A 492,682-nucleotide genomic window follows, 5' to 3' on the forward strand; every position below is an offset into this window, starting at 1 on the left:
ACTCTGCTCATCAGCGTAGGCGCTGAGAGCAGCAGCCGTTTGTATCCAGCCCTGATAACCTCGTGGGCTGCAGCTTGGGGCTCTCCATGCTGCTAAGAGCCCATGGGAGGAAGCAGGGGCTGAAGGCAGGCCGGGGTGCCCCAGCATAGCAGCACCTATGCAGAGCCACCAGCAGCGAGGACACCGCAGAGGCCACATCCTGCTTGTTCAGCCTCAGGCTCTGCCATCGGTGGGGCTGGGAACAGGGGAGCACAAGGTCCCCGCTCTCCCTGCAGCCAGGTGCCTCCCCAGGAGGCTCCTAAATCCCCTTGGGGCTCAGCACAGCAGCCCGGCTGCTTTGGGACGCCCCCGTCCCCCGGGCTGCCCCCAGCCCTGGCAGGGAAGTGTGGCCAGTAGTGACAGCCCTGCCAGCCTCAGGGACAGCCCGAGCCACTACGATTAGATTCGTGCCACGGAGGGGTCGGAGGCCAGGCCACCTGCGACCTCTGGGTATCTCGGACGTGGCTGTTGAGTGCAAAGTTGCTAACGCTGACCTGATGCAGGGCTGGCCAGGGCCTTCGCCGGGGATGGCCGTGAGGGAGCCTAACCCAGGCTGCCTCGCACAGGGCTTTGGCCAGAGTCCTGCCAACTCCTGCCACATGAGAGTGGGCAGTCCTGGACCATGGCTCTCTAGCACAGTTTTTCTCAACCGTGTTCAGTTTTAACACCTACTTTATGTGTTACTGGGTTCAAACACGTCACGACACAAGCCATGCTCCGGTTTCCCCTAGGCATTGCCTCATGCCCCCGAGCACGAGCTGCTGAGCCACCACTGCCACAGATGTTCTAGTGGTGCCTCTGCAGAGGAAACCTCCTCACGTATTTCGGGCAGCACTGCGAAGCTGGGGACACACAGTCCCAGTGCAAACAGACACCCTGACCAGCTATTGCAGCCCACAAACATCAGCAGCAGAGCACAGCTGCAGGTGACCTCCTGCACATCCAGGATGTGCAGCCGGCAGCAGCAACTCTAAATCAGCAGCCGGCACCCACGCTTAGCTGTATAACTGAAAGCTGGAGGAGCTTCTTCTTCTGCAGTGCAGCTGGTGGGGTGAAGACCCACGTATCCAGGCTCCCAACCAGCTCAAGGCGTGCCGGGGAGAGCCCAGCCCACGCCTGAGCCCCAGAGAGCAGGAGATGATCCCCAACCCAAGTTTTGGCTTCTCCAGCAGGCAGAGTGCACTGGAGCATTTCCCTCCGTAAGGGGCTTTGATGGGAAAAGGATAGGAATTACCTGTCCTGGCCCTTCCAGATCCCCCTGCCACCTCTCTGGGTCACAGCATGCCTGGGCTCAGCTCTGTGAGTGCCAGCCCTGAGCATTAAGGTTTCAGCGGTGGTAGAAGTACCTGTGCCCACTGCCTGGAGGACAGAGTGGGGGGACCATGGTCAGGTAATATTGCAGAGAAGTGGATATTCATCACATCCACCCCCAGGGTGGGCCTGGCTGAAGGCCACTCTACTGGCCCCTCTCCTGCGTCCCCTCTCCTGCGTCCCTGGGGCTGTCCCTGCAGCCCGTGCCAGCCCCGTAACTGCTGCCAAGGCACCTCACACCGAACAGCTCTCAGCCCCGAGCATGGAGCATCTCCAGCCATGGCATCTTCTTCCAGGGTGCTGCTTCAGCAGAGCGAAGTGGCCAGCCCTCCTCTCATGCTGAGCTGGCCCCAAACCAGCCTGTCCCCCAAAAGCTGAGGGAAGGAGGAGTCTGGAAGCCCTTCACCAGCAGGACCAACCTACCTCCCAGAGATGCTGCTGCACCCCGGGATAACCGGGGATGCAGCCATCTCCAAGGATGTCCTTCCATAGCCAGGCTCTGCCTTCAGCCGTCACCGGCATCCTCAGCGAAAAGCAATATTGCCCCATTTCACACGTGGGAAGCAGAGGCAGAGCTCAAGGCGCAGGGGACCAGCCCCACCTACAGCACGATTCACAGCTGTGCCTCTTCGGCTGCCCTGCTATCCCGGCGCCGGCTGTTTACCTACAGCGAGAGCTGAACCCCAGCAGGAAAATTGGCGGGGCACGACAGGCTGGGGCATCGCAAGGAAAGCTGCTGCCTGGCCACGCTCGGCAGAGCAGCTCCCCATCCCAGCAGAGCCCGAGGGAGGCCAGGAGGAAGGCAGTGCTGCTGAGGAAAATCACCCCAAAAGCTCATATGGGCAGCAGCTGAGGCAGATAGGGGCTTGCAGGGGCGCTGGGACAGGTGGCAGCAGCATCCACAGAGCCAGCACCTCATTAAGGACTATTTGTTCCCTTAAAATAAAGCTCAGACCTGACCTCTCAAACATCCCCTGGGACCTGCTGTCCCAGCCCAGCCACCCCGCTGGAGGCAGGCAGCCAAGGCCCAGATTAGGGGGGCTGCTCTGTGCCAGCGAGCGGCCCGAGCCCCTGGCCGAGCACAGCAGGCTGGGGCAGGGAGGGCTGCGGAGTGCTCTGCGGAGTGGTTGCACGGCCCCTGCGCTCGCGTGTGGTGTGGGGTGTCACGGCATGGCCTGTCATGTCACAGCCCACTCCCATGTCAAGCCACGTTTCTCTGCCAGGTGGCTCGGCCAGGGTCCCCTGGCACTGCCAGAGCAGGGAAGGATCCGTTCCTGGAGATGTCCGTGTGCAAGGCCCCCAAACGCAGCAGAAGGGAGGGATGCTCAGAGCCATTCATCTCCCAGCATGACCCCACGGCCAGCGCCTGGGCTGGGGTGTCATTCGGCTCCCCGTGGCCCCGCAGGGAGCAGTGAGCCACGTTCCCTCGTCTGTGTCCCCAGCGTGGGGAGCCCACGTACGTGCATGACAACACAACTTCCTTTTCCCCCCTAGCCCAATGCAAAAGAAGGCAGCGTCCACGCTGAGAGCCCCACGCTGCGCCCCCTGCGCACCCGGAGCCTCCCGCCCCCGCCAGCATCCCCCAGCCCGCCTGGGCCTGAGCTCACCTGCTTTTAGACAGCCCTGTTTGTTTGCCCAAGGTATTTGCAGCCGGGGGCACCTGCTTTGATACCATCAGCTCCGCGAAGGAAGCTGCTCACCTAGCGTGACCCCTGTAATCCCATCCTTCCCCATTAAGCGCGGTGTGTGAGCGCAGCCCCCGCCTTCCCCCCCCAGCCGCCTGCCAGCACAGCATTTATCTCCTTCTCCCCGAGCCGAGCGCATCAAGGCAGTGACATTGCTGGGAAAGGTGGGGAGGGGGGCAAACCTTCCAGAGTCACTGAGAAAGTGGCCCGGCAGCACCCATCCCCTCCACCAAAACCCCTCTTGCCCCATCTGTGGGGCTTACGCCTGCGCAGGACGTCCCCAGGCTGCCCCTCGCCCCCAGCATCCCCCTGCAGCGGAGCTGGGGACCGGCCGGCACTCGCAGGAAGGCCCTGAAACCGGCTCCTTCTACTCCTTAAGAGGCAACACGCTCCTCGTCAGCCTGCGCTGCCTGTCCTGTCCCCCTTTGGCGGGCGGCCGTAGCACCCCCGGCAGGGCCGAGCTGTGCCGGCTCCCTCCCCTCGCTACCCCCGGCCGGGCTGCGGGCCAGCCCGCTCCCCCAGCCCAGCCCTTCCAGGAGGGCCTTGTTAAAAATGATCTACCGGCCCTTATCCCCCGCCTGCCCCTCATGCCAAGCCGCTCCTCCGCAGAGCGCGAGCAGGACCAAGGCCCAGCCCATAAATTAGCCCCGACGCCTTGCAAGCACCCAGCTGCCCCGTGACAGTCCCGGCTGCACGGGCGGCAGGAGGGTCTGGGCTGGGGGAGAGGGGAGCGCAGCCCTGCTGCCTCGCGGGGCCCCTGCGAGGGCTGGGGGGTGATGCTGGGCAAGCCGGAGCAGCCCCAAACGGGGCAGGAGCAGGACTGGTGCGCTGGCCCCTCGCGCCAGCATCTCGTGCGCGTACCCAGCCCTCAGGGAGGAAAAGCTCTTGCATCTCTTCAGCAAACAAGGGTGCCGAATCGCCAAGCTCCCCAGAAACCTCCCCTAGGCAACAAAACCTGCTGGGCGATCTCGCAGTGCTTGTCACCACCTGCTCCCAGCACAGGGGGACACGGGCACCGACCATCGGCCCTGGCTATCCCATCGCCCCACGCAGCCCCCTGCCACGGGATGGCTCAGCAGAGCAGGGGGAACGGGGCCTGCCCTCGCAGCCTGCTCCCTCTGTCAAACAGCCCCGGATCCGAGGGCCCCTGTGGGCACCATCTCACCCCGCTCTGTAGCTGCGCCAGGGAGGGGGTCCACACACTGGGGGTTATGGGGAGGTGTGGGTCACAGGACAGTCCCAGCACCCAGCTGGCACTGATGCTCGCTCTGCTGGGCCAGCACTGGGCATGCCGCTCCATGCAGGGACCTATGGAGTGGGGGAAGAGTGCCAGATGTCCGTGGCATCCTGGCGGCCCCCCCCAAACCCAGGAGCATGGCCAAGCCTTGTCGCAAGCCCCCAGCTCTCCTGCGCACCCCTGGCCTGGCAGGGGCAGGCAGTGAGTCGGGCACAGGGGAGGAGAGAAGCCTGAAGCCGGCTGGACCCCACGGTCCGTCTGCAAGGGCCAGGCCGTGGGAGCTGGATGTGCACGGCCACCGCGCTGTCCGCCTGCCATCTAGTGGTCCCCAAGGAGGGACCTGCCAGCCATCACAGTGTCCCGGGCCCCACGCTCCACTGCCATAGCCCCAGTAGAGCCCTGTGGCTCCTGGCTGGACCCCCCCCTAGCCTGCCCTATGCCTTGGGTCCCCTCCCAGGTAACAGGGGTAACCCCCGCCACCTCTTTCCAGACCCCTGGCACAGGGCCAGGGCTGCCTCCAGGGATCTTCCACCCACGCTGCAAGAGGGTGGCAGGATGCCATGCACCAGCCAGGGATTTAGCCTCGCCAAGTCTGGCTCTGCGCTGTCCTCTGATGCATCCTGATCAACACCGAGCACAGTCCCCAGAGCACAGCTCCATTCCATCACGTTGGGCCGGGAATAGCCCTTCTCCCTTTGCTAAGCCAGGGCTGCTCCCACCACTCGCTCTTTGGGTGCATGAGGGCAGGTTGGTACTTTGGAGCCCCCTCTGTGCAGGCTGCAAAGGCTGTTTGGGCCAGAAACAAACAGCGGATATACAGGACATGGAGGGAAGCAGGACAGGCCCCATAGGAGACAAATGGCCCCACCCACAAGTCAGAGCCAAGGATCCACCCCAGAGGATTTCTCACAGGAGTCCACACAGCTCCAGCAACTTGCTGTCTCCAGGTGCCAACAACACCTGCAGGGCTGGACAGTACATGGTGTTTCCTGGGGACAACAGCCACTGTCACAAACAAAGAGGGCCACGATCGGCATTGACCCATGGGCCAGGGACACAAGGCCTGAATGCAGGGAAGTTGCTGGAGACACACTGAGGACAGGACCAGTAGGTTGATCAGCCCCTCCACAGGTGCCCAGACATGGGGGCGGGAGGCCCTGGAGAGGCCAGAGCTCAAACCTACTCCATCCCCTGCAGCCTCCAGCATTTCCCCACCTCTGCAGCATGTGGCCAGGGTGAGGACACAAGTGAGGAGCAGGATTCACCTCTTTGCTCTGAGCATCAATATGGGCTGCTCCACAGCACCAGGATGGGTGCAGCCCAAACTGGGCGGGGGAGGGGTGATACTAGCAGCTGAGTAACCTTTCCTTTGGATCCCTGCTCAGTGCAGTCACCTGCAGCTCTGCCCCTTCCTTTGCACCCTGGATGCAGTACTGGGTTGGGTGACAGGGCGCAAGTACACACGGCCCGCAAGGGAGAGAGAGGAGACCCTGGGCATCTCCAGGGAGCTCTGCAACCAACCTATCCACAGCATCTTCAGGGGACCAAAGGAGGCAAGTGTCAGGGGTCTGGACATCATGGAGCACCTCCCACTGCAGTGAGCATGGGAGGAACGTGCCAACCAGGGTGACCCCCACTCCAGAGCTGATGCCTGAGAGATCTTTATTCGAAGTGTAAAAACCATTCTTTACAAAGCATTTTGATCTAGCGCCTCTCCCCAAATCACGAATAGACCATGAGCTCCCACCCCACCATCCTGCATGTGAGGATGCAGCCTGGGCCCTGGTTTCACATAACACTTCTGACTGTATAAAAACCATCAAGCTGTATGAAAAGAAAAGCAAACATCTGAAGATCTCAGTGAAACTGTCCTCCACCCCGGCTGTACATCCAGCCCTGGGAGAAAGTGCCAGGACTGGGCATTTCAGAGCCAGAAGGACAAGGGTGCACAGAGCAGAGGTCCAGAACAGCAGAAAGGCACAGGGCAAGGACTCCCTCAGCCAGGCCTGACTCCCAGAACAGAGAGGAGGGAGAGGGGAGATACCACCAGCACCAACTCAGTTTTGGGATCAGCCTCCTAGGGCCATGGGAGAGGGGCCTCCCCAGTACTGGCAGCAGCTCCTGCCCCTCACCCCCAAAAAAAGTTACAGCAAAAAGCAGCAAAAGTTGAGGTCCTGGCAAGAGGTGTCCGAGGTAAAAGTCATCCCAGGGAGAGTTCCAGCAAGTACCTGGGGAAGGAAGAATCAGACTGAGACCAGCAGCCTCCTGCAGTGGTTCCCTCTCCGCACCACCACTGCACAGTAGGACAGCTTCCACCCATGGCATTTCCCATGGCAGCATCACTGGGAAACTTCTTACAGGGCTGCCCAGCCCCTCACCTTGCTAGGAGGCCAGTTATTGCTTCCCTCTCTGCTTCTTGGCTGGCATGACAGGAGTAATCTCCTCCTCAGACATGTCGTCGTCCTCCTCAAAGGAGGCATCCTCCCTGTGCGCTGGGACACACAGATAACTGTTACCCACTTCTGCAAATATAGTTTGCCCCCAAGACACTCGAAGAGAAGAGCAGCCCAAAGAGCTCATGGGCAATAGACCATGCCCCACCTGGAGGAACATCTCAGATGGGAACGGTGACAGAAAGGTGTGGGAAAAGCAGACAGCGTGGGTCAGTGTGGGAAAAGCAGACAGTTTCCTGGTCAGGGCTCAACACCAGGGAGACGATCCCTGGGGAACCAGCACAAAGGGGTAGGAAGAGGCACTGAGTACACGTGCTGAGCAGCACCAAGGTACATCGCCCCCAGGGAGAGGGGGCATCCCCACAGGTGTTAGTGCTGGGGAAAGCCCCTTCATACCCCTCACTCCTCCCGAGCCTCTCCCCACACACAGGTCCTTACTGATCTGGTGCCAGCCAGCGAGGTGCACGGGGCCAGAGCCTGCCACCAGGCGGAAGGTCACTGGAGGCTGCAGCTGGAAGTTGTCCAGACTTAGCTGCAAAGAGACAGAGGGAAGGAGCTGTTAGTGGCAGAAGCAATAAGCAGAATGTCCTGCACTGCCCAGTAGGGCACACAGCCCTGTTAAACATGGCCTTAGCTTGGGCAGAAAGTGGGGTGGCAAGGGTGCTGGTGCCCTACAATAACCACAGGAGAAGTGAGGGGAGCAAGGGCACAGTTTGGTCTCTGAATTGTCCACCTAGAGATCAGGGAGAGAAGATAGAGAATGATGCCCCCCAGCCCAGACCATACCCCTCTGCACCTCCTTTTCCCAGCCTCCACCATATCTTATCACTACCGTTATCTACCAGAAACAATTATCTCTGTATCCCATGCAAACATTTGGTAGGATGAATCTTCTGTACAAGCCACAGAGCTGCATTGCTACCCTCATCAAAGGCAAACGGGCATCACAGAGACGGCAGGTCACCAGGCTTCAGTCCCACGAGGCTGCCCCACAAGATGCAGGGGCTGGGAGACCTGGAGCCAGGACCAACTCCACAGAGCCCAGCAGCAGCATGTGCAAACACCGGGAGGCTCGGGGGGCACCTGCAGCCGGGCCACGGCTTCTTAGGGCATTTCCCAGTGAATTACAGATCAGCTCATGGTCCTAGGAAAAAGGTTTACAAATATCCAGAGATGTCCAGTCCCCTGCAGTCATCCCTGCCTGGGTGCTCAGGATATCCTCTTACCAAGGGCTGGCATGACAACCTCAGATTCGCCACAGGTACAGCGATCTCCTGGTTCTCGTGATTTCGCCCAACAACCTCCACCACGTTGCACTCGTCCTTGGCACCATCTGTGAGGCAGACCTGGGAGGGAGCAGAGATTGTGAATTACTGCTCTCCCAGGGGACTAAGCAGGGACGGTTGGGGCTCTCCTTGGGATAAATGACCCACAGCAATGCTACCAGCCTAGCACCTTTGTAAGGACTGTGTGCAGACACTGCTACTTAAAACGGCAAGTCATGGGACATGAACCTTTGTTGCACAAAGGCATAGACTGGCTGCTGGCAAATTCCTGGGAGAGCACAAAATTCCTCCCTGCAGCAATTGCCCCTTTACCGCCAGCTGAGGAGCTCTGTGCCTGGGATAGTTGTTCCTGCAGCTGCCTCGAGAGGCGGCACCTGGGCTGCGTTTTCTGTTGATCCATGCTGGCAGTTCCTGCACTCCCAGGACAGACAGCGACCCCCAGGGAGAGCCAGGAAATACATTAACAAAGCCCTGAGTCTACCTGGGCTTTGAGAGCAGCAGGCTGGAGACCCAGCTCCACGGGTCTCCATGTTCTGCTAGGAGGGCCCAGCAAGGTCTAACACCTTCCTTCACGCTGTGTCCAGAGGATTCCCCCTCTGAGCAGCCAGGCTCACGCACCTTCATACAAGGCTTATAAGCACCAGTCCTGCACCCTGCCCTCGGGGCAGCCAGTGCAGAGACCTCAGTACAGGAACTGCCTGGTCCAGGCCTCCAGCCGAGGGGGAGTGAGCCCAGCAAGGAGGGGTGAGGTTGTGGGCTGCCAGGGAAGAGGACAAACACAGCTAATTCTCATCTCTCTTACCACAGACAGAGCCAAAACGTGCTCGGAGTCATCCTCCTCATCCACCTTAAACGTGTAGGATTTGGTACTGCCAGTCAGCTCACAGCCTGGAAACAGAAGATTAGAAAAGCTGAAGTAACAGCTTCACAGCCCAGACGCAAGGTTCCCAGGGCGAGTCCCAGCCCAGGGCCAACAGGCACGTGGCATCCCTGAAACACGCTTGTTTTTAATGCTCAGGAGCAGCCTCGGCCTCAGGGTAAAGTGCCATGGAGTACCATATACCCAGCACAGCACCCTACGGGGGCAAACCCTGACTCCCCAAAACTGAGCTGCTACAAGAACAAGGACAACACAAAGTTACATCTTCTGCTCTTATGATCAGGATTCTGCTGGCCACAGCCAGGAGAGAGAGGCAAAACGCCCTGGGTGTGTTTGCTCATTGCAGGATGAATCACCAATGTGAAGCAGACAGGAAAGACGCAGACCTGAGCCCTGTGTACCAGACACGGCATTTGCAGCGGAAAGAGAGGCATTAGCCGTGCTTATGCACTCTGCTCGGCCGGGCAAGGAATGAAAAGCCAGGCGCGGAGCAGCCCGCGGGGATCGCTCGGCTTCCCTTGCGCAGCGCACGTGGGCCGGGCCGGCTGAGACGATGCGCGTTGAAAACAGCCACGGAAACACGCGCGCACACCCGCCTGCCTGCGCACACGTTTGCGAGTGAAGCAGGGCCACGTGTCGCAGGGGTTTAAGAGCCGCCGCAGGAACCACTCCCCAGGAGGAGGAGGAGAGAGAGAGGCTGGCGCTGCCTGCCGCGGACACCCGCGGAGCGCTGACGCGGCAGCGGAGCGGCTGAACCGCGGCAGCCGGCAGCAGGGCCGGCCGTCTCCCCCCCGGCCCCGCGAGTCACCGCCGCGCCCCACGCGGTCCCTCCAGCGCCGCCGCCACGTGCCTCCCCCCCCGCGCCCGGCCATACACGTGTCCCTCCGCCCGGGCCGTGTGGGTCGCCCTCTCCCCCCCCAAGGGCGCTCTCCCGCTGTCCCGGCCCCCCAGGTGTCTCCCCTCAGCGTCCCAGACCCCTCAGCTCCATTATCCCCCCCCCGGGGCTCTCTAATGCCCCCCACGTGTGTCCCCAGTGCCCCTCACGTCTCTATTACCCCCTCCGGGCTCTCTAACGCTCCCCTCCCACGTGTCTCTCCCCAACTTCCTACATTTTCTCTTAATTGCCCCCACGTCTCTCTTTTGCCCCTCACCGTGTCCCTACTGCACCCCACGTGTCTCTCTCCTGCCCCCATAGCCCCCCACCTCCCCCGCGCGCCCCTTCCCCGCCTCCGTCCCGGCCCCCTGTCGCTCCCCCAGCTCCGTTTCCCACCGTGTCCCTCTCTCGCCCCGCCAGGCTCTGTCAGCCCCCCGCTGCCGCTCACCGAAGAGGACGCTGCCGGGCCCGTGCGGCTCCATGAGGCGGCGAGGGCAGGGAGGGAGGGAGGCAGTGAGCCGAGCCGAGCCGTGCCGAGCCGTCCCGCCCCGGGCCCGCCCCCGCGGCCGCTGCCGGCGCCCCGCCCCGCCCCGGGGCGCCCCCACCGCGAGCCCCCCCCCCCGGCTGCGGGCGCTGCCGCCGGCTCGGGATGCCGAAAGCAAAGGGCGCTACCTCCTTGCGCGGGTCCTTTCGAGAGGGTCTCGCTTGATTGAGTAGCCGTGCGGAGAGGGGGCGTATCTGGTGTAATGTCATATTTATCGTGTTTTATTTCCTCGCAATAAAACCGGAAGGGTTATTACCCCAGCGGGATCCTAATGACTTTTCCTGGTAACTGGCCTCTTCCATCAGAAGATTTTTCTGAGGGGGGAGGCAGGAGGGGGGACACTGGAAGGCAAGAGGACCTGAAATTGCTGAGGATGGTGAGCAGCCCAAAAGCCACCCTGGAGATGAAAGACACCACTGCATCCCTTAACTGCAGGTCTCCTTCCTGTCCTGGGCTTTCAGCCAAGCAAGAGCTTCTGCAGGCTCCGGCGCTCGCGCTCGGCAGGGCAAGGCCTCTCACGACCATGCCGCAGTCTATGCTGGGCCACGGTATGGAAACAACTGCGGTTCCTTCCTGCCGCCCGCGTGTCACCCTTCTCGTGGGCATCTCCAGCACACCGCCTTCGCTGACAGCAGGGCAGATACAGAGGGCAGGGGCATAGCCAGGATGGCAGAAGGCTCAGCAGATTAAGGGGGGTATCATTAGCTGAGCAGGGGATAACTGAGACAGCAGCGTGGGTGTGGGGGGAGGGACTGGCTCATCTCTATTCCCTTAAGCATTGAACAAGGATGGCTTGATCTCAGACCCAGGGGACGGAGGTACACGAGTCTTTCAAGTCCATGAAGAAGGGAAGGCAACATTCTGCTTCAAATCAGCAGGGAGCACAAAGCCAGAGTTGCCTCTCAAAGCAAAAGGGGAAGCAGCCGGGTCCTTGCTTCAGTGGGGAGCACACAGGGTTGCATTGAAACAGAGCCCTCTCAGGGGGTGAGCTCGCACCGCACGCCTGGCTGGAAGCCTGCTCTGCTCCCCTGGCAGAGGAGGACTCCTCCAGCCGGCCAGTTCTTCTCTTCCAACTGGAGCCGATTCAACAGCAACACGACTGAAGAGGTATGAAGAGCGCAACCTGGTCCCAGAAAAGGGCTAGAGTTCACTCGCTGATGGTTATACAAGAGGACCTAGGATGTCTGCAAACTCATTTGCTTCTGCAGTAGCTGCTCTCCGCAGCCATCTGGCCAGCTGCAACGCCTTAAGTACACGCGCTGTCTGCAGCCTCACATCCCAGAGCAAAGGAGGCAAGAGAGCCAATTTCAGCTTTACATTCCCTTAAAGAAAAAGTTCCCAGATCAACATCAGAGGCCACAAACCTGTCTCCCAGGCTGAGATGAGAATTGCAAGGGGTGCAGGTGGTATCTCTTTCCCTTAGAAGCTACCTAAGTCCTTCTACCATTAAGCTGCCAGCTACTATGCTGGCGAAACCTACCCACACCAAAGGATAGGAAAAACCCGATCCCCATTTGTAAGATGGGATGCAGCAACACCAAGGGAAAAGAGAGAGTTATGTCTATAAAAGTTTCTAAACTGCCGGCACAGAGAAGGCAAGTGGAAGCACTTCAGACTTGCAGACACAGAGCAGCTGGGTTTGTTCTTCTTGAACCTCTCCAAGAGCACTTTGTGGTACCGACCTCGCAGATTATGATGACTCTACAGCTAGCTAGCATAAACACTATGCTTCAAGCTGCCACTAAAATCCATTTGCATTTCTAAAGCATCGTTCTCCCAGTAGGAATCCTACAAACTGAAATATATATAAAAGAAACCTTCTTCCTCCCCACACCAAAAACAGTCAACAAGAGAAGGATGTAGCAACCACTTAAACCCCAGAGACCAAGATATTGTGGGAAAAATTGGAATGCATTGCAACACCCATCTGGGACAGCAAATCCCAAATCTCAGAATTTTGCAGCCTTTCAGGATCATCATTCAGGCACGATGTGAAACTAGGACCCCAGTACATTTTCTCCATAATGCAACCACGGTGCCAGAAGAATGGCTGATCCCTTACAGCAAAAGCCTTACCTGCTCTATATTGAAGGCCTACGGGAGAAGGCAATGAACACAGGAAGTCCGGTGTTTCCTGTCAGTGCACAATGAGGAAAACCACAAAGAATTAAATCCTCAAAGTTAAAGCACATCTTATGCCTTGAAACAGACAGTTCACTCTTCCTTCTGAGCGTGCCAGTTATTCTAATTGAGCAGATTAGTATGCTGTACTTTTAAAAAACGCGGTTATGACCATCCTCAGCAATACCCCAAGGCAAGGAGGTCTGTGTTTCACTGTTACCATCCCATACCAGTCAGGACTGACCCGCTCACAAAAAGGCTTTTCTTTGCAGCTCCCCTCCCTCCCAAGCTCCACTACCCGCATTTTCCCAGCAGTTCTGTGAGAACCTCACAGCTTGCATCACCTGAAGGAGTTCATGCTACAGCCTTGTTCCCTCTCATACCACTTGCCACAAAGTAGGGAACGTGGCACAGCTCTATTGCCTCACCTCTAATTTAAATGCTATTCCCCAGCCACTACTCTAACCCCTTCCCACAGTCATCCTCTTGTCTGCAAACATTGACTACAACCACTAACCCTCACCAGATGCATTCCTTTAACCACAGATGAAAACAGGTTCTGACCTAAGATCATATTTTTTATTTCCTTTTATTCTTGACTGTTTGCCACTATAAACTGCAACTCCACCACCACTCAGAAAACCCCAGAACATAACATGCTATTCTCCAGAAAGGGAATGATTTTATTTTATTTTTTTTTAAGCAGACAGCTCTAAAACTCAGACCAAGACCAGCTGCCTTACAGTTATTTTTGGCTTTAGAAATGTATTGTTCCTGGGACTGGAGATGCACAGAATTTATTAATTTCAGAAAGTATCGACATCATTACTCAAAGGTAACTGAAGCCCTTCTGCTAGAAAACTCACCTGGTGGGGACTATCCAAGTTCTTCAGGCCTGCATGCTAGATACACCTGAGCCCTTGAAAGGGAGCATTTGGTGCTGCTTGAAGTAAACAATCCTTGACATAGAAAAAGATCTACTCCATCTGGCCCCAAAATAATCAGTTGGCCACGAAGCTCCTTGCAAGGATTACACTTCCTACTTACCTGCCACCCCAATGTGCCTCAGAAAGACACCCATTTCCTTGAGGGAGCCACTAACTTCCCAGCATCTGGAGCACACGGTTTTGCCTTCTTCCAGCGTAGCTAAGCTCACGTGCCACCAGGATAGCCCAAGAGCTTGAATAGAGCTGTTTGTCTTTGGCAGCTGCCAGTTCCCCATCCGTGCTCACAGCCTGCCCTCCTTGTCCTGAAAGTCACAAAATACGCATAGGATTAATTTAAACTGTCCGTGCTAAGTCTATATAAAGAACTTGTTCTTGTCCACAAAGAACTCTCTAAGTCAACATAAGCGTTCACGTAGGATTAAACTAGCACAATAGACTAGCTGAAAAATTACACCCCCTCATACAGTTTACTTAATCAGACAAACCCTAAATATTCTGAAGAGACACACAGAGACCAAAAGCAGTGTCTCTAGTAGCTTTTTGTACAGCTATTTATTCCACAGCTAACAGTGGCAGTTTTTTTCCTACTTCCTCAGAGTAACTCAACTTGGCTACTGATGACAGACTGCAGTAAAGAGCTGATGGGTGAAATTAGCCTGGCAACACTTATTTGCAATGGAAAAGTCTCTTTCCCTTTGCGTTTAACTGAGCTTGGACAGTACACGCCGGGGCTCTGACAACTGCAGTTGTTTTAGAAGACCACTGTGCCACTGAAGTTATACAAGAGGACCTAGGATGTCCGCAAACTCATTTGCTTCTGCAGTAGCTGCTCTCCGCAGCCATCTGGAATGACACAGGCAACACAAAACATGAGCCTGAGCATCAACTGCTCTGGTTCACACCAGTGTCTTCACTTAAACCACTGATGAAGGGAGAGGACTGACCAGTAGAGGCTAGAGATCTGCTTTTTTTTAAATGAGCCAGGAAGCATGGCAAGATGGTTATAACAAACATCCAGAGGGCAGTGGTGTCTTAAATCAATGCAGCTTAGCAAAGCTTCACAGCTCTCATCCAAATCTGAAGGCTGGCATTTTCATTCGTTCCAAGACAGGTATTTTTGAACAATATTTGCAGCATCAGAGCAGTTTTGGTGAAAAGACTGGGGCAGAGAACGGGACAGACTACTGAATGTGGTAAGTGATTTCCTCACAGGCACAGGTAAGGCTAAGTAAGGGAGATTTCTTTGGCTCCATTTTCACTAAGGTCTCCTGGGCCTTTGTACCTAGAAACAGGGTTCAAGGAGAGGAAATTCCAGCGGAGAAGGGTCAAGTCAGAAATCGAGAAATCTCAACCCGTACAAGGCCACAGAATGCATAAAAGGATGCTGGGAGAGCTGGCCATCATCCCCACAAGGCCAGTCTCTAAAAGGTCACGAAGATCAGGGAGGTCCCCGATGACTGGAGAAGAGCAAAATGTATGCCTAACTACAAAAAGGGCAAAAATCCAAATGCCCCTGAGAAAGTCATGGAGCAAGTCCTCTGGGAAGCCATTTCTGGGTACATGAAGATGATGACTGGTAATAGGCAGCATAGATCTTCCAAGGGTAAATCTTGCTTGACCAACCTGATTGTCTTCTGCAATGAAGTGATTAAATCTATGGACAAGGGGGAGTGCAATGAATGTCCTTGCCCTCAGTAAGATTTTTGATATAGCATTCTTATATCCAAGCTGAGATCTTACAGTCTAGGTGGGTAGACTACCAGATGACTGGAAAAGCCAGCTAAATTGTCAGGCATAAGGTGTAGTGACTAATGGCTCCTGTTCTAACTGGAGCCTGGTTAGAAGTGGAGATCCTCATGGTCCATACCGGAACCTCTGCTGAAAACGAGCCAGCAGTGCACCCTGACAGTAATGAAAGCTAATAGCACCATCAGTCATATTAACAAGGACATACCCAATAGAGATCAAGATCAGTTATTTCCTTTCACTAGGCAGCTGTTAGACTGCATCTAGAATACTGTATCTGCTTTTGGACACCCCTGTCCTCCCCAGGTACATGAAAAATGTTGGTAAAATTGAGCAAGTCGGTCCAGAGAGAGTCATGCGAGGAGAAGCTGAGGGAAATGCACTTGTTTAGCCTGGGGAAGAGAAGGCTCAGGTACTGGAAGGCTACTGTTAGGTCTCCCCTAAGAAGGGGTAACAAAGGTGAAGCCAGGCTCTTTTTGAGATGCTCAGCAAAAGGATAAGATGGGCAAACTGAAATAGGCTCTGACTGGATATAAGGAAAAATGTTTTCCCCATGAAGACAATCAAGCAATAGAACAGGGACCTTCTGATTTTGGAGGTTTTTGAAGAGCTGACCAGACAGAGCCCAGAGCAACCCCTTTTGAATTCAGTGTTGATGCTGCTTTGAACAGGAGGCTGAACCAGATGATCACCCAGGGTCCCTTCCAATGAGCTGAAAGAGCTACAAGAGCATTTTAACATCTTTGATCTCTCGATGAAAAGCCATTTCCCTCCAGAAGAACATTGTAGTTACTGTACTGCACCACAGACCAGCTTGTGAGTTTTTGCACATCCCTGGAGACACAGATTTCTCACATATGCTCAATTCTAATAGAGCAGAACACACTGCTCTCATGACAAGGGAAAAAAAACATACATGCTATTAATTATAGTTACAATTACTAATTTGTAAAATTTCCTCTGTTGATGAGGCTTCTGTCTGCCAATACTTACCAAGATAGAAAAGTCTCAAATCATCACTGAACCAATTGAAGAACATTCATCTCAGTTTCCAAGCACCTCCCTTGCTCAGCATGTCTCTCTTCTTCAGTACTGCAAGTCCCCTCAAGGGTTGCGGCTGCTGCATTTAATCAAAACAGCCTCCCCATATTTCCAATCTCTTTTGCATGCTTATGTTTCTTCATGCAGCACACCTTGCAGAAAGGGCGTCAGCCAAGACCTTCCACTTTTTGCAGCTGGCTTGTTTTTGACACGGCCAAGGCATATTGCTATTTCTGCTGTAGCTTTATGAATTAAGTTTCAATAATACAAAGACCACAAGATGTAACTCATTACGATTTTGTGAAGAAAAGCTATTATTTTAGCATAGGGCGCATTTACCAGGATAGGAAGGCCAATATAAGCTTCTGAATTAAATAGCCAACATACTTCTACAGCAGGTGGATGGATGTTAAAGCCAATTTTGTGAACCAAATTTAGGAAAAAAGCTGCAGTTATTGAGCCTAATCCATCCATCTTCCTTGGCTATAATTATTCTAAATAGGAGGCTACTTTCTTTAGCTATTCAAGTGTTTAGCTTTTTAACTTAAATACTCCTCAGATGCTGTGGATGTGCAACTGAGGTCAGACTGCGGAGCTACCACGTTTACCCCTCACACACTGTATGACCATCCCTCAAAATACTTCTCACTTCTCCTTCTGCCAGCTTCTTTCAAGTTCCAGTGGTCCTTTAAATCCAGCAGCTGGTAAGAAAGGAAGAGTGTGGGAGGGGAAACGAATGCTGCTGCAACAAAGTTCACATGGGCTTTACCAGACACTGAAGATCACCTTTTAACTAGTGCTGCTCACATACGGGCCAACAAGAAAAGTGACTGTGATTACAACCAAGATTTTCTTTCGGAGGGCAGAGAGGACAGTATTTCTGAAGGGTCATTGAATGCCCACCTATGAAAGGTATCAGAGCAGATAAGCGTCTGCCATGTAACGCTGTGCTATCAGAACTAGAGACAAGTTTCTCTGGCAGTTGATCCTGGGGGCACCCAACACAGAGCACGCTACATGCACTGTTGAGCCACTTCTGATTCAGGAACCTCATACACAAAATACGCTTTTCTTATTTACATTCACTTCTCAATTTTTATTCTATTTCTTGCATGGTCTTCAAATACAGTTTTACAGGTCATTTTTTTCTGCTACAGATACTGTTGATCTAAAAACAGATTAATGAAAGTGGCATTCCGACCTTAATGAAAATTCATAACCATGAAAGATATGTCAACATATCACTTTACAATCCTAGAATGATGGTATTGGCCTGACATTCCATAGGTTTATACAATTAATTTCTATAGTAACAAAGTCATAGGAAGAGAAAATGTGGCAACTCCTTAAAAGCCAAGAAATAAGGCCACAAGCATCCTATGCTGTAATGCTATGAATCCAGATAAAACAAGTTGACTCTGGTATCCATGAAGAAACAAAAAACTTTCCCACCTGATAAACCAAGGTATCAGCTACTCAACATGCACTCAAAGCTGTATAAAAACTAGTGGCATTCAGCTCTGACTTACATGAAATTCAATAGCACAACCCCGTACCTCTCTCTAAAAATGAAATGAACTTGTTTCAACTTAAATACTTCGCTACCGCATTAAAAAAAAATTGTTCACATTCTGCAAAGGAAAAAAAAATCCTGCATGTGACTGCACCAGAAGGCCAAACGCAGGTCGCAGACAACATTACTGCGGTCTTAATGCCATTCATTATAGGTTGTATAACTTCTTCAAAGCCTATGCAGCTGGAAGCTTATATAAGGAACTGAACTTCCCTTGTGCACCATTGGAAAAAAAAAAAAAAAACTAGGAGATTTAAAAAGGAAGAAAAACACAGTTGATGGCAGCAGGTGAAAGGAGCAAGGTACTGCAAGGTGTATATCATTGGCCAATTACAACTCTGGGACAGTGGGACTTTTGTAGAATACCAATTTCACAAATGATGCAACTACCTCACTACCAGATTCCATACCATGCTGACTCCATCACATAGCCAAACATGTCAGACCTGGGTAAAAACATTAAACTCTTGGAACATTTAAAAGTAGGTAACCATTTAAATGTGTAAAAATGTGCTTATTGTGGCATTTCTTCTAGAAAAGTTATCTGATACAAATGTGCAGGATTTGAAGACCCTGATTTAATCAAACTAGTATGAACAGGCTTTGAAACACAGACTGTTCCAAGGACAAATCCCAACTATGGGCCAGCTCTCTCCCACTCACCTTCTTCCATCCACAATTATGTGCGAATGCCACCAAAATTAACAGGTTTTGCAGACCACCCCGTGAATTGCTGTTTCAGTCCCAGGAAAATGATGATAGCCTCAAGCAGTGGCAGCCTTGCAAGACAACAAACTGCCATCTGAAGGATCGATCCCAAGAGATCGGCACCCCTTACTCACAATGGTCAGTTTCTAGCCCTGGATATGAGGCACAGTAAAAAAGGTCAGTGCTGATGACAGATTCACGCTCCACTGTAGTTTTACATTATTCAAAAGTGCCATCTTGGACCTAAACCATTTCACTTTTCAAAAGAAAAAAAGTTACAAAAACCGGTAAACAAAAAGTTAGTCAGCATACAGTTAAGTTTATATACACTGAAATTTACAAGTTTTTCATTAAGTGACTTCTGCCACAGACCACTGCACATTTGTCCCTAACAAAGCACAAAGCTTGAACCAATGGTCATTAGAAGTGACAACAGGTCATTGCTTTATCAACAAGCATAAAGATAGCCAAAAATAGAACTGTAGCTACTTATCTTTAAATCTGCTGATTGACACAAGTAATCCCTCCTATTTCTGCAACTCCCAGTTGCACATCCCCCTTTATGACAGAGAAACAAAACTGCATCGTTATAGATACTTCTGATAGAGACCACTGTTGTGTCAACGCCTGAACACAGAACTGCCATCAACCACATTGCTGACTGAGAGGGAGTCCTCCAAGAAGTTATAGCCCATGCAAGATTCCTTGGCACGTCACACAAGACCAGGAGAGGATAAGGTTTCTCTTTATCAAAACAGTGTTTTCAGCAGCATTATCCTCTTCCAACAAATTGCAGTCCGAACGTGTGATGGGTGATTTTCGCATAGCCCCTTCTACCAAGCTGGCTTATCGCTGGCTTTGTGCAGCTAGACCATATGAAGATCTCCACCACTACCTGCCCAGCTGTTAAGGGACTACAGTACTGGAACAGTTTGCTGTCAAGCACTTCACAGGCTTCTTCCAAGGATAACAACATCCTTTGGAAATCCCTCCATTTTAGCTATTTCAAAACAACCCAGCTTGCTGTAAAATTCCAGAATCCTTTTATCGTCTGGTCTCACTTCACAAAAAGCCCCACGGGAGCCTGAAGAGGGAAAAGAAAGAAACAACAGTGTGGGAGAAGAGTTATAAAAAGCACAGGCTACAGAGAGAGACCTCATCTATTTCAACATTTAAACCCAATGAAATCACTGATCCAATTCCACGGATGGAATGGCTAACTACGTGAAGCACAGTTAGGGCCAAAAAGAGACCAGATTTATGACAACATAGCTGACCATCTCCTAAAGGGACTGCATAAGGCAGATGTCATCTTGTCAGTCTCAACAAACCATCTCTCTCTACACATCTTTTATTTCCCGTATAAGCATACTGGAACTCGGGTGTCAGCTCAGAAAACAGCGCTACAAGAAGGCATGGAATCGTGCAGGGCAACTGCGAACCTCAGGTGTGCAGTAAGGCAGACAGTCAAGTGTCTCCCCATATTGAAGGCCTTGGTAGTTATTCACCAGGGCATACTGTCTCGTAAGAAAAAGCATCATTGCCACAGCCAGCAGGGGAAACAAACATGTGCATGTTGTTCAAAATGCAAAAAGGTGTACTCTCACTGCCAAATCGCTCCCACAGTTCTTCCTATTTTCTAACTTGCGAGATAATAGCTAAAGCAAAAAGCTACCTTTTACAGAAGACAGTAGCAGAAGAGTTAGCTATGTAAGAGCATTTTATAATTATTTACCTAAATAATCTAAGATGCCAACTATGACAAGAATCAAATATCTCAGGCTGATATGCAAATACAAAACATGTTGGTATTAACCATCCCAAGCGTGCCTAACATCACAAAGCTAATACGTACTGAGGAAACAAATAATTTCAAGTGCAAGAAGTTTACCATTAGCCTTTAGAGAAGAGAGCAGGCACGCCATCATACTTTTCGCCACACTTGGATCTGTCACTTTTTTGTGGATATCAATCTTTATCAGTGATGGGAAGTTGGCAAGAAACGATTCTGGCAGTACTTCTTGCTCTTCATGGAAGCTTAGCATTATTTTCTGAAAAGAATATGGGAAACAGACAGTTAATCATTATTCAGCTTTTCATCGTCTTTCAGCTTTCTTAAGAGAGTCTGCTTTGCTCAGGGAACATGCATCTCAATCAATATGCTTTTCAACTACACCTCCAATAGTTCCTTTGTTCCCTACCTGCTGACTGGCTGTCTGTACGCCAAACGAAAGGCGGACTATGGAAGTTTGTCCAACTGTCAAAGGAGGAATACAAGATTCTTTGCATGGCTTCTCAACGACCCACACTTCAAGTGAGAACACCCATAAGTCAAAAAAACAAGGTAGTCCAAGTCTTCTTTTTACACTGATCTAGTAACAAAGAGTTTATGCTTGGATATTCTTTACCCTTGCATTTCACTTAGACAGTTTTAATTGCAAGTATCCTATCCTTCCACATGTATTCTTCAGCTTACAGCAGCCTGGAAACCATCTCTGTTGCTCATAGAACAATCATCTTGAACAATTTGCTCTGACAAAGACAAATTTGTCTCTGGGTTGAGACTAGCCTTGTGGATCACTAAAGGCTACCATAATCACCCAAAAACATCTTTGGAGTACAACATCAGATGTTAACTTCATGCAACTCGCATGGGAATGGAACAGTCAAGTGAGATAACACACTGCGGACAAAACCTACTACTTGAAATACACTCAAGTCATTCTCCCTGTTGATTATTGAATTTCAAAACTTTTCCAGGGCACTGGCTCAAGTAAGCAAGCCACCTAACTTTGCTTCTTGTATAGATGAAAGCCGTGGTCATAACAGTCAAAACTTTGGACTTCTATCACAGTATCAAAAGCAAGGATCCGTAACATCAGCAACCCATACATTTTGCAGATCAAGTTTAAATACAATCCCCCCCAAATCTATAAATTGCCATCTCCTAAACCCTTGCAATGAGAGATCAGGTCTCTGTTCAAAGCTACTACTTCAAGCTGCTTGAGCCACTTCAGATTTACAGTGAAACCTGTCCCTCTAAGCCTTTCTTTATCACAGCTGGTAACAAGTACAGCAAACACTCAAAGCTAGCCATTCTGGTTTCAAGCACTACAGAAAAGATGACAACTGCTTTTTGTAACTACAGAAGAGCTGCAAGATAAAGAAAACAGTTTAGAAGGGAAAGGTAAGGTGGGCTATGGAGCAGCCCAATATCAGAGACAATGTATTCATTTCTTGTGATCAGCAGCTAGCCTCGGGAAAAGCACCTATTAAACTTCCCTGACAGGAACCTGGAAAAAAAAAAACTATAAGACAGGCTCACAACAGTACGACACGGTAGTCAGAGCACTTGATTTATGCTGTGTTTCACAAAGAGATTTATTTATCCTATGGAATTTGGGCCTCAAGATGTACTAAGTGCACTAGAGAACAATTCAAGTGTATTAGAAGTCAGCAATGTGGATCAAATGATCTGAAATGAGTGAAGTGGGAGCTTTCAAATCAAAGCAGAGACTACAATTATCAAGAGGTAATAAGTACATAAAGCAAACCCAACCCATCCTATTCTGTGAAAAACACTTTTCCTTTCCTGATCTTCAATGACAATGACTTCTGAGCAGTTAATGAGGGTTCTTTACTTTCTTTTATAGTGCCAAAAGGCTAAGTGGAGAAAACCCCAAAACATGCATCGCAATTCTGCCCTCATGGGTATACTAACCTCTGCTTCAGAGAGCTCCTTGTCACTGTTAGGTTTAGTATATTTTTCTTGCATGAAAGGGATCCAAGACATTTTGCATTTCTTAATGAAGGGAGTCACATCAACTGTTCCCAAAGCATAGCCGCATATGCCATCCTCGTCTTCCAAGACGAAGCAGTAATCCAGGCTGAGGGTGAGCAGACCTCCCACTAACCTGCAGAAACAAGCGCCCAAATTCAGTCAAAAGAAGGTCACTTTGAACAAATACGCTTTTCAGACACCCTAGAGGAAACTCTGGGGTCATCCAAAGAAGCAACAGAGCCCTCCAGTAATGGAATTGGTTTCTAGAAAGCAGTAATGAACAGACTAATCAGTCATCACAACTTAAGAGATGAGCAACATCAGCAGTTCAGGTTGCCACAACTTAATTCTATACACACAGCTCTTCTAACTCACTAGGCAGACAAACTTCCTTCACCTTCTGCTCTCAGTTTCTCTCCTGCCACCATCTCCCTGTTCTCCTGTTTTCTCTTTCCTTTTTTGATATCAGGTGCTAATCTCTTCTTACCCATATTCCTGTCACTCACAAGGCAGCTTCTTTGCAAAGTTTATCTTAATAAAACATTTGCAAGACAACAAACGCCCAACAAGTTCATGCTACAGCTCAATGAATTTAATCTGTTTTCTATATTGTTTTTAACCTCAACTCACTTGTCACTGCTGCTTCTTTTTAAATGTTTGCACAGGTAATACATAGCACGTATTACAGACAAAACTCAGGCAGCTGGCTGGCAGAAAGGTCCTCATAAACACGTAATTATTTGAAAAAAAAAAGCTAACTTGGAAAAAGAACAAAGGATAACCATGGCTGACGATTACGGACACTCATACGATAAGATACTTTCATGAGATCTCAAATAGAATATTGTGAACAGGTTTCATAATAGAGGTTTCAGCTGTATCTTTTTGCTAACACTTCACAGCAGGTGACTGAAGCACAAACTGAGATATAGCTGTTAATGATATCTTTCAAAAATCAAAAAACCCATTTCTTAACGGCTACAGGGGGCAGGTTTTCCTCTCTTTTCTTTTTTTTTTTTTTAAATTCAAAGCCACCCCCTGCCCCCAGCATTTCTTATTCAAATTAAATATAACATTAGGACTTCATCCTTCAGAACCACCTCTATCAGGTCTCTTGTCATTCATTCTTAATACATACTTGTCTCCAATTAAGTCTGGTAAACTATGGAAGGGCTGATCAGCTCCATCAGCATACATTTCTCTGCAGATCTTATATACAGATGCCTAAGAAGAGAGAAGAGATGTTTTTCTCGTTCACAAGGCAACAACAGTCAAACCCAAAAGTTAACAACTCTGTTTTGGACAGATTTCACTAGTCTCTCTACTGTAACCAAGTACTGGTAGGCATTTAATTTACATGGAACAAAAGTATACATCAATAAGAATGTCCCTCTCCTTCCCTGCCTTCAAAATTAGCTCTTAAAATAAAAGCTGCCTATCAGAAATGCTGTACTGAAGTGCAATGGCCAGGAAAGATAGGCTGGAGATCAACTTCAGGCACGTCATAATGACAAAGTATTAATCTTGATGGTCGGTTACAAAATGCTCAGTGAATATCAATACACTTGATATCAAGTCTCTTTTTCAAGTGTCTAACATTTGAGTAGACCTGCTTCCTATATAACTAAAGCAAAGGACAGATGCATCCTGATGGATTTCTTCAGGAAAAAAGGCTTTTATTGCCCTTCAGCCACAGCAGCTGACTCTCTTTAAACAGTAAACTTCTAAGAAGTCACATTTTAAACAAGAAAGGCTACACATTTCATCAAAACAACTTTCCATTTGGCATGTCTCCAGCTTCCTTTCATAAAAAGCAGACTCCTTCTCAGAAGATACAACCAAATTATTTAGTCATAAAGTATGTATCACCAATTGCTTAAGTGGCTTAGAAATACCAGTTTCATTACCTATGAAAGAACAAACCAGCTCAGGCACAGTCCTACATTAAGAGATGAACAGAACAGCACACAACAAAGCTAGCTTAAAACTAGCAGGTAAAGGACATGTCTTCACACAATAGTCTTGTGTTTCTGATGGGCTTCAAAGTTGAGAATCATTTGAAACCTTAGTATCTAGGCTGAGTTTGCAGAAATTCTAATGAAACATTTCATCTCAAAGTTCAAGCCACGTTAATCCTTTCATTGTTTAAATTTGTACTCATGAAGGGTGTTTGCTAATTGTTGGTATGGGGTTAAAGTATCCTCTTGCTAAGAAAGTGTAAGTGAAGTTGCACTCCAGACCTATTCGGGGACAGAGGTTAAAAAAACCAAACAACACTCCTTATCAGTAAAGATTAATACAGAATTAACGGTGTGAAAGCATCGGTCTCTCCAAAACATACCTGATAATGATCATTCCAAAATGAGACTGAAGTTTACAAATGTAAGTAATAAAATAAGCATGGCTGAATTATTAGCGTGGGCAATTACTACCGCATCTTACAACGACATTTTGGGATGCAATATTAATTCAAACACATACGCTACAGGCAACAGCTAAAGTTCTGCCCATATAGCTCTGAGAATACCATTAGCTATCAGAATAATCACTGAGTGAACGCACACAGCCCCTAAGGTTAACGTATTGCATGTGACTGCACTACAAGAATAGCACTACCTGCACTGAACAGTTTTAATTTGCCTTTCAGAAACAGGGACGGGGCTCACAGATTAAAAAAGAGGAACTGGGAATCAAGATGTAGATGCAACTATACTATTGCACAGTAAGTTGTTGAACCATACGCAAGTCATAACCTCTGTTTTCAGCGAAGCTTGCTGTTTGTGCCTTGTGCAAGATGTTGGGACATCTGTTTTCTTAGGGGATGACGGGACTCAGTAGTAGCCATGGCGTTGCCACAAAAGGAAACGCATCATTAACAATAAATGCAAGTGTCAAAAGCAGTTACCTCATCTTTAGGAAAGTAGGGTCGTATGGTGTACACTTTGGAAGTAGGCGTTAGTGGAGGTGGTTGAAAAAAGAGGTCATTTGCCCCATCAATAGGCAGCAAGCGCTGTGAAAACAAAACATTCAATATGAACATATGAACAACAAAACCCATCACTCTCGGGTGTGCGCTGCAGACTCCCAAATTAACATTTGCTACTGCAGGCACCCCAGAAGAAGGTGGGGTTGGTATGCTTTACAAATGCAAAGACCTCATCTGAATAGAAAATATCCAATTGGTGTTTTTAAAATATAGAACTGAAACAGCACATTGAGTCTGTTAATCTTATCTGCTTTAACGTACTTTTACCAATCATATCTACACTGTCTCTGTATAAGAACACAGAATGTCAGGAGGAAAGGTTTGGTCTGAAGAGGGTTAACTGGCCAGAGGAGACGCTTTATCCCAAAAGCAATGCGCTGATTCAATTTGCTGCGCGCAGAGCACCTGTGAGGGGGGAAAAGTATAGCACTTGAAAAATCCATGAACAAATTCGCACATGGTATAAACAAATTTAAGGCTATTCCCCAATTGAAACCTTTCCAGTAAAACGCATTATAGCTTCAGAGAGGAACCAAAATTTGCATCGCTATCCCTTTTGCTCATGGAATTCCCATCGGCAGACAAGCATGCGCGCATTGTGCAATTGCGGGCGCAGATAAAAAGGCTGTGCGACCTGCAAAGAAACAATGTGAAATGTACAACTAAAGCCGCTGCGCTTCGCATGCGCGTGGGACAGGCAGCATCTCCTTGAGAAATTACTGTAGAAAGGGGAGGAAAATTATTTTAAACCAAGCTGTAAGGCTAATGGGCTTTGGACCAGAAAGCCTTCGGCAGACCAATCCTTCCAGACCTTTGATGTGCAACAAAAGGTTTCTCATAAAACAAAGAAAATGTCATTCAGTTGTGAAGTCATATTGATACCTGGAACTCTCCTGCTAGACCACCTCTAAAGGCCCAGGGTTCTTGGTCTCCACTTAAGAACTGTGCTGAAGATTGACTACGACACCCTGTTGAGATCAGATCCAAGCGGAGAACGTTACGAGAAGGGGGATTTCCTGGGTGTCTAACATGTCCAAACAGCTAACACACACTTGTGGAAAAAGATCTCTAACTGAGCTATAATTCAGGGCTTTGGGGGAGGCTGTAATAATGTGTGATTTGTAAAAATTTTGTGCCCATGCACCAACTGCAGTATTCAAGTTTTTGTTCACATACTAAACATTTTGTTCGTGTTCTTGCTCATGAACAAAGAATAGGTGGGGTGATTATGATAACACACCTCATTCCAGACTTGAGCGCATGAGAATGGTGCCATGCACAATTACATAAGCTTCTCAGACTGTACGTTATTTTGTTTGTGTATTTGTGGCAGAAGCATTTGTTTCGTTCACAAAAACGTGAGCCACGTGACTCAATAGCTACTGTTGCAAATTTAAGCAGCCGAAGACCAAACAAATTCCATTATCACAGCCCCTTGAAAAAAAACGGACCTTTCTGAAGTCACATTTTAGTACTGATTGTTTAAATCTTGTCAGAAAACTAGGACTGGCAATAAGTGCAAAGAGTCTGGAACAGTTAAGGCAGCCAGGAAAGCTGTACAAAAAGGTACTCTTGCAAGAGACTGAACAGACTTGTGCAATCCAGGCCATACCATTACAATGCTGCTGGAATGTTTAAAAGCTAAGTAGCGTTAACTGGAATTAATTTACAGTTTAACTAGTACACCCTGTTGGCCACAGATAATACTGGCTTTGCTCTTTGGCTTCCTGACTTTTCCTCCTCAAGCATATCAGATACACCACAGTTCCTATTGATCTAATGGGCAGAAGGCCCATTAAAGCGCTCAGTTTTAGTTTATACTAGGCATCAGAAGAAACTTCCATTAGCTGTTTGAGTTTTAATACTGTTCCACTAGTAGGGCATCACAGCCTTTAACAACAAGTAGTATAAATGACACCTCTGAGAGGCAACATCCCGAGTGGAGATTTCCATTACCTGCCTAGTTTTCTGACAAGATGAGCAGCGCAAATACTCTTTTCCTTTTGTGGACAGCAATCTACTTCCTGTTCAAGTAACAGTCTCAGATCAGTACAGACAAGTATGTTGTGCTAGTCAGAGAGTCCCAAAGCGTGCCAAGTTTGACATTTATGACAGTTTAGGAATACTTCTTAAAAACAAACTACCCTAAATATAGTAAATTTCAGAAATGATCCAAGCATCAGGATTTGAATTTGGTTTGCTCCCACATTTTAGAATTCTCACGTAAAAAGATACCCTTCACAAGGAGATTTAGTCAGCAACTTGGAAGACAACATCTGTCTCTCCTTTGAGACTACAACTTAACTAGCACTTCCAATTATTATAATAAAGAGCTGCGTGAATGAAGAGCTGTATAAATGAAAAACATTGTTAATGCCTTAGTCGCTGCGCAAATGTGACTTCAGTTCATGCCTATTGCACAGCTAATCTATCTGAACTGCCTCACAGACAAAACCTTTCCATTTTAATTAATTAATGACGACGCGCTGTGAACATCTGGCGCTGTCCATCCAATAGCAGTAGAAACTTGTGCTGAGGATTCTCCCATCTGTACACAATGGGGAAGAAGACAATAGAAGTCATTAGTAATCCATAGTACTGTACAGCCACACTAATTTAAGGGACTGAATGCTAGCTGGACTTGGGAGGAGAGGTTAAGAAAATGAACTTTCAGTGGACCATTGAGCACACCGTTCTGAAAACTCATTTGTTTGGATTTGTAACATTCTTAACTTTATATAATGTTGTCTTTTATCAGATATCGTTGCTCTGTATGCATTTACACTAGTTATAAAATGCAAGCTAAAGGTCAAAACATCTCTCACAAAAGCATAATTAGCATAAGGCTATTAAACTGCACACGTAAAAAACTCTGAAAATGAAATTTGCAACTATCTAATGTCAGCCTGAGTACTGGAACAGAACTCTGGCACTCTTAACAGAGCTACAATTTACATTGTTGGCTTCTAACGTGAACCACTCCAAATATTTGGTGTATTGAAGACTTGGACCCAACGGTGACTTTGAAAACAGTTTCGGCTGAAATCAGGGAAAGCAGTAGGTCGTTCAGCAATTCCAAGATGAAGGCTTAAGTTGGGCCTTCAGTATTTAGAGATTACCAGAATCAGTGTCCCCTGTAGAAAGTTTTGGCCTGGATTTTTGAACAGATAAAGTTAGCAAAACAAGAGAGCATTCTTTCTGGTTAAATGTCAACGCACAACAATAGCGGCAAGTCGGGGGAGTTTGTTATACTGCTCTTAAAAATACACAAACTAAACCTTTTAGACAGCACTAGGCAGAGATGTTAATATTCTACAACGCTACTAAGTTTTGTTCCCAAGCTAGTTTTCTTCCCTGTGTTTTGCAGAACGCAGTCCTAAAAGCTCTTTTTTTTTTTTTTTTTTTTAAATCAACCATACATATATAGGGATCAGATATTTAATCAGCACAAAACACTCAAGTTGTAGAGCAGGGATTGACTTGATGACTTAGCAGGTCTTCTCTATCCCTATGTGACATGACTATTTAAGCCTGACAGCGTTTAAGAGTATGATTTAAAGACAATCCAAACACTAGAACTAGACCAAGGCTGTGTAATGGTTAGCCACTGTGAGGTTTGTGACAGCTACAAAAAGCGTGACGTGAGACCATCAGCGTTGCTGCCTGCTGTGTATGTCAAGCAAGTCCACAGCATATTCCTTACAGTTGGATTGAAACCTGAAAGTGAAATGAAGTCACTAGAATAACCCAGGCCATGCTGGTGCTGTCTGTCAACTTAGGATCCCCCAAAAATCTTCCATTTAAAAAAAAAAAAAAAAAAGAAAAAAGAAAAAAGAAAAAGAAAAAAAATGAAAAAACGTTTCAAGATCTGATCAAGTCTCAGACTAAATCTGTCTAGAGAGCTCCAAAATTTCCACCCCTTGCCAAAAAATTAAATAATTAATAAAAAAAGCCATTTGGAAGTGCTTAAAGGAAGTAATTTTGCACCAGAATAGCCTTACGCTAAAGCTCGCATGCGCACAGGGCTGGGAGGATCGGCTTCCTCTTGGCCAGGCCCATTGAGAGGTCGCTTCTGCAATTGTTCTGTTAAAGACAGCAATAATGTTATCAAGACAGAGCAAGCAGCAGATGGCTGATGCAGTCACATTTCGTAGTGTCATTTCCAATCTTATACCAGGGTATCCAAGGAGCTACGTGGTATAGTCCAGTGTGCATTCAGTCAGAGTAAGTTAAAGTCAACACTTACGTGTCAGATGAGATTCAAGTTTCATTAGCCCAAGAAGAAAAATCAAGGTCTCCAATCTTAAGCATCCAGCAGAGGTCACTTATAATACGAAAGCAAATTCACAGGAAGCATCGCTTCAAATAGCGAGACAGGAAAACCTTTAAAAGAGGGTCAAACCAGACCCTGTGTCCAAGAAAACACGTTTGCCTAGTACTTTGTTTTCCTCGTGGGCTAATTAAAAAAACAAACAAAAAAAAAAACCACTATCTGGCATTATAATGGCTCCCAATGCACCTACCTAACCACTGCACAAAAGATTTCACCATTGACATAATACTCTTGATATCCCAGACGTAGGAGTACATGTCATAAAGGATTGTCCTGTTGGCACAATTGGAGAGGCGAGTGAACATTCCCATGACCAAGCTGCACATCTCTTCAAATTTGGCTGCTCGGTTACGCCATTCTTCTATCTACAGAGGGAGGCAAAACATTCACAAGATCAAACACAAGACCAAGCCTTCCAAAAGGAAGGCTATACAATTCTGTATTTCATTTTACCAGCATGGACTACCATACCATACTCATGGGTATTCTCTACTGTTGTTACAACAGGGGAGGCCAGCATGTGAATCACTTGTCAGATGCAGACACTAGGCTGCTTTCAATAGCTACACGGCACTACAGGGCTTAACAAAGTGGATTCCACAAGAAGAACGAAAGTTATCGCGACCCGTGGTTAATTATACACCACCCATCAGCTTCTAGGAAATGAAATACCAGTCTTCATCACAGACAATAGATTAAAACATTGTTCACGATTTAATGATTTAAAAAAGAAAAAAAAAGGTTAGGGCACACTCACTTTTTCAGCATCCTTTCCTTTGCAGTTAACACTGACAACACTGCTATTTGCTCTGAGCCACTGGAATTCTCTCAGCATCTGTGCACCTTTGGGCCCATGTTCATAGGGAAGGTAAAACAAGTCAGCAAGAAGCTGCAAATCCTCTAAAGTCACTGGTTCCACTGTGTAGAGAGGCTTTTCATTTGGCCCAGGCACAAACTGTTCTTTATTTATTTGCTCATCAGTCTGCATAGGGGCAATGTCACTACCAGAGTCTTCCTGCATAGACATCTCTGGGGACTTAGATTCAACTATGCTCTCCTTATCAGTATCCATTGGTTTTAACTCCTCTGTCATCTTTGCTTCAGTGATATCCGTCAGTATCTGATTAGCATTCTTGTCTGTGTCATCTTGTTTTTCCACCACCATGTCCATTGGTTCCTCATCAGACTGCTTCTTCTCTTCCTCCTTTACCAAGGCTGGGGACTCACTGCTCAGTGCTGCCCCCTGACTCATGATGGGTTCTTGGTAAACTGTGGTAACCACAGTTGCTGCATTTAAAGAGGAAGGTGCCACCAGAGGCCCTACATCCCCTACTGTAGTTTTAGCACCACTGTGGGCCACTTGCCTACCTGAGAATAAGAAGAAACAAGTTTAAAGTTTTCAATATCTGCCAACTACCATTCATCCATGATTTGCAGAAGTCATTGATCTGAATCTGCTGCCAAGCGTATCTCCCTTTTGCTACTTTGCCGGTTTACTTCTGTCACTGTAGTTTTAATGACAGGCTTTGCATTTTGTCAAGTTCCCCCTCCACATAACTGATAAGCAAAGATGAGGGGAAAAAAAGCTAAAGGAAGTTATTTAACACTTGCACACTTCCAGCAGCATTTCCAACTACGACACCAGAATAAAAAGCTTTCAAGGTTAACCTTTTTCCTCCCAATTAACTGACCTGGCAAAGCTTTATTTGGATACAGGGTGCATTTCAAAATAAAAGCATACATGCTTAATTACTTCCATAGCAAAAGTGTCTTTAACCTGGGGGAGGTAAGGAAATGAAGAATGATGATAGCTTAACCAGTGCTCCTCACTCAGTGTTTTTTCTAAAACTCAACTGCAGTAAGGTTTCAAATCCTGCAGATATTATTCAAAGGTGATAACTACAAACGAACAGAGTTGGGGGGCAGGAAGAAAAGGTTCTTCCATTTCACTAGCAATTATCAAAGAAGAGCAAATTGACCAGCCCAAACCCACATTGGACTGAAACAGACTCTACTTCAGATCCCAAGCTCCCAGCGCTACAAGAACAAGGGTGTACAAATGGTGGTAAGAACTGGTTTCTGTAGGCAGAAACTCAGAAAAATAAACCCAGGTGAAAACAACTGGAGAACATGGACATCCTCTGGGGCACCACTAATGTTTATAGTAATCAAACATCCACTTCACAAAAAAAATTCCTCTATACCAACATTCTCTCAAGACCCATGAAAGCCTAATAACAACTGAGACAAGCAAGATCCACAGACTCTTTTCTTTCTTGTATTGGAAGCACCAAGGGTCATACTTCAAAGTTGTTTCTGCTAATCAATCAAGGCACTACACACATCACAGAATGTCACGCTTTTAAGGTTTCCCCCCAAGAAGAAAGATGGAAAATACTTCCACTTGAAAAGTATACAAATTACTGGGATCCGTACAATAGTTTTAGTCTAAATGCAAGTCTTGCATTTAGTCACATTCTTCTATGAACACCAAAATGAAACCAAATCCAACTCACTGCTGTATTGCTGAGGTACCCCAAACTCCTGCAGCCATTCTGTTAAGGCCAACTTCAGAGCCATTTGTGGGCTGTAAAGAACATCTGTTTCAATGTCTTCATCACTCCCCTCATTTTCCAGTTTAATCTGGATGGAAACTGTACTGTCTTCAGTATCAGCTACAGAGACAAGTTGAAAAAAGTTATCACTCAAGTTTCATTTAACATAGAAATGACACGTTAGACAAGGCAACCAGGAACTATCCGACAGCATTACTTCAAAAGGGCAAGGCATTACATCCTAATTACACGCAACAAAACTATGGTCACCAAGGTCAGCACAGAAACAGTGCACAGACTCGATAAACTGGCATTCAGCATCCCTTTTGATCTGAATTGCTTCTATCCCAATTAAGTGAAATTCACGGACACTTATGTTGAATTCATGCCATTCAAAACTGTTTGCTGAGAGCACTTTCCACACAACTGCAGATACATCTCAAGACTAAGCAATTCTCCAACAGTACGTGCCACAGATACTACTCGAGAAGTCAACAAAACAACTTGGTCGCTTGTTATCTCTCAGGCAACTATCCCATACCTAGAGGACAGAAAATGCTAAGTGATTTTAAAAATAGTTGGTAGAGGAAAAGTTAGAATAATTAGAAAGCACTATGACTTACATGCTTAAACATGTGTCCCAGCACAGTTATGCATACTTACTCATCACCACATCTTTTCTCACTCCATTCATGTTAGATTTGTACCACGTTGCAAGTGTGTGAATAGCAACATAATTGGCTTCAAATTCACAGTTTGGATTGGTCAGAACTCCCTTCAGTCGAGGGATGAGCTCAGTTGATCGACCTTTGTAAGGCCCAAGAAAAAGCCTCTTTTGATCATAATCATTAGCGTGAATGTTATCCCAGATGACTGGCGCTCTCCTGATGATCTTTGAAACTTCTTCAATGGACTCTACTGGAATGTCTTTGGATACAACTTTCGGACCTAAGAATGAAATAGGATAAGCAGAAGGCTTTACATATATTTGAAGAGTCATTCCCACACACAAGAAGTAGTAGGGCAGTTTACTTACTGAATAGGTATGATAAACAATATTGACACTGTAACTGAATTCAAAGAACACTGTTTTTACCTGTCCATAAGACATCAATGCCAGGAAGCAGCTTTTCTCCTACAGTCCGTAAATAAGGAGACTGGGCAACATTTGGATAGCAGAAAGTGCCACAGTACTCTGCATAGGGAAAAAGAAAGTTACTACTAGCAGAAAGATGCATACAGGTGAAAACACAGCCCATTGTTCCATGAACACATAGATATTTATAACTTGAACGTCATCGCGGGGCAAGGATTTTTCAGTGTAAATATATCATGCTAAGTATCTTCTTTTGCTTTCAACCTGCCATCTGTTAGTTCAATACACCTAATTCTGTTGTTATAAATCTCCGCCTCCGTTCTCCAGTCACCCTTCCCAAGCTGTTCTATGGTCAGAAGGCTAAATTTACTTCTTAAACAGGGAAAACACTTGCTAATTGCTTATTCACCATCTAGCCCAAAAGTACAAGAGAGGAGAATCTGTTTTACAATTTGTCGTAAGTAACACTCAATTAACTGAATTAGTTTTATACAGTTACAACTGTAGCATCATCTAGCCTGTGACATTTAGACAACAATACAACTAAAAGTTGGAACGACAGGGGAGAAAGTCGGACCACTCCTCAATGTTGAGGAAATACTATTCTTTGAAAAGAGAAACCTCAGTATAATTAGTCAAAAAAGACCAAAAAGTCTCAAGTAAAATTTAAAAGAATATTTATATTAATGCTCCTTAGAATAAAGATTAGAGAGAAAGGAAAGGATTAAAGTCAGACAAATATCATAACTTGGAAAGAGAAAGCATAATAAATCCCATAAACAGAAGTCCAGGCTACAGCAGACAATATGAAAGACAACTAGAAACCCTAGGACTGATTACAGAGTGTAAATAGCTAAAAAGATTAAAACCAGAAGATGCGGTTTTTTGAACTTAAAGATGAATTCTGAAACAGAACTGAACTACTGCAACATAAGGAGATGAAAGTAGTAAGAACGATAACAACATTGCTCCTCAACTAGATTTTGCTTGCATCAATCCACACCACTGAAGATGCTCATACTCTTCCTTACAATGCAACACTCAGTGATATGAGAGGAAGCTCACAATTTAAAAAAAAAAAAAAAAAAAAAAAAAAACAACCAACCAACCCACCACCCACAAACCCACCACCACAGAGCTGGGTGAGAGTTGCGTGATCTTCCAAGACATTCAAAAAGTAACTCAGTGACTAGTGAAAATGGGTAATCTTATTAAAAACAATGGAAAAAGCGATCACAGTAAGTGCTGTAACTCTACTTTAAGAAAATTCTAAGGCACTAATAGCTAGCCAGGTAAGAAATCGAGAAATACACAGACTTTGGTACAAACAAAATAGGAGTCTTCGTTTAACCTAGTTTCTAGTTCAAACTGCCCAAGTCATTCTATAGAGCTGCTTTCCTAACCAGGCATTAAGCCTCTCGGAGACATGTATATCCGGTATAGCCTCTAGGTATAATTACTTGAATTTTCTTCATAAGCCAGTTCCTCCAAACTACCCAAAACACTCCTTAAAGCAGTGATAATATATTACACCAACCTCGGAACCAATAAGATAAAAGCCCCCCTCGCTTATGTTAAGATTTAACTGAACTATTCATGTTGTTTCACCTGTAGGACAGAACAGGAACGTGTCTGGTTCTCCTAGATACTGGTAAATTTCATTTGTGATTGAGACCTGTGCATGAGCAAAGGAACTGAAAACTTCTTTGTCTGCTGCACACATGTTGTGATCAATATCATCAAACAGCAGTGCAAAAGATCTGCAGCCAAACTGGGAAACCTAATATAGAGACAAGAGGAAAAAAAATTTTACTTTAAAAAGAGAACCATAGACAATTCTAAAGCTACCTTGCCTTTATAAAAGGATCAAACATCTCAAAAATCAGAGCCATTTCATTTGAGGAATCATTATTCAGTTTATAAATGTGTAGCCTAAAGTTTATCATATCTATACGAAAGTCTAAGCAAATGCACAGTATCTTACTGAGCGTGCAGTGCCAGAGCATGAAAGTTGCATGCTGGAATACTTCCATTTCCACAGTGCAGACTGCAAATTCAAAATCCTCTCCAAGAAAGGGAAACTACAGGAACCGAGGAGAGAGGGTAGAAGCAGCTAGATGGGCTTTGGCATCTACACGCAACGAATGCCTGTCTCTGACCCACCACTCTGCTCTTCTCAAAAGTGCCTCTAAACACTGGCAATCTGTTCCAGTTTTTGCAAACCAAAGTTGATCTCACCAGACAGACAGCTGGAAAAGAGCTCACTCTAACAGCTTTTGGACAAAGGACAGGAGTTAATTATGAGAACAAAGCAGTACATGCATGTCAGGTCTGCCTCCAAAGGCATTTACTGTGCACAAGAGTTCTTGCTTTGGAAACGCACCTTAGCTCCAGGCCATAACATACTTTGGAGACAAAACTCACAAGAATAGCCTCCAGAAAGTGGTATGAGATCAGACTACTTATTTATCTAGATGATCACCAACCATTTGTACAATGCGACCTGAACGTTTGTTTCTTCGGAACGTACCCATTCGTACTGCTCACAAAGGCGTCCGCAATAACGCTGACACTGAACATATTAAAGCGGCTAGTAAAAATCTCAGAGTGAGCCAAACACTGATATTTTTAGCTCAAGTAGCATTGCAACTCTAGTAAGTTCACGTAGCGCTTACTTGGTCCAGCTTGCGTTTCAATGTGGATACTTCTTTAGGATTTGAGAAAGTGATGTCAAGTCCAGGTGAGATTGCATAGATGAATTCTATTTCATGTTCTCGTGCAGCTGATATTAGAGTCATTAGCTGCTCTAGAAATCAAATTCAAATATTTCAGAAGGGTTCAACAATAAAAAACTAAGATGCCATTATACGCAAGTTGTAAAAAGAAGATGCCTTTTCCCCCATAAACCAAAAAAACCTATAAACAAACAAACAAATGCAATAAAGATCAAGGTATCTGCTGGAACTCCTAGAAACTAATGCAGCAAGGAACACCAAAATATTCTCAAGAGTTCTCAGAAGTGACACCAAAAAGAATATATTAACTGTCCTGGCATTCCTATTTTCTATTTCCCAAATTTTAGAGACACAAACATTCTCTCGATTTCGATGCGTGACAAATATGGATGCGGTCTGCTTTTGTAGCATGCACATCAACTGCTCTAAAACTATTACTCATTTTTTCCATTTGTCTCTTAGTGTGTGTGACACAATCCAATGCACAATCCTGCATGACATCGGTTCATATACTTTTTGTACGGGACACAAGCTCAGGACACAGGGAAAAGGATGTTTTTAACATCACTGGGCAGAAGTAGTTGCTTTAAGAAACAAACTTGAAATTTAATGCTCTACACAATTAATGAAGACAATTATTTTTAGAATATTTAACCACTTTTGTTGTTACTGGCAATAAGCTTGCAGTATACTTTAGATTATACTTCTGCAATGATTCAAAGTGGCCTCCAAGAGGGATTATTTAATTTCAAGAAGGTATCATGTTTCCCCTCACTCAAGGAAAATGATAATCCCACAGGCTAGTAAAACACCATATATCCTGTAAAAGCCAGAGGTGGATAAAAAGCCTCACAGCAGCTTACACAGATCTTTATGTTTGACTAAATAGTCAGAAGCCTGCATTCTCTACTGGTACTCTCCTCACTGAGGCAAGCACTTAATGAATCACATAGAGAAAGAGGGAGAGAGAGGGAGAGAGAGAGAGAAGCATGCCCCCCCTTTTTTTAAGGGATCATTTCTACTTTGCAATATGGCCCAGATGATCAAGAGCTAGAGGGATAATTCCAAGCAACTCTTTCATGGAAAATAGTAAAACCCAGAAGACAGTCTTAAAAGCCATAGAAATCATCTGTAGAGCTGTATTTAAAAGAAGTAAATCCACGCTTGTACCAAAAGCTCCATTAAATATAGCTGCAGGGTATTCAGAACAGGTCTCACGATTCACCTTTAGAACTGGCTACTGTGATTAAACAGACAAGCACATGTAACAGCGACCAATTCATTCAAAAGCTGCTTATAGAAAATGCAGAGGGGAAATAAAAGCAGTTACCTGCTTCTTCCACAGAGTACATTTCTCGCCAGAACATCCTGTGCTTGTAGTCATCCTTTGGAGCATACAGGTATGTATTTAGTCCCCATTTCTGAAGTCTGTAAGCATAGAAAAAAGGCTTCAATGATAGAGTAATCTACAAATCCAGACATTTTACATTTTACTTGATCTAATCCTTAGGGTGCGAGTTGCGAGGGGTTTTTTCTTTTTTTCTTTTTTTTTTGTTGCTTCATTCAGCATTGTGTTATACTATTAAATCACTGTAACTTTATGTACATCTGATACTGGAAAAATTCAGAGCAGTTAGGCAAGATGGAAAGGTGAATATGAATCCCCAGAATACAGATGATATACAAAAAGCTGCTCTAGGTTAGAACAATAAGTCTGTTCAGACCTAAGTGGAAGATTATGATTATATTGTGATGGAATGCACTGCAGTGAGAGGAAGCATGACTTGCCTTCTAAAAAGTTCTTTCCTCTGCTCCATAACCCAAGGTCTTCCATAAAATCCTATGGGAAACAAGATTAGAATTGCCCAGTTAGATGTCAGATCATGCCTGTTCCATGAAACATTATATTGTAACCCACCATTTTCTTCCTCTACCCCAATAGGCTATTTCTGCTACATTCATCAAAAAACCTCCCAGAGCAGGAAGAAAAAAAAGCAGGTAGACAACATTAGGAAAGCGTAATAACCTAAACTGATCTAAATTTAAAACGCAATTATAACTTATGTATTATGATCTAGGGTCTGATATTTTTTGCCACCGAAGCAATTAAGTTCCCAGAATCCAAACTGAATTCCTGAGCAGATGCCCTTCACAAGTCAAGTCAGCAATACTGTAAGGGTAGACTGAACAGTCATAACCTATTTAAATTATCACTCCAGATACCTACAAAATAGATTTGATTTTAACAGGAATACTGAAGAACTCTGAAAATACTTACCAGTTCAAAAAGGCTTAACTGGTGATGCAGAGCATAATTCTAAATACACACAGTATGCAAATACATATCGAGGTAGATGACGTGTAATTAAATCATGTGCAAGTAAACAAAATAAATAGGATTTTATTCCTTTTATTCACATTAGGAAGCTCCTTAAATTTTATTTCTCAATGTTCACATCTTCACTAGTTAAAACTATGTCTGTGAATAATAACACAAAAGCATCTACACAGGTAATTTTAGAATAGGCTATATACAAAGTCATGTACTTCTACAGAAATTTTAACTTTTTAACTACCTATGGTTTTAAATCCCATCCTTCCATTCTGGAAGCAATTTTAAAAACTTTAAAAAGCACTCTCAATTCACTCTTATTCACGTAAATTCACTTAGACTTATGTGCAAACAGCACAACCACAAGTGGCAATCCAAAATAAAGCTTCAGTTTGGCAGCCTGTGCAAAGACCCAAGACTAAATAACAGTGAAATTTAATAAGCTCTTGTTTTCAATTAGCATAGCCGCTCTAAATGACGAACGATGCTACTCATATACAAAGCTCACAAATCCCCACACAACATCAGTTCAAAGGCAGACAATCTCTTGATTTCCAGAGCTATTCACCACCGTAAATCTGCAAACATTTGGTTTTAAGGAGGCAAAAAAAAAAAAAACCTCCTACAATCTTTCAAAATTCAAAGCTGATGCAATTGAAGCGTTTCCTATGTATTTTCCTATATATAATATTTCCTATATATTAACAAGTATTTCAGTTACCTGTTAAGTGAACAATGTTCGTTCTAAGCGGCTCAGAGCAGGCTCGAGTTTTAAGAATTAGTTTCCTAAAGAGTGATCTTAGGCTAATTGGCGCCACGATGTGGCAAGCCTGAGCAAGTACTACTACTCACTAAACCTGCCAAGTGACAAATGGAGGATGGTTAAAGGGGAGAGCAAACAAAAGAGAGCAGTTGCCAGGCACGAAAACCATCAACGTTATTTCACCAGAACAAATTCCTTATTTTCACCAGTCACCCAAATCTGTTCAGGGCCAGTGTAAGGGAGCTCCACAACCAAAAAAAGGGAACGAATTACTGTGGCACCTCATCAATATCAGCTATGCCTCACAGCACATTCAGCTAGTGATGAGAACAAAAAGCAACTAAACAGAAAACTGAAGAGAATACGCTAATCTGAAGTGATACAATAATTATATTTTCATCTGGCACTTCCTAGACTACTGATGTCATCGGCTGATGACAGCACTTTGATCTTTCTATCCAACTAAATTTGACTTGTTTTTATACTATTCCTTCATGACTGTGTGTTCAGTTGATATAAACTCAACATATCCCTGCAAATACTTCATCCCAGTTACCTTGCTCTCCCATCACTAAATGCCAGGTTGTCCTGGAGCCAGAGCACCAGAACCTCACATCCGGGAGTATTAAGTCTCATTGCTCCCAAAATGGTGCATTCAATGTGTCATATGCTCTTTACACCCCTAGAGCGCACACCCAGCATTTTTAACCAGACTCTCCACACTCTTGACAAAAGGCAGAAACATCACTTATTGCCATGTTTGCCCATTCTCCCCCCTTTACCGCAAGAAAATCTAGATTCTCCAACTCATTGCTTTAATCACACCATATCGCTCCTGTCTTAACTGCTGCACTACATATAACTATTTATCTTCATTTCTGAAGCTAATTCCTGTTTTTCCGCTTATCCCCATAGTTTCTGTGTGTCGCTAAGAGACTGCCATTTTCGCCCACTACTGTTTATCTCACCCACAATTGCTTCTTGCTTTGTGCTCTGATAATCCTTTTTTATGTACATATATTAATACTAGAGTGAAAGCTTCTTTGAGTGGGGGCCATTTTCTTGCTTCATATTACATGCAGTACGGTCAAGAACATCGATCTTCATAGCAGTTGCACCAAAATAATTTAATTAAAATGACTGTAAAAATGATTACGTTAAACACAGTGGTCCTGATATAATCCCTGAACGAACAGCTGATCCCAGAGTCAGGGTATATTGGGAAGAGTTGAGAAACTGCATTGCTACTGTCTATACATACATCTGTTCACTGATCCTAGTCTCCAGAGCTTTCAACCTGACATCTTTCTTTAGAAAGTTTTACTTTAATAACAAAGCCAAGACACCTCTCTCCAAACTGACTGTATGTAAGCCCAAATAAGTGCTTAAAAAAAAAAAAGATAAGAATTAGCTCATTAATTGGGGATAGCGCACCTAACACAGCGACGTTTGCTGCAGCCAAATGGTCTTTTCTTTTTAATATATGAACAAAAGGCATTCTGCAAGCAGTGCAGATACTGACTTTGATAAATAGCCTGTTTCACTCACCATTCCATCTGTTAACTGCTTTGTTCTCCTACTGGAGAATCATGACAGGTTTAAAAATAATAGTAATCCAGCTGCAGAAATTTAGAATAATTCCAAGCCAACTATTATGCAGAAAATAAACCATTCTTTCTTTCTGGCTTTCAAGCATCTACCTTAAGCAATTTGTCAGAAATGCAAATACGTTCTGCAGTTACTGAGAAACGCAAGAAGAGTCCCTTTATTTTACAGCTTCTGCAACAATTTAAACATTTTAATGCCACAAATACACCAGCAGACAGAGGAGGCCTGTTCTAAACTGCAATTAAAATGGCAAGCTACAACACAGTCGTAGGGAGAACAAGGGAGTGCTTAATACCAGAGCAGATGTCTGTGGAATCACCTATTCCCTGCCCAGGAAACTGAGCCTCTGGCACGCAGGAAGAGCGTGTACAGCTGGGATAATCGCACAGTAGCTCTGCTCTCTCCCTCCCCCACCTCCCCCTTCAGACACGTACTAACAAGCGAGCCACCGCACGGCCTCAGCCTCCGTTAGTGCTGGTGGGCCCGCAGGGGGTGCCAGACCTGCTCGCAGCCCGGCCAAGCAGCTGCCATCCAAGGGCACTCCCTGCTCGGCAGCTCCCAGCGCCAGCCCGGGGGCAGGGGCCCCGCCCGAGAGCCGCCTCGCCTCCCCCCCTTCCTCCCCCCCCCGCCCTCTCTAGCGGAGGCAGCACCGGCCAAAACTGCGCACGACCCGCCTGGCAGAGCGGGCTCCGCACGGGCCCGGGGGGGGGGGGGCATTAGGACCGCGCAGGGACCGCCCCCCTCCCGCGTCTCCCAGGGAGGCCGCCCCCCCCCCCCCCCCCGAACAGAGCGCTCACCTTCCACGACGCCGCAGAGGAAGCGGCGGGAGCCCAGCGCCGTCTCCGTCTCCGTGTCGGTCTCCTCGCCCCCCGCGACCGGCCCCGCGGCGGCGCCCGCCGGCTCTAAGGGAGCGCCCGGCACCCCGGCCGGGTTGGGGCTGCCCTGGGGCTCCTCCAGCGCCGCCTGCCCCTCCTTCTGCACCATCCTGCCGCCCGCCGCCAGGACCCCCGCTCGCCAGGCCGGGCCGAGCCGGGCCAAACCGACCGCCCCTTCCCCCCGCCGCCTCTTTGTCTCCGCCGCTCCGGGCCGCCGCCGCCGCCGCTTCCTGTTTACGGGGCCCTGCGCCTGCGCGGGGAACCGGCCCCAACCGGTCGGCACCGCTCCGCCCGCAGCCCGGGGCACGCAGAAGCACCGGCGGCGGGGCCGAGCTGCTGCCGCTGCGCCGAGGGAGGACACGGGCCTCCGCGGCCTAGCGCCCGCGCTGCCCGGACCGCGCGGCTCGAGCGGGAACAACGGACTGAGGCGAGGGAGTTACCGCAGGCAACGGGCAGGCGGCGGAGGGGAGAGCCCGCCCACGGCGCATGCGTGAAACGCGGAAGGGCGCCCACTGCGCGTGCTCGGAAGGCCCGCGGGGGGGAGGGGCGAGGCCGCGGCGCCTCAGGGCGCCTGCGCGCAGTGCTAGGCCGTGCCCACTGCGCGTGCGTGAGAGGCCCTGGGGAAGGGGCGAGGCGGCAGTGGGAAAGCACGCAGGTGCGGGGTGGCAGAGGGCGCATGCGCGGTTGGCTTTGTGTAGGGAAGCGGCGCCGGGGGGGGAGGGCGAAAGGGTGGGGAAATGAAGTGTTTACTTCGGCCCCGCGCATGCGCCCCGGGGGGGGGGCAGGAGGCTGAAGCCGCCGGCGCGCGCATGCGCGATGACGCCGCTGGCGGAGAGGCAGGGCGGCCTCCCCTGAGCCGTGACCTACTTTGCGCAGCGCCGCCTGGGGCTCGCGCGCGCCTCCGCCGCTGACAGCACCCCCCACCCCACCCCCAAGCTAAGCGGGGCCCGCCAGGGCCGCGGCGCGGATGGGGGACCGAGCTGCGGCAGGCCCGGAGGGGGGCTGCGGCAGGATGCGCTTCCGCGCTGCGGGCAGGGAGCTGCGGCCCGCTGGCTTGCGGGGCTGCAGCACGTGCTGCCGGGGGGGTGGCGGTGGCTTTGCCCCAGCTGCCGGAGCAGCTCCTCGCAGTGCCACTGCACCAGCTTTCGGGCTGCTTGGCAGGGCGAACGCGTGCCGCCTCATCCGGGGATAGAGCAGGCGCGGCCGGCAGCTTCGCGAAAGGGGTCCTGCTGCGGCGTGAGGTTACGCTGTCTCCGTGGCCTCCTTTCACTGAGCCAAGCCCATGCAGGTAGCGCGGGGCAAGCACGGGCCTGGGAGGCTTTGCAGCCAAGGGAGGCGGACAGCGAAGCCCCGGCGCAGGGAGGGAAACACCTCTTTCAAGGTCAGAGAGGCACCAGGAACGTCTCTGGCTTGGGACTGACCGCGCTGTGTGGCAGGCTGCTTTTCAGGGCAGGGAAGGGCACGTGTTTTAGCAGAAGAGGGCATGGTGGGGGTGGCACAGCAGCTCAAAGAGACAGGAGTCAAGACAAAGCAAGGACGTCAAACGCTCAGCTTTTGTTTCCGTGCTGCCACAGGGAGAAAGCTCCATGCCAGGGGGATGCAGCTGGTGGCAGCCCTACGCGGACAGGTTTTGGTGTGGTCCAGGCAAGGAGACAGGCCATCAGTGCTGTGCTCAGTCTCATAACGCCCACAGACACGTCCTCTCACATGGTAGCATGGTCAGGTCCGTTTGTCCTGTAATCCAGGGGGACGTGAGCTGTCCCCTCCAGGTGGAGGAGGCACCGCTGCCAGGCTGCCCATGCCCTCCCTTTCCAGGCAGCTGTGGCTCCCTCCCAAAGCATGACGATAAAGCCATCGGGTGCAGAGCACAGGTCCCTCAGCTGCAGTGTGGAGCCAGCGTCCAGCACCTTGGGCATTCGGATGCCTCCCCGCTCTGGCTGCTGCCTGAGCCAACATGCCGTCCTTCCTTGTCCCATCACACTTGGGCAGAGGCTCAGCTGGAAACCTGACCCTGAACGCACAAGCAGAGCAGAGAGCCCAGAGAAAGCCTGTTCAGCTGCTCACCCCCTTTTAGCGGGTGGCCCCACCGAGCTCAGCAAATGCAGCTTGGCCTTGAAAACTGTGCAGGGGCTGAATATTGCACTCCCCCTCTCTAGGGCAGGGAGGGGAGGGTGGACTGAGGCTGTGAAATACCTGTTGGGCGATAGACATTTTCACAGTGTGATGTTGCCTTCCTTCCCACAGGCAGCAGAACAAGCACGTGTCAGACAGTTAAGATAAAGGGAGGAACAGCCAGGAATAAATCACGCCGAGCCAGCCAGACTTCCTTCTTTGTCAGCGCAACGAGCTCTCAGGGAGGCAAGCAGGGTAGACGCCAGTAAATCTCTGGCCTTGTCTGCTCTGCCGTTCTCACAAGGAGCTACGGCGCAGAGGCAACGCTGCCAGGAGTTTTGCTGTCAAAACAAGGCTGTGGTGAGCAGGCGCTTTTTGGGGCTGGATGTTGCCAGACCTGGAAGGGGCTACAAGGACGCTAAAGGATAAGCTGTGAAGCTGAGATCATCTCAGTAAATCAGAAAAGGGGCTTGAAATCAGACTGCGTCTCTCCAGAGACAGGCCTGGAGCTTATGCCGAGCGCCAGATGGGACCACGTGCAGCTGCAGAGAGGGGCCAGGGGAGATGGGTCTCAGACAGAGCATGAGTCAGAGGCCAGAGGGCTGTGGAGAAGACATCCTGTGAGGCTACATAAACAGGAGTGTCAGCCGGAGGGGCAAATGAGGTAATCCTCCCAGCTAGGGAGGCCAACTTGGGTACCACCCAGCAACAAACTGGTGAGTGATGGGCAAAACAGTGGAAACCCCAACCTGCGAGGAGGGACTAGAGAAGGCTGCAGACATCACAGCAGCCTAGTCACGTTTTGACCCAGACTGAACAAAATGAATGAAAACGCCACTTAACAGCATGTCCTCACTGTCACACTCCCATTCACTGCTACCTGCTTCACTCTCAGCTCTCCCCAAATCCTCCCTTGCATGGCTTATTTCTGCTAATAACATTTCGGCGCTGTGGGACAAACAAGACAACTGTATTTCTGTATCCATCTGTATCCATACTCAGGAAACTGCAGCAAAGACCCTGGCCCCAGAGCATTTCTAGTTACCATTATGTCCAATCTAACGTTTTCAAACAGCAAAAAAAGTGATTTTACTGTCACCCTAACTAGCCAGATGGTATTAGCATGCAACAAGGCTTTATTGAAGGGTTAGAGAGGAGAAACACGAAGAATTTGGGTGGAAAAAAACAAACACACACACACACTACCATACACAGACCTGCACAATTGGCAGGTCGTAGGTCAGAAGGGTCATTGATGCAGGTATTGCACTCACAGCTTTGACAATCCCACAATAATCTTGCAGTGATAGTTCCCCTGGTATTTGGATCTCATCCTTTTATACAACATTTATGTTTCTAGCAGCGTTCAGGCTTTGGACAGCATGATGCTGGAGCAAGTCACTGCCCCAGGCTGCATTAACAGCCTTATCCTGTTGCTCAGCTGTTTTCTGGCTTAGTTACTAATTTTTCTTCTTTGAGAGCTGGGAAAAACTGCTTGAAGGAAAACAAGGCTGCACTTTTCTACAAACCAGTAGCTGACCATTCATTCACATCCCTAAAGCCCCTGTTCTCAGCCTGGACCCATCACCTTAAGGCCACTGCTTTTATTCCACCCTTAAATGCCACATGCTAACAAGGGACACCTGCTCCCAAGCTCTGGTTCACACAGCAGCTTCTTATAGCAAGCTGATAACAAACCTGACAGCCCACAGTCTTAGAGGGATGCAACCCAGCAGAGGGGCTGATCTAACCCTCCCTGCCTGAGCTCCTTCCCCAGCAGAGAGCTAAGCAGAAGGTGATTTCTTTGCTCACCAGGGATCAGCAGCCTCCCTGTCCCAGGGCTGCAGGCAACGATCCCTGCACATAGCTATTTGGCCGGAGAAGGCTAGGGCGGCATTTGGAGGTCAAGTGAGCCCTTCAGCATCCCTCTTCCCCTTGCCATCCCAGTCCTTTTCCTGCCCCTTGCCCTAGGGAGAGGGACCCTGAGGGGTGGCTTGTAGCTTCCCTGTGCCACAAGAGGGCTCATCAAGCTCACAGATGGTGTTTCCCAAAATAGCAACCAGCCAAATTGAACTAATACACAATAGGGTTTTACTGCTGGAAGCAGGGTAAGAGAGGGGAAACACTCAGACACATGCATATCGTAACACTGGACACAGGCCTGGGCAGTTGGCCAGTAGGTCAGAAGGATTCTTGAGGAGCCAGAGGCCTTGCAACAGAGCAGACTCACAGTTTCAACAATCCCACAATATCCAGATCACATCCTTTTGTAAGGTGTTTGGGTCTCTAGGCAGCTCTTCACATTTAGCTTTTGCTTCCTGGACTGCAGGCTGCATGATGCTGGCAGATGTCACTGTCCTAAGCTACATCAGCTCCTTCATCTTGTCGTCCAGCTGTTTTCTCACTTAGCTGTGTATTTTTCCTCTTTGGTTTGCTTCAAGCCATTTTTCCCAGCTCTTTGGGCTGTACTTTCCCCAAAGACCAGCAACAACCCATCAGCTTACAGCCCTGAAACCCCCGCCTAGACCCACCTCTTCAAGGTGCTGGCTGAACACTTGCAGTTGGCTCACCCTTAAATGCCGCAGCCTAACAAGGGACACCTGGTCCCAAGCCCCGGTTCACACAGCAGCTTCTCATGACAACCTGACAACAAACCCAACAGTCCCCAGTCCTGAGGACTGACACATTTAGCATAAGGCCACCTTAGCCTGAGGCCTGCAGCCTGCGGGCAACAGCAGTGCTGTATTTGCAGAGCCATCAGTGGCACGGCCAGGCTCTTCGAGACGGCAGCCAGCCCAGCTTGCGCCCTGCAGCCTCCCGGAGCACCCACGTGTGGAGCTGCAGCACCCTGCGAGGGCTCCCAGCTGCTGTTTCCCAACCCGCGGCCCCTATTTCCCCTACCCCGCCGCCGGTTGACAGAGGCAAAGACATGACAGCAGTGTGCATAGCGATTGTGGTTAGATTTTATTGTCTTTTTTTTTTTTTTTACCCCATATTATTGTTATAATACAAAATATACAGACTGGAGATGCCAAGCGGGTTGTGGGTCACCATGCCCTGTGGGGTGGGGGGGGTCACACGCCATGCGACCTGCAGCGTGAGGGAGGAGACGGCACCCGCTCCGCGTGGCGGGGGAATGGTTGGTAGCCCAGGGAGACCTGGGAGGAGGGCGGGCGGGCGGGCGGGCAGGGCGACACGGGGGACGGAAGAGGGGAGGAGTGGGACACCCGCGCTCCCGCCATCGGGAGGCTGCGGGTGGGAGCTCAGCCCCACGGCAAACCCAGGAACAGGACTGTGAGATGAACGACGTATTGAATGAACCTGAAAAAAACACACCACGTCTGCGAGGGCCGGGCCAGGAAGGGTCCCGCTGGGGGGCAGCCCCATAGCTTTGGCTCAGGGTCCCATGGGGGGGGGGGGGTTCCTAACGGCTCGGACACCAGGGGCTCAGCCTGGGTCTGGGGGGGCCTGGCCCAGCACGGACACTCTGGCCTTGCTCACTCCTTCCCACCGGCTGCAGCCACCGCAGCGCGACGCCAGCCCCGACTGCCCTCACTGCTACGGAGCAGCAGAGCCGGGGCCAGGGCTGCCGGGCTTTGGGTACATCCCCCGTGCCCGCGGGATCGCACGGAGGGGGCATCCGGGCTTGGTGGGCTCGCTGGCCTGTGGGCATCGCTGCCGCGGGGAAGGACACAGAAGGTCACGCAGGCCAGCCGGGCACCGCGCGCATCCAGCTCCTTGGGGACAAAGATGCTCCCAGGGCGCTGGCTCCATCACCGAGGTCCCCAAGCAGGTGCTCAGCCTCTGCGCCCAGCTGAGCCCACGCTGCCCGAAGGTCACCCCACCGCCCCCACCGACTGCACGGGGACAAATCCGGGCCGGCCCCAGCCTGGTGGCAGAGCCAGCCTGGGAAGCCCAGGGCCCTGCCTGCGGGGGCAGAGATGGGGGCAGGTCTGTGCCCCACTGCTTGCCGGCCCCCCGGGCACTGAGCGTTAGCCCTGCCGGCGCGGCTGCAGGAGCCCCGGCGGACAGGGATCGGCCAGGGCGTGGGAGCAGGCACAGGCAGCAAAAAATAAGCAGGAGTGATCTGCCCCGACACAACCCCTCGTGCTGCAAATGATGCCGGCAGCCTGGCTGGGTGGCCCAAGGGCAGGGTGACTGCTGGAGCCCAGTGCTCCTTCCTCCTCGCCGTGTCCCCGTGCCCTGGCTGCCGTGCCCTCAGGGTGGGGTGGGAAGGGTGCCTCAAGCCTCAAACTGGGTCTGCAAGGTCCCCTGTGGGCCAGCACCACCCCCTCCCCAAATAGGGAGGACAGGGGCTGAGGTTGCAGGTCCCCTTCCCAGCCCAGCTCTGCATCCTCCACTGCGGGGGGGGGGGGGACGGGGACACCAGCGCTGCAAGAAGGCACCTCAGGGTCCCCACTCTAGCTGGGCCCCCCCGTGGCTCATGCTGCGGTTAGCCCTGCGTGCCTGTGGGGCTGCTTTCTGCAGGCGCAGCCCTTCCAGCCACGGGCCGGGCAAGGGGGCAGCTGGCGGCTCAGGGCCCACGCGCCGGGCACACTCCCCGCGTCAGGGCATGGCTGGGGCGGCGGGGGGAGCCGAGGTGCTGACGCCCCTTGCAAGACTCGCTATTGGTTCCTAGATGGTGCCGCTGGAGGGTTTTGGCTGGAGCCCGGGGCTGGGGAGGGTCACGGGGTGCGGGAGCCGTGGCTACACGGGACACTGTGCACGGGAGAAGCCTTCTCTGCTGCAGCCCGAGGCTGCGGCTTCCCCTCCGGGGAACGGGTGCGGGGAGGTCCGTCTGGGCCAAGTGCTTGCCCTGTGCCAGTTGTGCCCATGCTCCGATGTCTGGGAGCGCCTGCTTGGGATCCCCCGAGGAAAGCAGAGCCGCCCCAGGGGGAAGGGAACATCCCGTCACCGACCGCGTCTCCAGGAACGGAGGCCCCTTCCCTTCGGGGTGTCTGTGCAGCCGGCAGCGGGGAGGCTCAAAGGAAAAGTCGAGAGAGAAGCAGGTCCTGGGCCCGGCAGCAGCAGAGCTCAGCTGGAGGCAGGTCCGGGAGCTAAATCACGTTGTCAAAGAGCTGCATGGACCGCATGATGTTCTCATCCTGCAGGGAGGAGGTGAGAGGTGGCAGGGCTGGGCATGGAGCTGCTGTCTCAGTGGCTCTCCCCACATCCGGTTGCACCCCATGGCTCTCCTCTAGCAGCCCCAACCTACAGACTGGGATGGCCCCCCCAGAAGACGGGAGCCCTGGGGATGCTGCCTATAGGCAGGTTTCAAGCCCTAGAAGGACGCACGGCCCTCGTTATCCACACAGGGAAGGTGTCCCAGCCATGGTGGCTTTACCTTCTGGCAGGACTCCAGGAACTCCTCGATCGTCACCACACCGTCTTTGTTTCGGTCCATTTTCTGCAGACAAACACAGCACAGAGGGAATAGCAGGGACGGCCCCGGCTCCATTCACTGCTCCTCAGGAGAGCCAAGCACCCTCTCCGCAGGTCTTGCAGAGGATCTGACCCCCTGCATCCCTGCCTGCAGCTGACCCACACACCGTGCGGGGGCAGGATGGCCTTTTCTCTCCCTGGCTCCAGTGCAGCCCTGCAGAGCTGGAGGGAAGCAAAGCAGAGCTCCTCCTACCCCAACTACCTGGGGCAGGGGGGTATTCCAGGGTTCAAACCCCCTAGACACAAGTGAGCTTCTTGCTGTGCACCCTGCTTCATCCCCAGCATGAGGTGTTTTCTCCTGCTCCGTGCCAGATTTTGGGCACAGGCTGGCTCCAAGTCAGACCCTGCTCCCCCAGGGCATGCTCATTGCAGCTCACCTGGAAGAAGTTCTCCACGTGCTCCCGGGGCGCTTCCTCCCGCATGGCCGGGTAGGTGTATTTGCCCATCATGTCATAGATGGACTTCATGATGTCCAGCATTTCCTGGAGGGAAGGGGAGCAGAGCTGCAGTGTCAACCTGGATTCTTGCCTCCATTTGGTCCCCAACCCACACCACTTCTGTGATGCCCCCAAAGGACCCGCGGGGTGCTCATGTGTGTTCCTGCCACCTCTGTACCAGGTGCAGGTTTGTGTGTGTGTCCACACGCATGATGGAGCCACAAAGCAGCACGTCCCTTCACCCACCCTCCCAGGTGCTCAGTCCACCCTGCGCCCCAGAGACACCTCCCAACCCCAGTGCCATGGGGCCAGGATTGCTGATCCTGTACAAGGACCAGTTTGTAAAGCTGACCTAAGTAAATACTGATTTCCCCTTCTCCTACAGAGCTCAGCCCCTGAGTCCTGCTCTCATCCCTGCAGCCCTGTGCTGGCCCCAGCGATCCAGCGTGACCCCCCCAGTCCCACCTCTTTGGTGATGCAGCCGTCTTTGTTCAGGTCATATAAATTGAAGGCCCAGTTCAGGCGGTCATCAATGGTGCCCCGCAGGATGACGGACAGCCCAGACACAAAGTCCTGCAAGGATAGGGAAGGTGGACAGATGGGAGCTACTGCCACAAAGGGCTTTGTCGCCACGGAGGGCACAGCCCTGCTTGTCTGCAGAAGGTACATTCATCCCCAGAGCGGACGTGCCCTGTTGCTGGATCTGAGCTGACGTGGGAAATGTTCAGTGTCTAAAGGAGGCTGGTGGCAATCGATTGCTTGCTGACATGTCCCACATGGATCCCTTGGGAAGTGGCACCCAAGACACACACCAGGGCTTGCCACTCAGCCAAGACCCAGCCACAGCTCTGCCCGTCTGTTGGGTACCTACCAGACGCTCGCTAGTTTCTTTCCCACCCACCAGAAGCAGTAGAAATATTCTTTTTATTTCTTTTTCATTGTAGGAGGAAGTAGAAATCCCCCAAACCGCCTGATTCTGTGAGTCAGGACTTTAAGAAACTCTTCCAGCAACTGTGAAGCTCCCTATCAGTCTGCAAGCATCAGCAATGCTGCTCATACCCACATCCTGGCTCGTGGTGCCTGAACAGACATGCCCTCCCTGCCACACCACCATCCTCTTCCCCCACCACCGCCGTGGCTCACCTCGAAGCTGACGGAGCCGTCATGGTCAGTGTCGAAGGCGTTGAAGAGGAAGGTGGCGTACGTGCTGGAGTCTGGGAAGAGGAGATAGTGGCAGGGTGCCACTCAGAGACCCACAAACCTGCCGAAGCTGCCTGCCCTCACCATCACCCGTGCGAGTGCTTCAGGACAGGGACGGGCACAGGGACAGGGATGGGAATGGGGACCAGCACTCACCTCCCTGTGGGAAGAACTGTGAGTAGATCTGCTTGAAGTTTTCTTCATTAACGATGCCGCTTGGGCACTCCTGCCAGGGCAAGTCGCAGCGTCACCCCATCCGCATGGGCATGCCGTGGAGAGGGGCTGAGCACACACATGGAGCCGGGCTTGCCCGGGGCTCCTGTCCCCTAAAGCCTTGCAGATCTCCTTACATCCCTGCCCCAGCTCTTCCCCGAGCCCTGCACTGCCTGGCAGATGTGGCTGATGAGACTGGTTGAAATGTGCTCCTGATTTTGTGGGCTGGCAGCAGCACCCCTTTCTGGAGGGTCTGCCCTGGCACTGTGGAGCGATTCCCATGCTTGCAGAGCAGACAGCTCTCTACACCCAGGGAGGGGGTCTGCACCCCAGGCAGCCAGGCGAGCATGCGCACCCAAGGAAATGGGAATATCTCTCTGCAGAGCACAGGATCAGGCCTCCCTACTGAGCCCAAGGACCTCCTCAGAGGTGGGCACACCCCTGGAGGAAGCTGCGTCCCCAGCTCCTGCTATCCAAAGCTGTTCATGGCTGTACAAACAGCAATTGCTCTCTGCCTGCGCTCACCAGACATTTGGTGCCCAGCAACTGCAGACAGCTTCACTGTTCTTGTCTGCAGGAGCTTGCAGAAATAGGATAATCTGGTACTGGTAAAGCAGATATCCTATGGTCTTGGAGGGCTTGGGAGCTCTGACTTTCAGGGCATTCTTCCAGTCCACTTCTGATCTTACTATTTGCCTTTTCGTGGGGACCAATGCCAGAGCTGGGGCCTGATGGGGAACCAAGCCTGGGAGAGGGTGACTGGCCCCTTCCAGTGCAATGAAGCCTCAGGCAGACCTGAGACCTCCCATAGAGCCAGAGGCTCACACAGGGATCTGCTGCCTTTGGAGCTGGACTCTCTCCAGCCTGTGTCACCCACACAAGGACTAATCTGATAATTTGGTGCCTACAGCCCCTGAAAGGTTTTTCCATGCTGGAAAAAAGCCAAGGCAAGGTTAATGGTGGCAGCTAGCTTAGAGCTCCTAAGGCCTGACGTTATTGTCATCCCCAGGGTCATGAAACCCTTTGCAAACCCTGGGTACCATCAGCTGCAAAGCACCCTCTGAGGTGCACTGCAGGAGAGGACTAGCAAAGCTCGTCCAGGGTTACTCACGTTCTTGAAGCCTCGGTACAGGACCTGCAGCTCTTTGCGGGTGAACTTGGTCTGCTCTTGGAGCTGTTCCAGCCCCTCAGGGCGGTGGCAGACAGTGGAGAGCTCAAACTCATCTTCCACGCTGTCTGCAAGAAACCCGGGGGAAGAGAAGGCAGCTGAGGCCAACACCATCTTGCCCTGTCCTGCTGCTCGCCTCTGTGCTGGGGTGCCAGGAGCAGCCTTTTGCACAACACCCCCGGTCCCCTCACCCCTGGCCCAGGGTGACGCATGCTTGGGGTGCGCTGCCCAGCCAGAACTGGGTGTACGCCAGGACACTCAGAGACACCCTGGGCACAGGCCAGTGGCTGACATTGCGTATCAGCCTTCCAAGCCTACCTGCAGCCAGTGTCCCAGAGCTGCGACCAGGGGTCTCCTTCCCACCCCCCAGAATGGCTACAGAGCCCCCAGCTCTGCCGCTTGGCACAGATAGTGCCCCACATCACCTGGGCCCACAGCCGTGGGGAGGCTCAGGCCCTGACCCCTCCATACTCACCTCTTCCCTTGGTGGGGGACCAGCTCGCACGGCGGGGCAGGGGCCCAGTGCCCATCCGGGGACTCAGGCTCAGGGAGGAGCCAAGAGCACCCAGTGCAAGGACCGGACTCACGGGCTGCTGGGGGGCTTTGTGCAGCTCTGCACTCGCTCTCTCTCAGCCCCATCCCTCCCCATCACACCTCCATCTCCAAACCAAGGCTGAGCTTCAAGCAAACCCCCCCCTCCAGCCCCTAGACCAGCTCCAGGAGTGTCCTGCAACATAGCCCAGAGCCAGCTCCACTCCAGAGCGGGTCTAGCCACTGGTGGGCAGCTCTGAATCCCACAGGAGCCCCTCCAGGGAGCTGGAAACAGCCTGGAAGCGGGCAAGGATGGAGGTGGGTGCAAAGCCCATCGGATTGGACCCCTCCGGGACAGGACTGTTCCTGACACCCCCAGCTCCAAGGCAGGGGGGCAGCAGAACCATCCCCTTCCTGCAGGCAGGGCCATGGCAGAGGGCAGCCAGCAGCACCGCTGGGGACACACACACACAAAGGCAAGAAGAAGCACTTGCTTTCGCTGAGCGAGGGGATGGATTTGGGCCGGCAGCAGGGCAGCAGTTTGAGGAATCGCTGCTTCAGCGCTTTTTTAGTTTGGCCTGGCGGGTTGCCTGGAAGAAAGAAGGAGTCACCAAGCAGAAGAAGTGTTAACAGAGCAGCAGCCCCCGGACCCAGCCGGTAGCAGGGCCAGGGCACCCGGCGCAGGGTGAGCAGGGCCAGAGGCAGCACATGCAGCGTGGGGGACAGAGCAGGAAGGCAAAGCCCGGCCCAGGGTCTGCTTGGCCTTTCTGCTTCGTCCCAGGACAAACCCGGCACTGGCGTTTCTGTCCTTGGGAAGCTCCCAAGGCCCCAAAGGAAGCTGATGACAAATGGGTGACTCTCCTGGGCTACCGAGACCCAGGCGCTCTGTGTGCCTCATTTGGGATGCACTGGAGACACCCCACAGCCCTGAGATGGGGGACATGGCGGGGACAGACTGTGCCTATTAGCCCCAAGGCCGAACGCCTGCTCCTTAGGGAACCTCCCCTCCGCACAGGGCTGTGCAAGGAGGCAGAGCTGGGGTAGGACGAAGCCCAAGACAAGACATGTTGAGAAATGACTTGCATCTGAGCCAGGGGTTTGGATCCTCCCATCGGGACTGGAGGGGAACCCCATGGCTTGGGGCCGGGTTTGACCCTACTGGCACGCGACGGCTGCATGCAAACCATGTGCTGAACCCAGCCATGCACCCCAGACTGCGACATGCACCCCCATCCCAGCGTGGCACTGGGATCTGAGCCCAAGGCCCTGGTTTGAGACAGCCAGAAGGGGATGAGGCGCAGGGCTTCTGCTTTGGCCAGCCTATGGGGCAGGGACAAGGGGTTCCCCACTTCAGCCTGCCCCCCCAAGCATCCCTTCCAAGTGGCTCCTGTGTTGGCAGTGAGGGGACCCCCCTGCTGCCCCTCTGACCCCAATCCTGACCCCATGATTTTGCTCTGACCCATCTCTTCCTAGCGGGTGCTGCCCCATGGCTGCAGACCTACTCCGTCCCTTCAAGCAGGGCCCTGCAGACTGCCTCAAGCCAGCAATCTCAGCACAGGACTAACACCACAGGCAGGGAGGGGAGGAAGAGGACAGGATGAAGGCCATGCTGGGCTCCACCCCCTAAAGGGATGCGGACAGCTGTGTTGGGCACGAATGGGATGAAAAGTGCAAAGTCCCTTTGGCACCACGTTTGCTCTAAGGGCCCTGGACCCTGCAAGCAGCCTACCCCAAGGTCATGATGCCTGCCCATCCTGAACCCCAGTTTTTGGGTTGTTTCTCTATATGGCTAGCAGGAGATAGGACTTCTCCACCATTTTTCTCAGCCCTCTGAGGCTGAGCTGTGCCCCAGGTGCTGGGGAAATGGTGCCGTGCAGGATCCAATTCCAGCATCCAGCAGCTTCCGACCCTGGCCAGAGGGGCCAGTGCCTGGGTGCCCCTGGGCAGGGCCACAGACCCTTTGCACTCTCACTAAGGCAGTCAGCTGGTGCTGGGGCAGCTAGCTCAGTCACCCTTAGGGGATGGAGCACAGCTCCAGGAGGTTGGTGTCCACCCCAGCATCATGCAAAGTCCCTCAGAGAGGGCAAACTTGTCCCCAGGGAAGTGGCATCCACAGCAGGAATGCTGCAAATACTAAGGCTGCACAAACAGGGATGCATAAATGCACAGCCTGGCATTTGTTACGGGGCAACACAGGCAGGGGTGAAGACCAGGATCTTGGTGCTCACAGGACAGCACGACATGGCCCTGTCCACTCTAGGGTTGTGGACATGGGAGGAAAGGGGCTTTAATTTATTAGAAGGGGGCATAGCCATAAAATATGCTTTTATCCCAGCTACTTTTCTGGGGCTTCCGTTTGCAGAGGGAAAAGGAAATTGCACCTTTCAACTTTCCAGGGATGTTCTGGGCCCAGGTCTCCTCCCAGCAGAGTAGAGCCGTGGGAATAGACCTCGGAAGTTGGAGCAGTCCTCTAACCCAGCAGGAAAAGACAGGACAGGCAGAGCAACACTCAACGCAAGTGTGATGAATCAAGGGAGGGAGCAGGGTGGGAGGGAAACCACACAGCGAGAGAGAGATGCAACAGAGAGTAAACTGTGGTTGGACTCACAGGGGCAGCAGGTATAGGCACGTGCAGTAGGTCAGGTCGGGTGCAAGTTACACTTTAGTTTGTTATAAAGGAGGAAAAAGAAAAAAAATAAAGAACATGGGCGTTTTCTTAAGGAGGAAACCGAACGGGGCCCAATTCCAGGGGACCCAGGGCAAGGGTGGGAGCAAGTTCAGCACATGCAGCTTAACAACAGGAGAGGGGGTGACCAGGGCTGGGGTTTTGCTGTCCTGGCTTTGGTGTGCCCATCTCCAGGAGAGGGCTCCACTGGAGAGGACGTGCTCTCCCCTTTCCACCCCAGGACTCAAACCACGAGCAAGTCTCCAGGGCCCAGATGGGCTCCGCCTCGCTGGGAAACACGGCTTTGCCCAAACACAGGAAGCAGCTCCCAGACACGATCTGCCCCACCGGGGCTCATGAGAAGGGCCCCGAATTCCTACCACTACCAGCCCCCAGCAGAAACAGCTCCTTTTCTGAATGTCACTTTGCCCTCCACCCACCCGCAAAAGCTATCAAGTCGCTGGCACAAAACAAGCAAACAGAAAGCGCTGACAGCGTTTTATTTGCTGCCGGAGGTCTGCCAGGTTAAGTGGCTCGTCGCTTCCCATGCATCACTCCCCAGCCTGGTGACTTCAAACATACACACACGCGCCAAGCCTCCATCCTTGGGCGACACTGAAAGAAAATAGGATCTCCCATCCCCGCCTCCGCACGCTGTTGAAATGAATCCGTGCAGTCGCTGGAAACTGGCTCTGCAAAGGCACCCAGTGCTCAATAAAGGGACCCACAGCATCCTGCGGGCACACCCCGGGTGATCCCCACTGGGGCAGCCGGTGCATAACCGTGTCCCTGCCCTCCCCACAGAGGCACGCTCATTGGGGCTCTCCCCAGTGGCACAGTCTGCAAACCCCCCAGGAAGAAGAAAGCCCAACACAGAGACAGCAGATCTCCAGCCGCAGAGACAACCTGCCCCGTTCCACAGCCCCCTTCTGCTGGAAAAGTCTCTGCAATAACCACCCGGGTTAACTCTCAGTAACTCATCAATAAACACATTGCCATGACAGGTGGCAGACATGCAAGCAAGTGGCTTTAAGTCCCCTAAATATAGGCCAGGCTGCGTTTCATCCTACCTGCTCTTTTTCGCTGGACTGGTGTCTCTGGATGGGTTGGTTTCCCCAAAGCTGACATGGGAGCCAAGGGCAGAGCCCAAACCCGTCTCTGCCCTGCGGTGAGCAGCGCCTGGGGAGGGAAAGGTGCTGGACCACCTCAGCACCAGGACCTCAGCCCTAACAATTGGCAAGCCCTGCTGCATCCCATGGCAGCAAGACCCCCCACCCCAGTTTTCCCTAGCTCCCTGCAGGTCTCTTCTCAGCTCCTGGCCATGGCACAATGCTCTCGAGCACTTCTTCAGGGTGGGAACAGAGCACCAGCAGCAGGTCCCCTGCCTCAGGGTGGGAAAAGCAGCTCCCAAAGCCTGTGTTTGCCCCCTATAGGGCAACACTGGGTGGATCGGGATTGGGGTGGGGGGAGATGCAGGAGGAGCTGGTAGCTCAAGGATGGTCTGCCTTAGGGGCAAGGCTGAGCAGAGGAGGGCAGCAGGGTGAGAAGACCCCCTGCCTTTTCAGAGAGTCCAGCTGGGAAGCAGGAAGGTGACCCCCACTGTGGTGGGACCAGCTGGAAAAAGGGGCAGGGCAGGCCCACAGGAGCATGAGGAGAGAGGGGATCAGTGGCTCCCGGATGTGTCTGCAGGAACATCTTCCTTTCAGGAATGAGAGAAGAGCCTCTGTCCCCTCCCAGAGCACTGCCTTTTCCTGGGGGAAGAGGGCTAGAGACACATGCCTGTGCTCCCCTTGCCTGGTGACAGCCCTGGGACTGGCAGCGCAGCCATGCTGAGCCCAAAGGCCTCCTCTGTGGTCTACCCTGCAGCCTGCTCTCCTCCCCTGCTGCAGCACCCTGCCTAGCCACATCCTGCTCCAGGTCAGACGAGGTTCAGCAGGACCCACAGCACTCCTGGGTCTGCTCTGAAGACCAGTGGGAGGAGAGACAGCAAGGTCCCCCAGCCACCCAGGGGGTGTCAGGAGGGGTCTTGCCAAGCTCTGCAAATGACCCTCATCAGTCAGCGGTGTCAGAGCAGAGGGTAACCAGGGCCAGGGTGCCTGCAGCAGCCACTGGGGCCAGAAGGCAGCAGACGGTCATTCGCTAGGGGAATGAAATCAGAGTTGGCTTCTCCCAGGGCAGAGGATGGAGTCCCTGTCCTGCAGCGACACAGCCTCAGCCTGGGGCACCCGCAGCGCAGCCGGGCTGGCAGAGAGCATGCAGCGTAACCAAGGCTGGGAGCAGACCTGCGGTTCATGGGACAGCAGAGGCCCCGGGACTCGGCTGTTCCCTTGCGCCAGGGAGGCAAGAGTGGCTGCGTGAGCCTTGTGTCGAGTGGGGCACAGGCCAGAGCTGGCCACAGAGATCAGAGCCCAAAGGAGACATATGCAGAAAAATTGTTTCTTAGGCCATATGATGTGTGAAATACTGCAAGGAGGGAACAGGACTGTCTGCGAGACTGGATACAGACATCAAAGGGCTGTGGAGCTCAGGGGCTCCCCAAAAGCTGGTGGGGCAGGCAAGGCTGTGAGACGGGGACAGTCATGTGCATCACCGTACTTCGAAGCCCATGCGCAGGGACACAGACCTGGTGCTCTGCATACGCCAGGCAGAGCCCCCAGACCTGCCCCATATTTTGCCATCCATACCCCCCACAGCAAGGCACAAGGGCCGAGTTTGGTCACATCTCAGCCACAGGCCAGTCAGGTTCTGGGCAGCCCAGCAACGTCCTCAAACCCAAGCAGCATAAAGCACCTTCTGGGCAAGGCTCCCTCCTCCTCTTCCCGCGCTCAGCCACCGATTGCTCCTCTGATCACTGCTTTCTGCACGTCCTCCCATCCCCTTGATCTGGCTGTGACCTGCAGCCAGCATCCCCGGAGCCAGCCTGGAGGCCAAGGGGATGGGGAGAGGGAGGCTTGCAATCCCCCAAATCACACTCATTACCAGCTGTGCGAGGTCTGCAGCAGGCCCATCCGCAGCGCAGACTAGGAAGGTGGCCAAAGGAAACAAGCCAGCAGCACCCACGCACTGCTCTGCACCCCTACCACCTCCAGGCACAACCAACAGGTCCCGCAGCTCTTGCTCTGACATGTTTTGAGCCCTGTTGCCTGGGCATATCCAGCCCTCTGTCCTCAACACCCACCTGCCCATCCAGGGGGCTCAGCACACATAGCAGCCCCTTCTCCCCATCCCTGGCACAGCCCCATAGGGAACAGGAAGGGGCTGGGGGCTCAAGCCCCTCTCAGTCACACTGCCCCCCCAGCTGCCAACTGCTGCAGCTCAACACAAGAAACCAAGACGGTGGGGAAAGCTTTCCCTGTGCAATGCCATCCCCTACCCTTGGTCCCTCTATGGGGCACAGCACCCACCCCACACCACCACTGGTTCCTGCCCTTGTCCTCCAGAACCCCAGTAGATCCCTGTAGGGGTTTTTCTGTCCCAACACTGTCAGTTCTGTTCCCCATAACCTCCCCCAGCTCTGCTCAATGCTATGGGGGGGGGGGGGGGAGGGGGAATCGGGGCTCCCAGCTGCTCCTTCGGGCCAGACCACAGGCAGGCAGGCAGGGCAGAGGAAAGACCCTCCCCACAAGCCCATGCACTCCTCACGCCAGGTTCCTTGTCCCAACCTTTTCTCAAATGCTCCACCCATGGCCCTGCCCCACTGTCAGATGGCCCCCACATACCCCACATCCTTCCCTCGCTGCCCCCAAACCACCTCTCCCAAACCCAACCCCACAGCCCTTCTCCCCATCATGTCAGACCCCGTCCCACCCAGCACCTCACACCCCCATTGCCCCAGGCACACCCATCCCAACACCCCACATAGCCACAATCCCCCAGCACCCCAGACATTCCTGCACCCCAATGGCAATACCCCAGATACCCCCCACCCTGACACCCCCACTCTCCACAGCAACCTGAATTCCAGTAACCCATAGCCCAATGCCCCCAGATACACCTACTGCACCCACACTCTAGTACCCCCAAACACAACCCAACCTCTAGACACTCTCACTTCTCCAGCTCCCTGCACCCCAGTGCCATAGATGCCTAGACATTCTCCCACACCCTAATGCGCCACAGACATCCCAAAAACACACCAGTCTTTCTCGGCCTCCTCCAAACAACTGCATAAACCGCCCTGGCATAGAGGAGTTGCTCCTCACTTCCTAAGCATCCCTATCCCACCTGCATCCCCATTGCATCCCCATCCCCATCCCACCTGCATCCCCATCCCCGTCCCACCTCCCCCGGCCAGGTCGATGACGCCCAGGGTGTGGAGCAGCTTGAGGCCAGAGCAGAGCAGCAGGATGATGCCCACCGTTTGCAGTCCCTGCAGGTCCCAGGGCACGCCAGGAGCCACCATCCCCAGGCTGCACAGCCCCAGCAGGCAGCTGGTCTGGCAGCAACAGACCCAGCACGGAAGGAGAGGGAAGGGAAAGAGAGCAGAGGGGAGGGGAGGGGAGGGGAGGGGAGAGCCACCCTGGCCCTCCCTCTTCCCGCCTCTGTACCCTTCGAGGTCCCTCCAGGGCACCCAGGCTGCAGGGGAGGGGAGAGGGCTTGCATGTGCCCAAGGGACTGAGGGGCTACCTCAGACCCCAGGTCCCCTAGACTCCCACTCTCTGTCATCCCTGCCGCAGCTTGACACCTACACAGCCTGGCACAGGCAACCCACAGCCCTGGAAAGCTGTACTGTGGGGCCAGAGGGGTGCAGGAAGGGTGCAGAGCTGGTGCCAATGCATGGGTGGAGGACGCTTGGCTGCCCCTTACTCCCACCCCAGCAGCAGTGGGCAGTGACATTGACCCTGGGGCCGAGCTGCGCACCCAGACCCTCGAGCTCTTCACTCAGCATCCCCTGAGACACTGCTTCCACCCTGCTGCTGGCCAGCCCAGGGACCAGCTGTGTCCCAAACAGCCCCCCCTGCAATACCACTCCTAAGCCCCCCACCTTGTATGCAGCCACAGCTCCATACAAGGAGGTGGACACAGCCCCCAGCTCTGCCCTGGCCACCAGCCTCTCTCTCTGTGCCACTGCGGGACCTCTCTACCGTGGAGGTGGGAGTCTCTGCCTTGCTGTTCCCCATCCCTCCAATGTCCCCTCAGCTTCAGAGCTCAGCCTCGTTTGCTAATTCTTTCCCTGCACACCTTCCACCCTCACCTGCTCCCTCCTCACCTCCTGAGCAAATACCTGCATCTCTCTGCACTAGGGCTTTGCATCCAGCTACCGACAAAATTACAGTCCCTCGTCACAAGCAGGCAGTGCTGCACCCCATGGCCAGGTATGCACAACCCTTCTCCTGCCACAGCCGCTGTGCACAGCGGGCAGAATAAGAAAGCAGCTGCCCAGCCCGGCTGGCTGCAAGATGGGATCCCAAAGGCAGTCCTGCCTTGCCACTCCATCGCACAGAGCTCTCCAGGGACAAGGGCAATGCTCTGACACCCAGACACCCACCCTGCAAAAACAGGTTAAAACAGAAATGCTCTCCTGGCCATGGAAATGTAGCCCCATTTATGGGGGCTTGGGGGCCACAGCCACTACCAACAGCACAGATCCCTGGGGCTTAAAACGAAGGCTGAAACCGCATCCACGCCAAGGCACCCTTGGCATCCTGGCTGGGCAGTGCACACGCATGTGGCACCTACTGGCTCTGCAGTGGGACACGCAGGTCACAGCCATGCACAAGGTCTGCAGCTCTGCTCCGGGGCAGGGCAGTGAGCAGGCACCGCCAGCCAGGGCTGGGGGCTCGCTGCCCAGAGCCCCGTCTCACAGGCAGCAGAGCCAAGACCCTAGCCTGGGGTTGGCGGTTATTGAACAGTCTCCTTGAGCCTGTTGTCTACGCATCTCTCATCTAAGAGCTACTTTTGATCTGACCACCCTGTGCTCCTGTTCCAGCGGCACAGAGAGCCCCTGGGCAGGTGTCTTCGAGAAACGAGACACATTTGCCTGCTGCCCTCCCAGCAGCGCTGGGAGGGGGCACTGCAGCCAAGCTACCCAAGGGGACATCGGCTCCCTCCCTGCCTGTCCTGGCACAACCAGGGCAAGAGATGCTACCCAGGGCTGCACCACAGTACCCATCAGCCACCTGCACACTGGGGATCACAACCCCACAGAGGCCTCATCGGGGGCACTTCTGCTTCCATATGTGCCCAGACTGGGGTCTAACCCTGCCCCTGACAGGAGAAAGGTGAAGGAAACACTATTCAGACTTCACAGCACCCTTCAGACTCCTGCATTGCTGAGCCCAGCACAAACTCACACTAGAGAGCCCCAGACCATTTCCAAACCAACCTTCCCCCAAACTTGGATTTCACTCAGAGTTTTTGTCCTGGCCCTTCTCACCTTGCAGAGACCCTGAGCATCATGGTGATGTCTGGGCCAGGACCCCTAGACAGCAAGCCCCATGCCCAGCCCTGCATTGGCCAGCTATGACAGAGCAGAGCTGCAAGATGGGCTGTCCCACAGGCTCATTTATTCTCTAGAAGATTTAATGCTTTATTTCTAGCCTGCAGTTTTCCCACCTCCTCACGGAGGAGTGATCTTCCTGCCCCTGCACTGGCTGGCTCAGAGCCCGTTTCTAAGGCAGGCTATAGCAGAGTGTGGCCACCAGCTTCTTTTCCAGCCAGGTCCCCTTGCTCCCCGCTCAGGGCATGCCAGCAACAGAGAGACAGAGCCAGGCCAGAGGGAATTGGGAGGGAAGTGGTGTGAAAAGTGATTAACATGAGGCCGGAGGGAGAAAAGATTCAACAAGCTAATTACGTCTGGCTGGGCTGAGCAGGACGTGACACCGAGCCATGGCAGAGCCAGCGGGGTGCACACTGCGGCACTGCAGTCCTCAGGGGTGCAGGGTAGGTCAGTGCCGGGAAGAGCCACCCTGGCTTGGCCCTAGCCTGCAGCAAGCTGCAAGGAAGGGGCGGGGGACGCAGCACCCCAGGGCTAAGCTCCCTTCCTTCCCAGCTTCATCTTGTCTTCTTAAATAGACAGCTTTTCTGGACTGCATTTCTGTGCTCCAAGAACTACCCTACCTGCAGCCAGCTCGCATTGACCTCTCCGATCTGTCAGACCCGCCAGGATTGATGCCCTGACCCCTGGCACCATGCCCCAAAGAGCCAGTCCTTCTCACAGCCAAGACGCCACACTGCTGCCAAAGGCATTCCTTGAAAGCAGGAGGAGACCTGGGCTTGGCTCGGGGCTTTACTCTCGCCAGCAAAACAGGCTCGTGGCCTCACAGGTTTCCTCTGCAAACACCTCGCTGCTGGGCACGCAGGCCCTCCAACCCCCGTTCTGTCCCCTGCTCTTGGCAGCGGGAGCCTCGTGCTGAGCTGGGAAGTGATTGTGCTGCTCACTGCATCCCTCCTGCTCAGCATCCTCCGGGGGTGGCACCCAGGCCAGCTGCTGCTTCCTTCCAAGGACCCCACGTGCCCCCAGGCTCCTGGAAGGGTTTGGCAGCCTCCCCAGCCCTGCCTGCTCCTCTGCTTCCAAAACCCCAGCGCACTGGGGAAGGCAGGGGCCAGAGCACCCCATGTTGGGGGCGATCCAGGATGACCACCCTCGTCCCCATGCCACAGATGGGCCCTGGCCCGGCCTGGGCAGCGGGAGCCCTGCCAGCCCTGGGCAGGCACTAATTATCCTGTCGATTACAACCTGCAGCTTCATCTAATATTCATCTGAGGCTCGGTTACACGCGTGGCTCTCCCAGCCTTTTATCTCCTTCTAACTGCCTGCCCACCCCTCCTACCAGCCGGGACCAATTGCTCCTGGCTGAATTATTGATACTGCACTTCAAGAGCCAAAATCGATAGAGCTTTTCTTTGCCTCCCCTCTCCCGAGTGCTCGGGCAAAGCAGGATCTCAGCACAGGAGGTGGGATTGGGCAGCACGTGAGCCCCTTGACAGCAGAGCAGCTCACGGGTGGCTCCGCCAGGGAATATTTGGGACTGGGGACAGGCACGGCCAAGATTGGCAACACAGGGCAGAAGCAGGGCGATACCGGCCCGTCAGTGATTAACCAGCTGCTAAACGCCACCAGCTAGCTCGGCATTGCTCGCTGGGGCTTCCTGGAGCACAATGCACCCGTGGGAGACGGAGCTGGCCACCTCCACTGCCAGCGCAGGCTGCTGCTGGGGGCAGGCTCCAGATGTGTCACCGAGGCTGGGGCTGTGATCTGAGGGGAGACAGCACCAAGGGGAAAGGAGGTGCAGACAAACCAGGTCTCCTGTCCAAGCCTTTGCGCAGATCAGGACCAACTCCAAATTGGGGCTAAGTTGCTCACAGCCCCATCCAGCTGAGTTTCAGAGCCCTCCAAGACTGCAGATCCCCCATCTCCTCTCACTCCCCCAGGGTGGTGGATGGAGGTCTTGTTGCAAGAGCTCCCCCAAGCCAGCGGCATTTTGCAGGTCTCATGTCTCCTTTGGAGAAGTTCCTTCCCCAGCCCACCACCATGGTGGCACAACACCTCCCAGCACAGACTGACCCAGGCAAACACCAGCCCAGCCTGGGCAGGCACACAGCCATGCATGGGGGACAGAGTAGAGAGGACAGGACTTTAAGGGTGATGCCCACCACACCATAGCTGGACACCACATGGCTCTCACAGAGCACCCAGCCTATCCAGAAGGGCTGGACACTGTCCCTGCTGGGGACCCCTTCAGAGAGCTGCAGATGGACAGCAACAGAGCCACAGCACTGTACCACCTGCCCCAAACACCAGAAACCCATAAGCGTGGGGGATGAAGCTGGGGGGGGGGGGAGTGGCAGGGGGACTGCCAGCACCATGCAAGAGCACCGCCAGGGCAGTGACACAGATTCCTGAGCACCTAGCAGCTGCCTCCAAGCTGGGACACGGCAGCAGGTGCAAAAGGAGATGGGAACAGGGCAAAGAGGAGCTCGCAGGACCCAGCCTGGAGGCAGAGCCGAGTGGGCAAGGATGGTCGCCACAGAAGACATGACATCTCTGCAGGGGCCGGCTCCCCGGGCTGGGGAAGCGCAGTAGGCAGCGTCGATGGCTCCAGAACAGACGGCAGGGCCCCACGTCCATTAGCAGACCTGAGCCATTAGTATACGGTTTCAGGCTCTTTGCAGTCCCTGGGCTGCCACTGCGGGCCCAGGCACAGCTGGTGAATGACACCAGGGCAGGGGCGAGCCGGGCAGGGGACACGGAACGGCTGCTCCGTCCTTCCCCCAGAGACCCGTTTGACTCCAGTCAGCAGTGCCAGCTACAGCACCCAGGGGACAGGGAAGGACTCAGCCACATCCCCAAGGCAGCACCTTCTTGCTCAGGCCCCAGTTGGGCCTCACACCGCACGGACACTGCTCCCAAGAGAGCAAAGTCTCCTACCTGCCACCTCCTGCCTTCCCAAGCCAGGGATGAGCCACACAACCAGCGGCAGAAACCCACTGTCTTCCTAACACAAGGCCAGTCACCTGCCAAAGGCACAGCACTCAAGACAAGATGCCCAAGACTCAACCCAGCACCAAAAGGCACAATCCTACCCTAAACTTCTGCCTCAAACCAGCCTTCATCTCAGCTTTTGGCTCTCAAGTGCATTTCCTTCTCCTACATGCACCTGTTTGGTGATGGGAGCAATTGCTGCCAAAGTGGGGACACCTGGGTCCCATTCCCATCTCCACAGCAGGGGCAAACCTCTCAGGGCCTGTCCCCCGGCCAGCAAGGCCAGAGGGAAGCACAGCTCCTAAAAGTGGGGCTGCAGGTGGAGGGAAGAGGACAGTTGCTGCTGGGGGTCGGGGGCACAGCCTGCCTCCCCCTCTCCACTGTGGCTGGGAGCTGGTGGGCCATAGGGCCACTGCAATCAGTGCCACTAGCTCTGGCAGCAAGCTTTGGGCAGCTGCATGGGCAAGTGGGAGCCTGGGAACAGGGGTGGATGGAAACCTGGGTTTGGGGGAGCTACCCCCCCCAAAAATCATAAGTCAAATTGGGGAGCAGGGGTCTGCTCTCAGCACAGGCAGCCTGGCCCCTCCTTGGGCTCACAAGCAGGACATCTTAAACTAGCTCAGCCCCTGCCTCAGTTTCCCTCCTGACACTTACGGCCACTATCACTGGAGCACAGAGGAACCAAGCATTTGAGCAGCAACAGAAACTCCCCTCAGACTTTCCTGCCCTCTAAGCAGGTTTGCAGCCGAGAGAGACCCCCTCCAGCAGGGGAGTGACCCCTCTCCCTTCCCACCCTGGCCGACATGTAGGCCCAGCCTGTGGGTGCTGCCCAGGGGAGACCTTGGCACTGTGCGCGGAGGGGAGCACCCGGCCTGTGCAAGAGCCAAGCATTGCAGCACTGGACTGGAGCACCCCCAGGCACCCTGGCCCTGCCGTGGTCCCAGCTCCAGCGCCTGCCTCCCCGTGCCCACCCTGACGTTGCACAAGCCCGTCCCACTGCCCCGCTCCTGCTCCGACACTGCACTGGGCAAACCCCCTTCCCACCCCTCAGTTTGCACCCAGCTGCCAGGGCTGCAGGGCACCCACTGGAGGCAGCTTGGGGTGCAAAGCTCTTGCGCACAATGACACAACCGTGCAGCCCGGGGACACCTTGCTCTGCAGAGGTGCCGGAAAACACCCCGGTGCACACTTGCTGCCCCACAGCCCTGGCCCGCAGCGCCCTGGAGCACCCCTCGCACACACCGAGTTCAACCGCTTCCAGCAGCCACCCCCCCCCGGGCTCAGTGCCTCACCAGGGCCCTGTCCCCTACCCGCACCCCCCGCCACCAGGACCCCGTCAGTCCTGTTCCCCAGCATGGAGCAGGCAGGATGCACCGCTGCCGCCCCCTCCCTGCGCTGGCACCTCTGTGCTCACCCCTACGCGCTGCAGACGGATGTCATGTCTCAGGACTCTCCCAACACCCCCTCAGATGCAGCACCTCGAAGAGCGTCCTTTGGGGCAACTTCAGGGTGCCAGCCCGCGGGGACAGGGCAGAAGCCCACCAGATGGGTGCCCTCGGGGGGGAGCCGACACCCCCCACGCCTGTTACCTTCCAAGGACACGGGCTCGAAGAGGCCGAACTGCTCCAGCACCTTGACGAAGAGGACCAAGACCACCAGCACTGCAATCATTTCAAGGCCTTCCAGGTTCATGGTGGGGGTGTCTCATGGCCCCACACTCCCAACCCCCTCCCCACCACCCACAAGCCGTCCTGGAGCCCCGTCACCCCAATGCCGCAGCAGCCAAACCACGCATCCCCGGGGAGACCTGCCGGTGTCCCCCAGGGGGGATCGGCTGTCACCCCTCTACTTGGCCGCAGGCTGGTGCGCGAGCAAGGGGTCAGCGCGGGGCTGTCGCAGGCAGCCCTCAGGACCGCCAAACGACAGCCCCAGCCAGAGCGAGACCGAGCATGTGAGCTGGAGCAGAGGGAGGCCGAGCGGAGGGAGGCGTGGGGGGCGGTGGGGACGGGGGGGAAGGAGCCATGCCCTCCCATTCCAATGACACCACCTCCATCGATTTGCTTAATGCAGTTGCTAAGGAAACAGGCCACAGATATTAAAAGGCACTCAGTTCCCGGGGGGGAGACGGGGGGGGGGACAGGACGCCGGGCACTGGCTAAACATCCCGGATGGGGATGACTCAGACTCGTCCTCTGCGCCCCACACGCTCACCTGCCCCACAGGGACCTTGTCAGGCCCAGCACCCTGATGGGCCAGGTCCCCCATAAGCCTCCACTGGGGAGGGTCTGGGGGCAACAGGTCTAGCCCAGCCCCAGGAGCTGCCCTCATTTCCCGGGAGGGTGGATGAGGCAGGCAGAAAGGCCCGGCCATCGCTCTGGGAGAGCCAAGAGGACACGGGGAATGGGGCTGGGTCAGGGAGGCACGAGGGGCTGCTGCGCTCAGGGGTGTCCCCAGGGGACGTGGTGTCTCTGGACAGCACAGCCCAGATGGGAATTGGCTTCGTGACTGGGCTCCTCATCCCCAGTGGGCACCTGGGCCGCGAGGGACCAGCCACGGCTGCGGTGCCCGGCTGAGTCACTGCAGGGGAGCGTGGAGGAGACGTGGTGGTGCCCGGCGTGGGGGCATCCATCCCACCCGCCTGCAGAAACACGGGTGCGGGCAGCTCCTGCGTGCCCTCCTGCGGGCACGCGGCCAGCTGCGCTCCCCACCCGCCTCTGCCAGCACCCACGAGCCGGCGGGGAAAGCCAGCATCCAAAAAGTCAGAGGTGGAGGCTGTGCCCCAAACCCGTGCTGCTGCCGTGGTTTGCAGGGCCCCTGCCCCGGGTGCAGCCCTCGGAGGCAGACGTGCCCCGGACCCAGGAGCCCTCGGCTTCGTCCCCGGGCAGCGGCGCGGGGCTGGGATGCAGCCAGGTCCGGAGGCAGCACAGCAGCAGGCAGGAGAGGACGGGGACCAGGGGCTGCCCCCGGCCCGTACCGAGCTGGGCAGCGGGAGGGAGCCCGGCGCCCAGACAGACCAAAGGACCGAGCCAAGGTCACATAGCAACTAGAAGCAGACGGAAAGCCCAGGCATCCAAGCACCTCGAGCACGCCTCCAAACACAGCCAGAAGGGCTATATTTAGATGGCAGGCGTTTTTAACAGCCTCCCAGCCCTTGCCTGCTGTTCGATTGCAGGCCACAGGGACCACCGTGGAGCCAGGCGCCCGCCGGCCCCCGCTGGCCGCTCCCCCATTGCCAGCGCTCAGCACCCCTCGGGCTGCCTGGTCCCCCAGGGACAGGGACACCACTGCTGCTGCCCACTCCCAGGTGGCCCCGAGGGTGGCCCAGTCCCACACAGGGGGACAAAGCAGGGCCAGCCCCAGCTGCAGCATGGAGAGGCAGCAAGGGAGCGGGGCTGCCCCAGTGCTGCCCTTGCCCCCCAGGACCAGCCCCGCAGCTGCAAGGCCCGCGGCACGCTGCACGCCCCAGGTAAGGATGGGGTGGCCATGACCAGGCTATGGGGCAGACCCCCCCCAGTCTAGGTCTAGGCAGGGTCCAGCTGTCCCACGTAGCACCCTGTACACAGATCCAGGGCAGAACATCCCTTTTCCACCCTGTTGCCTTCATGCCAAGAGCAAACATCTCACTGGAGGGAAAACATCACACCGGGACAACCTGATGGTACCTGCTGGGAGAAGGAGATGGTGGAGACGCTGGCTGATGGAGACGCTGGCTGATGCGAACTGCCCCCTGGCAGGGCTGCCCCACAGCACACCCCCCGGCCCCAGCGCTCCCGCAGCCCAGGCTGCTGCAACCCGGTGCACTGCCACACGGTGCCAGGGCCCGAGGCCCCTTCGGGCCCCTATCCCAGCCCAGGAGGCAGCAGGTTTCTCCCCCCAGCTCAGGCCAGGCAGGGGACGGACACGGCTGGTGGCTCCGTCCCCGGCCACGGCATGGCAGGGCCATCTAGTGGCTCCGCGCCACTGGGCTCAGCATCTCCCTCCACCTGGGGCGAGCTGGGAAGGCCCCTGACGCCAGCAGAAGGTGCCGACGATGCATCAGAAGTGGTTTTGGGAGAGAGATCAAAGTCCTCCCCGGAGGAACATCCCTCAGGCTGGAAGTTTTTCAACCTGACATTTCCTTTGCTTGTTTTCAAGCAAAGAGGAGGCAGGCACTGGCGTTGCTGCGGGTGGATTTTGCCTACAGCGACCAGGCTGCCTCTGGGCTTTGCCCCCACCCCGAGTAACTCAGGGCTGCACCGGCCTGTTGTGCTCTCCAAGGAAATTTGCACTGAAGCAAACTGCATTTTCAAAGCCACTTCTCTTGCTGGGCACCAATGGCCACCTATCTGCTCCCCAGTGAAGAACGCAGCCTGGCCTGCACCACCTAAGCCTCCAGCTGCTCCCAAAGCCAATGGCTGTCCCATGCACGATGAGACTATTTCTGCAACCTAGTTGGGCCAGGCACAGCCCAAACGCTCCCGCAGGAGCCCTTCCAGCCCGAGCCAAGCTGCGTCCCAGCAAAGGGTTTGGCCAGCACCTCTACAAAGCCAATATGCTGGGCGCACGCTAGCGTACCGGGCTAGGCCGAGTCTGCAGGCAGCCTGCCGCCTCCCAGCGCCCCGTGCGTCTCCGCGCAGATCATGGGAGCACTGGGCTGGACGGCACAATGGCAGGCTAGCCGTGGAGCACCCTCGTGCCTGTCCCGCGCGCCACCAGCCTCCCCAGCAGAGGCCTTGACAGTGACAAATGACCCACCAGCTGCTGTGGCAGGAGAACTATTCATTTCCCCATTGAAGCTGTTAATAAAAGCCCTCCGCTGTTCGCTGCCGGCACGGCACAGGGTCCCACCAGCATCAGCACAGACACCTAGTGCTGGAGGCGGCCAGTGCCACGCACAGCACAGGAGCCCTGCTCTCGGGTCCCAGAGGCCCCAGCACCCCCAAAGTCCCTGCGGCTGCTCCCCCTGAGCACATCTGCTCCCAGCGATGCCAGCTCCAGAGGGGCCGGCGTGACTTGGGGACGAAACCACCCCCTTGGCTCACCTAGGCTCCCCGGGGACGCCCCTCCATCCGGAGCTGCCCCGAGGAGAGCGGAGGTGGATGGGGCCACATGGGGGGCTTTGCCACAGAGCCAGACCCATGGTCCACCTGCAGGGGAAGCTCAAGGAGATGCACCTGAGAAATGCACATCCCATTGGGAGTGGGACGGGGCTCTGCCCCCCACCCCACCTGGGGCATCACCCCAGGGGATGGCTCCTCACCCCAGCAGCGTGCCCGCAAGGCTGCATTGTGGGAAGAGCCAGGAGGGCCTGGTTGGTCCATGCTGGGAGAGGCCGCACGGGTGGTTGGAGAAACACACACCCCAGGCAGGAGAGGCCCTGCACGTCCCCCACAACACGCAGTGCCGGGGCAGCCCCTCGGGCCGTGCCCGGCTCCTTGCCTTGCGGGTCTCACTCTGCAGCGCGCCCAGTGCACACGTGCCATTGCAGCGGGGCTGGTGGCGGGGACCCTCCGCTGGAGAAATCGAGACCCCCCGTAACAGCCCAGGGCTCCCCAACACACCACTGAGGAGCAGAGATGTAGGTCATGCCAAAAGGGATCGACAGCCCTGAAACACGGGCTGAGGCCCCCGGCTCAGCACCAGGCACACCCCACTCTGCTGCGGAGCACAGAGCCGGCGGGAGAGCAGGAGACACCCGGGAGCCCGGCTGCATCCTCATCCCAGTGCCGGCAGCAGCCGGTACCCAGGACACCGGCAGCCCGGGGCAGCCCGACTTCTCCAGAGCAGCACGAGGCACCACCGCGGCTTGGCCGTGGCTGGCACCAGCCACGCCGGCACACACCGGAGCACACTCAGGGCAAGGAGGAATAAAGTAACTCAGGAGGAGAAGATGTGCCCCAGAGAGAGGCAGAGGAGGGTGAGCTGGGGGTCCCCACACCACGCTCCCAGGTTGCCTCGTCGGCTGGCTTGGGTAGGGGTAGGACGGCGTCACCCTGTCCCCCCCCGGTCCCCAACCGCGTACCTTCGATGCCGCTGATGATTTTGAAGCAGCGGGTGGTGAACCAATAGGAGATGAGGAGGAGGATGGCAATCAGGGAGGCATAGAGCAGGCTGTCGTTGTGCAGGGATGTCCTCTCCATGGCTCCATCCCGTGTGCCCGCCCGCGCCCCCCGCCCAGCCCGCCGCGCTAACTGGGACAGCCCTGCCCCGGTAGTCCCCCGCCGGAGGAGCCGGCCACGGCGGGCAGGGAGGCGGGGGGCTGCACGGGCAGGCAGGCAGGTAATTGGGAGCGCCATGTGAGAGCCAGGCTCCCAAACCAATTACCTTAATTGTGCTCAGGCAGCACATGGCAAACAGTTAAAAATAACCTTCCTGGCCCCAGGGGGGGACCATGGCACCATCAGCCAGAACAAGGAAGCAGGAGCTAAGTGGGGGGCAGAGCACAGACGGAGTTCGCCACACATGTGGCTGCATCTCCATGCAGCAGGGCCGAAGGGAGGGAAAAGGGCCTTCGACAGACCTAGGCCTGGCGAAGCCCCGGCTGGGAGAGATGTCCTGAAGGCTGCTCCAAGCTCAGCCGGCCCCAGCACCCCCCCCCCCGGCCCCAGGGCCCGCAGGCCAAGGCAGGGCCAGCTCGTCCCAGGGCACCTCGCTGTTGGCCTGCAGGAGGGGGGCACCGGAAGCTGGATCACACCGGGATGATGCTGCAGCCCAGGGTCAGCAAACACCAGGACACCAGGATCTCCCTTGGGATGCGCACGCCTGTCCTTGCTCCAGACACCAGGACTCGAAGGAGGGCGTCTCCGCAGCCCTGCCCGCCCCAAGAGCTCGGTGCGGCCGCGAGGTGCCGGCCCGCCGTGGGATCCCCCAGCTGAGCGCCACCCCAGGGATGCCAGCACGAGCCTCCCCCTTTCCCAGGGGCACCCAGGGCACAGCAGTGCCGCTGTAGGTTTGGGCACCTTTGCTCGCAGACCCCCACCTGCACCCACACCTGGAGCACCAGGTCCCCGGCCACCCTCAGCCCCATCGGCCACCCCACAGCACACACCAAGGGCCAGACCCAGGCGTTTTACCCCGACACCTCTTTGCATATAAGTTGTCCCATCCTCATCCCTGCAGCTACACCCAAGGGACCAGGGACCCAGGCAAGGGGTGAGGAGCGCAGGGTGGCAAAGGGCCCCCGGCACGCACCCATGGCTCGGGGACGGAGACAGGAGCTGCCAAGCCACCCCAGGTCCCTCCTGCCCACAGCAGGACACACAGCCCGGGCTGGCACTGCGTCCTGTCCCACTTTGGGCCATGACAATAACTGCCGTGAAGAGTCCCCCACCCCCAGCCACCTCCACCCTGGCTCTCCAGCGCTGCCAGAAAGCACAGCCCTGCCACCCAGCTAAAATTAACCACCCTGCCAACCACCCGCTGTGTATAAATAGAAGTGCCCTGGAGCAGAGTTTCTTGCCGGAAAGCAGCTCTGTGCTCGCAGCGGGCGTCAGGCTGGGAGCACACAGCGGGCAAGACCCAGAGCCATCCGTGGCCACCTGGCTGGTGCCAGCACCCGTCCTCCCAGCGCCTCGAGGAGCTGAGCGCAGGGACCGTCCCGGCTGCACAAAGGCAACGGATGGGCAGCGAGTGGCAAATTCCCCCATCTCCAAGGGTCCCATCTCTCCAGGAGAGGACCATGCACCCAAGCTGACCACAGCCAGGCTGAGCCCTGCTTGGTGGGTGCAGGATGGGTGCTCCTAGCCTGGGGGTGCAGGCAGGGCAGGGTGCCGGGGGGCAGCAGGGTCTGACTGCCCCCCAAAACATGCCATGGGACCCGCTGGGCTGCTGCAGAGGTCATGGTCCCTGGGCACAGCTGGGCAGCAGCTGCCGGGTCCCTGGGGTGCAGCCGACCCCAGCGTGGGGGCCAGCCTGATGGATAAGAGCCTCTCCTTTTTTTTGGTTCTCGGGGCCATCATCCATTAGGGAGAGTTAAATTTAGGTTACAGCTGATCCCTTATTACCTCGCTGCTAATCAGAGCGCGAGCAGATTATTAATAAGCACATTAAAATATTGGCGAAACGCTATTTTGGGGAGGTGAAGTCACAGTTTTAATCTGGTTAATTGATTGAGTCATTTCTCTTTCCCCACCCTCGGTGACCTGTCCTTGGCTGGCTCCCCAGGGCACCCAGCGGGAGGGCACCGCACCCCGGGGCCCGGCTGGCCAGAGACCCATTGGTGAGCACCGTGGGACCCCCCCAGCCTAATGCAGGGAGGGCAGAGGGTCTTGTCCCCACCAAAAGGGGACGATGCAGGACGGAGGCGGGGGGGGGGAGGGCTGCACCCGGGTCACCCATGTGCCACGTGGACCAGAGCAGGAGCTGGAGAGGAGAGGATGCTGCAGAGGGAAGAAGGCTGTGCAAACCCCAGGTCCCGCTCCCAGCCCCAATTTCCAAGCCTTAGGGGGCACAGAGCCTGCCCGGCTCTGGGTTTTGCCCCACTCCAGCACTCCCCACAGCTCAGGAGGGCACTAGGAAGGGGCCGAGCAGCGGTAGCCTGTGCCGCCCTGCCAGCCCTGCCCTCCACGCCAGCCACAGGCCCTGCGCAGCACTGCTGCCCTGCACAGCCGGCACAGCCGCAGGGCCAGGCACGGGCCGAGCCGTGGGGCTGCCGGGTGAGGACATCGGGGCCAAGCTCTCCGCCAGACCGCCCCACAGGTTGCAGAGATGGGAGCACACTGGGCACCTGAGGTCCCCAGCACGGACAGCACCCCTCCCCAGCCCACTCCATCACCTCCAGTTCTGCCCCTCGGACCCAGGGCCGCACTCAGCGGACTCATCTCCTGCTCCCCACTGCTTGGGGCTAGCTGGCCAGCGCCCCTGGGGAGCTGCTGGAGATGAGGAAGGACCCAGCGCTGCCTGTGGGCACACCCAGCCCTGCACAAGGCTCGAGCCCGGCACGCTGCCCCGCCAGGGCGCCTCTTCCCCCAGCCCTGCCATCCCCGTCATGGGCTGGCAGGGCTGGGAAAACGCCTGCAAGGATCGTTTTCCTTGGCCAGGCACCTGCCAGGGAGGTGGAGGCAGGAGCATCCCATGTCCTTTGGCTTCCAGCCTTGTCCAGGCTCAGCGGCTTTATGGAGACCCAACGCCTCCAAGAGAGATACCCCCTCCCCAGCCTGCCCCCAGCACCATGCCCCCCGCAGCCCCGCAACAGCCTCCAGCGCTGCGCCAAGGGGGTCCCAGGGGGCTCCCGCCCTCCCCTTGTCCCAGGACAGGCATGAGCTGGGGAGATGCAGCCGGACAAGGAGGGGACTGAGCCTGGGAGGGTTTTCCCAGGCAGGCTGGGCCCATGTGAAGGCGGTGCAAATCCCAGCCCCATTGCAAGGAGTGACGTTGCCACACTGGCCCAACGAGGCCTTCCCCGCGCTCCCAGCATGGTGCATCCCACCCCAGCACCGTCGTGGCCCAGAGAGGCAGCACGGGGCTCCCATGGGCCAGCCCATGGGAAGGGTAACCCACCCTGGGCACGGGGGCACTGGGATGGGGATGGGAGCCGGGCACAGGGGTGCCCAGGGCAGAGCCCTGCTCTGGGCATCGTGGGTGGGAGGGCAGCTCCCTGCTCCGGTTTCACCCCGGCTGCAGCAGAGCATGGGCCCCCCAGCAAAGAGGGTACTCCCAGCGTCCCCCCGGGATCCCAGCACACACGGGCACATGACGACCTCCCTGAACACACCCAAGCACTGCCCATGGAGGAGAGCCAGCCCCGTGCAGCCACCTGGCAGGAAAGGGAGTCTTTGCCAGCAGCCCGGGGTACGCAGGGGGCTCGCAGAGCGGTGCCGTTCCTGCCACGGCGGCAGCAAGCAATCGAGGGGCACAAGCAATGCAGCTCTGTCCCCAGGACCAGGCGGCACCCCGGAGGGGCAGGGCCAGGACAGGATGCAGCACCGCGCTGGTCCCACGGGCGCACCCAGGGCTTCTCCGGCCGGATGGAGGGCACAGCCCTGGCCACAGAGGCAGGGCTGCCTGGAAAGGCAGGGAAGGCTCGGATTTATTCGTGATTTATTTGTACAGCAGTTTTCTCCTGCCTATATGCTCTGCTCTGCACCAGCCCCCTCCCCAACTAAAATGGTCCTGCCACCCCAGGTCCAAAGGGGACCTTCAGGGACTCCCATTGCCCCCCGTGAGCATTTTCAGCTTTGCCCCACAAGGAGTGAATGCAACCGCCCGGGGCTGAGTCTCTCAGCTCCACTCAGCACCAAAACAGCATCCCCCCACAGTAACCACACAGAGACCGTCTCCAGCAGAAGAGACCCCCGTGCCTCCAGGGCAGCACCTACCTTGGGAGAGGGTGCCAGTGACAAACTGGTAGAAGAAGCGGATCACCCGGCCCAGCTGCCTCTTGCAGCGCTGCTGGCAGTGGCTCATGGCTCCAGCTCACGGCGCTGGGGAGGGACCCAGTCGCACTCCCTCCCGGCAGGCAAACGGCCCCCCAGCTTCTCCGAGCGCCAGGCAATGCCTGGGGGGGGACAGAGCCTTCCTTCCCCAGGGCGAGCCTGCGGGCATCAGCGGCAGGTCCAGCCCGGCAGAGAGGGCAGCGGCAGAGCCCCGCAGCACGGCAGCAGCCAGGCCCCGATCCCAGGCGGCAGGAAGCCAGCCAGGAAGTTTTGTGCTGGGATGATCCTGTGCGGACTGGCTGCGAGTCAGAGGGGGGCCGGGGTGCTGGTGGCAATGCCCCTCCCAGGCCTTAGGCACAAAAAAGCTGACCATCAGCTGTAGGAAACTTGGCGAGGGAGCAGGGTGCCCAGTTGAGCCCCCCCGTTTTGTGCCAGCGCGCCGCCCGCCTGCCCCCTCCGTGCAGCAAAGTTGCAGGGAGAGGTGGGGAGTAGTGGCAGAGGGATGCTCGGGGCTGAGGAGCCCTGCGGTCCCCGGCAGCTCTCTGGGGGAGGCGGAGGGACGCCTCCCCAGCCAGCAGAGTCCCGGGTTGCCCCGGCTCCTGGTCCGCCCCTTGTCACGGCTCGACCCGGCACTTCACGCCCTGGCTCTCCGGGAACGAGAGGCAGGTTGGCATGGCAACCCACAGACTCCACAGGTCCCGCTGACCAATGAGGTACTGCTGCATCCCAGGGCCGCCTCTCTCCAAGAGCAGGGAAGATGCTCCTTCCGGAGGGGAGCCGACACCAAGCGCATCCTGCATCCCTGGGCATCAGCCATCCACTCCAGCTATCAAGTGCTGTGAGCGTCCTGCATTCCTGGGCATCAATGACCCACTCCAGCCGGCTGGCATTGAGAGCATCCTGCATCCCGGAGCATCAACCATCCGGCGCCACGAGCATCCTACAACCCCAGGCATCAGCTCTCCAGCACTGCGAGCATCCTGCATTCGCGGGAACCAGCCGTCCGCTGCAGCTGGCTCCACATAAGGGAGGAAATGAAGGATGGGAGGAAGAGGAGTCAGATTCCTAAACAGCCAGAGCTCAGAGCTGCTCGCTCCAAAGCTCAGCCTGGCAGCGAGTTGCAAGTTTGCACAGTATGTCAGAGCCAGAAGAGTCTGGTGCGTGGCAGTGGTGGGATTTCCCTGCTCCCAGAGCCAGCCTGAGAGGCTCTGTGCAGACTGGCCACCGCAAGCATCCCACCCCTTCCTCAAGTCCCATTTTCCCATCTGCAGTTCCCTCTCCACATCACATCCATGCCTCACATCAGAGGGATCTCAGCTCTGCCTCCATCTGGGCTCTATTAGCTCATAAGCTTCATCTCTTATTAATGAAGGAGGAGGCGAGGAAAAAGGGGCCTGACGGAAATTATAGTTTCTGCTCCCTTGAGGAGGGAAGGAGGGTGCAGGGAGGATGCTGCCAGGAACAGCCAGACTGGCCAGTCCCCCCCCAGCACCCCTGCAAAGAGCCCCAAGAGAAGGGGCAAAAGCCCTCCCAGGGGTTGCTATGGGGTAACCTCACCTGCACCCCCCAAAATAAGGGCCGTCCCCTCCAAACCAAGCCCTCCCTGTCTATTATACCCGCTATGCCCCTGCAAGGGGGGCAGTGCCATGCAGGGGCCGCATTGCACATGCCACGTGGGTGCGCGCTTTCTGCCAGTCCCACAGTCCTCGCCCTGGATCGGTGCGCCCAAGGAGGCCATGGGAGGGCATTCCCATAGTTTTACGCCCTTCCCTTCAGCGGGTATCATTTGGCACTAGGCTACACACCATGGGCCAGAGAAGACCAGTAGTCACTGGCATCACCCAAAGAAGAGCCCCACACCCTGGCACAGCCCCTTCCACCCTACCCCACCGGGCTGAGTCTACCCTGGACAACCCAGCACTTGCAGCAACAGCACAGGCTGTGACACCTTTTAACGCAGGCGGGTAAGCAGCGAGCCTGGCTCACAAAAATGCCCTGCGTTAAGCAGCACTGTTGGTGCAACATCCGTGGCCACTGCACTGGTCACTGCAAAGCTGAGCCAGGGCCAGGGAGACCCTACAGCAAGGTGCAACACTCAGCACAACAGCACATTGCAATGCTGGAGCAACCCTACAATAACAAACCTGCAAAGCCCCCTGCTAGGGAAGGGCTGCAAGGGATATCGACCCCACAAGAGGAAGGGGGCAGCCCAGGACAGCTGAGACAGAGCAGATAGCTCAGGAGGCGCAGAGGCGCAGATGCACAAACAGTTCGTAAATACAGCTGAACTGAACAGGTTCAGGACTGAACCTGACAGACCGCCTCAGCTAAGAGCTCAGAAATTTGGGCTGCAAGCAGTGCCCAGTCCCCTCCAGTCACTTCCCAGGGGGGCTGGGGGTTTTGGGTCCTCACCTGTCCCTGGACAACCTCAGTACAGCAAAGACCGAAGCGGCTGGGAGGAGCCCAGCAGGCATCATACAGTCCTGAGGGGCAGAGGCACTCGGCTCTGCATCACAGTGCAGCCAAGGCTACTGAGGAGCAGATGGGCCCCCCAAACCCTCCACTTCCAGCCTCTGCAGGAAGATCCCCTCTCACCTGTCTGGACCAGGCAAAGCAGGAATCCCTGGCACAGCACCTCAAGCAGGTTTTGGCTTTGCCTGACCCAAGACAGAGCACATCTCCTGCCCAGCAGAGAAAGCACCAACCCACTCACGAGTGAGTATCCGCACAGACTGTGCACAGTTCAGTGCAAGTCTGGTGTCAGAGACCCCAGGAGGAGACCGCGGACAGGCTGAACGGTCTGGGACTCAGGTGCATGGGCAGAGCAGGAGACCCAGCCAGGAGGACGCAGGGATGGGAAGCATGGGATCGGACAGGGAGGGGAAGGGGCTGGGCGACCCAGCAGCACCAAGAGGACGAGACTCTCAGACCACAAGGCCAGATGTACCAGCATCCCTGTGGTCCTCCAAAGCATCCCTTCCCATCTTCCCTTTGCCTCCAAAGCATCCCTGCGGGCTGCGAGGAAGGAGCAGAGCACAGCAGGCACCTCCGCGGTATCCAGGAGCCTTGCTCCCCGCTCAGGCCACACACCTGAATATGGTCCGCCTGCCATGCTGCAGTGGGGAGGGACAGCGCCACTGCATCACCCCAGGGACCAGCCAGCACAGCATGCCCAAAAAGCCTGTGGATACAGGAGAGGTGGCAGAACAGCCACAGGAGGGTGCCAGAGCCCACCGGACATGACTGCAAGAAGAAAGTTTGCAGATTCAGCCCAACACTACCGTCCTTGGGAGCAGGTTCTCCCCCCCACCCCGCCTCGACTGGGAAAGTTGCTCCATCCCAGCATGTCCAAGCTGGGAGAGATGCAAGCACCATCCTGTGCACTCGGGACATAGTGTCTATATGGGACAGGCATGCTCACATGCACAGCCAAGAGCTCAGAGCCCCCCAGCCGGTGCCAGCCTGGTGTGTGGTACACCAGTCCAGAACTGGAAAGCAACTTTCCAAGGAGCATCGCACCTCCCGTTTGGCCCTGGGCTCTCCAAAGAGGCCTCATACCTTGACATGGAGACAGAAGCTCCCATGGACCGTGCGGACTGTGCCAGAAGACCTTCTCTTCCACCCACACCCTGCAGCCAGCAACCCACAGCAGGTATCTTGCAACAATGGCACATTGCACATGGACGTGACCCTGGCGGGCCTCTAGCCGAGAGCTCTCTCCAAGCACACGCTTTCCAGGCTGGCACCAGGGAGGACATCTCTTACTTCTGCCTTTGCAGAAGGGCAGCAAAGCCAAAACTGCTCTCATCTGTGAGAAACCTATTTGTGCCACTGCCCCTTCCTCAGCAGCCCCTGCCACAGCTTGAGGAACTACTGTCCCTCACAAGGCAAAGGACTCAGTCGCCAAGAATAGTTTGGGCCATCCTGTGTCCTCAAAGCACCCCCCTGCAAACATCTGCAGGACCTTCAAAAGGGGCGACAGCACTGCTAAAGCTGAGGTGAGGGGGCAGCAGAAGGACACGGCTCAGGCTCTGTCCCCCAACCCTGCACAGGGACCAGGGCGAGTGCACTCTGCGCCTCTGTTTCCCTAGCTAGCCCAGAGGATCTGGCACTCTCCATGGTTGTTAACCGGCATGTCCTGGAGGAGAGCAGAGCCTTGCCAGGAGGACAGCAGGGCACGTGAGGGGCTGCTGGCCCCAGCTCTGGCGGGAAGGGTGGGTGGCCTGGACCTGCCAAGGTGGAGCCTGTGCTGGGGACCGGTCTAGCTCTGCCTGGCAGAGTATAAATAGCAAGTTCAGAGAGACTGGAGAGCAAAATTGTCCCACAGCCCCCTAACCCCCAACCTCTACTGGCAGCCTGCAATGCACGGGGTGCCCAGGGTGACTGGTGCAGCCCATGCAGTGCCCTGGCCTGTGCAGTGCCCTAGCCTGTGCAGTGCCCCAGCCCCCATGGTGCCACAGTCCGTGCAGTGCCCCAACCCACACGGTGCCCCAGCCCGTGTGGTGCCCCGGCGCCGTTCCTGCTGCCTGACGCTAAGAGGAGCCCCTGTACAGCGCAGAAGCAGCAGCATGGCCGCGGGGAGGTGAGATGGGGACATGGCTCATTCAGCCAGCCGTGGCGGCTGATGGCACACAGGGGCCAGGAGGGGACACGTACAGATGTGTCCCAGTGTGCTGGCACGCATGGCCACCTGGGCAGAGCCGTGCAAGCGCGAGCAGGGATGCACGGGACCCGTGCACAGACACACAGACATGCAACCACTACGCTCCACTGGCAGGCCCTGCAGGCTGGAGGGGCAGTGACAACACTGGCAGGGGGGGACAACAAGCTCTCTGTGCTGGAGACATTGCTCTCGTCCCTGCCCAGGCCCTGCCTCCCCTCCCGAGACAGCTTCTTGGCAGACGCATCCTTCCTGAGCCACGAACATCTGGGCTGGTACCTGCCGCGCGAGCGCTGGGGGCAGGGAGCTCAGCTGGGGGAATTCACGCTGCTTCCTGGCCATGAAATATTCATTAGCACCGGCGCAAAGAGACGGGGAAAAATAAAAGATAAACAGAAGTGGGGGGAGCCGACGCCACGCTTGCAGGCAGCTCCGCGCGGCGCGGACAAGCCCACGGGGCGACCGGATCAAGACCTCCAGGGCTGGCGCTTGTCTGCGGGTCCTCTCGCGCCCGCGCAAAGCCTGTCCCACTTTTGCAGGTGTTGTGGGCTCGCCAACGCCCACGGAAAACGGCTGCAGGAGGCGTTCACCCTCGCAGGCAGCCGCCCGCCCGCGTGCACCCCGAGCAGGGGCAGGGAAGCCCGGCTGGGGAGGACGCCGGGCCCCGTGCAGCCCTGTGCCCAGACCTGTGCCACCACCTTTGTCCACGGGGCCTGGGCTGCACCGCTGCCCGCCTTGCAACCTGAGCATCTTTGCTCGGTCCCAAAATCTAACGGCCCCCCCGGGGGGGAGGGTGGTGAAGGCCACACACAGCCCAGCGACGCCAGGACGGGCGGCTGCGCGGGGGCAAACGGCGCTGCCGATAGCAGGTGCAGGGCTCATCGCCGCGGGGGGTCCCGCCGCTGCTCCTTCCTCCTCCCAACTCAGCGAAGCGCCAAAAACGTGATGCCAGAGGAAATCAATAAGTAAGATAATGAGGTAATTTGCATAGCCATTAGCAGGCAGGATTTGCCGCGGCTCCTACATGGGATGCGCTGCCACGGCGAAGCCCCAGCCCGGGGGCTCTGCTGGCTCGCGGAGGGAGACGCAGGGCTGGGAGCAGCCACGGCACAACCGTGCCGTGTCCCGTATCCCGTCCGCTTGTGCCCACCTCTCTACCTCGCAGCGCCTCCGGGGAGGCCGTGGGGACGTGGGGGAACTGAGGCACTCATCAAGGCAACGGGAGGAGGGTGCAGAGCTGAGCGGACAACGCGGGCCCTAACCAGGAGACCGCGCTGCCTTGGGCCGCGTGCCCTGGAGGCACGGCCCTACCACGTACAACAGAGCAGCTTGCTCCAGCGCCCAGCAAAAGGTGCAATTTTGGGGTGCAGAGCTGCACAAGACGCCCAACCAGCTCTGCGTTGCTGAGCTTAGCTGCTCGGCTCAGGAATCGTTGCACCGCGCCGGGCAGGAGGGCAGCGGCCATCCCCGTGCCCCCAGGGACTCAGCGGTAACCCGCCCGCAGCCCGTCCCCGCTCCCCCAGCCTGCTCTCCCGGGCTAAACGCCACTGCAAACCGGCCGTGTGGCAGAGAGGGTGGTGTGCAGGGCTGCCCTGCCCCGGCTTCGACCACAAACCCGCAGCGACAGCTCGGCTCGGTCCCAGCCGACGGATCTTGTTTAAAAATGCATGTGGCGTGATCCGTCTGCCGGGGAAGGCGCTGCCAGGGAAGGAGGGCTGCCCAGCGCCGCTCGGCCCCGGCCGGCTGGCAGGGAGCAGCCCGGGTCCGGGCCGGGGACCAGGACGTGCCCCAGCCGGGGGGGCTGAGCGTGGCCCAAGGCTCGAAAGCAACCCTGCAACGGAGGGAAAGGACGGGGACGACCCCACGGCAGAGCCAAGCAGCAGGACCCAGCAGCTGGGCGGTTGGACAGACGGACGCAGGCTCCACCAGCAACGCAGGCGGTGGCTGCGGGGCACAGACCAGGGCCAGAGTCCCGCGTGAGGACGAGTCCCACGCGGCCCTCGCGCCCCGCTCTGTCCCTGCTCCCTCTCCCAGCCCTCCGGGTTATGCCCAGGCGCCAGCTCCTCCCAGGCGATATTTTTAAGTCGGTTCTGCTAAATATTTCAGGGGTTTACACAGAAAAGCTCTCTGCGCTCGGCGGCCCCACGGGCACGGGGTGGGCGGGCGCGCGCACCCCCGCCGGCCGGGCCGTGCATAATTCATCGCACCGCGCTGCGAGCGGCGGGGGCAACGCAGGCCGCCCCCCCCACCCCCCCAGCCCATGGGATGCGCCCCCAAACCCCCCCGTGCTCTGCAGAGGGAGGGCGAAGCCCAGCGCCAACGTCCGTGGGGAGGCCGAGGGAAGGGAGAGGAGCAACGGGGCAAGCGATGGGGCCAGAGACCGCTCATAGCCGTGCCGGTCCCCGGCTCCACGCGAGGGGAGGGCATCGCCCTCAGCGTCCCCGGGGGGGCTGCAGCCTTTCCCGCGCCCCCGCCGCCCCGGCATGCCTGCGCCGAGCCGCCCCGACGGAGACGAACGAAAGGGCGCCGTGCAATTATGCACGGGTCGGGCTCCGATAAGTGAGAGACGGCACGAGGCTGCTTGCCTGGTGATGGGGGCTCGCGTGGCTGCCGACGGCCCCGGCTCAGCGCGGAGGCGCCCGGGCTGCAGCCTCGGACGTGCCGCGACGCAGCTCCTCGGCGCCGTCCGCGGGCCGGGCAGCGGGCGCCCTCGGCCACCGGCGGCCGAGCCAAGCGCCAGCCACCGCCGGGCTGAGCGGCGCGGGGAAAGGCTATTAGCGCAGCCGCGTACTCAGGGGCTCCGGCGCGCTCCGGCTGCACAGCTGGAAGAGCGAGATAAGGTGCCCGCGGGATCCCAGGGAGGGGAAACATACTGAAAACGTCAGGAATCCCCCCCGAAAACGGACCCAGCAGCAGCTTGGTTCGAAGGCACCGAGCGTTTGCTGCTATTAATAACTCCGGTGCTGCGACGAGGCGTCTGCCCCCCGTTCCCCGGCTCCGACCTTCCCCGCGCGGGGAGAAGCAGCGACGAAGCAGAGCAAAGCAGCGCCAGAGCCGCGGCCAGCGCGTGGGGCAGGGGGGGTCCCCGCTGGCCCACGGCTCCTTGGCCCAGCCTGTCCCCGCTCACGGGTGGGCTGCGCCGGGTCCCTCCGGCAGCCGCCCGACCCGCTTGCGGCTTTTTCCAGCCTCAACCCACGACGCTGCGCAGCCCAGCCCCACGGCCGGGCTGGCAGCCCCCCGGCGAGCACGGACCTTGCCCCCCGCCATACGCCAAGAGGAGGCGCAGCCCCGCGCCCAGTGCCCCCTGCCCCTCCGCAGCCCAGAGCCCCCAGCCCGGCGCGGGGGCGTCTCGAGGGCACACGCTCAGCCTGCTGCCAGCCCGGGGGGGCCCCCAGAGACCAGCTTTTTAAACTGACGTTTTGGGGACAGGAAAGCTATTTTTGGTTGTTTCAGAGGTAGTGTTTCCACCTCAGTTTGTCTCTCTGCCGGAGGGAGGGATGCTCCCCCGGGCAGTGCCATAGCAGGCAGCTTCGCGCAGGGCCAGGCTGCTCAGCAGCAGCTCAGCTCCGCTGGGGCGTCCCCGCGCTGCCCGCGCGGTGCCCGGAGCCACCGTCCCAGGGACGTGCACCCCGGTGCTTGGCACCAGGTCCCCCAGGAATCTCTCCGATGCCAGCCGAGAGACCTGCAAGGCCAGAGCAAACCCCCCCGCCCCGGCACCATCGCCGCATGGCACACCTTGGCGAGAGACCCCCCCAGAGGGGCACGCAGAGCCAAACAGCCATCCCCTCCCCAGGAGCCCCAAACGCTCCTGGTAGGATTATAAGCGCCTGGCAATTACTCAGGGGGGAGCACGGCCTCCCAGTGCAAGACCTGCTGAGAGGCTCAGAAATAAATATGTTAATAATCAAATATCCATCCTGCGCCTGAGCTCACGGGAGGACTTTCAAGTCTAATTAGCAGCAGATTTGTACCATCGCTGCCTAGGCTCGAGGGACAGTTCACTGTGGTTCCCACGAAGCGAGAGGCTCGGCTATAATTAGCCGGCAGCATCCCATCTGCAAGGATTACCTCCAAGTCCCCTACCCCGCGCTTGTGCTCCGGGGTGGGAGGCAGGCGGGACCCAGGTAAGCCAAGATGAAAGCTGCCCCCAGGCTTTCGTTTGAGGAAAGTGAGACCCTTATTGCAAATCCAGGACGCACAGGCGAGGAAGGAGACGGCCCTCAGCTCCCACATCGGGGACGGGAGGTGCCTGCCAGGCACCCCGAGCCTGCAGGTCACCGCCAGCCTGGGCTCTCCTGCCTGCACCCAAGACCTAGGCAGCCTGGGAGCTCCTCTCCCCGCTCCGCTGTGAACCCCTCCACCCCCAGCATCCTGCCACTATGGTACACAGTGTCCCCAAAATCTCTCCATCCCCAGATTCATCGTTCCCAAGCCGGGCCCTAATATCCAGAGCTGCCCACAGCTCCTGGAGGATGGTCCATCCCCAAATGCAGGCTGTTCCCCTGTCCACCCCAGCCACGTGTGTTGTACGTCTCAGTGCCGGTGCAAAGAGCTGCCCCAGCCCCGCGCGTGACACTGAAGCCACCTGCTAAGCTGCCGGACCCGGCTTGAGATGCCGCTTGCACCACCAACAGCGGGTGCACCGTGCTCACGGCCTCAGCGTTGCAAGGGAGCGCGATCGCGTCTGGGAAGAGAAACGCTTCCTTGCTGGCAGGCAAACAGAAAACTCAGGACCTGGCAACGTTTGTGACGTTCATCAGTCCCAGCCGTGGGCAGGGCTGACCTGCCGCAGCTCGGTGCGGCGCTTTATCTCAGGCGGACGTAAATCCCGCCGGGTCAGGCCTTTCCCTAGCCTATCGCACCGGGACAGGATGCGCGCTGGGGAGCGCTCCCGCAGCCCCTGCTCCCGGGCCGCACAGGCACCGGCCATGCAATTTTCAGCAGGGCCGCAGCTTGCTGCCGAGGCCGCTGTAACGCCTTTCCCGGCAGCGCGGCACCGCGTGGGGAGGCAGAGATGGGAACAGCAGGGCACGTGCCTGTCGTGCCCAGGAAACGCAGCCTGGAGATGCTGGGCAGCCGGAGCCCGGCCCGGGGCACCTGGGGACATGCTGCAACCAACGTCCTCTCCCAGCCTCCCTCCTCCGGAGATTTTGAAGCCCCCTTCCCCATCCCACAGTGGGCACCCACCTGTATGACGCGTTACGAGACTGCCAGACCCCCGGCATCCTCCAGCATCCCGCGCCAGCGAGCTCCCCAGGTTAACCGCCCCACTGAAACACGTGCATGGTGCCCATGAGCAAGCAATATCAGCGCTTCGTCGCTAACGCAGGCAGCCCTCGCTCGAGCGCGCAGGCCTGCACCCAGGGCGCAGCCCGCCAGGAGAGACCCTCCCCAGCAATACCGGGTCCTTAATGTCAGCAAACAAGGGGTTAACAGCCCCTCACTTCCCCACAGGTGCTTCATTAAGCAGCGATAACAGCCCGCGGAGAGCAACAGGAGGTTGTAATTACAGCAGGACAGGCTGAGAAAACAAACGGGGACGGGAGGCGCTGGGTGTCCTGGGGCTGGGGAGGCCCCTCGGGCCCCCGGCGCAGGGACCCCTACGGACTCCACGTCCCGGCGGGTGCCCAAGCCTGTCCTGGCTCCGGACACAGCCAGGGCAGGTCTGCCGGCAGCAGGAGAGGGCGAAGACTCTTCCTACCCGCTCGCCCGGGGACGCGGGGCCCAGCCAGCTGCAGGGAGCAGCAGGTTTGGAAGGAGGCACTTTTAAATGTTAAATATCACCTCCTTCCCTCCCTGATCCGCCCCAGGCAGAGGAACCTCGCTGCATCGCCGGGGCGAGGGGACAAAGTCCCCACGTCACCTCGGGGATCCCGGTGTTTTCTGCCTTGGAAGAGAAGCCCAAGGAGAGCGAAAGCGGATCGTGCACGGGGGCAGAGCGCCCTGCACCCACACACCCGGCTTTTAAATGCCTGCACAACTTTCCCCATCCCGCAAAGAGCCCGGGTGGGACGTAGCGCGAGAGGAGCTGGGGAGAACGGCGCTCTCGCACCCTCCTCGCCCCTTCGCTGCCGCCGGGCCCTGCTCCCGGCAGCTGTGCGTGCCGCCCTTCCCTCCGGCCGCAGGACCCTTGCAGGGGGCCGTGCAGTCCCTTGCACGCCGCGGTCCTGAGCGACGGGTGCCACGCTGAGAGCGAGCAGCCCGCGGCCCCTTCTCCATCCACCCCCCTGCCCCTTCCCATGGATTAGGCAGAGCCACGGGCACCGCAGCTGGGACACGTCGGGGCAGCGCGGTCCAGAGCAGCCCACGGCCACCTCCTCCCGCTCGCCCGCTGCGGGGTGCCGCTGTCCCCTCCGCCACCCCCAGCCCCGGCCGCATCCCTCCCCTTCGCTAAATCCTCCTGCTGTCAGCCCAATCCTCTTAGGCTCCCCCTCTCTGAGAGCAGCATCTTTAAATTAAAGCCCGGCTGAGTGTGGGATAGGAGGAAATTAACCCCGGGGGTGGATGGGGACAGCCCGGTCACGTGCTCCTGCGGTGCCTTTTAGCTACAAAAGCACTCCCGCTCGCCCTCGCCGGGCTGGCGAGGGGGCCGGATCTGCCACGACCAGGGAGCATCGCCCCAGCCAGGGCTGCCCCGGGCGCAGCGGCACCCCCGCCAGCCCCCGGCTTCGGGAGCCTGCGAGGGTCCCGGGGCAGAGCCCAGCCACGGGTGGGTTTGCACCCAGAGCCGCGGGCTCGGCCATGCAAGAAGGGGACTCCCCGGCTTTGGGAAAGCCTCCGGGGCCGACTACGCCTCCGCTGCCTGTGGGTCCCGCTGGCAGAGCCGGGGATCCCGAGCCCCACGGCGCCTGGGCTCACCCCAGGCAATGCCCCTCTCGCAGCACAGCCCCCGGCGCCGGGTGCCCGACGCTGCCGTGCCCCGAGGGGCTCGCAAGGAGCCCGGCGTGACCGACCGAAGCGGCGAGCGCTGTTACTTATCCTCTTCGTTACGTAACGAATTATTCCGCTCGCGTTAATGACTTTGCGGCAAAGGGGGAAATGACATGAATGATTCCCGGTGCCTGCGAGTGACTCACCGTGCACGGCGGAGGGGAGGCGCGCGAGGAGCGAGCGCGTTCGGGGGAAGCGTGCTCGGGTCAGCAGCGCCGAGCAGGGCGCGGGCTGCCTCCAATGCAGCCGCTTCTTGAAGGCCAGTCGGGGAGGAAAGAGAGAGACGCTTGCGGGTAGATCCCACCGCCCGGGAGAGGGCTGAGGCCAGGGAAGAGCCGGCAGCACCAGCGCGACTCCTCCGCGCTGCTGGAGGCCCGACCCCACGCTCGCTCTCCCCAAATCACACTTCTCGGCCATCAGGCTCCGATCCCCGGGGGACAGCAGGTGGCCCGGCAGGCACAAAGCCCCCAGGGGACACAGGCATCAGTTGCAACCGCCGTGCATTACAGCCCCTGAGGGACGGGGCATCCCCGGCCCCGTGCCCGCTCGCCAGCCCGTGCCCCGACCCTACACCCAGCGGTGCACCGCGGGCGGACGGGGAGCCGGGACCCCGGGCAGGCGCCGCCAGAGCCGCGGATCCTCCTTTCGCATCGCATCAAGACAGACCAGGACAAGGCCTGACAGCCCAGCCAGCCGCCTGCCGGGGGACACACGGCTCAGGGGACTTTGACAAACCGCTGCCAAGGAGCGCCGGCATGGGGGGACCCTTGCAGAGACAGAGGGCCAGGCAGATTATTGCCTTTAAACGCATTTAGGGGCTTTCGGTAAGCAATGCAATTTAAAAAAATTCAATCTAGCGAGAAGCGATTATCCGACCAGGCCAGGAGTAGTGGCTCGCCTGTCTAATCTTGTTAGCGAGGAGGCCGGCTTTCCTTTCACCCAGCCGCGGACGGACGGTCTGCCGTAACCAGGTGAGAGCGCCCGGCCGGCTGTTCGCTGGCTCCTGCCGAGTCCGGGGGCGACCCACTGATCTGCGGGTTTGCCAGGGCTCAGCCTGCAGCCAGGCTCAGCAGAGCGTTGAGGAACACGGCCCCAGCCGGGCACCCGTGCAAGGACGTTATCAGCATCCAAAGTCATGGGTTTGGGGATGGGGAGAGGGCAGTTAAGAGAGTTGGTGTGTCCCAGGCCTGCTGTGGGGCACAGTGCCTGGAGATGGTTGCAGGATCCCGCTTTCGGCCCCACGGAGGCTCAGTGAGGGGGTCCTGCCAGTGTCCCAGGCTGTTGAGCCACTTGCCCAGCAGGAACACCGCTGCCATAGGAGGTGGCTGACGGGGGACGCAGGACGGCCCAGGAGCCTCCCATCCTGGGACACTCCCAGCAGCAGCACCCACGTCTGTACATCTCTGGAGAGAGAGCACAGGCAAAATCCATCAGTGTGCGCTGCCAGCCTGGCACCAGCCCTTGGCCTTGCTGGGCTGCTGAGGGCTGAGTATCCCCTGCCCTTTTGCAGGCACCACCATACTCCCCATGGGTTGACTGAGCCCGGGACGCAGCTCTGCAGGGCCCGACCTGCTGCTCACACCGTTCCCTCCTGCCTGGGGCAAAGCCACCAGCTTGTGCCAGCCACAACCCAGGGCTCTCGGAGCTCGTACGTGGATGGGACCGGAGCCGGAGCATGGCGCACTCACGTCCCACGAGGCACAACCCCCTGCACGTTGGTCGTGTGCAGAAATTGGCCCCTCAGCAGCCACACTCAGAGCTGCGGCACCTGCCCCGACCACGTGTGCTCAGCACGTCCCCAGGACCCCGGTGTCCCCAGCTGGGCGAGCAGGAGCGGTACGCAGATGGGACCCCAACTCGCTCCCCACACAGATGCCAGCAACGCCAGCATCATTCACGGCTGGGAATGATGCCGGCTCACTGAACGCGAGGGATGGCTCATCAGATGGGCTCAAAAGCCAGATTGCTCCCATTGAAATGGGGCTGGAGGCAATCTGGATGCAGACCGAGATGAGCCCAAGAGGCGGCGGTCAGGGCACTCGCAGGAGAGGTGCGATGGGGTGACAGTGTGTGCACGCACATGCACGTGTACAGCACTCCTGCCCATGAGTGCCGTATGCATCCAGCTTGGAGAGGACACCTTCAGGGAGACCAAAACCCAGAGGCAGTGAAGGTGCCAAACCTGCCGGTCCCCCGTCAGCAGCTCACGCTGAACACCACAGCCATCCTGCCCCCGTCTCTCCCCCTGCCGGGCTCCATTTCCAAACAAGCTAATTACTTACATCGGTCCCTTGGGGGCCGCATCAACCCGTTTTAATTTGAAGCAAAAGGCAAATTTACTTAAAAGCCAGAATCAAACAGAGCCACGGCAGCCCGGAGACAGGAGACCTTGAGGATCCTGATAAGAGCCTCCTGCAGAGCACAGCCCTGCTGGCACACCCTCTTTGCAAAGCTGCTCCAGAGGGCATCCAGGCACGGCAGCCCTGGTCAGCCAGGAGCAGGGCCACCCCATCCCCAGCCACGTCCCACTCTGCCCCTTGCTGCCTCTCTCCCCCGGGGCAATGCCTGGTGAGGACCATGGGGAGGACAGTGGGTTAAACGGGACCCACGTACCCATTGCAGGGCCCCTTTGTGGAAAGGGCAAGGGCGCTGGTTCCCGTTGCTCCTCAGGGAGCTGCTTCCACCTGCCCCGGCACTTCACAGCCCTTCATGTGCTCAGCAATAACCCCCGCTGTGGGACTCAGCAGCCCCTTAGCAGAGGCCTTGGATCCCCCCCCCCCGCCCCAAGCCAGAGCCTCTCACCATGGCATCAGGGATGCAGCCTGCCTGGCTCAGTCCTCCCCAGAGGGGCCCGGCAGAGAGATTCATTGCACCGGAGGCTCATTCATCTGCAGCATGATTAAAGCCCAGGGCCAGGATCCATGCCGGCGGCAGGAGAGCGATTTGCCAGCAGATGGATTTATCATCTCCCAAGCACAGCAATTTGGCTTAAACGAAACCAAACCACTTCTCCTAATGAAAACACCGCTAATGAGCGGAGCCAGCCGAGGGAGGGGGAGGGCAGCTCCACTAATGGGGTCTCTGCTGTCCTTGGGGGCTGGCGTGACCCCCTGACGCTCAGCCTGCTAGCAAATGGCACAAGGCTCAGCTCTGTGTGGGCCTGCTACGGCCCGTCCAGGGACCAGAGTCCACCCAGGGCTGCGGACGAGGTGCCTTGCAAGCATGGGCTCCGGCAGCACAGAGGGGTGAATTTTGACGTCACCTGGCACAGGGAAAAAGAAACCCATTTTGCATACGGTTTTCCCCTTTTCTCCATGCAGCAGGGCTTAGCTCTCATCACATTCGCCCACAGTTTGGTCCTCCAGATAACCCCACACCAAAACCTCCTGCTACGCCATCTCCCAAACCTTTGGAGCCAACCAGTCCCACCAGATCACGCAGCAGGAAACCAGCACCACCAAGAGAGCAGACACCTCACCTAGCTGCACCACGGCCAACCCTGGCCCAAACTCGCCTCAGACACAGGGGTGCAGGCAGTTAAGGAGCAAGTCTCCTCCCTGCCCATACACCTGCAAAACCCAACCAACCCACCCGCGGGCAGCATCGCCCCCGCGGCGAGGCCAGGCGCATCCGGCCCTGGTGCGGGCTCTGCCGAGCGAGCGCTGCCCGCCGCGCACCGGCTCTGCCCCATGGCGAGGACCGCAGGGAGCTCGGTCACCGGTCAGGAAGGGCCAGATGCACACAAAGCCCCGTGAGAGGCGAGTCATCGGCATGAAAGGACTGCAGACAAGCCAGGACAGCAAAGAGGGCAGAGGCAGAGAAGTACGGACACCAGAGAGAGGGAGACAGCAGACAGACGAGGCAGAGCCAGGCAGCGCTCCCGTCGCCCCGGGAAGGTGCAGCATCCGTTCAGGGCAAGGCGCTTCGGCGCAACGGGGAACCCACGGGGTCCAGCCGCCCCCGGGCGCGGGAGCGCTTCCCTCGCCGTACCCACCCTGGTGATGGGCCTCCCGGGGAGCTCAAGACGCGGCTCCGGTGGCCAGCCCGGCTTCCAGCCCGGCCTCGCCGTGGCAGCAGAAGTGACAAGCGGAGGGGTCGGTGCGTGGGGCGGCAGCAGCGCGGCCAAGGCAGACGGGATAGCGGGGGGGAGAGCAGGGAGACGGGCAGCGGGCTCAGCTCCCCCGGGCACCCGGACCACCCCAGGGACCTGCAGCAGCCTCGGGTCTGCAGCAGGCTCCGAGCTGGGACCTGGAAAAATCCCCCCCACGTGTGTGTCACCCTCCTGGGTGCTTTTTCTAGGAGGAGAGAGCAACCCACTAGCACTGCTGGCCAAAGGGGGCTGTGGACGCGGGGCCCTGCCAGGCCCCGGTGTGCACGCAGGAGCAGGGCAGAGCAGCGTGACGGCTGTCCGGCCGGCCGTACACCCGGGGACGTTAACGTGCACCAGGGAAGGAAAAGGAAGAGGCGGCTATCTCTGGGAACTGGCGAGGCGCTGCCGCGGTCTCAGACACGCTCCCCGTCCCACGCCGCCGTCCTGCCTCCCTGGGGCGCACCCCAGCACGCAGCCACGCGCCCGGCACACAACACAGCACGCACACCCGCGCCCGCGCGCAAGCGCACCCAGCGCCGCCCTCGCACCTGCCTCTCGCCCGCGCGCTCCCAGCCCTCCCCGGGGCCGCTGCTCCGTCCTCCGGCGGCAAACCCCGCCGCACGCACGCTATTACTTCGGAGAGCCTAGCGCCGACAACACCTCCACCCCGCCGGAAACTAAATTACCCGCCGCCGATGCAAGTGCTGCGCTCCTAAAAGGCAGCAAACATTTGCCTTCCACCCCAGCGAAGGCAGGCTGCGAGCAGCCGCGGCAGAGCGGCGAGGTCTGCCGGCGGCAGAGCCGGCTCCCTCGCACCGTCCTAGATCTGCCCATCACCCAGGAGCGCGTCTGCGGCAGACGCGGCGCCGGGGCCCGGCTGGCTGTTTTTAGCCTGCGGAAGGGGCCGGAGCCTGGCGCACGCGTTCCTCCCGCGAACGCCGTCCGCTCCCTGGCACGTCCGCGGGGGCCAGCTCAGCCGCGGCTCTCGTTTCTCGGTGATGCCGGGAGAGATTTCTCTGAAGCAGCCTCCCTCCGGGGACGGAGGAGAGCTCAGGCAAACGCTGCCCTGCCGCTACCCTGAGACGTACAGTTTTCGTCTCACTAGGCGGCCTGCTAACAGCGGCAAGAGTTACGGACTTCCCGCCTCCGAGTCGCACCTCGGGAGGCAGAAGGATCCCAAAGCCCCCCGCGCACCGTCTCTATAGCAATCGCTCACCCACGGCTAACGCTGCGGCTGCCTTCGGGGTGGAGCGCAGCCGCTGCTGGAGGCCCCACAACGCGGCAGCGGGAGGCAGAAAGCGGGGGTGAAAGATGAGCCTCCTACCGACCCTCGCGGGGGCCGCAGCCCCGGAGGCCAATCCCTCCTCCTGGCCAAAAGGATCTCGGAGATGTGACCCTCAGCAAGTGGCCCGGGGGGTGACCGCGCGCCGACGCGCGCCATCCCGCTCGCGGCCCGCCGCCCGGCACGACGCAGCTGGGAAAGGCCCGGCCCGGGGAGCGAACGGGACGTGGGGCCGCCCGCCGCCGCTCCCCGCCCGGCATCGGTGCGGCTCCGCTGCCTGCACGCCCTCGTGCCCGGCAGACGTGAGCGCGGCACCGGCAGCGATGGCAGGGGAGGAAAAGCCACCTCCGGGACCGGGTCACTTCCCAAAGCGGCAAGCTACAGCGGGGCCCTCCAGGCACCGAAAGGGCAACGCCGGGGTTGGGCTCGGGGACGCGGTACCTCCGTTCCTCAGGGCAGAGCGCCGCTCCGATCCCATTGCTCCTGCACCGCGGGCCGTGTCCGGAGCGCTCCCGAGACACTGGCTCCGGGCTCTGCTCGCGCAGTAATCGCTCGTGTCATTAGAGGGCTGAAGGAATCATGTAATTTATGGGTGGCTTTTATTTCTCGCTAGCGTCATCTAAATACCCCCAGAAATGGACTGTTTTAATTTCCTAGTGGCGTAGCCTAAACGTTTCTCCCCTTACCGCAAAGTCCCCGGGCTCCGCAGCGGGGGGCACACCCGGCACCCCGCTCGCGCACCCGGGCGCAGAGCCCGCGCTCGCCCCGACGCACCCAGCCCGCCTCCCTCGCGCCCGCGCCTGCCCTCCCCGCCGCTCGCACGCAGCGCCAGCTCTCATTCACTCGCTCGCTCGCTCGCTCGCCGGGCTCACACACACATCCACGTGCAGCGCTGGCGCAGCCCAGGGCTGCTCTCACCGAGTGCCCGGGGCGGCCAGGCACCAACAGCAATGCCACTGATTCCCAGAGAGGCAACGCTGTCGGCACGCTGCGATTTTCACCTGCTCTTCACATCTGAAAATCAATGACCCGATGGGGAAAGTGTGGTGGGTTTCTACTCTGTGCATAGCCAGAGCCCTTCTCCTCCTTCACCCCTTTCCTCTTTGACGGGGGTATTTCTAGCCCTTCTCCATGTGTGCACAGGTGGGGGCTTCATCCCCCCACCCCTGGCTCTGGGCAGTGATGGGGGGGCAGCAGGACCCACTGCTGTCCCAAGCCACCCCAGCAATTGCTGGACCTGTTGTGGTGCCATCACATCTCCTGACACCAGGTAATGTCTCAGTTAACATCTCTTGCATTGCAGATGTCCTCCAGACCCCAAGAAGCAGGGGACCAGGATGCTCCAAGGCTGCGGGAAAACCCCAAACTGCTCAGGCTCATCCCCAAGCAGGGCTGAGTTACAAAACAGGGTGCTGGCAGGGACCCTGCCATCCGCAGAGAGAGACAAAGCGCAGCTCCACCCTGGGGCTTTGCTACAGCCCCTCTGGCCCTGTTGGGTCCCTGGTCCTCACCACATCCCCAGCGCGAACTGGAGGAGCCCAGGCCAGGTTACGAGACGTGGCCTTGAGCTATTGCAGCCTTGCCCCGAGCTAAGGCTGCCTCCCCTCTCCTCCTGTCTGCATCACTTCCACACTCTTCCTGGGAGAAAAACCAACTTTTCCTCACTAACGTCTACGTGGAGTGACAGCTTCAGAGTATTCAGCCAGCAGCAGAAGTCACCACAGGTGGAAATCGCAATAACGCCACTGGGACCAGCTCCTGCCCTGGGCACCTGGTGTTACAGCTGGCTCTGGCTTCGCAGGTTAGAGGCCAAAAAATGAGCCCTGTGCCTTCCCTGTGCCTCAGTTTCCCGTGTTGTGAAACAGGCAGCATGTTCCCAACCTTGTTCTTCTAGAGGCTTCTCAGCAGCCCCATCACAGTGGGCAGGGGCTGGCATAGCAGCATGGCTCCCCTCTGCCCAGGTTTTCGGTGCTTGGCTTGCTCAGATGCAAGCCCAGGCACAAAAGGTCTCAGCCTTGGAGAGACTGAAGTTTATTTTTAAGCTTGGTTTGATTTAAATCCATATGGGCATTTTAAAGTTACCGGAGAAACCAAAAGTTGTGTGTGGGTTTCAAGTTCCTACACAGCTCAAAAATATCTTCCCTGCAGCACGTTTGTGCAGGCAGCAAAGCAGCGTTTCCCATGCATGGAGCTGCTCAGGAAAGCAGAGCGGGGTCCTGCCATGCCACCACTACCTCCTCGAAACTTCAAAGCAAAGCCTGAAACCTACTCCAGACCGTGGCAGGAAAAGCATCACCGGGTCTCAGGGGAGCCATCTGCGTACACGACCCTGTGTCTCTGGTGCCAGGGCACCCGACCCCACCAAGTACGGACAGATTTGGCTCTGACGTGAGCCCCGGGAGGCAGGTGGGAACTGCTGCCCCATTTCACAGCTACTGGGACTGAGGCCTTGAAAAAGGGTGAGATTTGGCCTCATTCATGGAGAGCGCATGGGGAAGCCAGGGTGTCCCCAGCTTCAGTCCAGCCGCTTTGCCATGAGACAGTAGGGAACAAGACAGCGATGGACAGACATTGCTGGTGTGACATGGGAAGCTGGGTGCTTCCCTGCTGGGGAAGCACCCAATAGGGTCCCACTTAGGCCACACCTGGTATCCTTGTCCCATGAGCATCCATCTTATGGCCACCCTACCCCAGCCCTGGGGCAGAGCAACCCTGCCCGGGCGGGAGGCTACACTCGTCTCTGGGGCCACAGAGCGAGGGGCGGAGGGGACACCTTGCGCTGGGGAACTGCTAAGCGGGGAGAGCCACCCTGGGGGACCTTGCTGCCAGGGTGCCACCGCACCCTGGGATGTGGCAGAGGGTCCAGGGCCTGGCGGAGAGATCCCAGCTCGAAACCCGGGCGTGTGGACAGGCTCGGCAGGGGGGATGAGGGAGGGCAGGCTGGGGGGAGGCCAGAAGGGATCCCTGTGCCCTGCTGCCCGGGGGAGGAGGCGGGGGGGCGGCCAAGGGGCCTTTTCAGGGCTGCAAACCTGCCTTGGCGCAACTTCCACAGAGCACCGCCGGGACCAACCCCCCCGGGACGGGGACTGTCGCCCTGCTGCAGCCCCGGGATGGCCCCCCGGGCGAGGCGTGCGGGCGAAGCGGGGCGGGCAGGGGGCCGGGGCTCAGCCGGGTCTGGAAGCGAAGCGGGCCGGGCAGGGGGGGTGCCCGGGGCCGCCCCCGCGCCGTGCTCCCGAGCGGCTGCTGCACCTTCCCCCGGCGGGCGGCACTCACCCGTGAGCTGGTCGTAGGAGCCGTCCAGGTCGCGGGAGTCGGACAGACTCTCCTTCCTGCCTTTGCTCCGCATCTTCCCGCGCCGGGGAGGGACGGGGCGCACGGGCTCGGCCGCCCGCCCCCGCCCCGCCGCCCCCGGGGCTCCCCGCGGCGGGAAGGGGCCGGGGGGGCCGGGAGCGGTGCGGCTCGGCGCGGCTCGGCTCGCAGGAGCGCGCAGCCGCCCCGTTCCCCGCCGCCGCCGCCGCCGGGGCTGGGCACGGCCGCCCCCTCCCTTCCCTTCCCTTCCCTTCCCTTCCCTTCCCCGCCTCCTCGCGGGAGCCGCCGGCCCGGCCCCCGCCGCCCTGCGCCGCGGCTCGGGGCGTCCGGCCCCCGCGGGGAAACTGAGGCACGGCCGGGGGGCGGCGGCGGCGAGGCCCCCGAGGCTGCCCGTGCCCTAAAGGGAGGCTCCGGGAAAGAGCCCCGTCCAGACCTCCTGGTCACCGAGCAGAGCCGGAGCGGGGGCGGGGGGAGGTGGTGGTGTCGGAGCGGCGGCGGCGGGGGGGGCTCCAGCATTTTTGGTGAGCCTGAGAGCAGCCCGCCGAGCCCCGGGGGCAGCCAGCTCCCCCCCCCCCCCCCGGGGATCAGAGACCGCCAGGGAAGGAGGAGGGGAAGGGGATGGAGAAGACGTGGGGCAGCACAGAGGAGCGCAGGGACTCGCGCGGGGAGCGAGGGGCCCGCCGAGCCCTGGGTGTCAGCGCCCAAGCCGGGGCGCTGCTGGGCGCCGCGGGGAGAAGCCGCCTGCAGGCTGGAAAGTGCTGAGGCAGAGGGGACGGAGAGCCGCCCCGGCAGGCAGCGAAGGGCTGGTGCTCTCCGCTGCCCCACCTGCGCGGCCCAAGAGCGGACGCAGCAGCAGGCCACCCCACTAGCGTGACCGCCGACTTTCCCGTGCGTGTGTGGCTGTCCCCCTTAGCAAGATTTCCCCCAGGCTCCCGCGGGAAGCGGAGGTGAAGCAGCAGCACAGCTCGCTGCTGGGGCCTGGGCTGCCACCAGCACATCCCCGGGGGCTGCCCAGCTCCCACCGCTCCCCCCTCTCCGCCGTGCCCCGCTCGCAGGCTGCGCTTGGCTCTTTGCAGAGAGATGCAGCTGGACCAGGAGACCCAGCGCCCCGGGCCGGTCCCGCCACCCGGCCCGGCGCTCCCGGCCGGCGGGAGCTGCAGGGCAGGAGGGGAATCGAGAGCAGCGAGGAGGGAGGGCCGGCGCTCACGCGGCAGCGTGTTGTCAGCGTGCTTTGGTGTCAAGCCATGAAAGAAGCCGCCTTAGCGAAGCAGCGATGCTTAGCAACTGCCTGGATCTAAAAATAAGAGCCATTTAGCGAGGAAAACGCAGTGGAAAAATGCTTGAAGAACTGCTGGGGAAACACAATCCCGCAGCCCCCCCCGCGGCCCGGCCTCCGCCGCAGAGCCCGCAGGCGAAACGCGGAGGGAGAGGAGCTGCCGGTGCGGCCTCGGCAGCGGCCCCCTCCGCCCAGCCCGGCGGGCTGGCGACGGCAGGGCTCGGAGCCGGCCGCAGGGCCGCCCGGCGGGGCTTCGGCGGCCCCAGCCGCGGGTCGGGGACTCGGCCCCGCGGCGAACGTTTCGGGCCGGCCGAGCTGCCCGGGGGAAGTTCTCACCTTCTGTCATCCCTGGTCCGTCGGGAGGCAAACGTGGCTATTTTTATCCCGGTTAAGCGCTCCTGTTCCTGCGGGCGAGCGCGAAACGCCTCGCCAGGCCGGGGAGAGGGGGAAAAGGGAGCAGCCTGGGGGGCACCGTGGGGCGCCATGGGGCAAGGCCCCCCCCTGCGGTGAAGACGAGGCAGCAGGCAGCTCGCTCGCTCTCCGGTCGCGGCTGCTCTCCTTAGCAGGCACCAGGGCCAGGCACCTTGCCAGGATTCACAGCGTTTGCAGCCTCTGAGCCTTTCTCTGCTCAGGAAAAATACAATATCCTCCCCAAAATGTTCCTCCTGGCGATGGGAGCTGAGGGGTCACGGGACACGGCCGTGGCTTTACCCCACTGCCTGGGCTTTCTGCCGCGGAGACGAGCCCATCTCCTGCCCGCCCCCCGGGCAAAGCCAGCCTGGCCAGAAACACCCTGGTAAGCACAGCCGGTCGGGGACGGGCAAAGTCAAGCAAGGACTGCGGAGAACTTCCCTCGCGGCACATCTCACCGGGCCGCGCGGCCGCTGCAGCACCGCCAGGCCAGGCTGAGGAAAATCACCTCGGCGGCATCCGAGGCTTTAATCAAAGCTCTCGCGCCTGGCGGCCCCGCTGGCCCGCTGCCGCTGGCAGCATCCGCCGCGAAAGCAATCAGCGGGGTCAGGGCGGGCAGGGAGCCGGCCGCAGGCAGGGCTGGCTGCACGCGCTGCTGCAGACGGAGCCAAATTAACCATTTCCAGAGGGCTGGAAGAGCTCAGACAGCTCCTGCAAGCTCAGATACTGGTTATAAGGGGTAACGGGGAAGGATAGCTCGCCGTGAGCCCTGACCCACGCTACCCAGTGCTGGGGCAGGGGAAAAGATGAGGACAGCTTTCTGCTAAAGCCAGGGCAGCCAGGCCAAGCGTGCCGGGCCCCGGGCTCCCGTGCAGGGCGGGGACGTGCAGAAGCACCCAGGTCCCCGAAAGCATCTCTGGAGAGCAGCCCTGAGCCAAGGGAGAAGAGTAGCAGGGAGGAAAGTGGGGAGGGCGAACACGAGGGCAGGCAGGGGACACAGCCAAAACTGCAGGATGCTTCTCAGTACACAAGCAGCCGGGAGCGATGCTGGTGGAAAGAGCCCACCAGCCCCGGTGCCCTCCGGGGCAGAGACAGCGGCCGGGGCGCCTGTCGGGGAGCCCTGCTGCAGGGAGGGAGCTGCGGTGGCTCCGCAGCCGGGAAGAGCGACGCGGGCGAGGAATAGCAATCAGCTCCGCTGCGGGCAGGAGCTGCACGGCACGTGCCAGCGGTGCAGTTTCCCAGCACGGCGCAGAAGGGTCACGGCGGAGGCCGGCAGGTTTGAAGGTGGCCTGTAGGACATCCAGCTCTGCTCAGCGCTGCCAAGTCTAGTGGGGAAGCCCCTGCACTCTCCTAGCACAGTGAGGGCACCGGGGAGGTGTCCGTGGCTCTGTCCAGGGTCATGAGTGGAGCAAAAGGCAACAGGGTATAGGGGACTTAAAAGATGAGCACGTTTGTGGGAAGAAACCAGCCCCAAGCACTTGCAGCCAGGTTTCTGCACAGCCCAGAGTTGCTGCAGGCAACCGAATGAGGCTTCCTGGAGCCCATTTGGGTCCTACCTGTGTCCCCACTTTCCAGCCCACGCCAGGCTGAGGGACTGCACACACACACAGCACCCATGTCCATAGGTTTGCACAGCTCCTGGGAGGCAAGACTGAAGGATGCTGGGCTGGCCCCGGGAGAGGAACCACAACCAGGATCAGAGACAGGTAACCGGGAAGAGGGAAGGAGCGTGGCCAAGGGCTACATGCAGCGCAGGAGGACAGAGAGACGCTGGGGCTGGTGGCAGGGCAGCAGGCAGGCAACGGGCCACGTGGCACCTTGCACCCGCCGGCACTCTGCCCTGCTCCTCGCTGAGCCAGGACACGTCCTTGCCAGGCTCAGCGAGGTGAGCGGGGGGGGTGAGGGTGCTGCACCCTGAGGTGCGGCTGGAGATGGGCATCCTTCGGAGGGAGGGTCCCTGGGACCATGCAGCCGCCCTCACCGTGGTGGAAATCGCTCTTTAGCACCAGGCTGAGCACCAGGCACTGTTCCCCGAGTGGCACGTCCTTCACCTCTCAGCAGCCTCGGCGTTTAGATAGGGACAACTGCGCTGGGCACGGGCCGCGGAGCTGGAGCGGAGAACAGCCCTGAGGCGGGGAGGTTTGTGCTGGCCCAAGGGATCTGCTTTTCTCCACAAGGGCGTGCAGCCAGCACACGGCTGGAGAAGTTTTGGGAGGCTCCATCATTGCCCAGAGCCCTCTCAGGGCTGGATGCTGAGCCGAGGGGCACGAGACACAGTCACATAGCCCTTCTGCTTCCTCCTCACCCCCAGCCCCGGGGCTGCTGCGGGTGCCTCCGTGCAGCCCTGGGCCTGCCGTGCCCTGCTCCATCACCAGCCACATCCAGACCCAGGCCAGATGGATCCAAGTCCATCCACAACCATCCCAGCCCCGCGTCCCCGCTGCAGGACACCCTTTGGCTCATCCCTGTGACCAACTCCCTGCCCCGTCCTGCCAGGACCCCCCACTCCGGTGGCAGCAGCTCTCCAGGATGTGCAGTGAGCGCAGCTCTGGGACGCTCGTTCCCAGCTGCTGCTGGGAGCACCGGTCCCCGCAGAGCACTGCAGAAAATCCCAGGCTTATCGCAAAGCCCAGGACAACCCCAAACTCCTCCCATGAGCAAGAGCGGCCTGGAAAGGAGGCAGGAGTATTCAGCATCTGAGGAGTCGGCATCGCAGAGCTGGGCCGGGCTACAGGGGAGCTCCCGCCCCAGGCGCAAACCCGACCCTGCAAGCCCTCCAGAAACAGCTTGCAGTAGCTCTCCCGGTGGGGGGGGGGGGGGGGAAAGGGAGAGAAAAAGATGCAATTTGACACTTCATTAGGTAACCACAAGGCATTGATCTGCCCTAGCAGCCTCCCCCTTGTCTAATTGCATATCGCCATCCTTATTAATTCTACTGGAAAAGCAGAGAGCAGGGCTCAGAAGCCTGATCCTATCTTCAGGAAATTTCAAACAGAGATGTAATTGCTGAGTGCTTTAAATCATGGTGCTTTATCCACTGTTAACAGTATTTTGAAGCCACGGTCATCAATAGCAGTCCTCGGGATGCACTCTCAGCACATGCCATTAATCTTATTTTGGCTGCAGTCGCCCAGTGCCTCAGAGCTCAGGTTTACACTCAGTGCTGTAGGGACAGCTCTGCTCCTCGGCACAGAGGGGCCTCGTGAGCAGGTGCCAGGCTGGGACACGGCGTCTGGCGCCAGCTCCCTTTCCCCCGGAGCTTGAGAAGATGGGGGCAGAGCAAAGCAGAGCCTGTCACTGTTGCAACAGGTCCCACAGCTCCCGGGTGCTTCCCAGGCAGGGTGAGCCAGCACGCCTGCGCCTCGGCAGGCTGGAAAGCCATCCGTGGGAGCACCCGGGCAACTGTCTGCCTTGCTGAAATGCTCAGCCCAGGGAGCCAGCCCCTGGCATGAGCCTGCTGACAGCCCCCAGGGCAGGAAACTGCAGCTGGGAAGGGAGCAGGGGGGAAACATGAACTCTTTAATCCAGCAACTCCCATCTCTGCAATCCCACCTGGCTCCTGCAGGTGCCACCCAGCAGAGACACACAGGTAGGTGGGAGCCGCTGTAAGGTTCAGATCTTGGGAGAATTTCAGCTGCTAAAAATCTTGCAGATCTAGAGGAGGAACAGATGCCTGCAAGCTGCTGGGTGAGCCTTGCAGAGGGGGATGCTGCAGGAGAAAGGGAACCTCACTTGCAAAATGCAGAACAGCAGGTGTGAGAAATCTGGGTGTGCGGGAGGGAGAAAGGATTTATCATCACACTTCACATCCTCAAAAGCTGGTCACCTGCCTCCGCTCACAGTGCCAGCAGGGCGGGATTCCCCGGTGAGGGGCTGACCCCACTGCTGGGCAGGCTGCAGGGAGCTCTGCTCCCAGCCCTCGACGCTTCTCTGCCGCTCCTGCAAAACAGCTGCAAAATCTGGGCAAAGAAGCACAACTGTTTAAAGAGCAAAAGCTGGGATGGGGCTCACCCAGAGCCAGGGGGTGCCCTGAGTAGTTGTCCCCATGTTATAGTGCATCTCATAACAAAGTAGCACCCAGTGCCTGTAGCCATGCAGTCAGGACTAGCTTTCCTTTGAAGAGGAACCAGATGCTATTTCCAGCCTTTGCCCAGCCCAAAATTCACCTGTTCCCTTTACCCAGCCTTTAGGGATCAAGGTGAAAATAGCAGCCACCTGCCAGCATTGGTCGCAGCACTGGGTCAAGGGGTCCAGCCTGCCCAGGTGGGTCATGGCATATGGGGTTATCTATTTTAGCATGTGGGGATAACAAGTTTGTCCAATAAGGTCAGGCCCTGAGAAGATGGGAAATCTGTAGGACCAGCACACCCAACAGCATGCTGGGTGCCACTCCAAGGGGCCTTCCAGCAAACTCCTCTGCTACAAAAACTGGCGTGATTTCTGTCATGAGCAAATCCATGCTGCAGATATGCCACCTCCTGCTCTGCAAGGACAGCCCCCCTGTATCTGAGCTGAGCTCTGCGGGAGAGGATGTCCCTGCTGTGATCGCAACCTTGGAGTGCTGCTGTCTGTTGCCCTTCAACTGTGTCTGCGGCTCATTTCCCCCTCCAGTTTCTCAGGAGCTTTGCAGCAGGAGGACACATCTCCTCGCATGCCCATCCCATCAAGGTGGCCTGAAAATAGCCACAGCAAAGGGGCCATAGTGACACAAACTGATGCAGCTGCAACAGCACTTGCCGGTAGGCTGAGACAGCAACTGGCTTGGAGCTGCTGAGCAGGGCAAAGCCAAGCACGACCGTGCTGCTGGGGGTCATCAGAGCATCCTCGCCCCCACACACTGAGCACCTCCAGGAGGGCCCTGGCTGAACCCTAGAGCAGGGAGGCTCCAGCTAATTAGTCACTAATTGCTTCAGAGAGGGACTGAGCAAAACCCAACCTGTGCCTGGCTGCAGCAGAGTGACCTGCGAGCCCTGGGACCCAGCAAGGCTCCATGTCACAGAGAAAGGGTTGAAGGCGCAGCTGGCAAAGCAGAGCTGGTGAGGAGCCCAGCCAAGCCCTGCAGGGGGTGCGAGGGTCCCTGTCCATCTCGCCGCAGCCTCCCCATCACCCTCAGGCCCTGTCGGGACTCCAGGGAGCTCCCAGCCTCTGGCAGCGAGCTGGCAAGGCTCTGAGCTGTGCTGCAGCGAGCGGCAAGCCTGGCTCATTTAATCTATTCAATTGGATTCAATTTCCAGCCACATGATTCAATTAGCCCTGGAGGGACAGCGCGGGAGAGCAGAGGCCGTGGAGCGCAGCCCGGCCCGCGCGCCAGCGGCTGCCCAGCTGGGAGAGCGCAGCGGGGTTCAGAGCCACAGCAGCAGCTCCCGCTGGAGCCAAGACCCACCGCAGCCCCCCGGGACACCCTGCGATGGCAGGGGCTGCAGCGGGAGCCCCGCTCTGGTAAGGAAAGGTGAGGGCTCCTCTATGCAGAAGCTGCTGGGTTGCTCCTACACCCAGACCAGGCACATAGGCACCTTTTTGCTGTAGCATGGACATGTCCTGAGCTGCATGGGGGCAACCATAGGGCAGAGGCCAGGGGAGGCCCTGTCCTGAACATCTCTGTTCGCAGTCAGTCACAAACCTGAGGCAAAAGCCGTTCTGGGTCAGATCCAGAGTCCATGTCCCTGAAGTGCCTGCCAATGATGCCTGAAGAAAGCAAGAGGAGCAAGGCAAGCCTGCAGCCATGCTCCCTAAGGATGCTCCCCATCCCAATTATTTGTGGTCCTGTGTCCCCCCCAGGCTCATCCACGCTGTGCTGCAGGGAGAAGAAGGACCTCCAGCAGCCCTGAATCTGAGCTGCCTTCCCAGGGCTCATGAGGCTCACATGAAGTCCCCGGGCCCCAGCGAACACAGGCTCTGCGGCGATGGGCCCCGAGCAGCCTGGCGTGCCAGATGGCACGGGAACACGCCGCACGCTGCCTGTGCTGTTGGGATGCGCTGCCATCCCCCGGCTCCCCCTTCACCTCTCGCCGGCAAAACTACCCTGACACAGGCTGCCTGCCCTCCACCCCAGCTGTCGCAGGGATGGAGGAAAACATGGCTCAGGGCAGTCGGGATGGTTCCCATAGGCCTTGCAACAGCCCTTCTCCATCCTCCTGGCCCAGACTTTGATTAATGGTTTGTTTTTGTGTCATTCCCCCCCCCCCCACCCTCTCTCCTCAAAAAAGGTCAGCAAACGCATTCATTGGTTTCCACTGCAAGTTCTGGGGGAAAAGCTCATCCTCTTCTGGCCCCTTTGTGTTTCTGCAGCTCCCAAAGCTGGGCTTTGCCCCATTCCTTCCGGGTTACTGCAATGGTTGGAGTCCGTCCAAAACCCCATCACGTCCACAGGGGCAGACCTCCGTCCAGTACAACCCTGTTCAGTGCAGACAAGATGCAGCACTTGCTCAACCCAACAAGCACTGCACAAGAAAACAGAGCCCAGAAGAGAGGAGATCAGAATAAATATCCTAGAGGCATTAGTGCTGACACCTAGATAGAGCGCTGCTTGCAAATGCGGAGAGCCAGCTGTAAATCTCACCTTCAGACTGCTGGCCCCACACCAGCCCCCACACGCAAGACGGCAGCCACAACTCCGCAGGGGCAATGATGCCCACGCTAGATGGCAGCGGGGAAGGACGCGAGCTCCACCTGCCCTCCTGGTCCTCGGCTGCATCCAGGAGGGAAGCAGGGGGAGGCAGATGGGGAATCCAGTGCAAGAGCTACCCGGGAGACAACTCAAGGTCACGCTTTGCCCAGGAACAAGCTAAGATTGCAGCTTCTCCTCCTGTCAGCCCACCGTGCAACAGCCTGGCAGGTCCCAGAGCAGGACCTGCCACCGACATCCCGCACCAGCCTCCCTCAAGCACCCTGTGCCCAAGGCATGGCAACTCCTCCAACAGCTTGCAGTCCAAGAGCAGGCTGGGGAGGCTCAGGGAGGCTACTGCAGGATTTGACCAGCTTCCTCCTGAAGAGCTGCCTCTCTCTCTCTCAATGGTGCATGAAAAATGGGACCTGTAAGAGCAAGGGAAGGAGAACTGATACCAAAAACCATAGTAGCACTTACAAATCAATTTTTAATAACTCCCTCCAAAGTTTAGCTCAAACTCAATTTTTCTCCTACAGAATTTGGTCATTATTTTGTAAAATATTTGTCTCCCTGCAGCAGCTGCCTAATTTAAAGGCAGCAATCTGATTTCTCCCCACACTCTCCAAGCCTTAAAAACAGCTCTTCCAATAATAGACTGGATTATGAATTAGGCATAATAAAATTTACTCAGCTGTTCAGATCAGATGCAGGAAAGTTTGGAGCCACAAGCCACATTTCGAGGCTGAACATTAGAGTTAAATGACTTTCTGCTCAGTTCAAGCTGGCCTTAAAACCCAAGGACAGATATCGTGGCGATTAGCAGAACATGCCAATCTGCTGCAGAATCAGCGAGGAGGAGTTTGGCGACTCCGGCAGCAGAGATAATGCTACACTGTGTGTAGGTAGAGCTCTGCATCCCTTGGTCATATCCATGCGCTCTCAGCCTGGCTCATCCTCCTCACTAGGGCCCCAGCAACTCCAGCGACACAGAGGAAGGCTGGGGGCTGCTGACTAACGTCTGTCCGATACCCGTGGCCCTGACCAAGGAGCAGGCATAGCCGAAAGGCACAGCAGCCTCCCTCTGCAAGCAGGCGGGCAACAGCCCAAGGGCTGGTGATTCCCTCGCTGTAGCCAACATGTCACCAAATGAGTAACAGAGCCACCATGAACGCGTGCCCTCATCGACATAGCTCAGCACCCAGGCAGCAGGTTGGGCACTGACCCAGTAGTGAGGACATAATGGGCACAGAAGAACCTGCCTGAGGCACACAGGAGCCCCTTCCCACTTGTGTATGTGGCCACACATGCCCAACTCCTTGCACCCCTGCCAGGACTCACGTGCCCTGAGCAGGGGATAGCTGTGCATAAGCTTTGCGCCACAAGGAGGTAGAGGTCCCAGACACATGCCTACTGCATGGCTGGGAAGCTGCAGCACCTCCCAAAACTGCCCTGCTCACCTCTCCCCTAAAGAACGAACACAGCAGGCTTCAAACAGGCAGGGCTCCGCTATTTATTGACCTCTAGGTTTATATATACATCCATTTACAGTGCTTGGTTCAGTGACAGTGTGACAAGAAGATGTGCATCCCAATCTTCCCCAGCTCAGCCTCTGATGAGGGTCAACCTCAGGAGCTGCTCCCAGTCACAGCCTGGGTTTACCAGTCCATCCCAGCAAGGGAGCACTATGGGGAAGACAAGACCTTCAATAGCTGAGCCCAGACTGGAAAGCTGAAAATCCCAGAGATTGCAGAGGGAGACCTCTCCCCAACTCTTTATCTATTTGCCTAGTATCAGCCTAAACAGGATCACAGAAAAGGAGGCACGTGAACAGTTAGTTGATTTGATGCTCTGGCAGTGGTGATGCTGGCGCTGGACCAAAGGAAGCAACTCAAGCCACCTTTGGGAAAGAAGTCGCCCCCAAAGCAAGGAAATAGTTCAGCAAGATCTTCCTCTTTGCACTACAGACAGCAGTGCTATGTACTGCAAACTATTTTCACGCATTTACAGAATCAGAATCACAGACCAGCTGGGGTTGGAAGGGACCTCTGGAAATCATCTAGTCCAACCTCCCCACTCAAACAGGGTGAGCTAGAACAGGCTGCCCAGGACTGTGTCCAGTTGGATTTTGCATATCTCTAAGGATGGAGACTCCACAACCTCTTTGCAACTTATTCCCCTGTTCAACCACCCTCACAGTATATAAGCGTTTTCTTATATTGAAGTGGAATTTCCTGTTTCATTTTGTGCCCCTTGCCTCTTGTCCCATCACTGGGCACCATTGAGAAGAGTCTGGCCCCATCCTCTTGTCACCCTCCCATCAGATATTTATAAACATTAATAAGATCCTCCCAAGCCTTCTCTTCTCCAGCCTAAACAGTTACTGTGCTCTCAGCCTCTCCTCATATGAGGAATGCTCCAGTCCCTTAACCATCTCCACTTGCCACTGGAGAAGTGGACCCCTTCTACGTGCCCTGGTCTGTTCTCAAGCACAGTGATTTTACGGAGCCTGCTTGCCCTTCCTCTGACACGCACACACTTCCACACACAACTGGCAGGAAAGCAAATGTAAGTGTCCAGCTGCAGCTGACAAAAGCCTGACAATTCACGGCTGAGGAAAAGCCTCCTCTGTTGGGAGAAGCTGGTGTTCCCAAGGAAAACCTAGACTCCTCATCTAGCTTTCCGGCCTGCGGGTGGCCAAGGATGCAGTTTTCAATTTCCCATGCTTCTTATGGCAGGTAAAGCTGAAACATTAATGTAATTAAGATGTAGCATGAATGAGCTTTGCCAAAACATGGCAGAGAATGAGCATGACATTCACATCACTCATACTACTCCAACCTATGAGGCTAAGAGCAGGACTAGGCACTTTTTACTGTTTTCTAGAAAAAGGTGGACCTAGGATGTAAATAACTTCTCTGGTTCAACCTACCAAGTCAGGCCAGGTCTTAACGTCACTGCTGGGAGCTGAGAATGCGTGAACAGAGAGAGGGTGTGTATTCCTGAGTTGGCCACCTGACACAGCACTCAAAGAACAGGCTCTGCCTGACCTGAGCCCCTCTCAAACATCGGCTCTTGGGCAGAAAGGCTTGTCTAAGCCCCTCCCTGCTCTTAGAACATCATCCTGGAGCTCTTCCTTAGGAAGTTCTTGGTCAGGTCTCAGCACACTGTAGTTGTAAGCCGCTTTGCAAAGACTGCAGGTCTAACTGCTTCTCCAGCTGCATTTTAACTGTAGAAGCTGCAAGCTACATACTAGGGCAAAAAAAAAAATGGGGATTCTTTAGCTCATGAAGTTCACCGGACACCTACCTGCCTGCATGTGCAAAGCAGGCATTTCTATGAGGAAGAGGAGGATTGTCATAATGCAGTCTCTGATGGGCAATAAAGGGAGTGGGAAGGAGTCGGCCCCGTGAAAGTGGAACATCTTAAAAAAAATTCCCACTAACCTTAAAAACAGCAGAGATGAGCTGGGCTACTGGAAGCAACAGTGACCTCAACCAAAGTGCTCTGTTTGATGACCCATATCCTTGCATACTGGCTCAGACTGGATCCTATAAGCCAACAACCTTGGAGGCAAACTTTCTCCTCCAGTAATTTGGGGGCTTGGTTCAATTTATACCTTCTGACACCAGGATCCAGCAGCAAGCAGGGCCTGCTCCCTAAGGGATCTGTTTTATATCCCAAAACCATTCCCAAGGATATTGAAACCCATCGCAGGATGGCAGTGGCTTTGACCTACAATGTTGGAGGAAGGATTGATCCAGGCTGACTGAAAAAAAGCAGCCCTTACCTAGGGGCAGAGAGTCTTTCTGTAGAGCAGGCGAGCAATCTCAACCCAGAATTGCCTCACACAACTGGACTGGTTTTATTGTTTCTGTTGTGAGCTCTCCTTAGCTCTGCTACAAAGGTTTTCAGTGCATCTCCCCTGAGGCTGCAAGAGGGAATCTCCCATTGCTATTGGACAGGAACAGCTGCCCATCCCCATAGCATCTTGCAAAATTGCTCCCTCCTCCTCCTCAACATGGCAATCGCCTCTCTTTAGCCACAGTCCTGTTGAAACACACGCCCTTGGGATCAAACACACAGCAGCAAGGCTTTCCCCCCCCTCAGAAGAAATGCAGTCTCGTTATGCAGGTGGAAGGCAAGGCACAACCGGCTGCAGATCTGTAGTGTCCCTGCCCAGATAGGCCCTTCTCTGGTCAGCCCTGCACAGCAGCTGTGCCCCAGCTTCAAGAGATCGTGGAGAATTCCTTCAGCAGGAGTTCCTGGCTCAGCGTGTTGAAAGCAAGGTTCTTCCTCACATTAATGCTGATGGACCGAACCTGACAAAGACAAAATAAAACATTTTAGCCAAGAGACTTCTCTCTGCTCCCAGTGAGCACAGCAGCTTTGACACTGCCAACTTCCTTGTTCAGCATGGAACTGTTTTACATGCCGTAATAGCCCCAGAGAACTTGCTGCAGCCAATGCTCATCAAGACTCTAGCTTAGCAAGAAATCTCAGAGGATTAGGTGCTTGCTGGAATAACAGGAGCATCTACAGTGATGTCCTAGCAAGGAGAGCAAATTCCCAGGGAGGCAGGGATCAGAGAGGATTCTCTGCCTTGATGCGTTAGCTAACACGACCTGATGAGTTTCCTGTACCAGGGCAAGGAGATGGGGAAAGCTAGCACTTCTAGGCTGTAGTTGGGAGGGCATTTTCTGCCAGTGCCCATTGAGGTGCTAACTGGAACTCTCCTGCTCCAAAGCCTGACATACCAGGCGTGGCTATACTGCAGAGCCAAGAACCTGGAGTCAAAAAAAGGAGAGATGCCATGCTACTGTGCTGTAAACATGAGTTATAGCCCAAGCGAGTGGAAAATGCATGCAGCTGGCTCCATGGGTTTGGAGCCACCTGTATGCATTTTGTGCTGAGTGCCTTACACTTGAAGCTGGATCACCAGCTATTTCTGAAGAAGCAACCTTATCCCTTAACAATGCCTAGACTTATGGTCACCTGCACAGTCTGCAAACAGGAGCTGGACAACCTCATTGCATAGCAGCTTCCCTTTCCCCTTTGTGCATGCAGATGCACTGGCCAAACAGGCAGGCCTCAGACTGGGCTCAGTCTCAGCTGTACTCGGCAACGAGAAAACAAAGTCAAACATCATCTGTGTCAGCAACTGTGCAGCAGTAACAGAAAGCAAAACTGACACAAGCTCATCCAAACAACCGGATTACAGTTTCCAGAGACTCGGAGCCTGTGATAATAAGGTTGTTGCTGACCTGGTTAGTGCTTCGTGCTTTTTAAAAGCATTGGGGGGTGAATTAAATAGAAGCAGAATGAGGAATAGAACAGTTAGGGCTGGAGGAGCAAGTCAGCAGTGTTTATATGGTTGAGGGTCTCACTTGCTGTCCTGGTGAAAAGGAGGGGAAGGGCAGAAAGCTCCCCAAGGGTAGAATGGGTAAAAGACAGTGGGCAACAAATCAAAACATGGAAGGTTAAAAGGGAAAGTTGTGAAATGAACCTCAGTGAGCCTCGTTGCTAACACAGACCCTAACAACCTGAGCAAGCTAGCATAAATGTTTGTGCCTAAAGCCCAAGTATTTAAGTTTAAGTGGTTTGCACTGGGTTTTGTCTCCCATACAGGAGACAGGAGCCCTGCTGATCAGATTTGGGCCTAGTCCTACCAAAGGCTCCCCACCTCAGGGATCAAGCCCACTCTGACAAGAGAAGACAAGGTAAACGGGCACGGAGAGTCCTCTGATCTGGGGAGCACGACTGCCTGCAGAAAGGGGACTGATGCCCCAAGCAGGGTGTAAGCTCATACCCCTTATTCTGACCAGCAGCATTCCCATGGGTCTCAGCAGCAGAAAGACCAATCACAATTGAGGTCCTGGCCTCAAGAACTGCTGCTAGGGCCAAGGCACGAGTGGTAAAAGATGTCCAATCCACATACATGTCCGAGGTCTCTAGGAAGGATGAGGCAGCAGCCCCAGCAAGCCCAGAAGAGGAGGTTGGAGTAACACATCATGAAAGCAGAGGGCTCAGAAATTGTAGCTGCAGGGCAGAGCCCAAGATATTCAGCTGTTTTAGTCTCCAGAAAGAAGGGTTAGGAGGAACAGAGCAAATACCCTCCCCATATGTAAAATGAGGTCAGAAGGAGAACAGTGAGTAATATTTCTCTGGCTCCCCAGGGATGGGACAAGAAGTACTCAGCTTAATTTAAGATGAAGAAGATTTACATTAGAAAAGAGGAAATACTTCCAACTCTAACAGTTCTGAAGCAGTGGAATAGATTATTTGGGACTAAGGTGGCGGTATTACCACCTTCAAGAAAGCTTCAGGTTTTAAGAGGAACTTTGCTACATACACTGGTCACGAGTGGTATAGATGGAGTTGGGTGTGCTTTAACACAAGTTTGGGAGAAGAGAGGACACGATGACAACACACAAGATGGCCCTGTCGTTTCTGTAAATCTTTTTCCAGTGTTTCCCCTGAGCCAACAAGCTCAAAAAGGAAGAATAGCTCAAGTTAGAGTTAAATCAATTTATCTTCAGCACAGGGAGCTGGGGCTCATCTCTTTTTTGGAGTTGGAAGAGCAGACAGCGACACAGGAGAGTGTCAGCCTGCTACAAGGAGAAACTTCGAATGCTTCCTGTAGCCTAGCTGAGCTGCTCCGTCCTACACCCCAGGAGTCCTCCTAACTCACTGTGCAGGAGTCCGGGCCTGGCGGCCAATGTGAAAGCTACCAGAACTCTTTGGAGTGACTTACACAAGGGGCCAAAAAACAGCCTTAAAAAGTAAGCTCACAGCTTAACATTTACTTTGTAAGGAAATAAAAGCAGAGCCTGTGTCCTCTCTTGCTTCTGTATGGAACATGCTGGGGCCGAAAGAGATTCTAAAGTTTTTCTTCTCCCTATTAGCAGCTCAGGTCACACTTAACTTGCAGACTTTGAAGAAATGGGAAATTCATGAAATGCTGACATCACCTGCAGAGCAAACAATGAGCAAATGAAAGAAAGAATGAATCAGGGGGCATTAGCTATGTGAGGAAAACATGACTTAATATTGGCTTTGCATCATTATAGCTGGACTTGTGCAACACTGTAAGGGCACTCCTATTTTGGAGTAAGTCACATATATTAATCCTGTTTCCAATCAACAAACAGCTCTTAAGGAACATGCACAATTGGAGGAAGGTTTACACTGACTACTACATCTAATTAAAAGTCAAATTAGTGTAATTTCCTCTACAAAAAAATCAATCCCTAATCAGACTATTTTGAGACTCTGTTGAAACCTATCCAACTGTAAAGACAGCGAATGTTTTGGAAAGATGCTGAATCTTTCCACGCATTTATTCAGCTGTAATGTGAGGCTCCAAAAGCCCACATCCATACCACTCCCTCCATGAAAAGGAGCACAGACCTGAAATGACATATCTGAGGTTTCAAAGAAAAATTGTTAGGAAACTTCCAAACTTCCTTCCTTTATCCTTCTCAAAGGCAGCACAACAGGCCAGAAAACCCAATTGATAAAACTCTGCACATCACCTTCAACCACAATGTGGCTGCAGTATCGCAGGCCTTTGAAAACTTCTTTGAAAAGAGAATGGGAGAAGAAAGGAGATTTTTCTCTGGGATTTGCAAGAAAGACCAGCACAGAGGCAAAGCAAGAGAAGCAAAGCAGTGCATTAGCAAAGCATGTCAAAGGAGTGAGAACAAGATTTCTACACATAAAGGAGCCAGGAGAATGGCTTGGGGAAGTTTCAGCTCACCCACTTAATGGGAGTGTAGAGAGATGAAAAGAAGGCTAAAAAGGAAAATGGCTCCTGCATGTCATTCCCCACTGAGAAGAATTTGCTTTAATGCAGTCACACAGACAGAGAGAGGGATAAGTAAACCAGGCAGAAACTGTAAGAAACTGTAAGCTGTATGCAGACAGCTCCTGTTCAGGAGGCCTGATGGAACGAGCTTGAGTTGGGAAACCACACTGGAAACCTGCAGGTCACCCCCAGCCCTGCCCCTCTGGCAGAGCACATGAAAACTGCAGCCACTTCATGCTGCCTCCTCTGTCAAATCCTGCAACTCTCACCAATAAAACACAATGCACTGGGCAGAGGGGCATTATCCAACATCAGAGAAGCAACAAAGGCTGAAGTAAAGGCAGAGAGGCCTGGAAAAGAGCAAGCCAACTACCTGTTTTGAAGCGTACGTGGGGAGGGCAGTGCAGACTTGAGCATTTTAATGGTAGTCCTTGATAAGTTGTTAGAACAATTAATAGAGCCATCAGTTTCTGTGCACTTAGGGGAAAAACAGTGCAGAGGACAGGGGGCCGAGCAGGTTTGCTGAAGACGCATCACATCACACTGATTTCTCTCTGTGCAGGGAACAGCTTAAGAGAATGCAAGAGGTTTGCTGTAGCTGTGAGTAAAGAACATTTAATAGGGTCCCAATTCTCAGGGCATCTAGAGAAATGTGGATTAAACAGATTCACAACTGGGTCAATCAGCACATTTAGACAGTAATTATTCAGGCTTGCATATGCTCTTGAGGAGAGGGTCCCAGGGGCACCTGGACTGGTAATTTTCAGAAGGCAGTTGAGGAATTGACTGGATTATGCTAAGCAGATTCTTAAATGATACAAAATTGGGAAGGATCACCGGGATTGCAAAAAACATCAGACTACAAAGAAAATTGTAGCTGAAGTGTTTGGTAGCTGTGAGGTTCTTAGGATTGAGAATGTCATTTTAATCAATTGGCATAATCAGCCTGTTTCTGCCAGGCCAGGTGGAAAGCAGGGCACACAGGAAGCAAGGCAGTCATATGGCCAAGAGGCTGGGGAAGGAGAAGGCAGCTGAGGGGAGCAGAAGCCCTTGAGACAGAACAGATGACGACAGACACATGAATGTGTCTTTTTTCCAGGGTACAGTAATGGGAGAAGGCTATGTCATATGGAGGCTATAGCCTCTTTGCACATATTCCAGGCATGGTATCTCTCTCCAGAGAGAGAGCAGAATAGGCACAGAAGAGCACCAAAAAATGGCATTAAAGTGATCGCAAGGGATAGTTGCCCATACCCTGCCCAATGGCAGTATTGTGAGGACATAAAAATCATAAAAAGGTTAAAAAGCATCCCGTAGAAGGAAGCAAAAGCAATTCAGGCATGCTTGTTCTGGTGCAGAGGAGAAAGGGAGAGAGAGAAAAAGAGAGAGAGGCATAACGTTCCCAAACTCATGCAGGCTCGTGATGGAGTGGGCAGGCATCAATTACTCATCAATCAGCAAGGACAGAGCTGGAAGAGAGAATCAGCTCTCAAACTGGTGGAGAAAGGTGCCAGAGTTAGAGATCTCTCCCCTCTCTGAAGCAGTAACGACTCAAAAGTGAGGAAAGCAGACTCAGAGACACCAGCCACTACAAAAACATTGGCTCCCTGGTAGGGTAGCTGTTGGGCAAGAAAATATATTGACCAAATCATTGTGCCCAAGCCCTCCAGAGCTGGGTGAGCAAGCTGGCTTGTTGAAGAATACAATCGCCAACCCAAATTATTTGATTTCAGTTCTGCCACAGTTTTGTTACTTCTGTGGAGCTTCGTACCATTAGACCCCTCTTCTAGCAGAAGGAACTATTTCTAGGGAATACTTCTGCTTTCTTTGCTGGGGGACCCCATTCTGTAAGGGCTAGAGGAAATCAACAAGCAGGTAGGTGTTTGACCAGCATCACACATTCTGCTCAGCCTCAGGCTTTGAGGCCCCTTTACAACAGCAAGAAGACTTTAAGTTGGTCTGCCTGATGAACCCAAGGCAGGAGCAGTCAGCTCTTCCACCATACAAATTTACCACTTCAAAGCATGCTAGATCACCATGGCAAAAAGAAGGGACAGAGACTGACCGGCCGTTTGCTGACCTGAGCAGTCTGATGGTTCCTTCCCAGCCAGACACTGCAGGGCAGGAGCTTTCAGATCAGTTGAGACCTATAGCGCCTGGCCAGATCCTATTGCTGCCCCATCTGCACAGGCAGCTCTGCGGAGGTACAGGGCTGCTCAGTACCCCAAATGCCACTGCACAGGCCACAAGCAAAAGCTTTGCAAGGAGGTTGTTGTTTCCGCAGAACCAAGGCAGCTTACCAGCTCTTTGAAGAAGGCAGCCTCTTTATGCTGTTCTGAGTAGCGCTCATACTGGTCCAGTCCGTCCTGCAGCTTCAGGGTCAGCGTGTCATAGTTGGACCGCACCACTTCCAAAACCTGCCAAAGACAACCAAATACAGCAGAGGAGTCAGTATCCACAGATGTCTCAGCACAGGAGGAGCAAGGCTGAGATAAATCACAGTTCTGGCACCTGTTTTTCAACATAAGTGGCTTTAACGGCCAATAGTTGGAACAGGAGTAACAACGTGGAGGTGGGCCCTAGAAATCTTCCTAATGCCAGCAAGGAATGCCTCAAATTTACAGAGTTTCTCCATTCATAAGAACAGAGGATCAGCCTATAACCATGACAGCAGTAGTTTTCCAAATACCGTCACGTCACCAGGAAAAGCAGACACGACCTTATTAAATTACGGAGCTAATTACCATGTGTACACCCAAATGTAACACAATAGGCAGTACACTAACACAAGTCCGTCTGACCCCTCGGTCCCACAATGCTAGTTTTGCCAGCACACCTCCCTCCTAGCTTGCTAATCACCATTCACAATCTGCTTAACTGCCGGCTTCTACAGCTGCTCAGGTCAGCCTCCATGCAGAGTTCTGCACCTCTCTACCGATGGGAGCAAACTTTGATAGACACTAAGATAAGACCAAGCCTGTTATGAACTTGGGTACTAAAAACAGGTGGAGCATCAAATCCAGATCTTCCTGCCCAGGAATTACTATTTTACTATCTGCCTTCACTGCAACTGAAGCACTCCAGCTTACAATGCTGCATCACTCTGCTCCCAGCACAGGGCTATGCTCGTAAATTTGTAGTTACGCTCCTCTGTCCTTCTGAGCTATTCATTTTCCTAACTAGGGAACACCAAGGGTGACTCCCACAATGCTTTTTAGCTTCAAAGCACTACACGGACAAACACGTTCCTCAAAGCATTTGTGAGATGGTAAGTAATGATAATCTTCCTACCAGGAACCATATAGCTCAGCACTCTTGGGCAAAACATATGCTCGAAATAAATCTCTTAAACACATGAACTTGTTTTCTTCGGCTGTTACCATTTGATCTCAGAGCTAAACAGAAGCACAGACAGAATAACCACATCTGAGGCTTGCATCACAGTAGCCTCTGCTCATGAAAAGCCTCAGCCAGGAGGACCTGCATGGGGAGTAAGGTGCAAAGGATGAGGGCTCTGCCCCGAGGCTTTCACAACTTAAGTGAGATCCTAAGAAAGGCATTGTAGAGGGCTGAAGGTAACAAACAGTGACCAGGACAATAAGGGACCCTCTCTACTTCTCTTCTTGTCCTCCTGACAATGTAAATGCTACCCTCAATTGCCCTTTTAACCAGTTGGCAGCTCCTGCCCTTTATGCGACTGAGCTGTATCCGTCTACCTCTCACTCTGTGACTTGCTCAGGATTCCTGCAAAAGCTTCTTTCCCTGGATTTTTCCCCCCCAAACTCTGTATCTGACAGTGAGACAGAGACATTCATGCAAACACTTAGAAATGGGCTAGGACCTGAGGGCCTGCTAAGAGAGAGACCGCAGGCTTTAATAAGGGCATCATCCAAATGAGGACTGGAGGAAAAAGGGGCCCAAAAGTGAGATGGTCACACAGCCCTTTGCAGCTCAGCTGTCCCCTAGCATTGCAGAGGCAAGACAGGGGTAAGAACTGGTGTTTTGTAAGGTTATTTGAGAACAGCCTGTCAGTGCCCTGCTGCTGCCAGAGCATGCAGCCTCCTCTCCAGATAGACTGATTTCCTAATTCTGCTTGTCAGCTCTGCTGGCAGAGAGAAAGAGTCCTGCAATAACACCCATCTACCAATTCAGTTGTGTCCTCTTGTTCTTATGGGCAGAGGTTGTGAAAAGCAGCAGAGCCAAGAGCAACAATGAATGAAACGGGCCTGGAATAGGAATAATTTACTCTGGGATGCAACTGTCCAGCAGGGATGGAGAGTAATAGTATAATGCATCTTCTTCTGAGCAGTAAAGTATCTAGCAGCTTGCATGAATCCAAGGACTATCCTCCTGCCATTTTGAAGAATGTACAGCAGTCAAGATTAATAACATGCAGAGGAGAAACTCTGTTTGAAAGGTGAGGAGCAGAACAGGCTTCTCTAGCAGTAACTCACAGAGGAGAGGCATTTTACCCAGGGCTACCCCACTCCACAGGAGCCCTCCCTTGTGCCCCTCTTTACTCCCTGGTGTGCACCTATGTCCACATGCACACAGCCAGGCACACTGCCACATCAGCGTGCCCAGACCACAGTTGTACACACTCCTCCATGAAGAAGCAGGACTCCTCCTTACCTGCTCTGAGTAAAGGCCTCCTTAGAGGCTCAACAGGGGCACCCTCAGAGCACGGTGAGCAGCAGAAAACCGAGGGGAGCAGCAGGTCTTGTAAGCAGCACCCTTTCAATCAGCCCTCCTCCATCTCCTTTGACAGGCAGCTAAGGACTCAGTTTGATGCTCCAGTAGGACGACAAAGAAGGAGCAAAAGGCCCAACAGCCTATACTGTGTTACCCACTCCTTATCATATCCTCTGTGGAGAGCCTGGGATCAGCTTATCCCTTTATCTGTGCATTTTCGTTGGCTGGCACTCCCTTTCTCCTTCAGTTATGAAATAACTTAGAAAGAAAGAATAAGTTAAAAATAAACAGCTTTGCTTCACTGCCTGATAATTTCCCTTTCTTGCTGCTGATGAGGAAAAACACTATGTGGGATCTGAGATAAACCCACTCACAGATTATTTCGCTTCATACCCTATAATGGATGGGAACTGTTACTGAGATTAGGACCTGCCATTCTTGAGATGGTTTCATCTGTTCTTTAAGATGCAGTTGCTAGACAGAGAGGTTGAAGAAGAGCAGCAGAAGGTATTAAGAGTATCTGGCAAGATGGTTTAAAAGGCATCATCTTTCTATGCAAGTGACAAAAACTCACACCCTCTGTGAAACAGAGGGCTGCATGTTAGTGCCTGTCACATATACACTTTTTTTCCATACTACTTGGAGTTTTCTTCAAGGAAACTATTGAAAGAACAGTGTCCTTTTGACTTAAACATAGGAGACCTTTATCTGCATCTTTCTGTCAGTTAGAAAAGACTTAGAATAATTTAATTTTGAGATTGAAGCATTTATCTTTTAAAGTCTTGTCTGACCTGCTTTTCATGGAAGTCTCCAAGGAAAACTAGAAAACATTGATTCCAAGATGGTGAAGTCTGAATAACTTAAAAAGGAAGGGACTTAGCTGGACTCTGCCATGCTCATTTTAAAGTCATTCAATTTTTAAAATCTCACCACCAGCTGGGAAAACAACACTTCTAATGTCAGGCAAGGGTAGAGGAAAATGGACTGTAGATGACCCCCAAGGAGCTTCTCAGCAAGCAACAGGGATGATAAGATGTGACATTCCTCAGATTGCGAGGATAAATATACAGGGCAAACTTCAAAAAAAAAAAAAAACACATGTTTCACTGGGTCTTTACAAAGGAAAAAGACTAAGTGAAAAGGAGTCACAAGCTAAATCTCTTTTTGCAGGTTACTTTAGGAGGATCAGAGTCTCAGAAAATCAGGACAGAAGTGAGTAACCTAGGAATGGTCCAATACAAGAAAAAACAAAAGGCTGCTGAATTTCTCTTCCTGCAGCTGCCTGTACCAGCCCTAGAGGTTGCATTCTCTCATTTACTTCAGTGTAACGTCCCAGAAGGCCATGGAGCTGCATTGCTGTAATTTAAAAACAATTTGCCATCAAATTAACCCACTGCTCCCTCACTGATTGCCTTATAGAAGTTCCAGAGAAACGTTAGCAGTTCCGTCCAGTTTGTGTGTGCCTCCAAACCCAGCCTTTCTGGAACTGCTCCGAACGGTGAGCACTTTATGCAGCAGTCAGGAGAGTTCCAGCTTCTTCCTGCAGCTGCAGATGCCCAGACCCTGCTACTCCCCTTCCTCACCAACGCAATCAACTTGGGACCAGACGCATCCCCCTGGGGTTATATAGAGCAGCCAACATGGGGATCAGCCCTCTGCAGAGCCCCACTCATCTCATGCTGCTACACCCATAAGAGGAGGATTATTTTACAGAGTTTTTGCAGCCCCTACTTTGCTGTATCCTGCAATCCTCAAGCTTGCTGTTCCCTCCTCAGCTGGATGGATGACCTCTGAAAAGCCAGCACATCTTGGCCACAAGCACTGGAACCGATTCCTCCTGCCCTGACATTTTGGTTTTCTATATTCAACAGACCATGGTTTGCCATATCATCATCTACCCAGAGTCTTCTCCTCACTCTGCTACAGCTGTTCCCTCTGACTGATCCTCAACAGGAGCAGACTTATTGCACCCCTTCCCCCTCGCCCCCACACACAAAAGATGGGACCTTCTGGAATAGTCTGTTCTGGGGAAACGGTGGGATCATATGTGGTAATATCTGATCCTCATCCTGCCCACCTGCAACAGCAAAGCCAGAAAGGGAACTGCACCAGCAGACGAAATCTAGTGGGCAACACAGAACTAGGGCCAATCTATCTAGCAGATAAAGCACACTTTGCTGATCAGTAGCTCTTTAACCTGCAGAATCTTTCCTCATCTGCAAATACAGTTTGAGTTACTAAACCATAAAATTTAGAGAACTCTACCAATTCACTCCACCCTGCCACAGATCTAGTAGCAAAACAGAAAGGCTCTGAAAACCCAAATCCCATGCAGGTTTTGGGAAGCACGCATGGATAATGAGACAGCAAGAAGAAAGCAAGCCTCTACACAGTCTTTCTAATCAGTGCAGGAAAGGATAAGAATGCAATAAGCTAGCAATACCAGTATCTCGCTAGAGCTTTTGCATGCCCAAAAGATAGTCATTAACTACCACCACAGAGCTTTTGCATGCCCAAAAGATAGTCATTAACTACCACCACAGCTGGAAGAGAACCAACTCTGTGATCTTGCACCAAGTAGAAGGGAAAAAGAGAAAAACCCACCAGCTTGAAGTGCTGCATTCTTTCCCCACACCAAACCAAAGCACAAAGCCTTGCAGATCACAAGGATAGGACACAGGGAGGCTCTCCAGATCAGGCCCTCCATCCTGGAGGATGGAGCAGCAGGTCTTTGAGGACTAGCTGACCAAGACAGCTAGTCAGAACATCATAGCTCAATCCTGATCAGCAGCATTAGCACAGTGGGTCATGGGCTGGACTAGCAAAGCAGGGGGTACAGCTCTAGGCACAGGGGAGCCTTCGCCAACAGTGCAAATGTCACTTTCAGCGTGTGATCTGAGAGGCATGTAACGACCATCACTCACAGGTGCTACTGCAGGGACACAGCATAGGGGCCACGGGCAGGAGGAGAAAGAAAATGCGTTTCCTGCACTCTCTACAAAGGTGGGGGAGTTCCTGTCACAGCCTGTGTATCACAGAGCTAATTAAGGCAGTCCCATCTCCAAACCCTAGACAGAGGCCGAAATACCATGAGCAAATACTGCAGCCTTGTCCTCTCAGCTTAGCAAAAGGAGGCTGTAGAAAAAGGCATTTGGTTTTTCCTACTCCAGGAAAAGTCTGATGTGCATCTTACACTGAGGTCCTCAAAACGGTTTGTTTAATCTAAGTTCAGAACAAGTCTTCGCATTTTTTCCCATACCAATCTGCACAAACTACTCATAGCCCCAAAGTGTTTTTTCTAGGGAATTCAATTGAATAGTAACATTTCTAATTGTAAGGAACAGGCTGCTGCCACCTTTACGACAAAGAGGCTGTTGCCTCTCCATAATAAAGCGACAGATAATTGACATAAATTTTACAACAGTGTCTTCTAATTAATATGGAAGGTTTTTTTTTTTTTTTCCCACCCCTCCACATGCCATCACACGTCTCACAGAGCAACTTAAAAACTGCTGATGCAGGCTGGAGTCTCTGCTGGAATTAATCCCCAGAAGTGCCAAAGACAAAACACATAACTAAATAATTAAAAGTTAAATAAAAACAAACACACACTCGGCTGCCACATTTCCCAATAGATTCTGCCCAGATCCCTGTTGCACTTGTCGCTGAAGCCCATTAACCATGCCAGGCTCCTTCTCCTTTTCCTCTTTTGCTGTCTGCAGGAGCTGAGTTCAGACAGACGATCCGCTAAGGCTGTCACAGTGCTACACGTGAGTGCGAGCGCGGGAAGCAGCTCCCATTCACAGCGGCTTCAAGAAAAGGACATATCCTGAGCCAAGCAGCAGCACAGAGCTTTCGTCTGACCCAACACTACCTTACCTTTGCCAATGCGCTGGAGCTAAACGCAGTGCTATTGCTTTACTACTACCATCACCCACCAAGCTGATCAAGCTAAGGGTCTTAATTCCATCGAATGCTAAGAGGAAGAGGATGTTGCTGGAGAGTCTAATAATTCAGATTCCCAGATACAGCTTACGGCACACATCTGTGGATCCAGAGGACACTGAATGGGTCTGGTGCACACAGTGGGAAAGACAAAGATCTGAGCATGAGATGCAAGTACAATCACTCCCCACGTGAACAGGTTGTACAGTTGTCACTCCTGCTCCAGTGCCCCAGATCTGCTGCACTCAAGCAGCGGCTGCGTGCACAACATGCAAGTGAAGGACCTATGACCCTCTCTTGCTGCCAGCAGAGAACGTGAGGCTGCTCAGACTAAGCCTGTAACACAGCCCCCACCAGTGCATATAACTGTCATTCTTGGAGCAGGGAGAAGCATCTTGTCTGCCCTAAGGGCAGGAAAGTCTCCTGGAAGGGGGATTTTTCCAACATAAAGAAAACTCTGCTAGCCCAAAAGATTAAGTGACAGCAGTGAAGGGCAAACTCCTCCTCTGAGGCATGAAATAGTACTGCACTGATGTGGGATGCACCAGCAATACTGGGTGGTAGGACAAGAGAGGGTCTGTCTTGGGTCATAGGAGGAAGAAAGGTCTGCAGAGGTGGGCTGGAGCTGAGAAGTGTTGAGGGCAGGACCCTGTAGTCTGCAGTGGGACACTGGGGCCTCCTTCCTGCTCCTTGATCCCATGGTAGATCACAGAGCAGCTGCCTGGGCATCTCAGAATGGCACTGCACCAAAAATCTGTATGCTCCAGTCCTGGCTGTGGAGAAGCTAATGGGAATCTCAGTCTCCTGTTCTGTGTCTAGGGTGAGACAGATTTACGAAGGTGAACAGGAGAAAAGGAGAGAAGGCACCTCACCCTGGGTTTACACTAAGGCATCCCTCACACACAGTTCCCTCCCGGTTACTTAGGTGCTTTTTAGTTTGGGTCTGCTAAGCCTTCAGTGCTCAGCCCAACTGACATTAGCCACAAGGAGACACTGCATCGAGGGGCCTGGGAGCGAGGAGTCTGCCCACGAATTTCTACCCTTTATCCCTGGCAGTCACTCCTGGCAGCTGCTGGTAGCTCTGCTGTGTACACTGCACTGCTCTCTGTGCTAGCCGAACACAAGGGAACATTAACTCTCTGTATCCCACACACCTCCTGAGGGCCGCTTTTACTTATTTGCACTCAAGTGGTATTGAAATCCAGTCCTTGCTACTTCTCTACATAAGGCAAAACATTCTCATGATAGATAAAAGATTATTATTTTTTTTTACCTAGCAACATCAAGGAAGGACATTTCACACCCCTTTTCCTAGTCTCAGCATAGAGCCATTCTGTCGGGCTCAGATGATTTACAGTAGCTTAGATGTTTGTTCATTGATTTCAGAGATCTGTGATCCCTAAAGGAACAAGCCTACAAAGCTGACAGTTTCTATCCATGGAGTGGGAGGGTTCAGTTACATTCTTTCTCCCCTGTCCACAGGGGCCTCCTCTAAGGATAAATAAGTTATAAGCTCACTCAGAAAATGACTGTCATTCTATGAACTCTGCTAGCAGAAATGGCATCCTATTCTGGGACAGCAATTCTCTCTTCCAGAAACGTTTTAAAGTCAAGATCTATTGGAAGCATGTGGTGTTAAACTCTATTAGTGGTGGGAAAAGACTCACTGATCCAATCAACCTGGAAATCACACAGCTTTTAGAAATATCCTAGTAACGTTAAACTAAATCTGTGGAGGACCTGAACTTGGGCAAATACCACAATACTCCCAGAGAAGATTGGGGCATGAAGAAACAGAGTAGCAGGGATTTCTTCCCCTCCTGCAGAAACCAGAAGTATTGTTACCACTACCTGTCCCCTGCAGCAGCTAAAAAACATGCAGAGATGAAGACATTAAATGATATAAAACAGACTCTGTCTCAGAAAAACAAAGAAAAGCAAGATACATGCAACAATCACACAGCCAACCCTATATTCAAAGGAATTGCTGCATGTTAGGACTTCTCAGGATATGCTGATTGGTGGCCCTGACCTCCAAAGTAAAGACAGAATCAGATCACACCAGATGGGACAAACTCAAATGCAGAAGTAGTGACTGGAGAGGAAGCAAACAACTTCGTAACTACCGATGGGCACAGCTGCGCCACATACACCTAGCTGTCTGGATACAGTGAGATCACCTATTTTCAGTCATGTGAAAGGAAAAGAAGATACGGTGAAGACCATGAAACAACTTTGCTAGAAATACATAGTTACTGGGATATTAAGAACAACCTTTAATTATAGCAGTACTGGAATGCATTGCCCTGGGAAGAGTCTGTCCCCAGGTGGTAAGAACCAGTCAGTCATACATCTGTCAGGAAGGTTTTAGGTACAGCTGATCCTGCTAGAGGCAGAGGGATGGATTGCCAGCCTCTTGAGGGCTTTGCATGGCCTGTTGGCAGAGATTCCACAATTATCTGCCTCACTGCAGCTACCCAAAGCCAAAGCTGTTATCTGACTCCAGAAAGACGCTGCCAATGCACACCAGAGCCCACATTTCAAGCTCTTATAAGACAGGCTAAGGCAAGATTCAGCAGTTAGTTTAAGAAGCAGAAAGGCTGCAAAGGAGGACGAAGTCAAGTAGTGACTGAGGCATATGGTCAACAGTCACACAGACCAGCTACATGCACAGCTTGCTGGAGACTTTCTTTGAAAAGGTACAGACAAATAAAAGATATTAATGTTTGACATCCCTACCTAGCCAACACCAGGGCTAAGTGTACTGTGCTAGGAGTATGACACCCTCTGACTTCCCCAAAAAAATCACAGAGCTAGAAGCCTGCACACCTCACTGGAAGGCCTATGCCACAGCCAGCCCACATAGACACCCCTGCCAACCTGGTGACTTTACAGCATTGCTGATGCTTTTTAAATACAATTCTCCAAAAAAACTGCTCTTTAACCCTGGCCCAGCAAGCACTTTAACAAGGCTTCAACTTTCTTCTTTAGTCCTTCAGGCTCTTAGTTTAAAGCATGCACACTCACGTGAAGAGAGCTAAGCAAGTGTAGAGTGACAGCTGTATCGGGGCTATAAAAGCAGCAATGGGAAAGGACCCCTACTCCAGCCAGAGTGCCAAGTGGCACACTGACAAGCTGCTTCCTCTTAATTTCACACAAACTCCCTGCTCTCTCCTGTAACTGCCTCCACTCTATCAGACAGCTTAGTCAACAATACTGCCACCAAAAACCCCCAAATGGGTTTTATGAGTACTTTCATTATAGTGCAATTTCAGTAAGCCACATTTGCACATACACGCCAACTCCCATACGTGTTACGCAAATGCACTTTGCTCAGTCCTTTTGGGGCATACCAGCAGGCATGCTTTACTGCTGCTCACACACAAAGTGTTAGGAGCTCAAGAAGGGGGAAAAAAAACCCTCCCACACGCTAGCCTCGCATTGCTTTCGCTCAAGACCAATCTGTTCTTCTCAGTGTCAAGGATGGCCAGTGGCTCTGTGCTAATCTGCACATAGCACTTGGCACAAAGAACCTGTCTCTCTCTGTGGGACCCTGATATCTCTTTCCCAAGGGGAAAGGCCCTTGAGAAGATATACAAAAGGCAATTCTACATCGTTCAAGGAAAGAAGATGGGTTTAGTCTATATTTCTGCCAGGAGAACAAACATTTATGTACTATACAATGCCGGAACTTCCAAAATCCACTCATGGGATAACAGTCAAGGATCCTGATGCAAATTAGCTTAAAAATTATCAGAAAATAAAATAAACACTCTCCTAAAGATGACTTTTAGACCTGGACGGAGAGATGTGCAAAAGCTGAATGAGGTCCACTAGGCTTGCCTGTTAGCAATTTTTTGAGGAAGGCATGCAGCAGCCAGGATGATGGCAGGAGCATAAAACCCGGAGATAGATAGATTTGCTATTTTGGAGTTACAGCCCATTTTGGAGCTGTGAACCCTTATCTCCAGCTGGTGGCATTTATGGAAACATTTCTCACTGCTAGGTATGTAAGAGCACTTGCTATTCTGCCAAGGCCTGAAATGCACTGCAGATAGCTATGGACTGGACTGTTAATTTTTTTATTTCCCCATTGTGCTTACAATTAACTTAAGTGCTGAAATGTGATGGGCTGCTCCAGGAGAAGCTTTTATCTACCAGCTGCATTTTACCACAGCAGTAAATCAACAGCTGCCATCAAAACACCAGACAAGAGGAACAGCACCCTTACGCTCACTGTGTGTATTACCTGTTCAGCTCAAGTGGCCAGCCAGGGTTCAGTAAACCAAGGCTATGATTTGGATATGTTCTTTGGTGCAATGCTCTTTATTTAGAGAATATCTTGTCTCCCTGAACATAGAGAAAAACCATCAGCTGCAGCTTCTTTGGCAGCAGTTAACTGATCAAAGTCAGATGAGTGCCCAAAATGAGGTAAAATAGTTTTTAAGGCTATAGATTAAGAGCCGTTGCTCCTGCTGAATTGAACAGCCAGAACAAACAAAGCTGTTACAGAAACCAAAGATGGTCTTAAGAACCTTAACAAATCATAGCTGAAAACTCTGTAAGAAAGGTCAGAAATAAAATCTTTGTAGGGATAGAGTAAGAAAGCATCTTGATGGATTCTGAAACCCAAACACGCAACTTTTAGTCTAGATTGCCTTAACTGGTGATAATAGCATACCTGATGTAGACCTGAAAGCAGCAGTAAGAAACTTATTCCTAGAGAAGAAACTCAAATTTGCCTAGAAGACAGTTGGCTGAGGAATAAGGCTATCTAGAAGACAGATTAAGACAGGACATGTGGAAGAAATAAAATAAAAAAACCACAAACTTTTCAGTCCAACTTCAGAGACCGAAGCAAGTGGACTGTTCCAGTTCAAAGGAGACCTAAGCCTACTTGTGCCCAAGGGAAAAATAATTGGGAGGCTTATTCTGGTCCTGGCCTAATCAAACACATGCAGTCATGGGAGGTTTCTGGAACTACCTCAACTGGTCAGATTCACGTGAACCAGTAGAGGATCTACGAGAGCTTGTGCTCCTCACACAGCCACCGAAGACTTCAGGATATACTGACTACAGACTGTCTTAGAAAAACTCACCCTGCTTTACAGGTAGATGAACAAAAGGAGAGCACAGATACTCCAAGAAACGAGGAGCTTGCCATGCATATCTTTTTCTCCTCCTTACAGCAACTAGCTTCACAAGTCAAGTGCTAGAGAAAGACGGGCCACAATGAGTGTTGCTAGGATGGCCCAAGGACTGACAGTTGCTGAAAAAAGGCCATTTCAACCTATCTCATGAAGGGCTTTTTAAATATCTTGTTAAATTTAGTTTGTAAAACAAGGACAATTTCAAACTAAAGGAAGCGGTAAAGCTAAATGATAGTACACTAAAAAGCTCACCACAAAATAGGGGGGTGCTGCATACTTAAAGCAAGTCCAAATAGAGTAGGACACACTAGAGGAAAACCCTGCTAGAAGCGTGGGGGAAAGTTATGCATTTAGAGGGGCAAAGCTTGGAAGGCACAAAGATCAGTCTCATGGCTTCTACTATGATTTAGGCAATTAAATAGTGACATTGGAAGGCTTGCTATTAATTGCACAACAGAAGTGGTGCACTGCAAACGAATGGGAAGCAATAATCCAGAGGTGTGAGCAGATGCAATGAAAAGGCCAAGAAACAGGAAATCCAGAACTCACCTACATAACTGACCATAAATGAAAAAAGAAGTTCAAGCCTATTCTAAGAAAGGAAAAAACAGAACTTTTAAACATGAGCAAGAGGTCTAAAAAAAAAAAAAAAAAAAAAAAAAAAGAAGATAAGCAAATAAAGGTTTGATGATATCTACTATTTTATGATTCTTTTCTGAAATAAGGGCACTGGAACTGATAGACAGCATTCAAAGCATGGGTCACCACAAACTTATATAGCGATAACACAGCATTTCTGCTTTATTTTCCTGTTCTTTTTCTAATGATTGCTAATTCTCTATTTGCCTTTTTGATCACTGCTGAACCTTGAACCAGCATTTTCAGAGAACTATCACAGCGATTCCCAGAATCCTTTCCAGCATGGCAATATCTAGCAGACTTCCCTACAGCTTAAGACCCTAAGAGCCATATAAATTAAATCTGCAAAAATTTCCTCTAAAGATGTGATCAAAAAGAAATAGAAGAACTGCAGGCAATTGGTTTGCTACAAATAGGCTGTTTTGCCTCCAGAGACAAAAACTGTAGTAATAGCTGCATGCTAGGGTAGCTAGCTATCAAGGAAAGGTGGGCAGTGCCTGGAAGTTTCTGTGAGACTCAACTCACGTAGGAGCTTTAGCTATTAAGGCTTTTGCAAACCTGAAGTTGGAACAGACAGCTATAAGCTGCTGGATGATCCTTATAAACAGAAAATCCTGTAGTAAAAAGGGAACTTCTGCTGCAAAATGTGAGCCAGTGGTTCTAAGGGTGGAGTTCCAAAACTGGTTTCAATCAATCAATTGGTTTCAAGTCCGTCTAAGTGCAAGCTACCCAAACTGCAATATAAAGTCTAGAGCTTCTCCTTCACAGGCAGTTATTTCAGATTTGAAGTAATCTGATGTGCAGCTCAGAAGTCTCTTCATTTGGGACACAAGTGGTGGTGAACGTGCTGACATCAGAAGCAGCTCAAAAGGCAGAAGGGAACAGACAGCTTGACTGTCCCCTACAAACGGAGAATTCAGCTGTGCAAGTTAAGTTTAGAAGAATTACAACAGCGACATAACTCCTACAAAGGAGAAAGGATCAAGTTTGTCCCTACCAAGTGGCTTAACAGAAACCCCAAACTGTGTGGAATCTTGTCCTCATCTGTATGGCACAGCTGGTGGACAAGGAGTAGGAAAAAAACCAAAATCTAAGATGAGGTCAGAAATAAAAGAATGAAGTGATTTCTGATAATGACATGCTGAAACATTAAAGCTTATTAACATTTTAATTTGTTTAATTATCTCCCTTGTACTGTTGGAATGCATCATTCATTTTAAACTCCATCTGGGCAATGCCCAGAGGTCAAACAGGATGAAATGGTCGTGGCCACCATAAAAAAGGATGTTTAGCCTATAGGGAGAGAAAAAAAAAAAGGGGGGAAGAAAAAAAAAAATCTCAGAGCTGCTTAAAGCTAATGGTTAAGCTAATTCAAAAGCAGCACCTGAATGGGTGGTGAGACAGTTAGAAATGCAGAGGCTACTATCCAGGGCAATCACTAAACAAGGGGAGGCCTGATAAGACACCTAAATTCGTGGGCAACGGACGCTTCTTGACCAAAATGGAGATGTGCAGGAGAGCTGGCCAGCAGGCAGGCAGCAAAGGAAATCTGAGAGGGAGCAGAGACTTAGACACAGACTGTACAAGGAAAACAGGTCAGACAGTTCTGAAAAATGAAAAGGTCTGCTGCTTGTTATTGCTATTCTCATGGAGAGAAGTCTGTGTGCATTCTTTGCAATAAACACAAAGGCACCAAAATTGCTGACTCAGTCATTTCTGGTCATTTCTCCTCATAACTAACAGAAACAATTAGGGCCCTAGATAATAGCTAGGTCTCTCAGAAAGGTCTCCACCACTGTGGAGTGGTATCTTGCAATCCAAAGATATTTGGGAGACGTTAAAAGGGCTTGTGTGCCTGGGAACGTCATACTTTTCCCTGCAACATTTGTTCTGCTTACATATTTAAATAATCAGACCTACTACCTCTTCAGCACCATCTTTCCCACAATTCAGGCACTCACAGCAATAACCTCCTAACACCACAGAGGACAAATTCCTTCAGAACATACAGTTGGGAAGAGACGGAGAAGAGGCATCTCCAGGAGAGTGACCCTCTTATCTCCACAAACACTCAGATGCTGGACTGGCAGAAAAGACAAGACACAAAGGGGAGGTTTATTGCTGATGGTCAGATAAGAGCACTGTGTTGGCTGCATGCCTGCCATTGACACTCACGGAAGAGGTGGCTTGTGCCAGCATTGCACCCATTCTCTCCAAAGGATGAGGAGAACAAAGCTTATGCTTCTTTTCCAAAGCACCTGTTGCTTTTGGGTCCTCAAGCTGAACTAATCACAGTATACAGAGCAGCAAGCTGGAGAGCTACTTGTCCGCAGTGCCTGCCTCCTGAATCAAAGTGTGTGCACCCTTTCCTGACAGCTCTAGACTCAGCCTGCTGGCTATAGAGATAGAATATATTTGTACAGCGCTGCTGAAGACTTAGTCAACGATGATGGCACTCTCTTGGGGCCAAGGAGCTGTTCACTAAGGCTTCCCCTTTCTCTCTAAATTTCTCTTTTGTCATATTCCTGCATAAGTATCTGCTGGATCCATACTGGAAATATTTCCACACTGATTTCCGCAGTGCTTGGAGGACACCATTGTTCAATAACCTAAAAATCCCTGTGCGAGGATTTAGTGCTCCCAAGTCTCTCTAGGACATCAAACGTTTGCAAAGCTATTAGCTCTGATGGGTTTTTGAATAAGGCTAAGGGAAGCCACTTGCTCAGTATTTCTCATAAGGAAAAGGTAGCTCTGACCTGGCAGAATAAAAATTGCTTAGGAGGAGGAGGAGGAAGAAAGCTCACACAGCCCACGTTCTCTGCAAGCAGGGAAATGAGATTTGATTTACGCCGTGATTCTGAGGTGTGTTCAATTTCAGCTTGAATTTCTACTGCATAAATTCAACTTGGCTGAGCAATGTCCCCATTAGCGACTGTCCAAAGCAATAGAAGGTGATGCACACAATGATCTTTGAAGCTGCAGGTTCAAAGCCCTGGTGAGGTATTTTTAGCCTGTTTTTGCATATGCAGCCCACAAACTTGTGTCTTCCAAGAAGTCGGGGAAGACAATATAAAAAAGCAATTAGATACAGTGCATACACAGCTCCTTATTGCTGCCAATTAATCAATTTATTTTGCTCACTAGTTAATTTTCTCTTATTACACAGCAGAGAGAACAACTCTGTGCTTCAAAGGGATTAGATGACAAGCAGAAGTCACTCGCTAAAAGGACTTAAGGGCTTCAGTTCAGGGATTAATAACTCGGCTGCTTTTTCTCCAGATTTTAAAACCGCTAATTTGTACTGTGCCAACTGGTAGTTTTATTTGCACAACTATTTTTGTTCTAATAGGAATCTTAAATGGTGCTCTGCCCAAAATGCTGATGCATTGCTCTCTTGATACTATTCCTATATCTGAATTGTTGTCTGTATTAAAAGGGTATTTCATGCTTGCTTAGCAAACTTCTTAAACTGCATCTTATGCTACTACGCACCAGTTCAAGTTCTATTTGACTTTCCCGATCTAATGAGTATGAGTGGGGCCCATTGAGGAATTCAACATCACTAGGAGGCGGCTTGGGTAGAAGCTTCAGACCAGTTTTTTTTCTGCATCTCTAACTCAGTCTTACATTTCAAAGAAGCTCTACAAAATTTGATGTCTAAATGGGTTTGGCCATGTGGTTACACACCTTCAGGGTGGGCTAAACCCCAGTGGTCTGTTCTCACCCTGTGTTAACAAAATATATTTTGGTACCACGCTCGTCCTGCTGACAAAGTACATGACAGAAGATGAAGGGTGGTGCATCTAAAACAAGAAGGAATCTTCCCGATTCTTCTCCACATTTACTGGGCTCCTAACCTTACAGTTCTGAGAATCATTCACAAGGGGGAGCTTGCAGTGAAAGGCTGAGGTGCTGTAATTTAGCCCAAACACTTCCCCCATCTTGGGATGTATGAATAAAAGCCAAAAGCAAATTTGCAGGTTGAAAATTTCAGCGTTGGCATGTTAAGGTTTTGCGTTTTGTTGTAAATCTACAGTGGTCTGAGCTGGTCTGACTCAGGAAAGACTCAACTCCCTCCATATGCCTGTTTAAGGACTGACTTGTGACCGTGCCTAGAGCTTTGTTTGGTGCATTTTTTATAGACGGTAATAAGTAGAGCTGTTCACTTAGTTTACTGCTTCTAGATGACAACTGCCAGCCACAATCAGCTCAGAGAGAACAGGAGGGCAGGACTGGCAGCAGCCACAGGATACCTTATAACAGCAAGCAAGGGCTGTGTATTAGGAAAGCTGCCATCACTCTTCCTTTTTATCTCTCTAAAACATGTCAAGGGCACTAATTAACAGGGTATCCAAGGCACACAAAGGCTAAGAAGAAAGAGGATCTTGCTAGTGCTCTGTTAAGGCCTGATCCAAAGATGACTACTGAGGCTTTAGGAGCCTGCTGAACTCTCCCAGTCACACGAGTCTCCAAAACTATCTGATATTCAGGAAGAATTCAAAGATCACAAGACCTGCAGAACTGAGACATGTAGAAAAGAAATAGTGACCTACTTTATATTCTACCATCATATGCTGAAAAACAGAAGATCACAAAATGCCAGCAGAGGCGTATGCCTCCAGTAAAGGAAAACTCCCAAATGTGTGTGCTGTCAGCAGCATGATGGCAGGTGGCCCCCCCCCCACAGAAGAAGTAAGGGCAGGGAAAAACCTAGGCTCAATAGTGTGCCAGAACAACAACTCCAGACCCAGAGAGAAGGAAACAGCAGGGGCTACAAGTCTGAGATCCAAAATGCCACTCACCACTACCCTAAAAGACATTAAAACCTCTGTCAGGAAGCAGCATATAGCACCAGAATGATCTGGTCACCTTTCCAAGCAACAGAGAAGGGAGGGGTGTGATCCTAAATATTTTGTCAATACTTTCTGCAGCATCTCTTCTGGACTGCGTAAAAAGGGACAGGGCAGAAGAATCTGCAGCGGCGTGTGAGTGCATGTGGGTACGCTGCATAAGATTACTGGAAGTAGGGGTAGCACTCTGGAGTCCGGATTCACTTTTTCACTGTCTGTTCAAAGCTGAAAAAACAAAGCTTTTTGTGGGAGCACATGCAGGTGTTTTCATTTTCTTTCTTTTCATTTTAAAAGGGGAATGCTATCAAAATAAAGTTCTCTCGTTCCCTCCCAAAACAGATTCTGAAACTCTTTGGGTCTGCATCATTTGTTTTCTAAATAGATGCCAGGATCAAACCAACTGAATCTTTTCCTTCAACTACCCTAACCTGACTTCTTCCAAACACACCACAAAAGCTCTCCCTGACATACGTAAGCTCAGATCACACTGAGTTATGAGCCCTTGTATGAAAAGCAGCACAGCTTCAGTTCGGGTCTCAACAGATCAGGGAATCCTTCTGCCTCCATCTTAAAACTCTGGTTCACTCAACTGAAGGATCTCTGCATGAGGATGAGGGAGCAGGCTACCCCTCGAACGGACAACGCACAGAAACAAGACCACATATTTCTGGTTCAGCGAGACATCCAACTTCCTAATGAGTTACTGGGGCAGGAGTGGTCAGCAGTCCCAGGACAGCAACTAACTTCTTTATGCTGAGACTTCTGCTATGACATTAACTGTCTAGCCCTATTACTTACTAGTGTAGTCACTCAGTCCTACTCCTGAAACATCAACATACCAAATTATGACAGACTTTTTTAGACTCAAGCAGTCCTAGATTATCTGCCTGAGCACTACTGAGAGTGGAAAGCTCAGCAAGAATTGGTCGATGTGGGGAACTGTCATCAGCTGAAGATATTAAGTTCACATCATGTTAATATTCTCCCCTGCAAAAAGGGTGTCATATGCTCAAGTATCTGCAAAGAAGGCTGAGATGAGGCATTACAGTAGCTTTCTTTTTATTCTTCTGAGAAGGGGAATTTAGCCCAGCAACAGACCCAAGTTTCCTTTCTATGCCTAAAAAGTGACTTGTAGGTGGTACTGTAATTAAATAAGTCCATCACTTAAAATGGAAAAGTACATCCTTATAGCTGAGGTGAGAACTAAGAGTCTGCAGTGAGATGCTTCCATCAAATAGTTGGTTTTCAGGAGCATTAGCACTCAGTAGAAAATTTCCAGCAAAGAATGTAGTTACAAGGAAGCGTGGATGTAGAAAATAAAAGATAGAAAGGAAATCAAAGTTCCAGCATGACTGTCTTGGCTCCTTCACAAATCCCTATTTCTGCTTCCTTCAGCTGGAATTTCCTCCTATCCTGCTGCTTCAAGATATTAAACAAAAAGAGCACTTACTGCAAACAAACTGAGGCCTAAAAAAAAGTCTACAGTGTAACTCATGACTACTTTCTTTTTTATGCGAGATGGACAGAAGCTATTGACATGGTCATGCAAAACCCCATCTAGATCCAGGTTCTGTGTTACATCCTGTCACCATTACTACTTCATTGGCAGACATTAAGAGTGAGAACAAGTAGGATCTTGTGCAAGTCACACAGATGTCCGACTCCAGGAAACCATCAGTATGATTGAGCTGAGCAAAGGCTGGTATCTAGTTTTGGGGAGAAGTATACATGGTCTCCAGTGTAGGAGATGAATGGAAAGGGAGACTTGGTCACTAGCTAACTGAACACACCCTTCCTTTACACGCTCAGAAGGAAAACTGCTGACAGAAAGACAGAAATCTGAGGGCAGGCTCTGTGTGACCTCCGTATACGCATAATGACTGCTTTGTCCTGGGTCTGGACCACTAATTTTGACAGAAGTAGGAGAAGGCAGCAAAGGACAACCCAATGTCTAAGTGAAAAGATTGGCATCTTACTTGCAGGAGAAGCAATGGTTTGATATCTGGGGTACTTGCTTCACAGATGTTAATGAAGAAATATAACCAGTAGGGAGTTGATAGCAGTTCCCAGAGAAATCAGTTCATGCAGTATCACCATGCTACCAGTCGTTCTGGCTTGACACTGTGCTAAACATGCTCACGTGGCTCCGAGGCAGCTCGGACCATGGGCAGGGCTGGCTCACTTCTGCCTGCAGAAGACTGTGCAGACCTTTCCAGAGTCAGCATAGCACCTGCCAGCCACCCAAAAAAATGTTAGCTAGCCCTGTGATGCCAGCAACCCTCCCTGCTCCCAGATGCTAAGTCTCGTTGCCAGAAAGATGCTATGTCCTTCTCTGAGCCATGTTTAATTGCAAGCCATGTCTCAGAGATCTGAGATATGGCCATTAGTGGGATATGAGCTGGCCCGTGCCACCACAAGTGAGAGGGAAAGCACTTGCAAGAACCCTTCTGCCTCTATGGGATCTGGATAGTACAGCACAGCCCCAACCTAGCATCACCTGAGAAGTCAGAAAGTCAAAAAGTAAGATTTTAATAGCATCTGGAGTGTGTTTTTACATCCAACTCAAAAACAAATTAATCTGCTGAATTACAACTGCTGAGGAAAAGACACTTGGGAAACTAGACAGGTTTTGTGCATGAATAAACATTAAACACAATATTTCATTAGCGGGGTTCTGCACACAGTAACATTCAGAGGCAAGGTTTCCAACTATGAGACTCAGGCATACGGTTGGAGTCACTGGAAGAAACACTACTAGATGTCAGTCTCCTGCAAACTGCTCCTGTTCTCCAGATGTTAATGACATATTAGCAGATTTCCAATACTTACTATCCTCCTTTCAGAGGTCATTCTAGAAGAACTTCTGCTTTCACAGAAGAGAAAAGCTTTCTAGTTTACAACTACCATTGATGTAACTGTGGCACAATGGTAAACATTAATGTGAGCGGTGGTTGCTGGGCTGCTCAGCTTATTTTTAGAAATCCTAGGTACTTTGAGACAATGAGCTAGGCTGCCTCATCAGCTTCTCATCTGAGACTCTGGAATATACTTCTCCCTGTTAGCAAGTCTTGCTCTGAAGCACTTTCTGATGGAGAACTTAAATCCATGGTTTAGAAAAATGACAGAGAAGTTCTTACAAACAGGTGGTCAGGTAAATGCAAAAACAAGGCTAAGAATTATCATCCTTGCACAGGACTGCTCTCATGTCAGCTATGAGGCAGATGCTGCTGCTGAACCAGCATGTGCGCTAGCAATACTTACCTCTCCAGGAGCTCATTAGTGCCTTAACTAAGCCACAGGTAAATCCGAGAACCCCTCTGACTAAAGCAAAGGAATTCACGTGCCTGGCACTTGGCCGACGCAGCACCGTCTCTGGACATCCTCCTGCTTGCTCTATGGATGACACCCATTAGCTCCTGAGCATTCCTGCTGCCTGCCTCAGATCTCCTATGAAGATAGGAAGAGTGACACACAGAAACGCCTCTTTCTCCTTTTAAAATATTTGCCTCTAAGCTCCCTGCTGCAGACAAGAATTTAACTTGTCTTAACGCCCAAATAACAAGTGTTAAAGAGTCAAAAAAAAAAAATCTCCCAGTTGAAAGCTCTGTTCAGGTGCGGCACCTTTAGTCTCAGTGGCATTTACTCTCCTGCTCTAGGACATATGTAGACTGCAAAGCTAAATTTGCTTCCCACTTTGAAATCATGACAAATTGGGTCATTGCTACTTTTGGGAAACAGCTGCAGCTCCAGCTAGAGGATCCAGAGCAGGAATGCAAAAAACCACCAGTCTGTTACAGCAAGATACTACCAGAGAGGAGGGACACTAGCAATTCTCTCAAGGCAGGTTTCTCCAAAAGAAACCCCAGACTGAGTATGGTTGGCAGTCACTGCAAAGCCTGTCCTTTTGCACGAAGAGGTGACTCCAGGAAAGGTTAGTCACAGCCACGTAACCATCTATAAGTAGCATAGCAGGTTATGGCCTGTCTGCTTTTAAGAATCCCAAGCAAAGAGGAGGTGACTAAGTATAAGAAAGCTTAGGCTGGAATTCAGGACTACTGTAACACAGCACAGCGCTATAAATGCAGCTTTACAAAGAATGATAAAATAGAAGTTTGCATGGTATCTGTATGCATTAGGCACCTGGCAGCAGCCACTGCCTATTGTTCCCAAAATTTCACAAGGGATTAAATAAAAAAAACCTTCCATCTGAAGTTTTACAAAATGCAAATTGAATTGTGCATTCACACAAGCCAGCTGTTGACAGCTCCCCCTTTAATCGCAGATGTGGAAAGTTGTAATTTAATCTTTATAAATACAGACTGTTTTGATCATGCCATCGCAATCCCCTGTGGAGCTCTCCCTGCCCTATATGGGTGCTTAGCGGTGATGGCAATCCATAACACTGCCTTCCACTCAGACTGTAGCCTTCCTCAGCAGATCACACAGCACTTCTCAGACGCTGCCTAGCTCCCCAAAGGCTCCACCTTAGCAGCCCTCTCACATAGGAGGACATAAGGCTTGAGGTTTGCTCAAGGCAGCACTGTGACAGCTAGGGAGGAATTTAGGACCCCAGCCTGCAGCCCCTTCCTCTAACTACCCACAGCCTTTTTCCCAGGCACAAATACAAACAAATACAAAACAGATCTACCAGGCATCTGTTTTCCTTCTAGCAGGAACTGTTTTCTGAAATACACTCACCTGGAGTACAGGATGAGCACTGGAACTAGAGCAACAGCTTGTCTCCACAGTAGGGCCTGGGAGCTTACTACCAAGTTAAACCTAAGGCTCTTGCTCAGCCCACTCCCTGTTTTGATTCAGGTTAAGCTCATAGCTCGCATTATCTAGTCTTGCCTCAGGAGCCCCAGCACAAAAACCTAACTAGTCCCAGAAGACTTTACCCTATTGCAACTAATGGTGAACAACAGCTCAGGAAGGCAGCTGCTCTAAAACACGTCCCCAACATTCAGCGGCCACCTGGACTAAAGTAGTTTTTAGGCCCTTATCAGTCCCTGCAGTACTCTGCTTGTGAGAGCCAGGCAAGTACATGAAAACAAGCCATGAGACTTGAAACTTCAAAGCAAGGCTTGCCTTAATGGACCTACTCTGTTACTAGTTTGTATCTTTGAGACAGTCTGCAATCCGCCCAAGAGGACAGCTCAGAAAAGTCTTAAGAAATGAGACATGCCTAAGCATTTACAATGTGCAAAGGGCAGAAAGGCTCCTCTGCTCCAGGAACAGTCAAGGTGATCCAGGGTCACACTGCCTATCATATAGAGGCACAGAGCAGCTATTGCCACTAACTGTAGTGGGCAGGATGCTGGGACACCTTTGTGCTGAGCCTGAAAGAGAAGACAATTGTAAGGCTTCTCACATTTCTTAGCTGAGATTTCTGGGCTTGAATTAGGAACAGGGCTACATCTCTCCAGCAGTAGCTATTTTCAAAACAAAGCCCTTCTTTTGAGCCTCTAAGGGCCTACTACACATTGTCCCCCCACTCCAGTGACACACACTTCAGTGCATTCTGCATATTAATAAAGGGCACTTCACAGTGAAGTCATTGCTCCAAAGCTCACACCCAGCTTCAAGGCTCCTTGTAGTAAAGCTCATCAGTCCTTGAAGCCTCTTCAGACCCGTTCATCCTGCCATACTGCATAAAGCAGTCCAAGGCATTAGTAAGCTGAGGGGATATTTCACTGGTAAATCAGAAGAGGAAGGAAGATATTTAAACCAGAGAACCCCCATCAGGTAGGCAAATTAGCAGGATATATTCAGGAGAGAGCCCAAATACATAGACCCCTATAAACCCGAGATTCAAATCTCAAGCAGTGCAGCTCAGCTCTTCCTGTTTAAAGAATATATTCTGTTTCAAATCATTTATCATGAGTAGGTGTCTTTAATGAGACCATGAAACCCAACGTTCCTGCCTAATTTGCAGAGATGTAAAAATTTAAAACTAGGGCTTTGCCTTGGTGTCCACTTAACGGAAGTTTCACATACCTACTGCTGTTTGCAACATTGCACTAGCAAGCCTGATGCTTTCTACCCCAAAGCTCACTGCATTTCAGAAATGAGTATCATTATGTCAAACCCATTTTAAATTATTTCTGGAGCCCTCACAACATGCCATATTAATGTAAGAGATTAGGAGGAATTATTATAGTAGTACTTAGCACTGATGGTACTCAGCATTTTAAAAGCAACAATCGCATACATGCCAACAGGCTCTCTTAACACATCACTGCCAGCAGTGCTAAAAAAGGACAAAGCACTTTGTAACTGTAGTGGTTTTGCTGACAGTTACGGAAACCTGGACAAGTTGAACAAACCATGACAACTGTGGCTCACAGAATTAGAATACTTCAGGGCATCTAAAACCCACTGCACAGTTTTGTGACTTTCTGTGCGAGTCACTGGTAGAAGCTCCCTGAGCTGCACTTTGGATCAGTCCCTGAAAGCCCCACCTAGTAAGAGAAGGCCACGTGGCACTGCAGAAAAGTGCACTCAACAGCTGGAGAATAATACAGGCTCAAAGCAAAGCAAGATGGCCTTCTGAGATTGCCTGAGCAAAACTGGATTGCAGCTACCCGAGTTCAAAAGGTTCTAGTGTGGAACAAGCCACATGGCACACCCACTTGTCATAACTTCAGAAGCAATACAGTTGTTGCATTCTTCCATCACAATCTGCTTTGGCTCCTAGCACTTTTTGTCTGTAATTACCAAACATACACAGCACAGCTGTTCACAAGTCTTTCACACGGAACTTCATGCTACCCCCAAACCTCACCTAACTAGTGTCTCTGCTGCGGTTGTGAATAAAGACAGGCTTCTATCAGGAAAGCACATAAATGTTTCTGACTAGAAAGCATCATCAGTCCTACGTGTCTGCCATCTCAGTTAGATACATTTTAAGACCTTTGTAGTGGAGATCACAGAGAGAACAAGTGCCAAGCAGAAAATAAGGTCTTAGCGAGCAATTTCGCTATGTAATTCTCCAGCAAATTGGCACAAGACTTACTTGGCAAGAGATTCCTGTTCTGAAGAGGTTTCACCAAAGTAGTATTGTGTTCCCCTCACTTTAGCCCCTCCAGAATAGCTGTGCAACATCACGATCAGGCAGAGAGCTGTGTTCTTGTACACAGCTCTTCTTTCACACCCAGAAGAAAAGGAAGACTGGAGACCCCATCCCGACCTCTCATGCCCTGTGTCATCAACTCTTCTATCTGTCTGTATCCGCTCTACTGAAGCGACTCCTGTGTTGCTGTTTTCTTACCGCCTTGTCCCCTGTTTTCGCTAACTGCTTCTGCTGTTAGGAGCTTCTCAAATCAGATAGCACAGAGAAAGTCTACTGCCCCTTATGTATGAAGTACAAGGCAGCCCAGTCATCTGGAGAGCACAAACAAGCCTGGAAATTCATTTTACAGAAGGCTGTTCTGCCTTTTGACTTGGGAAGGGACCCAAACCTTATTTGAAGACCTGGGAACGATCACTTGTGCGCGAGAGCTAAAACTACATGGCAGTTAATGGCCAACACTATCTCTCTGACAGTGCAGCATCCTCCAGTTCCTGGAAGGATGCGTGAGCAGGAGCCACAAGCATTGAGAGGGAGAATGCCATACAAGCAAAAATTAACTCTGAAGTCAGATTTAAGTTGGCTAGTCACCAACTAGCAAATGAAGGGAAGAGGCCAATAAAATAATATCTTTGACTAAGAGACACATTCACTGCTTCGTGGTGGAAGAACTACAGCAAGCTCACGATAACTAAAAAGCTGGGAGGGATTATGAGTTTACTTTGGCAAATAGACTCTTTGCAGAGTAGCACTGAGAAGGATCACATAGTGTTTATAAACTCAGAAGGCTCATAGTCAATACCCTGGCATTTGCTTGCCCCTGGAGATCTCCCATTCACTTCCAGGACACTTTCAAAATGGAGCACTTGCATACTGTCGCCAACCCATGAAGAACGCTTGATAGGGGGGAAAAAAAAAAAAGTAGTGTTGGACCTATAGCATAACCAGGGCATGCTCCTTATTCAACAGGAGATGGAAAGAAAAGGCCTTCCACCCAGTACTTCTGATCTGAACACTGGATAAACCACGCAATGGTCAACAAAGCAGTACCACAAAGCCTTGTGAACATACCTCCCTAGAGCACAGGTCTGTATATTAAAATTACCATTCCTGGAGATCTTTAGGACTGAAGATGTGCAATGGTAGCAGCTTATGAACAGCCCTCCTGAACAGTTCCATGTTCACCATTTTCATGGGCCTATGAATCCTCTCTGCATGTAATACTGTTAACATTAATGCTTATAAGAAAGAAAGGAGAAAGCACTTAAATGACAGATTAAGAATGGTAATAAATGGACATTAGTGATTAACAAGGTAATAAAGCTTTCAACAGGATTAGTAAAAGAATAAGACAGAGCACAACTTATTTCAGCCAATTACATAGTTGCTTTTAAGGATATTACAAATACAAAAATAAAAATTCATCCAATACACGAGCAGGGTGCTGGAACAGTCAGGGAGCAGCACAGAAAATTTCACACAGGCTGAAGTAAGAGTCCACAAGCTAAGTAGGTTCAAATGAAACTCAGAGCAGTTAGAAAATCACCCTTAGATAGAACTATGTCAAAGCCATGCTTGATTAATGGGGGATGCTCAGATATAACAGAGGAGTAAGAGCAGCCGTATGAGAATCCAGCCACAAACTAGTTTCTAGGAAAGAATGCTTCATAAATAAAAAGAAAAAAAAACAGTTTGGTCCTCATTATTATAAAAACAAATCCTCAGAAAGAAAGAAGTACTAGTCTCCTGAAACTGCTGAAATAACAGCTCATAGGAGAGAATGACTAGTCCCAAATGTAACATCTGTGTGTTGACACAAGAGTTCAATGATTACATTTTAAGTGTTAGCATAAAAAGCTTCAGTGCGGTACACTTCAGAAAACAGGACAGAAGAGAATGGATTTTGTAGCAAACAACATTTGCTGAGAGAAGTGGGAAGGGGAATTAAGTGAGCACAGTGAGCACGTATGCAAAGACAAAAGGTAGAGCTGGAAGGGGGAAAAAAGAAAAAAAAAAAAAAGACAGACAGACTATAATGGCCAGAAGGCAAGCTTGAGCCCCATGTGCTGGATAACTAATAGAAAAACAAAATCAGTTACTCCGCAAAAGCTGGATCCTGGCCTTGATCTTAGCCATCTACCACTATCTATCACCTACCTACCATGTGGGACAGCCACTGATGGAGGGGAAACTGTGGTCCAAACACAGGCCTAAACTTACTGGCTAATTAGAAGTAGAAGCAATTCCTCTCCATCACTCTCATCCTTGTGCAGTAAATTGCAGAAAGTCGACTAAACACCCTCACTGAGGCCACACAGTCTCTCAGTACAGCAACATCTCCACCATTCCTCTACAGTTCACCAGGACTTGTATTGTTTTGCTATGCCGATGCTTTCCCTACATTGGGAGAAAGCACCGGGGGGGGGGGGGGGGGGGGGGAAATCTGTCTTTCAACTTCCTAATCATTTTCCTCCAAATGCTCCATGCATCAGCACTGATTTTATTATCTACCTGCTGCTTGAGATTTTATTTAAGAAACAGCACACAAGAAGAAAGGATTCAACCTGACCTTCCTGAACTCCTGCTGGGAGATGAATACTACACAGAGCTGACAGTAAAAAGCTCCTTTCCTTTCTCAGGCTAACCTAAACACCATGCAAAAGTCTCCCCTATCCAAACTCCCATTTTAAATTGCAATATCAAAGGCTTTTCTTTTTTAGGGGCCTGGGTTGATGCAATCAGTATATCATCAATGAATGAGGATTTATAACATGAACAAACTGTCATAGAGCACAACTGTGGGTACAGTGACTCTCAGAGGCAGAACAATACATAAAAATTGGGTAAGTTAAACCAGTGTTCCTCCAGCCGGCTCTACCAAGAAGAGAATAAAAAGCAGTAGGGGCCACATTTCTTCTGTTTGTTAGTAGAGCGTTCAAACTGAGGCTCTGGGGTGTTACCCAAACACTTGATTACAGATCAAGTACAATACGACACGGTAAGATTAGTGGAAAGCAAGGGAGGGCATCAAGTAATGAAAGAAGTGAACTACAGAGGAAGACGTGGTCAGGACTTTTTAAACAGCAGCACGGGATCCTATCTTTGAGCAAGCCAAGGCAATTTAAATGATGTCCCTCCCATACCGTGTACCCAATTTCTATTCTGGAAGGTTCAGAGATGCTGACACAACTGCGTCGGGGACGTTCCCCCCAACTTGCGTGGCAGCTCTGTATTTTGTCCACCACAGGCTCCTGCAGAGTCATTCGTCCCTCCAAGAGTTGTTAACATACAACCTGAATATTTTATTTCGGAAAGCAGGTCGTCTGTTCCCCTCCTAAGACCACGCACAGTTGCTTGTTTTCAAGAAGCCACATTTACACACTTATGCAAGACAAGCAGGGCTTGAGAGAAACCTAACTCTATCACCCTCTACATCAGAGCCTTCTCTTTTCAAAATCTGTCTAAAACAGCTGCTCAAGACACTGCATTCAATTACCCTAGAAATTTTTCTACCAACAATTTGCCCAATATCACAGCAAATCAAGCCAGATTTAACACTTCTGACAAGTAAACTTGCTGCCAAGAACTTCCTACCCCTGCTAAAATACTAGCATTCTCAGGGTGCCTAACCACACTTGCTGACAACGCTGCATCTTCCCCCCACCCCCATCATCCTCGCTGTTCCCTCTGCATTTGCTGGACCAAGATGCCTGCATGTGATGGTAAAACTGAAAAAGAAGGCTTGCTTTAGCCCTCTTCTCACCTACACCTGAGCAAGGAATAAGAGAGTCTCACCTTCATCCCTCAAACCTCTGCAACATCATCAGCCCCAACGAGCAAAAGGTGCTCCAATATGCCTGTATTCCAGAGGTCACAGTGAAAAAAGATCACCACATGTCTGGCTTACCTGATCCTCAGAGAGCTGTGATATGTGATTCACCGCAGCATAAGACTCTATCTTTGGGTTGAAGTGATTGATGATGGCTCTGAAACAAAGAAATTTTCACAGGTCTCAGGAACAGCTTATGGGTGCAGCAGAAATCCCTCACCCACCTGAGTCAGTGCACATGGAGCCACAGTCCTCCAAGACGTACCTCCTCCCTCTACGCGTTACATTGCTTGCTCTGCCAAAGGCAACCTCCCTGCTGAGAGGCCTGTGCTGATTCAGTCACATCCTCACTGGAAACTGCAAACCCAGACACTGCCCTAAGCGCGGGTGCATTTGTCACAGCAGATATGGGGCTGGGCTCGTGGCTGTGCCAGAGGGAGTTACTGTAATGCTGGGAAAAGGCTGCAAGTTACCCAGTGTTCTAGCAGAGACATGGTGAACCCGGAGATCCCAGCCATGTCCTACTCAAAAAGTGCATCTCTTGATTCTTTCCAAAACCAGGACTGGATGACAGGTTGCCTTAGGTGACTTTGTTGCCTGTGGCGTAGAAGCTGATGGTTTATTCGTGTTGATCTCCAATCTAGTTTGAAATTTTGTAGTCAGCTCCTACCTGTGGAGATGGATCGTTTCAGCCGCTACTTTAAACTTCTTCCATAACGGCTATAGCCCTCGGCTCCATTTAGGTCATCAAAAATAACGCATGAACTTGCACTGTGTCCCAAGCACAGCAGTAGGAACACCGCTCAGCCCTAATTCTCTGCCTCATTTCTCTCACTGACTGCACCAGCATACTCCTTCCCTTCTAACAGGATTGAGACATGTCTGGGAAATCCAAAATGCGAACTAAAATGAAGGGGGCAGGAGAGGAACCACCCTTCTCCTAGAATATTTCCTCAGCCTCTAGTCTGCTTTTCAGGTGCAGTTGAGAAGACAAATGGCAAGACAGCAAAGTCTCCTCAGGCTAGATTTCACTGCTGGCCTACTTGCGATGGTACTCATGAGACCCACTGCCAAGGCAAGGCTCATGATGAGAAAAGCCCATGTCAGGGCTCGGCACAGACAAGTGCACTGATGGATGCCTGAAGAACGCTTGCCTGGCCAAATCGCACTGCGGCAGCAGCCAGGGCTTTCACTCTCATATTCATCACCATGAAAATTCACTCTGGCTCCCTCGGTTGCACTCTAATGGGTTCCTTCCTCCCACACCTCTTGCTGCCAGGAGGGCTTTCTGCTATTTTCTCAAGACCTCAGCACAGCTAAGAGAAGTTAACTGAGTTCAGAAGCAAGTGATATTCAATGGTGTCAATCAGAATTGGTGGAAAGAGAATCCACCTGGATGCATCCTTAGCTCTTTACATTCCTCCATTCTTCAAACAAAGTGGGGATGCACAGAAAAGATGGGGGAGAAGAGTAAAAAAACCCAGCCAGAATCTGCAGATTTTCTTTGCAAGATTTCCAGCCACGCTTTGTCAACATAACAGACTCAGTCCATACACAGGGATGCCTACAGCATCAGGACGTACTTAGCCCAGGGGAGCCTCTGCAGTCTCACTTACCTTGACAGCAACGCAAATTCAGCAGGGCCCCAGCCAGCCTTTCAGTCCCCCTCCTCCCTCCAGCAAAGAGGGAGGCAGCAGGCAGATACATGCCCAGACCCTTCCCATTTCGATTCGACAAGGGAAGCGGCTCCTGTGAGTCACTATCACATTCTCCATTACCCAGCCTCTCCAACTCTCTGCCTTTCAAGTTGCGTGTTTCATGCCTGACTGGAGTCATATTTACACTCCTACAGGACACGCTACAAGCTATTGAAAAAAACCAGGAACACAGACTTACAACAACTTAACTTCTGGCTTGACAGAAGGTTTGGCAGCTCAGTGGGGTTCAGTGCACTCACATGCTTCCAACATTTACCAGGGAACAGATTTAACATTCATTTGTATCCACTGCTGTGAAGCACTTCACATGGGCCGCCTGCTCAGAAGTCCCTGCTCAGATGTGAGCTAGCGGAGCGGCACCTGCAATCACAGCTGGGATTCACCCAGGGAAAGCAAACCAGCAACCAGCTGCCACTGCAGTAAGAAGCAACAGACATTAAAGAGGAGAAACAATTCGCCTCTCCTTCCTCATTCCCCTGAAGAAAAATGGACAACTCCTCAGCGACTTGAGGAAGTTCAACACGTCAATTTGTTTTAAAAGAGCTCTTTCCACAATGAAGAATTCTTCCCCAACCTGATCTTCTACAGAGCTGCTTTCCTGAATCTGCAGGCAGCCTGGGGGAGAAGAGCATGAAAAGCTTGGATTCAATCCTGGGCTCTGCACAGCCACGTACTTACTGCCCAGCACACGCTATCAAGGCCAGGCTCTGCACGTGGTACAGCTCCTTCCCACACATCTGCTACAAGAAATTCCATCATTATCCAGCCTAAGCCGTTAAGCAATAACGGAGCCTTTCCGCATAAACTACACCGTTACGCCTTTGCTATTCCTCCATCTTTAGAAAACCATGCTGTCCGTGGGGTGTAGTTTTAGGCAACTGCCCTCCTGGGCTACTGAGTAAACAGCTGAAATTTCACTTTGCAAAGCTGCCACTCCACAGGCAGCTGTTCCTAGAGACAACAGGGGACAGTAGCTTTTACACATAGTCTTCCCCTTATGGGCAATAGAACAGCAACTCTGCCATCGTTAGTTCACGACACCAGCATGCAACAGCTGAGCCTTGGCAATGTTTTATTTTTACACTGTGACTGCCTTTATTATTGGGATATCAGCCAGTACACAGTACCTTTGGGGAGGAGGAAAAGAATGGTTAAAGCTCTTACAAAAGATTTTTGATCTGCTGTTCTCAGAGATCTTCATCTCATAAAAAAAAAATTCACCTTGTGTTTGGTATTCATGAAGCACTAGCATCTTCTTCAGCATATTTGAACAGCAGAGAAATGGTAAAGTATCAACAGAAACATTTCAGTTCCCCAACCAGCCTTTGATAGTGTGCACGCTTACATATAGCCACACTGCACAGTCCCTCGGTGGGGCTAGCAGCTATTTATCATACAAACTTCAGAATGTTCTTGGGATACAGTTCTCTAGGGACCATAAGACTCAGCAGCACTGGAGACATCTCTCTAACTCTACTGTGTCCTCTGACAGATTTGCAGTTCAGCAGCCAACTGACAAGAGAGAAGGCTGTCATCAAACAAGAGAAGGAAGCTTAACAGGCAGAAGAAGGTGAAACAGTGATCCAGGAAAAAAATAAAAATAAAAAGTCTCCCAGGGGCCTGTCTTGTGGTTGACATGTAATGCTCCAAGGTAGACCAGGAGTGATCTCCACATTCTTTATTCCTTGATCTCCCAAGGAGAACCATTTACACACTAGTAAGTTTTCTGGGAACACGCCAGTGCTCCCAGAAAAGCAGACACTCTCTCTTAAGTTCCTCATGCAACTCTTCAGAGAGCAAACCGCCTAGATGTCATGGTGCTAGAGGGCATGTAGAGATTCATACGAACCCATATTTCCTTCAGAATGAGCAACCTAAGTATTTATTTCTTTGGAGCGGAAGGGAATAATTGCAGGAAGAGTATAGAATGTTCCTCCCTGATTCAGGAGCCTAAGAACCAACAAATAATTTATCTGTACTAGCAACATTAATCATGTTATTAGACCATTAAAAGTAGGTCTCACTGCAGTAAGTACAGATTGGCAGGTAGTACCTGTCCCAGGGAGTTAATGATCTCAATGCAAGAGAAACAAAGAGAACGCAAACAGTGGTGGTGGCAGCTGAAAACATAATGGTGCTGTGTTTTTACTGAGGGCCATGACAGAGACTTCAGTTGGAGATAAACTAAACATAAACAAAACAGAAAAAGAATCCAGATGGAAGGGGCACAGAGACAGAAGAGAGGGACAGAGGAGCAGACAGGATTGAGAAAATGACGGTAAAAAGACTGCAGGACAGAGATGATCAGAGCAACAGCAACCGATCACAAGGCAGTCTGTGCTCTTCAAACTGGAAAGCTCTCGCTGGTAGAAGGTTCCTAACTTTGGCTGCTCTTGAGGCTGCTATAACCGGCCAGTCTCAGACTGGCTCCCACTAGCAGTTTTTCCCTCAAAAACCATATGGGCTATAAGGTGAAAAGCAGGCGAATCACTATGTTAGTCCTAGTTTTTCCAAAATGGGAACATCCCCTGCCACAGCTCTCACCCAGAGAGAAGGTATATCTCCAACCAAGCAGCATTCCCATTCTTCACCATCTTCACTCCCAACAGGGTGTGCTTCTACAGCGGCTGCAATAATTCTCTAGCCAGTAGGAAAAACTTTTGAAATTGTTTTTATAACATCTTTCAGAACTGCCTGGTGTTGCCCCTTGACAAACGGAAACAATGAATGCTGCCCTTTAGAGAAGCTCAGGATAAAACATTCAAAATCAGTTTCTGCAGATGCAGAGTCTGCTGGCAGGAAAGGGCTCCTGTGAAAACAGATACGGCATGCATGGAGAGAAATGATCTAATTGATTCTTCAATTTGATCTGCCACTAGTTGCAACAACACATGTGAGAAATGAAGCATATCAGCAACACCAAGCTACTGGTCTTCAATTCCAAGCATCTTCCAGTCTGTGGGTACTCACTCCACAGTGGCAAGAAGCGCAACCCTGCCTGCCTTAATCACACAAGAAGCTGGTCTGAGTCCAGTGCGAAGAGAAAACAAAATTGCTATGCTCAGGCAGGCAGCGCTTCTTCAGCGAGTTTGCTTTGACCTCCAAACTTTCCCCAAACTACTGCAGATGAGTTGTCTAATACCCATCCCTGCTTGATGGCAGCTACATTCCTAGAGCCCCAAAAGATAACACTGTCCTCTTGTCCTGAGCAAAATTAAGCTCTCTGGAAGCTCTGAAAGTAGGCTAGGGGAAGAACAGAAAGGTTGCAAAGTGAGGCCTGGGAATGGGGAGAAGCAAGAAAGGGAATAAGCTGTCTTTTATCACACTCTGCTTTTTAAAGCTGCCTTACTATAAGAGGGAGACAGAAAATGTAGCGGTAATTGTTCAGGAACAGGAATCAAGAAAACCACCACTTGGTCTCCACTTTGTAAACTCCAAGTCAGGCAGTTCCACCTCCCCCTTGCATGCCTCAGTTTCCCCCTTTATAAAATAGGAATAAACACCTCCACAAAGTGTTTTAAACCAACAAGGTGAACAGCGCTCACAATATTGTATTACTATGTTGCAGACTGCTCAAGCTCAAGGCAGCAAGTAAGTTACACCTAATACAGAGACCAACACCAACACAAAGCGCCTATCCTCCTCCCCTCTTCATCTTGTCACAATCATGGTTGCTCGAGACCCGTGCAAAATTCCCAGTCACAAGCCTTCCTCCCTGCAGCAAGCTGCTTCTCAACAAGCTCACAAGCTGCTGTTTGGGGCAAGGATCCTGCCGGCATTGCTCTTAACACGCTCCCAGTGCTCATGAAGGCAATAAAATCCCCATCTGTTCTATGCCTGCAATAATTAGATGGAGTTACTCTGTAGGTACAGCCCCACCTGGCAGGAGGTGAGAGGGTTTAGATTATTTTATAACATGTGTCCAGGAGGCACTGCTATAAAGCACACATACCGCCCATACCTAGGCTGCCTGCATCAATTAAACCCAAGTAAACCCCCTGGAATGGTGCACTAAATTCTTCCGTCTACTGCGGTTTAGCTCCAGTCTGTTAAAGTTCTTCTGCTCCAACACTTTAATGAGTACTGACATTAAGCTGAAAGTCCACAACTCACAGGGGGAGGCATCTTCCAGACACAATAATAAACTGCAGGGGAGAATCCAAGACAAAAGGATATTTTAGTCAAAAGCACTTGCTTTACTGCTTACAAGAAATGTCTGAGTCAGCACTGTTGTAATTTCACAGAAGAAATAAACCCCGTTACACCTGTTCAATTCTGTCACATTGAAACCTACCGATTGTGAAGATGGGCTCCACAGTACAGGGAGATACGTGGTACATTTATTTAACGAGGACGGGACAAAAGAGCGCACATGTGCTGACAGAGTTTCCAGCAGTTTTCTGTGTCGTTCTGCCCAGCCCCACTCTGCCACGGGAAGATGCAGAGGATGCGCTTTCTGACCCAACACGCAGCTCTCCGCAGTGCATCTCTCCATTTCACTGTTTGCTAGATACTAACCTGATACACCTTCATGGCTTGCAGGACAAGCCAATTTTCTCTTACTGCAGTTCATGCCCATAGTTTTAAGCCAAACACACACATCTCCATTCTCACAACTGAACTACTTCTGTTCAGCTTCTTGCCTAAGGAACTCCTCGCAGAGGAGCAGTTAACTCTTACAGGACAGTTGCACCACCTCACTGGGGAGTGCTACAGCATGACAAAACTTGCAGAATGTATCCACTTGCATATTTTCCATGCAGCCAATCCACTGCCAGAATTGCTCCTGCAAGACCCTCCCAGACACACTCCAAAGCTCAGGTGGAGCCTAGATGCATTTTCGTTCCTTTTTCCCCGATAAGTAGGCATCAAAATTCTTAACTGTACTTAATCAATGCTGCTACCAGATTAAATGGTATGAATGACAAAACGGAAGATACTGTCCACACATTGGGAGTGAAAATTTCAATTGAAGCACAGGGAACTAACCTGATCGGTGTTCCCACTTTCCTGACGATCTGTCATTGACTGTTCTTCTATAACAAAGCTATGACTTGCTGAGGAATGAGTTTCTTACCTCGATCATATAATTTAAGAAAGAGATCACCAAAATAAAAGCCTCAAAAGAAATGACCCTCCATTACACCTCAATTCCAAAGATCAACAGTTTAAAAAAAAAATCATTATCTGTTCAACTCTAACTACAAACAGGATCAATGCTGTTTGACAGAATACAAAAACATCACAAATATAAAGCCTATCCTTCAGTCACAGGTGCTGGGTACTAAAGCACATGACTCAGTTTAGCATGTACAAGATGCGAGAGCTGACCATGCCAGGGTGGAGTCATAGGTCCACTGCATGGGAATTTTAAGCACTAACGGCAATGTCTAGTCTTCCACAGTTGTGTTACCAGCTTCAGCACTTCGAACAACTTCTAAAACCAAAACAAAAAACAAAACCAAGAAGAGACAAAATAGTATTTGCCAGTGGTTCCCCAGAAAGGTTTCTAGAGCTACCTTCTCTGGTCAGGACCAGAAGTAATGAACTTTTAGCAAAATATTTATTCTCAGCAACCACTGTAAGCGGGCCAGCATCTACCCATTGCTTTGTAATTTGCATTACAGACTTACAGCCAAGCCTCCTGAGACAAAAGATATTGCAGAACCTCAAACTGGATCAAAACCTGAAATATTTTAAAACATTTGTTAATGTCCATTGATACCTTAGTCATTTTATCGCAGAGGATAACTTTATGGAAAGCAGAGTGTTTAGCTTACTGGATGCTGCATTTAGTGCAGTATACCGTATGGACTGCAGACACCAGCTTCCAAACACGCAAAGCAAAGAGTGGAATTTTAAAAGTTTATATTACATCCCACTGGGCCCTTTTTAAATTCTCTGAGACAGGCAGTCAGTACAGCAGCTAGCCTAATTAACTGAGTGAACACTTGCCATCAGCCATATCATCTTGAGAGAGTGGAAATGGATCGTTTCACCCCATCCTGTCCGTCAGGTACGGGCCTGCAGGTATTGCATGTGGCCCTGAACACCCTGCTTGCAGATTGTGGCAGCAAGACAGAAACCTCTTTCTAGGTCACATAACACAGCCTTATTCTACTGCCTCACTGTAGAAACTGTGCCTGTGACAAAAGTCCCAGAGGGAAAGGAAGGCACTGAAGCATCTGCGTTTGTCTGGATTGAGTGAACAAAGGGTTAGAACAGTACAATCTAGTCATAAAATAGCTAGGACATCAAATCACATTAAGAGGGAGGGGAAAGGAACATTGCCTAAGCAAAAATCAACTGCAGTGAAACCTACTTCACAAGGGAAATGAAGCTGAGCCCCACAATGAAATTTAATTAACTTAATTTCGCTGAGTGTCAGCTATGGCTGTATCTGCACAGTCACATAAATCTAAGAGTGGTTCACGATCTTAACCTTTCAGACGCTACTTGTTACCACACAGAGTGAAATCTGTTATTTACAGAACAATACTCTGAAAATACAAGCTGCTGCAAACCTTGCAGTATTTTCTCAGATAGATGCAAATGAAAATCACATTTGCTGAGAAACGTCTGATGGAACCAAGTAAGCAGCCTCGCCCGGGGCAAAATCCAGGACCAGGACTAGAACACGGACCCTGATGACAAACCCACAGAGCAAATACAAAGTCCTCAATAAAGACATCATCACACACCACATGGGACAGGGGGAAGTTGATTTTCACTGCCAAAGAAAGCTGTAGAGCCAAACACAGTTAAATAAACATTACGCTTTTGTTATGATATTTATTTCACGTCTGAAAGCCTGAATGACTATAATTGATGAGGATTCTGGTTTCCTGAGACAAGGTGTCTGGCTTATGGAGCAGTGGAGCGTTTCCTCTCAACACAGACACGTAACTCCTTCACTGTAAGTATTTCACACGCACCCAGCTTCTTTCCTATTTACTTCCTTTAACTAGATCTGTTTCCCTGAAAGACAAGCTCCCTCCGTCCTGATCTCTGTTGATCTCATCAATCTACTCTCAGTATTTAAGGGGTGATGATCAGAAGCAAGTGATTTACTGCAGTTGAACAAGTTATCAGCTCAATTACTGACCACAGGTGGACATTAAATCCATTCTGATGGCAAAGTAAAAGGCAGCGCCTTAAGCTAGCCCGGTCACACACTCCTGTTTCACTTGGCAACAACGAAGACAAAAAGAGCATGCAGTCAATTCATCACAGCCCAACCGACAAGCGGTAGCTTGTTAAGTCACCTGCCTGCACCAAGGGTTGTCAGAATCACTTCCATCATTCTTTCCCTATATTGCACATCCTTATGCTGCCTCAAACTTCAATCAGATGTTGACAGAAACATTCAGCTGAATTAGCAGCTGAAGGACAAAGCTGGCATGCTTTGGCAGCAGACTTTCCCACGCTACACAAGGGATGAGAAAATTACTTTCAAGGACTCACACTCTCCTCTCACCCACCATCATACCTGACATAGACAGACACACACACACACAAACACATAACCCTGTGCTCACTTCTCCCTAAGCGGTTTTGGTTTGTATTTTATACCTATATTTTTTTCTGCTCTCTTACCGAAGGCAAGGCCAGTGAAGTGTGTTTTCTATTTAGAAAGTGAAGGGTTTGGCATGGTTCTCCAAACTAAGAAATAACTTTGAAACATTTGGTGCTCTATTAATTGCTGACATTTTCCTATCATGCAAGTCAAAGAAAAAGCACTTCTCCTACAGTGCTGTTACTGATGTAGAAGTGCTTTGCAGGACTGTGCACTTTAAAAGTTTTAAAGTGTTTTTAAATACTCTTAAGGAAGTGTAATATAAAAAAAGTCACATTGTTTTTAATCAGCTATAAGTGATACAAAACAGGTGGCACAGATCACCTGCAAGCAGTAACGAGTCCTGGACTTTTCTCTGCGAAAACAGAGCTAAAGGTTTGCTTTTGATTTTTCATTATGGTAGAACTCTACTCAGACAGGTTATGTCCATGTTAGATGCAGAACTGAGCTCAAGCACAGCTGCATACTGGAGAAGAGCATCAGTTCTTACAGGGTAGTAACAGGAGATGGTTCAAGCTAGTTGCAACTTTGTGAAGCTTGAGCTGCAAAATTCTTAAACTGGCATCTTCAAGTAAACCTTCCAGAGCTCAGGCCGGCCTCTGAAATATGCGATCGCAAATGTGTTCATCTTCCCTCCCCCCCCCCCCCCAACCCTGTGTGTTCAGGTGTAGCTGACAAGGCTTGTAGACACTCAGCAGATGGCTGAGATGACACAGCTTCCAGAGGTCGCCAACCAAAACTGATGGCACAATAAAAAAGTGTTATCCTGAATCAAAAGAAAATATAGGAAAAAAGCAAAATTGATGTAAAAAGCCAAGCATTCTCTTCCTACCTACAAAAGGATGAAGGCCAACAAGGGAAGCCATGGCACTTGGCTGCAGTTACTTCTACAGGCTCAGTTTGATTCAGAATTGCTCTAACACCAAAACGTCCTGAGCATTAAAAGGCTGTTGAAACCTTGAATTGACATTTTACTATTACATCTGCACTAGCAAAAATACAGCAGTGACTACTCAATTCATTTTAGCTCCTCCATTAAGAGTGAAAGCAACACTTCTTTCCTAGTCCATTTACTTTAGCAAGCTGATTCCTGTTCTTCCTGCTCCACCTCACCGTGCCTGCATCTTCGTGCAAGGTGCCAAGACCTTTCTCCTTGTGTTGTTTATAAACCAGCCTTAGCAACATCATCTTAGCATTAAAAAAAAAAAAAAGTGTTTGCGATAACAGTGCTGCCACACACTAAGAAGGGAAAGTTGCTCATTGTAAGCCTTTGAGGAAATATGGAGGAGCAGGAATACCTTACAAAAAAGGCGTTCAATACACATACAGGTCACTATTACAAAGTTAAAGACTGCCACTAATTACTGTACACTTCTTTGAGAGATACTGCCGTTTCCTCCATACATAAAAGAAAAAAAGAAAGTCCCCTTGCACAATTTCTATTACCCTGGCTGGCAGCCGCTCTGAGCGCTGCATGATCTTTTACTACGGATAGGCACACCCTTACAAAGACAATTTAAACCAGGTCAAACACTGCTCTAACCTAACACAGCATTTATTGCCAGATCTGTAAAGATCTGGCTTTGAAAATACTAGTCAAAGTTGCAGCAGAAAACCCGTTAGAGCAACTATAAAACGATCAGGCTGCCTCCTGCTCATTGACCAAAACCCATTTCCCCATCACCCAGACTCCATGTGCCTATGTCAACATTTTAATGAATATTTTTTTAAAAAACATTAGCCACTATCTCTCCAGTGCTACATAAAGGAAGGAAGTTACTTTGCACAACAAAATTTCTTTGTCAGCAGCAAGATCTCTAGAGGAATTAAACCATCCAGGTCATTAGAGAACTTTGATTATTATTTTAAATACCAGGTCGGATGATTATAGAACCATCCGATATCAAAGAGATTAATTGCTGCTTTAACAACCAACATGTGCTAGCTGAGTACCACAGCAAAGGTGGTATGGGCTATGATATTGGATGCTAATGAGCAATGACACTTACTGGTTCGAAAGAGCCAAGGCCTGGCAACAAGCTTACTATACAAAAACCTCTGGAAAGAAAAAACCCACACCCAAAAAGCAATAAAGAAACCTGAATTCTTTCTAAAGGGTAGATCTGCATTTGGCTTTACAGACAAGCCCACACTGGGATACTCGACAAGGAAGATGATCAAAATTAGAAACAAGATAGAAATCCCTTTTTAAAGGAGTATTTCAATTTTTTAAAATTGACTTTGTTTCAAATTCTGAATGAATCTTTAATCTCACGGTGAAAATTCTGTATTTCTCCTTAATTTGGATCACCAAAAAACTTAGTTTGGACACAATTCAAGATTTCTGTCCAACTTCAGCATACAAGACTTTCTGGGAAAACTGACAAATTAAGTTTTTATATTGAAAGCACCCAACTATTTAAAAACCTTTGCAGTGAGGATATTTCAAGTGTTTCGCTTTCAGAGCTTTCCACTGGAAAATGCTTACATCCAAGTTTTTTCCAAGGTATGTTTAAAGTAAACCCACTGCCTCATGGGCAAAGTAGTCCATCGCACAGTGCATCTGTACGCAGCGCACCCCTTAAGCCTAACACTAACAGTTCACCTCTCCTTTCTAGCAGGACTCCTCTTGCCACGTAGCAGGAAGGTCAGCCCAAGATCCACAGACTTGTTCTCCTCAGAGGCTGCATCTCTCCGTTCAGAGGAGAGGTACAACTGCCCTGTACTAAAAGTCACTGCAAGATAAATGTGGCCATAGGCCCCTGGTAGAGGACCAGGGTTATTGACAGCAGATGAGTTTTTGGTCCTGTTATCCTAGGCTGTCACACCTGCTCGTCGTGCAGCACATTGGCCATTCCGCTTTACTGTGAATCCAGTACGCTGGCGCAGTACCCATACACTGTCCCTGACCTTTACTTTCCACAAACTTCTAAGAGCCTGAAAAATTAATATTCAGGCAACTTCTAAGGCTCCGTTCTGCATAACGATGAGCGGGAAGAGCCAGCAGAAAAACAAGGAACCTCCAGCCCCAACACAAGCAGCACAGGAGAGCAGAAGTAAACAGAGCGCTCAACCTCCTGCATAGCAATGGCCAACTTGAGAGTATCAACAAGCCTCAGGGACTTACTGCATCAAAACACCCCTGCCAGTATTTAACACAACGAATTGAGAGGCAGCATGGCAAGAACAAAGAGAGACCTGTAGCCCTTAAAGCCTCTCTTTAGTTATGTATGCAGGGCTGCAAGAAAAGCTCCAAAGCAGGCTAAGCTGGGCTTTTTAGGCCCCCTCCTTCAAACCAGGTCTTCATGACCCAGTAACAGAATCACATTAAATACTGACTGCCTTTCCCAGTTTCCTTTTATTTAAAAGGATTTTAACACACCATCAATCATACCATTATCTTTAAGTGGTTTTAGTCATACCATAGGAACCCAAATCAGATGATTAACTACTACAGGTCACGTTGTCTCCCAGCTCTAGCAGGAGCTACGATTCAGCACAGTCCAGTCTACTGAGGCAGTTTTGCACTCCAAGAACATGCGCGCACACACACACCCCTCTCCCCTCCATGGAATTTTGCAGCTGAGCATTAGTTCTGTGACCTGGCAGAAAAAAATTGTCACAAAACAGCCAGGCCGTGTTTACTCTTTCTGATTGTGGGCATCATTAAGATTCAGTTCCTGCCCTACCTTTACATGTAGGGTGCTGTTACAGTAGGTGCTGCTGTGTCCAAATTGCAGAGTGCAGGCAAGCATGGAGATGGGCCTCTTCAAAGTGCCAGGCTGCCAGATGTGAAGCTGATAAGCAGGACTTAAGATGTCAAATGATGTCTTGACATCTTAACCTACAGGCTCAAGCCTCTCCTCAAGATCACAGTGGTTAAGAACATCAACACTATGGTAACACTTACTTGCACTGTATGCACTTCTGAAAAAAGCTAGAGAACTTTGTGGAAATAATCAGCAGTTTTAGCCCTTCTCTAGCTATGAGGCCCTCTCCCAGAAAGGATTTACTTCTCCTGTCCATTAATTCCACAACTACACATGAAAGGCTGAGCAACCTCATTCCAAAAAAAACCTATATTTTTTTTTTAAGTAGTAACAAAAAATAGACACTCTGAGGCTTTTGAACTCTAGCTTTCCTTTGCCATTACAACTTATTATAAATCTCTTACTATTCTGAAACACAATGGACAAAATCCCTGCTCCCGCAGAAAGACTGACACACGTATGGCTGAAAATAGAAGCAACAAATGCAACATTTTGACTGGGAAGCCTGGCTAGGGAGCAGATTTCTCCATCTTTCCTTACAGCACAACTCCTTTGTCCTGACCCATACCCACTGAGCACAGCCATCACAACGATTATCAACTGCAGAAAAACCACAGGTTTGCAGCCCATTAACCTCTCGTTGGCTCTCCTGTCTGGCCTGGGCTCTTAAGAGCAAGAATTCCTCAAAGTTAGTCCCAGGCCAGTCCTTTTGTTTAATTGCTGCGCTGACAAACTTCAGTAGGTCTAAGGCTGCCTTAGAAGAGGAGAATTTTCTCTTCAGAAATAGAAGCCTCAAGGTCAGGAATCAAGACTGAATGTTAAGTTTTAAATGCAAAATGAGACCTTTATCAGTCTTTAGCTGATTCATGAAGCTTCAGGGCACTAGATCAGCTGAACTTCTGTATATCAGAAACTGCTGTATTTCACCACTTCAGCTCTGCACAAAGTAGTCTCATGATTGTAACTAGCTAGAACATCTTTCACAGAAGTATCCTGTTCAGATATGAAAACTTAAAAGAAAAAAAAAAAGAAAAGAAAAGGAGGAAAGAAAAGCAGAGAGGAATGGAACAAGTCACTTCCATAGTTTACCGCAATGGTTAAGCCCCTGATGAAACAGGGTAAGTAATTTGCCATTTCCATTTGGTTTCAGTGTCTAGCCATCAGTTCTTGTTTTTTTTTTTTGCTTTACCATTTTATCTTCTCAAACACGCTCGAACACTAATGGACGTACCTAGGCTTTCATTTTAGAGTTAAAGATGCTGAAATCTCAAAAGCATTTTCACTAGCCTCTCATAACTGAGGCTCTTCTGTCCTTTCTCCATTATTTCAATATCCTATTTGAAACCGATACTAGCCAAGACTGCAGTATATATGATCATAAAAATCACTTTTGCATCTGCTAATATTTCAAGGGCCAAGTAAACCTTTTTAGCTGAAGAAACCTAGAGTAAAGCTGCCAGTCAATGCTTTTTGAGTCACGGCTTTCCAAGACACAGCCCCGCTTTTGCAAGCCAGCACGTGCTTTCTCATGAATTGCATTGCTTGACAGGTTAAAAAGCAATTCAGATCACACTGCCTTATCTACTTCATGATTTACCCTTCTGCCAGTCTTCCAGTAACCTGCAAAATTTATCAGAAATTCACATGCCCTTCCAGGTCACCGACAAACATGCCATGTAGCGCTGTGCTTCATACTTGTCCCCTAATGAAGCAAACCTCTAGACATCCTTGCTTCCTGCTGATGCTCCACTATAAGCGGCTTGTCACATCATTCATTCTTGGTATCAGCAGCACTGTTATTCATGACAATTAAGGAGATATTAATACACACGTCCATAGAACTTGTATGATCTTTGTTTTAAAACTAACACATGAGGGTTGTTGAATATCTCTTCCTTCATGCTCACAGGATTTCTAGGTGTGCAGACAAGCTGTAACACATGGAAGTCGGGGAAGAATACTTGGAGAGCTAGCAGGGAAGATCTCAAGGCAAGTCAGCAATCTGAAAGATATGAAGTCTCGTACTGTGCTAATGTTCAAAGGGCTCTCAAAGTTCCTCCAGGCAATGGCAACAGCTTTGGGTAACGCCCTTAATTCCTAAAATGTCTCTGCTGAAGAGTAACCTGGTTCACGCAGTTTGCTTGCTTTAGCCAAGACAAGGTACTTGATGCTAAATAATTTGAAGCGGGAATAGTGAGTTCTGAAATTGGCTTGTAAGTGTTGCCTGCAGTGTGCCATTTGATCACATGGGCAATTTTGGGGCAACAAAGTGCAGAAAAGTGACAGGAAGACAACTCTTAGCTCTGAAAATAGGATATATCCATGTCTGCTCTCAATTAACAATGCTAATAGCATGTAAACACATTCTTCATTTTGCAACTGTGGTAACTAACATCAGATAACTGCCAGAGAAACATTGATTAGAATGAATTTATGAGCATGCAAGTATATTCCTTTTCCTCTGCAGGATTCATGATCTATTAGTTGATCTCTCCAATGCAGAAAAGAGCCCAAGCTCCCATGACCACAGAACACTTGAAAGAAAAATTGCCTTTCCACAGCCTTGATGTGCTGCATATTCTAAAGGAAGAACAAAAAAATGCCCAGTCTAACAAATACCACGTTCTTCCCTTTTGCTTTCTTTATACATAACAGACAAAGTAGAGCAAAAATCCAATTAAGTTTCTATAAACAGGTCACCTCAAACTCGCATATACTTTCTACAAGACTGCCAAGGAGTTCTCCTACAGACCTGGACCTAGTCCAGCCTCAAGTACTTTTCAGTGCTCCAAAGCCCATGGAATTTCAAAAGGGCAAATTATTCAGCAGTGTCCCCTGCTAAGATGTGTTGTGCAGTGTTGCTAGCACAAAACGCCTTTTTGCTATCAGTGAGTAAAATTTGTTTAGTATATATACATACATAGCCTCTGAAGCACTGCAGTCCTTCTGAGAGAGAGGCATACAAATATGAGGATTATGCGGATAGCAAGATCTAGTCCTGCACCTGTGATCTATACTTCCACTGTGTGCATATATATGGTTCACAGATAGTTTCAGATGAAGTTTCCTAATATTTTAACATTAAAAGCTGCTCTTACAAAGTTGATTACCACTTTCAAATACATACCTTCCTACCCCTGTATATTGACTAATACATTAAGCTAGAATAAGACAATATACTTCTTGCTTCACAGCTATTGCGAAACTCCTAACCATGATTAGATTAGCTTAGTTCAACGCAGACCAAAATGATTTCTGGGATGTTCCTACAGCACATTTCATCTAGTACATCTGCATTATTTATGGCATTTACAGAAGGAGAATTGAAAGCTTTTATAAACTAAGGCACAAATCAATATGAGCTCTTAGCAGATGGGGCCTTAGTAGGGTTCCACAGCAGCATCATTCCATACCGAGCAAACCCTTTCAGCTGAATTGCTGACGATACAGAAGGAAAGGCTGGCTTTAAAAGTCAGGAATTAGAGGGACCTTCAGCACCCAGCATTTCAATGAATACTATACCTGCCGTATCTGGAAGCCAGAGAGTCAAGGCTAAGCTTGCATGCAATATGTCACTTAATAAAAAAGTGATTTCGCAGAACATATCACGGCTTCACAAGAACCGGACCGCAAGCAATACAATAGCTCTGTTTCATTTCCCTCCCCAAGCTAAGATAAAAAGGCTGCACCACAGATGGCTTTCCCTGTCAGGGGCACCATGCACTGGGGAGGAAACGGATGGGAGGCGTATTCAGTCTGGCACTTACAGTCAGGTAAGCACTATACCCCAGAGGGGACACGTCTCAGTCTGCACTGTGTTGGTGCTTGCTGTAGGCAGCACAGAGAGAGGGGGCAGAACTAGCCCCTGAGACCAACACTGGGCAGGAAAATCAGCTGGAGCTGCAAAGACTTAGCTCCTTAGTGAGGGAAAGCTCCTCCTTGCTTCCAGACAGATGCAGTCAGTCCCCACAGCTGGGCCAACATAGGATGGCAGATGACAACACTCACATCTGCTTGTTTCCAAACAACACTACTTTAATTCACATCAGATAGTCTTCATGGATGAGTGTCCTTCACAAAGAACAAATCATCATTTGATGCACTTAGAGCTGAGGTCTCTAACCCTGATGTGTGTGTTTTCCTAAAGGATCTAACTTGTGCACTGAATGAGAACCAATGATAGCTTATGTCAGATTTAGTGAAGGTTTGTCTTCAGAAAGTTGGTCAAAAGACCCTTTTGAATATTTATAGAGCAGTGCCTGAGGACTCGCAGTAGCTGAAAGGAAAAAAGGAACGAGTGATAAATTATCCAACTTGAGGTTCCTTTAGAACAATAATCTCCCAACAGGAAAAAATGACTTATATACTTGTTCAATTCTTTGCTCTGCAAAGACTGAGTAAAAGGATTTGTCCCCCTAAAATTAAAATGTCCTACTTTTAGTTTTGGTTTTCTTTTTAGATCAGAGAAATCTCAAAAAGTGCCAACAACTCTCAGCCTTCTTTAGCTGACAAACAACAGGACACTGCACTTAAAGATCTTTCTTCCCAACTGTTATTTCAGCTGTCATAGTTGAATTGGGGCTAGCAAGAAAAAAAAAAAAGAGACAAAGAGTCCTGTTAGTCTTAATTAAAATCATGCCTTGCTCAGTTCACATGGTTTTTACTTTCATGAGATTTAGGAGTTCATGATCCTGACAGCTCTCCATGAGCTCTTTCTGAAGAAAAAAAAAAAGAAGGGAATTAAAAAAAGAGAAGATAATGGCTGAGGTTCTAAAGTCATGAGGGAAGAACAATCTTCCATGGTTAATCATTCTGCATCCACTCTTCTCCCCATCACTGCTCTAGCAAGCGACACAGCTTTCTGCCATTCCCAGAACTGAGCAAAAAGCTGCAGGACAGGAGACCCAGCTTATAGGGAAATGTAGCCTTTCTCTGGACATTCCTCCTCTAAATTACCAAGGACAATGTTTCCTATGCATACACAAGAAGCAGCAGGAAGCCACAGGAAGGCTTGGAGGCCTTCTCTGCTGAACGCAAAGTTGATGTGGGTCAGCTTATAGACATCTAACACGGGATTTCCACCTTCTTAAGTGAAAAATAATCAGAAATTTAACAAGCTACATGCATAACCCAGACCTGGGATTATAAGATTTAATCCTTCAACCAGAAAGCAGCAGGGTGGGGATGCTGGCATGTTGCCTTGCCCTTGGTAAAGGCTTTGAAAGTAAATAGCTGATTCCTGAGAAGTTGCTGACAGAGACAAAATTTACGTAAACAAAAATTGTCTTATTGAGTCAGGTAACAAAGGCCAACTCAGTGTCCTGACTTTGAAAGTGGCTAGAAATGGAAACTTAGGGAACAGTACAAAAACAGGGCAAGTATAAAGTGATACTGCCTCAGAAACAGCTCTTACTTCAAGCCACATGCAGTTCCAGATGACACCTGAGGTGGAGGCGGTATCTATATGACCAGCAACCCATCATGGGGTTTTCTTCCTCTGATGTGAATTTCAAGCAACGATTGTACAAATAACCTATAGGTATTCCACAGCTTAACTACAGTTTGCATGAAGCAGTATCTCCCTGGTTTGAACTTGTTATCTGATCTTTCGATGTCCACATCTTTTTGAGGCTCCTCTTCATCTTCTCCATGATACTTAGCATTTTACAGACTTTTATTCTCTGTCATCTCTTCCAGACTGAAGACCTATAGTGTATATAGATGCTCTTTGTAACACGCTTGTTTCCATACATTCAGTCAGCCTCACTGTCCCCTTCCGAGCCTTTCTTCATCATGCTCTACCTTTCTGAATTGTCTAAATTCTAAATACATGGTGAATAAAAAAAAAAAATAGGTTAATTAATACTTGTTAATTAACACATCCTTGTTCTCTGGGGATGAATTCCAGTAGAAGAATACTCTACTTACTGGGGGGGGGAAAAAGTTGAGAAGCAATCAAAAATAGATGTTGTGGTGGATAAGTGAGGGATTTTAAATACCTCAACTAACATTTTGACTAGACCATGTTAAATATTGCATCTAGAGAGGTATAGCAGCACAGACAGTTAAAAAACAACCGATAACTGTACCACTGAGGTACGGTAACGTTGCTGTGGGAACATTAGGTCGTATGTAAATTCACAAGCTTAGTGTTGCAAAAGGATAGGGGTTATTTTGTATATGCACATGCAGGGTGGTTGCTTTAACAAGTAGTTAGCTTTAAGGCAGGCTGGAAGACTCTGGCGATGCCATCTTTCATAATTAAGGGAGAATGAACTAGCATCTCCTAGAGGCTAGGCCAATCTTCATAAGAGAAATTAAAATAACTATCTGAAACTTTACTTGAATTGTTTCCTGTTGGCCTTCTTCAAATTTAAGGCTGTTACCGTAATTCTGATGCTGTTTATTTAGCTTCTTGAGTTTCCATCTTGTACGTCTTCAGAAAAAAGGCTCTTTTGGGTATGGCCAGCGACTGCAAAGAAGGCCTCCAAGAGGCAAAAAACCTGCAAGGTGCTTCCCTCCAAGTCTGCTTGAAGATTCACCAAAATAGGGAATACTGAAGAACGAGAGCGTTAATTTTTCAGGTGGGGCAAAAAGCAAACACCTTGCCCACTAGCGAGCTTTACACTTTCCCAGACATTTCCAACAGAAGCAGAAAGCTAGGAATTTATCCAGGGTGCTGAAGCCTGTTTGATTGATAAAGCTATGATGGAAAGTTAGAGTTAATTCAGATATTCCTCATTCCTTGCTCTAGACTGCTGCATGGTGAACCGGTGTCCAGCTAGTATGATTCCTATTTTTGCGTGTGATACTTCTGTAAAGGAAATCTAGTTTAAAAAAAAAGGCAGTACAATTATAAAGTAGTGGTCAAAAGAAAAATATAGACATTTTTCCTGAGGCTAGGAGAAAGCATACTGTGCTAAACAATTTAATAATTAAATTGAAGAAAAAAAACACCATTGTAATTAACATACAAAGAACCAGCACGGGCTAGCTAATCTCATCATGAAGAGATCGAATAAAGTAGTGTGCTTTTTATGGAGCAATTTAATCTGGCAAGCAATTAATCGTGAGAGCACTAAGTCAAACGAATAGATTTCCCTTTAAGGAGATCACATTCATCATTTGTAATGTATTCTAAACTGCAATTTGTTAGCCAGCCCCTGAATTTTACAGAAGACATTTACTGCCTTTCCTTGGTGGAGAAGTGATCCTTGACTGACAGGAGGAAGTAGCATCCATCTTTTAAAACTGTCTGGTCTATTAACCCTACTGGGCTCCAAAGCACTGATGCAGGAAGAAAATAACTTACAAAAAGATACAAGTTTGTATAAGCTTTATACTTTAGAAAAACTCGCGACGGTATTTTACCAGCCTACTGAATCATGTCTGATTCCACTGACTAGCCTTTACAGTTTGACCCCTCTTGGAATTGCCTTGGAACTGATAACACTGCTACTGGGGGGGGGGGGTCTAGCCTGGCTTACCAAGAACCTCAGCAGGCATCCCTCATCTGGGCTCCTGCTGGGGCAGGCCTGGGATTTTCTGGCTCTCTGTTCTCCCATACAATCAACTACAAGATAACCCTTCCCTAACTAGTTTTAAATGGTACCAGAGCAGTTTAGATTTTGTTTTCTAGCTGATCACAAGACTATCCCACACCTTCAGTGCTCTCAGTGTTTACTTCCAGCTTTTATTTGTTCGTGATTCTCCATGCCCACCTGTTCACATGACTTTGTCAAGTAACCATCAGAAGCTGTTCCACCTTGCTTGTTCCCATTACACTAGCAGCCATTAGTTCTCACTCACCTAAAGTGTGTGCGTTCTATGAAAATCATGATTCTTGTTGGTTGCTGCTGCACCTGTTCCCATCCAAGTTCATCTTTCTAGAACACGAATTTGAGGTTCTCGTGTTCTCCTAGGAGAGGCCTTCTCTGTTGAGTATCTTCTTGTCTCATTGTGTAGAGGGTATTATCGTTCTGCTCGAATCAACCATTTGGATCCTGAAGATAAGCAGGCTGAGAGCAATCAAAGCTCATTCTCTAGGTGCCCTTGGACCCAAGCTGCTTCCCCTCCAAACACACTCTTAATTAAAAAAAATTTTTAATCAGTCAGAAAAAAAAAAAAAGGGGGGGGGGGGGCCCTGGGAGCCATACCGAGCCTCTGCAAACTAAGTCCTAACAGGGACTTTATCCAGAGATATGTGGTGAAATTTGACTTTATCTAGAAACTGAATTCAACTGAGACTTCAGGCCATATGTGAAAAAAAGAGTGCTAGGGACATATAGCTTCTACCAGTGTCTTCCTGCCCCAGTGGCACGCAGAACCAATTCAAAAGACAGATTTTTGCTGGCTGTTGAGCTGTGCTGCCAACAACAGAATAATGACAGGATGAGACCTATGCCTGGCTGCTCTCAGTCCTCTTCCATCCTGATAATTTCCCTTACGCTCAACTCAGATTGAAGGCTTGAACGTAAAGTAGTTCCATGCCAAATCAAAGCTAAATAGTCCTGGAGATAAAGTGCAATAAAAATATATATATATATATATATATATATATATATATATATATCCATAAGCTGTGTTCCATATCAAATTCAGATATTATCGCCTCATCCAGAAGCCAATTAAAACAAAACCCAGATTAAGCTTATTATGATTAAATCCTGCTTTGCTGCATCATCAAGAGGACAGGGGCAGGGGTGAAGGGAAGAATTAATAAAAGCAAAACTAACCAAAATACTGGTTTGGTACTTCAGGGGAGGGGGGGGGGGGGGGGGGGGAAAAAACACCAACCACACACACACACACAGTTAAAAGATGGCTATACTCGAGAAAATCTCCTGATGGCTAAGCCTTTAAATTCCTCAGGCCTGAACCTATGTGCACAATATTGTTTCCTGATGCCTTCCTGCTATATAACATCATACTTATAATTAGACTGGTAACACATTAAAATGACAGCAAGTGCAGGCACAATTCATTTAACAATTAATCTACCTTAGCTATTATTTTCACTTGTCATTAACCGCCTCTTAAATGCCCTCAATTTCATATAACCATAGACTCTTCCTTTAAACATACACATGGGGGAATTTGCCATTATAGGCTTTATTCAAAGAAGCGCTTTCTGTCCCCATCATCAACCACAGTATTAATCATACTGAGAATAGTTTCATCTCACAAATGACTGAGTTGCATAGATGGATCTCACCAGCAGGATCCAATTTCCTGACCAAGTTCTCAGACGGTAGATAATACTGGGCATCTGCAGCAATGCATACTGTTAAGTCCTCTAGTTTTTACCCTTTACTGAGAGAAAGGAAAAAGAAAAAAAAAAAAAACACAGAAAAAGATGCTGAGCACCACATGCCCCCATTTATTTAAATGAGAAGTGTTCTGCTCAGCACCTTTAACAGTTGGACCAAGAGTTAACATATAGCACAAAGCACTCAAAAAGGCTTGCTTCTTCTACCATTTGTTTATGCAGAGAAGAAACTGCTCTTCATAACTCCAAACTTCCATACATTCTTAGGGTAAGGCTAAAATTATATTAATGACAGGATCATAGGACCAGAGAACGGTTTAGGTTAAAAGCAACCTTTGGAGGTTACGTAGTTCAATCATCTACACAACACAGAGATGATTTTAGGCAAGGTTTCTCATGGCTTCGTCCGGGCAAGTTTCGAGTACCTCCAAGGATAGAAATTGCACAACCTCCCTGGGCAACCTGTTCCAGCATTTGATCACTCTGACTGGGAAGAATTTGGGAAGAATCTCCCTTACTGCAACCTGTGACTATTCCCTCTTATTTTAATTCCTGGCCAACCTTAAGATCTTGTAGCAGTTCTTCCGTGTTTTGTGGCTCTCCATTTCTGACAAAAGTTTGTGCTAAGAGTAGAAGCTGCCAAACAAGGAAGAAAAACAGGCGTTACCCAGTGAGAACTGCACAGTCTGTCTCTGCTTCCTCAACAAGCAGCTCAAGATATCACACATGGGCTAGCCTCAAAGCAACCACAGCTTTCAAATGCTAATGAACAAAGGAATTGGGAGACCTAATGCATTCTGCATTTAGAAGGGACCGTCTGCCTCAGAACAGGCTAATCATAAAAAGTTAATGTACAGTCCAGATTCTAAAGCAAACCAATTGTGTTGCACAATTATAAGGAGGACATTAAATATTTATTTTTAAATGTATAAATAAGAGCAATGGGACTTTGAACACGTTCGCTGCCTTGCTTAAGAGGCTCACTGTTAAGCCTTTTGAGACACCCCATGAAGGGCATCACATCAAGTATATCATATTCACATTCCTCTGTCAGCAGCAAGAGCTTTACATTAATTAGTGCAATGTACAACCTTCTGGAAGAAGGGTTCAGTTTAAAGTTTCTCCTCTAAAGTCTGGGCAACACCACTGGTACTTGTCTGTTTAGAACAACAGCATTTATCTCACCCTCAAAGTGCACACCAGCTATGTCTTTTATAGTGGATAGGAGCATTTTTTCCCACAGTATCCAAAGCCTTCCTTGAAATTCAAGGCTCTGTAAAGTTTGAAATCTTTCCCTTGGCCACAGAGGCTGTCTTACTTCCCATCCTACACAGACTCAGAAACTTTCCATAATCCAACTAATGAGAAGAAAAATGTCACTGTAATTAACACACAAAGTGATAGTCTAATTAATCACTAAAGCAACAACATGACAAAGCTTTTGGGCTTTCACTTAGTCTTCTAGCAAAGTCAGGCAACAAAACTGCCAAAGGAGCTCTCAGGTCACTCCACTTTCAGTCAGCCTCAAAATAAAAACACATTTGAAGGGATGTTTTTATATCCTATCAAACAGGAGTCCAATGCAGTGAGGTCCCCTCAATGCATCAGCAGTCTTCTGCTCAGGACACTTGCTGAATAGCACCCAAGTTCTGATTTCCTGGGCTCTTGGCAGTATTGTCTCAAGCCCAGTCCCCAAACTGAAACTTTAGGCAACAGTTATGTTGGTATTTCTCTTAATGGCAAGAACAGTTTACAAAAAACACCCTATAGCACACCAACACAAACAAGATGACAACTGTTCACAGCCATGCAGAGTTACCTCCGTGAACTGATGACAATGAATATATTATATAATACTTTAAAAAAAACACACACACACTTTGCAGCATATTAGACTAAAACTGGTATAAACTATCAACGGTGCCAAGAAAGTCCTGCTCTCCCTATTTCCCAGGTGCTTGTACCCATCCCTTCTACGGGGCTGACATATCAGCTTTCACATATCTGCACGTGATGAACCAGGCTAGGGAACTGACCCAGGCTAAAACAAACTTTTTGTTCTTTTTTCTGCCCAGTTAGTTACCTCCTGGGTCAGGTCCCCAGTCTCCCCTTCATTACGTGCATCTCTGTACATGCAGGCTGCTGCTCACATAAGGAAAAGACACAGGAACAAGTGGCAGGTGAAACCTCCTGTTCAACAACAGCATCAGTTTACACCAGCTTCAAAGAGATCATAGAAGTACAGTCTGAGGAAGCACATCAGAGCAGTTTCGCCATCCAGAGTAACATCCTTCAACTAAATCCTTATTAGTCTGAGATATTAAAATATTACACTCCTCACAGATGAGGAATTCTTCATGAGATCACTAACTTCTTTCTGGTTGGCTTGGACAGCTGAGAACCAGCCAACCATATGGGCATTTTTTGACTACTGAACCGTCACAGTTAGCTTCCCTTGAAAGGAGCAATGAAAACCTGGCCTCAGAGCCAACACAAATATTGCTACCTCAGAGGCATTACTCAATCATATTTAGCTACAAGATTTAGAAAAATTTTAAAGAATAAAAAACAACAACTGAAGCTCACATTCTAGGATTCCCAAACAGGGGCTTTCTCTCTCCCAAATACCCTGGCATTTCAGCCAATATAACTCAGTCCAACTGAACCTCTGAGGTTTCTTATGGTCTCTAGTTAGAGATGAAGACATCTGAGCCCAAAATATTTTCACATTTCAGCAGAAAATCATGACTGTCTTGAGTTCCCTTTTTTCTCCAGGCAGCATTTTAGTTTCACTTCAGTCTTCGCTATACTACCTGATATTTACTGACCGTTGTGAAGCCAGCCCCTGTGCTGACAGGATGAGACATCCTTCTCTGCCTTCACTAGGAAGAACTCCTAAAGAACAAGCATTTTAAAGCTAGGATGCATGTTTTCTTTTAATGAGCAAAGCCTTATAAACAAGACGCTCCCCTCTCACAGTTCCCTGGGAACTGAGCTCCAGGTTTTGGTGTAATCTTCAAACGGATTGCAGTTCTGCGGTCAGGCGAACCATCTATTATCCCTGCTTTCAGTTCAAGATAAGGTAGGCACTTCATTACCTTAATGAGCAGATGTACTTAATGAGCTGGTACTTTGTCAATTTAGTCCTAAAGGAAGAATTAGGAGAATAGGGCATTTACATTTCTAGAGCAAAACCAAATTTTAGACCCCCCACCAGTATAAGATAATAAGAAAAACACGTTACTGGATTTTGAAAGGCTTTTCTTATATGCCTACATCCCACAGCCCAGACCTTCAGAGGGAGTAATAATTCCGGCTGCTGCTGTGAGCAACAGATTTCCTTTAAACAGAAAGAGCAAAGCAGCATTACTCTGCATCATTTTTCAAGGGATAAAGGTGTTATTCAAGTTCACAATGATTTTTACATTGTTTGGGTCATGAAGAAAGCAGCTTAATGTTCTCTCTCCATTAAAGCAAATTTTGAAAGCTAGGTTTGAGACCACTGGAAATCAGAGTCCCTTATATTTACTCAAAGAATAAGAACAGCATGGGCAAAATGTTGACAAGTTACAAACAGCTGTTTCAAACTGTGCTTCAGTCTTGCTCCAGTAGGGCCAGTTCTTGGGGCCAAGAGAGGCTGGTTTCAGAGGCCTTTCATTTCCTGCTTCTTCAGTGTGTTAGGACTGCCAAAGATGTCTGCTGTAAGACTGAAATCTATCAATTAGGAATTAAACTCAGGCCAGCCACCATACCAGGGAAATAGTTAAAATTGTTTTGGTCAACAGAAAGAAACAATACAGCTATTCAAGATTAGAAACAAATAGACCTTTTGTTTTTGTGCTGCAACAAAAATCACGAGATGTTTACAAAAATGCATCCTAGCTTTGCAGCATATGCTTTAATGTATTATTGAGCTCATACATATCTCGCCTGTGCCTGGCAAGGGAATTCGAGACTAAAACATCTGCAAACCAGTCAGGAAAGAAACAATTTTGACTGATAAATATAGACTACATCCATCTCCTAATTAAACCAAAACCACTGCCAATGCTAACGTATACTTCTCCACTATTTTTATGTTTCTGCAGAGACAGGTATTTGGCAACTAAGAAAAAATTTCTTGCCTGGTGTCACACTTCTTCAGACTAGACAGGTCAAATTCACTCACGTAAATCAAACAGGAGACCACAATCACCACACTGAGGAATACCTTTGCCTTTCCTACTCTACTGACTTTTCTGCCAAAGCTCCAGACCGTGAATTCACTAGCACCAAAGCTGAAACTTTGCACCAAATATTATTTCCAAAACTGAATACAGAGATATAAAGAAAAATTAACTAGCAGCTTAACTAACCCTATCTTGCAGGCCCAGAGCCTGCACTCATGAATCCAGTAAACAAGGGATCTGCAGCCATGAATTCCCCCGTTCACAGAGCAGTCCCATGTAATACTGACTAGATGAAATCTGGGTAGCAATTCCTCAGTAATGCAGGTAACATTTCTCAGTAAACTTTGCTAAGTAGCCCAGGGATCCTAGCTAACTTCTCAAAATGTTTGGATCTCAAGGAATAAATATTTCCAACAAAACAGCAAGAAAACCAAAGGTTCACAAGTGGGTAATCTTCGCAGATAGCGCCTCACCCTCTGACAATCACACAAATAAGATATTGGCTGAACCTAGGAAGACATTGCCAAACAGCAACCCTGCACAGCAAGAGGTTTTCCCTTCTGCCTAGTAAATAAACCTCTCCTGAGCAGACAGCTCACCTCTATAGCCAATCCTTATAGAGCAGATAAAATAGAAAGGTGGATCCTTTGGTGAGTTCCTTAACAGGCCAACCTATCAACTTGCTCACATGAGGAGAGGAGATGAAAGCAGCTGAGGCAGTTACAGACATTGGAAGGAAGTTAAGAAAGCCAGTTAAGCTAGGCTGCCATTCTGGGAACAAATCACTTCCACTTTGAGTTCATTCCCACCCCAATCCAACAGGCTCTGACTACTTTGTGGATAAAGTTTTCGGAGAGAGACTGTTGCAGCATGGCTTTCAAGCGTATTGAAGAGGGACAGCCATGACTACATCACCTCAGACAGAGGCATTCCTTTGCCTTATAAATACGTTTGCTCACAATGAGCATCAGCTCTATACACCCTAAGCCACCACAAACATACAGAAGAACTAATCCTCCCAAAAAGTCACTTCAAAAAAAAAAAAAAAAAAGAAGAAGAAGAAAGAAGAGAGTGCATTAAGCCAGCATAAAAAGAGAAAACAAGGTTGACGCTGTCAGAATCACCTCCTAGGCAGCAGTGACTAAAGTGGAAAAAAAGTTATTGGCAAAAAGGGGGAAGTGACCTGGGATGTACCTGACCAGTTGAACCATGCTGCTATGGTTAGTGGAACCAGTCTGTATAATGTCACTCAACTAACAGATTTGCTCTCTGGATTTGGGCCAGCGGCAGAGACAACATTTAATTATGCCACTACATGAATGAGAAAGAATGAAAAAAAATTGTGGAATGAAATGGGCTAGTGCACTGTAAGAGAAACACAACAGGATGAATCAGCTAGTAAATAAAGAGCAATAACTGAAAGCCAACACTGCTGTTTCATAAAGAAATCAGATAATCTAAAATGAAATGTGAAGTTTAACAAGAGAGAAACCCTAAAAACCTAATAAGAATACTGAAAGCACAGATGGGGTGCCATGAAAAGATGGAACAATTCACCTTGAGATAGCGATGCTTAATTCTTTCTCTTTGTTATCCTTCTAAGCAGTTGTGGGTCACAAGAGCCTATAAGCAAGGTCCTCCCCATTGAATCTACCTACTTCCTTAGTTCAGATGCCAGCTAATGCCAGAACCTGTTCGTGTTAAAAATGTGTTGCTGCTGGCCACTCTAAAGTTTCCTCTACCAGCATATTGCAAGGTCAAATGAGAAACAAGCAGTAGTAGCAGAAGAACTCTGAGTAACCAAGCTCCACCATAACTACTGTGGTATTTAAGGAACTGTTTTATCATGCCAAAGCCCCTATGTAAAAAAAAAAAAAAAAAAACACATGAAATGACAAGCAGGGTATATTAACTTTGCTCCTTCAATGATCACTAGAAAAGACTGAGAACCAAACCAGAATCCTTATCTTCCAGATAGTTTTTAAGCTTCATAATGTTTTCAGGCTTTCAATTGAAAAGTGAGGTGAATTAATTCTGCAGATAATCTGAATGAATAAGGCTTGAATGTTTTCTTATATGACAGCATTCTAGCAACAACTCGATCCTCAATCTTGGCAAAATTAGGTTAGGATTTTAAAGAACCAATAAAAAAATGCAACAAAACCCAAAGAAAAACTCATAAACGTATTTTAATTTGTTGAGCGTCTTGTACTAGGCTGTGATCTGAGTTCAGTCAGGCTGATTAGCAGTGACAGCATGTCAGAGGTCATTACCATTAAACATACCTCAGTGCACAGTTTAATGGAGTTGTTATTCTACCACTAGGAGCTTTCACAATTGGGTTTAAGAATCAATAGCAAACAAACTCAGGATTAAACTGGGCTAACCTGAATGTCTGAGCACCCTCTGCCGGTCAGCACTGAAGGGCCCGAGTCAAGCAATTTTGCACCATCTATATTGATCTTGGCTTTTATACATTCACGCAGCACAAGAGTGCTGCTGACAGCTACTACAATAGAAGGAACAACCGAGCATCCTTAAATAACAGTTGTGGTTTATTCCATAAAGGAACTGCAAACAAGCAAGCGTCTTGGTTCTTTCAATTGCCAAGCTACCACTTTGGATTAGCCCAGTGTCAAAGGCAAGTTGAGTGCATGTGTGTGTGTACGTATATGTGTGTGTATATATATATATATAAAAAACATACACCCCCCCCTATACACATGTATAGATATAAATATTAATGTATTCCCTTGACTGTTTACTTTCATAGCAAATGGCTTGCCCCCCCTTTTTCATTCTCTACTCATATAAAGAAGGTTTTTTTGTTTTGTTTTTGTTTTTTTTAAAGACACTCACTGAGTGTATTCCATAGGCATTCACTCTATATGGATGCACATATCTATAAGCGGGTCACCTTTTATGTATCCTAAACAAACACTGCAGCTATCCATTCCAACATGGCTAGGTCAGCAGCATTTAGCTCTTCTCTCCCCAAGAACAGATGCCAAATTCCTTGCTAGAAAACAGAAACATGCGGAAGGGACTATGCGGACTGCTTGCAGCTGCTCACTTTCTAACAAATCTCTGAACAGAGCCTCCTCCTCTATCAGGCTTTCAATAAATATAGCTCTCTATAGAGTTGGGAATTTAACATGCGCGATAGCTTCGGAACAGCGATGCCACATATCCTACAAGTGAGCACAGTCCAATTTGGCCTTCTTTCACCTAAGTAAAACCCATAAGTGTTCCCACAGAGTTCTCCTGCCCAGACTGGCAGCAAACATAACCATTTTATATACGTCCATGCGATGCTTTAAGTGCTCCTCCCAAATCCCCAGTCTCTCCTTTACGATCCCAAAAGCAGCCTTGGGAGAAGTCAGTGCCTCCCGTACAAAGAATATCGCACAGGAACGTTCATGTGGAACAAAAGTAGCTGCAAGATAGAAGAGTGAATGAAAGCACCCAAGCAAGGACTGCAGCGTGTGCTACAACAGCACATAAAACACGCTTCAGAAAAATCCATTACCTAGTTCCATACTACAAACTTACCCTCTGATTGTTAAAAATGTTTCAATGAGCAAAAATAAAGTTACTTTAAAAATGATGATGTGACTGAATTTCAGATAACGGGGAAATTCAGTCTATTAATCATTGGGTTAATTATTCATTCACCTTGAAAAAATTACTGATCAGGAGAAAAGTCTATTAAAAGAATACAATGATTCAGATGCCACCTTCCTTACTGAGTAAGCAATCAGAAGATGCCCCTTTGAACTCTGTGTTAATAAAATTCTCATCAAATGCAAATCTGCACAATGTTATCTTAAAGAGGCTCATTAGCTTCAAAAAATTACTCGTCTCAGAAGTTGCTTATTTCCTCATAGGTGAGAAGGTGAATTTTCAAACCACTAACTGCTAGAGCTTATTTCAACCAATCAGTGCTACAATCGTACCTGGCAGTCCATCATACCTCAGTTATTTATGCATAGTGCACAGACAAATCCATGGAGAGGAGTTGTAACCACCATCATGGGATAGGATAGTAGTAGGGAATCATGAATTCCAGCAGGGTGTGAAGGATTTCAGCTAGGTAAGACCATTACTATCCTGCCTTCTTCAAATTTCCATTTTAAGTCGTAAGAAATGTTGAATTGTCTCTTAGAAGGAGAGGTATGGAGGGAGGGTAGGAACACAACTCTCTCAATACTTAAAACTTTTTTTTAAATGGAAAGAGCATTCATGATTGCTCGTCTTTTCACTGGAGTACAGACTAGAAAAAAATCAGGTAAGTTAAATCAACAACAAAACCCATTAGACTGCATGCTGGGGAACAGGGTCCCACTACAGAAGATAGCTAACACCACAATAAGACACCCAACAAAAGTGAAATCTCCCTTTGGTTGATATTAGACAAGAATGTGTCAGTGATCCTCCAGGTATTTCTCATTCTTCTTCGGTACAGAGGAATGAATTAGATGACCTCTCAAACCCAACACTGCAGAGACAAAATAGGCCTCTGTTTTTATGAGTCTCCTCAACATCCCTGTTACAGATGGAAATATGAACAAAACCAACTGCTGAATGACTGACACCAATACAGCAAAGAAACAGGCTATCCTTGCTCATAAAAAATTTCAAGAATGATGGAGCTGAGGGAAAAATCCAAGGTAAGATGATTTCTCTAAACTCACTCCCCTCATGGCAAAGACATCCAGATAAGAAACGGTACACTAAGGTAACCCTATGAGGGTAAAAGGCATGATCAACAGGCAATCCAGGCAGTGGGGGAGCTAAGACAGGTTCATGTCAATATGTCCTTACCAGTGCATATGGCAAATACATCTTAGGATAATATTGTCATGCATTAGCATATTTTGTTTCTCTAACAAAGTCATCAGCTGGACAGCTCTAAGACTTTTCAAGCATCCTCTCCTCATTTCTATTGGGGGATTTGGGCTTGCACAGAATCATGCAGGTGCTACAACATACCAGACTGACAAATGTGCGTGCACAGCTCCATTTTTATGTTCCTGGTCTAAGCCCGGAAGGTAACATGTCACCCTAGCATCAACTCTTCCTACAGTCACTGCAGCAGAAGTGGAACAGCTAACGGAAAAGGACAAAAGAGTCTTTCCTAACAGACTGCAGAAAGCCTTAGAAGGCTGGGAGCATTCCTGGAGGAACTCTCTCTCCTCCTTTTCTGCTGCATGACCTGAAACTTCCAAAGGTCTAAATTCAGAGTCTTAAGGCCAGAAAGGACTATTATGTCATCACAGGCCCCTGACTTCATCCAATTTCCCTGTACTGAGACCATTATTTTCATCTTTCTAAAGCATGTCCTCCCAAAAAAGCATCTAGCCCTAATCAGCATTACACAGTGTGATGCTTCAATCACCTTCACCATTAGCAGAAGTACAGTACCTTTGAATCTGGCCATCCTCCAACTGGCTGCTCTGAAATCTACTAGATTGAAGAACCCTTCACATGTAATAGTGTCATCACAATAAGAAAACAAACAAGGAGATGAAATATCCCCTCTCCTCTTCAAAAACAAGGGGTAAGTCAAACAGACTAAGTCCTCTAAAGTCTAATCTCTCTCTAGGCCTTCAATCATCTCTAATTTACACCTTAACTAATTTTACTGAGCGAAAAGCAGTCATTCATGAAAATTACCAAGCCTAGTGAAAGTTCAACGTTCACGAGCAGTTGGGCAGAGCAGAGAAACTATCAAAAGTCTAGAACAGAAACATGTTGCGTTTTCACTGGTTCCAGATAGCACTATGCACTGAATAGGTCCAATGCAGCCTGTCCTGGGAGTGGTATCTTGGTGCCAGTTGTTTGGCTTATCTCATCTAGAGTTGCGTATTGATCTTCATAAAAACAGCTGTTAAAACCAGCAGCCAATAAGGGAAAGCAAAATCTCGCTTACGTAAACCAGAAGTCAGCACAAATCCTTGGTGACCAGTTGCCTCTCTTCCCAGTTTAGGCTTCTCTCCCTGGATATACAGATAATTCCCAGGGCAGACACTTTGTGTCACTTTAAATGATGTTACTTTGCCAACAGCTATCTGTTCTGCTGCTTCACACAGGCAGCGTTATCTGCCCACGAGCACTCATTTATTTTTTTGTAAACAGACATAAAAACAAGGATAGGAACAAAATAAATCTTCTGGAACCATACAAGAGGTTATAAAGCCTACAGACCTACTAAGGGAACCTTTAAGGTGGTTTATAGACACATAAAATGTATATTGACTTGAAAGATGCCCTCAGAGAGTTTACCCTGCAAAGTCTTTCGCAGGAAGGAAAACGACAAGCCTGAGCAGGGTACGTAGTAGTAAGCTACCTGCTGTTTCATAGAAAGACATCGTGCCTCTCAGAAAGAGGACCTGTGAAGTGAATGGGGTAGCAATGGACAGCCTTTATCAGTATAAATACTCATCTCTTTTATGGTCAGCTTACAAGTCAGAGCTAAAGAGTAAATTCTCTCTCTCAATGTTTTTTCCATTTTCCAATCAAACTGAATCCGATTCATGATCCCAGTACTCCATCCTCCACCCTCATCAGTCCTAGTACCATGAAAGAATCCAGTACAAAAAAAAAAAAAATTCTCTAGCCTCATAAGCAGAGCATAACTTCTGCCCTTGAACAGTAGGAAGAGGCTTAAGAGAATACTGAAATGTCTTTAAATAATCAGTTTTAAACATGCATTAAAATCTTGCAATGTTTAAAAGAGGCCTGGAATATGCTTATTACTGCAGGCTTATAGTCTCCTTCGTAGCTTTACAGAATTGCAACAGAATCACGCAACAGAGAAAGAAATCCGTTAGGCCCACAATTGCCCTGCCAGCAGAGCATTGTTCCCTACAGTACAATTTCTCCCAAGGATGCTGTGAGGATTAATTCATTACAGCTTGTGCCATGCTTTGAAAGCACTCCATCTACAGAAGAACTAAGAATCATTAGAAAAAGGACAAACAAATCCTCGTGACCCCATCTTTATCCCCAGTTGGCCTTGTTTAGAGTAGCAATTTAGGCTAACAAAGCAAACAAATTCAAAACCAAATTCAATACAACAAATGTGAAAGTGTCATGATAAAAAACGCAGTCACACAGGACACGAGAATCTCCAAAATGGTTATTAACTTCCACTCCTTACCTAATATTAACTAATGCATGGGTCACCTTGCTTGCAGGCTCTTTCCATTGACCAGCATTGGTAGAAAGTCTTAGAACTGAAACAAAAAAGACAGTTAACAGTGCTGGCACTGAATGGGCAATGAAACATTTTTTCATCCAAAATGTCAAAAATCTACTTTGATGAGATGGCAGCCAGAGACCTATGAGGAAAAAAGGCTGTCTTTGAGATGATTTGTGATCCAAAGTAGAAGTTCCCTTCAAAACTGAACCTAAGAAATTTAAGGAACATGGAAAAGGTGTGCAGAACAAAATGACTGGGAGAAAGGAAGCAGAGAGGAGAGAAGAGAAAGGAATCAAAAGACATCTAGTTCCTCCTAATTTCATCATCCCATGTTAAAGTTGCTTTCCCTCAGAACTAGGGCCAGAATTCCAGTCTATGCTACCTTTTATTCCCCACATTATTGAATCGGGTGTAAATCATGGGCTGTAGTCTAGCTCGATGGAACCTTGTGTGAATAGGAGCTGGAGGAGAAAAATAGTGATTGACTCTACCTCCTCCTTTATCTGGAACTGCAGAGAGAGACTACACATCAGCTTAGGGATAAACGGTCCCTGTAGGAATCAGTATGTCACTCTATGGCACAGAGGTCCCTGACAGACTGGGGAACAGTTCTGAAAGCATTCTGCAATAGGAAGAACTTCCAGGGAATCCAATTCTTTGCTGCCAGAGTCCCCAAAATATTTATTTAGGTCAGAATCTGTACTGTTTCTAGAGGGCCAGTTACCTGCACAGCTTCTAGTAAGTAACAAAACAGTAACAGAGTCCAGAGCAAACATTTGGATTTTTTTTTCCTTCATATTGCCCAAATAGGAGGGATTTTATGAATCTGTATATTCATGGGGTTCTGGGGTTACATTCTACAAGAAAGGCTCGCCTTTACGCTTACAGATGAAGGAAAGGCACTTCACCCTAATTCAGGATCATCTAGAAACACTGATTCTAGAAGTGAACCCATAAGCATGGTGGCTGCACACTCATGCCTATTATTACAGAAAAGCAGCTTTCAGTTCTGCAAGCCTGGATAAAGTTCAGATTCAAGACCAGAAAACAAAAGTCAAGGCAACAAGATTTCACCCCCTACTCCCAAAGCAGAAGGCTTCGTCAACATCTGTTAACAGTAAAACTAAAGGACAAAATAGCTTTGTCTTCTGTGCTAACAAATGTCCCAAGACAAGGATAGAAGGGTGACTGTAGCCTAAGTGAGATGCTCTGGCAAAGCCAAGGGAAGTTGTCAGGACATCTGGTGAAACGGTGGCTGGCATCAACCAGAGACAGTGATTCCTTCTCACTTTCTAATGCTCCCATTACCTGGCATTTGCAGAAGGGGGAAAAAAAAAAAAAAAAAAGAGTCAGCTCTGAGTAACGTTATTCTGTCAAAGAGTAGGTACCGTCCTTGAATATCTTAAGTAAAGAATTCAGAGAGAGTTTCCATTCAGGTATCTACACTGTCAATTCAAAGGGTTTGCTCTATGCAGCAGGATAGAAAACGTATTCAGGTGATAAATGAATTGTTTCAACAGGTCAGATGGACCTACTGCAGCCCAACTGAGTAAGTATCCGAGTGCATTATTCTTCCATTCCACTCTCCTTCAGCTTCCACAGGAGAAGGGATTGAAAAATTGCTGACTAGTAAAAGCCACCTCATCTCACTAGCTACAGTTTTTGGGAGTCGGCAACAGGTTAGTAAAAAAATCTCATCTGCTCTGCAGACCAAAAAGAGCAACTGAGCCCTTGCATGAGGCATGAAAGCTCTAGAAAATTTATACTAGAGAAGCGTCCATTTTTTGCTTGTAACTGGAGGGAGTATTTGGCTCCTCTTATTTTGATGAGGAGGATTCTTCCCCATGTCAGCACAGTTCTGCGGCCAACTGCCTCTCCTCCCTCTGCCCTTTAACTCCCCTTACATGCTTATATTACTCCTGTTGTTCATTAGGTGATCATGCTGAGAAGGCAGCAAGGGGCCTGGGGAAGAAAGGTCCTTCTGGAACAAAGCAAACAAAGAACGCAGCTATATTCTTTTCTTCACAGCTTCAAGCACGCAGGCACTACACCAGACCTGCTGCAGCTACCCTCGGCAGCAGGCTCCTGTGTGTACACTGCCTGATTATGCCTCTATGCATTCTTTGTTCCTCTTTTTCCTGCTGGGTTTCACTTGGTGGCATTCCAGCATGCTTCTCTGTTTGAAGGATGGCAGCCTCTTCATGTTTTGCCAGCAGGCACATTCTTCAGTCCAGTGATTTGCTCGTCATTGCAAGCAGGTTTGTGGGGGCTGTTTTCTTGGTTTGTTTTAGCAATAAGTGCACTAAGTGTGATTTGTCTAGCACAGCCAGCTTCTTGTCATAAATTTCTCAAATTCTTTTCCAAATTCTTGCTCGTGATGTGTGCTTCCCAGTGCTGACTGGTTCTGCAGCTTACACTCACCCTCTCACTTGAGGCTGCCAAATGTAATAGATGCAAACTACAAACTGACTGAACTACACAAAGATGCATGAAATATGAACTCCCACATAACTAGTTGCACCAAGAAATATATATTTCCAATCACAGTCAGTGGCTGTTATAGAGGTAACAGGCCTATTCCTTTGATAAAAAGCCTGGTTTCAGACTAAACAAAACATATCCCTTTAACAAGTTTATCCCTTTCTCAGTTCTTACCTTACCTGACATACTGAAACAAAACATATCTATTCACTAAGACCCACACCATCAACAGGCAGACAGAAAACACCTGACACAGGAACAGAACTTCCGTACACCCCCCTCAAGCCCCCACATCCGGTCTACAGTGTTCCTGACCAGCCAGAGAGCACTCACCCATAGAATAAAGGTTGTCAAAATTCTGATGCATCCGAATGATTTCGTAATACAGCTCATCATAGCTGCTGGGAGTGGGGAGAAAGGTGTCTCCGTAAGTGATGAACATGTTGAACAGGTTCACAACCTATATAAGGAAGTGAAATTAAGTTACAACAGGTATATTTACACAAAACCTAATCAGCAGAAATAAACAATGCAAACTCTGTCCAGAGCCTTCAAAAAAAAAAAAAAAAAAAGACCCCTTGGTTCCATTACACATTATATTACCTCACTGGTTCATCTATTTCCTTTCTTATTAGTACAGAAGAGACAGACAAGAAGCTTGAATACTACCATAACTGGGGCCCGGAAAAAGAAGTTCCATGTACTTTGTGTACATAGGGCCCCCACAACAAGAGAAAACATTATCAAGTCTGGAAAATTAAACTAAGCCTTTCCTCACGTAAGTGTGTTTATTTCAATGAGCAGACCCCACACCGACTCCAGGCACTCCCTTTCCCAAACCTCTTCCTAGCAAAAATAATCACAGTGATATCCCTCAGCTCCTCTACCTTGTTCTAATATCTCTTTAGAAGACCAGAAATACAGGATTCTTTCCTAAGGTTCAATTAAATGAATTAAATTGCTTAGAGTAGAGGATTTGCTTTCTCTATACGCACCATAAGAGCAAGGGTGAAGATGTTGTGTTTGGCCAGCAACACAGTCTCATTAGACATGAGGAACTTCAACAAGTTGATCAAAGCTAAGAGAAAAAAGTATATACATACATATTAAATAAAATTAAAAGCAAAACTATTCTCAAAAAGTCACTTAGATATAGATGTTTTTTCACAACTTGATATCAACCAACCTAAATGCCAGCTGCTGACTTCTCAAAAGTACATCAGTTCACATGTGGTTTACTGGCCAAAATACTGTGCTGGGCAGGTAAGTGACAGCCTTCTCACATCCCAGGTTTACTCTCCTCTACTGACTTCCCAAACCTGCTCAGGCTCAAGGCGAGTCATTTGTTAACTTAGCGAGTTCACAGGAGATTTTTCTACCTGCCAGATCCTCAAGTGAGTTTTGGGGCTGGAAAAACCACCTGTCTCTTTTCTGCTTCATACATCACCAACATGATGCACCACAGAGTCAGCCCCAAACTGTCACTCCTGTTGTTACATGAAGTCGAAACAAAATAAAACAGAAAACCAACACGGCTTTGCTGCAGCCCTGCTATCTCAGTGCTGCTGCGATGGTACATGGAGTGATATGATACTTTTTTGTGTCAGTTATCTAGGGCTGTGCAGCAAAGACAACAGATCTGGTTCAGACTTGTCTTAAAGCAAAACAAGAGCTCTTGTAACCACCCAGTATCAGATAGTGATAGCAGGAATTAACAAAAGGGTTGGCTAAAAGAGCATCACAGACTATTATAAACAATTGTGTCTATACACTTGGAAAATGGAAATTTCTTAATTTTGAAATTTCTGCAAGCAACAATAAGAAAGATATTTTCTTCTGCATGATACCTGCTCAGGACTGATGCCTGAGCTGATGCCTGCCTGGAAGAGATTCTCAATGTACTCTCAGCTCTAAAATCAGTGGGTTTTGTGACTTATGGCATCTGAATTAGGTGGCCTGCAAAGTCAAGCTAGAATTTTATAAAGGTATTTTTAAAAGGTTCTTAATTACCTACTAATTGCTGGCTGCATCTAAGAGAGTCAAGCCAGGCAGGTCTTTAGTTCTTATAGGCATAACTTCAATTTGTTAAATCTGCCTTTCTTCCCAATTTGAAGCAGCACTTCCATGAAGCAGGCTGCTGCTCAGAGTCTCAATTAGTCAGGGAAGAACACCAAAAAAGGGAGACCATAGTTCAACAGCCCTGGGCCAGTAAGCCACCTAAGCAGCCACCACCCACTACCAAAACCACCATAGCAGATTTAAGATGCATTATTTGAGAATGGAAGAAATGTCCATGGATTTTAAAAGTCTAAATATGATCTCAAATTTCTAAGCAATTTAAAGATGCCTAATCGCTATCACCTTCAAATGCTGTCACTATTGATGCAACTGTTACATACTAGGCAGTAACCCGTGAGAAGACCAATTCCAGTTTGTGAGAACACTGTAGAGAATAGGGAGCAGACCTGTCATCTCTGCCCACATGTACAGGCTATGAAACGGGAGTAGATAAAGCACAGGGAATAAGAATATGGTTAAGGGAAAAATTAGGGTTTCTCCACCCTCAAAATTCCAGAGTATTCAGAAAAGACAAAATGAAAAGCCTACAGCAAAAAGACAGATGTGAAGAGATAGGCAAGGTCTGGAATTAAACAAATTAGAGATCCTGAATACAATCCTGAAATCACTGCCTTCCGACGCCAGAAGTTCTCCAGTATCAAAAGTTTACATATGTCCCAAAAAAGGGAAGCTCACAGGCCTAGTGAGGCTGTTTATTCACTACAGAAGGAGAACCTGCTTCAGTTTATCCTAATGTACCAGCTGGAGCCTTGGAGCTGAACTGCAAATCAGAATGAACAAAGTTTTCTGCAAACTCCAGGCATGCAATTCCAGGATTTAACAACCCACAGCAGCCTCCGCTCTGTGACAGCGGCCCACTTCACTAAGCGGAAATATTAATACGTTTTCAATCCGGCCACAGAAGTCCCGATGCCATCATCGCCTCATCATTAGACGCAAGCACCCGGGACCACGAGAATCCAGCTCTGCAAACACTCCTGTCAGGTATTTCGCTGTAAAACAGCCGTTTCAAAACAAAGAAGTAGCAGGTACAGATGGGCTCTCCACTGGAGCAGAGATCCAGCTAAAACCAGGTTTCCTAGGTAACCAAGCCTCCACAGCAAAAACTACAGCCTCCCGCAGTCAGTGCTCTGAACTGAAGGCAGCTGCCCTGCATCTCCGTCACAGCCGCTTATTGACTGTTTTTCTTTTTAATAGTTATGAGCATGTGTTACCCTCCTGCCCAGCCAGGACGGTCCAGATAGCCACGTCTTCTGACCAAGCATTGCTGTTCAACTGTTAGCAGCTGGGGTTTCTGAAAGTAGAGTAGCAGAGCTCAGGATTTACTATGAAGAGTGGCGTAAAGCCTTGAATTTTGTACCATCTCCTCTTACTTTTCCACCAGAAGCCTGCTGAAAGGCCTTTGGCAGAGGGTGGTGGCACAGCCTGAAGAGAAGTCACTGAACATCCAGACACAGCAAACAAGAACGCTGCCCGTGGTGGGGAGGCTTTTTTTTTTTTTTTTTTTTAAATTAAAGGAGGAACATAAACTTTTACTGTTCAGAACATTAAGTATTCACTAACTGACAGGGGCAAATATCCAATAATTGTCTGCTATAGCGTTTCTCAGATACCTTCTCGAAGCACATGCACTGCTCTGTTTTGATGATAACACTTGAAAAAAAAACTAACTGATTCTCTGGTCCAACCTGACAACAGCTCCGACATCTGTTCCATCCGTGGTAATGAATTTGCTCGTGTTTAATTTTCCTGTTCCATTTAGAAAAAAAGTAAGATGTTACTGCTGCTTGAAATCAATCTTTGTATCTGAATTGCACTACATAATAGCCCACTCAGAGTCAATCTATGCTGTTACTCCCTAAGAGCTAGAAAGGCGAGGGACACTTCACAGGAAAAAGGAACTCGGCGCTCAGAGCTAATTGGAAGAACAAATTCGCCAGGTTTACACTCACTGCATGTACTGCACAAATAAATTCACCTGACACCTTGGGAATCCCACAGTTCTAAGACAGTTGCGGTGACCCTAATTAGGACCCTAATGCTGTATCAGTGCACGGAGAAGAACCGATCTTTTCCTACACCAACACTTTTTACATTAGTGTCTCTGCACAAGAGACTCGAAGAAAGGAACAGGAACACTGCGGAGTACAAGTCCTTAGATCCATGACTAAGTGTGCCTCAGCAGTTTGCTTGTAAAGGCAGACCCTGCACTGAAAGCGAGCAGAGCTGTGCCCTGGAATTTTCAGGATTAACAACTTTGAAATCCAGCTTCAGACCTGCAGTGCCCTTCAGAGACATTGCCCAGACAAAATAAACCCTTAGAGCAAAGGTTCAACTAGCTGAACACCCATCCATCCCTGAGCTCCAACAGGGCAGTATTACTACTTCTGAGCAGTCTGAAGCCAAACCAGATGTGTCACTTTTTCCCTGCTGCAATAAATTGTTCTCCTCTCGTATCCCATCTGCAGGCTGCCCTCTCCCACACTAGCTAGGAAATTACCCATGTCTGCTCCCAACAGCTCCAGCAGCTCGATTTCTTAGCTGTACAGACAGACAGAACTGTGGTCCCTGCCTGGGCTCAGCCACGTTATCCAAATTTATCCTCCAGGATTTAAGTGACAGACGGTGCGGGCAAGAGATCTATTTCAACACAAACTGGAAAATCGCACCATTTTTGCAATACCCTCTACTATCTTTTCCTTCCCTAAGGAAACCCATCTTCCCCATTCCTTACCAGAATACAATACACCCACACTACACTAAATCTCAGAGCACCCATAATTTCACAACACAGTAGCATCACTAGAGTTCTCTAGCAACAAAAGCAGAGGGGTGCAGCTAAGCTGGCAGCAATCAGCATTTGCATGCGAGCTCTTCATTTTGTGTCCTGAGCTGAGCACACCAGCTACACTTCCCAAAACAACAAGCAGAGAAGATGACCTTGAACACCTACAATTATAGCCACAAAAATCAAGAACTAAAGCTTTTTGAGTGGACACTTAAAATGAGCATGAAGCCATATGATTGGCTGTATGTGAAAGTGGTATAAAGTGTCCAAATCAGTTTTCAGGCAATTTTCTCTCCAAAGGATTATTACAGTCAAAGGATGAAAAATGGGACCACCGGCTTTTACAGATACCCTCTCCCCTCTTTATTTTTATTTTTAACTGCAATGACTGCATTTCAAGAGGTTCTTAGGTTCTCCACCATGCAGCTGCTTTTGATACTTTGCCTTATCACTCTTGTAGCCAGTCTGTCTACTGGGGAGCAAGAATATTACTGCTCAGTCCTTTGCTGCCCTGCTGCAAGCCAATCTTGTAAGGGGGCTGCGGGCAGCCAGCTGTTCCTCCTCTCTTCCACCAGGAAGGAAGCAATTCCTGTTTCTGGATGGATGCCCTACATCCCCCCCCCTCCCTCCCCTATTCCTCTTCCCATAGTAGACTGCACTTCCCCTCTCCGCATAAAACAGATTTACCCTTCCCGTAAGCCTTGTTTCAAACAGAAGTAAACTCAACCTCAGCATATTTAGGGTTCACACAAAGTTTTTGTTCTATTTATTGTCTCAGTGTTCATGGTTTGGATTATGTGATGCACCGGGGGCACAGGGGTAGGGAAAGAGGAAAGCGGGAGAAATAGTGCAGGCCCTTAGGCAAGTCACAGCGTAGCACAGACTCTGCCAAGAGCAATAAAGGCTCTGATGTGCTATTGTACAACAGAGCAGAAAAGAACAGCCCTGAGACACATATCGCTGACATCCTGGATGGGATGAGCACAGTCTGGAGGCCTCTATCACTCTCTGCTGTGTTCACAGGTCAAAAATTTTCTAATGGAGCATATAATGGCCCTCAATAAAACAGTAAGGGGAAAAAAAAAAAAAAAAAAAAAGTGAGGGCTCCCCTGAAATTGCAATTTAATGTCAATTAATAGAAATCCCATGCTCTGCTAATATCCTTCAATCTTCTAGCCAGATCTCTTGAAACTCTCGAGGCATATAGAGAAGAGCAACTTCCCCATTCCCTCCAGAAGTCACCATAACACTAACAGCCTCCAGCACTCTAAGGATACTCAGGGTCCTGCTCTGCTTTCAGTGTTTCAGCTCACCTCCTTAGAATGATCCCCACCCACATGGCGCTACAGGGCAGCTGGGCAAAACTTCCTTGTTGCAGAGAAATCCTCTGCCTCCAAGCGCCTCAACAGTACAGTAACTATCCTGGACCTCCTACAGGTGGTAGCCTACATTGGTGTAGCCTCACAATGCTCTTCTGGATTGCAAAATTCAGAATGATACCCTGCCACACTGGGGAAACTAAACTACAGAACAGGGAAATAACAAGAGTCATACTATAGGTCAAGACCAGAACTGTGGACCCAGCCCAGTCTCCTATTCCAGACTGTTGATCGCAAGGGTAAACCCAGGATAACTGCATATCCCTGTCGGTTTCACTGTGCTGTTATGAGGAGGAAAAGAGAGCCTGGAACAGAATAGTTGCTGGTAACAAATGCTGTAATGTGAAGAGAAATTCAAAAGTATGGAAGCAAAAGGCTTGAATATAACATACTGAGAAGGTCTGAGTGTTAGGAGGGTGCAGATTTGGCCACGTTCAGCATGGACAGACACTCCACAGAACAGCGATCAAAATAAACTCTTTAGGAGATGAATCTCTACAGAGAGGGTCTGACAGAAAGGAACCAACTGAGCTATTCTCCAGATAGAGCAGTAGAAACAGGAAACACGTCCAAGAAATAGCTACATTGCTACTACAGACCAAAACTCCTCAAGGCACAGACTAGCCCAGCATCCACGGACAAGTTAACCAGTTACCTAAGGACAGCACTTGCAGCTTCCTGTCAATCAAAGAGCTAGAAAACAGATCGTTGCACCATCGCGGTTCCCCCCGCCCAGGGGATCAGGGGAAGCAACAAAAGCTCTGTCAGCATCGCTATTTTACATGCTTCAACTCCTTCCCCCCGCTCTGAGGAAGGGAGAGGACCCAGCTCTCAGTTGCAACAATTCACCTGGCTGGATGTCTCCTCTAACTCTGTAACTGCTGCCTCCTTGCTCACTACTGCGGGTACTTCTGAACTCACACTCTCAGCGACCAAAGCTCCGTGATAGACAACAGCCTGCATTACCAGCATCTCAGCAATCTATGGCTGTTTCCTCTTCTCCCCGTGACTCTCAGGGTATGACGGTCATGGGGAGAACATGCAACACGTGTTCTTAATGAGAAAGAGCAGCTTGCCAGAGGGCTGGAGCACACACTGGCATAACACATTGCTCCCAGGACCAGTTGAGTAGGCCACTTCACTTGCAGCCCTTTCTCTTCTTTACATCATCCTCATCCCTGGCACTCACTGCTTCTACCAAGCCACAGGGCGAAAATTGCAAGCTGAATGGAAATGCCGATTGCTAATGCTACTCGATAGCATTCCAGCAAACAGTAAAAGAGAAGCCAAAATTTCCAGCTAAAGCTCAGGTGAACTTTTTTTTTTTTTTTAAAAAGCCTCCCACACACCCACAAGCTTCACTCCCCTTAAGAGGAAAGGGAAGTACTGAGCTACTCTACTCTGCCTGACAGCATAGGCTCACACTCTTATTTAAATGGTAGCCTTGGGAGTTAAGGCTGCATGTTTTTGCATGGGGTCTTAGAAACCAGAGCCAATTTGGAAAGGAATAGTATGAGAGAAAGCATAGAAACACTGTGTGAGGACATGGAAAGAAAGAGAGCAAGGTAAAAGATCTGCAGATGTCACCCCTTGAAAACAAAAAGGGGATGGGGATAAATCACTGCATTCTGAAAGCTTCAACCCCTCTGTGCAGACAAAGAAAACACTGAACAGCTCCAGCTGTAACACCTCCAACTATCAAAGGGACTGTTTCACAGCAGAGATTATCACAGTATCTCCACTGGGTCACCATGATCTAAAAGGCATTAAGGATCCACAATCAAATTCTTCAATGCTAACTGGTTATTACTTAAAAAGTAACTTGAAGGACTGAGCAACATTTCCAGATGAGATCTGCCAGGCTGAGGCAGGATGACCATAAGATTACTGGATTTTGTCCAGTTAAGTGACTAAACTCCATTTGTGCTCATCAGAGCAAGGATCCATTGATAAAAATTACCCTTCTTGATCTCACCAAGTGACCAGCAAATCTCACCAAGTAGCCACAAATCTGGTATTAACTTTTCTCCACTGGCAACTGGGGCCAAACCCTTTACCATTAAAATTATTAGAAGACTATGGCATTCACTAGAATTAGATAATAACATACGAGACAATATTCTGGTACTACTCCCATGTTACTGGTTCATCTCCTCGTAAACCTCCCTAGAGTCAACATGCACAAGTGCCAGCAAACCTTGTGGGCCTCATGCTAAAAAGCTTGTCACTATTATCTATTTTCTTTCAATTTCAAAGGTAAGGAACAGAGATGAAGCTTTCTGATCACCTATCTACAAGCAAAGGTGAGGTGAGTTGCCATGGATTAGACAAGGACATCATGTAAAATGGAAGCTGATTGCAATTCTAAGATGGATTGACTGAGTCACTTAGAAACAAATACAACTTTCAAAACTTCAGCTTTCCCATTTTAGAAAATGGGAAATGAGCTAGCTCACTGAAGTGCTAAAGGGCTCACTCAGTAGCCCTTCAAATCATATCAATACTATTAAGGTCAAACAATAGCAGTGCAGTGTGGCTGGGGGGAGAATAGCATTCAATTTATACAAACTTACAAGCTCGTTTTTACACACTTATAAATTCAGGAGCTCACATGCTCTGTCATCTAAAGTTCTGCAGAAACTGCCAAATCTGCCTGCAGGAGCTACCCAGGTAAAGCACCCCATCAATCAAGAACACCAGCAGCCTGCATCCAAACAGAGCACGCTGATCACAAAACTGCTGCACACACACACCAGAGGCCAGCACCCAGCAAACACTGTTCCTGCAGTCCCAGAGCTAAGCACGTCTGCCCCCAGTAAATTAACACAAGACCTGTGAAATCCTGTCTACATCCTTCTTAGCAAAGGAAGGAGCCATGTGCATGGCTGAAATAGGCCACAGGAGAAGAAAACACCCTTCCCTCTTTCAAACATACAGTAGATTAAGAAACACTGAAAACAAATACCCAGAATACACCTAGGTAGACACTAGTGCTCATTCCCGTGCAAGCCTTGCGCACCAAAGCAAGGCCCCAGGGAGAGGCATTCAAGTGAAAGAATGGGAGAGGGATGCAGCCCCCCTGAAGAGGTGAATAGCTCCCTCTCCAAATCACTCAGTCATCTGTATCCTATGCAATACTAACCCTGCCAAGTCCCCATCCCTCTCAAGAAACTGCATGCTTCATCCCCTCCTGCCTGAAGCTCCCACCCCAGACGCCACCCTGCCCAATCCCCCCAGCTTCTCATGCTGCCCATGCCAGAGCCCTTCTGGCTCCAAAGCCTTACCACTCCTCCCATCCACCACCTCCCAACTCAGACCTCCCCTACCCACTGCAGCTGCTCAGCAACTCACCTTAACCAGCCTGGACACTGTCCTTGTCCCTTCTTCCCTCAATTCCTTGTGCTCCCACTGAATTACTGACACTTTCTGCTGCTCCACCACCGGGCACTGCAGAAATAGCCCATCCTTCCCATTTCTAGCCTCACTCCTCAGTGAAGTGGCACTGTTCTTGAGAAGCCAGCCACCAGCTTACACTCATGGGACCCCAAGCCTCCAGCATGACACATGGCATGGGCCCGGTGGCTCTCAGTCACGTGGAGATTCTGATCTGCCGGTTTGGAGGGGTTGGGCCAACCTCCCACTGCCAACAGGCGCACAAAAACGAGAGCGTAAGCACCAGATAAAATCTGCATTAATCAAAGTATGTTGAGTTAAAGGTGCTAAGACTCCAGCATTTGTTCTATAGTTCTCTTTTCATTCAGCTGCCTGTAAACTGTAATCAGAAAACATTTTTGCTGGAAGGTATATGAAAGATCAAATCTCACGTAATAATTCCTTTTCTTTTTCTTCACAAAATGGTACACTTCAAAGTGGAACCATTTAATGTAGAGACAAACAGACTTTCTTTGTCCTGACCAATGCATTAAAGCATTTTATACTCAACATACAAGCTCCTGTGCCTTCTACCCTATCCCTGCACATGATCTCTATTATTTACCTTTGAAGTTACTGACCGCGTTGAAGAAGTCCTTCTCTTATGCTTGCAACATCCTTCACAGTCTAAAAGCATTTCTTCAGTGCTATATTCTTAAATTCCTAATTGCACAGAAATTAGGAACAGTGAGTGGGGCATCTCTTAAATTACTCCTTCCTCTGAGCTCTTAAGACTCCACCAGCATTCAGAAGAGAGTGTTGTTGGATCCTGGGCCCCAGCAGCATTTTTAAAGCCACATAAGAACTTCTACAAAAGGGCAAGTTTTAGTGCTTTAACTCCTTTCCTGAAAAATCTCTAAGTCGTTTGCTAGCTGGCCAAGCAGCTCTACAGTCTTTCGGACTCTCGTGGCACCTAGCGCTCTACCAGTGCCAGCGAGTCAGGCTGGCTGGTTCACCAGTGTATTAATTCTGTCTCCACAAGAGCTGCAGGAAGAACAGCTTTTCTGGCTGGATAACTGCTGCAAAACGTTACACTAACAGCAAGGTCAGAGATGAAGGGAGATGTAGCATTAACTGATTTCCAAATCTGATTTATGTTTCTGAACAGAGGGCTGAAACAAACTCGCTCAATAACTGGAGAGCAAGAAATGCCATAAATAACAGACACTATTAGTAATTGATATTTCAGCCATGGAGTTACCAAAGCAAAGCACAAGTGATTAAATGATACCATCTGAAACATGCACTGTATAAGAGCAAGTGTGTCGTAAATAGAATGTTTTTTAAACAAAATAGTTTTTGTTTTAATATGTTCCACAGAAGAACCTTCCACCTCTTCAAGAGGTTTCAAAAATATTATCCTCACATTACAAACACAGAAACTGACAAAAAGAACAAAGGAGTCAGCACAGAGTAGAAGTAGATTTTGTCCAGTATCACTGCAAGTCTGCTTTGATATTAAAGAAAAAAAACCTTTAAAATGCAGAAAAATTGACTTGTTGATGGTGCTACACATTTGAAGTACCTTCATTTCAACAGTGGTCAGCATCTATCAAATTAACCAAGCTACAAGGTAAGAAATTGTAGCCCTTACCTTACCGTAATGTGGAAACTGATTTTCAGTGCGTTCTAATGACAAAGCCTATTTTTAATCCTCCTTTGTGTTTGACTGCCCTAATAAATAGCTTTTTCATCATTATTCACTATACTTAAGATTTTTTTTTTTTAAGTGATTTACTCTTGCCTTTAAAAACCTAAATTAGAATTGCTTTTCTATTTCTTTAAACACGGCTTTCCCTTAAAGCAAACCATAGCAACTGCAAAGAAGTTACCTGCACCCCCCTAAGCTCAGAGGAAATTGCTCAAGCATTACTAATTTTGAGGTAGGAGGAGTTGAAGAAATGAGGTCTTTTATATAAAAAGCTTAAGTGACTCAGAAAAACTCTTTTGGCATAGCTTATATATGCTTGACAACAACAACATATATAGCACTTCCCATCACCCAAGTGCTGTACAAACTAATAGTTCCACAATTAAAACCCAAGCCCCTCCCTTATGACCAGCATAATTTGTTTTCAGGGAGGTCAGGAAGCAGAATATGTTTGTGAGAATAGGGATGTTATCAAGTAGAGTCTCCTCATCAGGTCTGCTAAACTACCTTATACTTTACCTTCAATAATCCTTTTTTCCAACAAGCACCAGCTGCCTGGCATAAGAGTCCAGGAGACTTACAAAAATTGGCCAAAAGTGTCTACAAGGGTCTAGGTAAACACAATTGTGTCCACTTATGGCTTCTGACCCAAGCCAAATTTCCAGCCTAGTCACCAGTAATGGTAGATTGTCATTAAAAAATAAATAAAAAGAGATTTTCTTCAGAGATCAAAGGATGGAGATGCATACTAACCACAGCTAACTGAAGTGAAGTGAATAACCTGCTGAAGTTTTATTAAACAGGAAACATCATCATAAGGCCTCTGCTGGATCTGAACTGCCCATCTACTAGAGTAGTACTTGCTTGGTCATCATTTTGATAAGCTGATCAAACTCCACCTTACTGTTGCTTTTTTACTCTTTAGTGCTCTATTTTTTAGGATATTCCAGCTTCTCACTCCTCCAATGATCAGAACTACATTTTCACACTTCCTCTAGCTAGAGCCAGCTTATATGTACTTTTTGCCATATACAGAGCTTTATCTTTGTAACTCACATCATAAAAAGAAACTGTAAAAGTTTTCTTGCACTGCTGCTGGCCTTCCATACTGAAGGCAAAGCACTCGCAAAGGAAGAGCATCTATCCATCAGATGACACACTAGTGGCTTTCCTTAATTAGAGCGTAGCTAGCATTAGAATCAGCAAGTGAACAGAAGGCTCCATATACTGCTGCTGCTTCCACCCACAACCTGCACCTCCAGCCCTTCACACCCTATCCCCACTGCCTCCTCGCCTCACAACATTTCCTTTGTCTATTTCTCCCACTCAATTTTCTGCCTGAAACAGCCTTCCTCCTCTTACATGCCAGGTACAATTCTCTCCCTTCTTTCCAACGCTTGCTTACACCATTTCCCTCCCCCTGCTTGGTTCCAGTCAGCTCTGCTCGGGGATCTCTGTTGCTATTATCCACAGTGCATTTGAGAGACTTTGCCTCAGTCATCACATACTTTGTCACTCAAGACAAGCGTGGGCTTGAAGACCTTCTGTAAAGCACACCTGACAGGGCACCAAAGATCTCAGGCCTCACAGTGAGTAGCTGTTCCCTTTTAGCTCTTCCTCCAGAAGTGAAAGCTAATCCTTTGATCCAAAGCAAGGACCCAAAGGGGAATATGTTCACAGTGACCCATAAAGGATAGAAATGGGTGCAGAAGTCCCTGCATTCTAGCGTAGCACTGTTTGCCAGAAACAAAGCCATTCTTTCGCATCAAAGGTGGCAACATTCTGTGGAATCAAAGAGCAGCCTTGACACGGGATAGGAGTTAATTACACTGTGTATCTAGAGACAGGCCTGGCGCTTAGCTTTCAGACTGACACATATAGCATTCTAGAAACATACACCTGGAGCAGCCAGGATGTGCCCTTGTACAGGTGCACGTGCTATTCAATACAAGACCTTTCCAGCCTGAATGAAACAGCCTGGCCGTTGCTGAAGAGTCTCACCTCAACATCCTACAGGAAAAAAAGCTGAAAGAGTTTTACTGTAATTTTCTTCTGCCTAAGAGGATCTACCTAGACAAGCAGAAATCTACAGCAAGCGTGGAGCTCTTCAGCTACATCAGGTATGCAGACATTCCTTGTCCCTTGCAGGAACTCCATCAACCTGGGTGCTTTTTACTTTACTGCTTTGCTTTCAGAGCACGTGCAGTACTTAACAGCTTCTAAGGCACTTTACATTTCCTAAGCACTATACAAACACCAGCTAATTAGAGATAGCTAACTAGAACATCCCAGGACAGTAAATGTCAGCGTGCAGCGAGGATTTTCTCCCTACCTCCCCCCGCAAAAAAGGTAAAGGTTAAGGATTGAAAGATGCCTAAGAGTATGCTCTCCGAATTGTGGAATAGTATCTTCAAGCAGAAAACATTATATTTGAGAATTCCATACCGCCATTGTGGAGGAAAGCCCTAGCTGGCCCTGGTCAAATATAAATGGATGCACTTCTGCTGTAACTGCTGAAAAGGGATCACACACATTGCCAGATGCAATTTCTATTCACAACAGACCTCCACATTGTACCTGCTCCCCTCCTGAGCCAGTACTGCACTGCAGCCATGCCTCTAGGGGCTCTGTTCTGAAGAAAGCAACTGAAAAGAATTTGCTAATCTCTTAATTAGGGGCACCCACTTCACCTTCTACAGGAATCATTTAGAAAGCCTGAAATAGCCACATGTCACAAAAGGCAAAAAATGAATGACTGAAACTGACTCAGATTGTTGGTTCACTTCCCTGTACCTACACTCAGCTGCGCAAAGCTACCGAAGGGAAGGACTCAGTGTTAATTGAGAACAGCTTCAGAAACCACTTATCACAGCCTTTTTCAATAGTCATCCTTGCTCTCAAATTTCTGATGGGAGTTGCATTACACCAGCGAAGTCACTGATCTTCAGCCTTAAGCACAGCTCCAGAGACATACAGCTAGGGCCATGCTCCCTTACATTTTCATAAACCTCTTGTTTAAGCCACAACTGCTCAGGGATTAACTGTACTTTCTGAGCTGAGCTACTTCACTGCTTGCAAGATTAGAACAAAAGCACACGCTATAGCGTATGAAAGAAGCCTGTTAGGTCTCATCATCCGTTCTGCTACTCCCTTCCTCAGACCTCCCACACAGTGATTGTGCCATACAACAGTCATACAATGCTATGTCCACGAGATTATAACAAACAAGTAAAACCCCGTAAGACTTATCTACCCTAGGGATATCAGGGGCATAAACTGCACTGCCTGCAATCAGTGCAAAGGTCAGAGTTAAACTCTCTTCCTTCCCACTGACAACTGTAGGTTGCTCTCCCTGGAAGAGGCTGCACACACCCTTCTGCCTATATCCAGCTGCTCCAGTTAAAAAAAAAAAAAAAAAGTCTACCCTCCTAAGGTAGACCTACCTAAGAGTCTACTTCCTATCTACTCTCAAGTGTCTGGGGGAGAAACACTATTGCCTAGAACATGTCTCTCGCTCCAATCAGATGAAGAGAGACTCAGGTAATGCAACAGAAACAAAGACGCTTGGATACCATGGTGATCATAGCCAGACAAGAAAGCAAATTAGCTACCATTATGATAATACCCTGGCTTTCTAAAAGAGGCAATTTGCATGTAGCAACTGAAAAGCAAAATAAAGATGATTTAACAGAATTGCTGCTTACTGTTTAACCCTGTAGCAATGGAACAAAAGGTCTTGGCCACCAGACAGCCACTCCTTGAATCAGCAGAGATGATCCAAATATAAAAAGCCCAAAGTACCTGACCAGAGCTCCCTCCAGGTGTAATGAAGCCTCACTCTGCATTTCTTCTGGTAGCAGAGCAGCTTGTGCACAATCTGAATACACCGCCTGGAAAAAAGAAAGGGCAAAGCATTCATGCTGATCACGACCTTTCCCAGAAATTCCACATCAGACCTGGAAATGTCTTGGAAATTAGCAGATTTATCTTCTGCAGGAAACTGATAAATTCAAACCTTAAGAGAAGAGGTGACTCACTGTCCTGAGCTCCCAGAAGGAAGTGATACCCATGAGAAAGAACCAGACTGAGAATCAGGTCTGAGAAAGACCAAAGAACAGAGCCTGTATGGCGAGTTTAAACTCGCCATAACAGGACAGACTACAGATGCAAGAAGGCCATCCTTTGGTTTTCACAGAATCGTTTAGGTTGGAAGGGACCTCTGGAGATCATCTAGTCCAACCTCCCTGCTCAAGCAGGGTCACCTAGAGCATATTGCCCAGGATCACATCCAGACGGGTTTTGAATAGCTCCAGCGAAGGAGACTCCACTACCTCTCTGGGCAACCTGTTCCAGTGCTCTGTCACCCTCACAGTCAAGAAGTTTTTCCTCAGGTTCAGATGGAAATTCCTGTGGTTCAGTTTCTGCCCGTTGCCTCTTGTCCTGTTGCTGGGCACCACGGAGAAGAGGCTGGCCTCATCCTCTTGACACTCCCCCTTCAGATACTTGTACACATTTATGAGATCGCCTCTCAATCTTCTCTTCTCCAGGCTGGAGTTTTTATATTTGATTAATATTTTTCACACTTTGCTGACCTTGCACAAGGACCCCATATACTCAACAAGAGGAGTTACTTGGTTTGCAAGCTCCATACGTATGAGATACTGCTCTCAGACTTTGCAAAATACGGTCACAGCAGAGCTTTTCCATTTCTTTGGTCATAGGGATGAGGCTAAAGGAAGTTACACAGTGAAACTAATAACTGCAGGATTTGTAATTTCATTGAATTAGGCTTACAGTTCAATTATTTGCGGGGGAGGGCAGGCTTCTGTACAGCTTTTCAGGCTCCTAACCAAAGTGTTTAAGTATGAGCTTAGAAATGCAACACACCTGCAAACTCTGAAATCCTCCAACAGACAGCTAATATACTTACGAAGTCTCCAAATCCTGCAGGCCTTTATGACACCTAGTGCTTAAACAAACTCCTAGGTGCACATTCTTCCTGTAATATCAGAACTAAATATGCAATGGAGTAATTTCTAGCTCTCATGAAGGACAAGATAGAAAATATATCCAAATTTGAATTTTGTAGACCAAGCCATTTTTAGTTATTGACATTTAGAAAAACAGCAGGAAGACAAAAAGGAAAAAATTCTTTTTCAAATTCTTATTTCTCAAAAACACATTATCTTACTAATATCAACACGTCTCAGAAAAGCCACTACTGAAACAGTGTATATCAGACAAAACCACATAGAAACCAAATAAAAAAGTTTGCTCGGAAATTATTCAAAATAGAGTGAAGGGTTCAAAATAAGGCTTTTAAAAAAGCCTTCAAAAATAATATGCATCTGGTATACATTCATCTCAACAGACCCTTAGATAATCCTAAAAATATCATGATGGGGTAAGGACTGAAATTCCTAACTTTAAAGAGACTAAGGTTAAAATATTTACAGTAGCCGAGCATCACCCTGAATGCTGGTATTCTACACTGCGTTCTCATAAATTCAGCCAAGAAAAGAAAGCAAAACAACCGGGCTAGCACAGACAGTTGTGTCCAGATTGGGGACAGCAATCACTCCAGAGAGAGCGCTATCATTTCTGATGTTACTGGTACTGGATGATCCCTAGCACCTTTCCACCTACATATTTGCTTGGCCTTAAGATCAGAAGTGGCCTCTGCAAAAAGCTATTTAAGGCAGTGACCAGAGGGAATGTGGCAACAGCTAAAACATTCCTTTTCAATTACAATAGCCCTTAGTGCAACATACTCTGCAGATATATTTTGTCATTGAAAGGTACTGGTTGCATAGCACATCTCTGGGTGAAAGCAAGGTATGGAAAAAAGGGATGTTGAAAGACATAACAGCTCTAGCATCCTTCCCTGTGGGACCAGCTCACCAGCAACCAGGCCTACAGACTCCCCAGCCACACCACTTCAGTGATGCAATTCATCCTTACTGCTATCTTGGGAGTTTTTGTTTTTTTAAGCTTTGTGCTGAGGATTCATAATATACATAGCAGACAAACCACCCTTGGTCAAAGCAACGTGAATTTCTCTTGTAAATATTAATATGCCCTCCACTGAGCAGTCTCAGATTGTCACCTTTTAAATGTATTGCAGAGAGGTATGACGCTATTTGTGCATGCAGAACACTCACCTTGTTGGCAATAACCATGTCTGCTACGGCATGGTTTCAGACAGGAAGGTAATGAGAGAACTACATAAACATGCCAAAAGGAATGGATACCAGTGTCCACTGATGGTTGCTACTGCTCATTATTTTTACTCCTATGAGGTTTCTAGATGTGACTTTACCTTTGAGCCCAAACATGTCACGCCTTCCTCAGGAAATTCCAAAGCATAACGCACCTACAACTAATTCTGTAACTGTCATTAAAAATAATTTCTCACAAACTTCTAATTGAACTATATAACCCTTGCAAAAGCACTGCAGTTCTGGGTTTATTTGGGCAAAGTCAGACCACGCTGAAAAATTACCTTAAGGAAAAATAGTCTATGGTTTGCCTCTTTTCTATTGAATATAGCGCTGCTTAAGCCTTGGGGAAATTCAGCACTGTGCAAACAGTTAGAGCAAAGCCAATGATCTGCCTGAATCCTATTTTTGCCCTCCAGACAAAAGCAGAACAAAGCATTCTGCAGGCCCTGTGGGACACAGGGTGCTCATGTGTAGCCCCATCTTATCCTTCCCTTTTCCCCAGTGCTAAATTTTACTCTTCCTGCCTAGAAAGTTATTTCAAGATTGAAGTAAGTCTCTCTCCCGTTCTCCACATTGCCTTCTAGGCCTCAGATTAGATGTACTTGGTGTTTTAAAACTGGCTTTTCAGTTTCCAGAGCAAGATTCAGTTTCTGGAAAGCAGGAATTCTTGCAATGAGCGTCTATTGTGAAATTTATGAATTCAAAGTCCTTTGTATTTGATCAAGTAGATTAGGAAGTCAGTGTGGAAGGTAGAAATTCATTTTGTTTTCAATTTTCTGGCACACAGACCATTTTAAAAAGTATAAAAAGTGACTGGAAAACTTCATGAAAAACCATCCAGCTCCCCATCAGCCACAGAAATATTATTTCAGTCAGAAGACCGCTATACAGTGAGACTCCAAATTCAAACTTCCAATGAAACTATGAGTCAGCCCACGGACACTTACACATATAGATCCATTGGAAATTCTTTCATCATATGTGTTACAATGAACTCCACCATCAAATCTAAAACAGAAAAGAAAATGATAAAGTAAGTGTAGAGCTAGCTACAGTTAAGTTCTGGCAGACAACAATGAGGAAGTCAAACTACCCTGCCTACCGACCAGACAATAGTCCTGGTAAGAAGAGAGAAAAATCTTCCCCTGCCCCTTTTTCTTTTTTTTTTTTTCTTTTTTTTTTGGGGGGGGGAGGAGGGGGGAAGGATTAGACATCTTCTGGAATTAAAAGAGAAAAGCGCACATACTCTGTTGGAAGCTGAGGGCATATAATGCAATTTGCTTTAAGGCACTGCTTTCCCCATATGCTTTCCCATCACTATTAATCAAATAAAGAATACACCACTTATTCTGATACTTAGAGTTGCTCTTGAATTTCAAGCCTGGTCAGGAATGGGAAATTCCATTAAGAAATGCATTTTAGAAAGTGACTTTTGCCAGAAACCACATACAATTCAGAGGTTTACTTGTAGAGAAGGTTTTGTAGAGAACACCCATTTATCCATAAAATTAACTCCGAAGCAAGGAAAGGCAGTCTGATCTCAATACAGTCTAAGCTTCTCCTTGAGATTCATTCAGCAGAAAACCTGAGAATGTCACTTGAACGTTTAAGGGATCCCAGCATGTGGATGAGAGGCAAAGAATACAGTAACTTAATCTCTTTCAATTATATTTCTATGGTTCAGCTATTAAGTGCTAACTGAATATATGTGTACGCTCTTTGCCCAACATACCTTCAGCATAAAACACATTACAATTGTTATCGCAAGCCTGAGTTAAGCTAAAATGCAACTTCCTAGGATCCAAACAACCCAGTAACATAGCTCAGCAGCGTCCAAAACCAGATATTTAGGGAAAGAGTACAAAAAAATCTGTCAAGTCTAGAAAGATTCTTCTCCCCTTGCTGTTCTATCCTGGCTTTCAAAATCATCTGCTTGAAAATGCTGGAGTCAGAAACTGCATCTGTATCATCAGGCTTAACAGCCATCCAGGGATCCAGTCTCCATCTTTTTCTGTACTAATTTATGTTTTTGGCCTCCACAGCAATGAATTTTACAATTTAATCATGCACTAAGTGAAAAGCTTTCAACTGTGCTTCCACATCCACAGGCGAAACCAACCTCAGCTACTGACATTATTCTTCTTTCTCTGCTCAGAAAAGGGAAAGCACCCAGTAAATGCCATCACCATCAAATATCCATCCTTTCCATAGGCCTGCCCTCGTTATATCATCTGGAAAGTGTTTGTGACCAACTGTTACTACACTCACTTAAAACTGAATGTACTCATTAACTCTCCTCTCCATTGTTATTTATTCAGGTAAAAGGAGGCCTACAGGCTTTTGCAAAACTTCCTGTAAATATATATATAGGATTCCTTTCTACAGGGCAGGAATCTTGCTATTTAATTTCTCTGTAAGGCACCCAGATATAAGGATGGACTGTCCACTGCTGGAAACCTCCTTAGGACTTGGATCTCTTTTCTAAGGCCATCTGCTCCTCCCCTTAAGCCACAGATCACCTATTCCTATTGCAGGACAAAATATGCTTTGGGAACCACAAGCATACAGGTGCCAACACCACTCACCCAGCACTGCACACACCAGCGGGCGACAGGGCAGGTTCTTGTCTGCTGCCTTCTTCCTGTGTCTCATTGGCTTGGAATGTACAAAGATGAAAAGAAGACAGGAGAAGGCTGAAATGACATGCTGTTTATTTCCGTCTATTTTTCATGCAAATACTACCATGAGCATATACTTTCCTTTATCTTTTTCTCAATTGCTATCTCACCGATATTAATCCTGAAGGCCATGGCTGGAGCAAAGTGTGCCTGCTTTTCAGCAGGCTGACAGCTGGGTTTTGGTTATTCTAACTGTGCAACTGGAGGGCATTGTCACATTACAGGACAGGAAGTCACAGAGCAGTTCCTCCCCCTTGCTTAATGTACTGATTTGCTCCTGACCCAGCAGTATGATTTGCAATCTTAATAGCAGATACACTATTAAATGCTTTCAGTCTTGGTTGTAATAGACCAAAGGCTTTTTGAATGGTCAGTTTGTTGTTAAGCGGGAAGGACTACCACCCTCGCTGTACGTTCACTTTAAAATAAGAAATTTCATTCTGTCCTGGACTAGTTACAATTCCAAGCATTGCTCCGCTGTCAGATGAGGTGGAACTTGCCAGTACCGCCAAGGGAGAATACATCAAGTCAGGATAACCATTCAGTTACTTGCCACTATAGAGCTTCATGAGCCAGGTAAGGCCACTTCCTCCATAGATATCCAATAGGGAAAGACTGGAAAAAATACTTTCCTCCTTGAAGATGAATCACCCACCCAAGAGTAAGCATTAGCTCAATCAGAGCATTCAGTGCAACTCAGCTGGCTATTAATATTTGACATGAGGGCTAACGTCTGCTGAAGGTTAGGGCAGAACCTTCTCTGTCACTGACTTCCTCAGAGACCTTAAATCACACAGCTTCTCCCTAGCTACACTGGCCAGACCTGTCTCAAGGATCATCATTAACAGAGACCACTGAATTAGCCAGCACCGGCACTAGCTCTTTGTTCTTTGAAAGAGACGTTCAAGGAGCGATCTCAAGATCATTCCCCCAGTACTGCTTTTCTCATGGGATTTCCAGATGCCTTAGCAATCTAGGTTAGGTGTCTGTGGCACAGTTTTCAACATATGGAAACTCAGATCCTCTCTGTTCTTATCCTGAAGAGAAAGCAAGGCATCTGTGGGAAAAGACTCACCATTCTGTGTAGGTTTACTCGAAAATTCATGTTGTCATCATGCAAGAAAGCATTAGCGTACTGATCCTATTGGAAAGGGCAAGAAAAGGGAGAAGAGATAAACAGCAAACTGTCCAATACCTTCCATCTGCCTCTTGCATTACAAGTGTTTTAGTGCAAAACTCTCAATAAGTAGCTATGAGGTTAAGCAGCCACTTGTCACCTCTCTGTTCCCTACCTATACCTCCAGTGGGGGTGGGGGATAGAAATTAACCCCTTCTGCCCCCAACTCTACTTTAACTAAAGTCTGCACTACTGGTTGTTCTGTTAGCAATTTATTTTCCATTTCTCTTCTTCGTTCATCCAAACTCTGGACTGCACATACCACAGCATCAAGATTTTAAACAAGTGCTGCATAATGTATGAGGTGTCACAAGTATCCCTGTGACAAAGCAAGGAGAAAGGTTTATATCGGCATTTTGATGGACCCTATCATGCCAGAAGTTACTGCAGTACAGGCAGTAAGTAGGTCAAAATCAGCCATCCCACCCATCAGGCAAATCTCATTCCAAGTGCAGCTCTAATTCACACTGATCTCTGGATAATGCACAACCAGGATGTGTAATAAATATACCCTCCTTTTAATACCAGAGCCAAAAAACCACACCCTTGCTATGTAGGAGCAGTACTTCTTATCTTCCATTATCTGCACATCTGCCTGGAATATTCAGGTACCAAAAACATGAAATTATAAATATTTGAAACAAAGATTATTAGCTTTTAGACTGCACCCTGAAAAAAAAAAGTTACTTCAGAATTCTTGCATTGGCTATCAACTTCACTGCTTTTTATTCTTTACTATTAATCAAGGGTTTTTGCTTGCTCGCAAGCAAAACATGAACACTACACAGACTCAGTCACCATTCAGGACATCAGTCAAGCTATCGTATACACTTCCCATGAGACGTGTGAGGAAGACATGAAACAGGACCACTTTCAGTCAGGGCTAATGACACAGCCCTGCGATACTGATTTCCCTCCCCACCACCAGATTTGTTACTCTTGCTTGCAGGGACCAACCTGCCAAACAGTTTTATTTCAGACACGTATCCTTAGACAGATGGGATATGACAGTGCCCATGTTTGCTATGAACAGCACAGAGTTGAAAGCCACTAGCTCAACTACTCAAAAAGCCTGTAACATCACAAGGTCTCTCAACAACTCTTAACTATTTTCTCTCTCTGAAGATCATCGGTTTTCAAGTTTCAACTCAATTTTAACAACATTACATTTTGCTGATAAGCCTGGTGCAATTGCCTCAGGCCCTCATTACTCAGTACCACTGTAAGTCTTCAACTCCTCGTCAACAGGAAACAGGGAATAGACATGCAGACAGGGCAGTGTAGAGAGACCACCTGCTGAACAGTGTCACACAGGAAACTCACCTCTGCTATGCATGTCAGGATAATCAGACAAAGCTTGCCACTGTGCAGCCGGTGCTCATCTGCAGAGAAGCAAAAACAAGTCCTGCATGAGCCACATAAGCTGAGCCACGCTGAAGAGTCGGACAGGCTGCGGTCCTTGCTCCTGCTGCTGCAGCTTAGAGATTCTTCCTACTCCTGCTTCGTCCATAATAGGTAACAGTCTAACTATACCTGTAAAGCACTCACCCTCTACTCCAACCACTAAAGCCCACCAAGTTTTTCACAAGTCTCTGTCAATAGCAGTTTCTGATTCGAATCTCTGTCAGCCCTGCGACTATCAGTGGGGCTTTAGTCACTTAGTTTTACTTTTGCAGCTCTTCTAAATATTGGAGTTAGTCCCTGCCTTTCTATCACAGCTAAGACACACTTTTCCCTCTTTGTTTCCATCCTGTCTCAGAGAGAAAGACCACCTTTGCCATAAGTTACAAAACATGCAGCAAAGCTCTGGCAGAGGCACAGCATAATAGAATGAGCATAACACTGGGAGTCAAAGTCCTGAGTTATAACCCCAGTACTGAGAGCGATTACCTAGTTTGCTCTGTGCAAAGCCATGAATGAAGGAAGTCTGCAAGAACTTAGCATTTTAACTTAAAGTTCCACCTTGATCACGTTCCACAACTTTTCACGTTAACAACTTCAAGCAGCATTTGCCCTGAACGGCAGGCAACTGGAGAGCCGAAAGATTCACAAAGAAAGGGACTAAGGAAGAGAAATAATTTTGATTGTTTAAAGCTCTTTGCTCTGTATTTTCTCCTGACAACTAAATAATTGACACACACAAAGTCATAGCATAACTTCGGATGGAGGAGATCTCTGGTCCAACCCCCTGGCTAAAAGCAGGGCCATGGTTTGTCCAGTCAAGTTTTTAGCATCTCCAGAGATGGAGATCCCACAATATCAGTGGGCTCCTGTTCCACTCTCTGACCATCCTCAGGGTGAGAATTCTTTTCCCAATATCTAATAAGAATTTCCCTTGGTGCAACTTGTCTGCCTTCTGACATTTACAGTAAATGAGAGATGAGTCTGGCTCTGGCTTCTCTACATGTAAGGCTCTGGCCTTATGTGGAAGGAAGTGAACTTCATTTAGGGATCTCTGTTCTAAAAACAACTACATTTTGTGGAAGCTCAAAACTGCACATTCCCGAGACCTTCAACAACTTCTCCAAAACTTATGAAGACTAGACATGACATCCCAGACACCTGGCTTAAGAGTCAAACTTGGAAGAGAAAGAAACCTGAAAAAGAAACACTTTCGTATGAAGCAGAAAACAGCATCAGCCAAACTTTTTACATCTCCACAGGCCATCTTTATGAGTACTTCGCTAGTTAGCGTGTGTAAAATAATACATAAAAATAGATAGAATAGGCTTAGTTAGCAGTTCTGTCTAGTTTGATGCCTCTTGTTTTCTGTTCTAAGCTGCTGAAGGACAGATGTGTGCCCTGACATGTGTAGATTTCGCCTTGCTATAGAGAGTAAGACAATTCTCCCATTCCAAAATTCCTTTAAGTCTCTCCTATGGCTCCTTACTTCAGCTAAAGTGTTTTTAAGGGAAAAGTTTTTTACTCCAGAAAAGGAGGAAAAAATGGCCTCAGAGAACTCTGATTCACTGAAGTCTTGTTATCTTCCTATTGTAAGGCCTCCCTGTATATATTTTAGGTGCCGCTACCACTTCTCTGGGGATCAGGCTGTAAAAGCTCCTGTTCCACACTAAATACTCTGCCTTCAGCCAATGCATGTTGTAAACATGCCATTTTCAGCAGAGTTACAGGCAACACAGGCTGGTACTCACACAATCACTCTGTGCTCTTCCAGAGCATCCTTCATTAAAGGCAAAGCAAACCATCGCCTGTGGGAGGTGCATCAATGTGAACTGTGTTTTACAGATAGGGAAAATGAGGCCGAGATTTTTTCCTCCCAAGGCATCTCCCTCTGACGGGCACAAGAAAGAATAAAGAGAAGGATCTAGCAGAAGGCAATCTATTAAATTATGCTCTCTGGGACATGACTGAAACAACTGTCTAGTCCTGGATGTGCCGCAAACCAGTCTCCCCTCTAAGTGTTCCCACTTGTCTCAAAACATAAGGAGCAAGTTCAAGTTATTTATTTTCTTTCCCTTACTGTTGTGTTGGTGTCACTTGCTTTCTTTTACATAAGAACAAAAAAATTAGACAAGGCCCCCATCTATGCTCAAAATATAAACAAATGAATACACCCACTAAAATTAATAGGCAACCATTTGGAAGGCATTAAAATAAAGTGTTCAGCACACTAAGTCATTGATCTGTGAAACTCATTGCCATATAGTTATATGGAGGCAAGGAGATTAGAAGGTCCATCAGCTACACACATTTCAAGTCTTATACAAACTAGAATCAAGTAAAAGAAAGCAGCATCAACTCCTGCATCATTCCAGAATAAACTCATCACTAGCTGGCTTGCTTTGGTAGGAAGCCTCTCTACTGGATTTTATTCCACCTGAAACTCATCCAGTTTGGCAGCTCCTGAAGCTCTATGCATACTTTCCACTTTAGTCTCTAGTAAGTGCAAGAGTTAAATTTACAAACCTAAAATTGAACCCTGCCTCAGAGACAGGTCAGGAAGAGAGACCCTGAGAAAAACAAATGAGAATGATTAGAGAGCTGGTAAGCCCTCCTCACATGGGCAGGTCTGTGAGAAATGACTGAACAAAGATTGAGATTGTTGAGCTTAAAGACAAAAGCAAGAGGAAACGTGAAAGCAGACTTCAAATATATAAAGGCAGTCAAAGGAGTAGGAAACAATCCATTCTTCACATCTATCTTGGAGAAGATAAATAATAACTAATCTAAATCACAGCAAAAAACTTTAGGGTGCCTACGAAACTCTCAAGATAAGGGTAGTTAAACCCTGGAATAGATGGTCTAAAAATGATGCTCCACTATCAGATAATTTTATCCAACCTGTTAGCAACATCTCTGGGAAAAGATACAGGTGGACTTCATTTTGCCTTGATTTTGAGGGATGGCCTAGATAATTTCATGAAGTTCCTTTTGGTCCTAACTTCAACTATTCACTTTTCCCCCCCCACCTAGTTTGTATACTGGACAGGAATAAGGCTGTCACATGCAATTTCACTGCAAGCTCACAGGTAAAAGCAAACTCTGCTGCCTGCTGTGTTATACAATGCCAAGCATTCATCAAGTTGGTGCATCATAGCTCTGCTGCTATCTGCCTATTTCTGTTCAGCTGTTACATCTAACCTACAACAGCATAAGTTGGTTATGGGCTGAAGTATGGTACAAAGATCATTTATGTTCACACTATGGTCCTGCACATACAACCACTGGGCAAAACAGCACACCTAGATACCTTGAGCAAATGATGAAGCAATATATCATCAAGCTTCAACTCCAGTAAGCTGAAAACAAAGAACAGTCCTTCCCCTCAAAGCTACTGGGAGAAACACAAAGCACAGTGTGGTAACAATTCATCAAGCAAATTACTGCCAATATAATGCAAATCACAGCCACTATCTTTATTAAAGAGATGCTTGTTCAACCAGGAACTACTGAAGGGCAAAGGAAACGTCCCCTCCTATGCTGAGCTCTGCCTCTTATGTCAGCCTCTAAGTGTTCTTAAAAATACAGCTCTCCAGTACTTCAGTTTCCCCCTCTGACAGAGGGTTTGGAATCAGGTATGCTCACACTACCTGCATAGAGACAGGCTAAGGCTCCCTTCGTTATTATGTACTATTGTTACTGCATTCTTTCCATACTTGACTTCTTTCCTGCCAGCATTAGTTCTCTCCCAGTCCCGTATAATTGTTGTTTGATGATAAGAAAACATTTCATTTTCTCAAAAGGTGGAACCTTCAGTCCTCTAGAAGGGACTCCAGTTAGTTTTATTTTTGGAGTCACTAGGTGCATTCCCATGCTCCTCCAATTTCAGGAAGCACTGCTTGCTGCATCCACAGCTGCATCGACAGAATTTAGTTACCTTTTGTGTCCTGCATCACAATTGAGCTGTACTTCAAGAAGGTTATCAGCAGGTTGCTGGTTTGTACATCAGCATCCAAAGGCAGCTCTGCAGAGCTTATAACTGGAACAAAGCAGATAAGACACGTTTACCCTCCCCAAATACAAGAGAGAATAACTATACAAAAAATTAAGTGACAGATTCACAGGGCTGGGCTAGAATTAACTTATCTTTAGGGTCACGTGAGCTCCTCTTCCTTCAAGAGGAAAGATTTTGTCTTAAAGATTGGTATCACTCTACCCACAGACCACTCTTCCTGCTCTAAGTACATGTTGGGGTATCTAGCAGAAGGACAGCTGCCTTTCCCTGCCCTCCATTCCCCAGGAGATCAGCCTCCTGTTTTAGCAGTCATCAGCATTCCCAATGTAGGAAGCTCAAGAGAGTCTCACCAACACATGACTAACTCCTATAAGCAGTGTAGCTAATGTGCACACCATTCCCAGGGCGGGAAGAAGCATCCCCAGCAAAGACCCAGCAAAGACCCTGAAGAGTTTCAGTAATTCTGGAATTTCAGTTCTGAAAGGTACACAGCAATTCCCCTCCTCCCTGCCAGAGGTAAGAGAACAACTAGCCTCTCCTGCAGAAGCAGAATAGAAGACAGGAATGTAACAATTATTGCATGACCAAAGTGGCTTGCTGAAGATCATCCCATAAAGATTTTTTTTTTTTTTTTAAAAAAAGTCACCCATTTTTCCCAGAACAGAGAATTAGAAACAGCAGCTTTATAGAACACGAAGCAGAAGCAGTAACAGCTTGTACTAGTGAAATCACATCACAGCAGGGAGCAAAAGTATACTTTCCATATGTGCATCAGGCCAGCAGCTCACTGGTTTTTCTTTAGGATATACTCCTTGTTACCACCAGCCATACTTTTGATACCTTAACACTGGACATCACCCTCCTTAGACTTTACAAGGAGCCATTTACTCAGCTAATTGTGCAAGGCTCCTCCTGTTCACTCCACAAATACTCTCTTAAGCACTGAGGCTAGCAGCTGTCAAACCTCTATCATGTGACTACCACGTCTCTACTGACGACTGAGCCTCAGCTGTCCGCAAGGACTGTTCTCAGCCTTTCCATTAAGCAAGGCTTTACTGGTTTTCCCTGTCAGTATTTCTTGTAAATGGGAAGAAATGCATCATGCATTTACAAGAGATAGAGCCTGCCAGATAAATCTGGTATCTCTTTTGGGAAGATAAATTATCAGAAAAAACAAACAAAAAAAAGATGGATCTAGTCAAGCAAGACTTCACTAAAGCATTTGATGCAGTTCTGTATGAAAAATGAAGAATGAAGCCAATAGCTGGGGACCAATACAGAAACTTAAAGTACATCAAAGATCTGGCAAAGCTGAAACAATTGGAGAAATTATTAGTCTAGGAAGAAGTTACTACTCCAGTTACTACTGGAGTTAATTAGGTGTCAGTTTAGGGAACAGTCGTCTTTTTTGTAAATTACCTGGGCATAAGAAAAGAGTAGTTTGCTAATCAATCTGCTGATAGCAGAAAGTGGGGATGTGCAGACACAGAAGAATATCAGGCTGCACACAAAGAGCTGGATAAAACCAAGGACTAGATAACAAACAGGATGAAATTCAACAGTGCAGGGTCAGGTAGTCAGGGATTTAGTTCCACTGCAAGCTGAGAGCTCATCAGCTGGAAAGGGACCAGTGTGAAACTTTGGTACACCACTAGATCACAATATAACTATAAGCTACCAATGCAAAGCACTGGAAAGACTAAACGTGGTCATGCAATGTACAAAGAAATGAATTTCTGGCAGAGACAGGGACACAGTAATGCCCAGCACAGGGTACTGGTGAAACCTCATCTAGCACACTGTCTATAATCACAGTGATCTCATGTTCAAAGAGGATGGCCTCATACTGGAAAAGGTGAGAAGAAAGGCTAGTAGGCTGATCAGAGCAATAGAGTACCTTTCTTATGAGACAGCAAAATACAAAGGGGAGTAACCCAAGACAGGAAAAAGAGCTATTTCTGCTCCAGAGAAATAGTGATGAAAAGGTACAAACTGTATGCCGAGAACTTCACATCACAAAGTTGACGATTTCTAACTGAAGAGCGAGACACTGGAACTGCCTCCCAAGAGGAATTATTGGGAGACAAATCCAACAAATCTTAAGACAAAGCTTGACAAATTTAAGAGATTCTACAACAACAAGCATGCAAGCACAAAGCACCGGATTTGAGGAGCCAGGGGATCTTTTCCAGTTGTGCTCCTCTCCTACCATGAATGTGACGCTACTACTTTGGCTGCCTGGGAACTCTTGGCAAACTCAGGTTTTCACATGTGGGAAGTCATAGGTGACTTGAGCGATGAGGTCCTTGACTGCCTGAAGGACCTCTCTCTTCCCAAGCTGTAAAGAGACAGGTACCTAAGATAGGGCTCCCTTTACACCAGGGACAGATCTGCAGGCCACTATAAGGACACATGTTGAGAATAACATTCTGCAGCTGGAAGGGAAGTGATTTGATCTTGTATGCAACTGTATCTTGGAGAAGCGTATCTTGGTTGCAAGTGATACACCTTAACAAGTAGAATGCCTTTCATGATTCAAGCTCTAAATCTCATACCTAAGGTTTATTACCTTCGGAACTGGGGCTAGTACAGGACAGAAGGATGAAGGAGAAGAACCGTCTGGAAAACCCAGGAATCTTAAAACCGAGCACTGCTTGCAGTTGTGGGCCACGTTGCTTCTAACCTCCTATGACTTAGCGCCACAGCACTCGCTCCATACACGGTCAATACTCTGCACTGGGAGACTATTGTTGAGTTTCAGCCCCAACTCAGAAATCCAGATTCCTGCTAGTTTATCATCTTCTGTCATTTCTCTTTAAAAAACAGTTTTAAACCATACAACATCATGGTATGGGTAAATTTTAAGGAAAGGGGAGGGTTGTGGCTGACAGGTAGAAAGGCCTAGAGGACAGTACAGGTTCTTATGGAGCTCAGGATTTTATGATCACCTCGAATACAAAATTGTAGCCCTTGGAAACAACAGGCCAAATAGATCAGTGTAACTTAACTGTTTGAATTGCATTAAAGAAACGATGGAGCTTTTAGCTTCCGAAGGCTGCACATCCGCAAGCATGAGCTGTTTTAGTGCATCCACTCTTGAAGCTCTGGGGCTTCTGACATGTTGCTAACATGATGCCCAGCCTGTTGGCAAAGTCTGCGCAAGGAGACTAGAAGCTTTTTCCACCCCCCAATATTATGAATAGCTAAAGATTTAGCTAGAAGTCTGAAAAATGTATTTATATCCCTAGTGGGTCCTTCCAGAGCTGTTACAATGAACGCACTGAATGAATATTTAACAACAGTAAGTAAACTGACATTTAGATACTATGATGACAAGCATACTTGATTTACATATTATGGATCAACAGTTTCCAGCAAAAGGCTTACTTTAAAAAAAATAAAAAATAAAACACACACCGCACACTCCGAAGAACACATCACTGCTTATCCTCGTTCATACTACAGACTTTAATATAAACATTTTGAAACTTTAAAAGACCTTAATTGAGATTATAGGCCACCAGCCAGTTTCAAACCAGAACACAAACACATTTTTAAAACCAACGAATATAAAAGAGCGCCTGAAACCCATAGATGGATTTCTACATGTTCCTGTAACTTGAAAATAGCTCAACTACGTTTTTTTTTTTAAATGCATGAAAAGAAGAAAGCAATCTTTTCTCCAAAGCTGAAATGCTTCTTGCTAATGCTCAGCCATAGGCAAATTTTACAGCTGAGTTGCAAGACCTTAGAGAACGAGAAAGATTCTGACATACATTTAAAATAACAGCAGTACTAAAGAAGCACTGCTCAAATTAAACCAAGCCAAGGTCCTCAGAAAAAAATCAAAGAGGAGGGATCAGCAAGCTGACAGCAAATAGAAATGAAGAATGCTTCCCAAAGTAATTGCTGCACATTAAGAACAGCTCCCCTCCTTAAACTTAATAACCTTACAAGCAGCAAGATGCCTCAAGCAAAGCTTCACGACATCACTGCCTCTGCTGAAAGCACAACAGCTTTTTTGTTTTGCTTTTGTTTTTTGATAAACTAAAAGAGAGAGCGAGCGCGCGCAAGAGAACACGCGCGTGCCCAAGCTGTAGATGTAGGTAAGCACAAACTCTGTCAGTTGTATAACAAAGCGTGTGGGTGGATATATTTGTAACGAACACTTTGAACAGAAGCCCACAGAATGCATGTCCCCATACATTTTATGGAACATACACAGGGAGAGTTGAGACATGGGGTCTTTTTTTGTTTGTTTTTTTGTTTTTTTAACTGAAGCTTTTGATATCCATGGTAACCAGATAGAATTCATCTACAAGGAGGATCATTTTTAACTAGGATATCAAGTGACCTGAATATCAGATATTACTGGGTAACCCAGGCTGCTTTTCCCCAGAAATATTTCCAAACTCTGCTCTATCCAATCTGACTCCATTCTTTTGCTAAACACTTTCTCCAGATCTAGATTATGTCACTGAAGTACATGACAACCACCATTTAGATTTCTTCTCTTAATTTGGGCCATATCTACCCTACCTTAAACAAGCACGGTTTTATTTTAGATGACCTCAGTGTGTATTTATGTGGACACCTAGCATATCTCGTTTAGAAGAAATATCTCAGTGCAAGCAGCCATTTATAAAGCCTATCAGAGAAAGAGGCAGAGAGAGGGAGGAACACCTCAACCCCCAGGTTAGATGTAAATCCCAATTAATTCAAAGCTAGGGAAAAGTGCATTAATGACAAGCATGAATCTACTGTGATTCTCTGTATATCTGTTCCAGCAACACATACTCCTAGGTAAAGAACAAGACAACTGACGCTAGAAACATTCATAAGTAAAAGACTACATAACACAGTAACTAATGGGCTCAGTGCATCTTCATATGGATACTGGGACTGTACTGTTTTCAGAAGGAAAAATCAGCCCAATTTCACTGACCAATACACAAAGGAAAAGAGGAACTAGACAATTCATCTTTTAAATAGCTAAATAAAAAGTAAAACAATACCTTTTGTCTTTTGTTCATGTTTAATAGGGTAGTCTCTCCAGGAAGAGAAAAACAGGTTACATCTGCTCCTGCTGGACTGCATTAGTTGCCATCTGGAGAAAGTGCTTTGCTACTTATAGTTACTTTTAAAAGTTTGCCCCCAGAAGAACATTACATTTCTCACCATCTGAGGAAGGTGGGGTGGTTCCAAGTGGAGTGACAGGTGTTGTTGGAACTGGGCTTGTTGGTGTTGTCATCAGCCCCATTTCAGGATGGCTCTAGCAGAAAACAAAGGCCCATAAGCAGGTCAATAGCTTTTCTCTGCACTAGCCATATAGATCGCTACTTGCTCCGTTTCAGACTCTCACACAACTGATGTGACTAATGAAATCAAGAAACTTTAACCTCTTCTAAAAAGCAAGGCTATGCTTCCTGACCTTGGACACCTCCAATTAAACTGTACATCCATCTCCTTACCCAGTAAAATATATATACACCATAAAGTGGTGGCTGTCCCCAGTACAAAGTTAAAGCCCTTCCCCAGTCTAGAGTAGGGGAAGACGTGCAGAAACCTACACTGCTTACAGCTTTTGGTTCCCCCACAACAACCCAAGGGTGTACATGAAAAGTCTTCCTCAGTGATTCTTTTATTTCTCTTTTTAAAATTAGATCCCCTTTCCTCTCTCAGCCATCCACCTGCTCATATTTAAAGACGATCGCAGTTTATTTCTTCCCTGCCTTGCTGTAAAGTCCAGGCACCACAGGAGAAAAGCACAAAAACACCACTATCATTATCGAATCTCTCTGCTTCCATCAGTTACTCTCCCCATTTCATCTTTGCTAGTAGTTGCCTAATTACTGCTTTGACTTTACTCTTTGTAAGCTTCCGGATCTATCCGGACTAGTGAGACTGTAGGTAGTCTGCCATGCTATTTTAAGTTTGGCTGTCAAGCAGAGCGTCCATTTCATAGGGTAAGATTTACATAAGTGTATCATCCTCAAAGTGCCTTAATATATTATCATAACTTCAAAAGAAAGGGATAATAGAGCTGCTGATTTTATGTTAGTTCCAAGGGATTTTCTAAAGCCATATTATCTTTGAATCTTTGTTCATTTTTATGAACTATAAATTCATATATTTTATGAGAAGACATACAGACTACAATTTGAACATAATTTAAAATCAGCACAGTTAACAACTTTGAAACACAGTTTTCCATTGAAAAAAAAAAATCTTACATACAAAGAAGTTTGCTTCCATAGGTTTTACTAAGGTGTTTACCTTCCTCCTCCTTAAACATTAGCTATCAGTTGAGAGAGAATAGTGCCACCTAGCAGCAAAAATCAAGGACCAACAAGCTGGTAAGTATACCCAAACCTCAACACTTCAGGCATCAATGCAACTGTATCCCTATTCTTCCTATTTGCCCATGGACCAGCAGGTAGACGTTCACACAGTCTTTGGTTCAGCAATGGACATAACTTAGACATGAACATTTCTCAGCTTTTATAACATTTTCTTGAAGGACAGCACGACCTACCTTGCCCTCTCAAGTGATGTTCTTGTGTAGATTATGTGTAATCCTTCATCAGACCTCCATTCCAGTTAAGCCCACTGAATGGTGGCCACTTCAGCTACCAGTTTCACAAACAACTGTTTCATCTTTTTATCATTATTTTAAGAGGCCTTATTCCAGTTGCTCATTTCCTATCCCCCTCTCCTCCCTCAGGGAGATCTTGACCACGTGAAGGCCTGACTTGGTATTAGACAGAACTGAAAGCAGAAATTTCTCACAAGAAGTAAGAATGAATAACCTGGGCAAAAGGGAGGCAGATAACTCCAGCAAATTAACCACCCATGAAACAAAGTTTCTTCAGAGGCAGTAGATCCACTCAGACTTCCTTCGTCACCACTACTTTCAGGAGTTCTTTCTGCCTTCCCCAAAGGCCTCTACTCCTTCAGTCATGCCAAGTGTCTAACTAACTACATATGGCTCCATTCTGAGGAGCTCAAGTCCCTCGGGAAAGGTAATAGCTGTTTTGATGTTATTTTTCCCTCACAGACTACCAGCAGTACTTGTAAACCAAAATTAAACAGCCTAAACCTGGATGTTTCCCAACGCCCATCTAGCTGCCCCTTCAACCAGCCACAGTACAACTGTCAGATCAGACACTCATTATCACCTGTCTCCCAGAGACTGCTGACTTTGGAAATTCACACAGTGCCCAGAGAAGCGTCCAGAGCTTTCTGATCAGATGTACGAAGCATCATCCACTGCTTCTCAGAATGCTATCACTGTTCTTTCTTTTCTCACTTAAAACAGCACAAGCAGGAGCGCTCTGTTCTGGCAGCAGACAGTCTCCCAAGCGAGAGGGGTTACGCTCTCCCAAGGAAGTTTGGATACTAAACAGTATTTGGAACAACCACCCACATGTGTCAGTTACTCCCTAAGCCAAGGATACCCACACAAAAAACAACATGCAATCTGTGTGCTTCCAGACAGGACAATTCATCCAGCCTAGAGCCGGATCAGCTTTTTTCTCTAAGCCCTAACTTATCATGGGCACGAATTACTCCAACAGCTGCAGCAATCTTACCCTTATCCACTCGACTCACTACATCCTACCTAAAGGCAATATTAGTAGGGCAGAGAAGGAACTCCATGCAGCCCTTCCCACATAGGGGGAAAAATTGCTCTAACATGAGCTGTGCCCTCAAATATTTTTCCCCCTCCCCTCTGGCAAAGCAGAAAGCATTTCTTAATGCATAATAAGCCCAGGGCTTGGCTGCTTTTGATCTTTTACTCCCATCTACACCTATGACAAGTACCCAGGGAAAGAGGAAGTGAATTGATATCTTTTCAGCAGTTCTGGGGTGGGGTGTTTTGTTTTTTTAATCTTGAAGACACCCACTATGAAGGAAAGGGCAAACACTGCACTGAAGCTCACCTGTGCCAGAACTGTGATGAAGTTTCTGTTTAAGTGAACAGCTTCATAGAGTGCCAGAAGGATTGCTTCATTTGTTCTGTGAAAGGGATACAGAAAAAAAGCACAGTTAATTATGGGCTACTGACAGATGAGAATCTGAGAGCAAATTTTTTCAGAGAAGTATGACCCATCCAAGCAGATAGATTTTTGAGTATATAAAACTCTGCCTCTGCAATCCAGATTTTTTTTTCCATTATTAGTAGTACTTAGCAGTCCAAAAATAAGTTTCTAGAGCTTGACTACAGTCTTTTTCTCTCTTCCTGCTGAAGGTCTCCCTGGTTCCTCAGTCTCAGGCAGTGTTTTCTCTTTAAAGCTCTTCCTTTCTCACGACAGAGGTTCCTACAGACAGCCCAAACAGTCGTATTTATCACTTATCCTCTTAATTAAAAAAAAAAAAAAATTCCTGGGACAAGAGGGCATGAATCATTGCTTCCTATCTGCCACCTCCAACACCCCTATCATATGTTAAAAATGCCTCATGCAAACCACAATTTTACATACTTCGCTGCAAACAATTCAGTTGTGGTTCCTTCTGCTGCATCCTTCTCATTTAACTAATACATACATTGCTTGCAGAGGAGTGGTATCATTTTAGTTATGAGGACAGAACTGATGCTTCCTTAGTTTGTTTTGCTACATTAAAACATCTCAATGATGGAACAGAACATGTTTACCAGTGTGGTAAGTTGCCATTCATTGTGCAGCTAACATCTGTGCACTTACTGTACTGAGATCTTCTCATCAGCATCTGCTATGAACATGCTGCCCACCTACGGAAAGAAAGAGTATTGCACAGGGAAAATTTATGAACACTATTAGGCCACCAAGGAGAAGGCATGGATATAACTAAGTTTGAAGTGCTCTGGGAGAAGAGTTCTCATCCAAGGCATACACGCAACTTTCTTTCTAAGACTAGTAAAATACAGATGGGAAAATTCTACAGAGCAGAATGACCATCTATAAACACATTTTATTTCACACTACTGTCACTGATCAATACGCCATCTGTCAAATCATAGACAACAGGACTGAAACCTGATTCCCAATCTGGATTAGTCTATGATTTTACAAGTACCAGTAGAGATCATTTCCCATCTGCTTGTCTCCAGGCAATAACACTTTTATCCATGTCACTCCTGACTGATAGCTATCAGCACTGACCTACCCTTACTTACAGGAAGTTTCCCTAGCGTCAATTAAATCTCAGACTGCAATTTAAATGCAATACAGCAGAGCCAGTCCCCATACAATGGGGACACTGGCTCCTCTTTACACCGAGATGAGATAAATTCCCAATTGCCTTATGGGATTCACTAAGGATCCTCTCTGAAAAAGTAGATATCGCCTGTTGCGGAACCTAAGCATACTTCACCGCTACGCTGCGCTCAAGCCTGAGCAGTAAGACAATATAGAAACAGATCTCTAAAGCTAGCCACAGACCAGGCTTCGAATATTTCCGGGCACCTTGTGCAGCAGCAGCTTCTCCGTTTTAGCCTGCATCAGCAGACGAGCAACAGGTTTTTAAAAATAAATAGCTGTTTAAAGCATCTAACAGTTTTTTTTTTTTTTTTTAAATAAAGTCAACCTCAAAGAAGATGGAGGAAAACAGAATTTGATTATCAACCCAGAAGAGAGACTATATCCTTTTGAAAGGGCTTTCCCAGACAGACAGCAATATGCTCCTCAGAATACAGCTATTTCATTTGTGCTTGGCGTGGATCAATGCGTGTTCTCCTCCAGAGCAACACCCTGACCCCACAGAGCTTTTGGAAACCCTCACTCCCCGATGAACATCCATGAGGCCCCTACTTTAAGAACAGAAAAATACTCCTTCCTTACTCACCATATTGGTTAGGGCTGAGAAGAAACCACTCTGGTGCTCTTCTTCCTTATCTTTGTACTGCCTGAACAAAAGGGAAAAAACAAAACGAGGATGAAGCTCCAGGTTTGAAATAGAACTAGGATTATTTTATCTAAGTCCCCATAAGAAAGCCTTCCCTGATTAGGATAGAGGCTAGGAAGAGCTCCAACACTCACATTCCCCTTTCAAGACCTTGCAAAGAGAGATGCAAAGGAAGTTAAATATCTGTAAATTTTGTAGAGTTGAAGCAAGGATGCTGGAAGACGCAACGCTGAACAACATCTCAGTTAATCCTCTCTCCTTTAATGTTAAGTGACTTAGGAATTTTTTGTGCTGCAGTAGCAGCAAAGTAATTGACTTCATGAACACACAGTCCACACCAGTAACAAAAACATATGGTAACAGAACAGTTACAGAACAGTTACCACTTTCTGCTTCACTTCAGTCATCATCAGCTACAGACTAAGCCACAGTTGTCCATCCTATGACCAGCAGGCCACCAGAACCCAATAACACCATTACACTGCTTCACAGCCTGATTCCTGCCTGATCCTGAGCTCTTCTACCTAGAGGAAGGCAGGCTGGAAGTCGGCTCTATGAACTCCTCTGCTGACAGGAGTCCATTCCTGCCTGCCTTTCAGGACAAATCTGGAATGCACAAGGGTGTTTTCAAGCAGGCTTAGTAAGCATGACAACATGAGCAAGCATCACACCTATGAGGCATGCAGATCTGGCCCAGAAACATGACAGTAGTGTCTATGCCATGGGGCTCTTGACTGCGACTGGAATAAGTGAAGTCAAAAAAGGTTAGGTACCTCAGATTTAAGCCAGTTTGCTTTATTTGGCATTGAAATGGACTAGCAAAGTTCACATAATCATTTATTCTATCTTTGGTATGGAAATAAAACTGACTTTTGTAATCTAGCAGAAGTTGAGCTTTCCATTAAGAAAAGGGCTGTTTCTTGCCCAACACACCACAGAAGAAATGCCTAGTCAAGTGATTGTTTGCCAGTAACTAACTCAGAACTGTCAAAGGTATATGAGGAACCGCCCAGAAAAGCGATAAGCCTCCCCCAGGGATTTAACATTCTGATTAGACATAATGCAACACACAAGATAAATCTTCCCCAAAATTTTTGAATTGTTAAAAACACAAAAAAAAACCACACACAAGTCAGGCAAAACAGGCCACAGCCTGAGACAACTTTTGTCAGAAATGAAGGAAGTTGGGTAGGTGGAGATTTTCTTTTTTGAGTCTAATATGTTAAAATATTTATGTGATTTGCAGCCTCGCATCATCTTGCGAGCACTACAATAGTAGCAGACATTCAAAGGAATTAAAAAGTTTTTCTGGATACTTTGAAAATCCTCCTGCCTGAAAAAACACTGTTGGGTTACCCGAGTAAAAACATTTAATAAATAACTGTACAAAAGATACAAGGTTTCCTGAGAAGAAAGCACTTTAGAAAAGTTTAGAAACACCTTATCAAGGGCTGGAAGCACGTTATTCCTACTGCTGGCTTTCTTCAGAAGCAGTTGCTGCTGTTTACTATTTGCAAAAGCATACATCCCCAAATCACCCCTAACCTGATTCAGCCTAACATTTGGCTAGTTCTGGATACATTTGTTTTAGGTTCAGGAAAAGCAACTTTCCATCAGAGAAGTACTCAGCAAATCATTTATCATCTTTTCACTTGGGACCATGAGATTTTACACAAGGTTCACAGAGGTAGAATCAATGATGGTAAAAACATACAATGGAAATCTATAGCAAGATCTCTTCTGAACCACATCAGGGCAGCTGGTACAGATGCATTCACACTGGCAATGACAGCAACAACAGAGCTGAAGCACCTCAAGGCAAGAGACTATTCCCTTCCTTTCCAGGCACACCAGGGCTGTTAAGTGATAAGCAAGTGTTTTAATTAAGAAACAAAACAGAAGTTTATTGAAAGGGAAAACAACTACCACGCAGCTAAAAAATGAAGGATGGTTAGGCCTTACCTGTTGTACTCTGATAAAGCCTGGGCAATAACAAGTCCCATTCCCTAAAAAAAAAAAATGTTTAAAAAAAATTCTTTATTTTACAAATATCAATGCAGGAAAACAAATATTGAACACAGTAGTGCTTTAGCACCCAAGATATCCTGCCATGCTACAGAGAATTTCCTCTGCAACAGTTTAAGCTATTAAGACACACTATACAACACAAACAACAACACCCAAAATCAAGGCACCAAAAATTAAAGCTGGATATCTAACTACAAAGTTATTGGGGAGAAAGATTACTCTCCTGGGGCCTCCAGACAAAGCTTACTCACTCAAGAAGCCTCAGCAAGGTAGCAAGACTCTTAGAAGAAAGCGGGTGTCAGAGGAAAGATATCTAAACGTTCACAATAAAGGCCATAAACACTACTGATCTCCATTTCTTGCAGACTGCCTTCACCAATCCACAGCTACTGATCATCCTTCACTCTCAAGCCAATTTAATTAATTCAGAATGATTGCTCTCACCCTTTAGTTGGCATGGAGTTTATTGCTTTTAAGCCACACACATAGAAGAACTTGCAAGTCTGGACCTCCCATAGCTTTAGGTGTGCTGCCACTCCCATCCAGGCTTGAATATAGAACCCAGGGAGCGCCTACAACCCAAGGTATGTTGCAGGACTCTTGATTTGGGTACATGCTTCCACCAAGCTACAAGAATTGCCTTATGGACTGGTAATGCCAGATGACAGCACTAGATAGAAGATACCTCCTTTGGCAAAAGCTATCTTGCGTCTCTTTGCAAAGCAACAGCAAGTAATGTATAGATAGTTTATTAATGTATAATAGGCCAACTTTAGCATGTTCCTTGCTACCCAGCCTTTCCACCACCCCCAGTGTTTAACTGGTGATTAGTCTGTCCAAACCATGAGGTACTTCATTCACCTCAAGAGTTCAGCTAGGGAAGAAATCCACTATTCTGATAGCCTTTGCTGTAGCACTGTTCCCAAATCATCTTCACATCAGATGCCAAGATGGCACACACTCATGGAAGAGCATCCCCGGAGCAGAGAGGAATAAGTGAAATACTCACATTGAGTGTGGGCTCATCATCTACGATGGAGAGCTTCACAATGTAGGGATTCACTGACTGCTCGAGACAGGAGAAGAAGAAAGAAAACTCATTTTAAGTTCAGCCTTAAAAAAAACAAACACACACACACACACACACTCATCTTTCAAAGTTTAAGCACGAAGGCGACTATGCCTGGGCCACCTTCTCTATACTTGCTCAGCTAGGCAGGCTCCTAATTTTAAACTGAGGATAGAGGGAGTTTCAGCTCCTTTGCTAGCTTGAGTGCCGGTCTTGGAAGTGGAGCTGCCATCCTCCAAGCCTGTTCTCTGCAGACACAAGCAGTACAGCTGGGACTGAACATTAGTGTTCCGATGTACCTCTTCTGTAACACCTTGCAAAGATTGCTTAAAAGAAGGACCCAAGAAAGCATGACAGTGTTACAGACTCCTCTGCTGCAGAGTTAGAGCTCTTTAGTTCTCAGTGGTGTAAACTGTTAAGTGTAGTCTTTGGAGAACACAAATTTTTTGAACTCTCAGCTTAACAGAACACACAGAGTCCCACCTATAAAGACAAGCCCTAACAATTTATATTGCTAATCTAAAATACTCTCTACGTTTGTTTTTCATTGTTCACATGCATCAGCACAAAACTAAAAGTGGATTTGGAACCAGGACAGAGAAGAAAAGGCTCTATTTGTGCAGCAGATCCAAAGAGCATCGGAAGAATAAAGCACTCAAAGCATGCATCAGATAACAGGGTAACTTGTAAAGCGAGGCTGTATCTGTCTTACTCAAGGCCTGATAGCAAGTTAAAAATAACACTGATCAGAAATCAACACCCTCCCAATTATTTGGTGCTTCAGGAGAATCAAGTTTTGTCTTTGGTTCAGAGATCAATCAGAACAGACCAAAGCTCAGCCAGTCTGTCAGCCTGCCTCCCGCAGCATGATAGCGCTATCTGCTGTTTCAGAAAGACGGAAAATTCTCACAGAGCCCATCTGTGCATGAAGAGCGCAAAGACATTTCCCTGAGGCTGGAGAAAAGATTTCCACTAGTAACAATATATGCTCCTCTTTGTACAGTCACACTCCTCTTCAGAAATTATATCTAGTTGGTATCAGTAAAATATCCTGCAGGCCTCTCATTACCAGGCCTCTGCACACCACACGTCATACGCAGAAAGAACAGTGGCCAACCTGTGACTCATAAGCAAGAGAAGCAATGGGTCTCTGCCAGGAAAGAGGGAGCAGGGCTATGCTGGTATAGGAGCTGAAAGGTTATCCAAATCCCGATGTGAAGAAGCAGCAAACTAGCAGGTACTACATCAACCAAAGCCACCAGGCTGTCATGAGACCTAGTCATACCCTCAGACCCATCAAAGAAGAGAGGGGGAGAGGGTTCATCATCATCTCCAGCCTATGAACTACTCTTGGGCATCCTGTTGTCCTTGACTCTCCAAGATGTATGCTGCAGGTCTACTGCCTCTTAGCAGCAGCATGATTCCAAACTCTTCAAATAATATAAGTCTTTTCTGATCACAACCATCAGAGAACAATCATGGGTCTCCTCTTTAGTGCAGAGGAGGAAACACAAATTCTTGGAACCTGGGAATACCCAAGACATATCCTCCATGAATTTACCCACCATTAGTTACCAGTAATCACACAGAAATGAGGGGTGAATCTGGGGGGCAGATTATACCAGAAAATTTCTACAAGACAGTCCAATTAAAACCACATCAGAAATGCAATCCCCAGATGAGACATGCCATAGAGTAAGCATGCTATGAAAATCCACAAAAACCTAGCAGAGGAAGTGAGATCTCTACCATACCCTCAACTGTACCCCAAGTTCCAGCACAAACCTACGCGAAGTAAGTTTTTGCTAGGAGAACAGAGCAGAGACTACAAGCTAAGCATGTATAATACCTAGTCAGATGCTTAAACTGTCTTTACATCTGCAATACAAATGGAGGCCACAGTCTGCCTGATTATCCCTCATAAAGCTTTTCTGTGAACACTCACTGGGGAACTTCAGCAGTTTTGCTGCCAGCCCTGATGAGACCACCTCCTCTGCAGGCAGGCCATCTTCCAGGCAATTAGGGCTTGAATGACGACTCCTTTTTGTTAAAGGGGTTGATTTAAAATAATTTAAACTCCGAGAAAACTCTGAAACTCTTTCTTTAATCACCTTCAAAAAGATGAATTTTCTGACCCCTTCAATGTTTAAGGGTCTCTTCAGCACCTGCAGTTGACTACGTAAAGGAGAGAGAGCGCACAGAAGTAGACATGAGGGGCTGCCAGATACGCTATACGCAGACAGACAAGAGTACACAAAGAAGGAAAAGAACCCCACATATTTTCACTAATTTCTTTCAGTCCTGCTTACCAAATGATGATATGCAGTTCTAGCAGGTTGAACACAAGGTAAAGAATTTTTCACCTAGATGTTATCAAGGAATATAACTACTTAAAAGTTACTGCTCTGATTCCATATTTTAATTTGTTATTCTAGCAGCCACCACTTAGAACATTGAGAAAATGAGAGAGTAAATGCTTTTCCCATAGTATCTTGTCTGTTTGGTAGCCTTCTGTGCAGGTAGCTTTATCATTTTCCTGATGTAGTCAATCATCTGGTTACCCTTTTATGTTTCTTTCACATAGTACCAAGGTAGAAATATTTTATAATGCTGTTCTGTATTTCAGAAAACTATAAAAGATAGTTGAACATTTAACTAAGTATATACCAGGAACAATTTTTGAAAACTATTAGGTTTCAGATCAATGACATCTCTTTAAAGGTTCCATCTAAAAACGTGTATATCATTTTTACTCCTAGAGCAGGAGTTAATGAGCAAACTGAAATCTCAGAGAGCTACACTGGTAATGAAATCACAGACAGCTATTCCCCAGGAAATACTAGAAAATTCACATCCCAAAAATATGAAAGAACACATTCATGCAAAACACACCAATACTTCCATTAAAGACAGACAAAATCATGGTCAACTAATGACTTTTTCAGCCTAATTACATTTTCTTAAGCAACTCGAACCACAATTTAGCAACCAATGAAGTTCAGGACAAAAGAGAACCTACCAACAGTAGCATAGTGAAACTGAAAAACACACACACACACCACTGAAGCTAAAATTTTCCTTGCCAGACACCTGCCTTAGGATGGATTTAAAAACACACACACACACCCCACGCATCAACATAAACAGGTAACTTCCTTTGGGTGCTCAATTTGAGGACATCTAGAACAGCGTTTTCCAGAGAACCGGACACCAACTAAATGCTCTATAGGAAGCTACTGCAAAAAACAGAGGACAACTCTTATGTACTCACAGCCCTCTACCTTACTAATGAGATAATTACAGTACACAGGGATTCACAGCTCAGGGACAAGACTAGACAGGTCTCCATCTTTTGAGCTGAATGCTTAAATTAAGAGGTTATCATCAACGCGGATAAGGAAAAGAGTTATATACTTTGCTCAGGGGACACAAGCTAAATAGGTACATCTTGGAAACGGACTTGAAGCTGGGTCTGTCCAAGAGTTAGGCATAATGCAGCGGCAACGAGCACTCTGGTCTTCCCAGTCTGTCCCTGCCAATAATCCTACCCATATCATTCCCATTAGTTTTTCTCATGGTCATATACTGAAACTAAACTGCATGCTCCCGCTCCATGCTACCAGGGCACAGACTGAACAGAGTCCACAGTTCAAGATGCAGACAACATTCACAGGAACGGGGAAACAGGGATTGTCTCAGTCATTTAACCTAGTCCCTGCCTTTGCCTATTCTATAGGTCTATTCATAATCCAAAACAAGCTCAATTTTAAAAATGGGTAGGTTCCCCCCCCCATCTCAGTAATTCTACTGGGGAAGGTACATTGCAGAACTTTCCTTCTTTTTCTACCCATTAACTTAAGTTTATTAGAACTTTGCCAATTGCAGAAAAAAAATCAAAGATGGTTCATTAAAACATCAGGCCTCACACGAAGAAAAGTCAACACTACGTGCTTTTTGACATTCCATGTTTCTTTTCAAGGTGATGAATAACACGAAAAAATGGAATACACCGCAAAGTAGCACAGTTGAGAAAAATAAAGATGAATGAAGTTTCTTAAAGAGGAATAAAATAGAGACAGACTTCTCTTGGATATATTGGTTTTGATGTTTCAGTTCATTCTTTGGTCACATCTTCAACATCTCTTTGGGGATCTACGTTCTTTCAGACTGATAGCCAAGTCCGAGTCACAAATCTAGTCTTAAGTCCAAGATAACTCACAACTCTCTACTTTGGAGACTATAACTGTACACACACACGGAAATATGCAAGTTCTGCACAACAGTAACTCTTTCAAGAGAACGTTCCCAAAATGCTTCCAAGGAAATGCAGATCTCCTAGCGAGTTTCTCTCATGCTTGCAAAAAGTAACTGTAAGAACGTCACGTACATTCGTATATACCCATATATCAAAGACAGATGCAAGAGCAGCCACTGTCAAAGTTGTACTTCTTCCAGCAGTTTGCAAACACAACTGCTTTTTAAAGCTTCTGTAGCTACATGCTTGTAGCCCGATAAATGTTATAGTTTGTACTGCTAAAAATCGTATCGTAGGTCTTGTTAATAACCCAGAGGCCAGTGTGAATTAATAAAATAGAAGAGATTTTTCCCGTTACCTGTGTAGAACACCTACCTCATATTTTCTATAGTTGACGAGCAAGGCAAGAAGGACAACAGCATCATAGCCATGTTCCCTGCGACTAAGCGGGCTGGACAGAATCTGGAATTAAAAAAGAATCACATTGTTCTATTCAGGTCTGCTTCAGGAAGCTGGCAGTAGCTCTCAGACCACGCGTGACTGAAATGTATACATAAGAGCAAATCATGTGCCAAGTGAAAGACGATATTTAAGATTCTGGGAGTGTCAGTACTTTCAAGAAATTTTCAGTTTCCGCACAGAGAAACTTATTTATCAGAGGATGTACACAGGCTTTCCGGGTATAAAGGGCAAATACATTTCTTAACAGCACTGGACAGTGTCTTAGTGTACCGCCAAAATTCTTTGTGCGGTTTTGGTGAGTTTCCCCAAGCCCACTTCCACTTTTAAAAAGTGTTCAGAGAGCAGAAAACAGCTTCAGCATATCCAGACTGACTTTAGAAACAAGTTCCTCTGATATAGGACTCCTCTGTAAAATTAGCCCATGGACTATTCAGCTTCTGTCTGAGCACAAACGTCTTAACTGAAAATAATTTGAAGACTCAGTGACTGAAAATAGCAGACTGGGGAAGGCAGGGGGAGGGGGAAAGCCCACAACCCTATGCGTAAGCTATGGATGGAAGCGACACGCAGCACCAGCTAGCTATGTTACATTGAAAAAGTTAAAAAGTAAACACATGACCGAAAGCTCACACTACGGAGAAAGACCCCATCCACTAGAAGAAAAACTCTTACCTGTAAAATAGCTTCAAAGATACTGTTAATCATCACATACTCCAGGATGGTGTTCTGGCTAATGTTATCTGTCACCTGAGTGCAAACACAGGTTTTAAAATCTGATCTGAAGTCCCCCATGACGCTGTAGCTATCTCTGGCACACACTAGGAACCAAAAAGAGTTATACTACCAGATGGACACACTTATCCAGAATTTCACACTTAGTCAGCAAGTCAAGGGTGTGAACAGCACTAGAGCTAGACATGAAGTAAAGGAAATCTGCCCTGCTTCCCACATCTTTCCCTGGCAAAAAAGCATGACCCGCGTATAAAGAGCTTCCCACTTCCTCTGCAGGTTGATATTTCACACAGCCACCTGACAATACTATCAACCACTGAAGCAGACTGCTACACTACAGGCAGAGAATGAAAGAGTAGGGCCCAGGTGCTCCACTGAGCACTTCCCTAGTTCAAAGAGGGCAGTGAAAGCCTCCCCCATGCTCTATTATCTCTTATTTTGGCCATGATAGTTGGCAGTGGACCATCTCCAGGAGATGCCGAGTGGTCATTTGTTCCTGCTTCTTCAGTCTTCACATCCTCACCACTCCTGTCTATTCCACACTTTGTCTTTCTTCAGCCTCTCTCCTCTGCTCTCTTCTTTCCATTTATGTGAGACTTCTTAAGTATCTCTTTCTTTAAGAAAGGTGGATCTAATTGATGCTTCCTCCTCTGCCTCTCTCCCTATGCCTCAGCTGGCATCTATCTCATAATAAAGTCTCTGAGGCAGAAAAAGTCTGCCAGTAACATCAGGACCACGGTTAGAACACTGAGGCCATACTCTGGGCTGATCCTTGTTCTCATACATAGTTTCTCCCTCTTATGCTCCACACTGCAGCATTCTGCCTAAATTCGAGGCAGTTCCATCCCTTAAGATGTGGCCCATTTAAACATTTAAGTTATTATACAGCTAGTGTTTACTTACCGTCACCAAGCAGAGAAGTAGCTTCAGACACAAACTTTTGAGGCTCTCAGAACCTTCTGCACAGAGGAGTGAGTCCAAGCTTTCCATCAGATTCTACAGAACAATTATATCATTTAAAAGTAATATCTAAAGCTATACTGATATTCCTGTGTTTGAACTCTTCAAAAAAAGGCTTCTTATAACAAATATTTCAAATAAAGTCATATTGTTCCAGAATCAGTAATTAATCCATTACAACTGCTATATACCTCTGGCTATAGTCACGTCATCGGTTCTCAATACTGTTAACTACATTTTAATGACATATATTTGTTATTATTCAGAATAAATACAGTATAGCCATTTCATAAATATTCATTAATAATTATTTTCCAAATTACTTACTGAATGACAGATAACACATTTATTCTTAAAGGAAAAGTGTAGTTCTAATAGCCAAGTAAATACTTAATATTTTTTCCAAAATATAGTTGTTGTTCTCTTTGGAGAGAGATGAAAGCTAAAACAGAAACTCAGCTTTACCCCAGTTTCTTTGTCTTTCCCCAAAACTCAGTACCTGATGAGCCCCAAATAAGCTTACAACAGTATGTGCTGATGGAAATCAGAGCACAAAGGATATGACAATCAGCTAAAAATTAAATGCAAGCTATGAGGCTCAACAGTAGGGACTAATGGTCTGTGACAGCCTTTTCCTGCTGTAAAATTTCTTAACCAAAATGAATCTACACCACAAAAGGAAAGGAAGAGAAAGCAAGCACTCTGTTATACTAACACAGGAATCCAAACCATCTTTCTTTGTGCCACTAGCAGGTAAAGAACTTCAGGACAGCTACATTTAATAACTGGCTAGAGTATTTCCCCAAACAGACACATCTCGGTAGAGACAGCTACCCACAAATCACTGCTCCTGCAAGATGGCTGGTGTGCAGCAATGTTTCTTTACATTCCCAAGGCCTCACCTTCATACATAGCTCTGCCTTATCAAAACCCACAAGCATGTTGATTATGTCAAACCCAGAGGTGGATTTGTTCTTCTGATGGACACCACGAATCAATGCACACAAAGTCTGCAAAGGAGGGAGGGGGGGGGGGGGGGGGAAAAAAATCAGAGTGTAAGATGTAAGGCCACACCTACAGCTTAATGGCAAAACCTGCCCTAAAATGTCTTCAGAGGACTAGCAAAATGCAGATACTTGAATGAATACCACCAGCTTAGAAGTCATACATTTGTCTGAACTCTTCCATCTCTGCTGTTTCTAAGGAGTATCTTGGGTGCCAAGGACTCAAAAAGATTAAAGAAAAATATTTATCCATATTTTTCCGGTTTATTCACACCCCTTCACTTCACAGCATTTTGAAGAAAGGCAATCTCATGGCTTCTTCTGTACAGACCCAGTTTGTACTATTCACTTCAAACAGCATCAGGCAGGAGCACAACCTCTGGAAAATACCTAATTGTGGCTTTAAGGCCAAAAATATTGATCAGGAAACTGCAAGGCAAAAGCAGTGCCCAATATTAGCCATCTCTATGCGGACAGAGGTATGTCAGAGCTTTCCAGATTAATTTCTGATTCTAAGCATGCTAAAGACTCATCCACATAACATAACTTACTGCATTATGCCTGTCCACTAAGCAGACACTTTTCCTAGAGATAGCACACATTCTTTGTTTGGCTACCATCATGCTATACTAAGCCTGACCAAAGAACTGCGTTTCTGTCAAGAAACAAGACAAGTGACACCAAGGCTATTAAGCAGCTTAAAAATCCCTGAAGTGGTTAGAAAAGTTAGGACCTTTACACTAAACCTAACCTCCTTCGTATTTCTTGCTGCATGTCCTGGATTATGGTTCACAGTGATTTCCTGGAGATCACTGGCAACACAGGTATCAGAGTACACAATGCTTCCAGCAGACATGCTGGAAAACTTATGGACAGCAGATGTCCCACGTGCCCCAAGAGAAGAAACGGCTGTGGTGACTTTTGTCATCAGGCACCTTTCAGGTCTATGAAGAGAAGAATGGGGAGGAACATAACGTCTGCAGTTTTAGATTCTAGTTTGAACGGATCTATGAAAAAAATTAGTTTCAGAAGATGTAAAGCCAGAGATGGGCAGAACGCAAAGAATGATCAGACCTCTAGAACCATATAAAAGCAAAAGGCCAAGGTAGGCATCCTTTTTTAGCTTACTGTCAGAGATAGGATATGGGGCTAAAGAAATCTTCAACTGGTATGGCCATTCTCAGGACAAAAAAAAAAAAAAATCACATCAGTTTTGGCTTCAGGATCACCTTTCACAAGGAACAAAGCGTGATTAAGAGAACCCCCTCCCAACCCACACTCAGGACATGTGACCTAGTTTCTCTTTTACATTCACACAGCAGGATTCTGGACTGAAGCCCTGGCCCAATTTTTGCAGAGAGCCTGAATTCAAGCTTGGGAATTCATGGCTGGGCTGGGCTGGACTGTCTATGTAGCTATAACTACAATGTTTAATATTAAATAGCACCCTTTAAAAATAATTCAAAAAAAAAAGAAAACAAGCAAGACTGCATGTCATCACAAGCATAAGTATTCCATTTCAATGACAGCTTTTTGCAGCTTGCTGCTGGTCTAACGTCTCCGACGGATGACTTCCCCAAACCTGAAATCCATATGCTGTATTCCCACAGCTAACAGAACCTGCAACGCATGTGTTCAAATTGCAAGAGTCGGTTTGGGAACTGGTAACATCAAGTGTCAAGATTGAAGAGAGCAGTCTCCTGCACAAGACACAGGACAGCATACCTTTGGCAAGGAACAACCTGCAGGAAAAGGGCTTCTAACTCTGGTGACAATTCTTCAAAACTTCCAATTAGAAAGTTGTACAGTAGGGAGAGCCTCTTGTATAACTTTCATACTAACTTCTCCAGAATTTTATTTCTTTTTTGAAAAGACAAAAAGACAGTTCAAAAAGAGGCTAAAGGGAGAAAATAAGAGAAAGTAGAAGGCATACAAAGCTTTATGAGTAATCTTGAGCCCTGAAACTGATAGCCTGTAGTGTGAACAAGCCCGTCTTATCCCGCCATTCCCATCCACCTCATCCTGTAACACTAGGTCTTCTTAAATTTTGAAAAAAGCTACCGTTTCTCAAAGACTTACTGTGTTTGTAACATTCATACAAAATAAGTAACAACTACTCAGCAGACACCACTTCTCATCACAGCTAAACAAATAAGCACAGATGTTTGATAGCATCAGCAAACATATTGCCTCATCAGAAGCAGAAGAGAGTATTCCCTGTCTCTCAAGTCTGGTACCTGTAGTGCATTGACCACTCTGATTGGGTGCTCCTCACCAAGAGCCTGGATGCAGTGCTGGAACAAGCAGTTGATGTTATCTTTTATCTTCATTAATTCTTCCCCATCCAGGGCCTCCAGCTTGCCTTCTAGATATTCCAAGTTGACCTATCAGGTTAAGAAGCAGTTCATGCACATTACACAACTGCTGACAGCTTAGAAAAGCAAGTCCTTGCGCTGACAGTCTGCCACTTCACAGGAAAAACAGCAGCAGCAAATCAGAGGATATGCAATTTTTATGTTACCTTCATGAGAAACAGCTCTTCCCAAAACCTGGGGTTGCATTTACTGGGGTCCTCTGTCTAAAAGAGAAAGGAATGGTCATGACAGAAAAAAACAGGAGAAACCATTCAGACAAAAGTTAAACAAAATCATTATCACAAACAGATCAGAATCAGGATCGCCTCACTGGATGACACAAGTGATCTTATAGTACAGAATATTATCTATACAGATTCCCAGAGGTAGAATAACAAACAGAAGCAGCTCTCAACTGGGATACCTCTGTGTACTTCCTGTATAGTTTTTCAAGAAACAGCTTCCCCCCCCTAATTTAAACAGTGTTAAAACAGCACTTTTCTTCCCCAGGACCCTTTTCTCCTCACACTTCATAGGTCTTCTGTCTCCCACCTCACCACTAACTTCAGAGTCAGACCTCCTTAAAATCAGAAACAGTTCTGGCAGACAACAGGACACAGTGAAATTAAGGAAGGGAGGGAAGTACAGACTTCAGCATGATAGTAGGAGAGCCTGAAGTAGGTACCTACACTGCGTGATACTTACCTTGGAAAAAGAATCCATCACGCACAGCCTTCAGCAAACACTCAAACAAGAAAGCTTAACACAACAACACTTGCGAAGCAAAAGGTGCTCAAGTCCTTACCATGAAAATCTCATCATACATCAGCACAACTTTCTCTTTCAATGGCTTCTTGGAGGCTGAAGATTTCCGGAGCAGCCCACCTTTCTTCTCGGTTTGGGCCATGCTGTATACCCTAAAGGTAAGAAGAAACAAACAAAAACCCATAAGAAAACCTAAAGTTTTCTTCAAGGCATATCTGGCATGTCACAACAATAAGATTTCTTCATTACGCTGAGATACTAATATGTCTGAAAAACTGGAAGTAGGGGCTTTAATAACTGTACCAGATAAGAAATGGGACCAGAGGTCCCATCTAGTCCTATATCCCATTTCAAAGAAAGATGCAGAAGTCGAACCACAGGCAGATATGGAATAAACTGCTTTCAGATAAATTGTCTTCTTAATTCTACTCTCCCAGAAACACTTCATAAGAGCAAGACAGTTTATGTAAAAAAAAATACATTTTTTTACATCTCGCTGTATGAACTGTGATATGTGTTATCAAATGGATACCCAGTTGTTTCTGATGCTGGTCAAGCCTCAGGGACATCTTGTGACAAAGAGCCCTAGAAGACTTTTTCAAACAGTTTCAATCTGTTTCATTTGCTGCCTACCAATGCACTTCAAATTCTGCCCTTGCACTCTGAGGCCATCTCCAACAGCAGGAAGTGTTCGGCTGCAAAGCTTCCCTAAAGCTCTACAAGCACCCTTGCTCATCCCTACCTCTGCACCTTGACATCCCTCAGCTGTGCCAGCTGAAATCAAGCCAGAGAAGTGCCACAGCTTCAAAAACAACATGTGTGGTTGAGTTTTGGGGGGAAGGTGGAGGAACACAGGGAAGGCTGCAGGAATTTTTAAAATCATATCAGTTCCCCAATCCATTTCACAACAAAGGAAGTTTTCTAGAAACACAAATAGGGTTACTATAAGTAATTGGTGCCTCACACTCACTGGTTATCCTATCAAAAAAAAAAAAAAACCACTAAAAAGCATTGTTGTTGTAAATGAGCTGTTAATAAAACAAAAAGCAACAGTCATGGCTTTAGTCCTAAACAGTGCTACAGTCAAGCCATTGGCAGGCTGAGAGTCAGAATGTATAACTTTCAACATACTCTCAACCCAGTGCTGCAACGCACATCACCAGTCTGACCTTGTAAATAGGAATTTTTCTGCAATCACAGATTTCTTTGGCAAGCACCACAGCTTTAACAGCACTCTAACCTGCTCTATCACTGCAGCAGCAACATAGCTACCTAGCAGAAAGGGAATGTCATCCCTTCTTATATCTCTGGACCAGGCTCATATCCCTGAACACCCAGCCTTTCTCCCCTAACTCTGAAGGTAATTACATACATGGCAGCAGCACATCTCAGACAGGGGTCGGACTTAAGTCATGCTCCAGAAAAACAAGGGCAGGCACTTGTGGCAGCTGCACTCAGCCACGCTAAATTATGCATAGAGAGGTAAGTACACTGCAGTCTGCCTCTAAGACCCCAGAGCTTTCCGAGTCAGCAGCCATGGAGACAGCTTTGGATTTAGCCTTCCCTGCAGACTGCCTGAACCTCTTCCACAACCACAGCACATTCAGATCCAGCTTTCCCTCAAAGAGCCAAAGAGCAGGTTCCAGTGACTAGTGAATGTCAGTGCCACATCTCTCCCACACAGGCTCTGATTGCCTTAGACTACAACTGTGCATCCAGCTAGGATTCCCAGGCCTCCAGAGTCTGCCACAGGTTATTCAAAACATCCATCACCTGAGCCATAAATCTCAGTTTCAAATGGCTTTGGGGCTGGAGAATTGATGCTGCTGCAAAAGGCTCTATGCCTCCTGTGAAGGGCAAGAGCAGTCTGGATGGGAAGGCAACAGGTGGGATAGAAAATAGCAGATCTCACACCTGAATGCTGAGATTTATAGAAAGGGGAAGAGGTGTCCTCTTGCACAGCTGGGTGGTAAGGGACTACTTTGTGTCTGCTGGGTTGGAAATGGAAACAGTCCCCAGAAATGCTGTCAGAAGAAAGCTTAGGAACTACTGCATTGTAACCTTACATAAATAAGGAAAGTATTTCTGTAGCCTACTAGGTCTCTATTTTCAGTTAAGATGGTTCAGTCTAACATACAAAAAAGAATACGTTATTCGATCATCTTGATAGCTTCCCTTTTACAAACTTCACGTTATTTTTAAACTGTCATGGGAAATAAGACATTAATTAGAAATTTAATTGGAAATAGAGAGAAATCTATTAAAAACCAAATCAAGAACAATGTCACTTTTAGCCTAGCAATAAAAATTTTGCCCAAGATTGCACAAAACCATTTTGCAACTAGAATTGTAAGTTTCTGAACCTAAAGCAGTCCCCAGCCCCAGCGTACAAACATATCCGTCTGCGTGCTTCTAATTGGATTACTGCTAGTGAATCCCAATGCCAGAACTAATACACTAACTCACAGTGCTTCTAGGTCACTGTTCTCACATCAAGTTTGTAAATATGTACAGGAAGGGATCAATATACTCCGCATAGACCTTGAACTTCTGAGAGATTACAATACATTTTAATATTTTTCCTGCACTTCTAGAAAGACAAAAAAGTCTAAATCCCCCCAAGAAATAAATGCCTGATGCTGAGCAAGCATCAGAGGGAGGCATGATCATATGAAAATTCTAGTCTCTGCTCAAAATGGGAATTGGACTCAGATTCTCTTAAGCCAAGCTGCACAGAGCATGTACAAAGATGATTGCTAGAGGCAACGATTAATGTTCTTGTTTATAATTTGCTGTTCTACAAATGAGCATATGGAGGAACAAGGGGAGAAGAGTAAAAGTCTCCTTTCATGCCAATGCTCTATTAGGCTGCACTGGTTTCACGACCTGTGATGATCAGGCCTGTACAAATGGCTTTTTCTTTTCACTTTATGCAATTACATTGTCCAGATGTCATGAAGACAGAAACAGGAAACGGCATTTTGCTAATAGGGATCTCCTAGGCAGTTGCAAAAAACAAGAGCTAAATGCATATCCTATTCACAGGAGTTGTAGATGTGTCAAGTTATCGGGCCTTTATGACATTTTATGAAAACAATGAGACTGACTATAGTTAACAATTATCTTTTAAATGCATCAGAGTTAAAAAGCTTCAGTGCATTTTCCACATTTCAGGTTCAAATGGATAATTTATTCTGTCAATAGGTCAGCTCCATTAACACATGCTGCTAAATGAATCCTGCCGCAGTCACTGACTGCATAGGAAAACTGTCCCTCAGGGTGAAGAGAAGAGCATGCATGTGAATTTTTAGAACAGTAAGTACTTTACTGTGCTGCGGAAGGGCCACGATGCTTCATCTGGGACTAAAAGAAACCTGGACAGAGCACAGCTCTTGGCAGCTCAAAGGCAGGAAGATAAAAACCATGGCAGGCAGAAGTTCAGGCAGAACACTTGCTTTATCTGTCATCAATCCCAGGATCAGCTGATCCAGTCAGGAGCAAAGGGATGAAGGTATCGAACCATCCACCTCTCCTCCATTTCATTCCAAGAGTCACAACAGCGGTTCAAACCAAACACGTGACATTCAGATGAAAACATCCCCATTAACTTCTGGTCATAATATCCACAGAAAGAACAAAAGAGGCATTTTGAAACCGAGGTTTACTGACACCATTATGCACATTCAGAACAGTGGCTTGTCCACACTGTCACTCAGCTCCCTTATAGACTTATTATTGGGTAGGCCTTGTTATAATGGTGAAAATATTATTGTAAAGAACATTAACACTAGATTCAAAATCTTAAACTTCTGTAATCTTGCATGCATGCAGCCTGTCAAGTTAAACATCATATTTTGCATGTAATTTCCCAGGCTAACAAACCTGAATGTTTTCAAGTTTACAGATGCATATACATAACCCTTATATACAGTGAAACATAAATACTCTTTTCAGCATAGACCCCTCCAAAACTATACTGCTATGCTACTTGGCTAAATAAAGAGAAAAGAAATAGATGGCATAGAATGGTATTTTCATATATTTACTTGACAAACCATTTATTCCACATCTGAAAAAGGTAGTGCAGATTACGTGATACACGTTAATCCGTCAATGCCATTAAACAAGTCCTGGACCTCAACCAATATCGATAAAGTTTCTGAGTAAGAACCGGGATATTTGTGCTTTTAGAATCCAGCATCTCTTAACTCACCATTTGCCGACAGGTCTGGACTTGCTTGTTTAAACAATTTCAAGGCTAGCAAATATTTTCCAGCCACCAACTGCAGGTACCCAGGGACCTAGGGTGAGCATACTTTGCATTTCAAGTAACTTTGCAGTTTTCCACAGACAGGCCTCATATCTGCTGTTTTCCTGAAGATCTATATCTCTACCACCACCATCCCTTCTCCACACCTTTCAACTACAGTTGTTCCTTTGAAGATCTGGTCTGTACAACATACAAACTCAAATGTTATGATGTTATACTTGCAAACAGCTACATCGCATAAAACTCTATCAAAATGGAGTCACAAAGCCCACAACACTACCCAACAGACTAGTGGGAAATACTTGATTTTTAGGACTGACTTTTGACCAACAGTAAAGAGGCAAGGGGATTGAAAACCATTTTTCCCCTCAACTGGAGGAGGTAGAAAGGAGTTTCTTCCTGAGTCACAAGACAAAGGTTACAAGAGAGAAGCTAAAGAAGAAAGACAAAAACCTTTGAACAGAAAAGGACTGATCAAGCGCAAGCCTGTAGCCAGAAAGTATGATTCAGCTACAGAGTACAAGCTAGACTGAGAGATGCAGTGCTAAGAGAATTGTATCACAGGTTAGAGCAGAATAATCCTGGACTCCTTTGCAGGCTTGCAGCAGGAAGGAAAAGTACAGAACTGCTGTTTTGGTGGCAGAAATCATTTATGACAGCTTTAGAAATTCAAACTACAACCTCAAGGGCATTGTTTTCTACCAAGAAGGCTTCACCTTTATCCTTTAAGTTTAAAGGAAAGTTGTTCAAAAATTATCTAAATCATGCAAGAAGAAGCACACCTCCGCTTAAGGTTAACCTATGGCTTCTAACGTGCTGAATTGCAATCCAAATAGTCACACATCTCTTCAATGAGGTTCTAGGAAAAACTTGAACTTAATCCATGTGGTGAATGTGCAGAGTCAATACTGGACCTGTGCACTTCAACCAGCTTCCAGCACTCATTCATCACAGGAAGTGATGGACAATCTGCATCCTACCCTGCACGTGAGCTTAGGAATCTCAATGCATGGATGGTGCCTTGACTCAGTTCAAGCTCCAGTGTTAAAACTACCAGGGACCATCTAACAGCAACCTAGCAGAACAGCAGTGAAGACAGAGGGCAGGAGAGCAACGGGCTAGATTTTGTCAAGGCTTTAGAGAGCATCACGACCAAATTCCTACCCTTGCATTCCTGCTACAAGTCCTTCTGCAGCTTATGGCCTGCCAAATCTTACCTTCCTGAGCTCTCGGCCCCTCCTGCTGACAACAGCGCTTTTAAACACAGTTCATTGCACTCGGTAGAGCAAGACCACCCTTGCTCTCTTCTAACACATCATTCACAAGTTTTCTTTCCTCACTAACTCTGTCTGCTACTTTCACACATCACATCCAAATCCGTGCACAACATTAAGATTGTAATAAGCCCTGATCTAGTTAGATATGTAATAGTTGAAACAGAGTTATGCTACTTTTAGATTTCACTCAATCTTTACAGCCTTACTTGTATACTGTCCGTTGGAATGAAAAATGCTCAGACTGTATCTTCCTGCACAACTGTAAGGTGCACAGCCCACCAACAAGCGGAATGTTAACACCGAGAGCATGCAAGCCTTGGGCCAACCTGGCAGAATTTCCAAGTGCCTTTATGTAGTATACAACAAATTCATTCAGAGGATGTACTGATGATAAAAACACCCTCATGCATCCTCCTTTTTCCACAATATTAAGCAACATCCCTAGCACAGTCTCAGTACATGCATTTTTACCAGCAAGTCCTTCCATCCTGTGCAGAGCAGTAGAAGTATATGTCCTTATACCTTGTACAGTCTAGTTACACCACCACTGACCTATTTTCCACCTTGAAAAACAGGAAAAGAAGCTTCCTAGCACAGATACAGCAACAAACTTCCTCCCATTACACCTGCTTTCACAATGATATAGAAGAAAAACATGCTGATTACATTTTCAACACTTCACCCTAATTGCCTTTCATTGCTGGTCATTTCTATCTGACCAGTTAAAATAACACTCAATCCATCAACTTCACACCATCAACTACTTAAGCTTCTTCCTGTCAAGTCCATCTAGACAAGTGTCACATGCTTCCACCCCCATCCGTTCAGATCATTTTTCCAGCTCAGTTTTTTTTTTTTATTTCATCACACCCTTTTTGCTTCCCCGGCTACACTGCCCAGCTCTCTCACGTCAGAAAGTCTCTTTGGTTTTTCAAATTTCAAGCTCTTCAGAACCAAAGCCACCTAATTTACCACAAAATATTCCACAGCTAAGTGCTTATGCCACTCAAACTTTTCAGATGCCTTCCTTATGAACAAAAACACTCTCCCTATAACCTTCCCCTCCTTCTCCTAGGGCTTCAGCTGGCTGTGTTCCAGGGATCCAAGGCCCAGGTTAGATACAGCACAGCTGCATGGCCTTGGCTCCGGCTTCTGAGGAAATTGCTAAGTTCTAAAAAATTCTGCAGAGTAGAGCCTTGCAAGATAAGAAAGGTAAAACTGCAGAGAGGTAAGCTTTTTTTGAGACATGGATCATTAGCAGCACAGGCATTCAAGAAGGGTGGGGGGGGAAAGAGAGAAAAAAAGCACACATGGAAAGGTATAAAATCCTGAAGGAAAAAAACAAAGAGTCAGAAGACAGCAACTCAGCAACGTTGAGCCACTCCAGTGAGCAGCAGAGTTTGACCCTCTCCCTCCTGAAGTATGCCTGCATGGCTACTTAGTGTTTTATTAGGGGCAGTGACCAGACTCGTGCTTAGTCTAGTAGATTGTTAAATCCTCACTGTATCTCCTGGGCATACTAGTCAACAACTGCTTCATATTATAAGTCGTATATATCATGCCTGCAAAGTCTCTTGGCACACATAAAAAGATGCCTAAAGTGACACAGAGGGAGGGTTATGCTGTAATTACTTGAAAGCCAAACTGCTGTCCTTTTTTCACTCCTGAAATCCCTCTTAAAAATCTTTTTGTCATACTCCCTACAAGAGCCGAAACAGCTGCTGTACTGTAAGCAAAGTATATTGGAATGGTCTGAATTATCTTACTGCTTTTTGTATTCCACCCACCTATCAACCTAAATCAGCTCTTATCATGTATTCAGATTATGAAGTCTCTTGGCAAGAGAAAGCTTGCTTATAGTGACACACACAACAGGGTTTTGATTCAGGCTGAGTTATATAGCAAGCTGCTTCTGCCTCTAACATAATAAGCATAATAAATTCCACTCCAGTGCCACTGTTTACTGCCCCATTTCGCCTACCCAACTGTTTGTAGGGCCACGATGTAAACTAGGTAACAGTGATCACCCACTGTTTTTCTAAAAAAAGATAACTTTAACCAAACCATTTCAGTAACCAGCTGCCACTGTGGCCTACTACCAGCTGTATCAGCAAAGCCAAAAGGTTAGGCAGCTACTGTCTGCTGTAAGGCCTTTCTAAACAAACCAGTATCTCACTGAACTGCATCCAAAGGCACTCAGGTAGTGCAGCCATAAAGCGATAACACATTATTCATAGCAGCAGCACTGCAGGCAGTCACAGAAAGGACTGACAACTCCTTTGGCAGTTCACTACTCTAAAACTACTACCACACGAGGAAGAGTTTCAAGCAATCAGTGAGGCCCCGCTCAGGGTAGGACACGAGAGCCCCTGCCACAGCACACCCTGCCAGGGACACGGGCACACGAAAGACGCCATAGCAAGCGAGGACTGCGGGCCCCCCCCAGCAAGGCTGCCCCGCACCCCGAGCTGCGGCCCCCCAGCACCGCCTGCCCAAACGGCGGGGGGAGGATCCCGACGCCCGCCAGAGCAGGGCCCGCCCGGGGCACCCCAGCGCGGTAAGGGCCCGTCGGGGCGAGGACAGCGGCCCGGAGGAGCTCCTCACAGCGGGCACCGTCCCACCCCCGCGCAGGACCACCCCCCCCCCCCGCGGTGGCCCAACCGCAGGGGGAGGGAGCCGGAGCCGTCCGCCCCAGGGCAGGGCTCGGGCAGCCTCAGAGCGGCAGCACCCCGCATAGCCGTTACAGGCAGCCGTTACGCCCGTTAAGGAGGGACCGTTGGGGGCGTGGCCTAGCCCAACGTGTGGGGGGGGGAAGAGACGGGGGGGGGTCGCGACCCTTCCCCTCCCCCCCCTTCGCGATCCCCCCCCCCTTCGCGATCCCCCAGCACTTTACCTGCGGGCGGGCGAGCCGCTCCCCTTCGCAACGCGCAGGCGCCGCGCATGCGCCGCGAGGGCGGCTGCGCCGCGCGGTCCTAACGCCGGCCGCGCTCCGAGGTGGGGGGGGGGGGCTCGCGGGGCGGGGACAAGCGACAGGCGACAGCGCCTTCCTCCCCCACCCCGGGCGAGAAAATGGCCCCGCGGAGGAGCGCAGCCTCCCGCCCGGCGCAGCCCCGCAGCCTCCAGGACGGCCGGCGCCGGCCCTGGGGCCGTGGGGCCCGCTGCCTCTAGCGAGCGCGGCGGCCGCGCCGCGGAAGTAGGAGAGGGCCGGCCCCGCCCGGAAGGCCGCTGCCGCCGCCTCGTGATTGCGCAGCGCCGAGCCGCCACCGGCCCCGGCCCCGGCCGCCCCTTCCCCGGCAGGGAGCCGCCGCGGCAGGTAGAGCCCGCGGGAAGGAGGTGCCCGGAGAACCGGGGGGAGGAGGGTGTCGGCGGTGCCCGGGCCCCCGGGAGCAGGGGGAGCCCCTGGGGTGCTCAGGGAACCGGGGGAGAGTGGAGGGTGCCTGGGAACGGGGGGCGCCTGAGGAACAGGGGAGGGGAGGGGGGCCCCCGGGTGCCTGGGGAACAGGGGGAGCGGAGGGGAGCAGAGGGTCTCCAGGGTTTCCCCCGAACGGGGGGGATCAGAGGGTCTCGGGCCCCTGCTTGCCCTGTTGCATGCCTTTGGTGACCAGGTCGGACGCCCCACGATGAAGCGAGCCGGGATACTCCAGCAGGTCTCCGACTTCAGTGACTTCAGCCGGGGCCATGGGCTGCAGGAGCTGCTGCTGGGCCAGGGAGAGGAGCCCGACCATGTCCAGCTCAGCCCCGATGGGCAGCACCTCTTGGTGCTGCAGAAGAGCCGGCCAGCCCCCCTGCCACGGGTGGTGGCCTTCCAGCGCCAGGATGCCCGCGGAGCTGACCTGGAGAGAAGCTGGCAGCCACCCCAACCAGCCCTCGTGGGGCTGCTCTTCCTGCCAACCCCTGCAACACTGGGCTCCTGGGTGCTGGCTATCGTGTGGGAGAATGGCCGGACTGAGGTCTGGCACTTCATGGTGGCTGTGGGCTGGCAGCTGCTGCAGACACTAGAGCTGTGCCAAGGTGCCCGGGCACGGATCATCTCCGTGTGCAGCCAGGGAGCCAGCCTGGTGTGGTGTGAGGAGAGGCCTCGCTTGGGTGCCCACTCGGACACGAGCAAGTGCCCCTTCAGGTTCTGCATCTGCACCCGGGCTCTGGAAGTGGGGGAGCAAAGCGTGCACCTCGGCGCTGTGAGGATAGTCTTGCACAACAGCCCTGAGTACCAGCTCCTGGCTTCCCCCCAGCACATCTTCCTGGTGCCTGCCTCTACCAGCTTTGCTACCATCTCCAAATTCCTGCTCATCTGGCACCCCGAGGAGGCAAAGCTTACTGTCACAGCCCCCCCTGCAGGCTTCATCCACAGCAAGGTGCTGCGCTCCAGCAATGAGTCAGATTTCAGGAAGCTCCTACTTGGCTTTGTGGGTCTTCTCTCAACCGTAGCACCTCTGGACATTCACACCTCTGCCCTCTCCAACCATGGGGGGCTGCTGCTGGTGAGCACGCATGGCACTGTGAACATGGTAGAGCCAGATGGGACACAAAGGCACATCTTTGATCTAGAGGGGGGTCCCCTGACCCAAGGAGATCTTGTCCGGCTGAAGACATTTGGTAACGCATTGGCCTGCGTGCTGGCTGGGGTCCTGTATCTCATTGACCAGAATAGTGGAAGGCTCATAGAAAAGAAAATCCTTAGCATGAAAAAGGTGCATTTCCTGGAGTCCCCGGGAGAGGAGGACAGCATCCAGCTCCTCACTCAAACTGGCATCTACAGCTTCAGCTTCTCTGTCCCTGAGGATAGCAGCAGGCCTGAGCCATGCCTGGTGGAGATGGTGTTTGAGGAGGCCTGCAGATACTACCAGAGAAGGAGCCTCAGCAGCTCCAAGCTGACAGTGGAGAAGTTGAAGAAAGGTGGTGTGTTCCAGGCTCCTGTGGCCCTTGCTGCCATCCTGCAGCACAGCCTCCGTCAGAAGGAGAAGCCAGCCCGAGGCCTCCAAGACACTTATGCCAAGCTCTTGAACACAATGAGCCTGGAGTTGCAGAGCTACCTGAGCCTGGAGCTCCTCAAGACCTGCGTGGTGGGCGCCCCAGAGAGTGAGGTAGAAAGCTATTGTGAGGAGCTGGTGGAGCAGGAGGTCAGCCGTGTTCTCCACTCCGACATTGACAAGGATAACTTGGCCTACCTGAACTCTGTCTTCACCTCCTTCCCCAAGGCTGCCTGGAAGGCCACGAGGGGTTGCCTGCAGTTGCAGCAGAATGGGGATGGCCATTTGGTAGCCAGGGCCACCCCAGAGGTATGGAAGAAGGTTCTGGGAGGGCCGCAGCAGGAGGAGGTGGGTCTGAATGGGGTGATCCCGCTCTTTGAGCTCATCTGCACCTCCTTCCTGAGGTTCAAACCCAAGTGGCTGCCCAGTTTTGTGGAGCTGACCCAGCAGTATGTTAGCATCTCTTGGGCATACAGCAGCAAGGAGGGCCCAGAGGGCCGGGTGCCACTATACAAGAGAGCGCTGGGAGTCCTGGCCCGGAAGAACAAGCGCAGTGAGGCAGATGATGAGATGGAGCTAGAACTGCTGCTCTGCAGCAAGAGGCCTAAGGCTGTGCTGCAAGCTATGCACCTTCTCATCCGTCTCAAGCGGTGGCAGCGGGTGGTAGAGGTTGCAGAGAAGTTCTCCAAGCTCAGCCCCTTGCTCAACAAGGAGATATTCACCACACTGCTGGCAGAGTTTGCCCAGCACCGGGAGCTGGACCCGTATCTGGACAGGCTGTGGCCTCTGTGTCCTCCTGAACTGACCGCCTCAGACATCCTCACTGTCATCCTGCAGCACTTGCCTGTCTCCCAGAAGGATCCAGTGCCCTTCTCAAGTGAGGAGGGCCAGCTGACCGTGGGCTTGCTCAAACCACTACTGCAAAGGGTTGTGCAGCGTCCCTGCATCCAGGACGAGATGTACTCGGATGCCCTGCAGAGCCCCACCTTCCCCCCTCCCACCCCACCCCGAGAGCACAGGACCCTTCCAAAGGCAGCAGCCAATGATGCCCCTCAGCCACCTGGGCCAAGGACTTCCTCTCCCTCAGCACTGGCACAGGGTGACACTGCATGAAGCAGGGAAGCACAGCAGGATCCCAACTCTTGGGTGCACAAGGAGGGGAAAGCCACATGCACCCCAGGAAATCCTGCCCTGCCTGGGAGGACAGAAACCTCCTCTTCTTGAGAGCCTCCCTGTAGCAGCATCTCAGACAGTCCATGGGGTGGTCGAGGCGGCTTATCTCATGAGTAGCCATGGCAGGCTTTCTGGTTATGTCCAGCAAGTGCAATTGCGTGTGCCCCTGTGGAGGAGGAAATGCTAGTGCATTTGCAGATGAAAGCACTGGCCGCACTGCAGGACTAAGAACTTCTCTTGGCCCAAAGCACCTTGTGTTCGATATGCTTAGTTCCTTTATAACTTCATTTCTTGTTTCCTGATCCTTTAGGAGTGGTGGTGGAGGGGTGGGCAGAGACAAGCACAGTCTTCCCTGCCAATTCCCTGCTCATTGGGTGGGGTGATGCCTCCAAGGTCTGTCTCTAAGGGACTGAGCATGCTTTTTTTGTAGTGGGGTCACCCACTCCTGCGCTGCTCTGGGCTTGGTTAGTTGCTAAATGTCAGTGTGGAGCCTTGTTCAGCTCCATGGTGCTGGGAGTTCCAACATGCATGCCAGCAGCTGCAGCGCTCTGCGTGCTGTCTTGCTGCAGTTCCTCTGGGATCAGTCCTGTAGCTGTGACTGATTGCAGCTACTTAGCTGAAGAGAGCAGCCTAATTCCCTTATCTCTCTATCCCAGCTGGTACCCAAACTCTCTTTTGAGCTGAGAAGCTGGCAGCAGCCTGTTCAGGCTTGGGGCTGGCCCTGCCTCTCCCTTTCCTTTGTGGAAGCTTAGATTGTGCTGCAGGACGCCTGGGCCCTCTGTTGCCATCTCTTCTACCTTTGCCCTTTGCACACAAAGGGGCTTTGTCAGGGTTTTCTGGCTCATATTGTGCCTCTGTTTGCAAAGTCAGTGTAACTTGAGAGTAGTCATGCGGGAAGATCCAGGTTCCAGCCTCTCCCCAGTGCCCACTGCCTGCTCCTGCCTCCTCGGGGGGAGACATCCTGGCTGTGGCTTTGCCTGTGTGCATGAGGCCATGGTGTGAAGGTACCTGCTGTCCAGAGGAGCTGTTTCTTGTCTTGCCAGGCTGGCAGAGCCTGGCTGGGATGGGATGGGGGAGGTTTATCTGCCTTAGTCCTCTTGAGGGAGGTTAAGTACAGCTGATACACTCATTTTAAAAATAAAGGTTCCTGAAGCAGTGCTGGGGCAGTGGTGGATGTTGTGGGGATGCAGACCATCGGGTGGAGGGCAGTTTCATTTTGCTTCTAGTGAAGGATGGGGGCCAAACTCGCATACTGTGGTACAGCCTGGTGTGACTCACTGCTTGTAGATGCTGGGCTCGGAGATCCACCTGTGCCCAGCCAGCCGCACAGCACAGCCCCATTCCCGCTCCATCCCTCAGCCCCTTGCCACCAAGGGGCTATGGATAGAGGACTCTGCACTGGCACACGAATAACCTGATTTCCAGGGAATGGTGTGTGCCACAGGGAAGGGGGATCCTAGGCAGTGCACGGTTTGGCAAAGTGGGTCAAAGTCCCATACGTTGCTGGAAGCAAGGAGATCTACCTGTGCAGCATGGTCAGGGGCTTTGCTCCTTTCCTCTTTGCAGCCACTGGGCCTTTCTGGCACCATCTGGGCATGTTGTTTTGAGGGGAGCTGTGGCCAGCCCCAAGGTTTTATCGGGGAAGGATTTTTTATCCAGAGCTGCATCTTGTTCCTTTCCTTCTGGCTGGAAAACGAGCAGCAGCGAGCATTGGGCTGGCCCCTGTGGGAGGCTGCTGCCTTGGCTTCACTGGGCACATGCTGGCAGAGCTGCTGCTGGAGGGCTTCTGGTCTGTCAAACTGCTGTTGATGTGCTAATGCCTTCCCCAAGGCCCCAAGACAAGGGCTTGGCTGCAGAAAGCCCCTATGGTGGAATAAACTCTGGAAAAAAGGAAGAGGAACTGCAGAGACTGTTCTCAAGGGGATGGCTGGTTATTGATGAAACCTTCCTTATGATGGGCCTTGTGCTGCAGCTGTGTGGTGCTGTGGGTTTCCCTGCTGTGCAAAGGAAGTGGATTCTTGCAGCTGCCTCTCACGTGAGCAAGGGGAGCCTGGCACGAAAGGAGAGCTCACAGCATCCCAGCGGTGGGTGTTTTGCAATAAGCAGTCATCTCCTCTTCCTGGAGCAGCTGCTGATCCTATCTGACGCTGCAGCAGCTCTCACCCGCCTCCCAGGGCCGGTCAGGAGGGAGGAGGGTGGGCCGAATCCACTCTCAGAGCCACAGCTCCAGGGCCAGGCTGCCACCCCAAGCACCACCTCCCAGCCCCAGGCGCTGGAGGAGCTGAAAGGATCAGTAACAGTGGCAAGCACTCTCTGAAGGGGAAAAGAGCAGGGAAAGGAGTGGGAAGCTGCCCTGGGGCAGTGCTGTATGGGCAGCGCTGTATGGGCAGCCACTTAGAGCAACCCCATACATTGCAAAGGTCGTGCAGTAATTTGGGGGGAGATTTTTCACTGCAAGGGCTGGGTTTGGATGCACTCAACGGAGCGGCTGCAGCAAACAGGGAGGGTCAAGTGGGGAGGAAAAGCCAATTCCCTGAGGCTTTCTGCCTCTGTGTAGGAAATCCTTGAAGCTCCCTCTCTGCCTTCAAGCACTCAATCTCCAGTGAAGAGGAAAGCAGGGAGCCGAGCAGGATAGAGAAGGAGGCTGTGCCCGCAAAGCAAGGCAACAGGAACTGAAGCCTGTGGCAGTCCTCCACAGGCCCATGTCCCCAAGCCACAACAAGTGATGAGGAAGTGGAGGGCAGTCTGTGGCGGGGACAGCGTGGGGCTCAGGGATAGGGACCTCTGCACAGGGCACCTGAACAAGCTGAAAGCACTATCACAACTTGCAAGGTTGGAGGAGAGGGGGAACAGATGACAGCAAAGGGTTAACAGAGCAGGGGGGACTTTGGTGCAAGTGGAGACAAAACTGAGCCAAACAGTATCCAAGGGGGTGCTTGGGAATCCCTTCCCAAGGAAGGGGAAGGAAGGGTACCCCTGGGGGGGGGGGGAGCTGGGGCTGAGCTACCCCATAGGCAGATTCAGATTCAGCTGGGCGATAGGAGAGCGTGGGGCTTTGTGGTCAGGATGGGTGCTGGGGGGAGATAGCAGGAGGTAAGGCCAATGCAACTTCAGATAACTCCCAAAGGAAAAAACAGAGATTAGAAGATCTGAAGGCAAATGGAAAAAGTGGTAAAGCAGATGTACTTAGCGGAGGGCAAGCTGGCCAGCTAAGCCTCATCACTCGGTCTGATAAGACTTGGACTTCACAACGAAGGAAATGAGTCAAGCTGCTCACGTACACCTCCTGCGCCTGACCTAGCCTTTGGGATGGCCACAGTGCTTAAGCCAAGGAGCTGCACAACAGCAAAGCCTGCAGTCACCCCAGCCATAGGGACCAGACCAAATGCAGCAGCCGTTCGCCCTTGGCTCATCTGTGGCCATCGTGCAGTTCTCAGGGGCTGACCCTGCACAAGGGGTCAACACAAGAGCACCTATGCTCTCTGGGCATTTTAAACGGGTCCCAGTGATGCTGAGTGTGGCGAGTCAGGCTCCGTGGGGTCCCTCTGCCAGGCCCTGGCGGTGCCAGGCAGGTTAGCGCTCCCTTTGCGGCAAGAGAGCTTTTCTCCACAAAGTTCTCACGCGACCATGGCCTGCACAGAGCTGGAGGTGCTGGCTGCGGGGACCCCATGAGCTAACTGGAAACTGGCAGGTGACACATACCTGAGCATCCAGGGTTCCTGGAGGGTCCTGGCACTTGGTCCTAGCATGTCCAGCGGTGAAGTCTTCTCTCACAGTCAGGCAGTGGGGTCGGGCAGGGGCAGACCGTCACTTGCCTGGTGCCACCATCACCCATCACACCCAGCGGCTGCCCCAGGTGCCATAGCCAGGCGATGCCATTATGGCCACTGCCCTGATGCCCGTTGTCCAGGAGGGCAGCATGTCAGAAAAGTCTCTAAGCCTGCTGTGTGTGCACAGCTCTCCCGAGACCCTCACCAGTGCTGTGAATCAGGTGCTGGTTCTGGCACCAGCCTGGCACCTTGTCCCTGCTTGCCATGTAGCCCTACGCCTGACAGGTTTTGCTGTCTGTGTCCAGCTGAGCTTTTGCAAATGACCCTGTGGTGCTCTGAACCTGCGCTGTCCGACCCCCACCCTGGGCAGTCTCGAGGGACGATAAGACCTTGCAGCTCACGCCACTCAGGCATGCAGGAAAGGGCCTGAGTGCTGGGGACAGTGTGGGGGGGCAGCAGGCTCTTGGCAGGGCTTTCCCCAGGGGATGACCTCCTCAAGGCTGGTGTACACCCAGGCATGGCTGGCACCTTCTTGGGGGCCAGCTTCAAGCAGCCTCATCCCAGCCCCTCTCCAAAAGAAGTGGATGCTACCGCAGGACAGCCTGAGCCGCAGGTGCAGCCCCGCACAGGGCTGCCTGGAGAGGGGAAGCCCTTCCCCAGCTGCACAGACTGCACCGAGCACAGGCTGCAGAGGAGCAAGGGCTCCCCACAAAGCCCAGGGATGGGGCACCTCTGCAATGCTGCCAGGGCCAAGAGAGCTGGCACCCCTTGTCCCTGGGCATGCAGAGCCTTTCCGGCAGGCTCTTTGCAAACGGGGCAGCCAGATCCTGAAAAGCAACAATATCTGCCCAGCAGCCCCCACAGATCCCAGGTTTCAAACGCTCTCGCTGCGTCCAGAGCCTCGAGATTGAACCAAGGGTGCAGGCAGGGACGGGCATGCGAGGCCGCTAGCCTCAAGCCTAGACACAGATGCAGCAGTGGGGAAACTGCCCCTGCAACCTGCCTACCTGTCACCATGTCCCTTCGTGCCCCAGAGCCTCTCAGCCCCTCTGCACCCCTTTCCCCTCGCCCATACCCCCGTGCCCTTCACCTATGAGTCCAGAAGGAGCCGCTGCATGCCTCCTGCACACACACACACACATCATTTATTTTTTGACACCAAAAAAATCACAGCATTGGACAGAGTCAGGCTCCGTTCAAAAATAAATAGTCATATTGCCTGTAGAGCAAGGGGCCTGAGTAAGCAGGTTGCCGTTGGCTGGTGGCACGTGCCACCCTGGGCCTGCATGGCCCAGCGGGAAGCTGGCAATGAGGGCTGCTGTCCCAGCACAGCACATCCGCACACATGACACTGTGTGGCTAGGACAAGACATGGTGGGAGACAGTGGCTTCCTCCTCCTCCCCCCCCAGGGCGGTGACAGGGGGTGTGAAAACCCACCTGGGGCAGCACAAGGGGCAGACCCCCGCCGTGCACGCACCTGGGCATTGCACTTGCGCACGCCACATGATGCTGTGGGAGCCCCAGCACGGGCCACCAGCCTGTCACCCAGCCACAGCACGCTGTCACCTACCGGGAAATGGGGAGGGGGTTTCAGCTGGGGGGGTCCCAGCCTGCTCCCCAGCACCCAGGGGAGACGGCGCAGCAGACAGAGCAGTCACATGCAGCCAGCCTGGGCCACCCAATCTCCTTCGTGCCCGCGCTGCAGGCAGTGGGTGCTACTTCCTTGCAGCCACCCGGGGAATTTGGAACGAGTTCAGTGCAGGTGCCCTGCAAAAATAGGATCACCTGTGTCACCCCCCCTGCCACAGCGGGGAGCAAGGGACAGCCCAGGATGTGCTGGGGAAGTCAAATGCCATCCCATTGCTCCAGCCCAGCCCTGCAGGAAACAAGGTGCTGGGCAGCACCCCCAAACTGAGGGTTGTGGGGAGATGATGGGAGGGCCCCAGAACTGGTACTGGCACCCACATGGCCTGCGCTCCCCCGGTGCCTCTCCTCGCCCTCCTTCCCTTTGCACCCAGTCCCCCCCCCACCGTGGGAGCTGCCCCTCTGACCCACGCAGGGACCCACCACTGCTACTTACATCTCTAAGACTTCGCTCCTGAGGGAAAGGAAAAAGAGGGGACAGCATCAGTGGGACAGAACGTGCCTCTTGAGACAGCCCACCGCCCCTGCCCACCCCAGCATTACCCCGTGGGACAGGGCTCTCCCCACAGGACATGCGAGGGCTGCAGGGTGCTACAGCCCCCTCCACCCCGGCTGCCCCAGCAGGACACAGACCACAGGGTCCTACAGCCCCTCTGAACTTGGCTGTCCAGAGAGCAACGCTGCTCCAAGCCAGCCCAGCAAGGCCCTGCGTACATTTGCTTGCTCGATGGCACCAGCTCCTCCAGCCTGATTTCAGTTCCCCCAGATTTCCCCGTCCGCTCAGTCTGTGTCTCCAGCCAGCTCAGCTGCCAGGACGGCAATAGCAGGGGGAAGTGAAAGTTGCCAGGGCCAGGGGTGCGTGCCTTGGGGAGGGCTCGGGCAGGCTGCTGCACGGACAGCCTGGGAGGCGACGGGAAGCACCACGTGCAGCCCCGAGCGCGCTGGGCCTGCAGGCAGCTGCCAGGTGGGAACAGCGCTCCTGGACAGGCGTGTGGGAAAGCAGAGGAGCAGAGGGAGGAGGAACGGGGCAAGCTTGGGGAGGAAGGCTGGCTGGGGCTGCGCTGGGCACGGAGGTGCTGCAAACCCTGTGTCACGGGAGGCTGTGATCTCGGAGCAGAGGGATGGCAGTGGGAGGCATAGGGACACCTCGGGGGCGGCTGCTGTGCTGGAGATGGGCTTGCTGGTTGGAGGGCCCCGGAGGAGGGAGAAATGGGACCCAAAGGTCCCTCCGGCCCGGGCAGCCATGGGGAACGCGGGCGAGCAGTGCACCCTCGTGGCAGTGATGCCAACCACACGCGGGGCTGCCTTATCTGTGCAGCATCCAGCTGCATCTGCTTTGGGCTCCCCAGGGCAAAAGGTGGTTGCAAACCAGAGTGAGTCCGGCAGGGGACCCATGCTTGGAGGTCTTCAGCACCCAGCTGAAGGCCCTGAGCAACCTGAGCTCCCTTTGCACCCCGGGGTGGCTCCCAAGGAGGGCTTGCAGGGGCTGGCAGGGGGACCCTAGACCCAGTGTACGGTCGCGGAGGGCAGGCAGCTCCTCACTCGTAGACGTCAGCGATGTCCATCCGGCGGTAAAACTTGGCGAGTCGCACAGCGAGGATGAGGCCAGGCAGCAGGAGGAAGGTGCACCAGCCCAGGCTGAACCAGAAGGTGTTCTGGGCATAAGGTAGAGCCGTCAGGGCCAAGGCAACGCTGCGCCCTGCCTGCCCAGTACCCCTCGCCCTGCACAACGAGGGTGACAAGGGGACCTGGGTGCCACCCCCTGCACCCTGCACGGAGGAGATGGGCAAGTGCCCCCCTCACCAAAGAGTCCAGGATGTAGTCGCAGGCCATGGCCTCCACGCTGTCCAGGGTCCGAGCCACAGGCTTGCAACGAGCCACCTCTCTCGTGAGCTGGGGACACAGCGGGGACAGGCCACGTCAGTGCCCCCCGAGCCTGCACAGCCTGTCCCCCCAGCCCTCCTCCCCTCCTCACTCACGCTGCTCTTGGCCCAGGCAACGTAGGTCTCGAAGAAGCCCTGCAGCTGCTGCAGGAAGGCCCGCGTCTCCTGGGGGGGCAGGCAGAGAGGGGACACGCTGCACCCCCAGCCCACACTGTGCCCCTTCTCCCCGTGCAGGAAGCATCCCAACTCAGCCCGGCAGCAATGGGGCTGCAAACCCTCCTTCTCCCCCTCCAGGCCTCCTGCATGGGGCACCCCAGGGCGAGGGGGCACCCGGGGTGCAGGGGACCTCCCGAGGAGGGCAACGGGCAGGGCGAGCAGCCCGACGTCGCTCGGAGCCCACGGGCAGGGGCCTGGCTGTGGCCCCGCGGCAGGGCGAGGCGAGCTCACGTTCTTGACGATGCTCGCCGTCTCCCTCCCCAGGAAGGCCTGCGTCTGCTCAGCGTCCTGCAGCGTGTCGTTGGTCCGCCTCTGCGGTGAAAGACGCGCTCAGCAGCATGGAGCGGGAACGGGGTCCCCTCGGCCCCCTCTGTGCACCGCGGCAGTCCCCGGGGTGCAGCGTCTCCGGCCGTGTCACCAGCAGTCACACGCTGGCAGTGCCCGAGCGCCCGGGGTGGAGGGAGCCCCTGCCCACCCCACATTCCCGACAGGCACCCCACGCTCGGGCAGCTCCCTCTGCCTCGGGCACCCTCCCTCCACCCCGCGAACGGCCCCTTCGTTGCTGGCTTGGGGGTGTCCCGAAGCAGCAGCCACCTGCAGTTTGCCCCCCGTTCGGCCCCACCACTTGCACCGGGGGGTCTCGAGGGTGCAGGGCCCCCGCACAGCTCACCTGCAGCCTGCTGGCCCTGCCCTCCACAAAGGAGATGTTCTCCTTCAGGCTTTGCTGGGGACGGAGCGAGAGGGGTGAGACACGCGGACGCCCCGGCTGAGCCGAGCCCCCGCAAGCAGGGTCTGGGCTCTGCAGGAGCCCTGGGCCAGCGCCCCAGGCCCTTCCCCAGCCCGGCGCCAGCGTCGCTCACCAGCAGCCTGGACAAGCTCGCGTTCATCTCCTTGTCCAGCTCCCTCAGCTCTCTCGCTTCATCCTCCAGGTCCCGTTTTGCACCTGTGCCCTGGGGGAGATGCACTCAGCAGTGCCCACGTGGCGCCCCTGCGCGGGTCCCTGCCCTGTCACAGGGGTCTCCAGGGCAGCACCCGCTGCCGTGGGGCTCAGGGAGGGGGACCTGGGGAACGGGTGCTGGTTGTGGGGGGCAGGACCCCCACAGCGGGCACCCGCCTGCTCTGGACAGGGAGAATGGCCTCCTGTGCCGCGAGGTCTGCGGAGGAGATGGGCAAGGCCTCTGCAGCAGCAGCTTTGGGGACAGGGTGGCTGTGGGCCCGGGGGGGCCCAGATCTCTCACCGCTTCCTTTGCCAGCAGCTCCAGCTCCGCGGCCAGGTCCTGGAGGCTTCCGTGGGTCACGCTCTGATCCAGCTGGAAAAGGCAGAGCCAAAGCCATGAGCCTGGGGGACAGGGCAAGGAGAGGGGCTTTACCCACAAGTACTCCATCCCTGTGGGGCGGAGAAGAGCCAGGAGCTCCTGGGGGCAGGAGGAAGTGGCCGCTCACCCTGAAAAGTGCGAGGCTTCCCCAGCAGCCAAAGGGAGGGGGCAGTGGATCCCAAGGACCCCCTCATCCCAAAAAGGGGCTGCCCAGCGTCGCTCCCCGTGGCAGCGCCCCGCTGTGCCCACCTGTGCCAGGCTGCGGGCGAAGTCGGGTGGCTGCCCCAGGCGACTGGCCTCCAGCAGCACGTCCTTCTGGCTGCTGTTGAGCAGGGAGATGGGGCTCAGGGTGATGTTCACCTTCTCGAAGGCTGCAGAGATCTCTGCCGTGTACTGTCGGGGCAAGGGGAGCCGTGAGGAGGGCCGTGGCACAGCCCCCGGTGCCAGCCCCACGCTGACCCCTCGGGGCAGCCCGGCATCCCCAGGCCGGCTGTCTCCCCCTGCCCTGCCGCTGGCCCTTTGCTGCGCTGGACCCAGCACGGCTGCCTCCCCCTGCGCCCACCTGGCTGATGTTCAGGAGCTCGTCCAGGGAGATCCTCTGGTCGAGGTGCAGCGTTTGCCACAGGGCAGTGTTGTCCTGGCACTGCCTGCAGGAAGGGGGCACTAGGCTGAAAATGGGCCAGCGAGTGCCGACCCCCCTGGTGTGCTCCCCTTCCTGGGAGCACATCTGCACGCGCATGGGCACATCGCACCTCACTCCTGCCCTGCGCCCAGGGACTTCCCGCAGCCAGGGCAGGCAGCATGAGCTCCCCCCATCCTGGCAAGCATCTCATAGCCCTGAGCAGCTGAATTGCTTCCCAAAGATGAGACACCCAGGGCCGGGACCCACCTGTACAGCTCTGAGATGTTCACTGTGCTGCCTTCGCCCAGCACCTGGGACAAGTTGAAGCCAGGGATCAGGCCGGGGGTATCCAGGAGCTGAGAGCGAGAGAAGGCAGAGAGAAGCTAGACTTGGTGCCCTGCCCAACGTGAGCACCTCCATCCATATGCGGCAGGGCAGAACAGCTGGAGAAGGTGTCCCAAAGTGGCCATCATGGCCTCATCTCTGCTGGTAGCCCTCAACCAAGGTGCCCGTTGCTCCAGGCAGGGGTGATCATCTCACCTCAAAGAGCTGCTGGTCGTGCAGGGACTGGCAGAAGAGCATGTAGATGTTCCCTCCCAGCACAAAGGGGACCAGCACCACCAGCATCAGCAGCCAGGAGAAGAGAAAGCTGAAGCCGACCCCTCTGATGGGACAGAGACACCATCAGTGCCCACAGCTCCGCGCCCGAGCATCGGTACTACCTCCAGGTGCAGCCCCATATGCCTATGGTGAGATAGACACGGAGAGCACACTCCTAGCCCCCACCCAGCCCAGGTCACCCCCCGTGCTGTGACACCACCATTCACACAAGCACATCTCTGCTCTGCCTTCGGCCCCGGAGACCAGCCAGGCTGTGCCTGGGGCTCAGCTGCCACAGTGGCTTCCTGGAGCTTTGCAAGTGAGCACCCACCAGCAGAGCCGCAGTAGCCACGCGCACACCGCCAGCCTCTGCCAGCAGGTGTAAAGGGCTCCACTTGCGTGTCTCCATGTTTTACCCTCATGTTTACCACCTGCATAGCAAAACTGCCATGTGGAAGGTTGTTAAGCCACAGTAATTTGATCATTTCAGAGCTTGAGCAGCCCCAGGACAGCCCTGCCCCTGCACCCCCTCCCCACGGCTCCCACGTGCACCCCCAGCATCGGGGAAGGAGCCGCTGGCCCAGCTCCTCACGCCATGAAGAAGTTCCCGCCGGCGTTGGAGAGGCAGCTCCGCTCCGTGGGCAGCGCAGCTGCCTCGAGGCCCAGAGGCCCCAGCACCAGCCCAAACACGTTGCAGACAACCACCAGCAGCACCATGCAGCACAGGAGGACACACAGGCTCCACCTGGGATGAGAGGAGGGGCACGGGTCAGATGGCAGGACCTGCCACCCACACCTGGGCCCAGCATCTCACTAGCGGGCTTTGCAGGGAGGAAAAACACCCCAGCGTCGCACTAGCACCGACCAAGGGACTCCCTGGCAGATAGTGGGCAGGGGACAGCCGCGAGGCACAGCCCCGGCACGGCCATCCCACTGCTGCAGGGCTGTAGGGACAGAGACCGAGCCCCCAGCCCCCGGGAAGATGGTCTCTGCTCTGACCACCCTGAGCCCCTCGGGACGAGGGAGCTCAGGATGCACGACTGGCCCTCGCGGGGCAGAGCGGGTGCCAGGGGGCAGCAGCTCCTCACCTACCTGAGCCTCTCAAAGGCGGTCACCGGCTCTCTGTATTCCTCCAGCGTGGAGGTGGTGGTGTTCAGAAAGGCCACGCTGCTGCCCTCCAAGCCCTCCACCGGGAAGCGCTCGGGCAAGTTGCTGATCTCCTGCCTGATGTGGCCCAGCTGGTCCTGGGTCTCTGCAGGGACGGACAGGGTGGGGTTGGCGCTGCCTGGGGCAGGGGGACCCCAGGAGGGGAGGGGAAAGAGGCGGCCACGGCCAGGAAGGGGTCTGGCTTCAGCAGGATGGCATGCAGGGTCAGCCAGGGCTGCAGCAGCAGGGGGGCAGCAGGGGAGGTCTCCAAGCAGGGATGGGGCTAGGAAGGGAGAGGAGGGAGCTGCCGGAGAGGGGGAGCTGGGCACACTGGCCACAGAGCCCCGCTTACTTGTCACCACATCCTGGGACTGCTCCTGCACCTTGTCAGAGGTCTCGTTCAGCGTGCGGTTAACCTGCGGCCAGAGGGAGACAGCGTACAGCTCACAACCCTGCCGGAGCCCAGGGCTGAGCATACCCTCAGCCCTCTGCAGACCGTGGTGGCACAGGACAGCCAGCCTCCCCGCAGCACCCAGCTCCCACCATCCCAGGGCCCTAGCGTGGTGGGGACTGCAGGTAGATACCGACCAAGGCAAATCGGCCGTGCAGGGAAGCCAGACCTAGGCAAGTCCAAACAGCTCTATATTGCACCAGAGGACACCTTGGGCAGGCACAAAATGAGGAGGACTTGGTCTTCAGCCAGTCCTTTCCTCCATGCAACAGCAATGCCCTGTTGGCACGGCCACCGACTGCAGCATTGCCCCAGGTGCATGCACCCCACAGCCCCAGGAGCACCCAACACGGCCCCAGCCCTGTGCCTGGGCAGGGAGGACCCATCACCTGCTCCAAAGTGGCCACCAGGTTGGAGCTGGACACATCTTCCAGAGCCTTCAGCTGCTGGTCCACACTGGGGATCTGGGGGGAAAATCTTGGGGTAACTGGGGGTGCAGGGTGGATGCCGGGCTGCACGCAGCCCTGGTGCCGGCATAGGGTGGTGGTGTGATGCTCCAGCCCCTCTCCCAGCACCTGGCCCCTGCTTACCACGCTGAAGTTGGCCTTGAACCCGAGGCTGTCCAGGGACACGTTGCTGCAGGGCTGCCCGCAGTCCTGCAGGGTGTGATTGATGCTGTCCCGCAGGCTGGCCAACCTCTGGCTGTAGTTGCTCTGCAGCTCCTCGAGGCGCGAGCTAGTGCTGTTGATGCGGCTGAAGGCAGCAGCCAGCTTCTCCATCACTGAGGGAGGCAGCAAGGACTCAGGTCTCACCCTGCCAGTGCAGCAGTGGCTTGTCCCCTCCCGCTGTCCCTCAGAGAGCCATCCCAAAATGCGCTAGAGGGATGCCACCCCGAATTCCCAGCATCTCTTGGGAGGGCCAGACAGACTCCTCCCTGGGAGCCTCACCCAGACCTGCTGGGAGCCCACCAGGCACACACCCACCCCAGATCTCGGCCCCCCACGTCCCCCCCATAAGCCTCCAGGGTCTCCGTGGAGGGAGGCCAGCTGCACAGCCACCAGCACCCGCGGAGACAGGGCCGCTACCTTCCAGCAGGCTCTGGAGGGATCCCACTGCCTTATTCACACTCCTCCTGATGCTGGAGACGATCTCGCCACCCAGAGTGGGCCCGATGCCTGCGGAGACGGGAGAGGCGGCATCAGCACAGGCCCCCCCCGGCAGCGGGACAAGGCTGGACCGAGCAGCCCGCGTCTTGCAGGGGAGCAGCCGAAAGCAGGCCGGGACCCTGGAAGGGCCCTTAAACTTATCCCCTTTAGGTGTCGCCAGGAGAACAGGCCCATGGGGGCCTGGGACCAGGGTCCCATCCCCATGGGGTCAGCAGCCAGCCTGGAGGGGCATGTAGCGCCGCTGGGCACGGGGGGTACGGGGGGCACCCGGGGCACCAGCCTCCACCGGGCACGGGGCCGGAGCCTGGGGCAGCGCGCCGGCCGCCCGCAGCACGCCTCCGGTGTCACAGCACCCACGGCCGCCCCCCGAGCGCCACCGGGCCCTGCCAGAGCAGCTGGCCGTGGGCACGCGAGGAGGCCCCGGCCTCGGGCCTCCCCCTGCCCGCACGCACTCACTCTGGAGGCTGGCGTTGGCGTGGCCCAGCGGGACCTCGCTGCTGACTACGATGAAGTTGACTTGCTGCGGGGACAGAGACGGGGTGTCAGTGCAGGCTGGGGAGCCTTCCCCACCTCCGGCCCCATGGGGGGGTCTCCAGGCTCCTGCACCTCCCCTCCCAGCGGGGCAGGGGGGAGCAGCGTGCCTCAGGGATGGAGGCCAGGTAGGTGCGGAGGTCGCCCACGGTGGAGTTGACGTTGGGGAAGGTGCCGCTCACGGCCCGGGAGAGGCGGGTGTTGCTGATGAAGGCGTAGATGTTGCCGGCCCTGCAAGGGAAAGGCGGCAGGGTCGGTGTGCGGAGAGCACCGTCTCGGTGCCCCCGGGACCCTCCAAATCTGCCCAAACCGACCCGGGGGTGCAGGGTCCCCCGCACACAGCTGAGCCCCATGCAGAGCTTCCCAGCGAGCGCCTTGCACGCTGCCAAGGGACTGGAGAAGAGGGACACGGCAGGGCCTTGCTGGGAGGAAAATCCCAGACCTGGCACGCAGCAGCCACCACCCCCTGCCCTTCCTGCCTCAGCGACAGGGAAACCGAGGCACAGGGGAGCCCGCGGCCGGCCTGGGAGCCCCCGGCGCCCCGGCAGCGCCCTGCTTGCATCTCCCTGCAGCGCTGCTGCCAGGAAGGGTATGCGCCGTGCCGAGGCTCGGCCCCGCGGGACCAGCTCCCCACCGCTCCGGCTTCCTCTCCTTTGTCCTGCCGTGCCGGGATCTGCTCCTGCAAACAATGGCAGCTTCCTGGCACGGCCGCCCTCGCCGGCCCGGGCCGAGCGCCGGCATTTCCACCCGCCCTCCGATCCCATCCGGAGCCTCCCAGCCAGTGCCTCCCGCTCCGGGCCGCTCCGCAGGGTCGGAGTCCTGGGCTCGGGAAGAAACCGCCTCCTGCAGCCGGCCCCGCTCCTGCTGCCCCCGGCGCCGCCGGCTCCCGCGGGGCGAGGACGCGGCCCCGCGCTGCGCCGAGGGGCTTTGCGCCCGCTGCCACCCCCCGCACTCACAGCAGGAGGCCCGAGAGCAGCAGGACAGAGGCGTAGAGAGCTCGGCGGCGGCAGCCGGTCCGCCGGCCCTGCTTCTGGTACATGTGGCCCCCGCAGTTCCCGCAGGAGCGGCAGCAGCAGAAGCAGCATCCCACCAGGGGCACGAGGATGATGAAGAGGAGCCCGATGGCCGCGCAGATCAGGAAACCCAACTCATAGCGCAGCAGCTGGGAGAGAGAAAAAGAGTGAGAGCGCGCCACTGACACCCTCCACCACGAAGGTCCCCCCAGCTTGAAGGGTCCCCCCATCTGGGGGGACCCTACAGGGCAGGATGTGTTTGATGGGGTGCCCTGGGAGGTTTGCGCATCTCCCTTTGCTCCTGCCCAGCGCCTGGAGCTCAGCCTCGGAGCAGCACCCGCCGCTTGTGGCCGCTTACCTCCTGGACCTGCTCCTTGCTGAACTTCTCACCCTGGGATTGCCCCAACTCCACGATCAGCTCTGGGGACAAGGAGCAGACAGGGCCATTAGCGGTGCAGGGGACTCTCCAGCCAGCCTGCGGGAGCAGCAGGGTCCTCACCCCCTAGCAGGATCTGGCCGCTCAGGGGAGGATGCTCCGACAGTCACCTCCGTCCTCCTCCGTTTCCCTGGAAGGGCCTGAGCCCTCCTGCAGCCCACCTCCAACCCCATGGACGGGGAATCAGCCGCACGTGGACACCCTGCCAGGGCTGCCAGGATGCGCTGGGGACCAGCACATTTGCGTGGCTCAGGGCAAAGTCTCTGCTCTGATCCTGCTTTGCACCGCCTCCATCCTCCCTGGACCTCTCCCTGACCCGCAACCTCAGCGCGGGCAAGAGCACACAGCTGTGCTGGCAGGGGCTGCAGGATCACACCGCGGCACTCGCGTGCCGCAGACAAGGCCCCAGAGCCATCGGGTTGTTTGCAAGCTGCATGTTTGCTTGCAAGCTGCCAGCAAACAGGAGTTGAGCCCAATGAAGGCAGAAGCCCGGGTGCCCAAAGCTGGATCAGGCAGAGTGCAGGACAGCGCTCGCTCCGGAGGGATCGACCAGCCACAGGGTCCTGGCATCACCTGTGCAGACCCACAGCGGCCTCAGGGCAGAGCGTGGCCGCCCCGTACCAGCCTGGAGTGACGCATCCGCTCCGGAGGCGAGGAGGAAGTGCGAGCGCTGGCGAGCAGGGCGCGTGCGACCTGCGCGGGGGGATTGCTGAGGCGCTGTGCTGCGGGCGCTGGCCCCGGGACACGCTGCTGTCGGCGGCCCCGAGCTCACTCCCGCCCAAGCTTGTTTTGTCCCATGCAAATGCAGTGGGTTTGCAAATCGGGCAAAAACCCAGACTCGGACCCAGGGCGTGTGGGGTTTGCCCTGCACATTTCGTTAGGGCTGGCATGCCTGGAAGGAGGAAGGGGCAGGTCTCTGCAAGGTGGGTGCTGCCACCAGGCCCACCCTGGGCCCCCAGCTGGGACCTGCCCCACAGCTGCAAGGAGGCCCGGGCCAGCAGCCCCAGGGACCCTGCTCCTTCCCCACTCTGGGCCCTTCCTGAACCCGGGGCAGCTCTTGAGCTATGGGACCCAAAAGGGACATCCAAGCACCAAGCGAGGACATGACCCCCCAAACCCTGTCTGCCCCAAAGGGCTCACCAGGCAGAGGGGCAGGAGGAGCACCCAGGCGTCCTGGCCCCCCACTGCAAGGGGGGCAGCTTACGGAGGGTTGCTGCCAGGACTGGGACCCCAACCCTGGGAATATGGGGAGGAGCAGGGAAGGCAACCTGGGAGCAAGGAGCCTGAGCAGGGCATTTACATGCCAGGTGGACAGTTGCTAGGAAAGAGGGAGCTGGCTCACCCGGGACCCCCGCGAGGCCACGCACCCACCTGCGGGCAAGGCGTTGGGCTGCACCAGCCGCAGGAAGCCATGCACCATGCCCACGAGGCCCGGCGTGCTGCTCCCCGGTGGCTCCGGCCCCGGGCCGTACACCGGCTGCGGCACATTGCCCAGCTCCATCCCTGCGTGTCCGGCGGGGCTCCTGCAGCAGAGAGAAGGGCCGGCGGCAGCAGGAGGGTGCAGGGCCACCCCGGCCCGCCCTACTTCCAAGCAGGAAATGCAGAGAAAAAAAATCAGCCACCTGTCACTCCTGCCCGGAAGCAAAGAGCCACCCTAAAGCACTGGAGAGGGATGCAGAGCCCCGGGAGCACGGGGCTGGGAGCAGCAGAGAGGGGGACAAAGCAGGAGATGCCCCGTGAGGGCCTGGAGGAGCAGGTAGGGGGACAGAGCAGGGACGAAGCGCTTACCCTGTCCTCCAGCACCTCCGCGTGCCCACGCCTGTCACAGGGCGCAGCCACACGGCGCCAGCCCCTGGGCTTTATGGTTTGTTTAAGTTTCGTCTGCGATTAGGGAAAAAAACATTTGCTTGCGAAGGCAGCGATGCTGGGATGGCCCCACCCTGCTCCTTGCCACCGCCTGGCACCCGGCCACCCCTGGAGCTGTGTCTCCGCACCCAGCTCGAGGTCACCACGAACCCCCCCAAGCAAGCTCCCCTGCGACACGGGGGAGAAACACTCTCTTCCCCCACCAACCCTGCAATGCTTTTGTATCTCTTCTTGGTTTTCCTCCTGTCTCAAATCAGGACAAGCAGTCCCCATCTCAGCACTCCCTGCAGCCAGGTGATTTGTGGTCACCCGAGACTGGCTGTTCCCAAGTAGGAGCCACATCCCTTTGGGATTTGGCCCTGGGCTCCAGCACAGGCTCGGCCGCAGTGAACCAGTTCCAGTCCCGGAACCAAGCTTTGCATTTAGAAAACTTCCAAAACGGGGCGTTTTGGCAAGACAGACATTTTTCACCCCTAATCCTCCAAAGCCAGGAAGCATCCCCTCAGCCCTGAGAGCAGCCTCAGGGACCAGCAGGCCTTTTCCTCCAGGGGTACAAAGTGCCTTCGCCAGCACCCTGCCCAGCTCCAAAGTCCCCAAAACCGGCAGATCCACCCTCAGGTTTGCCTCCTGCCACCCCTCGTCGTCCTTTCTCCCCTGTCCTCTATCCTGAAACCCCAAGCTAGGGGCACCCAGGGAGCGATGCAAGCCCGGAGCCCGGCACAGGGTGACCCCGGCGGGCCGCCACTGAGCCCGCTGCCCCCTCCGCAGCCCTCCTGCCGGGCTCACCTGGTCAGCCCGGGCTGGGGGACGCGGCCCCAGGACGCCTGGGTCCCCTCCCCGCTCTGGGAAGCCGTCGCGGTGGCAGGCGGGTGGCAGAGCCTGGACGCCGCGGTCCTGCCGCAGCGCTGGGAGCAAAAGACCAAAGTAGGGAAGGGGATGGGCAGGGACCGCAGCGGGTGGCACGGCAGGGGAGGGGGGTCCCGGACGCCGGGGGCTTTCCCGGGAGAGCCGCGGACGCACCGGGTGGGCGCGGGGCGGGACGGGGTGGGACGGGGCTCGCGTCCGGGCGGCGGCGGCGGGAGCCCCCCGGCTCCGCTCCGCTCCGCTGCGCTCCGCTCGCACGGAGACGGCGGGGGGCGGCCCCGGGACGGCTGGGCAGGCTCGGGCCGCCCCTTCCGCCCCGGCCCCCCGGGGCAGCGGGGTCTGCCCGGGACGGGACGGGACGGGCGGCCGCCCTAGCCCGCCCCACACTCTGGTCCCGCCCCGGGAGAGCCCCTGCTCCTGCCCCATGCCACCCACAGAGAGACCCCTGCCCCTGCTCCGCAGATCCGTGCCCACCTGGTGCCTCCTGGCTGCCCCCCGCGCCGGCCGCGGCAGCCCGCAGCGCTGCGGGCCCGGCCCTGCGCCCCACGCCTCGCGGCCCCCGCGCCGGGGCAGGTGGGGCCCGTGGGGCGGCCGGCCGGCCCCATCGCCTGCCTCTGGCCTGCGGGCCGGCACCAGCGGGGAGCCCGGCCCGAGCCGTACCCTTACGTCCTCTGCACCGCCAGGCTCCTCGGCCCCCCGGCACCCAGCACGCACCAGCAGCCAGCTCCCGAGTTACTGCTTAACTTTTCCCGGCCCAAGCAGGCGTCACTGCCCGCAGCGACCTTGGGAGAAGGTGGCCCTGGGAGGAAGGCAGCCCTGCCCAGGCTGTTTTCCTCCTGGCTTGGCTGTCGCTGCACACTGGGGTGCCCTGCGGGACCCTCCAGCCCAGCATGGACACGGGGCAGGGGAGGGCACGGCAGCCCCAGTGCAGGCTGCCCCGTGTTGGCAAGCAGGACCCCAGGGCTGGGTCCCCGCAGGGAGCCCCGCGGAGACCTGGGGGCCGGGAGCGCGGGGGGACCCCGGGGCTGTGGGCTTGCTGCTGCCTCCGCGGCTGCGGCAGCATTGAGCTCCCACCCCGGGGACGGCAGCTCTGCTCCCCGCAGCTTTGTTCCCCTCTGGGGAGAAAACAGGCAGAAATGTCAGGACAGGGCGGGGGGAGGGGGGGGTCTCGCAAGCACATCACCTGGCACTGATTTGGAGAGGGAGGTTCGGGGAGCTTTCCACCTCCTTCCCCCAGCCCCTAGTCCCCGGCACGGAGAAACCTCCACAGCACACGCCTCGCTGCGTCCCTGGGACACAGCCCCTTCCCGGGGACGGGGCGCCTGCCGTGCTTGCCGGGACCCCTCCGCCCCGTCACCCCAGCCTGGCAGCGGTGGCAGCGGGCTGAGCCACGGCGTGGACCAGCCCAGCGCCGCAGCCTCCCCAGCACGGCACAGCCCCTGCGGGGCCCGGGGCCCAGCTGGCGGCGCGGCCGGCCCCGGCTTTGCCGCTCTTTGCTGGCCGAGCGGGAGCAGGAAGGCAGTTTGCAGGTCTTCAGGACGGTCTTTTCGGGCCTCTTTCCCCAAGGGCGCAGAAGTGTGTCGAGCTCAGCCCCTTCCCAGCTGTGGGCACCCAGCACCTGGGAATATCTCAAGGACACCTCCTGGTGCAGCCTGTTGGGCCAGTCCACGGGGAGACCCCGGCAAGCCAGTGCCCTCCCCGAGCCCTTCGTTTCCGGGACAGGAGCTGACATAAGTGGCCGGGCCCTTTGCCAGCTCCCCGGGGGCTCAAGGAGGGGCAGGACGTCCCTTTGCGGCTGTGCAGAGCTGGTGCGAGGGACCCTGCACAGGACAAGGTGTGCTTAGTGCTGCACCCCCCCCCCCCCCAAATCGACCTCCCCTTGCCATGCAGCTGCAAGGAGGCTCCGGCCAGGTGTGCATCCCTGGGATCCTTCGCAGGGCGGAGATTTAATAGGGTGCAACCAGCCGCTCTGCCTGGCGGTGGCTGCATTTCCCACCAGTCCTGCCTTTTCTGAGCAGCACCCTCTCACGTGGTTCCCCCCAGCACCCTGCCCGGGGCGGGTGCTCCCAGCCCATCCCTGCAGCACATTGATGTGCTTAACCCGAAGGCATCTTGCTGAGGCTGCTAAAGCTCGGTGCACGTGAGAAGTGAGGGTTTCGACAGCTTGGGGAGCACAGGGCCAAAGCACAGCCTGATCCCTGCCCAGCCTCACTGTGCCACCTTTCGAGGAGAGGCAATGCTGGCATTTCGGCAGGCACATCCCCCCGGAGGACCCGTGACGAGGGGGCGGCCGGTGCAGGACTGCAAACCAAAGCAAGGCCAACAGCCCGGAGAGCAGGCTGCCCGCTGGTAACGGCGCCTGCGGGACACCTTCCCGCGCACAGGAGCCTGCGGGCAGGCGGCGTTCCTGGGGTGCTGGGGCTCGGATACGGGAGCAGTGCCGGGATGTAGCGCTGCCAGGGAGGCGATGGGAGAGGGGTCGCCCCCCGCCCCGGGGAGCAGAGCCTCCTGGTCCGGGGGATTAGGCACGCTCCATCCCCACGGGTGGGGGCTGAGCCCTGCTGCCCCCCCCAACACCTCTAGGGTCAGCTCCTCTCTTTGCCCCAGGCCAGGGGAGGCGGGGGGGGGGGGACATCTTGCTCTCCGTGCTGGCACAAGGTTCCCTGGCTCCAGGAGGGAGATGGAGCTGCCCCTGCGGAGGCGGGCGCCATGCCTCCCCGCGCAGCCCCTCGGGGAAGGATCACCGTCACCACAGGTGCAAGGCTGCACCCCAAAGGGGCCGTGCAACGGGGCCGTCTCCCGGGCCCTCGCACGCCACACCGCCGCTGCCGCCTGTCCTCCCAGCGGGACTGTGCTGCCAGCCCCCGCCGCTCTCGGCGGGGACGTGCCCATCACCCTGGCGTCTGGGCAGGCCCCGCGCTGCTTGTTTGTTCTGGCTGCGGGACAGGGCGGTTTCCCAGCAGCCCCAATTCCTGGTCCGTGCTGGGATTTCTGCTTTTCACTGCACGGCAGGAAGCCAGAAGGGGCCTGGCAGGGAACCAGCAGCCCTGAGGTGAGCCAGCATCGCCTGGAGAGCGCAGAGAGCCCTGCGCTGGGGCACCCCGGCGCGCAAGGGACCCCTCTGCCAGCACCGCGGCCCCTGCACCCACCGTGCACGCTGCCAGCACGGGCAGCACCCAGTCCCCCCACCCTGCACCCGCTGCAGGGAGGCTGCGGTTGTGCAGGGCAAGGAGCGTCCCCCCAGCCCTCATTTACCAGCCCAGATCCCGACCTCGCGGCAGCGCGGCCGGTCCCTGCAGCCCGGCTGGCAGCGAGCGCTCCCGAGGGGCCTCCGAAGGGGTGGCTCTTCTTTCCACCGTGCCCTGCAGCCACGGAGGCCCGCGGGGGCCGCTTGCGGGGTGCACGGCCGGCCGCGAGCCCCGGCAGCGCCACCGCGAGCCCCCGGGCCTTGCTGCCCGGCTGCCGCCTGCGCTGCTGCCCCGCACCAGCTGCGCGCCAGGCAGCGGGACGGGGGCTGCCTGCGGAGCAGGGGACGCGGGGCTGGGTCCAGAGCGGAGCCAGGGCTCAGAAATAAGGGCTCGGGACAGCCTCAAACCGAAAAGTCGTTTTATTGGTACCATACATGACTCATAAATGGCACAAACTATGGAGGAAAAAAAAAAAAGAAAGAAAGAAAGAAAGAAAGAAAAAGGCATTACAGTGTGCCCTGGGGGGGCAGCGAGGGGCTGGCGAGGGGCACGTCACCACTGCACGGCAGCCTGAGCAACGCGGCGGTGATAATCGTACCTTAACTGCAAAGCGGAGACCCCCCTCCCCACCACGCGGGGCTGCGCAGGAGCCGGGAGCCGATGGCGGGGGGGGTCTCTCCAGGGGCTGCCAGCTTGAGATCAGGCCGGGGCTGAGCAAAGGGGCTGAGGTGCCGCCCCCCAGCCTGACCGCAGGCGCCAAGCTGGGACAGCAGAAGAAGCGGGGAGGCCTCTCGCTGCCCCCGCCGCAGTCTCGGCCACGGACGGGCAATACTCAGCGCGCAGGAGACATCCCTGCTGCACCTGGAGCCCCCCACGGCTGCACGGCGCCCCCCCGCCGTGACACTCGCTGGCCCCCAGGCCCACGCGCAGGGATGGGGGACAGCAGGGAGGGGGTGGTGGGGCCCCAGCCTGGCACGGAGGTGCCTGCTGGTGGCCCCGGGGACCCCAGACCTGGCAGCAAGGCCACGGCCACGGCACGCGTGGGACACTCGCTGCTGGTTCCCCTCGGCCTCACGGCCCCAGCGGGGAGTTTGGGGGCGGGGGGGCTGGCGGAGAGAGCAGGGCACGCACACCCCCTCTGCCCCAAACCGCAGGGCTCCTCCGCACACGCACACACGTACACACACACGCGCCTCTTGCACACACGCATACGCGCCAGCCCCAGGACGCCCCAGCCACGCGCGGCGGCAGCGCACGCTGCAACCCCCCCGGGGCCATGCCTGGGCCAGGGGAGGGACGAGGGGAGCCTGGAGCCCCCAGCCCCCTCCACCCAGCGCCCCGCGGAGCGGGCTGGGCTGAGCTGGTGAGCACCTCCCCCAGCACCTCCCGTCTTCTCCGTGGAAGGATTTTTTTTTCTTCTTTTTAAACCAAAAAAAAAAAAACCCCAAACTTATTATTATTCTCGTTGTTTCCCCTAACATCAATGGAGGCACCTGCTCTAGTGATAACACATTGAAAGAACGGTATCGTACACACTGTCTACAGCGCAGAAATGTACAAGCACGAGGTACACGAACCCGAGGGGCAGGGAGCGGGGACAACAGCACACAAGATTTACATTGAGGAGGGGGGCGGGGGGCTGCCCCCCACCCCCTGGAGGGATTAGAAAGGAAGTCTGCAAAGTCTCTCCTTGGTTTGAAGCTCTCCGAACTGGATATAAAACGAGACTCCCAAGAGAAGAAGCCTGTACAAAAGTCAGGACAGGGTGAGAGCGCTCAGGGAGGGAGGAATTGGCAGGGTGTGTGTTGGGGGGGGGGGTCTTTTCCCATTTTTTTTTTTTAAACTTACAATTTTAATAATATTATTTTTTTAAAAAAGACAAAAGTAGGAGGTACCGGGAGCCTGGGGTTGCAAAGGGGCCCTGGGCGGACACACGCAGAGCGAGCGGAAACGCACGGAGCCCCGGCACAGAGCGAGGGCACCGGCCACCCCAGCTGAACCGCGGCCTCGGGCCGTCCGTGCCCCGTCCAGCTCACAGGCGTGCTGACCCCGGGGCCGCCGCGGCCGGGCTCTCCGTCCCTGCACGCGGTTTCTATATACACAGTCTCCGCTCGGCCCTGCTGTGCTCTCGCCCCAGGGGAGCAAGGGGAAAAGGAGCAAGGGGGCAGGAGAGCAGGGAAACGCGATGGGGACCCACCCTCAACACCACCCCCAGCACAGCAGATCCGGCGCAGGGGGGCAGCCGGCCGGAGGAAGCTCCGTCTCGGAGCCGGCAGCGCGGGGAAGGCTTCCCTTCGCCAGCCCCGCAGCCCCAGGCCAGACTGGAGATGCACAACCACACTCCAGGTGGCTGCACAGCAAACTCCAGGGGTAGGACCTGGGGAGGAAGAGGAGGGTCTCTACGCTGCGCTGGACCCCAACGCTGGACGCCTGCACACGGCCAGCTTCCTAGTCACGCCAGCTGCTACAGACTCCCCCCCCTCCTAATTCCCCCCTTTCAGCAGGCAGGGGCCGGGCGCACCAGGGAGGGATTGAGAAACTCTCCAGGGAAGAAGCGGGGAGGAAGAGGGAGAAGGGGATATAATGAAGCTACGGCCCCGGAAACCCACCCCTGCCCCGGGGACGGGGTCTGATGGGAAGGCAGGCGTGGGGGGAGCAGGGAGGAGGCGGGGGGAGAGGGCTGGGGGCTGCCCGCGTCGCACGCGCCCCGGGCCGTGCATCCAGCCGGCCGCGCGGCGCCGATCCGCCCCCGGTACCTCGCCGCTTCCCAGTCACTCTCCTTTGCAAATGTACAGGTAGATCGGTTTGGACTGAGTCCACGGGGCGGCCGCCGGGCCGTTACTGCGACGCCTGCGACGTGGGGTTCTCTGACTTGCTCTCCTGGCTGGAGGGCGGTTTGCTGTTCCAGGGGCTGTTGGCCCCCAGCGCCGGCGAGTTGTTGAAGCTGTCCTCGTCGTCGATGCCGTTGGCGGCGTCAAACTGCGTGTTCTCCAGCCGGGTGATGAGTCGCTCGTCCTCGTCCCCAAACTCCCCCCCCATCAGCGTGGGCTCGCCTACCACCATCACATCCTGAAAGGGGAGACGGTCCCGAAACATAATCGAGGTGGGGGGAACCCTGGCCGCCAGCCCCCGCAAATGCCGCAGCCCCTTCCCCGGCCATGGAGCAGCCTCCTTATCCCCGCGCCGGTGCTCCCCATCGCAGGCCCCAAAGCTCGGGCACTGCGTGGGGCCACACACCCTCACCTTGGCCTCCTCCCGGCAGAAGAGGCAGATTGGGGTCCCCTCCCCTTCTCCCCATCACTAGGAGAGAGCTGGGGGGCTCGGCGGGGACATCCCCCTCCAGCCGCTCCTGGGGGGTCTCCCCTTAGCCACTGCCTGGGGCAAGGAGCCCTCCCCTCCACCCCAGGGAAGGAAGAGAGAATGGAAACGGGATGCTTACAGGTACCTGACTGGACAGGGCAAAGGTGCTGGCCGGGCTCTTCTTCTTGCTGTTGCTGTTGTTGGTGTTTCCCCCACCGGAGCTCATGGTGCTGCCCCCTGACATCTTCCTTTTCCGGCGCTTGCTGGGCTGCTGCCGCGCTGGCTCCGCTGGCAAAGTGGGGAGACACGGTCATCCCCAATGAGAAGGAGATGGTGCCCCACGCCTCTCCTAGGAACGAGCCTTTTCTCTGCACAACCCCCTTCCACAAGCGCCATACCCCCTGCTTCACGACAGCCTCCCTTCCCTCTCTTCTCCGCAGCTCTAGTGTCCCCTCCTCTCCTGCTACCCTTGTTCATCCAGGAGCAAGGAAGATTTCCGCCCCTGCTTTGCTAGGAAAAGCAATTCACAATCCCTGAGCGCCAGAGCAGGGAACAGGACCAGGAGTGCTGGCTGCCTGCAGTCCCGCTCTGCCCTAGCAGGGAAGGCAGGGCAGCAGACAAGGAAGTCGTGTGCCCAACATGCCACCCCCGGGCACACAAGACAAGGCCTGGGACAGGCTTTGGGGCTGGAAGAAGCCTGTACGGAGGGCATGGCCTGAGCACGTCTGCCCTGCCACCCAGCAGGATGCCGAGGAGCACGGTGGGCAGCGGGAGACTCACCAGGGGGGGCGACCATCCGCTGCCACTTCTGGAACAGGCAAGTCTTGAGGCAGTCCCGGGGACTGAGGCTGTAAGTCTTGTGCCGTGACATGAGCTCCTGCATTGGTTCTAGGATTACACAGAGCTGTGGGGAGCAGCCAGAGACTCGGGGTTAGATCGCAACACTCCAGGTCCAGCAAGAGTCCCTCTGCCGTGCAGCCATCTGCGTTGCACGGACCCCAGCCACAGCTGGAGCCTGCAGACCCTGGCAGACTGTGACCACACTGACGGAGTCCCTGCTGACTGCTCTGTCTCCTTGCTTCAGCCTCACGAGCCCAGAGGTGTCTTGCCTCCCCACTGCACTCTGCATCGCCTGCCCCTCTTCCAGGCGCCCCTTGCACAGCCTGCCCTGCCTGTGGCTGCAGATACACACGCCCCCAACACCCCAGGGCAGCCAGGCATCAGGCAGAAGATGAGAGCACAAGACAACCCATTGCAATCTGAGGTTCAGAGCTGAGTCTCCCCCTCTCCCCTGCCACACACTTACTCGGAGGTAGTTGAGTGTGGAGTTTGAGAGCCCACAGCGGGTGATATTCTTGGATAACTGGTCCAGCATCTGGGGGTCCTGTGCCTAGGAGCAAGAGGCACAGAGGGCTCAGCTGCATCCAGGCCAGGGACTGTCCTCCTGCACCCCAGCCTGTGATCTCCTTAGGGAGATGAGCTCAGTAGCTCCGTGTCACTCATGCCCCAGGGGCCTCTCGGAGCAGTACTCACATGCATGGCAAGAATGCTGCGGGGGATGAGCTCTCGATGCTGGCGGATGCTGAAATGCCACGTCTTTATCCTCATCATGTCATCAAACATGAACTCCAAGTAGAGCCGACCCTCCACGCACACCTGGACAGCACACAGTATCAGGTCATGCTGCCATCCCCTTCCCCCAGCCCAAATCTCCTGGGAACCCATCGCTCCAGCACACAAAGATACCCTCCTCTTGGTTTGCCCACGCCCCGCATTAGGCTCAGCGGAAGCCAAACCCATGAGCCTACGACGGCCAGGGAATCTGTGCAAAAAAGCAGGGCACTGCAGGCAGCCTGGGGCAGGTGTAATTACAACGCAGTGCTCGCTTGGGCACAGCCCCATCTGCCTAGCTCACGGCCATGAAAATCAGTGCCACTCACTTCACAGGACCAAAGCCACCATGAGAGCAAGCCAGACCAAGGCACTAGGGGCAGCATGGCCTTGGGGAGAAGCAGTTGGCGCTGCAGGTACCTGGGTGAACATGGGCTTGCCATGCTGGGTCACCATGGTGCACTGGTCGCAGTCCAGCGAGACAAAGTTGTTGTGGAACGACTCCTTGGGGTGCTTGAGCACGTAGTAGAGCTCTGTGGCCCCCCCTTCAAAGATGCTGCGGAAGTAACGGGGAATCAGAGTCCGGCCGATTGCTGTAGGTAGGAGAAGGAAGAAGACAACGTCAACAAAACCTCGCTGGCCCAGACATGCTTTCTTGTACCTTGGGGCTGTACATAGAGAGGGTCCCGCAGTCCCCTCCAGCTGGAGGCAGCTCTTGGGCATGCTGTTACCCTGGGGATGCTGATCCTTTTTACCCTGCCCCTCATTGCCTCTCTGTGCAATGCAATCACTGTGCCTCCTGCCAGAGAGATGAGGCTCTCAGGAAGGAAGGAGGGCTCAAACCCGAGCCCTGGGGACCCCTGCAGCAGCTGCAGGCTGCACAAGCCCCCCAGCCATGCTGTGTGAGCCCAGGGGCTGCTGGTACTCACTATATCTCTTTGGTCCATCCTCCAAGCAGAAAGTGATTGTTAACATGGCGTCATCCTCAAAGAACTCCGTGGTGAAGGCGTCCCACCACAGATTGTCACATTCCTGGGGACAGCAGAGAAATGACAGGTTATGGGGAGACAAGGAGACAGCCCTCAACCTGACAGGCACAGCTGCCAAGTGCTCAGCCCTCTGAGGTCTGCACTCCTGGCTGGGCACTCAGAGAAGGGGTTGGCAAGCCCTGTCCCACAGCCAAGCAAGGGACAAGGCACTCGGGCTCCTGCATAGCAGGGCAGGACCGTGCTGTGAAGGGGATTTTTCCTGGAGCCATAATAGCCTGTGAAAGCAGGCAGCATCCCCAGCACATACATGTGGGACCTTCTCCCTCTTCCTCTCACCACCCCTCCCTTCCTGCTCCCCAGTGGGTCCCAGGGCCCTCCCCAGGCCCTGTTGTCCCCCAGCTCCTCACCTCTGTCCAGTTCTGCAGCCGTTTGTTGAGCTCAAATATCCTGTAGTCAGTCTGGTTCCCATACGGTGTGTGCCTCCTGCCGAGAGAGCAGAGCACAAGCGGTCAGAGCAGGAAGGAAGCCAAGGGGTGGGGAAAAGTCCCAAGCCCGCAGCGGGGGGACACAGCAATGAGGAAGAACAGCCCCTTTGGGCAGAGCACAAGCAACCCCACGCAACCTCTTGCAGCCCAGCAGCGAGCCTGCGCTGCCAAGGCGTCCTTTCGCAGGTCCCTTGCCCGAGCAGGGCCTCTGCTTGCACCGAACCCGGCCAAGGCCAGCCGGGGCCTGCACACACGCAGGTGGCCGCTGCTCTGCACCCTCGCGCTCGGCCAGCCCCAGCAGAGCAGCCGTGAGCGCGCACTCCCGGCTCCCTTCCCACCAAGCACCCACGCGCCAACCTGCTCAGCGTCCCCCGCACGCCTGCACTTACCCGATTCCAGGCTCCAGGTACGTAGGTGGGTACATGGGAGTAGGTCTGCAGGGAGAAGCAACGCACCCAGGTTAGTGCTGGGAGATGCTGGCGGGCATCTCCACCCCTGCTCCCCGCAGCTACCCCGTCCCCCGCCTCTAGCAGTAAGCTCGGGGCTTACCGGAGACGAGACCCCAGGGCTGCACCCCGACTGCTGACGTCCCACAGCCCCATGGGTGACCTGCACCCCTGAAGCTGGGCTCTGCTCTGGCACTGGCTGAGCTGCGCTGCTCCACCGTCCCGGGGGCCCGGACCGCATCCCTCCGGACACATCCTGCCACTCTGCAGCTAGGGCTGACGCCAGGCAGGACGGAGGTTGGAGAAGGGGGTGTTTTTGCAGGAGCTGTGCTCCCCATCCTGTATTATCCCAGCTGTTTGGCCTGGCAAAGGGCTTGTCCCTGCAGAGCTAGGAGACCTAGCTCCCTTGATCCCAGATGTCATCCTCGCTCTGCCTGGTCCCAGCTGTGCCCCCCTCCAATCCCATCTCTGCCCTTGCGCTAGCTGAATTCAATGCACTGCACTCCCAGTAGGCTGCTGGGAAGGCTGATGGAGCATTCCCCCTGTCCAGGCCTGAAAGACATCCGAACCTCACACACCACCCCTGGGCCCCGGCTCACCCCACATCTCGATCCAGCATGGTGCCCGGGTGGAAGGGGGGAAAGGCGTTGCCGTTCGGGGGCTCCTTTGGCGAGTACAGCTTGAATGACTTAGAGGAACAGCCTGGAGAGAGGGGGAGAAAGCAGGTCAGCCGGGTTCACCCAGCACCGACAGCGGGCCACCTGCTTTCAGCAGCCTCAGGGGCCCAGCCCTGAAACAGCACCACCCCGCGGGTTTCTCATCAGTGCACAGAGTTCATCGGTCCTCAGCCAGCCGCGTCACTGGGGACGGCACCCGACAGGAACGGCCCAGCTGGCGTGCCAGGGAGGGTCCCATCCCTCCCCCTCAGCCTTTCGGCGCTGCTCCTAATCCTGCCGACCTGGGGAATCACGAGGGATCTTTTCGCTGACCTTTCTATCGCCATGGTGACGGGTGAATAATCACCAGGACGGCCGGGTCCCCAGGCAGCCACCATCTGCCACTCAGGCGGCGCGGCCGGCGGTCTCCGGGCTCAGGCTGGGAGGAGAGATCCCGTCGACCAGCCCAAGCCCCTCCGGTGGCGCGGCACCCCTGCCCCCGGCAGCCCCTCCGCCCCCCGCCGCGGTGCAAAGACCGGGAGCCCACTGAGGGCGCCGCCGGATCCAGACACCCTGGCAAGGTGCCCCCCAACCCGGGGCAAGCCAGGGTCCCCCACTTGCCGTGCCCCCTCCCTCTGCAGCCGGGGCCGGTTCCCGGGAGCCGCCGCTGCCAGCGCCCCTCCCAGCGCCCCGGGCCCCGCGGGGCCCCGGCATGCCCCACCACGCCGCGCCGGGGCCCTGCCGAGGCACGCGCGGAGGGGAGCGGCCGCTCCGCGGCTCGGCCCCGCGCGGCGGGCAGGCGGCCTGCCAGCCCCCCGGCGCAGCCGGCCCGACCTGGACGGGGCGCCGCGGGCGGGCGGGTGGCCAAGCGGCTCCGGCTCGGCCGGCCCCGCCGCGCAGCGGGCTGAGGCCCCGGAGCGGCAGCGCCCGGCTGCCGGCCTCCCCGCGGCCAAAACGGCATCGCCGGGGCGAGCGGTGCCGGCGGCCGCTTCCCGACGGCCGCGAGCTCCTCGCGGCGGCAGCCCGGTCCCGCGGCAGGGACGGCGGAGGTGCGGGCCGGCTGCGGGGAGGGCGCAGGACGGATGCACCGGAGCGAAGGAAAGCGGCGCCGCCGGCACTCGGGCCGCGACTCCCGCGGGCATCTGGGCTCGGCCAGCGGGACCTGCTAATGAACATGGGAGCCTCAACGACCGGACATCACCGTCAGCCCTCCGCAGGCCCCGCTGCGCACGTCCCCCAGACCTTCCCTGAGGGCGGCGGAGCGAGCGAGGGCTGGTTACAAGCCAGCTCCCCGGCGCTAAACCCACCCCGCATCCGCACGGGGGAAACCTTGCTTTCACCTCCCGGTGCCCATCTTGTTGGGGCCCTCGCGCCTGCTGCACAGGCGGCAAAAGCCGGCCGTTCCCCAGCTGCCCCAGGGGAGCACGCCGGGGCCCGGGGGACCATCGCCCGGGCCGCAGGGCGGCCGGGGGCTCCCCGCTCCTGGCATCGGCCTGCCTGCAAAGAGAGCGAACGGGGCACGGCCCCTTTTCCTCATGCGGCCGCTGGCAACGTCGCCCTCTTGGTCTTACCTCGCGTTTTTACCGACGGACAAAAAAAATTTGCTGCGGAGGTCAGCGCTGGTAACAGAGAATTTTTGCCTCCTGCTTCAATCCACGAGCTCCCTGTCAAGTTCGGCCTAATGGACTTTACAATTCAACTGCAACTACGCTACAAAACCAGCGTTTTAATTTCCTTCTTGCTGCCGTTAAATGACATTAAGCTGAAGTGTGCTTGCTGCATAGGAAACTTTCCAAAAGCGCATGTCTTCTGCTTAAAACCAACCAATTCATTACACAAAGAAAGAAGCAGCTACAGATTGTGAAGTGAACGGCTCGTTTCTGGTCACCACGTCCTTGGGAAAAAAAACAGAACAGGCAGATCTTATCCTCTGATGCTTTGTTTTTATTCATCGATGAGAGAAGGAAGGAGAAAGCCCCCAAGCTTTCTTGCTCTTCTCAGGCCCCAGTCTGTTTCCCAGCTGCGAGCGGATCAGCCAGACACCTAAACTGAAAATAACACTCTCCGTGCGCGCGCAAAGGTCTCCCGGGACGGTGAGACCAGGGGAAAAGCTCGCCCTCCACCTGCTCCGCTGCTGATGCTTTTTCCCTGACCCTCTGCCCCTGGAGGGGGGCTAACGGAGGAGATGGACCGCTGCTCTGACCCGGGTACCTATTCTGACCTTGGGCCTTTCCAAGCAGATTTAATATTGACATGACCTGGTTTGAGGGCTCCATGAAGTGACCTATCTCAGGCTCAGAGGGGTGAGGAGGGACTGGCCAGGTGGGCTCAGCAACACCAGCATCCTGACCAAGTATTATTTTTATGCAGTGTAAAATGTTACTGGATTAAGTGGTTTTAAACAATTTCAACAGTAGCTTTCGGGTTTCATATAGGCTGCTCAAACCCCACGTTCATGGCAGAGAGGATTTTAAAACGCATGTAACATACACATGCGATAGTAGCATTGCACGAAAGAATGCAATTACTTTAAAACAGGAGCGTCATCAACCCTGATTAAGATTCACGCAGCGAAGCCTGACAGATCCCTGCGCTCTCCCTCCTCGCCCCTGCTCGACTCGCTCTGCGAACCCCCGTCCCCCCGGGCACGGTGACGCAGACCCGCACGACTCGCCGTTTCCCTGCCGTGGCTCAACTAATCCCAGCGCGCTCGGCCCGAGACGATTCCTCCCAACACCTCCTGCTCCTTCTCCTTTGCGCGCCGCAGTGAAAAGCGAGGAGGATGGAGCAGCACGGGGCAGCTGGGGCACCAACCAGCTCCCGCGTGCCGTGAAACAACGGCGAGCGTGCGAGGTCCTTCCTGCCCCCCGGGTCGGGCAGCCTGCCCCGGACCAGCGGGACAGCGCAGCGAGGATTTGGGCAGACACCGCGTGCATAGAGATCCCGAGCTTGCTGTGCTGCTGGATGTGCGATGCCTCTGCAGACTGCAAGTCTGAAAAACCCTACGGGAGAGGCTCTCCAAGGCCCTCGTATTTACATGCTAGTCCCAGCGAGAGCTGGGGAATGCTACGGGGATGACCCAGCCCTTCTTCCTGCCAGGGCACGACTGCTCCCCAGGGCGAGTTGCAGACACACTGTCGGGTTTTACACATCCCTGGCAGCTGCAGCTCCGCCGGCGGGAGTCGTCTGGCTGCACGCACTCCTTTGCGGCAGCACGACGGGTCTGCCTGCAAAGCGCTCGCCCTGCTCCGCGCCCGGAGCAAACCACGCCGGCAAGCCGCTATGCTGCCACAGCCTGATTTGGGCTGAGCGGAGTGTGCGGCAGAGCCAGCGAGCCAGAAACTCCTCCGTACCAGGCGGCAGCACCAGGCTTTTGCGTGCGCTGCCAGCACGGCCGTCAGCCCCTATCCTGCCGAGCGCTGCAGCGCCCGGAGAGCTGCACGCCTCCTGAGGCTCCCAGCGCTGGTCCCCACAACATGCTCGGTGCCACAAAAATGCACACGTGGTCGGCAAGGAAAAAAATCTGGCTGACACTGCAGCTAGCGAGCTACTGGCCCAGGCAGGTCCCTCCGAACAGCGCGGTGCCTGTGGCCGGGCAGGCGGTGCCACCGCTCCTCAGCCGTGGGTGCTGCGGGGAGGCACGGGAGAGGGGAACCCTCCTAGGAGGGATCCCAAGACCTGCTGCAGCCCGGCTCCGGCTGCTCCCATCCAGCCTCCCCCCTGCACCGGGAGCGCCTGCTCAGCCGGGCCGGCTCTGTCGGGACAGAGCCCAGGCAGGAGCTGCCGGCTGGCTCGCCGCATGCAAGCACATGCAAAACTCCAAGCAGGCTCCGAGTGACCCAGGCTCGACGCTTATGCCTCGACCGGGTCCCTGCAGGTGGAGAGCCGGGGCCAGGGGCTCGCCAGGAGCCCAGCAGCGCGGCGCAGGGCTGACGCGAGAGCTTGGAAAAGGCACAGCAGACAGCAGCTGGCGAGGAAGCAGCTCCATACGTACAAGCGTCCAGGGAAACGACGGCGGGTGCTCTCCAAGTGACTCACATGCAATTCAGCGGTGCCCAGCCCTCCATCTGCCTTCTCCTCCACTTTCCTTGCCTGGCAGCAGCCAGCCCTGCAAGCAAAGCTGTTCCGATGCGCTCCCCAGCCCAGCCCCGCAGCTTCCTTGCGCTGCGAACGGTTAAAACCCAAACCAAACCCCCAGAGCTGGGGATCCTTACGTTGCCAAAGCAGCCAAAAGCACATCATGCAAAGCCAGGGCCCCTACGCGAGGGGCTGCATCGCCGGGCCGTGGCTCGTCACAGCGAGCAGGGGGTAGGACCACCACGAAGCAGGGGGATGCACCGTGCCTTCCCAGGGGTCTCGCTGGAAGGAAAGCCCTTGCCTGCACTCCCCTCGCACTGTCTCGCTGGCAAAGAGAAAACAGCGACCGCTACCGAGGACAAAGGCCGAGCAGCGCCGGCACCTCGCTGTTACACCTGCGGCCACCAGCAGGATTCGGAGCTCTACACCCGAGAGAGGAACCTTCTCCGGCCGGACAGCAATCGCGCTTTCTGCGCAAGCAGCAAAGCTCAGCAACAAGGCAGGGACTCTAGAGGCTAAAAAAAATAACAACAGTAATAAAAAGGGACCGGAAAGAGGCTGCAGGGTTACAACTCCACCAGGGAGCACCCTGCTCCTCCCAGCAGCCGGGTGGTGAAGAAGAGGGGCTAGCCTTCGGTGAAAGCTTCAGCTCCTTCCCGGCATGCACTCGGCCCGTTTCCTGGCTGCCTAACGAGGCTTTAAAGTGTAAATAGCGGCATTGTTTCCGAGGCGCTGCTTTGCCGGGGTGGGGAAGCCCTGATAGAGGCAGGAAATCCATCTTCCCAGCCCAGCCCAGCTGGCACCAGCGCAGGGAGGGTGCTCCTCAGAGCAGGGTGCGGGGCTGCATTTCTCATGTGGACCAAATAATTCACGTGGCTTTGTCCATTGACAGTTTTGGTGGCAGGGAAGCTGGCAGGGCTGGAAGGGGGAAAAACAGAGAGAAGTATCCAGAGCAACTGAGAAAGGCACGTGCATGTGGACCAGCCCCTGGTTAGCCCCCGGCAATCCTGCTTTCGTCTCCTCTCTCTCTCCTTTTTTGGAGTGGAGGGGGGAGAGAGAGGGGTAGCTCAAAACCTAGTGCTGTTATTAAATTAAAAGAAACACAGACAACTTACACCAGTGGCACTGCCCAAGTGCCGCTCTGTGAGCTAACATCAGCCCCAGAGTTTCAACTTCCAGCATCCCTGCTTGCTTTGAAAGCGCAGCACGAGCACAGCAGAAGCTCCCTGGAGGCCCGGCTCTCCAGGGAAGAGGCGCGCGGGAGACACGTTCCTGCAGGAAGCCAGGCGGCGAGGTCACGGATCCAGCCTCACTGAAAGAGCGAACACGGCCAACCCGCTGCACAACCCTGCTACGGCCCCGAGTAAACACTGACATACACAGAGGTGAAGCATGCAGCATCGCCCGTCCTGCTGCGCACAGGGATTACGCTCTCGCTTTTCTCGAGCCACACAACAGCTGTACCCACATCTGAGCAGGCCACAGAGCTTATCTTGACCATTAGCTGTCTCCTTGCCCACACCACGCGGCCGCATCTCCCGCACCCAGGCGGCGGGTATCTTCGGCTGCACAGCAGCCGCGGTGATCCCTGAACGCGGCCGTTTTGCTGCTCAGCTGCTGGGCACCGCGGCCCTAGGAGACCCCGCCTGCTCCCGAGTCGCTCGGGGAAGGAGCACGGCTCGGCACTGACCTGCTCTCCCTGCATCCAGCAGGGAAGGATCCAGGCTCCAGGTGACGCGAGCCAGCTGGAGAAACTCTCCCGGGGAGGCAGACACCGCTCCCGGGCTAAAAACCGGGCACGCTGCTTTCCCGTATTCCCATTCAGGGAGCCACTTTCCTGCCAGGGACGGGGGGGGGTTAAGCTCGTTGCCCGGGCACACGCTGGGAAGCTCGGCTGACAGCCACAGCCCCACGGGGGACTTGCCGTGTCCCGCGCAGCGGGGGGGGGACACGCGCTCCTGCCCCGGCTTGCACCCTGGCGCATTAGCACGAAAGCCCCCCCATCAGCAGCGCACAAAACGCCTCGGACCACGGCGAACGCGGGTGCTCCCTGCTATTGACGGGGTTGCAAACTCAGGGGGACGGCGACCGGCCTGAGAAATAATAACTAGCTACAGCCCGCCTGACCCGGGCTGCGGGGAGTCTGAACCAGGAATTAAAGAGCCAACATCGCGGGAGGCGGGGAAGACGCCAACGCGCTGGCGCTCCTGCACTGCTCCACCACCCAGCGCTTCAGCGGAGGCCCCGTGCACCGCCAAACCCCGTGCGGCCGGCGGCTCGCGCTCCCTCCGCCGGGGCTTGAACCAAGTCACAAACTTGATGCAAACTGCAAGGCGGCATTATCCGAAAAGCAACGCGCAATGAGAGCTCAGGCTGGGATGTGGACTTGCTGGTCGAGGCTCAGATTGCTTCTGCCTGGCCTGCAGAGTTAGGTGCTGAGCAGGGACCCCAGAGATATCTCACTTCTTTGTGATAACTGGCTGACACCTCGAAATAGCAGGCATCTCCCTTTTTTCTCTTTAGCCCCTTGGATAATTCAGACACGTGGTCGGAGACGTCTCAGGGATGGAAGACAGGAGAGGACGCCCTGCCAACTGCAAAAACGACCGAAAATTGAATCTGTTCCAACGCTGCAAACCCCAGATGCAATCCCACAGATAACCCAGTTTCAGCTCCGCTGTCAATTTGACACAAGTCACTCATTTCCTGTGACTCAGGGAAATATCCCACAGGCACTAAATATTGCTTTAAACGTGCTGTCTCGAAGATCTGTAATCAAACGCTGCTAATATCAGCCTCAAAAACTAGCTTGTGCACACCTTTGACGTTTTCAGCCTCCTTCCCTCTCGCCCGAACATGCCCACCCTTGCGCCTCGCCACCCCACAAAGATCCCTCACTAAGTGAGCACGCTTGGGGCTGGGATCCTTCTCTTTCTCCAGCAGCAAGCACATGCACAGCGTGGGTAAAAAAGAAAAAAAAACAAAAAAAAACCCAACCAAACAAAAAAAAAACCCATGATGTTGGAACCACAGGGCTAGGAAAAGAGAAAAAAAAAAAAACCCTTGTCAGCACCCTGTGAAAAAACCTCCTGACAAGCTATAACTTTCATCTTCAAAGGTTTTTAGACTCTGTGGCAAGACAGAAAATTTCACAAATGCAGCCAGACACAGCGATGGCCCTCCAGAGCCTGCAGACAGCACCTCTGCTACTGCTCACAGCTCCTTCCCCCCCAGACAAACATCAGCAGAACAAAACAGCGCAGCTCCAGCCAAAATTCACGCAGGTTTCACATGGCTGCTGCGTGGGAAGCTCTCAGCAGGGCTGCGATCCTCCCGAGACACATGCAGCGGAGACCCGGCGGGCCGGGAAACAGCGGGGAGAGACTGGTCCTGTCTCTCCAGCTGCCGGAGGGGGATCCCTGAGCAGATCGCCCAGACCTGCCGGAGCCTGCAAGCACAACGCACGGTTTATTCCCTGCACCCATCCTCACACCGTTCCCTGGTCCCAGTCAGCCTCTGGCTCGAGGCTGCCAGGACCTGGCCAAGGACTGCAGGGGAAGCCACAGTTGACTGGGGAGGCAGGGAAAAGTCCTGCCAGGCCCCGCGGCTATTGACTGCAGCCTGGGTGCAGGCGAGCAGTCAGCCTGCCTAGGAGCCCAGGAGGCTGTCAGCCCCCACGTGGCGCATGGAGATTTGCAATCCCGGGATGCACCGCTCCACCTCGCTCCGAGCCGTTGCAAGGAGCGCCGAGTGCTGCACGCTGGGACGCGTAGTCTCCAGAGACCACAGCCCCACCACGAAGAGCCGCCTCGCTCCATGTTGTGTCCTAGGTGGAGCCCCGCAGTCCTGGCAGCCAGCCAGCCGCCTGCTCCGGGGGAAAGTTGGAAACTCCTGCTGCAAGGATGCAGCGGGAGCTGGCGTCTCCCAGGGCCCCTGCGCCTTCCAGCTGGCTGCGCCGCAGCGGCCTGCGCCGGGGCCGAAGCTTGGCGCTGGGGCGCAGCGCTCGCCCCCAGGGGAAGGGCTTGGCTGCTCCGGCTGGACCTCTCGCCCTCACCTCCGGTCAGACGATCCCAGATCCAGGCGAGGAGAGGAGGGAGACAAACAGCACCAAGCAGAACACGCAGCCCTGGTGGGAACCTACTTGCTTGAAAATAGCTTGCACCAAAGGACCTCCATCACTTTTTAAAGCTGTTAGTGCAAACCTCTGCCCCCATCAGCTCAGGCTGAGCTTCCACCTCTCTAAGAGTCAGTTTAAACCAAGCTGAAATAGGCCACGCTTGACCTCAGAGCGGTCACGGAGGGGCTGGCGCTGGTTTAGCCGTGCTGGCTGGGACAGCTCTCCTCCCAGTGCCCCCACAAGCCCCCCGAGCGGAGAAGCCGCTGCGCTAACAACGCTGCTCCGGCCCCAGCGCCGCTCCGCTCCTGCTGCTCTCAAACCGCTGCATCCTGCTCACCCTTGTTCGGCAGACGGGGCTCAGGACAGGGGAGCGACAGATGCCACCGGCAGAGCTGGGGACAGAGCGCAAGTCTTGCAAACGCCCACGGCAGTACTGGTCTCAAAACACCTGGGTGCCTCTGCCTTACAAGCAGCTTTGGGTCGCCGGGCCCGTGGCTCCCACCCACGTCCAGGTGACTGGTGCTGAGGCAACAGCTGGAGAAACACGGACCTGGAGCGCTCCTCAGCACCGAGACCAGCACAAGAGTGGTGCTCTGAGACCATCCCAAAGTGGCCCCACCTGCCACCAGCACCCAGGACACTAGCAGGAGCCAGCACAGATTTCCGCATCCACCTCTCCAGACGCTCAGTTAACACCTCCCAGAGGTTTCCGCCTGGAGCGGACACTTTTGGCTGCTGCTTCGTTAGCGGCATGTGCTGTCACTGGCGTCCCCGCTTTGGATAACCGCAGCTCTCAGGAACCCTCAACGCAGCCTGACGTCGGGCTGAGCCAGCCAGGTGACTGAACCAGCCAGCGGTGCACGCGCTGCTCCTGCCACCTCAACCCTCTGCACGCACCCAGAACCGGTCCCCTGCAGAGCCTGCGACCGGCTGGGACTCCCCAGGGCCGCCGGTTAGCCTGCGATCGGCCAGCGGCACCAGTAACCCAGCGCACACGAGGCAGGGTGACAGAGGAACCCAAGTGCCTTTCCCACCCCCAAAGAGCTGAGAGATGTCTGCTCCCTCCTCTGCCCAACGCAGGACCAGAAGCAAAGCACTCCAGAAACCATCCCTGCCATTGCTGCACGCCCCTGGGCAAGTCATCTCACCCAGGTATCCCCACCTGCAATACCAGTCGGCCTGAAACAACAGCCAGGAGGGCAACCGGTGAGACAGCACACCTCATCACGGCAAGCGCTGCAATACCCACACACACGGGGATGCACACAGTGTAACTAGCATCTGGAGCACCCTGTCCACTACGTCACTCGGAGGACAGGAGGTTTTCGAAGGAGAGGGCCAGCATGCACGTGGTCAGAAGCGCTGCTGCTGCTCTGCGACTGTGCAGAAGTTGCAGGCCCCACAAAAATAAAAACCACAAGTTCATGCCAAGGTGCTCAGAGTCCAGACTTGGGTGCATGTCGCTGCAGAGCCGCAAGCGTACAGAGCTCTGGCACAAACTGGGGTGACGCTGGACAAGATTCAAAACGCCTCCAAAAGGAGCTGAAAGGTTCCTGGCTGCAAGGCAGAGCAAGAAGGCTCTGGTGGGAAACGCTGCTTCGCGGGCAGGCTTTCCAGGAGAGACCCGCAGGGGACAACCTCTGCGGCAGCGTCCCCCTGCCAGCCGCAGGACACCGAACGGACCCTGGCCCGCCCCTTCCGCGGATCCCACATCCCGAGGGACGCGGGATGCTTAGGAAGGCAGGCTCTCCGCTCTCACCAAAGAGCGGGCAGAAAGGGCCCCAGGTCCTGCCCCAGTCCAAGGCACCACTGCTCACAAGTTAATTTCTGTGGCTTTTCACTAGCTTCTTCCTGGTTTACACCTGCTGTAGCCCGCTGCGGCGGCGGGGAAAAGCCCACACCAAACAGAGAAAAACCTGCATCGCCAAACCCATGAATTCAAACATGAGCCCGTCTTCCCTCAGATCATAACACGTCTTTTCCTTTTTAAAAACAACACACTTTGCCTGCCTTTCACTTGTTTTCCGAGTCTTTAAGGTGTCTTTGGGTGACAGACATGGGATTTCTACAAAAGCAGGAGGGCAGAGATTACATTCTTTTCTTCTTCAATGGAAACCAGAATTCTCCCACAACCAGAGCACTCCAGAAACTGAGGTTTTAAAGAAAGAATAAAGACATCCAAATATGCCAATACTTGCACCACAAACTATTAAGAGCTGATACCTGACTGATTCTGGAGGATTTCCACTGCAAAACAAAATGCAAAGCGCTATCAAATGCAGAGAAAAGCCAGGAGACCCCAGTAGCGCCGAGTTTGCTCCCACACCTGCCTGCCGCTGAAACCCAGGATGCCTGGGGACTCCGAAGAACCCAACCTGATCGACAACCCAAAGTTACGCTTTTCACAAAACAGTTTGGTTTCAGGGAAGAAGCAGGCCGAAAGCTTTCCAGCTTGAGCAGCCACCAACACCACGTCCCAGCCGAGCAGCCTGCACCCGCTGCGCCTTCGGGGGCCTCCTCCCCCAGCTACCAGGGGATGAGAAACAGCAATTTTGAATGGGAAAATTACGTCCCGAGCTCAAGACTCGTGGGTATCGCTCCCCAGGACAGGGTAGAAAGTACCTCGACCCAGGGGGAGCCTCAAACCCCGAGCCGCGTGAAGGCGCAAGGGCTCACTGCTCCCACGGGGTATCTACAGCCAGCTCCCGCGCAACACACACTTGCTGGGTGGCTGCAGGCGAGTCACTTCACCCCTCCGCGAAACCACGGAGAATTGCCGCAGGGAGCCCTGCGGGGCAAGGACTCGCTTTTCCGCGCTCGGTGCCAAGCCTCTGTCAACACGGGCCTGCTGCAATGGAAACAAGAGCCGCTTTCACCCAGAAACCCCAGGACACGAGGCCGGCTCCCAGCAGGGCTGCCCCAAGCTGCTCCCTGGCGCCCGGTGCACAGCCAGGCCCTGGAGGACCTGCAAATCAGGGGCCTGCAGCCAGCTGAGCCCCGCCATGCAGAGCGACCCCTGGCCCCATGGCGCGCACCGCGCGGGGCGGCCTCGGGGGCTAGGGGTGCAAACGCAGGCCTGCGCGGGGGGCTCGCTCCGCGACGCCCGGCTCGGGTCTGGGAAGCGTTCACCTGCCCCTGCCACCAACGCGCCGGGGTGCGATTTCCTCCCGTCGCAGCCCTGCGGCTGCGGAGCCGTTCGGGAGCCGCCGCAGGAGGCGACCCGTCCGCGGCCGGGAGGGGTAGGACCGCGGGAGAAGCACCCCGTCCTCCGCGCGCACGCCCCGGTCCCCGAGCGGCAGCTGCTGCGCCAAGTTTCCCCCGGCCCCGAGCGCTCTGCGCTCGCCCGCTCCCGGGCCGCCCCCACGCTCGAGCCCCCCGGACCGAGCCGGCGCTTTGTCCGACGGCGAGGACGAGCTCCTCGCGCCGCACGGCCCCCCGACCCCGGCCGAAGCACCCTGGCCCCCGCGGCGGGGAGCGGCTATTGTGATTAGGGCCCGCGGCCTCCGCGCTCGCACCGCTCGCACACGTTGCTCCGCTGCGAGGTGTCCGCAAGGCGCTCGCGGGACCCTCCGATGCTGCTCCCAGCGGGCGGACGGGCGGGCGGGCGGACGAAGTTGCAGCGGGCGGGCCGGGAGGGGAGCGGGGCCGGGTGCTCGCGGTGTGACAGCGGGCGCGGGGCCGCGGGGCCGGAGCCGGAGGGGGAGAACAAAGGGAGCCGCCGGGGGGCACGGAGCGGGGCGCCCCGCGGGGCCGGGGCGCCTCTCCCAAAGCCGGAGCTGAGCGAGGAGAGCCGGGCCGCGGAGGGAGGGAGGGAGAGGGGGCGGGCAGGAGGGAGGGGAGCCGCACAGGGCAACCGGGGCGGGGGGGCGGCACGGCGAGCCGGGCGCGCAGCGGGGCAGCAGCGGCAGCGCGGGGCCGGCGCTGAAACTTTGCCGGAGCCGCGGCGGGGGGACGGGACGGGACGGGACGGGACGGGACAGACCCTGCCCTGCCCTGCCCGAGCGGGGCCGGGAAACTTCCCGGGGCGGCGCGGGCACCCGCCGGCCCGGGGCACTCACCGCGGGGCGGCCGTCGGGGCGGCGCGGGGCGGCCGTCGGGGCGGGGGTCTCAGCGCGGCGGCGGCGGGGCGGGCGGGCGGCGCGGGGCGGCCGCCATGGGGCGGGCGGGGCGCGGGCGGGGCGGGCGCGGGGCGGGGCGGGCGCGGGGCGCTTCCTTTGTCTGCGCCGCGCGGGCCCACAATGGCTGCGGCGGCGGCGGCGGCGCCCGCTGCCGGCCGGCGGGGACGGGGCGGGGGCGCGCGCGCGCGCGCACACGCGCGCCTGGCACGGCGCCGCGCGGCCCCCGGAGCACAAAGGGCAGCGCGCCCCCCCGAGGGCGTCGGGGCCCCCGCACCCGTCCCGCTCCCCCTTCGGGGAAGGCGGCAGCCCTGCACAGCCACCCTGCCTGCACCCTGCATGGCCACCCTGCATAGCCACCCTACCTGCACCCCGCACAGCCACCCTGCACGGCCACCCTACCTGCACCCCGCACAGCCACCCTGCACGGCCACCCTGCATGGCCACCCTGCATGGCCACCCTACCTGCACCCCGCACAGCCACCCTGCACGGCCATCCTGCCTGCACCCTGCATGGCCACCCTGCATAGCCACCCTACCTGCACCCCGCACAGCCACCCTGCACAGCCACCCTGCCTGCACCCTGCATGGCCACCCTGCACAGCCACCCTGCACGGCCACCCTGCATGGCCACCCTACCTGCACCCCGCACAGCCACCCTGCACGGCCACCCTACCTGCACCCCGCATGGCCACCCTGCACGGCCATCCTGCCTGCACCCCGCACAGCCACCCTGCACGGCCACCCTACCTGCACCCCGCACAGCCACCCTGCACAGCCATCCTGCCTGCACCCTGCATGGCCACCCTGCACAGCCATCCTGCCTGCACCCTGCATGGCCACCCTACATAGCCACCCTACCTGCATCCCGCACAGCCACCCTGCACGGCCACCCTGCATGGCCACCCTGCACGGCCACCCTACCTGCACCCCGCACGGCCATCCTGCCTGCACCCTGCCCATACCCTACCTGCACGGCCACTCTGCCTCCACCCTGCCTGCACCCTGCCCAGCCACCCTCCTTGCACCGTGCCTGGCTACCTTGCCGGCACCCTGCCTGTACAGCTACCTTCCTTGCATTGTGCCTGGCCGTGCTGCCTCCACTCTTCTTGTACTGTACGTGCCTGTCCTGTCTGCCCCTGCTCAGCCATCCTGCCTGCACCCTGCTTGTCCCGGCCTGGCCCCTCTGCCCAGCCGCCTCACTGCATCCCAAACTCCCATCACATGCGGCCAAGGAAACCTCAGCTGTATCTGTTCCCCAGCTGAGATACAACCCAGCCCTGGGCAGACTCTCACCCCAAGGGGCTCTAAGAGGAGAAGGCCCCTGCAGGGGTCCCCGGGTGACCAGAAGATCCAGTTTTCCCAGTTACTGAGTTCACCTCTCTACGTTCTTAGCTTAGTTAAAAGTTTGCCGTTTCCAGCACTTTTCCCAAGACACAGACAGCTGCATCACCAAAGACAGATTAAACCAGGTCTCCTGCTGGAGCTCTCAGGGTAAAGCTGTCCTGGCCTCCGAATTTGGGGTGGGTGGGGAGGGGAGGAGCGGAAGAGGAACTGCCCCCTTTAATCCCAGCTCTTGCCCAGGGATATTTTTAACAGGGCCCAAAGCAAGCCTGTTACAATAAAGTCCGGCCCAACCTGGGCTGTCCCAGCAAGATGGGACCAGCTGGGGACTGGGAGGTGGCCACAGTGGCAGAGGCTCAGGCTGGCTATTTGCAGGTGGCAGCAGTGCAATGTGCCTCCGCTGACCCAAGGGAACAGCTTTCACGCCAGTCCGCAGACCCCAGGAGCCTGGCTGGCCTCTACACCTAGTTCCCAGCCCTGCACCATCCTTCCACCCACACCCCCTTGCATCAGCTCACGTATATACATATTTACATATATATATATTCAGAGGGACAGAACAAGTTCTCTTTTCCAACCAATGCCGTTGCCAGCCTGCTGCAAAGCGCGGGAGGTGCCACGCTGCCCAGAGCGGACCTGCCCCGCGGGCGCCTCGCCGTCCCCGTTTTCCTTCCCTCCACCCCACTCCTGTAAGTGTGATTCAGGTGGGGGCATTTGGTGCCTGCCCGCCTGCTGGCCGGATCCGGGCACCTGCACAGGGCCAAACGGGCCCCGAGCACCAGCTTTGCAATCCGGAGTTTTAAAAGAGCACTTTGGGCAGATCCCTTATTTGCTGCTTGGGTTTCGAGGGGTGCGGGGTGGTCATTACGCCGTGCAAGCAGAGGAGCCAGAAACGTGCGGTGGTTGCTTCTTAATTCAAACAGAACGGGGGCTGTCACACAACAGCACCTCTCGTCATCGCACGAACCACCACCGCCGCTCCTCGGGGGTGAGCCCGCCGGCGTCGAAAATCGGCACGAGCACCGCGCCTGCCTGGGAGCCGCTGCTGCCCGAGCCTGGACAAGCACACCTCTTGCAGCCAAAGCCACCTCCGAGGACCACCCCCGGCTTCCGGCTGCTGCAGGACAGCTCACGGAAGGAAAAAAAAATCCCCTTTTTCATTTAGTATTTGTGAAAATTTCCATTTTGCCCAAAAGCCAGTTTCAGGGGTTGGGGTGGGGGGGCACATTTCCGCAGAAAACCTCCCACCAGGGCTCGTGCCGAGCACTGACGGGACGCGTGGTCCTTACTGCCGCCCGCCTCCCGGGTCAGCGCAGGGGCCGTGAGCCTGACCCAGGCGGGCTGGCTCGGCCCGGGCACGGCTCACGCACAAATTTAGTCCTGCTGAGCCAGGATTTGTTGTCCCCACCACCCGGCGCCCATTGGCACGCGGGCTCCGCAGCCCGGCACATCCACAGCAACCGCCCCGAACAATTTATCCCGGGGCTCAGCAGCCCTCCGGGACTGCTCACGTGTCCCTGCTCGGCTCTGACGACAGTGCTGGACGGGTCCACGTGGCTGCAGCAGCCCCAGCTGTTTATGGTTATAGCCGAGTTAATAATTAAATAGATGCTGGATGGAGAGCAGAAGGGCTGGGATGCAGCTGGGAAGCGTGTGGCGGCGATGGCGGCGGGGGAGCCCCTTCCTCGCGATGCGCGATCGCACGCAGCGCGGGGGCAGCGACGGGTGGCTCCCGCTCCCCGGGTTTTCGCAACGGGACCCCCCTCCCGGCCCCACGCTCCCCCCACACGCGGCCTCCGCTCTGCCCCTAGCAAGGGCCCCACGTCTGCCCGGGCTCCCCAAAGACCAGCCCCGCTCCGGGCGCAGCAGGCTTGCCGAGATCTCCGTGCCAGCGACGCAGGGCCCTGGCCGACTCCGGCTGCCCCGGGGAACGCGCACGGCTGGCGCAGATCCTGCCCGGGGGGCCGGCAGCAGCTTAGGAGCAGGAGCGAGCGCACGTGCTTGTCCCAGAGGGGAGGAACCGAGCGGGGACCGCGGGCGCCGGGGATGCTCAGGCCTCTCTGATCCCGACGTTCGGGCAGGCTCCCCGCCAGACGTGCAGCCCAGGGAAGGATGGCACGTTGCACGCGTGCAGAAAATACAGGCAGGGAGGAAAGCCTCCCTACGCCAGCGTGCCCGAGGACGAGCCTCCTGCGAGCACTGCCTGCCCAGCCAGAGGCCATCGCGCGGCGGCTGGGACGCCTCTCCGGCTGGAGGCTTCGCTGCAGCTGCCGCCGGGGCAGAGCGCAAGCGACAGCTCCTGCTCGGCACGCCGCGCGGGGCGGAAACGCCACTGTCCTCGGCCCCAGGCTCCCCCCAAGGGATCTCCCGCTTGGGCCTGGCGGAGCAAAACTGCCAAATCCTGAGAACCGGCACAAACCTTTCGCTCGGAGACGCACAACGCCTGCAGCCCAACACGCAGGCCGGGGCCGCGCGGCTCTGCCCCGGCTGCACGGCCGGCTCTGCCCGGCTAACGGCACCGCGGCCACGGGACCTGGCGAGCCCCGGGGCTCGCAGGGAGCCCTCCAGGCCAGAGGCTGCACAGCCCCGGACAAAAGGTGCCGGCGAGCCGAACACGGCAACGGGCCGGCGTCGCCCATGCTGCGCCCACGGGGCTGAGCGCCCCACGGCAGGCAGGGAGCAGGCGCGTGAGAGCCGGGGGGGGCTCCCCGTGCGGACAGCCAGCCCGCGGGGCCTCCTTTCCACGCGCTCTGGCGCAGGTACGCGCATAGCACGGACGCAGATGCACGCTTACATTAAAAAAAAAAAACCTGCTAGCTATGCAAACCGCACAGCCTGCACGGGCAGCGAAGGGGAGACGGACTGGCCTGGCGCTTCCCAACGCCCTGGGCTTGTCCAAATAGCGGCGGGGACCGGGGGCCCCTCTGCAGGCCCGCAGTCGCTTGCAGCTGCGAAGGCAGGCCCGCACCCCGGAGTCCCCCGCAGCCAGACGGCAGCCATCTCCCCCTGAAATCCTACCGCCTTTCAAATGCAAATCTGCTTTGCTTCCCTGCCTCTCTCAAGGGGGGAACATCCCTCCCCGCTGAAGCCATGCATGCCTGGATCAAGGGGGTGCCTGGGGCAGGAGCGGGGCAGAAAACAGGCCTCCTTTTTCCTCTGGAGGTGGCTTGGTGGAGGCTGGAAACTCAACAATGAGTCATGCCGGGCAGGCGGCAGATCCTGGGGGCTTCCGGCATTAACCCTTCCCAAACGGCACCGGCATTGTTTCCAGACAGCAGGACGCATAAGGAAAGCCCAGGGGCTATGGGAAAAGCTGGCGGAGGGGCTACCAGGGCAGGGCTGGGAAGTTATTGCTGAGGGCACGGGGACACATCTTGAGCATCCCGCAGGGATGGGAGAGAAAAATGTGGGGAAGCGAGCAACGCCACAGTGAATAAGCAGCAACCAAGCACACACCTCTGCGCACACCCACTCCAAAGCGAGAGGAGCTGGAGAAAGACTTCATTGGGAGGGAGGACACCCAACAAGTGCAGGCAGCCCACCCGGGGTGCAAGGGGGCAGGGTTTTCAGCACGGGGCCCAGACGAGGTGTCTGCACCCACACCAAGTCTCGTTCCTGCCCAGCGGGTCACCAGAGATGCAGCGATGGGGAGAGGCCAGCCAAGAGCAACAGGGCGCCAGGGACTGCATCCAGCCCCCTGCTCTGCCACGTGCTGCGCACCACAACAGGGGTCCCGATCGCACGCAGGATCGCTGCCTGCTGCTGTAAAACACGTCACCAGTCCCCGGAGGAAAGCCCTGGGGAACGGCATGGGGGGGTGTTGTCGCCCGGCTGGAAGCAGGCTCCGAGGGGCAGGAGCACGCTGCGTGCAGACTTTGGCATGTCCTGCCGGCAAGGGGCTTCCCACGGCACCAGCACCAAAGAAACACCGCGCGGTGTTCCCGCACTGTCCTTGAGGCCGGGCGACTCGCGGCCTGCGGAAAACCCAGGCAGCAGAAGAAAGAAAGAAGCAGAAGCAGAAAGAGGGCCGAGGCCCATGCCCGCCGCAGAGGGGTCGCGGCTCCGCGCCGGCGCCCGCTGCCCCAAGCCCAGACTGGCCCCACGTAGGGAGGCAGGTTTCTCTCGCAGGTTCTGTGGCCCCGGCTGGGCCACCCAGCGCAGAGAGCCCCGGCCCCCCTCTGGCAGCAGAGCCGGGGGGTTTACGACTGCAGGCGCTCCAGGTGCATTCTCTCATGTTACAAGAATGGTTCGTTTTACAGCCAGTTTCCTGGCCTGGGGCTGAGCCCTGCAGCCCGCCTGGGTCCGGGATCCTGCGCGGAAAAACGGGGTTGGAGCAGCCTGGCTGAGCCGGCACCCCGGGGGCCAGGCGGAGAGGGGGTGCTCGGAGGGGGGGTACGCGCAGCCGGGCTGGCCGGTAACGCTGCCACCGCCGCCGCGGGGCTGCACTACGGCCCCGGCCTCCGCTCGTGCACATGGAGCGCTGCTCTGGGGCACAGAAATCCTCGCCCCCGCGCCCAAGGAGCAGGCGTTGCTGCTTACCGGGCAAACCGAGGCACGGCACCCCCATGTGCCTTCCCGTGCACACCTCCTCTCCTAAAAGCAGCTCCCCCTCCAGGCCCCCACCCCTCAGAGGTGAGCAAGCCGGCCGGCATCACCCTGCACCAGCGCGTCGGGGTGTCACTGCGCCCCACGACGGACCCCCGCGGTGTGGGCAGGAGGGGCGCTGCAAACGCTCCCGGCCAACGCGGGGGACGTCCCCCAGGACCATCGCCGCACGTGGTTTATTTTAAGCAGGTAACTCTGTGCCGGCAGAGCCCGCCCCTTCCCCTCACCCCTCGTGCAGCGCTGCCGAGCACTCCAAAGCGGCTCTCCCAATATAGCAGCATCAAATAGCTCTATCAATAATGCATCGCTTCTGCTTCCTTTTGCTGCTGTGTTTTTGTTGCTAACATGTGTGCCCTTCCTGTCGAACAGCTGCCTTCTCTCTGCCAGCTAGGCCAAACAGGGACACGGCCGCTGCCGGACGGGGCGGCAGCTTCTCCATCGCCCGTCCGCCCCGGAGCTCTGGGTCTAGCGCCCGCTGGGACCGGCCTTCCAGTCCCGTTCACCCTGCCCAGGACCTTTGCCGGGGAGACTCTCGGCCCGTTGAGGTCTCCCGCGGTGCACGCGCTGGCGCCAGGCACAGCGTGGCTCCCGGGCAGCGGCACGGGGCTGGGGGCTGCATCCCCGCGGGGAGATGCCCCGCAGTCAGGCCGTGGCAGCCTGCTATCCCCCGTGCTCCCAAAAGCCCTCCCAACCTTTTGTTTCTACCCAGCTCAGCCAAAACCCAACGCTGGGCTCTTCCAGCGACCCAGCTCCTCCTTCTCAGCGCTACCGCCCCCTCGGCCGCGCAGCCCCGCCAGGGAGAGCTCCCGCTGCCTTGCTCCCGCCTGCCCAGCCCGCTTCCCTGCGCACCGCCGGCTGAGCAACCTCCAGCCGGGCTCCGGCAAGCCCCGGGCTCGTCCGTGCACGCCGCTCCGGGCGCCCGGACCTGCCCCGTGCCTGGCGGCCGGCTGCGGTGCCTGCGAAGCAGCGCGCTCCCATGCGCTGCTGCCGGCTGGGAGGCGGGAACCGGGGCCAGGCCTGGGCGGGTGAGAGCCAGCGCGGGCTCTGCACCGCTCCAGCAGCCCCTTGACCGAAGCAGGACAAGCGGGTGCCAGGGAAGAGGTGCCTTCAGCTTGCTGAGGGGCCCGGGAGTGCTGCCCCCGGCAGGTGCCTGGGCACATTGGGGCGGGGGGTGACACCCGGCAGAGCTGTCCCGCAGCACGCCGGCCCCGGCTGGCTGGAGCAGCCAACGTCCCGGCCTGACTCAGACGGCAGCTCCACCTGGGCTTCGCTGCAGAAACCTGGCTCCGCTCCCAGCACGAGCCCCTCGGCGCGTAGGAGGGGCCCGGAGCCGGCCGTGCGCTGCCGCTCCTGCAGAAAGCCTGGCGCTCTGCAGCCCTCGCGGCCCCTCGGCTCCTGCTGCCCAGCTCCCCAGGCCAGCGCTGCCCGCCAGGCCGGACCGCGGGGCTTTCTTGGGGGGCTGGCGCTGCCTCCCCGCCCCGCGCAGCGCCTGGTGCCGTGGCGGCAGGAGCTCCAGCAGCTGCTCGCGGGTCCTGCAAAGGCAGGAGCCAGAGCGAGACGCAGAGCGCGCACGCAGCCGTGCAGCGCAGCGCCGCGCACGGCTCCCGGCGCGAGGCCTGGAGCGGTGCCCTCCCGCGCCGCGGGGAGCGGGCAGGGCGTTATCTGCAGCCCAGGGGGCCGCGGGCAGGGTGGGGTTGGAGCAGGGCAGGGGCTGGCATCTGTGGCACGGGAGATTAAGCCTCGATGCAACGTTTGCGTTTGTCCGGCAACGGCCACCTGTTTGCGAGGGAAGGGGACGCGCAGCGACGGGGACCCTGGTTTGAGAGCGCCGACGGGGTCCTGCCGCCCGCGCAGGCAGCCAGGCTCTCGCGCCTCCGCCGGGGCGCCGCAGCCCAGGCTCGCCCGCCCCAAACGCCGCAGCGGGACCCACCGGCTCCGCCGGGGCGCGGGCAGAGTGTGCCGGCCCCAGGTGGGGCTCGGCGCAGCCGGGGCCGCAGCAGCAGCCCCGCAGGCTCCCCGGCGCCCTCCCCCTCCAGCAACAGCAGGAAACCGCAGCCGCAGCCTGCAGGCGGGCTGATAACGGTCACCCAGCCCCATCCTCCCCGGCGAGGGGCCCCGAGCCTCTGCCCTGCCCCGGGGGCCGCCGCGTCCGCCTGCCCCTGCCGGGGGCACGGCGTTCCCTGGGGAGGCGGCGGCCGGGCCGGTGCACGGGCGCTTGGTGCACGCACGCACGCACGCACGCACGCAGGCTCTCGCAGGCGGAGGGGCGCCACGTGCCGGGACGGGGGCCGCTGGCGGGGGCCGGGGCCGCCGGGGCAGGCTGAGCCGACCCAGGGCCCCTCCGCCGCCGGCGCGGGTCCTTGTGCGCTGGCGGTTCGGCGGTCACCGCTGCCCGAGCCGCAGGGCCACGCCGCTCAGCAGCGTCGAGGCGAGCTGGGCCGGGATCTGCGCTGCACCCAGCTACCCGGGGCACGCAGCCCCGAGTCTGCACCGGCTTTTACAGCACTCTTACGTTGGCTGCGGGGGAACGGACAACACCATTTCCGGAATAAAGTCGGAGCCAGGCAGGCAGGCAACCAGCCCTGAGCCCGCTGGTACAAAGTTAACCCATCAAAGTTTTGCTGCACAAACCTGAGGCGGCAGGGTGAGCTCGCCCAGGCCCAGGGCTTTGCGCCACGCGGCTGCAATGCGTCCAGCCTCCCACCAGCGCCCTGAACCCCGACTTGCCGCGCCGCTGAGCACAGCCTGCGCTGGGCGCCGGGGCGCCTTTCCCCCCTCCTGCCTTTGCTAGACCTGCCAGCGCGGCTCCGGAGCTCGCCAGGCGTAGGAGGACGGCGCACGCGGCATCTACCAGGCAGGCGCTTCTCAGCACAGCGGCAAATGGGGCGAACGGCATTTTCCATCCAAGCATCACCAGCAAGATGGAAATGAAACGCCGGTGAAAGCGTGCCCTGCAGCCCTGGCACAGCCTCTCCCCAGGACTCCGGCCAGCAGCCCGCGGTGACCTCCAACGGCTAGCGGCAGGGCTCGAGAGCTGGCAGAGAGAGCATCTCGCCCGCGCGGTTCCCACCCGTTGCCCGCGCAGAGCCGGGGCAGGAGGCGAGGGCTGCACTAGCCATCTTGGCTACGGGATCCCGCCGAGAGCCGGCCACCGCAGGGCCAGCTCCTCCGCTTGCTGCTCGGGCGGCGAGGACGGGTACTCGCCGGGCAGCACGGCCCCCTTGGCTCCGGGCCTCACAGCAAACTGCTCTGCCGGGACCACACCGCTGCGCTGCCGCCTCTCTCCTCCCCGCCGCCCCCTTCACGCAGGGGGTCTCCACCGGGGAGGCGACGGGGCAGGAGCTCCTCCAGCACCCGAGAGGGGCTCTCCCTCCGCGCTCAGCAGCCTCCAGGTTTCCTGGGGGGCTGCAGGGCGAGGGAGCGCCCGCGACGCCCTCCAATCCTCTCCGGAGGGCCCTCGGCCCGTTTTGGGGAGGGTCTCTGCCCTCGCAGCCCCCTGCAGAGCCGGTCCGGCCCGTAGCCGGGGAGGGGCCGAAGGAGGATTGGCAGCCCTCCCGCCCGCGGCCCGGCGGGCGACGAAGAGCGCGCGCGGGGCCGGGGGAATTCCCCAGGCAGGGCAGCGCGCCGCTGCACGCAGCTGCCTCTCCTCCCACCTCGCCGGCCTCCCCCGGGCCGGCCCCCGCACCCCATTTTTCTCCAGCGCGGCACATTCCTCCCAGGCCCGCCCGGGATGTCGCGCGGAGCCGAGGGCTGCGCGTGGGACGCTCGCTCAGAGGACGCTGCTCCGGCGCCCAGGGGAGGTGCCGGGCACCAAGCGCTCCCCTCCGCAGGGCCGGCGAGGCGACGGGGTGGCCTGCAGGGTCAGGAGCAGAGACCCTGCGTTTTCAGAGGACGGCAGAAGAGAGAGGCCCGCGTTTGCAGCCCACGTTTCAAAGCATGCGGGCAGGCAGGCCTTGCTCCGGAGCAGAGCTCAGTGCCACGCAGGATGAGGCTTCCACGTGCTGCACAGCACGTGAAATAGTCGGCTCGGCCGGGGTGACGGGCTGGCGGCGGTGGGACCCCTCCGCTCCTTCCCCCGGGCATGCCTGGGGGCACCCCAGCGGGGGCGAGCGCCGCCCGGGAGCCCGCCGCCCCCTGCTATTCCCAACAGCTGGAGCCGGGACCCCGCAGCACCGCCAGCCAACAGGGACCCCGAGGGGCCCACAGGGAGGAAGGGGCCAGGGCCCGAGGCAACGCCTGCAGAAGCGGGGCCAAGCAGGCTCTTCGGAGGGCGCTGGGGCGAGCTCGGGGGAGCGCGGCCGAGAGGACGGCTGGGCGCAGAGAGCGCGAGCCTGCTCGCGGCTCGGCCAGCTCGCTCGCTGCCTGACCTTGGGCAAGGCGCTGGCTTCCCTGCTGCAAAACGAGAGAGCTGGCGGAGGCAGCGCTGCAGGGCAGGGGGAGGCCGGGAGCCTCGCGCAGGGGCAAGGCTGCCGTCCTCCCCCCCGGGCCCTCGGGCACGGCTCTGCTCCCCCTCCTTGCCCTCTCCGGGGGCCCCACGGCACCAGCAGCACCCTTACTATGGGCTGGGGGGGATTTTTTTTGGTGCCCCCGGGGGGGGGGGGGGGCGCTGGGGTCCGGGCGCCACGACTTGCCCCGGCACGAAGGGCCGAGCCGCGGGGAGCGGGCGCCCGCCGGGTGCCGGGGGGGTGCACGGGCAGGGCGGCCGCGGCGTCCAGGCTGCCTCCGCTCCGCCGGCTCCGTGCAGAGTTTGTTTACTTCCCGCCGCCTCGCTGGTTCTCCCCACAAGGCTTTGGGTTCGGGGTTTTTTTTGTTGTTTGGTGGGGTTTTTTTTTTTTTTTGGTTTTTTTTTTGCAACGTCGCCGTTTCTGGGGCGGAGGGGCAGACTTCGCCCGGCGGCCCGCTGCAAGGGCCACGGCGCTTCCCGGCGGCACCGAGGCCCCGGCAGCAGGGAGAGCACCCGGCGCGGGGCAGGACGCTCTCCTGGGGGGGGCGGCGGAGGAGAGCAAGCCCCGCGGGGGCACCCTTCCCGGGGGGGGGGGGGGGGCCAGGGGCGCTGGGGCAGCGCCGGGCCTTCAGCGCCGAGCCCCCCCCCGGCGGCAGCTCCTTGGCAGGAAACTCCTCCAAGTTAACGCAGCCCCCGAAGAGCAGCCTGGGCAAAGCGGCTCATGAAATGTTTCTGGCTGGCAGGAGGCCAGCGGCAGGGCTTGGTTTTGCTTTTTTTGTTTTGTTTTGTTTTTTTCCCCTCTATATTCCGATAAACAGTCCAGGGAGGGGAAGGGGGAGGGGGGACGTGACCAGCAGGGAAGTCTCTAGATGTGCCATCCGGCCGCGGCCGGGGAGGGAGGGGGAAGCGGGGGGCGCACCCGCGGGCAGGCACGCACCGCGCGGCTCCCGCTGCCCCCCCCCCACCACCACCACCGCGCACACCAACCGGGCAGCCGGCGGGCGAAGCCCCCCCGCGGGGATGCTCCCGGCCTGGCGGGCGGCAGCCCCGGAGCAGCCCCCCCGCGCCGAGCAGGCGGGGGCCCTGCGCCCACCAACATGGCGATGACATTCCCGGTGGCACCCGGCCAGCTCCCGAGGGGACGCGCCAGCTCCGCCGGGCGAAGGGCCGGGGCGGGGGGGGGACGCGGCTCTCCCCTCGCCCGGGCTGTCCCCCCGTGAGGCCGGGGCGGGGGGGGGAGCCCCCCGCGCCCTCCGGTGCCCGTCGGGGCTGGCGCTTTAAATGTTTGGCCTGGCTCGGAGGGAGCTTCACGTGACTTTCTGCTTGAGGAAGCAGCGCTCTGGCAGCTTCCAGTGGGAGATGGAGGAGGCAGTGGGGGAAGGGGCCGCCTGGCTTCATGGAAACGCAGCCCAGAGGCGCGGGCCGCGCAGGGGAGGGGGGCCACGGCACAAGGACGCCCCCCCCCCCCCACCGCCGCCGCAGCCCCCCGCCGAGGGCGGCCGGAGGCCCTGCCGGGGGGATGCGCGGGGACGGGGCGCCCGGAGGACGCAGCGGGCAGGACGCGGGGCTGCCGCACGGCCGCGTCGCCGCCACCCTCCCGGCGACCGCCCCCCCGCCCCGGCGGCCCAGGGGCACGGCGGCTCCCGGCCCCGCGCGGCAGCAGGCCCCGGAGCCGGGGACCGAGGTGACGCCGGAAACTCGTCGCCGGGCCTTCGAGCGAGCTGCCGGGGAAGGGAGCGTCCCGCCCGGCAGCCTGCGCCCCGGCACAAAGCCCAGCCGCGGGCCGCCCGGGGAAGGGGCCCCGCGCCCCCGGCCCACCGTCGCGGACCGCTCTCCCACCTTGGCGGAGGCGGGCGCCCTTCCCCGCGGCAGCCCTCTCCCGCCCCTGCCCCGGGCCGCGCATCCCCGCGGCACGCCGCGCCACCTCCCCGCCGCGCCCGGCTAGCGGGATCGGGCCCGCGCCGGTGTCCCGCTCGCACCCCGGCACCCGAATCGGGGCAGGTGCCCCGCGGACCCTGGGGATGCCGAGCGGAGACCCAGCCGGGCTGGGCGCTGAGACCTCGCCACCTCATCACACCCCCCAGGGAGGCCCCAGCTCACTGACAGCCCTGCCAGGGGGCCAGGGCGGGGAGGGAGCCCCCAGCGCTCCCCCCGAAGCGGCCACGCGCCGCAGACCGCCCCTGCTCGAGCCAGGCTGGGGTGCTCAGCACCCACGCTGCCCCACTGCGCCGGGCCCCAGCACCCGTGCCGGACTGCAGCACCCGTGCCATGGCCCGGACCCCGTCCCCACGGCCGGATCTCAGCACTCATGCCATAGGCACCCTAGCCCCACCGCCAGACCCCAACACCCATGCCACAGGGTCCCAGCGCCCATGCTGTAGGGCCTCAGCCCCACAGCCAGGCCCCAGCACCAGGGCTGGACTCAAGCCCCCACGCTGTAGGGTTCCAGCACCCACCTCAGGGGATGCCAGCCCTGGAGGTGAACCCCAGCACCCATGCCATGAGGATCACCGTTCCCACTGCTGGACCCCAGCACCCATGCTGCAAGGTCCCAGCTGCACGGCCAGACGCCAGCACCCATACCATGCACTTTCAGACCCATAGCTGGACCCCAGCACCCATGCTACAGGGTCTCAGCACCACAGCCATACCACAGTGCCCATACTATACGGTCCCAGCCCCATAGTCCGATCACAGCATCCATGCCATAGGGTCCCAGCCCCATAGCGCTCATGCCATAAGGTCTCAACCCCACAGCTGGACCCCAATTACCATACCATAGGGTCCAAGTCCCATAACTGGACCCCAGCACTCATGTCGCAGAGTCCTAGCCCCATAGCTGGATACCAGCACCCATACCATATGGTCCCAGCCCCCTGGTCAGATTCCAGCACCAATGCTGTGGGATCCCAGTCCCATAACCAGACACCAGCACCCATGCCATACGATCCCAGCCCCATGGCTGGGCCCCAGCATCCATGCCATATGGTTCCAGCCCTATAGCCAGAGCCTGGCACCCATGCCATAGGGAGCCAGCCCCATAACTGGACACCAGCACCCATGCTGCAAGGTCTTATCCCCACAACCGGACTGCAGCGCCCATGCTGTGGGCTCCCAGCCCCATAACCAGACACCAGCACCCATGCCACGGGCTCCCAGCCCCATAACTGGACACCAGCACCCATGCTGCAAAGTCCCAGCCCCGTAACCAGACCCCTGCCGTGGGGTCCCAGCCCCATAACCAAACCCCAGCACCCATGCTGCAAGGTCCCAGCCCCATAACCGGACCCCAGCACCCATGCTGCAAGGTCCCAGCCCCATAACCAGACCCCAGCACCCATGCTGCAAGGTCCCAGCCCCATAACCAGACCCCAGCACCCATGCTGCAAGGTCCCAGCCCCATAACCGGACCCCAGCACCCATGCTGCAAGGTCTCAGCCCCATAACCAGACCCCAGCACACATGCTGCAAGGTCCCAGCCCCATAACCGGACCCCAGCACGCATGCTGCGGGGTCGCAGCCCCACAACCGGACCGCGGCGCCCGTGCCGCGGGACCCCAGCCCCGTCCGCCCCGTCCGCCCCGCCGCCGTCGCGCCGCGCCGCGCACTCACCAGGGCATGCACAGCCCACTGACATCTTCACATGCCTGGCCCGGCCGGGGGACGCTGCGCGCTGCCCGGGCCGCGGAGGTCTCGCATGGGCGGCGCGCCGCGGGCGGGCGGGCGGGCGGCCCCGCGCGGGGCGGGCGCAGGCGCGGGCGCGGGCAGGGCGCGCGGGGACCGCGGCGGCGGCGGCAGCAGCGCGGGGCGGGCGGGGCGGGGCGGCGCGGGGGCCGCGGCGGCGGCGCGAGCGGGGCAGCGCGCGGGGGCGGCTGCGCCGGCGGGCGGGCGGGGGCGCGTCTGCGCGTGCGCGTGCGCCCCCCTCCCCGGGCGCGCCCCCCCTCCGCCCCCACCGCGCGTGCGCGCGTGCGTGCGTGCGTGCGCGCGCGTACCCGGCACGCACGCGCTCTGCCTCTCTCTCTCCCCCCCTCCCCCCCAACCGTCACCGCTGCGCGTCGCCGCGGGGAGGCGGGTGGGCGCCGCCATGTCGGGCCCGGCGGGACCCCCGCCCCGGGCTGGGGGTGTCCCCGGTCAGGCACGCGGGACGCTCTGACCCCCCCCCCCGCCCCGGCTGATGGCAGCGGCCGGCTGCGCCCCGCTGGGCCGGTGCGGGGCAGGGCGGCAGCGAGGCCTGGCTGCCGGCACGGCGCGGTGGTCGCGGGCATTGCCCCTGCGCTGAGCGGGCTCTCGGGGCGCCTCGGCCCCCAGGAGGCTGCGGGGAGCCGGGGCAGCAGTGGGCGAACGTCGCGGTGTCCCGTCCCCGGTGGCTGCCCGCAGCTTTGCCTCCAGGCCCAGGGCGAGAGCCGCAAAGCTGAATCTCGCAGTCGCAGCTGGAGCAGAGCGGGGAACAAGGCTCCCTCAGGCCTTCGGGGGATACCCGGCGCCTTTGTGCTTCACTGCGGGGGAAGAGCAGCCAAGCTCCAGTATCTCACCGCAGAGGGCACCGTTTCAGCTGCTTGCCCAGCCTAGAGCACTCTTAAAATAAGGCTCCCATTCAGCCAGGCATCCCTGACACCAGCGCAGAGACCCCGTGCTCAGGGCAGCTGGTAGAGGCTGACGGTCCCTCTGTGCCTTGATGCCCAGGGACATCCAAAGCAAAACGCTTCCTCCCTCCCAGCATCACGGGTGCTGAGCTCTTGTAATCCCACTTGGGGACACCAGGGTTCACACCCCTTCCTTGGGGCTCCCCACTGAGCCGCGCGGGGCTGAGCATCTCCTCCAAGCTCCTCTCCTGCCCTGGGAGAGCTCAGCACCTCTCTTTCTCCCTGGATGCCTCAAGGGGAGTAAGGAGGGGATGGATGGGGGAGGAGCAGAGCAGAGGGCTCAGGGCTCACCAGCAGGGCACAATGGACCTATCCTGCGCCCAGGGCCATGCAGTTCCAGCAGAGCTCCTGCTTTCCCCTCATCCTCACTTGGCTGCGAGCCCAACCTGCCCACCCGTGGGACTCCCTCGCCGCAGCCAAAGGCCTCCTGGCCCAGGCAGCCCTTCCTCAAAGGCAGGGGAGCTCAGCTCTCCCTGTGCACCTTCCCGGGGGAGGCAAGCACCGCAGCTTCAGGTCCTCAGGAAGACATTGTCAGCCCCGTGGCCCTGATAACCACACCAGCGCTCAGCGCTGCCTGCCGCTGCCCGGCCCAGGCTCACTGGCTGCGTTGGCATCGGTAGTGGGGTGTCCAGAGCAAGGCTGGGAGGCGGTAGGGAGTGCAAACCCCTTTCCAGACACTGCTCTCCTCTCCTCCTGGTAGGAGGATGCCACCACTCTTTGCCTGCCCGCAGCTGTGGGGCACCCTGCCAGTCCCCCAGCTTGGGGCTGCCAGACGAGGGGACTCAGGCCCGTGGGGCTGGGAGGAGACAGCCATGGGGAGGCTGGTGGCAGGTGAGTGGGAGGCAAGGGGCTGAGAAGCCGCAGAGCTGGCAGGCAGGAAGGAAGAGGGTTTGCAGCAGCACGTTGCATGCGCTGGGGAGGTCGTGGCTGGTGCTTGCTGCACCCGCTGCTGCCCTTTGCGGAGGCGGCAGGGGCCACGTGAGCCAGGAGGCTGGGAAGCTGCTGAGATCCCCCTGCAGCCTGCTGCTCCAGCAGCAGTGCCTAGCGGGGACAGGTAGCAGGCCACACACCTCTGAGGGGACCCATGCCAGGATGCTTGAGAGCTGTCACTCCCTGGCGGTTTGGGCCAGCTCCCTGCCAGCAGCTCTGTCCTCTCCTGGCCATGCTCAGAGACCTCGTCCCCCTGACCCTGTCACCTCTTCTACGAGCCACCATCTCTGTTGCGCTGGCTGGCCCAGCTCATTCCTGCTGGTGATGCCCATGTTGGGATGTGGTCTCCAGCTGCATCCAGCCCAGGGCATTGGGCAGGCTGAGCCAGCGAGCCTCTGACCCACATCAGCCCCGCTGCACCGTGCCCCATGCCGTGCAGGGAGAAGCTGCCTCGGGCTGTCCCCTTGCCTCCCTCCATGAGCCTCCCCCCTCCTGCTCCGGCGGCTTCTCCAGGCCCTGTTTCTGGCTGGTGTCTCAACAGGGCCCCTACTGCTCCAGGCCACTGCCAAGCCCCCTTCCAGGATGAAGGGGAGCCATGTGCCGCCGAGACCCCAGCTCACCCCAGCAGAACCCAGGCATCCTGGGCCCAGTCCAGCCATCTCCTGAGGCTGGAGCCCCATAGCCATACGCCAGTGCCCACGCAGCAGGGTCCCAGGCCGACAACCAGGCCCCAGCCCCATAACTCGACCCCAGCACCCATGCTGCTAGGTTCCAGCCCCACAACTGGATCCCAGTACCCAGGCCCAGCTGCCCAACCCATCCAACGCACCCCACAGAGCGCGGGGAGCAACGCCTGGCCTGCCGGGCTGCGGCTGCGGGGGCAGAGCCTGGCGTGGCCCCAGTGGTGCCATCTGCGAGGGCAGATGCTGCCCCTGTGCCGCCCTGCGAAGGACGCAGCCCCGGCCCCAGGGCAGGAGCAGCAGCCCCCGCAAAGCAAACCGCACATGGGATCCTGGGCCCCCTCTCCCCGCTCGAACTGCCGACGCCAGCCCATCTGCTTCTGTCTGGGTGGGATTCGCATTCCTCCTCACTGAGTTTCCTTTAAACATCACATGGCTTTAAGCTCTCCTTTGCAGGCATTCCCATCAACCCGAACAAGCTGTGGGCTCTGGATGCTGCGCACAGTGAGCCTGGACAGGACTGGGCAGCTGCTGACCTCCCCTCCATCCCCCTGCCACTGCCTGCTGGGCGCAGGCCCGAGCTCCCTGCTCTGCCGGGACCCCCACTGCTGAAACAGCCCCCTGCCACCTCTCAGCATCCATCACCCGCTTTTCCAGTAGCGTCTCAAAGTATTATTTGCCGACTGCTCAAGACAGGCTCTGTGCCTGGCCAGGGAGAACATCCCGGGGCACAGATGGAGGGGGAGTTGTGGAGCTGAGAAGCAGCACAGGCATTTTCCTTTCTGCTGGTTGGTTGTTTTCCCTTGCGTGAGCAAGACAAGTAGCAAGAGCCCCTAGCACTGTCCCAGTGCCAGGAGAGCCCCATGCAGTGAGTCGTACCAGGGGAGGGAGGTACCTGCACATGGGGACTTGCTCTGGTCATGCCCCAGGGCCCCCACATGCCGTTGCATGGGGACGTAGCCCCTGCCCGCGAGGCTCGCGCCTGGGGCAGGACCCTCGTCAGGTAGGGCTTGCTGTGTGGGAGATTGGCCTTGCAATGACGCAGGGTCCTGCCATGCGTAGGGGCAGCATGCTGAGACGAGTCGCCGTGTATCCTGGATTGTCCCCGGGGAGATGACACCGAGGGCGAGGAGGGCTCAGAGCAGGAGGACGAAAGGTGCAGGGCTCCAAACACAACATCGCTCCATGTCCACATCAGCAGGTCCTTGTGCCCAAGACCTCGGGGCATTGTCAGCTTCTAGGGCCAGTGGAGAGACTTTTCCAAAGTCCCCTGTTTTAGATGTATCTAGCTTTGGAGGGGAGAAGTGCCCGCCAGAGGGTGACTGCTCCCTCGGCTCAAAGATAGAGCCCAGGTGAAGCCCAGGCCTCCTCTGCAATGGCAAAGGGGAGTCCCGGCCTGAGGATCCCAATGGTAAAAGCAGCGCAACTTTCCCAGTGCCTGGCACCCCCGAGACAGGGCAGGCTGTGCTCACTTCCCCCCTAACCCGAGTGCACATGTCCCAGCAGGTCTGCAGCCCTGGAGGAGGAGCCCACCAAGCTCCCAGAGCCAGAGGTCTCTGACACAGCAGCATCTCTCACTGGAGGCAGCGCCAAATAGTTGGAAGAGGACATCTGCCATGGCCTCACTCTGCTCGAGTGAGACGGATGGGCACCAGGGCTAGGGTGTTTCTCTGGCTGGGGAAGGGTGGCCGGGAGCTGCAGAGGAGCTGTTTTGCAGTGTCTCCGTGCTGCTTCCAAGCTCAGGGAAAGGTAAGGGGCAGCATTAAACATCTATAGGAGAGGACGAAAGGAGGAGAGCCCACGGCAAGCCTTGGCAGGGCAGGGAATATGGTTTTCTGAGCAACCAGGAAAAGCATCCAGAGGGCCCAACGGTCAAGAGGACATTAATTACCTTAGCCAGCATTTTGGCAGGGCACGAGTGGCAGGCTTGGAAGGTGCTACAGGCAAGGCTTCGTTGGAGGAGGAGGAGAGCAGCTCCCTTAGACGTAAGCCTGTTGCTAGGGAGGAGCAGCCAGCACGAGGCGGGAGGTGACGTGGGACCAGCGATCGCAGATGCAAGTCCCCCGTGGCAGGGGTGGAAGGAACGAGGGCAGCAGAACGAGGCTGCGCGTGTCAGACGTGCCCCAGCTCTGGGACCAGGCAGACAAGACAGAATAAAGCAGCTCTGTCTGCTGAATCCCCCAGGGAAATTTGGTCTGGGCAGATCTGTGCCCCCTGGGCAGAGGCAGAGGCAGAGGCTGGTGCAATGCTTCTCCTTCCTCTTAGTGCGTGCAGAGATGTGTGTGAGCAGAGCCCCAGCAGGCAGGGAGCCAGTGCTCTGCTGGGGCTGCTCAGACTTGCTGCATCGCCATCCTGTCCTTGGAGGCGATTCCTCATGTCCCCACTCCCTGGCATTAAAAACAGCTGTGTACTGGGACCAGCATAACGTGACCAACGCATCCCTGGCCTGTTGCGGACGTCTCCTGAGAGCTGTCCAAGCCCAAAACACGAGGTTGTAACTTGGTCCCCATGCAGTCCTGCTTGGAGGCTGTGCCAGCAGCTACCTGAGGGCTTCAGGGCAGCTCAAGGAGCTTGATGCCCCATCCCCTGTCCTTTGCCCCTGATGGGTTTTGCTTTCATTCCCACTTGATTGCCCCCGTGCTTGCTGTCCCCATCAACTGTTTGCCCATGAGACTTAGCTTGATATTAAGCACTACTCATGTCACTCCAAAGCCATCTCCTCTGCACAGGGCAAGTTTACAGCCAGGAGACGACAAACCCCTCGGCAGGGCACTGTTCCTGCAGCAGATCTGTCCCCCCCTTTCCCTTCTGGCTGGTGCAACTTGTCTAACATTAAAGAGCCCAAGCTCCGGATGGGTCGTGCACCTGGCCGCAGCAGAGCCCAGCTAGAAGCTGCTCCCAGGGGCTGACAACCAGGTCGAGCCATTTTGGCTGGCACACAAAGCCTCTCACTGCTGAGCCATAACCGCTCATGAAGCGGCTAAAACACCGCGCAGACCCTGAAGGATGCTGACAGCCAGGCCCTGCACAAACCCCTCCCGGCCTGCTCGCAGCAGAGAAGCGTGCCCTTTGGTGCGGGGGGCTCCGAGCGCTGCCCTGGACCGGGCCGGGTCACCGCCGTTACCGGGGCGGCGGCAGTAGCAGGCCGAGACCCCGGCGCCGGCGCCGCCGCCCACGTGGGAGGCACCGGGCAGGCCCCGCTCGCCGCGGGAAAACGCCGCGCAGCCCCGGCCCGATTGGGCGCTTCCCGCAGATGACGTTGGCGCCGCCCCGCCCGCCGCGCGCCGCAGGGCGGTGCCGCCTGCCGCGCTGCGCCCCTAACAAAGATGGCGGCGAAGCCGAGGGCGCCCGCCCGCTCTCAAAATGGCCGCCCATCCGTAAGATGACTCCTTCCCAAACTGGTACCCGCCGCCCACCGCCCTGCCCGGGGCCCGCGCGCCGGTGGTCTTGAGGTGTTCGCTGCCCGCTCGGCGGGCGCCGGGTGAAGGCCCGCCCCGGGGGCAAGGCCTGGGTCGGCGGCGCGGCGCGCCGGCGGCGAAGGGGTGGGCTCCCGGCGTGCCCCGCGCGGCGCGGCGCCTGCCGGGAGCTGTAGTGCGGGGCGGGCGGCGGTCACGTGGCGCGCCCGGCAGTGGCCGCGCTGGGAGCGGAGGCGCCAAGATGGCGGCGCTGTGGGGCGGAGCGGCGGCCGCCGCGGCCGGGGCCGGAGCCGGCGGCGCCGGGGCCGGGGCCGCCCTGCGGAGCCTGGCGGGCGGCGGCGCCGCGGCCGAGCCGCCCCTCGGCGCCGGCAGCCCCCTGCAGGTAGGCGGCGGCGGCGGCGGGCGGCGGGCCGCGCCGTGACACGTGGAGGCCGGGGCGGCTCCCGCGGCGGCGGCGGCGGCACCACGTGTGCCGGGACCGGGCCGCCGCGCCGCGCCGCGCCCTGCCCGCTCCGGGGGCGGCGGGGGGGCTGCTCGCTGCCGTCGGCGCGGGGGTCTCGCCGCGGCGCCCTCCGTGGGCGCAGCGGCTTGGGGCGCCCCGGGGCCCCCGCCGGGCCCGGGCAGCGGCGAGGGCCCCGCGGCGGGCGTGTGGGGCCCCGGCGGCCGGGCTGGGGCCGGAGGGTCCGCCAGCGGGCCGTCCTGCGGGGCAGCGAAGGCCGCCGGCCTGCACCGCCGAGCTGCTCGGGCTGCCCCGGGCCGGAGCATCTCCCGGCGCTCTCCTCGCCGGGCGCCGCGGCACCTGTCCGGCCGTCGGTGCTGCTCCGAGAGGCTGGCCGCCATGGCGGGAGCTTCTGGTAGGGGGCCTGGGGCCGCCCCGGCCCTCTCCGGAGCGGGAGGGCTTTCCACGAGTCCCGGCAGCGGGACGTTCTGGGGAGAAGCGTCTCCTGCTCCAGGGCAGGTCTACGCTGCGGTGGGTCAGGTCTCCCTTGTTGCCACGCATGCACCACGTCCGTCCCTCCACAGTCTCACCGGCTCCGGTTGGGACCGTGCAGGGGACGGAGTGGCAATGTGGGCTGCTGGGTTTCGGTCCCGAGTCTGTTGCTGTGTGCGTGGGGAGCACGCGTGTGGTCTCTGGAGCTTCTCTGGATGGGGGCCGGAGGGCACTTGCTCTTTGCATTGATTTAGATTTTGGGAAGTCTCACGTTTCTGCATCTTCCAGTTCACCGGGGTGCTGGAAAGACACCTGTTGTCTCCCGCACAGTTCTGCCTCCCGCACCTCAGGGGTGCGTTTGGTTAAGCCGTTTGTTCTGCGGCTGTGAGGCAGCCCAGGAGCTCGTACTGGGAGCCTGGGCTGCGCAAGGTGCTTTTGCCTAGGCAGGGAGTTGCCTTGGTGGTGCTGAGTTAGCGATGCTGCAGGGAGGCCCTCCCGAGCCTGTGCAGAGGATGCCAAGTCTTTGTCACCTCTCTCTAACGTCAGCGGAGCGGTCTGTAAGCGTGTGGTGGGGAAGGCAGGTGTGTTTGTGCATGACGCTGCCCAAAAGCAGCTGAGGAATCTCTGCAGAGCATCCTCTTCTCAGCCGCTGCCCGTGCCAGCGCCTGCCGGAGCAGTCCCTAGCCTGCCTGGGTGGAGCACTGCGACTTGCGGGCTCGTCTCCCGCCCTGGCGGAGCGGCAGCTCTGCGCCCTTGTCCAGCCAGCTTTCTGCCGCAGCTTCAGGTGAGAGCTGCCTTGGCAGCTTGCCTGCACACCCGAGGCGAAGCCTGAACGCCGTGAGGAGGCGCGGAGGGAAGCTGCCCTCTGCTCAGAGCATAACCCTGGCATGCCGGGTGCACGCGCCGTGTGCTGGCAGCGTGAAGGTGGACTTTGCGCAGCTCAGTGGAGAGCTCCCGCGGGCCACGCGTGTCCTCGCGCAAGACACCAGTAACTTCAGCTGGGTGTCACAGCCTTGCCTGGCACTGGGCACGAGGGAGGCGAGCGCCCATCTGTGGGAGGCTGGGCTCTGCTGCTGGTGTGGCCAGCTCTGCTTGGCAGCCCTTGGCTCCCAAGGCAAGCTCCCCTGCTGTGGGATTTGGGTTCCTTTGAACTGGTGGATGTGGTTTTTCAGGGGAGAAACTCCATGGAAGTGAAGCTTTTTAGAGCATCTGCTTGGCTCTGCCTGTGAAATGCCATTGGGGGCCTCTCAGGGAGGGGAGAATGGCTGTAGGGAGAGCTGCAGCGGGAGCAGACTCGTGTCCACCCTCTGAGCCGCTTTATGTAAAGCGGCTGGTTTAAATCCCTGCTCCTGATGTGCCCAAAGCTCGTGGTGGTGAGCACTGGGGCTGCTGGAATCCCACGTTTCCCAGCTGGTGATGCCCCACATCTGTCTGTCCTGGGTGTCACTGCAGCGCCAGCTGCTTGGGCACAGCATGGCATGAGTGTCCTCTTGACCCACGGTGTGTGGCCTTGTGGCTGCTGCACTACTGAGTGTAAAGCAAACACAGAGATCTGCGAGGGCTTGGAGGGTTGTTAGAAGAGAGCAGGAGATGCGCCAGGGTCTCCAGCAGAGCCCGGAGAGGGATGAAGGGAGCAAGCTCAGCTGGTTTGTACCCCCACCCCTGATGCACAACCACCGAGGGTGCCCAGCCCCAGGTGGATCAAAGGGAGTCCTGGGGGAAAGGAAGCTTGTTTGCTGGTGACTCACAGCTGTGGGACTCCTTGTTGCAAGACGCTGAGTTAAAAGAGTTGAGGAGGGCTTGGGAGATCACCCTCCCTCCGAGGCTGCAGGCTGGAGCCGCAGGGAAAGGCTCTTTGAGTAGGAGGATTTCACTTCCCTCCAAATGTCCAGTGCAGGTCACAGCTGGAAACCGCTTATTAGACACCGCCTTTAGGGCGAGCCAGCCTGCACAGGCGTACAGCCCTATGGTGAGACGGACAGGAGCAGAGTGGCGTGGCCTTGGTATTGCAAAGCTCAGGGGTATCCCCAGACCCCTGTGCAGTCTTCAGCGAGACTGAGCCAGAGGCACAGGCTGTGCATCCCTCAGCCGGCTGCTTCTTCATCATAGACCTCCTGCTCGGCTGGGTGGCTCTGCCGGCGGGCAAGACGCGTCTGTATCGGCTGCTGCTGACTCAAAGCTGCACGACGGCGTTTGGCAGTGCAGGGTGTGTGAGTGTTAATGCGCTTCCCGGCTCCTCTGATGGCTCCTGGTATCTCCAGGAGGGCTTGCCGGGAATCGCTTCCAGTCTGCGCTGTAGATGATTGCCAGCAGGGCGCTCTGTGTCCGCCTCTGAAGGGGCTCCGGCCAAGGGAGGAGACTGGAGACAGGGAGCAGTAAAACTGCTCTGCAGCCTGTTCTGCTTGAGAGGGGAGGCTGTGCTGTTCTGCGTGGTCTGACCAGCCTGGCTGTGTCTGCACATGGGGCGGAGTGATGCCCCGGCATCACCAGAGCGGTCGCTGCATAGCGTCAGGTTCTGCTTAGAGATGGAGAGCCCTGGAGTAGGGTGTCCAGGCGTCTGTGCCTCCTGCCAAACTCCAAACAGCTGCAAACTGTTGCTCTTCAGGTCTGCCTGCATGTGGGATGCTGTATCCGTGCGTGATAATGGGACCGCATGGACGTCCTGGTGCCTGTTGGCTTTCCAAAAACATTCACGAAGCACTGACCTGGGGCTGCTCACTGTGGAGGGGCCATGGAAGAACAGAGGCTTCCAGCTCTAGAAAAAGTAAGGGCTAAAGTTTTTGACATAAAGCTGAGGTGAGCTGAGCATTGGGCTTCCCAGGGACCTGAAAAGAGAGTTGGGAGTTTGTCTCCAGGGCGTGCTGGGCCAGGTGGATACAGGGCAGACCTGCATCGCTGCAGGAGTCTTGATGTTGACTTCCAGCCTGCTTGCTCAGAGGCTGCTGGCCAGACCTCTGGGATCGCACGGGGCTTGAGCTGGGCTGAGCCGCAACGGAGGTGCCGGCTCTGTCTGATGGGGGCATGTCCGTGAAAACAAAAGGCCCGGAGACTGGGGATTTGGGCACGTGGCTTTGGTGTTTGTGTGTTTCCCAGCTCGTGCTCCCAGTGAAATGCTGGGATTGCAGCAGGCTGGCTGGGGGAGCACCCTGCCTGCTTTCCCCGCAGTGCGTTTCCCCTCTCTGTGGAAGAGGATTTCAAAGGATGGACAGGTTTGGCACTGGGGCCGGGGTGTTTTGTCCTGCTCAGGCTTGCGCAAGCTGCAGTACCGGTGTAAAACACAGGTGCACTGCATCGCACACGCAGGCTGCTGTGTGACCTTGGCACTGGCATGCCAGGGTTTAGGTGCTGGGGACAGCCCTGGATCTTGTGCGGAGTCTGATCCCTGGGAAAGGGACTGGGCTCCCCCAGCCTGGGGTTTGGCTGGATTTTCCCCTGTGCTGTTTTGCGGGGAGGAAGGCTCGCTGTCTGCTCCCTTGCAGCTTTGGGAGGGAGATGTGCTCTCCCAGGGCTCCGTCCTTGGTCCTGTTATCTTCCCGGGCCGCGTTATCTCTACGTAAGCCCATCTGCAAGCAGGAACGCAAATGCTGTCTCGTGCCGACGACACGGCTGCTCTGCATCTTTGCTTCTGGCTGAGGCTGCGATAGCAGAGGGCACGCGTCCTTGCGGCCCTGCTCAGGCAGGTTGGCCTCTAGTCCCTGCCTTGGCCAGGTATCTCACCCGCTGCTGCCCCGTCCTGCACCTGGGGCTCTTCCTGGCAGCGCCACAGCAGCGGCTGCAGTGTTAGCCTGTGTGGCACAGCAGGGTGTGGTGCCAAGACCTCGCCGCCTCCTTCTGAAGTTATCAGGCATTACCCAGAGGTCCTTGGCTGAGGGTCTGGAGAGGACAGGGAACTGGGAAAATGAGGAAACAGTAGCAACAGAGCTGTTTTGGTCCTGAATCATGAGTACAGGCGATGAGGCTTACAGCACAGATGTCTAGTTAAGGCACTGGCAGTGACAGCCGGATGCATCCCTGTTGCTGAGTCCTGCACATTTGTTATAAATTTCGTAACATTTGGGGCTTATCTAAAGAGCCAACAGCTGGAGTCAGAAGAGCATGTGACAGTCCATGGGGTGTGGGAGGGAAACCTGCTTCTCCCCTCCCTGCCATGTGTAAGAGAGGCACAGTATCAAACAAATCCTGGGAATTTTGGGGGTTTTACTAATTCATCTTTCCCAATCCCATAACTTCTAAGTGCATGAGGTGTGAATTTGTAATATGGTGGCATCTACAGTAATTGAAAGGGTCTCAGAAGCAAGGATCGAAAGTGGCATTGTACTGTGTAGGGCTTTGTGCAGTGTAGTGGGCTGGTCCAGAGCTCTCCCAAAAAGCAGGGAAGAAAGGTCCTGTGTGCTGTCTTCTGACCTGTAGCTCCGCTGTGTCCCTGCCCGCCCCTCTCTGCACATTTGGAGGTGCTGGGGTTGTTGCTGTGTGTCCAGTTGCTGTTCACAACGCAGCTCTGGCAGAGCACAAACCTGTTGGGTGTCCGTGTGTGCTGCAGGGAGCGTGCAGCCTCCCGTGGGCCTCGTGGAGACCGCAGCGTGCTCCGGCAGCCAGAGAGCGCTGCTGGTGATGGGAGCCCACAGTGATGATTTGCAAAGCGTTTACCTGGTTCCCCCTGCTGCTTGCCAGTGCCTCTCCCTTGAGGAGGACGACCTGAACTTAACATCGCTGGATGCAGAAACCATCTTGGAGGCCGAAGAGATCCTAGGGACAATGCAGAACTACCTCGACTCCTCTGTGATCTCCATCATCGAGGACCTCTCCCTCAATGAGGTAGGAGGTCCATGCATGCAGCCCCCTGGGGAACCCCAGCTTGCAGAGGGCACCCTGTCAACACAGCAAACAGGGTCACTGGGGTTCCCCTCCCAGCCTTGGGCATGCTGTGGCCCAAGGAGGGCTTCCCAGCAAGCTCGCAGCAGTACTGGCAGCGCATGCAAGAAATGGCAGCCTGTGCTGTTGAGGTTACTGCTGCAGGTGCTTTCGACATGGGTGGAGGGTGGCAGCTTCCCCTGTGGGAGGGTCCTGTTGCTGTGCCCTACTGCTCTGTGAGACTGGGCCTTCTCCTTCAGCAGAACAAGGCCTGCCTGGATGCGCAGAATGAGCTGTCCCTGTTGACTGCCATCACGGAGATCCTGGACAGCACAGATGATGAGACCTTGTCTCCCTTTGACACCATAATGGACGCAGAGCTGCTGACCTCGCCTCGGGAGCGGGAAAATCCCTCGGTGAGTTGCAGGGCTCTCCCTGTTCTGGGGCAAAGCCAGCCCCAACCCCAAAATGCATAGAAAGATGCCCAAACGTGGCAATGCCTAGCCCCTTCCTGGCATGGGCATGCCCTGAGGGGGCACAGCACTAGTCCCCAGTGGTTTAGGGCAGCCTCTGTTGCTGCTGAGTGCTGTCTGGCAGTATGTGAGAAAAGGGCTGAGCCAGCTCTGGACGCCCCAGGGACCCCTGTGCAAGCTCAGGAGACCGTGCCTTTGTCCTGCATTTTGGTGCAGAGCAAGAAATGTGCTGGAAGCTTAGGGAAGCAGTGTGCCATCTCTGTGTGACCGACTGAGAGCGTGCATGCCAGGTTTATGCTCCCAGCTGGACATGCGAGGCCATTGCAGGGCTACAGTATGGTCTGTCCCATCCCCATCAGGTAGCAGAGCTCTGGGAAGAGGGAGAAGCCGCTGCAGGAACTGCAAGGCAACTTTTGTATTTCTTTTGCTGCCTCATGCTCTGTCCATTTTCTCACCAGTTTCAGAAGTTTCTCAGCTTGTCCCGGCCATCCCTTGAGCGTGAGAGCCCTGCCCTGGAGCAGCCCAAGGGTCTCAGGCCTCTGAGCGGCAGCAACGTCTCTGTGGTTGGGAAGGTGAGCAGCTGAGCAGTGGATGCTGAAGCAGCCAATGTCGAGGTGATGCTGGGGTAACTGTGTCCCTGTTGCTGCCCCCGGCTCTGTGGGAGACACGGTCAGGGTAGGACTAGCTTTCGCGGTGCCACCCTGGTTTCAGAGCAGCTGCGCAGTGCGGTGTCTGCGCTTGTGTGTCACTGCGCGTGTGGAACGGCTGCTGCCCGTGGCACAGCGGTGTTAGTGGGGCGGAAGGAGGCAACTGTGTGATTGCTCCTTCGCTCTCCCCCATGTGTTGCACTACGTGTGCACTACGATCTGTTCCCTGGGCTCTGCAGGCCTCTGCCTGCCCTTGTACCCAGTGCAAACGTCCTCTCCCAGACGCGATGCCTGCAGGGCAAAGCTGGCCCTGGCTGGAGTGGGAGGAGAGGAGTGCCCGCACAGAGGGGCAGTGCAGGACTGGGGCTACTGCAGACGGGGTGGAGGGTGTCTAGCTCTGTAATGTGCCACTGTGAGGGTGGAACACGTGTTCCAGGTTTTTAATCTGCCCAGGGTCTTGCTGCAGACTTGCAGCAGACCCACTGTTTCCTGTGCCTGGGGCATCTCGGGTGAAAGCCCTGCTGGTTCAAGGAGCTGACGCTGACTCTGGTTCCCCTTCCCAGACTGACACAGACCTGGTTTGGGACCGTGCTGCTCACAGCCTCGAGGACCCAGCACTTCCAAAGAAGCAAGTCTGCAGCGCCCCCAGGGTAGAGAGGAAGCTGGGCCGGCACCGGGCCCGAGAGCAGCCCCTGCCGCAACGCAGCGATGGGGAGGAAGAGGAGGAGGAGGCTGCTTTGAGCCCAGAGCTAGACAGCGGCGTAGAGGCCACAGAGTTTTGCGTGAGCGGGGCCAGAGCAGCACTGGAGGAGCGTGAAGACCCCTGTATCATCAATACAGGTGATGTGTCCCTGAGTGAGCTGGTGAAGTCCATGCACCCGTACTGTCTGCCCACCTTCACTGTGTGCCTGGACCCTGAGAGTGAGCCCGTGGCCAAGGAGCTCCTGAATGGTCCCGTCTTGCTGGAAATTGTGCCTGGTGAGGGGGAGAGCGTGGAGATCCCTGTGGTCCTGCAGCCGTTGGCCCCTAGCTTTCCTGAGCTGGAACCACAGCTCCTGGGAGCAGAGGAGAGTGCTGAGGTGTCAATTTTGGAGGATCACAAGGGGCTGCAAGAAGTCCCTGCCCAAGAAAACAAGCTGGAGGAGGGAGAGGAGAAGAGGCCGCTTGGGAAGGAGCCCTCCTGCACAACCGCAGAGAGCAAGTTGCCACCGGAGACAGCAGCACCTGGACCCTGTCTCCCAGAGAGCGGCTCCCAGGGCAGCACTGAGGCTCTGGCTGGTGGGAAGCGCGAGGGCTCTGAGAAGGGCCGTGGACGCGAAAGAGCAAGGAAGAGTCGGAAAAAGAAAGCAGAGGAAGCCCAAAGCGAGCAGGCCAGGCCAGGCAGGGACTGTGTGGCCCACCGGCTCCGCTCGGCCAGCTCCACACGGCCCCTGGGCCAGCCGCCCGCCAGCCAGCGCCGGGCAGCGCGACCCTCTGTCCAGGTCTCAGACTTCCTGGCCCAGCAGCTAGAGCGAGCCAGGAAAGAGGGACAGATGGAGCTGCGTGCTGACCGAGCCCCACGGCCCCGGGGCAGACCCCGAAGCACGGCGGGGGCCTCCCTACCTAAAAAAGAGCACCTGGAGTCTCAGAAGGAGCTGGAGCCAGAAGCAGCGAGTGTAGTGCTGGCTGCGGAGAAGGCTAAGACCACGGGGCCTTCGGAGAAGACTGCACCAAGCACGGAGCAGTTGCTGGCAGCGGTGCAGCCCAGCCCAGCAGAGCAGGATGAGGGCAAGGATGACGCGCAGCCAGCTGTCAGTCAAGACAGCAGGAACGCGGAGGCTGTGTCTCTGCCCCCCAGTGGGGAGCAGAGTGTGGGGATGGAGCCCCCCCAGAGCCTGCAGGCAGCCGAGCTGGGCGAGGGCCTGCCCAAGGAAGCCAAGCCCAAGGCCCTGAGCCTGCGGGAGTACCGCATGCGCATGCTGCACCGCCAGCCCAGCCCAGGCAGCAGGAAGGACAGCGAGAAGCAGGTGGCCAGCAAGTGGCCCAGCATCCCAGAGCCACCGACTGAGCTGGCAGAGATCCCCTGCCTGGTGTCGCCCGTGTGCCCGGCCGCTGAGACAGTCAGCACCCAGAAGAGCCCGGAGAAACCTGCCAGCCCTGTTGCTGTCCCTTGTGCCAGCAAAGCTCCCACCGCTCCAGCTCCGGCACCCACCGCTGCTCCACTGCCCTCCGCAACACCGATGCCTTTTGTTGCACCAAACGTGCCCCCAGCTGCGGGGGCGGCCCCCACCGGGATGCCGCCAGCCTCTGCCGGTGCTTACACCCTTTACCCGCCAGTGCCTTCCTGGCCCTGCTTCGGCCCGCAGCCCGTGGGCTGCCATGGTTTGCCCCCGCCGCCCAATGCCGGCTCACCCAATACTTTTCACATGGTGCCTGGCCTCCCACCTCCGGCCATGGCCTGGCCTCCACCTGCCATGCCGCCCCCACCTCCCTTTGGCCCTGGCACCCCTTATGCCCCGGTAGGGTGGGCCCCGCCATCCTACTGGCCAGGAATCCCCCTGCCACCTCCGGTGCCTCCTCTGACGTACGGAGACCCTGGAGCTGCCCTGCAGGGTGCTGCGGCCACCACCTTCCCAGCTGGCGGCCACCCCGGCGCAGCCCTCCTGCATGGGCAGCCTCCCCCGGCCCCTGCGCTGGGCTGCCCGGAGTTGCCTGCCTTCCCAGCACAGCCACCCGTGGCCCCCACTGGTGAGACGGGGGTCGCAGCTGGTCAGGCCAGGCTGACCACCAGCAGGGTGTCTGACCCCAGGAGGCAGGCACGGCTGGCAGGGGAGACCCCTCTCCCGAAGGCCCCTTCAGGTCCTGGCCCTGGCCACTCCAGCAGGGTCCCTCCTGCAGCTCCGGCCCAGCCGGTGGCAGCCCCCCCGGCTGCCTGTACCCAGCCCCTGGAGGAGCCCTTGGCTCCAGCCTCCACCCAGCTCACAAAGGCCCCCCCAGCTGTCATCTCTAGCCCTACCGAGGTGTCCCCTGCCGCTGTCCCTGTTGCGGAGTCTCCTGTCCTCCACCCCATGGAGGAAGCTGCAGGGCCAGGCAAGGGGCCAGCGGAGAAGGCCCTGCTGGAGACCAAGGCAGCTGCCCAGCAGGAGCCCCCCAGCCACAAGACCGTCTCCCAGGCCACAGCAGCACCACTAAAAGCAGGTCGAGAGAGCAGCCTGCCTGCCAGGGCACCTCCTGCGCGGCCGTGGAGACATCAGCCGCTCATCAGCCTAGTGCAGCCCAGTGACAGCAGCAAGGACATCGTGCAAGCCTTCATCAGTGAGATTGGTGAGCAGGAGGAGGATGGCGAGGTGCTGGGCAGAGCATCCCCAGCCAGTGAGGCTGTGGTGCTCCAGGGAGCTTTGGGTAGCAGGACTGGTTTTAGACAATGTTCCCTAGCACTTCCGGGGCTGAGAGCGGCAAAGCTGTGCCTGGGGAGTTGCCTTGTGTACTCTTCCCAGTGCTCTGCTGGGATGTTGCCTCCAGTGGATTATCTGGACTTTTTACATCAGATTAGTCTCCCCTTGCGCTGCTGGGCCAGGCAATCTTGTCCCTGCTGCCAGAGGAGCAGAGCTCCTGCTGCAGGCATTGTGGCTGCTTCTCCGCAGAGCTGGCCCTGTGGCCGGGGCAGGCTGGCGTGGGGTAGCGCGGGGCCGGCCTGTCCCTCGGCACTGCACGTCCCCTCGGCACCGGGAGGGTGCTGGCTGACCTGACTTGCCATGTTCTCTTCCTGGCCCAGGCATCGAAGCCACTGACTTGTCCAGCCTGCTGGAGCAGTTCGAGAAGTCTGAAGGTGCGGATGCAGCATGCTGTTCCCTGCGAGGTTCCCTCTGTGCTGTGCCAGCATCCCCAGGATGTCTGTGCTCCCTGCCAGCCTCGGCTGTGCAATGGGATGGGAGCGGGGTGGCTTTGTGGGCTGGTGCTACCCTGCATCTCTGTGCTCTGCCTTCATCTCCCTCCTGCCCTGTGGAAGTGTCTGGAGATCTCTGGGGCAGCCAAGAGGGTGGCAAAGAGCCAGGGAAGAAAGGGGACGCTCAGCAGCTCCCTGCAGGAGCTGGGTTGGGGTGCTGTGAAGCATCTTCCTCGCTGTGGCTGGAGTGGTCTGTGCCTGCCTGTATGCAGGGTCTCTTCCCCTGCCCTCCGGTCACGGCCTCCCATCACCCTCACGTATGTGCTGTCTTTGCAGTCAAGAAGGAAGAGACTCCTGTGCAGCCCCCTGAGGACAGGCGGCCGGTGACAAGCTCTGGGTGAGTACGGAGATCTCTGCGCTCCTGGCCTGACATCACGCCCCAGGTGTCTGTGCGGCCAGCGTCCTGGCCTGGAGTCCTGCAGAGGGGCCTCTGGGGAGGCGCTGAGAGGCTGAGCCGTGCGCTCAGCAGCAGTGCAGGACGGTGCTTGGTCCTGGCAGGGGTCTGAACTGCGCTGTGGCCTCCATCTGCTGGTCTGGGAGGAACTGAGCTGAAGCTAGTCTGAAATACAGCTCCTTGCTGAGCTGGGGGCCAGAACTGGTGGTAAGGGAACTGTGGCAGAGCTTGGGGAAGGCAGCAACGGGCAGGTTGGGGCTATGCGAACTCGAGCTTCTGAGCTCTTATAGACCCTATGTGTCCCCCCTGCCCAGGGCAATGCAAGCTTGGGCATGTGCTGAGTATCCCGTGACCACCTCCGTGCCCTGGGTCCTGCAGCAGTGCCCCAGCTGGCGCTGGGGGACTCTGCAAGCCCTCTCCCCGTGCCTGCAGCATACAGACAGGGGTAGGGCTTTGGCTACTGCTTATGATAAAGCTCCTTTCCTGTTCTCAGATCCGAGAACCAGCAGGACAGGAAGCCCCCAGACAGCCTGCAGGCCTCCGAGCTGGCCAACGTGGCAGGTAACACCCGGGAGCGAGGTGGGGGCTGTGGAAGGGGAGTTGGCGGTGTCCTGGCAGGGACTGTCACCAGACTGGGGTTTGCTGGGAGGGCCTCCAGGGCTCAAGGGTTGCTGGGGTGGGAGTCCTGGCCAGGCAGTTGCAGCGAGGGGCTTCGCCCAGGTCCACTCTTGAAAGCCCTCTGCTCCTACAGGCCTTACCCCACCAGCGACGCCTCCCCACCAGCTCTGGAAGCCGTTGCCTGCTGTCTCGTTGCTGGCCAAGACCAAATCGCCTGGGTCTGCGCCCCAGGAAGGCACCCAGAAGACCGCCAAGCTCACGAAAGCCAAACAGCTGCCCCAGAGCAAGCTCCGGGGGAAGAGCCCAGCGCCTGCCCCACCTGGCTCAACCCCTAGCCACGTGTGCTCGGGAGACCACGACTACTGCATCCCGAGTACAGCGCGGCCGGAGAGCAGCACTGGCACGCAGCCCCTTGCTGAGAGCGGCTCCCGCTGGAATGTCAAACACCACCGGGACATCACTATCAAACCCATCTCCTCCTTAACCAAACGGACGCTGGACCAGCCCAAGCCCACCCCTCCAGCCCCCACCACTGCTGTGGGGCCCAGCCAGGAGCCCCTGGGGAAGGCCTGCCTAGCCCCCCTGGATTATCGGACTAGCGTCCCCAGCAAGGCCATCACTGGGTGCAGCAGCCCCCCCACCTCGGTGCTCCTGTCTCCAGCCGCATCCCCCTGCCGGGACCAGGAGATGCGGACTTCCAGTGCCCAGCCCAGCCGTGCTGCTGCCAAGAGGTCCTTGCGCTGCTACCGGAGACCCCGGGACTCCCCCAGCCCCTCTGCTGGCAGCTGGAGGGCCGGCAGAAGCCGTGCCAGCCGCTCTTTCAGCTCCAGTTCAGATGGAGCTAGTGAGTCCTCGTCTTCATCTTCATCCTCATCTTCCCGATCTCGGTCAAGGTCATTCTCCCCACCACCCAAGCGGTGGAGAAGGTAAGTGTTGGAGTGTCCATGCACTCTTTGGGCATTGCTGTGTCTTGCACAGCTGTGTTGTGATCAGAGCATTTTGGGAGGGTGCCCAGGCACCACTTCACAGACCTGCTGCATGGTGGCAGCACCTGACCTTTTTTTTTTTTTTTTCTCCATGTGGTCCCTCTGAAGTGAGGCTCAGCTTGCAGCGAGCAGTGTAGACTGGAAGAGCTGGTATGACACCCTGCGAGGGCAGTTGGGTATCTGGCTGAACCCCACATCTGGGCAGGTGTGCCTGGAAAGCTGTCCCCGAGCAGGGCTTTGGGAGGCTTGGCTTCTTGACAGTTTCTCTGTGGTATTAGTGTTTAGGTATTAATGTTTGTGCTCTGGGGCTATTGCAGCCGTAGGTGTAGAAATGAGATGAGCGGCAATCACAACAGGGAGGTGCTGCAGCAAAGCAGAGATAAGCCCCGCTGGCTTGACCTGCATTAAGGGTTCCCAACACTCCTTAGCAAAGTGGTTGTGTAGCAAAGCAGGGCAGCTTGATCTCCCAGGGAAACTTTTTTTTTTTTTTGGTGTCCTTATGCATCTAGGTGATGTAGTGGGACATCTCCCTGCACAGCCTGTCCCAGTTGGAGTGGGAGGCACGGGAGCTGGTCCGGGCTCCTTCACCACCTCTTCCTAGGCGTTAGCCAGTTTCAGAGACGTGCCGAAGTTGCTTGTCCAACCAAGGCCCCTCCATCAGTGGCTGATAGGTGTGGAGGAGAAGAGAGCAGGAACATGCAGCTCAGGGAGGTGCCAGCTCTGGCTTGGTTTTCTAGCAAGTGGACGCATGCTGGGAAATGTCCCCTGTGGGCTCTACTATCCTGGCCTGCTCTCGCCCAGGAGCAAGCCCAGGATGGCATGCATGACAGTGCCAGGCTGAAGGTCCCTGTCTGGGCTCAGGGCCTGAGCTGTTCTACAGCGAGGTCCACCTGTGGACAGCATGTTTAGAGAGCGACCCTGCTGCTGGCTGGAGGATGTGCAGCTTGTTTCCAGAGGAGTTTCAGTCCTGCTGCCCTTAAGCTTTGCCTGGCCCCACGAGAGGAGCTCTTGCAGGCAGGAGGCAGTGGGTGCAGAAGCCGAGTTCTGTCCTTGCCTTTCCCATGCCCCTCGGTACAGAGACCCTCATGCTCTGAGTTAGCTTGGCTTTTGAGTGCAAGGTGGATGTGACAGCTCCAATGTAGCAGCTGGTGGTGCTGCTATCCCCACCAGCACCTGCTTGTTCTCAGCCTACTGCACCCCGACCCTGTGTTCCCCTTTGGGAGCTCAGCACAGCAGCTGGGCTTGCTTCTCCCCGAAGAAGGTGGCTCTGCTCCCCATAACCCCACACCAGGAAGGCTGCGCTTCCTCCTCTCATATCCAGCAAGGCCAAAAGGGGTCAATTTTGAAGCATGGGAAGCATTGATTCTCCTTCCCTACTCCATCCTGGGGCCTCCCATAGCGGCCATCTGCCCAGGACCTGGCTGCAAAGTGATCAACGTGGCCGTTTGCACATTCAGACCTTCCACCCCAGCCAGGTGGTGATGTCTCCTTGCTCCAGAGTCCTTGGGCCAGGCCGTGGGCTGTCCCGGTCTTGTCGCAGAGGCCAGGCAGTGGGGCTGCGTGCTATGGGGCTCAGCACAGCAGTCCCTGCCCCCTTGGGTGCTTGCCTAGCTATACGTGTGTGCCAGACTGTTTCCGCAGATCTAGTTCTTGCTCTTTGGAGGCTGTGCCTGGTGTGAGCCAGGCCCTTTGGGCTGCGGTGTTCATAGCCAAGTGGAGCAATGTCTCTGTACTGCTGTGGCTGCCCCCGTCAAACTCAGACAGATGGTTCCGTCGCTCTGTTCACCCGGGGCAGCCTTGGTGGGCCCTGTCTGAGTGGGAATGCAGGGTGCCCCAGGGCTGTGGGAGGATGGAGGTCTCTTTCCCAGGGCCTCATGGTGCTGGATGCAGGGAGGAGGGCCTGGTGCTGAGCTGAGTCTCTCCTTCCCCAGGTACCGCTCAAGATGCTCCCACAGCTCCTCCTCCCGCTCCAGCTGTGGGTCGTGTGGCAGGTCCCGGGACAGGTCCTCATCCTCCTCCTCCTCATCCTCCTACTCATCCAGGTCTACGTCCCGCAGCCAGTCCCGGTCCCGCTCCCCCTCTCCTCGCAGGAGGAGTAACAGGCGGAGAAGGTGAGTGTGGCCCACCAGTGCTCAGCTCCTCTGCAAGGGTGTGAGCTCCCCCGAGCCTTCTCCTAGTCTCCTCTTTCCCAAGCAGGGGTGGATCCACTCTGTGCATCTCCCCAGTGTGCTGGCCCTGTCAGGCCCTGGGATCACTCTTCGATGCCAGCCTGGGCCCACACTGCTTGGCTGCAGGAGCCAGCGCCAGGGCTCTAGGTGGGGTGGTGTGCCGTCTTCAGCATCCCCCATGACCCTGCAGCTCACGTGTCTGCTTTCTGCCCCGCCAGATACAGTTATGACGGGCAGGACCACTACCAAAGGCAGAGGATCCTCCAGAAGGAACGTGCAATAGTGAGTGTTGGGTGGGCTGCAGGGCTGGGAAGCCGGGGATGGGGACCTGGGGCTCCCCAGCCAGTCCATCACTTCAGAGAGCCGTGGGGAGCAGCCTTGCAGCCAGCATTGCTGGGAGGCCTGGCTGAGACATGGTGTGGCAGGTGGCGATGGAGAGGAGGGAGCTCTGTGGAGGAGGACCTGTTCACCAGGAGCCCTTGGAGGCACCGAATCCTTGGGTGCTTGGCCTAGCTAGCCAGGGTGCCCCCCCAATCCAAGCTCACAGGGACTGTGCATCCCTGCCCACAGGAGGAGCGGCGAGTTGTGTTCATTGGCAAGATCCCCAGCAGGATGACGCGGTCGGAGCTGCGGCACCGTTTCTCCGTGTTTGGGGACATTGAGGAGTGCACCCTGCACTTCCGCTCCGAGGGGTAAGAACTGTGGGGACGTGGAGCAGCCCCTTTCCCAGAGATGGCTCCTCTTGCCCCCTTTCCCATTCCTCAAGGGGATGGATGGTGCAGGCTAAGGGGTCACAAATGTACTGTGTTGTTGCTGATCTCCTTCCTTGTCCGGTTCCAGGGACAACTACGGCTTTGTCACCTACCGCTATGCTGAGGAGGCCTTTGCCGCCATTGAGAGCGGGCACAAGCTGCGGCGCCCGGACGAGCAGCCGTTTGACCTGTGCTTCGGCGGCCGCCGGCAATTCTGCAGGAGGAACTACGCCGACCTGGGTGAGTCGCAGCAGCCCCCAAGCTGGGGGAGGCACCCCAGATCCCTGTCCCTTTCCTGCAGCCCCTGGCTCCTTCCTGGATACGCAGGGCAAGTGGTGAGGGCAGCTGGGCCGTGTCCATCCTGGTTGTCTGCGCTGGCTCGCTGTTAGCGCGTGCCTCCCAGGAGAGCTGAATGAGGCTGTGGGACCAGGGCAGTTGAGCTGTGCAGCCAGCAGGTTGGGGATGGTTATCCCCTGTGCGCAGCACCTGGGAGGCTGCCTTGGATGCCGTGTCCAGTTTGGGGCCCACGAGAAAGGTGGAGAAGATTGAGAGTTTCCCAGGGGGCTGCTGGGATGGGCACAGGCCTGTGAGGAGAGGTGGGGGGAGGCTGGGGATGGGGGGCAAAAGGGGGATCAGCCCCAGACCTGCAGCCAGGCCTGGCTGGGCTTGGCCACATCCAGGGCTGGGGTTAATCCTGCCGCAAAGGGAGGTTGGACGGGGCCCCACAGCCCCGTCCCTGCAGTGCTGCTGTGGTCTGTGATGGAGGCCAGGCCAGCTCTCTGCCTGGAGCTTGGCATGTGAAGCGAGATGGGAAGGAGTCACTGCAGTGACTGCCAGAAGCGTGCCGGTGTCCCCATGGCTCAAAGCAGCCTCTCCTCGTGTCTTCCAGACTCAAACCGGGAGGATTTCGACCCAGCCCCCGTCAAGAGTAAGTTTGACTCCCTGGACTTCGACACGCTGCTGCGGCAGGCACAGCGCAGCCTACGGAGGTAGCGGCAGGCAAGGCGGAGCGCCCGCCCCCGCTTTTATACTGAAATACAAAAGACAAAAAAAGTACAGAAAGAGATGGGTTTTTAAGAAAAAGAAAAAGGAAAAAAAGAAATTTGTTTTATAACCAATATTTAAGGAGAATGGGTCATTTCCCTTTGACCGGAGGGGCCCAGGCGAGTGGCAGCCCCAGGCTTGCCGCAGCCCTATAATAAATGTGGATGCCCAAACACCAGCGCTGCCTCGTCTCTCCTTCGCGTGGGCCCGCTTTCCCAGGCGCATGTGCTCAGGCCATGCCCCCTCGGGGGCCGAGGGCAGCGTGGCTGTGCCCGGGCTGCGCTGTGCTTGGCTATGACCCTGGAGAGAGGGTAGGGCTGGTCAGGGAGTGGAGGCAGAGGCCTTTCCGTTGTGCTATGGCCCTTGGGAATGAGCTTTCTGGCGAAAGCGGGGAAGGACTTGGGCTCGCGCTGGCTTTCTGAGCTGTCTACGCAGCCCCCAAAGGGCCTGGTGTGGGGTGAACGCCTCTTCCAGGACAGGCAACGTGGTCCCCTCTGACACAGTTTCTCGGGCCCTGCTGGGTGCTCAGGCTTGCTGGCTGGCCTGCACCTCCGCTGTTGCTGGTGCGCAGGGCTCAGCACCCCAACGCTGTGGCTGGCTGGATCTCTAGCCTCCCGCTGTGTTTTGGGGCCACATGTAGCTCCCATGGTGGCCACGGAGGGGCAGTGCAAGATCTTCATCTGCAGCTGCTTCCCAGTACAGGCATATGGGGTTCAGGGGTCCTGAGCACTTTGCTGAGGCGGGAGCACGGGTGGGGTGTCACTCACTCTCCAAGGCTGGTGTCTGCAGTGGCAGTGTCTGTCTGTCCCTTCTGGGCCTGCTAGCTGGTTTTGCTGCAGCTTGCCAGAAGGAGAGAGGTTTCCCGCATCTGATCTCTGGCTGGGGGAGAAGCACCGGTGTGACTGCAAACAGGTTGGATATCAGCAACCCCAGGGCAGCAGCGGTCAGAGCACGGCAGGGCGGTGCGTAGCAGGGGAAGGAGGCGCAGGAGCAGGGAAGGGAGATCCCCAGCATTGGAGCAGGGCTGAGCTGACAGCACTGGCTGAGGACCCCGAGGTGGCACTGAGCGCCCTGGCTTTGGCACTAGGAGAGAGGCTTGGGCAGGGTGCAGTGCTGTCTGGTCGGGCTCTCCCCTCGTGCATGCTGCGGTGCGGGGAGCTTGCAGCCTCCTGGCTGGGCTCTGCAGCGGGCAGGGCCTGGATGCTCCCTGCAGCACCGCACCCCTCTGTGAGCCAGGCTGGGGTGTCCATTGGGTGCAGGGGGTGACGTGGTGGGGGCGTTCAGCCTTGCTGGTGACCCTGCATGTGTCGTGTTCAGCCCTCTGAGGCTGTTTTGGGGGTACGTGGGAGTGAGCAGCAGTTTTGTGGAGCAGGGATTAGCTCGCTGGCCGGAGCCCGCGCAAGACTTGGCTGTAGGCCCTCATGGAGAAATGCCCCTGCTCCTGTCTGCGTGCCAAATGACTTGTGCCACTTTGTAGCTCAGCCCGAGGAGGGCCCCCACAGTGCCCCATACTCGGCAGTGGGGTGAGGCCCTGGGGAGAGCTCCCACCCTGCCCGCTCCTGCCTGGCACTGGACTTTGCCCCAGGGAGGGTCCAAGGAGGTGGCAAAGGTCTGAGCGGGCTGCGGGGGGAGGCGGGCAGGGGGCTGTTAATCAGTAGCGCAGCTCTTCTCGGAGACATCGGCTCGTCCTGCCCGCGCTGGGTGAGGGAGGAGCTCTGCGGGCCCAGCTGGAGGCTGCGTGCTGGCCCCCGGGGTCTCCTGCGTGCCACTCGTGGGGCTCCTGGGCAGGCCCCAGGGGTTGAGGAGGGGCTGGCAGGGGAGGCAGCACGGCGTGAGGGCCGCAACACCCCTCTGCCACTCGGTGCCCAGCCGTGCAGCGCAACCGGGGCAGGGACACGGGTGAGGATGTGAGCGGTCCTTTCAGGGGCTCTGGCAAACCCCTTGCTCTTGGCACGCTTGCAGCCACCATCTCCTGCCGAGGGCAGCTGGGCACGAAGGCCATGCTAACAGGGGTGCGCGGACACAAGCAAGAGCGCTGCAGGGAGAGCTCCTGTTCAACCAGCTGTGAAAACACCTGCAAGCTGTAAGCTGGTTCAGGTCTGAAGAAGGGTTCATAAGCCCACGGGCTAGTCTGGTTTCTCTGGCTGCATTAGCTGGTCTGAAAGTTTCTTCCTCGCCTTTCTTTTAGCCGCAGCTGCAGAGGCAGGTGGGAGCTGGGACTGTAGAGGAAGCCGGAGGTGAGCGTGGGCTGGTGCATCCCGTCCTGGGGGATGTCCCCTCTAGATGGCCCCCCCAGAGATGCGCTACCTTACGGACCTGAGACGTGTCCCTGGCAGCCCTGCGAGCACGGCGTTGCCCCATGCGTGTGTGTTGCGGGCTGCGATGCGCCCGCAGCTGTGTCCTGGTGCTCCTCGGCCCCGGCTGCACGCGGCCCCCTCTCCTCGCTCCCGTGGGTGAGGAAAGGCTGGGAGTGTGAAAACGTTTGTGTTGCCAAAGGAATTAACACCCTGCTGTTGTGCCCTATAAATCTTTCAAGTGTTAGAGGCTGGTTTTAGCCGCCTGTGTTACGGTTTAATGGTTTCCGTTAGCAATAACCTGGCCCTGTGTTCTGGGGTTATTGATTTAAAGTCTGTCGGGGAGGCTGTGAGAGCTGCAGAAAGGTGTTTTCCTGTTGCCCAGCTGGTGGCAAAGGCTCCGCTGCAAAGAGGCAGCAGAAGCTGGGCAGTGGCGTACAGCGGGCTCCGTGAAGGTGGGGGTGCTGGCGGGGCTGTTGGGAGAGGGCGGGGGGCCAGCGGCGAGCAGCAGGCGCGACCGCAGCTGCGGAGGTGAACGGAGCCGTGGCGGCAGCAGGGCAGCGCGGATGCGTCCCCTGAGCTCCAGCACCGATGGGACATCCTGTCTTTGCCCCTCGTTGAAGTCATCGCGTGTGGGTTTGGATGGCTGCCAGCTAGCCTGCAGGCAGCTGTCTGCCGCCCCTGTGCAAGGCAGACCACCCCAAGGCAGAGAGCCCAGTTTGGGAGTTTGGACTGGGATCTCCCAAGGTAGCGCTGTGCCTTGGCTTTCCTCAGCATGCACCGACAGGTAAGTCCTGCTGGCAGCCACGGTGCTGGCCTGTGATACCTCCCTCTGCTCTCAGGTGCTCTTTGGGGAAGGCTGGGGTGCAAATCCCATAGAGCCAGGGGAGCCCGTGCGCCAGCAGCCTGCACCCAGGTTCAGGTGCCTGCTGGCATCCTGAGCGGAGCCGTCGCCCTGGATGAGCCTGGCATCAGCGGTGCCGGCGGGCACGTTCACTGCCAGAGCTGTGCCGCCGGCAAGGGCAGAGCTGGGGCTTCGCAGGGTCCCCAGCTCCTGGGGGCCACCTCTTGGAAGCAAGCCCGCTTCTCCTAAGATGCAAACCCAGTGTGTGTAGGGTGGCTTACCCTCCTCCTCCACATCACAGCATCCTTCGCTGCCCACGAGTGGCTCTGCCTTGGGCTGCAGCAGCCCTTTCTGGCCTGGGACTATGCAGGGGTTGCTTTCTGCCAGGTCGCTAAGCAGAGCTGGGGTTTCTGCCCTGTTTTTCTCTTTGAGAGGCTCTCACCCTTTCCCTTCCCATTTCTGCTGCAGACTTGATCTTCCTGTGGATGCCCCTAGCCCTGCCTGCACCTGGCCCTGCTGCTCCTGCCCTTCTGCTGGAGCAGTTTCAAGTGACACTTTCAAGAGGCTTGAAACTTTTGTCTTCCTCCTCTTCCCTTCTCAGTCTCTCTTGCAACGGCATGTCCTGACCGTCCTCTGCTTGGGGACACAGGGTGATGTGCAGGGGAATTGCAGTAAGGGGGTGACCTGGTGGTGGTTGGGGTTCTCATGGATCAGGGGGGCTTCACCTGAGTTGTCACTGCACAGACACAGGGATGTTTCTCTGCACCTAAGCTGGTTTAGACCCCATGTGCAAAATGCTATCTGCTGAGGGCCAGGAGGAGGGTCTGACTGCAACAGCCTCCGTCTAGGACTGGAGGCTGCACAGCGCTCACTCCTATCACCTGGTGGAGGCGAACATTTCCCCAGCATCAGTGGAGCCTGTTATCCTTAGGAAAAGTTATTCTGGGACCTTGGGGCTGGATGCTGCTGGGTGCTGGCCACCCACATCAGTGCAAGTTGGGTGTATCTTCCCAGATCCAACTTAAGATATTCAGTGCGCTCATCCCAAAATCTGGCAGGGTGGGAGTGGACCTGGACATGAACCCGGGTGCACAGCACTGCTCAGTGTTCGCAGCCATTCCCTCCCTTGGGACCAGCAGGCCTCAAGATTCAGACTGACTCTGCTCATCCCTGAGCTTGGTGGCCCCAGCCCGGTGCGGGGGCTGCTGTTGTAGCTGTCCCTCCCCAGGCTGGGCTCCCCACGTGGCTGCAGCAGGTCTGCAACGAGGGGCTGTGGGAGTGGGGTGCTAGGAAGGGCTGTTGCACCCTGCCCCTCTTTCCTCACTGGAAGCGCAGGCTCAGAGGTGTCCCTGAGAGCTGGGGGAGATGCTCACCTTCCAGTGTGTGCCCAGAGCCTGCATATCGGGGCTCCCTCGCCCTGCTGCTCCAGCATCTTCTCTGCTCTCTTATGCACCTCGTGTCCCAAATCCCTGCCTGGAGACCAGGCCGGGGTTATAGGTGCTTTGAACCTGTGCTTGCATGGCTGGGAGGCTGGGTTCATTCCCATGTTCCCTTTTACGGTTGGTTTTGCAGAGCGCGTATACCCGTGTTCATGCTGGGATGGTCTTCCAAGGTCTCCCCGTGGCCAAGCGGCCTCTAGCTATGGATAAAGATGCAATGATGTTTTGTACCTGCTCCCCTCACGCCACGATCCAGGAGCCCTAAATGCTTCCTGGCTCCTCTTAGCAGATGTACAGCGAAAAACCAAAGCCGCAGCTGTTACATGTCACAGTGAGTAAGTAGGAGAGATTAAGGGACCCTCAGGGCTCTGCAGCCCCATGAGAAGAGAGACTGCATTAAATACAATGATACATGATCTAGAAAATAGACTTGAACCTGGAGAAGTGCACCCCCCAAATACACCTCCCTAAAAAAAAAAAAAAAAAAAACAGCTGTAATTTTTCTGCCAATCCAGGAAAATTCCCTCCTGACCTTAATCTGGCAATAGCGTTGAGTCTGATATGGGAGCAGGCTTGTGGGAGTATAACATTGGGAGCACTAGTCCATGAGTCCCAGAGCTTGTCTTCAGTGCTTTGGATGAAGGGAAACCCCATTAGATTTGACAGCCAAATTAAGGGGGAAATTGTTATTTCTTGGTCTTCACAGTGACCATCAGAAACTCCAAAGCCTGGGATTGAAGCAGTGTCTCCTCCAAACTGCCTTAGCTCTGCTGACTCCCTGACCAGCCAAGGGCTTGTATCGAGGCTGAACTGTGCATCTCTGGGGCTCTTCTATTCAGAAGTTTATGGAGGGAGTTTTATCAAACCCTCTCCTAAAATGATTTGGGTTTTTCTCTTCTGCTACCCTGCTGGAGGCTGCTCTAGAGCTTTACTCCTGGAAGGTCTAGAAGCCCTCCAACTTTCCGTCCAAATTTAATTGTGATCTTGTGCCATTATCCCATGATTTGAAGCTTTTTCTTAGTAATTTCTTACTTAATATTTTCTTAGTTTCACGTGTTCTTCAGAAGTACACTTGTGCCCTCTCAACTTCTGGCCAGGACAAACAATCCAAACTCTCTTAATAGACCTCCATCAGCTGGCACTTGTTCCTGTCGTTATCCAAAGTGTGTGTCTCTGCAGTGGAAATTCGTCCTTCCTGGCTGCAGCGCTACAATGGCATTCTGGAAGAAATCTCACAATGCCTTGCGCAATGGCAATAACACTTCTGTCACTGCTAAAAATAACTTGTCTGAGGCATCCTAGAATCATGCCATTCTTTTTTCACAGAAGCATCACTCTGCTGTTTCACATTCGTCCTCCAGTGCAGTCAGGTCTTTCTATTCCTTCAGTGCATCATCTATTTCATCGATTTATAGCAAGCATCCTTATTTCTAGTCCCCAAGTGCCTGAGTGTGCCCTTTCTCCATTAAATTCTCTCCTATTTCTGTCCCCCACTTGGCAGGGTCCTCTCCTCCTTCTTCTAGGAGGAACTACTGCTCCCTTGCACTCACAATTCCTCCCAGCCCTGTGCTGCCTTCACGTTTTGAGAGCTCTCACTCAGGTCTTCTGAAATCACTGATGGATTTACTAACCTCAACTTATTCCCAAGATACGCGGTTAGTAACCTTCCTGCAACCTCGTCGCTCTCATTTTTAATACAGCTTGTTGTAGTCTCTCCTTTTAATGATCTCCTTGCTGACCTTGGGATTCATCTTCACTTTTGGCAGCAGTTTGTTGAGGGATGTAGTGTATCATCTTTAACTCTGAATCCAGTTCCTTAGTCTAAGAAACTGGTTTCCTTATATAAATAGAGCTTAGGTGCTTAGGCAGGATTGTATTAGAGTTATCTGACGCTATAGTCTTTCTCGCTTTCCAGCTGGCTCCAAGCCCTTTTCCTGGAAACCGTTTGCATAGTGTCAAAGTGAAATGAAGAGGTTTATTGTTGGCATGATCATTTTGGTACATTTCCTCTTTGTGTAGGGGGGGAAAAAAGAAGTGTGTTTACTGCTGTGTGGTGATAGCGTACTTCCTTTCTGAAATTACAAATTTATGAAGAGTCCGAGCTACTGGACTTGCAGTTTCACATGCCAGCTCTACCCCAGCTCCCTCACCCCCTAGTCAAAGTTTTGCTTCCGCCTCAGATGCAGTTGCTATTGTTCTCTTCATTAGGTACCTCATTGCTCCTCATGTTCCTGTAGCCACACTTGCTGAACCAGAGTAAAGCATTGGTGTTTTGTCCACACCTGGCTTGTTTTCTCCTCTTCCCCCCACTGCTTACTTTGCAGATGCTGTGTAACCCTCGTTGGGTGACTGCTCCTCCATGCAGGCCTGTGCCTGACAGAGCAACCTCCCCACTTGCTAAAATCTTGTCTGAAGTGCTGTGCTTTGCTTGCTTACCAATGATTTGGTAAGGAAATCTAGCTTCTGTCTTGTCCAGGGATGCCTGAGCCCTGTTATCTTGGTGCTGTTTATTGCCTGGCATTCACTGGGAAGTTAAGGTCTCCTATAATTGCATGTGTTTTTCACGTTTCTTTTTTTGTTGTTCTTTTTCTTTTTTTCTTGCCACATTAGAGGCAATACTTAAGGCTGCAAGTGGTGTGTCTGTAGCCAGCCCTGAGAATACCTGTGCAGGGTCCTTTTTACCACCCTCTCTCACACGTATGTGGGACATACCTTATCCACGTCACCCTCTTTCATGTCCTTACACTGGCGGGCTTTACTAGCTGTGCTTCCCAGCTTCCCACTCGCCTCTGACTGGGTGTTCCCAGCTCACCTCTGTGCATGAGGATCTCTGCAGCTTTGTGCCAGGCAGCACGCTCTGCTGCCACTGAGCCTCCCAGCATGGGCTGGGATTCACCCTCCCCTTGCTCATCTTAGTCGTGTGCCAGGCATCTAGCTTGCCTGATTTGGGGAGCACGATTGGGGAGAAGCACACAAAAACAGTGGCTGCAGGCTGTCGCCAAATCTTAGAAGAACTTGTCCAGGGAATGGATGAGGGAGATAAAGGGCATGGTGCTTGTAGTTTCACCTGAGAAAATTCTAGTTAGGTGACAACTGAGCCTTAAGAGATAACACTGCTAGGACAAACGAACTTAATGCCCCTTGACATAATTCAAGGGAGACCCACAAGTCCGTGTGAAAATACTAAGCAAGGAAAACGGAGTGTGGCTGGATGGCTTACTTCATGAGTGAGTTACGAAGCTGTGAAATGGTGTCCTATCAATCTTGTGCACAAGTTCCTTTCTCAGGTGAACTGGTGAGTATTGGTAACTGCATCTTTAAAAAGCTTATTTTTAGAGACAGGAAGTATGTGGAGAAGCAGCAGAAAATACGCTTGTTCTGTTACCTAGAGATAGTTGTAGCTTGTCCTTAAATAAAGAAGTTCTCCTTCAAGTACCTGGGGGCAAAGGGATTCCCAAATACCTTTTGTGTGCTAGAACAATGCTACACTGGCTTTAAAAAAAAAAAAAAAGAAGTTTAACCGCTCTAGCGATGAGAGCTGGTATGCTTGATAGCGTTACTCAAATGGCCTGATAAGACCATCGAGCAGGATGTTGATGGTCCATCAAAGGTCTAGTGAAGTGCACGCAGGACATCTAGGGTGTTGCGCAATAAGGGTGTGCAGACCTGGCAATATCTGTCTATAGCATCTCGGGACATGCGGCATGAACGTGCAGCTTTGAGGCCTGGCAGCGCACTTAGCCTATAGGCAAAGAACCCGATCTGCAAAAAAAGCACACCAAATGTGTGAAGAAGACCCTAACCCCAAGGGAAGTGCATGGTACAGTGCATGAGGAACCAGTAAAAACTATATTTGGGGAATATTTGAGGGTTTGAAGTCAGACTACCGGACAACCGGACCCCCACTGTTTTCACCAGTGGACAATGCTGTGATTGCTACCTGCTATATTGCCTGAATGAAGGGACCTGCAGGACATATCTAGTTGTGAATTGCAGCTGTCATTGGAGGAGAATCAACAAGTTGGTGTCTCAGCTGCTAGTGGAGGTGGACGTGGAGAAGGCAATGCTATTAACGGCAGTGGGCAAAAGGAATAGGTCAGAGCAGGCCAGCATCTCCCAAGCGCTGATGCAACCAGGGACAGGGGAGGCAGCAGTTAACACCACTTTGGAGTATCACTTAACTACTCCTTTAGAGCCATCTAGTAACAAAATGTCTGCAAGTTTAAAGAAAACATGTAGTGGTGGTATCCAGCAGTCCAGTAGGGACTGAAATCTGGTCTGAACCCATCAGTTGCAACCTGATTGTTTCAACAGCGTTTTCTTCAGCCTGCTGGAAGATAATGGGAGCAGGCAATTACAAGGCTGAACCCAAACTTCATTAGAAATTGTGCATATGCCCATTCCTATTAAACTGCAGCTGTCTATGAGGGATTGAGAGACACATGCCTAGCAAAAAATGGTCAGATGTGCATAGCTGTGTTCAGCTATAGTATCTTCTAGTAAAGGTCATTTTTCTTAACTCTTCTTTCCTTAAAGCTCACTATTCAGCCCCTGATTCCCTGTAGGCCTCCTGCTACTGTGCTGAGCAGGCTTTATTAGCAATCTTGATGGTTTTTAGCTGCCATTAAAAAACTATTTTGCCTGGCCTAAATCTGTCTTCTTATTTCTAAATGCCTTCTTTACTTAGGTGTTTAATTGTTCCATAGTTGGGGGTTTTTTTTTGTTTGTTTGTTTGTAACATATTTTGACTGATGGCATATTTAAAGCTTTAAATACGGGGTCTTTGGACGGTCTTGATGTCGACTGCAAGCATTTTTCCCTTTTGTCATCCACTTTTAAATTCTTTGTAATTACCCTCCTGCATTTTACACCTATTCCCTTTTGAAGGGGAATATACTCATCTGCCTTGTGAAGTTACGTTACACTGCAGTGTGTTTTTCATTGCTTTTTCCTCTCCTGTAGTAATACGGAATTTGAGCACATTATGTTCATTATGTGAACTGTTCACTATTACATTTCATACTCCCTCCTATGCACTGTTCTTGACTTAATCAAGAGTTCATTCTCCACTTGGCTTCTCTGAGTGGTCATTCTGAGAACTATTCATTTATCATGGCTAAAAATATAGTCTTTGCATCATTCTTTGACATGGCATTTACCCACTCTATGGAGGTAATTAATATCTCCCATTATTATTATGTTTTCTCCCCTGACAACCTCTCTAACTCCTCTTGCTGTTTTTTATTCCACTGTTCTAATCAGGTGGTAAATAGTGTATATACCTAGTATTATTCAGACATGTTTCAATGCATAGAGGTTCTCTGGTCGTTTAAACAAAATCCCAGAACTCCTTTTTTCTGGAGCCTGGACAAATACTGACTGTGCTAGTAGCCTGAATCATTTTCTGTGGCTTGCCATTTTGAGCTGCCACTTTGGCAATCATCTTCTCACTGAAACGAGACAAGATCTTACACTGGCTTGGGTTTTTCTGTTGTTGTTGTTGCTTTTTTAAAAATAAAATTCACATGTTCAATGTCTGCTCTAGGCTTTGCTCCATGAAAATGTCTTCATCCACCAGCTCCTTTTTTTAGTTTGCTGAATGCACGTTTGTAACTGGAAAAAAAAAAAAAGAATTATATCAGCTTAGAGAAGGGCAAAGATATTTTCCAGCTGCTCCCCCCCATCCCACACTTTTGGCGACAGCAAGGAGTGTTTTATGATCATTATCGGTTACAATCAGCCTTCTGCATATAAGGACACTCAACTTTTTGTACCTGCATTACAACTCTTGTCAAGTTGATGGCTGTGGTAATAGGCTTTACTAGCCCCTGCTTTCCCAGATTTCCTGGATCTCTCTTCAGAAACTGGCACTGTGTTTGCCATCTTTCATTTCGTGGTTACTAAGGCCAGCTTAAGCAGTAAGTTGCACACCACAACAAACAATTCAGTCATTTCAAATCTGAATTGCTTTAAAGTTCTTGGGCAAGTGCCATCATGATCAGTCATTTGTCCCGAGCCTCCAGCACCTCCCTCAGCTCCTTCACAGGGACTGTGGGCGCAAGGAAAATGGCTAATGTCAAATGTGTTTTGAACGTGGCTGTGAGAGGAGGGCACCCATCTCTGAAGACACACTTGAGCACTGCCTTTGCCTTTGGAGCATTTCAGGATTGGGGCCTCTTTCGTGCACAATTTTAACTTCTCAAACTCTTTGCTTGCTGCATTTTTGGGCATTGCTTTCAGGCTGCCAGTGTAGAAAGCTAATTAGGTGCAACTGTCCCTTTTCCCCTTCCCTCTCTCCTTGGACATACCCAGCCTTCCTCTGAGCTCCTATATGCTTGGCTGAGTTAACTTTTTCTCATCTCCTATTTCTCACCCAGAGAATTCCCAGCTTTGGCCCAGCTCCCTGAGGCCTGCGAGACCATGCTGTCTGCTGGTTGCCCTGCTAGGAGCTTTGGAGCTCCACTGAGATTTCCACCGTTGCAGATTTGATTGAATCAGGCCAAAGTTGATTAAGTTCCTGCAAATTTCCTGACCGTCAGCAGTGGTAGAGAGGAAAGGCAGCAGATGCTGTACCCTGCTGATGCTCTCCCCTTGAGCGGGGACGAGCAGAAGAGAGCTCAGCCATCGTGTGCAGCCAGCTCCGCACTGCCTCCTGCCCAAGGAAATGTCGCACAGGGCAGGTATGGTTATATGTGCGAGGGACAGTGGTGCTGGAGCCGAGCACATACGAGTCCATTTTCCATCTTGTGTGCTGAATGCAGCCCCAGCAATGGCCTAAGGGAAAGGCTTCCTGTGATCCCGGCTCTCTTTTGCTAGGGGCACTAGCAAAACTCCAGGGACACATCCAGAGTGGGAAAATGTTCAGTGTTGTATTCCTCAGCAGCTCTCATCTTGATGGTTTTGTACATATTTATTTGGCTTTTGAGGGCACGTATGTGTAAATGAAGGGCTTTATCTATTTTCTTCCTACAATATCCTCATTCTCGATTTTTTTTGTTGTTTTAATTTTAAACCCATTTTGAGGCTCTTGAAGGTATAGCACTATTTACCTTTAGCCGCTGCTTAAAGACAAAAGAACTATCTCAAGAAGCGTTTGCTGCAGATAGCTGGGCTGTTCCATCTTTATTCTGGTAAATGTTTCCTTAACCCCTAGAAGCAGTTATAAATTGACCTAGTGTTCACCCTGCTGTATGTTCCCTTCCTGTGATTACAAAGATATTTTCTAGTCTATCCAAGCCTCCAGTTCTATTCCTTTAATGAGGATAAACACTTGGCTGTAAACCCCACCTTATTTCTGTCCACCTTCCAAACGTGTTGCTTTCTGTTCACACTAACATTACAGTTGCTGACAACACGCTGTCTTGTGCGCTAAAGTCCATCCTAAATTTAATGGATGTGTCCTTTGCTTTCAGGTTGATAATTTATCTATGGGTAGTAAAGCTGCAATTGCTCTTCACAATAAAACTCTGGGGTAGGGACCTCATTGCCACTCTCTTATCCATCCTGTGTGCTCTCCACGTTGCTTTGCAGATTACTGCACAGCAGTGTAATTCACATTTTTTCTCTTCCCACTACCTGTGGATCACTCTGTGCCTTTCTCACTTGACCGCCTTTCTTCTGCCACTCTCATCTCTTGTAGGATGCCGGATATTCAGTCATATCCAGAGCGTCAAAGCCCTGCCCCTAAGCTTTGTTTGGATTGACTGACTTTTGGGAGTGACTTTTGATGCATATCAATGAATCACTGAATGCCTTGTCAAAGGTTAATTTTGGGTCTCTTCCCGTAGACTTGGATAGGCTTTCCCATCTGCAGTGTTCTTTTGGCCTGTGATCAATCACAGACACCTCTATAATTCTATTCTCCTTTTTTAATTCCAGGAATAAAAATCTATCTTGTCATGTTTTATTTCAGGACGGGAGGCAATACACATGTTTCTGTGAGCTCCTCCCCTGGAATGGGTGTAGGACAAACGGTCAGTCTTGGCTGGCCTTATTTTACCTTTGTAATCCAAAGTTTGCTGCAGAGAACAGTCCTATCCTGGCGAGAAGGTTAGGAAGATAATCTCTCTCTCTCTCACTACTATAAATCATTTAACAAAGGCAATTTATTGGAATTAAGCCAAGTTCCTCACAATAAAGCATGTCCCTCCTCAATCTTCTGTGAGGTCTCACTTGTAGCTTCACCTGACATGGCATAGTCTGTGTGCGGTTCTGCGTGGCTGGGGCTCCCTGGAGAATCGGGTTGTTTGCTTGCATTCAAAGGCTTGTAGTCCGGATTTAGAAGCAGAGTTTCAGTGTGACATGGTAAATAATACATTTAACTGATGACTGACAGAGGGTTACAAAATTGAATTTGCACCTTTCTTCCCACCTGTCTCTGTTCCTACACGTGTGGTACCCCACACTTCCACTGGGCAGATTTCTCCCCCACCGTTCCCTGCTTGCCAGACTGGCTCCCCCCAGCACGAGCTCTGCCTAACCTGGGTTGACTCTAGCGAGGAGTCCCAACCTCCTCTTCTGAGGCCTAAGCCAAAGGCTGTTTGAAGCCAGGGAGGTGGCAGGATGTTTAAGTGCTCTTTTATCGCCTGCACCATCAACAGCAATAAAGGCTTGGCTCCCGCTGAGGGGACCCATCGCTAACTTGTGGGTTTGCAGCGTGCTGACCTACATAGAAGCGTTTTGCTAGGACATCCATTAAGGCAAGGACACAGCCCAGGACTGCCCATGCAAATCTCACTTCACTGCAGCTGGCCCGTTTCACTTGGACACGTGCAGCACTGATAGAGAAGGTGCCGCTTTGGGAACGGAGCTGCTGGGAGCACTGACCACACGAGATCCAGATCCCTGCAAATCAGCAGGGATTTATAGTCCACCCCCTTCTCCTGTTTCTGTGTATTTGGACTGCAGGACCAGACAGGCAGGCAGTGTATAGGGGAAGTTAAACCCTGTTTCCATTGACTCCTGTAATGACACAGCTGTTCAATGGGGCCATGTTTTCCTCCTGCTACTTCCCCGCCTATGGCATCTCTGAGGCCATAGCAATACTGGGTATGGTGCGAGACCCTGCTAGAAAACAGGTTTCTGCTCTAATGCTTTTCTGGGCACTTTCCATTCCTGTGGCAAAACGGATGCTGGAGAGACTTGCTGTAGAATCTGCCTCGAAAATCTTACCTCTGAGATGCCAGGCCCCGCTTGGTGTTAAGTGAAATTGTCTGCAGCTCATTAACATCAAAGCATTTTCCCCACTGGTCTGGGCAGCTCAGCAGTAACCAGCAGATGAACCAGAGAACAGCTACACTCTCTGCTAAGCTCTGCCTGCAAACAATTAACATCAAAGGAGAGCCACCATGAAACAGGGGAAAAACAGCACTCCTACTGCAGCAAGTCTCGTATCTAGTGGAGAGAGTAGGGAGGCCAAAGCTCCAGCTCAGCTAGAGACTTTGGCTCAGCTGAGCCAATTGCAGGCATGAGCAGAGGTACGACCGTGACGGCCAAAGAAACAGTGGGTCCGCTTCGGTTTGAACAAAACCGTCTGAAGGTGTTTTTGGCTGCATGGTGTAGTCCCTGCTGTATCAGACCCAATCTAGCATAATTCTGGGATCTGGGAATGTTGCTTTGGTACTTTCGTGATCATGTGCTCACTTTGCTGTTGCTCTTGCTGGCTCTTCTGAGGCCAGTTCCACTGTCCTTTGCACCCTCCTTGGCCATCCCTCTGAACATAAAAGCTCTGGCTAGTGATTCCAGACGTTGCTGCCCAATTTCCAAGTCAGCTTTGGCCTTTGGTTTGCCCTTCTCCACAGGATGCCTTTGGGTTTAGGCCTTTTTTTGGATTACAGGACCCACTCCCTCCCTCTAGCTCTCAAGCACTTTTTCTTGACTTATGCATTGGTTCCTCTGGTTCACGCTTTCCTCATCCTTGTCCTCTCTGCCTTGGCAGAGGCTAAGAAATCGAAAACGTTGGTACTCATCACACTAACAGTCTGTGATTACCCCTGGGGGGGCAACAGCGCTTGGAAAATGAATTAAACCTCTGACTCACTTACTGTATATTGTAACCACAGCTCATAGATATCCCAGTCACAGATCAGAAGCTTTTTGGTAGATGCTGTAGCAGCACTGAATAGAAAGATGGGGCTGTCTCAGAGTTTACTATCTAAATGTTACTAAGAACAGCCAGAGACACACAAAGGATTGATTGCAAGGAAGAGAACAACAGAACTGGGACTCTCTGTTAATAAGATTTGGGGGTCCAGGTTGGGGATAATATAATCACAGTGAGATGTGATCAGCCAGTGCATGTTTCCTTCCTGCCAGCTCTGCCCTGGGAGCGCTAACCTCCAGCCACAGGCTAGGCCAGACAGCTCTAGGGCACATGCAGAACAGTTAAAAGCCGCCATAGCTCATGAGTCAGGGTTGTGGGATGAGGCTTCCAGACACTCAGGCAAGGTGATTTCTCCAGAGGGCAGGTGCGCTTTGTAGAAAAAACAGAGGTAATTCTGTTCACACTTACTCAAGAACCTGATCAGATGCATTGAAGGACTGCTACTACTACATAGGAAATAGTCAAACTGTCCTAGAAGGAGGAACTAAGGAAATTTGTCTTGTCTGCTCTAGAAAAAGGAGGGCCATATGGAGATTGTGTACAAAACTGGATTAGGGGAGAGCTGGGGAGAAGAGCTGCTTGAAAGAGAACTTTGGTACCACCTAGGTGTAAGTGGATTGGGAACATGGGGTAGTGGTACAGTAGAAGGTCTGCAGGCACTAGGGCAGAGAAATGTGAGGGCAGGCTCCTGAAAGGAGTTAGTGGAAGCAAGAAACAAAACTTGCTTTGAAATGGAGATTGATAAATTTAAGACTGGCATCATATGACCCACTTGCAGGGATGCGGATCTGAGCGTGGAAGAAACAAGGAGACAGTAACAGCTTGATAGCCATAGCCACACTGCCAGCAAGCTTGCCACAGCCAAGTTCATTTTGCAGGCATCAGAGCAAGAGAGAGCTGCAAAGAGAATTTGCAAGAAGGCTCTCGTGAAAACCACAGCAGGCAGACACTGAGCCTGGGCTGATAAGATGCAAGGTCGGTGGCCACTTCAGCTTGTCCAGGGATACAGTACAGCAATGCTTGTAGTTGGAAATCTATCCCTAAAACTTCTGTTGTGGCCCAGCCAGAAACAACTGGACAAGCACAGTGGGATCAGATCAGGCCCCCCTGTAATCCTGGGTACCTACGTACTGGCACTCAACAATTCTTCTGCAATCACTGCCCAAGGACAAAGGCCACCACCTGAATCTCAGCCCCCTGCGACTAAACTGCACTGAACGTACGATGGGAAGATGAGAAGCTCCAGACTGCAGTCCCATGAACCACCAGAGCAGGCCCAGCTGACCTCTCCTCGCTCTGCAGCTGCAAGGACATGAGCCAAAAGTTCCAGTCAGGGCTATAGCAAGATACTTGGGCACCCAGCAAGAAGTCAGTTCAGCTCTTTTGCCTCACACTAACAGTTGTATTTGCCCCAATATATCTTCTGCACTCCCGTTGTTCTAGCTACCATCCAGGCATAGGACAGAAGATCCCTGCTGGAGTCTGGAGCATTCATGTTGCAATCCTTCCGTTTAGATCATCTGTCTCTCAGGGAAGAAGTATTCCCTGAGAATACTTCTCAGGGATTTCTTTTGCAGTTAGTATAGTCCTAACAAACTTTTGAACTGGCTCTAGCAAGAGGCATGTCTGGATTTTGAGTGGAAGATTCCCTGCCACTAACACACAGACTTGGGAATGAAGACGTGTAGATTCCAAAGGCTCATCACACTGGAAAAGGGATGGAGTGATGGCTGGGTATCACAAAGAGCCGGAGTGAGGTGCAGCTACAGGGATCATTCCTGAGCAGAGGGGCCCAAAGGAATTTCCTGCTGTTTGCAGCAGAGAAACTCCCCGCAGCTCACGCTTTCCTTTCCTTCTTTCCATCACTAATGGATTCCAAACCAGGAGCTGCGATTTCCTGGCCACTATAGCAGTCTGCTCCTTGCACAGAAACAAGTATCGTATTGTCCCCCTTACAAGCAAGCTGCATCCTGAGACAGGCCTCTCGCCTCTTGCTACACCGGTTGCTGTCTGCTCCAGAAAGTTCCACCTCCTACAGTTAGAAACCATCCTCTGACTTTCTGCACGGATGTATTAAGAGCTGATTTATAATCTCTCCTTATGCTACCATTTGGCTTCAGATAGCTTTTTCCTCTCCTTGGAATTTACCTCCTTTTGCCGCTCAAGCTCCCCTGATAGAGCAGTCGCATCTCCTTTCTGCTGCCCTTTTGCTGGACTCGACAAACCAAGCTGTCCTGGTCTCCTTTTGTAAGACAGGCTCGCTATTTTCCTACCTACAGGCACCAGAAGCTGACTCTGTGCAGCTTTGAATTCCTTTGGAATAGGACAACTGGCATATTCCAGGTGAGATCGCACTGGTACCCTCAAAAGTGGCAAAAACACTTCTCTTATCTACCTCCACAGGAAATATCTTATCTGGGACATCCTACTACTGCATTTGCATAAAGCCAGCTTTGACCTCTCTAGCTTTCAAACTCCTTAACTGTGTGCGGCTTGACAAGGTCACAGAATTGAGGGTAATGACACTGGTGTTTAGGGTGGGGGAATAAAGGTCAGGACTGCTGAGTTTCATCTGCGGCCTCGCTGCTTACCCAGTTATGTTTCTGCTTGACAAGAGAGGAAGAAGCAAGTCTACTGGAAGTTGTGATGACAAATCCCTCCAGCCTGCTTTATGAATCTAATACAGAGGAGGTGTTTCCCAGTGAACAAAAGAAGGGCTGGACACGAGCTGTCTCCCGGTGGACTCTGGGGTAAGATCATTTCACCTTTCTGAGCTCGTCCCACCACTCGCAGGAAGCTGGTGGCGAGGCTTTCCTCCCGCTCGCCGTTACCAGGGCTGGCCGGCGGGCACGGGAGCGGGCGCAAGCAGAGCACCGAGCAGCGCTGTCGCTCTTCCCTATCGGCAAAGGCGCTCACAGCCTGCCATCACAAGTCACGATCCCATCCAGCCCTATGCCTGGATCTCCTTACGCTGACTTCACACCGCAGGTCTTTACCCTCGCGGTTCAAGAGAGAAGGGTACATAGACACCACTAAAACCGGGGAGGTGGTTCTGGCAGGGAGAAGCAGCTGGGGGCCACTTTGCCCATTGCAACCCACTATAATTTCCTTTTTATCGTGACCACCAACGCACTTGGTGTTTCCCGTTACCCCACAACATGGAGGAGGAGGTGTTTAAATATTTCTTGACAGAAAAGTACGCGGCCCCCCCAGGGCAGGGGCGGCCCCCGTGGGGCAGGGAAGGCCGCGCAGGGGACAGGCAAGGGCGGGATAACCGCCCGAGGGGAGGCGTGTGGCCGCGCCTCACGCTCCGCCATGGCGGCGGGCCGAGGAGCCGTTGGCGGCGCGGGGGCGGGGGAGGGGTGGCAGCGCCCCGCCGCACGTGCGGGCGGGGCGGGCGCGGCGCAGGCGCGGACGCGGGCGCGGGCGCGGGCGCGGACGCGGGCGCCGCGCGCGCTCCCTCGCGGCCGGCGCGCGGCGGGAAAGGGGCGGGCGCGGCGCGGGCGGGGGAGGGGCGTGCCGCCGTCGGCGCCTGCGTGGCGCGGCGCGGCGCGGCGCGCGCTGACGGCGGGTGGGCGTGGCGCGGCGCGGCGCGCGGCCCTTCCTTCCCGTCCCTGCCCCCCCCCCGGCCGTGCCCGCCGCCCCCACCCCCGCCCCCCGCCCAGAAGATGGCGAGCCCGTGCGGGCGGCAGCAGTGCTCCATCGAGAGGCGCGGCGTCCGCCACCAGCTCGATTCGTGGCGACACAAGCTCATTCACTGTGTAGGTGAGGGACGGCGGCGCGGCGGGGAGGCCGGGCCGGGCCCCGGCGGCGGCGGCGGCGAGGCGGCGGCGGGGCCGCGGCCTGCGGGCCCGCCCCCTCCCCCCGCCGCTGCCGCCGCCGCGGCCGGGCGAGCGCCGCCGCCGCGCCCCGCCCTGCGCCGGGAGGGGGGGGCCGCGGGGGGGGGGCGCCGCCGCCGCGGGGTCCTGCCCTTTTGTGCGGCCCCTGTCAGCGCCGCGCCCGCTCCTCCCCGCCGCGGCCCCTTCAAACTTGTTTACGGCGGGGAGCGGCCCGCTGTCACGGCCCGGCCCGGCGCCGCCGGGAGGCCCGGCCCGGCGCGGCCGGGCTCGACGGGAGGCCGCGGGGCCTGCTGCCCGCCGTGGGGGCAGGGTGGCGGGGCCGCGGCGGCGGCGGAAAGTTGTGGGCTGGGCTGGGTCGCGGCTGGATTGACGTGAATGCGGAGCGGGGCCGCGGGGGTTAAAAGGATGTGTGCGGTTTTTTTTCTTCTTTTTTTTTTTCTCCTCCTTCTCTCTTCCTTCGCTCGTGCGCATTTGTTGTGTAGGGCTCCTTTCAATCGAATATATATATATATATATTTTTTTTTTTTTGTAAAGAAGTCTCCAACGCCCTTTCATCTCGAGTAACTTTCCTCATTAGAAATGCAGGTTTCACCCTTTTTTTTTTTTTCCCTCCCCAGTGGGGAAATCGAGACCTTTTCTCCAGGTCTCAAAATACAAATGCTGATAATAGGTGTCTTGAGCTCTCTGGACAACAGTAAAATAGGTTTGGCAATGGTAAATCATGAACTTTCAGAGTATTCTTGAAAACCTGTAGCCTGGGCATTGCTATATCGCTTCTTGTTTTATCTCTCAAATGCTTTTAATTGAGCATAAATCCTCACTTTATTTTTAAATATGCAAATATGGCCATAATCTGCCAGTGACTGCTCTGCGTAGGTAATCTGTAATAACATTCACAGATTCACTTTAGTTCCTTGTGTGCAGAGTTAAACCTCTTATTGTCAGTTAGCTCAGCATCCTAGTTCATTATCAGGGATTTGAAGCACCATTTTTGATTGCACCAGAAATTCTAAGTACTGCCATAGATATTTTCGGCTTCATGTGTAAATTTCTGTAGTATGAAAATGCATGTTAGATACTTGTTAACTCCACATTAATATGAACATTTAATTTTTTTTTTTTTTATCTAAGCATACAGAGATTCAAGGGTAGCATATTGCTGGGAAACTCAGCCTCTTTCCACGGAAGTGTTGGGTTTTCTTTCCAACTGATTACTGATGTTTCTAGATCTGGTTTATGGGGTTTTATTTTGATTCTAGATAGCAGCTTTGCTATACTAGGAATATTTTGTTTGTTTCTGTGTCTGCCCGAACTGGATGTGTTTTACTTCTGTCTCCTTTTCTTGCTGCCTCTTACTGTGACTGCTGGAGATCACCTACCTGTTCTAGGCCTTTCTAAACTCCCTGCTTGCAGCATGTCATCTTGTCTTCCCCTTTCTGTCCCTGATACTTTGGGATTGGGTCATCCATCCTTGAATACTCTAGTGCTGCTGCCCTGCTGCTCAGAACTTGCCCGATTGCTGTGAGGGTAAAGGGAAAAAAAAAATCACTGACAGTTCCAAAGCTGCTGCTGAAGATCTTGTCCTGGAGTAAAATGCAAGAATTGTCTGTTCATTCTGCTGCTCTTTGGGGGAAAAACGTGGGTAGCTGCAGAAGTCCTGAAGTTATCTACAGACTCAAAGAAAACACTAGGTTGTTAAAGTTCTTAGCAACCCGAAGTGCTAAAACTTAAAACAAACAACTCTTTCCCCCTCCACCGCACCCCATGCATACACACCCTCTTCAACTTCCCTATGTCCATTTAAGTTGCGAACCCCTGGAGAACTTGCTTTCTCCTCCATGCCTTCCATATCTCTTCCTAACAGTTAAATTGATAGGCTTTTTGTCCCTCCAAAAAACTTCCCTTTGTGAAAGTCCCTCTGTGTGTGTTTAACAAAAGATGTTGTGAACACTGTTAAACATAGAGTTGACTGGGATTTTTTTTTGGAGGTAAAGTACAAAAAAAGTCCAAAGTGTAACAGTACTGTGTGACTTTATCTTGATGGTACCGTGTCATAAATAGTTTGAACCTCAAATTGATCAGTTTTATGAGATCTTGGGACCTGCCTTTTTCCTAGTATGAATCTTGCATAAATTGTTAGGTCATATAAATGTGTTGATTGCAACCTCTTTTATTTTTTCTTTTTAAAACCTTTTATAATTCTAGGAAAAAAATTATTGCACTGCTTGGGTTATCCAATGGAAGTTATAGTGTGATCTCTACTCCTAGCTCCAAATACATCTCAATTATCTTTTTAAGTGGGTTTTGACAGTGTTATTTGAGGCTTGGAAGTTGACCTATTAAACGATGCAGCGTTCTATTTTACTTTGGCCCTTCATGGAAGTTTTAAGAACTTGTTCCTATAACAAGTACAAACAGATAAATATGGGGAAGTAGAGCATGGGAAAATTCTTCATATTACTTTAGAAAACTTATTCATATTTAGTTCTGAAAATAAATGTGAGGTGTGTGGTATTCTTTTGTTAGCATCATTCCCTGAAACGTCATTCTGATACTGCACAATGTGATAGTCAGAAAACACAAAGGCTGTGGTTTGAACTAGTGTGTGTGGCAACAAAAATGGCTTAAGTAATTCTCTTCCTCCTCTTGTTCTTTACTCCTGCAGTGGGTCACTGTGTTGGGCTGTGGCTTCATGAACTGTTTGTCAAACTAAGCCTGTGCTCTCAAGGGGATCAAAAACACAGGAGGACTAAAGAAGCACTTTTTCCCCCAGTGAGCCAGTTTGGAGGCTCTCTGCTAGCAGAAAACATCACTTTGGGGGCATAGAATAATTTTCTGCTAGCGTAGGTCCCTGAACTGGCTCACTGTGGGGTGACACAAATCCAAGTGCTAGCACGAGGAAGAGGGTGCAATGCATGGCTGGAGGAAGGGGAAGGGATGAGAATGCAGCAGTAGAGATCCAGATCATCTTGAACTGTTAAGAGTTGTACCTGCAGTTGTGCCAGCCTAGCTTAGGGCAGGGGGATGATTCTGGCTTAAACCTTCTTTCCTTCCTTCTTGTCAAATGTATTTTGAGCTCTTTTTTCTTTTTTCTTTTTTTTTTAATCTTTTTGGGGGGGGTGGGGGAAGTGTGAGGGTGCAGCATGCTGTGGCCAGGAGATGGGGGCAAAATATGGAGAAGAGGCGTAGTTACAGATTCCAAGCTCTTCTTGTGGTGGAATGCGCTGGGTTATTAAACCACAGCGTAAGAAGCCAACCAGGAGTGGTGAGCCATATATTGATGCTGTAGTAGTACTATGATTCTAAGGCACAGTATGCCAGATGATAACAATTTGATGCTGGCATGACTGTTGCTCTCCATACCAGTCTTAAGTGTTAGCATCTCTTTCCCTCAGTGGCCAAAAGCAGATGCCTAGGGGCAAATGTAAGCACAGGGCAAGTGTGGGTGGTGATTTTTCTAATCCTCTCCCAGCCTCCAGTCACTTTCTGCTCAGGTGCTTGCAAGTGCGATGAGATCAACTAAGGAATGAGGAGTTTGAGGCAGGAAAGACCCCACAGATCCCTGAAACCCTCCTAACACTTTTTATACAGGCAGCAATAGCACTGTAATTCTGTGTAGTTGCTAGAGTGATGGTTTTAGGTGATGGCATGCATTTTTACTAGCTGGTGATGCTTAGCCTTTGTTAAATATTAGCTGTACTCTTAGAGACTCTCGAGTTACAACGTATGTTGGGGGTTGTGGCACAGGTATATGTTAGCTCTTTTAGCAATGATGTTAGTTTTGGGAGTGAAATGGTGATTTAAAAGGAAAGTAACTTCCACATCAGGTTTCTCACCATCTTGAGCTGTGTTTCATTGAGAACCTGTTTAGCAGTTATTGTGTGTGTGTGTTTTTTTTTTTTTTTAAAAACTCTTAAACTGTCAAAATAAGCTGAAGTAATTTCTCTTTGATTTTATGATTGTTACTGGTAAAATATTGCAACCCAAGTACCTGAGCTGTTCCTCTATACTAACTGGTTGAACAGTGGTGGTCTTGAGTTTAGGCACTTATAACTAAAGTGTGGATTCCATTGGAAAAAATGTTATACAGCAGGAAATACTAATCGGCTGATACTAATCAAATGAAACTGCATAACAGTTGAATAATTCTGAAATCTTTATTACATTTTCTTATCTTATTTATTAGTTGGGTATAGTTCCAGCTGGTATGTGATACTACAACTGATATGAATTAGCTGCTGCTTCCAAAATATGGAACAGTTAGCCCTATTATCTCATTGTTTTGGAAGCAGGCTTTGAATCTCCGAGTGTTTAACGTAGTTCTAGCTCAAAGGGTAGGTTATATTTCTTTGTGCCAGAATAAGGAAGCTTATTAGTTATAGCTCTCATGATGATGGAAAATAATAATAAAAAAACAAGTTAGCTGAAATCGGGCTAAAGTAAAAAATGCAAATATAGGGCCGTTGTAGACTAGCCCCCATTCCCAGCAAATGTACAAATGGTACTCTACTTTATTTCAGCCTGCCTATAATGTAGATGCAGCTTGTGGCAATTTATATTAAGGCAATTTGCATTAATAGGACATCCCTTGTATAAAAACTTTCCAGTATGGTAGCTCAAGGCTTGTTCACTAAGATGTGATCTACACCCAAACACTTTTGCCTGTTGGCAGCATGGATACAGGGAGGGAGATTTGCCCTTTTATGACAAAGTTATGCCAGGAAAAAATGTATTCAAGGCAGCTGTCACTTAAAAATAAAAGTCTTCACTTGTAAGGAATTAAAAACTTGCAGCTTGATATTTAGCTTTATTTTAAATGTGCATGGAAGGATGGTGTGAATCTGAAGAACAGTAGTAAAAGTTAAATTGGAGAGGAGAAATCTAGATCTCTTTCTAATATCTTCTGATTCTGAAGAAATCACTGCATATTTGCCCTTCTTTCCTTACTTGCAAATGGAGAATAACTTCTGGCCTCACAGGAACAATATCATTTAATGTAGGATAAGAGACATTATTTGAAAACAGATTTTCTTTTGAAGTGGTCAGGCTAGTTTCATAGTCAACCAAATAAAAGCATACTCAGGAAAAAATCATGATAAATCATTTTGTCTCATATTATAGTATCTTGAATTCTTCTTCTGGTGGCTGTGACATAAGATTATGGACTAGGCTTGATTTAACAAAAAACAAACGTCTATTTTAATTTGTGCAAAATAATAACTATGACTGCAAGGAGGGAGGATTCCTTCTTGGGAAATGTTCCTCCTGCAGGAAGTACAGTTCTTGTTTGTTTGTTTTTTTTGTTTTTTACTTTTTAACTAAAAGTTAGTGACATTGAGTTCATCCACTTTGAATGGAATTGATCACAATGAATTTCAGTAGTGCGTCCTATGCATGCAGAAATTAGACAAAACATCAATATAAATGCTACAAAGACTTTATCTAGGCATATGTATTACGGATGTACAAGTTTGCAGCAGTGGCACTGTTTTAAGAGTGTCTATGAGACTGTTCAAATTTTTTGAGATATCTTTTGACAATGTGTGTCACATAATGGTGTTAATACAAATGCTGTCATATTCAGAAATATGGTAAGTATACTCTTAATTAAGTGGTTGATATGAAATCTCTATTCTTGTGCTCAGTTGTCTAAATCCTTATTGCACTGTACTTACATTTTGTCGGAGAACTTGTGTTCTTTGACTAGTGCAAAAATAACAATGGGAGCATTCCCTAAAAGATAGTTCAGGTGAGGTTTTAGAAAAACGCATGTTTAATAAGGTTAAAGAAAGGTAGTGCACTTGTACTGATGGGGAGGGGAGAGGGGGGGCTATTGCAGAATTTTACATGGGACTTTCCTAATTCTCTTCCTTACCCTCCCATGAACATGTCTCCATCCTCATTAAGAGAATGAAGCTGTGGTTCTAAACATTTACATGGATGGATATTTCTAATTCTCTGAGAAATACAAGACTTCCCACCCAAGGACACAGTTCAAGATGGGCCAAGCCAGTCTAGGCTCTTCTCCTTGCCAAAAGGAATGGTAGTGCTTGTTTTCACTAAACTGATAGAAAAATTGGCAAAACTAGCAAATCTTCTGGCAATTTAGTAATGTGAATCATCTCAGTTGGGGATTAGATTAGGGTGAGAGCCCAGCTGAAGCAGTAGATGGATTCACATGCCCCAGTGAAGGGAAGAGGATAGGAGAGCCTCTTTCAGTGGCCATGGGTTTTCATTTTGCATCTACTGTCCTGTGGAACTGCGCTCCAGACCGTGGTTATGTTTGATAGCAGTGCTGTCTAACCTGACTTAAATAGCCCTCTCTGTGCTGGCACAACTTGTGTGTGGCTGCCTGGTGAATCAGTTCTTTGACTAGTCCTAACTTGAAAATGATCAATATTTTTGCTGCAATATCTACTGGGGATGGGGAGAGGAAGAGAATGGAGAGTTGGGGTTATTCAGCTGGTATTGTCACACATGCACAAATCTGAGGAGGGTTATATTGAGTAAGTGCATATTTCTACATTCATATTCGTTTGCTTATGGTAGCAGGCAGACTGCTTCATTCTCCTTCTTTCTTCAAAGCATTATGGATTATACCCGACTCGCTCCCTGATAATGAACTGTGGTCTTTGCTTTCCCAGCCCTCTTGTTGGATGCTCTTGTTGGGTACGTCCATTTAAGTTGTAGGGTTTTTTTTTTTTTTTTACATCCAATATCTTTACAGGTGTCTGTGGTTCCTCAGAGTTCCTTCCAACATGTCCATGTGCCTCTTTTGGAAAATGAGAGCTTCAGCTTCTTTCTTGGAGAAGCTCGTGTGCTGTTTTCCTCTGGTCATCTGCAAATCCTTTACCTTTAGCTTAGATTTAGTTTGTTTTGTATGTTGTGCAGTATCATGTGTTCTCTTACCGTGAGTTCACCAAAATTCAGCTCTCAAACAGTGTAGGAGACTTAAGGTACACACCAACACTGCCTCCACTTTGAAGATGAAGTGAAGGTTGTGGTGTTTCAGCATTTCTGCAGGATGTCGCTTCTTGTTTAGCAAAATTGGGATTAGATGATGTCTCTGTTTAATTTTGCACTCCTCTTAAAGAGAAGAGAAAAGATGGTGCTCCTGTTGCATTTTCTAGAGGCCAGAGCAAAGTGGCCACACAGGGAAGACTTGCAGGGAGACAAAGGATGTTCCTTATGCCCTGAGGACCATGATATTTTATGGGAGGGAGAAGAGGGGGAGAAAAGAGGACTGGACAAGAGCCCAGTATTCATTAACAAAGGAAGCTTTCAGAAGCTGAATCCATCAGTGTGGAAAGACATCAGAGGCCACCAGGCAATCTTAACTCTGGAGCAGAGTTTACTAATGGAAAATTTCCTGGTTCTCTTTGAACACTTTATGTATATACTTATAACACAGGCATTTAATATCTAGCTGAAGAATTGCATAGACCGGTGTATCTGAAGTGGTCTTTTTCCTCTCTACTGTTTTTAGGTTAGAGTGATGGTGGTCATGTTATGACAGTGAAGTAACTGACAGGGTAGGAAGAAGAACAGGTAATCAAGCTACAAAGTTCTTCATTTCTTGGCTTCCCCCCCTCCCCCTTCTTTTTTCTTGTTACATTAACAAAAGGATGTGAAACTTTCACCCTGCAGCCTGCTATTCCCCACAATACTACTTCCAGACCAGAACATAAAGATAATGCTGTACATCCTGTTCCCCTAAGCACACAGTAGTTTGAGTCATTACTGTGCAGCTACTTGCTGTTTGACTCTTTGCTACTGTGTATATATTACAGGTAGCAGCTTACTGTGTTACCTGTGTAATATACTTTGAGCTGAGTCTCCTGCCTTGCAAGAGCAGGAGAGTTATGCAACTGTTAAACTCTCCATGGCAATTTACATACAAAAAGCTCTTGCATACTCTTCCTCCTCTTAATATATAGGTCACTTTTGAGGCTTCGTCTTTGGATAGCTACAGATGAGTTAGTGTAAGGTACTTGTGTGTTTCAACGGAGGAGCCTTGCATTCGGGAGGAGCCCTCTCGGCCTCTGTCTTCTGTCTCCCAGTGTTGGACTCCTTTAAGAAATATGTTGGAATATACTAAATTGGTTGTGATTAGACCTAACTAGCTTTGTTTGAATGATGACAACAAACTGACTTGCTTGGCTTTTGGCTTATACTTGATACGTCTGTTTATTTGGCAGTTGTCTTATCCTTTTCATGAACAAGTTGAAGGTAGGTTAGTGTTCTAGCATACTTTGTTTCAAGTTTTGTGGTCTCCTGTGCTAAGATTTGTAGTCGTCACAGCAGTGCTGAAAGCTGCTTTCTAGTTGCTACTTGATCATGATCTCTGGATCCCTATCCGAAAATATGCCATTGTATCCCTTACGTAAAGAAAATTTTCTTTGAGGTGGACACTTAATAACTTCCATTTTGTTCTGCAAAGGCAAGAGACTAGAAATGCATGGGAGTCACTTCCTTTTTTGACCCAAGGAAACTTAAAAGGAATCTTCTTAAAGCAGTGATTCCACTTGCATCTTTTACAATAGGAGGTAGTGTAGCTACTCTATCTCTAGCTTTGCTTTTTATATGTTGAAGTGATGAGTGGAACATAAGTTTATATGATACTGTAATCTCTCTTTTGGGGATTCTCACAAAGCTCGTGTGTGTGTGTGTGTGTTTTAAGCTATCTGATAGTTTTCACTTACAAAACAGGCAATGAGGAAAACTTCCCTTAGAAAATAACTTCAGCAGTTGTCTTTTGATGACAGCTTCTCAATCTAATTAACCTCACAGCTAAGTGAGGGCCCCTTACTGGTTTTAAATTTCCTTTGGAGCAGTTGTACTCTTATGCAACTGTAAGTGGAGTGTCCCGCTTACCTTTAGTGGTTATCATTAATCTGTGTATTGTAGCTTAGTACCACTCAAGATGTTGTAAGATCGAGTGAAGGAAGACTGAAAGTGTGGGGAACAGCTAAGTGTGAGATATTGGCTATGTGTAGCTTCAGACAAGTTCCATACTTAAAAATGTGTGTCAGACAGGGATACTGAGCCTTTGTAAAAATTAAGTGTCAAAGTCTCTTGGAGAAGTTACACTTCTTGGAGAAGTGTAACTTTTTACCCTGAAGTGTCTCACATGACTGTTTAGATTATTCTAACTTGTACTTAGGATAACATTACAGTGTATCTATATAGTCCCTAGTATTTCTGACGAAATGTTTAACTACTACTTGCATACTTTTTTTTTAAATGTTCTTCTGTCTTCCTTATGCTGTGCATTCATATACAAAGTAATAAACAGGTAATCACCTGAAACTATATGGTAAGATGCTATGAGAATCTGATTCTTTTATCTTACTGGAATATTTTTGTAAACTGCTCAGGAAGTCTAAGCCTTTGGTCTTGCATCTGCAGTTTTTCTTGAGGAAACGTCCACTGAATTCACAGTAGATGGGTTCAGCGTTCAGTTGAGACAGGCCACGCTGAGGCCTGTTTTGAGTATGCGCTTTGAATTCAGCAGGAACTCAGTGCTTATCTATCTCTTGAAAAAGCCCTACCTGTTGAAAGAAGACCTGTGTTTAGCTAGGGCTCTCTTAAATCGGCGGCTTTGAACCTGGAGTTGACAAGAATCAATTACAGAAAAACAAGCCTATTGCCAATAACTTTAAATTGCGTGGGACTTCACGCTTTTTAGGAGCCCACAGTTGGAAAATTACTGCTCTAAATTATTTGTAGACAAGGGCTGTTTTCCTTGCCAAAGTGTCTGTAGGTGTTTTGGAGTAAGAGCTGATATTTAGTCATCTATTAGGCTTGAACTTTACCTTTTCTTTCTCTTCTTATACCTAACTATTTAAAAGTATATTTTATCCAAAAATGGGTCTCACTGAAGAGACTAACCCCAGAAAACTTCAGCTTGAAAGCAAACTTTTGGAAGAAGGTTAGAGTGGTGTAAGTAGGTCTATTTTAAGTGCTGAGCTCCCGGTGTTCAGTCTCCCATATTTTTCCTTCCAAGAAACTTGCTGTGAAGTCCAAACTCCTGCCGTAAAACTTGTGCTGGATCTAAAGATTTCATTAGCATTTCTCCCTTATGTGGTTGTGAAGGGAACCTAGAATACATGAGCTCAAGTGTAAACTGATGCCATATCAGTGCCATGCATTGGCAGATATCCTGAAACAACAGGTAAACTGCCTTTCTCGTGTCAAGAGGATGTTTGACTTTTCTGTGACTAAAAGGCATTTAAAGTATGGAGTGAACACTGAGCTGTTGATAATCCCTGGGCATGTTGCTGTTCCAGGTAACAAAGCCCAAATAGCCTTCATCCTGAGCACTCTTGCAGCTCGCTCTGTTTTCCTAGAACCTTAGCTGATGTCACAGACTGACTGCAATAAGGGCACAAAATTGAATATAGAGTTCAGAGGTTACTCTGTTCAATAAGTTACTCAGTTTCAAATTAGATTAAAAATTGACTTCATAAGTTAAAGATGTTGCAGAATTGTAGTCCACTTTGCCATGGAGGCTGCACTCCTTGTCTGCAATGAACAGATTGGTTCTTGTTCCTAAATCATCTGTTTGCCTGTGACTAATCTTGAATTCATATCTTCCTGTTGCTTGTACTTTGAACTGAATTTTGTGCTCCAAATAAGAACAACACATAGGGTGTTTAAATTTCCTCAGCCTTTAGTACCCTTAGGACTCATTCTACCCGTAGGATAGAAGCTACCTTATGTAGCTTATACCTATTTTTTAACTCACAAGCATGGAATCCCAGAACTAAACCATATGAGACCAGCACTGTAGCATTTCCAATTTAAAGAATGTTAATGTAGACTTTATTTTATTGGAACATGCATTTAATGGAATCTGTTACTTTACTCTGTCATTAACTTGCACAGAAACAGTAGCACATCTTTTTCCTCATTTTTTTTAAAAACTATTTTGTTGTTCTGTATTTCCCCCCCCCCGCCCCAAGAATATTGAGACCTTTTTTGTCATTCTTTCTATTTCATATATATCACTCACTTCTCACTATCTGTTTTCACTAAGTGCAGGTCCTCAGGGATGTGTAGTGTTTGATCGCAATTACATTGGTTGTTATACTTACTAAGACTTGGTAGGTCTTATTAATCTGAAGATTTTTCTATTTGGTATAGTCAGTTGATTAGTTCACAATATCAAAAAAAAAAAAAAAGAGGGAATTAAGTGTAATGGAAGGCTACGACAAAGATGGAGAGTCTGGAGGAGTGTGGAGGGGAAGGCATGTAGGGAGAAACAAATCAAAAAAACAGTTTTGTTGGTCCATACCGATTGGTGTGTTGAACTTTAGCAGCTAATGCACTTATGATAACACCTCACGACTTCAGAAAGTAAGCAGTTATATTTGGAAATGCTTCATTCTGTATTTTTCAGGACTAAAACTACTAAACTTTAAAAAAAAAAAAAAAAGAGGAGAAAAAAAAAAAAGCGCTCATGTGAAAACCCTGGTTTCCAAAAAACTACCTCCTCCTGCCTGGGCTGATGTAATGTCTGTTAGCATGCTAACCCTAGAACCTGCTTGAGGATGTTCCTTGCTCTCTATCACCTTTGCCTAACACCTGAAACTTAAAGGACTTCCCCTTCTGTAAGGGAACAGGAGTAATTCATACTCAGCTTAGGGGAAGAGATGAGTGATTCTTATTATCTCCTCTTTAAGGGGGGATAGATCTTTGCTCTCAGCATGCTATGGTGCTGCCCAGAAGGATTTTCATGGTTCTGCCTGAAAGCAGCACACAGAGCTAATTTCAGAGCTTATTTGTACTGTTACAGTTACAGAAACAAGAGTACTGAATTTGTAGCATAGTTTTGAGGTTGTGTTGTAAGAGACAAAACTTTCTTTTAAAAACAGTAATAATTCTGTCCAATAGCTTTTTCCTGTGCAGTTGCATGTAGATCTGCTTGGAAAACTGGATCCTGAAATCAACATTTGAAAAGCCTTGGCTTTTAATTAGTGAGAAGTCCCAGTTTACGCAAAGCTGAAAAGCCTTGGCTTTTAATTAGTGAGAAGTCCCAGTTTACGCAAAGCTGTCTATGTGGAACCTCAGCTGCTGGTTGGCCAGTGGGAGAGCTGGAAATGGATATGTGGAGGAGTTCCTCCACACAGTGTCCTGTGCCTTTGAGTTATGGATCGTCTATTCACCATGGCTGCAAAAGGGCACTGGAGCAGCCTGTGGTTGGGTCTGTGACAAGCGAGGCTCTCCTGTGGGGGAGTTCTTTCTTCTGTCAGCATGGCAGCTAGCATGTAAATGGGCTTGGGCTGTTAGTGCTGTAACTAGCTTATTCCCCACTCTTTGCAGTCTGGTCCCCGCCCAGCCTAGGGCTGGAGGCAAAGGCAGAATAATTTAGATGCTCTTCTTGGGAATGTGATAGTTCACTTCAAGTGGCCACACAGAAGGTCATAAACTCACTGTCACCTTTAATGGCATGCAGAATGCTTGTCTACAGGCTTTCAATCTCCTTGGTAATGCATTCTTTAACTCAGGTGGTTCTTCTCTGTTAGTTCAGTCTAAGGGGAGGTGAAAAAGATAGAGCTGAATGTTAGCTAAAGGGACACCGTAGCCTTAAAACATCGCACCGAGTCTTTCTGTTAGGAGCAAGTGAAGGAAAATGGCATCCCTCTAAAATTAGGGGTCTCTCGAAAATCCAGATTTAGCAAACTAGCTTCACAAAGTTAGGTCAGACTTGACAAAGGGTGCTTTTAGAACAGGAGGTGATAAAACTTTAAGAGCTGTATAATTACTTGCCTTGTTTGAGACCACTGACAGAGAATAATGGTGCATCTAAAACAAAGGGTTAAAATGTTTTTGTTCTACCTCTAAATTAAATGGACTATGAGCACCATACTAAATGGTGTAGTTAATTTAGCTGAGAAGTGTTTCTGCCAAATCCAGAGAGGGGCAAAAGGGAAGGTCTATTAGAGCAACCAAAGAAATCTAGCAAACAAGTCTAGCTTTTTATGTTTCTAGCAGGTTTTTTTTTGGGTGGTAAGCATAACCAAACTTACAAAGACCTGTCTGAGGGGGAGGTATGACTTTATCTGAAGGTACTGGAACTGGATTAAACTGATAGTCTTACAGATATCTCTTAAAGCAATTTTGGGAAAGAGGAAAAAATAGTTTCCCTCCCCCACCTTAGACAAATAGATTTGACCTTTCCTCTTATGAGAGATCAGGTAGTATATTCTTTTGGAGCCTTTGTTGCTTCCTATTCTAGCATAAAACTTGAGATGATGTTTGAGGAGGGACTGGAGGGAAATGGCAAGCAGGTTCTGGCTTTTTTATTTGTAAAGCTTAGAAAGCCAAATAGAAATCATCTGGAAAAAGCTATTCTAAAAGCTTACTGTTTTCAGTTCATGAGTTAAGGGTTAGGGCAGATTAGAGACTTGCCTAGATAGATGCTTCAAGAGTACCTTTCTTTTAAGGAAAGCTGCAATCAGAAAATGGTATTCTAGAATATGTAGTAGAACTCACTGGCTTTTGAGCAATGTGGGTTTTTTTTCTTTTTTCAAGGCAAAATTAAACATTATGCTATCTTTTTTAACTGTATTGCATCAAAGTAATGTAAGAAATCCTGTAGAGTGTCAGATTTCAGAAAAGGCATGAAATTATCCTCTGTACAAAATCGCTTTTTAATGGAAAATATTGAAACTTGCTATAGTATTATCTTCCTAAACTTGACATCTAATGTATGTGGAAGATGTCACAAGAAACATTCAGTAGGCTCCCCTTCTAAATAGGGGAGGGGGACCTGTCTGGATCATCTTGTCATGCTAGAGCAACTGTAATGACTTTTCAGCATGACTTTGAACAAGCTGTGAGTCCATCCAGTAGATGAAGGTTTGGGCAATAACTCAGATACCGTTGTCTGACAAATCAAGACTGTACCTTACTTATCCTAAATAACTAATACTGCAGTCCCGCCATAGGGAAATGGAATACATCCAAGGGATGCATAGCAGTGGAAGTGACTTTTCCTATAAAAACACAATTCATGGTTTTACACAGTTGTTTTTAATCTAATGTAAACTTGAGCTACTGGGGGGAGAGGTGATCAAACCACCACCTTTATGCTAGTGCCCTCACTCATATAGGTGCATGATGATTTGGATCAGGGAACTGATCTCTGAACCATCTTCTTGTCTTGCCATGCAAATGCAAGATGAGTGAGCATCTGGGAGGGGAATTAACTGGGGCCAACCCTTTTGGTGGAAGAGTGGATTTACAGTAAATTAAAGTGCCAGGTAAATCATAGCTTCAAAGCTTAAAGACTTTATGGTCCAAAGTGAAGTTCCCAGTTTAGTCATCTACAGTTTGCAATAATCTTTCTTGTAGTAACTTTGGGTAAATGAGTTGTGGAATTTTGAGTCTCTTTACTCTGCTTCTCATAGTTAACAATTTATACGTACATTTTACGTCCATATATTTAATATACCTGCACATATTTTACTGATGTTGCTTCCCCCACTCCACTACTTTTTTTAAAAGCACCTGAGCCAGGCAAGCTTTATTTAGCTGTTTGTGCTGCCTTGCTAGTGAATGTGTGCCTCAAGTTGTAGTGTGTCTCCAATAAGTAGATTAACACATTGGATGAAAGGTTTTATTTTCTTGAAATCTAGAGAAAATTAGAGACACTAAACTCGGAGACATTAGAATCATCGCCAGTTGCTGTCAGCAAAAAGGTGGCTTCTGGAGATCAAAACATCTGAATCTGACTATTGTTATATCCCTTGAAGGGGTCTTACTGAAGCTTCCTATTTCTGACTCCTACAGCGTAATGGTAGTCTTAGTTCTTCTTCTGAATTTGAATCATCACACTTTTGAATGTAAATATTAACTTAAAGGAAGGATTTCTGTTTAATCTATCTGGGTGATCTGTGTGTTTGGGCTTTATGAAAATGGTAAAAATCATGGGTAGGATACCATACACCTTTAGGTTTAAGATGTAAATTGCAAGAGATGGGCTGGTGCTGAATCAACTTCTCTATGGGCAATATTTACAAAGAATGGGAGAGGCAGTAGTCTTGTAGCATAGAAACCCCCCTGAGAGTAATTCCAGTTCCATGCCTTGCTCTGCAAGGGTTCTTTGGGCCCCTCATTACACAAGGCCATGGTGAATCATTCTTATTCCAGTTTGATGTCTTCCCTTTTTGTTGAGAAATATTCCCTGCCTAAGAGGATGCTTGAGTTATTCAATGGCGCGTAATCAAGCGAGTCTGGATTGGGTCTTTCCATGTGGTCAGCCAGCCACCCATGACTACCGATTAGGGATTTTGCATTCACACAGGATTGAAAGTTGTCATAGGACTTGGTTCCAAACAAGAGTCAGCACAACAAAAAATGACTGGAGCCAAGGCCAGTTCAGCACTAGTGCTGAATTCCCTTGGGATTTGTCAGCCAGTACTTCTGACGTTTGACCAAGGAGCATGACAGGACTATGTGAGGCCAGCAGGGTGTTTAGGAGAGATAATTAGAGTAAGAACCATTCCCAGAGCTCACCTTTCTGGTCATTCTGCAGTAGATCTCTTTGCCTTCCATGGGAGCTTTGTGATTCATGTGGTGGCATCTCCTGGAGGAACAGGAAGGTAGAGTATTCCTATCGGTCTCTTCTGTTCTCAGCAGCATACTATGGAAAATCTCATGCAGCAGGTAGTATAGTTGACTCTAATTCCTTTCTGTTCTGAGAGGCCTTGATTCTCCAGCGTCCTTGCTATAATACACATCTCCCACCCATCTCACCTATGAGAATCCAAGGCAGACGCATCTAACAAACTGGCTAAGCACGTGCTTTGTTCTTGAACAATCTCCTAAGGAAGAGCTACGCTTTTAGTTCCTAGGTGCATCTTCTTTATGATTTTCTAGGCATGCGCTCTGTGATGATATTGGTATAAGGCAACTCTTGTGTGGCCGCTTCAGTTCTGCCTCTGTTGCAGTTGGGGTCCTGGCTTAGGTAAACTTTTGTCTTAACTGAACAGCTTTTCTTATGCAAGTTAAACTTGCAGAAGTCACTGTTAAACTGGGATCACTTGTCCTGTCCATCATGCAGTCCCATGAGCCTTTGCAACAGCACAGCTGAGGAAGCAATACAGGGTCAGGAATGAGTAGCTGAGAAGAGAAGGACTGCAAAAGCTGCTGTTTCCAGTGAAAGAAATGCTCATCAAACTATGCTCTGAATCCACAAGTTTGGTTGGCATTTGTCTGCCTCGTGCTAGTACTGGCCCTTCAAAAAGGGCAACAGGTTATTTGAATATTTGGTCAATGTCCCTTTGCGCAAAAAGGAAAGGCTGGTTTTTGTAGTGTCCAGAGCTTTGCATCTTGTTGAAATGCACTGAGATATCCCATGAGATGATCTGGTTCTCAGTTCTGTACTGGCCCCATGATTTGAAATACTTCAAAATGGTGCTACAATACCTTTAGAAACTGCATTTTGTGAGTCTTTGACTTGAGAGGTGCCTGGGAGTTCTGTCCTTGGAATCTGCATTGAAATATGCAGGACCAAACAGTCTCTGCCAAATATCAAGCTCGTTTTTGAGAGCTTGATAGAAATTGTTTCTCCGTTCTTCCCATCACACCACAAGCAGACGTTGTAGATGTTCACAGGGTGTCTCAGGTGTTCAAAGGATAGCTTGGTTCAGAAATTGCTTCGCCTAGTGGAGGTCAAGAGGAAGGAATTTTTTTTTTTTTTTTTTTCCTCAGTCTCTTGTTGCCACATGATGGTGTGCCTAAACTGAAGCACAAGCCTCCAAACTGGAGCTTGTTCTAAGATACAGCAACTTGATAGGCAGAAATATGGCTGCTACGGTGTGGAGGGGTTTTGGGGGTTTTTTCTGTTTTTTGTCGTTGCTCTGTGAACTGTCCTGAGTATAAAGCATGTTGTTCCTCAGTGAAGCCTCATTACTTAGAGTAATGAGTCTCGCAAAATTAGCGTATTGTCCTAATTTGGGAATGAAGTGGAATAACTGATACTTTGTGCATAAAAGCCTGTCTGAAAAGGAAAGGCTTAACAACCCTTGAAGGTGCATGCTAGTTATTTAAACTTCTGTGTTTTGACTTATATGACTGAGGAAAAAATCTCCTGTAGGCTTTCCAAAGGTGGAGTCAGTTCTTCCCGCCTATTGCCTTGCCCCTACAGCAGAACAGTGCAGTTGTCCAGTGTGATAGATAAGTGGATGTCTTTATTCTCGGGAAAGTAACTTAAAGGCAAGACAAGGGTAAAAGGCTTTTTCATTCCCTTTTATGGGTAGGTGAACTAGCTGTTTTGGTCCCTTTTCCTAGTGACCACATGAATACATTTGAACAATACCAGGTTGAGTTGCACCTCTAAAAATTGATTCGTTTTGTTAGCTTCCTCCTGTTTCTACACAAAGCCATGAGCAGCAGAAGTACTGGAAGAACCTGCTGCGTAGGCTTATGCTAACCGTATGTTAACATTGCTTAAAAAAAAATTAAACCCTACCTCCTGCAGAACTTGATTTGCTGTTGAGAAGAGCTTTCCGTTTGCTGGGAGTGAAAGGGAATTTTTCAGTCCCTGGCAATTGTGTGAGGAGATGGCTATTGTTACTGGCTCAAAGACTGCAGAAAACTTGATTTTCCTATTTGATGCCTCTGCAACTCCAAACTATTTTTCAATGCAAATATTCAGCTGACTGTCCCCTGTTGCTGCTTCTAGGTTTCTTTCAGTTTACTCTTCCTTCCCTTACCCCTAGATTTTCTCAGCATTGAGTGTTTGAAGTTATTTTTCATGGCACATTTTGTTTCCAAACTAACTTTATTTTCTCTTTAGGTCATTTATGTATTTGTCTTCACTAATGTTTGTAACATCTCCAAATGTAGTATCCTCTGTGAATTTGACTAACATGCTGTTTACCCTTTCTTCCAGATCCAGTTTCTGATCCTACTTCCACATTTGGGAGTATACAAGGGACAAACGCATCTCTTTGTGTAGCTTGACTGGATATCCCAAGACTAGGATGTTAGTATATTTAAACAATTTTTTTTTTTGCATTAAAATGTTGCCAGTATCTTAATTGCACATAGATTATATATTTTTTTGAAATGTAATTAGCTTTGGCATATTCAGAAGCCTGCTGGTAGAAACAGTTTTTCTACAGTTTGACTGGTACTTATTAATGACTTCAAAAATGGGTGCAGGAGTAGGAAGAATTTCGTGGTTGCTTTTTAAATGAGCTGGGCTTACGTAGCAGTATAGTTTTAGTACTCATCCTTGAAAATCTTGGTTCCTGTCTAATAAGATTAACTGTCAGTTAATTCAGGAACATATAAAATCTTTAGATTGTGTTCAAGATATTTATGAAAGACTGCTTCAGATTTCTCAATACATGAGTATAGGCCTGGGAGAGATTTTAAATACCTGAAATAGTGAAATATTCTGTAGAAATAACTGCATCAAGTAACAGTTAAAATATTGCACATTGAGGAAGTGTGTGGGTTGTTTTGTGTGTGTGCGTGTGGTTTCTTTTTTCTTTTTTTTTAAAACCCTGCAGTGCAGATTAGATAATTCTAGTACTTGTAAGGAAACAGTTTTCTGGAAGAATGAGACCCTATGCTAAACTTATTTTGAATGCAGCCTTCTTTTAAATGTGTTTTGTGCTTGTGTAGCTATTGCAAAACAAGGTATTGCATGTTTTCTGTTATGTAAGCAATTGTCTGGCAGTAATTAGCAGCTCAAAGCTGAGGAAGTCAATGTTAAGCTAACGTACAATTTTTGAAGTATATATTTTTGGCTTGATCACCTATTGGAGCACCTCATGTATTCAAATACTACTATATTTAATTGGATTATTTTTTGATACACTACTGTAAGCAACTACTTTAATTACAGAAGTGAATTTGATGCTGCTGGCTATGTTCAACACATTAGCCATGGATTTTGTAGGTTCCTCTCCGACAGTAGTGTTCCAGTATGCTTCCACTTTTCTTCCCCTTTAGGTGAAAGGACACTTCTCTTCATGCGGTTTGAGTTCCTTTTGCTGTTAAAGCTGTTATCAGTCTTTTTAGCTAACATTTTAAAGTAATTGACTACAGTTTCTCTTGTTGGATTTTCACTTTTGCTGTCCAGCTCTGTATATGGGTAGTAATTTTAGGTAAGACTGCAGTTCTTCTTTGGCTTAACTACACTGACGGACATTCCCAGAAGAACTTGCACTAGGAAAGTGCAGTGTTTTACAACACTTATTCTGCTATCCTGTGACGTTTTGTTTTAGTGGCTTAATTCCTTCAGTCACCCCTTCTGGTGTTACTCCCCTGATTTTATAGAAAAGCAGGTTTGTGAGTGGTTGCTTACAAGCTTTTTAGAAGGATTTGAAACTCATTGAGTCCCATTGATTATTTTAATTTTATAAAATCTACTAAAGCAGAATATGCTCTCAGGCTGTGAATGTGTTTCTGGTGTCGTGGTGTGCTGTTTGGTGTGTGTGGTTTTCCCCCCCCCCCCCCCCATGTCTGAAATAACCTTACATCCTTTAAAGGTGATAAAATTGACGCTAGTGGAGAGTAAAGTACTTGTCTGAACTTCTGTTATTCAAGCTTATTGCACATACCATCTTCTGCAATCATTGTTCATTCTTTGTACCATTCCTTATTCATTACGTGTGCACGATTTTCCTTCTAGAGAAATTTATGTAGAAAAAAATGACAAACAATTTGGGTAGTTTAAGGGAAGATACTTGCAAAATGTCATAGACATCTATGTAATTTTTAACTTTGAATATTTGTTAGTGTTACTTCAGACTTCATTCCCTAAGACCAGATGATTAGTGTGCAGCCTGCAGAAGCACAACTTGTATCACATTTCTTCATTACTTACATAGTTGTACTGCTAGAAATTCCTAGCCATGGACTAGGAAATCCATTGATGGAATACTTTCCTGAAAGGACAGTTGAGAAGTTACAAAGAGAGCCGCATTGGATATAAGCGGACAGTGACCCTGATTTTTAAAAGCTTTTAAAAGTTTTTCTAGCAAAGCAGCACTCAAAAATGTGAAGTGCTCCTATTTCTTCATATAGAGGTTGTTACAGAATATTTCAGTGTCCATTGAATTTAACATTCCACACCATATTGTGATGCTGAGTTTTAAAAAGCTTTCTGTGTAGATTACCTGGAAAATTAAATTCAGACTTCAAACAAAGAATCAGTGGTAGGGGGAGCATTAGATGGCTGAGCATTCTCCTAGTGTTTCTTCATTTTCTTAACACCAAAGATGTTCTAAGTAACTGGTCTAGGTATTACAGAGACCTTTTTATTGAGATACCAGCTGTAAGATTGGAACAAGGCTGGCTGTTTTAGAAGGCTGATCTGCAAATATTTGTCTTTATAATGATTTGATGTTCTTAAAGAAAATAAACCCATAATTTGATTCTGAGGGTCTGCCGCAATGCAATGACGCCAAGAAACTTAGTATAGAAGACAGCAGTCCCACATTTTCTCTGTCTCAAGTTCAGCTCATATACTGTGTTTCTGAGGAAAGAACTCCAACTAGGCTGAAAAAAAAGTTCTGAGGGGGTAGTATGGCCTCAGCTGAAGTGCAGTGGATTAAAGGTTTGACTTTGTGAAAGGCTGCAAGCTGTATTTCAGGAATTCTAGAAGGTCTGGAGTAAACACGACTGAGAAGACTGCGCAGTGACAAAAAGTGGCACAGAACTGTTTGGCTTGAGGAAGACTTAAAGATGATAGTGGGAGCTAAAATTACTGTGTGCACAGCTCAGTTAAGTGCAATTTAAAATGTTAAATATTGGACATAACTTTATCCCGTGTGGTCATCATAAATGAGATATTCCCTAGCCTATTACTTTTGCATCCACCAAATCCTGAAAGTTTTGTTCTGAATGTGATCTTCAACTCTGAATTCAGTACCTAGTTCAAATGTCTGTCTCAGATCTGCAAAAGGGAAAGGCACTCTGAGGGAGCAAATAATGAGGTTAAACAGAGGTTTTGCTTTCAGCAGTGTTGCTATCTAAGTTGTCCCTGGCCCTGCCACTTGTTCCTGCTGACGTAACTGGATCAGGTCAGGAATATTTTTCTATCAAGAAATAATGCAGCAAAGATGTGTATATTTTAATTCTCTTTAGTTCAGTGAATGTACCTATACAGTTGTTTGTACTGCCAATGAAAATGGAAGAGAGTGAATAGAAATGACTAGTTTTAAGCAGTCTTTCCTCCATTCAGTGTTGCTGTCGGGGAAGAAAAAGACAAGCTCACCGTAACTCCAATTTTAGCTGTACACAGAATAGCCTAGAGAATGTGGGTGCATCTCCTGTGAGCTGTGTCTATAGGCATAGTTTAGGGAATTGATGATGTATAGCTGAAGCTAAAAGGTTAGTAAGGTTCAAATAATTGTTATATGAAACAATGGCAAACATTACATGGCATTAGAAGTGAGAGAGGTTTTTATCAATCATTTTCTCTTTGGGAAGAGTGCTTCCCGAAGAAACTGCTGCCAGTCTAAATCAAGTAATGCTCCATCATATCTGGCAATTGCAGTTCCCACAAATTACTGATAAAAGTACCAAATTGCTTTACTGCTATAATCTTTAGTTGTAAAGTTCTCGGCAACTGTGCCAGCACTCTTCTCTGCCTCCAGAGGAGTGAGTATCGGGGCTTGCAGCTTGTAAGATGATGTGCCTGTAATAAAGGTGCAAATGAAGCACAGGTAAGAATATTTCAGCTAGCATTTACTTTTGTTGGTACAAGGGTAACAATAGTAATGCACTAAAGATATATAGCTGTAAGAGTTATCATGTGCTTGCTTTGTACCATTGTGCTTTTGCTACTATTGTCATGCAAACTACCCTAAAGCTAGTGCGGTTAGGCTTAACTCTGCTCCTTTTGCACTGTGTTTTTACTTGGACTTGTGGATTCACAAGTCCATCACTTACATTACATTCAGAGATGCACTTTAACTGATTACAGTTAGTCATTATATTAGCTACAAAGCAGAGCATGAATTCTATGCTAATGTCTTTAAACCCTAAGAAACTTCCCTTTGCATGCTGGTTTTTTCCCTTCCCCCGACCCTGCCCCTTAAGTTATCCTTTCGCCTCTGTGTAGTTGCCTGCAATGTCCAATGGATTTGGTCTAGATCATCCTTTCTCCCTTTCTGTAGAGACTGTAACTGAACAGTCCATCTGGTAAGGATATTTTTCCAGAATTTCTGGGAAGTCTTCTTAGAATATCAAATTCATATTCACTGTAGTCAAGACTGAGCTTTGTTTCCATGATGTAGACTCTGCAATGCTGTGTGACTCCCCTTAATTGCATTGCTTTCTTCTATAGCTCTGCTTCTTCAATACAGGGGTCAAGGAACGGTAACCCGATCTGGGGTCACATAGAACCTCAAGCAAAATAGCAACTGACTGTATACACTTTTTTCATGCGTTTTTCCATACTATCTTGCTTTATATCAGTGACTCTTCCTCTGTCCCCTCGCCCCTGCCGCACACACATGCTCTGTTTTGCTTTATCTGTTGCAACTTTTCCAGCCATTCTCCCTCTTGAAGAAGAAACTCTTCTTTTTGTTGAGAAGTTGGAAAAACGGGCAATGTACACTCCCCTGCCCTATCTAAATGCTAATTCTCTAATCAGTAGTGGCCAAAGCAGCCCTATCAATAAGGGAGGAGAAAACAAAGATAAACCTACATATATTTTCCCTGCAAGTGTTTGAACTCAGCTATCATAGGTAATTTAGGTTCTGAACTTCCTTCATTATGTTTATACTCAGAAATTGAAATAGAAAGAGTAGCTAGACCCCTTTGTCAGATGAAAAGCTCCAGAACACCTCACAAGAGGCTGACAAGACCTCTGAGAACCCTCTTAAAACTAAGCGTTGCTAAGACAGAATATGCTTTTATAGTGTATATAGTTGGCTCATGTAAAATAGCTTTGGCTTACTTGACTGGGGACATCTGCCCTTCCAGATGGGTACTTGTGCCAGAGGAGAGCAAGTATGGTTTTGTCCGCTGTTAAGATGAAGACTGTATTTGTAGTGAATAACTTTAAGCTTCACCATATCACCTTATTTTGAACTACTGCACCAAACTCAAATGACAGTTTATCTCTAGTGCCCTAACTTGGGAATGGGAATAGCTTTCCTGGACTTAGGTGTAATGACTCCTGTATTATTCATGCGTTCTTTCCTCTCCTGGAGGTTTCTGCGGTTGCAGGGACAGCTCAGCTGGCTGCTCCTGAACCTGCTACCTAAACTAACAGTTTATAGCATGGTGTATTAGAGTGGACAAAAATCCATATTTTTAATCAAAATCTAGCATTATAATTTATTCACTAGCATTGCAGTGAAATAATCACTTGACCTAATGAAATGGTGTATCTTTGCATATTGTAAGAATTTTCAGGATGCTGTTAGCTAGCCAGAGTCGCAAGGCACACTCATCCCTGGGACAGTCAGGGAGGGGCTTACCCCAGAGTAATGTCAGATTAGTCTCTGACAATCACAAACAACAGAGTAAAAAGGTATTGATGTAGGTCAGTGATGATCTCATGATCCTCAGTGAAGATCTATAACTGAGTTTTATGGTGGAAAAGGAGGGTAAAACCAAGATGAATTCTGAAGTGTTTGCTAGATCACAGCTATGGCTTAGCTGACACTTTTTCTGCCGGCAGTCTTTGTTTAAGTGGATTCAGCAGTTTGTGCCTACCCTTTTTGGGCTGTTTTTTAGCCAAATTGTTTTAGGTGATCTGATTCACTAGGTGGCTGTATGTTGCAGAGAATGATGTGGGGAAGGATTGAGCTTCTAGGGTTAAGGAGAAGGGCCTGAACCCATTTAAATAGGGCTGCTACAGAATTTGAAATACAGCCAGTAGCTCAGTTAGTTTAAAACACACTGGCAACACACTTTTGTATTATAACAATACATATCTTTTGAGGCTAGTGTGGAAATCACTGGTGTCTAAGTTCCCATATATACAACTTCTTGGAGCAAAGAGGGATTCTTTCATGTTTTAAAGTGATTACAGCCTCTGCTATATATACCTGTGGCCGCTTGTTCTTGCTACCACATCTGACTCTGCTTGATCTGGCACAAGCACTGCTGTGGCCATGAAATAAAGCGGAGCAGTGAAATGACCCTGCTGGAAGTACAATCTCTTCCGTGGGAGGTATTTTCCAGACAGATAAATTCTGTCTACAGCAAGGCTATTCTAATGCTTGTGCTGAGGTAACATGGGATATGGAGATAAATACTGGTAGTTAATGAATGTCATCTTAACTTTGCCTGGTAATGTGGCATTAGCAGCCTGTTTCAAACAGAAGAAAAGTTTCAAGTGTGGGGGGTGTTTTGTGTGTGTGTGCGCGTGCAGGGTTTTTTTTCGGTTTCTTGGGTTTTTTTTTCCTCCCTGTAATAAGCAATGCAACACTATTGTATACGGGAAAAGTTGTTTAAAGTTTGGGAAATGTTTGGGTCTCCAGATACAAAACAGTACAGAACAAAAATTTCTACTTTAGAGTATCACATTCTTGGGCTAATGGGCTCTTTTAGACTCTTTATAAACTGTCTGTCTCTGGCTAGTATTGTTTCTTCTCAGTGAAAGATGTACCTGATAGTCTGCTAGAACTTCAGACTTGGAGGTGGAACATTTAAAGGCACCATCTTTGGACTGAGATACTAAAAAAGACAAATATCACTTTGAATTTTTTTACTTTTAAAACATTTTTCTCATCTAAATATAATTCTACAATTAAGGAAAAGCTAGTGTGGTGTTTTTTTTTTATTTGTTTGTTTTAGGAGAGAGAGCAAAAGTGCTGTTACTGAAATTCTTCTTTTGTTGTTCTTTGCCGTTTTGTGATGCCTGGGTTTTCTGGTTCATTTTCTAAAGTAGCAAGATGTACGTATTTATATGAGAAGTTTCCAAGATAAGGTCCTGCATTGGTGGTGACTGGTCATGGAGAAAACCAGCTAGTTGTACAGTGAAATTCTTGATCTTGAGTCAAAACGTAAAGCAGAACCCTACAACCCTCATTTGAACAGCTAGCCAGATTAAAGGGATGCAGTAGCTACAAGTCAGAGGATCTGCTGTCCTTCCCACCCCCGCAAATACACGTGAAGATTAAAGCTCAGTCTGCTGGTGTGATTGCTGCACCTTGAGATGATGTTGAGACAGCCATTGCAAAGAGTCCTTGGATTTTCTTGAATTCTGCTGCTGAGACTTTTCCTTGAGTATAAAGAGGTTATATGCCTTTGTACAATTCTCTTCTTGATATTGGATCACAAAAAACTTTTCTTGGGGCAGAGAGGGGGAAAATGGTCCATATTATGACTCTTGCCCTGCTATACTCTGGCAACAAGCTTTATAAATTGTCACTTTGCTGTGTGTGGTGGGTGTGGGTTTTTTTTTTCCCCCTCCTTTCTCTCTTTGTAGGAAGTGGTTCTGCTGTAGAATGGAAAGATGATCTGCCAGTTAGTGCTGTCTTCGGACTGGGAAACCTGTTTCCGTTTCTTGCGCTGCCAAAGTGCTTGATAACTTGTTTTCTTTGTGTCTGACTTGCTCCCTGTAGAGGAGATGAGAACCCCCTGTTGCAGCGGATGCTGGGAGAGTAAATGCATTAGGTTCTGAAGAGCTTTGATAATGAAAGCCGTGTTAACACCTGGTGTATCTAAATTCCAGAGAGTATTGCCATGTCTACCCATTTAGAAACTTATCTTTTAGGGGTTTTGGCAGGGCTCTCCTCTGTTGTGGAGGCAAGTGCACTGCAGCACCATTACTGTTAGGATACATAGCTGTCTTACCACCATACTTAACTCATTAACTTTTAAGTGCCTTGCTGCGAGTATGGTATTCCATCAGAGAAAATGTGCTTAGACTTAATTCTCAGAGGAAGAGGAATTGCATTTAGCTGAAAGGATGCTTGAAGAGAAAGGTGAGGATGGCCTGCTACAGCTTCTTGTTTAATAAAGTTACAGTCCAGTGGTGGAATTCTAATGAATCAGTTTCGGCGGATGGGGATGCAGTATGGATGGCTAAAAGCATTCACTATCAACAGTAGTTGTCTACTGCTGTAATAGTTTTTCATGCCTTTTTTGATTTCTCATCTTACTATTGTAGTATGTTACTGTAACAGTGAAATGGCTATTTGGCAGACAGTGTGCCTTGCTGGCCTCTTGACTGCTTCAAGTGAGCTTTCTCTGCTGGAAATGCTGTTCCTGAGTGAATAAAGCACTAGTCTAGGGCTCAAGGATCCGTTTTCTCTTCAGCTCTAATGGCCTGTTGAGGGACCTTAGCAAATGGTTTCACTTTTTTTGTCTTGTGTTCCCAAGGTATTCTAGCAACAAGCAGTATTGGAAAAACTAGGTATTACCAGATGGGACTTGGTTACGCCTATTCTTTTTGTTGAAGCATTGTTTTAAACAATTGCTTTCTTAACATCTTTCTGTAGGTAGATCTTTTCTTCTGTATGCATGTGTTTATACTATTCTTACAGAAGCAAGTATCGATCTCCAAGATGTATAGGAGAAAGCCCTTGTGCTTACCCAAGCTTCTGTTGTCTTTGGAGCAGGGATGTCTGCAATTAGTCCCTGAGCAGTACAGTTTCACTATCCTAAGGAAATATAGGCTTGAACTTTGTAAAATTGCAGATGATGTGCTGCTTTTTCCTTCTTTGTTCTCTACAATGTAAAGTTGAGACAGTTGTTTTCCCTTCTACTTAGGGTACTTTAAAAAGATCTATCATAGGTGGATGTGGTGATCTTTTATGTTGCATGAATAAAGAACACTTGCAACTTATTATATGCATGTGCTGAGACTTGTTGTATATTAATAACTGTCCTGTGATTTTTTTTTTTTCCTTTTTGGTTGGTGTTGCTTGGTCTTGCCTTTCTATTAAGCTGCCTGTGTTGGAAGTATTTAATAGATTCTGTCCTAAAAGGGACAGAATTCCTGTGTTGCATGTAGACTGCAGGATTTTTCTGAATTGATTTCTGCTTCAAATCCCATAGTGGTGGATAAATATATCCAATCTTGACCAAAGATCTCGGCACGAGGAATACAGTAAAAGCCTAGTGTGGGGATGGTAGTTGTTACTTCCTACTAGTTAATGAGACTCCTAATATCATGAATGTAAATGCTGCAGAGAGTACAAGTGGAATAGATCTTCAAGTGGCCAGCCCACATACTCACCCTAAATAGCATCTCCAGAATATTGGGTTAGGTAAAGTATTGGTCTCATCCAGCAGTGCATTTCTTGTGTTTTCTATTGCATATTTGTTAAACTGAGGTTATCTTATGTCTGGCTGAACTTGACTATTGACTATTCTTGTTATCTATTTGAGAAGCTGTTTTTCCTGTTTCTAGATGTGTTTTGTGGGTTTGCTTGTCCCTGTCTCCTTTCCTCCCCCCTCCCCAGCAGCAGTGCTTGGTTGCTTCTGCTTTGGTAAGCAGCCTCAGTGACCCAGACCTTTTTGTTATTTTTTGCTCTTCCTGTCTTTGTATCTTCTGCAAATTCAGTGACTACTTTCTTCCAAGTCACTGACTAAAATGTTAAATGGCATAGGGCCATGAACCAACATGTGATGGGCCCCACTAGCAATGTTCTTGATAACAGCTCCCCATTGACACTAACATTTCAAGAGCTATCACTTAATCAATTTTTGATCTCTATGTATTTGGCTTTTTTTTTTGCTTGTTCTAGTCAAAATGTGTGGTACCAGACCAAAAATGTTATCTAAATCTAAAAATATTTTATCAAAACCACTATTGTTGTTAGTCAAACTTATAGTTTCATTGGCATGCAAGCCTGTGTTGACTGACACTGGTTTTGCTCTTAATTCCTCAGTAGTCGAGTTATCTACAGGCTGTTCCATTATTTCTGAAAACTGGTATCAAGGTGAGATCCCAGTAACTATCAGTTCAATGTTTTGACACTTCAAAGGTATAGGTTTTTTGTTCCAGTCCCTTTAAATTTTCTCATTATTCTAAGACTTTTTGGAATTGAACACTGCTTCAAATATTTTTTGATTAACTCCTGGAAAACTAGCATGTTTAAGACTTAACTTACAAATGTTAACACCTACTAGTGTAGTTTTGTTGAATGATGGTATGTCATTCAATTGAATGTTTGTTAGTACACTACCGTATTCTTCTAGGTTTTTTTTAGCTAATATGGATATGTGCCTTCTTGGTTTTGACTTTGCTCACCCTAGATCTTCATGTGTCTCTTTGCTCAGACTTCTTTAACACTTCTGAATTTTGATTTATGTTCTTGGCTGTGGATCCCCCCTGCCACTTCCAGCTTTTTATCATCTCCTGTTGTACCTTAGTCACCTTGTTTTTATTAACAGGTCAGAATGTTTATACCTGTGGTGTTGCTTTGAGGGTATATAGTAAAAAGTTCTTAAATAATTAATACATTTCTACAAAGATTTAGACAACTATTATCTTATTTGACTCAAATATTTTTGGCTTTTTCAAGTTGGTCTTTTAAAGTGCAAAATGTATATATTTCAGGTTGATATTTACTATAAATAAATGATGGATTGTCTTATTTTGTAGTGGGACGTTGTCTCTAAGATCTAGCATACTTAACTAGTACCCTGGCTAGCACTTACTTATTCTGTCTTGATCTGTGAATATCAATTCCTAAGCTAGATCTCAAAATGACAGTTGTAGGGCTGAACAGTTGATACATTTGTATGTTTATTTTTATTTCCCCCTCAGGGTCCTTGCTATGTTGATTTTTGGAGTCCTTTAACAATTGACGTAATAGTAAAGACAAGCTATAGTGTTTCTTTACTACATTCAGAATCATTTGACTTCTGGTAAGTGACACATGCTTTACTACTTTTGACTAGATACATGGATCCTCGTTTCCTTCTGAAGAACTTGCATTTGGTGTATCCATATTGTTAGAGATCAGCCAGCCAGAAAGAGTCCTTTCTTGGTTGTCTAAATGCAAGTAGTGCCTCACAAAACTGTGAGACTTTTTCTTTCTAGTTCTCATCTTAAGACAAAACAGCTGTAATTCTCTAGGCTTTTGTTGTACTAACTTGTCAGAGAAATAAATTAGTAAGTAGACTCCACAAGTGGAAATAGGACAACAGAACGGACTTCAAAACCTGCAGGGTATTCAGGTGATGTAGTGTTTGGGCTTGTGGGAACACCCTCTTGCAGCATAGGAGTTTCAAGGCAAAGGCTGTAAGACATCAACTTTTTCTTTGTGTGTGGTGGCAAAGAAGGAGTAAACATACAGAACTGCAGTTCTGTAATCTTTGATGTAGCTTTAACATGAGTAGTAATTTGCCGCAATGTCCCTTTTTTGTGCTTTTAATAAAGGATTGGCTGGCTTACGCTGCCAGTGCTCTGTTGGTGGAATCCTATGTCTGTTTTCTTCAGTAGGTTTCAGTTCTTAAATCTGTGCCTGAATGGAGGAAGCTCTACTTCGATAGCCTTTCACAGAGCATCATTCATCTCTGATTAGGACTTTGTCCTCGTTTTTCTTTGACAAAGTCTCTTCCCAAAAGAGAACCTTAAGAGAAGTGAGGGTTTGCCTGGAGCTGTCTTTTCAGTGCAATCCTCCTGTACTCATCTGCAAGTGAACCTCCTGCAGTGCCTGCAGAAGTCTCCTTAGAGCTCGGCTGATGCTTCGTAGCTTCTGATGGTATGAGGCTGGGGATTTGGGAACTCCATTAGATCTTTGTCCTCCCTTGGAGTGGTAACAGTCCTGGCTAAATATGAACTTTGGAGCTGATTCCCTCTTTCAGGCAGTAATAACTTCAACGGTTGCTAGTAATCCTAGCTTTATGTCTTTCCCCCCCTGGCCAAGGAACCAGATCATGTTTGATCCCTTCTGCTTCTCTGTCCATCTCCCCACTACTGACTTCTGAATTTGCTGGTCGGTTTCACCTAAACTTGACAAAGCAGTAGGAATTTAATACCTTAAAACTTTCCGCAAGTTTCATCAGCTGTAATGGGTAAGTATTGAATTGCAACCCAAATTTAACACTCCCACTGAGGAAAATCTTCAGTCTGAGCTTAATTTACCCATTTTTACTTTTTTTGCTGGCTGAGCAGTCAGTGCGCACACTCTCGCATGTGTTATGTGCATGCATGCACACCCCCTGCCCCTGTATACACAAGTCATAACTTGGAATGAGCCATGATACCAGTTCATCTTTCCATATTGGTCATTAGAGGAGACAAAGGTACAATGTGATGTGGAACTGGATATACTATGTATATGGGATGAAGTCGTAAATGACCTGAGTGACTTGGGCTGGCTTTTCTGTAGGAGTGGAGACAACGGACCGAAATAAAATCAGTAGGAAGTCGGGCGTTGTTCCACTAGTCATGGGACAACTTCTTTGCTGCAGTTATCTCAAGAAGCCTACTGACTGCTTAATCGTTACAAGTGCCCTTAGTTTTAAAGCAAAGAACGATGTGAGGATCTAACTTGATCTTTTGCAAAGCTTGAGATGTTGAACTGTTGTTCTCTTGAACACAGTTAGGTTTAAAATTTAACTCAAGTTTGTTGTTATGATTTAAAATATTTGATTGTAGAAGGGAGGATGGAAATGCCAGAAACAAAAGCAGAACAAACTATTTAGGTGCAGAACACCAGTAGCACTATAAAGGTTTTTAAAAGCATGGCCACTGTAATTGCCAGGAACATCTCTAAAAGAGAAACCACTAAAATACTGGTATCTTCATCCCTTTTCTTCTTTTTTTTAATTGTATTATTCCTCCAGCTTGTCCACTGGCGCTGCTCTTCACATGCTGCAAAGTGTCAAACACTGAAATATAGATGATGAAGGTATAAAAGTGAGGAATTTAGCAGAGGCAGCCATGTCAGTTTCTGTTCCATTTAAAACAGTGGAAAATATCATCTGCCAGATGGAAAAGGACAATTGGTAGGAAAAGAAATGTTCTTTTCAAGCTTCTAAGAGCAGTAACAATGGAGAGAAGAAAAATATAAAAAGTAGGCAGTTCCTTTTACAAGACTTTGTTTTCAGTATATTATGCATGATTAACTGTACACGGTTGCTCTTTTGGAGTCCTGAATGACTGAATATTACATGGCAGGGCTTATACTGACCTTATTGCATTGCACTTTGCATTTTGGGGGGAACAGGGCTTCATGGCAGCTTTGCCAGTCTCTAGTATAATTTTTGAATACATTCATACTTCCCTTATTTGCCTTTTTTAATGTCAAGCATTGCACATAAGATGTTCTGCTGTTGCTATGCAACTGCTAAATCCAATATTTAATATTAATAAAAACTGAGTGGCATTAGCATCACTGAGAACAGTGGGCTAGCAAACTATGATTGTACAATATCCAAGCTGTAAAACTTGGCAGGGATTTCGGTGTGCGATTGCATGCATGGCAAACCGTGGGGCATGAGTCATTGGCAGTTACTATTTTAAGCGTGGTGAGTTTGAGTAAAATTTCTGAGCTCTTCTGGCTTATAACAAAAAGAGAAGGAGGTTGGTTAGCTGTTTTACTTTGTTTCATTTCAGTTATGAATTGTGAGGGGTCACCACCCGTGAAAGTGTCAGCGTTATAAACCTATGGGTCAATACCCTGATTCTCCTATTTTTCTTCTAGGTCAGGTTGGTCGGCCCTTTCCCACTGCTCCTGCCACTTCCTGAAGCCTGAATTGGCTTTTTTTGGAGGCAGTGCTACTTCTCTGCCTGACAAGGTGCTGTTCAATAGGATGTTATTTCCAGTTTCTCCTTTCCCAGCTTGTTCTCTGATTTCTCCCCTATTTCTTTTTGCTCTTGATTTGTTATTCCACCATAACTCCTGCCTGTTTTTGTTTCCCATTCACTGCTTTTTACAGTTAGATTTTTAGCATTGGCCTTTGCTAGACGTTATATCAAGGACTGTGTTATGCCCTGGCACAGCCAAAAGGCTGTCTAAATAGTGTTACAGGCCAAAAATTCAGTAGGGCCCAGCATCTGTTACCTAATGATGTTAGGGCACTGGAACTCTGGCTGACACCCTGTAGGGGATAATGCTACTTGTCCTTTCCTTTTGAAGATGAGACTGCTGTCTAAAAGATAACTGTGATATTAGATTTGTATACAGTCAGAGTTATTTTAGAATTACTGCTGTTTTGCAATGTAATAATTGATTTCCCTTACAGCATATGATTACTTTAGTTTTGGACTGTTTTCTTAAAAAGGCTATTTCAGGTAGTTTGTATGGCCCTGGTTCACCCATACAAGTTTCTCCAAGTCTAAAGCTGTATTTTCATATCTTAAAAAAAAAAAAAAAATCCTGTTATTCCTTCTTCTGCCTCTCAAAGATCCAGGCAAGTAGGAGAATTTGGCTTACCAGCTATATACAAACTGTTAGAAAATGTACAAAGCAAAAGTGTGGGGTGGGGAAAAATACATACACAGAGGGAGCGAGAAAATCTTGAGTTTTATAGCCATATTAGGGAATATGTTTTTATAAGTAGGTGGAATTTGTCTGTCCCTTTAGTCTTTGCGCTTTTCATATTCACTCTGTTAACCTGTCTTCTCACAGTATTGGCTAGTTAATGGCTCTGTAGATTTTACTCCCAGCAGGGATTTAGTGTAATATTGATTTAACATTTCCAAATAATGGCAGTAATTTTGAAAAAGGCTTTTCCTCTTTTGGAATAAACTAAAATTGGTTAGATTTATTTTAGTGAGGCATAAATTGTGGAATTGAAGTAAATCGGACTGTATTTTAGATGCAGCTCTATGGCATGAGCAGTATCGTGATTGGTATTTGGTTCCTTAAGGGAATGGCATTGCTGAATCTTTCCTTAGTATTTTCTCTTTTCAAATGTGTAACTTTTCAGGAAAAATTGATTCTAAAACTTGCTGAAATTCAGAAAATTGACTGGGTGCCAACCAGAGATTGAAGGTTTTTCTAGTATTATTATTATATTTTTTTTTAACTGGGAAAGCGTGCTTTTTCCCCCCCCCCTCCCCCCCCATTTGGAGGCTTAAGCAAGCAGAAATCACCTGGCACCGAGATGCATATTGTAGAACCTATAACTTCCTACTTTCTTTTCAAAATGGTTTATTTCAGTGTTGTAACATTCTTTATTTTTACCTAGCTATCTACAAAAGTACAGAAGTCAGGGGACTCTAGATTCTGCTATGGTTTGTCAGTAGTTCAGTCATCACAATTGACCCATACATCTTGTAATACTAAGAGAAAACATGTTGAGCTGTGTTCTTGGAACAGATAAATATAGAACTGTTATTGTGAATATTCTTGTAGTGACGTACTTTGATCTAGAAAGCTAACAATTCTTTTATTTGCTTTTAGGGTTTGAAAGTATTCTAGAAGGCCTGTTTGGACCTGGATTATTAAAAGATCTCAGTTTGTTTAAAGGTATTCAATCTCTATGTTTGTGCCTTGTTCTGCATTTCTAATGACAGAAGCAGCCCCAGCTCTGCCTCTAGAAAATGTGTGTTACCGTGGTGATTTGTGCTCCCCCCCCTTCCCCCAGGCAGTGCTCTCAGTAAGTTTCATATTGGCTAAAATTACTAATGAGTGTGCGTTCATCTTTATGTAGCTGGGAGTGTATTTGGCAGTGCTCAGAAAAAACAGATTTGTTGTGCATAGATCAAATGTATGCAGTTTGGAAATCTGGGGATTTACAAATATGGCTGAAATGCAGCTTGCATCTTCAGAATGCAGGCAAGAGTGTTGTGAAACAGGTATTTAATTTGACATTTCTCTTTTGGCTCCAGTTATGTCGTGGTTTATGAATATGAAGTAATCTGCTATTCCTCTGATTTACAGACTGTGAGCCTGAAGGTGTTTCTGATTGGTCTTTTGATGAAAATTGTCTTTTCTGCTGCCTGAGAAGAGAAAAAGTGAAGGTAACAATGCAGATGTGTGAAGCTAGCAGTTGCAGGGGAGGGACAAGGCGGGGGGAAGTTTGTTGCTCCTAGTTACTGAACACGGAAAATCCCAACCTCCTACCCCTTTCCCCTCCTTTGGAAAAACATTTTCTGAATAAAATAATACAAGTTAACGGACAGAGACTTCCCTCTTCTCTGCAACTTTTCCTAGGTGGTGTGATGTGGATTTTTCTGTGCAGTGGCCCTTTGTGATTTATTTATTTATTTATTTATTTATTTTTTGGGGGGGGGGGGGGGGGAGGTGGGTATTTGTAAGGGAGATCTTGTAGGGATCATGTAACTCTCTGCAGGGGAGGGCAAACTGCAGCTTATGTACCTTTACTACAATCGGAGTTTGGCCCTCTCCTTAGTAAGGAAATGTGGTCTGTTTTAACAACCTAGAGTCTTGTTCCGTATCTTGGAATCTCTCGTCCCTGTGGGCCATAACCTTTTTTTATTAAAAGGCTCATATATATGGCAAGGTTTTCACTGTACTTGTTTATAACCAAGTCACAGCCTAAATGTAGACGAGTCAGCTTTGCTGACATAGTACACTTGCAGCCTGTGCTTTCATAACCAGATTATAGCATGTTAGCCATTGTTTCATATACAGCTACACGTGATTGTTGCTCATCCCGTGTGTTTAAAATAATGGTTGCCCTATAGCATAGGAAGGGAGGCTCATCCGTCTTGGTGAAACTTCATTTGTTGGAACTCTTAGCGACTGCCGCTTCTTGCGTGGTGTAATATGACATGCAAACTGGATCACTATACACTTGCAGATGAAACAAAAACACCCTTTCAGCTGCAAGAGCTGGTGTGTATGGCAACATGACTTTTTTGTAAAGGAGGTTCCATGCTGTTGACACTGATACTAACCATGTTGCCAGTTTACTTTTGGTTTTTGTATTACCTTTTTTTTTTTTTTTTTTTTTTTTTAAGGCTTTTGGGGGGAGGGGGAAGAACACTTACGTTTCGAAAAGATTTAAGGCACAGCTCTTTCATTGAGACTGACAGCAGGTAAGCTCTATGTAGGCTTGTGCTATTAGTACTGTCTTGTTTGGCTTATTGAATTTTGTCTTTTTTATGAGATGACATGTTTAGTAGAGTTCAAGCCAAGCCATTGAATTTATCCTAGAAATGAATTTTGCTGTATGGTCAAGAGACTGGTCGTAGGCTAGGAGATAAGGATTTTTAAAAAGGCTGCTTACATTTTTGTCATCCTTGTAGGCCCACAGTAACTTAAAATAAAGCTTCTGAAAACTTGTGATTGTTAGGTGAAGATAAAAACCTAGGATGCGAATGTCCACTATGCAGTGTGCAGATTATGGTGATCTTGGTCTTTTCAAGCTTAAACACAACCTGTAGTCAAAAGCTTAGATATCACTGTTTATATTTTGAAGGTACTGTGCTAGCTTTTTCTTTCTAGTTTCACTTAGTAAAATGTAGCCCGTAATTATGAGTATCATTGCAAACCAGTGATGTATACCTTATGCTGTTGACAGTTATCACTTACATTAAAGATCCTCAGATGGTTACCCATTGTGTTGTGTGGTGTTTTCAAGTGGGCAAAAGAAAGATGCCGATGTGGTCACATCTGGGGCGCTCCATGGTGCTTTGGCATCAGTGATCTAAAGAGGTTGTAGGATTGTGCATGCAGAATGAGATGGGATGCATTGGGGACTTGCAGCGTTGTTAGTCAAAAGTGATAGATGAGGAGGAAGGAGGTTATAGACTGTGAGCGGGCCAGAGACAAATATGAGTTAACGAAGCCTGAGTTAGGGTCAGTCACTATGGACTTGCATAGCAATTTCTATCACTTCCCATTTCAGTAGCCAAAAATGCTTGTTTAAGCAGTTTTTCTTGCAGCTGGTTGATAAACTGAGGCAGTGAGGATGGCTTTATAAGCCTGCTTGTTTGCTGGATGGCCAGATAGCACTGGTGTTTTGGGGGTGGGGGGACCAGTCTAGTCAAATCAGACTTGTGACTGTTAATCCTGTTGATTCTCCTCATGCTTGTCACTGGGTTATCTGAGGCCTCTTTGGAATACTATAGGATTTTTATTTTCCTCCTCTCCCGCCCCTCCTGTTTGTGTTGGTTCTGTTGTGGATTTTTGGGGGGAAGAGGAATGTGTCCTTCGAAGACTAGTGAGTCCTACTCCCCGTGTCTGGTAAGAGAGGGTGAGGTGGGAGTGCTTCCTTTCCTTTATGGGTAGACCAAACTGTTGACTGTTGTTGATGCCATTAGCTTGCAATACAACATCAATCATCATCTTCCTTTTTTCTTTTCCTTTCTTCCCCCCCCCCCCCCCCCACCTTTTGTGGGGGTGTCTTCAAATAGTCTGAATTTAACAACAACATCATAATTTGAAATAAAACTTCTGAGACTTAATTGTTTCAAAAGTTTATCATTTCATTTGGCATTTAGATCTCCTGCTGATGGACAGAATTTAGTTAAGAATGGTACTGGTTTTGTTTGAAACCTCTTCCTTGCAACAGCTGTATTGATATCTTTAACTCTTCTTAAGGCGTTTCAGACTCAAGCTTTTTGTAACTACCCTGATTTGTCTGTTTTTAGTACACAGTGTGGTTGCAGTTGTGCTTTGTGCCTCACCTTTTCTTCAGTGTTGTGTTTTTCTTGTTGTGGTTTGTTTTTCTGTTCTTATTTTTGTTCATGTTCATCCTTTTAGATTCTTGGGAGAAGAAGTGGGCAATACGGGATGACTTGGGTTTGTGCCTGTGTAGTGGTGAGTTACAGAGCTGAAAGGTGTGTAACAGATATCGCAGCTGGTGAGAGTAAGCTGGCCATAAACCACATAGCTGTGTGTAGTTGTGGCTTTTTTTTTTTTTTTAATGACTGCATCTCTACCAATTTCCCTCTTGGATTAGTAGAGTAATTAATCAATGTACTAGATTTTGCCTTTGAGTGACATGTATGTATTTGGTTTGACAAGATTAAAAAATAGTAAACAGCCTTTTGCTTTTTCCTGGATTACGTTTGCCCATATGAATGACCTGTAATTTAGGAGACTGGTAGCTGTGCTGAAGAGCTGAGTTCTGGACTCTAGGATGGAAGTTGGAGGTCATGATTAGTTTATCGGTAGAGCTGTTTAAGGAAAAACCTGCCCTTGCTCTCCCACCCCGTTCAGTGATGTTAATTCTTGCTTTTACAAGCGATCAGATTCAGTTACATGCATCCTTCAAAGGATGGGGAACCATCTGCTGAAGTATTCTGAAAAGATTAATTTATTTGTAGCTGTAGCTCTGACTTGGAGGATGGAGCATACTAAGCAAATGCTTTTTTTTTTTTTTGACAGTCAAAATACAAGACAGTTTTTGATAGAGGAACAGAATTAAATGTCATTTGAAAGGGATGATAAAATACAGATAGAGTAGGCAGATATAATCTCCCAGACATCTTATTTTTGCCTACATCCAAAGGGCTATGTGGAATAATCTAAAACTTTTAGAAATTGAAATTTTTGTTTTACTTCTGTTAACTGTGATATAATTAAAAATATCATATGTCTCAGTATGGTATGATCAGAGAGAAAATAATTATTTAAGGAACCACTATTAGCTTGTTAACACAAGTATCTGTGTGCAGAAATGAATGTATGCTGAAGGACATGAAAGACAAAAGTTCTTGGCTGTAGCCATCTCATAGTGAGAGGAAATAGATTGTATTCTGTGTTATCAAACATGATGAACTCTCATTTGGATAGTCTGAAAATGTGGCGATTCTCAATTCTTTATGTTCTTTATACTTTATAGAAAAGATTTAAGATAGTGTAGTTTGCAAACTTTTTAATGATATTTTTTTCCTTCTAAAATCTTGCAGTACAGAGAAGACCTATCAGTTTGGACAAATTGAACTTAAGTGTACTAAACTTATTTTTCTTAATTATGGATCTTAATTTTTCAGGGTAGCTGGTTAAGTAAACTAACAAAGCTATTGTTACTAAGGGATGTCTCCATGTAGAACATTTGCATAAAATAAGGTAGTCTACTGTAATTTGCTCATAGTTGAAGTGCCGTGCCTGATTTAGGTTGGTGGTTTTTTGTTTTTTGTGTGTTTTTTTTTTTTTTTGGAAAAAGATGCAGGTAGGAGGTAAGGTCAGAAGAAAGCAGTGGTAATGAGGGGGCAGATGGAAAGGAATCCTTAAAAAGAAAGATTTGGAATTGAGTATATTCCTCGGGGGGGGGGGGGGGGGGGACAGAAAGACTTGTCTAAAGCTACATAAAGCAATTCATATGCATTAAAAAAACGGGAACTAATCTCATTAGAGCAGAACAAGAAGGATAATACTCTTAAGCATATTAACTGTTTTATAGATATATTTAAACTACAAAAATAACAAGAGAGAAAACGACTTATAGGAGCACTTTTTTGGAGTCTCATGACAGAAGGTAGAATCTGGTCTTTGAAGTACTATAAAATGCCTTGGATCCAGTGTCAGGATTTCTAACAATTTTTTTTTCTTGTTTAAATTGTAAACAATTATGGAAGTAGGATACAACATGTGAACTTTGAAGGAGTCATATCAGAGTAACTTTGAATTTGAAAATGTTTAAGATGATTTAAAAGCTTGTAATTGCTTTAAACAAGCAGCTTAAATATAATATTATGCCATTACTTCATTACGATAAGTCATAATAGCACCCTCTCAATCTGGTGTCCTTTCACTGTGAAGGAACATAAACAATGAGAAATGAACTGTGGTAAGTGTCTGAACAATTCTGATGAGAAGCTGCTGCTGTCATTTAAAGTGTTAACTCCTAGAATAATTTAAGATGGCAAAGGAAATATCTGAAAATAAGGTGAAAGTTGCAGAACTCTTATGATTTTGATAGATTTAAAATGTGTTTAAACTGTGTGCAGTGATCTTAAGTGCGCTGGAAGATGCTTTGAAATATTTCTAATGGTTTTCATCACTTAGGAGGAAAAAAAAAAGGTTCAGGCATTTCAACTGTCAATTTTGCATGGAATGATTTTAAAATAATTTGATATGGAGGTTAGAACCTGAAGAGGCACTTTGTAATAATCTCCAATATGTTCAGTAGTAATGCTGGGTAGCAGTTTTGCTTGCGCATAGATGTGAATGTAAGCATATTGTATTTCCACTTATTTTGATTTTTTTTTTCCTTGTATAGGTAATAAATTACATTCAGTAATTGTGGATCAGTTAAAATTGTTTTGAATTTGATAAACCTGACATCAGTTACCTTGGTTATTAAGGAAGTAATATAATTTCTTAAATATGAAAGCGTGTATATTCAGTTGGGAAAGGTTGCAAATTGTTCAAAGGGAATGCTCGGAATTGAAAGTGATCTTGATACATTAAAGAAACTGTATAGAAGAGACTGAAAAATGTTTTATCATGTCACGAGCTAAAGATGCCTGAAAGGTGGTAGCGTCACAAAAGTAGTAAGCTCTTTTGGGGATGTTTCAACAACAGAGGCATTTGTTTGATACATGGAGAGGAAATTACTCTTCTCCCTGAATGCTGGTAAAGCCTCAGCTGGGCGCATCTTTTAGAAAAGATGTGGACAAACTGGATAGCGTTGAAATGACATGAATGATTAGGTTGTGTTCTGGATTTCTTTAAGATACGCTGAAGGAACTGGGTTGATCTAATCTTGCAGGTAGGAAGAAGAGAAGGGAAGAAGACGAGCAACATATCTCTGGTGTCTGCACAGCTTGTCTGCAGAAAATAATAGTAGATTATTCTCCTTTCCATTAGTTAAAAGCTAAAAAGAGTGTACAACCTTAAGAAGTGTAAGTGTTGGAGAAGACAACCTAGGGGTGCCAAAACAGTCCTTTCCTACTCACTACTCCTGATCTTGCCTCATGGTGGGATGCAGAGGCTGGCCTGTATCACTTGGGTCTGTGCTGGCCTGTCAGCTGGAGGTGCTGCCTCTCTCTATTTCTCCAAGCAGGTAGGAATTAGCTTGTGCTGCTCCAGCTTATGGGCCCTTCCTGCACCATCTGCATGTGGCCTAAACCTGAAGCTGCTGTTGCCATATCTATACGAAAGCGTCCTGCATCGTACCTTTCTCTGCACGCCTGCAATTTAGGGTTTAGAACTGCTGTATCAATGTTGCCTATAAGGAGGGTCTCAAAAGGAGGATCCAGCCCTACAGCTAATGAGGCCAGGTTGTCCAGGATTAGGTGGATTCCCAAAGTCATGTGTTGACCTTGTATTTTGAAGACTTGGGCCCTGTAACTCTCTGACTTAATTACATTGTTGTACTGTATATCCTAATACGCAAAAAGTTCTTCCATCCTTTTGGATCCTGCGCAGACCACTCCAAGAAGCTTTTCCTGAGGCTTTGTTATTCAGTCCAGGGATGCTGAATGTTCAGTGAGGGAATTTGATGCTTTGAGAGTCTCTTCCCATGTGAAGAGAAGTACAAAGTGAACCAAATGAATGATGTGTTATAAATAGTATGTAAAAATAACTGACTCTTTCAGGATATTTCTAACCAGTGACAACGCTACCTAAGTATTAGTAATGATTTCCAGTTCCTGCTACCTGCATGTTGAGATTGAAAAGTTTGATATGATTCAGTACTGTAGAATGAGAGGATAAGACTGGAAGTAGTGGATCCAAAAATGGTTGCTGGGAAGAAATGATAACAAGCAAGAAAAACTTTTCAAGGTAGACTTTGAATAATAATCACAATCAAATGCATACTTTGAAAACTTGTTAACTTTCCCTCTAGCAGTGAACCAGCTGCAGAGATTGCTGGAATAATTCTGACACAATAAGAAAAGAAAGAAATACAATAATAGAGTTAAAGCAGAATTTTTTCCTGTATATTTGTTTCATCTAGTCAGTGTTGTACTGAAGATGGCAAAAAAACAGCTGAAGACTTTTTTTTCCCTATGCACAAGATTAAAGCTGACTTTTTTTTTTTTTTTTAATATAACTGTGCATTTCTTCACGCTTTGAAAATGGAGACTGATAAAGATTCATGCCGGTAAAGATACGTTTGTTCCTTAGTTTGAGGGGTAAGAACTGAGTAAGGCTGTTCCCTCGCTCTTCGCTTTGCCTCCTGAATGCAGATCAAATAGTCCTTTACTCAGATAGTCACCAGTGTAAGCCACTTAGTTTTGTCTTCCTGATCCCACTTTCATCATTTTTTTCCTCTATGTAGAAAATACAGAGCTTTACTAAATTGGTGTTAGCCTAGGTAGATTAAAATTGTACTCTTCATACGTTAACTTTACATGAATAATGTGGAGTATGCTTATTTGTGGTGAGGCCTGCTGCCACTGAACTCAGCTTGCACAGTGGCTAAGCTATGATTCTTGCTGTGTAATGTCTTAGTTGCAAAAAGTACTAGGAAAACTTTAAATGCATTACCTTGGGGACAGAGGTTACTTCTATTTTAGGCTTCTTTCCTTGTTACAGTCTGTCAAAGGGCAAAATGTCAGATCCGATTAAAGGAGTATTCCCTTTAATTCCGAATTCTGTTTGTCCTTTGGATTGAAAGTAAGCTTTTTGCCCTGGCTTGTGGGACGTTAGCCAGAGGATGCTAATTAAATTTAATAGATCTTATCTAGCCAAATCTCTGTGCTTAATATTGCAGAGGTTCCTCTTAAAGTGAAACTTAAGCATTTTGTCTTTAAGTGCTTAGATGTTCCAATGTCTCAATGTTTTTGTTGTGCCTAGATTAGTTACGTTATTAGTTGATTTGCACAAATGTCTCCTTTTTAGGCAAACTGATAAGCTGGGTTTGTGGTTATCCTGATAATGTTTGAAAGATCACTGAGCTATGATGATCTTAGTTCAGGATGGCAGTTAATAACCAGGATGGATCCTGCGTTAAATTTTGTCAGGTACAAAAGCACAGTTTCCAAAAGAGAATGAAAGTATGTTCTGTGAAGTCTCACCTGAAGAAGAGCTCTTTCAAAAATGTTAGGCTTACTTTCCACGTATGTTTTCACTGTGAAGTCCTATATAGACACTTGCATATTGAAGTCTTAAAAATTCAGACATAATTTTGTGATGTGTTTCTAGAGGGCTGGTGTAACCCAGGAGCACTGCTGGTACAGGAGTACCTGGTACAGAAGTAAACTCTTTGATTGTAGCTAACCCAAAGAGTTTGAATTCATATTCTTTAAAAGAATTATCTCGGAAGCGCTGGTCTCTCTCCGCTGTGAGAGCCCACGGGTTTGAGAGCAAGCTTGGAATCTATCTGATATGAAAAAGCTGAAGTAATTTTGTGACTTTTACAACTTTGCTTCCTGAAAATCTTACCTTCATAGAACAACATCTTGTTTTCATCACCTGTTACCTCTATGACTGCATGGTTCTCACCCTTTGACTTTTAGGATAAACTACTACTTTGTCTTTATATCCTGCCTGAGATAGTATCCCCTCCTTGCTTTTGATGGAGAAAACTTTTGGAAGCTGTTAAACTTCAAGTCCTCTGGTCAGAGCCCATATTGTGCAGGCCAGAGTCCACAGCATTTCAATGTATCACCCTTTGCACGTAGTTCATGTGACTGCTGTGTTCGTTAACTTGCTGCGTGCTGGTTATGTAACCTCGTTTCATGAAACCTCTTGAGGTTGAGATGATACAAACTTAAGAATGACTTATTGGTTTGCATTTATTGCAAATTATAAATGAATTGCAAATTCTGTTTCCTTCCCTTGTTGCCTCATGGCAATACTTACCTGAAATTGGCTTGTACTCTGGAGGCCAAAAAAAGCCAAAGATAGCCTCGATGTTATGGTAACTGATACTATGTAAAGGCTAACAAAACAAAACACTCCCTAAACTCAAAGAGTGGTTTTGTATGCATTCCTGCAGTAGGTAAATATAAGTAATTTTAATATTGCTTAAAATGAAAGTGGGAGGGAAGAGGCCAGGAAAGGGATTATTATCCTACTGAGCAGGAACAAGACAATGAAGTGGGGGGGAAAAAAAGAAAAGAGGAAAGGAGAAAAGTGTTTTCAAGCACTTGGATTTTGTATTTTTGTAACCATAGTCTTCCAGTTCTTGTTTTATATTTAAGATGTATAGCTTATTCTATAGCTGTTATTCTTTTCTCTGGCATTTTGCACAGTTTAATTATCCTAGTTAAAACACTTGTTTTGAAATATTTTTGAGATAACTCAGTTGATTCAGTTGAGCTGTAAGAGATATAATGAACTTGAACTCATCACAGGTGTTGCAGGCAGTGTACCTAAGTTTATTTCACTTAAAAGTAGCTGCTGCTAAGTCTTTTGACAGAGGACCTGTTTGTTGCTCAGTGTGCATGAATGTTGTGTAGAATAAGTGGAATTTTCTGTGTTCTATCCTCGGGAACTAGTTCTTACAGAAATAAAAGTGCTAGCTGAAAAGCAAGCGTTAGAAATCAGGTTTGTGGCCAAAATGCAAGGTAAAATATCTGAATCACTTCCTTTATGGTAGGCTTTTATTTCCCATACTGCTATCAAATCTTTTAGTCTTCTATTACATTTATGACAACAAAACAGGGCAAAGTACAATGTACTGGAGAGGCCAAAAATTCAAGTTATGATTTAAATAGATCTAACTCTGTGCTGAGTGTATAACAAAGTTTTGAATTTAATAAAATATTTAATGCTTAAAACTCTCTAATTTTGCAGGCAGAAAGAACTTACAGATATTAAATATCTTTGCAGGAACACTTAGTCAGTCTGGATGAGCCAGCCTCGGAAGCTGGACAAGAAGCTCTGCTTAGACAAGAGCAAGCAAAAATCATTCGGTTTGAGAGGCAAGCGGAAGAGTTCCTCAATGCAGTCTTTTACAGAAAAGGTTGGTTTTAACGGGGGGGGAAAAAATGGTATCTTTTACTGGTCTTTTTTGCATGTGATGCAGCTATCTCAAAGATGGGATGTTCAAGTAGTCATTGTATGTTCAGTATTTTTCAGTTATCTTACATATTTATCAAGAATATCAATTTACTCTCAAATAATGTATCAGTACAACAGTGTGGTCTTGGGAGAGAGGAAGAAAGTGCACCACATCTAACCCTGAGACAAAACTATCTGCGAGAACACTGGTGCTTTTGTAGTTTTGGAGGGATTAATTAATTCTTAGCCAGCAGAACTGCTTCTCTGACACCAGTGGTTAGGCGAGCAGGCTGTTTTGAGGTAGAGGAGAGCGGTGGTGGTGGTGTGGTATGGGGGGTGTTTTGTTTTTGGTTGGTTGGGTGTGTGTTGTGGAATTATTCTTTTTTTTTTTTAATAATATCTGTTCTAATGCAATTTTTCCTTAAAGGTCAGCAGTCTTTTCTTTCTGAGTATGGTCTGTAGTGATTTTTTTTTTCCTGCAATCCATGATATAAAATTTTGCTAAAATAGTGCTATATAGGGGGGAATATGAGAAACGATCAGCAGAAGAATTGGAAAATTTGTATTGTCAAATATACAGAGAACTGTAATAGTAGCTAAATGGTAGAAAATCTTGTAAATCTCTGCTGGAGTTATGCAAGTTAAACTGTACTCTTAAGAAAGCACAAAACTCATTTCACTGTATTCTACCAATCTGAGGAACAGCAATCCAGAGGTTGCTTCCAAATGCATCCTGAATGACAGTATGTTGTACTTATCAGTCTAACCCATGTGTGAGGAAAATCTGCCAAATCAGTAATTCCAAGCTATCTGTGGGGGCACAATGCAGGGCTTCAGTTTAACAAATTAGAAATTGCTGTAGCCAGTCCTCAGCCCATCCTCCCAGTGACCAAAATATTTAAAGGTGTTTTAAGTAGATAACAGTATTTTAGCCTTCTTTTTATGACTTAAATGAATAAATACAAACTGTACATTGTGATGTCTTGCGTAAAGCATGTAGGATGGTATGAAGGATGGTTACTGCATTACTGCAGATAGTTCAGATAATTCTTTTATTCCAAGTCTCCCCTTTCAGAGACTTTTTTCCTTTAAAGTTGAGGTTGCCTTTTTTAAAATTTATCCCCTTTTCTGTTTAAATCCAGGAGTGATTTAAGAAAATAAAAATCTAGAAAAAATAATACCAAACGCTTTTCCATATTGTCTTCTGATGGAAAAACACTTCCTTTTCATCACTTACAATTTTTTTTGATGCCTTATCTGTTTAACATTGAATTTAAAATTTCACATGTGACTCTTATGTGTATCTCTAGAGAAATGAATACTTTCCTAACTTGGGGGGAAAAAAATGGCAGATATTATAATGCGCTAATAATGGATTTAACACTGTCCATGGTCAGATGCCCTCAAATACACAGAATGAGGATTACAAAATCACTTCATACATCTTAAGAATCATTGAGGTGTCGTGTGTGTGTGTGTGTGTGTGTCTTTGTTTGTTTTTAGTTTTTGTTTTGTTTTTTGAATATGCACTTTCTTTCCTTCCTCTGGCAAGTCTGTGCTTGGAGCAAGAGCATGTAAGGGAGGGGAAGGAGCCTGGAAGGAAGTCAGTTCTGATTCTGTAGTGAACAACTGTCAAGCTTGGCTGTATTTTGATTATTTGAAGGGTTATTCTAACTTATGCAAGAGCCATGAGATCCCCAGGCCCTGTCACACCAGAGGGCACAAAGCATGGCAGTATTCTGAAGCGCCTATGTTGTCCAGAGAGACTTGGTTCTCCTGGCTTTATGCCAGCGATCAGTTCTTTTTCTTTCCTTCCTCACTGCCAGTAACGTTTGAGACTGGTGTTTCGTAACTCAAGCAGATCAGAGAAAATGCAGATGTTCTGTGAACAGATGCCTGTTGCAGGTCAAGCATATGCACTCATGTACTTAACATATGTAGGTAATTAACAGTATCAGCAAACTTTCTGAACAGGTTTACTGTAAATTAATCTTATTTATTTTCTTTCTGCTTTGTGCCTGTGGCACTCAGACTCAGTAATGCTTCTATCAAATAGTCATACTTTCCAGCGAAAGCAGAGTGATAGTATCAAGTTCTCTGATACTTTCACCTTGTAGCAGGATAGGACCCTCTTATGACAGTTTATTGGAACACCTTTTTTGGTTGCTATTGCCTTTCTAGGGCTTATGTATAGAAAAAATACATAAAGGATATTAAGTTTTAAAGCTCACGTGTACTATTTTTTTATACAGCTGATAAATATTTGCTGTATTTTTCTTCTGTAATAATCTCTGTGCTTTAATTAAATTCTTTTTTTAACAACTAGCCAAGCAAAGTCAAAATAAACATCTGTTTAATTTCAAGTGGTGCTGCAGAGCCACCAGCAAATATTTTGCACTTGCTTGTGAATATCTCTAATCCTTAGCATTTAAAGTTCAGGTTTTATGTTGAGCAAGAAGCCTTTAACATGGTCAGTAGCTACTCTGCTACACAGAAGTGAATTTTCAAGCAGAAAGTTAGTCTTGAGCAGCACTGGAAAGCTCTTGGTAGTCACTGTGTGCTGTGTCTGTAAAGTTACAGATGACAGTATTTTATGGCTGTAGGTATATATGATATTCCTGAATTTGGAAATATGTCCAGCTGTAAGTACTGTTGAATTACTCATGTGACTGTGCATGGCAGATGCTCAGAAGAGGCACAGAAAAAGCATGATTCTTCTTCAGAAAACTTAGTTACCAGGGAGCTCTGCATTCCTCTGAGCACCACAGGCACATGCTACAGGCACGTGTCAAATAGTTGGCAGCACTGGGAGAAGGCTATTGGTTTGTGCCTCAATTTAATTCTCTAGGCTTTCCTCGTGCCTTTCACGTGTCCTTCAACAGGCTATAGCAGAGAGCTTAAAGAGAAGAAAACTCATCCTAGCTGAAAAAAGCCTGTTATGGCTTGTGCCCTCGTGGACTATTTGGGAAGAAATTGGGAATATAAGTATACATAAACTTAAGTATGATTCATCTCTGGGGGTTTCTTAAAACTTTGGTGTGCCGTATGCTTAGTGACAATAAAACATCCGGTAGATATTACAGGAAAACGATTAAGTATTTACATAAACCTCTTAGTTTTCAGCTACTATACTAGTATAAGGTCTTAGATTTAGAAGGCTGTACATCACAGGAAGGAAGTTGGGCTTGATATTTATTTATTTGGAGCTCAGTATGGCTGCTCGTCAAGAAATGGAGTAACTGCTTACTCTGCTCTCTGGTTTGTGGGCAGCTGCACCCTCAAACCTCCGTATCGGTCATCCTTTGCAGATACCTCTAAAGTGGGTTTGCCCCATTGATCCATTTTTGTCAAAAGTGAGGGTAAAAGGCAAATCTAGCACTGAAATGTCCCGCAAATTACTAATACTTCTAATAGTTCAGTTGTGACAGATTACCTTTCAACTTGCATTTTTTTTGTTTTGGGTGTTTTTTTTGAAGAGGAAGTAAACACTTTGCTATTGTTCCTTCTGGAGAGCTATTTTTAAAGATTTGTTTGGTCCTCTTCTGCACAATTTTTTCTGAATCTTTCTCCAGAAATAGAAAATCGAACCTTTACAGCTGTTTCTGGAGCATTTTTGATTTGTTACCCGATTTGGCCAGAGAACACAAGCAGTGTTTGAGTTGGAGTGGCAGGACTTAGCTCCTGTGGTTCAGGAGCTACAGATTTGCTGTAACATCATGAATCACTACTTGTGTAAAATAGTGATTTGAATTAATATATTTTTTGTTGCCTATATCCTCATATACCTTTGTATTTATACACTGTTTATTATAAATAAGCAGCTTCCATTTCACATTTCTTACTAATAGGTTTAGTAGCTGTTTTAGAAATAGAATTACTTTTAATCTGATCTCTCTCTCTCTCTCTCTCTCTCTCTCTCTCTCTCATATCTGAAAGTTCTTTGGGTAGTATTTGATGCTGCATTGATTATAATGATAGAAATGACAAAAGGAATAGATAGAATGGGATGGAAGATGCTTGAACTTCTTATCTTTAAGGTAAATTATCTTGAAGTGTGTGGATCAGAACTATAGAGCTTGATTTACAGGTAATTTTGTAGGGCCTTACTACAACTGTTTCTCACCCCCCCCCCCCCAAGTCTGTAATTGCAGGTAAGTTACTCGGTTCTTCCATGAATAACCTGTTCTACTTTTTGTAATGAATTTCTTTGCTTGGTACTCTTCTTCGTGGGTCTAGCTCTCCTTTATGTTTCCACCCCTTAAAAAGGTCTGGTTGGATATATTTGAAAGCAAAGTATGAGACTGCCTATTTCGCATAGGAAACTCTTATTTTGGGGAGGTTATATTAGAATTAGTAATGCTTCTTGTTCAGGTATCCTAAGGCTAAAGTACATCTTCTATAGAAACTATTTTATCTCTGGCTTTTTTTTCCTGGATTTTTTTTTAATAAACATTGGTTTGTTTACTTATTTATTTATTTTTAATATAAAAGCTGTTTTATTTAAGTGGATCCTTAAAAAAAAATCTCTAATGTTTGCAGACAGTCCTAGGGTCTCTGACCCCAATATTCCCCTAGTGGCCCGTGAGATCATGCAGCGAATGATCCGACAGTTTGCTGCTGAATATACCTCAAAAAATAGCTCTACTCAGGACTCCAGCCAGCCCAATAGCACAAAGAACCAAAGCCTGCTGAAAGCATCTCTGGTCGCCTCCTCTCCCACGGCTGCAACTGCTCAGAACCCTGTGCTCAGCAAACTTCTCATGGCTGACCAAGACTCACCTCTGGACCTTACTGTCAGAAAGTCTCAGTCAGAACCTAGTGAACAAGGTAGGACTGATAAGTGTCTTGCATCCTATTGCGATCCATTAGTGGCATTCTTGTTGCAAAGACAGACAATTCAGAGTGCGCACTTTTACCTCAAACGTAAAGTGGAAAAGTGATAGATGTCATTACAGGAAAATAGTGACTAGTTCGATATAACTGGTAGAGTAGAGACTTGTTGGAAGAATATAGGCTCATAGACATGAGTGCTTTTCTGAAGAAGGGCAAAAGGGATGGACATGTGCCAAACTCTGGAGACAAGTGTGCTGTTGCTACTGGGAGCTGCAAGAAATAGTCTGCAAAATAGACTGTACACTTGCTGATAAGGCAAGGTCACGTGGTCATGAAAATTATAATGTTATCTGTTGTTCTAGAGATCAATATATAATCTGACTGAAGGACTGATTGATTTATTTTCTTTCTGGTCATAGTGTGAAAGCAGATCTCTTTAAAATACTATTTCTGTGACAGCCTGGTGGAGGCTGTAAAAATGATACCCATGAATTGTACAATAGCTTCCCTGTTTATGCATTTACAAGAAATGTCTTCTTTCTACCTTAAAAATAGACTTGTTCTGCAGAGCACAGATGAATAACTTGTAACAGTGTTGCAGGGCTTGTTTTAAATGGGAAACCTTGCTTTCTATCAACAATGTTTTTTAACAAGCAAATTCTGCAAGTGATTGTGGTATGTGAATGTTTCTTTTTCTGAAACTGTGGAATAGAGGTTATCGTCAGAGTACCCTACTGATGGGGTTTAAATTAGCCCTTTTACCCTTCTTTAGAAATGTATTACTAAGTGCCTGAAATCGTTCTATCAAATACAAGGTAGGCTGTTCCACCTCAAGTGGAAAAGGTGCTTTTAAAAAAAAAAAAAAAGAGAAGAAAAGCCATGTGCTAGCTAATATAGTATTGCAGGTATCTCTTTATTCTTTGTTGTTACACTTACGTTTATGGAGTCTTTTGTAAGAAGGTTAATTTTGTGTGTCCAAGAACATACAGCTTGGACATGTGGAAAGTTACCATTGATATCACTTATTGCAAATTGTTTCATCGCTTCAGTTAAAGTATTGCAAGGACAGTTGTATGGTATGACTTTTTTCTTTAAATGAAGATTTATATATTTATTTAGCTGTTAGACTTTTCATTGTAGCTAATTTTATAATAAATTTAACTAACTAGTGTCTTTTACATATGTATTTACAATGATCAAAGCAGTTTAACATTTATGAAGTTTTTCCCTGAAAAAGAGGCAGAGAGACTCAGTTTTGCTTCTGCTTTTTTTAATTAGAGAATTGAATGCTGAGAAAGAAAGCATTATATGTATTTGTAGATGTTTAGAATGCGGGTGAATTGTTCTTTAGCTACCAACCTTATGAGGACGCTTTAAGATAATTTGTAATGTTAGTAACACTTGCTATGGAATTAGAGCATGTGCATATTAACTTATACAGTAATCCATTAGCTGATGTAATTTTTTTCAATTTATTTTAATGTAACTAGGTGAGGATTTTGCCAGACTTAACAAGCGATTTAAGAGGCTGTCTAGTGGTGCTTTCTGTTGTATTTCTGCTCTAGAGGATTGAGAGGAAACAAGGCTGTTGGTGAACTTCTCCGTGGGGCATGAGACTGGGTCCAGCCTGTATTCAAAAACTCCTGGGTCATAAGGACCCTTCTAGGGGAGGAAGCCTGGATGAAGCTTCTTTAGAAGCAGTCGGTGCTATTTAGTATATCCTCTGGAAAAGGAGGAGCTACTTGAATGAGTTACTGTATCTTGTACCTGGATAGCACTCTGTTCAAGAGGAAGCACGAAGTCTCTTCTTGCTTAAGTTTGGGTTATGGTATGTTTCCAAATGCAGTAGCTGGAACAGCTTTCCATAAGAGGTTAGTTCTAGCTCACTGTGTCAATCATCTGGTTTTTTTATCCATATGTCAAATGAGAACTTGAAGCAATCTGAAAGCCATCTTACATTGTTCATGCATTTGGTGTCGCTTATGTGAGTTAAATGGAATGAGCAAGTAGCTCTGAAATGTCTGTAGTTTAACTTGCCAACAAGTTTCATTTACCTTTGCCTCACAAATTCCTTGTTTCAAAGTTTCCAGGAATTTCAGATGGCTGTGCTGCTTCTATGGCAATGACGCCCTTATTAAAATGACCAGAATTGCAAGTTGTTTCAGTGAGATGGAAGCAAGGCATTCCTAGCAAAAAGCTCTCCCTTTTCTGTTGTCTAGAAACGCATAGTTTGCATAAGGGGTTGCAGAGGAGCTGGGGTCAATGTGAGGAAGTGCCCTTAGTGTCTGTCCAGAGGAGAATGGAAGAAGCAGAGCAGCAAGAAAGACCTTTAGTATTTGGAAGGCGAGAGGGAGTCGAAGTGACAGGGTGGAGAGGGGAAAGGTAACAGCTTTGCCAGGAAGAGCCTAGCAGAGACATGGAGAGAAGGATGAAGCTAGCTGCCAGGTATGATGCCTGACTCTGTGTGTGTGCGTGTGTGCTTTCACCTGAAAGCAAATTTCCAGTATGAAATTCTAACATGATCTTTCTTCCATGGATTTGGATCAAGAATTTTTCAAATACTGGCTTAAAACCTCCCAACATCTCAGGAATTTGGAAAGTGTCTCATTTTGGGACTATAGTTATGCTATAGCCTGTGTTGTATCCTGAACCATCACTTGAACGCTCTGGCTCTTGTAACAGAGATGTTCTTTTAACTTTGCCAAATTTTGTTGAAACTTTTGAGGACTATGTTGAAGCCTCTTGTAAGCAAATTGTGAATAAATCCAAACCTCGAGGTTTTTTATTTCTTTTTTTTTTTTTTAAAGAAAATCCATGTGCTGAATATATTTTATCCCAAAGGATTTGTTTTATCAGGGGAGAACATGGCTGATCTTGTTTCTTCATGTGCCAAGTCATTCTTTTGTCTCTACAGACGGAGTGCTTGATTTATCCACTAAGAAGAGTCCTTGTGCCGGCAGCACCTCTCTAAGTCATTCTCCAGGGTGCTCCAGTACTCCAGGGAATGGGTAAGAGCGAGCAACTTACTATGACCTTTTAAGATAGTTTTTTACTAAAAACTTGTGCTGTCTACCTCCTGTTAAAATTAACTGATCTTTGGTTTTAACCCTTTGGAGTAATGTGTATTTCAACTTGGACCTTTGGCAAATACCTTCATCCCACCTACCAAATAAGAGTTGTTGCAAGCGGAGACAGGCTTAACTTGCAGTTAAGAAGTCTAATATCTGTTCATTCTGGCCAGTTTAGTATTTAGCCAAGGATCTTTCTATTATCTGCTTCTTGGATTCAGTGATAAGTGATGTCTGTGGAGATGGGAGCTCAGACAGTTAAGCCTATGAAGATCTTGGCAGTATAATATAGATTCCCTTCTTTAGGGGAAGGTTATCTAACAAAAAAGATTTTTATTTTAGGGATAGCAATGATTTGGGTGATGAACTGAACTGAATTAGACTTAAATCACTGCATGATCTTTGTTAATATTTCCTAGCAGAAACCATAAATTAAAAAAAAAAAAAAAAAGGGCGGGGGGGAGGGAGGGGAAGTCTGGTAGTTCAGAAAACTTTAAATACAGCTTCTTGGATTTATGATTGTATTGTAGCACTGAAGAAGTTTAAAAGACTGTAAAATATGTGGTGTACTATTCTTGCCTTAATTAGTTCAAGGTGTGAAAGAATGTTCTACCAAAAAAATTACTTCTAGGTTTCCTGTTTCTAATGGTCTTAGCATACATATGCTTAGCGACCCTTGACTCAGCTAGAACTGAGGTAATTGTACTGGAGAGGCTGGCTGGGAGTAAGAGGGATTTTGGGTGTTGATGAAAGGATTTTAGTTTGAAGGTACTATGAACAAATAATCTTCTTCTTAGTAAAGTACAGAAAGAGTACATGGATTAAACTACCATTTAATTGCTGGATCTAGCCTAATGATAGCCTCTGAAAACTTTTTTTAAGCTAATGCCATCCCAGGCGCCTCCCCCTCGTACTGCTAACAACTGATTTAACTTTTTAAGCTGTTTTTGGAAAAATACTAGTATCTCACCCTTCCTCTTCAAGATTACCTTTTCCCTCTTAATATTTCTATTAAAATACTTCAGTCCTTACTTAATGTTCGGTCTTAGTACTTTAAAAAAAATTATTTAGCTTAAACCTTCCCTGCCAGCTCTTCTCTTTCTATTCAGAAAAGGTTATTTCCAGCTTTACTTTCTTATAGAGACAGTAGAAGCCACCAAGACTGTAGTCTTTGTACTTTGTTTGCGTATCAAGTGAGGGCCAAAGTCCAACGCATGGGGAGGACGGGGCCAGCAACTGGCACTGTCTTGATTAGTTCTGTGGATCAAGAAAGGATGTTGTGTACTGGCACCTGTAGTTACCTGTGCAGGTGTGTGGTCAATAAGGGTGGCTGGCTTCCATCTCTAGTTAGCTGCCAATGTGACCTTTATTTAAGTGCAGGAACGCTGGTGCACACTCTAATGCTAGTACATGCTGTAGAAGTGGCAGAGAATGCACGTTGTTTGAGAGGGTTACCTGAAAACGCTACCTCTTACTCATTTCTCTTGGATTTTGTTCTGAATCCATATTGACTATTGTTACCCACTTCAACTAAGACCTCTCAAATCCCGAACGGGCGTTACCGGCATATATAGTAAGCACTGTGTATGGTACATGTCAGGTCCTTTGAGTGGATATGTTTTTACTCTAAAGGTTTTTGTCAACCTAAATGTGACATTCAAAAGAATAATGTAGCTTTTCAATAGTGTTTATCCTAGCCTTAAACAAGGCTGGCTGATCTAGATGGCTTCAGACCAGTATAGTGTACCAAGGCATCAAAATATAATTGCTTTCTAGTCTCTTCATTAATTTCCATCCTGAATATGGAAAAGTTTGGGAGTGGTATTTGAAACTATGTAGTTTGCTGGCCAGTGTGACTCATTTATTAGAAAGGCCTACACAAGCAAAATATTAAAATACACCTGTTTATCTGCAGTAGTAGTATTTTGTGTCATAGAAAGCACATGTAAGATGAAAGGAAAATGATAAAAGTACACACTACTTTTTCTGCTATTAACCCTGTATTTGGGCTAAAGTTTACAGTTTGAACTGGGTGGAGTTGGGGAAGGGTTGTTCTAGCCATGCCATGTGTCAAATGAGAGTCAGGGACATGTACATACGTAACTAGTTGTTGAGAGAGCAATTTGGTAAGTCTAGTGTAATGCAGTGTCTGTCTGTCTTTGGGATCTGCACTATTCCAGCTTTCATGTTTGATTGCTTAATGAAAGTCAAACAAGTGTCTTTGAGGCCTACTAAGCATTTTAATTTTGAGCAGCAATTCTTCAATACGATATAAACAAATATAGTCCGAGGTTTCCACCTATGTGTAGATACTGCAGGTGGCAGTCATATTTGCATGTTGAATATGTTGCATTTTGGCTTACTCTTTTATTACTGTTCTTGTTTAGTGGTAACGTCACACCAGTAACACAGTTGCGTATAGATCTATGGAGATTGCCTATTACTTTGTAATTAAGGTGCTATTTTCAGACGCTTGCGCGAAGTCTTTTCTACTCCGAGAATTTGTGAACCCAACCAGAGACCAGCCAACAGGTTTCATTTTTTCTTTGCCCAAAAAGCTTCTCTTTTTTTTTTTTTTTTTGCAAACAAGTTTTAAAACTGACTGATGCTGAGACTTAAATAAATAAAAATAAATAAATAAAAAATAGAGAAAAATAAATAACACAAAAAGTGATGTTACCCAAGCAAGGCCTTCTAATAAAGGAGTGGCCCCCTCACCCATCCCTTCCTACCTGTGCAAGTCCTGCTCACATCAGTTTCCTTCCATCCAATTAGGCGACCTGGGAGACCCAGCCAGCACCATCCGGAGGGACTACAGAGTGGTGATGGGGGACCTCCGAGAAGCTTGCAGGATGGAACCAGGGAAGGTTATGGCCACTCCACATCTCTTAAAGTTCCGCTGGCTCGATCACTCCAGATTAGTGAAGAACTGCTGAGCAGAAACCAGTTTTCTACGGCTGCCAGCCATGGGCCGTCTGGACTACAGAATCATGGACAGCACTTAATATTATCCAGGGAGGCTTCTTGGGCAAAACCACACTACGAATTCAATTTCAGCCGCATGAAATTCAGGGGAAACGGTGCACTCAGCAACATCAGTGACCTTCCTTTTCTTACAGAAAACTCTGCCTTTCAAAAAATGGCACTTCAAACTAAACAGGATGGGAAAAAGGACGTGAGCCATTCGTCTCCTGTGGATTTAAAGATACCACAAGTTCGAGGCATGGACCTTTCATGGGAGTCCCGCACTGGTGACCAGTACAGCTATAGTTCTTTGGTAATGGGTTCACAAACGGAGAGCGCGCTTAGCAAAAAGTTAAGGGCTATCCTTCCAAAACAAAACAGGAGAAGCTTGCTGGATGCTGGACCAGATTCCTGGGGCTCAGATGCTGAGCAGTCTACCTCTGGACAGCCATATCCCACCTCAGATCAAGAGGGAGATCCTGGCTCCAAGCAACCTAGGAAGAAAAGAGGGAGATACAGACAGTACAACAGCGAGATACTGGAGGAAGCAATCTCTGTGGTTATGAGCGGGAAAATGAGTGTTTCCAAAGCTCAGAGTATTTATGGGATCCCCCACAGTACACTGGAGTACAAAGTTAAAGAGAGGCTGGGCACTTTGAAAAACCCTCCAAAGAAAAAAATGAAATTATTGAGGTCGGAGGGGCAGGATGTTTCAGTAAAGATTGAATTAGATCCCCAGGGAGAAGCAGCACAAAGTGCAAATGAATTGAAAGATGAGTAGGGATGTGTGGAGTGCCAATTACTTTGCAAACTGGGTGAGCACTACTGCATAGTTCAACCACCGTTGAGCACACCTGATTCCTCTATTTACTGCAATGCTCTTTCCTTTGCAGTTTGACATAGACTTGGGTGGACGCAGGTGAAAGGTGTGCTCTGAATGTCACACTTGTAAAATTTTTCTAGCCTGGGATGGCGCAGTTCCCCCTCCTTCACCTGTCTGCTCACCCTCTCTCCCCCCCCCCCTTTTTTTTTCTTTTTTTCTTTTGCCTTTTGCATGTTTCTCTGTAATAGAGAGTTGAGTTACCTCACAAAGAATGCAGATCTGTGGAAGTGGACACCTTGCCTGTAGAGCCTGCCTGAACTTCTGTTGTTGGATTTTTTTCCTATTTGCCTTTATAGAAAAAAGTCCACTTTGTGAAACTGATTCTCTCTTAAAACCAGGCTTTTCTGAATGAGAATCAGACTGTCATTCTGCAAAATGTTTCAGAAGTCTTTTTTTGTTTGTTTTTTTTTGTTTTTTTCCTTCCCTCTTTTCTTTGATCCAGTTGATGAAAGATTTAAGCTAAATCAAGTCATTTAGGAATGGTACCTCTCTTGAACTCGGAGATTTGTATGTTAGATGGATAATCAGTTGGGTCTAATTAGGCTCTCCGCTATTTTATTTCCTAAATTAAATGTACTTACTATTCACCGTCTGCTTAGTGCTCACCCGGAGGGGAGGGGAGGGAAAACTTACATACACTACCTTCAGAATACTTCAGTTAATTACTTTGTAACACTACCTTCGCTGTAATTTTGTTTGATACTTTTGAAAGGTGATATTTAGACTCACCTGCTTGAGGATGTAGCCTTATCTCACGGAAGACAAGCTTCTCATGGTCAGGAGCAGTCAGGGTACACTAAATGATGTATTAGGGTATGCCTCATTTTAACAGAACTGTGGTTCTTTGTGACCTATATGCTTTTTACAGACTTGATTCTGAGTTTACTAAACTACGGGGTTCCAACAACTAGTTTAAATGACTCTAATCTGGGGAAGGGGGGTATGCGTAACAAACTACTGTGATCTTGCAAAAAAAAAAAAAACCCACAAAAAAAAAACAAAAGTAAAACAGTGAACTCAAACGTTACAACCTCAGTAGTCTGCCCAAATATCCACGTTAGTGAAGGAGCTTGTTAATGTTCAGGGAAGAAGTAAAACACTGGTAGCCTGATTTAATTCAGGCTCTGCATCATATCTAGCTGTAATACTGTCAGGGTTGAACACCCAGTGAATGGGTGTTTCCTTTTTAAATACTACAGTTGCCAGTAGCAGGAAATAATCTCAATCCTGCATTTTTTTTTGTTTTTATTTAACCTATTTTGATAGTGGTTTAGCACATGCTAGAGTAAGCATTTGAACACCATAAAAGCACTCCGTAAACCACAGATCCGGTCTTTTTCCACTATGGTGATATCTTTGTCATTATATAGAGATCCAGGATAAATTTTGTACAGAACTTTTATCTTTGATACTTTCTGCGGGAGTGGTCAGTAACTAGGTAGAGCTTACTGGATTTACTACAGTTTGACCAAATCAGAATTGCTAGTTCTTCAGGTAGAAGTAATTTGGTCTTAATCTGTGCAAAAAGTATATAGAATTATCACTTTTCCCAGTTGCACAACCAAAAGAAGCATTGAAATTTTTGTGTGAGAGCATTAAGTGATGTCAGTGACTGAAAGTGGCATTAAGTGATGTCAGTGACTGAAAGTGGTTTCTAAAAGTTCATGGGAGGATGGCCTAGATAGCCCTAGGGATGCTGAATGGATTCTGGAAGAGTTGACTCTATTAGCCTCTCCCCCTCCCCAGCAACTTAATATTTTCAAAGGTTAGGCACACCATTGCTGTCATTTTAAATATGCACTGCTCATTCTTGAAAAGGATTGGGCTTCTGGCCCCAACTATACTTTTTTTGTTTTGTTTACTTAATATATTTTTAGCACTCAAAATCCTGATTCCTCGTAGCTATCTAGTTGTCATCTCAGCATGTAAAGCAGTTAAAGCTCAGTAGCAGTATATAAACTCTGCAATACATTCCAGTTTAGCTGGTGATTGCAATAAAGGTGCAGTTAAACATGCGGTTTCATCTGCTGTTGGAGGTTATGCTGGAAAGTTTGCTGCAAGTTTTAAAAAAAAAAAAAAAATGCAACACAGTTTTACTGTTCAGAGAGGTTTAACCTTTTGCAGTTGTCTTTATTTAAACAACATGAGTTTTATAAAACTTGTCACAGTAGTGTAAGTGAAGTGCTCATTTTACTAACCTAAATATTTTGTATGTGTATGTTTAAGTGGGTGACAATCGTGCAGCAGAAGAATGGTGTGCCTACCCTTTAATGCTGCAGTTTTAAAAGAGAATTTGTCTTGTCATTTCAGACTGTAGGCTAAGAATTGTAAATAGATAGCAAGAAGTTGAGTATTCTTTATTTGCTTTGGTTAGAAAGTGGATTTAAAAAAAAAAAACAACAACAAACCAAACGTGTAACTTTCTCAGTTTAAATGTCCTGAGACCTGAAGATTGTAATATTCATGTCTGCAAAGCTTTTAAACACAACACTTGATCTGTGATAACTTAATATTCAGGTAATCTTTCTTTTTCGAGAAGCTTTTGAACAACCATATTTCCTCCAAAGGTCTCTGTTTAAAAAGGAAAAAAAATAAAAAAAAGTAGATTATTTTTTAAGCACTAATTGCATTACGTTGGTAACTGCAATATAAAATAGCCATTATTGTTTTGTGAAGCATGGTTGAGATTAGTTAGTGGTCCCTTTTTAAAATTTCATGAGCCTCTCAAAAAATAAAAACAAATTTAAAAAAAGCTGCTGAATATTCAAAAGATATATATTTTACCTTATTGTAGGTTTTGTAAATTTAGTCTGTAATATTCAGGTGCACCTTTTAATGTTAACTTTTTGTTTCAAAGTCCCATCTAATGTATTTTCTCTGAGGTGATTCATCACGTAAGACTAGTATCACTCTAGTGCTGCAGTGATCACTGATGTTTTGTTTCATCTTTCACTACATTTTTTACAGGCGCTTTCAGTGTAGCTAACTAGTAGTATTTGAGATCATTTTAAATATATGATTGGAATTAATGTTTGTCCATTAGCATGCTTAATTTTCTGCTGACCAGCAGTTTGCATGGCCAAAATCCCTGGTTGACCATATTTTGGTGTGGGAAGGTGTGGTTCGCTGCTGTCTTTGTAACAAAAGCCTTGTTTCTCATGTTATTTCTGGTAAGTGGATGCTTATGTTACTTGGATCACTTGGACAGGAGATAAGGTTTAGAGTTTTTCTCCTGCTGCTATTTTGAGATCGCATTAACGTGTAACGTAGACAAACTGCTACCCTGTAAAAATCAAGACATCTTTAGGAGGAGGCCTTTTGGGTATTTTTCGTCACTATGAGACTTTGAGAATGTCCATCCAATGTAGTTATTGGACTTAACAGTATTGTTGTGTACTACGTTGATGTAGCTGAAAAAGCCTGACAGCAAGAAACTGTGAATAATATTTGTGGCAGTCTCTGAAAACTAGTTTTTCAGTCCAAGTATCATGAAGGAGAATCCCATTCCCCAACCCCCATCCTAGAAAAGTAATTTTATATTTTGTGTGTATAAAGTTTTAAGAATCAAGTTTCATATTGTACTGAAGTTTAGATGTCGCTTGGTAAATCTTTGCTGCAGCATATAATTGAAGATGAGTAAGGCTTAGTGTGGTAGGGGTCCTGGTGTGGAGTTAATTATCGTACAGTTCTGGTGAGAAAGCCCAACATGTATGAAATGTGTCCTTTTTTCTTTTCATTTGGACTTGTAAGGTGTAAAAGTGCTTTTTTTAGAACTCTGACCTATTACAAACTATTACCTCACTTTCAGCCAGTTGGATCCTCATTACACAGTGGTGTAGGCATTATCGTGGCCGTAACGCTTGAGCTATAAAGAGTTGAACATTTCCAATAGATATTTTAGAGACATGAATTCATTTTATTTCTGTCAAAAGATTCTTGGTCGTTCTCTAATTTTTTTTAAAGGCTCAAGTCACAGTTTCCTTTAAAATGTCTTATTTCTTCTTATAATGCAGAAATTGCTGAACGAGCAATACAGATATGCTCTTGCGTTCTCCTTGTTGCAGAACTCATTTTGATGCTTGTATTACCAACCCTGTTGCTAGACCTGAAGTCGAACCCTGAATTTTCATTACAATCAGAAAGCAAATGACTTTTTAACAAATGCATGCTTATAAGGATGGTGCCTCTGGTAAGGGAACACATTCAGCCTCTGTGTTGTCAAGCAATTTCTATACCACCTTTTTTTTTGAGCTTACCAGTGCTCAAGGATATTCCTAAGCACGAGAGGCAACTGCGCCTGCGTTTAGACCGGTTAGGAGCAGACAAAGAATATCTGTGCTTTGTCTTGTGGCAGGCGGACGTTTGAGTCTAAATATTTCCTTCGTGAGAACCCTGAAGAGTACATTGCCTTCCCCTAGAAATTCACAGGAACTGGCAAAATGATTCAGGGGCCTTAGGGTTGAGTAAGCTTTGTATAGGTTGGAACAACATTTAAGTTCTGATTGAATTGCTTTTTATATCAACTGCAACAATTGTTATACAGGCAAAACTAGAATTATTGTATATTTCTTTTCAGTGTAGTTTGGATTAATTCTCTTGAGCTGTCCTTGAGCCTTAGGAGAAGAACACGGTGTCCAAGGCGTGAAGGGAACACTGAGCAGTTCCCTTGTTTCTCAAAAACAGTGTGGCTACATCTGTAAAGAGCTCTTTCTTCAGTGAAGACAGAATTTTAACTCTTCAGTGTGAGGATGCATACACCTGTTGCAAGTCCAAACTCTTATGAAGGCAAATTTATTAACTTGTACTGAAAGCTTTTTCACACTATTTTTTATCTTCCCTGCTAGAAGTTAGAGGTAGAATGGGAAGGGTTGTTTCCTACATTTTCATGGGGATCAGAAACTTGCTATTTTTCTTCACAAAATGTGTCAGAAATTAAATGTAATCTCAATCTAGCTAAATCTTGCTTTTTCTCAGCCCCAGTAGATAGTGTTGATTAATATTGGTATTAAAAGCTATGCCTATAGAATTCTGGTTTGAGGCTAGTTTTGGTACTATTGAGGTTTCCACTTGCTCTTGAGTTATACTGAAAACTCACTAATTAGAACCTGCAGAAACCTAACAAATCTGTACTACAAGCTATTTGCAGTTCTATTGAATGTACCAAAACAATAATCATTATAGTTATTTTTTCTTATTAGCCAATATATAAATAGGATGTACCGTGATGCTCACTAAGCAGAGAGATATTGTAGACTCAAAATGATCCATAGATGCACTCCACGTATACCAGAAAAATCTGTAAGTAGTTACAGCATTCCAGTGTCCATCTCTCTCTCTCTCCCCCCTGTTCTTGGGTTTGACAGGGGCCAAGTCTGTCTACCGCTGTTACAGCAGCAGTTTTGGACTTCAGGTCCTATCAAATTATGCCTACATTCAGGTGTAATTATGAAAACCTTATGTTAAGATAGCTTTATTTAATCCTCATGAAATATCTGTTATTCCAACTGCAAAAATCTGTTTTCCTGGGTTAAGTACTGGGAGGAGGGATTTTTTCCAACCTCTCCAGAGTATTCATTCACCTTCTTAAAAACAAACAAAAACATGCTTGTCTCTACAGAATTGGTAAGTAGAATTTTGAAAGACTCAAAATGGTAATTCTGCAGATAGTCTACCTGATGGAGCAGGGATTAGGACACAGACTTCATTCTGTCTGGAGCAGGAAAAGTTAATGTCAGAAAACAATTTCTGTAATCGTTAGCCAATACAGTGTAATTTAAAGTTTTCTCCCACTCAGAAATAATGAAGACACTACTACAGCTACTAATTCAGTTTATCTACAACTTGGTGCTACGTTTCTCAGATATTTTTGCAGATATTTTTTATGCTTGCATGGAAGCATGTAAACTTTACTGTCACTATAAAAGCACTTGTCTGACCTATTCTAAAGTACCAGAAAAGGGATAAATAACTGCAGCACTTTTTCTGTTACAACACCAGAGTCTTAATTAAATCTGGTCTTCAGGTTATGAGATATTGTAAATGTACAATCTAGGATCATTAACTGCTTTTCAGGTCAGATCACAAGTTCTCTTGGGATACTAGTCTATCTTTTAAAGAACAGTACAACAATGTACTCTAAAGTTCAGGCAGGGGATGTATACATGCCTGATATTTTAACTAGTCATTTCGATAGGCCGTTTCAGGGCTTGACATTGGGAATCTGGGTTGATGGATGGGTAGGGAAAGGGACATTTCCCAGACTGAAAAATCATTTTGGACCATTGCTTAATGTTCAGTTTGAAAAAAAATATATATATATATCACAAGGAAAATGGGTAGGGATTCTTTCTCCCTTAGGCCTTCAGGGAATGAGTAGTATTTAGAATCTCTGGCTGAAATTCAAGCCTTTTTACCATGTAAATTTTTAATATAAACTCATTGACGTGCTTTTTACATCTGAGGACTGAAAATGGATCTTAATGTTTAAGTTGTGGAATGGTATATTTCTTAAATGAAGGGGGAACATTTAAAAAAAAAAATAGATTAGAATACCAGCATTAGTGAGCTTAAGGAATTTTAGTATGTAATAGCAAAGTATAGCAAAGTATTTGATTAAAAAAATAATCTTGAATTGCTAGTCTGTAACTAGGTGCATTCTAATTTAGCAGGTGAATATTCTTTACTTATTGATATATGATGGGCTTTTTGCAAATAGAAACCTTTATCTGAGTCCCATGTGTTGCTTGTACTGATGGGATGTATGCTTACAGCAGCTTACTGCTGCTTTAAAATGTATAAAAATATGTTTTGAGTGTTTGCTCATAACTCTTTCTAACCTCCACTTGTTAAATTGTCAGACATTGGTATTTTATCAGTCCGCAATGTAAGTTAAACTAATGTTCTTAGGAATCCAACTTGTACACACACTGTTTGAAAAAAAAACCCTCAGGGACAGTTTACACACTATCCTCACTCAATTCAGGTACTTGTACTCTCTTCTTAAACCTAGCAGTGACTTGTATTTTGTTTTGCTTTTCTTTTGACGTGCTGATAGCACATCCTTGATGAATGTCAACTTAAAACTCAGTTCAGGTATCCAGGTATAACTCAGCCAAACGGATTTTAAAGCTGCATATTTACTCTCCAGCACACAGTGCCTCAGACACTTATAGTGGCATTCTGTATATTCAGTTATTACTACTGAGCAGATCGCGTGGGGGTTCCTGCTATGTATTGTAAGAAATTCCTATGTATATTATATAATATGTATTATATTATATACATATATAGTATATATGTTATCTTAAACTTATATATTTTAAAATGCCACTACTAGCCAGCGCAGCTAAAAATGAACTACATTCCCAACTGCTTCTGTGAAGTGCAGAGGTAGTTTCTTAACGTGGCTCTTGCTTCTCTTTCACCGTAACTACTTCTAAGCTCAAGCACTGGTCCTTGGCTGTCTGACCTCTACACTCTAGTTATGCAATGTCTTTAGAGAATTCTGTGCACTGGCCACTGTGATGGAAACCAATGGGCCGCGAGTGCTTCGAGTTTATTAGTAATTGTTCTGCCAAAGTTGGTGTTTGTATGACAAGTGTGTAAACCTGTCAGATAATCAGCAGAGGTACAAGTTGATAATGGTGTGTGGAATCTTTTCTGCCTAATTGGCAAGACCAGACCCTCAGCAGGTGTCTCTTTTCTAATGCTGAGCACTAATTCAGCATGCGTTGGCACTTAACATCTGTAGTGATGGGCCTCCATGCTGTGTTTGCAAGGAGGTGAAACTTTAAAATAAAATCTGCTGTTCTGCACTTGCAGTAATCTATTTGCAGTCACAAGTCAGCAACACCTCTGCTTTATTATTTGACACTTTACATCTAAAAAGTCTCCTCTTTCTATTTATGTAACCCATAGTCTTAGAAGAGTATGGAAAATGGCATTTCTCTTTGACCTCTAGAAGTTCAAGTGTCATGGGAAAAAAAAAAAAACAGGAACCCCCCCCTTTACTCTATGGACCTCATTTCAATATACTGTTTACAGTTTGACGGAATTGTATAATTTAATATTTCTCTTGTACTGTAGTTTATATTTATTTACAGATTTTTTTTGTACTGTGTGATTTGAATTTTTTGTTCCTTGCTATGATCAATGTTTTATGTAGTAGAGCACTTATGATCACAAATTAAGGTTTTTGGTTTGATTGCACTACATTAATTTTTTTAATGCAGTTCTGATTTTTTGACTGGACTAAATAAGCTGTGTCTTAATGTATGTGATAAGTACTTTTAAATTTTTATTTCATGTGGTCCATTTATTTTTTGCATTGTATGTCAAAGCGCTAATTCTCTTGTTGTGCATGTGTAAGATTTAATGGCTCCATTGTATTATTTGACCATGTCATTTTGGAAACACATTCCCAGCTGTAACGTTGTGTATGGTAGTTTTCACTGGATGCTAGACTTTTCAAAACCACTATTCTTCTAATAAATTTTGTTGTGAAAAACTTTAAGGGGTTCCAATTCTGTTGTTTCTAGTGTGCTTTCTAAATGCCTGCGCTAATGATCACGTTATAGAACGCAAATTGTCACAAATAAAGAGAACCAGAGGAGGAAGTGAAAATAGAAAGTAAAACAAAGTCTGGTTGAGGGATCAAGGTCTGGAGTCTCTGCTCTCTGCTCATTTCTTGTCATAAATAGAACTGGCGATGGAGCTTCTTTAGCGGCTGGGTAGGGAATACATGTGAAATCATGAGGCAGCCTGTTTCTCATGAACTTGTTTACTCTAATTTGCTCTTTCCTACTGGCCACCTTAATTTTCTTTCATGATAAATAATTTATCTGGTGAAGAATGAATGGTCTCTCGGGGGGGGGGGGTGGCGTGGGGGGAAAAAGTGGGCTTGCTCACTGAGCACTTAGTAATGAGTCGAGGTAGATGCTGTAGTAACAAAAGCTGAGCTAGAAATCCTTGCTGTTGCCTTGCATGGTTTGATTTGGCTCTTGGAAGGCATGCAGTTGTGTAGTGGAGCCAGTGTGCCTTTGAGTGGCTGGATTGTTTACCAGGGCAGGCTGGACCAAGCTAACCGAATTGCCTTAGCTGTTTGTTTGCACAAGCAGGCACTGGTGTTGCTTTTTATTCTCTCTGCAGCTACCACCTCTCCATAGAGGCATGTCACCAGCTCCTGATTAACTTATGGAAAGCTCCAGTGACTCTCTGTGCTGCTATCCTTCTGCACGGGGTCACAAGGCAAACTCTGCAGAGTGACACCACGCTTCAGCTGTTCCTTGTTTTAGAGCCGAGTTACCTTCTTTCAGCCATACTTTGTGTTGGGTTGAACTACTTTTAACATTATGCATTATTGATGCTGAAATGCTGAATACTGAAAAGTAGGTTACTGTAAGTGTTGGATAATGGAGCCCACGTGAGTTTAGGCATTTCTGTTAACCGTTGTATTCAATCCTAGCATGACGAGGGCAATACACAGGAATCTCCGAGTTGTTATGAGAAAATTCATGCAGTCCTGCAGACTGTCTAGCCTTGGTTTCTCTTCTCCTGAGAAGTTGTTTTTCTCAGCTTGTGCTAGTGAAATGTCGCTACTTTAGGGCTTGCATTTGTTAATGTGAATTTCGGTGCCTATTTGAGATCCTTAAATAGCTGTTACATTGAAAATTAACCATTGTATTCCTTGCATACTAATCCTAGTATTAAAAATTAAAAGCAAAATGCTAAGGTAGCTTGATATTGTCATTGGTTTAGCTTTACTGTGCACATCTCTCTAAATAAAAAAAAATGGTTTGATTAGAGGCTGCATCTTACTAATTTTGGAATAGTTATGTCTTTATGTGTAAATATCTTGAAAGTGTTGTGCTGTAAACCAGCATTTATCATATCTTTTTCTGAATGTCTGAATACATCTGTCAAATCGATGAAAATAGCCTTTGAAAGTGATGAACCATATTCCCATCTGCCATTCTTAGGAAGTATTATACGTTGCAAGCTTTCTTCAGAATGTTTTTAATCGACACCTTTTGTCCTGTGATTATCAGAAATAGCATTTTTTTTTAGTTTTGCTGGAGGACTTGCTGATGGTCTTGCACTTTGAAGCTGAAATTGTTCAGACTTAAAGGAATTAAGTCTAGAATTTTTCTTTTAATGGTGTTTTCTCTAATATAAATATGTATAATAACGACCAGAATGTGCTACATGTTGCATCCAGACCCAGGAAGAAGCATCCATGTTGTGTTTTAGAAGTAGAAAACAAATGTAGTGAATGAGCCTTGTTTGGCAGCTACATTAGCCTTCTGCTAACTTGTCCCAGCTTGTTTTGATTCAGGTTTGGTTTTGGGCTGCTCTGTTGGTTAGTGGAAGAGGCCACTTGCCTCTTCTGCCGATCCAGTAGGATCCTATCTGATCCCGTTCTGAAATAGCTGAGATCCTTTACAGAATAGTCGTGAACTCTACCCCAAGTACGCTCGTGTCACTTCTTCGACCCAAATATTGTCGCGTATGTGAAATGAGAGGCTCTGCTGTTTTGTGGAAACGTGTGCTTCTGTGAAGGGAAGATCAGAAAGCTTGGGGTCACCACCTAAGTAAGCATCAGGATTAGTACTAGCTGGTAAGGACCTGAAACTAGGAGACTTTCTAACCTGAGCTCTAAGGACCTGAAACTCTCCTCCGTTGGAAATCGACCAAAGTTTTGTGAAAGATTCTGATTTAATTAAGGAAATTCCTGAGTATCACAACTTCTCCTTGTACAAACAAAACAGAGCCCCATTTGCAGCTGCCTCAGCACAAGGCTGGCTTTGCTTTCATTAGTCAGGCTGAGTGCCAGTGGCCGCCTTGCCTGACGGTTCTAAGCTGTCTAATTTTTAAGACCTGCCAAAAATGGGTTTGGGGGAGGGGAGGAGGATTTAAATCCTGATTCGGAAGGCTACTAATCACTAATTTCTTAACCTACGAACTGTAAACTGCTGCCTGTGCTCTGGCACATGCCCAGAAAGGAGTGCTTTGCTGCACTGTGGCTTTAATGAGGAGTTAGTAGTTTCCTTAGACCCATTTAGGAACGTGACCTCGTGCATGGAGGAGCATCACGTTAAAAGCTTTTTGGTGGTATCAGTGCTGGGATAAAGGATAACTGAAGGCATGGCAGCAGACTGCAAGCAGTTTCAAAAGGCAGAGTTTGCAATGTAGAGACAAATCCAGGAATATGGAGTTTGATATAATGGAGATAGCAAAGGGATTAAAAGAAAAGATGACCTTTTTCATGAAGCTGTTCTTAAGACACTTGAACAGGTGTTGCAGTGCTGGAAGGCTACTCAAACTATTTTTAGTGTTTTCCTCATCTGGTTCCTTTGATGCAGCCTCTGTGACTTAGAATCCAATGGCATCTCAGGCGTCTAGTAGAAAATACAGACGAGATCTTGCAAATTAAGTCCCAAGTCCCCTCTCCTCTGATTCCCAAAAGCCCCAGACAGAATAACCTTTTAGAAGCTTGCTTTAAATATTGTGAAGAGGTAGCACAAAACCATTGTATCTCACTTTATAGACCCCTTTTAAAGTATCAGATTTTACAAGTCAGACTGAAAAACAACCCTTTAAGGTTCTACTTAAAAAAAAAAAAAAAAACCCTCTAGAATTTTCTCTTGCTTCCACGTCTGCAGGTGTCATGCAGCTTGGCAGAAAGTCTGAGTGCACGCTTTACTAAAAGACAGTTTTTTGTCTGAGATGGCTAGATCTCGTCTCTCCACAAATTGTTTTGAAAGATGGCTTTTTAATGTAAATCTTTAAACAAGCTGATGAAAAGTGGTAGGCTTGGCGGTGCAGCTGACCCTTAAAATATATGATACCTTTAGCACCAACTTCTTACATAATACAGTTAAATACATCCAGACTATTTTGACTGACATCTCTATCTTTCCTTGCCCGGACCGAATGGCCAGCTCGGATGAGATTTGTTGTGTTTAAGGGGTATTTCAGAGCAAAGAAATATAAGTGCTGCTGCATAAAAATGCAAAGGTTTTTTTTGTATTAAACTGTAGCTGGGTCTCAGCAAGGGGCTGAGCTGAGTCTGGGGCTGTAACTTGTTGAGCAAGCCACGTAAGGCAGTGAAGGTCATGGTAGAGACTTTGGCTGCAGCCTGTGCAAGGCTGCTGCAGGTCCCGTTACGTACTCTTTCCTAGCCTGTGCCACGGCTCCTGCCTTATCTCTGTTGCTGTCGCTACCTGGGCTAGCTAGATTAAAGCTTGTGCTTGTATGCTTGTCCTCGCGGGGCTCCTGCATCCAGGTGCTGCTCGGAGAGCCCTGTGCCTGGCGGAGGAGTGGTTTGCCTGCACGGGGTAACTGGCAAACCGTTAGGAAGTCCCGGGGCAAAGGCTACCCTAACGGTAAATGGGCAGTTAGTTCTGTTATAACTGCCGAGAGGGGTTTTGCTGACGCACTCCAGGATCCCGTCATCAGATGTCCCAAATCCCTTCCGGTCAGCTAATGAAGTGTAGGGCTTGCTTAATTTGTTTTGGAATGACATTCTTAAGTTTGAAAGGGTTTTTGTGATTTCCTTCCTTAAAACCAAACCGTTGCCTGGGCTTTTCTTGCCACTGGGTTTTGGATGATGGCTTTGACACCAATTATTAGAAGTTACTCTCAGACTGTGCGGGATAAAAATTGTTACTAGGAGAAGCTGACCAGCTGCTTTTTCTTTTTCTTCTTCTCCCCCCTGCTCCCATCTCTGAGTGATGTACATGCGATATGGTTTTCACACACGTGACTGATCTGTGTGCTGGGAATCTTGTTGTAATCCAAGTCTGAGGTACTTGCTTGGAGAAGCCAGTAACGCTCCCATGATATTAGAAGCCCAACGGCCTTTTCTTTGGCCTGCGCAGGAGAGCTGAAATCTGCTGTCAAGAGATCACCTCTTCCAGCTGTAACTCAGTGATATGCATCACTTTTCTTTAAAGGAAAATTTGTTGGTTAGATGTTTAATCGCACTGATCTCATACTATCTTCTACTATTGTCAAAAGTGACTCTCTCTTTTGTACCCATTAACAAACCTTTCACCACATGGCAATGTGGACGATTTGAATGGGATAGTTGCAACTATGGCCGAGGATTTATTTTAATCTTTTTTTTAACCTACTTAGTGCAGTGTTGACTCCTATTGTACACATATAAATATTTTTTTCTTGAGTTAAAAGGCGCCTTGTAGCTAATAGCATAAGGCAAGTAAAACTCTGTGTGGCACTTCCTGTGTTCTGCTTTAAGGTGGGTAGTGGTATATTTATATCACTTTTCAGATGTTATGCTGTGATCAAGCATGGTATCCTCATAAGATTGCTTTCGGACCTTTAAAGTAAGAAACCACATCTGAGGTGTTGAGAGTGATTCAGAACAAATTGTTTGACTTTGAAAGGAGACTCTTGAAAAAAAGACACAGTAGGATTCTGGTTTTGCATAAGAAGCTTTCATATCAAGTGTATTCGGTTTATAAGTAAATACAAGTTTTCTTCTGATTTCTAGCCATCAGACATCAGCCTGAGACCTGAAAGTTAAGCCAGTTCTTTTTTTTTTTCTGCAAAGCATGTTCACTCATAGCAGAGTTCTCATTGGGTCGTGGTGGCAGCTATGCAACCTTGTTGCTAGCTAGAGGTTTGCACAGGTCTGCTGCACTGAAACTCCTCTCCTGCGCTGAAACTTTTCTGCTGAAGCATAAAAAAGGAGTAAATTTTTGCTCCTGTTTCTGGACTTGTATTGGCTTTGCTGCAACAGGCGCACAAATGTATAGGTAAGGGTGACTGCCTGCTCTTGAATTCTACCTGAGCCTGTCGCCTACACCTGTCTGAATCTTTATGTTGGTGCTAATGGATAAAAGCAAAACCAGCATTACCCTGGGTTAATGGGAAACATGCTTTGCAGCTCCTTCAGCAAGCTTATTACGGAATTTCTAAATCAATTTGTAGTTTAAAATCTGGGTAACCTAGTGGGAAGTGACTCCAGCTAAAAAGTAGTGGCTCCAGCTTTGGGCTGGCGAAGAGCAGATGCCTGAGGTTTGGCATTTGGCTGTTTTGTCTGCCCTTCTACCATTAGGGAAAGTTTTTTGCTGACAGGGAGCCCTATGAGGTTGATAGGCACAATGAGGCCCCATCAGCACAACGGGGAATCTGGCACTCGGCCTTTTGTGGGCCAAAAATCTCCTTGGGATGTGTGGTTGGGACTCTGGAGTAGGTCTGAACTGCATGAGTCACTGCAAGAAGGATTTTTCAGAGGTGGTTTGGCGGGGTGTTTTCTAACAATGGTCGCATTCTGGCTTTTTTTCCTGCTCTCCTAGAGTGGAGCTGTAATAAAAATGCCAGCGTCCTGTCAGTCCTGCGGTCTCGCTCATCATTACCAACATGTGGTTAAGAGCGAGTTCACTTCTGTAAGCTTTCAGGGTCTGTGTAGTGCACTTACTGTTAATGGGTTAAAAACGTCTGTGAGAGAAGAAATCTATGAGTACTTGATGGGCAGCGTGTGCTAATGGGTCATCGTGGCTTCAGTTTACAGCAAGGAGGTTAGGGAATCGTTTCCCTGTCGGTGGGAAGAGTGAGACGGGCAGGGTGCAGAAGTCCTGGGGAGGCGATGTGGGAAGGCGCCTGCGGGGGGGGGGGGGGGGGTTCGGCCTTCCAGTGGTTCCAGCTCCTTCCTCTGTATTGCTGCACGTGAGCAGAGATCAGTCACTCTCGTTTCCTTCCAAAGGATCTGTTGCTTTGCAGGCATAAGTTGTTGTTGATAAATTCTTCCCGTTGTTATTCTCTTTATGGCAAACCTGCAACTGATGGGTTTTGTCCCTGGTGTAAAGAAACGCACAATACCTGTCATTGTGCAGCAGAAAGAGAATTGCACAGTGATAAAAGACGTTAACTGCAGCATCCAATTATAAAGGGTAAACTGCCAAAACCAAGGATGCTTTAAATGTAGTAAATAGTCCTAAAGAAAACGAGTTGTGTTAGTGGTGATAGCATGTTACATGCTCAACAAGGTGTAGTTCCTTGCCTCACTTCACTGTGTAACTGGACAAATATTGGGTACCTTGGGGGAGGTGAGGCCTTTCTCAGTGGACAGCAGCTGTGGTTGGATGTGGTTTGGGTTTATTAGTCCCTTTTCAGCACCGAGACTTGTGTGAAGACAGAAATGAAGGAGGAAAAATAATTGTGGGCCAGGATATCGAGGCGGATTTTTGAGAGGAGAATAGACTCCTTAAGAAGGGGAGGAGGGGGAATAAGGATAGTAGTAAATAATAACAAAGGTTAAAAGAAAAAGAGGTAGTGAGGGATTTGCAGAATTTGAGGGGAAGAATAAAAGGCTGGAGTTGAAGAGAGGGGGCCTGTACTTTAGCACAGAGGCAACCTCTCCCCACTGGCATGCAGAAGGAAATTTCCTGCCTTCTGTTTTGGGTTCCGAATAGTAATCTGACTATAAAATTAACCTACATCATTTAATGGTAGTTGAATGGCAGTTAAATTAACCCACTTTGAAAATAGAACTTACCAACCCATCAGCTCTGCGACAGCCTCGTCCCCCAGGCATCCTGGGGGTGAAATCCACTTTCTTTGTCTTAACCTATTTCCCGAGCAGCAGTCTGTAGTGATGGAGTGGAAACATAGTTTGCTGCTCAGGACAGCAGCTGACAGATAATATGGACGTGTATCAAACAGCTAATTCATTTTTTCACTTGGATATTCTCATAGCATGAAGCATAAAGTGTTTGCATGTAGGGAACGCTGCAGTTAGAGTTGCGAAACTGTTTCTATTAACAGTACAGCCTTGAGTATCTGGGTCCCAATTATCTGAATCTCCAGGTTATCTGAAATGGGGTCATATCCCCCAATGTCTGTTAATTACACCCAAGGTACCGTCTTTCTCCAAACGTGCTCCACTAGCCCCTCCGAGGTTCGGCTGACTGGTTGTGCTCAGGGTTTTTAGCTATAGCGAGTGCTCTGCCTAGCTGATGCATTTGCTCTTTTGAATGCATATTGAGGGGGGAAAAAACAAAAAAGAAAAAAACAAAATTATCCTGGATATGTGTAGACTTTAAAAACCTCCAAGACTTCTAGCTGTCAGCAGTGGCTGTGCAGAGGGCTATGCCTGCTGGAGCTGGCTGCGGGGTGACTGTGGGAAGGGGGTCGGCTGCATTCGGGTTTTCTGTTGGCTTTCTTCCGCTCTGTAGGTGCAGCCCTGCAGTATAGGTGCAGTGTAGTAGGGTAGGACGGGATGAGTACAACGTATCCTGCTTGCAAGCCTTAATTTGCTTCAGGTCAGTGCATCCTCCGTGGGGGGGGTGTCACCTGTTGTTGGATGTCCACAGTTGCGGTGTATCCAACTGCCTCGCGCGTGCAGGCACGAGGGCCTGGCCAGCGAGATGAGAGCTTCCGTGTCGCGGTTCCTGAATTACCGCAGGATGGCAGGTAGCCGACAGCCGTGGGGCTGGAAGCAGGCAAGAGGCCACATACCTGTCCAACAGCAGGTTCAGAGCCAGAAGGTATTCATAAGTTGTACCTGTGACACATGAAGATATTCAGGGCATCCCTTCCTGCTCTGTAGGGCTGGTTCCTACGGTGCGTTCTTCCTTGCCTTTGCTGGGTGCTTTTAATTTTTGTAAAAACACATACAAAGCTGTGAAAAAGCCTTTGAAGAATTTCTTTTTTTTTTGTTGCCTTGCGTATTTTTTTTTAAATCTGTCTTCTGGTACTATCGTCCTTTGGAGTGCCTAGCTCAGGGAAGGTGCTGGGAGTACTATCTCGGAGAGAAAAACTCATGGTAATTTATTTTTCCTTAAAGGGATGATCCCAGATGTCCTTGATAATTAGAAAAATTAGCAAAGACAATTCTGGAAAGCCTTTGAAAGATAGCATGTGGAGTAATGTTTCCAACAGGATAAATTTCCCTTGGTTTTTAAAGAAATAGCTCAATGGTAAGATTTTTAATTAGTCATTAAATATTGCATTAGAAGTATCACAACTGGTGATAAACCACTATACAATATGGTTGGAGTAGTTACTTGGGGAAGCTCGAAGCAGAGGAGGCCATGACAGGAATTCAGAAAAGATAAATGTATTTGAGCTTGTTTTTTAATGTAAAACCGACTTTGGTTTGTTTTATTTGGATACAGGTGGCGAGAAGGTTATTTTAAATGTTTAAATACTTTAAAAAAAAAAAAAAGACACTACTCTGAAGGGTTAAAAGTCTGAATAAGTAACGGATTTTTGTTGTTTATCTGGTCAGCTGCTTTATTGTATGACCTGGATACACTGACAAATAAATGTAGCTGACAAAACTCAACCAAACAAAAGCATCTATAACTTCTTACTTCCTGCTTTTTCACATTTTTTCAGCTGAAATGCAAGCTTTATACATCCCCGAGCGCATCACCAGGGGCAGCATAAATTCAGGGGCTTTGAAAACTCGGTAGCAATATTTTCACAGTTATTTTGGCTGTGCTTTGCACAAATTAAGCTTTTAATTTAAAGAAGAAAAATGCTTTCTCCTTGCTAGCCGTTGTGTTGAGCCTCAGCTCTTTTTGTACTGCTCTTCTATTTTTTCAGTGCAGCAAGAGAGAATTACTGTAGCACCCACAGAGGTGTGAAGGGACTCATTCATCTGTGCGGGGAGTGTTAGGTCCCAGACATTTTTCCGAGGGTTGAGATATTGTCAATTAAACTGGTACATCCAGAAGATCGTGCGGCAATGGCTTGCGATATTACCGCCTGTGGCTGTTTTGCCCACCTTCTGCCAGGGCTCACTGGTCCGAGCGGTGCCAGCAGAAGGCGCTGAACACCCCCCCACCACCACCACCACCTCCACCTTTCTGAGCCAGCGGTCTTAAATTCAGCTATCAGCAAAGGCAGGCTTGAACAAGCTACCGGTTGCGAATTGGAGCAGGGAAGATGCAAAGTGTGCTGCCTTTTGCTGCCCTTGCTTTGGGACGCTGATTTTTGGCAGGTGCCTGGCAGTGACGTTGGTGTGGGCAGTGCCATCTCCCGCTGCCAGCTGCCTCATCCTCGTTTCTTCCCCCGTTGGTTTTAGTGTTTGCACAGCCACTTCAGCCTGCTGAACCAGAGCCAACTGAGATCTCGCTTTTCTCCTGCAGTTGGGCAAGACACTAGCGTGGCTCCGCGTGCAGCGGCCCCGCTGGCGCTGCGGAAGCGAGTCTGCCTTTGCTGGCAGCTGCAGTGGCATCGCTTTCCGTGTGCGTGCTGAGCTGTGCCTTTAGCGTGTGAGATTCACAAAGCCCCTGGGGTCTGCTCACCCCATTGCAAGCAGGTGAGAGCGCTCCCTTTCAAAGACCGCTCCTCTTTAGCCACCCCTCAAAATGAAATTTCCACTTGCCTGCCAAATAAATGAAGAGTCTGAAACCAGAAGGGATGGAGCTCCCAAACGAGGGCAGCAAGACATGCCGTTTCAGGCTTTTGGGTCCTAGGGGTGGGCATTTTCAGTGCTTTGAGTTCAGCTGAGGAAAAGCAATCCCTCACAAGTTAAGCGTTCTTCTTAGCTGCGTTTCCTAGGTCTCCAGTTTTAGCCAGATTTCGGAGGCTCCCTTTGGCTGGTTGGTGGGGTCCTCCAATCTGCTCTGGGTTGGTGCGGTGTGAGCAGTGCGCTCCAGCACTAAGCCGGCTGCGTAGCAGCAGGAGAGGGTGGGGAGAGGTCATCCCAGTAAAAATAGTAAATTGGATTTTATAAGTTTATAGCTATGTTTTGTTTCTTTTACAGAACTATAATCCTGGTGCTTAGAGTGGTCTGAAAGGAACAGAAACACTTAGCCTTGAACTTTTGTTCTGCTGCTGCTTCTTGTGCCTCTGAGGTACAAAACATACCTGTAAACTTATAATCAATCAAACTGATGTTCAAGGGCTAAAAAAAAGAAACCCAAAAAGGGCACAGGCTTCATGTTCAATAGTGAGACTCTTGGGGTGGGCAAACCAGAAGATTGCAGTTGGCAATTGGCAGGTTTTCGGAGACCAACGTTCCAGGTATGAAACAGTTGATTTCTTTCTCCCTCTCTCTTTCTTCCTTTTCTCCCCCTGGCTCCCCCCAAAATATACTGGATCACAAAAGGTGGCTGGGCAGCCCATAAGGATACACGTGTCATTCACAAATAGACCCACCGCAGCATCACGTGTGACGTGTACGTGCTGCACCTGGCGAAGGAGAGGCAAGGTTACCCCGCCAAACGGTGGTGTCGGCGGGTCAGGGCCGCTTCGGGAGCGGGCTCTGCAAGGGGAGCAAAGCTCCTTAGGCTACCGCGGCTGCACAGAATGAAATTCAGAAAACTTGGCCTTTTTTCCCCCTCAACGATCCCCCAGCATTTTAAATCCCGTACCTGTGCAGTCTCTAGGTGTTACTGACAGACAAATCACTGCCTTCCCTGAGACTCATGGTTAACAACTGCCTGGCCTTTGTTGGAAACCCTGGGTTCCCCCCCAGCAAAAGCTGGGGGGAGGGTTGACTTCAAACTCCACTAAACAGTAGAGGCACAATGCAAACAAATGTATTGCAGCACGCAGCTATGCAAATAGCTTTAGAGCACAGCACGTTTTCCTGAGCGTTAATTGCTACACCGGGACGGTTGCGTAGCAACAGCTACGTTTGTGTCTCTGACAGCTACTGCCCCTTGATTCCTCTGACACCTTCTGTGACAAACAGGAAAGGAGGAAAGAATAGGGCTGGCCTGGGAAAGCTAGAAGGGCCGGGGGTAGCAAGGGCATCAGGTGATGAGATTTGCTTGGGGCACCGGAGTGTTATCTGGTGGCAGTAGGAGATGCAGGCAACCACACTGGAATTGGGCAGCTCAGGAAGCTTTGTACATGCAGCTTTGTGCAGGCAGCCAGAAAGGGCAGACCTGCCATCTCCCAGGCGCTGCGGAAAAGCACGCTGACAGGTGGGATGTCTCTCCGGTCGGAGTAAATCCTCGGTGAGCCCCATCCCAGCTTGAGACTGCTGCTGCAGCTTGCCCGTAAGCGTGGAGCGCCCGGCCAGTGGCCTCCCTTGCTCCCTGGCCCTAGTGCCGAACTAGCCGCGCTTGCGGCTTCTCCAGCCAGCGAGACGATGTGTTCCTCGTAGGCATCCAAATCTAAGATTTCCCAAAACTGTGGGAAAGGGTGAGCACGGACACTGGAGGAAAAGGCTACGGACTGTATGGACGGAAGAGGGTCTGATGTCTAGGGCCTCTTTGCTTGTCTGCTGAGCCCAGCAACTTCCACTTGGCCACCCTGTGCCTCCAGAAAGGCAAGCTCTAAAGCGACGGGGGCCGTTGGTTCCCAAAATAGATTTTTCTTCCTGTCAAAACCATGTTCCTAATTTCTGTTTCTCTGAGTTTGCCATCAGTCTTCAGTTCTCATTGTGTCTCTGTCAGCTCGAGTGGTGGCTGGTGTGTTCCTCCCATGATGGCACTTAAGTTCTGTAATCAGCTCCCCTCTTTGTCACCTCTCTGATAAGCTACATAAATACGTGATTCCTCTGCAGCAGATTGCACAGTCTGCAGGCAGCCTGGCCTAAAGAGCCATCGGGCACTTGAAATAAACTCTCTAGTTACAGCTGAGCACATGTTAAGCTCTGCTCCAAAGCTGTTTCTCTAGTTGTGACCCTCTTAGCTAGGGCCCACACTGGACATCTCTATTCTGGTCCAGTAAACAGTGCCGGTCTGCATGCACAGACAGTTTGCATTCGGCTGTCCTGTCTGGGAAGCTCGCAGAGTGAAATAGTAGGAGGTGGGCAAGCCTGTGTCCGTTGGCCTCAGGGCCAGAGGATGCTCATGAGTATATTTTGTTTAGCAATAACAAATCTAGCCGGAACAGAAACAAATGGCAGAAAATGCTAGGGAAATGCCAAAATGCACAAATTAGTGGGTCGCAGGGAGCGCAAAGCTGCGTCCCCGAGAGAGCCGAGAACTGAAAGGAGCAGGCTGCGTCTCAGCTGCGCTGCGTAGGAGGCAGGCGGCTCCGCAGAACGACGGGGGAAAGGCAAGGCAAGGCCACGGTGCCATCGAGCTGGGGTGGGAGCCTGGCCACGGATGACTGGGAGAGCTTTACGTGAGGCCCAGAAAAGCAAGAAGCTGCCAGAGGCACCCAAACCGTGGTAGGCCGAGGAAGGAATAGAGGCGCTCAAGATGGGAAATTGCTTTCAGTCTTTGGGACTACATGATCGGAAAGCGGAGAACCCTGCACGTAATGTGACTGCAGAAGCAGCTGGACTGTGCTGTCGAGCAGCAGATGGGTCTCCTAAGGACACAGGGGCTTGAATCTTAGTGGATTTATTTCCTTTATCAAGGAGGAAAAATATTTTTCTCTCTGATTTTTAACTTTGCAGCTTAACAAGCTGCGTGCCCCTCAGGTTAACTCCTGGGAGCGCGGTGGGGCGGAGGGATGAACGTTAGAACCGGGCTCTCGGAAGCAGAGCAAAGGAGAGAGGCGAGGTGAAAGCCAGGGAGAGGCGCCCGCCGAAGCGCTGGGGAACAGGAGAGCCCGTGCGGCCTCTGCGCTCCGAGCAGGACGTGGGCCTTTCCCACCCCTGCGCGCGCCAGCCTGTCCTCGCCCGTACGAAGGTGCCGGGCCACGTTCTGCGTCGCTGTGAGTTACTGCAAGGCAAGGAAGAATCACGCCCGGGCGCCTCGCTCCCTCCTCCCCAGTTAGGGCCTCCACACGCCGCCCTTAGAAATCCAGGCCGCCCTCCCTAGCGAGGCATCGCTCGGACGGCGGCGTGCCTGTGCTTCCTCCTCACGGCCGAGCCAGACGACCGCCTCGCCTGCGCCTTGGGCTCTTCCTTCGCAGGCGTTTGCGTTTAACACCGAGAGCGACCCTGACAAGGAAGAAGGCTGCTGTTTTGCCACCGTAACCACTTCCCTGTTCTCCGCCGTTCAAAATCCCTGCGAGGCGGCTCGGGGAAGCGGGGGAGCGTGGCGGCGGGGTGGGCCGGGGCAGGGCCACACCTCTGCCGCCGCTGTTATAAATTCAGGCTGGCTCGGGGAAAATGGCTGCCACTCTTAGGAGCTGGGCTTCCCACCAGGTAAGAGGAAACCACCCGCCTTCTTTGCAAAAGTGGCAGCGGAGGAAAAGTTCTGCTGAGCTCTGTCTCTTTGCAACGTGCCCAGCTCCCCTCTCCTTCCTCTTGGAGGAGGATGAAAGTTTCTTTTTTTTTTTTTTTTTTTTTTTTATCTCCATTGTTATTCAGCAGGGCAAGGGGAGGAGCTGGGCTGTGTAAAAGATCCTCTCTGACATAACCCTTCCTATGCAGAGCTCTGGAGCGGGGCCAGCTTGTACCTGAGCATTTTTATTTAAATTAATCCCAGGCATTGCAGACTGAAAGTCCTAGCAGCACCAGGTAGAACCAGTTAAGACGGCTGCTGAAGGGCGTTCTCGCCTGGTTGAAGTAAAGCAGTTTTGAGGTACGTGGTTTGTTGCTAACCTGGGGGACGTCTTGTGGAGGTGTTAGAGTACGCTCAGCGAGTGGAGCTCGCCCAGCCTTTCCAGGCGGTTTCGGTAAAACCCTGCCTGAGAGGCCTTTAAAGAAACCGTGTGGCCGTGATTGAGACGTGAAGCCTTGTTATACTTAAAATTTGGGCAAGCTAGAAAGCAAAGGGCTGCCTAGCAGCTGCTTAGGGCAGGTTGCTGGCTACAGGCTAACGTTTCTGGGCGAAGAGGAAAGTGGGAATCTTTTCCTGCCCTTTGAGTTTTGGATCGGACTCCGAGAGCCTTGGGAGGCGCAGGTTGCTGGCGGTGCCTCCCCAGTATTTATCAGTTGCCAAAACCAAAGCAAATAAGCAGTAAGTAAGAGTAGGTGAGGACTTCCCAGAGACCTGCTCTGGCGCATGGGATGCCACCTAGCACAACTGTCTCAGTTCACTGACTCTTTCTCCTCCCCCCTCTCTGTCAGTCAGCCTCAGCTTGCGAATCGCCTGACTCAGGGGTGCTTCCTCCCTGCCTGCCGGACAGCCCTGCATGCCTTGCGGGGGCACTGAAAGCAAGCGTTGGCAGCATGTTAAGGGAAAATCCAATGAAGCCATTATAGATAAAGCTGCTTTTCTCTACCCTTGCCTTGAATGCTGTGAGTAGCGTTGCTCCACTCAACCCAGCCGATCGAGTGAGGTCAGCATCCAATGCTAGCAATGGTTCATACATCCGAGAAAGTCGATTCCCCCTCCTGCAGAGGGTCTGACTCTGATTTCGGTGGCACGGTGCTGGAGTCCCACTGGGGAGCCCAGGGAGCCAGTTCAGCAGCAGGGAGAGCAGCAGCTCAGGGCAGCTGAGATCATTGCCAGCCTCCTGCTGGTTTTTTTGGCCCCGTGAGCAGGGCAAGATAAGCAGCCTGCCCATCATCTGCTGAGCTGCTGCAGGAGTAACACAGACTCACCAAAAGTTTCCATAAAACGCCATACGGTAGCCAGCAGCAGTGATTCACTGGCAGGGGTCAATAAGCCTCATCAGCTTCCTGAGCTCTGCTCTTCCTTGTGCGCCTGAGCTGTGAGTCATCCCGGGAAGGGGGGGAAGAGCAGGAGGGAATAACTTTCACTTCTTGGGTAATGTCAAAGGCGAGTAAGGTTCAAAGTGCAACACTTATTCCAAAGCAACACAAAGTTGCTTATAGAGGTCCCAGGTCACAGATGCTAAACACGTGCAGTCCAGTCAGTCCTTGGAGGGAGGCAGACTGGTGTGCGATGTCGGTAACAGATACAGTTTTTATAGCAGTACTTGGCACTGCACTAGTAACAGCTTCGTGCGAGCGCTGGGTTTAAGCCAGCCCTTAACCTCTCCACCAGGAAGTTCTAATTGCCTCTGCTGAGCAGGTAAATGATAGTTGTCTCTGCTTAAGAGGTGGCAGCTGGTGGCAGCGATGCAGTAGACAGCGGTGCTGTAGAAGCCTGCTTTTCTGAGTGACTGCTGCAAGTTGGCAGTCAGTCCGTCTCACAACAAATTTACTAAATGGCAGGAAATCAAAGGTCAGTGCAGATGGCAAGGCACCGCTCCAGGGAAGGGTGCATCAGTGTGTGCATGTCCTGCAGACTGGGAACCTTCCAAAATTTCTCTGCCAATTACTGTGAAGGCTCCCCAGGCTACAATCTATCTACTCAGTTTGCCCTAGACCTCTTTGTTACCTAGAAATAAGCAGAATCTGAAGATTTACAGTAGTTTAAGATTTTTGATGTCTGGCAGCCTAGCTGTGATCTCTGCTCCCAGAGATCCTGGGTGTGCAGATGAAGTTCACAGATGTGCGCAGTCGTTCTCGTGGGTCCCAGAAGCATTGGGCCTTCTGCGGCAGGCACTGTGCATACAGCAGATCTCATTTCCTCTAGGAAACTTAGGTTTGCTTTGCAGTTGTCACATGGTGCCTACTCACCTAATTCTGCCTAGGAAGGCCTAGGTAGAAATGTAATTATGGGTGCTCTAGCACTGGGAGGCAAACAAAAGTGCAGTTCATGTCCTGCCTGTCCTATGCATATGTAAGTGTGCAAAGTAGGGACTGAAGGGAGACCTGCCAACCTCAAGAGAGCAGGACACTTGATCTCACCTGGAGATCAGGCAAGTGATATCTCTAAGGGGGAGGAGAAGGGTTATTCCAGTTTTGCAGCATAAACTTTTGTTCCCTGGGACGTGTACTGACTGCTTCTCTCTTTATTTCTCTAGTGAGGATGCAGCAGAGACAATAGCAATAGACTCTAACAATCAGCCGAAGTCTCCACTGGAAAAGTTTATGGTCAGACTGTGTACGCATCACCAGAAGCAATTCATTCGTGTGCTAAACGACATATACACTGAAGTACAACCAGATTCTGAAGGCCAGCAGTTGCCTGAATCTGAAAGCATGGAGGCCTCTACTTGTAGCTCTGGTTGTAGCCAGCGAAGCACTGAAAATCAGGATAAGGGTGCTACTTGTACTGAATTAAAGCCCCCTTCTTCCTCAGACCCAGGACAGTCAGGGTCTGAAGGCACCCTGCGTGTTACAGGACAAAGCCTGAAGCAGCCTACAGAGCTGAAGTCTATGGACAGAGCAGAGAGCTCCAGTCCTGCTTTGAAAAGAGACTTCTCTGAAATCCCCGTTACTAGACTTAGCTCTGCTAGTCCAAAGGATAGTTTCACCCAAGGATACCTCAGCACGTTGAACTCTTCCTCTTTGAATTTCCATCATGCCGCAAAGAACCTGGAAGGACAAGCCGCTGGACGCGAGCAGGAAACTGGTGTCAAAAAGTGTGAGGACAATAAAGAGCAGGTAGCAGGTAAGACTCTAGTGGAAGGCTATATCTCTGTCAAAGTGGCAAATGTGAATGGCAGTGAGGACAGCTTAGACAGCTGTCTGGGGTCCCAAAAGAACTCTTTCAAAGCTTTACCCGAAGAGTCCTGGGATTCTGGCTTTACGGTAAACTCTCCTCGCAGAGCTGACAAAGAGAACGCTTTGCAGTGCAGCTCGAAAGCATCTTTGCACCAGGACTTTGACGCAAAAGAACCAGATGCGAGACCAAAGCAAGAAAACCACCTGCACGCCGCGGCCAAGGGCAAGGCAGGCTGCCACCTGCACCCGGGCGACAAGGGCCCGCTAGAGAATTCCAAAGAGGGCTGGCTGCCCGCCGGCGCCGCGCCGGCCGCCCCCCGGGCCCCCGGCGGGCACCCCCGCGCCAAGGCGGCCTCCGCCCGCACCACCCGCAAAAGCAAAAAAGCGTCGGGGCTGAGGATAAACGACTACGACAACCAGTGCGACGTCGTCTACATCAGCCAGCCCATCACCGAGTGCCACTTTGAGAGCCAGCGGTCGGTGGCGTCCCGCAAGACGGCGAGGAAGAGCACGCGAGGTTATTATTTCAACGGGGAGTGCTGCGAGCTCCCAACTGTCCGCACTCTGGTTAAAAGCTCCCGGGCGGAGGAAAGAGGGAACAGCCCGGCACTGAGAACAGAAACGCTAGTAAGCACTAAGCCGACTCTGGTGCTCTCGGGGGGTGGGTCTTTGGGAGCAGGAAGGGAAGGTGAGAAAAGGGTTTCTCTTAGGCTCCTGGCTAAAGGGGCACCGTCCAGCAGAGAAACTAGAGAGAGAGCAGATTTGGGCTCTGCTGAACGCGATCCTCGGGATACCTGGGCACTGAGGTCAAGGGAAGCTGCTATCGCTGTGCCCCTGTTCTCTCTCTCTGCTCCACCTAGTCCTCAGAAAGAGGATGACCCAGCCAGCTCGCAGCCCCCAAGCCCTCCTCCCACTGAAAAAGGAGAGACAAGAGCTGGAGGCACTGTTTCCTGGCAGGCTGGCGGCAGGCTGGATTCCCCTGGGGACGGCGGGCCCAAAGATAGTGGCACGCAGGCAACAGATTTTACAGCCCTTCCTGTCTCGGAAGCACCCAGCAGGGAGGAAGGTTCCCCCGGTTCAGAAATACAAACTATTCCAGACCTTCCTGCCAGCCCGGAGCCAAGGTCTCCCTTGCAGCCCTCTGCTGCTGTGGACACCACACCTCTGGCCCGCATTGCTATGGGAGATCCTGCTGAGCTTCCAGGCACTGGAGAGGTGGAGCCCTCCGAGGTGCATCCTGCAGAGCCTTCTCCGTGCTCTTTGGACTTGCAAATTCCCGATGAGCCTCCTGCCACTGTGGATGTGGAGAGTCCCCGAGAGCCCCCTGCCACCTCTCAGTGTGCGGATTTGAACAAAAGCATCGATGCTAAACCAGAAGCCGAACCATCAGGCATGCTGGGTGACAGCTCACTTGGGCAAGAGGAGGCTGTGCCAGCTAACACAGGCCTCCCTGAAATGTTGGAAGGGGAGACAGCGCAGAATAACAGTCTGCCATGTGAGAAAGAGCTTGTTGAAGGTGAAATGCTGCCTGAACCTGAAGGCTCAGAAACAGCAGGGAAGGAGTCGGTCTCTTCCAAAGAGAGTCAAGACAAGAAGCGAAAGAAAGGGAGGAGAGTGCTTGAGGCATCGGACCGGCGTCTCCGAAGCCAGCAATCCCAGCCACCCGTGGAGGGCAGTGCTGAGGAGGCTGCTGCTTCGAGCTCTGTGCAGCTTCCCTGCCTTCAGATCAAACTCTCCAAGAGTCCTGGTGCTAAGCGGTTTAAGAGAGAAGTGCAGCTGGATGAGGTAGCATCCATGCACTTCCCAAATGACTGCTTTCATAAAACGCTGCTCAAGAACAGTGAGGGGCCGATTGCCAGCCAGGCTCCACAGAGCATCCCTGAGCAGCTGCCAGGTGAGGAGAACGGTGTCATTACTAGACAAACCTATAAAAACATCCTAGCAAAAGAGACTGCAGCAGAGGGAGAAAATTCTTCGAAAGATGACCTCCCTGCTAAAGGCAGCCAAAATCAGGCAGGTGAGATGCTGGAAATCTGTGTCCAGACTGATTCTGAGAAGAGAAGCATTCTCTTCCCTCAGGAAAGCAGCGTGGCTGCGAACGATGCGGAGCAAGTGGATGTGAAGGCAGGTGATGGCAATGCAAAGGAGGAGGATGAGGAGAGCGCTGACAGTGCCATGGACACAGGAAAGCTTGAGAATTTCGAGCCAGTGACCAATTCACCTCCATGTCCCAGCAGTAGAGGTGGAAGCAAGCATGTTCCCGCAAAGGCCGTGAAGCATAAAAAGGTAGCCCTGCAATTTTATAACTTAAGACACACACCTGCATCTGTAGACACTGCAAAAAAGAACACGACAGGGAAAGAATCTATGCAAGCAATCCCCAAAACGAGGGACGAATGCAGTTCAGGGAACGACGACTCCCCGGCGTTGGAGGATATAGACACAGCTGACAGCAAACCAAAGTTCATGGAGTGGTGTGCTGAAGAGGAGAACCAGGAGCTCATTGCTGAGTTCAATGCCCAGTACATGAAAGTTCAGAAAGGCTGGATTCAGCTGGAAAAGGAAGTGCAACCGACTCCCAAGGTGAAGAACAAAGCTGACAAACTGAAAGAGATTTGGAAAAGCAAGAAAAGGACACGGAAAAGTAGAGGGTCACTGGAAGTTCAGAAGCTTTCTCCTGTCCAGATGTTGTTTATGAAGGCCTTTAAGCTGTCTGACATCTGCCAGTGGTTCCTGGAGACAACTGAAACCAGGTCTCTAGTGATTGTGAAGAAACTCAACACCCGTCTCCCAGGGGAGATCCCCCCCATCAAAGTCCCCCTGCAGAAGTATTCCTCTTCCAGTCTTTATCCCAGCTCACTGCAAGCTGAACGTTTGAAAAAGCATCTCAAGAAATTTGCTGCAACCACCCCAGCTCGAAATAACCTGAAGAACCAAAAGTTGTGGGCCAAAATTCGAGAGAACGCTGAAAAAGCAGAGGCTGAAGAAACCACTGGTCCCAACCAGACACCTCCCTCCGAAACCAGCTCTGAAGAAGTGAGCGAAGACAAAAACGTTCAGTCCACTCCAAGTTTGCCCACGCAGGCAAGCACGAGGATCCTGCGGAAATACTCTAATCTGCGGGGGAAACTCCGAGCCCAGCATCGCCTGATTAAGGCAGAGAAGAAGAGCGATGGCCCAGGTGACCACCCTTCTGTGGAGAGCAAGCAAAGCCGGAAGAGTGTGTGCATCAACCCACTGATGTCTCCAAAGCTGGCCTTGCAGATCAAAGCAGATGCATTTCCTGCTAAATCTCCGTCCGTAGAAGGGCCGGGAAAGGGGCGGAAAGGAAAGAGCAAGTCCCAGGAGGACCCCTCGCCCAAAGCCGACCTGCAGCTCAGCAGAAAGAAGAGAACCCTGAAGGAGAGCGGGAGCGCACAGGAGCGGACAGGCTCCTCCAGTAAAGACAAGCTGCCTGCCAAGAAGGCCAGTAAAATAAAGCATTTGGAGGTCAGCACAAAAGCTCCTGCAACCAGAAAGCAAGCTGCCATGGAGAGAAGCAATAAGCTTGCTAAAAAGATGTCTTTGAAAGAGAAGAGAGCCCCAAAAAGGCAGCTTGAGAAAGTGCGGCTCCCCATGCGGAAGGGCAAGGAGAACACGAGCCGACGGGCCGTGCTGCCTCCCAGCCACGAGGAGCTGGCCAAGTCTCCGAAGCAGAAGCCCCTGGGGGAGTCCTCGACGCGGTCACAAAAGCTGGCCAACAAGAAGCCCAGCAGTGGGAAAACCCTGACGAGGTCCATGAAGAAGTTGCAGGAGAGCAGCGGGGCACAGGGCAAGAGGAAGCTGAGGGCAAAAGTTGACTGTTCGCACAGCAAGCGCTCGCGACTGGATGCGAAATAGCCAAGAACCGGTAGCCATGTACAAAACTGTTGTATAGTAGTAACCCTTTACCATGCATTAACTAAAGCTGCTTTTATAAGCTGTAGCAAGCCTTTAAAAATCCGCAGTTAAAGGATAACGCCCGTGATTTTAGGCATCGGAAGATGTGTCTCGGACAGAGGAGAGGGCAGCCTGTCTGTCTCTGCTGTTCAGAAGGCAGTTTCTGCAGTTTGAGTGTTCCTTGGATTTTTAAACTTGGAACCAGGCAGTTTTAGTTAAAAGTACAGTGCCTTATTTATCACTTTGAAAATAAAAATAAGAAGCTCGTCTGTGTGATTTGGAGGCTTGCATTTTATACTTGAGGCACAAGCACTTGTACTGTAGCAGAAAGAAAACCACCTTTGTGCACATGAAGTAGCTTTCGGCAGCCTTTAAGTGCACGCAAACATGTCCCTTTCCTTCAGAGTCCTAATTCTGTCTGTCTTATTAGTGGCATTTAAAGCAAAACCAAAACCATTTTCCATCAGTGAGGGAGAGAAAGGTGAATCTGCCATTTGTCGGTTCGTTAGTAGCAGCTGCTGGTGTCCCATACTGTTACCTGCAAAAAAGTATTAACTAGCTACTCGTGTGTGTACTTCTGATCACTCTCTTGCTCTCCCGTTGCACAGGCCTTGAGGTGGGGTGATGCGGGTCAAACTGAAAAGGCAAAGGAGATGCTGCGCGGGTTCTGGGCGCTGGTCTGTCGCATCCGCTGCCGCTGGGCAGGCGTGCTGGGCTGCGTTCATCCTCACTTCTGCTGGCGACGGGGATGAATCGGTCCCGTTATGCCTTGGCTTTGGACAGAACTCCTCCCATCCATGTTTAGCTGCGCTGGTGTTGATTTCTGTCGTCTCTGACAGCAAAGTGGTTTCATCAGCTCTTTGCTAAAGATTCAGTCTTTTGCTTTCGACGGGCCTGGCGTCCTTCTGCAATTCGTGCTCTCCGCAGATGGGGGTCCCGGCCCGCGCGGTGTGTCCTTGTGCACTTGTTGCGTAGCGCCCTCCTAGGCCAGGGTTCTCCGTGTTTGGATTGATGCTGAGATAACGGTCCGATTAATATTTTTTTTGTTTGTTTAATATAATTTCCCTTTCACCTTCTACTGACAAGGTGCGGTTGTTTTGTCCTTGTTTCATCTCAGTGCTGTGGAGTCTAAAGCGGGGAGTCTAGCCAGGCCTTTGCTCAGCTCTGCCTTTCAACAGCACCCTTGCAGGTCTCCCGCGCAAGCCTGCACCGCACATCTAAAAGTCAGCCAGGAGTCTGTAGTGGAGGAACAGGGTAGCTGAAGCCTAGCATCTCGGAGGAAAACTTGTAAGAAAGGCAGAGCCCCACGTTCCCACGGCACGTGGCTGCGCTGGCGCTCACAGGGAAAGACGGTCGGCAGCTGGAAGCGACCGCTTCGGTTTCCGCTCGGTGCCAACGCACGGCCAGCCATTTCATTTCCGTGACTTCACTTTTGAGTCGCTGCACAAAGTCTGTTGGCCTGAATCCTAAAGTGAAACCTCCTTCCTTTCAGGAGGCACAGCACCTGAGCGGTGCGGGTGCTGACCTTCAACGGCCGCCTTCTGGCGAGGCAGTCCTTGCTCCGAGCCCTGAACCAGCTCTGTGCAAGCTTTCCGGGCAGGTTGCTGCGTTCAGGGAAGAGCTTTGTGGGGCTGGAGGCCAGAGAGGGCTCGGCTGCAAAGGGAATCACTTTGCACAGTTAGTATCGCACTCCCACAGCCTGTGGACTGGCGGTGGGAAGCAGATCATTGTCTTTAAATCTTCCCTCGTACTCACTCAGTACAGAGGATGAAACAAAGCGTTTGAGGTTTGCACATGCCTCGCAGAGCACCTCCGGCTCTCTCGCAGAGATCAGGTATTCCCTTCCCCCAGTGCTGATGTGCACGAGTCTGCGGCACGTTTTTCTGTTACTATGAAATGGCTGATTTAAAAAAAAAAAAATCCTTTACCTTTCCTTTGAATCATGCTAGAATAAGTTAACTCTCTGAACAGCTATGAAGTGATTAAATCTAGCTTGTCAGTCCCTGTACAGATTAATATGAAGTTATCTATTACTTTAATTTTTACTGCATGTATTAAATATGTCAAACATTCCATCAGAAAAGATTTAAAAGCATTTTGGGAGAGATGTGAGGAAGGAGGGCGCTGATTGCAGTTAAATGATGGATCTATACCTTTCTTACAGGTTTTATTTTCCACTTGCTTCTTCTCTACCTGAATTTGCAGTCCTCCTGTTTCCTTGCCGTAGGGCAGCCCCTATGGTCTTGAAGAGCGTGTGCTGGGCTGCGGAGAGATGCAGCTGCAGAATTGTTCAGGCAGTCAGGAGCTTTCCTTGAGACTTTCTCTCTCTTTCTCGCTCTCTTAAATTTTTCACAAAGTTCTGCTGGTAAATATGGGCTGGTCTGCTTTCCATCTCGTGTGCTTCTGGGGGCAATAGCCTCATTGGGATAAAACTGCTACAAAGCGAGTCGGAAGAGGCTTTCTGGATGTGGTGCTGCAGGCCAAGGGCTCGCTGCCTCCCTGGCCCTGGGCTCTTGGAGAGCATGAAGTGTTTGGTGCTAGCAGGGCAGAGGCCTGAGACAGCAGGCTTCACACCAGTGCAGGACTGGTGCTGGAGTGTCCCAGCGTGTCTCCCACTTTTGCACTACTCACAAGTTTGGTACCCACTGCCTGGTCTAGAAGTTGGTGGGATCGACTTGCCAAGCTTCCCAGCAGTGTGGCAGCCAGGCCTCAACTCCAGAGAGGAATGGCCAGGACCTGTCATGGGAAGAAGTCAAGAGATGTTGAAAGGAAATCCATATTCTTCCCACCCCTCTGAACTTGTCATTTTGTTCTGCAGTTTTCTATCATCTTGCTGTGGTTTGGCTTAGTTTGGTGGAGCCTCCCTGCGCAGGAGGCAGGTCCTGGTCGGACTAAGCCCTATCAGTGGGTGCTGCAGGACTCACGGGGCTCCGGGGGGAGCGAGGTGGCCTGGGCTGGCTCTGGCTCTGCCGGGCAGGGTGCAGGTCTGAGGCTCAAAGCGCGTGCAGCTTATCCCGGGTCCCGCTCACCTTGAACCAGCAACCGTGTCCTTCCCTGGGGGATGTCAGAGGTGTTCAGCAAGCCTTGGCTCTCCCACGTTATATCCAATGTGTCCTGTTCAAAGAGTAACGCTCATAAAATCTGTGCAAAGATGCTACTGACTTTTTATGGGAGCTGGGCTCTGCCTGGTAGGTGTAAATCTGAATTTCTGTACCTTTTAATAAGGAGGTGTAGAGGTGTGTGTTTTGTGTGAGGATGGGGAGGAAATGGGAGTTCTGGCTTGGGCTGGGCTGAGCCTTGTGGATTGTTGTTATTTTTTTCCTCAGAAAGCAAGGGAGGAGGAAACAAGTAATCCTGAGGGTTGTTGCTGTGTGTCCCCCCCCCCCCCCCCCCAAGAAAACCTCTTTAAAATATAATTGTTCCAAAATGCTGCATGAACTCAATTACCCTGAGGCCGGGGAGCGGTTTGGTCAGGCGTGAGCGGCGTGCCCCCTCGTGGGGTCTGGCCAAGGTGGCAGATGGGAGCGCGGTGTCTCAGGCCGTTGCGGAGACAGGGGGCAGCACGTTTGCAGGGCCTGCGGAGCTGGGCTGTCTCCGCGCGCCTGGGATGTCCCGGGGCCACTGGGCTGGGACTCGTGTGGCTCTGGCTAGCTGCTCCCACCCTGCGCTGGCAGCTCTCATTGCCCTTTTCAGAGCTGCTGTGGCCCCTTTACCTTTGCAGCAGCAGCCCCGGCACTGGCTCTGCTTCGAGACTGCCCGTCCTCAGGGCTGGTTCCTGGCTTGGCAACCTCTGCTAGGGTCTCGCTAGCTGCGCAAATACATCCCGCCCAGAAGAGCTGCTCTGTTCTCTATCTCTTACTTTCTCACAGCAACTCACCAGTACTTAAAAATCACAGCCTTTCTCTGATTTGAGGAAAAATGGCACGATTGTTCTCTAAAGCATGCTGTTTGTAAGGAGCTGGCAGGACCATATACTCCTGCAGCTACTGCGCTTGGTGGAGGCTTTAACTCATGCAGGGAGACCCTTGTCTGCGAGAGTGTAGCAGTATAGGTGGTTTTTACAAAAGAGGGAGCGTGTTTGCCAAGAGGCGGGTGGTGTGAAGCCATCACCTCTGGCTGAGAAGTTGCAGCAAGCACTTTGGCACGACCTGTCCGGCGGTGGGAACACTGGTGCTTCGTTAGGAGTGTTCTGAATTACAGCCTTGTGCAATCGTTTGAGTTACCCCCAGGGATAGGTGTCCCGGGGGTGAGGTAGGCTGGGGATCATCATCCTCTCTAGAAAAACAGTAGGGCTGTCTGCTTTGAGGAAACTCTCAGCTTCTTGCCAGCCTCCTTTCCTTGCTGTCACAGATGCCCAGGAACTCGCTGCTTTCGGGAAGGACCATCTCTGCCCCTTCTTCATCTCCTTTGTGCATCCTCAAATTCGAACCAATTGTAGCTTTCAGATCTTACAGGTTACAACACGTTCTTCTAATGTGCTTCACAAATGTGCTTTTGTGAGTGCTTTATTTTGAGGAGGGAAGGAGGAAAGTTCTGATTTGCAAGCAAATTACAGGGTGTCAGGTGACTGCCGGGCAGGGTGGCATTGGCTGGGCAGCTAGGTTTTCTTGAGAATCTTTCCTCTCTCTGTCACTCTGGCTTTCCCTACTGGGCACTTTCTCATGATATTCTTGAAACCATGCTCCATCCCAGCTCCCCGTTCCATGTGTCTGGAGTAGCACCTTCCTAGATCTGCATCTCCACAGATCTGCTTGCTGTGCCTCTTCAGTTAGACCACCTCTCTCATTCGCTTGGTTAACTTTTCCTCTCTCAACTTGTCATTGGCAGCTCTTGGTCTTCCCAGTTCACATGGTCAGGAACTCGCCGCCTTACCTAACCTCCAGGAGGGGTTTGCTTGGCTAGGATTGCTGTGCTCAGAGTCAAAATGTGTCTGTCTCAGGTGTGCTCATTGTGTTCAAGGGCTGTACCAAGAGCAGTTTGAGTGCAGGATGGCTCCTCCTATCTGTAGCTGTGAGATTGTCATCTAGCAATGATATTCCTGGAATCTTTTTCTCTGCTGGCTCGGTGCATGCAATATATATATATATAGATCCAAGATGTGCACATTTAATATTCATCACTATTAAGGTCATTTTTACCAGCTAGTCACTATGTGCAGTGGTGTTTCTGTGTCCTACTGCAAACTCTTTAGTGGTGCCTCTTCGCAGCAAACTTTTTCCAAAGAGCTGTGTAGCAGGCACCGATGCTTTCAGACAGGCTTTCCACCACGTTGCTGATCATCCTCCGGGGGCCAGGAAAGCAAGATGAAATCGTGCCCTCTGCTCTCCCCATCAGTGCACCCCCGTGCCAGGGGAGAGCAGCTCGGCAGAACGGAGGACTGAGTGGGCTAGCGGTCTGCCCAAGCCTCTCTTTGCGCGTGTGTTGGTGAGCAAAGCTGCAGCCCTGCCTGCATTCCCGCTGTTCTCTCGGCACCTCTGGAATCTCGATACCTGCTCTGGGCTGCCACCTCCTCGCGGGTTGTCCTAGGAGGTGCAGCGAGGTCTCAGCACGGCGCTCTGCTTGTTTCGAAGCCCTTTGGTTGCAGTCCTTTGGTCTCGGGGCCTGTTGGCCCTCGACATCTGCCTGCTGCTCCTCAGGTGTGCCTGCCAAACTGCCCACCTCCTGCTCCCACTGGCCTCCGTGGGAAGAGGGTCGAGCCCCAGCAAACGCATCTTTCTCAATGCCTCCTCCCCGGAGGAGCCCTAGGGGCTGCTTGGGAGGGTGCGTGTCCTCAGGTTGTGTGTCTGGACAGGCGACGAGCGAGGCAGGGTTAGGTTCGTTCCCCTGCCAGGGATGTCACTGTAGCTTTTTTTGTAGCTGTAGATGTTTGAGAAAATCATGAGGATATGATTTCCCTGCGTCGCGCGTGTTTCCCCTGTGTTGTAGCGTCCGTTCGGCCCATCCTTTAGCTTGGTGGTTGTGAAATGAATCCATCTGTTCTAAGATGTTCTCAGGAGTTCTTGTTTGTATTAAGATCCCCCCTAGGCTTAGCGGAAATCATGGTCCCCCGCCTTTTGCCTCCCCCCACCCCGCTCCGTGGCCGAGCCCTCTGTTTCAAGAGCACTTCCACCCCCTCCCCAGAAGGGCAGCGGGGGGCAGCTGGCGGTTTTGATTCAGGGCACGTTGGCAGCTTCGGGGCAGCCTGGACATTTGAGAGACACCCAGACGGCTTTCGTGGTGTTGGTTCACCCTTCGGTCCGGAGGCCGGGTGGTGCCTCAGACTGCATTGCTAGCCAATGTTTTCTAAGTCTGTTTGTAAGAGTACCTAATTTTAAAATGAAATGTGAATATATATTATGTGTAGGTGCCATGTAAGATAGTGTTGTGTTAGGCAGCAGGATGCTAACCTACTTTTTAAGCTTTTGGGGGCAGGAAAAGGCATTTTTTTCTCACTTCATGCTCACAGATCTAATATTGTAAATAGTTTTTTATATTTATTTCATGGGCTTTCCACAGGTTCTTGTCGTGACTGGCGTCGGTTGGTGGGCTGTGTCTCCCTGGCGGTCTCTGCTCCCCGGGGTTGTCCTGGGAGTTCGGCTTGGCACAACCAAAGGGCTGGCTTTTTGCATGGGGGGGGGGAAGGGATGGGATGGGACGGGACGGGATGGGACGGGGGGGCAGTGGCGGTGTGTGGTTTGTTTTTTATGTTGCATCAAAGTCGAAGCATTAACTCTTTCTCTTCATCTCATTTTGACGATGTTAGTACTGGTCGAAAGCCACGGCTCCCACCCCGGGGATGTGGCGAGCTCCTGTGGCCAGCCAGGAGGAGCGTCCCCCGGGCCGGGGGGACATTGCAAGCAATAAGATTTGTAGTAATAACGCCTGCTGTGACGGCAGAGCGGCCTCGGGGCAGGAGAGGGGAGCACCCAGGGGGCTGCCGCCCGTCCCTGGCGGCCCGCGGCAGCACACTGGAGTCCCGTCCCCACCGGCTGGGTCTCGGTGGGAACGCGGCAGCGCCGGCGCGGGGTCCCTCGGCCGCGGGGCACCCACCGGTGCGCTCCCGGGGCTGCGGAGGTGGGAGTCCCCGGGGTGAGCAGAGCTCCCGGGGCTCCTGGGCAGCCCCGAGTCGGCCGGGGCAGAATTGGTAGTTACCGATAGTGAAAACCCGCTAAGTAATGATGTGTTATCGTGAACAGCTTCCTTCTGGGCTCTTGTGTTCTCTGTGGGTTAAAATTACCTAAGGGAGGACGGCCAGCGTCTCCCTCCAAATGCCAGTGCCGGTTCGTTTGCTTCTTTGCTTGCCGTTCTGCAATTTTTATTCTCCTACTAGGGGGTTTGAGGTCGTGTGCTTGCTTGTTTGTTTTTTCCTGAGTATGTTTGGATTTTTTATTTTTCTTTTAAACCCCTTCTGTCTGGAAGTGTCTCCTGGCTCCGCTCCCCAGCAGAGTGAGCCCGGCTGTCTGTGGAGGGCAGCGTTGGTTGGATCATCTCTGCTTTTATGGTGACGGGTCCCTAACTTTGGAGGGTGGCGTGGGGAGCGCTGCCGGGCTCCTGGCCATGCAGGGCTCCTCACGAACCCCCACGCATCCTTCTCCCGCCGAACAGTTGTATATTAAAAAAAAAAAAAATTAAAAAAGCAGCAAAAACCCAGTAATTTTTTTCTGTTTAAGCTGTTTGACGTTTAAATATTAGTTCCATCCTAGTAGCAAGTGTTTTTCCTTAATCTGTGTCTGCTTCCTTGGAAGAGTTTTGTTTCTCTGTTTGTTTCTGTATGAATTTTAGACACTGATCTGAAAAGTCCTCCTGTCCGGTACTGTATGTTTGAGCCTAACCAATGTGAACTTTACAGAACAGCTTTGGGAAATGTAAGCTGGCGACTGCGTGTGGGAAAGATGTGGCTTGGGACTGCATTTCCGTTTGCTCTGGGTATTGGGAAGTACTGCATCTTGATTTGAGAAAATGAAATGTCTGCTGTGAATTATTGGTTGGAAATGTTGAGAGGGGTTTCCATTAGATAATGTTTACATACCTCACCTGACGAACCTTTGAAAGTGTATATAAAAAATAAAATAAAATTATATTAAGTTGCTTTAAATCAATATGTATAGCTATAAGAGCTGGGTCATTTGAACTTTGAATATGTATCGACTCTCTAAATGTTGACATTTTGTGAAATCTGTGCTCCTGTCTTTTATTTCGTATTAGACTATCGAGGAAGTTGTGTTCTTGTTCCAGGTAAAAGGTCCCTGACTCAGATTTGAACTCCTCAAGGATTCCCACCACCTTGTTTTCTTTTATTCCTCCGTTGTTGATATTCACCCTATGAGCTTTCTAAAGGTCCGTATTTTATTGCAGCTTATTAAACGTTTCTTTGATATCAAAGTTTGTTTGGCGTAATAACTGGGAAAGAGCAAAGGTGAGTGTGTGTGCGAATGGGGCAGCACGGGGTGGGAAAGGCGGAGCGGGCCCCGGCCCCGGAGCAGGGGCTGTAAGTGCCGGGCACCAATTGGAGCGCTCCCCCACGCGGGTGCCGGAGCTGGCGGGTGGCCCCGTTCTGCCCGAGGGATCCCGCTTTGTGTGTCCCCTCCTCTGGGGTGGCTGCTCCGGTTTGGGGGAGGGACTGGAGGGAAGCTCCCCGGTGCGAAGGGAAGCACGCGCGTTTCTGCAAGGGGTTTCTCTAGGGGGCCCCTCTTAAAGTGAAGTATTAGCTCAGAGTAAAGGATGTTCCTCCCTGGGGTGTTTCTCAGGCCCCTGAGGAAGAAAGACCTATTTGCACTTGAGGGCTGTCTTCGCCACTGGCTGCTTCTGCGCAAACTGGCTTTTGCAGTAGCTTTTGCCCCTTCTTCCAGATTTCTGTGGCGCTGCCCTGCGCCCCCAGCACAGGCCAGTGTGCTGCAAAAGGAGGGACGGAGCGGTGGCCGCCGAGCCGCTGCGCAGAGCCGACCGCGTCCCCCCTCATCCCCCTGACCCCCGGGGGCAGCAGGAACCGTTCCCCTGGCCCAGTCTAGCCTTGTTTGCCCTGCAAAGCCGGGCAGGTGCAGTTATGGTCCGGGAGCGGGGCTGGGGCTCTCTGCGGCTGTGAGCTCGCTGCGGGAGCGGGCTTGGCGAGGGAGCCAGGCCTCGTGGCACAGCAGGTTTCTATTCTGCTCTGCCCAGAGGCTGCCGGGTTTTTTCGCGTTGCCTCCAGGCTTTGCCATATCCCCTCCTCTGCCCTCCCCTGGCCGAGCAGTGCCCCACTGCCCTGGCCACCTTGTGCTCCCCCAGGACTTGCAAGTGCCCAATTTCCCCTCAGCCCCTCCATGTCCTGATGGAGCCGGGCCCCGTGGGCAGCGCTGGGGCCAGCGGGGCTGTTCCCCCCGCCAGCCCGGGGCACCTCCTCGCCTGCCCTGCACGGCTGGAGCGCAACTGCCCCCTTCTCCCTCCGGGACAGAAGAGGCCAGGCCTCTGAAGGAATAAATGTCATGTTCACATGGAAGACAACATAGACAATATCAAACATCTCCTAAAACAGTACAGTTCTGCTAGCAAAAGGGTGCTCAGCGCCTCCCTCACCGGCCTAGTACAAACCAGTGTCTTCAAAATTGACACACACAAACCCCACGGGCCCAACAAAGCCACGGCCACTTGCCTGCCCAGTAGCATCTGTAAACAAAAAGAAAACATCATTTGTTGACCCGAACATATAAAAATACTATAACAAAATGAAATACAAATATATATTAGAATCTGTAAGTATTCTGTATAAAGAGATACTTTAGCGGTTAGCTTACAGCAAGAACAGAAACACAACACAACCAAGCCCTGTCTTGGCTTCGGGCAAAATGAGTCCTGGGGCCATCGTGCAGCAGAGGGGTCTCCCGGCGGAGAGGGCATCGGTGGCCGAAGCACATCCCCGGGGCAGCGGACACGTCCTGGCAGCCGCCAGTGGGCCAGTGATGGTCACAGCACCCACGGAGCTGGCTGCACCCAGCGCTGATGCCCAGGGCACACCCGCAGCCGCCGGTGCTGCCCCACGGCAGCCCCACGGAGCCACAGCGTGGAGAAATTCGGCTTTGCAGCTCCGGGCTGCTTCGTGCACGCTGGCGAAGGGGTGATGCACTGTCCATGCTGCGCGCAGCATCCCAGGTCGGGCCACAGCCCCCGTGAAGCAACGCTGGCGAGGCCGGGTGGCGTGCCGTCCCCGGTGCAGGGCGCGCTGCCCTGCTCCTGCGCTGGCCCCGGCACTGCAGGCTTTGGAGAGGCGCTGCTCGGGCACACGTGGCTCCCGCCGGGAGCTATCAGGCCCCAGCGCTGGTGATGGGCACCGCGAACCTGTGTCCCAGCAGCCGCCAGCCCCCTGCCCGGGCTCTCGGGGGCTGCGGGGGTGGGTGGGGGGTGGGGGGGGTGGGGGGGCAACCTCTCCAGCGTGTGTTCAGGCACCTGCCGAGGTCCCAATGGGCAGCGCAGCAGCGTCCAGGCCCTGCAGGGCTCGGGGTGCTGCGCCGTGAGCCCCAGCAGCAACAGGGTGACCCCCCCCCCCCCCAACTCAAGCCATGAGCGTGGCCCAGGTAGGGCTGCGGGTGCTGTGGGGCACAGCACCTGGCGCGGGGGCTGGCGTGCTGTCACCGTCACCCACCAGCGGGCTCCAGGGCCCCAGGGCACGGCCCCCAGCAAGCGGCTCGGCTGCCTCCCCCCTCAGCACCCCGAGGCCGCATGCTGCCCCAGCATTACGTTACACCGCGGGTGCTGAGAACACCCTTCGTTGGACACCACCACAACCCCCCCCCCCCAACCCAAGGCATCTGCGTCCCACTCTCAGCTTGGCAAAACGCTGCTGGGGCCACCCTGGCTGCCTCGACCCAGCACGTCCCCGGGGCTACGTGGGAGCAGCACCCGGCTCTGGGCACAGCCGGGTGCACCCGGAGCCCGGCCGGAAACATAGCCCGGTGGGTGCATCAGCGTTTCAGACTCAGGTTGGGCCCAGCCGCTGGGGGGGGGGGGGGGGGGGGGGGGGGGGGGGTGTCCTCCGGCCATGCAGCTGGCCAAGGGTGAAATTTGGGCTCCCGCTGCAGTGCTGTGGGGTGGCTGCTGTGCCGGGGGCGGCAGGGCTGGGGGCGCTGCTGGCAGCTGCCAGGTCCGGGGGGGGGGTGCAGCAGGCGGGGAGCTGGGGCCACCAGAGGGGACAGAGCAAAGCCAGGATGCCGCGGGCTTGCTGCCTGAGCCCTTTTGGGGCCTTTCCCCGGGGTGCAGGGGGCCCCAGCCCGGCTCGCCACGGCCCTCCAGGGCCCCGCTGCCCTCAGCCCCAGGTGTCGGGAAAAGCTGGCGCGAGCCAGGTGCCAACTGGCTGCAGGGGGGACACGTGCTCCTCGCCATGGGGCACCGTGGAGGAGCGAGCAGTGCCAAAGCCCGAGGACAAGGAGGGGGCAGAGCAGGCTGCGCTGTGCCCCCGCCTTGGATAAATACATTTGTGTAGCTGCACTTCTTAAAAAAAAAAAAAAATTCTCTATCTACACATTTGCTTGGGTTTTTTTTCCTTTTTTTTTTCTTTTCTTTTTTTTTTTTTTTCTTTTTCTTTTCCAACCCTCTAGCTGCAACAGCTCTACCCTCCTCCGGGTCCCGCGCCGCGTGGCCGGCCGGGCTCCTCCGAGAGACGTGGCCGGGCGCCGTGAACTCCCCGGGCAGCAGCGCCGCGGCTGCATGTCCGCTGGGGAAAGGGAAGTCCCGGCAGCGGTGGCGGTGGCGGCGGGGGGGTCCCGCCGGTGTCCCTGGGCCGGGCGGTCACAGGCACTGGCTGCAGCCGCACTTGCTGGGCTTCTCCACCTCCTCCACGAAGGACGCGCCGTTGCTGCACTCGAAGGCGTACTTCCTCCGCTTGAGGCGCAGGCCGGTGCAGCAGCCCGGCGCCCCGCCGCCGCCGCAGGCGCCCCGGCACTCCACCCAGGCCACGGGGCGCGTGGTCTGGCAGATGGCGTAGCCCCGCTGCACCTGGTGGAAATCCCGCACCGGCTCCCCCCGGCACTCGAGCTCTGCGGGAGAGCGGCAGCTCAGCGGGGGCCCCGCCGCCACCCGGCCCCTCCGCCCGCCGCCCGCCGCCCCTACCTTGGTCGCAGAGGGCTCCGGCGTAGCCGCTGTGGCACTCGCAGGCCGCCTCGCCGCCCGGGGCCAGGCGGCAGCGGCCGTGCACGCAGGGCCGGCGGCGGCAGGGGTCGGGCGGCTCGGCCGGCTGGTTGCACAGGGCGCCCTGGTAGCCCTCGTGGCACTGGCAGCTGTAGGAGAGGGCGTCGAGGGGCAGGCACTGCCCGTGCACGCACCTGCGGGCACCCGCCGCCGTCAGCGGCCCCGCCGGCACGGCGCGGCGCTGCCTATGGGGCATCACAGGGCAGCCCGCGAGCGCAGCAGACAGCCAGTGACGAGGGCAGGGGGGTGAAGGGGTGGCCAATGAATGGGGAGGAGGGGCAGCCAGTGAGGCCATTGGGTGGGGCAGTCGCTGTGGGGCAGCCAATGAGATGAGGCAGTTGTTGCAGTCGGCCAATGGGCAATCAACGGGGCATGGCCATCGCTTCAGGGCAGCCAATGGGGCAGGTGGGGCAGCCAATGGGGTAGGTGGGTCGCTGTGGGGCAGCCAATGGGGCATGCGGGTTACTGTGGGGCAGCCAATGGGGCCAACAGGTCACTGCAGGGCAGCCGATGAGGCAGGTAGGTCGCTGTGGGGCAGGCAATGGGGCAAGTAGACCACTGCAGAGCAGCCAATGGGGCATGCAGGTCGCTGCAGGGCAGCCAAAGGGGCAGGTGGATTGCTGTGGGGCAGCCAATGAGGCAGGCGGGTCGCTGCGGGGCAGCTAATGGCGGTGATTGGGTCACTGCGGGGCAGGCAATGGGGCAAGCAGACCACTGTGGGGCAGCCAGTGGGGCTGGCGGGTCGCTGCGGGGCGGCAAAGGGGGGCACTCACTTGTGCCCCTGGCAGGGGCTGTCGCGGGGCTGGTCGCAGTGGGGCCCGGCCCAGCCGGGCTCGCAGTGGCACACGGGGCCCTGGGCGCCGGCGGGCTGGCAGATGCCGTGCAGGCAGTAGAGTTTGCGGCAGGGTTCGCAGCCCGGCACCACCCCCGGCGTCATCCGCGTCTTGGTGAAGTCCTGCAGCTCGTTGTTGATGTAGAGGTTGCGGATGCACCCGTGGAAGCTGGTGCCGTTGAGGAGCTGCCAGAGGCGGAAGGCGGCCGAGTTCACGTCCACGGGCATCCCTGGCAGAGAGCGGGGCCGTCAGCGCGCCGTGCCGGGGCAGGGGCCGCCGCAGCCCCCGCCGCAGCCGTCCCCGGGCCCTACCTCCCACGTAGAGCGGGGCCTCGCTGTTGAGCGTGTAGTGCTTGCCGAAGTTGTCCATGGTCATGGGGCTGCCGCCGTCGATGGAGAGGTTCACCATCTGGTCGAAGGTCACCAGCTCCACAGTGTGGAACTGCCCGTCGTTAATGGTCTCGGCGCTGGCGGGGAGGGCTCCATCACGGAGGTGGCCCCTGCTGCCACGGCCCCCCTCCCACCCCATGGAGAGCCCCCGGGGCCCCTCAGAGCTCCCCCCATGGTGGGGACGGGGTTGGCGCCATGCATGGTGGGGCTTGGGGAGCGAATGCCCTGGTGCCGTGGTGTCCCCGCGGAGAGATACCTGTAGATGGCTGAGCTGGGGTGGGTGCCGGGGTCGTAGCTGACCCTCACGTGGCCCTGGTACAGCTCCACGGCCATGTGGTCGCTGTCCCCGTTGTACAGCAGGATCCCATTGCCTTCCGCCGTGGAGACCTGATGGCAGGAGAGGAGGGAGCCCCCGTCCTGTGCTAGCCCACCCTCCCGCCAGCAGCCCAAGCCGCCAGCCCCGGCGCTGCGGTGCCCCGGCTCGGCCCCGCGCCCTCACCTGCAGGGTGATGTTGGCGTGAGGCCAGTCCTGCAGGTCGGTGAACTGCAGGTATGTGTCGCGGTCCACGAAGTTGACGCTGAGCAGCTTCTCGCACTTGGGGCCGCCGAAGCCGGGCAGGCACTGGCAGAGGGCCCGGGTGCCCAGCTCCACGCACTGGGCGCCGTTCTGGCACTCGGCCCGCTCGCAGGGGCCGGGCTGCCCGGCGGCGCGGGGCGGCATCTCGCACAGCTGGCCGCTGCGGGGGCGGAGGGGGGCGTCGGGGCGGCGCGGTCACCCCCCGGGCCACCCCACTGGTGGGGAGAGCGCTCTCCTGGCCTGGCTGCACCCAGGCGTTTTGGGGGGCTCTGCAGCACCCAGGCACCACTACTACTGCTCAGGGCCAGCGGTGGCAGAGGGACACCTGGATCCCAACCCCTGTCCTGGGGGGAAGGGGGGGGGCACACTGCAGGGACATGTATGCTGCCCCCACACCTCCATCCCCAGGGACCCACACACCACAGGGGGGATGGATGGGTGCAAGAGCAGGGATCAGTCTCTTCTGCACAGTGACCCATAACAGTTGCAATAGCAGTGACTGATCCCTTCTGCATGGTGCCCCATAACCACCCCAGTTAGCCCACGATGGGGGCAGACCCCCCTCACTGCCCATATCCCAGGGGCTCCACGAGCTGTACCTGTAGCCCTCGGCGCAGAGGCAGGAGTAGCCGTTCACCTCGTCCACGCAGCGAGCGTTGTTCTGGCACCGGTGGTCCTGGCAGTCATCGAAGTCCTCGCTGCAGTTGCTGCCCGTGTAGCCGGGGGTGCACTCACACCTGTGGCCGGGATGGGCGCTCAGCTCCGGGGCCGGAGGGCTGCCCCTTGCAGCGTCCCCCCCGCCAGCCCCCTCTCCCCTCGCTGGCTCACAAGCTGCAGTCCCCAAAAGCCAAATCACCATCCCCGGCAGCAGGGAGGAAACCAGCCCAGCCGGGATGGGCCTCCCTCCGGGAGCGGCTGTGCCGGGACTCACCGGGGACCCTGCCTGGTGGAGATGCACTTGGAGCCGTGCTGGCATGGGCTGAGCTCGGCTGAGCAGAAATCCGGTGGCTGCTCACAGAAATCCCCTGCAGGGCAGAAAAAAGGGTGACAGAGGGTACCCGATCCGGTCCCTACCACAGCCTGGGTGCACCGCCCAGCAGCACCTCTGGGACAGCCCCGGCCCCTGCAGGGGCCACGTGCTGCCAGCTCAGCTCCAGGGAGGGAGCTGCCCAGCCCAGGGCTAGTGCTGGCCGCCGACGCAGAGGTCCGCTCCGCCGGAGGCAGCTCTCGCCCCAGCGGCCGCTCTGAGCTGGCAGGGCTGGGGTTTGGCTCGCGCCAGCTTGGACCCCCCCACCTTGAGCCAAAGGGAGCCCAGAGGCCACGCTGCCAGGCGACGGCAGGCAGGGGAGGTGCGTGCCCTCCCGGGGCCGGGTACCTGTGTAGCGGGCAGGGCAGAGGCAGGTGTAGTTGGCGGTGCCGGGCAGGCAGGAGCCCCCATTCTCACAGCGGTGCTCCTTGCAGGGGTCGCTGGCAGCGTGGCAGCTCGGGCCCTCGAAGCCTGCCGCGCACACGCACCTGGCCACAGGGGTGAACGTCAGAGCAGGCGGAGGGCAGGAGAGGGAGCGTTTCGGGGTGACCCCCAGCATGGGACCCCAGGGCGGCCATGCATGCCTGGAGCATCGGGGTGGCCGTGGGAACAAGAGCTTCAGGGCATGCGGGGCGGCACTGGGGGGCACTTTCTTTGCACCTCCCCGGCTGCCTCTGGGCTGTGCATGCAAAAGCAAGTGCCAGGGAAGGTGGGAAGTGCTTGGCCGCAGCAGCAGCCCCGGCGCGCACGGCCGCAGGCACCTGGGAAGGATGCTGGGTTGCCAAGGCGACGGGCTGCGAGGCCATTTAGCGCGGGGAGGCAGAGCCGGTCGGCTGCGCGCATCCCGGCTCCTTGCCTGCAGCCCGGCATTTATTTTCAGCCGTTAATTGCGTCTGGTTTCCCAGAAAGGCCTCAGGGCTCTGGGCAGTGAGGGTTGCGTAGGGGCACAGCAGCCCCGTGGTGAGCGGCAGCGACCCCGGCCAGATCTGGCCCCATCCCGGGGTGCAGTGGCTCCAAGCTGCTGCCCCAGCAGCCAGGTTTTGGGGGGTCGCCGGCCAGCGCTCACCTGAAGCCGGCTCCTTCGCCCTGCTGGGGCTGGCAGGTCCCACCGTTCGCGCAGGGGTTGCCGGAGCAGCTGTTGAGAGCCACTTCACAGTCCCTGCCCTGGGGAAGGAAGGAAAGGGCGGTGTGGGCAGCCCCGAGGGAGATGGCGGGGGGCACTGGCACTGTGCCCCGTTCGCCCCCTCTGTCCCCCAGGGTAAGCCCAGCCTGCAGCGTGTTGCAGGCCAGCGGGAAAACCCAGGCTGCAGGGATGATCCTGCACACAACGCACTCTGGGGGCACAGCCCTTCCCCTGCGCAGGGACGCGTCTCGCCCCAGGCAGGGTCGCTGCCCCCTGGTACCCACGCTACCTCGTAGCCGCTGGGGCAGGCGCAGCGGTAGATGCCGAGCGGGTCATTGTGGCAGGTGCCCTGGTTCTGGCAGGGGCTGGAGAGGCAGGGGTTGCACTTGGCCTGGACGCTCAGGGCTGGCGGGCCTGCGGGACGCGAAGCGCGGAGGCGGCCGTAAGCCTGGGGAGGCGTCTGCGTACGAGGCAGGGGATCCGGTGGGACCCCCACCTCCCCCAGGGCACACGGGCTCCTGGAGCATCCCTGTGCCGCGGGCAGGGCGGGAGGCAGCCTGGCTCCCCGGCGCTGGGCGCTGCTCCCTCGCCCTGCCGCGGGGACGGAGGGTGGGACGGAGTGGGTGTCTCTCACCTTGGCACTCAAACTTCTTGGCTGGGGTAGTGAGCAGCAGTTTGCCTTCCATGTCGGGGGGCCCAGCACAGCGGGCGATGCCGGGCTCCTTGTAGCCCGTCTTGACCCAGCTGGAGAGCCAGCGCAGGTTGCAGCTGCAGTACAGCGGGTTGGCCCCGATGGCTCTGCAGGGGGACGAAGGGCACAACTGCAGCAGCTCCCTGGGGCCCCCCAGGAGGGAATGGGGCTCGGAGACATTGGGACGGGACACGATGTCGCCAAGCCTTTTGCAGAGAGCAGCTGTGCACAGCGGGGAGGTGGGGACGGGCAGCGGGCACAGCAGGGCCCTGCTCGTCCCCAACAGCACCCCGCGGAGGGCCGGGGGAGCGCCCGCGGGGCAGCCCACCCAGGCACGCCTGCTGTACAACAGCTGCTGGGCGAATCTCAGCTTGGCAGCACCGGGAGCAGAAATGTGAGCACCAGGTTCAAGCAGGAGCTGGGGGGCACCAGGAAGGAACAAGGAACCACTCGGAGAGAGGAGGGAGCGAGGGTTGGTGTGCTCCACCACGGAGCAGGGAAGTAATCAGCGGATGACGTGAGAGGCTGCAGTATTTAGTGCCTTCTTCACATCCTCCTTCCCTGCAAAAGTCAGCTGGGACCAAGGGCTGGCACGACCCACGCCTGCGATGAAGGAGCACGACCGCAGCCTCGCGTAGGGAAGGAACGAGTATGGGAGATGAGATCAGCCGGGGCTGACCAGCGTGGTCCTACAGCAGCCAGCACACCGGCTGGTGAAACACCTCCGCCCTGAACAGCACCCGCGGCAAAGGCGGCGGAGAGGCAAGCAGCGCAGAGCTGCGAAAAGGCAAAGACAGAAAGGGAAAACAAGGAGGAGCCGGGGAAGACCAGGCTGAGCAGCTTAACTGCTGCTCCAGAAAACCACAGGAACACATCGGCCACCATGCAGGTATGCGCAAGCATTCAGAGGGCAAGAGCGAGGGCTCAGAGCCAACATAAAGCCGTCAGGGTCAGGTCGCACCGAATTTCAGGACAGGTGGCAGCCCCGAGGAGAGCGTGGTGGCATGCAATGGCAGAGCAGAGCTGTGCAGGACTTTTACTGCTGATGGGTGGTGGGACGGAGACTGCTACTAAACCTACGACCACAGTGAGTGGGAGACTTCCCAGGGCCGGCTCCAGGGAAAAGGGCCGGAAAGTCACGGTGAGCCCAACACCCACCCCAAGTGTTGGAGTGCGGTCCCCAGGTAAAAGGCTCCTTCAAAGAGGGGTGAAACACCTCCGACACTTTTTAAAGGTCTCCCAAGCCTGAGTTCAGCCCAGGCCTGGGGAAGCAGGAGATACTCACAGGTGGGACAGGGAGGTGACGTCTGCGAAGATGCCCTCGGGGAGGCTGGAGATGTCATTGCCATGGAGAGACCTGCAGGGAAGAGAGGGCCCTGTGATCTCAGCGGGTCCCAGATGGGCAGCAAGGACAGTGGCAGGCTGGGGTCCTCCTACCCCATGTCTGCAACCCCTGGCACCAGCCCGGTGGGGCCGGATAGGGGTGGAGGAGCCCTGTCGCTGCTGCAAACGCACGCACTGGGGCAGGAGGCAGCAGAGCAGCGGCCGAGTGGGGCCGCGCGCAGGGAGCAGGGCTACGGGCAGGCACTTACAGCAGCCGGAGGGAGCGGAGGCCCTCGAAGGCCAGCGGAGGGATGCACTGCAGGGAGTTGTAGCTGAGGATCCTGCGGAAGGGAAGGAGGAGGCGACACAGCGTCGCGGGCACCACCGCACACACCGCCGGGAGCCCACCCTGGGCGGCACGCTCTGCCACCGGCCACCCGGCCCGTGTCCTGCCCCACGGCACCCTGCACATCAGCGCCAGCTCGAGACACAGCTTCACCCAGGCAGGGGAGACCCCGGTGTCCCCAGCACCCCCCGCTCTTCGGGGTCCCCTAGCGAGCCTCCCCTCGCAGCTCGGACAAGCTGCAGCCCAGCACGGCATGGCCCACGGACCGCACTTACAGGGTGGTGAGCTGGCTCATGTTGGTGAAGGAGGAGTTGCTCAGGGAGCTGATCTTGTTGTTGCTCAGATCGCTGGAAAACACAAACCCCAGGGCATCGTAGCCAGCTGCACCTCGTCCCCTCTCGCTGCCCGCCCGGCCGCGCCGGCAGCAGGGCGCAAGGGCCCTTCCTCCCCTTCGCGCCCGCTGGGGCTTGTCCTGCCCTGGGGCGCAGGAGAGCCCGGACCCCTCCGCAGCCCCTGCTTATTGCAGGCTTGGCGACTGCAGCGGGGAAAGGCACTCGCTTCCCTGCCTCTCCGGAGGGCCAGGCCAGGGGCTGGAGGCAGGGGGGTGTCCCATGGCCATGCACAGGGCCCCCTCCCTGGAGCTCATCACCATGTAGGAGAGCAAAGATGCAGGGTCTACGCTAGCAGGAATGGCTGGTGACCCAGAAACTCTGAGGATAAGTGGCTTGGGGTCGCCTAGGTAGATGCACATCTCCCACACGTGCAGCTGCTGTTTCCCTGCAGAAACCAGCCTCGTACATGAAGACGTAGCGCAGGAGCTGCACCCTAGGCTGTGTGCACACCCAGATACCACGTACAGCGACAGCCCCCGACCTGCTGTCCCATGCCCATGTGCGCGGTCCCTGCTTGCCCCCCTGCTCCCCCTGGGCTAGCGCTCTACAGCTAGCCCTCATTTCCTTTCTCCATGTGCTGGTGAGGGAAAACACATCAGCAGGAATCCCAGCCTTGGGCCTGAGCAGAAGCCGAAGGCGAGGGGAGAGCCGAGGGCATGCCTCAGCTCATGCCAAGTCTACATGAAGAGCTGCCTCCTAAACACAGGCAAGCCCAGGGAGGTGAGTTCGGGAAGGACTGGGTGCCACAGCATCCCTGGCACCCCGATGAGCACACTGAGCTGTCCACAACCCTGGGGAAATGAACGGTCTCAAGCGGGGCAGTCAACAAGACACGGGCAGCAACGCCGCTCTCGCTGCTCTGCCCCGCGCCCAGCACCAGCAGGGCTCTGCCTGGGCCGGGCCCGTGCCGGGAGCCCGGCTGGATGAGCCCCGCTCCCGGCCGTGCCCCCCGGGACGGCTGAGCGCAGACGTCCGCCAGGGCTCCCGGGAGACCTGCACGCGGCCAGGCTCGTCCTGGGGGTCACACGCTGCCGGGACTGCCCGTCCTTGCCCACAGCGGGGCCGGCCGCTGGCCTCCTGCTCCCACCTACTTACACAAGCTGCAGGTACTTGAAGGTGGAGAGCTGTCCGGGGACCTGAGCAAACTGATTTCCATCCAGGTAGCTGCAAGGGAGAACGAGAGCACCTTGGGGTGGCTGCGAAACACAAGGTGCCTCCTTCCGCCCTCCCGTTTCTCCTGCAGAGACCCCCAGGGACCTGAGGCTGTGAGGAGCGGCCCAGGACCCCCTCCGCTCTGCCAGCCGGTGCGGGGAGTCCTTGGCTGGCAGGCGAGCTGGCGGTCGAACGCACGAATGCGCCCGTGGCTGCTGCGCGCGGGGCAGCTCCCCAGCGGCGCGCGTGCGCCTGTGCGGCAGGCGTGTGCTGTGTTTGCGTATCTGATGCGAGCGTGGGCGGCCGTAACCGCTCGCCTAGCATGTGTGAGAAGGAGAGGCGGCTGCAGAGAGAGGAGGGGCGTGCGAGACAGAGCTGGCGTGCGAGGGGGCGTTACGCATATGCATGTGCACAGCGGGTGCTGCAGCCCGCTGCTGGCCCAGGGCCCCGCGGGGAGCCGCCCTGCTGGCCCCCCCCATACCCCCCACACCAGATTTGCTGCCGTCCCCGTCACGGCAGGGTGCAAAGCCCCTTTTGCAGCCCTCCTTCTCCCAGCCTGGCGATGAGCATCACGGTCCCTGCGCATCCCACCGCCGCGTGCACCGAGCCAGGGCTGCGGGGAGCATCCCTGCAGCAGGGGAGAGGGCGAGGGGCGATGGCAGAGAGGGGATGGGGGAGCTGGCAAGAGCCGGAGTCGCTCCCACCTTTTCACCAGCCCTTTTTGCAGCTGGGAGGGGAGGGAGCCTCTCTGCTCCAGCTCCAGCAGCCCCGCGGCGCGACGTGGCTGGAGGCGCGGGAAGAGCCTCGACAGCCGCGCGTCACTCACAGCTCGGTGACGTTCTTGGGGATGCCCTTGGGCAGGGCCTTGAGGTGCTTGTTGCTGCAGCGCACGACCGTGTCGAGGCAGGTGCACTCCTGAGGGCACTGGGGCCGCGGGACGCAGCCTGGCTCCTCCTGACCTGCGCGGGCGACAGAGAGGCACGGAGTGACCGGGGCCCGGCTTGAGGTGTCCAGGGCTCAGCTTGTCCCTCCCGCAGCGCGCCACCCCGAGCTCGGCGCCTGCCTCGGCCGGCATCTGTGCTGATAACCCCCTTCGCCCCCAAAGCAGGGGGCTGCAGGCAGCCCGCCAGCAAGGAACGACCCCGGGCTGATGCACGGTGGTCCGGGCTGTCACGCTCCCGTCCCCAGAAACTGCCCGCTGTGCCAGGACGGATGCAACCAGCTCACGGCTGCTCCGCTTTTTACCATTTTCAGGCAAAAGTGCAGACACAGGGGACTGCAAAGAAAAGGGAAGGGAGGCAGGGGCTCAGGCCTGGTGCCAGCCCGGGACGGCAGCTCCCACAATAACTTCTTTAACCCTCTCCTAACGGAGGTTATCTTGTGCGAGAGGGACCGGCACCAAGCAGCGGGGGGAAGGAGCTTTGCTCCCTCTCCCCCGCCGGGGCTCGGGGCTCCCGCGGCAGAGGCGTCCCTGGGACGACCGTATGGTTTCTCGCCCAGCCAGGAAAGGCGCAGGATGCAAACCCTTCAGTCTTTGACGTGTTGGAGGAGGGAAAGCAGAAGAGACGACGGTTTGTTTGTAAATATTTTCCAGGGCTCAAAATCTGTTCTCGATTAAAACAGGCTTTTCTCTGAACGTGCACGCTGCCCGCCTCCTCCGTCTGCCTGGCTCCGACACGTGCGTGCGAGGCTCGGAGGGGAAGAAGGAAAGGAGCAGCACGGACCCGAAGCGGGTCTGCCTACAAAGCTGCTCTCGCCAGCGCTCGGGCCGCAGGGTTTGCCGGTGCAAGCTTGCCCCGCGCTGTGGGGGTCCCACCAGCGAGAGCGAACCGCCTCCTGCCCAGGCTTCGAAGCAGCTTGTCTCTGCATGAGCGCGGCCCCAAGGGCAGCATCGTTAGGGGAGGGCGTTAATGAGGGGCTACCGGCTCGCCGCGGCGGGGATGGGACAGCGCCGGGGATGGGGAGCGCGGTGCCGGTCCGGGGGGAGCAGCCGGGGCCCGTGAGTTACCTTCCTCACACCTGAAGTCAGGGAAGGCCACGTCCTGGAGCGGGATCTGCCGGAGGAAAGCGGGGTTCTGGCACCGCGGGTTCCCCGTCACGATCTTCCTCTTGCGCAGCCAGTCCCCCAGCCAGGCCAGCTGGCAATTGCAGTTGAACGGGTTGGCGAGCAGGTTCCTGCGCACACGGGAGGGAGCACGAGGGCATCGCCGGCGTCCCGAGCCAGCCCGGGGCTGCCGGGGCACGCGGGCACCACCGAGGACGGCTCATCCGCCCCGCCGCACGCCGCCGCGGCCGCTCCGACCGGGAGAAGGGGGTCAGCGGGAGACAGAAACGCCCTCCTCCGCCGCCACCTCCGAGTGGGAGGCTCTGGAGGCCAGCAAAAACAGCATCAATCCGGACCTTCCAGCAAGAAGGCGGTGACCACCCGCCCGGAGCGGCTGCCGGCACCCGGGGGTGCGACACGGCGGGACGCGGGGTCCCACCACCGCGGCTGCGCCCCCGGCCCCGCGGGAGGCCCGCTCTCGCCCCCCCGACGTACAGCGTGGAGAGCGACTGCAGCGTGTCGAAGGCGCCCGGCGCGATGGTGCTGATCTGGTTGTCGTACAGCGAGAGCAGGCGCACGTTGCGCAGCCCCGTGAAGCTGTCGTTGTGGATGCAGCTGATGCGGTTGTTCCTCAGCATCCTGCATGGGAAAGTGGAAGTTGTTGGGGGGGGGGGTATTTCAGGGCATTACAGGGAAAGCTCGCCCCTGCAAACCCATGCCCAACTCAGTCCAGACCCGGCAGGTCCTGCATGGCAGGAAGAGCCTGAGCCGGGCTCCTAGGGCTGCAGCTGCACCCAGCAAAAACCAGCCCCTACGCCAGAGCCTCGGGGCTCTGGATGCAGCCTGGGGATGGGGAAAGGTGCTCCTGAGCTGGACCCACAGCGATGCAAACTGCACCAGCCCAGCAGCTCGGGTAGGGGCAGGGAGCCAGGAGCAGGGACATCGCGGTCCCCGTGCCCGCGCCTGCCTGGGCAGGCAACACCGGGACGGAGGGGGCAGACTCACAGCGTCCTCAGCCCGTCCAGGCCCCGAAACATGCCGCTGCGCACCGACTCCAGCTGGTTGACGGTCAGGTGCAGCTCGCTGACGGACGCGGCCCCCTCGAACGCCCCGTCCTCGATCTCCGACACCTTGTTGTTGCTGAGGTTGCTGGGGAGAGGGGAGAGCAGCGGGCTGGGACCAGACGCCCTTGTGCGCTCCTGACACAGCTGCCTGGCTGCTACTCACATTTTCTTCAGATGCGGGAGTTTCTTGAAGATCCCCGTGGCCTCCAGGACGGAGATTTCGTTGTTGTTCAGGCGCCTGGGGCGGGCAGGGGAGAAAAGAGCTCAGGAGATGGCTGCAAAGGGCCCGGCCCGAACCGAACCCTCAGCAAACCCGAGCGCCGGTGCTGCTCCGGCTGCGGGAGGGGACGAGCCCGGCCGGTCCCACCTCTGCGTGCAGAGGACAAGGCAGCGGGGCAGGAGAGGGGCTGGGGCGGCCGAGGCTCTCACAGCTCGGTCGTGGACTGCGGGATGCGCTCCGGGATCTTGGTGAGCTTCAGGTTGGAGCACTCGACCACACCGGATTCGCAGCGGCACTTGTGGGGGCAGACGACGTCGCTGTTGCACTCGCTGTTCAGCTGGTAGTCCTCCGTGCCTGCGCAGCGGCGAGGCCACAGTGGGCACCCGCACCGGCCCCCAGCTGCGCCTGCCTCCCCCACCGGCGTGCTCCTCTCCTAAACCTCAACCTGAACCTAAACCGCTCCTCCTGCACCTGCAGCCCGTCTTCCCCAGCCCCATCAGCCCCGGCGCTGCGCGCAGCCGGCTCCATCTGCGGGCCCCAAGGGGACAGAGGAAGGGGTTTGCCCCGGGCGCCTGGGTGCGCACAGGCACCCCGCGAGCACTGCCCTCCACTGCCCTGCCTGCAACCAGAGCTGGCCCCCGGGGACGTCTCGGTGCCCGCCTGGGTAACGGCGCCACGAGAGGCTGCACCGCGTTTTGTTACTGCAGCGCCCGGGAATTCGGCCACCAGAAATTACGGGGCATCACGTGGGAAACGGCCCTGCGGAACCGGACCACCGAGCTCTTGCACGACCATCACTGCAGGCAAGCTGCAGAAAGGGCACCGCACGCACACACGCACGTGCACTCGCGCGGCTCGCCTCTTACCTGGGATGAAATACTGCTCCTTGGCTGTGGAAAGAAAAGCACATAAGCACCATTCAGCCCATAGCAGCGCAGAGGCACTGGGGAAGAGGGGGGGGACCAGGGCACAGTTTCCACCCCAAAATCCCATGCTTAACCACTCCGGACAGCCATGGACAAGGGGATGAGGCACAGGAGAGGGCTCATGTTGTGGCTGTGCCCTGGCTAAGGGGCGAAAGCCCCGCTCCGCACCCTGCAGCGGGCGCCCTGCTGAGGCCGAGCCCGGACCGGCGCAGCCCTCCCGGGCCCCCGCAGCCCGGCTGCTCGGCTCTCCAGCGCGGCAGGGGCACGGCCGCAAGCCACCGTCCCCTCCGCCGCCGGCACAGCCGTGTGCAAGGCAGCGCTCTGCCTGCTCTGTACCCCCTGGACGAGCCCCCCGGCACGGGCCGTGCCCGCGGAGGGTCCCGGGGGCGGGGAGGGGGGGCTGCGGTGGGGATGGGGACGGCTCTCACCCGAGCAGCGAAACTTCTTGCTCTTGATCTGGCCGATGCGCTTGTTGGCGAGGCGGCGGGGGCTGGCGCAGCGGGCGCCGCTGGTCTCCACGGGGTTGGCGCGCAGGAAGTCCGCCAGCCACTTGAGGTTGCAGTCGCAGACGAAGGGGTTCTGGGCCAGGTGCCTGCGCCGGCGGGCAGCGGGTGACCGCCGGGCCGCCGGGGAGCCGGCGCATCCCACCCCCCCGCCCCGGCCAGGACGGGACCCCGCTCCAAACCCCGATACCCCACTGAGCTTCCACCCCATCGTGCCCCGTGACCCTCTGGGTCGCCCCCAACCCGGCCGCCGGTCGTGGCCGGCGCTCACAGGGTCTGGATGGCCCGCAGGGAGGTGAAGGTGCCCTTGGCCAGGCTCTGGATCTTGTTGTCGTAGAGCGAGAGCAGCGAGAGGTTCTGCAGGTCCTGGAAGGCGTCCGCCCGCACGCAGTTGATCTTGTTGGCATTGAGCAGCCTGGGAGGGAAGGAGCAAGGTGAGGCCGCGGGCTGGGGGCTCCGGCTGCTGCACCGCAGCACCCGGGGGCGCTGGGGAGCTCGGCCCCGCTCCCCGCCGGCGCCTTACAGCAGCTGCAGGGCGAAGAGGCCCCCGAAGACGCCTCTGGGAAGCTCCGTGATCTTGTTGCCGTACAGCACCCTGGGGGGAGAAAGGCCAGTATGGGGGGGACCGCCGCCTCCGCCCGGGGGTGCAGGGCTGCCCGCGGGCCCCGGCGCGGCCACTCACAGCGAGTTCAGCGAGCGCAGCCCCTGGAAGGCGTCGGGAGCGATCTCCGAGATCTGGTTGTTGCTCAGGTCTCTGAAACCCAAAGGGAGAAGGTGACCTGAGCCCCTCGCCCCGGGCCCACAGCCGGGTGCGGGCGGCAGCTGCTGGACCCAGCGCTGGCTGGACCCCGCACCCCAGCCCGGCAGTGCCGCGGGGGCACGCGCGTGCCAGCGAGCACCCCGTGGTGCAGTGGCCCATGGGGCGGAGGGCAGCGGGGCAGCGCGCTTACATCCTCCGCAGCTTCTTGTAGGGGGAGAAGGCGCCGGGGGGGATGGACTTGATGCCGTTCAGCTCCAGGCGTCTGCAAGGAGAAGGGGGAAGAGGTGAGGGCGGCGGGGCGGGCTGAGCCGCCAGCGCCCCGCCGGCGGGCACGGTGGGGCAGGAGGGCGGGCTGGGGGACGCCTCCTCCTGCCCAGCGCCCTGGGTCTGGGGGCATCTGCTGCCTCGGAGGCGCTCCGTGCGCCATCCCGGCGGGCGCTTCGCACCGTAATTGGATTTCCCCTAAGGAGATTATTTCTCTATTTACATGTTTAATGCAGCTAAATCCAGGGCTAAACGCGGGCGGGAGGAGGGCAGGGCCGGGCCGGCTGCCCCGCAGGGCACGGGGGAGCCCGGGAGGCAGCGGGGCTGGGGGCTGAGCCGCAGGGCTTGCCCCCGTGCCCCCTCGCCTGCAGCCTGGTAGCGGGCGCAGCGCGGCGTTGGGCGCTGTGCGTCCCGCCGGCCGCAGCTCAGGACCGCGCGCGGCTCGCCAAGGAGCCGACGTGCCAGGGCGAGGGGCTGCCCCGGCCCCCCGCCGGCCCGGGCCCGTACTCACATCTCCGTCATGGTCTCGGGCAGGTTGGCGGGGATGGCCGTCAGCCCCTTGCCCCGGCAGTCCACGATGCCGTTGCTGCACGTGCACATGGCCGGGCAGGAGCCAGAAGACAAGCTGCAGAGCTGGGCGCGCGCGGGGTCCGTTTGTCCTGCCGGAGAAGCAGCCAGCATGGAAATAGCAAAGAGCCAGGCCGGCGGGTGGTGGCAGCCCCGGGGAAAGGACCGCGGTCACAGCTCGGCTGAGACAGCTCGGGGCACCGAGCTACGGGCCAAGCCGAGGCAGGGAGGGTGGCCCTGGTGCGCCCCGACCCCCCGCGACAGGCACGCGGCTCTCGGGGCACAGGCAGGCGCACCCCTCTCAGCGCTGAGGCTGCGGTGCTGACGTCCCCGCACCAGGGACGTGCTGAGCCCGCGGCAGGCGTCAGGGCTCGGCTCTGAGCTGGGGGCACGCGGCAGGGAGCCGAGCCACTTGCACGGATGCTTTCCCCGGCAGCGTCCCCATCCCCGGCCCGCGCTGCCTCCCGTGCCCCTCACCGGAGCAGCTGAACTCGTTCTTCTGGATCTCGGCCACGTTGAGGCCGCGGAGCTGGGCTGGACCGGCGCACTGGGTGAAGAGCCCGATGGTGGGGCGCTGGCGGAGCCACTGCGAGAGCCAGGCCAGGTGGCAGTCGCAGAAGAGGTGGTTGGAGTGCAGGCGGCTGCGGGCGGATGGGGCAGTCAGTGGCCACGGGACAGGGCTGCCCCCCACCCTGCTCTCTGGCTGCCCCACATCCCCTGGGCCTCATCCGGCTCATCCTGAAGCATGGTGACACACAGAGGGTTGCAACGGAAGGAGAAGGGGGTCACAGCCCCTTCTCCAGTGCAACGGAGAGCATCTGCATGGGTTGCCAAGTCCATCTTGCTTGGCAGTGCTCGGGGGACGGGTCTGCTCCTCCTTTGCTAGCCTGCAGGGATGTCCCCCTCTCCCCTCCCCATAGGGCTGTCGTGGCACTGTTGAACCATGGGGAGCAGGGGGCTGCTGGGGCATCCCGCTCCCGGGCATCCCGCTCCGGCCCCCTGGGTCCTGTCATGCCCCACCGGCACTCACAACGTCCGCAGCTTGGGCATGTGGTTGAAGCTGGACACGGGGATGGAAGTGATGTTGTTGTTATTCAGGGTCCTGCAGGAAGGCAAAGGCAGGCAGGTCAGGGCAGCCAGACCACAAACGGGAGCATGACACCCGCCAGCGCCAAACCCCTGGGAGCAACGGCACACACCCACCCCTAAAGCAGGGCTGGCCAGACAGAGAGGCGACGGAGGGGACAGCCCAAGTGCCCAGGCAGGTGTTGCTGCCACTTGCAAGCTCTTCCCCTCCCGCACACACATCCCTGCAGCCAGGCACACTGCATGGGGCAGGATCAGGCCCTGGAGCACAGGAAAGAGGCTTTCCCCAAAACTGCCGGGACTCTGCTCAGCCCCAGCAGCGCCTGGTGCCAGACCCCCAGCTTGGTCTCTCCTCGGCGGGCGCGATGGGGATGTCCCTGCAGCAACTCGGTGTGTGCCATTCGCCTGGGGGCACCCTCATCCCCCGCGTGGGGCTGGAGGCTCCAGCCGGCCCCTGCCCACTTACAGGACCTCCAGCCCCCGCAGGGCGCGGAAGGCCCCGTCCTCGATGCAGCTGATCTGGTTCTTGTCCAGCTGCCTGTGGGAGAAAGAAGGAGGGAGCGTTACTGGGAGAGCTGGTGTGGACAGCCATCAGCCAGCTCCGGATGCCTCCTGCCTCCGAACCTGACCCCAAACTCCTCCACGCAAGCCCCTGCCCACCCCGGCCGTGACTCACAGGTTCTTGAGGTCAGTGGCCCCGCGGAAAGCTTTCCTGGGGATGGCCTGGATGAAGTTCTCGCTCAGGTCCCTGAGGAAGCAGGAGGCAAAATGAGCAATGCCCGGGGACCGCAGTGCCCTTGGGGGACCCATCTGTCCCCAGTGAGGGACACGTCCCGCTCCCGCGTTTAGGGCATCCCCGAGGGCCCTTGGGAAACCATAATTCAGCAACGAGGGGACAGTGGCCCGCCGCCACGAGCGGCCGTCCCCGGGGGAACGGGGCACCAGCCGGGGTGGCCGCAAGTGGCTGGGGCACCAATGTCCCCAGCTCCTGCCCCTGGTGTGCAGAACAGGGCACAGCTCTGGGAAAGCCCTCAGTACTTAAATACCCTGTGACTGCGATAATTACAGTCCCTGCTGATTAATTGGTAATTACACTTAGTGGCTCTAGCAGTCATTCCCATGGAGCCTGCCCTGTGCTTTAGAGGGCACAAATAATTGGGTCGTTAATTACTTTTTGGCTGCAGGGCACCTGTGGTGCAATCACCCGCCCGCGGCACCGGCGAGCGCGGGGCCAGCTCAGGGCTGCGCGCAGCAGGGCTGGCGCCGGTCGCGTCCCCCCTGCGCCCGGGCCCGCTTTAACAACAAGCACCAAGGCAAAAAGCCTCCTTGCGACGCCGGGTCCACGTGGACCAGCTCAGCCCACCCCAACCACGGGCGCCTGCCCGCCGGCATGCGTTCTGCTGGCCGCCGCGGCACCGTGCGCTGCCGTTCGCTCTCCCACCCTGCGTGCCAGGAGCTCCTCCGAGCTCCGCAGACACCTGCGTTTTCTGTCCCCAGCCCCGCGCTGACAAAGCCCCAGTCCAGCCACCCACAGGGCAGCAGGTTGAGGCTTCAGCTGACTCCTGGTGCAGGGAAACCGAGGCACGGCACAGCGTTTTCCATATGCAGCAAGTCTGTGGCTGAGCAAGGTGCCTTGCCTGGACTAAGCATCCCCCTGCGCTGTCCCAGTATTGCACAGGCCATGCAGACACCTCCACCTTGACCCACAGAGAGCCGGTTTGGGGAGCCCCTGGATGCCAGCATGTCACACTTGATGCTTGCCGGCTCTTTTTGAACGTACAGGAGCTCAGCCTGCGCTTGGCCCCGGCATCGCAGGGCGGTCGGGGCTGGGCCAGAACAGAGGCACCACGTCCACGCTCCTCCCCATGCCCCTGCTTCCTCAAGAGCAAAGGCCCATCACGGCCCACAGGCTGCTTGTGGCAGGTTTGGGTGTCTCCACCTTACAGCTTCGCCCGTAGGAAAGCTTCATGCCACGAACAGAAAACGGTCCCACAGGGAAGCACCGGCGATGCACAAGGAAAAGGAAAATCCCAGGGAAGCGGGCTTGTCCGCCCCTCAGGTGGGATGCCCAGACACCCAGGGGCTGCGCTGTGGGGCTGGGGCAATGCACAACCCCCTTCCCACTGCCCACCGTGCCAGGCTGGGAGGGCGCCGGGTCTTTCGGGGGGAACCAGGGGCCGGCCGGGACCAGCCCCTCTGCTGGGACACCTGCGTCTTCTCAAGACGGAGAAGGGAGATGCCAGCCCTGGAATCGGGCTCCCAGGGATGGTGAGTCAGAGCCCCCAAGGCCCTGGGCCACGGCGGCTGCACGCGAGGGGCCGCGGGTGCGCGGTTGGCGGCGTGCAGTTTCCGCGCTACCCACGCGGTGGCACTGCCCGGCTGCTTGGGGCTGCCTGCTCCTCTCGTCCCCTCGCAGGCTGCCTCCGGCCCTTGCCAAGGGCTGCTCCAGCCGGAGCCAGCCCAAAAGGGTCGGGTCGTCTCGTGGGGCGGGGGCAGCCCTGCAAGGGGTCTCTGGGAGGCCACAGGGGAAGGACCCTGATGCAGCAGACCCAGACGCATGCACTGACACCCCAGCACCTGTCCTGACACTTATGCACCCTTCCCCACCGTCTGCTGGCGAGCAGCGAGCCTGGGGGATCCCCCCGCTAATGCACTGACCTTTTGGACAAACGCAGCGTTATCCCAAATCTTTTCCCCAGCAAACAACCCCACGGTCTGTTCAGGTTTGGCTGCTCAAAGAAGGAATCCCCTAGAAAACCCCCTGGAAGCCCCCGGATTAAGCCCCATCGCTCTTCCTCGCAACGCATTCGACGCATTGCCCCCCCCCCCCCGTTGCCGCCGCCTGTCCTCCAGCACGACAGCAGTTGCAGCGGGACCCAGCGCGGCAGCGCTGACGGGAGCCCCCCGCCGCGCCGGCTGGCACCCCGCAGGGCGCTCTGCACCCCTCGCCCAGCTGGGGCGCTGCCTGGCCACGCAGCCCCGGTCTGCCCCTTGTTTCGCCCCCAGAGGAAACCTGGCTCCTGTTTCTCCGCTCGCAGCACGTGGGAGTCCCAGCGCGCCCGGGGAGAAAATCCAGGCGTCTGTCTGCAAGCTGCTCACTTACAGCTTGCGAGGGAAACGCTGCTAGAAGGTTGCAAGTTATTTTGCGAGGCTTCTCCTCTTCACAGCTTTTGGTGACAGTCACCGATGAAGTGCTGCCATCCGGGGTACCGAAGCCAAGAGGGACAGACGCTGGATGAGAAGGTTTCAGCAAGGCCCCGGCTCTGGGTTTACATTTGCAGCATGGTTACACAGCTGACGACACCAGGACGAACACATGCTCTGCCCGCGGGACCCTCGGTCCCCGGCGTTAGAACAAGGCACGGCCGCTTCCCTCCTGGTGTTTCATAGCTCCCAGCTATGTTTGCTTTACACTTCGGCACCGAAGAAACAGCAGATGGCACGGCTTCGCTCCGCGCCGCCGCACGGCTTTCGGCACCCTCGGCGGTTGTGCCAGTGCCACGTCGCGCCCCTCCAAACACAAATGTTTCGCCGCCGCGGCGCGCAAGGCGCCAGCTTGCAGCGTTGACCACGAGCGTTCACGCTCCCGACAGCCCCGCTGCGGCTAACGAACCCACAAACGGGGAAACAAAGCGGGCCCGGCCCCGCTGGCACAGATGCCCTTCACAAGTGTCCCAGGTGGCAGCAAGCAACCCCAGCAGAGAGCAGGATTTGGGGGAAAAACAGCCTTTCCCATGAAAACATTCATTTCCGGTTTCATTTCTAAATATTTTCCTAAAGCTTCGCGTTTCAGAGCTCCTGGTTATTGAATCCAGGAGAGGCCCGAGCAGTTGTTTCAACCACAACTCCGTCGTCCTCCCTCGCCCCCGCCACGGGGCAGGAGCAGTTCCCCCTCTCCCACCCGCGGGAGCCCGACCAGCCCCCGCACCGCCGGGACCACACACCTTCCTCAGCCTCCCCCAGCCCCAGGCATTTCATCTCCTCCCAGCACTGCCCGAGCAGCTCGCTAACGGCTGCAGAAAGCCATCTCCACCAGGCTCACCTACACAAGGTCCCAGGCACCTGCCAGCCAAGCCCAGGCAGGTTGGACCCTCTGAAGAGCAACGTGTGGCCAGGAGGAGCTGAGGAAGGGCAGACCTGAGCTTTCCCGCGTCAGGAGCTGTGCGCTGCATCGCTTCGAGTGCCCTGTAGTTTCTCCTCGCGTGCCATGGGTGCAACGGGCTCCTGGAGCTCTTGGGAAGGAGGAAGGACGGCGAGGTGCGACCACGCCGCAGGGGCCGGGCAGCCTCCTCCCCGTGAGCGTCAAGGACAGCGCCTGCCGTCTGCATTGCCCAGACCCTGCGCAAACCCTTGGGGGAGGCTGCACCGCCGGCGCGCGCCTGCATGGGACGCTCGCACCTCCTGCGCTTACCGGGTCCCGTCCAGCCCGGCCTCTTGGCAGCCCGTTCGCAGAGCGGGGTCCCGTCCTGCTCCGCAGGCACCCCCTGTGTTTGCACCCCCTGCCTGGCCCAGCCCCATCCCGGACACCTCCTGTCCCCCGTCTCACCACCCGGGGGGTTTCTAGCTCCGCACATACCTGCTGATTAGCATGCACATGCATGCACACACGCACACACACGTGCAGCGGCACCCTGCCCATGGGCTGCCGGCCCCAACACGCGCCGGCCATCTCTCCACCTCCGCTGCAGCCATCCCGGCGCGGATGGGCAGCACGGAGCACGGCGGCGCTCAAGCGTGAAAGGCAACGGGGTTGGGATTTTGGAGGCTGCCCTGGTGCGGGGAGGCTGCCCTGCCCCACCACATGCACGAGGGTAAGTCGTGCGATATAGCGCAGACGAGGAGGTGCCCCCGCGCCGGCTCTCCTTGCTGCAAGCAGCCCCAGGCCAGACCCGGCTGCTCCCTGCCCCGGGCACCCGCAGCAGCCAGCGCGGAGCCCGGCTCGGGCCACGGCGGCGGCTGGCAGGGGCTCAGCGGCAGGAGCCAACCCCCCAGCGCGCTGCCCTGCCCGGCGCTTAGCCGGGCGCCCGAGCAAAACTGTTCAACATCACTTCCCAGTGGGGAGCCCACTCAGGCAAACAAACCCCGGCAGCCTTAATCTCCGCAGCGAGAGCCCGGCGGGCCGGAGGGAGGGAGGGGGCCGCAGCGGGGCTGCAGCGTCCAGGCGGGGACGGCTGGGCTATTACCACGCTCTCATTCTCTCGGCTAATCCTGACTTCACACTTTAACCTGATTGAGCCTTGTTTGGAGAGCTGGCTCCTCGCGCGCCGCGAGGGGATTAGGGCCGGCCGCAGCGGGGAGGTAATTGCTTCCTAGCGGCGCTGGCCCCGGCTCCGCCGAGCCCCCCGGCGCCTGCCAGCCGCGCACGAGAGCGCTCGCCGCCTCGCCCCCGCCGCGCTGGCAGCCCTCCGGCGCGGCGCTCCCCTCCGCCCGGCTCCTCGCGCCCGGGCTTGCCAGCAGCCGCCGGGCCAGGCTCCCCCAGCAGCTTTCTCGGCGCTGCCAGAGGACCCGCGAGCAGCCAGACCGAAGGCAGCGGAGGTCCGTCCTCCCCGACGGCCGCGGGCCCCGAGGGACGTAGCTCGCGACAAGCAAGTTTCAGCCTATCTCCCCTCCCGGCCAAGCCCGAGAGGGGCACCGAGGCACGCGGAGCAGAGCAAGGTGCTTCCGGGCTCCCGCTGCTCGGCAGCGCCCTGCCTGGGCGGCGAGCTTGCACGCCGCTGCCCCGAGCTTCCCCCCTGCCCCGGGGCCAGCCGCGCCGCCCCACCTGCTCCAGGCAGGTGAGCTCAAACGCAACTTCTCTTGCTCCTTAATTCGTTTCCTCTCCAGGTCTCCCTGCTCGTGTGCATCTCAGAAAACGCTCTCCCCGCTCACTCGGGCAGAGCAAAGGCGTTATCCCTGCAGCCGCGTGCTCTGCTGGACGCGACCCGGCAGGGTGGGCTGCGCCAGGGAGCAGAGCGCACCTCGCCGAGCTGCGCTCGCAGCGCCGTCAGCAGGGACCAGGGCACCAGCAGCTATGTGACAGCCTGGCGTCCCTCGCGGGCTGCCCCGCACGCGCTGTTCGTCCCAGCACAGCCCGTCCGGGGAGGAGGGACGGGCAGAGCCGGGGCTGCCGCACTGGCACAGCCATCGGACCGCCGCCGCCGCCTGACAGATGACAACAGCGAGCCAAGGCGCGGAAAGAGGCTCCCGCATCACTAGCGATCGATAGAGTAATCAGCACGCGCATTAGCTGCCGACAGGCGAGTCCCCCCCGGGAGCTGGCGCTGGGGTTTCTGGCTGCCGAGGCGCTGCAGCCCCGCGAGCGCAGGTGAGGCCGGCCGCTCGCACCCTGTGCCAGCGCCGGCCGCCGCGGCTCTGGCCTCCAGCCCGAGGCGGCGGCTGCAGGGGAGGGCGCGCTGGGACTGCCCTGCGCCCTGGAGCTCGCTGCAGCGTCCAGCCTGGGATGGACACGCGCTCCCCCGTCCAGCCCCGGGGTCGCGTCTCCAGCGCCTCCTGCTCCCGGCTGCGTCGGCGGGTGCAGGAGGCGCGGGGCAGGCTTCGGGGTGCCGAGGCAGGGTTTGCCCACCGTGGCGCCCGCCCGGGGCCCCCTAGATGGCAAAGTCTGATGCAGGGCTGAAAACAACCTGAACTGCAACGTGGCGGGCTCAGTACGAGCTCCTGCCGCTCGGCAAAGAGATTGTGGGGTTTCCAGAAACGTCACCTGGGCAGGGTCCAAAAAAAGGCAAAGCTAGTGTTAGGGAGCGCTGGGAAAGGCAAAGAGGGCACAACGGGAACAGGCGCACACAAGCACCCTGCATAACCACCCCCCGCCGCCGCACCGCGAGGCAGCAGGGCACCAGTCTGCCCCTCCGGCTCCATGGGACGGAGCGCGAGCAAGCACGGAGAAGGGCGGCGGGGCTGAGCAGGGCCTGGAGCGCGCCCTGCGCAGAGCAGGGGACCGGGCAGCCCCAGGCCCTCCAGCACGAGCAAGAGGAGGGGACGGCCAGGGGCTGCAATCCAGAGCAGCGCGGCAAGGGGGAAAGGGCGCGTTGTTCGCTGCTCTTCACAACGCCAGACCGAGGGACGACAGGCGCAATCACCCAGGCGTGCCTAAAAATCACGGGGAGGAACAGCTCCTTCCAACAAGGTGTCATTAAAGCAGCCGCAGCCAGCTCGACAGGCAAGTGAATAGAGGCAAAGCACAAAGATGCACCTGCAACGCCACGCCGCGGCGGGAACCACCTGCAGGTGGCTGCTCGGGAGCAGGCTTCCCTTCGGAGGGGACCCAGCTGGGCATGCCTCCGCTAAGCCACTTGGCTCATCCACGCAGGGCATCAGACACAGCCGGTGGATCCACCTCTGCTTAACTGACAGGGACAGTCACCCAACAGGAATCACTTGTCCTATCAGCGCGTTTCTAGCGGGACCTATAGCATCTCTGTGGGGCACGGGGCTCCTCCACTTTCCTGCGAGGAAACCAAGGAGCAGATAAAAATCACTGCCCATAAACGGTGCAGAAACACAGCCTGGCACACAGGCAGGTGCCCCTGGGGCCGCTAGGCTGGGTCCATGCGAGCAGCGTGGATTCAGTACAGGTCTCTGCAAGGCTGGACCTCCAGGACCAAGCCCATAGGAGAGGGGGAACTGCAGGGGCACGGGGAAGGAGCCGCCGTGGCTGAGCACGGCCCTCGGAGGGGTACAGGGGCAGTGCGAAATAGGAGCTCTGCGGGGTCAGGCTTGGGGAGACCATCACCCCATGCAACGTCACGCCGCAGAGGAGACGCCAGCAAGTTTCTGACAGCTCAGGAAGAGCGGTGGGAGCTGGAAACCTGCTGGCAAAGGACAAAACAAACACCTCAGCCTGTTTGCTCAATCTGGAGCAGGCAGCTCGCTCCGACGGGTGAAGCGGAGGTGCCCGTCTGCCCGCCAGACGCACTTCTGAGCCGCACAGGGGACGCGAACCCGGGGTCAGCCCGACGCCGACGGCCCCCACCCCGCCACTGCAGGGTGCCCGCTCCAGTCTCTGCCTGTCACTCCCACCTCTGCTCCTCCTGCGGCGGGGGGACGCGTAAGCCGGGGCTTCTCCTGCTGCCCTTCGAGGGCGAACAGCTGGTTGCTGTGAGCAGCATCCCAGCCTCGGCGGCGCGGCGTGGCACGGCACGGCGCAGCCCTCCCCGCCTCCTGCAAGCAGGGCCCCGCTGGCAGCCGGAGGAGTGCTTCATCAGGCAGCCCCAGCCGCCAACAATTACGTGCTGAGTAAATCGATGGGATATAATTGGACTATTAAGATCTCATTATACTCCTGGCTCCGGGTGCCGCAGCCCACAGCATGCTGGGCGAGATTGCTATCTGCAGCCAAAGAAATCGCCCCGATCCAGACAGCGGGCACTGGGGAGAGGGCGCACAGAGCGGGGCCAGCAAAGCCGGAGGGACCAAGGATGTCGACAGTAACCAGTGTTTGGCATAGGAGATATCTGCGTGGTGCAGCAAAGCACTGTGCAAAGGCAGGGAGAGGGCTCTAGAGAAGAGAAGGCACTGGGCATCCTTCTTCCAGCCACTGCAGTGGCTTGAAAGCCACCACTGGCCTCCTCTGCCCTGTGCATGGCTCATGGCTCCTGCGCGAGCATGGGGCGTTTAGACCCTACACGCACATTTCATGCTTGCCTCTCCCAGCTGCCTCTGGCTGGAAAGCTGGGCTCGCGTCACCCGTGCCCCGAGTCATGCAGGTTGCCCTGCCCCAGCGACCGCCTTCATCTGGGCAAGGGCCACATACCTGTCAGGTCCATTCGTCCCTCGCACGCTGCCCTTGGGGCAGACGACCTGATCTTGGCACGGCAGCACGGTGCCTGGCCCCAGCTCCCACTGCCTCCAGAGCTGGGCAGCTCTGGGCTGGGGGAACGGCCCTCCCGACGGGACGAGAGCGCTCTGCCCCTCTTGGTGTGCAGGATGACGCGCTAGTCCTCTCCATCGAGGCAGCTAGGAATAACTGTTTCCCCTAGGGGAGCTGCCCCTTGTCTCCATCTGAGTTTTTTTGCGATATTTCTTTGTATTTCAGCACCACCAAAAGCAGGTCAGAGCTCCTTTTTGCCCAGCCCACGAAAGGACAGACCAGTCCCTTCCTGGAGCAAGGCACGAGGTACCAGTAAACCTCATGACGCTGTGCTGAGTGTTTCCAACCACAGAGCTCAGCGACATAAGCCAGATCATGGTCTGCTCCTGGTTTACACATGGCAAAGAGCGCAGGTGAACGCTGCCAGGTTGGGGATGTGATGCTTCACACCGCTCTGTGCTGCCGTGAACGGCTTCACAAAGTGCTGTGCTGAGCTGAGGCTCCAGCTCTGGCCCCTTCCCTCCTGGGAGATACAGATGCTTTACAAAACATTAAAACAGGAGGGGTCTGCACGTTTCTTGCTTGGACAGCAGAGCAGAATACGTGTAAGATGCAACATATGCTCATGGCAACAGCTAGTGAAAAACATCCCTGCCCCAGCACTCTGGTGCTGATTTTGCAAAACATTTCAGTGCGTGTATAAATCTCAGCAGCTTCAAAGGGGACGCTGCTGACCTGTAGCACGACCCAGGCGGCTGTCCTTAATGGAGCAACGGCGACTGACACCAGCTGGTTACCTCCCGACGGCAGGGGAGCAGTGCCGGGCCGGGAGGCTGCGAGGGGGGCTGCCCCCCAAGCACCAGCCGAGGCAGCGCGTAGGGGACGCCCCGGGGAGGGCGCCGAGACGTGCGGGTGCCGTGCGTCCGGAAGCGATGCAAGCACAACGCACGCGTCGCGGGCGACGCAAGGAAGGCGTCTGCGTCTGCTGGGCACCGGGTCGGGCACGAGGGACGTCAGGGGCGCGTAACCTCCCTCCGGGCACCAGGACGCCTCCGGGCTCAGACGCCGGCTGGCATCCCGGGGCACGAGCATCGCCTTTGCAGGACCCGCGGGGCCTGCGCCGGGAAGGCATTCGCACGAAAGCAAACTCTGCGCTGTGGCTCCGGTCCAGCTCCTGCCAGGAGCGGCTCCCGTGCGGGCTGCGCTGCAGAGCCCGAGCCGCAGGACTCTGCCTCCACCGGGAGGGAGGGCATCACCGTAACAAGAGGAGCTGGCCGGGGAAAAGAGGGGAGGGTGGGAGGGAGGCGGAGGGGGAATAAAGCATCTGCCACCCACCCTGGAGCCTCTCCAGAGGCTGAAACAACTTAAAAGCAGCAGCTTTAATGGCAACACAAGTGAAATAACAAGCTGCAAGCCCCGGGTGCCTGTCGCTGCCCCCTCCCCACGCCGCCCCTTTGTTCCTGCAGCCTCCTCATCTGCGCGGAGGGGAAGGAGCGCGAGGCTGCGGCCGCCAGCGCCCCCGGCCCCACGCGCGAGGCCTGGCCCCCCCGCGCGTTCGCAGGGCGCCGCGCAGCGCGCCCCCACGAGCGGTCAACTCCGCCGCCTGCCAGCAGCCCTTGCCGGTGGCCAGCGCATCTGCCTGGGCTCCGCCAGCCCCCCGGCTGCGGGCTCGTCCCCTCCAAGCAGCGTCTTGACCAAACTCCGGGTATTGCATCACACGTGAACTGCCCTGCCTGGGTCACGGCCTCCCCGTCCCGCCGCCAGCGGGAGCCGAGGCACCGCACGGACCCAGCCAGCGGTTCAGTTGCATCTCCCAAAGCAGCATCTCCCACCTCTCTCCATCCCTGCTTTTCACCACGTCCAATCCCCTCCACCCCGGCGTTCGGCGAGCTTGTTCTCCTCCCTCTTTCCATGTTTTTGCTTCTGTCTTGCCCTCTACTAGCAGGACGTCCCTGCAAAACCCTCCACCAAAGTACGTTTTCTTTTCAGCTCCTGCGCTACGATGCCGCTTCCCTGCAGCACCTTCGTCCCGGCGCGTCCGCGACAGGCAGGCACGACCCACAGCCCAGCGCCTCCAGCCCGCGGTGGGCTGAGCAGGGCGGGCGGCAGCCGTCTGCGGGCTCACGCGCGGCTCCAGCTCTGCGGGAGAGGGCGGACGGCGGCGGGCAGCCCCGCAGCGCCAGGAAACCTCGCGTCCCTGCCCGGCAGCTCACGCCAGCGCAGCGCACGCCACCCCTGACTCCGCGCGGCAACCCTCATCCGAGGTGTAAATGAAAAAGCAAATAAGCTCTTCTGCCGCGGCAGCCCCGAGCCCTGCGGGGAGCTGGCTGCAGCTCTCGTTAGCATGCTCATCCCCCTGGGTTCGTGGCACTGCTGAGCTTTGAGCTAATTGACTCCCAGGTTTGGAGGCTTTTAATTGCTAATAAGTGTGAAGCCAGCCCTGCCGTCCCCCCTGGATTCCTCCGAGGTGCGAATGAGGCTGAGCCAAGCTGAGAATTGCATCCCGGCTGTCCCAGCGCTGGCGCGGGCTGGTGAGCCGAGGCGCGAGGCTGCCAAGGGCCTCGCTCTGCCAAGCTCCCGCACGGACCGCGGGCTGCCCCTCGGCCCGGCCTCCTATAGCAACTCCAAACCCAGGTCCCACCTCCGGGAAGGGCTAGAGCAAACTTCCACTGGTCTGGAGGATGCTCCGAAACCCATGCTGAACTCTGCAGGACCCGGAGAGAGTTATTCAGTGAGATGCCCTGGCCTGACCAAGAGTCCTTGAGGCTCCTCACGCTCAGCCCTGGTGCCAAGATGGGCAAAAACTTGTGCCCCACCAGAGGCTGCATTTTATATTCTGGCTTCTTGAAAGCAGCTGGGAGCATCTACAGAGCCGGCGGCGGGATGCAAGGTGGGAGAGACATCCCCAGTCACTCTGTGCTGCAACATGGGCAGGGGGTCGAACGGGCTGCGTCCCCGCTGGCAGCCGGGCAACGCGTCTCTGCAGGGTGCAGCCAGCGGGACATCTCAAATCAAGCCCAGCAGCTTCAGACAGAGATGGGATTTTACACGGGGCTGGGACTGGAAGGAAACAGTCCTGCTAGGAGACGGGTCCGATGATGGGAAAGGAGGCTGGAAAACAGGGCAGAGCGTGAGGTTGCCCGAGCCTGGGAACCAAGCGCAGGGGCGCGCGGGAAGGCAAATCCAACAGGCAGGCAAGGAGACTCCATCCCATGCGGCACGCACCGAAGCCATGGCAACACCTGCTGCGAGAGCAGCAAAGCCCTGCCACGAGGCTGTGCCCAAGCCGGGGCTGCCCTGGCCCCGGTGACATCGCTGCCGAGCGGGTTTGGGGGAGCAGCACTCGGTCACGGCCATGCTACAGGGCCGGGAGAGCTGCAGCACGGCCCGCGGGTCTGCGCTGGCCTCCCCCAGTGGAAGAGCTCTTTGGAGCCCCTGGCACCAAAACATACCATGAGACCCACGAAGCCTCTGCCTCCAGGCGGTTAGTGCAGCTGCAGCCGCCACGGTTATGAAAGGCTCCCACCCACGAACCTCGCGTGCCCCGGCAGTCTCCGCAAGACCTTGCTCCTTCTAGATGCAACACACAGGGGAAGTGTTTCGGCAGTATCCCAACCGGCTGGACACAAATAACTTCCCTTCTGCAAAGGGCAGCAGCCCCGTCAGCCTCGCCACCATCACCTGTGCTATGCCAGCACACTCAGCTCTTGGAGATCCCCAAGAAAAAACACGTGCTAGAATCGGCTCACCTCCACGGCTGTCTTCCCCACGCTACGGATCCCTCTTGTCGTGCGGACGGTGCCCTCAGATACCTCCCAGACTCTCCACCAAACGCTCTCCTTTCTGCACGCCTCCCGCCAGCAGCCTGGTGCAGACCATGGCCCACTGTCACCTCTGCAGGGACAGCCCCAGCCGGCAAACGGGCCCTGCGTGGCTCCTACGAGCCTGAACCAGCTTTCGGCTCTGTTCAAAACTTAGCTCGCAGAGGACAAGTGCAGCCAGGACCGCGGTGCGGAGGTCCCCGCTAAGAGAGGCAGAGCCAGGGCTGCACCCAGGGAGCGGGGAAGGCACCCTGCAGAGGAGAGGTGCGCTCCCGGCGGCCGGCCGCCCCGCGGGGCTCGCTCCTCCCGGCACCACTTGAGCTACTGGCCTGGGCCGCGTTTGCCGATATTGCAGTCGGCCTCCAGCAAGGCTGGTTTTGTGGCCGCCGGCTCCGCAGCATCGCTTTGGCTCGCTCCGTGCTGGCCGGGCAGGAGCTCTAGGACCCAGCGAGAGGAGATGCTGCGGAGCCTGATTACCCCTGACCGAGCAGGCCTGGCGGGTTTTATTTTTAACCGTTGTGATTGAAGCTGGTTTCCTGCTGACATTTACACTCCTTCATCATTATCGGCTCCCTGGCTGCCAACCGCCAAGATTAAAGGGGCGGCGAAATCTCCTAACCGAGGGGTCCTGGCTGCAGCTCCCGCAGGGGCCGATGCCCGCACCGGCGCGTCTGAGCGGGCTGCGGAGCAGAAGGAGACGGGCGGCCAGGGCGGCCCGGCCCACAGCGGGGGCTTCAAAGGCTGCGACGCCACGGCAGGATGCGCGCCGGGGCCGTGCTCAAGCACACGGGCAGCGGGCAGCACCTCAGCGTAGCCCCTGGGATGGGGCCTCCCCTCCCCACCAAGATGCCTGGTCCGGACGGCGTGCGGGCGAGGGGTGCAGCAGCCACGTGCCAGCGCAGCGAAGGCCACAGCCGTGCGCCCCGGGGCAGACTCGCTGCGAGCGAAAGCTCGTGGGAAGCCTGGAGAGCAGTCGTGAGCGCGGCTGCTGCTGGGAGGGACAGGCGCTGCCCAGCACCGGCCCCCTCCAAGGCAGCGCGGTCGGGGCACAGGCACGATTTCGGGCGCTGCCGCACCTAGCAAGACCCACGCTCCTGGGAGCGTCCCGGGTGGGACCAGCTCCACGCGCTGCTACGCAGAGCCATGGGTGCTCCCCTGGCCCGCTGCACAGTCCCGAGGCTTCGGCCAGCCCAAGGCAGAGCGGGCGCGTGGCCACCCCTGGGCTGGTGGAGGTGGGCATGGAGCGGACCCTCTGGGGAAGGGAGAGGCGAGCAGGGCTGCGCGGCTCAGCCCTGACCCTGTTCCTCCTCCTCCTCCTCCTCCTCCTCACGTTGTCCCCAGGCTTTATGCCCAAGCACGGGCTGGGCGATGCAACGCAGCACCGGGCACGGGGCTCCCAGCCTGGCCAGATCTAGCCGCTCGGATCTGAAAACCTCTTTTCTCCTCAGGAACAGTCAAGTGCCAGTACGTTTCAGCTAAAAATACACCCTGCTCTGCCGGGGACTCTGCCCGCTCTTATGTCTCTCGCATGATTCATATTTTGTCAGATTCCAGCTCAGTTTCGAGATAAAAATACCCGTTCTGGAGACAAGTGCGTCATGGGCCCAAGAAGGTGCCAGAGCGCCGTGGGAGGTGGCAGGAGCCCCGAGCCGCGGCAGGGCTGGCCCTGCTCCGGCCCCGGCCCCGGCCCCGGCCCGGCAGATCAGATCTCCGTAAACGCACACCGCTCCGAGGGCAGGAGACTGTCACAGCCCGAGGAGGACACGAACCCCGCTGCGTCCCAGAGCAGCTCCAAAACGGGACTGATGCGTACGTGGGAGCCTGCTTCCAGCTCTTACCCAACCTAATTACGTTCATGGGTATGAAATCGCCAATAGCTAATTAGACAGCCCCATTCCTGCCTAATATGCCAAGAGCTGCCTCCTAATTAAATATTATAGGGATTTAAAAGCATTTCTGACAACATATTAGATATGTAAAACACTGCAAATTAGCCGGCTACACCACTGAAATCCTGCCAGGGAACAATGCGCCTTCCTGGCTGGGAAGAAATCCGGGACATCTTTTCATGTAAATTGGGAGAAGGGCCCATTCTTCTGGCAAAGCTTCTTATTAGGGTTTGGGATTCATCGAGCACAAAGGAGGCAGCCCAGGAACGCCTCTGCCGGGACGGTGGCCCCCGCGAGCCGCCGCGATCGCAGCACCAAAGGCGGTTGGGATGTAAGAGGGCTCCGAGTTAGTTAAGTAAACATTAATGCAAATTGCCCGCGAGCCTGGAGATGAGATCCTGGGCGCTGCGGCTTGCAGAGGAACAGACGCTTTTTCATATTATCAGCCCATCCACCCGCCGAGGCGGGGGGGCCGCCAGGAGATAGCGGGGAGCTGCTCCGCGCCAGAAGAAAGGAGCCACGAGAGGCGATCTCCATCCGACTGCCGCGCGTTTGATGTCCTGTGAAGCCGAGTTTGCACCCGCCGTCTCGTCTCTGGCTCGCACGGTGCACGAGGCAGGGGCCCGACCTGCCGCGCGCACCCAGAGCCCTCCAGCTCCGGAGCGGCTCCGGCTCCTCCGCGACCACCCAGCAGCACCCCAGCCTCCCTCGTCTGGTCTCTTCCTCACCTCCGAAAGAGGCCGAAGCACGGCTGCTTTGCTTTGCGCCGCGCACAGAAAGCGTGGACCTCCAGAGGTAGCGCAGGCAGGAGCCCAGATGGATGCAGCTTGTAGTGCCAGACTCTTCCACAAAAAGCAGGGTGCAGAGCAGGAGGTTTGCAAGAGAAAGGGCTGGGAGCGAAGGCAGGGACCAGCACTGCGTAATTGCCTGCAAACTTACTAGGCTGTGCGGGTGAGAGCTGCAGTGCCGGGCTTTGAACCGGGACGCGTTTCATGTGCCTGGTGTTCCTGCCGCTCTGCTCCTCGCATCAGACAGGCGAGGGGCGATGAGAAGAGAGCGAGCATTTGAAATCCGCACTTCAAAGTTAATATCCGAGTGGCCCAGCCTGTATTTGCTGCACGACTCGACTCGAGGCAAGTCGGAGAGCAGGAAGGTGAGCGGGGAGAGACGGCTGCCTGCGCTCCCAGAGGCTGTAACGCTGGCATCAATCGGCTGCGGCTGGAGCCTGTCCTCGCCTCTGCCTCCCCAGCGCTGCCGGGGCTCTGCTGCGGGGAGATATCTCCTACCCCAAACATTTGCCCTCAAAGGCAAAGCTCAGACCCAGTATGGGCCAGGGCACTGCCCCCAGGTACCCGCGTCGGGGTGCCCTGCCCGACGGAGGCTGGGGCAGCCCCTCCGGACCAGATGCTCCTGTCGGTCCCGCAGGTGCTGTCGGATAAGCCTGGAAGCGTCTCCCACGGTGCCGGTACGCAGCGCAACACAGGTACCGCAACCCATCGCCCGCCGCACCGTGCCCACGGCCCCCCCGGCATGCACACGCGTAGGCACGCGCCCCTAATCACGCCTTACCTCTCCTTTTTAAACCTCTGTCCCAGCAGGGTTATTTCTAACCCCGGCCAGCTCAGAGCCCCACGTCCTCCCACGCACGAGACAACCTGCGAGAGCGGTGCCCGGGCAGCGCCTGCGAGGGATGTGGCCCCACCAGGAGTCCGGCTCACCCCTGCCCACCTTTTAGGGCCAGGGGAAAGATCGATGCAATGTCCCTCACCCAGAAATGCTTCCTTGGGTACATAAACTCAAGGGACATCTTGCGGTGCGGCTGAGAGCAAGCCTGAAACCGGAGGCTGGAAGCAATGCTGCTGTTGCAGTGCGCAATTGAAGCCAACACGCAAGCTGTTTAGCTCCTCCACCCTGACCTGTGTGCACCTCTTCCTCGGTGTGCTCCCCTGGCCTCAGCCCCCGGGCACGCAACTGTCTCTGGGCCAGGGTGCAAGGCGGTGGCCGACCCAGGCCACGGACACGAGCGTGTAGCCCCAGATCAGGCCAGGCTGTGCACGCTGACGCCCCGGCTGTCCTGCGAGGGCTGTAACGTGTTTAGCACTCAGGCAGACAGCACCTCGGCTTTGGCCAGCACAGCACCTCCTCCAGCCGCTGGGGCACCAGCTCTGTCCCGCTCTGTCCTAGCAGATGGCCAAAGCCTTGCTTTACTCCCAGGCCACAGCTAAAGAGGGAGATGCTGCTGCAATCTACCTTCTTTGAGATGCAACAGCCAAACACAGCAGGGCTCAGGGTCTAAGTGCACCAAAGCTGGGCTTTGAACACGCTTATAAAGGCACCCTGACTTAAATCCAACTGCCCGAGCCACCTGTGACAAGATTCCCCCCAAACATCTGCACCCTCGCATGCAGTATCCCAGAGCCTTGCAAAATGCAGCCAACGCTCAGCTCCACCGAGCAGCCCCCCCGGGCGAGCGGCCCCCCCGGGAGGGTCCCCCGGGGACACACGCTCACCTCAGGCGACGGACGCGTTTAGCCCCTCTGCCCCACTCCCAGCTGGGGGCAGATCCCTGCTCCAGGGCTGCGGCCCACGCTGCCTGCTTGACACGGGATCAGCCGCCTCATCCCCCCTCACCCAGGATTAGGGCCCCGAGAGGGCATACACGGAGCCGGGAGCAGAGCGCAGCTCTCCCTCCTCCGCCCCTGGGAAATCTGCGTCTCCTCCTGGCTCCGGGGCCGCGCCGTGCAATGCCGGCTGCGAGCTCTCCCGGGCAAACCCCACCTGGCTGCCGGAGCCAGGGTGGCACCCAGAGCCTCCCTGGAGCCCGGACACCTGCACTCCCCTCCGCCACGGCCGCGGCTCCAGCCAACGTCCGGGCTGCGGGAGGCTGCAGGCAGCCGGGAGCCGGGCACGGAGCGAGGAGGGGACGAGGCACCGCAGCCAGACCCGGCCGGGGAGCGGGGCGAAGGCAAAAGCCCCGGGCAGCCCCCAATACCCAGCTGAGCTGGTGGTCGCTGGCGCGGCAGACCCCCGCCACGCACGGCCCCGTCTGCGGACCGCACGCTGCGAAGCGCCCGCGCGGTCAGCTGGTGGATGGGGCCGGCTTCGCGCAGCAGGAAAAGGCTCTTCCAGCCCATTTTGCCCCGGGAAGACGGTTTGCAGCAGGGACCGCCCCGCCAGGCTGCAAACAGCCTCTCCCTCTCATTAGTTTTTTTTTTCCCCTGCAAGAACTATCTTATACCTTATCAATAATTCACAGGTACAAACGATAACGTTAGCTGTCATGGTCTGGGAGCCACATGTTCCCGGGCAGGGGGAAGGGGCAAGGCGCGATCGCTATTGTTAATGCGTGCTGGGGGGAGAGGAGGCGGGGAGGATAAATATTTAACAATGTGTCTCTGAGCAAATGTCCATGACCGAGGGCTGAACATGGGTTTTACACAGAGCTGCTCCTGCCCTTGAGAGGGTCATTAGCATGTTAAAAGCTGCCAGAGCGGGCTGATGGCAGCGGGCTGCAGCAGGATCCCCCCAGCGCTCTGCGGCTGGGCCGGGAGGGGGCTTTTTTGCTGCTGCGGGAACATGACCATCTCTTTCCTGCCAAATTCCCCGCTGCCGAGCACAAAGGAGACTGCCCGGCCTCGGCTGCACCAGCAGCGGCGCGAGGAGCGTCGCTGCCGCTCGCTGCTCCCGCGCGGCGAGCGCGGGCCGCCGGCAGTGCCGCTCGGGGCGAGCGCCGGCACCTCGCAGCCCGCGGGGTCCGTGGGTGGCCGGGGCAGCTCCTTGTGCAGCAGCGTTACAAAGGAAACACAAAAGAGCCACGCACCGCGTTTTGTGCGCGCTTCCTCTAGCCGGCCGGCGGCGCGGGCCGCTCTCCCGGCGCGCTGAGGGTGAGCTTTCTGTGCAAATCCCCGGGGCGCGAGGGGAGAATAGGTGCCTTTGTTAAAGAGGCTGGGGAAAAAAAAAAAACCAAAATCACACAAAACCCAACCCAAGCAGCGGCAGGCTCCAAGGACAGGAGCACAAAGCGCCCCAGAGCACGTAAAGAAATTCCTACAACCGGCGGATCAGGGGTGAAGACGCAGGGAGCGCACGTGGCCATGCGTGCCGCCCTGCCGACGGGGCCGCGCACATACGTGCACACACACGCGCACGCTAGCTCTCTATCTGCATCCGGTCGGTCTGCACGCGTTTGCCTCAAATTTTCAGCCCGGATGGGACGTTTGCAGAACCACGTGCCCGGCTACAGTGGGACCTCCGCGCCGACAGCGCACCCACAGCTGGCGAGTCAGCCCCGGGGCTACGCGCCCAGCAGCAGCCGACTTCTGCCTTCTCGCTGCCTCGGGGGCTCAGGTGCAGCTCCGGCCTGGGGGCATCCGCAGTCAGGAAGGCAAAACGTGTGGGCGGGCACACGTGTTGCCTGCGCTGCTGGCGTGGCAGAGCCGCCGCAGCGAGCCCCCGTCCCGGGCACCTGTGCAAGGCCGGCGTCTCCGCTTGCATTGCCGGCGATGGTCAGTTTGCGCTAGCGCGCAGGGCTGGAGCAGCTCAGACAAAGGCAGGTTTCTTTCCACCAGCTCCGCTGGAGAAACAGCGGCTGGAGGAAGAGCGGTCGCAAAGGCCGAGGGAGACGGCAGCCTGGGGAGAGCAGCATCTGAAACCACCGCAGCTATTTGTCCTGTGAACTGGGAGCCAGAGCTCCCAGGCTGCTTCTTGCAAAGCTAAATGAGAGCTTAACTAGGCAAGATACTTTGCAGCTCATAAAATGAAAGCAAAGCTGTCTTCCCCTTTTACCGCTCAAGGCATTCGGACTGGGCTGCCGCACTGGGGTCAGGAAGCCGCAGGGCTGAGCAGCCCCCGGGAAAATGAAGAGTGACCCCCGGGGAGAGCGTGGGAAACGGCGGCCCGCAGCGGTTTGCAGCTCCTGGCTGTGGATTTTCACCGTTCAAGAACAGGGGTGCGAAACGCTCTTGCCCGCCTCACCCCGTGGGCCGGTCCCAGCACCTGGGACGTGGGTGCTGGGGGGGACCAGACGCCGATTCCCGCGGTGGCAGTGGCAGCTCTAAGCACGAGCCGCGGCCCCGCGCGCCCTGGCGGAGCCGGGCCAGGCAGCAGCGGCGGCGGGACGCCTCCTGGCGCGCGGCCCTGCCTGGGGAGCCCTCCCTGGCATCCCCGCTCCAACCGCCTCGCTTCCCGGCTCAGCCGTTTAGGAAGGCAGCACAGCCGCCTTTTCCATTTCAAAGGACAGCACACGCACCTCTTCTCAGCTGAGTGTTCAATGGTTAACACTTCTCCTTGGGGAAAAAGCCAAATTCATTTCTAGTCTGAATTTGTTGGGTTTCAGCCTCCAGCTACTGAATCATTTTATGCCCTTTTTTTTTTAAACAAAATTAATGAGGTGTCTACAATCAGGCTTCTCCCCATGCAGGTATGCAGAGACTATGATCAAATCCCCCTCGTAACCTCCTCTTGCATAAACTAAATAGGGAGAGTGTTTTAATTTCTCCACTTCAAGGCAGGTTTTCCAGACCTTCAATTATTCTTGTGCTTCCTCTCTGAGCGCTTTCTAATTTCTCAGCATCTCTCTACACCGCGGGCCCCAAAGCAGAAGCGATGTTTGGCGGAGACCCCCTTGCCGCCCCCCGCGCGGGGACACCGGCGGTACCCAGCGCCGCGCTGCTCATCCATCACCCCCTGAGCCGCAGCGCGGGGACCTCGCGCCCCGGAGCAGCATCCCGCAACGGCTGCTAAGTCCTTTTCAGCACCTCTCCGTCCCCAGATACTGCTCCCCGCCTGTCACCGTGACCTACATTTTGCTCCCGGCTGCGTGACCTTGCACGAGGCTGTTTCCCGGCGCGGGTGTTGCAGAGGGAGCCGCTCGCTCCCAGCCAGCCCGCCGAGCCGGCAACCCGCCGGCAGCCACCGGTGTCGCCACGCAGTTTGGATTTCCTCCCAAACCCAGCTGCAATTTCACCCTCGGCGGCAGCGCCGGTCGGCTGCATCAGCTGCGCGGCCCGGCTCACCGCCGGTGTGCACGCGCGGGGCGCAGGGAGGGGGCACGGCGAGGCCCCGACTGCTGCGAGGAGGCTCTGCACGAGGCGATATCGCCACCAAAGGTACCGAGCGCCCCGGCGCCGCGAGCGGCCGTGGGAGCAGAGCCCTGCTGCGCCCGGCCAGAAACGCCGCCCCTGCCGCGAAGCAGACTGCCAGAAACGCTACCTTGATTTTTTTCGGAATATTAATGTTTTCATCACAGTATCCTGCAGGCAAGAGCAAAGCGGCTTGCGGGAGTCTTGGTATATCATGTCAGCCCCGTCACTACTATAAACCCAATTTGTCAGCTCATCAAAAAAAATGATACCGGGTTTGTTTGACGAGAGCAATTTTCCACGTGGATTGGCGTTAATTATCCTTTAATTCTTCACTGATTGCCGCCCCTATCGTTGGTTTAGCTGCGATCAGCGTCGCGCTGGAGGCAGAGCCGCCGCCTGCGCCGGGGCCGAGGCGCCTGGCGGCTGCGGCACCGGCGCTGCGGGGGTTAACGGCCTCTTTGTCACTCTCAAGGTGGCCAAGTGACTGATGCGTGGAGAGGTGTCACGGCGTGCACACCCCGCCGCCGGCTGCGGCCGGGGCAGTTGCTAAGAGACAGGGGACAGCCAGCGGGAGCTGCCACCGCCGCCGCGGCAGGGACGTCCCCTCTCGGCCGCCCTGTTCATTTTCTGCGGATTTGGGGAAGGAAAGGCGAGGCGGGGGGCCGGGGCCGGCTCGCTCGCAGAGGTTCACCGCCTCGGGCAGCGCCTCGGGCCGCGCGGCTGTTCAACGGCGAAGGGCCCCCCTCGAGGCGCGCTGCCGGCAGACGGGCCCGGCCGTCCTGCAGCCCGCTCCCCGGCGGAGCTCCAACCCCTGGCGAAGCCACCAGCGCAGCCGCAGCCTGGCCTTGCCGACCGCCCCCGGCCGGGGCTGGGGCCGCGGGGGTGTTTCCCGGTCCCGGATGCCCATCTGGAACCCATTAGGCACCTTTAATCCCCCTCGTCCATTCTGGTGCTGTCTGCGCTCCCCCCCCAACGCACACAAACGCTGCCATTCAAGCAGTTAATTCAAACAAATTCTGCCCAGCCGCCACGTCGAGAAGCAATGAAAAAGCCAAACGAAGCAGCTCAAAGCCAAGGGAGGGAGGAGGAAAAAAAAAAAGAAGAAAGAAAGAAAAGAAAGAAAACCACTCGGCAGGCAGGCGCGGCGGGGCTGACACCCAGAAAGGCCAGCTGCATCCTCCCGTCCCAGCCAGCCGCAGGCCTCCCCTCGCGCAGGCAATCAGATACCACGCGGGCTGTGTAATTGGATGGCAAAGGATAGAGAGAGACATCTTATAGCTCGGGTCTAATCTCATTAACACCCGGCTGCGGGGATGCTGTGAAATCGCAGGATGCAGGAATGAGCAACACGCTGCGCCCATGGGGAAGAGAGCGAGCGAGCCGGAGCGGGTCGGGAGGAAATGCCTCTGGTCGGAGAGCGGCCCCGCCGGCTGCGCTGCAAAAGCCGCCGAGCCCCGGCAGCGCAGCCGGCCCTCCCGTCCGCCTGTCCCGCGCTTGCTTTCTCACGGCAGCCGCTTAGCCCCCGCGCGCAGGGCGGCCGGGCTTGCTGCAAAGCCCCCCCCGCCCCGCACTGCCCCAGCCCCGTCCCAGCCGCAGCCTGCTTGGGCGATTAGTAATTAACAGCAGCAGCAGTAATTGCTCTCTCGCTGCAACGCTTTGCAGCAGCCCCGTCCCTGCAGTCGCAGCGCACAACTTCTGGTAGGATTTTCCTCTCGGCACGGCTGGGATGCTGGCGCGCGTGAATCCCGCTGGCTAAAGCCACGTGGCCCGGGGCAGGCAGTGCAACGGGCAAAACCCCAGCGCCAGGAGAGGGCATGGAGGCTCCTGCATCCCCGCTGCTCCCTCAGATACCCTGTGGCGGTACCCAGGCTTTAGCCACCGGGTACGTGCTGGCCTGCAGCAAGTGGCCCCTTAACCGCAGGGAGCCCAGGGCAAATGCCCCCGGGGGGGTCCCACCGCCCGCATCCCCGGCCCCGTTGCCCAGGCGACCCGCAGGCCGGCGTCGCGTGGCGACCGGCCACGGCGGCCCCGGGGAAAAAGCATCCCGGCCGGGCTGGGGGGGAGCGCCCCCCCACCTGTGGGGCTCGGAGCCGGCCCCGGCGCGGACAAAAGCCCCTTTGAGCGGCGTGCCACGGCCCCTGCCGCTCCGCCGGGCACGCGGGGATGGGAGGCTCCAGACGCGGGGGGCCGGGACTCCTGGGTCCCCTTCCCTGCCCGGGCGGAGAGGGCTCTGGGCACGGAGGAGCCTCTGCTCCTCTGCTGTCCTGCAGAGCCAGGCGCATTTAATGCCCTGTCCGTGCATGGGGGCTGGCCCCCCTCGCTCGTCCTCCGGGGATCCCGAAATTATCATTTCCCCAACAGTCAGAGATGGCCAGGCTGCTCCCACCTGCACCTCCAGCCCCTGCCCCGGGGCCTCAAAAAAGTCTGAGCAACCTGATTCCTCTCCGAGTGCCTCTGTCCTGAACGCCTTCTCCCGCTGGGGGGGCAGCGGGGGCCAGACGGGCAGAGGGGGGCGAGGAAACCATTGCAACCCACCGCTGCTGCCGCCTCCCGTCTCCCGGTTTACAGAAAACGAGGCAGCGAGACGTCTTCGGTTACAAACAGCTCCCTTGGGAGCAGTAAAAATTAATCCAGCTTTTCGTGTCCTGAAGGAAAACACGGGGATCAGGATTGAAGCCTGCGGGGGCGAAGGGGGGGCGCGACACCCGCCGAGGGGCTGGGGGAGGCAGCCGGTGCCACGCCGTAATCCACAGGCTCCTAAACTCTGGTGGGACCGCGGGGGTCCTAAACGCAGGCGGCTGCGTCTAGGTGGCTAAGCGAGGATAAGCCCGCGATGATGATTAATTTATCATCAAGAGATGAGAAGCTGGGAGACGCCACCAAACCCTGCTGCAACGTTAAATCCCACCACCCGTGCCGCCGGGAAGCACCGGTGAAGGGGACGGACAAACGCATCCTTGCAGGTGGTTGTTAAAGACAGTGGTGGGCTCAAAACTGCTGACGGGCTTGTTTTTGTGGCAGCACCCAGCAGGCAGAGACGAGAGGGCAGAGTACCAGCGAGGCAATCAAACGCACAACAAATGCGGATTAATTATCTCTGCGCATTAACATATCCGTTGGACACATGTGCAGAAGTACCAAGTTATAATTTACTTTAAATCACTGTCTAATACTTTTTTTCCTTCCACGTTCTAGAAATTACCGAAGGATAATTTTGCTCACGATTCCTTTAAAATTATTTTGAACCTTTCTGCTACCTGAGCTGTAAAAACAGGAGGAGGGAAATGCCTCTATTCTGCTACCAGAACATATAGACAAAGGGAGCAGCTTCTCCTAGTGCTTTTTGAACTCTTTCAGAGGAACCGAGGTGGTCGGGTGGCAAGTGTGGTGCAATGGATGAGCTGAGAGGGAATAAAGAAATCCTCCGTGTTTCAGTAGCTGTGTAATTAGCAGCGCTGCTCAGCGTTAGGAAAATTAGGCCTCTACTTTCTGGTGGTTTTTCCTGCGGGTTGCAAACTGCTGCTTGCAACGCGGGGGGGAGGCGGGCAGGGACGCTGCGCGCGGAGCAGCCGGACACGGCGGCAGGGCGATGTTTACGGGAAAGGGAACCGGGCTGGAAGCTGCACCTCACTTTAGACCCCGACCGTAACAACATACCAAAGCTAAATCCAAGCTTTGCATTCAAAGTAAGATCGCTCGTGCCTCCGCCAAGCACTAGACCCCGCGAGCAGGCGGTTTGCAGCCGGACACCTGGGCAGCAGGTAGGGGAGAGGCGCGAGAGCGGCCCCGGCTCGCCGGGGAGCAGGGTCGGCCCCGCGCATTGCCAGGGAAACCCTGGAAGCGGCTCAGCACCGCGGCGGCTCGAGCCCGCGGCGCGTTGGTAACGCAGCGGCGCGCGGGGAGGGAGGGGGCAGATTATCTCCAAGCAGCCGGCTCGCAATTCCCGTTCCTGGCAGCCAAGGCACACCAGAGGGATAATAGCCCCGGACAAACGCAGGGGACCGAGCGCCCCTGCGCAGTCAGGTTTCGGCTTTGGATCTGTGCCGCGGCCCCGGCCCCACCGGCCTTTCCAGCATCCCCAAAAAGAGCTCGGGTCTACGGCACATTAATGGTGGAAGGAGAGGGGAGGACACCCCTGAGCGGCCAGCGAGCGGCTCCACGCACGGCAGCGCGCGGCGAGGGCACCTGGCAGGCGAATGCCGCAGGCGTCCTTAACTCTGCCCACCGTGACGCTACGCCCCGGGGGACGGGCCCAGGGCATGCCCCCACGCTCGGAGCTGGGACCGCGGCTGCGAGGGGGCTGCCCCACGGGTGCCCCGCAGCGACGGCCCGCCGGCACCTGAGCGGGGTCCCCCCGCGGCCCCCCGCCGCCGGGGGCGGCAGCGTCGGCGCCCCGCCGGGGCCGGGGCCGGCTGCCAGCTCGCCTCGCAGCATCTTTTCCTAGGTAACCTCCCCACCTATTAGCGGCACATTTGTTTCCCGGCGTTTCCTTAGAGCTGTCACCAGCCACACTGACTCTTTGTTCGCGGGGGCTGCGCCGAGGCGTCCCTTCCCCCTCCGCCCGGCTCGCAGCCCCCTCCCCGTCCCCCCGGCCGGCCGGCGATGGGGGGGTGTCTCGCGGCGCTCAGGCCCCGCAGCCGCCGGCAGCCCCCGCTGCACGCACGCACGCACGCACGCACCGGCTCGTCCCCAGCCGCTCGCCCTCCTGATTGGTATTCGGGGGGACACGTCGCGGCCCGGCTCCCCCCGGCCCCGCGCTGCCTCGCTCCGTCCCGGACAGAGGGGTCTTTGTAGGGGAGTGCGAGGGGCTCCGGCGCCCGGAGCCGCGGGCACGACGGCAGCGTGGGCACGGTGACAGCGGGGACGCCAGGCGAGGGGAGGGCAGGCTCAGAGCCCGGCCCGCAGGCTGCCGCTGGGGGCCCCGCAGCGGGCCCGGGCGGCGGGGGCACGGCGGCCGCGGCCCGGGCTCCCCCCCACCGGGACGGGGCGGGTGCCAACCCGCTGGCCCCGCAGGATTTCGCACGCGGAGCCGCTCCTCGGCGGCCGCGGCCCCGGCAGAAGCAGCGGCCTTGTCTGTCTGCCCAACGTGGTTTGTCCCGACGTGCCTCCGCCGCGTCCCGGCCCGTCCGGGGGCTTTCCCGGTGCTGCGCCAAGAGGAAGGGCCGCCGGCACCGTCGCGCAAGCAGCACCTCCCACGCGCAGGCAGCCCGAGCGGAGAGGGGCCTGTTTTGTTACTGCTTTCTCCGACAGCTCCTTTTTCACTTGTCACCCTGTTTTGCTACTATTCAGCTCGCAGCTTCCTCCCGCGCGCTGGTGGGCCTCTCCTTCCCGAAGGATGCAATTTGCATTTTTCGCAAGTTATTTATCACCGCTCGCTTCCCCCCCCCCCCCCCAACCGCCTGCCTCTCTGAGCACAACCAGGGCTGCTCCTGGGCAGGGCAGGGACGACGGCGAGGATCCCCGTCCCCGCGCTCGCTGTCACGCCACCTCTCCCGCCTGGGCAGGACGGCAGGCAGCAGCGACGCCTCTCCGCGGGACGGGGCGCAGGGCCGCCGGCCCCCCCGCCGCGCCGGGCTGCGAGCGCGGGTCGCCGCCGCCCCCTCCGGCACTTGGGCTGGCACAGGGCCGAGGGGACCTGCGGGCCACGTCCCAGGCCCTAAACGTTCCTCCTCTGGCAGACGGGTCCCCGCGAACGGCCACTTCGCCACAGCTCATCTTCCCTCAAGCGGCACCCACGGCCGGGAGCCGCCTGGAAGACATCGGCCACGCAGCCACCTTCCCAGCCCCGCGCCCGCCGAAACGCCTTCAGGAGGAGGCGTTAAGGGCAGGTGCAGAGCGACGGGAGCCAGCGGCACGAAGTCCCTCTCCCAGCCTCTCCGCACCCCTTCCGAGCGAGCAGGGAGACACTCGGGGGCTTGGCTTCCCCTTCCGAAACCCACCCAACACGGGGAAAACATCACCCCTGCCGGCCCGGGAGAGGGGCGGCAGCACGGTCTGCCGTGCCCGGGGCCGGACGGGGCTCCGGGGCTGCCCCCCAAACGCGCGCGAGGCAGTGCTATAGCAGAGGTCACCTTCTCGCCTGCCTTACTTCCCTCGATGGAAAGAAAGACCCTTTTTTTTTTTTTTTTAATCAGCTCCTCATCGCACGGACGACTCGCTCCTCCCAAGCGTGCCGGAGGGGGGGGACCCCACGCCGCGGCACCCCCTCGCCCACCGCCGCCCAAACTCAGCGCAACCCCCCGCGGCCTCCCTCAACGGCCCCAGCCCTCTTTAGGCGCCTCACCTCCCCCACGTCCTCATTTGAGGCTTGCTTTCTGCTGGCCCTCTCCTGCCGTTCCCCAGCGCGCTTAAGCCCCGGCGGATCAGGTTTAACTCCAGTCCCTTCCGTTATCCCCAGGCGCAAATGCTCTCCACAGCCCAGGTCCCAGTTACTTGCTGCAGCTTGCGCCGGGCTGGGAGACGCAAAGCACCACCAAAGTGCATTAATTTGTGACGCTCAGACCCCGGAGGGGGACAAAGCGAGCGCTCTGGCCTGACTCGAGCCCCGGGTGCTCTCCTCTCCGCTTGCACGTTACTCCCAGGAGGACAGAGCGCAGCGAAGCACTGAGGGTTACGTGCTTCTCGCATACCCCACGTTCGACAGCCTCGCCGCAACCTCTGCTGCGGTGGTACTAACGTCTCGCCAAAGATGCACCGCCGCTAAGGCTAGCAGGGGTTGCGACCACCCAGCCTAGCACCCGGGTATCCATCTAGGAAACGCCCCGCTGGGTCCTGCATCCACGCCTGCCTTTCTGCTTGAGCTGTCGCCCCTCTGCCAGGCCTAGGAGCCTTACTTCTGGCGAGGCCAGCGGATGGGCTGCAGCGAGCCACGCGCCGGGTGTCCCCTGCCCGGAGGGCGCGCTGGCCCCGGCACAGCACCCCCCCGGCCCCGCATGCGGGGCAGCGCGTGGGGACGCCTGCACGGACCCTGGCTGCTGGACACGGGGGTCTGCCAGAGCAACGTGCCAAAACCAGCCCTCTCTTTGGAGCTGGCCCAAGCCCAGCACCCCGGTCGCGGCCGGCCGCCCAGGGCAGGGAGCGACGACCGTGCCGCGGGGGCTGCACCAGATCCATTGCAGCCGTCCTGCAGCTCAGTAAGCGCAAAGCCTGGCGGAGAAGCTCCGATTTCAGTTCAAGGGGAGCTTATTTCAATTTAGGCTAAAACCTGCTCCCCGCTGACTGGTTTTGCTGTAGCCTGAGCCAGGTTTATGGCAATTTAAGAGTGTCCTTATGACCCTCTTGCACTGGCTGAACTAGAACAGCCTTAGATCTCCCCTCCTGCTAAAGCAGCGTGACGGTGTGTCTAGACAAGCTCTGCCCTGGGCGCCCCCTTCCCTGTCCCCCCCCCAAAATTGTCCTTCAGCATCTCAGCAAAGGGTGACCGCAAGGAAGCGGATCGGCAGGTCCTCCGGCTCGCAGGATTTTGCCAGCCAAACGCAGCGCCTGTCGTGCTCCCGGGGCAGCAGCCCGGATCCCGGAGGTCTGCGGTAACACAGCGTCGGCAGAAATTGCTGCCAGGAGCCAGGGCAGCCGCCAGCACGCTGAGCCACGTCCCCGGCAGGGTGGGCAGCCGTGCGTGACCCGAGCTCGGCCGCTCTCCCACCGGCGGCGCGGGAACCCCAGCAAAGCCACGCCAGGCTGAAAACCGCTCCGGGGATCAGCACCTCGTGGGGATGAGGGCACGGAGAGGTCCCCCTTGCCAGGGTTGCACAGCCCTCCGGCTTTGCAAAGAGGCCTGGGGACACTGCCCGCGTCCGAGCCACGCCGCCGGCTGCACGCGAGCCTGCTGGCAATTGCAGCAGCCTAAACGCCCAGCGAGACATCCAAGCCCCGGCACGCTCCCCAGGCAGACCAGCGCGTCGCAGCGGGGGCAAGGGGCCACGGGGCGCTCTGCTCCACTCTGGACCACACGCACCCAGCGAGGGCTCGCGGACCCTGGGGTCGTCACCGCCATCCTCCCGGCACAAGCCGAAGCTCAGAGACGCGGCACGGCCCAGGGGCTGCAGAACCCGAGTCGCTGCGCACACAGTCGCAGGCTGGATGGTAAGAGCCGGGGTGCTGGAGAGCAGCGATGCTGGCCGCAGCAGAGAGGGGCAGGAGAGAACAGGCTTGAAACAAGCACCGCAGCGGGGGAAGCAACAGCGAAGCGACAGGCGAGGCTGAAGGGCACCCTACGCAAACAGCTGCACGGGGTCTCACCTGCGCCCCTCCTCGCACCGCTCCCTCCCTTTATTAAAATAACCCTCCTAACTGCGTTTTTGTTATGCCACGGGCGGCTGCCGGAGGATGGGGCTTTGTTGGCGCCACGATACGGCACAGCTGAGCTCAACAAATGCCATTTGATAATTAATTGAGCGCCTGTGCTATCAGCTGCCATTACCTAGGCCCATCTCTGGCACCAATCCACCGTTTCACACATCCCACGCCGGCAACCCACATGGCGTCTTAACCCTTCCTTAAACAGCCTCCGAATGGACGCGGCGACCGGCTCTCTGGCACTGTCAAAAGCAACCGGCATCACCGCTGCGCGAAACAGCTCGGCGCAGCGCGGCCAAGACCCAGCCGTGCCAGCCCTGGCAGCCTCTCAGCCCAGCGGCTATTTCAGCTGCTCCTAGGGCAGAGACGTCTTCATTTCGCAGCTCAGAAACGGAGCCACGAGACGCAGCCAGCAAAGACCTCGCATGCAGACCGCAGCTCCCTGCTTTCTCCGCTGCGCGAATCATCTCCTCTGCAGCCACAGGCGCAAGCGTCTTCTCCGAGCGAGCGCGCGCGTCTAGCCCCGCGCCGGCGGGCAGCCCCTGCCCCACACAGCCCGAGCCCCGGAGCGCGCGGTCCTTGAAATAACTCGGACTCGGTAAGAGGATTTCCTGCAGCGCAAACCACTCCGGCAGTGCCAACAGCACCGTTGCCCGAGCAAAGCAGCCGCAGGCAAGGGAACAACAAGAAGGGCAGGGGGACATTTATCAACAAAACCACAGCACCCCTTCCCCAAGCAGTTGCCCCTGCACAGAAGGAGGAAGAGCAGAGGGGTCGGCAGAGCTGCTCTTGCAAGACGGGAGACGATCCCGGCGGGCGCCCGCGGCGACGGATGCGGGCAGCACTGCTGGGGAAGGGGCGCGGGTGCAAGGGACCGGCCTCCCCGGCCGCTGCTGCCCCAGGCACCGGCAGGAAGGTGCAGCTCAAGCAGGGCCGGGTGGGCAGGCTGCGACCCCCCTCGTCCCCCGGGGCGACCACCCGCCGGGGGACCAGCAGAGCACGGTCCGGGAAAGCGGGGGAGAAGCGAGTGAGCAGAAAGACATCCATCCCCGACAAACCGCCGCCCCGCGCGAGGCAGGTACTCACAGCCGCGACAGGGCCTGGTTATTTTGGAAGAGGAGCTCCGGCAGGGTGTGCAGCTGGTTGCGGTTCAGCCGCCTGCGGGGAAGGAGGAAAGGGTCACGTTTGGCGGAGCAGAGCGACCTGCAAGCCCGGCTGCAACCCGAGCACAGCCGGGCCACTTCGCCCGGCTCGCGCGAACGCGACATCAAACCCGAGCGGCCGGCCGGCGGGGACACCCGTTTCCAGCCAGCGGCGCTCCCAGGCGACGGCAGCCAACTGGGCTTTAATAGATTTATTTGCAATATAGCAATTACATGAGGACAGGACTGCAAGCTGTTAACTGCCGATTGGTGCTTAACTGCCCTGTTAACCTGCTGCTCAGTCAGCTCTTAATATTTGCTTGAGCAGCTCGGGGCTTTTAAACTGCCGAGCTATTTTATTGAGTACCGAACTGTAACTTACAGCTCCCCTGCTAACGCGCCGCGCGCAGCCGGTAACCACGGGAGTGATTTGTGGCTAACCTGCCCCTCACCTCAAAACCATCGGAAAGGACTGTAAAGCCCACCGAAACAGAACAGGGGGTTTGCGCTTCCCCCGCTGCAAACCGCTGCCGCTGCGGCGCGGAGCTCTTTGAAGGCTCGCGGCACCGATACACTGCGGTTCAAGGCAAAACGTAAAGGATGCCCTCGGTGACCAAAACTGCCAGGGCTGTTAAACGGGCAAAATGAAGCGATACAATCCAAAAGCGGGACAGGGCGGTAACACAGCCCCCATTGCAGCGAAGCACACGTGTTGGGGAAGGGGCAGAGGATGGGGAGCCCCCAGGACGGACACCGAGCGCCCCGTGCGGCTTCCTCCGCCGCCCCGCGCCCCCGCCGCCCCGCGCCCCGGCACTCACAGCCGCTCCAGCTCCTTCATGTCGTCGAAGGCCCCGCGCTCCACCGCGCTGATCTGGTTCTCCATCAGCTGCCTGCGGCGGGCGAAGCGGAGAGAGCGGGTCAGCTTGCGGCAACGCGGCACCCGCAGCCCGCGGCCATACCGGATCTGGACCGCCTCGCTCCCGCCTGCCTCTTCGCCCGGCTCCCTCCGTGCCCAAGAAGCCACCGTGCTCCAGCCCCCCTGCCCGGCCGGCAAACGCCCACCCATGGGCGCAGCATCCCCTTTGCGAGCCCCGGCAGGGCCATGGGCCGCGCGGGCTGCCGGCGAAGGACCCCCCGGCGCCCTCGCCGCTGCTCCCCGCTCGGGCACTCACAAGACGCGCAGCTGCTTCAGCCCGGAGAAGTCGTTCTTGTTGATCCGCGTGATGTTGTTGCCGTTCAGCTCCCTGCGGAGAGAAGAGGCAGAGGTCAGCGGGGAAGCGCTCGGGAGCTCGGTGCTCCCCAGCGGCACCCCAAAAAGGGCAGGCGAGGCCCAAAGGACAGCGGCGGCCACTGTATTTTGGCACTCCCCGCCGGGGACAGCAGGACTGGCTGCCAGCTCCGGAGAGCAGCCTCAGCCTGAGGGCACATCTGCATCCCCCCAAAATGGGATGAGGAAGCAGGAGGTCTCAGCCCAAATATGCAGAGTGACTTAGCCAAAGAGGGCAGGGGTATTAAGAAGGCAAATGACTGTCCCCTAGAAGAGCCCCTCCTGGCAGGGAGACAGGAGACCGCAAACATCAAGGATGCTCAGCCCGGCTGGGGGTCAGGGTCCCTCCAAGCCCCGGGGAACATCTGCCCCCTTCTGTGACCCGCAGCGGGACCCATCTAGGTGGGATAACACCACTTTTGAACAGCCCAGGGACTGCTCAGCACCAGGGCAAGGTGTGCCCCACCGCCTCTGCTCTTCCCCGCCACGCTTTCCAGCATGCCCCTGCTAGGATTAACCTAATTAAACACATGGAGCCGGGAGCTGCAGAGATTTGCACCTCGCCGTCTCGACTTTGCACTGCTTTCCCACGGACAAGAGCCCCTGCTGCAGGGCTCAGTCCTGTGTGCGGGAGCCTGCGGGGGGACTGAACGCCAAGTCCGTCACGTCCATCCAGGGCCGAGACCTCTCCCCGCCGGCGCGGCGAGGGGCTGCCCGGACAGCGGGCACCGCCGGAGCGGCGGGCCGCGCGGAGCCGAGGTCAGCGGCAGGATGGCCCCGGAGCAGCCCAGCGGCGTGTACGGCCGCCCGGTACAGCCAGCGCAGCCGCGCACCCCGGTGTGGTGCCATTGTACCGCTGAAACGGCTGATAATGGCTAATGAGTTCCAGTTCGCCATCACAGCCTCGTAATTACACAGCTATTCAGCGGCTGAGATTGCCGGGCTCCTGCCATTATGGAGCCGTGTGTGCCTGTGCCGGAGAGGAGGTGGGGGGAGCACGTTACTAGGACACAGATGAATGCGAGCGGGGAATGAATAGATGCTCCCCAGCCCCGGCGATTAAACTGAAACCCACACTTGGGCTCTGCAGCCCCCAGCTCGCCCGGCTCCCTGCCCGGCCAGCACGGAGCGGCCAGCTCCCGGGGACCGCGCTCGAGGCTGCTCCGTGCGGGGCTGGGCGCTGCTGCTCTCCCAGGGAACGAAACCCCCGGCACGGCCGTAAAGCCTGGGCAGGGTGTGTTGAGGGGGGTAAAACATTTCAGGGGTGCCTGTCGCTGCAGGGGGAGAGCCTCCATGCTTGCACGCACGTCTCCTGATGGACCGCAGCTTTGAGGACACCTCAGGGCAGGGAGAAACCGGAGGAGCTGCTCTTGAGTGCGTATCCAGCAGAGCTTTCTGCTTCGGAAGTGATTTTTCCCAAAAGTCCTACAGGGTCCTTGCCAAAGCAGTTTGCCTGGGAAGCTCCCGAGGGCCACAGAGGCCGAGCTGGAGGTAACCATGCAAGCCTGAGCTCCTGGCGCGGGAGGCTCCCCGGCAGGACTCCCACCTCGCCTTCTTTCAAACACATTTAGCATTGCTCTGGCTGCAATACGGAAAAGGCAGTTAGGAAATCTCCAGCACTCCAGACAGATGGAGCAGATGAGAGACTTGATTTAAAAACTGCTTAGTCTGGAAGTGAAGACTTTACACCTTAGCCTGCAAAGCCCAAGGCTGACTTGGGCCTCAGCCCCTGCGCTGCAGCGCAAAACCAGAGCTGGAGCCGGGGAGGCAGCCCAAAGGCAGAGACACAGAAACACCCAGCCGCCGCGGTCTGGACACAGCTCGTCCTTCCAGGCACTGAAACCAAGCTCAAGGTCACGTGGATCAATCAAGTCCAGAGGACTTTCGGGACTCTGAACCCCAAGACGTTTCAGGAGGAGGCGCAGGCAGGGACGTGCTGCTCCCGCCGGGCCCGTGCGCTGCCCGCCCAGGGCGCAGGCCAGCCCCCGCTCCCTGCACACCCGCTCAGTGTCCCCGGGGTGCTCTGGGGCCCGGGCTGGCGGCTGTCCCCGAGCCAGGCCCCTTGGCACCGCTGCTCCCTCGGGTGCTCGTCCCCCTGTGCTCCCTGACAACCCCTTTCTGCACCTCCCGTGCCTTTGTTCATGTAAACGATGGCCTTTTGCAGCCAGGATGGGAACGAACAGCAGGTAAAGCTTATTTGTAAGGACGCCAAGCCGACACTGCTATTTAACTTCATGCCATTATTCTCCCCTCTAAGTCCCCTTCAGTTCCTCATGGAGATAAATTACAGTCTGCTGTGCCCAGACTGCTCAGCTGCTAACCCGCTGCCGTCGTGCCCTTTCTTAGTGAAGCGAGACACCCTGCCCTGCCCCGCGCAGCGGAGCTACGGCAAGGACTGATGTGTCTGGGGAGCTGCCCGGCGGAGCGGCTGCACTTCTGTACTGCGATTTTAAAAACACAGAGTGCAGGGCGTGCTCTTTGCCTGTTAATCCATAGGCTTTAATGCAGAAAGTGCCGTCGTGTTCATCCAGGCTGATCTCCTCCGTCCCGACCTCCCAGCACCCCAGACCCCACACCGTCACTTTAGCGACAGCTAATCTTTGTTTGAAACCTTCGAGTTTCTGAACCTCCCACCCCCATTGCTCCCTGGGAAGAGAAAAGTCACTCAAAAGAAGCAATCCCCTTGCTCCATCGCTTCTGGATCATCCCACCGCCAACGGGATGTTAGTGTGATAGTGGGCTTCGTCAGACCGGATTTGCATAGTCGGGGCTTATATTTGGGTTCTACCGTCGGGTGGCTTCTTCCTCGCCCGTGGGGACTGGTGCATCTTTTCCATTTGCAGGGTTTGGGAGCTAAACTCACACTGTAACAAACTCAGGGAGTGGAAATGCGGAGAGGTAACTTATTAAACACAGCCAACGTGAGCGATATTTCCCTGGGCCCTGATTTATCAGGGGCAGGAAGGGGAGGGGGTGGTTTCAGAGACAGACCGAGCGATCTGATTATTTGTATTCTGGTGCAGAGCGCTAGCTGCTTGGCACGCGCACGACTCACGTCCTTGGGCTCGTCTGCTCGGTTTTGCCCTCCTGTCGAGGCAGAAATCCTAGACGTTGTGCTCCCGGGGCTCCCGCTTTTAAGAAAGCTCAGAGAAAGTCTGAAAAACGAAAGCCAGCGTTTGCACCCTCGAGCAGAGAAATGCCTCGTGACCCCGTTAGTGCCAACGTGGGGAAGAAGTTCAGCACCAGGGTGGTGACCGCAGAGGCCGGCGTAGAAGGGCCCCACGCTAAAACCCTCCGTGCCCAGCTGGGCTCCCGCGGTGCCCGCTCGGAGGGCCGCCGCCGCGCCAGCGCCCGGCAGTCGCTGCCATGGGACGGCGCGTCCCTCCCGCCGGCATCGGCATCGCCCTGGGGTTTCTCACGTCAGCGCAGAGCACCAGCCCTCCGCTCGCAGCCGCTCCGCGTCCCTCGCGCCGGAGCCCTGACCTCAGCTGGAGCCGACGGTGCCGGATAATGAGCAGGGAAGCAGAGAAATGAAGGCTGCAAGGTCACGCGCCCACAGCGGGATCACCGTGACCCTCCATCAGTCCTGATGGACGTGCAGGCGGCTCGCTCGGCCGGGGGGTGATGCTCCCCCCTGCCCTCCTCCACCACCTCACCCCTCCTGCCACGAGGACCGTTTCCAAAAATCTGACCTGAACCCCTCTCACTGCAGGTGACCCCCGTCCATGCCAGCGCCCACACGCAGCGGGAAGGGTGCTCGGGCCGTTGTCCCCGTCACACGCTGCCGCCCGGCTCTGCCTCTCTTTTCGGCGGGGGTCGGACCTGCTCGGCTCGTGCTCCCGCCCTTCCCAGCCGGCACCTTCCTCGCGTCCCCGGGGAACCGGCACCCTTTCTGTCAGACCTCTTCACCGAGACCGCTTCGAAATCTAAGGCTGTCCTCTAACACCCGTGTATCTCACCCAGCCTGGTGGCATCTGCAAATGTCACAAGCGGCTCCTCTTCCACCGCGCGCACCGCTAATGGAAACACCGAACAGCACCAGACCCCGCGCTGACCCCAGCGCTCAGCACCGGGGCACAGAGCAGCTGCAGCCTTTCATCAGCTGCTTTTATTGCGTTTTTCAAGTCTTCTCAAGATTTCGCCCTGCTGCTCGAATGCAACCGAGCCTCAGCACGCTGCCCCTGCCCAGGTCACCGGGAGAGCTGCCTGAGCAGGGCCAGCGAGGCCGAGCCCTGCCCCAGCGCCGCGAGAGCCGGTCCCCGGCGGTGCCGCCACGGAGGGATGCCCAGTGCGTGCACCAGCTCGCGGCGCGGCCAGGGCTAACCCCGTCCCCTCCGGTGTGCAAGCCCGTCCCCTCCAGCGCGTAACAGGAGGCTGCCCATCCGCCGTTCGGGGAGGATGCACGGGGCACCCACGCCGTGGGCTGGCACGGCCGCGCGAGGGGCTCAGCACCTTCTCCTTCACCTTCCCACCCCTGCTCTGAACAAATCCTACAGGGAGGAGCAAGACTTCACCCACAGGGCTCATCAAAGTTTTATCCCTCTGAGAGCACAGTACAGCCCAGGGCGACTGCCTGGTCGGCACAGACCCTCCTGAACACCTGCAGGGTGATGTGTCCGAAACGGAGAGCTCAAAGAGCAGCTACGTGTTGTCTGCGGTCATCACTGAGCCAATGGGGAAACCAACCCCGAGCCTTGCATTCGCCCCCCAGAGCACGGGCTTTTACAAGGTACTAGACCAGGTTAGCATCACAATAAATTTTTAAGCGTTACAAACAGCATTGATTGTGTGACTAGCACCGAGGAACCGGGAGGGCTTTATGCTCTTTATAAGTTATCTCTGGGGTTTCCACGCCACAGCCATTAGCCGCTTGCAGTCAGGAAATGCTTTACATTCACGCGGCATCCTGGTGTGTCACCTTCGGAGTAAAAATAAATAAACAAGCTCACTCAGCCTTGGTTTGAAACAGAAAAGGCAGCAGGCCATTGTTTCCATTCCATAAACTGGGAAACTGAGGCTCAGCGAAGAAAGCAGCTTTGCCCAGATGCCCTCAAAATTGGGCTTTTCGTGCGGTGCCGACCAGCCTGGCTAGGAAGACCACTGCTCCCCTGGCTCCTCTGCTTCTCAGGGCGTCAGTCTGGCATTCGGGAGATCGGGGCTCGACCCGTGCTGCGTGTGCCCGAGCAAACCCCCTCTGCCCAAGGCTCCTTGGGCAGGGGACAGCAGCTCCCAGCGGGGAGGAGGACAAACGCGCAACTGCCCAAAGTGCTCGCTTACGGGACGGGGATGCTGGTGCCTGCTCCATCCCAGACCAACTGGGTCTCCCGGAGCATCCCATTTTGGAGGTGGAGCTTTCTCCCAAAGGGAGGTATCTGGGGCACCAGAGTGACCCACAAGCCTTTGCTCCCGGCCCCTTCACCTGCTCTCTGCGCGAGGCGCGCTCGGTGACTCACCCGCCGCTCCGCCAGCTCCGCGCTCAGCCGCGCTCCCCCCACGGCGCCTGGGAGCTTGCAGCGCTCCCGCTCGCGGGGCCGAGGGCTGCTCCGCAGCTGCATCGCCTGAAAAATTAATCTTCCCTTTTTTCTGATCTTCCTCTTTCTAGCACTCACTCTCCCCCATAGGACACTCGCCTCTGCTATTTTGAGCAGCAAGTGCATCCAAAATGCATGCCAGGGAAGCAGACACTCAGCGAGGCTCCACAGGCAGCATGTAGCAGGGAAGCCGGAGACAGTGCCGGAGCGGCCTGGGATGGTCCGTGCCGCCCGGCGAGCCGGCGCCGACCGCCCCAAAGCTGCGGGCACTCGCGGCGCTCCCTCCCCTCGGTCCCACTTCGAGCAGCGCCGGAAACCTGGAAACCGCGTTGTAAACGAACCCCCCTGTCTGCCCCCGCTGCTGGGCGCCCGTGCCGCTGCGCCCCTGCCAGGGTGGTCTCCTCAGCCCTCGCGTTTGATAGCTCACGTGGTGCAAACTGCCTCGCTCCTCTGCCGGCTGAGGGTTTGGTAGGAAACACAAACTGAGGAAACAATGAAATAAGGGAGCACGAAACTAAGGGCGAATGGATGCACACACTGTCACGAGCTGCCTAGGCGGTACGTGCGCCGGCGTGCGCACGGGACGCTGCCCTGCGCTGGCACAGCTACCCCCGTGCCCAGCGCAGCCCGGGCTGGCTCGCTCCGGGGACGCCGGGAGCAGCACTGACACGGCAAAAGCGTGCTTCAGAGGCCAGCAATTAAGGCTGGGAACGATTTTCCCTCCTCAGCGCAGAGCACCTGCCCACAGCAGCAACGCGTCACCTCAGAGGAGCAAAGTGGCAGCACGTTTAAGGCAAAAATATCTATTTTAAAGGATGCAATAAAACAGAGGCAGGGAAGGGTTTATAGGGAAGCAATTGCTGTGCAGGGTGAGAAGTAGTCACCAGAGGCCAATCTGACTGGTTTTATTGCCTGTTACCGGTGACTTTTCCCAACCAGGGGACAATAGATCCTCTGCTATCAGCCTCAGCTCTAGTCAATACAAACACGACATAGTTTTTTAAACTAATATTTTTCCAGCATGCAATTCCAGGGAGAGCGAGAACGCAGCGTTACCATGGTGATATATAGACAGCATCTGCCTTGGACGTAGCTGAAGGGAGAAATCGGAATAGAATTGCAAATTTCCTCTGTCCGGGAAGGCTCCCAAGGAAGGCACCGCGGCGGGCGAGCGGGCCGACGTCCCCGGCGAGCCGCACACTCCCGCAGCCCAGCGCCGAGCCGGGGCCTGCCGCGGCCGCCCGGCGGGCAGGGCGGGAGCGGGGCCGGCCGAGCGCTGCCCCGGCTCGGGGTCGGCCCCGCGTCGCGCCCCTGGGCTCTGCAGAGCCTCCGTCGGCTGGATGGGCTTCCCCTTACCTGGCACAAGATCGCACCTCGATAGCGAGCACAGCCCAAAATCGCCCCGGATGGGAACCGGGAGCTTGTCCCACCGCTGCCTTCTGGCCCCGTCCCAGCACAGGCCTTTATCAGCCCACTCTGCACTCAAAGGCAACCCCCAAAACTGCCCCGGCACCCCAGGAAAGGGAGGCGAGGGCTCCCCCGAGGCGCTCCCCAAGGATTTCTCCCCAGGGAGACGTGGTGCAAAAACTGGTGCTGATCGGACGAGCGGCGCTGGGAGGCATCAGCCTTGCCGCTGCGAGACATTTCGGTTGACCAGCCAGAGGGAGAGATGCATGAATCAAACACGGCCTGAACGGGAGCTCGCTGCTGTAATTTCGGCAGGGGATGGCTACACAGCGGGCGAGCACAACCCAAGGCCGGTGCGGGGAACGGGGTGCCGGCGCTGCACAGCGCGACCGGCGGCTGGACGGACGGCCCCGCGGCGGGGGGCTGCTGAGCTACCGGCGAGGAGGCGAACGGGGCGACGGGGGCCGTTCTCAGCTGTCAGCTGAAAACTTCAAAAGCAGAAGCGAGTGCAATGCAATCAGGCTCAATTCAACACCCATTAGCAAAGAGCGGCGCTGGAAGCAGCCATTTGACGGTGGTGAATTTGCACTGATCCTGCTGGCACAGGGAGGATTACCCGGTTCCCTGACAAGGGAGCCTGCTCTTCAGAGGAGCTTTCAAAGGAAGAAAGAAAAGCAAGAGGGGATGGGAACCGTGCCCTCCTCTCGCAGCCCTCCTCCCGCAGCCAGGACCCACGGGACTCCCAGCGCAGATAACACTGCAGTGCTGGGGGATTATCGCCCTGTCCTGCCTGCGATGCCTCCAGGACCCGCTCTATCACGCTTGCCAGAGGTGTAGGCAGCCACGCGAAGACTCAGAGGTTTTGCCGCTTCCCCTTTTGCTGCAGCACAAGCCTCTCCGCTCGGTGCCCGATGCAGTCAGACGTGCGGGGTGCAGGTGCCAGGAGGCACCCGCGTCGGGCTGCGGACAAGGCGGCTCTCCGGCAGCAGCGCGTCCCCTCTCCCCCCAGCCACCACTGCTGCTCCCGGACACGTCTCTGGCCCTCAGCCCGCACCAGCGGCACAGGGGAAACATTCAAGCAGAAGACGATTTCCCTCCCAGCCCGTGATTCTCGCTCTCCAAAGTTGCGCTGACCGCTGCAGCCCTGGGGAGAGGCACAGGGCAGAGCGGGGCAGCTGCTCAATCGAGGCCCGTAACCAACTCGCCTAGGCGGGCGAGGGGGGCTGCTTACGAACGCATGGCCCAATTCTGACGCGTGCTGGCTGCAGATGCTCAGCACCTTTGGAAAACAGACTCCAACTGGTGACTCCGCGAGGCAAATAATTCCCGGTCCGCAAGGGAAAAAGGTGCATTTCCATAGCCACGCTAGGAGAGCTGGTCACAGGACGCCGCTGCCGGCGTCCACACTACGATTTTGGCAGCAGCAGCACGCGCGGCCGCAGCAGCAGCACGGCCCTGCCGGGGGGTTCGGCCCCGGGCTGCCCACCTGCGCGGCGGCCGGCAGACCGGGGCAAGGCGCGCCGCGGAGGCACCGCAGCACCTCCAACAAATAAACCACCAGCAGATGGTCCCGAGAGAGGGGCGAACATCTCAGGGCTGCTGCCAGCCAGCGGGGTGCCGCCAGCCGAGCACGCCGCGCGCAGCCCAGCTAACTGAAATGGGCTGCATGCGGCGTGCGGGAAATACCTCCCCCGCTGCCTGAAGGCGGCAGATGTGGGAGAAACCGTGCAGCACACGCACGCACCGGGACATGCTCCTTTCTCGGGCACCTCCAGCATCTGTGGCATTTCCTAGAGAGGTATGAGGGAGGAAAGGGCGCGAGCCGGCCCCCGGCGCTGGTAAAGCCTTGCTGCTTTTGCTAAGAAAGCGAGCCCTCGGAGGCAGGGCGAGCCGTGCCCACGCCATGCTGCAGCCTGCCCGGCAGCTGCCAGCTGACCCTGCTTTGCCAAGCTTTATAGGGCGAAAAGTTGGAGGCTGCAAAGTTGCAACATCTTGACAGGGAGCTCGAAGGAGCTTGCGAGCTGTTGCAGCACGAGTTCAGGGCTGAGCGGCCGGAGCGGCTCTGCACAGGCGCCCCGCAGCACCGTACGCCCCAGCGCTGTGGGCAGGGACCCAGCGCACATCACCCCCGGGGGACCGGTGCGGCGCGCCGGGCGCAGCTCAGCTGGCCGAGCTGGCCACAGCAGGCGCATAAATGTGCAAAAAAACCCCAAAGGCCCCCCGTGGTGACGGACACAGAGAAGGGGGTCAGTCGAGGCAGTTAGCAGAAAGAGAGGCAGCAAGCAGGGCCAGCCGCCGCAGGGGACGAGGGTGCCCTGCGGGGCGGCAATCTTTGCCCTGCACAGCTACGGCCCGCTTGGGCGTCAGGACCGCCGTCTCTGAGTGGCGCTGAGCGCCTGCCTGGCGCACGGGGGCAGAGGCGCTCTGCCCACGCGCTCTCCGGGCTCCCTGCGCCCAGGGCGGCACGGAGAGCAGACGCCGCGGAGGCCACCGAGCCCCCCGAGGGGCAGAGGGGGCTGGTGCGGGCAAGCACGTCCGAGGGTGAGCCAGCCGCTAGAGCTTACACGCTGGCTCTACGCGACCGCAGCTCCCAGCAGCCTCGTTACTGTGCTGGGTAATAATCGCTTGTGTGAGGATAATTACAGCACGAAAAGAGAAAATTCCATTAAAGCGGTGTCCCGCAGAGCTACCGGCGCTGCTGGCCGGGGGCAGCCCGGGAGGCTGTCATGCTGCGGCAGCTGCCTGCGGTCCCTACCCCGCTCGCGCTGCTCTGCGGCGACGGGGCCAGGCGCAGGGCAGGGGAAGGTGGGCAGCCCCCAGTGCCGGGCTCCCGACAGCCTCAGGGCCGAGGGATGCGCCAACCCCAAACGCTGCAACCTCCCATCTCCCACAGCGGAGCCCTGAGCCCCAGAGGCTCGTGTGTGGGACGATGGTCGCCCATCCCAGCCCTGTCTCGGGAGCACAGGCAGAGCACGAGGGTGTCTGACAGTCCAGGGGTGCCCAGACCGGCAGCACCTCCTGGCACCAGAGCGAACATGAGACTTGCAGAAACGCCCTAAGTCAGGGTTACGGCAGGGGTCCCTGACACAGCTGGCACAGTTATGCCTAAAAGAAATCGAGGGGCTCTCCCGAGCTGCAGGCAAAGGGCACGTTAACACTTCAATAACCCAGGCAACGCTGGGTCCCAACTGAACTCTGCCAGGGCAGGAGGAGCCCCAGCGCGTGGCTGTCCCCTGGCCGCTGCCCAGGCTGCACCCCGCAGCTCCGCTGACCACCGAGGAGGCGGCAGCCCCACGCTTCCTTGCACTGCTCCTCAGTGCTCCTGCCTGGGACAAAGGGGTACCCAGTGCTGGCCGGGGCTCGGGTGCTGGGGAGCTGGCGCAGCCCCTCCAGCTATGGGGGTGCCACATGGCAGTTCACAGTGGGGGTGGCCAAGGGGGGACAGAGCCTCACAGGTGCGGGCCATGCTGGGCTGCCCCGTGCCCCTCACGTGAACAGGCCTCCAGGCAAATGCCCCCTCCCCCGGAGCAATACCCACCTCCGGCACAGCTCTAACCCCCACCCAGCACCTGCAGGGTGCTAACCACCTCCAAGCACCTGCACGCCCACCAGCACACACAGGCTGTTGTGCACGTCAGACCCTTTGCACATCGCCCCCAAAACGAGGGGTCGCACGCACACCCTGGCCCACTGGTTTCTTGCACACACACTGCCCCACCTCGACAGGCTATTGCACCAGCTCATGGACAGGATGCTGCAAACACCCCCCCCATCCCCACAGGCTCTCGCACACGCATCCCCTGGACAAGCATTTACACACACACTCCCTGGCCGGGATGCTGCACACGCACCCACCCCAGCCGGTGCTTGCACGCGCACCGCCTGAACGGGCTCTTGCACAAGCGCCCCGCAGACGGACTCTAGCACACCCCTCCCTCCTGCACGCACCCCCGACAGGCTGCTGAGCATGCAACCCCCCGCACCGCCTCTCGCACACGCAGCCCCGACGGGCTCCGGCCCGCAGCCCCGACGGGCGCCGCGGGCCGGAGCCGCCCGGCCGCGGACAAAGGCGGCCCCGCGCGGTACTCACAGGCGCTCGGTGCCGCGGGGGATGCTCCGGGGCACGCCGCGCAGGGCCGTGCCGTGGCAGTCCACCGTGGTGCCGCTGCAGGCGCAGAGCGGCGGGCAGGCGGCGGCGCGGCCCCGGCACAGCGCGGCGCACGCCAGCAGCCAGGCGGCGGCACGCAGCCCCGCCGGCACCGTCGGCACCGCCGGGGCCGGGGCCGGGGCCGCGCCGGAGGTCGGGGTCGGGCCGGGGGTCGGGGCCGCGCCGCGCGGCGCCGCCATGGCAGCGGGCAGCGGCGCTAGGCGGCGGGACCGCTGCGCATCACCGGGGCGCACGGCTCGGCTCGGCTCGGCACGGCACGGCACGGCTCGGCTCGGCACGGCTCGGCACGGCTCGGCTGCGGGGCGAGAGCGCCGTCGGCGCACACCCGCGCTGCCTCACTGCCGCCCCGTCCCGCAGCCCCGGCACAGCCCCCGCGCTGGCTCCGCCCTGCGGCCCGGCCCGCCCCGACGGGCCCCCTCCCCGCCGCCGCCGCCGCCGCCAGCCCGGCCCCCTCCGCCGGCCCGGCCCGCCCGGCCCCCGCCCCTCTGCGCGCACCGGCACCGGCACCGGCACCCGCGCCGTCGGGGCGTGCCGGCCCTGGGGCTGCCGGCGGGTCCGGCCCGCACCCCTTCCCCCCGGGACGCCAGGCTCAGCCCGCGGGGCAAGCAGCCTCCCCCGGGGAGAGGGCTGGGGTGCCGGGCTGCGGCAACGCGAGTGCGGTGCGTGGGGGCAAGGGCACCCCCGGGACAGCGCTGGCTGCTCCCTGCCGCAGCCCCCGGCTGCGAAGGCCAAAGGAGAAGCAAGGAAGAGGCAAAATGTAACTGTTGTCATGCGAAAACAAGTCAAGCCAAGAGATCTCCTGAGCTTGGCCCAAGTTGTTCTCAGAAATGTGAACGGTGCCTTTGTTTTGTTGTCTTCTGTTTTCTTCCCCGAGGGCTACAAATGAAAAACAGAAGGGTGTAACCAGGAGGGCTGGACACCTATTTTTTTTAACTGTACCTGAAACGCTTGCATAACCCATGACTGCAAGGGCTGAGTCTTTAAGGAAAAGGGCAGGGATTTTGAGATGCCCAATGGAGTCGTGGTTGTTGACAGCAACCGCTGTGAGTTTCCTCCTCGGGGAGGAGGGAGCCTACCAGATTCCTCCCGCAGCCAGAGAGGAGTGCGAGGGCTGGGGAGGCTGCAGCATGCGTGGAGGGGCCAAGCAAGGCCCACGGCGGTGCAGCATCCCTCTGGGAAGCCCCTTCCACCCCATGCTCCCAGGGGAATTTCCCACCTCTGCACACAGGGAGCCGCTTTCTCGCCCAACTTAAAGCATTTCTCCCGCTGGCTGCTTCCTCAGCCCCTTGACTTGCTCCGTACCTCTTCTGCACAGCGTGAAGGTGGCAAAGAGGAGGGAAGCATGGATACCCCACCACACACTCGTTCTCCCCCACCTTCCCCCCTAATTTGTAGGACATTTGCAGGGACAGTGGCAGGTCCTGGGGGCAGGACTGCCTCTTAAATCAGCGTTCCCCCTGCACAGCACTCCGCAAGCCAACGCTCTTTAATCAGAGAGAGGGAGGTGTCTCTGTGAGATCTCGCTCCGGCAAGGGCCACCTCACACACACACAGGGCAGCATCAGCTTGGCCCAGCTCAGCAGCCTTTTCCCATCCCGAATGCAGGCTCCCATCATCTGTCTGCATTTTCATGACATCTCCTTCCTCTGGCCCCAATCCCGGGAGGAAGCTGCAGTTGAGATGCATGAAAGGGGTTTGTTCCTTGTTGCTACACAGCAGCCCTGACAGCGAGGAAGATGAGCTGCTTCCCAGGACTCTGGGAGCTGACCCGTCGCTGGCAGGGCTTCAGGAGAGGTGGCCCCACAGCTCGCTGCGGTGCTCAGGCAGAGACCCTGGCTGGTATGGCACTGAGCACCCAAACAGGCCTAGACCCTCTGTTGTGGACCACAGCTCCACATCCAGGGCTGTGCAAAGCCCATCCTGGTGTTTTGTTCCTCCTGAACCAGCTCCCTTGACTGACCAACCTCCTTGGTGGCACTGGGCTGAATTTCTTGGGGGGGGGGGAGGATTATTTCCCAGCTGCTCTGCATTCCCTAAAGCTGGCCGCTACCCATGCAATGCTCGCATGCTGCACGACCCTCTTCCCTGCCTACCAAACTCCCTCCCATCCCTTGATCAGCAGAGCAGAGCTCCTTTCTGAGGGCAGCTGTGCTGCCAGGCAGTGTCCCCTGCGGGAGGACACCGTGTCCCCGCAGACCTGCCCGTCTTCCTAACCTGCCCTTTGCTCCTGCTGCAGGAGCAGGATGAGGGATCCTGTTTCCTATCTTTTGCAAAGTCACTTGCCCAAGGCAAATCCTTCACGATCTGCAAGATAAATAGGCTTCCCTCGGTCTTTGTGTCCAGCTGCAGCAACATTGCATCGCTTTGTAGCCGGGGTCATGGTCTTGGCAGAGCAACTAGCCTGCAGGAAAGTGCCTGGAGGGCACCTTCTGTCTGCGCCAGCCTGGGCCAAGCAGCGGAAGAGGCTCAAGTAAGTGCAGGGCTGGGGCTCTGAAGACCCCGGTTC

General features: G+C 52.5%; 10 protein-coding genes and 1 long non-coding RNA gene across 49 annotated transcripts; 3 read left to right on the forward strand and 8 right to left on the reverse strand.

The window, feature by feature from the left end:
• Positions 1-5,917: 5,917 nt before the first annotated feature.
• On the reverse strand, positions 5,918-10,333 carry NPM3 (nucleophosmin/nucleoplasmin 3). The gene is made up of 6 exons (XM_068949839.1): positions 10,214-10,333; positions 8,814-8,899; positions 7,952-8,071; positions 7,164-7,257; positions 6,651-6,764; positions 5,918-6,500 (listed from the first exon to the last, which is right to left on the reverse strand). The coding sequence occupies exons 1-5, from the start codon at positions 10,245-10,247 to the stop codon at positions 6,667-6,669; spliced, it is 432 nt and encodes a 143-aa protein (XP_068805940.1). The 5' UTR covers positions 10,248-10,333; the 3' UTR covers positions 5,918-6,500; positions 6,651-6,666.
• Positions 10,334-10,518: 185 nt separating this feature from the next.
• Positions 10,519-16,095, reverse strand: LOC138067782 (uncharacterized). The gene is made up of 3 exons (XR_011142126.1): positions 13,478-16,095; positions 12,386-12,443; positions 10,519-11,631 (listed from the first exon to the last, which is right to left on the reverse strand). It is a non-coding gene; the product is annotated as an uncharacterized lncRNA (long non-coding RNA).
• A 1,131-nt stretch (positions 16,096-17,226) lies between these two features.
• On the reverse strand, positions 17,227-41,987 carry OGA (O-GlcNAcase). Its single transcript, XM_068949840.1, has 16 exons — positions 41,432-41,987; positions 37,720-37,771; positions 37,262-37,359; positions 35,872-36,002; positions 34,805-34,976; positions 33,197-33,295; positions 32,764-33,048; positions 32,062-32,220; positions 30,303-30,913; positions 29,736-29,910; positions 26,095-26,180; positions 25,132-25,236; positions 23,365-23,450; positions 22,167-22,359; positions 20,337-20,496; positions 17,227-19,529 (listed from the first exon to the last, which is right to left on the reverse strand). Exons 1-16 carry the CDS (start codon positions 41,616-41,618, stop codon positions 19,393-19,395), a joined length of 2,736 nt encoding a protein of 911 aa, XP_068805941.1. The 5' UTR covers positions 41,619-41,987; the 3' UTR covers positions 17,227-19,392.
• Positions 41,988-48,106: 6,119 nt separating this feature from the next.
• KCNIP2 (potassium voltage-gated channel interacting protein 2) lies at positions 48,107-95,428 on the reverse strand. 3 transcript variants are annotated; one of them, XM_068949842.1, is made up of 9 exons: positions 95,289-95,428; positions 53,107-53,202; positions 52,025-52,149; positions 50,857-50,926; positions 50,644-50,714; positions 49,966-50,073; positions 49,441-49,545; positions 48,966-49,028; positions 48,107-48,726 (listed from the first exon to the last, which is right to left on the reverse strand). In XM_068949842.1, exons 1-9 carry the CDS (start codon positions 95,359-95,361, stop codon positions 48,679-48,681), a joined length of 759 nt encoding a protein of 252 aa, XP_068805943.1. In that variant the 5' UTR covers positions 95,362-95,428; the 3' UTR covers positions 48,107-48,678. The 3 variants fall into 3 exon arrangements, with proteins under 3 accessions (XP_068805943.1, XP_068805944.1, XP_068805942.1); XM_068949843.1 differs by lacking the exon at positions 53,107-53,202; XM_068949841.1 differs by lacking the exons at positions 53,107-53,202; positions 95,289-95,428 and adding an exon at positions 70,703-70,835.
• Positions 95,429-105,104: 9,676 nt separating this feature from the next.
• Positions 105,105-236,847, reverse strand: ARMH3 (armadillo like helical domain containing 3). Of its 4 annotated transcripts, none has more exons than XM_068949846.1 (26): positions 236,558-236,847; positions 228,158-228,269; positions 227,520-227,576; positions 227,236-227,382; positions 224,897-225,004; positions 223,938-224,030; positions 222,975-223,049; positions 222,216-222,302; positions 217,526-217,582; positions 216,451-216,494; positions 214,429-214,489; positions 213,309-213,355; positions 212,547-212,622; positions 209,782-209,875; positions 204,526-204,627; positions 200,511-200,569; positions 199,086-199,151; positions 197,918-197,987; positions 196,280-196,340; positions 192,913-193,001; positions 178,778-178,860; positions 178,116-178,242; positions 175,260-175,335; positions 141,675-141,753; positions 113,723-113,839; positions 105,105-107,937 (listed from the first exon to the last, which is right to left on the reverse strand). In XM_068949846.1, exons 2-26 carry the CDS (start codon positions 228,257-228,259, stop codon positions 107,845-107,847), a joined length of 2,070 nt encoding a protein of 689 aa, XP_068805947.1. In that variant the 5' UTR covers positions 228,260-228,269; positions 236,558-236,847; the 3' UTR covers positions 105,105-107,844. The 4 variants fall into 4 exon arrangements, 3 of the variants coding, with proteins under 3 accessions (XP_068805947.1, XP_068805946.1, XP_068805948.1); XM_068949845.1 differs by lacking the exon at positions 236,558-236,847 and adding an exon at positions 232,331-232,567; XR_011142127.1 differs by lacking the exon at positions 141,675-141,753 and having other exon boundaries at positions 236,558-236,679.
• HPS6 (HPS6 biogenesis of lysosomal organelles complex 2 subunit 3) lies at positions 236,846-240,963 on the forward strand. Its single transcript, XM_068949844.1, has 2 exons — positions 236,846-236,977; positions 237,270-240,963. Exon 2 carries the CDS (start codon positions 237,285-237,287, stop codon positions 239,745-239,747), a length of 2,463 nt encoding a protein of 820 aa, XP_068805945.1. The 5' UTR covers positions 236,846-236,977; positions 237,270-237,284; the 3' UTR covers positions 239,748-240,963.
• A 3,730-nt stretch (positions 240,964-244,693) lies between these two features.
• On the reverse strand, positions 244,694-258,096 carry LOC104138154 (prominin-1-A). Of its 4 annotated transcripts, XM_068949850.1 has the most exons (27): positions 257,993-258,096; positions 257,255-257,373; positions 256,391-256,483; positions 255,974-256,125; positions 254,525-254,586; positions 254,110-254,315; positions 253,264-253,384; positions 253,079-253,142; positions 252,542-252,631; positions 252,047-252,237; positions 251,846-251,920; positions 251,358-251,421; positions 250,952-251,111; positions 250,452-250,604; positions 249,800-249,923; positions 249,527-249,615; positions 249,200-249,284; positions 248,887-249,030; positions 248,560-248,631; positions 248,182-248,271; positions 247,992-248,045; positions 247,553-247,633; positions 247,202-247,270; positions 247,026-247,115; positions 246,765-246,877; positions 245,659-245,676; positions 244,694-245,345 (listed from the first exon to the last, which is right to left on the reverse strand). In XM_068949850.1, the coding sequence occupies exons 4-27, from the start codon at positions 256,101-256,103 to the stop codon at positions 245,294-245,296; spliced, it is 2,397 nt and encodes a 798-aa protein (XP_068805951.1). In that variant the 5' UTR covers positions 256,104-256,125; positions 256,391-256,483; positions 257,255-257,373; positions 257,993-258,096; the 3' UTR covers positions 244,694-245,293. The 4 variants fall into 4 exon arrangements, with proteins under 4 accessions (XP_068805951.1, XP_068805950.1, XP_068805953.1 ...); XM_068949849.1 differs by lacking the exons at positions 257,255-257,373; positions 257,993-258,096 and having other exon boundaries at positions 255,974-256,183; positions 256,391-256,482; XM_068949852.1 differs by lacking the exons at positions 247,202-247,270; positions 257,255-257,373; positions 257,993-258,096 and having other exon boundaries at positions 255,974-256,183; positions 256,391-256,482.
• Positions 258,097-260,921: 2,825 nt separating this feature from the next.
• LDB1 (LIM domain binding 1) lies at positions 260,922-294,447 on the reverse strand. Of its 3 annotated transcripts, none has more exons than XM_068949853.1 (11): positions 294,322-294,447; positions 267,951-268,053; positions 267,295-267,339; positions 266,828-266,903; positions 266,361-266,463; positions 265,852-266,024; positions 265,354-265,476; positions 265,127-265,210; positions 264,601-264,724; positions 263,960-264,108; positions 260,922-263,589 (listed from the first exon to the last, which is right to left on the reverse strand). In XM_068949853.1, exons 1-11 carry the CDS (start codon positions 294,344-294,346, stop codon positions 263,359-263,361), a joined length of 1,236 nt encoding a protein of 411 aa, XP_068805954.1. In that variant the 5' UTR covers positions 294,347-294,447; the 3' UTR covers positions 260,922-263,358. The 3 variants fall into 3 exon arrangements, with proteins under 3 accessions (XP_068805954.1, XP_068805955.1, XP_068805956.1); XM_068949854.1 differs by having other exon boundaries at positions 263,966-264,108; positions 294,322-294,441; XM_068949855.1 differs by lacking the exon at positions 294,322-294,447 and adding an exon at positions 280,260-280,324.
• A 5,907-nt stretch (positions 294,448-300,354) lies between these two features.
• PPRC1 (PPARG related coactivator 1) lies at positions 300,355-317,342 on the forward strand. Of its 6 annotated transcripts, none has more exons than XM_068949861.1 (14): positions 300,355-300,363; positions 305,981-306,124; positions 306,421-306,576; positions 307,092-307,205; positions 307,844-310,583; positions 311,035-311,088; positions 311,482-311,542; positions 312,093-312,160; positions 312,351-313,143; positions 315,135-315,314; positions 315,590-315,653; positions 315,942-316,063; positions 316,212-316,363; positions 317,013-317,342. In XM_068949861.1, the coding sequence occupies exons 2-14, from the start codon at positions 306,065-306,067 to the stop codon at positions 317,114-317,116; spliced, it is 4,668 nt and encodes a 1,555-aa protein (XP_068805962.1). In that variant the 5' UTR covers positions 300,355-300,363; positions 305,981-306,064; the 3' UTR covers positions 317,117-317,342. The 6 variants fall into 6 exon arrangements, with proteins under 6 accessions (XP_068805962.1, XP_068805959.1, XP_068805961.1 ...); XM_068949858.1 differs by lacking the exon at positions 300,355-300,363 and adding an exon at positions 300,620-300,760; XM_068949860.1 differs by lacking the exon at positions 300,355-300,363 and adding an exon at positions 301,084-301,232.
• A 2,665-nt stretch (positions 317,343-320,007) lies between these two features.
• Positions 320,008-428,706, forward strand: LCOR (ligand dependent nuclear receptor corepressor). 24 transcript variants are annotated; one of them, XM_068949869.1, is made up of 9 exons: positions 335,482-335,611; positions 353,588-353,680; positions 364,391-364,491; positions 367,278-367,371; positions 368,982-369,047; positions 369,462-369,541; positions 383,931-384,218; positions 387,139-387,232; positions 415,785-428,706. In XM_068949869.1, exons 7-9 carry the CDS (start codon positions 383,981-383,983, stop codon positions 420,304-420,306), a joined length of 4,854 nt encoding a protein of 1,617 aa, XP_068805970.1. In that variant the 5' UTR covers positions 335,482-335,611; positions 353,588-353,680; positions 364,391-364,491; positions 367,278-367,371; positions 368,982-369,047; positions 369,462-369,541; positions 383,931-383,980; the 3' UTR covers positions 420,307-428,706. The 24 variants fall into 24 exon arrangements, with proteins under 24 accessions (XP_068805979.1, XP_068805980.1, XP_068805967.1 ...); XM_068949868.1 differs by having other exon boundaries at positions 335,490-335,607; XM_068949878.1 differs by lacking the exons at positions 335,482-335,611; positions 353,588-353,680; positions 364,391-364,491 and adding exons at positions 320,008-320,248; positions 334,462-334,596.
• Positions 428,707-431,789: 3,083 nt separating this feature from the next.
• On the reverse strand, positions 431,790-490,109 carry SLIT1 (slit guidance ligand 1). Its single transcript, XM_068949888.1, is given in 39 exon segments — positions 431,790-432,329; positions 432,403-432,614; positions 433,254-433,516; positions 433,518-433,542; positions 433,625-433,677; positions 433,680-433,779; positions 433,959-434,089; positions 434,202-434,439; positions 434,879-435,016; positions 435,211-435,304; positions 435,655-435,794; positions 436,373-436,470; positions 436,719-436,843; positions 437,064-437,227; positions 438,406-438,477; positions 438,713-438,784; positions 439,065-439,136; positions 440,277-440,345; positions 441,160-441,292; positions 442,342-442,508; positions 442,873-443,016; positions 443,383-443,526; positions 443,605-443,679; positions 443,871-444,015; positions 444,528-444,551; positions 445,016-445,179; positions 445,362-445,505; positions 445,614-445,685; positions 445,773-445,844; positions 446,041-446,112; positions 446,626-446,773; positions 447,159-447,322; positions 447,712-447,783; positions 448,234-448,305; positions 448,444-448,515; positions 477,748-477,819; positions 478,622-478,693; positions 478,976-479,047; positions 490,099-490,109. Coding segments are annotated over 37 exon segments (4,335 nt in total). The 5' UTR covers positions 478,687-478,693; positions 478,976-479,047; positions 490,099-490,109; the 3' UTR covers positions 431,790-432,081.
• Between the last annotated feature and the right edge of the window lie 2,573 nt (positions 490,110-492,682).

The sequence above is a fragment of the Struthio camelus genome, chromosome 7 (assembly GCF_040807025.1).
Source record: "Struthio camelus isolate bStrCam1 chromosome 7, bStrCam1.hap1, whole genome shotgun sequence".
NCBI lineage: Eukaryota > Metazoa > Chordata > Aves > Struthioniformes > Struthionidae > Struthio > Struthio camelus.

Excerpts from the sequence above, each read along its gene's own strand:
- NPM3 (XM_068949839.1), bottom strand. The coding sequence starts at position 10,247 with ATGGAGCCGCACGGGCCCGGCAGCGTCCTCTTCG. Across the intron at positions 8,900-10,213 it reads GCCCGGCAGCGTCCTCTTCG|GCTGTGAGCTGACTGGCAGT; the intron begins GTGAGCGGCAGC and ends TTCTGTTTCCAG. Across the intron at positions 8,072-8,813 it reads ACGTTTTGGCTCTGTCTGTG|GTCTGCCTCACAGATGGTGC; the intron begins GTAAGAGAGATG and ends GCTCCCTCCCAG.
- OGA (XM_068949840.1), bottom strand. The coding sequence starts at position 41,618 with ATGGTGCAGAAGGAGGGGCAGGCGGCGCTGGAGGAGCCCCAGGGCAGC. Across the intron at positions 36,003-37,261 it reads GTACTCTGTGGAAGAAGCAG|AGCAGCTAATGACTCTAATA; the intron begins GTAACTGCTTTT and ends TTTGATTTCTAG. Across the intron at positions 25,237-26,094 it reads GTCTAGCAGGAGAGTTCCAG|CGCTTGCTGCCTATTGATGG; the intron begins GTATCAATATGA and ends TTGTTTTCACAG.
- KCNIP2 (XM_068949842.1), bottom strand. The coding sequence starts at position 95,361 with ATGCGGAGCAAAGGCAGGAAGGAGAGTCTGTCCGACTCCCGCGACCTG. Across the intron at positions 53,203-95,288 it reads CTCCTACGACCAGCTCACGG|GCAACCCGCCAGGCCAAACT; the intron begins GTGAGTGCCGCC and ends TCTTTCTTCCAG. Across the intron at positions 50,715-50,856 it reads ACAGTTCTTCCCACAGGGAG|ACTCCAGCACGTACGCCACC; the intron begins GTGAGTGCTGGT and ends TCCTCTTCCCAG.
- ARMH3 (XM_068949846.1), bottom strand. The coding sequence starts at position 228,259 with ATGGCCCAAACCGAGAAGAAAGGTGGGCTGCTCCGGAAATCTTCAGCC. Across the intron at positions 222,303-222,974 it reads TCTTTGAAGCTATTTTACAG|ATTCTGTCCAGCCCGCTTAG; the intron begins GTAAGAGTTTTT and ends TTTTAATTCCAG. Across the intron at positions 193,002-196,279 it reads TTTCCAATGGATCTATATGT|GCGGTGTATTCAGATTGTGC; the intron begins GTAAGTGTCCGT and ends TCTTTTTTCCAG.
- HPS6 (XM_068949844.1), top strand. The coding sequence starts at position 237,285 with ATGAAGCGAGCCGGGATACTCCAGCAGGTCTCCGACTTCAGTGACTTC.
- LOC104138154 (XM_068949850.1), bottom strand. The coding sequence starts at position 256,103 with ATGGAGCTGGGCAATGTGCCGCAGCCGGTGTACGGCCCGGGGCCGGAG. Across the intron at positions 252,632-253,078 it reads CGCCAACGCCAGCCTCCAGA|GCATCGGGCCCACTCTGGGT; the intron begins GTGAGTGCGTGC and ends CCGTCTCCGCAG. Across the intron at positions 251,921-252,046 it reads TCAAGGCCAACTTCAGCGTG|ATCCCCAGTGTGGACCAGCA; the intron begins GTAAGCAGGGGC and ends TTTTCCCCCCAG.
- LDB1 (XM_068949853.1), bottom strand. The coding sequence starts at position 294,346 with ATGTCAGTGGGCTGTGCATGCCCTG. Across the intron at positions 267,340-267,950 it reads ATGCTGGATCGAGATGTGGG|ACCTACTCCCATGTACCCAC; the intron begins GTGAGCCGGGGC and ends TTCTCCCTGCAG. Across the intron at positions 266,904-267,294 it reads TACCTGGAGCCTGGAATCGG|GAGGCACACACCGTATGGGA; the intron begins GTAAGTGCAGGC and ends CTCTCTCGGCAG.
- PPRC1 (XM_068949856.1), top strand. The coding sequence starts at position 303,932 with ATGCTGTATCCGTGCGTGATAATGGGACCGCATGGACGTCCTGGTGCC. Across the intron at positions 311,089-311,481 it reads GCAGTTCGAGAAGTCTGAAG|TCAAGAAGGAAGAGACTCCT; the intron begins GTGCGGATGCAG and ends CTGTCTTTGCAG. Across the intron at positions 312,161-312,350 it reads CGAGCTGGCCAACGTGGCAG|GCCTTACCCCACCAGCGACG; the intron begins GTAACACCCGGG and ends CTGCTCCTACAG.
- LCOR (XM_068949863.1), top strand. The coding sequence starts at position 335,515 with ATGGCGAGCCCGTGCGGGCGGCAGCAGTGCTCCATCGAGAGGCGCGGC. Across the intron at positions 369,048-369,461 it reads AGATCTCAGTTTGTTTAAAG|ACTGTGAGCCTGAAGGTGTT; the intron begins GTATTCAATCTC and ends TCTGATTTACAG. Across the intron at positions 369,542-379,220 it reads TGAGAAGAGAAAAAGTGAAG|GAACACTTAGTCAGTCTGGA; the intron begins GTAACAATGCAG and ends ATATCTTTGCAG.